The 508722-nt window shown below is 39.8% G+C and overlaps 2 protein-coding genes, 1 long non-coding RNA gene and 1 pseudogene across 3 annotated transcripts; 2 read left to right on the top strand and 2 right to left on the bottom strand.

The window, feature by feature from the left end:
* The first annotated feature begins 15712 nt into the window (after window positions 1-15712).
* On the top strand, window positions 15713-17408 carry LOC134227188 (beta-1,3-glucan-binding protein-like; annotated as a pseudogene).
* Window positions 17409-22282: 4874 nt separating this feature from the next.
* On the bottom strand, window positions 22283-32911 carry LOC134222157 (uncharacterized). Its single transcript, XM_062701301.1, is given in 5 exon segments — window positions 22283-22632; window positions 22635-22945; window positions 23009-23068; window positions 26858-26930; window positions 32839-32911. Coding segments are annotated over 5 exon segments (840 nt in total). The 3' UTR covers window positions 22283-22309.
* Window positions 30939-382133, bottom strand: LOC134220330 (protein slit). The gene is given in 20 exon segments (XM_062699349.1): window positions 30939-34996; window positions 35061-35206; window positions 37760-37931; window positions 37993-39511; window positions 39571-39786; window positions 39849-40217; window positions 40284-40355; window positions 54712-54930; window positions 55003-55156; window positions 55254-55411; window positions 55862-56077; window positions 56162-56305; window positions 56422-56563; window positions 58101-58336; window positions 58447-58590; window positions 68835-68906; window positions 69410-69481; window positions 71208-71279; window positions 373025-373576; window positions 381571-382133. Coding segments are annotated over 19 exon segments (6456 nt in total). The 5' UTR covers window positions 373297-373576; window positions 381571-382133; the 3' UTR covers window positions 30939-32935.
* Window positions 382134-420908: 38775 nt separating this feature from the next.
* Window positions 420909-422305, top strand: LOC134225252 (uncharacterized). The gene is made up of 3 exons (XR_009983207.1): window positions 420909-421563; window positions 421655-422017; window positions 422201-422305. It is a non-coding gene; the product is annotated as an uncharacterized LOC134225252 (long non-coding RNA).
* Window positions 422306-508722: the final 86417 nt, after the last annotated feature.

Here is a 508722-nt window from a genome sequence, read left to right as displayed (position 1 = left end):
CTATTGAAAATGGGTCAGACTGAAGTCCATGCGCTTCAAAGCGGTATGGTCAAAATACCATTTATTGGTAATGCAACTTCGACTTGTATTTATAAATTCATTTGAGCTCATTTAATTAATCTCTTTCAAAGGAGTAAATGAATAAAACCCCCAATGCAATGCATACTTTAACTTGTGGTAACTTGGAAGGCTGATTTAACAGTTCGCTCCTTATATTTCCTGTCAATATTTTACTGTTTGCGTCGCCATTCCGCTTCAGAAATGCGTTTGGGGCTTGAGTGGTTTGAGTCATTCTCTAAACCTAATTTTCTGAGCCTTGTTAGCAATATTACTGATGGAGAAATCCAAATATGAGATTTCATAATATGTAAATATTTATAAATCTCCTGGAATCAATAAAATTCCCCGACATGTTTATTGCAAAAGTAAAGACGAACAATATCTTAGTTAGAACGGAGCGTATGAAATTCCTGCTAGTGTTCATGAACAATGTCATGGCTAATGGTAGGGAAATATTTATTCACCTCCATCTACACTTTGAGGGTCATCACTGGCTGAACAACCAGCGGAAAGTCAATATAAATGAAGTTGGAGAAATTTAGAACTCATAATGCAAGAAAATGATCAAGGGAGGCAAAATGTTGACATTTTCCTTCGTGCCTTACATGAATCCAGAATCTCATTTTAAGCTCGATTTGGATAACGAGGAGACGTTGGAAAAATTTTTCACTTAAGTTATTCTTATGCCATGCGTAATTTTGTAATATTTGAAGATTTTTCCAAAAGTTCTCTTTATCTTCTAATACTTTAGATGAATTTATCTCATCTTCCATCGTTGATGGAATTGAAGAAAATATCATTGAAGACTTAAACACCTTGACACAGAAAAAGAATGATGCTGTATATAACTTGTAGAAATCATGAAAACAAATCAAAAGTAATTCAAATAGTATTGTTAGTTTAAATTAAAAGAATTTTTTGCTTTTCGGAAGAATGGAGACATTCTTACATTCCACAATGAATGTCCACATTTTTGAGAATATATTAATCTCATTTTTTTGAAATAACTTGTACACGTAAAAATGTCATGCGTATCAGTTGCGATTTCTAATTTGCTATAATAATTCTTTTCAAAGTTATTTTCAATTCTGATTATTTGATTAACATTTAATGCTTTATGATCCTTCAGATCCTAGTACTTTGTCAAACAAATTGTTCTAAATACAAATTGTGGAGGCAGGAGAGTAAAGAACAAAAAAAATATCACGTGAATGTCATGAAATTAATGTCATTTAACATGATCGCCGCCATAATGTCCATAAATTGCTGAAATCCTTTAGTTTCCTGTACAGCCCCTTCCTTCTCCTTAAGAAAACGCACTTTGAAATTTCCAACTTCCCCAAAATAGGTTTGCTTTGTCACGTTAATCGAACCTATGAAAAAAATAATTACGTAATTCATAGACCCGATCCCCAAAGGGGGGTTGGAAATTGTATATTCATGCTATTTCGACCATACCCAGCTAAAACTAAGTGGAAAAATCACTTTAAAAGTCCAATTTATTTTTGACTGCTCATTGTATGCTGGGGGATCCCCATAGTGAGTAGCATGTCGGCCGATTCAAAGTCATCGTGCTGCTAAACAACTTCATCAAGGCGAATTTACTTAAAGTTAGAATGCCCCTGTAGTCTACCGTGGATATTCTGGACTGCAAGGAATTGCATTCAGCAGCTATGAGTAGATGGTAAGAAAAATTATATTCGAAGTCAGGTTCGCTACATGGTAACGAATTTTGCCGGTTCGATACTCCCAAATATGTAGATATCAGAAAAATATGTTTGTTTCCGGTGCGTCTTTTTGTACCCAGAGTTTTCAATTGTACCAACTGCAAAACAGTTGGGGCACACCGCCGAGTTTTGCGACAACAAAGCAATTGTGCCAGGCAAATGTTTTGAAAAGCATAGGAGAGTCCTGCCAAGCAACAAACAGTTACAAAGTGCGCTTATTGTGGCATGGACCCTCCCCATGGTTTGCAAGAATGAAGAATGCTCGGTGTACAAAAAGCGCACCCAAAAAGTTAAGCGCTCGTTAGTACAGCGCTCTAAGCAGTCGTAATACTGCAGAAATGGTAAGCCGCAAGAACACATCCGCAACTGCCAACGCAACGGCTGCTATTTCAGCCGCCGTTCAAGTAAGTGATTTTTATGATGTCATTTCCACCAGACGAATCGGACTCTGACGTAGCCGATATGGATGATTCTGCGGAGGTAACACGTACCCGAAAAAGAGGAAGAAACTGTCTTCCCAGGATTGCGCCGTAAGAAAACAAAAATCATCCCCTAGAAGCTTTTCTCTAAATCTGATGGTAATGGGGATTATTTAAAATTCCGAAGCAACCTGTCTATACTGCTCCTTTGACCCATATTGCAGTAAGACATTCCCGCCATTGCCTAAAACTGATGTTACAAGGAAACATCAGTCAAGGAATATCTCTGAGCGGCTGCTACTCGCACTTCCAAGAAAAGAATCTCGTCCAAGCGAGGATTGATATTCTTTAAGGACCTTGTGGATCGTATTTTGAACTTATTCAATATTCCGAATTCATTGAGGCCAATCATTGACCTCTTTATTCCAACAGTTGAAAGTTATCTGAAGCAATTGATTGTTTCATGGCCCCTTTTTGCAGGACTTGTATCTTTCGATGGATAATACGGCCATACAAGATACAATCACTGTGCTGCAGTGGAACTGTCATAGTCTGAAACATAAATTGGACGTGTTTAAGTTTTTAATAAAGCTGATTGCGATATATTTGCACTCCGTGAAACATGGCTTTCTTCTGAAGATGAAATCAACTTTACGATTTTAACATTATTCGCCAAGATCAGAATAATCATTAGAGTAGAGTGGGGCAAAAGAGTACGCACTTAGTTTTCAATCGATCATGTGGCCCTTTATGAAGCAAGCTTCTGCATATCAAATCAGTGTCGATGATTCATATAGGGTTACTGCTACTAGACTTCATCTCATAGCTCCGATATTGGTCTCACGAAAAACAAAGCAATGAAAAGGTATTTGGTTTGTTTATTATTTTTCTGATTTTTTTCAGCAGTAAGCACGCATGTTAGCAAAAAGAAGCGACGAAATTGGTGCCGTATTTCTTTGTTTCGCGATGAGATGAATATATGTTCAGTGAGATGGAAAATGGAACAGTTCCCCTACTCTTCCTTTATGTTACCCAGTGGAAAAAATATTGAAATTATTGAGCTTCGTTTTAGTAGAACCCTTATTGCAAGACAGAGTGAATAACGTACTCTTACCCCACCGGTGGGGTAAAGTGCTTATCAGATTAAGATAGAGTACGCATTTATCCAATCATGTGCTTTAAGTATATATTAACACAAATAAGAATTAATAACATTTAATTGATTTTTAATGAGCATATATTAGGGAAAGTTACGTAACTCTTAAAGGGGGAGGGGGTCCTATGCACTTTCATTCGAAAAACAAAATATATACAAAAAACTACAGAGGTAAAAATATATATCAGGTTACGCGTGGCGTATACAAAGGCATCTTCCTTAAAGAAAGTCCACCAATCACGTAACGTAAAATTTCATCACCCCGCCCCCCTATCTTTCACTATTTGTATGAATCCTCTAAAAATTATAATGATCGTCATACATCTCGCAACCACTCCCAGCTAAACGTTGCGTAATTTATGGATATTTCTTTTGATTAAATGAAATTATCATTTAGATGAAAATGTGTTTTCGTACAATGTTTAGGTGTATAACAATAAGTCCCTAATACAACTTCATTATTTTGCTTCAATTGCTTTGTTCGCTAAGTCCTTTCTAACATCGAATTACTTCAACTTTTCCTAAAAACTTGTGATATTTTCGAATTCTGTCCCTTTTTCTTAGTTGTGGATCTTTACGCTTTGGAAGAAGTCTTATTTCGGCCGGAGATACGGGTTTGACATCATAACGAAGATTCATATGCGTACTCTTGCCCACCGGCTCCCGCGTACTTTTACCCCACAGTCCCAAAAATTATTCAAGTAATGGTTTTGACTTCTTGGAAAACCAACCGGATTGGTGTTCTGTACCATAAAGTACCCTATACAATAGGTTATCGAAATGGTATAATGTTCACCTGATTGAACGTATATATGGTAATGAAATACTAGTTGCGGAAATCCAATTATTTTTAGCAAACTGACCAAAAAGTTATCTAACTCCATATCTCCCTTGTTGTTTATTCAAATCGTTTACAATTACACATGATAATAGTTGGCCAGAATACCTGTCGAACTGATGCAGTGCTGCTAGTTTATCTTTTTTTACTACTTCAAAAAATCAAAAACGTACTCTTACCCCACGCGCACTCTTGCCCCACTCTACTCTATGGTGGCGTTCTTTTGGGAATCAAAAAATGTCACACTTTCTACAGAATTCCCATTCCGACTGTTAATGGTTTAGAAATCGTCGCTTGCCAAGTAAATGTAAAGAATAAAGACCTTTGCATAGCTTCAGTGTATATTCCCCCAAATGCCTCACTTAATCGTCGGCATCTTTGGAGCGCAGTCTCTCTTTTATCATCCCCAGTTTTAATACTGGGTGATATGAATGCACATGGTATTGCATGGGGCGAAACTAGAGACGATAACAGAGCGCCTATTTTCTATGATTTGTGCGACGATTTCAACTTGAATATTTTGAGCACAGGCGAAGTAACTCGAATAGGACCTCAAGGTCAGGGAAAGTCGAATAGATCTGTCTTTAAGCTCTAATTCACTATCATTAGATTGCACGTGGAAGGTAATCCAAGATCCCCATGGTAGTGACAACATGCCGATAGTCACCACAATCAAAAGCGGCTATCAACGATCAGTGCCAGTTAATGTTCACTTTCGACCTCACGAAAAACATTGACTGGCAAAAAAAATGTCATCGGCGGTAAAAATTGGTATTGAATCAACTGATATTCTTCCTCCACTGGATGAGTACTAGAGCGCACTAGAAGCTCAGAAACGACGCGTTCTAAGTACATCTGTCATAAGAAGACCAGCCACTCCTGGATGGGATGATGAATGTACTAAGTTGTATTCCGAGAAATCTGATGCCTTCAAGGCTTTCCGTAAACACGGAAGGTTCTGAGCTTTTCGAAGAGTATTTGAGGCTTGAAAGAAAGCTCAAAAATCTTCTCAAGGCTAAAAACGTAGCTACTGGCGACGTTTTGTTGAGGACTATCACGAGAAACCTCAATGACAACACTTTGGAAAACGGCCCGCAACATGCGGAACCGCATTTCCACCAATGAGAGTGAAGAATACTCCAATCGATGGATATTCAACTTCGCAAAAAAGGTCTGCCCAGATTCCGTACCAGCAGAACCGCTATTTCGAGAATCAGTCACTGATCCCGGTTCTTTGGGTGGACCATTCTGAATGCTGGAACTTTCTATGTCTCTTCTTTCATCAAACAATTCTTCTCCGGGATGCGATAATATCAAATTCAATCTTCTTAAAAACCTCCCTAAAAGACGATTACTTGACCTGTACAACTGTTTCATGGAGTACAACATTGTGCCCCCAGAATGGCGACAGGTCAAAGTAATAGCTATTCAAAAGCCTGGGAAACCAGCGTCTAATCACAATTCATACCGACCGATCGTCATGCTATCGTGCATGAGGAAATTATTGGAGAAAATGATCCTTTCAAGAATTGGACCATTGGGTCGAGCAAAATGCATTACTGTCAAATACTCAATTCGGTTTTCGAAAAGGTAAAGGAACAAAGGACTGGCTAGCGGTGCTCTCTTCAGATATACAGCTGGCCTACGCGCACAAGGAGCAACTGGCTTCAGTTTTCTTGGATATTAAGGGCGCTTTTGATTCTGTTTCCATAGAAGTACTGTCGGAAAATTTGCACAGTAGTGGATTACCCGTTATTTTGAATAATTTCTTGTACAATTTGTTGTCAGTAAAACATATGAACTTTACTCTCGGCACTCTGACAACTTCCAGAAATAGCTACATGGGCCTTCCTCAAGGTTCATGTTTAAGTCCCTTGCTTTACAATTTCTATGTTAAAGATATTGACAATTGTTTGGAAGGACAATGCATGCTTAGACAACATGCAGATGATGCCGTGATCTCCCTAAGAGGTTCATGTGCAAATGTCCTGCAAAGACCATTGCAAAATTCCCTAAATAAGCTGACTGTTTGGGCCAGACATTTAGGGATCGAGTTCTCTCCGCAAAAAACTCAATTGGTAGTGTTTACTAAGAAGCGGTACCCAGCTCAACTGAAACTAAAGCTGTTGAAAGATGACATAAACCAATCTTTATCTTCTAAATACCTTGGGGTCTGGTTTGATTCCAAGTGTACCTGGAAAACCCATATTGATTATTTGTTAGAGAAATGCCGAAAAAGGATCCATTTTCTCCGTTCTATCTCTGGAACTTGGTGGGGCGCTCACCCGGAAGACCTCATCAAACTATATAAAACGACTATTCTCTCTGTTTTAGAAGTAAGGCTCTTTCTGCTTCCTCTCAGCAGCTGATTGCCACCTGATCAAATTGGAACAATTCAATATCGATGTTTGCGTATTGCTCTTGGCTGTATGCATTCAACGCATAACATGAGCCTGGAGGTGCTTGCTGGAGTCACTCCTTTAAAGCACCGTTACTGAAACTCTCACTAAGAATACTGATCAAATGTGGAACAAGTAACACACTTGTATTAGAAAACTTCGATAATATGCTTGAACTGGCTCATCGTTCAAAGGTACCTGCGAGTCTATCTCAACTACAGATCGACAGATCTCTGTCTTCCATGTTATAATCCACCTCGAGTTCACTTCGTCAACGACAGTTCCTCAATTGAATACGATCTGTCCATGAAACACGCTATTCAAGGAATACCAGATCATCTTCGACAAATATCTATTCCCTCCATTTTTTCTGAAAAATATAAACATGTCAATTGCAATAACAGATATTTCACTGATGGCTCTCGCATTAACGGATCCACTGGCTTCGGTGTTTTCAACGTAAGTTCAACCACATTCCGAAAACCTCAGGAACCGAGTTCGGTTTATGTTGCTGAGCTGGCAGCAATTAACTTCGCTTTGGGGATAATTTCCAATCAGCCCGTAGACCATTATTTCATCTTCTCGGATAGTCTTAGTTCTATCGAGGCACTCCGGTCGATGAAACCTGTTAAGCACGCATCTTACTTTCTTACAACTATAAGAGAGCAGATGCGTGATTTGGTCGAAAGATCATTCAAGATTACCTTTGTATGGGTCCCATCCCATTGCCTAATCTATGGCAATGAGAAGGCGGACTCGCTAGCAAAGGTGGGCGCACAGGAAGGTGAAGTTTATGATAGACAAATCTCGAATAACGAGTTTTTCCCATTAGTCCGTCAGAGTACTCTTCAAAATTGGCAAATGATTTGGTCACACAATGAACTTGGACGGTGGCTATTTTCCATAGTTCCTAAAGTTTCTGCGCGAGCGTGGTTCAGAGGTGAGGACTTAAGTCGAGGCTTCATTCGCACGATGTCGAGGCTTATGTCCAATCACTATTCACTAAACACACATCTCTACAGAATAAACCTGGTCGATAGCAACCTATGTAGGTGCGGAGTAGGGCAGTTCAAATTTCAAAAATGTTCGAAAATTCCAACTCCCATATGTCTATCTGGGTGGTGCGGATAGAATCGATTTGGTTGTCAAACTGAAGCCAAAATTTTCTATTGTGCCGGAGCCAAACATTGAAGATTGTGGTTATGTTCGTTTCTGATCTAATATTGAGAAGTATTGTTATTATTTTGGGAAAAAATAAAAATAAACTTTGTTTGAGTTCTTTGTAACAAATATTCTCACATTATATTTCGAGTGGAAAATTAGTGGGAATGCAATTAAAAGGACTCGTTACGAAATTTCACGAGATTCAGCAGCTGATTGGAGCATCAATGTATGTAAACAATCGTAAGGTCATGTAGAGTCTAGCGCATTTGTGCGCCCTCGTGCAACGTGGAAAGAGAAATTCGAAGAGCAGGAAATGTTTGACAGCCAAGTAACTGCAAAATAATTTAGTTTATGGAAGTGATTTCAAAATATCCTCTGCTCGCTTGAGCGCAGAAAAGCGGCTCTATCCGCAGCACCCAGATGTCTATTAGCATCATTTTGATAACATAGGAGTTCTGGCAAAATTTCAGGCAATTCGGTGGCCATTTAGGGGGTGGCGCGAAGTCAATTTATGTTTATATGGAAATTTGTATGAGAAAACTAAAAAATATTCAAGTCTCCCTACATCTGTCAAATCGTGATGAATTCAAATAAACATCCCGAACCTCTCTTTTTGGAATCTATATAAATGAGACCTCCGGATAACACATTAGTTATGAGTGGATTGAGCGGTTCTATTGACAGCGTGAATATGAGATAAATGGCTAAAATGGTGTAATTAGCCTCAACGTAGCAGTGGAAACATAAATTAAAATTAATGAGTTACCCACTGGTTAAGCTCAAACAGACTCCAAAAATGGAGGTTGGGAATGTTTATTTGAATTCATGACGATTTAAGAGTTGTAGGAGGATTTGAATAAATTTTAAGTTTTTCCCATACAAATATCCATATAAACATAAATTGACCTCGCGCCACCCCTAAATGGCCACCGAATTGCCTGAAATTTTGCCAGGACTCCCATATTATCAAAATGATTCTTATAGACATATGGGAGTTGGAATTTTCGAACATTTTTGAAATGTGAACTACCCTAGTGCGGAGCCGGTTACGATGACATCGATCACGTAGTTTGGTATTGCTCGGAAAATGACGCCTCCAGAGAGCAACTATTGGACACCCTTGTGGCCCGAGGTAAACAATAACCCTTCCGGGATATAAGAGGCGTTTTGGGAGATCGCAATGTGATATATATGCAGGCCATCTATGCTTTCCTTTGCTTGGCTGACATCAAAGTTTAATGCCTATATTCTTCTCTTTCTCAGTTTTTTTTTCTTTTCCGATTCTGTTTCTCTGTACCATGTACCCCGAAGCTCTGGCCATCCGAAAGATGCTTCCTGACGAACCAAAATCGAGCACGACGCCACGCAAAATCGTTTTCAACGTTCAACGTCAAACGCCCGGATGAGCAGCTGAAATAACCTAAACCCAAATCCCTACCCCGCCCGTCCTGTATTAAGTTTTTTAACCTTGAGTCGCCACGAGTATTATGGTCTATGTCCCCTCCCAACTAACTGTTAAGATAAGATGATATACCATGTAAAAATATCATACTTGAGAATTGCGGCTCCGCAAAGTGTCACACACGACTGAGCCTACCAAATAAATGAACTGGTAAAAAAAAGGCGGATTTACTGAACACCGAATGCACATACTACCGAGCATACAATCCAACCCATCTGATTTCGATCACCGGAAAAATCACAGGAGATCCAGTACATCTCACGGAAGAAGAAATTGAAAACGACCTGGAACGCGAAGTCCCGGTACTGCAAATCCGCCGGTTACATCGATTCAGCAACGGAAACAAAATACCATTAAGTGCTGTCAGCAGTGACGGGAAATGTCATATCGATGTCATGGGACTAACTTGCTAATAACTTTTCTCACAAGTCATTTACAATTATGTTTTCCTTATAAACATGTAGCCCTTAAAGTACCCGAAAACTTTTTCTAACAGGTAATTTCTCTAAATATGATATTGGAGGCGTGAGAGCCGAACTAGTGTCAAATGACATTGATGTCATGACATTCCGTGACATCTTCTAATCTCGCTCTCATGGCTCTTACTTTGTGTTTAGAACAATGATCTGTTCGACAAATTTATAGGACCCTTTAAGTACTACATGTTAATCAAAAAGTCCGAACTGTAAATGACTTTTGAAAAAAGTTATTAAGAAATTAGTAATAGCAATGCCATGACATTTTTTGACATTTCCCATCACTGGCTGTCAGTGTGACATTCCGCACTAACAAGCTCCCTGAAAAGGCGAGACTGTTTTCCTGCATTGTTCGCGTGCTACCATTCATCAAGAAAGTTGATCTTTGTGAGAACTGTTTGAGGTACGACTACCGGACTATCAATTGCAATGGCTCACGCCGTTGTCGACAGTGTGGCAACCGCCACGAAGAGGAAATGGATTATGAACAATGCTAGCAACACATAAGATGTGCTAGTTGTAGAACAGAAGGGCACAGTTCCACCGACTCGAAATGTCCAGAAAGAAGACGCCAAATGAACATCAACAGTCCGCGCGAAAACGAATCTGACGTACACCGAGGCCCGAGACCAGTGCCCAGTCACCTGCTCTAACCGCTCTAACGCTAGAAACTTATGCATCAGACGTGAAATCCAACGAGACTTTCAAGCAACAATGGGAGAAAACAAACTTGCCACGAGAACGCATGCATCACTCCAGCGGTGAAGCTGTGGAAGCCAGGGGTCTGCGAAGCGGCCATGTTTTTGATGCCAGCATCAAAATCATCGATTCATTTAATACGAAGGCGTAATCATAGTCGTCAAAACCTGCCGTTGAAAATATGTTTTAAATGTCATGATATTTTGGGGCTTGGTGCCAATTGAAATATGACAATTTATTAAAGGCATCAATATTCTTGTTGAAATACACCTCGCATTCATATTTTCGCACAAATTATCGAAAAATGATGCAAAATAATTTCGTCTATTTAGAAAAAAATCAATTTGGAATAGTGGTTTGTTTACAAAATAGAATTGTCAGTGGGAAACCCAATTTCAACCGAACAATGGGAAACTCAAAGATGTTGGCTATTGTCAAACGTAGTGGGTAGGATTGGGGGTGCCAGATACCTGGTGGAAGCCGACTGAAAACGAGAAGGATAGGCGAAGAAAAGGGAAACGACAACGCGAAGCTGAAGCAGAGGGCAGCTCTGATAAGAAAACGCTTGACCAAAAGCAGAAGAAATCAGAATTAAACACCGGTGTGGGGCTGAATAACCCCCACCGGGTACGTGACACGGAGCGAACTATAGCTATAGCCTTTCCCGTCAAAAGCTGTATTTCTTTTTAATGTCTCAATCGATTTTTTGGCTTATTTAAGGTCAACTTTTCCAAAGAACCCAATTTTTTTGAAGCCTCAAACTATTTTTAAAAATGTAAACAAAAACCGAAAAAGTGCTGCACGTGTGAACGGGCCTGAAAAAATCACCCGATGTTCTTATAAAAACCAGCCCCCTGAAACGGCTGTCATCTGCATACAATATGATTGAAGCCGAAAACTTGGTGCTAAACTTGGTGCTAGCTGTCAAGTTTCGGCTTTAAGCACGGAACACAGTGACGCATGCGACAATATCGCTCGAGGATCGATTTAATTCGAATAAAAAATAAATAAACAGTATTTTAGGCTCGATTTTAGGCTGTTGTTGAAAGAAAAAGCGCACCGTCTAACATATGTTTCATAAATTTATTGCAATTATCTCTATAGCTGAATCGTTCATTTCAGATACACATGTTTCGCTATAGCGCAAAAATTATCAGCACTGCATTTGTTACAATAACAAATTACAATTTATTAATAATAACAAATTTGTCAAGTCTGCCTGATACCCATGTCGATATCTGAACAGTTGTGATAGAATTTGGATAATTATTTGTGAAGGAATTTACTTTTGATAGATTTACGTTTTAATGGTTTTGGGGGGTGTACCAGCCTTTTAAGACTGGGTATTTTTTTAATCTTCGAACTGGCACTTTCAAGTTTACGGTAAATGTTTTATTTTGAACCCCTAGAGGAAGTGCTACCCAATATCCGCTTATATCTTCAAATGAGAGCCAAAATCACATAATTTCATTTTTTCTCCTTTATTTAAGTGATTTTTTAATTTTAAAATTAAGGTCACATAATTTGATATATGAAAGTCTTATTTATGAAAAGGAATTTTGAAATGGGCATTGGATGTTTATAAATCGCTGAGATTTTCAACTATCTGAAATGAAAATATTCTTCGTTTTGGACAGTGCAACATCTTTTGGAACCCCAAATGTACACATTTTGGACACCCCTTTTGGTCTGTTCAAAAATGAATTTTCAATATGCACAGGTCATTTGAGCTAAAGTAAAGTCTTAAGCCCCAAACACAATACAACGGAACAGGGACGGAAACGGCAAATTTGACAGAAAATATATGGGCTAACTGTCAAATTTTCCGTTTCCATCGCCGTTCCGTTGTATTGCGTTTGGGGCTTTATCTTTCGATTGACATGCATCAATGAGAAGATTGCTGCGATTTAAATGTGCAATTCCAACATGTAATGATTGTGTTCGTTCTGAGATATTCAATGATGTATGCAATTTGAAGCGTAACGCATTGTAACGCTTGCCTTCTTGATTTCATTAACATTTCATTAATATTCCATCCAAATTTCAAAACACATTCGCAGCAATCTTATTTGCATATAGACCATGCAGGATTCAGCAGCGTCATGATTTTAGTTCAGATATCAAGAAAATGTCGACAGGAAGGTCCAAAATAAGTTGGTTACTCTAATTTTTCGGTAAATGAGATGGACTTTGATTTGGATTCTGATAAACTTATTTCTCGAAGGACTTTAGCTCTGTTAGTGGAATGTCTAGAAATAATTTGATTAAAAACTGAAAGCAGTACGCGGTTGGACTTTTTTCATACTGTGTATCAAGTGTGATATCACAAAATAAAACTTGAAATCTTTAAATTGCGTTTATTATGCAGTAGAAGGAAAGTCTAGCCCGTACTGCTAACCGTTTTTAATTAAATTGCTCCTAAAATGTTTGAGAAGAGTTTTAAAAAACTTCCCGTATGTTTCCCCGAGCAATTTTTTCAAATATTATCCTTCGAATCCTTCTTCTTCATGCAACCTTTATTCGCTAATAATGATGAATTCATGAGGATGATGATGATCGCTGCGATGACAAACGACACAAGACAAACGTCAAATAGATAGCACCTTACCAGAACATGTTAAATTGTGGCGGCTATCGAAATTATATTTTTTTCGGTGATAATTTCGGCTGATTTTGATGATAATTATATTGTGGCAGCTATTACCGCACGTAAAATGCTGGATAAATGACGAAAACAGAACAATACAACTTAAGTTATTGAAATTTAAAATTTTCAGGATCGAAAATCATTTTGCGATACATAATCAAATACCGCGCGAAATGTACGGGTACAATATGAACGGAGACTTTAAACTTCAAGAACAGCACTAGCGCTACACCAACAAACGGTGGCTTCAAGAACTAGTGCTTGTTTCACGGGGTTGATAAAAACAGCACTTTTCACTTTTGGTTTTAATTTTAAAAATACTTAGAGGCGTCAAAAATAAGGGTTCTTTGGGAAAATTTATAATAACCTTAAATAAGATAAAATTTGTGACAGGGAAAGGTCAATTGAGTTCGAATGTTGTGGAGTACAGTGTCTCAACATAAGAAGTGAATGTGGGTACTGTAAACCTTACTACAAACGGAATTAATTTGAAAATTCCAATTCAAGTTATTAGCCATTAGAAGTCTCAAGTTTAGAATCTTTTCCAACAACAGTAATATCGATTTTATCACCCTCCTAATGAATTTTGGGGTGATAAAATAGAAAATAGCATAGCATATGTGATTGTACAAATCGTGTGGCTATACAATGCTGAATTGAGCAATCTACTGTATTTTCATTTATTTAGTCAACATCTAAACAGATAACACTGAATCAACAATTTGACGCCACAATACACGGTTCGAGGCCGCTTCTATCCATCCTCGAATACGCCCCACGCTCGCCAAGTCGTTTTGCACCAGGTCTGCCCATCTCGCTCGCTGCGCTCCACGCCGTCTCGTACCTGCCGGATCGGAAGCAAACACCATCTTTGCAGGGTTGCTGTCCGGCATTCTTGCAAGCAATCTACTGTATATTGTCGCAAATTGGTACTTGGGATTGGTACGTTTTCCTATACAGTAGCAAATGTTTACCTGACTACGCCTTGCAATCACGGAAAGAAGGGAAGGAATGTTAGTTCAACATCTTGGGGCATTTTGGGGTGATATAGAAAATGTGACAAAATCAGATTTTTTTTTATATTCAATTTTTCAATTTGTATCACAAATTTGAATCAGCTATATATGCCTTGGAAAGACGAATGACGTAAACGGAACCCGTAATTTCTCATCGAAAAGGTTTACAAAATTCTTGACAGGTACTCAGAAATATTTCATAATAAACCACCGATGGCGACAGTTATTTAATAAAAATCATTGTTGTTTGCGATATTTTTACAAAAATAAAAATAACGACTAAAATTTTCAAAAATTTTCCGGGTAACAAAATCGGGACGTGATAAAGTCGGGTCGAAGACGTGATAAAATCGGTAGCAGACAAAATCGGGGAGTGACAAAATCGGGTCAATACTGTACTACTAATGGGGTTTCTGTTAGATTAGTACGTTTAGTGCGGAAAATAATAAATTGAGTTCTCTTCGCATTTAACACCAAACTGCTGCAGCAACATCACACAAGTATACTTTACGGATGTCAGTATTGTTCTGATATGCTAGTCCGTTTATACGTTCTAGGACTCCAGATATGCATACCTGACAATCATCAGCATACAAATGAAATGGGCAGAATGATATAGCTTAGATGAATGAAGTTGAATAAACTTCAAATCCAATTCATAGACATAACTTTTCAACGCTTTTTCTCGATACATTCTTAAGCGATTGAGAATGTAACCCGCAAGCGTCCTGCGAAACGCGGAACGCCTCTCTGGATTGCGTCACTGATTTAAAACTCTGCAAACATTAAAAGTACATTCCTCATATATTTTGGCCTAAAAATAAATATAAATATGTTTGTAAGGCTACATAAGTATTCAGTATAACTTTGAAAATGCAGTCTGGTCATATTCGCGATTGATGAAATTCGAAAAGATTCTCAATCAGGAAAAACTCTATCTCGCATCTCCAGATTTACAATCGCATAACTTTCTTCATATTGTCATCGAGTGTGATAATGTCCAAATAAGGATGATATGGACCAGTGTCTCATGGAATTAATGTATCTTCGTACTAGAAAACTGAAACATAATGATTTCGTTATCCGACCTATAGACTACCCCTAAGATGGCCTAATCGCACCTCAGGCCCATTGATCAGGCCCATTGATCAGCCCCGTTGACGGTAGCGCTAATTCGGACCCAATTTATTAAATCGGCGGATTGATTAGAATTTGTATCTGTCTGTCTGAATCCTATATATAGATTTATTTCATTATCAATTCCATTCGGTCAAGAACTCAATGCACAAGTGCGTTTTTGAACGCCGCATTCACGCAAGTACGATAGATATTCCCCTCATCATATAAGGCAATGAATACGCGCTCCCACTTATCTAAGCGGGGCGTTAAAAAATCGCAAGCGTGCATCGTAGCAAGGTGTTCTTGTATGAAAACAAAAATCATCATGTGGGGCTGTGTGGATTCTAACCCAATAGTGTCCAGTGTTCGGCGCCTAGCTCAGGAATCGTATCATTGAATGAACTACTGGATCTGAATGGGCAAACAGTCTACTGGGTTCCAAAATGATTTACAACAAAAGACGTACCGTAGATTGATCTGTTTGTTTGTAATTGATAAGATAATATTTCGATTATCGTATGGTATAAAAGCGAACTCTTCAGGTAATGTCTATTAGTGCTCTTGCTGCGCCAAATTTGTTCGGAATGAAGCTCGTTTTAATACTCGCGTGTCTTGTAGCAGTAGCACTTGCCGATGAAAGTGCCCCAAGGTGTGTGACCTCACAAACAACTGCTAGTGGAAGCCAAGCCCGTGCAGGCCCATACTGTTCTGGAGATCTTATCTTCGAAGATAACTTCGATTTTTTGGATTTTGAAAAGTGGGAACATGAAAATACCCTGGCTGGCGGTGGCGTAAGTTTTATTTTTAAATAACTAATCATTCCTTTGTTAATTCGAATATTGATTTTTAGAATTGGGAGTTCCAATGGTACACAAACAATCGAGCAAACTCCTACTGCGAAAATGGTATTTTCTATATCCGCCCAACTCTACTTGCTGACGATACCGGTGATGCATTCTTGACCAGCGGAACGTTAAACATTGACGGAGGACAGCCGGCGGATCTTTGTACTGGTCCGGTTTTCTGGGGTTGTGAACGCGCAGGTAATATCAACAATATTGTCAACCCGATCAAAAGCGCCCGGTACGATCTGTGGAAGCGTTCAACTTTAAGTATGGCCGTCTGGAAATTAGAGCAAAGGTTCCAACAGGGGACTGGCTATGGCCGGCTCTTTGGCTTTTGCCGAAACGACAGGCATATGGATCGTGGCCTGCTTCTGGTGAAATTGATTTGATGGAATCGCGTGGTAACATTGACTATCGTAATGGAGGTGTACACATCGGTGTTGAACAAGTTGGATCGACCTTGCATTTTGGCCCTAATCCCGATCAAAATGGGTGGGCAACAACAGTTGCTTATAAAAATTCCGCTGTCGGACAAGGTTTCAACAACGGTTTCCATTTGTACCAACTGGAATGGACTCCAGATCATATCACATTCAGTGTAGACAATCAAGTACTTCGAAGAAACGATGCCCCTACGGGTTGGTGGGCCAAGGGTGGTTTCGTTACTACATCTCCTGCTTCTGAAAATCCTTGGCAGCATTCATCCAACATGGCTCCATTCGACCAAGAGTTCTACATTATTATGAACTTAGCCGTCGGAGGAACCAATGGATTCTTCCCGGATGTTCCGCCAGCAACCAATGGTGCCCGAGGTAAACCTTGGGCAAACACTTCCCCAACTGCGGCTCGCGATTTCTGGAATGGTAGAGGAGTTTGGCAATCGACCTGGAACATGAACGTAAACAGAGGCAAGGACTCTTCTTTCCAGATAGATTACGTCAGAGTATGGGCTTTGTAGATTGACGAGATAAAGGTAATACACCCAGGTTTTTTTTTACACGGTTTGGTTTTGGTCGTTTAAGACCTTCAGCGTTAATAAAATAATGAGTTAACCCCACGAAAAAATTCACAAAAAATCAAAGAAAATTCAGGTGGTATTTAAAAAGCTGTGAAAGTTCGGGTTAAGCGGAAAATTAATAAATTCCAACCGTGTAAAAAAAAACCTGGGTGTACAGTGTGTATTTGGATCTGGTATCCTAGTTTGTATCCGATGCACTATTGGCCATGGAATAAATGTTGATTTCAATAAATAATCAAAACAGGCATTGACGAGAGCACAACCGCTAAGAATTCCTCGAAAAGGTTTAAAGGCCAGTTGAGCGTTATATCTATTATGCATTGGGAAGATGTCACCAGTCAAAAATATGTTGATTAGATCGGAACAAGATTTCAAGCCAGTCTCATTCAGTATGATAATAAGCTTTCACTTAAATACCTGAGAATAGAGGTGTGCATCAGTGACAACTGCTAACAACATGTTTGTATATTTAAGTTTGAAGATTGCGCCATTTGCGTTCAGCTCACTTTAACGAAATGAAATTTGAACATGTTCAATTTTTGGCAATTTAATTGATTTCAACTGAGTTTACTTACCCTTTTGGCAGGGTTGTAATTGTTTACATTATGCTAATTTTACACCGTTTGCCATAATTTGCGACAAATGCACAGATTGCATTAAGTAAACGGCAGGGCCTTGTATTAGGTCACGAGAAAATAAAAACTGATCATGTGTTTGTGTCTACTTTGAATCTAATTTTACATTTCCATTGAGGAGTGAAATGCTGTATACTTCGACAACCTCAGCAACCTTACAAAAAAATTGACCAAAGACGGGTATTGAACCTTAGCGCATCTTGACTGACGCGCTAACCATCTGGACTATAAACCAGATGAGGAAAGACGCGACCAAAGGCTATCATAATCCACGTTTCATGTATCGATTGAAACAAAATAAACCAACTTAATGCAATGAGCTTACATAACAAGTATGACATTCTGTGATCAGTTTGCACGCGAGATTTGATACAAAACGCTTAATACAAAGAAAGTCATACAGAATTGTTTTGGGTGCAGTTTCGATTAATGAGGGACAGAATGTTTACATCGATGAAATTTACTCCCAGTCGGCACCAGAAGTAAAAAGTGTAGAAAACAACCTTCCGTGCACCATGTTTTACGCTACTCGTCACTGAGTAGCGATACCGGCATTCTATATGTTTTGTTAAACCTGCTACTCCATGAGCTAATGGACGAATGGTAGTTGGAAATCGATAAAATGTATTGAAATCTGGAAGGATGCTGGAAGGAGTCTAAATGTTGCAGATCGTGGTGTCGTGAACTCGCAGCGTGGTCAGTCGGCTGTTTAGACTCTTCTCCGCGTGAGAAACATGGATGTACTTCTTCACCGTAACCGCCTTTTCTCGTGTGGTCCATATTTGCAAAAACGACAAAACTAGGCAAAGAAAGCTGTTCAATTGCCCTCAGGGGCCCTCCTTTCTTATACAGTCAAACCTCCATGAGTCGATATTGAAGGGACCATCGACTCATGGAAAAATCGAGATGTGGAGTAGCAAAACCTTGGAAAGCTCTTTGGAGGGACCATCACAGTAACCCAGAAAATATTTTTAGTATGGAATAATTTGCTTCCATGAGTCGATATCGAGTCATAGAACATCGACTCATGGAGGTTTGACTGTGTAGCATAGCGGTTGAAACGGTTCAGAATTTGGTCGGAATCGATTCTGTTTTTCCTTCAACTAACTCGACGACCAGATCGTCTGCATGTGAAGCAACAAGAATTGTTTGCACGGTGAGACTCAGGGCGAGTCCATCAAATACACGTGGAATGACGCAAATCAAACCCGTCCTTGTCCGACCACAAGATCGACCCAACGGCAAGCAAATTCTCAAAAATCCCCAATTATAATCCCCAAAATTAATCCAAACCCAATCCAATCCAAACTCTTTCTTCCTCTTGAGCGACTAGGCCAACGTTCAAATTTACAAGCTCATATTGTCGTTCAATTCCTAGCTTCCTAGATAGATTCCAATTGGAATTTTGCACGGCCGTGCTTTGCTTTGGTCCCTATACTCGCTGTTTACAATATGGAAATATCTGACCTGAATCTGCTCGCTTCGCTCGAGCTCATGCGTTGTCCAACGATGGATGCGACGATGGGGTGGCTGAGCAGTCTCTGCTGAGTACGCCGCCGGACCAACGAAATCGAAAGTGGTTGGCGGTGAGTTTGCCGCCGGAGCTACGATGACTGCAAAGGCCGCCGGGGCAACGAAGTGTCGGTATTGGCGATCGTGTCGGGCACGGCGACGATGAATTCGGTGGTAGTATGCTTACGCACAATCGGCTACCCGATGTCTGTCAGTCGTCTTGGTGCTGGTGCTGGTCTCCACCCGGCGGTGCGGGTAGCGTACGCTCGTAGTGTGTGCCGACACTATCTCGTGCAGATCGGTTAGCGTCGAACTGCCAGCTGTCTCGAGGCCAACGAGATGGAGAATCCTTCCGACAATTGGCGATCGGTTGGTAATTCTCGGGAGACGTGGATCTCTCCCTGGCCCGTAGGTGCGATGGTGTATCATTGGCCGGACGATGAGGATTAAAGCTTACAAACCGCCAAGCTTCTGGATCCACCTAGAGAACTCGGAACGTCCGAATCCCCCTACAACCTACTTCCGGGTCTAGAACGCGGCCGGAACACCTTCACGTGAAGGATTTAGGTTCCTTCACGGAGAAAAGAAAGAAGCGCACACGTGTAAATTAAACCACTGCATAACATTTGGACGACACAATCTTATTCCGGGGATATAACATACAAACGCATTTACCTGAGCCTCGAGTAGCAGATTCGTTAATTAGCTGATTATAGACGTCAGCTACTATCTTCAACAGAGCTACAAAACGTGATACAAAATCTACATTAATCTCCGAATATCATCATGGCGGTTCTACTTAGGTTTTAACTCACATAGGAAATCTTGATTTCCTCTCACTTGGGCCTTTGCAATCTCCACTAGTTAATTATTTTCCGAATACTAGAACAATTAAACAATGTATTACAACAATTTAAAAAAATATCTCTCACTCTATTTCTTCAACCAGCTAACCGTCACTTTACTACAAATTCCACTTTATTCTGGGACCACGTCCGCTCTAAATCACTGTTTGACTCGGAAAGACCCTTGATTAGATTTTTTCTTTATTTCTTTGTTGAGTTTTGAAGATAATAGAACAATTGCCGTTACAAGAAACGAACTATTCAGACAAACAAGCAAATTAAGTCAGTGAATGGTCATAAAATTGTCTCAGGATAAGGAAATAGAGTGGTTGAACTACTAACCACTAGGAGGCGCGACGTTTAATAAAAATTTCCAATTCTGGCTGCATTCTGAGGCTTTCGATTTAATCAATCTTTAAAGACGAAAAGATGGTTAATCGAATTAAAATCAGAATTTAATTGCAACCTTGTTCAATTTTGTAACAGCGTTACACGGTAAGATGCGCGGCTATAAAGCAAGACTTTACTAAGGGTGGGTGGGTTCGATTCCCGGTGCCGGTCTAGGCAATTTTCGGTTTGGAAATTGTCTCGACCTCCCTGTGCATAAAACTTTCATCGTGTTAGCCTCATGATATACGAATGCAAAAATGGTAACTTGGCTTAGAAACCTCGCGGTTGACAACTGTGGAAGTGCTGAATGCACACTAAGCAGCGAGGCGGAAATATCCCAGTGGAGGATGTAATGCCAATAAAAAGAAGAAGAAAAAAGCTGTTTGTTCTAGGTTTTCTGCAGATACACGATATCGAGTCTTTGGCTACGTTGAGTTTCGTGAGGTTGTGATCATTCCGATGTTAATGGATGCGTGGTTGTACAACGTCAGAGCCATTTATGCAAGAAAGTCCACATCCTGATCGTCGTCACATAGCTATTTCCCTTAGCGTTTGCAGAATATTGACCAAGACCACTTGTAGCACCTCTGCTGCTCCAACGGCTTTCTAATAAAACAGGAAGGAATTGAGATGAGCACGGATCGTCTATTCAAAATTGCACTGTTGCAAACGCTTGATCACTCCGTCTACTCACCTGAGCAGGAACATAACTTGGACTTGTTCCCCGTTCTTTATGATAAAGGTAACTGTTATCGAAGATAGACTTATAAAGAGTTCAGTGGAGAACCAACTTTCAGATGGACCACTAGGAATAAGGCTTGATTACCCTCTTTTGGATAAGGAAAACAAAATTGGTATCAAAATAGCTATCAAATCAGGGATATGCTTCCCAAATAAATAATCTATCTTATTACATGCTAGCTATTTTTTCGTTCATTTGAACCTTTCTTAGAAAGACGATACAACACATTGGGGGTCTAGTAATAGTACTCAAAAGCTTAAATTTCAATGATTTCATGGAATATCCTCCATCTATTCCTTCCATTAGCGTTACAAAACCATCATACGACTCTTCTAAACTCGCCAGTATGAAAGCGCGTTTCAACTCATCTGCCATGTCATATCCTTTTTCCGCCAGCTTGTCAAACATCGCGTGCATTGTGATTGAATGCTCTTCTACATTACCTTGCTCTTCCAGCTCTAACCGACTCATGCGTTTCAATAAACCTACTCTACCAGCCGATGTTTGCTTCACGAGATAGCCATGAAGGATGTCCCAAGATTCTCTGACAGACGAGGCGTTTTTGATAAGTTGCAATTGACTACTATTACCATGTAACCAATTGTGGCGGCTGCACGCTCGTCTTTGTCGATCCATGCTGCTGTACTTTCTGTTTTCGGGGGCAGATCATTGACAACCACATGCCGCAAACCTTCGCGAACCAGTAATTATTTGGCCCTTTCTTTCTACAGGTGGTAGTTACCAAAATTCAAACTAACTGCACCCGAACGCAGCTGCAGTTAGTACAATGTGGTACAAGCATATTTTTTTTACTGAAAAAAATTATAATGAGGGAAAAATAACAAACCAAATCCACTTCATGAGGATTTAGATGCGCGTGCGGCCGGTGTGCAGCGAGATTTGCGATAGGCGGCCCAAAAATGAGTGACCTGGAGTAAGGGATTACATCGATTTTGGTCCGGACAACACGGAGTGTAAGACCAGGTATATAGGAAGTATATAGGAAGGTAAGCTTTTTCGTAAAAAAAAGCCTATCAGTATGTAGAGAGAACGTTGTGCACGAGGTGCAAAATTTTTAGTACAATTTTTAGAAAAAAGGTACAGCTAACTTCCGTTTTGAATCTGTTTTATTGAATATAATTATTTATTCTTCCTATCTTTCTTTCTGTTAGGATTCCCTTGAATACGATTAACAGTCAAAGAAATATACGATGTTTTTTGTGTTGCAGCAGGTTTTGATTTCTTCTTATTTTCCGTATCATTTTTAGCTTCAGATCTTCTCCGCTTTAGAGCGATATACTCGCCCCAATCTTGTTTCGAGTTCGTGGTTTGTTCGTTAACAATCGCTGAAACCTCCGGAATGAATGCACGAACACCTTCACCAGGACGTGGCAAGTGTAAACGTGATAATGCCACTGGAGACGTGCTTCTTGTCTTGGGATCCTCATGTGACTTTTACTTGTGCCGCTGGTCAATTCACACTGCTCTTTGTCGTATCCTTTCGATTTGATAATATCAGTAATATAAGTCAATAGTTTGATTACTTTCGGTTCTCCATTCGATATGTTGCGGATGGCAACCAGCTTCGCCAACTGTCCACCATATTTGAGACATTCAGGTGCAATGATTTGTATATGCGGAGAGTGTCGTCGTGCCATTTGAATAATCTGCTTTCCAAGGATTTGCGGATGGAAATCGGAAGTAATGAACAATGCACATGCTTGACCTTGACTTAGTAAATGTGATACGGGATTAGTGCCAGCAACAATTTGGGAACTATACATAGAAATTGAGGAGCATAAAAATAAATACAAATAATCTTATTGTGTTCCTACATACCTGGAAAGATCGTTGAGCATTTCGATAACTTTTATTGCATCTTCGGAATCAACACAAGGCCTAGAAGCAAATTAGACATAATGTAAAATGGTATTTAATTTTAGTGGTCACATATTTGTAATATTTGTAGTTTTTGTCAAGTTAGGTAAGTTTGTCATACAATTTCCAGTTCTTTCATTCTACTCAGAAAATTAAAAAGTTTGTTCTATATGAAAAGCTTTATAATTTACCTATTCCATCAAAAGTCATATTTTGGTTGATAATCTCAGTCGATTCTTTGGCTTATTTATGGTCAAGCTTTCCAAAGAACCCATACTTTTGATGCCTCTAACCAAACCTCTAACTGTCTCAAATGCAAAAAAGTATTTTAGGTAGTGTAAACCGATTCAGAATTTACCTGATGTTGGCTCAAAACCTTGAATGACAGGCTAACATAGAATCACAGACAAACAGACATAACACTCGTAAAATTTCCATCGTTCACTGATTTACTGGTTAATTTAAAAAATCATTAGTTGGCCAATCGACCACTCGTAGCGCGCGCATCGGATTTGCTCGAGTTTGACGTTTGCTCACTACCGCCATCTGGTTCGTGATTTGCCCAACTAACTGAAATCAACAGATGTCGTTAGTGTTTGCACGACGATGATTTTGACGAGCAAGTGTTCAATGTGTTATGTCTGTTTGTCTGTGATAGAATTGCAGCACATTTTGAAGTTTTTTTTTTTTTTTTGTTAAAAAGCATTTTCATTAGGGCATATACTGCCGTCATACGCATATTTGTCCCATGTTTGCTTGGGATCTCCTATGTACATGGGACAGATATGCGTATAACGGCAATATACTTACTCATAACAGTCCCATTTCAATTTGCGTCACTTTTGAGTTAACCCAATGAATATGGTTCATTTCTAATGAACTTCCATAAATCATAATAAAAATTGTGATTTTGTATGCCCATGAGTGAAAAACAATACCAAGTCATGTGCGTCCCATATTGAAAGCACCCGCATAACAGTCCCACTAAGAATTTATATGACTCGATTGCACAAAACTAAACAATGTTTCGATCAAACTAAATCGCTTCACGGTAATCTATCGAATGATGAACAACTCAGCAAAATTTCAGCAAGATACGATGATGTTTCAATTTATTAGATTTTTTTAAAGTTTCATATGGAAGATGCGATTTGGAACTTCAATGGCTATTATCTCAGTTTGCGAAAAAACGGTATGGGACTGATATGCGAGTGGGGGCAGTATAGTTACATTTCATGGCATTCATTTGTTAACAGAATCTACCTCCATAAATACTCATCCTACTTGGTTGGCATTGTACAAAAATACATGAGAGAGTTAGTTCTGGATTGGATTGTATTGGAGTTCTCCTAAGCTGCGGAGGACGACGGAGGTCCTTCGTAGCTTAATTGCGAAAGCACCTGTCTAGCATGCTGGTTTCGTGGAATCAAACCCCATCGAAGGGAGGGGTTACCCTTCAATACCTCTTGCGAACTAAATATATCACATGTTGTGCATTGCATATGCATAAATCGAGTTTCAGACATAGTAAGAAGTAAACTGCTACCTTTTACTTAACTTGATTCGATTGTCTAGACTTGATAATTGTCTGCATTGTCAGTTACCAATAAAAGTAAGTGAACTTTAACTACTTGATTGGTTTGTAGGACAAAATTGGACAGAGAGGACAAAGGAGAAGGAAAATTTATTTTCCTTTTATGCGCCTGAACCTCACTTAATAAATGAAAGAACACCGCAGCGACTTCCATCGACCGCGCACTTTAAACCTGCCCTCAGGCTCAGGTGGAAGATTTTTCTCTGAATAAAAAAGGTTCTAGCCCCCAAGTGGTGAATTCCCACTGAGCTTAAGTGGGTTATACGAAACGCAACTTACGGTTGAAAGTTGCATTCCAAATATCTTAGCACAGTGCGAACATTGTGTCAATAGTATACCGGATTGACGTAAGACTGATTCGCAGGCTAGAGTTTAGAAGCGGTACTAAACGAGATTTTAAAATTGACATTGTTAAGTCAATAGCTTCGCAGTATTGATTGTAAATAGCCATAATTCGGTTGAGAGGCCCAAATTTGGCGTAATTCGTACGATACTGGTTGGTTAAAAATAATGTTCTATGTCGAAGTAGCCGAGAAGGTATGCAAAAATTTATTTTGGATAAAATTTCAGTTGAATCAACACGTTGAGAAACTATGTCGTCAACAAATGGAACAGTTGCAAATTCTCGACGCTTTTTCAATGTTTGTATACTTATAAGCATGCAACGTGCTGCATAAGATGCCAATTTACGAAGAGCGTATAATAGAAATAGTTTTTGTACTGATTCTATTCTTTCTTCATGTGTGCTATATATGAAATATGTAGTGTTTTGATTGTGTAGGGATCCTGAAAGTTGAAGCAAAAACGCTTGATACAGCCTACACGGATAAAAATAGAAAAGCTAATTAGCTTATTTTTTATTCATTTTTAAACATTTTTCAATTTTATTCTTCTATTAGATTAAAATGTAACTTTATCCGCTTTTATTTTAAGCGTTGCGATGTTTTTATGAAATTTATTCTTTGAAACGCTTAGCGACTTCCCACTTATGGGACTTCAATTATTTTATCAACTTTAGGACGGTAAGATGCAGCCATATTATCAAAATTTTATTTTGGTTTAATTTCAGTGGGTTCGAACGCTTCCGGAATATTGTCGGGTATACATGATGAAAAAGTGCTGTGACATTAAATCGAAACATCCTTAAATTTGATTTACAAAGCATTATGACGAAATAATCCCAACGTTTCGGCGAACCGGCATTATGCCATAAAAGCGATAACTGTTGGAACCATCGGTGCATATTTTTTTTCATAATATTGGAATGGAGGGCGGAAAAATCGGTCGCGTCACAATGCCGGATTGCCGAAACGGCAGAAACTTTCTGCTTAAACTACTAACAGATATTCCAAAACATCAATACCGAAGGGTGGGTTTTTCACGAATGCCTGACCGAAGGCAATAACTTGAAGAAATTTTAATTGATGCGATTTGTTCGCATATCACAATTGTTTTTCTATTTCGTTGAATATTTTTACTTAATTCATATTGTAAACAATAATAAGTATGCCGCCATTTAAAAATTGGGTGAAAGAAATCCTAGCAATGATTAAATTCATTTTATTCTTTGAAAGATTAAATGAAAAATAATCATTGCAATGAGTGGATGGACGGAATATGGTTTTAGATTAAAAATTAATCTATTTCGCTTATATTAATTTATCCGTGTACCATATTATTAGCTTTGTGAATGAACTAACTCTTGTTAATCACTATAACAAGATCAATAAGAGTTAGTTTCGAATCTAAAATCACTCCTAAATCCCTAATGCAGCGTACACACCAGTCAAGCAGTTTGACGAACATTGACTCCGCCCTCAAGAAAACGCTGTGGTTGCTGCTTTGTTTGAACGTGTGTGAAGTTGTTCGAACAACCATAATGGTGTATATTTCTTGGAAGAAATCTTAAAAGTTCTTTTTTTTTGTCTTTATTAAGAAGACTTTCAGCCCGAGGCTGGCTCATCTCCGGAGGACCAAAAGTTCATCTAAATACATGGATGACGAAAAATTGTCTAATTTTAATTTTGATTTAACGTAATTGAAGAAGTTCTTTGGGCATGACTTCATTTCTTTTCTGTTTTCGTGTTATGCTCTTCAAATGCCTCCTACTATTAGCTTGGGGTCCACTATTAATCAGTTTACCCTATGATCTTGTTTCAAATTAGACTGTGTCACACCGGGAGACAGTGCTAGAAACAGTCGGACACGAAACTTACCATTCAACTTTGAAGGGCTGAACAAGAACGTTGCGGATGGTTTTGAGGATTTTCCATTTTGAGCAGCTTTTCCCTTTCGATTTAGTGCCATTTTACGTTCCTTTATAGTGAATGACTTCTAAAAACACTAAATATTTTTACCACATTATTTGAACTTGAATGAGGTAAACAAATGTATACTACTTGAAAGGCAAAACTGTTATATTTAAGCAAGATATGAAGGTTCGTGCATATGCTATTACACGCATAATAAAAGTCAGGCAAATTAAAGTAAATCATGACTACGCGGTTAGAAAAAAAGTACCTAATATTAAGTTTAGTGTGGGAACCCAAAATTAGGCAATTTTTTCTGGAAGTTGAGTAAATTTTACTTAATGTTAAGTAAAATATACTAAATTTTGAATAGAAACAAACCAAAAGCTAGGCAAATTTTATTTATCTTTTGTAAACATGAGATTACTTAACATTATTGCCATTGGATAAATACATTTCATGATTTTACTATACATGAAAAACTGGAAAAAAACGATTTATGCATGTTTTGATGCAATTTTGGCTTGGTGGCTTTTAGTCTTTCTATTACTGTTATACATTGATAAATTGAAAATTAAGCCATTAGGGTCTCGCCAACATTTCTCACCAACACGAACGCACGGTTCGTGATTGCAAACAATCCCGTTTGATTTTGCCGTGACAGCTGCTAGTGGTTGCAAACAAACTGAGTAAAAGTGTGAGTGAAATGTGAGTGTGCGTACACGCTCGCAGAAAGCCTAATGAGCCATGCTGCTTACACGTATTCTTTATGTTCCTAACGAAATCATCGTCAAAATTGGTCTTGAAACGATTTTATGGGCCCTCAAACTTCTGAGGTCGCTGTGGGGCAGTATGCCCATGCTCATTTCTTATGAGCGAAACAGCTGAAACATTTGGTTTATTGCCTTAATGTAGGCAATTAAAATGAAAATCAGTATAATGAGCACATGCGCGTTTTAACCCATCCACTGGCGGATCTCACCCCGCATGATTTCAAAATCAATTTTTTGCGGGTGCTTTTTAAAAATCAAATTTCTGTACAATAAAATGTTAAATTAGATAACTGTCATCGGTAGTCAGTAGCAGATAAGCTGTTCTTCAGTTTGCGCTGGTGAAAACGGGCTGAATTGATGAAAAATTGCATTTTCCTTAAGTGGGCATCCTACCCCACGTTCCCCTATCAATCGACTCAGCTCGTCGAACTGAACAAATGTCTATCAGTCCGTGTGTATGCCACCTTTTAATAAATTTGTTAACTGATTTTTTCGCAACAAGTTGCATTCGACGGGGGACAAATTCTAGTTGATCACTATTCAATATAATGACGTTCGGTCATTGCGTTCAAGTTATGAAGAAAATGGTGTGTTACACCATATAAAGCTTGGTTGGTTGATTCGCTATACAGCGTTTGCAAGAGCCGTAATAGGCAATTATTTATGATATCAAGACAACATTTTCAAAACGACTTATCTGCTTTTGTAAACAAAGATTCAAACGACGATTTGACGAATCTGATAGCTCTTCCACGCAAACCAACACCATCAACAAGTAGCGGAAACCTTCACCTATCTATTGGTGGTGTTGGTTTGCGTGGGAGAGCTATCAGATTCGTCGAATCGTCGTTTGAATCTTTGTTTACAAAAGCAGATAAGTCGTTTTGAAAATTTTGTCTTGATATGTATCACACTAAGGAGCCGTACACTAATTACGTAAGCAATTTTCTGGGTTTTTCAACCTCCCTCCCCTGCATGATTTTTCCCAAACAAATCATTTTTTTATATGGAGCGTAAGAAAATGGCAGACCCTCCCTTCCCCTATAAGTGCTTACCTTACGTAATTAGTGTACGACCCCTAAGGCGAAACCAAACGATTGAATCGAGAAAGGCATCGTCACCGCTAGGTGGATTAATCTTAGTTTTTTTCAGAACCTTTTTATAAGCTAGATGTTAACTCATGAAACATAACGAACGCTAAAATGTGCCTAGAACTTTGTCTAACAATATATTGCTGTAGATGTGTAATCTGAGGAGTCAGAGGCAAAACGTCATTCAAATGACATTCTGTAGAGATTTCACTCTCTAGTCTAAAATGTTATATTTGGAGCAATGTACTTCAGGACAATATCATAGAACTCAAGCGTTATGATATTTAGCATTAGCATTAACATTAAGCAATTCGCACAAATTCGTAGGTGGTTCAAGCCAAGACTATTGTATGAGAGTAGCATCACTTTCATCCGTTACCACAGCTATTGATTTAAGACTAATCACTATCTCTTAGATGGAAGTAATGCATTCTTCAATACTCGGGTACTTATTCAAAAGGACGTATGTGATTTTGTAAACAAAGATTCAAACGTCGATTTGTCCAATCTGATAGCACTCCCACGCAAACCATCACCACAGACAGATAGGGGAAGCCTTCGGCTACCTGTTGGTGGTGTTGGTTTGCGTGGGAGTGCCATCAGATTGGACAAATCGACGTTTGAATCTTTGTTTACAAAATCACATACGTCCTTTTGAATAAGTACCCGAGAATAGTCGAGATTTGTCCTGGCCACGTCCTTGCGAATGCTGAGGAAGGGGAAGGATGGTTAGTTGGACTCCTATTTAAGAAATATGCAGAGAACTCTACGACCTCTCGTAGGTGCCACGGGAGGTTTTGGGATTGTGTGGGAGGTTAGGGTCTGTTCACAAATTACGTAACGCTTCTGGGGGGAGGGGGGAGGTCCAACTTGCGTTATACTTTGTTACATTAAAAGATGGGGGAGGGGGTGGGTATTACCAAATGTTACGCGTAACTCGAATAAAAATTAATTTTAAAGGGTTTTTAATCACTGATTGCACACTTAATTTTTTTCACCGAGATCTCAGCATTTTTTGTTCATTTTCCCGAGGTGGGCACCGCCGAGTTTCAGCAAACATAATTTTTGCCGAGATCTCAGTTAAAGTGACGTTTCAGTTGCTGAGATATGGTAAATATTTTGCCGAAAATCAGTAATAAACCAAATTTTATGCCGAAGTTCAGTTCTGAAATTTGCTGAACTACAGCGGTGCCCGATTTTGCCGAGCTCGAGAAAGAAAAAGTTAGTGTGTGAGGTAATTTTCTAATATATCTTGATCAAGACGATGAATATGTATCAACTTTTCCATACTACCCATAATTGTTCCAGGCTAGTATTTGTAGTTTTTTACTTTTCATCTCAGAGTTGAGTTTTGTTCGAAATTTGCTAAATTTTGAGGCATTTTTGTCTCACGATGAATATTCACGATTTCTTTATTATGTTATAGAACGACCTGGGGAATGACGCTTTTATTGGTATTGTATTTCATGATTAGATCTCCCAAACCAAGCCAAAGTTTTTAAAGGCAACCCAGAGAGTTTTCATTCTAAGCAGTTGCATTTTAGCTCAACCACTTCAAATAATTTGTCTTTCGTTATCGTTTTAGTCAATTTAAGCACATAGCGGGAGAGTTATGCGTAAAAACACCAAGCGAATATTGTATTTCTCGGCAGATCAGTCCCGCTAAACTAAAATGTGATTGGCCATGGTCGCAAATTCTATTTTCTGTTTACTAGCTGCATTCTGGATATCCTTGGTTTTAATCATGAGCCGTTCGTTATAACGGTGTTCAATAAATACCAAAACTCACATGCTTCACAGAAAGAAAAAAAAGGCATTAAAATTTTCTCAGTTACGCGTTATATGGGGGAGGGTGGGGGTTTCAAAAAAGTTACTTTTTGTTACGAGGGGGAGGGAGGGGGTCGAAAACTCGGATTTTTGCGTTACGTAATTTGTGAACAGACCCTTATAACATTAGGAATCGTTTTGGTAGAACGTGAAACACAGAAAGAACTAAGATAGAAATACAAAGTAGGAAAGGGACGAGACTGGAATTGAACCCACAACCTCCTGCTTATAAGGCAGAAGCGGTAGCCACTAGGCCACCGAGCTCGTCTTGAACTACTCAAGCGTTATGATATCATCGATGACATTCTACAACACTAAACAAGAGTCATGAGTTCGGACTATAAGAAAACATTCATGTTAAATAAAATTTCTGTATGAGACAGTATATTTTAGCTGCTATTCTTTATAATACATGGGGGTAAATAAAATAATATTCGATTTCGATAATTTAAAAAGAGCAAATTCAGTTATTTTATACGTTTTGTAACAAACAGGTTAACATAAAGCTCAATCTTGAAATTTTAAAGAAAATGCTTATCAATGGCAACATTCATACAATCGATTGCAGTCCAAAAATGAATGAAATCTCGCGTACTAAAAGGAAAAATATAAATATATTTAGCCGTTTATTAACATCCACATATGGTAAAGTAACTCCATTTTGGTAGACCATCAATACATCGTTCGATTGTTATTTCTTCTGCATTGTCTTATATCTCTGCTCTGGGCTGGTTTTGGTTTGATCTAGAGGGGGGAAATGATTATGACGATGATGGTTGTAAAGGATACAGAATTGAGAGGCTTTGAATAGTATGGTGGAAATACATCTGAGTACAGTCGATTAAAAGTTGCAGTGTTTAATGTAGTTCTCCGCCAGCAGCGCGCTCGGTGAGGCCATGCAAACCCCTTCTTAATTACTTAATTTGTTTACTATGGTTTTGTAACGATGTTACGTAGTCTACGGGATACATTGGGAGACACCTCTCTGTAGTAATTAGATGAGTATAAGATTTTTTTTCAGGTAATAACTAAAATCAGGATTATAATGATAATAAATACTCTCTGCCAAAACTAATCAACAGGATTTTTCATTAGCTACGATTTTGCACTGTTAATAAAATATACCTTCCAATTTATATGCCTGCGTGTTACTGATACTTCAGCATTTAAAAAATATTTGCTTGATAATATTTTACCTCCTTGATAAACCGTTCTGTTGGATAATCGTTCGTTTCTATCAAATTTTCTTCGTTTTGAAAAAGGCAAGATTTACATTTTTTTTTTTGTTTGTTCGTTCGTTCTTCGTCATGTTTCTTGAATGCAATGTGTTTCAGCATCTCGCATCGACATTCCTCCATTCTGCTATTCCAATTAAAAAACAGTTTACTATCCGTATCCTATCACTTAAATAAATGCTCGTTCAATTTCTATCTCTTGATTTCGATAAAAATAACGTTTTGCTTTTTTTCGCGCGACTACCCTTTTTGTGTTGTGTGTTCATTTTTTCCATTTTGTTTTCATCATGTTATGTTCAATTGAAACATGGCTATCGTTACAGATGATGCATCTTTTTGTTCTGATGAGTTTGTGATAATGTAACGTGAAATTGAATGGCAAGTGAGATGTACAAAAATATTTTACAATTATTGACATAGGAGACGTTTTGTTTTGTTCCAATAAATTAGTTTTAATACTAGCTATATAACAATTGTATTTTTTGATAAATCAACCATGTCGTTTTCCGATTTCAATAATGAAATAACAGAAGCAGGACTATCGACTGTCGTTGGTTGGATGAATCGGTTTGTTGTATGCCTTACAGACACTTCATATTCTATTATTTTACACATTCAGTTTGGGGTGATCCGTTCAACGCCAATAAGGTTCAGCTATTGTATCCAGTGTATCAATAACTAACTTGATGGAGATCATGTACAGTACGAAAAATTGATGTTATGACTTTTATTTATCTGAGACCAAAGCCGGAGTATTATGTATAGATCCTCTATATCGACTTGAAAAAGGCGCACTACGTTTTATGCAATCATGAAACATGCTTTGCTCTCGGAAAACTGAAAGTCTTACTCCCATTTTTTCGCGATTATTGGATCCCTCAAGTAAACTACGACATTCAACACGACAAAGTACCACCACACAGTCAAATCTTTGTATCTTACGGTTTAGGATTAAGCTCTCTAGTATTAGCTTGAGATGGTTGCTATTGTGGTATTCAATTGAGATACATTCTACTAGCTACCCATCAGTTGGTTGTGCAGCCGGTAGACATAGTTCTGATAATTCCGTTTAGTACCATTGCTTGGGGGGTTCATTCTCAACCGAATACCGTGCAAATTCTACCAATAGAGTACTCGAATTTGGTCGATGATCCTTGATCGAAAAAATGCCCCAGCTATGCCGAAGAACGTTCCTAATACAACACAGGCCACGATGACTTGCATGGCACAGTGCACGGTGGGATGACCCGGGGCCACGTTGTTGTAGTGGTGCTTATGTCGTCTGTGATAGTGGTCATCGCCATGTGGCCGCAGATACTTCTCCTCTATTTCATGCTCGAAAGCTGGAATTATGGCCAAATTTATCACCTCTGGGACCGAGTTGTCGTTGCTCCAGTCTTCCTCGCTTTCTTCTTTGATGATGCGAGGCGGTAACGGCGGCGTGGTTCGGCGATTGATAGAGAATCGAGACTGGCTGTATCCGTTGACACTGTAGCCCCTCCGATCTCCTGAGGACAATCTGTCCTCGTATTCGATGTTGGCATTGTTTCGGAAGTTTCTGTTGACATAGTTGCTAACAATCCTGTTGGAACTGGTGCCATTGTCGTTGCCATTGATGCTACTTAGTAATGACGATAGGAGGTTGTTACTGTTGGTAATTCTCATTTTATGGGTTGACGTTTCTATATTTGGTATTTTTACACTAGCGTCTAGGTACAAGTTTTTCTTAATTCCTAAAACCTCCGACAGAGGACGATTGATCTGAAGGGTGTTCTCTTGGCGTTCTTGCTGGTCAGTTTCATCTGGACTTGGGTTCAGCGTGTCATCCTCTAGACGAGAGAGTAACGCCGTCGTTGTAGTAGTATTGGTAGTAGTCATAGTGGCAGTAGTAGTAAAAGTACTTTGTTGATCCGTCACGTGTGACAAAATCGGTTCGTGAGACACGGGTTCCGGTTTGAGCCCGCTAGTTAGATGCCTATTGTTGACGGAGCTGTCGACCGAATCAGATTCGATCGTCGCCGGGTCTATGATCACATTGTTGCTGTTTCTATTAAAACTATCATAACTATCGTAATTACTATTATAAATACTATTTTTTGTGGTAATATTTTTAATACTGTTGTGAACATTACTGCTACTGCTACTAGTAGTACTCTTGTTATTATTGTCGATCAGTTGTGTCAGGATGTCCTTATCGGTAATGGGTTCATACTTGTTCCGGAACGATTCGCTGTTATCCGAGGCACCACGGTACAGAAGAGCCACTTTACCATCGGCCGTCATTACCGGCGTAATTTTTTGATGAACTTCAAACGCTCCTCCACTTTGGCTCTCGTTGGACTTCTTTGTCTTATCATCTTCAGCAGATTTTGGTTCTACTTTATATACAATTCCCACCTTTCCATTCGGCGTTGAGATTACCTTAATTGAGTCATTCTTCCGCAGCTTACGGCTACCAGACGATAACAACTCTTCGCCTTCGTCAGCAAAATCGTCGAAACGCGACTTGAAACGATGCGTCGCCGTCTTACCCTTTATGAAATCTTGCATCACATTTTTACTGTCCGATGACGAACTTACTGATGGTTTCTGCTCACTTTTCTTTCCATCGAACTCTTCATCGCTGTAGTCATCATAATAGTCATCGTCTTCATCGTCAAACACTTTCTTTTTGCTATCCTCGTCGTTTAGCTTTTGCTTTTGGATCAAAGAATGGATGTCTTCATAATTTTCCTCATCATCGAAAAGATCATCATCTTCTTTGACTTCTTCGTCTTCCTCTTGCGTAAATAACGGCTTCGTCTGCAACTGTTGCAGTTGCTTCATAATCTTCTGGAAGTCATCCATCGGTTCGCTGGTTTCGTCCAGCGTCGTTTCACCCACCACCCCCGCATCGTCATTCTGCATCATCTCGTCCTCATCAAAGTCGGTCTCGAAATTGACCCATTTCTCACTAGAACTAACGTTTCTGCTTACTCTATCGCCTAACCTAGTTGATTCTAATCCTACACTATCGAATGCTGCTACTTGCACTGCTGCTGGTATTGGTGTTGTTATTACTATTGATGTTGTTCGGGTAGTCGCGTCTTGCAGTCAGTAGCATTTCTTTGTACAATGGCATTTGCGCACGATGTCCAGGTGCTTAATGTATTTGGTATTGTTGCTGCACACCATGCGTACCTGAGAAATAGGAGAAAGGTTAGTGAGTTAACGAAACATTTGACGACAACTGACGGGGACTTACTTTTCTCCGTCGTACGACTTTGGCGGCGCAGCACTGATTTCCGCATCCGCCGATGCATTTTGCGTACTTGAGTGGTTGCCTGGAGCGGCAGTCGTTTTCGGTGTAGTACTCTCTGACTTGCTCCTTCCGACACGTGGACGATCCCGCTGTAGAGGTAGATATGGGAGGATACATGAGTTATCGAATACGAAGAATACAGAAAATAGTGGTCAAAATCTACCGGGAAAACTACTAAAAAAATACATGCACGAGTTCAACTCTTCCGTTTTAGCGGATTTTTGACGAGTTTTTGTGGTTTGTTGGAGCGAAATTCTAATCCAAGCATTCGGTAGAAGATTTCCATGTGCTGATAACTCAGATATAAAGTTTATGTTCAAAGCCTATATGTAACACACATCAGGCTTCATAAGTCGATCGGCAATATGTCGAAGAAACGATAATCGAATGAAAACAAAAACTACGCAATAGAGAGAACCATATAAGTGCTGTCCAATGAGCAGCTCGAAGTAGCTCGAAGTTCGTCCCATCCCTCTCATGCCCATTTTTTAACAAAAAAGAACAAGAAGGACAGGAACAACTTCGAGCTACTTCGAGCTGCTCATTGGACAGCATTATAGTTTTTTTGCGTTCCAATGCTCACGCTTCGACGGATCTGCCCATGACAATCGACCGCTAGTTAAGGGTACTAAGCTGGTAGTGTAGCCTGGACAATGTTGATCTTCAGACATGAGCTAGAGCGAAAAGTGCGTCCGGTGGCGCCTGTCTAGGAAATCACACAATAAACAAAAAACAAAAATAAAAATGGCCATCTGTTCAGCCAAATGACATTTTCGGCCAAATAGCCTTTCTGCCAAACAATCATTTCGTTTAAACGTCCTTTTCAGCCAAATAACCATTTCAGCAAATGGTATTTTCGGTCAAATGACGTATTTGACCAAACAACTTTTTCGACCAAATGACCAGCTCGGCTGAAAGACATTTTCAGCTGTATGTCCATTTCGACTAAATGCCCTTTTTTGCCAGATGGATTTAGGCCTAATGGTTTGTTTAGCCAAATGACACCTGTCGGCCTTGTGGCCTTCGGCTAAATGGCCCTTTCCGTCTTTTAGCCGAAAGTCATTCGGCGGAAGGTCATTTGTGCGTATGTCACTTGGCCAAATAGCACGTTAAGCCGAAGTCATCTAGCCGAATTCCATTCAGCGGAATTGAACGTTTGTCCAAAACTTTTATTACGTCGAAAATGGTTGGACCGAAAATGCAAATTTGGCCGGAAACGACATACAGCCAAAAGAGACATTCGGCCGAACTGGTAATTTGGTAAAAAAAATGTTTGCCCGCACAGGCCAAACGAAATAGCCGTTTGGCCGAAAATGTCGTTTGACCGAACAAATCATTGGACCGTACACTGCTAAAAAAGTTTACACACAAAAGACTTTGAAGTATGCTCTTTTGACTATAAAGTATTCAATTATGACTTCAAAGTACGCTCTTTCGTGGGAGAATGGGACTACACACAAAAAGGAATAAATATTATGCACAATTATGACTATCTTTTATTCACAAATGATTAACATTTATGCATAAAAACAGGAAAAGTGTGTAAAACTTATTCTTTTTATGCATCAAATTTTACTCCTTTTGTGGGTAGTCCCATTCTCCCGCAAAAGAGTGTATTTCTGCCCGAAAGAGCATACTTTCAGCTGTGTGTGTAAATGCCGTCTGAATGTTTGTTTGTCAGAAGGGACCATATGGCCCGAAAATGCTGTTACTGCAAAACAACCATTACCCCAAATGGCATTTTCGGCCACATGACCAATTGAGCTATCCATTTTTTTTGCCAAAAAAGTGACCAGTTCAGCTAAACGACACTTTCGGTCCAATGTCCGTTTCGACTAAATGGCCCCTTCTGCCAAACGATTATTTCGGCCGAACGGAATTTTTGGCCAATTGAGCTGTTCGGTCAACCATTGTTTTTCAGCCAGAAGAACTATTCGGCCCATTGTACCTTTTGACCAAATGACTCTTCGGTCAAATATCTTTTGGCTAGATGGAATTCGGCCAAACGGTTTGTTCGGTCAAATGCTTTAGACCTTGTAGCCTTTGGCCAACGAAGAGGTTTCGACTACAGTGAAACTTGTTCACCGGTCGCGAAACTAGACACCCTTCGCACCGTCTTGGCGGTGGCGAATCATGAAGGGATGTTCGTCCATCAAATGTACGTGAAGACCGCCTTCTTGAATGAAGGGCTTTCAGAAGAAATTTCCATGGTTCAGTCATAAGGAAGCTGGAAGAATCTTGTGTGCCGTCTGGAGAAATGCTTGTTTAAGTCGAAGCAGGTATCACGAGCTTGGAACTAGCGGTTTTATTTGCTGATTTAAGTTCAAGAGGAGAATGAATGATCAGTACCTAAGCATGTACATGCGGAGGACTAATAAATGAACAGTGATTATTGATGGATATTGGGTATTGATTTTCAAATTTATAGAACGAAGTTTGTTATTTGATCTTGATTTCTGAAACAGTATGCAGTTACAGCTTATTCCCAACCAAAAATCGACACGGGAATGTTATGTGAATCGGGGCAATAGGGTCAATTTATCAGCCACGGAAATATTCCATCAATAGCAACCAAAAAATTTAGACAACATAAAGATAATTAATAAAAATATTATAATCAGAATCATGATTTGTTTGTATACCGGAAGAGGGAGCTTTAAACGGGTCCTCGTCGACGACAACCGATACAGTGCCCTCACCTTGGTCGCAGAATTTGCCCTTGGCCCCGTTTTTACATTTGCACGAGTAGCCGCCTCGACCGTTCGGTATGCATTTGCCGCCTCTCTTACACTGGTGATTGTCGCATGGGTCCACCTAGTTCGATAAAAGTTCAAAATTAGCCACCGTTTCGCCAAAATCAATATCAAACACATACCTCCTTCAGAATCATCGGCGTCTCCTGCATGAAATCCTCCTCCATTTCACCGTCATTCTCAGCATCGAGCAAAGCGCAACCCGGTGTTACCTTTTGCTGGCGAGCGGCATTCAGGAAATCGACTTGCTTGTGGTTGATCCAAACCTCTTTCATGCATCCCTTGAAGCTGGTTAGGTTCCGGAGATGCCACAACTTGTAAGCTTGCTGGCCTGGTTCCGGCGATAGTCCTCCGAGGAACATGGGAGTCGTCAGCTTGAGATATTCCTTCGATCCCTCGTTGATAATCGATCGAGCTAAACCTCGATCCACACGAAGCGTAAAGTTCTTCTTGATAGCTAACAGCTCTACCATGTGATATTTCCCATCGGCTACCATCTCGAAGCTATACATCGTGGAAACGGGATAGTTTCCGACGTCGTAACTGACTCTTATTCTACCGTTGAACAACTCAACCGCCAAGTGGTCATTGTTACCGTCATACATCAACACTCCGTTCTGTTGCGTACTACTGAAGACGATAGTCACATTCGCCTCTGGTTTTGTGCGTAGCGGCTCCAATTCTACGAATGAATTGTTATGGAGGAATGTCAAACTGGTCAGATACTCGCACCGTTTTCCGGAATAGCCTGGGCTGCATTTGCAAACGTAGTCAGCACTTGACGGATTCGGTTGGAAACAAACACCAAATTTGCATTCGTGTTGTTGACAAGGTGACGTCTGAGGATAGAGCATGGCCACCATCGGAGTTCCTTCGCAGAACTTTCCAGTAAACTCAGAGGGGCATTTGCAAAAGTAGTCATTGATACCATCGACACAGGTGCCCCCATTCTGGCACATGTGATTGACGCAATCGTCAATATTTTCCGAACAATTAAGACCTCGATATCCCGGTACACATTCACAGCTGTAGTGAGTTGAATGGTCGACGCATTTGGCGCCATTCTGGCATGGGTTGAAATCCTTCCCGCAAAACTCAATCTTTGAGTCGCAGAACTGGCCAGTGTAACCCGGAACACAGGAACAACTGTATGAGTTAACACCGTCCACGCATGTGGCATTATTCTGGCATTTGTGGCCGGTGCAGTCATCGATGTTGATTTCACATCTGGCACCAGAAAAGCCAGATACGCACTGACAGCTGAACCGTCCCTCCTCTAGAACCGTGCACGTTCCATTATTTCTGCATGGATTGCCATAGCAGGCATCGATCATAAATTCGCAGTGCGCTCCGTGATAACCCGGGGGACACTGGCACTCGTATTGACGCTCGGGTAGCGGCTTGCAGACCGCGTTGTTCTTGCATGGGAATGTGTAGCAAGCGTCGCACTTTGATAGAATCTCGTTGCTAACCTTCCCTTTGCACACGAACTGACTCGCCGGTGTGGACAGGATGAGTTTGTCCTTCATCAGTTCCGGTTCAGCACAACGTGCGATTCCTGGTTCAACATAATCTCGTTTTACCCATTCCGATAGCCATTTCAGGGAACAGTCACAGTAGAGAGGATTGCTTCCGAGGGCGCTGTAATGATGGAAAATGTTAGTTTAGGACTCTACGGATATAACTTTCAGCAGACTTACATATGGGTGATCGATTGGAGATCCGCAAAGGTGCCATCAGGAATCATAGAGATGTGGTTTCCATGTAAAGAGAGTACCTTCAAGTGTTTCAGTCCTGCGAGAGCATATTGCTGAATGCATTGAAGGTTGTTATAACTGATGATGAGCGTCGAAAGTCGGCTCAGATTGGCAAATGTGTGGTTTGAGAGGATTCCTATCTTGTTGTTACTCAAGTCCCTGAAAAATCAATTTGAATTCTTATTAAGGTTCCACATTTGATACAAACTGTACGAACTTACAATCGCGTCAGTGACTTCAGATGACTGATTCGATTCGTATGCACCATTGAGATTTCGTTCGACTCCAAATACAGTTCGGTCGTTTCGGACGGAATAGATTTGGGGATTTCTTTCAGTTTGTTTCGCGAGCAGCGTACCACCGTTCCGGTACAGGTGCACGATGGTGGACAATAGCCTTCCCCGAGGCATCCCTGATCCGCTTCGGAGGTGCACTTGAACTCAAAGTGGGGCAAATCCTTAACGGGGACGTCGCGAACCTTGGCCGGCGAGGCACAACGTGCCGGAGGTCCACCAAGTTGCTTCTTGCGGAGCCAATCTGAGAACCAACCCAGATGGCAGTTACAACGGAACGGGTTCGAGGCGAGGTTCCTGGAAAGGAAAATAGTGCAATAAGTAGGTGAACATGGAACGTAAGGATCCTTTGCGAATACTAACAGTTGAGTTAACGAAGCAAGAAAATCGAAGGATCCGGGCATCACACAGCTTATGAGATTATCATAAAGCGATCTGTAAAAAAGATACCAAAAAGATTTAGGTCAGATTAATTGGAAAACGATTTATTGATGTGGTACAACAATAGTTCCCTGTCAAATAACTATCACTACGAAACCACCTTTACGTGATGTTGTTAGGTATATGATGAATACTGAAAATATTGGTAATACCTAATCCTAGTGGGATATCATGAGCACGAATGCTTTGTAGCAGAACATAAAACAGGAATCTTCAAACGGGTCCGATGTGACGTTATCTAGAGAAGTATCAGGGAAGCACTGAGAAGAGCACAATGAAATAATATAAGCACACATGTTCTACATAAATTGTTGAATGTTGGACAAGTCTAATGTTATGTGTACGATGTTTATAATCCCTTGCCAGCCCTGTGAATATGTTGTTGTCTATTGTATGTTGAATGAAAAGATATTTTAGTTACTAGATAAAGATTGTCGCTGTCGTCGCTGTCCGGAACATCTTTTGCTGGCGAGGATAGGGGAGCTAAATGTCAAAGAAGGAAAATCCATACGATTTGACAGGTATGTACCACACATGTTTCAGACAGCAGAACAAAGGGAATTGAAGCGACAATCTTTATCTAGTAACTAAAATATCTTTTGTTGAATGTAAATAGAAGTAAATAAACGACCACCGCGGAGAGCGAATCGCTTGGTTTACGTCCACTTTACGCGTCCGAAATATCCCGCCGGGAGTTGTGTCGGTTCCGTTGTGTACCGTGGGAAGCCTCAGTGATAACTTCCCACAGGTTATTGGCCCAGTGATAGTGGAGAAAACGGTAGATTTCGCTAAAAATAGTGTGAAAGTTTTCCCGCGGACGCTACCCTTTGTGCTTGTCGTTCGGCGGGAGCAAATTTGTTCCACTCGTTAGACTGTGCTACAGTGGGTGGTTAAAGCAGCTGAAAACGTTATACATGGTAAAAAGTGATTACCGGGAGGTGGTTTGTGTCCGGATTGCCAGCAGTGTTTCGTTCCATCGAAGCTGGATTCGGAAGCAATTAGTGAGAACCAGTGGTGCGAATTCTCAATCTCAGTGACTGAAATTTGTAGGATATTGATACCATTGTTTTTTCACACTCACTTCCTAGCAGTGAAAACTGAAAATTGATAGCAGCAACAATCAAAGATAAAGTAAACAAAAGACCTCTTTTCTCATTGCACACGCAGCCCGCAGTGACAGTCCATTCAGCTTACTCACTGCTGCGTGAATGTGATCGCCCTATACAAATGCATGGGTGAATACTATCACTTGAAGGACAAAGACAGGAAATTTGTGCCGAATGATCATCAGCTTCAGCCCGCTGTTGGCAAACCGAGTTGGCTCAGTTACTCCTGCTTTGTCTTTCTGACTGAAAGGCATTGTCATAGGCAAAGAGGAGCTGAGAAAAATACAAAACAAAAGAATCACACTCAGCAGGCATTGTTGATAAATTGCACCACTGGTGAGAACCATTTTGTGCAACGAGCTGTAACTGTAGCCGGTGGTGATCGAAGACATTGTTGTGTACCGACTTCGTGTGTGTACGGGATTACAGTGTGCGCCATCAAAAAACGAACGATTTCGAAATGGCTGAAAAAGTTTCGATCGCGCGTTTGGGTAATAAGAATTACCAAACGTGGAAAATAAAAATTGAAATGCTTCTGATCAGTGTCGACCTGTGGCATACGGTGAATGAGAAGAAACCGGAGCCAGAGACTGCGAGATGGTCGAAAGAAGATCAGAAGGCGAGGGCAATGATTATTCTTAACGTCGAAGATAATCAGTTGCCGTTAGTGAAAGACGCCAAATCGGCGGTCGATGTGTGGAAGAAATTGAAGAAGTACCACGAAAAGGCTACGGTTACGTCGCGAGTGTCGCTTCTGAAGAAGCTGTGTAGTTTTAACTACGAAGAAGGTGCGGATATGGAAGCGCACCTGTTCGCCATCGAAGAGCTGTTTGATAGGCTATCGTGTGCCGGTCAAAAGATCGAAAGTTCGCTGCAGGTCGCGATTATCTACCGGAGTTTGCCGGAGTCATACGACGGTCTGGAGACGGCGTTGGAGAGCCGGCCAGACGCGGACCAGACGATCGAGTTTGTGAAACAGCGGCTGATGGACGAGTACCACCGACGGATTGAGAAGCGTGCAGGAATGTCCCGTGAGTGTGAGGACCGGGCATTAAGTGTGCACAGAAGAAGAAGAAGCGAACGTGCGAGGAAACGAATTTGTTACCAATGCCGAAAACCGGGACACATCCGGATGAATTGCCCGATGCTGCGGGAGCCGGAAGCGAAAACGGCAGCGAAGAGGGACCCCCGAATTTGTTTCGGCGTGGGAGGCGATCGGCAGCATGGGAACTGGTACGTGGATAGTGGCTGTTCGAGCCACATGACCAGTGACCGGGCATTCTTCAGCAAAATCGATGTGAGTGTGAAGCGGGATGTGACGTTGGCGGATGGTTCTACCGTGAAATCTGCCGGAGTAGGCGAAGGCACGCTAAAGTGTATCGATGGCAGCGGCGAAGTGAACGAGGTAGTAATGAGAGAGGTGTTATACGTTCCGGGACTAAACAGTGGTTTGATTTCGGTCCGGAAGCTTGCCCAGAAAGGACTGAGTGTGAACTTTAACACAGCTAAGTGCGAGATAATTAGCCTCGGAAGAAGAGTGGAACCCGTTGCTGAACTTCGTAGAGGACTGTGTGCCTTGAGAGTTGCAGAAGAAAAGAAGCGGAATTGGCGTACGAGTGTGCAAAGCAAAGCTAGCAATGGGCGTTCGCTTGAGGAGGAGCGCCTGATAGAAGAAACCGATTTTTATGACTGTTTGGACGAATATTGAGGAGACACCCGATGCTGTGTGCCGGATGAGTCGTGAATAACGAAGACTAAGCGGTGAAGAAGACGAAGCAGGGGCTGACGACGCAGGGAGAGTACCGAAGACTGAGTGTCCAGCAATGTAGAACTTTTGTTTGACTTTGTGAGGTAATACTTTGTGGACTTTGTGATATCTGTTAGAGATGATAAACCTCGAGGAGGAGTGTTGAATGTTGGACAAGTCTAATGTTATGTGTACGATGTTTATAATCCCTTGCCAGCCCTGTGAATATGTTGTTGTCTATTGTATGTTGAATGTAAATAGAAGTAAATAAACGACCACCGCGGAGAGCGAATCGCTTGTGTTTACGTCCACTTTACGCGTCCGAAATACCCCGCCGGGAGTTGTGTCGGTTCCGCTGTGTACCGTGGGAAGCCTCCGTGATAACTTCCCACATAAATTACTGTGAATTATATCTGACCAGATTCAGTTGTAATCAAGTTATGTTACCATTTGTTCGAATTCTCACTCGGTGAACATAAAGATGTAAAAAATACCAGCGATCTTCATATACATGGAGATTAGTTGCATCCCGCCATGGAAAGTGTTGAAGTGCATCGATCTTTCGCAGTTCTGATTCAACATTGCACATTGACCCAGGTAGCAGACAAGGTGATAATAAGTTTTCCAATAAGAGGGTAACATGACAAAAAATAATGACGCAAATTAATATCCAAAATACCTTAGACATAACATGATCAGATATTTTAATACAAAACGAAAAATTATTTTGTTTTGCCATTGATATTGTTATAACAAAATATGTTATGCCTGCAATATTTTGCAATTAGTTTTTGATGTTATTTTTTGTTATACCAAGTCCATAATAGTATTAAAAATCAATAACAGAATTAGATATTATTGAGTTATTTTCTTCTGATCAGGATCCCAGCTACCTTCAGCATGGTCTTGCAACCAGTGCACAGTGGTGCATTTGGCGAAAATCGTGAACTTTTTTTTACCGCTTCAGGGTGTTATTTTTTGGCATCGGTATCTTCGGGAATAAATTTTACAAAAATATGGCGCAAAGTTGTAGTTCCAATTTTTCCAACAGGTGGCGCTGCAAAATGTAACTTCTTTAATAAACGATTTTTAAATATGGTGTCTTTGGCAAAGTTATAGTGTAATTTATTATGAATTTTATTGCTGAAGACACCGAGTGTCCATCTATCATCGATTTTGAAATACGGTCATTTTTTATGGACAGACCCTAAAAAAACAATATTTAAAGATATTTTCGAAACTAACAGTTTCAGGTCAATACAATGTTCTACAAAAATGTGTATATAATCAAAATAGACCACTTTTTGGAAGATACCAGGGATGTTTTTAGCGAACATGACTTGTTATTGGCGATTTAAGGTCGAAAATAGTGATATTTGAAGACTTCATATGGAAACAGAGGGGCAAATTGGAGCAAAGAAATCCCCACAGGATTTAAAATATCAGGCGTGTAGTTTCATATGCGTATAATTATGTCTGTCTCCGCGTGGATACAACAAGTATTTCTAATTTTAATAAATCGACATTTTCAACTGATATTTATATACTAATTGAGATTTCACCACACTGCATACAACGCTGTTAAATGTCAATGTCAAAAGAAGTTCTGCGTGAATCAATTTTTCTGTTCTATTCATCCAAGCATTTCACACAATGCAAATCTGACGTCATACCCTACTAGAGATGTAGTAAAATCCCGAATAATGGATTAACCCCTTGTAGAAAAGTTTTTTTTATCTGTCTTTGCTATTTTGTGGCTTGAAAAACTTATTACCACTTTGTCTGCTACCTGGACCAATGTGCATTGCACAGACGCTTAAAAGAGTTGAAATTTGGAGTAAGTAAAAGTATTACTTACTGTAAAATCTTATTTTGTTTAACTCCAGTTGCCGGTTGGCCTTCGGAATTAGATCGTTGCAATCAAGATTCACTGTGCACGAAAAATTTTAAGTTTTGCAACCATGATCTAAGCCAGCGGTTTTCAACCTGGGTTACATGTACATTAATGTGACCAGACAATAATTACAATTCATACAGCCTAACAAATATTTTTCCATTTTTTTGGGCCAAAATCTATGCGAAATGCACTTTTGGAGGATTCATTTTCAAGTAACGCAATACAGATAGACGTCCCGCGTTTCGCAGGATGCTTGCTGGTCACATTAATGTGCATGTATGGTTCGGAAGCCTCCGTTTAAGAGGCATTTAGGCTTTTTTCAGATAAGCTCGGTTGCTTCGTTGCAAGAGGATTAGAAGCATCCTTCTACGCTTCTTGGAAGTATTCTGGGGCTCGGCGAACTTTCAAGTGGCCAGCAAACCTCCTTTCAAAAGACTCGGAAACCTCTTTTCAAGACGCTCGGAAGCCTCCTTTCAAGAGGCTCGGAAGCCTCCTTTCAAGAGGCTCGGAAACTTTCTTTCAAGAGGCTCGGAAGCCTCCTTTCAAGACAAAATTTTCAAAACGACTTATCTGCTTTTGTAAACAAATATTCGAACGACGATTTGACGAATCTGATAGCTCTCCCACGCAAACCAACACCTTCAATGGGTAGGTGAAGGATTCCGCTACCTGTTGATGGTGTTGGTTTGCGTGGGAAAGCTATCAGAATCGTCAAATCGTCATTTGAATCTTTGTTTACAAAAGCAGAAGAGTCGTTTTGAAAATTTTCTCTTGCTTTCAAGAGGCTCGGCAGCCACCTTTCAAGATGCTTTGAAGCCTCCTTTCAAGAGGCTCGGAAGCCTCCTTTCAAGAGGCTCGGAAGCCTCCTTTCAAGAGGCTCGGAAGCGTCCTTTCAAGAGGCTCGGAAGCCTCCTTTCAAGAGGCTCGGAAGCCTCCTTTCAAGAGGCTCAGAAGCCTCCTTTCAAGAGGCTCGGAAGCCTCCTTTCAAGAGGCTCGGAAGCCTCCTTTCAAGAGGCCCAGAAGCCTCCTTTCAAGAGGCTCGGAAGCCTCCGTTCAAGAGGCTCAGCAGCCTCCTTTCAAGAGGCCTGGAAGCCTCCTTTCAAGAGGCTCGAAGCCTCCTTTCAAGAGGCTCAGGAAGCCTCCTTTCAAGAGGCCTGGAAGCCTCCTTTCAAGAGGGCCCGGAAGCCTCCTTCAAGAGGCCTCGGAAGCGTCCTTTCAAGAGGCTCAGAAGCCTCCTTCAAGAGGCTCGGAAGCCTCCTTTCAAGAGGCCTGGAAGCCTCCTTCAAGAGGCTCAGGCCTCCTTTCAAGAGGCTCAGAAGCCTCCTTTCAAGAGGCCTCAGCCTCCTTCAAGAGGCCTGGAAGCCTCCTTTCAAGAGGCTCAAGCCTCTTTCAAGAGGCTCGGAAGCCTCCTTTCAAGAGGCTCAGAAGCCTCCTTTCAAGAGGCTGGAAGCCACCTTTCAAGAGGCTCAGAAGCCTCCTTTCAAGAGGCCCGGAAGCCTCCTTTCAAGAGGCCTGGAAGCCTCCTTTCAAGAGGCTCCGGAAGCCTCCTTTCAAGAGGCTCAGCCTCCTTTCAAGAGGCCTGGAAGCCTCCTTTCAAGAGGCTCGAAGCCTCCTTCAAGAGGCCTGGAAGCCTCCTTCAAGAGGCTCGGAAGCCTCCTTCAAGAGGCTGGAGCCTCCTTTCAAGAGGCCCGGAAGCCACCTTTCAAGAGGCTCAGGAAGCCTCCTTTCAAGAGGCTCTGGAAGCTCCTTTCAAGAGGCCCGGAAGCCTCCTTCAAGAGGCTCAGAAGCCTCCTTCAAGAGGCTCAGAAGCCTCCTTTCAAGAGGCCTGGAAGCCTCCTTTCAAGAGGCCTCGAAGCCTCCTTCAAGAGGCTCAGAAGCCACCTTTCAAGAGGCCTGCAAGCCTCCTTTCACGAGGCTCGGAAGCCTCCTTTCAACAGGGTCAGAAGCCTCCTTTCAAGAGGCTCAGGAAGCCCTCCTTCAAGAGGCCTGGAAGCCTCCTTTCAAGAGGCTCGGAAGCCTCCTTTCAAGAGGCCTGGAAGCCTCCTTCAAGAGGCTCGGAAGCCTCCTTTCAAGAGGCTCAGAAGCCTCCTTTCAAGAGGCCTGAAAGCCTCCTCTCAAGAGGCCTGGAAGCCACCTTCAAGAGGCTCGTAAGCCTCCTTTCAATAGGCTCGGATGCCTCCTCTCAAGAGGCTCGAAGCCTCCTTTCAAGAGGCCTGGAAGCCTCCTTTCAAGAGGCCTGGAAGCCTCCTTTCAAGAGGCTCGGAAGCCTCCTTTCAAGAGGCCTGGAAGCCTCCTTTCAAGAGGCCTGGAAGCCTCCTTTCAAGAGGCTCGGAAGCCTCCTTTCATAAGGTCTGGAAGCCTCCTTTCAAGAGGCCCTGGAAGGCCCTTCCAAAGGCACGTGAGCCTCCTTTCAAGAGGCTCGAAGCCTCCCCTTTCAAGAGGCTCAGGAAGCCTCTTTCAAGAGGCTCGGAAGCCTCTTTTCAAGAGGCTCCAGGCCTCCTTTCAAGAGGCTCAGGAAGCCTCCTTTCAAGAGGCTCCAGCCTCGTTACAAGAGGCCTGGAAGCCCCCTTTCAAGAGGCCCGGAAGCCGCCTTTCAAGAGGCCCGGAAGCCTCCTTTCAAGAGGCCCGGAAGCCTCCTTTCAAGAGGCTCTGGAAGCCTCCTTTCAAGAGGCCTCAGGAAGCCTCCTTCAAGAGGCTGGAAGCCTCCTTTCAAGAGGCTCAAGCCTCCTTTCAAGAGCTCAGGCCTCCTTTCAAGAGGCTCAGGAAGCCTCCTTTCAAGAACTCAGGAAGCCTCCTTTCAAGAGGCTCAGAGCCTCCTTTCAAGAGGCTCAGGAAGCCTCCTTTCAAGAGGCTCAGAAGCCTCCTTTCAAGAGGCCTCAGCCTCCTTTCAAGAGGCCTGGAAGCCTCCTTTCAAGAGGCTCAGAGCCTCCTTCAAGAGGCCTGAAGCCTCCTTTCAAGAGGCTCGGAAGCCTCCTTTCAAGAGGCTCGGAAGCCTCCATTCAAGAGGCTCGGAAGCCTCCTTTCAAGAGGCTCGGAAGCCTCCTTTCAAGAGGCTTGGAAGCCTCCTTTAAAGAGGCTCGGAAGCCTCCTTTCAAGAGGTTCGGATGCCTCCTTTCAAGAGCCTCGGAAGCCTCCTTTCAAGAGGCTCGGAAGCCTCCTTTAATTAGGCTCGAAAGCCTCCTTTCAAGAGGCTTGGAAGCCTCCTTTCAAGAGGCTTGGAAGCCTCCTTTCAAGAGGCTTGGAAGCCTCCTTTCAAGAGGCTTGGAAGCCTCCTTTTAAGAGGCTCGGAAGGCTCCTTTCAAGGGGCTCGGAAGCCTCCTTTCATAAGGTTCGGAAGCCTCCTTTCAAGAGGCTCGGAAGGCTCCTTCCAAAAGGCACGTGAGCCTCCTTTCAAGAGGCTCGGAAGCCTCCTTTCAAGAGGCACGGAAGTCTCCTTTCAAAGGCTCAGGCCTCGTTTCAAGAGGCCTGGAAGCCTCCTTTCAAGAGGCCTGGAAGCCTCCTTTCAAGAGGCTCGGAAGCCTTTTTCAAGAGGCCTGGAAGCCTCCTTTCAAGAGGCTCGAAGCCTCCTTTCAAGAGGCCTGGAAGCCTCCTTTCAAGAGGCCTGGAAGCCTCCTTTCAAGAGGCTCGAAGCCTCCCTTTCAAGAGGCTCGGAAGCCTCCTTTCAAGAGGCTCAGGAAGCCTCCTTCAAGAGGCCCGGAAGCCTCCTTTCAAGAGGCCTGAAGCCTCCTTTCAAGAGGCTCAGAAGCCTCCTTTCAAGAGGCCTGGAAGCCTCCTTCAAGAGGCTCGGAAGCCTCCTTTCAAGAGGCCCGGAAGCCTCCTTTCAAGAGGCTCAGAAGCCTCCTTTCAAGAGGCTCTGGAAGCCTCCTTTCAAGAGGCTCAGAGCCTCCTTTCAAGAGGCCTCCAAGCCTCCATTCAAGAGGCTCGGAAGCCTCCTTTCAAGAGGCTCGGAAGCCTCCTTTCAAGAGGCTTGGAAGCCTCCTTTAAAGAGGCTCGGAAGCCTCCTTTCAAGAGGTTCGGAAGCCTCCTTTCAAGAGCTTAGGAAGCCTCCTTTCAAGAGGCTCGGAAGCCTCCTTTAATTAGGCTCGGAAGCCTCCTTTCAAGAGGCTTGGAAGCCTCCTTTCAAGAGGCTTGGAAGCCTCCTTTTAAGAGGCTCGGAAGGCTCCTTTCAAGGGGCTCGGAAGCCTCCTTTCATAAGGTTCGGAAGCCTCCTTTCAAGAGGCTCGGAAGGCTCCTTCCAAAAGGCACGTGAGCCTCCTTTCAAGAGGCTCGGAAGCCTCCTTTCAAGAGGCACGGAAGTCTCCTTTCAAAAGGCTCGGAAGCCTCGTTTCAAAAGGCTCGGAAGCCTCCTTTCAAGAGGCTCAGAAACTTCTATTCAAATGCTCAGAAGCCTGCTTTCAAGTGGCTCGGCAGCCTCCTTTCAAATGGCTGGGAAGCCTCCTTTCGAGAGGCTCGGGAGTCTCCTTTCGAGAGGCTCGGAAGCCTCCTTCCCAGAGGCTCGGAAGCCTCGTTTTAAGAGGCCCGGCAGCCTTTTCAAGAAAATCGGAAGCCTTCTTTTAAAAGGGTTGGAAGCTTTCTTTCAAAAAGCTCGGAAAGCTTTTTCAATAGGTTCGGAAGGTTCCTTTCATAAGGCTCGGAAGGCTCCTTTCAAGAGGCTCGGAAGGCTCCTTCCAAGAGGCTCGTGAGCCTCCTTTTAAGAGGCTATGAAGCCTACTTTCAAGAGGCTCGGAAACCTACTTTCAACTGGTTAGAAAGCATCGCTTCAAGAAGCTCGGAATTCTTCTTTCAAGATGCTTGGAAGTTTTTTTTTTCAAAAGTCTCAGAATCGTCCTTTCAAGATACAAAGCAAACCCTCTTTTGACGTAGGACTTACGTTTTTCTTTACTATACTGGGTGTCATTTAGATTTTTGGAAATCGAGAGCGTTACGCTGGAACGGAAGATTTTGAACTTTACTAGCGCCTTTATCTTTCGATGGATTTTTAAGATTTATATATCAATCGATTCGGATACTCTCCACCATTTTGCCTATTTCATTGAAACTTAAGATTATTAACGATAAGCTATTGAATATTTCAATTCTTGTCAAAGCCAGTAAAAATTTCATATGTAACCAATCCCGTGCATTCCTAACACGCACATCAGAATGCGGTATGTCACGGGCCTTCGGCTCTACCAGAAGATTTTCTTTGTGTATAAAAGAAGCAGTGCCTGCCGTGTGCGAGTCATTACAATTTGTGACATCAGCGCGTACTGACGTGCTTTTCGCTCGCGCATTTTTCGTTTCGTTCGTTTGCTGTGTTCACCTACACAGCGACAGCATGCAGTCACCAGCGGTAGAACTGCCAGTGGGTCTGCGAATATTGTACTTCCAGTTGAAAACCGAAGTGAGCTCTCGCGACAATCAAGTTTTCTCCTGTTTCCTTTTGTCGCAACTACGTCGCGACTAGTGCGCATCATGGCGCACGGCGGTGGCATAGATGCGCACTAGTCGCGATGCAGTTGCGACATCAGGAAACAAGGAAAAACTCAATCGTCGCGAGAGCTCACTTCGGTTTTCAACTGGAAGCACAATATGCATGAAAGAAGTGGGCGCATTTTTTGTCATTCTGTGCTTGATGATGGTCGGATGCAGTGGTGTCGGTTGCGATGGATGCAATCGCCCATCGCATCGCTCGGAGCTCACGGCTAGAGACCGACGATGGCTGATGCAGCGAGGGCAGCGGTGGTGGATGAAAAAGAATAAAACTAGAGAGATTTGGTCTGCTCATCCAGGTGATTGGTTTCATAATCCACATGATCCCGGGATGGGTACGAGTCATGTCATACGACTTGACGTAGACTCGGAGTTTGGAATCAAAACATTAAATAATTTTTCGTTGACGTATTCGCAATACCTCCTCTATTTTAGTAGGGTTGTTGCTCCTTGACTTGTTTCTTATTGTTGTGATTTTTTCAGCATAAGGCACGCATGTTAGCAAAAAGAAGCTACAAAATTGCTGCGGTATTTCTTTGTTTGGAAAACGGGACAGTTCTAAAATAGCACATTTTGCCCTAGTCTGAAAATGTTATAAACAGAATTTTTAAACTTCAAATACTATTATCAATAAGAATTCTTAAAATGCCCTATATTTGCTTGAGTAAATAAGGGCTTAATAGTAAAAAAAAAGCAATTCTAATTTAGTATTTAATTATTAGTTTTATTTCCAGAAGTTTTGAATAAACAAATTGCTAATAATTCTACATAGCATGGAAGTTGTCGTTTCAAATATCAATACCTATAATCAAACTCCATAGATTCAAAAGTTAAATGTAAATACGTTACGTTTATACAAGTCCTACGTTTTCTCGCGGTTATGTTGAAAACATTACCCATTCCTCGTTTTTATGTGGCTCCAAAGCAGCCATTCAGAAGGTTCAGAAGCCTTCCTACAAGAGGCTCAGAAGCCTCTTATCAAGAGACGCGAAAGCCTTTTTTTTTGTGAGGGGGTACCTCAATTAATGCAAAAATTCGAAGGGGTACCTCTCAAGAAAAAGGTTGAGATCCGCTGATCTAAGCAATCGAATTCTACTTTCAGGTTCCGGAAATGTTTTATTCATAGGTATTATATTTGAATCCTTATCTTTTTTTCTCTCATATACCTCAATTTTTCATATTTTTCTAAACATTTCGACAACTACTAACTGGACAACTACCGTCTGTTACCGACGGATAACATTTGTTTGTATATACATCTAAAGTGCGAATATTAGGGTTAATGGGGGTCTTCCTTGGGGCCGCCATCGCCAGATCAGATCACGACCGTTTATAAACACGGGCCTTAATTCGATCCCTCCATGTGTTCAATACTTTGGACTCCGAAAAACGCTCGAAAGAATAGAGTTCGCTGCCATTCCAAACTGACTATCTACAAAACGCTCATAAGATCGGTAGTCCTTTACGAACACGATACATGGACGATGGTAAACCAATGCACACTTAAAGTTTTCGAAAGGAAAGTTCTGCGTACCATCTATGTTGGGGTGCAGATGGAAATAAACCACGAGTTGCATCAGCTGTTGGGAGAACCATACATCGATTACATCGCGAATATCGGGCGCGGTGGGCCGAGCACGTAGCCAGAATGTCGGACAGTAATCCAGTGAAAATTGTCCTCGACAAAGATGCGACGGGCACAAGATCTGCGCAACGAGCTGATGGATCAATCAGGTGTAAGACGATTTGAGGATCCTTCATACATTGCATGATTGGGGCGACGTGCAGTTATGGAGCGAGCTAGAGTTTGAATCCAAAGAAAAAAATGAGAAAATCTCACTCTTGTCATGTCTGTATACACTCTCGATAGGTAGCAGACCGTGAAGGACGTTTTTCGGAAGCTGTTAACAAATATCCGTGCTGTTATGAAGGAGAAGATTTTGATGCTAGGGAAGTTATTGCCCATTTATCGGAGGATGAGTTCGGTGTCATTCCGGAGAGAGTCTCCACGAGAATGAAAGTGACGGAGTCAGGACCATCTCGTCTTCAAATTGCGTCGAGGCAGGTGTTTCCGAGAAACTAGCCAAAGTTTAACGGTGTCGCCGAAGAGTAGCCAATTTTCATCATCGCGTTCGAGCAGGCGAACAAGTCATGCGGCTTCACCAATGCCGAGAATTTAGTCCGACTGCAAGAGGCTTTGACGGGCAGAGCTTTGCAAAAGGTTCGAAATCGTCTTCTATTGCCAAAGAACGTCCCGCTGATAGTCGAGAAGCTACGCAAAAGATTCGGGAATCCAGAGATTCTATGAATAAAATTGGCTAACGGGTTCCAGGAATTGGAAGGACCTAAAGCTGAAAACCTAGAGTCGGTGATAGAGTTTGGGAGTGCCGTTGAAGAATTCACTCAGCATCTTAAATCTGCGGGATTGTCTGATCATCTTAAAAATCCTATTCTGATGCGAGCATGATCCAGAAGTTACCTTCGTACTACGCCATGGAGTGGGTGGAGTACAAGCGACGCGCGCAGTCGGTTGATTTGGAAACTTTCGGGGGCTTTATGGAAGGTCTTGTTGAGAAGGCGCTTGAAGTTACCTTTGAAAAGGCGGAGGTACAAGAAAAGGCCAAGAAAAACGATAAGCCGAAAGTAAAAGGATTCGTCCAAGCAACAGATGGAGGAAATATTTCGTTGAGCAGTCAGCCATGTCTGTTGGATGCGGTGAAGAAACCGCAATCGTTTCAATCACGTTATCGGGAGGTAGAATGCTCCGTGTGCCGAAAATCAGGACATTTCGGACGAAACTGTCCGGAGTTCGTGCAGCAAAGTGTCGATGAACGGTGGAAGACGGTTGAGCGGCTGGATGTACGATCACGGGGAGCGGCCATGTCGTATAAGGAAGCGCTGTACAGTGGAAGGTTGTCCAGAGTATCACAATCATTTTCTGCACAGTGAATATGGGTCAGATTGTAGAACGCTGGAGGTTCAATGCCACAGTCATCGTCAACTGAATCCAACAGTGTTCTTCCGAATGGCTCCAGTGACCCTGTACAACGGATGGAGAAATGTCGACATCCTAGCTTTGATCGACGAAGCATCAGCGGTAACTTTGGTGAGCAGGAATCTGGCGAAATTGTTACGAGCAGATGGACCGATACAACCACTGCAAATGTATTGCACGAACGGCATACAGCAGAAGGAAAAACAATCGAAGATTGTGAAGATCAAGATTTCTGCCAGAGATTCCTTGAAGCTGTTTGATCTAGTCGATGCTCGGACAGTCAGCTTTCCTCCCAGCAAGAAGATTTTCGAGTCAATCGCAAGGTATATCGCTAAACAGTTGATCAAATTCTTAAGAAACTTTTTGTTTCAGCTACTCAATATAATTCTACCACAGAAAGATATCCCTGTTTCCATCTAACAGTTAAATAACTTACATCTTAGCAGATATAAATAAAGCTGTTGAATGAGAAAAAACAAAAACAAAACATACCCTGTTTGAATTATTTCAAGTGAAATGGATTCAGCATCTTTTCGGAATCTCACTATGCATGATCATACCAATTTAAAATTGTGATCAGTACTTCGGATTCCTGGAACTCATGAGCCTTACATTTAATACTTTAATAATACTTTCTGGAGCTCTGAAAATTCTCAAAATTGTCAAACACCTTTTCAAAATCATTATTACAATGACAGGAAAATCTACAAAGCATTCGAATTTGGTGAAAGTATTAGGATAAATTCTCACTCACAACGGGGATTGCAATAAAGAAATATTTTTATAATCCTCACAAGGTCCTCACAAGTCTTGTTCAGACGAAAATAAGTTACCGTTCGACGCAACATCTTGTTCGAGGAACAGTTTTTCAGAAAGGATATTGAAAAGGCGTTCGGCAACATCTGGCATAGTGACCTAGTTTACAAATTTTCATTCAGTACAGATTCATTCAGCGACGCAATTTACGATCGCCAATGCATTGAACGCAAAAAAGGATTTTTCAAATTTTAATGAATTAAGGAATTAGGCAAAATGTGTAGGCTGGAAAACAGCAAACCTGCGTATGGCACACGGTATAGTTTTTTAGCTTTACTTTGGACACTTAACACCAGAGGGATATTGTTGGTACTTACAATGTCTTTAACTGATGCAGTCCTAGGAACATCTTGTTGTGCACTTCAACGATTTTATTTTCGCTCATGTACAACTCCTGAATTCTGGTCGCCCCTTCGAATGCGTTCGGTTCAATATTTGCAATCTGATTTCGTCGAAGATCCAGCTTAACTAAGTTCGGCAGCCGTCCAAATAGACCATCCGACCGAACGCCGGTCAATTCGTTGTCGTTCAGTATCCTATAGAAGATTTAGCGAAAAATGTGGGTTAACACTCTGAGCTCGTAAATTTGGGCTCATTATGTCGCTTACAGTTCCGTTGTATAAAGTGGGATATCCCGAGGTATTTCCTTCAGTCCACGAGCTGAGCAATCTACGGTGGTTCTGTCGCAGTGACAGTCAGCCGGACATTCCTGATCCATTCGGCACTCCCCTGCGTATTTAATTTTACTGTAGTCTTCCGTGCCTAATATCGTAAAACAGGAGGAAAGAAAAAGCATAACAGCACCATTAATTTATCAGTTGAACACCCACAGCGAAATACCATCAACAAGTCAACGTACATTTAAACTTTTCGTCCTTCAGCGCCTCGATCCGGCGACGCTGCATGCGCTTCGGCGAATCACAACGGGCTCCGCTGGTTTCGATTGGGTTTTGATGCAAATAGTCGCCAAGCCATCGCAGATTACAATCGCAAATGAAGGGATTACGTGCCAAGTGCCTGTCGAGGGGGGAATATGAGCAGCGTGGCAATAAATACAAAACAGACAAACGAAAAGTTATGGAAAATGGTTACACAGATGGCGCTGTCTTTAGTTGGTAACTTTTGGTAAAGCTATGGTCCTTATCACTAAATGCATATGAACAGTTTGCAAAGGGGTAGTTTCAAGTCATTGAGCCTACGAATAGAACATTATTTAATAATGTTGCATTGTAAAAGAATAATAAATAAAGTGATTTAACAACAACTGCCTTTTTTAAAGTATTTAGACCTGCATGGTAATAAGTTACAAATACATATATCCTACTGTCGGACGCACCATAAAAAAGCAACTCCCCTAAAAACAGCACCATTCTGAGAAAATCGGTGTAACATAAAATTCAAATTGAAACTGGATTCAACTTTTTAACATAAACCGATTAACTGATGTGCCGGCCGTCATTGACTTACAAAGTTTGGATGCTCTTCAGCGAGTCGAAGGTACCGTTGGCCATGCTCTGGATGTTGTTGTCATACAACGATAACAAGCTCAGATTCTGGAGGTCCTTGAAAGCATCCTTCCGTACGCACGTGATTTCGTTCGCGTTCAACAGTAGCAACTGCAGCGATGTTAATCCCTTGAAAACACTCGCCGGCAAATCTTTGATTTTATTACCATAAAGGACACTGCGGCAGGGGAAAAAGAAACGGCACGATAATAAAGTTATTTATTTATGGTAATTCTTGGTGCATGCAACGCGGAACACTTACAGCGATGTGAGCGATTTCAGGCCACTGAAGGCATCGTACGCAACCCGCGAAATGTTGTTGTTTGAAAGGTCTATCCGCTTGAGCCGGCGGTGGTTCGCGAACGCTTTCGGAGGGATTTCCGTGATGTAATTTTGCTCCAGCCGCCTGTAAAAATATTTTCATTAGGCTTTCCATTTACTGCGGGGCTGTGCTGTGACTAAAGGACGACAGCAGCAATTGTGGTCCTGGTTGGGCCCGATGAACAATATATAGTTACTCACAGTTCGGTTGTGTCTTCCGGCAGGGTGGCAGGGACGGTGGTCAAACTTTTTTCGCGACAATCAACAATGCCGTCGGCACAACGACACGGATGGGGGCAGAGACTCCTTCCGCCACATTCCATGGGAGCGTTCTCGGTGAGACCTACGGGAGGGACGCAAAGCGAGGAAATTATTTAACGCAGTCGTGGCGCGATCCAACGATGGAGTTGGTAACGATGATAGTGACAATGATTTGGATTAGTTTTTAATTGAGTTTTATAGTTTGAGTTCCTAAAAGTTTTAATTTTCATTGTTTCAGTCTTTTTGAAAAATCTTTTCACATTTGTTATTTCATTTCTTGATTTTGATTTGAATTTTTGAAAGTTTATGAGTTGGAGAGACGGAAGAGACTTGAATCTGCTTTTTTCATTTACAGTAGATCTCAATCAAAAACAAGTTTATTGTCCATACACTCTCATTTGGAGCCATTTAGTTATTTTAATCCTGGCATCCAGCAGCTGGTTGAATGGAATTGAACCAGCTTTTGGATGCCAGGATAAATTTATTTATCAAGAATATTATGAAAACATAACTTCATATGTCTACCATTAAGGCACGCATTCTGACAACACCATTGTATACAAGTGATTGTTATCTTTCTACTTCATGATCAACCCTAATTGAACCATTATCCTCATCACATAAAAAAGAAATTCCGATACCAGAACAATTTTCCCATCGTACAAACGACGCGTGATGTGGTGGAAGTAAATCATTTTGGGTGAAAATAATGAAAATCATTAACTCCACCGAGTGGCGGTGTTGTGTCATCATGCATGCTCTCTTGATACACCAATATCACGGCCGGTTCGCTGTCTGTCTACCCTCGCCTCGGTTAGTAGCGGCTGGAAAAGCCCATTGAGATGAGAATGTTTCGAACACAAACAGCGGCATTATTTTCCCAGTAATTTGATTTTATTGATCGAACAGGACGTGACGAGTGAAATGAGTGAAGCGCGCCGGCCGGGAAAAAAGTACTACACTCGAACGCCGGGACCACGAGTCCGATGGATGGATGGAGAACGCCAGCCAGCGAACAACGTGATATGGAAAATGCAGGCTCCCACCGAAACTGGGGTAGGTAACTAACTGGTTATGGGAGAAAAATAAATTAACATTTGCATATTCATGAGTGTCACGTACACATCCGGATGGAAAATTATTGCATGATCGAACTCTTTCGCCCTTCGCTGCTGCTGTGCTTTGGTGCGCGGTGTTCCGCTGTTGGAGGTCAAGCGAAGTATGGGAAAAAATCTTTTATCTAGGGGGAAAAGTACCTTCAAGTGAATGACCATAGGTGTTGAATGTTGCATGATGTGTAAGAACATAGGTGATGAAAAATCTTCCGCGAACACATTTTCTAACAGCCAGTGAGAAGTTATCAGTTTGAGGTTTGAATTCTGTTGCATATGTCGAGTGTTGTGTGACCGATAGCAAACGTTCGAAATCAAATGCATGTAAATGTCATCGCAATTTTGTATTTCATGCGATTATGCAGACAGTGTATGCAAAATTCCATTGCCAAGTTCTGTATTCATTTAGAAGCTCATCATTGTAATTCAAAGTTCAATTCAGTACACTTGTCCATGTCCCACAACTATTAATGAATGAAGACCAATAATAGCCAGCCAGACACTCACCTGAGCACTTGAACTCCTGTTCGTGCAGATCCGCCACGTTTTGGCCCTTGAGCTGGCTGGGCGAGTGGCATCGCGTGTACGGGGCCAGGCGCGGTGCGTTCTTCAGATATCGTGCCAACCAAGACAGATGACAATCGCACGCGAACGGATTCTCGGAAAGGCGCAACGCCCGCAGGCGGGGCATTCCGGAGAACATGTCGCGCGGGAGCGCCGTGACGTTGTTGTTATTGAGCGTCCTGATGTGTCCGGAGGAAATTGATTGAAAAAGAGGTTAACGGAATGGTTCTCCAGAAACTAATCCATTTTGTGTGGCCAGGTGTGGCGAGGTCGGTTCAAATGTACTTACAGTATCTCCAGCTCCGCCAGTCCTTTGATAGCGTGCTCGTCCAGACAAGTAATTTGATTATTGTCCAATTGGAGGCTCCGCAGTGAAGTGGCGCCTTTGAACGCTCGCTTCGGGATGGCGGCGAGGGCATTGTGCGATAGATCTCTGTAATGATTAGGTGAAGATGATTGTTCTAAATTGCATATAGCTTAGGCGAAATTGTGTTGATTATAATTGTGTTATCTTAACTCTACAGTAGTCGCATATGAAATACAAGATGGTTGTGACTATTTTAGCGATAGTAAATTTTCAATAACAAACATTGCGTGTGAAAAATATCGTGATTTAAAATCAACACAATTAATTAAGCCTAATATTATCTATTTCCTATGACTACTCCAAATGTGTAAAGATCGATATTATATTAGCGTTGTTTGAGAACCACACTATGTCTATACATTCAGCAATCCCATGCGAAACCGATATACAATCTCTCCGATTTTCGTAATATTTGGTAGGATCGTTTCTTTCCGAAAAAAATAAAACCTATAGTGTCTGGCAACATTGTGACGAAAAGAAAGATAGAAGTTGTATCTTTAATTTGGCGAAGAAGATGGTGAAAACAATTTTAGAACATAAAAACCCATCGTGAAATGCATTGAAAAAAATCACATAAGAAAGGTCAAAAAAGCACTTTAGGGGTCTAGATCTTATTTTTTCTATCATTTTGCATATTTTTGCATTGCCACCATCCTTGAATTTTTTTTTGATTTTGAATTTTTTCTCCAAGGGTTGAACCCTTGGGAAAAAAACAATGATTTTTCAAAATTTCCGAAATGCAATTTCGGGTCAATTTTTAATAGCAAACAATGGGACCGGGACAACGGGACTGCTCGAATGCAACTTATTGCGAGTAAATCGGATAATGCAATGAACCAAAAGTGTTTCTACAAAATTTGTTCACATACACACACACATACATACACACAAACAGACATCACCTTGGTTCATCGAGCTGAGTCGATCGGTATATAACACTATGGGTCTCTGGGCCTTCTATGAAAAGTTCATTTTTTTGAGTAGGGGAAACCGCCAAATGTTGAACGGCTAATTTTGTCGCCTATTGTTGAACTCCCATAAGAAATGCATGTGCGTTCAACATTAGGCGAAGAAATTAGCCGTTCAACATTTGGCGAATTACCCTAATCCTATAGCCTTTCGGTACAACTTTGTTGGACGAAAAAGGAAAAAGCCTTATACGAGTTCTCTGGCAAAAAAAACATCATTGAAGGATACATGAACTGTTTTATCGTGCAGCACGACTTCGCTTTTTCTTTGACAAAAAGGAATGGAATAGAAATTAATACTGAGAAGACTAAAAAAATAATTTCTATCGTGGATGTAGAAGAAAATTATTAAGCTCTCTTAGTGGAATGTATTCATCTGTCACGACAGACGAATGGAGAGTTTTGTCAAAAGGGTATTTACAGATAGAGGACACTATAGACCAATGCCGTAATTCAGTTGCAAAAGCATGGCAATGGAAAGGCTTCATCACGATTGGAAGGACTAGAAAAGTGGGTGGGAACGGTATTTTTATGCGAACGATATCACTGATCAATATAAAAAGCATGCAAAGTTGCTGCACTTGAGTGGACCCCAGCTGATGGGAATAATTTCCCCTTAATTGTTACCGAGAAAAGGTATTACGATGTAGATGTTGCAGCAACGATTATTTTCAACCCGTGAAGCAGGGCAGCTTGGAACGTCATCGAATGCGATAGATGAGGAATCTATCAGAGGAAAGTTTTTACATTTTCGCTTAGTAGTTTATATTAAAAAATACGAGTTTGTAAAATGCTGAGATATTGAATGCATATAAAACATATTATATATTACGTCAGTTCCAAAAACAAGTAGCCTTATTTAAATTTGACAAGTATTCCATATTAACAAGACAGGTTTTTACTGATATGATGATCACAGTTTTATTGTAGAAGGTTATTCATCGATCGAACTGATGTATGCTCTTTAAAGACTGGACTTTAGACGAAATCTCGTAGAGATTGCTTCGATTTTGAAAGGAGTCAAATTGCAAATTGAAGATCTTTCAAGAAAGTCGAATGAGACTTGCGTTACTGACAAGGTGTACAAAGTTATGACAAAACTTCCAGAAGAAGGGAATCAACTTAATTTGGAAAAGTGCCGTTGTATTGTCGTCGTTTTGACGAATTTGAGAGCACTCCCACGCAAACCAACACCATCAACACGTAGGCTTTCAGATTGAGTTTTTTGCTTGGTTTTTTGTTTAAAAAAGCAGATAGTCGTTTTGAAAATTTGGTATTGATTTGGTCACAAAGTGGACTTGTTCGTCACTTTTTTGGCGTTGACGTCACTTGCATATTTTGTGTTTATGAAAGTTGAAATAGCGCCGACAAGAGCATTAAATAATCGAATGTTTTTGATGAACCCCATAGGCCCATCTTTCTCACTTCGTAATATATTCATTAGAGTGGGGCGCAGTTGTATGGAAAAACGCAAACTTCGTCCGATCAAGTACGATCAAGGTTTTTCTGAATCGTTTAGGGACCCCAATCAACTGTGCAAAATATGGGCTCGATTGGTTGCGACCTCGCATGCCGCATCACATGGAGATTAGTATGGGAAAACGTACTTTTTTACATTTTTGCAATTAGCGGCTTCAATTTATCATCAATCACGTGACTAAATACGTTAGCTAAATATTCCTTCAATTTTTCTTTGTGAAATGATTCCGGATAGCTCTCATTAGCTCTAAAGCCCTATAAGATAAATTACTTTGGAATAACACTCAGTTAAATTATTGGTCTACGTAGTTCGGCAGTGCTGGCAGAATAAACGATTTTTTGCATATGGTTTGAACACTCAATCTTCGAAGCGTTATAACTTTTTTCGTGGACGTTCCAGCAACGTGCCTTCTTCAGTAAAGTTTTTCAGCATCCTTTGGGTTATACTTTAACGCAATGTGCCACTTGGTTTACGATGAACTGAAACCTCTAGTAGTATAAATGCAAAAATATACGTTCTCCCATACTAATTTCCATACAAACTTCAAATGCGATGCGGAAAGCGAGGAAGCAACCAATCGGTCCCAAATCCTGCACAGTTATTCAGGACCCAGAATGGCTTCGAAAAACCATTGATTTGAAAAAAATGACCATGACGCCCCACTCTAATATTCATATTCGGCTAAACATTGTCATTTTACTGTCGAATAGCAGTCAGTACTTATTTAGATTTCGTAAACTAACAAATTACTGTAAAACTGAACACTTCTATGATGATTTACACAATTACCCACATAGATCTGTCAGTCCCCTACGTTCAACTGAAGGCCACTTTTAGCGTCGAAAGTCAATGCAATATGATCAAGAAAACTGAGTAAATCATTCTATGTTTTGAATAGACATGTGACGTTTGCCGAAATTCGGGCCAAAGTTGCTTCGTAAAGGTGAATATTTTATGCTCTGATTTCGACATTTCGACTGTCTATGTTTATGTTCTCATGAGGGTTTTTCAGGCGGCAGAAAAACTGTATACACCCGATTATTTTTTTACATGGGGGATGCGTTCCGTGTAATAGTAGTTTGTGCAACTAGTTGCAAAAAGATGATTTTTTCAGCACGAGTTTTACGTTTATCCAACGAGGCTTGCCGAGTTGGATAAATACTACGAGTGCTGAAAAAAACGAGTTTTGCAACGAGTTGCACACGCAATTTTTTGCAATGACGAAAAATGGGCTTTAATATGATAAATCTATACCAAAATTGTATAATCGAATTCACTCCACATGATCATTCATGCCAATAAATTATGTTGCGTCAGAGAACAATAAGATTCCATCTTATCGTGCCAAATTGCATTGCTTGAAAAGCTATGAAGCGATGGATGCAATTGCCTTTGTAAAATTGTGATGTTATGTCCAACAAACCATTTCATTTATTACAAGATGCTTAGAGTACACTATTTAAACACTCACCCAAACTAATTCAGCTAAATGTAGTCATGTAACTACTGTCCCAATGTAGGTTTTTCATTATAGCACCCAAATGAGTGCTATAATGAATATTATGCAACCCATTTGAGTTGCATAATGGTCATTAAAGCACCCATTCTGTTTGTATGGAAAAGTAGGCCGTTTTATCACTCAAATGACAACTGTAAACCAGGTATTATGATCAGGAATTGCAAAAAAATAGTTTTCCGTTCAAAATTTGAAAATCCGTGTAAAAAAAGTTTTATGATTTCTCGACAAATCATGCCAAATAAAGCAACTTTTTGAAAAAAAATTCCATGGTATTTTTTTTACACGGCCGTGTAAAAAAAAAATCGTGTAAAAACAGAATCGAGTATAATCATATAATCATACGGGCATATGGAGACTAGACTGGCCCAGATTAGTATGGGGAGAAAAAAATGTTGTCGAATTCCACGGGGCACCCCCCAGGATTGTGTCTTTGGGTGAGAAAATCAATCTCTGAAAATTTCAGCTCAATCGCTTGTTGCATAAGCTGGCGCATTTGATTTGAAGTTTGTATGGGGATTTCAGCCAAAATGTATAGGAAAATACACCTCCGTCACTCATTCGATCTGGAAATTGATTCTGATTGCTCGATTGACCTCAGAATTGCAAAAACGGCAGTTGGTATGCTACAGAACAATTTCACAGAACATTTCATGATGATTAAATGAACTTTTATATAGTTTACGGCTGATTTATTAGGAGCTGATTTGCGTATTTTTGGATTTTTTGGTCGAATCGCATCAGCCGAAACCTATATAAAAGTTCATTTAATCATCATACAATGTTCTGTAAAATTGTTCTGTAGCATACCAACTGCCGTTTTTGCAATTCTGAGGTCAATCGAGCAATCAGAACCAATTTCCAGATCGAATGTGTGACGGAGGTGTATTTTCCTATACATTTTGGCTGAAATCCCCCATACAAACTTCAAATCAAATGCGCTAGCTTATGCAACAAGCGATTGAGCTGAAATTTTCAGAGATTGATTTTCTCACCCAAAGACACAATCCTGGGGGGTGCCCCGTGGAATTACACAACTTTTTGTTTCCTGGGCCAGTCTAATGGAGACGCATGATACATTTGTGGGCTTGAGCATCAACTTCTTGTAACTTCTTAATGAATCGCCTGCTTTGAGCGTGCTTACAGCGGCACACTAGGAGTTAACTTTCGGAAATCAGCTTATGGCGAAAGGCACCTAATGTTTAATACCTCGAAAATAATCACTTTAATCGAAAAAAAAAATGGTAGTCGTAGTAGCGGACACCTTCGCCTACCAGTTATACCAAATAGATTTTCGTGAAAAGTTCCTGCTGATGAGAAAACCTGCGTTAGATGTCTTTCGCCATACAAATTTCTGGCGGTTAACTCATGCTAGCTATTTGCGCATATACGATAGCGCCTGGATGCTGACAGCGGTGGGTTGAATACCAGCCACTGCCAATAATTCATTTACAATGTTCTGAAAACTCAGATGTGAGTATGTACATTATGTGGAAGAATTTGATTTGAAAAATGTATTGGAGGCAGAGCCGTAGCGTAGATTCCCGGCGCCCTTGGCGCAACCTTTTTTGGGCGTCCCTCTTTTACTAAGGAAAAAATGTGCAATATTTCACATTCAATCATTTTCAATCTCATCTAAAAGTAAGATTAAAAAGTTTAGTAGATTGAAGGAGCTTCAAACAGCAAGCACTATTCAGCGTCATCGAGCTTCAGCTTGAGCTTGATTGACTGCCCGTAGTTGCAACTCCATTATGACCAGATCAGCTGTTCTTGCACAGAGAGCCAACAGAGATGTTTGTTTCGGACTAGCACTCATCTTCAATGTACAAGTACTGCGGGTGATTTCATTTGTTAGGTCATTTCCAATCCGAAAATTACCTAGACCGGCACCGGGAATCGAACCCAGCCACCCTCAGCATGGTCTTGCTTTGTAGCCGCGCGTCTTACCACACGGCTAAGGAGGGCCCCAGACGCATGGTTACTCACCAAAAATGTTTTCCAGAACAACTTTTAATACGTTCTATAAATTAAAAATATGTTTCAATAAAAAATGAAACCCACTATTAACAATTAGGATAGTGGATTTCCTCGAAAGTAACACAATATGTATATTAAAAATCGGTTCAGAAGTTTGAAAGATTTAATGGTTTAAAAAAAAGTGAATTCTCGAAATCATCAATTTTGACGTAGAATACGTCCTGCGGGAGAACATAGGGGGGTCATTCTGCAGAATCAAATTTAAGACCGTCACGAAAAGTGGTCAGGAAGTATGGGCTAATAACTCAGCCATCTTCCAATCGATTTTGATGATTTTTGTATCAATAGATTGACAAACTCTTTAAGATTTTGTATAACTATTAAAAAAAACAATTGAATAAAGGCGCTTAACTATTGAAAAATTGGATTTCATTAGGTACTGTTGAAAACTTGTTATGCACAGGTAATTACCTACATTTCGGCTATTAGTCATCTGGCGCGTGAATTAATTGTTAAAAATCAAATTCGAAAAATGATTAAAGGCAAGAAACCTACCCAGTCAACATAAGATCGTGTATAATGCCGTATAAGATGCTAAAGTGGAGGCGATATAGGTACTTCCCTATACAGAATTACGTATATCGCCTCCACTTTAGCATCTTATGTTGCATCATATCCGATTTTGTGTTGACTGGGTATAATTACTGTTCTGAGTCGCTGCACTTTAATATCTAATTCTACGTTGATTTTGCGGTCGTGTACAACCATGATAAGTGATACGGTCGTCATACAACCATTTACTATTTTCTCACCACACAAATAGTGAAATTAATAAAAAAAATACGAGTGTGTATCCAGGGTTGTTAACGTTACTCAACGATTAACGCTGTTGACGTTGATTTTCACTTGGGCTATCGTCAACTCCGTTGCATTAAGTTGCTTGGATTGTAACATTGACGTTAACGGGATGCGTTGAATCAACTTCAACAGACATCGTTAATCCTCATCATCCTGACCAACACGTTTCCAAGCCACAATTTGGTTTCCATGGAACATGAAAAATTTTCATTATGAAATCTTAGTTCATTGCTTCAAAAATCATTGACAATTTTGCTTGCATTCAACTCAGTTCAAGTCGAAACAAAATTTAAAAAAATAATTCGCCACTTTTTCAAGCGGATAATCGAAGTCGCCATCTTTGGGATAACACTCAATATGTCTTAAACTGCAATTTTTCTTCTTTGTTAAAGATGCTTTCAGCCCTTGGCTGGTTCACCTCTGGATCTGCATTTATTTGATCCAGCATACGAGGGAAGCTCCGGTAACTCCTGTGCACACACTGCTTAAGTTCTAAACTTAAAGGGAAAAATTGTCTTCATGGTATGAGCATCTGATCTGATGAAATTTTGAATTTTATCGGCCCAAAGTATTTTGAAGGCCAAAAATATCCACTTGTGTTCAAGCAACAATCAACCGTTTTGTCGATTCCTAACCTTTCTATTTTTTGGTTCATGCTATTCTACAGGCTGTATGCTTGCATCATGCAACAAGTGTTAACCTGCATTTTTGCGACATCTACAACGTAATTTTGTAGAGGTGTTTCAAGAAACCATTTAAATTTTTTATCTTGGATTCAAACTGTAGATTATGGAACATGACTCACTCAATTAAAGTTTTGCAAAAAAAAAATCAGCTCTGTAATTCTTATCAGTTCTGTAAAAATTCCAAAACTTAGGTCGAAATTACCGGAACCTCCCGTAACTATATTTTTACGAAAAAGGTATGACCGGTAATTCCACCCATGGGAAACTCCACACGGGAAGTAAAAATGGTCTTTCACAGGACATATGGTCGAGGTTCAGCCAAACCGCACCAAGCGGCTTTTCGACTGACTTGTGATATTTTGTTCGTACAAGGACAACGGAAATAGTTTCATACCAATTTAAGCATACATTTGCAGTAGGATATCCTCAGTTATGGGGTTGAGGGATATTCGATGCGATTTGCGATCAATTAAATCTGCTAAACGAAAGTTTGAGCAGAAAAATCGGTAATTTTTCGATGGCGCTTGGTGTGATTTGGCTGAACCCCGACTATATAATTATGCCTTGAATATGATTTAACTGTAATATTTCCCATAAAATTTTATCTAATCAAGCTCTTATAAAATGCTTTGTCTGTTATGAGATGTTTTTGTAGCAAACATACTGATAAGTATTGTTGGCAGTATTTATTTTAAAATGAATTTGGTACAATCTCAAATGTACTCCGAATTCGGCCACTTTTTCAACAAAAAAATAATAGCAAAAAAACTGTTAAATCCTTTGTTCTATTTTGAAAATTTGGTAACAACAAGTAAAGCAAATCATTAGCTTTAAATAACGCATAGCCGTTAACGTTAATTTAACGGAAAACGTTAACGTTGACGTTGATAAACGTGTATTATAAGCATTAGGGGAAGGTGGGTAGACTTGATCACCCCCTGTTTTATCGAGAACTAAAGTAGTTTTGTTCTAGCGTATTTTTTAGTATAGATCCTCTAGGCAAATGACCTTTATGTGGTGAGTTATTTTTTGGATTGACAATCTTATTTATTATGCAGGGCGGTTTGTATGTTTTGACCTTCCTAAAGATTTTTTTATTGGCCACGCAAAATTTGAATAAATTTTTATAACAATGACCGAATGCTTTCGTTTTTTCACAGCACAAAGCCATAAATGTGCTTAATGATTTGTACTGATGAAAATGTCAACATTCCATCAAAGTTTTAGGATATTTGGATTTGAAGTTATTGCCTCAATATGGGGACATTTGATCCCCCATTAGTCACCCATACAAAAATTGGGAGAAAAAATTCAAAAAATGTAAATCTGTTCTCAGGCTTCTAATTTTTTGTAGATTTAACAGATTTGATGAAGGGTTGGCAGGAGAAATTATTTATTGCGTAGATATCATAGAAAGGGGATCAAGTCTCCCCAAATTTTAAAATTGCATGTGCTGTCGAATTCAATAACAAAAATCGTTCATGTATACGCACAGCAATTCGAAAATTCTGCGTATTTTGAAGGAAAAATATTTAAAAAAAAACTAAGGGCACCTTCTAATTTTACCATAGCAAGTTCTTGGAGAGGGATCAATTTCCCCCGAATATTTTAAAAGTAGATTTTTAACAGCACTCCAAAAAATCGATTGTGTATCAATAACAACAATAATTTGAAGACTGTCATACATCAGTAAAGTTAAATACTATATTTCTTAGAGAGTCTGTGTGAAAATCACGTATGTTTATTTATATTTGGCTGTGATACATCGGAAATCAGAAAAGGGGATCAAGTCTACCCAGTCTCCCTTACTGGAAAATCCGTTCGCTAAAATTAACGTCAACGAACTAACGAAAAGGCGTCAATCATTGATCAACGTTAACAACCCTGATCCAATGTAACCCCCATTATCTGGCAGTTAGACTCAACCCGGAAGTTACAATGCCTTAGCTTTATTTCAGATCCAGTGACCCATTTTAGACTGCCTGGCCCCGCCTTTATATTATTGATATAATTATAAAACATATTGAAATAATCTCCTAGAGATTCAATTACAGTTAGTTGAACTAAGGAAACGAACACCGCATAGTGTTCACGAAATAAATTGCTTCATTCTTTCAGTTCAATTCTAAGTAATTTGATAATAATTCATATTTTTCTGAAATTATCACAAAGCCGCACACATTTTCACCAAAATACATTCAAACTACTCAAGTTAAATTTCGACTTCAATTTTTTAACATAACAAAAACGAACAAAAACGTGACATGAAAATTTAAAAGTAACCATCTGCTTGCATGGTTTGCTGCGATTTCGTTTTCAGCGATAAAAAAACATGGGTCTAATTATTTTCAAAAAAAAAAAAATATATCGAATTTACCAACAACATGTGAAAATCGGATAGATCGTATATTAGTTTACTAAAGCATTGCTTTTTACAGCTTTATACAGCTGAAATTTTTATACGTAAATACTTATATTAAGGATTGTTTTTGAATACAATTGAATAAATATATTGACATATTCAGGGTTTTATAGCCTATTTTGTTTAATCATGATAACCATAACTTAGCGGAGATCTATAACTACATAATTAAACTGGAAAAAAATACGGACAAGCATAAGCAAACAGTGCAAATTAATTAAACTATAAAACCGATAAAATCGCCAAAGACCAAAGTCACGCATTCGGCAAACACCGACATCCACGCTGGCAGTGTGAAGTGCAATCGAATGGATGGCGGTTATCGACCAGTCTGGAGTAGCCACAGGGCGCGAAACAACGATATCAAAATCATAAATCATTCTTCCTACATCCTACTACTTACAATCGTAATAAATTAGCAGCGCTTGATAAAAAATTATCTGGTATTGATTTTAAGCGATTGCTATTAAGTCGTCTGTAAATAAAAGAAGAAAAAAGAAGAGAAAAAAGAGCATGTGTAGTGTGGTGAGGTAAAAAGGCTGGAAAAAGAGCAATTATAAAATAACACGTCGAAATAAAAGCAAACGATCGATTATGATTGGTGATTTTTGGGGGGAGGTATTCCCGACGGGGTGGGGATGGGTATTTGGTGGTATTGAAGAATAAATCGGAGCTTTACTGACTGAAACAAAGCGATGCAAACAACTTGGAAAATTGAAACGGTGGCAGCGAATATGGCGCGAAAAAGCGTTGTAGATTGATAAAAACCGATTTCGCAATAATGATAGTGTTGAGCAATTAAAAAGCTTGACGGCTTTCTGTTGTTGTTTTTGATGTTTCCGTCATGTGGAAGAAAGTGGTTAGCATGCTGAACAAGGAAGTGTAAAGTGCGGAAATGGTGGTGCTTGTAAAAATGTAAAATGAAGACAAATTTGGAAAATGTGGGTTTTTAAGGACAAACAGAACTGTAATACTTACAATCGTTCCAGCGAAATGAGATCAATCAACGCATCTTTTTCTATCGTATAAATCTGGTTGTCTGTTAGCTGCCTGCAATCGAAAAAGAACAAAACGATTAAGAAATGCTTTGAAATGCAATACAAATCTATGTATTGATGAAACGTTTAAAACCTTTCGAATAATGTTTCGGTGAGATAAAAAATAATAAGCAAATTATGTAGTTTGGCAGTGGATGCTTTTTAAACAAATGATGTCTAAATTTAATTCGACACTGATCCCTTGTGAATAATCTAAATTCTCTTCTTTGGAATGCAATGAGCATTAAAAGCTTTTTGTGCTTGTGTCCAAATATATTGTAAAATTATTAATTGTTGTTTTTGTCGCTTTAAGTGACAACATCGTAGTTTCATTGATAGATGACGGACCTTTATATGCAAAAGATAAGTGGGATGAAGAAATACGAGACACCCTTAAGTTGCCACATCATCTTCGAACGATGTCCAGTGAACTTTCCCAGGGAAAGTTTCCAGCTATTTATGACTGGTATCAGTGGCACCCCGCCAAGATCGGTATAGATCATCTCTGCGGCGCGGTGCACAGGAAATTATAATCGAAGAAACCTAAACGCCGGAGCGCTTTACTCATTAATAAACAGTGCCTCAATGGTCCAATTTATTATCACCCCAAAAGCGATCACTTCATCACCCTGGAATGTTTGATTTAGCGCTGGTAGCTTTCTTTAACGAGCTCATTATTCAAATAACATATGTAATATTAGAGTAGGTTTCTCACCGAAAAATTTAATGGGCGAGCGTTTTAGCTTTGAAAATATCAGTTATGGGTCGGTTTATTGATATTTGAAGAGGGCTCCAGCTTGCAGATTTACTGCCCACTTATAACTAAATTAAAACTTGATAGCCTTTCAATTTTTGCCTGAACTGATGTGATATGAATATTTTCCAAAACATTAGTGTTGCAGGAGCTTGGGAAAGTTGTCCAAGTCAGGGTAGTATTTGCGTCTAAAAAAATTCATTCGACCCTGTAGTAGGTAAAAAACCCAACTCGTAATGATATATGCATCTGCGTTGTAAATAGATGAAAAATAGTTATTGGAAATACCTAATTGTCCATAATTTGAAGTAGAGGAGGACCAATTTATTTATGCTTTCCAGCTTTTGTAACTAGTTGCATAAATAACTATGTCTGTATTGAAATATTTAGAACTTGATTTTTATTTACCTCTTTTATATGTAACTAAGACTACAAAACTGATTCTCAGAAATATCGGGAACAATTTATTAAAGTTTGATGATCAAAAACTTCTCCACCAAAGGAAACAATTCTACCGTGCTCTCTAATGAAACGGAAATTGACTGGATGTAATTAGCTCTTGTAGAACATTATTCTACACAGTCACCGAGCTATCAAGTCGCCGACTGCCAGACCATCGACAGAGCGCAGAGCAAGAGCAAAGAGCAAAAGTTTCGGTAATACTATTAAAAGTACTTGAATGGTGCTGATTCACATGAAATTTAATTATTCACCACTATAAAAGGAATCCCGCCGTAGTGGCGATGGCAGTAGTAGTAGTAGCAAAAGCAATCGCAGTAGAGCCTGTGCTTGCCGTTTGATGTTGACTGGTTGGAAGTTCAAACTAACATCATGAAGTTCGCATGCAAAAGGCAGCGCAATCAATGCACGCTAAGTGGACCGCGTATATAAGTGTGGGTGGGTCGGGTTAAATTACTTTCCAAAATTTAATGAGTTTGAAGCTACTTTTTTTAAAATGATTTTGGTACGTTTCCTTTCTACTTACAATATTCGAAGCTTTGACAGGCTCTGGAAATCCGATTCGTAGATGACGGTGATGTTGTTGCCCTGGAGGTCGCTGCAAGTGAAGAAGAGAAACATGAACGGAAATTAATTTATGTGTCGCTTTTAGGATGCGTTCTCGCTTGGAGTATATTTAGTTTTGTTGGAAGGAAACAAGACGTGTTTCCTTTGCTGGAATGGAAGTGTTGTGAAAATTTTACCTCTTTATAATAAATTGAGTTTGTTGCATATTGATTTTTTTTTCTTATAGTAGTACTGAATACTGTACCTTGCAATAAAATAACAACTTTTGTAATCATTTTTCAAAATGAAAAAAATATCTACGCTATACCAATAGCCCGCGTTTTCAACCTTTATTTTTGTTATGCGGTTTATTTTTATTATGCGACTATCTGGCGCTTATTTTTGGTTGTATGTAAAAGTAGACGAACGAGTAGGGCTTTTATGCGATATAATACATTTTTGCATGCTTGCTGTTTGGACGGCACAGAACGGGCACAGGCTGGAGTGCGCCAATAACCGAGGAAGAACCCTCATTAGTTCGTCGTACAAAATTATGTCCCATATTCTGTTCAACAGATTGAGGCTGCTGGAAGAGTCCTTCGTCGACGAATACCAGGCAGGTTTTGCTGAGGGCCGATCAACGACACATCATCTGGTTATTGATTTGAAAGCAGCGTATGATTCAGTGAAACGAAATGAATTATGGCGAATTATGCTAGAGCATGGATTTCCGGCGAAACTGATACGGCTGAGTCATATAACGTTGCACAGATTGAAATCAATTGTAAGGCTTGCGGATAAGATTTCGACATCATTCGTTAATTTACAATATAGCTATCGAAGGAGCGATTATGAGTGCTGGTACGTACAAAGCAACGCTACCATTATCACAAAATTTCATATTTTGACCATTTTCCACAACACCACATGTGTTCCAGACGTTGTGAATGCTTCGAAAAAAAAAATGTTAAAAGACATAAAACTTACAGCCATCAGATCACGATTTTTATTTTGAAAAGGGTGATGGTACACAGATAAAAATATGTTGTGAATTTAAATGTATTTTCATGCACATATTTAGAGCATGCAACTAAACGCAATATTCAATCGATTTTACTGTTCTGATAAATTGAAATAAACTTGTTAGTAATTTTTTTTTGGAAAAGATGTTTAATTTTGATACACATAGTTAAGTTTGCCATCTTAGGGTGTTTTTAAGAGATATTGCGAAAAAAGATTCGGCTGCCGGTGGGACTTGAACCCACACTATTCCATTTAGTACACGGACGTATTACCAATTATACAACAGCTGCCCTTGCGAGAAGTTGTTCCATAACCAGCTAATAACGATGGGATATCAGTCAATTCCCCGTATCTATCGAATCTGCTTTGGCAACATTTCACACCCTGTTCTCTCTACCCAACTATGTGTATCAGAATTGAACTACAGTCGGTTGCGTTTGAATCACAAACATGTGCTTCTATTTGTCGTATTGAGGCGGGTTTGCTTCTGCAACGACAATAGAGGCTCGCTTGCCACTTAACTATGTGTATCAAAATTAAACATCCTCTCAAAAAAAAAAAAAAAAAAGATAAAATCTGACTTCCCTCACAAGTCATCAATCAAAAAAAAAAAACTTGTTAGTAAAGTTCAGTCGAATTCAATTGAATATTGAATGTGTATTCGTTTGCAATTTTACACGTCGTTAAATATTCAAAATTATTTGCTGTGTAACGGAAGGGTTGAAGGAGGCTGATCAGAGAGCTTTCAGAGCATTCGAGCGTAAGGTGCTGCGGAGAATACTCGGCGGTAAACAGGAGGACGGCAGGAATTCATGCGGAATGATTTACACAAATTCATGCTGTCATCGCTTTAGGAATTTCCGTGGAAATTCCTCCGAGATATTCTTCATATTTTTTTTCGGAGCGAAACCCTGCAGAAATCTTTTCCGAGCTGTGGAAAGTTTATGTATCCCCATAGAATCCTTGCAGAAACTTCTTCGAACATTTTTAAATGCCTTCGAAGTTACGAAGTACGATATTCCCGCGGATTTTTTTTGGAAATACCGATGGAATTTAATTCTTTAATTTCTGAACATTTCCACTTGAATTCCTACAGAAAGTCTTATTAGCATGCTGCTGCAACTGCATCAAATCATGGATTTTTGTGTGTTTTTTTGTGGTTTTCATTAGTTGAATAAACCTTAGATTCAAGATGAATGCTATAAGAGCAATATAAAACCTTCAATATTATAATAGAAGAAACTAATTCCTAACCAGAAAACTTTCTGAAGATGATTATCATGCTTTCGAAAAATGATACATATTGCTGTGTAGTACGTCGTGAAAGGAGTTGATAATCTGACAAATATCTCGGAATTACGACAAAAGTGATGAGATAAAACATTCGTGTTGTTGTCCTTCAATAGCCATGTTTTGTTTGTGCGACTAAAAATTACAACAAGTGACGTTCCTCCTATTGTAACACTTGTTTAATGAATGCTGAAGAGTGAAATGTCCAGATAAATTTTGTGTGAGTGCTGGACAAAAAAGATCATATTTGATTATGTTTTAGAAATGCGCTTAAAGCAAATCTTTCATTTTTTCATAACTTATTTGTTACCAAGGTTTAGTTAGCTACCTGTTCGATAAACGGCAACTCATTTTAAAACTCAAAGCTTACTTTGAACGTAGAACGTGCAGAGCAATGTAATTATCATTGAGTTTCATATCATTTTGAAGCTTAGCGGTCTGATAAATGCAAAACTGTTGCAACTATCGAATTGCAGTTAAAAAGCATTGCACTTAAATGACTTTCAGCTATTGAACGTTTAGTGTATAGAATTTAGTTAGAATATTATTTTTAGTAACGATATGAGCAATGGTATCGAATCTAAAAAAATATTTTCTGAATAACCTAAATAACCTTTTTCCAAATTACCTAACAAAAGCATATACGGTGATTAAGAATTACATATTTTTCTAAAGTCTATGCTGGTTGAAGCTTCCGCCTTCAGGAATATGGTCAACGGTTTTTGTACCAATTTATTTCCAAATAGACCCTAGACCGGACCTAGAATCGAACTAGCCATCTACAGATTGGAAATCCTACGCCTTTGCTCGCAAGGCTAATTGGTGACCCCTCTTGTCGAAATCCAGTCAGTGTCAATCACGCAGCAGGAAACACATGGAAGCAAAATCTGCGGACAACGTTCTAATTTATGTATTCTATTCTTTTTTTTTATTCCTAGAAATAAGATAAATGCGTTTCGCAGGATGCTTTTCAGTGCGGGACAAATAGAAAAATGCGAGACTGTCCTACGAAACGCGGGACGGCTGGTCACATTACTCAAGAGTGTGATGCATGTCATTCAAAACTGTCTTGGAAATAATCTGTAACATTGTGTAACCATAGGCTTCAAACGTGAATTTTGTTTTAAACATTTGGTTATCGATAAAAAATCCCCATGTAGATAAATTTTGACCTTAAACTAAATTGAAAACATAGAGAAGTGAGGCAGCCTAGGGTTGCAAGCCTTCAATAAAAAAAAAATGAGAACATCATTCTTTCTAAAATAACGCTTTTTAAAAAACTACTTTTGATCGAAAGTGCCATTTCGTAGAAAATGATATTTCCTAAGAAAAAAAAAAACAATTGCCTGCAAATAACATTTCGCCAAAACGACATATGTCTTGTCTTGTCTTATTTTAGCACTTGCACATCTAGTATTGAAAGGCATCCTGGAAATGTCGGTTGTCGGTCACAAATGTAAAAGCGGACAGGACCACCAGGTAGGTTTGAAATTGGGAGATAATGCATAACTCACCGGCAATCAGATTAAATAATATGATGATAGTATGATCAACGAAGAGTTTTGAATTCACGAAAAGAAGAAATGGGGACAACCGTGCCGAAAACGATATTTGTCCGAAAACAATATTTGATCGAAAATACCATTTTCTCGGAAATAATATTCCTCGAAAAAGATATCTCCAAAAAATAGTATTTGTCCGAAAATAGCATTCTCCCCAAAATAACATTTGCTCGAAAATAACTTTTCCCCAAAAATAACGTTTCCCCAAAAACGATATTTCCCCGAAAACAACATTTGTTCAAAAATGATATTTCCCCGTAAATAGTAGTTACTCGAAATAAACATTCTCCTGAAATAACATTTTCCCCAAAATAGCATTTGTCCGAAATTGTCATCTTCCAGAAAATGTCATCTTCCAAAAATAACATTTTTCCGAAAACTGCATTTTCCCCGGAAATAACATTTGCTCGCAAATAACGCGAACCAGATGCCACAAAACCGGTGTCGGGTCTTTTGGCCGAATGACCTGGTCGAATAGTTGAAAAAATATTTAGTTTGCGAGTAGAGAAAAGCGATTAATGAGAAGTGAGTATGAAGTAAGAATTGCCAAATTTTAAGTGAGAGGTGAAGAATGAGAAATTTCTCACTTCTTATAAAAATAAGACGCGAGAAGTAAGAAGTAAATTGAAGACTGAGAAATAGAAAGTGAGATGTGAGAAGTGGGAAATATGTAGTGTAATGTGAGGACTGAGAAGTGAGAAATGACTATCAGTATACTATTTCTCGTTTGAATCAGTTCAGCGTAAATTCTTACGGTTCGCTTTACATCACCTCCCGTGGAGAAACCCTGACAATTTGCCTGGTTATGAGGACCGCTGTAGGTTATTTGAGTTAGATTTACTAAGCATCCGCCGTGATACTGCCCGTGCGTTATTTGTAGCAGACCTTTTGCTTCTGAACATGGACTCTTTTCCTCTTTTGTCCCATCTGAATTTCAACGTCAGCCAACAAAACCTTCGTTCTAGACAATTCGTTTTCCTCTGGGTGCCCGAACGAATTACGGGCACAACGAACCATTTTTGAGCATGTGCAGAATTTTCAATCACTTCTCAAATAAATTTGATTTTCACTTGAGTCGTAACACTCATCAGAAAAGGTTTTTCGTCGTCCTGACACACTTTTAGAAAGGTTTAGAAAGGTTAGTTTAAATTGTTGAAACTAGATCTAGACTAAGTTAATTATTTTAAATAGTTGCAAGTAATGATTGTATTGTGTATCATTTGAAGTGAAATTGTATTCTGTTGGTACGAAAAGACGAAAAGGTTTTGCGCCCATTTGAGAGAGAACAAAAAGAGTTCAATTCAAATGGACTTTTCCGTTTTGCTAAAAAAAAAATAAAAAAAAATAAACAAGTGGAAAGTGAACAGTGAGAGGCGAAAAGTGAAAAGTGATAAGTGAGAATTGAATATTGAGATATTTACTTTAATTCCTTCCTAACTCCTTCTTTTTTTTCTTGTCTCCCTACTTTCTTATTCCTTCTTTTTTCTTCCTTTTCCTTCTTTCTTCTTCTTCTCCTTTCCTTCTTTTTTCATCTTCCCTTTTTCTTTCTTCTTGCTCTACCTTCTTCCTTATTTTTCTTTGTTTTCGTTATTTTTTCCGTCTTCTTCGTACCTTCTTCCTTCTTCTTACTACCTTTATACTGTCCACCTTTCACTGTCCGGAGGCACATAGATTTTTTAAAGCCATTCGAGAAAGTTCTGCATGATTTTTTCCTTCAAAAAGCATCAAGCAAATCTATATCTCGAAATAGAATATGCAAATCAATTAGAGTAAATGTATATGAACGCAATACCTCTATGTAGAGAATGAAGATTCTAACGAAAAGCGTGAGATTCGGTATATCGAAAGAATCACAATTCATACTCTAAAAATATGCGCCCGTTCCCGCTCATTCAAAAGCGCGGCGCGTTGGTCGCAAAACTCACGATTATCACTCATTTTGATGCTAATGGTATCATTTATTATTGAAATTTATTGCCCCGAGAATTGCTGTTTAGAAGAATGAAAACCATTTTATACGAGTAAATTATGATTCGTAATAGCTTCGTGTTCATTTCATGTTTGGATGCATATCTTTAGCTTGTACACAGGTGCGGTTTGAAGTGAATCAATGAATTGATCAATCCTTTTAAGATTGATACATAAATTATCCAAAAAATCCTGCATTTGGCTATTTAAAATTCAGAGAATATGGAATTTGTGTGTCCGTAGAATGGGGGCCCTCCTTAGCCGTGCGGTAAGACGCGCGGCTACAAAGCAAGACCATGCTGAGGGTGGCTGGGTTCGATTCCCGGTGCCGGTCTAGGCAATTTTCGGATTGGAAATTGTCTCGACTTCCCTGGGCATAAAAGTATCATCGTGTTAGCCTCATGATATATGAATGCAAAAATGGTAACCTGGCTTAGAAACCTCGCAGTTAATAACTGTGGAAATGCTTAATGAACACTAAGCTGCGAGGCGGCTCTGTCCCAGTGTGGGGATGTAATGCCAATAAGAAGAAGAAGAAGAAGAAGAAGAAGAAGTGTCCGTAGAATGAAGCAGAGCAAATCGAATTCAAATTTGTCAAATATTCACTATGAAACAACTGCAGCTCGATAGAAGCATTGTCATAAAGAAACTCTATAAAAAGAATGTTTGCCACCATCGAAAATCGGACTGATGCAAATGTAATCCACCAGGAAGGACTCCTTGCAGTCCACCTGCCATCCAACCCGAACCAATTCCCATGAAATGTATGAAGCTGAATCAGCATTATTGTTATTATTACCATATTCGCCGTACCAAAGGAGACAGAAGCACACACTAGACACAATAGTCCCCATTGGCAACGTTATAGAAGTTGTTGACAACATCTGCTTCGGATCGAGAAAGAGTCTCATCGTTATCTATTTTTGACACTACTGCACCAAACACGGACTGCCAATTTCTCTGCATCGCATCGTGGCCAGCAGCAGCCAGCATTCTTCCGACATTCAGCACAGTGCGATGACATGTAGAAGCTAGAGTGGGACATATTCAAGACCAGCGCTTCAAGCGATGGAGATCCAAATTGCGATTTCAACCGATGTAAAAATCTTGAAAGAACATTTCGAGCAAAAACATTTAATAATAAAATCAAATTACGAATATGTTTCTGTGGAAATATTGAACAGAATTGTATTACTAAAGACATGGTATTGCGCAGAAAAAAGCGTTTGAAATTTAAAAAAGTAAATTGATGAAATGCATAAAAATTTCAAACAAGGCATGACATAAAATAAATCTCGTGTACTAACCTTAAGTTTTGTATCACTCTAATATCATTTCAAACGTTGTTGACTGGTTCGGGAGTATTTGCACATTTGCAACATTTCGGACGGAAATGCTTGGACCGGGAGATCGTGCAGATGCAGATACAATTCCTTTTCTCCTCCCTCCGGCCAGTGCAGTGTGGTGGATCATCCGTCTGTACTAGCACAGAACCAACAATGAGCAAAATATGGTTCGGAAACTTCTGCCCTCTCGGGGTTTGTTTTATTTTGGATCAAAAATTTAAAAACCCAACAATTGGCACCACAAGGAACAGCAGGACAACGTGTTTGGATAATTGCACTGGGGACGTCTCCGAGCGACCATTGTTAGTGTTCGTCGTCGGTCAGAGAGGTGAAATAATATGGTCGGAATAGAAAAGATAAACAACTTTATTTGTCATATGTCTCACTAATTGGAGTTTTGAAGAGTGGAGATCCGTATTTAAAGTGAGAACTCATAACTACAAAACTAGCTGGATATCTTGTTGATGTGGTATAAATAGATTTGTTGTTTGGTGAAGGTGCGGCATGTTCCGATGCAATCCTTGCATTAAAAAAAAATAACACGGGGATAGGCAAAAAGAAAAAAAATCCGTACAAATATTGCAGTATAAGTTTGGATATTTCAACTAAATAAACGGCCAACTCACATGATAAACTTGCCTTGTAACAAGATAAACAAGATTGTCCCAAATTTAATGGTCGTTTATCGTATCTCTGACAAGATCTCTCATTTATCAGTTAACATGATTTATACTCTGGTTTTGAAACATACAAACAGTCGCTTTTTAAGAAAAGCCCAAGCAAATTTCCCATTATTGGTTTTTGTTGTAGACAAAATAATAATGAATATGCAATAATAAACTGACGGAGGTGCTATTATTATTTGGTGACCTACAACACTCGTTTGACTTCTTGTGTATTTGCTGTGCTAATATGCACTCACAAAATACTGTACCATATCCACTACCCAGTACCGTCACCTGTCTTTCCAATGCAAATCACCGCACATAAAGTGACTTTATGTTCCCACCGTCTAACCTCACAATTGAGACATTTGAAAGCTATTAACACTTTCATCCCACATCAGCACATCCTCATCTATCAGCATGCAAATTGAGCTCGTAAAACATTTTATGAACCGGAGCTATCTGTGGCCAATTTAGTCATTTAGCTTTTATTGTTTTCACCACTTTACCATATTTATAAACTAGGAGCTCCGAATGATTTTGAAAATTCATTGCATAGCCAACAAAACATCAATCCGTCCTTCGGCGAACTGTCAATCAGCTGATTATCTATAATTGGATTTCGAAACTTCCATGTTAGGCCCACACGAAGAATTGAATTAGTAGTCATATAATCTTTCGCAACATTTTTATGGAAAGGAAACAAGAGCTAACTGAATTCCGTCAAGGCTAATCAGTGTGTTAAAAATAAAAAAATCAACCCTTTTTCTGAGAACCTGCTGAGTGATGACAGTAAATTTATGTCTCTCGATTAGGAAACTCATAGCAACGCCCCATTCTTGAAGGTGCTCATCGTTCGAATTTAATCCAATTCAAAACCTCCACACAATCAATAAACCGTGCGGCGAATGATCGATCGCCACCAATAGCCATTTGCGACTGGGCCATCGATGTTTGTTGATGTAACCATTTGTTGCTTGCTCCAGTCCAGCAGTCTGCCTTTTGATGCGGATCTGCCATCGACCCATTAAGGAAACAACGCCGATACTCAAACCCAAGGGGGACCACACATTGGGAATCGGTACGATTCCACTGCGATCATTCAATTTCCGAATCTGCACGCTTCGCAGCAGGAAGAAAAAACAAACAATCGGGGATTGACCGCAGCTGCACAGGTTTTCAGTTATGCCATCTGGACCCCGGATTGGTTAGTGATTGAGAATGTTCGAACATTCGGTAACGTTTTGACACAAAAAAGTTAAAGCATTTAAATCATCTTGTTGGATTTAATGATCATGGACATTGCGAATTGAACAAATTCGTTCAATTTAAAACTAGGTCAATCACCACTTCTTAGATAAAAGAAGGCTTGTATTAATGATTTTCTAAATTCATTTGGATTTTTTTTTCCATTTCATTCATTCTCATTTATTTAGTCTACATCTAAACAGACTGAATCAACAATTTGACGCCACAATACACGGTTCGAGGCCGCATATCTCCATCCTCGAATACGCCCCACGCTCGCCAAGTCGTTCTGCACCTGGTCTGCCCATCTCGCTCGCTGTGCTCCACGTCGTCTCGTCCCTGCGCTCCACGTCGTCTCGTCCCTGCCGGATCGGAAGCGAACACCATCTTTGCAAGGTTGCTGTCCGGCATTCTTGCAACATGTCCTGCCCATCGTACCCTTCCGGCTTTAGCTACCTTCTGGATACTGGGTTCGCCGTAGAGTTGGGCGAGCTCATGGTTCATTCTTCGCCGCCACACACCGTCTTCTTGCACACCGCCAAAGATGGTCCCAAGCACCCGTCTCTCGAATACTCCGAGTGCTTGCAAGTCCTCCTCGAGCATTGTCCATGTTTCATGTCCGTAGAGGACAACCGGTCTTATTAACGTCTTGTACATGACACATTTGGTGCGGTGGCGAATCTTTTTCGACCGCAGTTTCTTCTGGAGCCCATAGTAGGCCCGACTTCCACAGATGATGCGCCTTCGTATTTCACGACTAACGTTGTTGTCAGCCGTTAGCAAGGATCCGAGGTAGACGAATTCCTCGACCACCTCGAAGGTATCCCTGACTATCGTAACACTGCTTCCCAGGCGGGCCCTGTCGCGCTCGGTTCCGCCCACAAGCATGTACTTTGTCTTTGACGCATTCACCACCAGTCCAACTTTTGTTGCTTCACGTTTCAGGCGGGTGTACAGTTCTGCCACCTTTGCAAATGTTCGGCCGACAATGTCCATGTCATCCGTGAAGCAAATAAATTGACTGGATCTGTTGAAAATCGTACCCCGGCTGTTACACCCGGCTCTCCGCATGACACCTTCTAGCGCAATGTTGAACAACAGGCACGAAAGTCCATCACCTTGTCTTAGTCCCCGGCGCGATTCGAACGAACTGGAGTGTTCGCCCGAAATCTTCACACAGTTTTGCACACCATCCACCGTTGCTTTGATCAGTCTGGTAAGCTTCCCAGGGAAGCTGTTCTCGTCCATAATTTTCCATAGCTCTACGCGGTCTATACTGTCGTATGCCGCCTTGAAATCAACGAACAGATGGTGCGTTGGGACCTGGTATTCACGGCATTTTTGAAGGATTTGCCGTACAGTAAAGATCTGGTCCGTTGTCGAGCGGCCGTCAACGAAGCCGGCTTGATAACTTCCCACAAACTCGTTCACTAATGGTGACAGACGACGGAAGATGATCTGGGATATAAGGCTTCTATCTACATATCAACTCTCGGTATCCATTTTTCCATGTGAAACATTTCAATCCTATCATTTCCCTGAACTCGGGAAATTGTTAAATTCGGGTAAATGTTACACATATTATTCTGGGTAAATGTCATTTGAATAAACGTTATTCCGGGTCACTTGGATTTGGGTATTTGATATAAAATAATATACCAATAGGCCTTGCTCGAAGAATTGAGGTGATGTCTGTAAGTGTGTGTACAAAAAAAGTAAAACAACATGCTAAGGTAACTCCTGACAGAATCCAAGTTTCAAACTGCTCGCATTTTCGGGAGCACACCACTCGATACGGAAGCAACGCACAACTGTCATTTTTATTTTTTCACGCAGACGCAGCAAAGCTGAATCAACAAAAATGACAGTTGTCCGCCGCCTCCGTATCGAGTGGTGTGCCCCCGAAAACGCGAGCACTTTGAAACTTGGATTCTGTCAGGAGTGACCTTAAGTGTCATCATTCGATCGGCACATTACAAGTTACATTCGACACAGAATTCAGGTTAAAGTCAATCGGTCATTGCGTTACCGAGTTAGAGAGAAAACATAGGTGTTTCCAATCCATGAAAATCACGAATATTATGATTATAAACGCTATGTGCGAATCCATATGAAGGTTACCAGTGAAATTAAGGTTTTCTAAATTAATTTTTGCCACATACATGATTAAAAATATTTCATAATCTTTAGGGCTCTCCCATTTCAAAATGTGTGTAAAGTGATGAAAAACATGTAATATTCAAGTAAAACTAATTATTCTTGACTTAATTTCCGAAGTACCATTTTACCATCACATGAAAGTTATGCTGCACACATTATGTTACAAAAAGGTGGCTCAACACTTTTTTTTTATATGATCTTCCTAAAACTCGCATAGATTGCACAAAACTCCGATGCAATGCTGAAACGAGAATGAATTGAATGAATGAAATGAAATGAAACGAGAGAATTCGATTTCATCTGGCAAAGTATTAGCATTTTACTGAACTATTGTCTGAGAAAATTGCATGTCATTAATTTTAGATTGAAGCGAAATGTTTTCAAACAACTCCCTTGAAAATTGCTAATAACAGTAAAACCCTGTCAGACGAACTCAATCGTTACCATGCCTTCAGTATAAAATGGGGCGATAATTTTGTGGAAGGTGAGGGAATTTTATAGTCATTAATTGTAGGCAGCACCATCGACTATAAAAACACTGAATTACGATCGACGTCGAGTTTTCCCATACTTGAATCACTCCATTTTACACTGACGAACAAATCATGACAGTTTTAACCAGATCCGATAACAATGCATGAACGTTTCGTTAGGCCGTTACAAATCTATATACTAAAAATGAATTTCTGTCTGTCGGAACCTTATAGACTCGGAAACTATTGAACCGATCGCCGTGAAAACTTGTATGCAGATGTTTTTGGGGCCGGGGAAGGTTCTTAAGATGGTTCGAGACCCCTCCCCGCTTTGGAAAGGGGGGCTCCCATACAAATGAAACACGAATTTCTTCATAACTTAGGATCTAACCAGAGAATACAATAATTTTAGGCGAAACGAAGTTCGTCGGGTCTGCTAGTATTTAATAAAAATTATGTCGTACTGGTCTCCGAAAGGTCAAGAGGGATAATAAAAAAATAATATTGAAACGACAAAAAAAAAACCCAGATTAATCCACCTAGCGGTGATGACGCCTTTCTCGTGCGGTAAAAAAAATAGTATTTTGGGCATTACTTCTAAGCTCATCATCCGTTTGGGCCAATTTTCAATAGGAAATAATGAGACAAGATTCTGCGTCTAATGCAACCTGTTGCGAGGAAATCGGTTCAGGGTAAGTGCATTAAAAGTGAGCTAGATTTTTTACGCGCTTTTTTCTGAGAAAAAGTATTTTGGCCATAACTATCAAGCCCATTGTCGATCCGTCCAATTTTCAATAGGAAACAATGGGGCAGTATACTGCGTCGAATGCAGTCTGTTGTAAGGGAATCCGTTTAGGGTAAGTGCATTAAAAACGAGCTAGACTTTTTCACGCGCTTTTTTATGAGAAAAAGTATTTTGGCCATAACTACCAAGCCCATTGTCCGATCCGTGCAATTTTCAATAGGAAACAATGGAGCAAGATACTGCGTCGAACGCAGCCTGTTGTGAGGGAATCCGTTTAGGGTAAGTGCATTAAAAGTGAGCTAGACTTTTTTACGCGCTTTTTTATGAGGAAAAGTATTTTGGCCATAACTTCTAAGCCCATAGTCCGAATCGGCCAATTTTTAATAGAAAACAATGGGGCAGTATACTGCGTCGAATGCAACCTGTTGCGAGTAAATTGGTTGAGGGTAAGTGCAAAAAAAGTGAGCTAAACTTTTTGCTCTTTTGGTGCGCACATACACACACACATACACACACACACACACACACACGCACACACACACACAGACATCACCTCAATTCGTCGAGCTGAGTCGATTGGTATATAACACTATGGGTCTCCGAGCCTTCTATAAAAAGTTTGTTTTTGGAGTGAACATATAGCCTTTACGTATACTTAGTATACGAGAAAGGCAAAAAGTATTTTGTCCATAACTACCGATCCCATAGTTCGATCTGGCCAATTTTCAATGAGAAACAATGGGACATCATTCTGCGTCGAATACAGCGAGTAAATCGGTTGAGGATAAATGCCTGAAAAATGAGTGACATTTTTTAATCAATTTTTCTATAAAAGAGGGGTATTTTGGCCATAACTTCCGATCCCATAGTCCGATCTGACCAATTTTCAATAGGAAACAATGGTAGAGTATCCTGCGTCGAATGCAACTTGTTGCGAGTAAATCGGTTAAGGATAAGTACCTAAAAAATGAGTGACATTTTTTTTTGGGTTGATGCGCACAGACACACACACATACACACACACACGCACACACACACACACACACACACACACACACACACACACACACACACACACACACACACACACACACACACACACACACACACACACACACACACACACACAGACATCACCTCAATTCGTCGAGCTGAGTCGAGCTGAGTCGATCGGTATATAACACTATGGGTCACATGGTATAACACACAGACATCACCTCAATTCGTCGAGCTGAGTCGATCGGTATATAACACTATGGGTCTCCGGGCCTTCTATAAAAAGTTTGTTTTTGGTGCGATCATATAGCCTTTACGTATACTTAGTATACGAGAAAGGCAAAAAGTATTTTGGTCATAACTTCCGACCCCATAGTCCGATCTGACCAATTTTCAATAGGAAACAATGAGACACGATTCTGCGTCGAATGCAACTTGTTGCGAGTAAATCGGTTGAAGATAAGTGCCCGAAAAATGAGTGACACTTTTTTACGCGATTATTCCGTAAAAAAAGTATTTAGGCCATAACTTCCGATCCCATAGTCCGATCTAACCAATTTTCAATAGGAAACAATGGGAGATAATGGGACACGATTCTGCGTCGAAAGCAACTTGTTGCGAGCAAATCGGTTGAGGATAAGTGCCCGAAAAATAAGTGACACTTTTTTACGCGATTATTCCGTAAAAAAAGTATTTTGGCGATAACTTCCGATCCCATAGTCCGGTCTGGCCATTTTTCAATAGGAAACAATGAGACACTTTTCTGCGTCGAATGCAACTTGTTGCGAGTAAATCGGTTGAGGATAAGTGCCCAAAAAATGAGTGACACTTTTTCCGCGATTATTCCGTAAAAAAAGTATTTTGGCCATAACTTCCGATCCCATAGTCCGATCTAACCAATTTTCAATAGGAGATAATGGGACACGATTCTGCGTCGAATGCAACTTGTTGCGACCAACTTGAGAATAAGTGCCCGAAAAATGAGTGACACTTTTTTGCGCAATTATTCAGTAAAAAAAGTATTTTGGCCATAACTTCCGATCCCATAGTCCGATCTGACCAATTTTCAATAGGAAACAATGAGACACTTTTCTGCGTCGAATGCAACTTGTTGCGAGTAAATCTGTTAAGGATAAGTGCCCGAAAAATGAGTGACACTTTTTCACGCGATTATTCCGTAAAAAAAGTATTTTGGCCATAACTTTCGATCCCATAGTCCGGTCTGGCCAATTTTCAATAGGAAACAATGAGAAACTTTTCTGCGTCGAATGCAACTTGTTGCGAGTAAATCGGTTGAGGATAAGTGCCCGAAATATGAGTGACACTTTTTTACGCGATTATTCCGTAAAAAAGTATTTTGGCCATAACTTCCGATCCCATAGTCCGATCTGACCAATTTTCAATAGGAAACAATGGGACACGATTGATTCTGCGTCGAATGCCACTTGTTGCGAGCAAATCGGTTGAGGATAACTGCCCGAAAAATGAGAGACATTTTTAATCAATTTTTCGATAAAGAGGGTATTTTGGCCATAACTTCCGATCTCATAGTCCGATCTGACCAATTTTCAACAGGAAACAATGGTAGAGTATCCTGCGTCGAATGCAACTTGTTGCGAGTAAATCGGTTAAGGATAAGTACCTAAAAAATGAGTGACATTTTTTTTTGGGTTGGTGCGCACAGACACACACACACACACACACACACACACACACACACACACACACACACACACACACACACACACACACACACACACACACACACAGCAGGGCAGCAGGGACTTTGTCCAAGGGCTTGACGACCCCTCCCCATGGCCACTGCGAGTTAGACCGGGACCATCGTCCCTAACCCCTAATCCCAAGGCGTCAAGCGACCCGTGCCGAGGGGATGCATGGCCAGGGGGGTGAAATAATAAGCTAGGCCTTTAACGGAGCCTGTGGGGTACCTGGGCACCCCCCACAGTAATTGTCCCTTACCGCGTCATGCTGGGCTCTGGCGTGGTGGACCTCTTTTCCCGAGCAACTCGTGGGATCAAAATGGAAAACCAAGACAATTCTTCAACTAGTGGTAGTAGTGTAGGCGACAACCCCTTCGCAAGAGGTGGGTTGTTCAGGTCTCCGCCTAGGAGGCCAGAGGCAATAGTCGGCAGCTCAGTGCGCAGCGCCAGCGTGGGTCACTTAACCTTCCTCTCGGCTAAAAAACGCCGGTAGAGGTTATTGACGGCCCATGGCTTGTGGAGGCGATGAACCGCAAACGCGATGGGCTCTCGGCCTTCGAGGTGGCGACGGAACAGCTGGACGCCATCATCGACTTTGCGTCATCGAAGCATAATATCAGTAAGGACCTCAAGAAGAGCTTGCAGAAACTTCGAAAGTCGATGTTGGACGCCAAGCTGGAAACGGCGGTCGGGACGGCCAAGTTCGAACCCGTGAAATCCATGGAGTCGAGGTCTACCCAGACTGAGGCCCAAGAATTCGCGGATTTGGACAAGGTCGAATCGACCGAGGGCGTGCCAGCGAAGTCGGTGGTGCCAAAGTCTACCAAGACTGAGGCTCAAGTATTCGCAGGCACGTCGGGGGTGGCTGCTCCAAAGGAGCAGACACAAAAACGGGGGAGACAGTCTCCAGGGGATGAGCTCCCTGGGGGCCGCTCCAAAACGCGGAGGGTTACTACCCCGAACAAGGGTAGTGGGGCTGGGAAGCTGAACCCCGGCCAGGTACCTCCAAAACCTGGGGAGGAAGGACCTGGAAAGGTCCGTCCACCCAGGAAAGACGGTGGTAAGGGGTTACGGCAGGCTGAGAGCTCTCAGCCGCACCAGACCAGGTAAATAGAGGGGGATGACGCCTCCTGGACCTTGGTCAAGAACAAGAGGAAACCGAAGACGTCAAGGGCCGAAAAGAAGGCCCAGGCGAATGAGGGTAGCAAGAAGTCTAGGGTAGGCGCCAATCGCTCCAGGGGCGATGCCCTAGTCATCAAAACGGACGAGGCTAAGTACTCGGACGTCTTGAAGGCGATGAGGAGTGACGTCAAGCTCGGTGAACTCGGCGCCGACGTACGTCGAATAAGACGTACTCGGATGGGCGAGATGATCCTCGAGCTAAAGCGGGGCGTCTCGCAAAAGGGCGCCGCCTACAAGAAGTTGACGGAGGAAGTCCTAGGCGAGACGGTCAAGGTGAGGGCACTCACGACAGAGGTGAATCTAAGGGTTAAAGACCTGGACGAGATCACCGAAGTCGAAGAGCTCGTCACGGCACTGCGGCGACAGTGCGAAGTGGAGGCGTCCACCGCAGCCGTTCGGCTACGGAAAGGTCCGGCAGGGACACAGGTAGCATTGGTTCGGCTACCTGCAGCGGACGCCTCCAAGGTAGTCAAGTTAGGGAGCGTCAAGGTGGGGTGGTCGGTATGCCCTGTGGGCATATATGAGCAACCAGAAGTTTGCTTCAAGTGCCTGGAACCGGGGCACAAGCAATGGGACTGCAAAGGCCCTGACAGAAGCAAGCTCTGTCGACGCTGCGGATTGGAGGGACATAAGGCACAATGTTGCACGAACCCTCCCAACTGTTTGATCTGTTCCAGCAAAGCTGCGAACAGCAAGCACCCCATGGGGGGTTCGAAGTGCCCGGCGTTTAAGCGTGCTGCAAAATCACAGTGCAGGTAACGCAGCTAAACCTGAACCACTGTGATGCAGCCCAGCAACTGCTGTGTCAGACAGTTGCTGAATGGGGACGGATATCGCCATCATAGCAGATCCTTACCGGGTACCCGCCAGGAACGGTAATTGGGTCACCGATGGGTCTAAAATGGCGGCGATATGGACAACGGGGAAATACCCAGTCCAAGAGTTGGTGTCTTCGACACACGAGGGCTTCGTCATTGCCAAAATCAACGGGGTCTTCTTCTGCAGCTGCTATGCGCCTCCTCGATGGTCGATCGAGCAGTTCGGTCGAATGCTAGATTGTTTGACGGCTAACTTGATGGGGCGTAGGCCGGTGGTGATAGCGGGGGACTTCAACGCTTGGGCCGTGGAATGGGGAAGCCGATCCACGAATCAACGGGGGCAGATCCTGCTGGAATCACTGGCCATGTTGGATGTGGACTTGGCTAATGTCGGTACCAAAAATACCTACAGCTGGAACGGTGCCCAGTCAATTATCGACGTTACGTTCTGGAGCCCTGGCCAAACGAGTAGTTCGAACTGGAGGGTAGATGATGGCTACACTCACAGCGACCACCTGGCAGTTCGCTACAGTATCGACTATACGACCAGCATTCAGCGGACGGAAGAAGGGGCGAGGCCTAGTCCTCGTATGTGGAAGACATCATACTTCGACGACGAGGTGTTTAAGGAAGCGCTCCGCCGCGAGCACAATACTCTCGGTCTGAGTGGCGAGCAGCTGGAAACAGTACTCTCGCGTGCATGCGATGCCACCATGCCTAGGAAAGTCCACCCTAGGAATGGGAGGCCACCGGCTTACTGGTGGACTCAAGCAATTGCGAACCTGCGCCGCGCCTGCCTACGGGCAAGGAGGCGGATGCAGCGAGCACGCACAGAAGAGGAGCGTGTTGAACGACGGGTGGCGTTCGTGGCTGCTAGAGCCGCTCTGAAGACTGAGATTAGATCAAGAAAAAAGCCTGCTTCGAGGGCCTGTGTCAAAGTGCCAACGCGAATCCATGGGGTGACGCCTATAGGGTCGTAATGGCCAAGACACGTGGGGCGATGGCCCTACAGAGCGGTCTCCAGAGATGCTGGAGAGGATCATCGCGGGGCTCTTCCCACGTCACGACCCAAGTCCCTGGCCTCCCTTTGTGGAGCTGCCACGGGCCAGGGTGGCCGACGAGGGAAGAGTAACGGTGGCGGAACTTGCGGGGATTGCACAGTCCCTTAGTGTAGGTAAGGCGCCAGGACCGGATGGTATTCCGAACCTGGCCATTAAAGCGGCCATTGCCGAGGCTCCCGAGATGTTCAGATCTGTTATGCAGAGATGCCTGGACGAGGGAGTCTTCCCTGAAGCATGGAAAAGGCAGAGCTTGGTCCTATTGCCAAAAGCGGGAAAACCACCGGGGGATCCGTCGGCATATAGACCAATATGCCTGCTTGACACGGCGGGGAAGGTGCTCGAGAAGATCATCCTCAACAGGTTGTTGATACGCACGGAGGGTGCGGATGGTCTATCGAGTAACCAGTTTGGCTTCCGAAAGGGTAAGTCGACCGTAGACGCTATCTTGTCGGTTACCAAATCCGCGGAGATAGCTATCCAGCGTAAGAGGAGGGAGTTCGCTATTGTGCAGTAGTGACTCTCGACGTGAGGAATGCTTTCAATAGTGCCAGTTGGGCAGCTATTGCAGATGCGCTCCTGCGTCTTGGAATTCCCGAGTACCTGTACAAGATTCTCGGAAGCTACTTCCAGAATCGAGTACTGGTATACGACACGCAGGCGGGTCGGAAGTGCGTTGACATAACCTCAGGGGTTCCGCAAGGTTCCATACTGGGTCCGGTGTTATGGAACGTCATGTACGACGGTGTCTTGAGGTTGAAGTTCCCGGTGGGCGTGGCAATCGTCGGCTTTGCTGACGATATTACGCTGGAGGTCTACGGCGAATCGATCGAAGAGGTGGAATTGACTGCAGCCCACTCGATCGCAATTGTGGAGGAGTGGATGAGTTCCAGGAAGTTAGAACTGGCTCACCACAAGACTGAGGTGGTTGTTGTTAACAACCGAAAGTCGGAGCAACAAGCGGTGATAAGGGCAGGCAACTGCACGGTCACCTCTGAACGCTCCATCAAACTCTTGATCGACGATAAGCTCACCTTTGGTAGCCACGTCAATTACGCCTGCAAGCGTGCCTCCACAGCTATAGCGGCATTGTCCCGGATGATGTCCAATAGCTCTGCGGTTTATGCCAGCAAGCGCAAGCTTCTGGCTAGCGTTGCTCTGTCCATACTGAGGTATGGGGGCCAGCTTGGGGCACGGCCCTGCGTATTAACTGCTACAGAACGAAGTTAGAAAGTACGTATAGGCTCATGTGCCTAAGAGTTGCGAGCGCGTACCGTACCGTGTCGCACGATGCACTTTGCGTCATCACCGGTATGATGCCTATCGACATAGTTATCGGTGAAGACATAGAGTGCTTCGAAATGCGCGGCACGAGAGGCATCCGTAGGACTGTCAGGTTGGCCTCAATGGTCAAATGGCAGCGTGCGTGGGACACTTCCACTAAGGGTAGATGGACACATAGGTTGATACCGGAGATAGGTACGTGGGTCAAGAGGCGCCATGGGGAAATCACTTTCCACCTGACCCAGGTCCTTACAGGCCATGGTTGCTTCAGACAGTACCTACACCGGTTCGGACACTCGGCCTCGCCTGAGTGTCCGGTGTGCGTAGGTTTAGAGGAAACGGCGGAACACGTGTTGTTCGTGTGCCCGCGTTTTCGCACAATGCGTGACCACATGCTTGCCACATGTGGTCTGGACACTACCCCGGACAACCTAGTCCGGAGGATGTGTAAAGATGAAGTTGGCTGGAACGCCGTTTTATCGGCTATCGTCCAAATCGTCTCGGAGCTACACAGAAGGTGGCGCGTGGACTCGAGGAATGGCTAGTTCAGGCGCAAATAAGAGGTGGTCCAAGGGTTCGGAGTCGGCTTCATGGGTCATACCGGTGCCCTGTGGTCGAACTCGATCCTTTTATCGAACAAGTGGCCGCGTGAAGAACAACATGGTATCGTCGCTTTCGCGGCGTCGGTCAACCGGGCGGGTTCCGAGCCCGAGGACGGAAGGGGTCCTCGTCAAGGCTGGGGCAGGCGTAGGCACCGCGTCGGCAAGTCCCTCTGTGTGCTGGCGAATAGGCCCTATCGCAGAAAGGTCAATTTGGGGTGCACGCGGCATCATCATTCTTGATACCAGTCGTGCAGAGGGAAGCAGGCGCGAAGTCGACCCTGCCCACCTTCCGAGGACATAGGGCGTGGTAAGGCCACCTGGAAAGCCGGCAATGCGCTGGCACGATACCATGGTGTTCTTCTAAAAATGCTAGTCACGATGTTCGATGCTGCAAGGACACGCAGCTAACCTCGAGGTGCGTTATGCACTGGCCCCCCTTTGAAGCATTACTTTCTGGTTGTACCGAAGGGACGATGGGCTTGGCGACAATGGAAACGGTTTAGCTGGTCGGGGATGCAGTCCTGCCTCCCTCATTGGAGGTGGCCCCTAACCCAGCACTTCCTGGTCAACCCAGGATGTCTGTTGAGCAGATTCCCCCTCCATTGTTTAGGAAGAAAAAAAAAACACACACACACACACACACACACACACACACACACACACACATACACACAGACATCACCTCAATTCGTCGAGCTGAGTCGATCGGTATATAACACTATGGGTCTCCGGGCCTTCTATAAAAAGTTTGTTTTTGGAGCGATCATATAGCCTTTACGTATACTTTTTTTTTTTTTTCCTCGTTTGTCGGGTGAAGATCACTGCGTCCAGATTTTAGGACTATTGTGATATACCCTTTTACTGTGAAATACGCAAGTTATCTCAGTAACATGTTTGTCACTGAGATACCTTGGTATCGACTGAACTCAAGACCATCTATTATTGATGAATAGAGATCCTGAGTTACAGTATGTGACTCCCCCATTATGGCGAGACTAGCTTTATGAAGCCAACCACGTCCACGTCCTCGTATACTTAGTATACGAGAAAGGCAAAAAGATTAAAAAATCTAAGCAATCCGTGAAGGGATGGTTGTCAATTAGCACATAAACCGTAAATATTATTATTATTCGTTGGTTAAGATCACAGTATGAAATGCGAACTTTTTCGCATCTATTTTCTATGATTTATTCAACAAAAGTCGAATAAAGGTTTCCAAACATGACCTTCAATACAGAGACCCTCCATATTACCATTACCAGTTATCATCGAAACATATTCAGTAATATTGCAGCGATGCCAACTTTAATCTTCATATGATTGAGAAAACAAGTGGTTTTGATGACGAGATGATCATTTTTCAACTTGGCTCGATTCCAATGAAACTGAGGCTAAGATGTTTACCCAGAAACATTTCTCTGTCGTGCTCCATTCTGGGAGAGACGATGCATTACAACGAAAGCGTTCTTTTTTTCTCTTTTATCGCTGCTGCGCTGATTTACGACATGATGAAATTTATTACCCCAGGGCCAAATAAACGTTCATGTTTTTATTCTGATTCCAATAATACAAGCTCATTGTTAGCATCGCACTACCAGTAGAATTTGGCACTATGTGATTTCTTATTTTGTGTGACGAAAATGATTGACCATCCCCATGCAATCGAATGGTGTTGTGGCATGTAGTTCAATTTTCATGCAGACATATGCAATCAGTTGGCAATATGTCTGTCTGAATGTCTGAACAGATTGACACGTATCTTCTGATCAAAATTGTGAAAGTGATTGTTAAAAAACAACCAAATATTTCTATGCGCTCCTTTTCAAAATTGAGTTATAAAAATACAAGTCGTTATGTTAAAAAATCTGATACTGAATAAAGCAATATCTAGGTCTTGAAGCTCAAACATTGTCATTTAAATAAACAACGACTTTTACAAACATGGATCGAACCATATCTATAAACATCATAAATTTCCCAAGCCACTCTCCATAAATTACCATACGATGAGTTTGGCCTCCCCGATATACCACCACCGGAGCTCGAGCCCGCGAAGACAGACGTCATTTATCGTGTAGTACGGTCAGTGTCTCAGCAACTGGTCGTAAATTTCAAAATTAGACGAATGCACTGTTACGACGGGTGCTCCCCGTTTATGGTTCAATTTTTGGTAAAACTGCTTCTTTTGGTAATATTCCGACCCGACCCGACGACCCGTCCTGGGCGACCGACGGTGACCCATTTCGTTCATTTGAAGGAAGAGTGGTTCCAAACTGCCTCCAATCGTTAAAGTGAAAAGTGGAAAAACATAAAACATGACTAATGTTTGAAATGTTGATCACTTTCTTTGAGTGTGGCGTTGGCTCGTTGATGACTTTTATCATAAAATTAAATGGGCGTTTAGGAGCGGTAGCATGAATTATGAATATAAAGTAGGTTAAAAAAAATTGGGTGGGATATTTTCCATTTGTTTTATACCGGATTACCTTAGATTGAACTCCCAAAAAATAATGCACGATTCGACTCATGTATTTGAATTATTGCAGATTTTTTTTGTGTTCTCTATGGGTTAAACAGTAAATTGGCGTCCTTCACGTAGTACAATAAATATTCTTGCATATTTTATGTCTACTTTGTAATTTGGGCGTACAAATTTCGTAAACAAACATTATTTGATCTATTATGTAGAATGTACACGTTTTCTATTAAACAAATATCCCTATCTGATAAAGAAAGGCTCATTTTGTCGGAAACATACCATATCAGGAAGTGCTTGGTTTAGGAATTTGCAATTGTAAAAATTTGTTTTTGCTTAATTTTTGACGTCCTTTGCACCAGTCGTCGCACTAGTGGTCCCTATTTGGCCAGTCCCATAAGAAAACAATGGGATTTGCCAAATAAGGAACCAAAATTAAGAATAGTGCCATAACTGGTGCTCGCGTTCCTATTATGGATTAATTAATTTTGAGGATAATAACAAATTTTATTGTGGTTTTAACAGTTGCTCTAAGGAGCAGGAAGTAAAACCTTTCCCTTGATATATAATTTACTTATTTTTTTTAAAATAGTTGTTCTTATGTATGGCGACAATTGGTACACCCACCCTATGTGAATCATAAATAATAAAAATGACAGATGTGTGTGGCTTTCATGAGACTTGTCCTAAGATCATTTTTCGCTCGAATGTCCTCTACACTCTATTTTTTTCTAGCTTCCGCCACAAAACTCATTTGTGAACGCACTTAGTCAATTATATCTATTCCCATTTCTCACCTTTCGAACCCAATTTGTTTTGAAATTACCATTTTGGAGCGAATCCGTGCGTGCCGCTTTGGTGCTGACTATAATTAATTGTGTTTCAAAGTGATTAAAAGTAAACACCGAGCATCCGCACCAAGCTGCGTGAAAGTAAGCTGACCCCGCAAGCTGGTTGAAACAAAACAGAATCAAAACCGAGTGCCGAGAAGAACAAAACTTTCCAGCGTAATGATGATTAGTTTTAACGCTTTTCCACTCGAATTGGCTTTTTAAGCGCACCAGAAATTCGAAGCACCGCTGATGATGAGCTAAGGCCGCGATTCCGTTGTTTTTATTATTATTATTTAATTTACCGATTATCCTCGGTTATTCTTTGGTGGCGCGTGAGATTATTATTGGGGTAATAAAGCAGAGGTTAACGTCTTGGAAATTGTTCCACGTTTAAAGCCCGAAACAAGATTGATTGAGGATTTGCTCCAAACACTCTGTCCGCCACACAAATGAACCTAGATGAGCTACTCAGCAATGGATGTCGGGTCGGGACAGACAATGTCGACTTATCTGGAGGTGCTTGCAACCATCAACTGTATTTCTGTTGAACGCCATGTATCTTACCGAGGACGTACATATGCTAGGTAAAGTTAATGGCGGTACACAGAAAAATTGAGCCATACAACCTATAATAAGCAATGTCTATTCGCATCAGATGAATGGCACAGTCAATAATGACCCATTTTTATGGTGACCACCCCTCAAATCAACCGAGACAAATTTACGCTTTAGTGCCAGTTTTTATGTCTAATTCAATCATGGCCAGACTCCAACCGGGCGCTTTAAATGACCGTGGCTAATAAGGATTTAAGCTCTTCAATTAAACCCATTTCTCACGAACGCATTCCAAGCATGATCGAGTTGCCCGACTGGTGATTCGCCACTTCGTTTAATTGAATTGCACGCACTGTCCATCCACATTGGAGAATCAATCAAGCGTGCTGATTAATTTTCGCTAGTCATCTCCTTTTCAGCGGCCAAGTCTACTACCAGCGCTTCCAGCTGAGTGATTCCCAGATTAATTGCCGCGTCATACTGTTTCTGCTGATGCTCCTTCTGTTGCACACTTCCATGCGCGCAAATCCGCCGTGTTGAATTCTGATTGAACGAGTCCTACCTTCCTCTACGCTGCCTGCATCGACCAACCATTCAACCAACAATGACTGGGGGGTTCAACGCCCACCTTTGATTCGGTTCAACTGCATCCATCCCGTTCCAAGAAGAAGGGCGCACTCTTCGGGAAGTGAGATTAATTGGGCGCGATAAAATATTCATAAACGACATTCAAATTAACCTGTTGACTTGGAACCGCCTTTACCAATCTGGGAGCGCAACGCTTCTCGCGTGATTTGTTTCCCGGGAAGGGTCCGTGAAAGAAAGTGCGCTGTAATGTTTATGCAAGTAGGTACTAAAGCTGCTCGGGTCAGTTTTTGCATTTTTTGTTTTCAACGGCTGCTCGTGGTCTCTCGTGGCTAGTGAGAGGAACTGTCAACAACACAACATCATCCATTCCATTTTTTCTGTTCTTCTGATGGAAGTGTTTTTATAGAATACCTCTATGGTGAACTGTAATATCCTCCTGAATAATGGTAAGATGTTAAGAAACAAAAAAACATTATTTTTGTTTTTAAGAACAGTGTATGGAAGTTATATTTATGTATCATGCTTTATCGTTTTGGACCTCCAATTGGATAGACATTAATTTACAAATTGCAATCCATAACAGCGTGGATGATGAATCCGGTGCGGTATGATGAGTCCCAACCTGACTGGGTTTAGTGCGTGTATGGACATCATGAGAAGTAGATGTTTGAAGGCTACATTTTTCGTATGACACAATATGTGGAGAATTTGAACGCAACAGAGCATGCTACAGATTTCACACAAGCCGCGGACAGTATAGAGCATTGCCACCGCGTCGATGATTACCTTGACAGTTCCGGTACTAAGGACAGAATTCACTCTGGAAACGCACGCAGAACAGAGGATTCCTTCTACGTAACTGTAATTCGAATGCATCAACAATGAATAACTCGTAAAAATCATGCTATGATGCAAATCGCGATTCGAATCATGAGTGATTCTCTGGGCCATGATTCTGATGCGATTTGACTCATGCATATATTTAGTCCTTGTAGTCAGTTAGGAAGAGAGAAGGAATATTAGTAGGTGGTTCTAAGTGGCTATTCGAAGACCGTGTTTACCTCTGCGTCTCCACAGAAACCACAGGAAGGATTATCAGTCGGTAGACATCGTTGGTTCTGGATTCACTCTGATAAGCGATACAACCATGTCGTTCTTCATACACAATGACTCGGCCGCACAAAGCAGAAAAAACTAACTATCTGCACACCGAGCAGTCAGTTAATTTACTTCTCAACCACACAAAGTACAACGATACCAGATCGTTCGACGTGTCCATGCACCGAGCATGAACACTACTCACCATGCATACCCGGTGGCATATGCAAACTTTTGAGGATTGGGATTGAGTAGTCTTTACTTACTTCCTGATGGCTAGTGCGAGCTTTGGAATTTCGCTCTTGCCTCGACAGGGGCAAAGTGCAATACAAGCGCATGATCCACTGAAAATCAAACAGATATTTTTCTTCTGTTCGTGACGAATAACACACGCACTGTACTTATTTTCTCGATGGCTACTCTTTACATTCCAACTGGAACTAGGTCTGCTTTCTAACTTTGTATTCTATTGGTAGCATTTCTACAGCTATTGATAGCAAGCTTTTTTGTTTCCGCCAATTGCACGTATAAGTACAGTGGGTACACTATTTCAAGGAAGTCGAGAATGCTTCCCTCCAAAAAACATACAGGGCTGGAATGAGAATTGAACTCGCTATTTTCGGATTTGCTCGCATGGTCCAAAATGAATAAATATAGCCGTTTTTTGTACAGGCTGTAAGAAACATACATGTAATTTGATTTTTCCTTTGTGTGATAGTTTACCTATTATTGTTGTTATTAGCAAACAATTGATTTTTTGCAGTGCTGTAAAAAAAAACATAAAGAAAAAATGAGGGGGGGATTGCCCACTCCAAGAACTTCAGAGTGTCCAAAAAGGTAGCTATTTGCGGCTACTTGCTGCGCCGGAAAAATACCCTCCTTAAAGGCAAAATCCACGACAAATGAAATGGTACTATTTTCATTTCCCGGAAATCATGGAAACCGGTTGTTTTGCCCCAGTAACTCTTAAAAATCGTACATATTTTCTTTATGACAGCTACAATTAAAAATCGAGTTCTCGCATCACCAAACGCAAACATCGACGGAGAAAATGTACATCATTCCCTCCGTGGAATACAACGACCAATTCGAATGTACGCCCATGCAGCCACCCAACGAAAACATAAAAGCCTTCCGTGACAGTGACAGTTGACATCGGATCGGACAAACGTCAGGGCCACTTGCCAGGCGTTGCCGGTCCCGCCACTCGTTGAAGCTCTTTTCGTGAATCAGCTTGAGTCGCCGCCACGCGGAGTGCAATCAGTTTCCTCTAGGTGCATGTTTTTTTTTGTAAAAGTGGCCGGAAAAGATCATCCTCGGCCCATTCAGTGATTGCTAAGGAAGGCAAAAGCTCCAGCAAGGACAGCTAGAGCAAATTCGGGAACAATCATCGATTTTAACCAACAGGTGATCAGCCCTATGAACAGGTTAGATAACCTCTGAATTGAATGTTTAGCTGGTGACGACTGGCGTGGCCAAAATTTGCAAAAAGGAGCTCAGGCTGTGGGAGGAAGAAGGTTGGCGAACAGTGAGATCGGCACAAAACAAGCGACTAGAAACTTCGACGAGCTCTTCGCACGTAGACGGACAAGGGAAGGCAGAAACGCACCGCGTGGTAATCAAGGTAATTGGTCGTGATAATTAGCCAGCGACGAAGTTTCTTAACGCCAGTTCAATCCAGCAGTCGGTTCCTGAACCCCAGCTCGGCACAGCCGCACGAAGGTCAAACATCCAGCGAATTCGATCACAAATTAACATCCGGAGAAAGCAAGAACCTCACAGGGTATGCAACCAAATACTTAAAAGGATTGTTCTGTTTGTTTCATAGGGTTCTTTGTCCGGACTCGAGTTTTTCATCGGCCGATACGAGACGCACGTGGCCGCCAGATTCGCCGACGTTTGATTCCGGTCCGTCTGACTTTGGCGCCAGAGTGGATCGGATTGGATCTCAGTGGCAGAAAGAGGAACGGTGACGAAAGGTACCGTCGTGCGGGGCTTCTTTTGATTCCGGGGGCTACTTTAGATTTTTGATTTTTTGAAAAAAATAAAAAAAATTTTTGGAAAAAATACCAAATTTGAAACAGAAAGTTGCCATTGCCAGACACCCGATTGGTGATAATGACAATTTTATAGTTATTTTCGTTATAATTCTTGTTTTAAAATGTCCAAAGTAGCCCCTGATTTTTCAAAAGAAGCCCCGCACGACGGTACGCAGGAACATAGACAGGGAAAGATCCCGCGCCTCGGAGGGACCCATCCATTCTACTGGTCGTACTGGACGGCCAGAGGGGTCTCCAGCAGAGGAAGTTCGCGGGGTGCGCGTTGGAAGCGGCGAAGGAAAAAATCGCAGAGAAGCAGTACAGGGGGACGCCTCTTTAGAAGAGTGAAGATGAACAGTGAGTAGAGCGAGAATGTTAGAATTAAGTAGAGAAGAATAAGCGCTGGGTAGGTAGGAAGACAAACTAGGGCGAATGCCCAAAATATATGAATAAAATGTGCATTGATGGTGTTTTGATTGTTGGTGCTATAGCCCTCCAGTTTGTGTGACTTAGCATACTCCGGTGGTTCCTTGCAATCAGCCTAAGGAGAAGTAGGCAACAATGTTTTCAGATGCTAATTTAGTAGAAAATACGAATGGTATCTATCCCGGCCTTATATAATGACTGAAAGTGGCAATTTTGCCTCATTTTCCTTAAAAGAATCTATTTTTGTATGACAGACACGCTTCAAATTTGATTGCGACTAACATAGAAATACCTAACCACAATCGATTTTAAATCGTAGCTGGCATACTAAAATTGATTTTTTGGACAAAATGGAGCAAAATAGCCACTTTTAGTCACGATCCAAGGCTGGAATAGATACCAATCGAATTTGCATTAGCATCAGAAAGAAACATATAAATAATTAGTCGCAATCGGTTTTAAATTGTAGCTGTCATAAAACAAAATCGGAGATCAATGGGACGAAACGGCCACTTCCAGTCATGATATAAGGCCGAAATAGATATCATTCCTATTTTTTACTAAAGTAACATAAAAAACATAGAAATAGGTAGCCCCAACCGATCTTAAATCTCAGCGGTCTTCAAAAAATGTGCTTTTAGTACCTGTCATAGAAAAAAATACGATTTTCAGGGGTTGATGGGGCAAAACGGCCAGTTCCTATAATTTTCGGCGAAAGAAAATAGCACCATTCGATTTGTCATAGATTTTGCTTTTAGGGAGGGTATTTTTCCGGCCCTGCAAGTAGCTGCAATAAATAGGTACCCTTTGAATCGGGTTTTCCCCACTGTGACTTGGTGTGACAGAAGTAGAAAAGTGCTCTCTGAATTTTTGAATACAGAAAACGTGGATTTTTCGATTTGCTGTGCGTATGAATTAACGAGTTTTGTGATGGAATTCGACAGTGCATGTATTCTTACAATTTGGAGAGGCTTGATTCCCTTTTATAATATTTACGAAATATTTTTGTTTTGAGCCAACTCTTCATCACATTATTGTAAAATATATAAAACAATTAGGCACCTGAGAACGAATATATATTTTTTTAATTTGTTCGCCAAATTTTTGGATGGCTGACAAATTAGGGCTTATAATATTTATGGGCTAGTGCTGTGAAAAAACATAGCAGTTGATCAAAAGTAGGGTGTGAACCCTACATAATGATAATTTGAATATAAAAATACGGTAGATTTAAGGAAACACATTATTTTCAAGAATTCTTTTGATGTCTTTCTAATAGTTTTGGCATTTGCTATCACAGATTGAAAAAAATGTTAAACACATTTTAAGTCATCCAACTCGAGGCTGATCATTTATTTCAAAAAAATGACAAAATGATAAAATCTATAAGGAATGTTTATCAACTGAGCCAAAACAAAGAAATGTACTTGTTCATAGGTCTAAAGTAGTATATCTGCGTCATAAAACATTCAGGATTTGTTTACATCAAGCACAACTAAAACCAAAACCTTTCTGACGCCTTTCTGACTTCCCCGGAATTGTAATATCTTAAGGGATGCTAACTATGATTTCAACCAGAAAAAAATAGCCTGTATTTGTTCCGTGCACCTTTCTTCATATTTACTTCAATTCTTCAAATTCTGCTTGTTTCCTGAGCACATTGGTTCACATGTGGCACATTCTCAGCACGGACAGTTTGCTCTCGGCTTTGGGACAGAAGGTCAAAAGACAAAATGCCGAAGGACAAAAGGTCGACGGACAAAAAAGGTCGAAGAGACAAAAGGTCGAAGGGACAAAAAAATGGAATGGACAAAAGGTCGAATGCGAAAAAATGTTACTCTGAACACATGAATAAGACAGAATATACGACAACAAGTTCGGAAACATGCTTCCAAAGCAAAATGTCTAGTTTAAAAATCTAGTTTGTAACATTTCACAGGGATTTCGTCTTCTTTATTCCATGGGCAGTTCTTTTATTAACTTACGGTGGGCATGCAACAGTCACCGGGCGAGCATTGTATGATTTTTATCAGTTCTCGGTACGATGAAGCTGAATAATTAGTACTCGTTAGATCAGCACTTGTAACACGTGTCGCTTATGTCAAAAGAAGCGCGATCCTCCATAATGCGCAGAAACACGGCGAGCGTGGAGTGTGTGAGTGCACGTATGAGTGAAACACGGTGGTAATTTTGGTAATCTTTATATCGCTTTATATCGGTAATCTTTAAACGCGACTTCCTATACTCCCAACTAATCTAAATTTTCTTTTTGACCAAAACTAATTTCAACATTTGTTTTGCTAGATTTTCTTATCTGGACCCCATATAGTGGGAATAAAATGTTTTAAAGTAACATTCAGCCTATTTTAGGGGATATTGGGGATCTGCCCACCAAAAAATTAAATTCAAGGAAAGTTTTTTTGTTCACTTTTATTTTAGAATTTTTTTTGGACATTTGAAGAAAACGCTCTTGTGATATACAAAAAAAATATTTCGAATTTCGATTTTTTTAAATACAGCAGAATTGTTAGCTCAAGACACATTTCAAACCAAAATGGAGTATTTTGGAGAGACATCGAGGGGTTCACTCCAAAACTGAATTTTTGATAGAAGGCCTGGAAAGCCGACTGCTGAATATCAATCGGTAAATTGAGATAATGTATGTCTGTATGTATGTATGTATGTATGTATGTATGTATTAGGGTGGTTCAAAAAATCGATTTTGCTCCACAGTGCTTATCTGATTCTTTATCAGGTTCTGAGTGTCCCCTGAAAGGTTGAGCTCATTTGGATTTAAACTGATTTAGCACAATCCGTTTCAAGTTTGCATACAAATTAGTATGGGGAAATTTATTTTTTCATTGTACTGTTAATGACGCTTCCCCATTAGGCGCAGGTTAAAAGAAAACCTATATAGCTAAAAGGAATACTCAACAGCTTTCACCCAGTGAAAACCGCATCTTAATTAATCTTTCCAATAATTAGTAATCGAATTTAATCTATACCGTGGTTTTCTGGAGCTAATTGCATAACTCCTCAACAGGCAACATTGCTGCTCGTGGCGCGAAAGATAGCACACACAAATTCAGGCTACTATGTTGCGCTGCACATTTCAGTGATGCCTTCAAAGAAGTTTAACGATCATGACTAAAGATTCGCATCCTGTCTTAAAATCGATTACTAATTATTGGGGCAATTAATTAACATGCGGTTTCCGTTGGGTGAAAGCTGTTGAGTATTCCTTTTAGCTATGTAGGTTTTCTTTTAACCTGCGCTTAATGGGGAAGCGTCATTGACAGTATAATGAAAAAATAAATTTCCTCATACTAATTTGCATGCAAACTTGAAACGGCTTGTGCTAAATCAGTTTTAATCCAAATGAGCTCAAATTTTCAGAGGACACTCAGAACATGATAAAGAATCAGATAAGCACTGTGGAGCAAAATCGATTTTTTGAACCACACTAGTATGTATGTATACACTGTGTATTGATGCGTGTAGTTTTGTTCGCATGTGCCTGTTTGTATGTATAAATGAGCATAAAAATTGTCTCAATCGAATCGCTCGCAAATAAAAATTAATTCAGCGGAGGTTCTTGTTCCAGTGTTTCTCTTGAAAAAATGAGCCTTATAGGTCAACACGTTCAAAAATCATGTTCAAAATACTATAATTTCATAAAGTGTATAGGAAAAACACACTTTTGTCACTTATACTCATCCGATTTGCTCGGAATAGGTTTTATACGACGGGGATTTTAGCATTGAATGCAAATAAACGCGAATGGTGGGACATATCCACCTATCATCCACCTAACTTTTTCCACATTTTTTACTAGGGCCACTTTGATGCCTCTAACAACAATGAAAACCATTTTCAAATTAATTTTGAATCAGTGCGCATGAAAATATAGTTTATTAACTTTTTAATGGGATGAAAAAAGTATACAATCTGCGAAATCATGTTTTGGTAGTTTTGACCGTCCCTTTGTATAAAATCCGACCTTTGCGCAATGTCGAGCATACTCGAGATACAGAAGATTATAAGTCTCTTGTTGAAATGAGTGTCAATTTAATCCTGTGTTAGATCTGGATGACATTGATTTCAATTCAGCGTGACACTGTTATTGGTTTTAAATTTGTCCAAAGATCATCACCGCTTCTAATCATTTCATTTCATTTATTTAGTTAACATCTAAACAGATAACACTGAATCAACAATTTGACGCCACAATGCACGGTTCGAGGCCGCATCTCTCCATCCTCGGATACGCCTCACGCTCGCCAAGTCGTTCTGCACCTGGTCTGCCCATCTCGCTCGCTGCGCTCCACGCCGTCTCGTACCTGCCGGATCGGAAGCGAACACCATCTTTGCAGGGTTGCTGTCCGGCATTCTTGCAACATGTCCTGCCCATCGTACCCTTCCGGCTTTAGCTACCTTCCGGATACTGGGTTCGCCGTAGAGTTGGGCGAGCTCATGGTTCATTCTTCGCCGCCACACACCGTCTTCTTGCACACCGCCAAAGATGGTCCTAAGCACCCGTCTCTCGAATTCGGCTTCTAATCATGTGAGATTATTTTTTCGGTGAACATTAATCAAACTAAGCAATTACCGGACGTTTCGACCAACTAATGCGTTCGGTCATCATCAGCGGATCCTTAAATGTTTATTTTTTAGTTTTAGATACAATATTTTAATTAATGATGACTTACATGCTATAGAGAAAATCAACTCCTATCACATCTCTGCTTTTGTTTTGTTCATCATTCGTTTTTGTGTGGTATGTGTATCAAGCTATAGTTGTTTTGTTGTTATTAATTTTTCAATTAGACCGTTATACGCCGATCTGAATCTGATGCAATCTCTCTGTAAATTCACTGAATTCCCTTCTCCTCTAATATTAATATAAAAGGTTTCTGCTATGAGTCTTGTGTCTGTTCTAGGTATCTCGTCTAATATTTGAGTGTTTAGCTCAATATAACATAAAACTTGCATTTAAACCAATAGACAAAATTAAAGATAACGTATTTACAAAACTTAATTACAAATAAAATAATAAAAACTAAAAGTACGAATGTAGTTTATGAAATACCTTGTGCAGTGTGCGAGAATAATACATACTTAGGACAGACTAGTCAATTCTTAAGTAAAAGATTAGATCAACATAAAAACGACATTAGAACAAAAAAAAGTAGGTAACACTGGTTTAGTACAACATACCATCAACGAAGGACACTGCTTTAATTTTGAAAAAAACTCAAATACTAGGCGGGATACCTAGAACTGACAGTTACCATGGGCAGTAAAATCACAAGCGTGCGTCGGAGGAAGACGTTGCAACGCATGGGTGGCGTTGGCGTCAGTCGCATTTAGTGATTGGAAAGCCGCATTATTGAAAATAAATCGTTCTCTGTTGCTGTTGAGCGTCATCAAATTTTCTAGCAATATGCAGACCATAGGTAGCAGTCGGTAGCAGTCCCAGCAGCTTACCATTAGCGTCTGTATACATATTTCAAAATTGAATATTTTTAGCTTTACGTAATCTTGCGTCCAATTTGCGATCGTGTCTGGAATACAATTTACTGCTTTTTTAAGTTTCCGTGTATTATTTTTCTGAATCTGATCTCTATAAGATAAGAATGAACGTAAAACGGACATTCAGCTACGCAAAAGAAACTTGCAAGATCCTTCACATACATTTCTTTCACTGAGGATGAGATTAAAATGTAAAAAAATGCATTACTTACATTAAGGCACATTAATGATTCATTAGAAATCTATAATTCTTAAGTTCATAGAGAAAATCATTATTAACCTACATTTTAACTTACATGCCTCGTGTGATACATATTAAGTAACGCAGTTTGTCAACATTATTTTCTCATGAATTCATTTCCCCACACACTGTTTTCATTTCATTTGCGCACCCTCAAACGGGATTTTTTAGCCAGATTTTCATTGCCTGTAAAAGCATACCGGTTCAGGTCCTCTATATCACTTATCATATTACCGTAAGCACCCCGTATGAACTGTTTGGCCATCAGCTTTATTACTAAGCATCTCCCTAGTTTCATTTCAAATTCGATAAATGGCAATGCTTTTCTCCTGGTCCAATTATTAATGCTATGTTCTTCTACTTTCTGATATGAGTAAAAAAACAAATCTATACAACATTAAACAAATCTCACCATAGAATTTGATCCCCATTATCAGGAAACCATTTCAGGAATCTCACACGGATCAAAGTCTTCCCTTTCGTGTAGCCCACCTCATTCGTGTCTTCCGACGTGGGAGCCTAATCGCATAATATTATAAATATGTACCGGCTCATTCTTCCCCTTTCCTCGCCGCTTCAGGTGGCAATAAAGCTCGAGCATTAACTCTTGATGGCGCTTGGTATGTTATGGCAAACAAAAAAGGTGCAAAGAATAGCACCAGATTTCATCGCATTATTTCATCTCGTTTCTCTGATTCCTACGCAGTTCGCCAGAGCGGTCCCTTATGTTATAGTCTGGGGCAATTCAAAATCAATTGGTTTGGCATCGTGCTCTCTTCGAAACGACCAAACCACGGGGCCATCCAGAAACCACGTGGTCATATTTTTAAAGATTTTTAACCCCCCCTCCCCCCATGTGGCTTATCGTGGTCATTTGGCAGACCCCCCCTCCCCCCCCCCTTTGACCACGTGGTTTTTTTTAAGTAATTTAAAAAAAAAACGTATATAACTAAAACATATGGTTAATCCGATCAATTTTGAAGATGGACAATTTTAACTGATTCAAAATCAAACTAAACCCAGCATGGAAATTATAAATTTTCATGAATTCGAACATTTTGATTATGTTATCAAGTTGTAATGTGTATCAGGTATTAGTATATCTAGAACTCGCACACCTTCGATGCATCAGGAGGAAACAAAAAAATGTGGACTCGCGAATATGTTATAAAAATTTGTAATGGTTTAGAAATATTCCAAAATATCCCTATATATTTTTTTTATGTCTTTATTGGTGATTTTTTTAAAATAATTATGAAGTTCAACACTGAATATCCCTAAGGGCCAATTTCTTCACCTCCGCTTAGTGCTTAAACCAGGTTTAAACGTATGGGTAAGCATCGCTTAAGAGTTAAGCGGAGGTGAAGAAAACGGCCCTAAGAGTATTTAGGATATTCCGTAGCTCTGGAGGTACTGGAAATTCTTAAGATATATTAACCTCAGCGAAGCATCTGAACTGAACTGAAGGTTTTTCTAAGGGCATACAAGTTTTATTCAGAATATCAAAACTCTCTTCATTATGCCAAGATTCTATGATTCTAATCAGAACCGTAACACAGTGTCCTTAATATTCCTTTGCCTGAATTATACAGCTTTGGCTTAAAATGCAAGTTTTCATTTTAAATCTACAGTCTTTAAGATCTTTGGGTTCCTTTTGGTATTCTAGAATTTATTGTCATATTTTGGTATTTAACCCTCTCAGGACGATTTTTTAATTTTGGATTTAACGTACATATTTAGGGGTTTCCACTCGATCTTGCCAAAACTAGTATAGAAAGAACTAAAAAGTCGTACTTTTTTCGGGTGTCTGCTCTGAAGTACATATCCTCGAAAGTTTAAAAATCATGACAAGAAACAAAATGTCCTAAGACATGATATTATGGAGTTTTGAAACGACCGATCAACCAGGTTCTGAACGATGTATCCGTGCATCGCTAAGCATCCAAGCAGGTCCATTGAGCCAATGCGATTTCATTTATTACTTTCAAGACCTTCCATGAGTCGATGTTCTAAGATACGATATCGACTAAAATGAAAACTCAGCCTAAAAATTTTTAAAAAATTTCCATAACAATTAGGAAATTTCCAATAAAGAAATCATGGAATTAGCAATAAAAAAATATCAAATTTTCTACAAATAATGCAAAATTTCCATAAACAATTAAGAATTTTCCACAAAACAAAAATAAATTAACACTTTTAAAACCAAAAATTACAAACATAAAAAAAGAATTTTCCATAAAGAAATCAAAATGTTCCACGGAAAAAATACAAACATTCCATAAATAAATCAATATTAGAAAAAAAATATTACAAAATTTTCAACAAAATAGTAGTTTGTGCAACTAGTTGCAAAAAGATGATTTTTTCAGCACGAGTTGTACGTTTATCCAACGAGGCTTGCCGAGTTGGATAAATACTACGAGTGCTGAAAAAATCGAGTTTTGCAACGAGTTGCACACGCTATTTTTTGCAATGATGAAAAATGGGCTTTAATATGATAAATCTGTACCAAAATTGTATAGTTTAGTTTAATCCTCATGACCATTCTTATTAACAAATCATGTAGCTGCAGAGAGCAATCAGATTTCATGTTATCGTGCCACATTGCATAGTTCGACAAGCCAAGAAGCAAAGTTGAACTTGCTTTTGAAAAATTTTGATGTCATGTTCATCAAACTATTTAATTTATTACGAGGCACCGAAAATACACTATTTGAGCACTTACCCAAGCTAATTCAGCAAAATGTAGTCATGTAATTACTGTTCTGATGTTGGTTTCCCATTATAGCACCCAAATGAGTGCTATAATGAAGTTTATCACAACTCATTTGAGTTGCATAATGTTCGATAAAGCAACGATATCGTTGGTATGGAAAAGTAGGCCGTTTTATCACTCAAAGACGAACTGTAAACCAGGTATTATGATCAGGAATTGCAAAATAAATATTTTTTTAACCAAAAATTAAAACCTTTCCATGAAAAAATCAATAGTGAGCATTGAAAAAAAGGAAATTTTCTATCAAAGAATATAAAAAGCAATAACATTAAGCATTTTTCCATAGATTAACCCTTCTTTAAAAGCGGAAAATTTTATCAGTTTGGTTGCTTTTCTTTCTTATTTGCTTATTTTTTATTGCTCTTTATTAATGCGAAAGAAACCCAGCATTGCCCAGGTGTTGCAAATGTCACAATGAACTATTTGCAGCACCGCACTCTAGATCAATTTCCGTGCGTTTGTTTTCTTTTCCTCAACAGCTGACCAAAAATTGTATTTTAATGACTTTTCACATTTCCCCGTTAAATTCACTAACTTTTTGTATATACAAACATTGCGGATCCCAAAATGAATCAATTAGGGGAAAATCTTGCAAATCGGTTAACCGGTTCGCGAGTTAAATCGTCAAGAAGGAAATCTCAACTCATTTTTATTATATAGAGATTATGTGTAGATAAAATATTTATTTTGTGAAATTTTTTGTAATTGTTTATTGCTAATATTGATTTATTCATGAAAATTTTGTATTTTTTCGTGGAACATTTTGATTTCTTTATGGAAAATTCTTATTTTACAATTGCAGTTTTTGCTCTCAAAAGTGCTAATTTATTATAGTTGAATTTTTTTTCGGAATTTACGCTGGAGTTGTTTTGTTTTTTTTTCATTAACAATTTGTAGCAAAATTTCCAAGCAAAATTTTTCACAGAGAATTGTTCAAAAATCATTCGGAATTCTTTAACTTTATCAGGATTGTATGAAGTAAAGTCAAAGTTTTTACAGGCAATTTCTTTACTGGATTTTTCCTGAATATCCACAAGAAATTCTTTTGAAGTTTTTTTCTTGGATTATTGTAAAAACATGAATATTTTTCAAAATTGTAGCTGCAGTCCGCTAATGCAAAAGTGTCAGCGGCGTGATGCCAAAAACCATCTGCGGCGGTGGCGCGGCGGATTTTTTCTTTATATTTTCCCATTTTTTCTTTCCAATTTTTTAATCGCAACCTGTTTTTTCGTTTATTTTTTTTTATGGGAATGGGCTAAGGCTAAGATGGTCAAATAACGCAGATACGCATCGACGTTGCGACCGACGCTGCGTTACCGGTTATTTTCGATGCACACCTACGTCTTTTCAACGCTGAGTTGAAAAGACGCTACTTGGGCATCGGTTCTAAGATACGCTTTGCGTTAATGATTTGTATTTTTTACATCGCTATTGTTAATCACCAAAAACTTTTCGTATAAAAAAAGACCACGTGGTTCGAGAGCAACACCCCCCCTCCCCCCATGTGGCTTATCGTGGTCATTTTGCAAACCCCCCCCTCCCCCCATATATGACCACGTGGTTTCTGGACGGCCCCCACCCCGTAATTCTCGAATAGAGCTCAAAAATTTAAGTCCCATAAGATCCCATCATTCTTTCCGCCAGACTACAATAATATGACTACAATTCCCGCCAACTATCCAAGACATGGATGCGGTGCCGGAGACGATCCTTTCCATCAGTTGTTCTTAGCCCAGGTAATAATGTAGTCGTTAGGTTAATGGGAGCTTATTTCGAGTTTCGCACACTTATCTGCCATTGCCGCGGCTCAGCGACACCGACTACGACGACGACGACTGACTGACTGACTGAACGTCTCGTCGACACTTTTAAACGGGATTACGTGTTTAATTTGCCGTTGGGGCTTAACCAGCTCCGGGGCGCAAACCTGCTTGAGCTGGCTGGAAGCCTTCGCCGCTCGGTTGGCAGTTGGCATGCTAAACAAGATGTTGCTGACTCCTGCGCCGGGATGCTGCGACTGGCACTGGATGGATTGTAGGACGGAATGTTTTCGTGTACGCGTTGTATGTGACGGGGGACGGATAGATGAGAATAATGCACTTAACACTCACCTGAAACGAGAAAATAAAAAGAGCAACGTAAGTGATAAATGTCAGTTGGAGTTGGTGCAGAAGGTGAAATTTACGGTAAACAGACGCAGGACCGGGCTCCTCCGCGGGGATCGGTAACATAACTTATATCGACGAAGGCGAGCTTTTGTTGGATCGTGATCAATTTAGTTGATTAACATTGGTTGGCTGCATGAAAAAGCGACGTGGCAACTCAAGGACATAATTGATTGCGGCCTGTGGTGGTATATGGAGCCTTGAGACTTTGTTAACGCACTGCATGAAGCAAGATCGTGATGAAGGTGGATCAGAAAAATTGAACTGTAAAATTTGAGCGCATTAAAAGTTTTTTTAGGGTCACAGTTTTTTGTATTTATTCTTAATGTAATTTTATTTGAAATGTTATTATTGTTATCAATAGTGTAATTTTCAGTGATGTCCGGTGCACGAGAAAAATAAAAACAATAATAATTGCCATTTTTTTACATAAAATTTGCGAGCAAATCACCATGAGTTCGGTTTATGTCTCCATCTTAAGCAATTAATCTTTATGGTTTAATGATTAAATACAGCTAATGGCTGCTTATAACCAAAAAAATCAAACCGATAGTACTCAACTCATAACCGAAATCCAATTTTGTATGCCATATAAATCCAAGTGCCAATTGAGACTAATGAGCTCGAACCTCCCCATAAGTGGGTATATTTTTATTGGGAATATTTCGAAAACGACCGAGATATCAATTTGTATCTTTTTGATGTTATCGCTCAATCATTGCTGCAGTTTCCCATGGAATCAAACTCCTTTCCGCATTCGGCCAGAGAGAACAATCTTCCCTTTGCACAAAGAAGGAGAAAATGATTTTCCATTAAATTGATTATGATTGTTGAATGATTTCCATCCGCCCGCGGTGCAGGCAACATAAAACAAAATAGCCGACGTGACCAAGAGGCAAACCGGGCGGCGGCTTTCGGGCGCAGGCAATCAGATCAGACTTTCACACAATTCTAAATCGCCACCAGTGTAGCTCTGGATGGTTTGATTTGAGCAAAATATAGAGTTGTGAATGGGAAGAGGACATATCATACGAAAACATTAATGTTTCGTCTGTGTATCTGTGATTATGGTCTACATGGAGATGTGTATGCCTACGCAGATGTAGCTTTTTGCCCTTAAGATGATTTATAATACAGCAAATTAGATCCACAATCATGCCTTCAAGGAAAACAAAAACTGAATCGCTTGGCGGTATCGACGAATATCCAAAAGTTGCTTGCAAAACGATAAAATAAAGACAGACGTGGATGCTACTGATATTTTTTAGAAGTAAAAGGAGGATAGTTTTTGAGATTTTTATCAAGGATCGAATCATTTTATAACCTATTTGGTTTATATGATTACAAAATAAGATTCATGCTACCAAATCAAAATCTCTTCTGGACGTCAACTATTTTTAAAACACAGGATTCCGTTTTTACACGATTCTTTTTCGCTGGTGTTTTTGATAGTGTGACTTCAATTTGCCACCAAAATCCAATAAATTCGAAATAAATCAAAGTAAAATCACATGGTAATTAATATGCGTTAAATATTTAGGGTAGGTGCAAAATTTAAAAAGGGTTAATCGTGTAAAAACAGAATCCAGTGTACCTAAACCCACTTTGAAAATATTCTTTGCGTGTGCGTTTTATTGCATTTTATAATGCTCTATAATATTATTTTATGTACTTGCCTTTTGCATGTTCAAATGATTTTATTTGTCATGCTCCGAAAAACATGCTCCCTTGCCACCCAGTAGCAAGATACTCAATCACCGCACGTGTAAAATGCTCCAGTAGTGAACAGACTCCCCATCCTGGGTCCGCCAAGTGCGCATTATAATCACATCCGGCCGGGTGGAGCCTTAAATTATAAGTCCCCTAATTAATGATGACAGGTTGATTATGTACACGCCGACGCCCCGGCAGGAGAAGCCAGAAAGAAGGAAGAGTCGGAGTAGCGCTCATCCGCCGTCGTCGCTCAACTTCCAACATAACATCCTGAGCGTCGTAGACCCGCACCGGACCTTCTGGGCACTACTGGTGCAGTGTGGGGCGAAGCCATATCGAGAAGAAGCCTACGCGATGTTCAATTCTTAAAATCTGCGCCGTGTTGGAATTGTTACCGCCGGCCAAACTGGAACGTTTTACTCTTTAATGGGGACGAGCGCTGTGGCATCAATATCGGTGGGAAGAAGTCGTACAAAATGTTCGGAATTGATTACCATAAATTTGAAATAGCAGCGTGATTGGAAACATTGGAGTCTGCGGAATTGTTTTGTGTGTTAAGAATTTGGAGGTGAATGAATTAGTGAAAAAACAGTTTGTAGTCTAAACGTGAATGGTAGGTATGTAAAAAAAATTGAATTTGGATCAAAGGATAAATACCCTTCTTGAGCAGTATTGTAGTCTGCAGTTTTGTGCGAGCTAAGTGTTGTATACAATTAGCTTATACTGCAAAAACTTTTTTTAAATTGAATCAGAGCGTAAAAAGAGGGAGCGCTATTTGGAATTTGGAGCGTGAAAAAAGATTGCAATCTTTTAGGTAAGCAAAGTTTGATATTCAACTTAGTTTTAGTCTTAAGATGAGTATTTTACCAATTTCGGTATTATGGTCGTCCAAATTGTTCTCGTTATCATGACTGTCGAAATGTTTGAATACTGAGGCCTTAAGACGTTCTTGGTGCGCTACAAAGTCTCGAAATCGTATCAAAGGTCTAGAAACTAAACGTCAGCTATTTCAAGTTAATTAAGAACGGCGATGGGTTCATGTAGTTGTATACAACTACTTCTATAGATATATTACTACATAATAAGTAAATCTTCCCTGTTTTCAATCAGATCTACCAGCTCATCTGAAAGCATGCCCGGCGTATTCATAAGTGCTGCAGATCCATGATGACGAACAGTTTATCATCATTTTCAAGAATTAAAAGTTTATCGATCTGTGTTTTGGGACACATAGGATGCGTCCATGGATCATCCACGAAATCCCTGGAATAAAGCGTCTGACCTACACGCGTAACCAGAGACCTTATGGCTTGTTTCAAAAGTGGTACATGCCATTTGTGGTACATAAAATAGAATCCGTTTATTGAATATGTTCATGGCCATCAAAGAAAACCTAAAGGCCTAAAGATCTACACGCGTAATCAAAGTTCAATTGGCCTGTTTCAGAAGTTGTACATGCCCTTTGTGGTGCATAAAATAGAATGCGTTCAAGGCGCTTGTTCTCTCATATGGCTCTCTGCTAATCTTCAGTTTCTATTCATTTCACACTTGCCGCTCGCTTGCGGTGTCAATCGAATCTGTATCTTCATTACTTTCATCTACTCCCTTTCGCTTTGAGTAGTATGATTGTCATCGAAAAAAGCCAATAAATTAATTTCGATAGACCTTGACTCTATGGAGTTCGCAAACTACCTGGAACCCATAACAACAACAAGAACTACTATAAATACAAACATATATCAAGAAGGAGTCACACAACTTGCATTTTCTTTGATAGCCACCTCTATTACGGAGATTGACTCACAGACCTTGACTCTATGCAGTTGGTACCACTACTTGGAACTCATGACAAGAATAAGAACTACTTTGAATGCAAACATATACTGAGAAGGGGTTACATAACTTGTTTATTCCTCGATAACTGCCTGCATTGCTGAGGTGAATCCTCAGACCATGACTCTATGGAGTTCGTAGACTACCTGGAACCAATAATCTAGACCTAGACCTCGACTGTACGGAGTTCGTAGATTACATGATGAATGCCATGACAACAACAAGAACTACTTGGAATACAAACATATACCAAAAAGGGTTCACATAACTTGTTTATTCCTCAATAACTGCCTCCATTACGGAGGTTGATCCACAGACCTTGTCTTTATTGAATACGTAGACTACCTGGATTTCACGACAACAACAAGAATTATTTGAAGTACAAATATATACCAAGGAGGGGTCACACAATGTGTTCATTTTTTAATAACTGCTTCCATTACGGCGGTAGATCCGTAGATTTTGACTCTGTGGAGTTCGTAGACTACATGATTGCCACGACAATAACGAGAACTACTTGGAACTGCCTCCATTATAAAGGTTGATTCTATGGAGTTCCTAGACAACCTAGAACCAATAGCAACAACAAGAACTACTTGGAAAGCAAACATATGCCAAGAAGAGGTCACATAACTTGTTTATTTTTCGAAAACTGCCTGCATTACGGAGGTTGATCCGCAAACCTTGACTGTATGGAGTTCGTAGACTAACTGGAATCATGTCCCGTTACACGGTAGATCACTTTGACGTAGTGTGTTTCGGTGTAAGATCTACCAAACAGAGCTTACTAGCTTAATCCATTTTTCTAGCTAGGGCAATAAGTTGTAGTAATTAAGGATTCATCGTATTTAGTCCCCGCTACCAACAGCAGTCTCAGAAATAAAACATAATTAATGATATCTGTAATGTTAACTGTATGCAGCGGAAACAACTTTTCAAGCAATTAGTTAAAAAACCTCGGTACCCGGTCCAAGGCTGAACTGACTGCTGGAAAAATCGAGTTAGGGGTTTGAATACGTACTAACTCTTCTTGAACTGGCGAACAATGGTAGAGATGGAACATACGGAAGTTTTTATTACTGAACAAATTCTCTTGCTTGACATGGACAGAGCTAAATCCCGGGTTTTAAGAGTTTTACTGGTGATATTCTAGAAGCAAGACAAGGATGCGGCTAGGGCTCCGATGCATGGCCAAAAACAGTATTACTGTTCTGTTTTCTCAAGAAAGGATTGATTTCGTATTGATAAGGGGCGTGCCTTCAATGGGATTCCTCTCTATGAAGCGTCTAAATAGCGGGACCTTGTCATGGTGGTCTTGAGAAAATAAAACAACAGCTGTATCGAAACCGATACTGCATTGATTACCAATAGCACTGGAGTAATTCGACATGCACTTAAACACAAAGGATACGGGTAACACTACAATAGATCTAATAATTGGTCGCAGTGGCACACCCGAGCATAAAAAAAAACTGGAATCAATAACAACAACAAGAACCTTTTAGAATGCAAACATGTACCAAGAAGAGGTCGCACAACTTGTTTATTCTTCGATAAGTGCCTCCTTTACGGAGGTTGTTCTACAGACCTTAACTTTATGGAGTTCCTAGATTAGCTGAAAGCCACAACAACAAGAACTTCTTGGAATACAAACATATACCAACAATAGGTCACATAACTTGTTTATTCTTCAATGAGTGCATCTATTACGGAGATTGATCCACAGACCTTGAATCTATGAAGTTCCAAGAGTACTTGGAACCAATGGCATCAACAAGAACTACTTGGAATGCAAACCACTTCGCAATGAAGCATGAATTTCGCGGTCCTTAGCCTCTTACCCAGCAACTCCTATCCCTACCTCCTCGTGGCGCTGGCCGGGATACGAGCAACCTTAGGGAAGATCGGGTAACCAACCCCGGTGGGAACTATAGTCGTATGCTGACAGGGAATGGGGGATTTGCTCCTCTCCGGAGGTGCAAATCGGATCGAGCGTCTGTTCTCCATGTTATAGGAGCGGCTAATCATCGTCCAAGTGCCAGCGAGGGACTCTAAACTAAATTGTGCACATCATGCTATATCGTGTCAGCATCGAGAAGGCAGTCCCTTCAACGCGATGTAGGTAGCGCAACCCTGGTAAGATAGCCTACCGAAGATTCTACAGTTACCAAGAAAGGCAAAAGTAGAGCAAACGGATTGATTCAACGGCAACAGACCCGGCAACGAATAAAGAACAACGATTGGAAAGTCGGATCTGGCTCGTGAGATGCAGAAGGTCGGCGTGAGTGAGGCAGCAATTTAGGAAATACGGTGGCCCAGAACTGGAGAACGTGAGTTTCGGGCGGTGAATCCCATCGCGAACATTTCATTCAAGTACCACATCTATTATAGCGGCGGTGACAGAGCAAAATGAGGAGTTGGCTTCATGGTGATCGGGAAGCAGATGAAGCGTGTTATCCGGTGGAAGCCGGTAAGCGATCGCATTTGCTTGTTGAGAATGAAGGGCAAATTCTTCAACTATAGCCTGATCAGCATCTATGACCCAACGAACGATAAGCATGATGACGTGAAGGATGAGTTCTATGAGAGCCTTGATAAGGCCTACGGAGAGTGCCCAACACACGATGTAAAGATTGTCATCGGGGATGCAAATGCGCAGATCGGAAGAGAATGTTTCTTTCTCCCCGTCATTGGTACGGAAAGCCTTCATTCCGCCATACCAAAGATAATGGTCTGGGACGACGTAACCTTTGCTGCTGCTAGGAGGATGGCAATCAACGTCCGAACATTGACTCGGATCACTACCTTGTAGTTGCAAAAATTCGGGCGCGACTTTACAGCGTCACGAAACAACAGAACGATGCGTTTCAATATCCAACGCTTGTCAGTTGAAGCAGTTGCTGAACAGTACCACCAGAAGCTAGACGAGCTGGGAAATGGGAAAATATCCACGAAGCTGTGACTACAAAAGCGCAGGAAGGGTTAGGCACTGCACAGCGACGCCAACGAAATGGTTGGTTTGATGAGGAGTGCCAGCGAGTGACGGACGAGAAAAATGTTTTGCTAGGAGTCGAATGCTAGTGGCTCGTACCCGTTCCAACAGAGAGCGATACAGTGTACCAAGGGCAGAAGAGAAACGAATCCACCGCAGAAGCAAAACGAAGAGAGTGCGATAAAACTGCGCCAGTGCCCGCCATGTGCAATGACCGAGAGGGGAATTTGCTGACAGACAACACTATGGTGGCAGCCAGCTGGAAGGAGCACTTCGAAGATTTGTTGAAATGTGAAAATGAAGATGTATTAAGGAGCAGGATGGACATAGTCGGCGACGGTCAAGCTGTGGAACCACCAACGCTGAACGAGGTTAAGAAGGCTCTAAACGAGCTGAAAAACAGTAAATCTGCTGGGAAGGATGAGATCCCAGTCGAGCTTCTCAAACACGAAAGTGATCAGCTGCATCAATCAATCCACCACATTATCCAGAAAATATGGAAGGATGAAGAATTGTCTGCCGGCTGGTTGGATGGCCTCATATGCCCGATCTATAAGAAAGGGCACATACTAGGGTGTGCCAATTACAGAGGGATCACCCTTATGATCTCGGCGTACAAAATCCTGTCGCGTATCCTGTTCAACAGACTGAGAACGCTTGAGGAGTCCTTCGTCGGTGAATACCGGGCAGGTTTTCGTGAGGGCCGATCAACGACGGATCAGATGTTTAGCCTGCGGATTATCCTTGGTAAATTCCGGGAGTACAACTTGCAGACTCACCATCTGTTCATTGATTTCAAAGCAGCGTACGATTCAGTGAAGAGAAATGAGCTGTGGCAGATAATGTCCAATCATGGTTTTCCGGCTAACTGATTAGACTGATACGTGCAACGCTGGATGGCTCGAAAATCAGTATTCGGATTGCAGACGAAGTGTCAACCTCGTTTGTGACGTTAGACGGGTTGAAGCAGGGTGATGGACTTTCGAATTTTTTATTCAACGTTGCACTTGAAGGCGCTATTAGGAGATCTGGCATGCAGAGAAACGGCACTATCATTACAGGGTCGCATATGCTCCTGGGTTTTGCGGACGACATCGACCTTATTGGAATCGATGGCAGGGCAGTTGTGGGGGCTTTTGTTCCACTGAAGAGGGAGACGGCGAGGATAAGCTTAACCATTAACTCTACCAAGACAATGGGCATGGTGGCATGCAAAGATAGAGAAAGACCGACCTAGTGGTGTTGGTGCTGAGATAGTGCTTGATGGAGATGTGTTTGAAGTTGTTGAAGAATTTGTTTACCATGGAACGCTTGTGACATGTGACAATAACGTTTCCCGTGAAGTGAAAAGACGTATTGCTATTGCGAACAGGGCCTTTTACGGATTACGTTACCAGCTTAGGTTCCGCAACATGCAGACGGAAACGAAATTTGCTCTATACAAAACTCTGTTTCTGTCTTTTATGGACATGAAGCATGGACGGTCAAAGAGGCGGACCGGAGAGCTTTGAAGGGTTTCGAGCGAAAAGTGCTACTTACAACACTTGGAGGGAAACCAGAAAGTGGTGTGAGGCGCAGATGCATGAATCAAAAAAAAAATAAGAATAATAAAAAAAATAAAATATTATGAATCGTATAAAATTCTTCGTAATTGGTGACTGTAATGCCAAACACCGTTCATGGAATAATGCTCAAAGCAATTCCAACGGCAACATTTTATTTGAAGATTGTTCTGCGGGATATTATACTATTCAATATCCGACTGGCCCAACTTGTTTTTCATCCACTCGAAATCGAAATCGAAAATTCGACAATTGATTTGGTTTTAACGGATTCAAGTCAGCTGTGTGGCCAATTGGTTACTCATGCTGACTTTGACTCTGATCACCTTCCTGTGACATTTGAAATCTCACAAGAAGCCATTTATAATCCAATCAGCACTACTTTCAATTATCCTTGGGGTGATTGGGATTTATATAAAACGTATATCGATAGGAATTTTGATGTTGATATTCCTCTCGATACCAAAAGTGATATTGATAATGCTCTCGTATCTTTGACAAATTTAATTGTCGAAGCCAGAGGCATTGCAATTCCTAAATGTGAAATTAAATTCAACTCCATTATTATTGGCGACGATCTTCAGCTACTGATCCGTCTTAAAAATGTGAGGCGAAGGCAATACCAAAGAACTCGCGATCCCGCGTTGAAACTTTTTTGGCGAGATTTGCAAAATGAAATTAAAAAACGTTTCGCTATTCTGAGAAATACCAACTTTGAGAATAATGTCTCGAAGTTGGATCCCAGTTCGAAACCCTTTTGGAAATTAACGAAAATTCTTAAAAAAACCTCAAAAGCCAATTCCAGCGCTTAAAGAGGGAAATAAAATTTTATTAACAAATGGCGAAAAGGCTCAAAAACTTGCTCAGCAGTTCGAGAGTGCCCATAATTTTAGTCTAGGTCTCACTAGTTCAATTGAGGATCAGGTTACACGAAGTTTCGAAGACATTCTCAACCAATATAATGTTTTTGACCCTTCGTTGGGAACTAATTTGGATGAAGTGAGATCTATTACTAGAAAATTTAAAAATATGAAAGCCCCGGGTGATGATGGTATTTTCTACATACTTATCAAAAAACTTCCTGAGAGCTCTTTATCCTTTTTGGTTAATTTATTTAACAAATGTTTTCAATTGGCATACTTCCCAGATAAATGGAAAAACGCCAAAGTTGTTCCAATTTTGAAGCCGGACAAAAATCCAGCTGAGGCTTCTAGTTATCGCCCAATCAGATTATTTTAAATAGAATGATGGTTCATATTAATGACAATTCTATTTTTGCTGATGAGCAATTTGGTTTTCGCCATGGGCATTCAACCACTCATCAGTTATCAGGTATCTGGCAACCCCAATCCTACCCACTACGTTTGACAATAGCCAACATCTTTGAGTTTCCCATTGTTCTATTGAAATTGGGTTTCCCACTAACAATTCTATTTTGTAAACAAACCACTATTCCGAAGTGATTTTTTCCAAATAGACGTAATTATTTTTCATCATTTTTCAAGAACTTGTGCCAAAGTATGAATGCGAGGTGCTATTTAAACAAGAATATTGATGCCTTTAATAAATTTTCATATTTCAATCGGCACCAAGCGCTCTACTTCGCCAAAATATCACGATATTCAAAATACATTTTCAATGGCAGGTTTGAGCGATTATGATTACGCCTTCGTATTAAATTAATCGATGATTTTGATGCTGGCATCAGAAACATGGCCGCTTCGCTGACCCCTGTCAGTTATTAAGAGTTACGAACTTAATTCGGCTCAACAAATCTGAAGGATATTCGACGGGAGTTGCTCTTCTTGATATAGAGAAAGCGTTTGACAGTGTTTGGCATAAAGGTTTGATTGTAAAATTGACGAATTTTAATTTTCCTCTGTACATCATTAAACTGATCCAAAATTATTTATCAGATCGCTCACTGCAGGTAAACTATCAGAATTCTCAATCTGATAGATTACCTGTAAGGGCTGGTGTCCCCCAAGGCAGCATACTGGGGCCCATATTGTATAACATTTTTACTTCTGACTTACCTGATTTACCAACAGGGTGTCAAAAATCTTTGTTTGCAGATGACACAGGTCTCTCAGCCAAAGAGCGTAGCCTTCGTGTCATTTGTAGTAGATTGCAAAAAAGTTTGGATATTTTCTCCACTTACTTGCAAAAATGGAAAATTTTCCCGAATACTTCCAAAACTCAGCTTATAATTTCCCCATATAAGCTGAGAGCTTCTTATTTGAAACCTTCTAGCAGACATATTGTCACTATGAATGGGGTTCCAATTAATTGGTCTAGCGAAGCTAAATAATTAGGACTTCTGCTAGATCAAAAATTAACTTTTAAAAATCACATTGAAGGCCTTCAAGCCAAATGTAACAAATATATTAAATGTCTATATCCACTTATAAACAGAAAATCAAAACTTTGTCTTAAGAACAAACTTTTGATTTACAAACAAATTTTTAGACCTGCCATGTTGTATGCTGTGCCAATATGGACTAGTTGCTGCAATACCAGAAAGAAGGCACTTCAGAGGATTCAAAATAAAATTCTGAAAATGATTCTGAAGTTGCCTCCGTGGTATAGTACCAATGAACTTCATAGAATTTCTAATATTGAGACATTGCAACAAATGTCCAACAAAATAATTTCCAATTTTAGACAAAAATCATTGCAATTTTCTATTGCAACGATTAACTCCTTGTACCTTTAGTATAAAATAGGTTAAGATTAGTTTAAGTTGAAAACATTGTAATTCCTACATGGTTCAATTCAACCAGAGGAAAAATTCTAACTGCCAGAGGCAATTGAAATGTATTAATAATAACTAAACATATGACATAGCAAATAAGGATGATAGTGTTAAGAAAACAAGGAACACCTAGTCTAAGAGATGAATGCATGTATTAGATAATTAGCAAATAAAATTAGTTAAAAAAAAGAATGGGTGGTATCCAAAGATACAGTAACACAAAAAGATAACGAAAAAAAAAATTATGGAACAATATTGGTTTGATCTCACCAAATTCCGTATAACTTCCGATGAAAACCCGTTCACTGTGAATACAATAGCCGCTCCTTATATGCTCCTCCACCTAGAGTTCCTTCATGAACTTTTTTCCTTTTCCTCGAGGATACCGGATATCGATGGCTGCCACCCAGAAAATCGGACGGCGCTAAAATGTGTCATTTCGCTTCTGATCCGTTATTCTTTAGCTCGATTTTAGGGATTTTCGTTTTGGTAACGGTCACCAATGCTTCCTATTCGTCTTCCAGTGCATTGTAGAATTTTTCAATTTCACTTTTCATAAACGAGATACTTGCAAACACCAATAACGGTAAATATATTTCTTAAATATGTTCTTCTTGTATAAGTCAAGGTCATTATCAGCCGAATTAAACAAAAACCGCTGGTATGGGAAGACAAAAAAAAAATCGCGCTGGCGAAAAAAATTGACGTCTACCTTCGCGCACGGTTACTACGGTCCCTCCTTTAAGTAGCACGTCTCCTACGTTGTCAGCAAAGCATCAAAAGTTTTAGGTTTCATTTTCAGGATAGCCAAAGAATTCACGGACATCTACTGTCTGAATCTGAACGAGGGCATTACTGATAGCAGATCTATGATTATAAGGACGACTTGATTGCCTTTCTCTCCTGGAACAAATCAACCACCACGTGCAACTCCGATCCCTTACGAATAATTCGATATTTGGGATTCCTATGCACAGAACGAACTAGTGCGGTGCTATCGGCGGTCTTCAAAGACTATTTAACAGAGTTGTATTTTTTCATTTTTACTTATCCCGTCAAATCCTTCGCCAAAGATTTAGTCTTTCCATTTTGGAAATAGATGATAATGATACTTGACAATGTAATGTACTTTTGCATTTAGTAACTAATTATAAGTAAGCATCATTGGGGCCCACACAGCCTGTTGATGTATCATACAACAAATAAACAATAAGTTAACATATGGAGGCCATAGGCGCATTTTCTCTAGTGTATGCAATGAGACTGCGTTGTTGTAACAATCTGAAAAGTGTAATCAATGTAAGGGGGCTTGGTTTATTTCCATAAATTTATTCCATCTAATTAAGAAAAACCGTGGGTTCAATCGAACACCTTTGTTCGTCCTCAGACGGCTCATGATGCAAAAGGTTAGGCGTCTGCTCTGAAATCAAATAAATGTTATCCCTAGGAAAATGACGATTCCAAAAGCACGAAGCACTTAAGAATGGAAAAAAAGAATAACGAGCGAGAAATTACGCTAATTGCAGCTGACAATTTGTTGAAATTTTACGGTACTGAGACAGGATGGGAGAAAGCAAAGCTCATTAGAGATAAGAATGGTGCTTCTCGCCGCGCGCTGAGGATGTCAATGCTGCCTTCTGGTTTGGTGGAGGGCCTTTAATTCCATTAATTATTGGTTAATTTCATTTTGATAACGTTTTAGAAAATTAAACCAAGAAACTGTTGCGCGAAAAGTTTTTTTCTGTCCTTCAGTGAGAACCAAAAAGTTGCGCCGGATGGAACACTTTCGAAACAGTTGGCATCCGAACGAAATATCCCGGGCGCTAAATCAATAAATTTTCATTAACGGAACGGTTATCAACGGCGGATGGAGTCTACCCGCAATGATTGAGATTTACTGCAGCAGCTTTTGGGTGATCGAGCAATTTAATGAACAAATTCTTCCATCGGCAAGAATATTTTAGCAGCCACGCCACAGCTCTAGAAGTCAGACGATCAGCTCGTTCCGGTCGACAACATATCTAAATTCTGTTTTGGTAACAGTGACCAACGCCTGGTGGGACCCGATGTGTTCTCAGAAAGCACAGTGGAAAAGTCAAATAAAATTAATGCTCCTGTCTTATCTGAAATCGATCGGTTGTACGTATTTGTATCGGTTGGTCGGTAAACATATTGAGGTTTGAGGCCAACCGACACGAGCAGCCGAAGGTTCTGCCCTCCTGCGGAGGCAAGTCCCTGCTAAACATGCGGCATCCCATCAAGAAGACCTGCAGCAGTCTGCAGCCGAGATAAAACAAGCACAAAACAGTAATTAAATTTGTTAATGAGGCGTGATGATGTCGATTCGGGTTTCTCTTTGTTTGGCCGAGCGACGTTGTTCAACCAGTGGAACCTATTGTTTTCATCAGTTGTGTCAATCGGGTTTCTTGATTATGTTCTGGGTGCATGTTGGCCTTCGTAGTCGCTCCCCACCTACGGCCACGGGTTTTAATCGAGCATTTAATTGCTTCTTGAGAGGTGCAAATAGTGGGCGAATGTTGGGAGGAGACTTTTCTTGTCGGAGCTGTTCACAACGGTAATGAATCTGTACAAGGGCATAAATGAGTACGACTTTTCAATTTCTTTATGGAAGAATTAATTTTTAATTACGAAATGGATTGAAAATTGTGAAATTTAAATTTTAACGATATTAAACTTCTGCTAAAGAACTTTGGAGCTTAAAAGGCCATATTGGATTAAAAATTTATTTGTTTTACAAAACATTATTTTTTTTGATTCGCATGATAAATATGAGCTCTTTACTGAGTGTTGAAATCCAACTAGAACCTTGACCTTCAAAATAATCGACATATTTCTGTGAACATAATTTTCTCTCCAGGCAAACCAGTAATGAGTGAATTTTCAAATATTTAACCAATCATGTTCAACAAGTTCGAAAGAAAAGAAACCAACGGCCGCACTTAGAATCGTTTCATACCGGGCCGATCGACAGAGCTGGGCCACTGGCAAAGGGTCAGTGCATTCAGTCACGATTTTTCAGCGCGACGTGGCCCAACAATCTGCGGAGAGCGTGGAAAATAAATATTCATCGATGTTTTATAACTCCCAGGTTGGCCGACTGTGGCCATTCTCTGTTTGCAACAAGAGCGCAGTGAAGATCGCGCAGTGATGGTGCATCAACGACCGGGGCCGTCACCATCACCCGTCCGTCGATTGACCGGTTTTTCTGGTTGAAACAATTCGAAGCACGAAAGTTCAAAACATTGCGGACCCGGTTCCGAAGACCTCTCCTTGACCGCAGTCAATTTTTCATCCGTAATGGGCCGTGTGGCATATTGTTGCTCTTCGTCGCCCTGCATGCTGGTGGCATAGTGCTGCAGTCCACAGTCCACACAACGCAAAGCAAACATTGTTCTGTCGGCGAGGCACACAAATTATTCCAACTTTACGAGCCCCAAATTGACCACGGTACAAGATGATTGACAAAGATACGGCGTCGCATTTTTCGAGAAATTTGATATCATCATCTCCCGGAGAATAGCTACATAGACCACGTTTGTCTGTCCCGTCCGATCGGAATAGCATTGTCACTTGACACCATGTGGGAGGTCCTCACTGCGCGCGATGGGCACTCGGGGCTCACTGGATTGACATCTTAACGGGTAACAGATCGGTCGGAGGTGCATATAAAAGCCATAATGATGAAAAAGATCTAACCAAGAAGATGGAAGATACTGCGTTATTTTTTTCCCATGATTGGTTTAATTTACATAAACAACGGCAGCGTTGACAAGTAAACTTGATTTCATGTTCATGTTGCACTAACAATTGTGTTTCGTGAGAATGAAGAATAACTATTTTCAAATATAAATTGCCATGGGGAAAGACGAATCGTTAATGTTTTTGAGAGTCATTTCAAACTATTTTACTCATTGGACACTAAATTGACATAAGTTAATGTTTCAAATAAAATTTGTTTTGCTATCGATATATCCTTTCTTTTGCTTCTCTGAAGAAATCCTTTGAATTTGTTTAAAAAATCCTATGAATTTCCTGGAAAACTTTAGTTTATTTTTCAGAACATTGAAATCCTTCATCCTTCAATCCTTCGAATTTCCACGGAAACTCCTTCGAATTTCCACGGGAAATTCCTTCGAATTTCCACGGCAAATTCCTTCGAATTTCCACGGGAAATTCCTTCGAATTTCCACGGGAAATTCCTTCGACTCTCCGATCTTCCACGGGAAATTCCTTCGAATTTCCACGGGAAAATCCTTTATCCTTCAATCCTTCGAATTTCCACGGAAACTCCTTTGAATTTCCACGGGAAACTCACGAAAAATTGCTTCGAATTTCCACGGGAAATTGCTTCGAATTTCCACGGGAAATTGCTTCGAATTTCCACGGGAAATTGCTTCGAATTTCCACGGGAAATTGCTTCGAATTTACACGGGAAATTGCTTCGAATTTCCACGGGAAATTCCTTCGAATTTCCACGGGAAATTCCTTCGAATTTCCACGGGAAATTCCTTCGAATTTCCACGGAAGATTCCTTCGAATTTCCACTCGAAATTGAATTTCTACGGAAAATTTCTCCGAATTTCCACGGGAAATTCCTTCAAATTTCCACGGAAAATTGCTTCGATTTTCCACGAAAAATTCTTACAACTTTCTACGGGAAATTCCTTCGAATTTCCAAGGAAAATTCCCTCGAATTTCCACGGGAAATTCTCTCAACTTTTCACGGAAAATTCTCTCGAATTTCCACGGGCAAAATTCCAATCCCAAACTTCTCTTATGACAAGTAAAGACATTATACTAAAAGCTCAAAATACTTTCCTAATCAAAATTTTCATTCTTTTAAGTTTCCTCTGAGATTTCTCTTGAAATTCCTTCAAATTTCCATTAAAAATTTCTTCGAGTATAAATATTCTATGTTTTGATGCTCTTTTTTTAATTTTGGAAAAAAAAATCAGAAGATTGCTTTTGCCAAAATGGAATTATCTTTTGAACACTGATTGCCGAGGACTTGTTCCAAAAACTCAAAATAGAAATAGAAACCATAATTGCTTTTAAATGCTACGTAAATTTGTAACAAATTAGCTTCCTTTAATATTGTACGGAGTAGCAGCAAATGCACGATATCAAGATCAAACATATCTGTACAGCCTCAGGTCACAGCTCAGATATCTACGTGAACATTAACAATCACACTGGCTGGATATCACTCGGATAAATTCACTTCCCTACCACCAGCGCATAACTTCGAACTCTATTGGCCTGGAAGGCACTCAACCCATCGCACGCGAACTCAACGTGGCGAACAAAGTAACATTGTAATAACAATTACCAGAGAACTTGTGTACCTATATAAAAACCAAACAATTCACTTCCGTGATAATCGCACCGTAATGGGAAACCGATAATCAGTACAATATATATGTGCAGAGTATTTCGAATTGAAGCTCAAAGGTGGCTTTCTGTTTTCACGTACTTCTGCGACTGGTCGCAAGCAGCCAAAGCAATTGAATTTTCTCTCCCTGTTTCGATCCCCGTTGGTATTATTGCAGTGGAAAGCAAAAGGTTCGTGCTAGGATGGATGGGGTGGAACGACTACCCAAGTGTGAGAAAGCCTGATCAATGAGAAATTGTTATTTTACCACCAGTGCATAATCGGCTGACCCAACACCCTACTCTGCCTAGGCCTACACTGGGGTTGCTGCCTGCCGGGGTGGTACACTCCAATTGGTTTTTATTTTCCTTTGGAATGGAGAAGGAACCATTCTTGATGGCTAAAATTGAACCTTTTTTTTATAATTCAGTTTTCAATAATCGATCTCAATAATTTTGCTAGACGACATTTTATATTGATTATCAGATTTTAATTGTCACATTTTTACTATCTGTTGATCGCTAACAACTAGGGCCGATGCCCACGTAGCGTTTTTTCAACGCTGCGTGCACGTGGCGTTGAAAAAACGCAGGTGTGCATCGGTGCGGCGACGCTGCGTTACCGCTTTTTCCCGATGCACACATGCGTCCTTTTAACGCCGTGTGCACGCAGCGTTGAAAATACGCTACGTGGGCATCGGGCCCTAGAAAGAGCAAATGTTCCAATCTACAATAATTATGACCATTTTTTCCCAAGTAAAAGTCATAGTGCATAAAGCTCTATGGTACGGCACTGACTGGTCGCTGGTCACGATTCGGCGAGATGTGGAGTCCAACTCCTCCATACAACCGAGCATCGTCCAAGTTTAGACTAATCTTTGCATTAGGTATAAGTACGCGCCTTTCCTAATAGTGGCGGCGGCAGCATGCAGCGCAATGACCACATTCAACTGAGAGGTTCGCCGCCGGAGATGTTATCACATTTCGTGTACTCGGTTGCACTGTGTGAGTTGTCGTGGGGCAGAAGGGCGAAGAAATGGGAAAAGTTGTAATCAATAGTTTTGTTATTTAGGATTGGACGCAAATTCAGCGGTGGCCTCGTTAGAGATGCAGTAGAGGGAAGCGAAGTTCAGCAAAATATGATCATGTTTGCATTTTCTCCAAAATGAATCGAAAAATGGTGAAAGCATGCTAACTTCCATTGCGGGTTTACAAGTTGGCTGCAGTCGTGATGCATTGTCCGGCACGATCACCCCCGTTGCAGGTCATGACGAATAGGGTCAAGATGCATCAAAATGCAATTGCAATGGACAGCTAGTTGTGAGTCATGAGCTTCCCTTCCAAGTTGAACAAACTAAGAGGTTCAAGTATAATTATTATTTCGAATATTTTATTACATATTAATGGATCTATAAAGCTTATCGAAAGGAACTATAAAATTAATTCGTTATTCAAGTTTTATCTGCCATCCGCCTCTCACACGGATTCCCTTCGATTTCATCAAGTCGCCAGTTCCATTTTTTGCACTCATACGCTATCTGTAAAAATATCATTCCTCCTTTCAAATTGACGCAAAACAACTATATTATCGTGCAAGCGTTCTGTACGATCATCATATACTGTGCAGGCTTTACTGAAAAAAAAATATTCCAAAAAGTCTTGTAGGCGGACCAAGTTGATTCGCTTCTCGGTACCAGTCAGTGAAAGGAACCTTCCCAAAACAAAACCAAAAATGCAGTCGCAATCCAATTTCGGCCTGCGCCATAAATTATGAACGGCTTTCGAAACAAATCTCGCCCGGACAGGGAGGGATTTATCTCGAAGATCTGCGAAAAAGATTTATCGCCGATCGCTCCGAGGAGCCACACTAAATTAATGTCAAACGGTTAAACATCGGTCGTTACAAATTTGAATAATCGAGGTGCATCGTAGCGTCGCGTCGTGCGTCGGCAAGATGCACCGTCTGCGAATGATCCGTACTCGCCGCCCACGCCGTGTTCAAATGCTGGATGCTGAAGATGATTCGAAACGACGCCATTTTCGGTGGGAGTGAATTATTTCTCGAATGGACGCAGTTCTGATTTTTTTTTCATGTACTCTGGATATAATTACGATAATAAACCAGAAGTATGATGAATTCTTAAATAAACAGAATAAATCATGCAGGGGGAATGTTCTCAGAGAAGGATTATCGATGTCAAAAAAGTGGACCAAGAATGCGGTTGGACGATATCGATCACGAGAAGCAATCAAAGAATAAAATGGTTGGTGCATTTTTTGTGGTTTTGTCTTATAAATTGATTTTCAGAAGAAAAAAAGCGGAATTTGCCGTTTTGCCGTTTTTGGGCTTTTGAGTTTTTGACTTTCTCGAACAGCGAGTGTCTATAGAATATCAATGGAAAAAATGGTTATAAATTTTTGTTCTTGTTGTTGTTTGCAAATCGGTTGTATCCGGTTACGGAATTTTGACCCAAATTTTGATGTGTTTTACAGAACAGTAAAGAGTTAGGAGTTGGTTTTCAACTAATTTTTCAATAAATGCAATGCGTTTTTTTAAATCATCACAGCTGGCTCTTGAATGTCCTGGGAGGGGTGTTGAGGATCATCCTCAGGAATTTGTTTTGGACCCGTTGAAGTTTGAGGTGGTGGGTTTTAGCGCAGCTCTCCCAGACCGGCATGCCATATTCGATCACAGGGAGGATGATTTGCTTGTAGACAGCAAGCTTATTTTTCAGGGACAATGACGACCGGCGGTTGATCAAAGGGTACAGTAGTTTCAACAAGACGTTACACTTTGTCACCTGTTGCCTGAAAATAAGCTTGCTGTCGAGGGTCAAGCCAAGGTAGTCGGCCTCATTGGTCCATTCCACAGTCGTGCCATTGAGGATGATTTAGTCCCCAGGCGGAACAAGTTTAGGGGATTTGGAGTGGGGGAAAATGATGACCTGGGTCTTCGCCGCGTTGATACAGATCTTCCAGCTGGTGAGGTACTCTGTCAGGGCATCCAGGCCTCGTTGGAGTTTTGCCACTAGCGCTCTGATCACTCTACCGTTGTAGACGATGGAGGTGTCATCTGCGAACAGAGACAGAATGCCGCCTTCTGGAGGTTCTGGCATGTCGGAGGTGAACAGATTGAAAAACAGGGGCCCGAGGATACTACCCTGGGGGACGCCTGCGACGATGTTGTGCGCATTGGAACTCGCTCCGCTGATTGAGACCCGGAATGTCCTTGCCGACAGGTAATTGTTGATGATTTTCACCAGGTAGCTGGGAAGATTGTAGCGTTGTAGTTTGTACACCAGGCCATCATGCCATACGTTGTCAAATGCCTTCTCGACATCGAGTAAGGCCATGGCGGATGTTCAACAAACTTGTTCCGTCTGACGACGTTGGTAACTCGAGTCAGTTGGTGTACAGTTGACCGACCGCGTCGGAAACCAAACTGTTCCTCGAGTAAGATGTTGAGATTTTCGGCAGACTCAAGTAACCGATGGTGAATAGCTTTTTCGAATAGCTTGGATAACCCTGAGAGAAGGCTGATGGGTCGATAACTTTTGGGGGAGGAAGGATCCTTCCCAGGCTTCCGGATGGGGATGACTTTCGCTGACTTCCAGGACGATGGGAAGTAGCTAAGCCGGAGACACTGATTAAAGATCAGCGAGAGGTGCTCAAAGAACGGAGCACTCATGTGTTTGAGCTCGAGATTCAGGATGCTGTCGAAGCCTGGGGCCTTCATGTTCTTCGACGATTTGATATAGGCCGTCAATTCGTCAGCTGAGATCTGAGATCAATACCAACAGCCTGTTCGCTCTTATAGTCTTTTGCTGTAAAAAAGCCAGCTAGGACTTCATTTTCAGTAAACCTTGAGCTTGATTGACTGCCCGTAGTTGCTACTCCATTATGACCAGATCAGCTGTTCTTGCACAGAGAATAACAAATGTTTTGATTGGGACTAGCACTCATCTTTAATGTAGAAGTACTGGTGATCTCATTTGTTAGTTCATACTGGCGCCTGCCACGTCAGAATGTAAGTCAATGTAGGGAAGGGGAGGAATTAATGATGCATTCACTCGCCCACTGCAAGCCGAATATACCTCTGCACTTACCACTAGTTCCTGCGGAATTTTATTGAATCTTTTGGGTGAGGTTGACGGGCAGAGGTTCGTCTTGGTTCACGAGTTGCCAGTGTGGTAGGAGAAAGCAATTGATGGAGTTCAAGTTGGATATAGGAAACTAGCTTTCCGTTCATTTTCAATTCTAGCAGTTACTGCTACAATAGTCATTGCAATAGTCATCAGCTGCAGAAATAAAAACTGAGTGTGTAGATTACAGGAAGCTCCCAGGAATTTCTAAAAAATCGCAAGACTCCACAACTACAAAATTTTCTGAAATTATAAAAGAAGCTTGCACACGCTTTTCGGCAATCCGCACAGCCGTTTGCCAGTAAAATAAATAACTTATATTCCGGCAAAAATGGCGTTTGTTCGCTGATTTTCGGCCAATTATTTGCTGACTTTCAGCAATCTTGACAGAAATCTTGACAAAGAACATGTTTGCTGTGGCACGGTTTTGTGAATCTCGGTAAAAGTTTAACATTTTGCTGAGATCTCGGTAAAAAAAGTGTGAAGGAATTTTAGAAATTATGTAAGAATATTATAATAGCAGTAAAGTTTGCTGATAAAATTTAAGAAAAAAATTATTCAAAGTCCTACGACTTTCCAAAATCCAGCCTCAAATTCAAGTGTTTTAACGTTATTAGCTAATTTGCTATTTTTACATAAATAATTAAATAACATATACATAACATATACTTTTGGAATATTAATTTAATGTAAATCTGAAAGAATATAAATTTGGAGATAATCCCGGTAACTTGATCAAATTCCCGTGTTTTTCCCGGTTTTCCCGGATTCCCGGGTGAGTGGCCACCCTGTTTGTTGCAAGAGGGTTGGAAGACTTCTTTTAAGAGACTTGGAAGCCTTTTTAAGAGGCTTGGGAGATTCCTTTCAGGAGACTTGGAAGCCTCCTTTCACGAGGCTTAGGAGCCTCTTCAAGTAACCATTTCATCATATTTTACGACAAACCGCCATATAGGGCCACTATATGGCTATTTAAGAAATTAAAAACCTTAAGGCGATTATACAAACAAGCCATGTGGTGAATTTTAAATTCACCACACGGTTTTCTACTCCTATTACCAAAAGTTCAAATCTACCGTAATAATTTCCGTACAATGCTGAAATTAAAGTCGATTGTTCAGCATAAGTAAGCAAACGATCTATGGATGTTTCATCTCCATGGGCGTTGTGGTTCTCTCAATTCGTGCTCATGAAAAATCACTAGAGAAAGCACGTGGTTTCCAAGATGGCCGTTTTGTGGCTTTGTTGTATAACCACCTTAAAGTACCACTATATGGCCGATATGGCGAAATATAGTGGTTATTGGTTACTTGGGACCTTTCACAAGGCTTGGCATCCTTCTTTCAAGTGGCTCGGAAGCCTCTATTCAAAAGGCTCGGAACCTTTTTTCAAGAGGCTCGGAAGTCTCCTTGCAAGAGACTCGGAAGTCTCTTTTCAAAAGGCTCGGAAGCTTCCTTGCAAGAGGCTCGGAAGCCTCATTTCAAGACGTTCAAAAGCCTCCTTTCAAGAAGCTTTGAAGTCTCATTTCAAGAGGCTCGCAAGCCGCCTTTCAGAGACTCAGAATTCTTCTTTCAAGAGGCTTGGAGGTCTCCTTTCAAGCGGCTTGGAAGCCCCCTTTTAAGAGGCTCGTAAACCTGGGATGCCTGAAAAAGAGGCTTGAAAACTTACTTTCAAGAGGCTTGAGAGCCGCTCTTCAATGGACTTGAGTGCCTCATTTAAAAATGCTCAGAAGCCTTCTTTTAAGAGACTTAGAATTCTTCTTTCAAGGGGCTTGGGAGCTTCCTTTCAATAGGCTCGTAAACCTACTTTCAAAAGGCTCGCAAGCCTACTTTCAATAGGCTCAGAAGCCTACTTTAAAGAAGCCCGGAAGCCTCCTCTCAACAGGCTCTTTTCATGAGGCTTGGGAGTATCCCCTCAAGAGACTTTGGAGCCTCTTTTTGAAGATGCACAGAAGCCTCCTTTTAAGAGGCTCGGAAGCGATCTTTTAAGAGGCTAGGAAATCAGCTTTCAAGGCTCGTAGAGCTTCTCTCAAGAGGCTCAAGAACCTTCTTCGACGAGGTTCAGAAGCCTTGTTTCAAGAACCACGGAAGCCTCATTTTACGATGTTTGGAAGTCTTCTTTCAAAAGGCTCGGAAGTCAGCTTTCAAGGCTCGAATAGCTCCTTTCAAGAGGCTTGGAAACCTTCTTTCAAGTGGCTCGGAAGCCTCAATTCAAGATGCTTCATAATTTATCTTCAAGAAGCTCGGAAGCCTACATTCAAGAGGCTTGGGAGTCTCTTTACAAGAGACTTGGAAGCCTCCTTTAAAGATACTTAGACGCCACCCTTTAAGAGGCCCGAAAGTCTTCTTTCAAGAGGCTCGGAGAGTTCTTTTTTAAAGGCTCGAAAACCTTCTTTCAAGAGGCTTAGAAGCCTTGTTCCAAGAAGCTCGGAAACCTCTTTTCAGGAGGCTCGAAAGCCTACTTTCTAAAGGTTCGGAAGCCTTCTTTCAAGAGTTTCGGAATAATTCTTTCGAGTGGCTTGAAAACCTCCTTTCAAGGGGCTGAGAAGCGTCCTTTCAACATGCTCAGAAGCCTCTTTTAAGAGGCTCGAAAAGCTCCAAAAGTCCTCAAAGTATTGTAGGAAGCTTAATGTATAAACGTAATTTGAATTGAAAAGTTTAACGGAATAACGAACATTTCAAACAACTTTTAGAAGAAACATATATCCCGTTAGTTTTCAGGTCCGTTTCGCATATATCTTGGGAATTACGCTTGTTTTTGTTTACGAAAAAATATAGGGGGAACTTCAATAAATGAAAAAAGTTCGAAGGGGTACTACTAAAGAAAAAGGTTGAGAAACGCTGTCGTATAAGAATGATTCCGCACGACCCTGGTAAGAAATGCGGGTTTAGTGTCATTTGATCGAATAGTGGGAAGTAAGAAGTGGGAAGTGAGTGGGAAGAAGTGAGATGTGATACGTGAGAAGCGAGAGGTGAAAAGTTAGAAGTGAGAAATATGAAGCGAAAGGTGAGAGGTGATAATTGGGAAGTGATAGACAAGCCAGAAGCTAGAAAGAAAAATGACAAAAACAAGGAAAAATCAGACAAAACAAATGAAAACTGAAGTATAAGTGAGGCAAATTAAGTTAGAAGGAAGAAAAAAGGAAAAAGAAAAACGAAAAAAAAAGACGGAAGAAGGAAAAGGAAAAGGGAGAAGGAAAACGGATGAAGGATGAATTAAAAAGGAAGAAGTCAGAAGAATGAAGGAAGAAGGAAGAAGAAAGAAAGAAGAAGGAAGAAGGAAGAAAGAATAAAGAAGAAGGAAGTAGGAAGAAGGAAGATGAAACGTGAAGGAAGAAAAACAAGGAAGTAATATGGAGGAAGAAGAAAAAAGGGAGCGGGAAGAAGAAAGATGAGAAAAAGAAAAACAAAGGAGGAAAAATAACTTCTCCTACATTACTTCTCACTTCCTACTTCTCCCTTTTTACTTTTCAATTCTCACATCTCACTTTTTACTTCTTATTCCTCAATTGCCACTTCCGATATCTGACCAAGCTTCTGACTTCGTTTTTCTTATGAGAAGTGAGAAGTGAGACCCAAAACATAAGACCACAATTCGCACGAGAGCGAACGAGGCACGATATAAACAGGTGCGGAACAGACAAAACTCGATTTTCCGGAGGAAAAAGCGTCAGCAGGAAGATCGAGACCGTGAAGAGACGGAGCAACTGTACCGCGCTAATAACACACGAAAGTTCTATGAGAAGTTGAACCGTTCACGTAAGGGCCACGTGCCACAGCCCGATATGTGTAAGGAGATAAACGGAAACCTTCTTACGAACGAGCGTGAGGTGATCCAAAGGTGGCGGCAGCACTACGAAGAGCACCTGAATGGCGATGTAGCAGACGAAGATGGCGGTTTGGTGATGGACCTGGGGGAACGCGCAGGATATAATTCTACCGGCTCCGAAACTTCAGGAAATCCAGGAGGAGATTGGCCGGCTGAAGAACAACAAAGCCCCTGGAGTTGACCAACTACCAGGAGAGCTATTTAAACACGGTGGTGAGGCACTGGCTAGAGCGCTGCACTGGGTCATTACCAAGATTTGGGAGGAGGAAGTTTTGCCGCAAGAGTGGATGGAAGGTGTCGTGTGTCCCATCTACAAAAAGGGCGATAAGCTGGATTGTAGCAACTACCGCGCAATCACATTGCTGAACGCCGCCTACAAGGTACTCTCCCAAATTTTATGCCGTCGACTAGCACCAATTGCAAGAGAGTTCGTGGGGCAGTATCAGGCGGGTTTTATGGGCGAACGCTCCACCACGGACCAGGTGTTCGCCATTCGCCAAGTACTGCAGAAATGCCGCGAATACAACGTGCCCACACATCATCTATTCATCGACTTCAAAGCCGCATATGATACAATCGATCGGGACCAGCTATGGCAGCTAATGCACGAACACGGATTTCCGGATGAACTGACACGGTTGATCAAAGCGACGATGGATCGGGTGATGTGCGTAGTTCGAGTTTCAGGGGCATTCTCGAGTCCCTTCGAAACCCGCAGAGGGTTACGGCAAGGTGATGGTCTTTCGTGTCTGCAATTCAACATCGCTTTGGAAGGGGTAATGCGAATAGCAGGGATTAACACGAGTGGTACAATTTTCAATAAGTCCGTCCAGCTATTCGGCTTTGCCGACGACATAGATGTTTTGGCACGTAACTTTGAGAAGATGGAGGAAGCCTACATCCGAATGAAGAGGGAAGCCAAGCGGATCGGACTAGTCATCAACACGTCGAAGACGAAGTACATGATAGGAAGAGGTTAAAGAGAAGACAATGAGAGCCACCCACCGCGAGTTTGCATCGGTGGTGACGAAATCGAGGTGGTAGAAGAATTTGTGTACTTGGGCTCACTGGTGACTGCCGAAAACGATACCAGCAGAGAAATTCGGAGACGCATAGTGGTTGGAAATCGTACTTACTTTGGACTCCGCAAGACGCTCCGATCAAATATAGTTCGCCGCCGTACCAAACTGACAATCTACAAAACGCTCATTAGACCGGTAGTCCTCTACGGACACGAGACCTGGACGATGCTCGTGGAGGACCAACGCGCACTTGGAGTTTTCGAAAGGAAAGTGCTGCGTACCATCTATGGTGGGGTGCAGATGGCGGACGGTACGTGGAGGAGGCGAATGAACTACGAGTTGCATCAGCTGTTGGGAGAACCATCCATCGTTCACATCGCGAAAATCGGACGACTGCGGTGGGCCGGGCACGTAGCCAGAATGTCGGACAGTAACCCGGTAAAAATGGTTCTCGACAGCGATCCGACGGGCACAAGAAGGCGAGGTGCGCAGCGGGCAAGGTGGATAGATCAGGTGGAAGATGACTTGCGGACCCTCCGTAGACTGCGTGGTTGGCGACGTGTAGCCATGGACCGAGCCGAATGGAGAAGACTCTTATGTACCGCACAGGCCACTTCGGCCTTAGTCTGAATAAATAATAATAATAAAATAATAATACAATTCGCAATTCTCCTTTCTTGCAATCATTCGCATTCGCCAAATGACCCGTTCGGCCAAATGGCGTTCGGCGAAACGGCATTCAGTCAAATGGCCAGACATCTAAGGGTGAAGCAAGAAATTAAATATCATAATTAAGAAGTGAAGAGTGAGAATCCAACAAACTATTTAAGCAGAATAAGCTAGTTTTCTAGCTGAAGAAACCAATTTTTAGCGAAATAATCCCTTTATCAGCTTCCAGTGTTTATTGGAAAGCTAGACGCGATTATTTTGAAATGATACTTGAAAAGTGAGGTGCAAGAAGTGAAATGTAAGAACTGAGAAGCGAGACGTTCGCAGTCCTGAAAGTCCATACTCCAGAAAAGACCAGGAATATATGCTCGGGGTTCAGCCAAACCGCACCAAGCGGCTTTTCGACTGACTAGTGATATTTTGTTCGTACAAGGACAACGGAAATAGTTTCATATCAATTTAAGCATACATTTGCAGTAGGATATCCTCAGTTATGGGGTTGAGGGATATTCGATGCGTTTTGCGATCAATTAAATCTGCTAAACGAAAGTTTGAGCAGAAAAATCGATAATTTTTCGTTGGCGCTTGGTGTGATTTGGCTGAACCCCGACCATATGATGATGACACATTCAAAAATGAATTGCTTAAATATGTACAACATTCAAAATTGTCAAAAGTATTTGTTCTTTGATTCAGCAAAAACAAGTTATAATTAGGAAAGCTTTGATCACCGCGTGACTTTATCGAAATTAATTTATTGGCTTTTTTTCGGTGATAATTATACTACTCAAAGCGAAAGGGAGTAGATGAAAGTAATGAAGATACAGATTCGATTGACACCGCAAGCGAGCGGCAAGTGTGAAATGAATAGAAACTGAAGATTAGCAGAGGGCCATATGAGAGAACAAACATTGTTGAAATCGCTGTTATTCTGCCTAACGTCCACCCAGGAACGGCTTGGATAGTGACGTGGTGATCACTGTACCAAGACAGGCTACTCCATACCTCCATACATTAGGCTACTCCATACCTGTCTTGGTACAGTGATCAGTGTTGTAAAATGTCATTTGCATTCGTTTGTATAATTTTCCCAGAACTTTTTTCAGAAGGTAGTTATCAATTCATGTTGTATGACGAACTTATAGCGGTTAAATGGGCCTACAACTTTGTCTAACGAGACTTTGCTGTAAATATGTAATCTGGGGCGTGGGAGGCAAAATGTCATTCAAATGACATTATGTCAAATAACACGTGACATTTTGGAGAGTTTTCACTCTCCAGCCTTTGATGTTATACTTAGAGCAATGTACCCTTGGACATAAATATAACCCTACTCAAACGTTATGAGTACATTCAAAATTATGGAAGAAATTTTGCTTCTAAAGAAAGTTATGAACAAATTAGTCAAATGACATGCAGATGACATTTTACAAGCCTGACAGTGATCACCACGTCACTATCCAAGCCGTTCCTGGGTGGACGTTAGGCAGAATAACAGCGATTTCAACAATGTTTGTTCTCTCATATGGCCCTCTGCTAATCTTCAGTTTCTATTCATTTCACACTTGCCGCTCGCTTGCGGTGTCAATCGAATCTGTATCTTCATTACTTTCATCTACTCCCTTTCGCTTTGAGTAGTATAATTATCACCGAAAAAAAGCCAATAAATTAATTTCGATAAAAAAAAACAAGTTATTTAAGCAAAACATCGTCATATACTTTTTACGTCCTCCTCATAAGCGACATAGAAGAGGATTGAGTGTACATCCACACATTATTCAAAACAACTATTAGATTGATTTCTTGAGGAAGTTCTTAAAAAATTCCTGAAGGAAGTCGAATTGGAAAATGAAATTCCAAAATAATTTCTGGAGAAGTTTCTCGAGGAATTCCCAGAAAAAAATCTAAGTGAATTCCTGGAGGAATTTTCGAAGAAAAAAATTGAATGAACTTTCGAAGGATTTTCTGAAGGAATTTTAGGAGCATAACTTGGAAGAGTTTTCAAAACAATTGGGTGGATCGCGAAACAGTTGGGAATCGGCAATTCGACCATGTCCCGAGTGGTAAAATCTTTCAAGGAGACTCAGTAGACTCAGTAGAAATAATTGACTGCGGGAATGTAAGGAAGGTGAGAAACTCAATCCGAACCATTCGATTCGGGACGTGGCGAAGAAGGTCAAATTTCCGTCTAGTTCGTCCAGTAAACAATGAAGCAGGCCAGACTTCATGTCTTCAAGGTAAGGCAGGTTTCTAACCAAACCGATACACAAAATACGGTGGCCAAATCCCCCGTCAGCAAGCTTTATCGCAAGTGGCTGGTGCAGCCGAAGTGCATCGTCATGGACGACGTTATTAAAGCGGATGCCAACTTTGCAAAAAACATAGCTAACAGGTGTATTTTTGTTGTTCTTTGATAATTTGAAAAATATCAGACTTGAACTGAATTTTTGATGATCATTTTTGCTAGTCTTCTACAGTCTTTAGATACATTGTTCTTTCATGTTCCAAGAGTCCACAGTTGTTGCTTCGATTTAAATCTATTTTGACTATCATTTTTCGTTTTACTTGTATAAAAAATAATATATAAATTAGTGCATTCGTAGATATAATTTTTAGTAAAGTTTAGTTTGCTTATACAGCTTTGGTATTCACTGTGAAATAAAACAACAATAAAATGCAACAAATTGCTGGAAATCATAGCAATTATAGACCTGAGCAATGCAAAATATTTTGAACGTATTTTGTGACACTTACCGTAAAAGAAATAACTTTCAAAACGTTATAAATGAAGGTGGGAGAGTAATAACATTATCTTTAAAAATCATCATCAAGCTTTCGAAGGAAAACATCACCACGACAAAACATTGCAAACAGCTTCACCTCAAATTTCCCTGATTTTCCTACTCAACCTTACTTAAAAGTAAAGCAAACAACCAACTCGAGCGAATCCTGGACTAATGCACTCTACAGTCGAGGCAAATTTAATTAAGCAATATTTCCTGCCGCTTCCATTACGACAAGTCGACGCGCGATGGATGGATGGCTGAATGGATGGACGGTTGGATGCACGAGGGTTACCAATGCTGCCGCTGCGGACGCCGGGGCTGACGTTCGGGAAATTTAATAAAAACTGATTTTATGAGTCCTCAAGGCTCGCCACTGCTGCTGTGCGTCGGAGTTGGTGTTCTGCGTGTGGTTGAACGACATAACGCAACAACATTCGGAGAATAGGAGGCTCAGTAGCGATGAACGGGGCGGCGGAAAATGCTTTTAGTTTTGCGGTGGACACCCAGTCGGTGAGCTGGGCGTACAGAAAATAATAAAAAAAGCGTATGAAAATAATGAGGGTTTCCGTATCCTTTTAGCACGCGCCATCCTCAATTGACTCGGCTAGTTTCGACTCCATTCGGCGGACGGAGGGGAACGGCAAACGTCAGGAAAAATAACGTGAAAAATGCGGTCTGCATCGTAGATGGAGACGAAATAGGAAAAAGAGGCGATTCTTCCTTTTATGGTGGAAAATGTAACGTGAAAAGTGTTAGGGGCGAACTGCAAGCAAGCGATAGGAAGGGAAGGAATAACGACTTCCTCAGCAACGAATCTTGCCAAAGACTATTTGGAACAACATGAACGAACCCCAAGGAAGCTGTAGCGCTGACCGGACGGAGTATTTTGACTTTGGCTCGAATAATATTTATCAAAATGTACACAGAGGGAGGACATAATGGGCGCCTAGGGGAGGCAAAACTTTTAATAAGGGGTGAGCCTGAGAGATGAATTCCGCATTTCGAGCGAATTATTTCACATCTTGTACGAATGGCAGTCTGTCAGGTCGTGGGTTCATCCTAGGTGTCAGATAAACTGGTGAGCTCACCTTGCATGATGCGAGATAACCAACTAGGGGAGGAATCGTAAGGAAAATAATGGGGCGCCTAAAATAAGTTGCCGTTCCGATAGATGGAAAATCAGTAGCGCAATCAGGTTTTTAATTGAATAAAGTGGGGGAAATGATTGATTACTTAAAACTTTCAACAATTTTCAGTATTCTCAGAACTTAATTTTCATAGTTAACCAAACTTACAAATGCAAGAGGCCAAAACACACAAATGAGGGGTATTTTTTTCTAGTAACGACTTTGTTCCGCATAATTTATTCAGCAAATACATACAAGAGGGTACATTTCCGCTCACTGCTTCTAATACAGATTCATGCTCCATTCAGGTATAATAAAATTTGTACAATTATTTACATTTCCACAAGTAATCATAGCTTGGGCCACGTACATCCCTTCGTAAATGTTGACAAAACATTTTGCCTAATTTAAAATTCATTCAAAGCGACAACTGTTCCCGGTGCGTACCAAGGGGCATTCTGTCCCATTTTATGAATAAAATTGCTCCAGAGAAGTTTCGAGGAATGTCATAAATAAATGGAATAAATAATTAGTCTTCAGAGCACGATAACGAATCCAGATTTGGCCCACCGTCCAGCAGCATCACGGCTCAGTAATGGTTCGCTCGCTCGGTCAGTCGGTAATTGGATGTTTCAACAAAACGTTTCTAATTTTCTCACAGCTTGAATTCCAAACAGTAGCTGCTGCAGACATTCTGTGCGACGACCGCTGCCGCCAGTTGGAAAACCCATCACCTGTCCAGTCGATACAACCATCTTAGATTAGGTAATGGCTTCCTGTCTGTGTGTGGCGAAAAAGTGGCTATCTCAAATTGACCGCGAGCTCTTTCTTCCATACCACGTAGATATCTGGAATCAAATTAGCGTAGATATCAGTCCACTCATCAAGGCAGTAGACCACCAGTCTGGATCAACACCAGCAGCCATCGGCGGCCGAGATGGTGAGAGACCAGAATTCGTAAAATTTCGGTAGGTTCCCGTTACTAATTAGCATGTACAGCAGATTTATGCTCATTTGATTATGCTCTGCTGGAGAGCTGCTTCGATATCGTAGTTCCGTAGACGATATGGGTCAATGGCTTAGGCACGATAGGCAAAGCACAGTTGGTGAATCCATTAGCACACCACGGGGGAAGAATGTTCGGTGCTTTAGTGGGTTTTTAATCTGGGAAAATATGAAATGCTCAGAATATTGCTTTCGTAAACAGTCCTATTCTTATCTTTATGTTTTATCATGCTACTGTTAAAACATTAATGCATCCTTATAATGGTATGACGATAAAGCCTCCATTAGGAAGTTTGTGTTAAAATGGTTTTGCCTTCAATCGCAGCACTAACTGGAAGAAGATGAACGGGAAGTGATTTAAGATAAGGTGCTGTTAATTGCGGCTATCACGTAGATAACATTACGAGACGCTGTATCTACTTTCATATTTTTTATTCATTTTTTTTTCTAAGTTAAGACATGGTTTCATTGGCCCCGAACGAGTTGAGATTGCAATCATCCGGTCAGTAATAGTGGGTCACTTTCTTTATGACGCACATAAATCGAGCTGGTATTTAGCGCCAGTATGTGAACCTCATCTACCATCTTTCATGCTTGTCCACACACAGCACCGGGTGAATAAGATGAATGTTCGGATAGGATACTCTAAGGCTAAAATTAAATTGCCTTGTGTTGGGTACTTAACCAATAAAGTCAGAATGAATCTATTTGAAGAACTGCTCGTTCAGTTTTTACACCACTCAACTGAACTCGATAAATTAAGGTGTTCTCTATGTATGTGTGTTTAGATACATTCGATAATCATTTTTTTGCCTTTCTCGTAAACTAAAGTTATTCCGAAAGACAGATTGATAGTTATTCGGAACAAAATGGATCTAGCGCCAATTTTCTCGCGAACAAAGTTTTACTATCGAACTGTCAAATCTAACCATGCTCCTGAGCAGGGTTATTTTAACCACGGAGAAATAACCATCGAACTGCCAGATTTTAACTAAAAGTTAAATGGTTCACAGCCTAAATGTAATTACTGATTCTTGTCGTTAAAATATTCTGAATTCCTCTCAAATAAACAGTTGTTAGTTTTGCTAAAAATATTATAAAATTACATTCAATCAGGCAGTCCTATAAGTCCTTGGATCTTTCATGTGAAATATTTCAAAAAATTTCTCATGCATCTTTGTGTGCATCCAGAATTTGAATTTGCATAAGCCTAACATAAACAAAATAAAAATTAATCTCCTTTAATGAAATGTCTTCACCGACCAAAAGACGAGTTCAGTACCATTTTATTTAATTCCGCCAGATTATAATCGTCACAGATACGTATTTCGACTCAACTTTAAGGCCGGTGTCTCGTAGTCGAATCAATTAAGGTCGAAATACGTATCTGTAAAGATTACAAAGTGGTAAAATTGAATAAAATAGAACTAAACTTGTCTTATGACAGGCATGAGCATGAGCAGAGCAGGATAACCGTACAATTCGTAGTTGCTACTCCGTGATTGACTAGAACTCGCGAAATTGCACAGGGAACCAATTGAATGGAGCTTGGGTTCAGCTATCATTCTCAATGTGCAAATTTCGGAGGTTCAATGCATTTTACTAAGTCAATTACGGCGCCGGCGACGTCCTTACGGTCATCAAGGAAAGTAAGGATTATGAGTTCAACTCTCTTTGTTACTAGAGACCGAGTATACCTCTGCATCTCCACGATCGTCTCAGGATAGGAGATTGTATTAGTATGAAGGGATATATTATCTGGATTCACTTTGGTAATTGATGCGATCTATGGAATGGGAATATATGAATGATAATTAGAAGTACTTGAGTAATGAGAAAGTATTGAAGTAAATTCTAATGGGATTACTTTTTTTACAATAAGAATTTGAATGCTATTGGATTATAATATCACGCACACGTCTACCACACCATCGCTACCCGCACATCAACCTCACACATTCTTACTTGTATGAGGCCAGCACGAGAATAGCGGCCGTATATAGCATCCGTATACAAGTACAAATGAATACCAATATATTTTTTACCTTTTATTTACTGCTACTAAGTAACAAGCAGCTTGTTATGGCAATTCTATATTTAGAATCATGCTTGCTAGTAATGAGAATTTGATTTGCAAAGAGATTTAGTTAAATGATTAACGAAATTATCTTATAGGAAATTGGAAAGGGCCAGGGATCGAACCCTTAATCTCCTGCTTATGAGGCAGAATCAGAGACACAAGGCCACCAATCACCCCCTAGAACTAAACTTGTCTTATGACAGGCGAACATAAACTGGTTTTTACTGAGAAATCGTTCAGAAAATTTGGGAATTGTTCTACAGGAAATTAAGGAATTGCTCCTAGATCGCCCTCTCAAAATTCCTACTAGAATTTCTTTGGTGTTTCAATGTGAAATTATTTCAGAATTTTAATTTAGATTTGTTTGGAAATTCAAAAGTATTTTCTTCTACAAATTTCTTATAAACTTCTTTTGAAAATACTCTTTATTTAAGAATTTCTCTTAGTTATTTTTCAGACACTCTTCAAGGAATCCCTTTGATAATTTCTAGCAAAACCCCACATTCCATTGGTAATATTTTCCAGAATTTGTCCAAAAAACCCTCCAGAGATTCAAGCTAAAAATACCTTCGCGAATTTTTCATGGAATTACTTCAGCCTTGGGAACTCCTTCAGATACTTCCACGTTATTTTTATCGGGATTTCTTTCGGAAAAAAGAATTTCTCGGAACAGTTCCTGATGGATCTTTCTGCAGAATATCTTGAAGAAAATCCTTAAGGGTTTTTGGATCAATTTCTGGAGAAATTTCATCGGGACATTCGGCAGAACCGTCGGAGGATTTTTTCAAATAATCTCCAGAGGAATATCGGAGGGGGTTCTTGATGGAGTTTCCCAAAAAAAAAAATCATGGACATATTTTTGGGGGAATAGCCAGATGATTTTTTCTAGGAATTTCTGGAAGAATTCCAAAAGGAAAAAATAATCCCAAACGATTTTCCGAAAGAGATCTGAAAGGAATGTTCGGAAGAATTCCAGGGGCGTAGTTTTAGAGGAATTCCACATGAGTTTTGGAACGAACTCACATAAAATTTCTGATTAGTTCTCAAGGTAGTTTATGCAAAATTTTCGAAGTTTCAAGAGTTCATGGGGAAATTTCTAGAGTAATTCTAGTGGAATTTATGAATACAATATTTCCGAATAAATGCCTGGAAGAACATTCGGTGGAATTGCTGGAGGACTTCCTGAAGAAATTATTAAAAGAACTTCCGGATGAATTCCTGGAGGAATTTCTGGAGGAACTTCCTGGAGGATCTTCCGAAGTAATTCCTAGAGGAACTTGATGGAATTGTTGAAGAAACTTCCGGAGGAATTTCTGGCGAAACTTCCGGAGGAATTCCTGGAAATACTTTTGGAGGAATCCCTGGAAAAACTTTCGGTGGAATTAATGGAAGAACTTCCGAAGAAATTCCTGAACAGGAACTAGAATCCCTAGACGAACTTCCGGAGGAATTCCTGGATGAACTTCCGGAGGACTTCCTGCAGGAACTATTACTGGAATTACTGCAACAACTTACGGCGGAATTATTGGAGGAACTTCAGGAAGAATTCTTTCTGATTTTTCTGATTCAATAAATTGGTTCACGCCGACCCAAGCCACTGCACCGCCGATCATCAACGGCGTGACGCCGCAACGCCGCCGCCGCTGGCTGAGAACGATCTATGACACCGCCGTCGATATAATTTCAATCGGCGCACAAGTCTAATTGACGTGATTCATTATCATAATTTCTGTCTCAGCTATCGATTCTGAAAGTTGCCACAATATGACATGTAGATGGCACTATTTTAGAGTGTGCACAAAAATCAGATGTGTTATTTACAAGACACGACCGACCGACGGAAACTACGTAAAACAGTTTGGTGCATGGAGGAATGTAGAGCATGAATATTAGACCTCTTCATGTTTTCAAAAAGTATCAAAAATTCAACCCGTCAGCCAAGAATCATTTCTTTCGGAAAAAGAATTTCTCGGACCAGTTCCTGATAGATCTTTCTGCAGAATATCTTGAAGAAAATCCTTAAGGGTTTTTGGATCAATTTCTGGAGAAATTTCATCGGGACATTCGGCAGAATCGTCGAAGGCATTTTTTAAATAATCTCCAGAGGAATATCGGAGGGGGTTCTTGATGGAGTTTCCCAAAAAAAAAATCATGGACATATTTTTGATGGAATAGCCAGATGACTTTTTCTAGGAATTTCTGGAAGAATTCCAAAAGGAAAAAAATCCCAAACGATTTTCCGAAAGAGATCTGAAAGGAATGTTCGGAAGAATTCCAGGGGCGTAGTTTTAGAGGAATTCCACATGAGTTTTGGAACGAACTCACATAAAATTTCTGATTACTTCTCAAGGTAGTTTATGCAAAATTTTCAAAGTTTCAAGAGTTCATGAGGAAATTTTTAGAGTAATTCGAGTGGAATTTATGAATACAATATTTCCGAAAAAATGGAATGTGGAATTGCTGGAACACTTCCTGAAGAAATTATTAAAAGAACTTCCGGATGAATTCCTGAAGGAACTCCAGGAGGAATTTCTGGAGGAACTTCCGAGGGAGTTCCTGGAGCAACCTCCGGAGGAATTTCTGGATAAACTTCCGGCGGAATTCGTGGAAGAACTTCCGAAGAAATTCATGGAGGAACTTCCGGAGGAATTGCTAGAGGAACTCCCGGAGCAATTTCTAGAGGAGCTTCCGGAAGAATTTCTGGAGGAGCTTCCGGAGGAATTCCTGGAGGAACTTTCGGAGGAATCCTTGGAGGTACTTTTGGATGAATTCGTGGACGAACTTCTGAAGGAATTCCTGAAGGAAATTCTGTAAAAAATCCTGGATGAACTGTTGGAGGAACTCCTGGAAGAACTTTTGGCGGAATTACAAGAAGAACTTGGTGTATTTATTAGAGGATTTTTCGGAGGAATTCCTGGAGGTTCTTTCGGAGAAATTCCTGGAGGAACTTTTGGAGGAATTGCTGAGGAACTTCAGGAGGAATTGCTATAGGAACTTCCGGAGGAATTCCTGGAGGAACTTTTGGAGGAATTCCTGGAAGAACTTTCGACAGAATTCCTGGACGAACTTCCGGAGGAAATCCTGGAGGAACTTCCGGAGGAATTCCTGGAAATACTTTTGGAGAAATCCCTGGAAAAACTTTCGAAGGAATTAATGGAAGAACGTCCGAAGGAATACCTGAACCGAAACTAGAATTCCTAGACGAACTTCAGAAGGAATTCCTGGATGAACTTCCGGAGGACTTCCTGTAGGAACTTTTGGCGGAATTACTACAAGACCTTTCGGTGGAATTATTGGGGGAACTTCAGGAAGAATTCCTTAAGAAATATTTGGAAAAAAATCTGAAGAATTTCTGATTCAATAAATTGGTTCACGCCGACCCAAGCCACTGCACCACCGATCATCAACGGCGTCACGCCAACATGCCGCCGCCGCTGGCTGAGGAAGATCTATCACACCGCCGTTGATATAATTTCAATCGGCGCACAAGTCTAATTCTTCTTCTTATTGGCATTACATCCCCACACTGGGACAGAGCCGCCTCGCAGCTTAGTGTTCATTGAGCACTTCCACAGTTATTAACTGCGAGGTTTCTAAGCCGGTTTACCATTTTTGCATTCGTATATCATGAGGCTAGCACGATGATACTTTTATGTCCAGGGAAGTCGAGATAATTTCCAATCCGAAAATTGCCTAGACCGGCACCGGGAATCGAACCCAGCCACCCTCAGCATGGTATTGCTTTGTAGCCGCGCGTCTTACCGCATGGCTGAGGAGGGCCCCACAAGTCTAATTGACATGATTCATTAACATAATTGCTGTCTCAGCTATCGATTCTGAAAGTTGCCACAATATGACATGTAGATGGCACTATTTTAGAGTGTGCACAAAAATCAGATGTGTTATTTACAAGACACGACCGACCGACGGAAACTACGTAAAACAGTTTGGTGCATGGAGGAATGTAGTGCATGAATATTAGACCTCTTCATGTTTTCAAAAAGTATCAAAAATTCAACCCGTCAGCCAAGAATCACAATTATTATGCTAAAATAAGCCTCCTGTCAAATTTTCAGCTAATTCGAATAAAATTTCGAAGTGGTTCAAGGCGATTTAGCGTTTTTGGGCTATTTTCAGTTTTGAAAAAAATCCAACAAGATATATAAACGCCAAAAACTAGCGCAACAACCTCGTATATCATTGCCAGCGACTTGAATGCCAAACATCAAGCCTGGGGCAACAGTCGCGGCAATCGAAACGGCACCATCTGGAGCAACGACATGGAGGCCACTACACGATCCTGAGCCCGGATTCCCCCACTCGGCTGAGTCGGTCCGGTGCCCACGCAACGCTCGACCTCTACATAACAAACCTGAGTGACCACGTCTCGCAACCGGTTGTATACCAGGAGCTCAGTTCGGATCACTATCCGGTGGTGGCGGAACTGGGCTCCTCGGTCAATCGGCACCAGCAGTTACGGCGGAACTACCACCGAGTGAACTGGCAGCGGTTCCAGCAGTGCGTCGATAACACCGTCGACTACGAGGTGCGTCCGGAGACGCCGGAAAGTATCGACCGCCAGCTGTGCGCTATCGAGGAGGCGATCACGGCGGCCCGAGATCAACACGTACCACCGGCTCGGCAGGTAAGCAACTCCTTAAACATCGATACACTCACCAAAGATTTGATTCGATTGCGGAATGTCACTCGCAGGCAGTTTCAGCGTACTGGACTGCCTGAGCTTAAGGCACGCTGCAATCGAATCACAAAAATTATCAAGGCCAGAATGGTGGACCTCAAAAATAACGACTTCTCGAATAAGATCCGCACTCTCCCAGATTATGCTAAGCCGTTCTGGAAAATGACCAAAATTCTAAAATCCAAGCCTCGGCCCATTCCACCTTTGATCCCACTAGGCAATAATGGCTCTAAGGATCGCTTGATAACTCCTGCAGAGAAGGTCGCTGAAATAGGTCGTCACTTCGTCAGCTCACACAATCTTGGGCAGAACATCGTCAGTCCACACGAAGCAGCCGTCAACGAGCATGCTAACAACATCCATTTGATTCCCAACGACATCTCGGAGGAGTTGGAGATCTCAGCTGGCGAATTGACGGCCTATATCAAATCGTCGAAGAACATGAAGGCCCCAGGCTTCGACAGCATCCTGAATCTCGAGCTCAAACACATGAGTGCTCCGTTCTTTGAGCACCTCTCGCTGATCTTTAATCAGTGTCTCCGGCTCAGCTACTTCCCATCGTCCTGGAAGTCAGCGAAAGTCATCCCCATCCGGAAGCCTGGGAAGGATCCTTCCTCCCCCAAAAGTTATCGACCCATCAGCCTTCTCTCAGGGTTATCCAAGCTATTCGAAAAAGCTATTCATCATCGGTTACTTGAGTCTGCCGAATATCTCAACATCTTGCTCGAGGAACAGTTTGGTTTCCGACGCGGTCGGTCAACTGTACACCAACTGACCCGAGTTACCAACGTCCTCAGACGGAACAAGTTTGTCTCAAAAACATCCGCCATGGCCTTACTCGATGTCGAGAAGGCATTTGACAATGTATGGCATGATGGCCTGGTGTACAAACTACAACGCTACAATCTTCCCAGCTACCTGGTGAAAATCATCAACAATTACCTGTCGGAAAGGACATTCCGGGTCTCAATCAGCGGAGCGAGTTCCAATGCGCACAACATTGTTGCAGGCGTCCCCCAGGGCAGTATCCTCGGGCCCCTGCTTTTCAATCTGTTCACCTCCGACATACCAGAACCTCCAGAAGGCGGCATTCTGTCTCTGTTCGCAGATGACACATCCATCGTCTACAACGGTAGAGTGATCAGAGCGCTAGTGGCAAAACTCCAACGAGGCCTGGATGCCCTGACAGAGTACCTCACCAGCTGGAAGATCTGTATCAACGCGGCGAAGACCCAGGTCATCATTTTCCCCCACTCCAAATCCCCTAAACTTATTCCGCCTGGGGACTGTAAAATCATCCTCAATGGCACGACTGTGGAATGGGCCAATGAGGCCGACTACCTTGGCTTGACCCTCGACAGCAAGCTTATTTTCAGGCAACAGGTGACAAAGTGTAACGTCTTGTTGAAACTACTGTACCCTTTGATCAACCGCCGGTCGTCATTGTCCTTGAAAAATAAGCTTGCTGTCTACAAGCAAATCATCCTCCCTGTGATCGAATATGGCATGCCGGTCTGGGAGAGCTGCGCTAAAACCCACCACCTCAAACTTCAACGGGTCCAAAACAAATTCCTGAGGATGATCCTCAACACCCCTCCCAGGACAAAAACATCCGAGGTCCACCGTCTGGCCGGAATAAAAACCTTACATGAACGCTTTGGTGAGTGTAAAGAAAAGTTTAGGGTCCGTTGCTTGCACTCGGACCAACAAGCGCTTTGAGCGCTAGTTCCAATCTAGGTTATCAAATTCTTATTGTAAATATTAGTGTACATAGTAGTTAGGTTATCAAATTTTAAAAAACACTAGCGCCTCCTGAAGGCCGTCATGATACATTATATTTTAAAAATTAAGTAATAGCATAATAATAATAATAATAACAATAATTGAAATTGAAGTTGGAGGGCCAAGCCGGCCGATCACTGTACATGTATAAAATGATTGTAGAACAAAAAATGTTTTAAATAAAGAAGAATTTTACTACTACTACTCGCAACAACCTCTATACGGTAGCTTTTGGTGTGCTCTACAAGTCTTGTAAGCAATGCGATTCGTTCCTGTCATGTTTTGACCATGTTAAAGTGATTTTTGGGCTTTTAAGTGCATAAAAACATTGTTTCCCCTAAAAGTCGTTGTTCTACAAAACTCTTGATTTTATGACAATTTATGACAAATGTTCAGCTTCTGATTTTTAAGAATTTAACGGTAATTCGTACATTGGAAATTATATTACTCAAATGTCCAGGGAAAAAATAGAAATATTATTATTATAAATTAGCAACGGTTTGTTATAAAATCAAGAGTTTCGTAGAACAACGACTTTTAGGGGAAACAGTGTTTTTATGCACTTATGCACAATCACTTTAACATGGTCAAAACGTGAACGGAACGAATCGCAATGTTCACAAGACTTGTAGAGCACACCAAAAGCTACCGTATAAAGGTTGTTGCGATAGTTTTCGGCTCTTGTATCACTTGTTAGATTTTTTTCAAAATTGAAAATAACCCAAAAACACTAAATCGACTTGAGCCACCTTGAAAATTTGACAGGAGGCTTATTTTAGCATAAGAATTGCGATTCTTGGCTGACCAGTTGAATTTTTGATACTTTTTGAAAACATGAAGAGGTCTAATGAATATTATAAGATAATTCATTAGGTTACTTATGTCACTGGATTTTCTGACTATTGGATTCGACTTAGAGTGGTTTATGCATCTCAAAGATAATTGCCTACATTTTGGCGATTAAATGCTTTGAAGTGTTTTGTGTTTCAAGCAAATTAAAGGGGCCCTGCCCAAACGGTCAGATACCCTTGTTTACTGTTGATAATTAAAATCCAATTTGCAAATTGGATGGGAAAATCTCATCATCAAAAACGATAGCGATTAGCCTTGTCAGTTCAAGTAACTAACAATGAAATGGTACTGAAATCAAGTATTCTCTATTCGATCGGCTTTGAACCTAGACGTAAAAATTTGTGAAACGTGAAATCTTGATAACGAAGAGAGAGTGATTGCTAGGCGATCGACTATCAATTGTAAGCATTATTTGCCATATTAAGGAATCTCAGCTAAAATAGTTATATTTACAGTTTAGAGAAAGTGTAGTGGATGAAAGCTATTTTATTGGCCCTGTGCGACAAGTTTTTACAAGAAAAATGTGAGACAGTATAAATAAGTAGAAATATTGTAGAACCTTATCATTCTTAATATCTATATTGTAGCGAACCAGTGTATGGTTGTTGTAAAAATTGAAACTGTGTGCTGTACCGGAGTATACTGCCGTGAATCGCATATCTGTCCCATCTTTGCTGGGTTTCCTATTCATATGGGACAAATATGCGATTCACGGCAGTATAGCACGTGAAAAAATCCCTCGAGGCTCAGGTAATAAACTATAACCTAATTTTGACCATATACATGTGAAAACCGTTGAACGATTGTAAAAATAGTGAATATTAATGCGAACGTTTGTTGTATTTTCTGTTATCATGAAGGACACTAACCTTCAAGAGAAGGTGCTAGTGTAGGGTGTAGGAAATAGCGACTAGCCACGCTGTTTCTTGGGACCGGTCAGAAGCCCGGCAACTTGTAGGACCGCCTCGTCGTCGAGCCCGCATCGGACCCTCGCGGGCCCTGGGCCATAGGTAATCCACGCCTGCAGGGAAATTTGACCGTATTTTATCGAATCGCCCGGACATTGGCCTCGAAGGGAACACGGAGATTCCCTTATCTGACAGAGGAAAGCCTATTCAGTCGGATACATACCGTAATTTTCTCAGAAAATGCTTTTTAGCAGGAATTTGCCTTCCAATGTTTGTTTACAAAATAAATTAGGCCCAAATCCCAAATCAGTCCCGACATATTTTTGCGATGTTATGAGCGCAGGCAACACTTTTCCAGGACATAAAACGAATCACTACTTTTTAAACGGTTTTCAGTCTCAATTATCATTAAACAACAACATAACTTTTTCAGTGGGTCAAATTGACTCGAGTTTGAGATTTATTCAGCGTTTCAATTTCGTTTCGTCAAAAGATAAACTACCATTGTTTTGTTTATTATAATGTCTCAATAAAATAGTTGAAAGCTTCATATTACGACACACACTGAAATATTTACAACACAAGATGAGAATTTCAAAATATTTCACCATGCGAAACCTTTTGAAACGTAAGTACCTCAGCTTAGCTTGGACCACTCAGAGCAGGACCTCTGTCAATCGTCCACTCCATAGCTCATCCGTGCTGACAACACACAAGCTGTTGATCGGTGAGCAGCCGCAGCAGCAGCCAGCCAAAGCCAGAAGTCAAACCGCACGCCATCAAGTGTCCATTAAAGCGCATTATCTTTCCCTAAACATCTTGTACCAACCCGCTATTCCACTTGTGGTTTCGAGTTGCCTGGTTATTAGAAGCCGGCAGAGCGGCGTTGACGAATTTACGAACGGCAGGTTGTTGTGGAGCAGCGACGCGCGCGCTGCACGCGGTTTAGGACATTAGGCATCAGGTCCGCGCGGTTAATTCCTGTGCGTACGAGCGTGTGTACAACACACACGGATGACGACGCTGGATGGATGGAAAGTGCCTTTCAGTTAATTATCGAGAAAATATATTCCATTCATAAAATTTAATTAGCACCATAAATTAGGGAACGATGCGGCATCGAAACCACATGGCACAAGTCAGTGTCTATTGGCCACGCAGCTAAGAATCTAACCGAGATGATGCAGCGGTGCAGTGTTTCGTTTGGATTGGAGCAGTTGCAGCTTCCGAAAAGGGGGGAGATGTACTAGGAATGCATATGCGGTTCTTCCGCAGAGAACGGGGGGGTGGCGAGAAGACTAGCAATGAAAACAAAATTATGTTTACGCTGAAGCGAAGGAGTGTAATCCTCGTAACATCGACCGCGGCAGCAACGGTGGGTAGACACATCATCATTCCTGCTCAGTTCCCATGTCTCACGTTTCATTTCACTCGTCTTATTGTGGCTATAAATACACGACAGGCGTTCGTTCCGTTGGACATGAATGGGGTGGTTCTTCGTTTTTTTATTGGCTGGAGAAAGATGAGACAATCTTGGTGGCATCTAATTGTGGAAGTAATTCGATACAGAAAATCATTACGAAGTGATAGCTGTCATTGTTGTTGGTATATCACGTCTGGGAGAAAACCAGATACACGGTGATCAATCAATCTGATTGTTATACAAATTTGGATTATTCATAGGCATCATAACCTAGCGTTTGTTGGTCTAGCGGTTCAGTTGACCCTAGGTCTGGTTTTAGTTTTCATTGCATGCAATCTTGATGCAATCTTCACAAACATATTTTGAAAAATAAAGGATCTAGAAAAGAGCTACTTGAAATATGTTATGCAACACAAATACCAATTCTGTGATAGATGTTCTGCGAAACGGTTTTTATTAACCGCCTGTCGGACACGGCTTTACTTGATTTTTATTCAGATAAGGCTGATTTGCAGTTAACGCTAGTTAGTATACCTTTCTATTCCTCATATGTGAAAAGAAAATTTGTTTTGCATTTTTTTATATAGTTGTACGAATAATCAACGTTGGTTCCCCATTATCAGCATTTGCTCTCCTCAACCTGTAGAAAACGAACCGCTTTACCATATTAATTGAGGGAACACAAGTATTATATTGTGTATAATATCCTTTCAAAACAAAGTTTACTCGAAAAGACATATTTGAATGTAAGATCGAATGATTATTACAAATCTTGTTATGAAAATAATTGATTAGACCAATAATCAAAATGATGAAATCAGTTTATAATGAATTATAATGATAATGAATGAATTCGGCATCATCGGTAAATTTGCAAAAACGGTCTTCGAAGGATTGCATTACCGACCTAACGCATTGGGGAATACAGCGGAAAATAAACGATCTTAGCGGAAAAACGAAGTCCACCCACGTCCACCTCGATCAACAAAATCGGACCATATCCGATCCCCCGATGGTCGGCGATGCCAGCGAGTACTTCGCATCTTTAGTCTCGGTAAGTTGGTACACCAACGACTTCCCGTGGTTCATTACGACCGGGAGCATAACCCTGGAGCACTTCCAAATTCCTCTGGACCTACACTTTCCCCTGTTGCATCAGTCCTTCTCACCAGCGGAGCAGTCCTACGTCTTATCCCCGAGCAGCGGAAGGCATCCGGTCCAGATGACCGACTACTCCGTGTTGTAAAAGCTTCCATTGCCAGTAGAAACCCTGTTCTTGGAATTTGTTAACCAACTTTTTGAGTGATATTATCTTCGTGGGCAAGATGTGGGAGGGCCTACCCGAGCAAAGCTTGAGAGCAAATCGATAACTAACTTGGTTGTTCTGAAATCGCCTAATTTTGAGTCGTTTTAACGGTTAAAATAACAAAATCTACAGCAGAAAAATCTTACTGTGACATCAAATTGAAAACTATTTCTGCAGCCGATGAGAGCAAATTGAAAACTTATTTTAAAGTAGGTTTTTGATAACGAAATAAGTAATCAGTTTAGTATCAGTACATAAAATTTAAAGGTTGATGCCTCTGATATATCCTTGATCATTGTCTATTGAGAATTTCCTCTTGGATCGCTCATTTTTGAGTTCTTTGGTTAAACGGCATTTTTGACCAAATGACTTATTCGGTCAAACGACATTTTCAGTGGGGCAAATATCTAACTTTTTGAAGTGTAAAGTGATAAGTAAGAAGCGAAAAGTGAGAAACGAGATGTTCGAAGTAAGATATGAGAAGTAAGAAGTGTGTAGTGGGAAGTAAGAAATGAGAAGCAGCAAGTGAGAAATTAGTAGTGTGAAGTTATCAGTGAGTTCTGAAAAATGAGATGTGATAGAGGTGACTCGTGCCGAGGGGATAAATGGCCTTGGGTGTGAAACAATTAGCCAGGCAGTTAATGAAGCCTGTAATGCTGGGTAGACACCTTTTCGTGGTGCATTATGGATGAAGATCTAGCACACTGTGCTCTACTTCTTACTATTCTTGTTAATACTTATGAGTGATGGTCAGAAGAGTATGGAACGACTATCATTTGCTTTTAGATGACCCATCTTCTGCTCCTTTTGGATGGAGTCAATGGAGTAAATTATAAAACGTAACTCAATCTTAGCCTTAGGTTCCGAAGCTGACGACATGAATCTTCAAGCTCAAGAGCGCTGATTAATTAGGAAAGAAGCGGATACGAATTTGGTGGATCTGCTGAACCCTCTAACTAGTTAGAGCTCTGTGTAATGGTGAGATTAAGAAATGCCAAACGCATTGAAATCAGATCTCTGTACAAAAACGAATCCGAAACTCATAAGAAGAAGCAAAAATATGTTTGAACTTCAGTACCGATGTATGGTCAGAATCAGTATTATCCCACTTATTGTTAAGCCGAAACGTTCTTCAACTATAGCATCATCAACGTGCAATGCCCACACGAAGGGAGACGCGACGACGAGAAAGAAGCGTTCTACGCACAGCTGGAGCAGACATACGATGGATGGCCTCTGCGGGTCGTCAAAATCGTCATCGGTAACATAAACGCACAGGTAGGAAGGGAGGAAATGTATAGACCGGTCATCGGACCGGATAGTCTGCACACTGTATCGAATGATAACGGCCAACGATGCATAAACTTCGCAGCCTACCGCGGAATGGTAGTCTGAAGCATCTTCTTTCCCCGCAAAAATACCCACAAGGCCACATGGAGATCACCTTACCAAGAAACGGAAAACCAAATCGACGGTAAATTCTTCTCCGACATCACGAACGATCGTGCGAATATTATGCAGTATGTCTGCGCTCAAAACTCTCGACGGTATACAACACGCGTCGTAGTTGGCTTAACATTGGGCGGATACAAGACGGTAGACTAGCCCAAGTCTACGCGCAGCAGCTGGAAGTGGCACTCCCATCGGAAGAGCAGCGTCTCTTGAAGATGGCTGGAGAGATATTCGATCCACCATTGGTAGCACCGCAACCGCTGCACTTGGCAAGGTGCCGCCGGATCAGAGAAACGACTGGTATGACGGCGAATGTGAGCAGTTAGTGGAATGCTGCATGGGCGAGGTTGCTGCAACACCGCACGATGGCGAACGAGGCACGATATAAACGGGCGCGGAACAGACAAAAAGCAGAGAAGGAAAGGAAAAAGCGCCAGCAGGAAGATCGAGACCGTGAAGAGACGGAGCAACTGTACCGCGCTAATAACACACGAAAGTTCTATGGGAAGTTGAACCGTTCACGTAAGGGCCACGTGCCACATCCTGATATGTGTAAGGACATAAACGGGAACCTTCTTACGAACGAGCGTGATGTGATCCAAAGGTGGCGGCAGCACTACGAAGAACGCCTGAATGGCGATGTGGCAGACGAAGATGGCGGTATGGTGATGAACCTGGGAGAACGTGCGCAGGACATAATTTTACCGGCTCCGGATCTCCAGGAAATCTAGGAGGAGATTGACCGGCTGAAGAACAACAAATCCCCTGGGGTTGCCCAACTACCAGGAGAGCTATTTAAACACGGTGGTGGAGCACTGGCTAGAGCGCTGCACTGGGTTATTATCAAGATTTCGGAATAGGAAGTTTTGCCGCAGGAGTGGATGGAAGGTGTCGTGCGTCGTGTGTGTGAAGTTTGCATCGGTGGTGACGAAATCGAGGTGGTAGAAGAATTTGTGTACTTGGGCTCACTGGTGACTGCCGAAAATGATATCAGCAGAGAAATTCGGAGACGCACAGTGGCTGGAAATCGTACGTATATTAGACTCCGCAAGACGCTCCGATCGATTAGAAATTGCCAATCTACAAAACGCTTATTAGACCGGTAGTCCTCTACGGACACGAGACCTGGACGATGCTCGTGGTGGACCAACGCGCACTTTTTCGAACGCCAACGACCAACGCACGCGAGTTTTCGAAAGGAAAGTGTTGCGTACCATCTATGGTGGGGTGCAGATGGCGAACGGTACGTGGAGGAGGCGAATGCACCACGAGTTGCACGAGTTGCTGGGAGAATCATCCATCGTTCACACCGCGAAAATCGGACAACTGCGGTGGGCCGATCACGTAGCCAGAATGTCGGACAGTAACCCGGTGAAAATGGTTCTCGACAACGGTCCGACGGGCACAAGAAGACGAGGTGCACAGCGGGCAAGGTGGATCGATCAGGTGGAAGATGACTCCGTAGACTGCGTGGTTGGCGAGGTGTAGCCATGGACCAAGCCGAATGGAGAAGACTCGCACAGACTACTTCGTCCTTAGTCTGAATAAATAATAAATAAATAAATTGAGCCGAAACTGATTGAGGGGCGCGCCTTTAAGAGTTGGTATAATCCATTTCTCGAAGGGTATAAATAGCGGTATTTTAATCTAAAGAGGCCTTACATTAAGTTTGAGAAATATGAGCTTAAGCTTGAGCTTGATTGACTGCTCGTAGTTACTACTCCATTATGACCAGATCAACTGTTCTTGCATAGGAAACCAACAGATGTTTGCTTGGGACAAGCACACATCTTCAATGTACAAGTACTGGTGATCTCATTTGTAAGGTCATACTGGCGCCTGCCACGTCAGAATGCAAGTCAATGTAGGGAAGGGGGAGGAAATGTTGATGCAATCACTCGCCCACTGCAAGCCGAATATACCTCTGCACTTGCCACGAGTTCATGCGGAATTTGTTGGATTTTTTGGGTTAGGTTCGAGAGGCAGAGGTCCGTCTTGGTTAACGAGCTGCCAATGTGATAGATAGGATGGATTTTCTAATTGGATGTAGGAAACGAGCTGTTTTTTTATAGTTCATTTCCAATTCTAGCAGATTACTGCTAGAATACTCAAGTTGAAGGTATAGGAATAGTAATGGAAACGGTATGGAAGTCCATTTCCAGTTCTAGCGATTGCTAGAACCTAGGATAGGATGTGACAAGTAGTCAGTAAAAATCGTACCGATTTGCTGTCACAATCGTACCGGTTGCTGATTGGTTGAATATGACAATCGATTGCTTCGATTGGTAGTGGCGCGTTTTCCGTAGGGCAGCATGTTGTTAGTTTGGCCGAAAATGTTTGAGTTCCAGTTTTTTGGTAAGAAATAAATTTATATTGAACTGCAAACGCCATATAAATTATTCTCAAGGGTTGTACAGGTTTAAAACTGTTGATTTTAAGCACTATCATTCACCTTTCCGTCATTATCGATCTAAAAATCATTTTTTCAGTAGCGAAAACTTCTCTGTTAGTCTTTCACTTCTCTTACATAAATAGTGGATGAAACGGGAAGAAAAACATCAAATTTTGATACATGATATTTGAAAGATTTTGTAACAAATTATTTTGGCTACACTGGCGACCACCTCGTCCGAGCAACCGACTAGAAAACAACAAGGCAGTCTCAATTGAGTTGTCACATCCTATCCTAGGCTAGAACATGAGAAATATAGAGATAGATACAAAGTAGGAGAATGGAACGGACCTGGGATTGAACCCACGAGTATTGGAATCAGACATGGGGATCCTAGATGTTCGAGGAAACTGGAGGAACGTCGCCCAAGACCGGACATCATGGAGCTCTACAATACGGCAGACAGAGGTGTATCGATGCTAACGCCGATTAGCTATCCAGGTAGGTAAATATTTTAGGGAAGCCCAAAATTAAGAAACTGTAAATCGTGTATCAACAGAATTATGTGTACTTATAATAATCGACAGATAATCCATATATTATTACAGACCTTCGGTTGAGGCAGTGCTACAACTTCAGAAAAAGTCTGATAATGTGCTCTATGGCTGCATGGAACTTACCTGAAAATAAAAAGAAAAGGTAACGAATGTTATTAATTGACACGTACAAACATATTAGGATAGTAAGCTGAACAAAACTATAATTATGTAAATACTATTGAATACGCATATTAGGAATCTTCTCGAACCATATATTTATGTACATTTGAGAACTACCCAAGCTCCTATAACAGTTCATATTACGAAGTACTTTCCACAAGCCAAAAGATTGGCCCTGTAGGAGCAATGTTGCTTTCCCAGGTTAAACCACATCATGACATGCGATCAAGTGCTTCATCAAAACACTCTGAATATCTACTAACGAAGCGACACGGTAGACCCATATCGTTCGGAAGCCCCTCCTTGCTGCAAACAGCTTTGAGAAAAAAAAATCCGATGAAAAGTTAGCGACGAAACGGAAACAGCTGAAAGACAAAATAACAACCATCGACCGAGAGTAAGCCTGTAACTGTCGCATGCGCTAAACATTTCGTGAATGTTGAATTATGTGACAGCCAACCAGCCAGTAGCAGCGCCATTCATCAGCAAAAAAAAAGAGCAACGCAAGTTTTTTTTTCCACCAACTTCCAGCATGAGACGAAAGTCATACGGCTCCGTCACGACAACCATCTGAAACATTCCCGATGAGCACGCTGTGGTGGCTGGAAAAGCGTGAATTTTAGCGCCACATGGAATTTACTTTTTAGTTATGTTGTTAACTGAGGGAAGCCCCAATGTAGGTTATAAGCATAGTGACAGTTCAAACAGTGGGACTGAGTAAGAGCAGGAAGAGCTTATACTTCGGTCATAGGAGATTAATTGTGAGGGCACGATTTGCCGGCGAATGTTTTGTTTATGAATATCATGAATATGAAAACAGTGATGTGAAATGAAAGGTGACAGATTTTGTTGAGTCGTAGTTTTCCTACATAATTGGATAAAGTGATCAAAATCACTGACTGATGAAACAATTTATGCACAATTTGCAGCAAACCTATTCAGATGAATCATGCAATATTGCCCAAGTACGCACTCATCAAAGCACGGGAAACAGAAACCACATCAATTAGATTTCATCACGAATTTCCCAAGCAGTTCCCCAACAGTAGAAATAATACATCACCCATCCATTGAAGATCGCCCAAGAAGCTACCCGACACCCGGATGGAAGAAGGATGCTAATTGAACGTTGAAAGAATCGAATGCCAGAAGCACCCACTCTTTGCATAAACAATTTATCGCTTCACCGCGATACTGCGCTTTGAAGCAACTCAATTAAGCGTTTTTGGTGGGCATCGCCATCATCATCATCATCAACACCCGCCAGAGCGCTACTGCAAAATATTCCGTCAGCCTGCGGCAGATTCCGCTACGATGATGATGGCCGTGTAGTCCCTTCTGCTGACCGCTGCGCTATCCCGCATAGATCAAGGTGAAAACTCAAAACACCGTAATCGCGCGGCGGTGTCCCACACTTTCCGCGTGGTCTTCTACTCGTGGCCCGCTCCCATCCTCCCTGTTGACCGGTGTCAGACCGTACACAGCCTCTGGCTTCTCGCTTTGATTTTTTTTTTTTGTTGTTGTTCCATAGATTACCGGCTACCGGAATTGCTGGTTTTTCATCCTGTCGGCGGACCATGCCATGGTTGCCAAGAAAATTATTACTCAAATCTGTTGACTAGATATGATATTTTTTGCTTCGATTTTTTTGTTCTCCAACTTTTAAAAAACGCAAATTAATCCACCTAGCGGTTATTATGCCTTTCTCGTTCAGTATAGTATTTACTGAAAAAATCGCATGAGAAAAGACGAAACAGTACTTTGACTTTCTAAATGTTTCATTTTTTCCATCCATTCACATTAATTTGCATTCATTTGTGTAGCCACATATAGTTGATCGTTAGTTTGTTGGTCGAGTTGAGTCGTTTCTTCAACGAACATAAATTCATAATCTGTTGGCATCACTGGCGCTCGTTTTGCATGCACGAAGAATCCAAATGCAGCATGCAAAGTCCATTAAAGTCGCGTTTTAGAACTGCAGAAGCAGTAGTGGCAGGGGATCCGATTTCTGGGAAGGAGGAGGCAGGTCATGGCAAGAAGACACTCTGTATACACAAACGAGAATCGCATTATCTCAATCAATCATTGCCGCACGGTCATCCCGCTGAAATGGCATTAACTGAGAACTGCGAGCCAAGCTGTCGGTCGTTTACCGTGGATGTAGGGGGTTGGTCGTTGGGATATAAACCGTAACCGCATAAACACGAGGATGGCTCACTCGTTGCTCGTGCAGTCTTGCACCCTTTCCCATAGTCACTGCTGCCGACGATGCCGGCGACAACGGATAGCGATGAACGAGCGGTATGGGTTCCATTGAGATCGATCGATTGAGAGTAAGTCAATAAAACACACACAGCTTCTGCCAGCGCAGCAGTTAGTGTTGTTGCAACTTGTGTTGCCGACTTGGTTGAATGCGTTTAAAGTTTAACAGATCCAGTACGAGACGAGGGATGATCCAGTATCAAACTGTATGAACTTTTCAATCGGGTTTGACATTTCGCTTATTGGCATGCCGCTTATTTTATCTAAATAACGAATAACCCACAATCACTGAATGGGAAATTGATCATTTCGTTTAATAAACTGTAAGCTTATCATTGTTCAAACCCCTTAAAAATGGCAACAAACGCATTCATACACATGTGGCTGGTCAACTAAAGAGCACCAAAAGGTTCCAATGATTCGCCATGCAACGATGAGAACGAAGTCTCGAAGCTATAGCGAATGGCGGTGCTCCTACGTTCAATGAATGAATCCTCCCACCATTCCATATCGGTAGGTGGAAGGTAGACACTAGACAATCAAGTTTCACGTTGTTGGCAGTTTCCCAATCGTTAACGTTAAGGAGTATAGAGGAAGATGGAACTCGATCGCCGTCAAAAGGGTCGAAATTGGTACAGACTAAATGATTGTAGTGATAAGAAAAGAGTCCAAACAGTGATTTTAAAGTTTGTTCAACAAGCTCAACTTATACGACATGTTTCAAAAGAATACACTCCACAAGTCCGGATGCCATTACTCTGAAAGATCCTTATATAGAAGCACGCGTTTGCGCGGAGTAAGTAGACATGCGTTTCCCTGGAATACGGCAAAGCAGATGACTCCTCATTTCGAAACATCCCTTCGCTGCAATCGGTAGAGAAGATCACTCTTTTTTTATTTCATAGAATGTTTCAAGCATATCTTTGTTTTAAATTTGTCTGCGATAAGGCTTTTACTTTTAATTCATCCTAAAACAGAGAAAAAAGCATTAATTTAATCAGTTATTTTTGCATACATGCGTGTTGGAAAAATGACAAAAATAAAAAACATTTCATTTAACTTTTATTTTATTTTCCATTTTTATTTAAAAAAATTAGAAAAATTTGCCAAAGCAACTCCGAAGAATTTCCCATAAAAATGAATTTCTGTCTGTCTGAACCGGGGCCAGGGAAGGTTCTTAAGATGGTTCGAGATCCCTCTCCCCCCTTTGTAAAGCGGGGCTCCCATACAAATGAAACACCAATTTCTTCATAAGTCGAGAATTCGTCGGGTCTTCTAGTACTAAGCAAAGTAAGCAAAGCAACATCCACTTGCTAGAACTTCACTATAGAGGCATTCCACGGGGGCATGTCAGTCGATCCTGAGCGACCATTTCGAAAATATTTGAAACTCTGCACAGTTTTTCAATTTCATCTAAATCGTCATTTTTCGATATGAAATCTTCATATTGAGTCACGACTAACTTTTCAAAAGGGTGTATGTGAAAATGGTTCAAAAATATTTAAAAAGCTGCACAGCAAAAACGGAATGTTCGATTGTTATGATTTTTTCAGCAAAGTTAGACAACTAAATGGTGATTCTTAAGAAAATGTGCACAGTAAAAAAAAATTGTTTTGCCTTTAAAAATATAATTTTGTCACAAAAACTCAAATATCTCAAAACCCTATCTTTTTTCGAACGTAATTTTCGAACGGTCCATTATATTAGCTATCTACCATAAAAATTTGGTGATGGTAAACTAATAAACAAAAAAGTTATGACATTTCAAACATTTCACAATTTTCACATTTAGTAAAAAATTTTTCTGTGTAAGTTATTTCGAGAATTGCAGTTTGATGCAGATTTTATTGTTAAGGGACGTGATTTAAACAAGTTGTTTTCATGATATTTTGATTTAATTATTCATAGCATCTATAAGAAACTTAGACACGATCCAGTGTTGTGATCAAAAGTATTGATAGTGTCATAATTTTCATTGCACGTGACTGGCGAAAATTCTTTTAATAGTGTTGAAACCTGTTGATAATAACGTTGATAGAAACATATCAGAAATGTTATTTTTAAGACAAAAGCTGCAAAATCAAAGATTTATATACACGTGTACGTCTATAGTTTACCTGCAAAAATATACCTCTTAGAGAATAGACTTTATGATCGGGAGGAAACGGGTATCTTCAACAACAACAAATGCATGATAGGTACATACCATGACAATGCTAACGAAAAAGCAAAAAAAAATTACTACTACTAAGGTTGTTAGTGATCTTATAGTATTTTTTTTCTTCAGTCAAGCAAATGACACCAAACTAGTCAGTAAAAACTTAAAAGTGATTTTGTTTATTGAAATATTACGAACAACATGAGTAGCCGCTTTCTCAACTGTTGTAGGCCGTTTGATGGAAAAAAGTGTTCAAAAGAGTTACGAAATCTCACCGAAAGCACCATAGATAAACTGAAAGCGACTGGTTATGTTCCAATGTCCACATTGAATACAAATTTACGCATTTGCACGTCCTGCCGTCTAAACGTTGACAAAAGAGCAATCTGTATATCATCGGTTGAGCAGAGCGCAGGAAGTTCGAAAACGACAGCAACTGAGGAATTGCCAGATGTATCGACAACAACTGAGGAATTACCAGAAGTATTAAGTGCTGAGAGCCTTGCCACCGTACCATCAGCGAAATCTGTTTCAACAAATCAATCGGAAGATGAGTGTATCCAAAAGGTCAACATCGAACGCTTTAACGAGGGCATAGCTGGGATAAAAGTGACTCCGATTAAATGGAGTAAGATGGACTACGTTTATTACCCGGAGAAAAAATACCGTGAAATAAACGAAGCTGTACGAAGAAACCTCTTCAAATTAGGACCTGATGATGTGGAAAATACAGACTACGATGAGGTAATTATAAATATGAAGGAAAGGTTCTCGAATGCAGCCACGACAAGGAAAGAAAAATTATTGATTTTGTCGATGCTGCCAAGTTCGTGGTCTATTCAGGATGCCATTGATGAGTTCAAAACCAATAGAAATACAGTAAAAGAGGCAAAACAATTGAAGAATAACTGTCTTTCAACCAAAAATACTAGGTCTAGTACTGCATTAACAGATGAGACAAAAGAAATAGTAGTTCAATATTTTGAAGATGATGAAGTAAGTCGAGCTATGCCTGGTCAAAACGATTATGTATCAGTAAAAAAAGATGGAAAGCGTCAAGCAATCCAAAAACGATTAATGATGACGACTTTGAAAGAAGCGTACACACGCTTCAAGGAAATTCACGATAATATTAAAATAGGTTTTTCCTCATTTGCAAGCCTTCGGCCAAGGCAATGTAAGCTTCTTTCCAATTCAGGAACACATAATGTGTGTGTGCACAACCCATGAGAATATTAATCTTATTTTACATAGTTTGAAAAGAATCAATTTAACAAAGGATATTAAAATGTTTACTGGTAGTCTTTTGTGTGAAAATACAACATCAAATTGCTATCTACGATCTTGTTCGGATTGTCCAGATTCTTCATCATTGGAAAATACTTTATTCGCTGAGTTTGAAGAAAAATATATTGATCAGTTATCATTTGAGCAATGGGTGACCACGGATAGGTGTGACATAGAAACTATTGTAAAACCTGTAGATGAGTTTGTGTCATATTTTTGCTTGAAATTAGAAAGTTTAATCCCTCACGATTTCATTGAAACAGAACAATCCAGCTTTTTAAAAATACGAAAAATACATTACAAAATGGTGAATTTTTAGTCATTTGTGATTTTTCTGAAAATTACAGCTTTGTATTGCAAGATGAAGTGCAGTCCCATCACTGGAACGTACAACAAGCTACAATTCATCCATTCGTTATTTATTTTAATGGAAGTACGCAAATTGAGCACTTAAGTTTTATTATAATTTCCGAAGATTTAAGACACGATTCAGTATCCGTAAACTTGTTCATTGAAAAATGATTAACTTTTACGCGTTGATAAGCATAAAGAAGTCAAAAAGATATATTTCATGTCTGATGGAGCAGCGTCGCAGTACAAAAATCGTAAGAATTTTTCGAGCCTATGTCAATTTAAATCAATGTACGGAATTGATGCAGAATGGCATTTTTGCTACATCACATGGCAAAGGTCCTTGTGATGCTATTGGAGGAACAATAAAGCGCATGGCCACAAGAGCAAGTTTAGCCAAAGAACGTGAGCATCCAATTAAAACTGCGAAAGAACTTTTGATTGGGCAAATCGTAGAAAAGAAAAGATTTAACCAAATTATCATTTTGTTTTACTACTACTGAAGAGTACGAAATAAGGCTTCAGAGCTCAGCGAGCAATTTAATAACGCGAAAACGATCCAAGGAACCCAAAAATTTCACTGTTTCATTCCATTGTCGGAAAATAAAATTAAAGCAAAACTATACTCAAACTGTGCTGATAATAATTCAAAAGTATTCGATATTTTAAAAAATTTGAATAGAAATAAATAAAAAATAAGTATTAATAAACTGTTTTCATGATATCATAACCCATACCAAAATTCAAACCCAAAACTCTTAGAGTTTCTATAACAACATTGTGTAACTGCCACATTTAATTTAATACTTAGGATAATATTAATTCATTTTTATTTATTTATACATATAATATTTATACATACAGTAATATCCCGATTTTGTCACCCCCCTGGTGAATTTTGGAGTGATAAAACAGGGTATGTGACAAAATTGGAAAAAAATATTTTCATTTTTTTTAATTCATTCCACAAATATGAATCATTTTATGCCTTGGAAAGGCCAAATGCGTGAACGGTACCCGTTATTTCTTGTCGAAATTGCTTACAGAATATTTCCCAGGTACTCAGAAGTCGTTCGTAATAAACTACAGGCGGTGAAAGTTATTTCATGAAAATCAATGTTGTTTTTGGTATTATTTACAAAAATAAAAAGAATGACAAATTTTTTTGGGGTGACAAAATCGGGTCGAAAACGTGACAAAATCGGGACGTGATAAAATCGGGTCGAAAACGTGATAAAATCGGGGAGTAGACAAAATCGGGGGTAGACAAAATCGGGGAGTGACAAAATCGGGTCAGTACTGTATAATATACATAATATCGATGAATACATAAATATGGAATATCATACAAACAACTTGTTTAACTCACGCAAGGCCCTTAACAATAAAATCAGCATCAAACTGCGATTCTTGAAAAAAAAAATACACGGAAATTTTTTTTGTTTACTATATGTGAAAATTGTGAAATGTTTGAAATGTCATAACTTTTTGTTTATTAGTTTACCATCACCAAATTTTTATGGTAGATAGCTAATATAATGGACCGTTTTCCTAAAAAATTACGTTCGAAAAAAGATAGGGTTTTGAGATATTTGAGTTTGTGACAAAATGATATTTTAAAGGCAAAAATTTTTTTACTGTGCACATTTTCTTAAGAATCACCATTTAGTTGTCTAACTTTGCTGAAAAAATCATAACAATCGAACATTCCGTTTTTGCTGTGCAGCTTTTAAATATTTTGAACCATTTTCACATACACCCTTTTGAAAAGTTGGTCGTGACTCAATATGAAGATTTGATATCGAAAATGACGATTTAGATGAAATTGAAAAACTGTGCAAAGTTTCAACTCAATAGAAAATCATGAATTAAAAATTTTCTTAAATTTTGATGCTGTTGCTTGGAATCGCTCAGCTCGCCCTACGACCAACTGCTCGAAGTTAACCACGCATCTTGGAGTACCGACTGTCCCATTTTCGCCAAGCGCCTTAAGTCGGCCCGACAACGAGTAGATTTTTCTACCTAGCAATTAGGAGAATATGCTGACAGTGGGAAACTCCCTTACTCCGACCATCTAGCAGCAGCGCATAACTCAGCTGAAAACCCTCTTCATCGGACCCCGGGACGCACACTTGCCTCCAGCCTTGTGGAAGGTCCCTATCCGCTCATCACAGTCGAGCCAATCCAGCCTGCGTTCATCAGCCGTCCCGGCCCTGTGTTTGAGGCAGGTGAAGGGACCTTCCAACAGCCAGTCTCAGGCAAGTATCCTCTCAATATGCTCAGATCATCCACCGAAAAGCCTCATGCTTCCAGCCAATGTGCAGCGATGTCTCACCTACCTGGAAATCCTCTTCATCGGACCCCGGGACGCACACTTGCCTCCAGCCTTGTGGAAGGTCCCTATCCGCTCATCACAGTCGAGCCAATCCAGCCTGCGTTCATCAGCCGTCCCGGTCCTGTGTTTGAGGCAGGTGAAGGGACCTTCCAACAGCCATGCTTAGGCAAGTACGATCTCAATGCGAACAGGTCACTTCCTGATAAGTTACCTGTTTTCAGTTGTCCAGCTGCTTCTCAACCAAGTAGCATGGCCTTTTTGGCACCTGCGGTGACCTCAGGTTCAACTCGAGATGGTGCTGTTATGCGTTCAAGCAGTTCCCAACAACCTATTCGCAGCATTATGTCCACTATCCCGCTATCCGAGTTGCGCGTTTATTATCAAAATGTGAGGGGTCTTCGTACTAAGATCGATTCTTTTTGGCAGCTTCAGATTCGAAATATGATGTCATCGTATTAACCGAGACTTGGCTCGATGATTGCATTCTATCTACACAACTTTTCGGCGACTCTTTCACGGTGTATAGAATTGATCGGAATGCGCTTAACAGCAGGAAAACTAGAGGAGGAGGTGTACTAATTGCTGTTTCGTCTGCTCTGCGTTCCTGTGTGGATCCGAATTCAGTTAGCGGATGCCTGGAACAACTGTGGGTGAAAATAAAGCTGACAGACTGTTCCGTTAGTGTTGGAATTCTCTATCTACCACCTGACCGGAGAGATGACCTCAATATGATCAAAGAGCATGTTGACTCCGTCGAATCCATTCTATCTGGACTAAACCAAAACGATTTTGCTCTTCTTCTGGGCGACTACAACCACTCTGAAATGCATTGGACACGTTCTGAGAATGGTGGATTTAAGATTGATGTTAGTAAATCAAGGATGACACGATCTGGGAACGCACTTTACGATGGATTTTGTTTCAATGGTTTGACACAAGTGAACCCCATACAGAACACTAACAATAGGACTCTCGATTTGGCCCTGGTGAATGACAGGACGTTACCAGTCTGCTGCGTTTCTGAAGCAGTGGAACTTCTGGTTGTTGCCGATATCGCTCATCCACCAATTGAGGTCGGTATAGTAATGGATTTATCGCTGCAATTTGAACAATCTCTTGATAATGTTCAGTTTGATTTTCTACGTGCCGATTATGATCTTCTAGCATCCGTCCTATTATCAATTGATTGGCGCTTCCTAGATTCGGGATCTGGATGATATTATCGGCATATTCAACCGCGAAATTCAGCGTGTGATTGAGCTCCATGTACCACTCAAGCGACCGCCGCTGAAACCTCCATGGACAAATAGATATCTTCGTAAGCTGAAAAGATGTAAGCAGTCTGCCCTTCGGAAGTACAGACATAATCGTACTCCGCACTCCAAGCGTTGTTTCGTGTTGGTTAGCAACAAATATACTAGCTTTAACCGTTTATCATATGCACGGTATATTGATCGTACGCAGAGGAGTCTGCGATTACATCCTAAAAAGTTTTGGTCCTTTGTCCAAACGAAACGCAAAGAAAAGGGGCTACCTACAAGCATGCATTATGGTGACTTATCTGCAGACACGACATCTGAAAAGTGCACACTATTTGCCCAGCATTTCAAGAAGGCTTTTACGAATGCAGTACTCGGCCCATCTCAAGTAGACGAAGCCCTCAGAGATACTCCGTTGGATTGTTTCGATTTTGGAATTTTTGAAATTTCCGAAGAACAAGTACTACAGGCACTCCGAAAGCTCAAATACTCCACAACACCCGGACCGGATGGCATTCCATCGTCTCTGCTTAAAAAGTGCTCTGCTGCTTTACTGGCACCATTGGCGAAGTTATTCAACCGTTCCATTCAGAGGGCGACCTTTCCCATCGCGTGGAAAACGTCATTCCTATCTCCAATCTACAAGAAGGGAAACAGATGTGACATTGCGAATTATAGGGGCATAACATCGTTAAGCGCCTGCTCGAAAGTTTTCGAAATAATCATGAACAAAGCTCTCTTCGGTACCTGCAAGGCTTACATCTCTACTGCTAAACATGGATTCTTTCCAAAACGGTCAGTGACTACTAACCTTGTCGAGTTCTCGTCTTTGTGCATCCGCTCAATGGATGCAGGTAAACAAGTTGACGTGGTATATACAGACTTTAAGTCAGCGTTTGATCGCGTGAATCACTGCATTCTCCTTCACAAACTTGGAAAACTCGGAATGTCGCCTGGACTTGTGAGCTGGTTCAAATCTTACCTATCAGACCGGTGTATGAAAGTGCGAATTGGTTCGGAGTATTCAGATTCCTTCCATATCGCGTCAGGAGTGCCACAGGGGAGTAATTTAGGACCATTGCTTGGACTGCTCAACGATGCAGCGTTTGTATTGCCTTGTTTTTTATGCGGATGATGTAAAAATGTACATGGTCGTTACGAGCAGAGATGATTGTCTGGAATTACAGGCTACCTTGGATTCTTTTGAGAGCTGGAGCAAACGGAATGGTTTGGAACTCTGCGTGGGAAAGTGCAACACCATTACTTTCTGTAGATTGCGGCGCCCGATTATATTCGACTACTCTCTGTCTGGCGAAGTACTTCAGCGTAAAACTGAAGTTAAAGATCTCGGTGTAATAATGGATAAGGAGCTGACATTTCGGTCTCACTATGAAGATGTGATTTCAAGGGCGCACAAGCAGCTTGGTTTTATCTTCAAGATATCCAATGATTTTCGTGATCCTCTCTGCCTCAAATCACTCTACTGTGCTTTAGTTCGTGCCATTTTGGAATCTGCCGTACTGGTGTGGTGTCCATACAACAAGAATTGGATTGACCGTATTGAGGCTGTTCAGAGAAAATTTGTTCGACTGGCACTCCGGAACCTTCCCTGGCGTCTTCCTCCATATGAACATCGATGCAACTTAATTGGCCTGGCATCGCTGGAAAGCAGGAGATCTGTAATGCAAGCTGCTTTTATTGGTAAAGTGATGAGAAGTGAGCTCGATGCTCCAGCTATTCTCTCTGAGATGAATATTTATGTCCCGGAGAGATCCTTGAGACGGCGAAACTTCCTGCTGACGGACGCTCGCAACACCCGATATGGACAACATGACCCCATTAGGTTTATGGTATCCAGGTTCAACGAAAGGTTCCAGCAATTCGACTTTGTTACCTAGGCTAGGTTACCGTATACTGATCATGAATGTTTTGTGTTATTTGTATAATGATCCTTCTGACAACTTTATTGGCTTAACTGTTTGTTTGTTTTTAATGACGATGTATTTTGACTGATTCCATGATTTATGTTTGTACCGAATATTTTTGTAATTTAATTTGGTTTAGTTTTTACTTCATTAAGACATAGGTCAGATGAAGGTGATCAAGCAAATAAATAAATAAAAATAAATAAATAAATAAATTTCCTGCAGCAAAATGAGTAGAATTTCCCAGAGCAAATTGTAAAGAATGGACTTAGGAGACTTCGAAGCATTAGCTGGGAAAAATTGCAATAAAGTTTCCGGAGGAAAATTCCAAAAAATGTCCCGGGAAAATTCCCAGAGTTTCCACGAGAGAATTCAGATGAATTTTTCGGACAAAATTGTGAAGAATTTCCCGGATTTTTTTAAAGAATTTCTTGCAGGCCGTTTTGAAGAAATTTCCGGAGAAAATTTCAAAGAAATTCCAAAAGTTTGAAGGATTTCTCGTCAGAGATGAGCCAGCCTAGGGCTGAAAATCTCTTTGATAACGACAAAAAAAATCCCGTGGGATAATCCAAGGAGTTTTCCGGTAGAAATTCCAAAGAATTCGCAATGAAATTTGGGGAAATATTTTGGAATTTCCCCCGAGAAACGCTTCGGAATTTCCTCCAGAAAATTATTTGGAATTTTTTCAGGAAATTTTTTAAATTTTTTTCATGTAATTATTTGCAATTTTCTCGATAAACTTTCCGTTTATCTTTTTTTCTGGGAAAATTTATCGTAATTTCCTCGGGAAGCTCCTCGGCATTACTTCGGGGATTAGTTTCTTCCGAGAAACGCTTCAAAATTTCCTCCGAAGTTATTTGGATTTTTTTTTATATATCTTTATTAACGAGATTTTCAGCCCAAGGCTGGCTCGTCTTGTTGGGAAAAATATTTGGAACTTCATTGGCATTTACTTAGGAATTTCTTCAAAATTTCTCTGGAAAACTCTTGGAAATTTCCTTGAGAAATTGTTCGGAATTTCCCTGAGCAGTTCTTCATAATTTTCTAAAGATTTTCGAAATTTCATTGAGATTTTTTACGAAGTTCCTCGTGCAATTCTTTTTTCGAAAACCTTTCTGATTTTCTTTTAGAAATTCTTTGGAATTTCCTTGGAAAATTCTTGGGAATTTCCTTGAAAATGCTTCCGAATTTCCTTGCGATTTTTTTTAAATTTTCTAGAGAAATTCTTTGGAATTTTCTGAGGGAAATTCTACGATTTTTTCTGGAAGGATTCTTCAGGATTTTTTCCGGAAATTCCTTGGAAATTTTTTCGGTAGTTTCTCTTTCTTCGAATTAACTCGGGAAATATCAAGATTTTTTTTTAGGAAAATTCTTTGGAGTTTCCAGGGATTTTTTTTTAATTTTGTAGGTTAATTCTTAGAGAAAATTTCGGAAAATATCCAGCAGCAAAATCCGATGAACTTCCCGGAGGAAATTGTGAAAAATGTCCCTGAGGAGATTCCGAAGAATTTGCTGGGAAAAAAATTCAAAGAACTCTTGATTAGAATGCGCGACTAAATATCGAAGAATTTACCAAGACATTTATCAAAAATCTTGAAGGTACCTACTCCAAAGCATTTTCCGAGAAGATTTATTAGTATTTCTCTAGAAAATTCTTTAAAAAATCCTAAGAAAACTTCGAAAAGTTTCACCAGAAAATTCCAATGAATTTTTTGGACAAAATTGTAAAGAATTTCCCGGATTTTTTTTTAGGAATTTCTCGCAGGCAGTTTTGAAGAAATTTCCGGAGAAAATTTCAAAAAATTTCCAGGAGGAAGTTTTGAAGGATTTCTCTTCAGAGATGAGCCAGCCTAGGGCTGAAAATCTCTTTAATAAAGACAAAGAAAAAAATCTCGTCGGATCTTCCAAAGAATTTTCCGGAAGAAATTCCGAAGAATTCGTAATGAAATTACGGGAAATATTTTGGAAGTTCCTCCGAGAAATGCTTCGGAATTTCTTCCAGAAAATTATTTTGATATTTTAGGGAAATTCTTTAATTTTTTTTCGGGTTATTTAAAAATTCCTCGAGAAACTCTTCGCTTGTCTTTTTTTCTGGGAAAATTTATCGAAATTTCCTCGGGAAACTCATCTGCATTTCTTCGGGGATTATTTTGAAACTTCTTCCGAGAAACGCTTCGAAAATTATGTGGAATTTCATAGGCATTTGCTTGGGAATTTCTTCAAAATTTGCCTTGAAAACTCGTAGGGATTTCCTTGAGTAATTGTTTGGAATTTCCCTGAGCAGTTCTTCGTAATTTTCTAAAGATTTTTTCCGAAATTTCCTGGAGATTTTTTTAGGAAGTTTTTCATAAAATTCTTTTTTCTAATTTTTTTCTGAATTTCTTTTGAAAATTCTTGGGAATTTTCTTGAAAAATGCTTCGGAATTTCCTTGGGGATTTTTTTTTTTTTGAAGTTCATTGGGAAATTTCTCGGTAATTTCTCTTTCTTCGTAGGGTAAGGGAGGTATTTTGGACCGCTTTAGGAGATGGCCGAACAATTTTTTGAATAAAAGTTAAATTTTGTAACAATGCTTGATCAATTCCCTATGTAACTACAAAGTGGTGAATGCTAGGTAGGATTTGTAGGTAAAAATGTTGTAAATCCCACCGAAATAACCAAACTATCATGAATTCGGAAGATATGTAAGATTTAATTTTGGACCGCCTGTTTTTATTTTGGACCACCTATTGAACATATTTTGGACCACTCGAATAATTTTGTATTGCTTGCAAAGTTATGTTACTATTAGATTTAATTAGTGATCTCGAGCATTTTCGGCGTTTTCATCCAAGTCCTTGTTAAGTAATACATTTTTATAAAGCACTCAAAAGCTTAGAACAATATCTACCAGCTAAGGATATTGAAACTAATATCAATTTCAGTACCACTTGGTACAGCATCATGAACGCAAAACAAACGTGCGGCCCATGGCCGTGATGTATGCACCTGGTCACTCCTACACTGCCACATTTTTATGTAGGTAGTTTGTCAGATCTGTTCCATTTGCGACATTGATAGTAGTGGGTTGCCTGGTTCTTTCTTGCTCCTTGCACATTCTTTTTCAAAACGAAACATAATCGTAGAACGCGGAACTCTGTTGCATTGGCAAGCAACACGGAAGGAGAGCTGAAGTAAAGATTGATTCTTGTCATGGAGCTTTCTTAACTATTCTGCCCACAATAGCATATTTGTCCCATATGGATAGGAATTCCAGCAAAGATGGGACTGATATGCAATCATAGGCAGTATTTTCGTATGTAAATAATAAAAACAGTGACATGTTGGGTTAATAGACATTTTTTAATGTCTTTCTTTTTTCTACATCAATGAACGGTAATTTATAAATGCGGTATGAACAGTAATGAATGGTTCGATACTAGAGAAACATATGGTTAGTAATAACAAAAGTTTAAGAGATCTAGAATATAAAAAGAAGATATGTCGAAAATATGTTCGGCTTAATGAAAAATGAACCTATTTTGGCCATGCCTCAGAATACTGTTTTTAAACTTACAATGTTTTGCTCTAGATAGGAAACTGCTGCTATTAGGTTGTAATAAGTCAACAACATCATTCACATGTTTTAAATCTATGTACAAATAAACTTACAGCTTTTGAAAGTTGACTTCAATTTTACAATGTCCTCTTAGTTTTGGTCTAATCCAGCCAGAATAAGTAAATGCGTACAAATATTCTTATTAATTGCAATATTTTTCAAGAAACAAATGTAGAAAATACCTTATGGATAGTTTCTTTTTGCAATAAAATTTAAATGTTGCATGTTTTATTTAGTTTTGTGTGATATAAATACAAAATTCAGCTGGGTGGTCCAAAATATGAGCCCGGTCCAAAATACAGCCGTTACCCTATTATCAGGAAAATTCTTTGGAGTTTCCAAGGTTTTTTTTTATTTTCTTGGATAATTCTTAGAGAAAATTTCGGAAAATATCCTGCAGCAAAATCTGAAGAGTTTCCCGGAGGAAATTATGAAAAATGACCCTGAGGAGATTCCGGAAAATTTGCTTGAAAAAAATTGCAAAAAAAATCCTGGAGGAAATTTCAAAGAACTCCTGATAAGAATGCGAGACGAAATATCGAAGAATTTACCAAGAAATTTCTCAAAAATCCTGAGGGTACTCCAAAGAATTTACCGAGATTTTTTTTATTATTTCCCAAGAAAATTCAAAAAACTTCCTAAGAAAAAAATTTCACGAGAAAATTCCGACGAATTTTTTGGACAAAGTTGTGAAGAATTTCCCGGAAATTTTCTAGGAGTTTCTCGCAGACAGTTTCGAAGAGATTTCCTAAGGGAATTTCAAAGAATTTTCAGCAGGAAGTTTTGAAGAATTTCTCGTTGAGAGATGAGCCAGCCTAGGGCTAAAAATCTCTTTAATAAAGACAAAAAAAAATATCTCGTCGGAAATTCCAAAGAATATTCCGGAAGAAATTCCGAAGAATTTTCCAAGAAATATACGAAAAAATTTCCGAGGAACCTCTAAAGAATCCTCAGGAAATTCTGAAAACAAATTTCCTAAAACTTCCGAAGAATTGCCCTCGCAAATTACAAAAAAACTGACCAAGAAAATTCCGAATAATTTTCCGAAGAAATTCCGAAAATTTTCTCAAGTAAATTCAGAAGAACTTCCCAACGAAATTCCGATGAATTTTTCAAAAAAAATCCAAAGAGTTTCCCGAGGAAATTCCAAAGGATTACCCGAAGAAATGCCGAAAAATTTCCCGAATGAAACTCCACATAATATTCAGGAGGAAATTCCTAAGCGTTTCTCGGGGGGGAATTCCAAAATATTTCCCGAAAAGATGCCAAGGAATTTTCCGAAAAAAAATTCCAGTAAAAAAAGAGAAGTGAGGTCGAAATTTTCAAATGACATCTCAAAGAGTTTCCTAAGAATGCTTTGGATGAAATTCTAAATATTTTTTTCTGAGAAAATTCTCAAGCGTTTATCGGAGGAAATTCCAAAAAAATGCCGAAGAGAGGAAATACCGAAGAATTTTTCAAAGAAAATGTGAATGTTTTGTTCTCCCGTTTTAAACTACTAAGAGACTGAGTGAAATTGTATTGCCGTCTCTTTTTGCCTTGTACCGAAAGGCTATCATTTCACTCCGAAAATGAACTTTTTATAGAAGCCTCTGAGACCCATAGTGTTATATACCAATCGACTCAGCTCGACAAACTGAGCACATGTCTGTCTGTCCGTGTGTATGTATGTGTGTATGTGTGTGTGTATGTGTGTGCACAAAAGCTATAAAAAAACATTAGACAACTTTTCGTATAGTAATCCTAAACCGATTTTCTCGCAACAAGTTTTATTCAGCAGGGGACAAACCCTTGTTGATCACTATTGAATTTGATAACGATCGGTCATTGCGTTTAAAAGTTATGAAGAAAATGGTACATATGACCATATAAACCCCATATAAGGTTGGTGTCTTCACTAAATGCGAGAAAGGCACCACCAACGCTAGGTGGATTAATCTGGGTTTTTTCTTACGGAAATCGAACTAATTTTTCGTAAAAAGTGGAACCACTAAATAAAAAAAGAGATGTGAGACGTCTTTTTATTTCTTGCTGCGAGCAAATAGAAATGAGAAGTGAGAATGAGGAAGTGTGAAATTTCTAATTCATATTCTTCTTCTCACTGTGAAAAGCGAGAGGTGAGAAATAATAAGTGAGTAATTAGAAGAGAAAAGTTTTCTTTCCTGTTTGGATGTGCCACTGCGACCAGTTATTAGATCTATTGTGGCATTACCCGTATTCTTAGTATATAAGTGCATGTCAAATTACTGCAGTGCTATTGAGAAGCAATGGTTTCGATACAGATTTTGTTTTCTTTTTCCCATAAGCTTCAGAGGGTATAAAGTATTGTGACAAGTTTACGCTATTTAGACCCTCCGCTGAGAGTTATCTCATAAAAGGCGTGCCCCTTATCAATTAATACTCATTCCCGGTGTGAGAAAACCAAAACAGTAATACTGTTATTTGGCCATGCATCGGAGCCCTAGTCATATCCGTGTCTTGCTTCTAGAATATCATCAGTCCCCTTTATTTTCCGAAGGTATCCGGATCTGCCGTGATGTTTCCAGGCACTCTGCAAAGCCCCGGAATCCAAGCGAAGGTAGTGTTTGGTAGCATGTTCGCTAAGATGTTTTGGATCCAGGGGTGTTTAGGCTCGTCACTCTGGAGCGCGGAAATGACGCTGGCATAGTCAGACAGGACGAGGATGGGTTTCCTGGACGGGTAGATGAATGCCGCGGCTGCTTCAGCCGAGAAGAGGCTGCACATATCCAGGAGGCTGTCAGAGATAGTAAAACCGGCCCCGGTGACCCCATTTCCGACTCCACGGCCCGAAAACGACCCATTCGTAAATCCTTTTCAGTCAATACTTGCTCCTGTTATGAGAAAACCAAAACAGTCATACTGTTATTTGGCCATGCATCGGAGCCCTAGCCATATTTGTGTCTTGCTTTTAGAATATCACCAGTAAGGGGCCTTACACAAATTACGTAACGCTGAAGGGGGAAGAAGGGGGTCAAGTCGAGCGTTAAGAACCATACCAAAAATTAAACCCTCCATACAAAAAGTGTTACGAGGAGCAAAGTGGGGGTCCAAAATCACCTTAACGATACGTAATTTTAGAAAGAACCCTTAAACACCAAACCTGGGATTTAGATTTAGCTCTACAAAACTATTTCAATCTAGAGAATTTGCTGAATAACAAGGATTACCGTGTACCGTGTGTATTACCTCGAACTACCAATGCTTACCAGTTCATGTAAAGTTAGTACGCATTTAAACCCCTAACTACATTTTTTCCGGCAGTTCATTAAGAAGATCGAAGTAAGACTCTTAAATCTTACTTCTTGCTTCCCATTTCTCACATCTTAGTTCTTATTTTTCACTCGATCACGATCATTTCGACCTAGTGTGTTTTCCGGCCCTGTGGCATTCGGCCAAACGACTTTCGGCCAAACGATCCTTCCCCTTAAGAATTTATAATTCGTATAAGATTCAAGTAGAATTATCTGTAAATGATTGTACAACAATCCGTGGAACGTGGAAGAAAAAACACATAAGGACCATTGTTATATCTATGAGGTTTATTCACATCGCAAACAAAGAATAATCTTCGTTTTAAGCAAATATAAACACCACCGTGCCCCATATTCTCTTACACATCGAGCATGACAGCCAAAGAGCTTGCTTCCTTTGACAAACTCTTTACCGCGAGGGCCTCCCGTTTCGTGCAGAACGGTGGCACTAAACGTTGTTTATATTTAGTTCTTCTGGTTCGATCAGCTGGCATGGCATCGACACACTGTGGAACACCAGTCCTTGTCTGCGTCGGCTCACGGGCCACGGCCCGCCATACGGGTAGCCAGACTGTTGGACTATAAAGGCGCACATGTACCGAAACACCAGAAGCCGGAGAACCATCCCACCAGCTACTGCCACCGAGACAGGAACAATGTTTGCCAGCTAAGCGGGACGGAAATTCCTCCGCAAAAGAGGCGTGCATTTTCTCGCTTAGCACACGCTTCCGCCTGCCTCTCCACCCTCCACCCCACATTTGACGGGGCAAATGATTAAGAAACATGGAAACTGTCGGGAAAAAGTGGCAGGAAGGCTCAATATAATTTCACACCACTTTGGTCGTAATTCGATGCTTAAATCGATTTATGTTTAACGAGCTGCTCGTTTTGCGCTCCGCACTCGCTAAGCACTACAACTCAGCAGACGACGACTTGTTCGGTTCGATTCGGTTTCGCCGGCTGATGATGCCTCTACACACACGGGTCGGTCGATCAGGGTCTTTGTCTACTATCGAGGTGGCATCCTCAGCAGCATGGAATGTATGTAAGATATGCTGCTGTTGCTGTTCGGTGTGCCTCTGCCTCAGTCGCAGTGCCCCATAATCTACTTTCTTATCTATATCGTCTCTATTGTAAGTGGTTTCACATTTGATGCCTGACAGCGGATAGCGTCATCGTCGTCTACGTGTGCTTTGCGAGTGGTGCTTGGAATGAATATTGGCCTCCGCTGCTGCTGCTACTGGTTTCGTTGGCGAAGAAAACGAGCAGAATACCCATAACAGCTAACCGTAGTATGACTTTATTGGAAATTTAGCTGATACCGCAGTTGCGCTGGTTATCCGAAGCTTTGGACGCTTCAACGCGTTTAATGGCTTTTAGAGCGGTAAGTAAATGTATCAATGGTAAAAATATTTCAGGTTTTTTCGAAACTGAGTTACTTCCAGCAACAAACTGACGTTAACTTAAACACGAGAACAACTAAAATTAATATTATTGAAATTCCTTTTTGCTGTAACACTATCAGAAATTCCGAATGTTTTGATGATAATCATTATCTGCATTTAAAAAAATCTGTCAAAATGTTTGTAAATTTTTCCACAAAGTTTCATCCGAATGTTCTTCTCACAAGCGAGTGGGCGAAATGTAAAGATTTGCACCGGAAACTGCAAACCGCGGTCAAAAATGTCGACATGTAAGCGATGATGCGTTGAGTTCCCAAATTCAGAGTCAAATAGCAAGCTGCCAGAAAGCACAGTCGATTATTCATTTTGTCGTACTGCCCGCTTCGTTACACTTTCGACAGATCTTAAATAAAGGATTTATTTTTGCTAAACTATGGATCCCACTATCTGTGGTTTGCAATGCGAGCCGAGTGTAGCTGAGTTGTTTGTTATGTTCTTGTTTTAAATGTTATGCCAGCTGCGGTGCGGTTTACATATAATTCCACTACCGTCACTTATTGTTGGTGGAATTTTCTACCCTTAGTCTATAGATAACAATGCAATGAATCAATTTTGGAAGATATTTTTCAATCAGCTTGATAATTGAGTGGTTTCATAAATTATTGCACAATATGGACAGCATCCTTCGTCAACCACTTAATCCAATTTCCCAATTAACCAAAGCGGATAAGCCATCGATGTTTCAACCAGCTTTCAGTATATGATGAATTATGCAAGCCGATCAAATTTATGCAGTCAAAATTTGATTATATATACCGCAGTGATAATTTCTCGTTTCCTATCTGGCTCTCCAATACACTGCGGTGACACTTGCTCACAAAGAGGCACTTTTAACACGTTACATCTCATAAATTTGCCCTGAATGTCAATCAAATGAGTCGAAATCGAATTAATTAACCAACGCCGAATGGAGTGCACTGGACGCATGTCGAACGACAGATTCCACTTTTCAACTCCAGAGCAGGGCGGAACCGGTTCCGGTGTGGTCGGAGGCGATAAATGTGGTTCCAATCCAATCATTCACATCACACATCACCGTTGTTGCTGCTGACTGTAAATCGCCTATCGACGTTGATGATGATGAAGATCAGTGCCGGCGTAATATAATGCCTTCATATAGTGTCACAATTGATGATGACAGGCACCGGAATAAAGTGTGTTCGCCGGCCTGATGCGCTTTCACGGTGGCATTCCCACCCTCAGTTCACTGTTCCTTCGCAATGTTGCACAACAACGGGAAAGGTGCAACGTGGAGCTGGAGGTGATTCTCTCAATAAATGCAATAAATGTCCTGAAGACCGGAGTGAGTTTGGTGGCCTGACGGGTGGAGCTTTCAAGGGATGTCTCCGCTGGGATGAGTTTCGTCCGGTGAGGTGAATCAGAGGCGTGAGGTATGGTAATTCAATAAAAGTCGAAACCGCTTCTAGCAAGGGAACAATTGCTTCGGATCGATTGGCGCTATTGTATTGCTTGCAATAAAAGTTTATTCTGCAGCTGATGGGACGGAGATTGATGATATTTGTCTGGCCACAGCAGTAAAAGTGATGTACTGCTGGTTCGCTTTGTGAATTAAAACGCTGAGATTATTGTATGCAAAGGTTGTTTATTTTTTATTGGTTATTGCATTGCGAATAATGGAAATGTGTCGTATTTATGCGTCGTTGCAAAGTTTCATTCTGATTGATTATTTTTATCATGTTTGACAAACGAATTTGCAATAAATGATCGTAAAAATCTATAAATGAATATTGATTACAATAATCAAAGTAAATCTCTATTCAACGCTTTCGGCAATCAAGTGATATCTGTGTGATATCACATACCAATATACAGGGGATGGACAAAATAATTAGGATAGGCAAATTTTAGGTAAAATTAGATGTGTTGTAACTATCTTAGTTATCATCCTATTTTGACAATTCAGGCATGCCCGAACTAGAAAATTAATGCAGTTTGACGGTACGTCCATGGAACCGACTATGGCCACCGGATTCCGTAGATATTCCGGGTTTTTCGGAGGTAGGTTCAAAACCGTAAATTTGAGGTGGATATTAGGAGAAGTTGTGGTTAAAAATTGAATAATATTAGTAACCACAAAGGAAGTAGGGCTCTTGCTGATTGGAACCATATATTGAGATTTGGAATCGGACCAGAATCAAGTGAGATATGGCCATTTCTTTAAAATCTGTTCCGATCAATGCTTATCAAAGGGGTCAGGCCACAACTTCATTTGAATCTCGCTTTTTGATAGATCGTCCACTATGATTTCATTCTAGAAGGCCTCTAATGTGTCCAGAATGAAAAAACCAATTGAATAAACGGATCCGGGAGTCGCTGGGATGTCCCCGGGAACCTGTGAATGTGGACATTTAAGTTTTAGCACCAAAATCAGTCATTCGACGGCTCTTTTTTCATGGTTTTCGATCAGGAAGCGAAGTATGAATATAAAATGATCCATTGATGGCTCTGACCGCTTCCAGGATCTACGGATTGGCCCCGGGGAACCTGTTGAAGGGTACATTTTAGTTTTACCACCAAAACCAGTCGTTCGACGGCTCTTTTTTCATGGTTTTCGATCAGGAAGCGAAGTATGAATATAAAATGGTCAATTTACGGTTCTGACCGCTTCCAGGACCTACAGATTGGCCCCGGGGAACCTGTGGAAGGGGACATTTTAGTTTTACCACCAAAACCAGTCGTTCGTCGGCTCTTTTTTCATGGTTTTCGATCAGGAAGCGAAGTATGAATATAAAATGGTCAATTTACGGTTCTGACCGCTTCCAGGACCTACGGATTGGCCCCGGGGAACCTGTGAATGGGGACATTTAAGTTTTAGCACCAAAATCAGTCATTCGACGGCTCTTTTTTCATGGTTTTCGATCAGGAAGCGAAGTATGAATATAAAATAGTCCATTGACGGCTCTGACCGCTTCCAGGATCTACGGATTGGCCCCAGGGAACCTGTGAATGGGGACATTTAAGTTTTAGCACCAAAACCAGTCGTTCGACGGCTCTTTTTTCATGGTTTTCGATCAGGAAGCGAAGTATGAATATAAAATGGTCAATTTACGGCTCTGACCGCTTCCAGGATCTACGGATTGACTCCGAGGAACCTGTGGAAGGGGAAATTTAAGTTTTACCACCAAAACCAGTCGTTCGACGGCTCCTTTTTTCATGGTTTTCGATCAGGAAGCGAAGTATGAATATAAAATGGTCGATTGACGGCTCTGACTGCTTCCAGGACCTACGGATTGGCCCCGGGGAACCTGTGAAAGGGGACATTTCAGTTTTAGCACCAAAATCAGTCATTCGACGGCTCTTTTGACATGGTTTTCGATCAGGAAGCGAAGTATGAATATAAAATAGTCCATTGACGGCTCTGACCGCTTCCAGGATCTACGGATTGGCCCCAGGGAACCTGTGAATGGGGACATTTAAGTTTTAGCACCAAAACCAGTCGTTCGACGGCTCTTTTTTTCATGGTTTTCGATCAGAAAGCGAAGTATGAATATAAAATGGTCCATTGTCGGCTCTGACCGCTTTCAGGATCTACGGGCTGGCCCCGGGGAACCTGTTGAAGGGGACATTTTAGTTTTACCACCAAAACCAGTCGTTTGACGGCTCTTTTTTCATGGTTTTCAATCAGGAAGCGAAGTATGAATATAAAATGGTCCATTGACGGCTCTGACCGCTCCCAGGACCTACGGATTGGCCCCGGGGAACCTATGGAAGGGGACATTTCAGTTTTACCACCAAAACCAGTCGTTCGTCGGCTCTTTTTTCATGGTTTTCTATCAGGAAACGAAGTATGAATATAAAATAGTCCATTGGTTTTGGTGCTAAAACTAAAATGTCCCCTTCCACAGGTTCCTCGGGGCCAATCCGTAGATCCTGGAATCGCTTCCTGATCGAAAACCATGAAAAAGAGCCTTCGAATGACTGGTTTTGGTGCTAAAACTAAAATGTTCCCTTCCACAGGTTCCCCGGGGCCAATCCCTAGGTCTTGAAAGCGGTCAGGACCGTCAATGGATTATTTTATATTCATGCTTCGCTTCCTGATCGAAAACCATGAAAAAGGAGCCTTCGAATGATTGGTTTTGGTGCTAAAACTAAAATGTCCCCTTCCACAGGTTCCCCGGGGCCAATCCGTAGGTCCTGGGAGCGGTCAGAGCCGTCAATGGACCATTTTATATTCATACTTCGCTTCCTGATTGAAAACCATGAAAAAAGAGCCGTCAAACGACTGGTTTTGGTGGTAAAACTAAAATGTCCCCTTCAACAGGTTCCCCGGGGCCAGCCCGTAGATCCTGAAAGCGGTCAGAGCCGACAATGGACCATTTTATATTCATACTTCGCTTTCTGATCGAAAACCATGAAAAAAGAGCCGTCGAACGACTGGTTTTGGTGGTAAAACTTAAATGTCCCCATTCACAGGTTCCCTGGGGACATCCCAGCGACTCCATTATTCGTTTATTCAATTGGTTTTTCATTCTGGACACATTAGAGGCCATCTAGAATAAAATCATAGTGGACGATCTATCAAAAAGCGAGATTCAAATGAAGTTGTGGCCTGACCCTTTGATAAGTATCGATCGGAACCGATTTTAAAGAAATGGCCATATCTCACTTGATTCTGGTCCGATTCCAAATCTCAATATATGGTTCCAATCAGCAAGAGCCCTACTTCCTTTGTGGTTACTAATATTATTCAATTTTTAACTACAACTTCTCCTAATATCCACCTCAAATTTACGATTTTGAACCTACCTCCGGAAAACCCGGAATATCTCCGGAATACGGTGGCAATAGTCGGTTCCATGGACGTACCGTCAAACTGCATTAATTTTCTAGTTCGGGCATGCCTGAATTGTCAAAATCGGATGATAACTAAGGTAGTTACAACACATCTAATTTTACCTAAAATTTGCCTATCCTAATTATTTTGTCCATCCCCTGTAGCACGAGCCGTAACAGGTCTAAATGTAAAATTTTATAAATGTGGGAATGAAAATAAGAACATGTTGAAAAAATCAGTTTTAGATTAAAAAACGTCAATAAATTATTTATGATTTTTAAATTCCGTTGCTTTCGTCCTTCAAAAATCACAAAACGAAGCAAAAAATTCGCAAGTCAGTTTGCTTTTATTTCTATCTATTTCAATGAATTGGCTGTTCTCACTTCTTAAGAATTAAATGAATATTTAGGAAATTAGTATGTAGTGGGTTGCTTTCAAAATAAAAACTGTTAAGAATTACGAACTCTAAACGAATGCACAATTAAAATAATTAATATGAAAACTATCATTCCGAGAAGTTTTTTTCTCATGCGCTTCGCTGTATTTTGCGATTTTTCCTAAATAATGTGGCCTGTTAAAATTCTCATTGTCCTTCCTGATAATGTTAAAAAAATGCTTACAATGATGCATTCAACTACGTAGTACCAGATAATGGCATTGGTCTATACCTCATGTCATAATTTTTGACGCTATCTTGCTCTCATTTAATGTTATTTCCGTTTTACGATGGATTGCAGTCGTTTAACAAAAAGCAACAGAAAGCAAACTGCTTTGGCTCTCACATTTAAATTGGATTTCCCATAAACCGCCATCTATGCCACCGCGCCGGTCAATCTTAAATGGAATTAATGTTCACCGTTTGATAATTTATCGCCGAATAGCGCATCTTGCTCCATTGTGTGTTTTATCTCCACTCGAGCCGTTTAGTGAACAATGCGATAGCGGGCGCGCGCGCGCGTGGAAAACATTTGTAAACCGATACACCTAATCGCGCTGCCCGTTCCCAGTCCCATCGTCAGATGGACGGATGCTTTAGAGACGTTCGACGAACAAGTTGGCCTATCAGTCGCGGTGTTGTTGCAGCACTATTGCTACATTCCGCGCCGCTTGACAAACCCACGTCCCAAGTCCTATTATGGGAAGAAAAAGTGAGAGGAAACGCAACAAGTCAAAAATCTAAACATGACGCACAGCGGGACTCGGACCTGACGGAACGTATTTGTCGTGTTCGGATGGGAAATGTGCGCTGCGGAGGGAAAATCGATCCACCTAGTGAGGATGGTAATGCTGCTTTTCCGTATATTGGTTGCGATGAGACGTTCATATGAAACATTGAATGGTTTGTTGGATAGAAGCGGCTTCCTGTATGAAACGTTCTGTTGGATGGCTATCAAATTGGCGCAAAAAAATGTTCAAAATAAAGATGACATCTGTCGATGAATTTCGTAAGTTGTAACTTTCTGTAAATAAAAAAATATGTACAACTGTTTTATTTTAAAAAAAACAGTAATATTATGATAAATTGGCTCAATAATTTATCAATTTCCATAACATAGACAATTCCTAAAAAAAACTCAAAGGTGCAGCCCAATCGGGTTGTACGCAAAGGTGACGTAGGACTACGTAGCTATTGATGGTATTTGCCATAATAATTTGTGTCGTTTTATTAACATTGAGCAAACTGCTCGGAGGCCAACTGAATCAAGAAGTCGAATAGTTGTTCCCAGTTGGATGGACTTTGAGTCTCTAATCGTAGAATTTACATGACTCATTGGCCGCCGAAGCCACTCGACTGGCTTTCAGTCGGGGACATCACAATCCTTACTTTGCCACGAACGCTTACATCGCGGGTTGCATATAAATTGCATACGTTGCATATAAATATATTTGTGTTTGGTTTCACGCCACTTCTGATTCTGCTTATTTCTCCTTTATTTCGGCCATTTTTGAGGATGGTGTCCTCCAAAAAGGTCTTTATGCATACAAAAGAAGGTTGATCCGACAATCCGATATGAACTTTCTTTAAAGTGCAAAACTCAATCATAACTAGCAAATTTGATAGCGCGGCGGAGGGAGATGATGCAATTAATTTGAACGGGTGGAATCACTAACAGCAACCAACAAGGATGTTATCGATCATTTAGTAATCTACGTTCGATCATTTAGTAGTTTGTCATAAACTCATTCCAGAGGCTAAATTTCAAAATGTGTTGTATGGTGAACTTTTAGTGCGGGGCTGAAAGTCTCCTTAATAAAGATACAAAAAAAAAGAACTTTTAGTGCGTTATTGACAAACTACTAAATGATCGAACGCAGATTACTAAATTATCGATAACATCCTTGGCAACCAAGCTACCACGCAAAACCCGATGCCGCCGAAACAATCCATTTTCGCCATTAACTCTTTCTTTCCATAAAATACTGGTCCTGAGAAGAACCAATTTTCTTTTCCCAATGCGTCTTTCCAATAACTAACTGCATCCAAACGCTTGACAGTACCTTGCGTTGAAATTGTCCGACCGCCTTCGTGCTGCTGTGTCCGCTCCGCTGCATCGAATGTCGAACCGAATTCCGATCAAAACGGCTCGCGCGCGCCGAATAGCAGCTTTCTTGTATTTAATAAATTAAGCCCGTTAGCCCCGCCCCTTTGTGATCTAATATGGGTGTAAATAAAATGTGCACTCATAACGATTAATGAAGGGGCGGGGCTAATGGAATTACTTCATTAGATATAAGAAAGCTGCTTTTTGACGCGCGCGAGCCATTTTGATCGGGATTCCGCAGCAGACAACGGACATTTCGGAGAATGACAAATTCTAAGAATCTTAAGAAATTTTCTCGCAAGATTCTGAATTTGGTTATGAGCTGTTGGTTATCCAAGATGCGTATTGTTGTGAAGAGTAACAACATAAATTTGACTCAAGACGAATTTTCTTCATATTACCAAACATTATCGCTTGGCATCTGTCTGTCCGAGCGACGTTCACCGATGGGTGGTTGCTGTAGATAGTTTCCACAGAGGCGGCGTCTTCATTGATTTTATACAAAAGAAGGTATCCTATCCGAAACTATCCGAAATAAACTTTCTTTCAAGTACAAAACTCAATCGTAAATAGCGAATTTGATAGCGCGTCGGAGAAATATGATGCAGTAAATTCGAATGGATGGAATCACTAACAGCAACCAAGGTACCACGCCAAACCTAATGCCACCGAAACAGTCCATTTTCGCAATTAACTCTTTCTATCCATAAAATTTTGGTCCTGAGAAGAACCAATTTTCTTTTCCCAATGCGCGTTCTGTCCAATAACGATCGATCCAATCGCTTGTCGACACCTTGCGTTGCAACTGTCCGACCGCCACTCGATGATGTTTCGCTAAGCCTCCAAAAGTTGAAATATTTTTTCAGCATTGCCACCCACTCAGTGCTGCTGTGTCCGCTCCGCTGCATTGAATGTCGAACCGCTCTCTGTGGAATCCCGATCAAAATGGCTCGCGCGCGCCGGAAAGCAGCTTTTTTGTATTTAAGAAATTAAGCTTGTTAGCCCCGCCCCTTTGTGATCTGATATGGGTGTAAATATAATGTGCCCTCAACGAATAATGAAGGGGCGGGGCTAATGGAATTACTTCATTGGATATAAGAAAGCTGCTTTTCGGCGCGCGCGAGCCATTTCGATCGAGATTCCGCAGACAACGGACCGTTCGAAGAATGACAAATTCTAAGAATCCTAAGAAATATTCTCGATTCTGAATTTGGTTATGAGATGTAGTTTATCTTAGATGCGTATTGTTGCGAGGAACGACAACAGTTTCTTCAGAGTTTCTTCATATTGCAAAACATTAGCTTTCGGCATATGGCTGTCCGAGCGACGTTCACCGATGGGTGGTTGCTGTGTAAAGTTTCCACTGAGGTGGCGTCTTCATTGATTTTATACAAAAGCCACCATTTTCTACAAAAGAAGGCTGATCCGACTATCCGAAATAAACTTTCTTCAAAATGCAAAACTCAATCGTAAATAGCGATAGCGCGTTGGAGGGAGATGATACAGTAAATTTGAATGGATGGGATTTTTAACAGCAACCAAGCTACCACGCCAAACCCGATGCTACCGAAACAGTCCATTTTCGCAATTAACTCTTTCTTTTCATAAAATGTTGATCCTGAGAAGAACCAATTTTCTTTTCCCAATGCGCCTTCTGTCCAATAACTAACTGCATTCAATCACTTGCCGACACCTTGCGTTGCAACTGTCTGACCGCCACTTGATGATTTTTCGCTAAGCCTCGAAAAGTTGAAATAAATTTTCAGCCTTGCCACCCACTCAGTGCTGCTGTGTCCGCTCTGCTGCTTCAAATGTCGAACCGCTCTTTGACGAATCCAGATAAAAATGGCTCGTGCGCACCGGACAGTAGCTTGTATTCAATAAATTAAGCCCGTTAGCCCCGCCTCTTTGTGATCTGATATGGGTGTAAATATAATGTGCACTCATAACGATTAATGAAGGGGCGGGGCTAATGGAATTTCTTCATTAGATATAAGAAAGCTGCTTTTTGGCGCACGCGAGCCATTTTGATCGGGATTTCGCAGACAACCATTCAAAGAATGACAAATTCTAAGAATCATATGAAACTTTCTCGATTCTGAATTTGGTTATGAGATGTAGTTTATCTTAGATGTGTATTGTTACGAAGAATAACAGCAGAAATTTCACTCAAGACGAAGTTTCTCCATATTACCAATTATTATCTCTTGCCATCTGTCTGTCCGAGCGACGTTCACCGATGTGTGGTTGCTGTAGAAAGTTTCCACTGAGGTGGCGTCTTCATTGATTTTATACAAAAGAAGGTTGATCCGACTATCCGAAATAAACTTTCTTCAAAGTGCAAAACTCAATCGTAAATAGCGAATTTGATAGCGCGTCGGAGGGAGATGATGTACTGAATTTTAATGGATGGAATCACTAACAGCAACCAAGCTAACACGCCAAACGCCGTGCCACCGAAACAGTCCATCTTCGCAATTAACTCTTTCTTTTCGTAAAATGTTAGTCCTGAGAAGAACCAATTTTCTTTTCCCAATGTTCCTTTCCAACTATCTGACACCACAATTTGTAATAAATTTTCGGCACTGGCGGTGCGGGATCGCCAGTGCTATTTTTATGGTCAACCTTTTCTTCATATGAAATTCTGGTTCGTTGAGGTTGAATGATCTGCAGCAACACATCGAGCACCACCACCAATGCGATGGATTTCCTTTGAAAATGTTATTAGCGCCTCCGTGATGCTGTGTCTGCTCCGCTGCGATCGCTTTGATGCGTCTGCTCTGCGTGAAATCTTGTTCAAACTGAGGATCAGATCTAAACCCACGCAAGTTGCTTGATTTTGATGTCTGTGCTAGTGATGCATGTACGTGATTGGTTGGTTTATCAATTATCGATAATAAATAGTTAAAAATCAGTATTTTCATATAAATACAAAGAAACGTTGACTCATCCTTGATCGAATGGTCCAAAAAAATGAAAATCCATCGAGAAACGGCTTAGATATTAAAGTTTAAAGTCTATCATATTTTCGTGACGGTCCCCGATTTTCGCAATCGTAAAGTGTACCCCAATATAGAAAACACAGACGTAGTCCTACGTCAAAAGGACGCACAAGAGTTTGATGTGTACCATTCGGCACGTAATGGTTTCGTACTACGTCTCGATGAAGGCCGGCGATTTTCTCAGGGACTATTTCGCGCCTACATATTCTCACCACTGAAACGATCGAAAGCTTTTTCGTAGTCAATGAAATGAAATGGTACGCAGAGAGGCAATATCATCTTCTCTATTTGGGTTAGAATCACTTCGTATAAAACTTTAGGAACGGTATACAGCAACGTAATTCCTCGTCAGCTATTGGACATAGTCACGATTACTAAGCAAATCTCTAGTGTTTTATACGAACACTTTTTTAAATACATTCCCAAAAGTTTTATTGAATTTTTCCGAATAAAAATCTTCTCAATTTCACCAGAATACTATAGTATACGGAGCTATACCACCGGAAAAAGCCTTTTGATCGAAGGCCATTCGGTCGAAAGTCATTTGACCGAAGGCCACTAAGCTAAAAGTTGTTTGGCCGAACATGTCAATTGGTCGAACTTGGTGTTTTGGTAGAAAATGTCATTTGACCGAAATGGACACTCGGTTATTTGGCTTGAAATGTCGTTTGATCGAAATAGTTATTTGACCATGGGCATTATGACGGTACAATTCGTAGTTGCTACTCCGTGATTGACTAGAACTTGCGAAATTGTACAGGGCTTGGGGTCACCAATCCATTCTTAATGTACACGTTTCAGAAGCTCATATATTTTCAGTCAATAATGGCGTCGGCCACGTATTTACGGTACAGAAAGGGAAAGATTGATGGTTTGACTACTAGAGAACGAGTATACCTCTTTATCTCCACGATTGTCTTAGGATAGAATATTGTGTTATTCAAGGGATATTTGATCTGGATTCACTTCGGTGAGCGATGTAATCTGTGGGACGGGATATATTAACGCACATTTCGGGACCGCTTTGCGATTTGGGCGTAACTTATTTTGTAAACAAACATTGGAAGGCGAATTCCTGCTAAAACAAGCATTTCATGAGGAAACCACGGTATGGATCTGACAGATTAAGCTTTCCTCTACCGGATAAGGGAATTAGTTTAGGATGAAAACGCTTGCATTCTCCGGAATCCATGAAGCAATGTTTGTTTACAAAATAAGTTACGCCCAAATCGCAAATCAGTCCCGATTTAAAATGGTCTACAGTGAACTCTTTATTACTCGATATTGAAGTGAGTATCGAGATGGAGACCACATATATATTTTTTTCTCCAAAATATCAAAAACTTTGCATAACATGTTTAGGATCATTTGGAGAATCCTTCTTCTTCTTCTTCTTCTTCTTATTGGCATTACATCCCCACACTGGGGCAGAGCCGCCTCGCAGCTTAGTGTTCATTAAGCACTTCCACAGTTATTAACTGCGAGGTTTCTAAGCCAAGTTACCATTTTTGCATTCATATATCATGCGGCTATATATCACGATGATACTTTTATGCCCAGGGAAGTCGAGACAATTTCCAATCCGAAAATTGCCTAGACCGGCACCGGGAATCGAACCCAGCCACCCTCAGCATGGTCTTGCTTTGTAGCCGCGCGTCTTTCCGCACGGCTAAGGAGGGCCCCAATGGAGAATCCTATTTGAGCGAAATGATCATTTGGTCGAACGCCATTTGGCCAAACAGTTAAAATTGGTTTCCTTATCAAGTGAAGTGAGAAGTGAAATGTTCGAAGTGAATAGTGAAAAATTAGAATTAAGAAATGAGATGTTTGAAGAGAGTACAGAGTAGTGAGAAATGAGATGTTTGATTTTGTTTTACTGAGTAGTGAGATATGGGCAGTCACAAGTGAGAAGTGAGTAGTTGGAGAAAGAAATGAGAAGTGACAAGTTAATGATGAGAAGTAAGATGTGTTAGTTGTGAAGTGAGAAGTTGGAAGTGAGTAGTGAGGAAAGCAGAAGCAAGGCATGAGAAATCAGCGATGATAATTTGGATGTACAAAACTAAATGTTCAGAAGTGAGAAGTGAATAGTGAGATATAAGACAGAAGAAAAAAGACAGAATAAGAAAATTGATAAAAAAAAGAAAAAAATGAAAGAGAAAGAAAAAGAAAAATAATAAGGAAAAAGAAAAAATGAAGAAGAAAAGTCGAAGAATGAAGTGAGAAGAAGGAAGAGAAGAACATCTCTCTCCTCACTTTTCTCTTCTCATTCCTTGGTCCTCACTTCTTAGTTCTCATTTCTCACTTCAATCTTCTCACTGTTTACTTCTCGCTTCTCACTCCTCACTTCACCCTTCTCACTTCCCACATTTCACTTCTCGCTTCTAACTTCTTACTTCTCACTTTTTTCCTTTCACAATTCACTTTTCACTTCTCACTTATTACTTCTCAAATTTTTCACTTTAACTTCTCATCTCTCACTTTTCACTTCTCACCTCTCACTTTTCACTTCTCACTTCACGCTTTTCATAACTTACTTTTTACTTATAACTTTTCACTTCCAACTTCTCACTTCACACTATTCACTTCGAATTTCTCACTTCTTACTTCGTACTTCTCATTTCTTACTTTTCACTTTTCACTTCTCCCTTCTCACTAAACAGTTTTCATTTCTCAAATTTCTCTCTTCTCACTTTTTACTTCTCAATTCTCACTTCTCACTTCTTACTTCTCACTTTTCATTACTCACTTTTCACTACTCAATGTAAGTTTTTTTTTACTTTTCGGCCAAACGACATTCGACGGAATTCGGCCAAATGGCCCAACATCGTATATTTTGTGCATGTGAACTGACTCTGACAACATCGAGTAAGCGAGGTGAAAATGAATGCTGTCCTTCGACTTAGAGAATATCGAGTAAGGGAGGTATAGATTTACGGAGGTAACGCAGTATGCTAAATTCAAGGGACTTTGAATTTCATCGAGTAAGGGAAAATATCGAGTTACAAAACATAGAGTTAGGGAGAGTTCACTGGACATCTAGCCAAAAATTTAATTTAAGGTACCCCGGGGCAAGTGAAAATACGGGGTAAGAGGGTACTATGGCTGCCGATGAATCGATGATCGTTTTTAATAGTAACAATGTTTTAGAAAGATGATGTAGAACTATCAACGAATTTACCCGACACAAAAATATGTGCAATCAAAACCATTTGAGGCACGATACTAATGCTATTTCTTGATCATGACTTTAAATTACCGGGAAAAGCTATTACTTTCATTTTAATTCAATGGATTTCCAACAAAATAGTCGTTTGTATATGCTCCTGGGATTTGCGGACGATATCGATATTATCGGAATTGATCGCCGTGCCGTGGAAGAGGCTTTTGCGCCTTTTAAGAGGGAGACAACGAGGATTGGACTCACGATCAATACCAGCAAAACGAAGTACATGGTCGCTGACAATCAACGTGGGTTCATTAGTGGTGGTGGTAGCGAAATAGTGCTGGATGGGGAAAAATTTGAAGTGGTAGAAGAATTTGTGTATCTTGGTACATTAGTGACGTGCGATAATGATGTTACCCGCGAGGTGAAAAGGCGTATTGCAGCTGCAAATAGGGCTTATTACGGACTTCGTAACCAGCTTAAGTCCCGTAGTCTGCAAACGAAAACAAAACTCTTTGATTAGGGATAATATCTTTACCCAAGCAAAGACGATATCCTGTGCTCAGATGATATTGCAATGCCTGGTTTAAACATACATGGGGCAAGTGGGGCATATTTGAACAACACTTTCGATAGAGCCATTTTAAATGTTTTAAGATTGTTGTGTAGTGAGAAATAACTTCGACAATTATATATCATATGGAACTGAAATACATAGAACTGAAATTCTGCAAATTATCTCCCGCGTGAAAAAGAGCAATAGTTATAACTATGCGATATTTTTCCGTTTCCAGTGCAATTAATCCATTTATTCTACAATAGGTCAACAGGTTTAGTCTTGTGTATTGTTATTTTCAAACTACGCGTCAGATTTTCCGATAAATAAAGTGCTTAACACATAAATTGACAATTTCGTTCTGTTACAAATTTACAACACAGTGCATCCTGAAAAACACCCTGATTAAGCACCCTAGCAGTAATGGTGCCTTTCTTGTACATTATAAAAAAATAATATTTTGGCTATAAATTTTGATAGCATAGTCCGATTTGACCAATATTCAACAAAAAACAATAGATTCCCCGTCGAAGCCAACTTGCTGCAAACAAATCGGTCGACGTTTAGTTCCAAAAAGAACGTGTACAATAACTAGACATGCCCTATAACTAAAAATACTAATTTAACTCATTATTTCTACCAATTATGTCTAAATAATTATAAAAAACGCTTAGAAGCGCCATTAAAAATAACTTAGGCGACAACTACAGCGCCATTGATTGAGTTGTCATTAAAATAAGGGTGCCCACAACCGAACCAATAAGGGTGCCCACAACCAAATTTCGCAGCCTTTTTGGAATGTGAAGAAAAAAGATTTCGCTTTCAAGTTTTGATGGCAATCGTTATTGATCCTCAAAATAGATTAAATTTACTGTATAAATACGCATTGGAACTTATTTTGTTAATTGAATTACTTTAATTTATGACACGTTGAAAAAGGTAAAACAGACTTTCGTATTGTTTTTCTTGTAAAAAAAATTGTTCGTAGTTCAAAGTAGAGATGTCTATTTGGTTTGATATTGAGCACAAAACATCTTGTTGCTATAGCAAACAAATGACGGTTGTCAGAATGACAGCATCTGTTATCTGTCAAAAGATACGTACAGGTGCACATATCCGAACGGTGCCCACAACCGAACCTCCTCCCCTACTTTACCAATCAACTCTGATAAGAAAATTATTTTGAGCTTTTTAGTGGAATGTCTTCACTTGTCATAAGACGAGTTTATACAATCCCATTTTTTTGTCTTTATTATCGAGACTTTCAGCCCGAGGCTGGCTCGTTTCGAGTAAACTTGACTCGGCTTACTTGACTCGTACTTGAAGTCGAGTCAAGTACGAGACACTGAAGACGGCCTTACTGTTGAGGTCGAAATACGTATCTGTCAAGATACAATTAAGTGGTGGAATTCAATGGGGTTGTATAAACTCGTCTTATGACAAGCAATCAACTCTGTTTCAAGAAAACATTCTGCGCTTGTAAAAAACAAATCGATGATTGTATCGTGAGTACCGAGTTTACAGTTTCAGTTTTTGGTTTCAAATCAAGAGTTCTGGAGTTCTGGAGATTTGCATCAACTGTCTAAGACGAGCTTAGTACTTTCCATTTGATTCCACTACGTTTTGTTATCTTTATAGATACGTATTTCGTCTTAGACAGTAGAAGACATTCCACTAAAAGAGCTTAAATAATTTTCCCCAAATTTGCATGTTTTGTTTTATATAAATTTATATTTATGAACTTTCAGCAAAATTGCTAAAAATCATACAATAAACCTTTTCCGTCACTACTCTGATCGATGCTTTACCTCGTTGGTTTGGGCATGGCATTTCGACTATGTGATCGTATTCTCATGTGAAGAGCGAAGTGAGAAATGAGAAGTGAGAGGTAAGAAGTGAGACGTCCCACTAGTGACGTTCGGCATTTCGGTCATTTGACCTGATCGGCCGTAGAACAGATTCGCCAAAATGGCCCTTTCTGCCAAACGAACATTTTGGCCAAACGAGCATTTTCGACCAAATAACCTGTTCGACCATAAGACTTTTTCAGCCAAATGTCCTGTTGGGCCAAATGGCGCTTTCTGCCAAACAATCATTCCATTCTTAACGGCTTTTTCGGCCAAATGTCCTGTTCGGTCAAACGACTTTTGCGCCCACATGCCATTGCGAAGCAGACGTGAAGAAGACAGAAAAATACATCTGTCTTAAGAGTTTCAAACAACTCATTGGAAATGTTGGGAGGAAGTGCTGAACAATCCCTGCTGCTTAATCCAAACAGTCGAGAGCATCAAGTAAGCTGACAACTACCTGCGAAGTGGACCCCTGACGTCGAGCTACCAAACAGCTCCTATATTTAATACTCCTGTGATGGATCTTTTGTAACCAATGCATCGAAACGGAACTCGAGCCTTCTCCTTTCTTGCTCATTAGTCGTGTCGGCCCTATGTGTGATTTTTGGACGATGTCTTCCGATCCCTAGAATATGACTAGGGATCCGTTTCAACACGCTCACCTAATGACTAATTTCTCGGTTTCAGTACTGCTATGATCAATCGTTTTATGACAACCATCATTCGGACAACAGGACGCAACAGGACGAGATATTCTTGCCAATGAGTAACAGTCGTCCTTGTTCTGTGTGTGGGTGCAGTTTCCTGCTCCTAATAAAGAAATAAAGTCCCACAGTTGAATCGCGAAACAGCTAGGAATCGAACAGATCGACAGTGTCCCGCGTAGTAAAATCGTTCAAGGATATCCAGACGACCCAGCGGCGAGTTGGCAGCGGAAGAAAAGCGAAGACGACTGATTTCGTGAACGCAAGGGTGGTGAGGAATTACTTCAAAAATTCGGTTCGGGATAATAGAGAAAAACAAACATAATACGGTGGCCAAGTTCTGCGCAAGGAAGGTGAACCGCGAGTGGGTAGTGTAGCCTAAATGCACCGTACTGAATGAGGTTACGTACATTAAGCAGATACCCGGCCGGGAGTTTTCCGTCGACAAGTCCTGCCTGGTTGTTGCGGTGAAGTTCTGGAAGAAGAAGGTCGACAAATTTTTCAAGAAGTACTCGGTGTGGCTGGAGATCTGTGGATGCGACAAATTCAGCGAGTCGTATACAACAATCGGCACTATCAATGGCCAGATTTTAAAAGAAGAAAGCTTCCAGAAGCCCTTCCTCCAGTTCCACGAAGGTGACACTCTGTTTTGACCGGATCTGCTATTACGCGAAACCGGTGATGGAGTGGTACGAAGCCCACGATGCTGTTTTTGAGTCGAAGGAGGCAAATCCACTAAACTCGCCGGAGCTTCGTCCGATAGAAACATTATGGCCGATTATGAAAAGCAAGGCCCTTTTTTTCTAAACTTTATTATCGTGTTTTTTTATTCTGGATTTGACACCTAGCAAACTGCGGAAAACAGGGAAGATTTTAAAAAACAACAAAAATTTGAAGAAAGAGTAGCTGAAAATATGCAAGAAAGGTGGTGGAAGTATTGCACAAGATTTGACGGGCAGCGTTAAGTCCAAGGTACAGTTATTCAGACTAGAAGAGGAGATTGAATAAACGAACTTTGCAAAATATTTGTTTATTTATTCTCTGCGAGTTTCATAAATAGCCGAATAAAAAAACATTTGGATGATCATTTCGTCTGCATCCCGACCTATCAGTATCTCTACACTACACGGATGTATAGGGTTTCTTCTTTTCCGTTACTACAAAATGTGTGTCTTTTTAATATTATTATCGACCGGTGTTATATTCACCATTCTGTTTTTTTTCAGCACCATCAAGACAAGCAACTAACTCAGAGAACACAAATGAAATTATGCCAAATGATGCAAATAAACAAAAACAATTATCCCAAATGTCCGATATCCCAAATGACCATTATGTCAAATGGATTTTATGCCAAATGACGTTTTCCGAAAATACATTTAAAAAAATCTTCGGAATTTTCTAAAGAAGGTTAGGTTTTGTAGGTTAGAAAAATATCAGGAAGAAGGTGAATATTAGATGTCCTGACTTGGTTCTTCACAAAACCTGCAACTACTGGTTCTATGAAAGTAGGAGGAATATTTTTTTCTCGATATTTCGACCATTCCGAGCATTCAAGTGTGCAAAGAATGTCACAAAAAATGCCTAACTTCCACTGTCGTCGTCGTAGAGAATCGTCGAAGCGTTGCGGTTGAAAAAACAACCCAAAAACACACACGCAACACACCAGTTCGATGCATGCGGAGGTGGATCCAACACCGGCTCTTGTGCATACGTTCCGTGATCGTGGTGGCTATCTTTCGGTCGAAAGTGTCCATCATATGCCGTGCGGACGATGTGTTTTTTTTCCTGATCTGCCTGTCTGTTCGCCGGAAGATGTTAATTAGTTACACTAGGAAAATATATCAACTGCTGCTGCGTGGATCACGTGTTCGTGTGGGGGACCTCCTAATTTGCTGATTCGTTTGTTCTAACGAATTTGGCTGCACCTTTCCCCATGATGATGGACGGACGGGAATGAACGAGGCAAGACGATGACGACGACGACTGAACTCCCCAATTTGTTGTGGCAAACGCGAAGGAAAATGCCTCCCACTGTCATTCAGGGCAAATGAGCGTGACGGAAACGAGGCAGATTAAATGCTTCTCCACAAGTTTAGGGCTGTTAACGGAGGCACAACTGCGGACAGGCCATTCTGGATTCTTAGCGACACATCTTTCTTACTTTATGGCTACAGGCTTTAATTCGAAAAACCTATAAAAGTTGATTAATTAGCGGCTGTTGAGATTGATTCCAGTGTTTATTGTTTTCTGTAATGCCTTCATTGGAATTTCAACCATTTGTCATTTAGAACTTCGCCTTTCTCAGAGTTCTTACATGGAGTCAATGTTTCCGAATTACGAAGCATTTGCACATTTGTTTTTGGTTGTTTTTATTTCCAATACATTTGATTTCAAACGTGCTTTTTTCTAATTTTTATTGTAGAGCTTAGCAATTTAAAACATTGTATTAGAATATTCCGGCGAAAGAAAAAAGATAGTGAAACTCCGTTGTAGCTAGAGACCGAGAACATTTTCACGGCATTCATGGGAAAAAGTTTTCATTAGTGGTAAATCCGATTGTCTTAAAATGTTGATAGTAGAAAGTAAAAATAATCCCATCGGATGGACGATAATTGAACACATTATACCTTACTGGACGAGAAAAAATCGCCAATTTTAAGTATAATATAGTATTGAAATGTATCTGCCACAGCAACATCCAACAACAAATGTTGGATGTATCCAGGAAAGAAAAATCACCCAAAATTATTTGACAACCGAACCGCTTTTATTGTAAGTGCCAAGGAAAACAATCACGCGAGCCGTCAAGCACAAAAAAGCATAATTACTGAATAAATCCCAATAAACAAAGCCCTCAGAACACCATCTATGCACGCCGTACCGACCATTACAGTCGATTCGCATCGACGTGTGTGCACCGAGGCATGCTGATATTTATTTTTCATCAGTTTTACAGTCGAATGCATCCATCCCCATTGTTCAGCTAGAGTGCGTGAGGAGGATAAAAATCTTGTTCCGTTCGAACGATGGCAGTCGAATTGAGATTTCCCAGAAATTCATTCCTGTGATGGGTGGGAGGGCGCATTCAAATTGCACTTGCTCGCGAAACGACAAAAATAAATGGAACATCCGTTGCACATACTCGTTCCCGAATAGGCGCCTCCGGAGTGTGACGCCGCTGACAGACAGGAATTCCAAGCTGGTAATTTTATTTATTTTCTTTTCAGAATACACCAGGCCGGGTGGGGAAGATTGATAGACTCCCGTTCGCTGGTAGGTGTCAGTTTTCGGAAGCTGAGTGTATTTATCGTGCCCGTACTCGTCTAGTCGCTATGTTTAGTGCGACGAGATAGTTTGTCGAAAGTGTGTACCGTTTATAAAAAGTAGGTCATAACAAACAGATATTCCAGTCCCGCCGGCTGCTGGCGGAACCCGGGCCAGTGGATTAGGATGATGTTGGAACGAGCTTTGTATGGAAATGATTGATGATCGGCGAGAGAGCCCCCGTGGGGATGAACCCTTAACGGGTGCCGGTTGAATATCAAACACTTGTCACATCACTATACGCATTGTTATGCGGACTGTGTGTATATGCTCTGGAAATTGATTTCCGAATGATATGCTTTGAAAAGGAATGTTGTTTAAATTTAAATTCAATGCGTTCTCGGGATAGATCCAACATAGAAAACCGTCAGGTAGAAATGCTTATTGGTTCTTAAATATTCTAGGAACATAATTAAGCATAAGTCATATAAATGCATAACTCACGTAAAATTCCTTCGAATTTCTAAGAAAAGTTTATCCAAATTTCCAAGGATAATTCTTTCCAAGTTAATTTTTGAATTTTCTTGGGAATGCCTTCCGATTTCCTAGAAAAATGCATTCGCCGCGGGATTTTTTTTGGAATTTATACGAGATATTTTTTCCAGGGAATAATTTTTAAATTTTCAAGGCAATTATTTTGAGTTTCCTCGAAAAATTTCTCACGAATTTCTTCGGGAAAATCATGCGAAATTGTTTTGAATTTCCACGGGAAAGTCTTTCGAATATCCACGGGAAATTGTTTTTTTTTCGATCATCGAAATTCTTCCAATTTTTCAAGGGAATTTTTTGAATTTTTACGAGGAAGTCTTTCAAATTACCACGTGATTTTTTTTTACGAATGTCTACAGGAAATTCCATTTAATTTTCACGGGAAATTCGTTTGAATCTTCATGGGAAATCTTTTTGAATTTATTTTTTTATGTTCACGGGAATTTCTATCGATTTTCCAAGGGAAATTCTTTCGAATTTCCACGACAAGTTCTTTCAATTTTTTTCGAATTTGAGGCGGGTTATTTATAGATTGCCATACTTGCAGTGTGTTTCTGCAGTTTCTCAAACAAATAATTTATTTTTTCGTTAACTGAGCATTTTTTCGTTGCTTACAACACTATAATATAAATCAGCTTTTTAAAAAGCGTAGAACGGCATCTTCAATCTTCGATATATCTCAGGTGTTTTTAGTTCAATTGTCATGATTCTTTCAAGTAAAAATCTGTGGGATATCATGATTAACGATTAATTCCGCTGAGTCGGAATATTCCGTTCCACATTTTCTGCAACATTTACTAGTCGCAGTTTGTTGCTTGCAAGTCGTACCGCACTGCTTGTATGAAAGCCGTTGGAATTGAAACCATCCGAGATAATGTTAATCATTATGAGTTTCTAAGAACTCTGTTTCTAAAAATTAGCAAGAAAAAAAAATATTTTCATATACCAAGAAAGCGGAATTGAAAATTAGATCATTTATGTAGTTGATAAGTACTTGTCATAGGACAAGTTCATACAATTCCATCTAATTGCACCACTTGATTGTATCTTAGACAGATACGTATTTCAACCTCAACAGTAAGGCCGTTTTCAGTGTCCCGCACTTGACTCAAATCGTCTTATGACAAGTAAGGACATTCCACTAAAAGCTCAAAATAATGTTTTTATAGTTGATAAGATTGGGGTCACTACAGGAAAAGAAGTTGAATCGGGGCGCAAACGCGCTGGCAAGGATGCAAACCGAAAACTGAACTGATTTAGATTCGAGTAATGATGATAACTATATCAAATTTGAGAATAAGGGATTTAGGAATTTAAGAATTAAGGACTTTGGAATTTTGGGAACTTAGGAATTTTGGAATTTGGGAATTTAGGAACTTAAAAATTTTTGAATTCCAGAAATCAGGAATTAAGGAATTTAGGAGTTTAGAAATTGTTAAATTTCTTCTTCAATACTGTAATTTCTTCTAGTAACTCCTCGCGTTCCTTTGGAAAAATTTCCTGGAGTTCCTACAAGAATATCTCCTAAAGTTCCTCCAGATTCGCCTATAGTTCTTTTAATAATTGCTCCTGGAGTTCCTTGTTGCTCCAGCAGTTCCTCTTGGAGTTCCTCTAGAAAGTCCGCTTGAAGTTCCTTCTAGAATTTCTCCTAGAGTTCCTCCAATAGTTTCTCCTGGAGTTTTCCAAATAATTCCTTCTGGAAATACTTCAGGAATTCCTCCTGAAGTTCATCCAAAAATATCTTCTTAAATTCCTCCAATCCTATGGGATTTTTTTCAGGAATCAATTCTAGAGTTTTTCTAGAAATTCCTCCAGGAATTTCTCCGTACGTTAATCACAGAATTCTACTGAGGATCCCACAGCAATTCCACCTGAGTTTCCTCCTAAAGTCCCTACACAATCCCATCTTGAAGTTCTTCCAGGAATGTCATATAAAATTCCTACAAGAATTTCTCATTCCACTAGAAATTCCTCCTGAAGTCAGTCCAAGAACTCTACCTAGAGATTTTTGAGAGTTCCTTCGGGAATTTTTCGTTTAGTGATTCCTTCTTGGGTTCCTCCAGGAGAGTCTTTAAGAATGTCTCCTGAAATTCTTCTAGGAGGCTATCCTGACAACAACACAATTTTTGGAATACCTCCTGGAGATGCCCCAGGAATTCTTCCTAAAGATGCTAAAGAATTCCTTTTTTTGTTGCTTCAGGAATTCCTTTGGAGTTTCTCCAGAAATTCCTCATTGAAATCCCTCCAGTAATTCAACCTGAAATTCTTCCCGAAATTCATCCAAGAGGTCATTCAGGAATTCATCTATTTTCTTGGAGCTCCTCAAAGAAAGATAGTCCAGGAATTCGACCTGGAATTTCTGCAGAAATTTTTCCCTGAGTTCCTCTTGGTGTTCCTGCAGGAATGTCTCCTAAAGTTAGTCCAGGTGTTTCTCCAGCAATTTATCTGTATTGCCTCCAGGAATTTCTCCCGGAGTTCCTCCAAAAAATACTTCTGGAGATACTCTTCTCCCAGTTTCTCCAAAAAATTATCATGGGGTTTCTCGAGGAATTCATCCTGAAATTATTCCACAAATTCCTCTTAGAGTTGCTCCAGGAGGAATTCCAGGAGCAACTCCAGGAGGAGTTCTTGGAGCAACTTCAGGAGGAATTCCTGGAGGATCCCCAGAAGGAATTTTGAATGATCTCCAGTAGGAGTTTCTGGAAGATCTCCAGTAGGAATACCTGGAGGATCTACAGGAGGAATTCTTGGAGGGGTACAGGAGGAATTCCTAGACGAGCTCCAGGAGGAATTCCTGGAGGAATTCCTGAAAAATCTACAGGAGGTATTCCTGAAGGAACTCCAGGAAAAATTGCTGGAAGATGTCCAGGAAAAATTCCTGGAGGAACTCTACGAGGAATTCCTGGAGAAACTTCAGGAGGAATTCCTGGAGCAACTCAGGAGGATTTCTTGGAGCAACTACAGGAAGAATTCCTGGAGCAACTCCAGAAGGAATTCCTGGAGCAACTCCAGAAGGAATTCCTGGAGCAACTCCAAGAGGAATTCCTGGAGCAACTCCAGGAGGAGTTCCTGGAGCAACTGCAGACAGAATTCCTGAAGCAACTCCAGGAGGAGTTCCTGGAGCAACTGCAGGAGGATTTCTTGGAGCATCTTCAGGAGGAATTCCTGGAGGATCCCCAGAAGGAATTCTTGGATGATCTCCAGCAGGAGTTCCTGGAGGATCTCCAGGAGGAATTCCTGGAGGATCTACAGGAGGAATTTCTGGAGGGGGTCTAGGAGGAATTCCTAGAAGAGCTCCAGGAGGAATTCGTGGAGGAACTCCATGAGGAATACCTGACGAATCTACAGGAGGTATTCCTGAAGGAACTCCAGGAAAAATTGCTGTAAGAAGTCCAGAAAAAATTCCTGGAGGATTTCTACGAGGAATTCCAGGAGAAATTTCAGGAGGAATTCCTGGAGCAACTCGGGAGGATTTCCTGGAGTAACTCCAGGAGGAATTCCTGGAGGAACTTCAGGAGGAATTCCTGGAGAAACTCCAGGAGGAATTCCTGGAGCAACTCCAGGAGGAATTCCTGGAGCAATTCCAGGAAGACCTGGAGGAATTCCTGAACCAGGAGAAATTTTCGGAACTACTCCAGGAGGAATTCCTGGAGAAACTCCAGGAGAAAGTTTTAGAGCAACTCTAGGAGGAGTTCCTGGAGCAGCTCTAGGAGGAATTCCTGGATGCACTGCAGTAGGAATGCTTGAAGGAACTCCAGGAGAATATCTTAAAGGAACGCCTGGAGGAACTTCATGGGGAATTCCTGGAAAAGGTCCAGGATGAATTGCAACTCCAAGATGAATTTCCGGTTGACTTATGGAAGGAGAAATATTTAGACGATCTCCAGGAGGAATTCCTTGAGGAACTCTAGTAGGAATTCCTTAATCTTCTGTCTGTGCTCCAAACAAATGTACTATGTCTGTACTCTGGGGTCATATTGATGATGATGATGATGATGATACTACCATCTATTGTAGCAAGGCACCTGCCGATAGCACTGGCCATATCTGACAAACGATTTGATCATGATTATACTATTGTTTGTATTTCATCTAACTCCTGTATGAAGGGCCAAAAATGGGTGGGGTGGTTCCATAAGCAGAAACACTTATGCGAATCCACGGGTTGAATAGAGAATCTCCTTCCAGAAGAAAGTTCGTACATACAATAATATAATCTAGCCCTCGTTTCCCAGATTGACCCAATAGATGGGGAGAAGAGCCCGCCCTTTATCCACGAGATGTTAACAACAGGAAGTTGGCGATTCCACTCTTCCTGTCCAAATCGCTTCAATCGGGTGCCCTGATGGTTTATTTTTTAAATATAATTATATAGTTTCATATAGTTTCAATGTAAATTAATAATATATAGAATGGAATTCTCTCACCAAATTTCATTTCGAAAGTCCAGGACGGGCAAGATCCTTTCCACGCCGGTATGATTAGAAATGAATTGCTGCCTTCAGAGATGAAAACATTTGTCGTCCGTCGAGGGATGTTTCGATTGAAAATTGAAAGACAGAGTTCTTGAATCCTAAAAGATAAGATAAGTAGATGCGAAGCAGTAGCACACATAATAACATGAGTCTTTTCGTTTAAAATACCTATGTTTTCTAATTCTTCTCATCACCACTTGAAAAAATATTGTAGATTGGCGAACATTAGAAGATGTGAAAACATGGTAAAAACAAATCAACTATATTTAGCACTGTCATGTACCAGTTATATAACCAGAAATCGACAATAACTATGTTGAAATTCATCTCGGTGGTGATCCGACAGTTGCATGAAGGCGTAATGGATAGATCAATGATGTTGGATACCAGTTCAACAATTTTTAGTTTTTGTCAACAATTTGCTTTATGATATCTGTACTCCCTGCATAATCTTTTTGGAAAGATGCAGTTCTAAAAGTGTTTGATTTTCAGATATAAGTAAAACAAACATGAAAAATCACTGTTTTTGTATTCTTATTTACAAAAATCCCTCCCCGCAAGATACCCACCCATCTATGATCAATCTTAGCTAACATCCTTAAAGATGATTAAATTATCTTTCGAAACTGCCCAAAAAATCCAAAATTGGCCAAACAATAAAAAAGTTATAACAATTTAAGCTTGGGGTCAATATGACCCCAGAGCACAGACAACATAAGTTTTTTGATGGTAGCCCACTGTAGCGCTTATTAAAAAAAAATCGAATTTGTACCTAGGAGACAGATCTCGGCGCGTTTCACCAAACTACCAAAAAAATACAGCTTTTTTAAGTGGCCTGGGGTCACATTGACCCTAGAGCACAGACAAAGGGTTAGAGATCCCTGGAATATTTCAAAAAGGAGCACCATAAGAAATTCCTTGAGGAACTTCGGGATGAATTCCTGGGTAAACTACACAAGAAATACCTGGAGGACTCCAGAAGCAACTCTTGCTAGAGCTTCTCTTTAAATTTTTCTATTAAAATTACTCCAGGAGTTCTTTTTGTATTTTTTTCAGTACTTTCTCGAAGAGTTCCTCCATGATTTTCTCTTGGAGTTCTTCCCAAAAGTCCTCTTGGAATTTCTTCAGATGTTTTTTTCGAATTTATCTCAGAAGCCCTTTCGGAATACCTCTGGTTGTTTCTCCGAGTATTCCTCCAGAAGTTCGTTCTGGATTTTCTCTAGTAGTTCCTTCTAGAATTCCTTCAAGAGTTCCTCCACAAACTAACACAAAGGTTCTTTCTGGAATTCTGCGCTGGTATCGACCAATTAAAAAATATTAGAACCCTTGATCTGTGTGCATTGAGGTTGGATTCCATTGAAGGCCCATTGGTTCCCTGTGCAATTGCGATTGTTCTGATCATTCACAGAGTAGAAACTACGAAATGCACGGTTATAATGCTCGATTTCCCCAAATTCTACGATGTTTTTCAAAATTCCATAAGGAAATCCCAAAAGCTCATGTAGCAAATCCTCGAATCTCGAAGTTCGAGTTACTTGTGCATGTTGAGTGGGACGGAACCATCCGAGTCTCAGTGGCTATTACATGAAAATGCAATCTGCCTTCAGTAGCCAATTTTTGATATCCCGCAGATTCTTCTGTGATAAAATCAGTAGATTTGATTGAAAAACGGCTGAGATCTGGAAGCTCAAAGTTACCGTTCCATGTTTTTTGGAGACCTTGGTACTTTCCGTTACAAATCATGCATCGGTATTTACAATGTTTATGTTAATGTTTGAATTACTGCTGATTTTATGAAAGTTCTTTCTTTATCATGACTTTCGAATTTAAATAAAATCTCATACTCGATATCGTCAAATATTGATAAATGAATAAATTGTAATGCATAAGGGACTACCCAAATGAAATCCGATCGTTGTGCTTTGTAATTCGGTTTAAGTTCGAATATACCTTGTTGCGTTTCAACATTGGTGATGACCATTTGAGATTTAACACTTACCTGAAAAAATAAGAAATAAAAAAACATTAGTTATGATATGAGTGTGATGATAAAGACAAGTGTTATTAATATATTGCGTTTTAGCCTATCGGATCTCCTTTACCGCTAGATACAGTTTCCATGTTTTTCTTCTTTAATGAAGTTTTAGCCATGGGCTGCTTTACTTCAGAAGTAGTTAATAGTAATTAATATCATTACATATTGACCTATTTCATAATTTATTCTTAATTGCAGTATAAAATTCATTTTTATTACTATACTAAATCATAGAGATACAAAAATATCGGTACTCCGCGGCTTTGTAAAATTTGATAAACACAGAACCAATAATGGTTAAAGCGCTCGGATCGCTTCAGTCACGTATCAATTTCAATTTCCATCAATCCTAAGATAAAAAGGACCCCAAGAGCCACCTGATAAACTCGCCGTAAGTCTCTGCAACTACTACCCTACGTCTGAGTAATTGTAAGAGGGAATTATGAGATTAGCCACTGGCGTACGAATGGCCACTTTGCTGCTTTCCCACCTACAACGGAACGCAACGGAAGCCGTTTCACCTCCCAAGCTTTATTTCATTTTCTGTGCGCTGTTATCTCCACTTTTCGCGAGGCACGTTCGGACTAATTGCCAAACAGCCAGCCAACCAACGAAGGGGGCCCTCGATTTCTTCCTTCTTTATTGTCCCCGCTCCAGCAGTGCCACCGAGTCAAGGCGGGGTAAGTGCCAACTGCCAACGGCCAGCCAACAACGTTCTTATGCTATCATTCTTTTCTGTCCACTGTTTAGGCTACAGCAGCAGCACCAGCTTCCGAACCTTTGTTTGTTTACGGCCGATTCTGCAATGAGTTTCCAACAATTTTGGTTGGTTTTTGCAAAGCTTGGGCAAGCTTTAATCTTAAATTCATTCTGCTGGTACCAACTAGCACCGTACTTTAGCATCTTTTTTAATAGTGCAGTCCCCACCGGCAGACGTGGATCTGGTCGTGTTTTTATTTGCACAGAAGGTTAACTACCGACCTAGATCTAACCCTGGCTTGGCTCAGGAGGACACTCGTACCGAAACAGTAGCTTCTTTACCTACTTCGTTGCGATGGTGGCGTCGTCGATGGTGGCTTGTTAAGATAATAAAAATTTAAATTTAATGAGTTGTATCCAGTTACATCGTTGTCGTGGTCGTCGTCGTCTTGGCTGCGACTGCTACTCTCCGGTCGTTGTCGTCCACGGGGGACAACCAGCAACCGATAAGATAGCTAGCGGATTAAGCTGGACTTAGTCTGGAAATGTGTAGCAACCAACAACCGGAGAAGAAGTGCAAGCAGTAATAAATTGTTTTAGGTTGGCTTATTACCGCGGTGGGGCAGGAGCAGTCCCGAGTTTGCCGCGATCAGGATAAGAACGCTTTTTTCTGTTCTCTGTTATGGTGGCAATCAGAATTCTAGATAATGGTTCCTTCGTCTGCTATCTTTGATGGAGACCACCGAAGGAGAAGTTGCGAAGTTAAAATCGAACTTGAATATTTGAACAGATATTAGTACAACTCATCGAACTGAGTCATTTGGAATAATCTAGAAAAATAAAAACGTGACGGACAATATAAGCTGATCATTGAAGCAGTGCACAAGTTAAGAAAATTATTTTGAGCTTTGAGTCGAGTCAACTACGAGACACTTAAGATGGCCTTACTGTTGAGGTCGAAATACGTATCTGTCAAAGGTACAATCAAGTGGTGGAATTAAATGGAATTGTACGAGCTCGTCTTATGACAAGTAATGTTTTAATGTTATTCATGCAATATATCCTGCACTGCCGTTTATGAAAAAATGATGTATGCGCCAAATTACAACATACTAGTTTACCATTTTTCTGTTAAAGAGCACGATGAGTACAACTCGATAACACCATTTTCGGAAAACGTCACTTTTTCAGATTACGGCAGTGCATCATCCGTTTGATTTTCGAATCTATGACAAATGGTTTAAAGGACTAAAGGTCAAATGACAAATGGTCGAAAAGACAAAAAGGATGCTTATGAAATCAAGAAAATTTAAGTAAACTGGCCACTTTTGTTGATGAATGAGTGCCCAAAATTCAGTTTCTTTCTTGAAACTTTCATGCAAGACATCTTTTCTTAATTCAAATTTTTTTATGCTGGGGGAGAAAAGCGTCCCTAACATTTTGCTCTAAAAATATTCAAAAATTGACCACTAGAAACGATGTAAGAAAACAAACTATGCGTCCAGATATAAAATAGCTCGAGCTTTATTCCAGCGGACTTGCCTGCAGAAGCTTTCACGGCATCCGAAGTATTCTGAGATCCACACATACGGTTGCAACGAATTTTAAGCTTAAGTTTGCCTAATCAAGAGTGCCAGAGCCACTTATCGATGAAATGCAGCTGTTGATCGATATCATCGGTTACCGCAGACTAAAATCTAAATAAACACCCCCTTAATAAATAAAAATGTTCCATAAAAATACAAAATTGCCAATAAAGAAATCAGGGTATTGTCGTGACTCAGCATTTCGCTGCCTTGGTCCGACATCGGAAGGTTCGTAGCCGGAACCGACTGAGTGAACTGAGTGGTACTGTTATTCAACGAAAGAATATGACGCGCTTCTGCGGTTTCTAGGCTCCTATGGCACGGCAACTAGGTTTTAGGTACACCCGTCGAGACCAATCGCTCGGTTCGATGATTGTCCGAGGCTTATCACTCGGTGCGCTGATCGTCGGTCCGCGGCCTATCGCTCAGCTCTTAGCATTCAAGCTGCTGCCGAACTCGCTACCACTTCTGCTGAACTGCTTCTAGTGGGTGGTGTTTGCTGGGCTGGCTGATGACTGCTGAGCTGGCTGCTGGGCTGGCTGGTTACTGCTGGGCTGGCTGATGACTGCTGGGCTGCTGGTCTGCTCGCTCCGAAAATCGTCAATGGAATGACACGGTCTTCGATGTTGCATCCTTTTATAACCGCGAGAAATGTTGCAACATGTATAGGTGTTGCATCAATAAACGAATTGATGTCGCAGCGAATTCGTATGCAACGACGCTCTTGTAGCATACAGAAGAAGGGAAACGTACGCCTAACGGTAAATGATGAGGGAGAAAGTTTGCGCCTAAACAAGATCAAGAGTGGAACGTACGAGGTGTAGAAAAGTAGACTAACAATCGAAAAGGTCCGATTTCCCAATAATAAAAGTCTATAGGAGATAGATATATTTTTCTTTAATTTATTTATTAGTTTTTTGTTATTTGTAAAATCCACTACAGGTATGAGCAATAAAAAACTATAAAATTTCCACAAATAAAGCAAAATTTCCATAAACAATCAAGAATTTTCCCCAAAACAAAAATAAATTAGCACTTTTAAAAGCAAAACTTGCAATTATAAAAGAAGAATTTTCCATAAAGAAATCAAAATATTCCACCGAAAAAATACAAAATTACCAAAAATAAATCAATATTAGCATTAAACAATTACAAAATTTTCCACAAAAAATTAGAAACTTTCCACGAAAAAATGAAAATTTCCATGAAGAAATATAAAAAGCAATAAGACTGAACATTTTTCCGTAGATGACCCCGTAATCCTCACTCATTCTCAGGAGCACAGGATGCTGATGTTCCTCACTATTAAACAATGAAAATAGATTCTCCCTGGGTCCGAAAAACGCTTGCTTTGGTCTCATCGATACGAAAAGTCGGAACCCTGTTTAAAAGCGTTTAAAGTTCATGGAAAATTTTATCAATTTAATAGCTTTTTTGTATTTCTTATGAAAATTTTCTTATTTTTTTGCTCTTTATTAATTTTTTCGTGGAAAGTTTTCAATTTTTTGTGGAAAGAAATACCCATTTATGTATTTATTTTGTGGATTATTTCGTTTCGGGGTCCCTACACGAAAATAGGCGAATACCATCATGCGACATATCAAACTTCATTATTTTAAAAGTTATGATATTGTATGGTAGTTTTGTACTTCCTGAACCTAATCAAACAATTTTTTTTATAAAATATTTCAATTTTGAGCAGTTTTTTAAGATCATATCTTTAAATAGGCTAAATTTCAAATTTTAAAACTTAATTTTTTTTTAATTTGTGGATTCTTTAATTTTTGGACTTTTAAATTTGAAATTTTTTAATACCTATGTATAAAAAGATAGATCAGCTCGTTGAGAAAGTTGAAAAAATGTATAATTACTACGTGTTAATGAGTTCTCAAGAAATCTCTCTAACTGAAATCGATCTAGAGTGCGACGCTGCAATCAACTAAACGACCCGAGCAATATCGGGCAGGTTCGTGTAGTTATAAATAAATAAATTGTAAATAAATAAGTTTTCAAGGTTTTAAAAATTCAGATTAAAAAAAAGCCAGATCAATCCACCTAGCGTTAATGGTGCTTTTCTCGCGCATTAAAAAAATAAGAAAAACACATAAGAGAGGTCGAAATAGCACTTTAAAGGGATAAATTTTACTTTTTCCATTATTTCATATGCATTTGCGGTCATTAGAATGCATAGCTGCAATCTTCAAACAAAAATTTTTTTTTTCGTTGTTGAATTTTTTTTTCCAAGTAGCCTTGGCAGAAAAACAATGTTTTTTCTATGACTTTGGAACGCAATGGCCGATCAGGCCAATTTTCAATAGGAAACAAATAGACCGTAATTCGCGTCGACTGCAACTTGTTGCGAGCAAATCGAATAATGCTAAGTACCAAAAAGTGTGTCTCACATTTTTGTACACACACACACACACACACACACACACACACACACACACATACAGACATCACCTCAATTTGTCGAGCTGAGTCGATTGGTATATAACACTATGGATCTCCGAGCCTTCTTTCTAAAGTTCGGTTTTGGAGTGATCCTATAGCCTTTACGTATACTTTGTATACGAGAAAGGCAAAAAAATTATAGAAATAAAAAATAAAAAAATTAAAGGAAAAAAAAAATAAAAATTTTAATATTAAAAAAAACAGAATTTTAAAATTTGGAATAAAAAAAAGGAAATCTAAATATTTATTAAACCAAAATTTTTAAAAATAAAAGAAAATAAAGTTTTAAATTGTAGATTTAAAATCTTTAAATTTTCAATTTTTTAAATTTTTCTTATTTTTGAATTTTCATATAATAGAAAAAAAAAAATTATAAGTTCAAGATAGTGTAGCGTGTGTGTCCACCTGTAGAGTCTTTTTGTTATTGTGTTACTTATTTGTTTGAATGGCGTACTGTATGACATGTTTACCCTATCCTGTCAATGATGCTGTTATCGTGCAATAAGCTATTTGGTCTCTACTGTTGAACAATTGAAAAATCTTGTTCGGAGAGCGGCAGGGATGCCACTCCACATTTTTCGTTTTGAGCTCCGATTACTACGAACTTATCCAATCATATTGATCCATGTTCAGTCGACTCAGTATATTTAGTTAGGTCCGGTATTTTCGGATTTTGTCGCCCAGACCAAGTTTGAAAATATTCGCGAGCTTCAATCCACAACCATCGGAACCCGCACTTTTAGGTCGTCGAGGCCGTTGAAAACTAATGATGATGAGTTTATGCAAATGTAGGCCTGTATACGACATTTCTCCGGAATTCTTCGAGTTTTTTTTATTTGCAGCGCATTGTTGTCCTTCAACACTGTATAGATGTTATAGAGCAGAGATTTAATATCGTCGGAAATTTTATGAAATCAATATAAATAATTTTGTGATGCTTATCATAAAATACAAAGTAGTCAAACTGTCGATGGATTTTTTAACTAAAAATTCGATGCACTATGCTATTATGAACTATTTTGTTTCCATTTGAATAAGTTCAATTTGCATATACCAATGCATGGAACGCATTTTTTTTAAATTCATTTCAACAGTTTGAGCCATCCATTGTGCACTTGAATTATAGATCGCTTTCCAGCATGTACTCAACTTGGAAAACCATATATTTACGGGGAACCTTTAATTTGGAGCAGCGCGCCGAGAACAATAAAGTATTCCCGTCGCACCACAATTTCACAGAATGTGCGACAACTATGTATATCAGTCTACTTTCGTCTGCAGTCCTGTAAGTTAATAAACAATGGTATTAATTATTGAAATCAGGCAATCTACCGTCCTCACCGATCGGGTGGATTGAATTAAATATGAACCTGGAAGGCAAAGCACGTGAAATGTATTCCTGACACGCTCACGTACGTGCAGCACTATGCCACCACCGTCGTAGTAAGACATCGCCGTTCCTTCTGTGTAAAGTGTTATTTCCTCAAGCAGGAGTCCCTGCTGGCTCGACCTGTCCGATGGACCTGTTGTCTCGGGAGGAAAGGTATGTACTGCTGCAGCACTTCTTCTGCAATGGCCCTTTCGATTACGGAAGAGCACCCAAAGAAAACTTCCCGGTAGCCTTTCGTCGGGCGAGGAGCAGTAATAAATTGCAACATCTTCCTTCTTTGCGAGTGGCCCTCGAAGGGTCGACCCAAGACTGCGGAAAGAAACCATTCACCTGCTCTAATTTAATTAAATCCTGATATCTGATAGCATCACCACCCGGGAACAAACTTTTCCGAGCCGGTCCAAAGGTGCAGCGCCATCCAATGGGAATGCTATTTTCTACTAATTATTCTTCCATTTTCATTCCCATGACAAATCGTTTCTCCTTCCGAACCACGTGCCATTTGCCGGGACGAATTCTTGGCGTGTCTGCGCTGCTTGGTTTCTGCTCAAATCTGAAGAGTCGATAAGCTTCGAACTGGAATGATTCGGTCCGTCGGGTATGAAGCAAGCAGACAGCAGTACGATATTGAACGATTGAAATTGCTTGTCTTGCATAAATCATCTCTCATGAATGTCAATAAAGCGGAAAAGTATTAAATCAGATAAGGAGCATCTGTCTCACATCGAATAGCAAAACGATGGATAGGTTTGCTCATCACGGATCCTAGGCGCTCGGAGCCTCCTCCATCATGACGATCTTGCACCGAGGTGGAGTTACATTATTAGATTTCATTCGGAATTCAGTACTTTGCAAACACTTGCATGCATGTCGAAAACTAATTCATTCCGCCATGTACAAGCCGCAGTAACAACCGACCGACACGCAAAACGATAAGTGAAAACGTCTACACAACGTAAAATTTACGACCAATACATCACCCTTACTTTAGGCGTACACAAGCATGTAAGGAAGGGGTTCCTCCGTGCTTCGACCGGCACAACGTTCCTTGTTCGCAATTTCGGGATAGCCGCGTTGCCACCCAGGGCGATTTGACCCGACAAAACAAATAATTGCCTGACAAAACATCAACCGTGCCAGTCATAACAAAAATTATTAACTTTTATTTCATTGCCCAAGAGTACAGTGCCGCCGCGTCGCCACCGTACCGATCAACTTACGGCTGAAGGAGAACGAACTCATGCATACGATATTGGCGGCATCCACCGTTATTGGTGGCAACAAATTTTGGCAAACTTCTTGAGGAGTTTTTCCTTTTCTTTCGCGAGTCCACTGGGACCCTGGGGACCCCAGCTAGTCATAAATATGGAGTTAATTATCGGTCTTTCAGCACGGAACGTGTGTCGCTTGAAGCGGTCATTTTTCAGAGTGATTACATTTATGGTTTAAGAGTAGTAATTGGGATGAATCGTTCGATGGTAATGTTTAAATTAAGTCCGAAAGAAGCGTAGTTCGGAGGCAAATTGATCAGTGGGGTACAATTAAATGAGTGCTTTGCTCATCCACTTAGAAAAATAACTATTAAAGGGTCGAAGCCAGAATTTGGTTGTATGTATTTACTTCGGGTGACATATCCAATATGTAATATGAATCGGAGTGAATTGTGTATCTGCTGTGAACAACAACAACGCAATAATACTTGCGATGTCATCAAACAAAAACTTCAGGGGACATTCGGATACGTTCGTAACAGCGACTCTGCCACCGATGCTACAATCCAGTCCAGCAATTCGACATGGGACAACGGTAACATCTTCAATACTGGGGATGGGCAAACACCTATCTAAACCATATATGAGCCCAATTGTCACTTCGTCGCTGGAATAAACCCATTCGCATTTAGTACATTGCAGCCTCCATCCGACTTTGCTCCAACACAGACTGAGATAACATCGCAACCAGAATCGAGTTCAGCATACAGGTATCAGAAATCAGCGTCAGCAGCAGACAGTTGGGGAACAGCCTGCAGCGACGGCAGAACATGGATCCTCAAGTGGTCAACGATAATGGTATATAAAACAGAATCCAGTATCGCGTCAGCCTTGTGCATCTATAAACCAATCGATGCATTTTCTTTGAGCTGAACTGGTAACATGTCCAGATAGGAAAGTAAATTTGAACGCGTCAGTGTAGTAGTAGCAGAAGAGGGCAAGAAGTTTATACTTCACAATGTGCGAAAAGTCCAAGAGCTCCGCTTGTCGGTACAAATGATGCTTTAGATTTGCAGCGCTTTTATTAGTACCTGAAAGGGTCTTCCCCTTATCCCATCATTGGAATAGAGTATATCAGACTCCTGACTTCATACGCGCGTAAGACGGTAAAGACAAAGAAACAGATGTTGCTATTAGTAGTGAATCTTCATAAGACTGTCATACTGTATTGGAACAGCTTAATCTACATCTAGATGGTGATCATTCTGGAAATCGGTAACTGCATCAGTAGATGAAACAATTCTTCATATTAGAGAAGTCCAGCATTACTGTTAAACCGAACCCTGGAGAAGATACGCAAGCTCGAAGTATTATGCTAGAAACTACTGAAAGAGTCAACGTCCCGAATATTACCATTACAATTCAAACGAACTCCACGAAATTTTTATTTTGGTTACGATCTGACAGTCAACGATATCACGTGGTGAATGTTGATTCGAGTAGGATCCTTACTACAGCTAGCACTATGTTTCGTCTAGGCTGAACTTTGCAGATGCATCCACGAAAAGCCAGACTGGACCAAGTTTCGACCCCAAAAATTATATGGTATAGTGAATCAGAATTTCTGTATAAGTCAGTGGAGTTGATGCCGACAGAACCTTTGCAGAACCGACAGGAGACCGACAGTATTTCTGTTCCACGGAACATATACATCAATCATTGATAGACGTATTAGGATTTTCCAGTGGGAGTCAACTACTTAGAGGAGTAAAAGTGTCCAAGCTGGATCACTCGAAGCGAAAAGAGCTGAGTGATGCAAACTTTTTTAATGTGGCGCCAAGTTAAAGCCGAAAGTTGTTCCAATGAGTATCCAATTCTGAACGAAACCACACGAATCGGGACAATCAACGGTCCCAATGTCGAAGTCTAGTTCATTGTACCGGCTGTCACCGTTTCTAGACGGAAAAGATATCATCCGAAGGAACAGTCGTATCATATCAGCACCAGGTTTCTCTAATGGCAAGAAGTTATCGATTCTGGCAGTATAAAGTCTTGTTCCTCCTTGTCGAAGATTATCAACGTCGTTTCATGCACGGCAGCGGAAAGACAGCCAACGATTCTGTACTCCTCGACTAAGAACCATCATTCGTCAGCAGTGCGTAACTTGCCGCGCTAAAGAAATCAGTTCCGCACCCATCAATCAATGGTGAGAGTTACTGGATTTGTGCGTACGGTGACCCACACAGAAATGGATTATTTTGTACCGATGCAGGTCGAACAAGGACGCAATTTGGTGAAACGATGGTTGGCGCTCTTCAAATGTCAAACAGTGCGCGCTGTAAAGTTGGTAAATGCACAGACTGTCGTCTCAGTTCTGCATCATATCATGGTTATAAAGTATTTGGTCCCCCGTTGAGGGTCTACAGCGATAGCGGGACGAATTCCGTAGGAATCCATGAAGACAGCAGCGCGGTAACGTTCACTAACACTGCGACCAATTGGGACTTTAATCCATCTTCGGGCCCCACATGGGCGGATAGAGGGAGCGCATGCTGCAATCTGTAAATGCAGCTATGGCTACAATTGCATATAATCCTCATCACCCGATTGACAAAGTTCCAAAGAGAGTGATAACTGAAGCGAGAGCAATCGTCAACTCCAGACCAATAACTTATATCCCGTTGAATTCTGCAGAGCAAGAAGTCTTAACATCAAACCATTTTCTATTGTTCGGAAAAAAGGGTGCTGAATTATGCAGAGGAGGCGTTGGTTTCGCAAGGGTTTGCCGACTATAACAAGACGCAGTAACTGGTTGGAGCCGGTCAAGCCGTTAGAACCTGGAGACCTTCTGTTGGTCATCGAGGACGGCAAGCGCAACAGCTTGCTGATAGATCTGGTTATGGACGTGACTAAGGTAGCAGATGGACAAGTTCAGCGTCCCACGGACTGGTGAACAGCTGCGGCGAAGTTGGCACCCCGAAAATAATCCGGATATTTATCGAGGAATTAATCCAGATATTCCTTCAGGAATTCCTTCGAATATTCCACTAGGAATTCTTCCGGATATTCCTCCAATTAGATAATTCTTGAGAAGTCCACTCACACTTAAAATTCGAAATTTTACGATTGTCGAGAATCCAACAGCCGGGATCTGGGCAATAATTTCGACGAATCTCGATTAAACTTTTACCGAGATCTCGGTAAAAAGTCAACTTTGTCGAATTTCGGTAAAATGACGAGAATTCAATAAAAGAATCGCCAAATTTCGTTCAAAAAAATTTCCAACATCTCGGCTGTTGGAATCTCGGCGAAAATTTTGCTAAGATCAGCAAACTAATTTAAGTGTGCTGGATATTCCTCAAGAATTTCGGTCGGATATTCCTCCAGATATTCCTTCGGATATGCCGCCAGGAATTATCCCGGATTTTCCTCTAGGAATTCCACTGGATATTTCTCCAGAAGTTCTTCCGGTTATTTCTCCAAGAAATAATCCGGATGTTCATCCAAGAATTCTTCCAGATAATCGTCCGAATATTTCTTCAGATATTCCTCTAGGAACTCCTCCGGATATTCCACCAAGAATATCTACAAAAAGTCCACTGGATATTCCTCAAGGAATTCGTCCGGATATTCCCCCAGGAGTGCCTTCGAAAATTCTTGCAGATATTCATTCCTTCAGGTATGCCTCCAGGAGTTCTCCCGGATGTTCCTTCAGGAATTCCACTGGATATTCCTCCAAGAATTCATGTAAATATTCCTCCAGGAATTCCTCCGAATATTCCTCCACATATTCCTTCGGATATTCCTCGTCCGGATGTTCGTCCAAGTGCTCCTTTGGATATTTCTCCAGAAGTTCCTCCGGACATTCTCCTTCCAATATTCCTACAAAATATTCCTTCGGATATTTCTCCAAATATTCCTTCGGATACTCCTCCAGGAATTCGTCCGAATATTCGTCCAAGATGTCTTTTGGATATTCCTCTTGGAATTCCTCCGCAGATTCCTTCAGGAATTCTTTCAGATATTCCTGCAAGAATTCCTTCGAATATTCCTCCGAGAATACTTTTGGATATTTCACCAGGAATTCCTTCAAATGTTCCTTCCTGAATTCTTCTTGATACTGCTCCATGAATTTTCCCCAAATACTTCTCTAGATATTGCTCCGGATATTCCTCCAAGAATTCGTCCAGATTTTCCATCAGGAATTCTTCTGGATATTCCTTCGGGTATTCCTCCAGGAATTCTTCTTGATATTTCTCCAGGAATTCCTCCAAATACTCCAGATATTCCTCCTGATATTCTTCCAGGATACGTCCGAGTTTTCCACCAGGAATTCTTCCGACAATTTCACCAGGAGTTCCTTTGGATATTTCTCCAGGAATTCCTTCGGATATTCTTCCAGATATTCCTTCGGATATTCCTCCACGAATTCCTCCTGGTGTATCTCCAGGAATTCTTCCGAATACTACTCCAGATATTTCTTCGGTTATTCCTCAATAAAATCATCTGGAGATTCCTTCAGGATTTTGTCTTATTGGTATTCCTTTCTTCTTATACATCCAGAAATTCTTCCGGATATTCAGGAATTCCTTCAGGAATTCATCATGATATTCGTCTAAAAATTGTTTCGGATATTCCTCCAGAAGTTGCTCCGAATATTCCTCCAAGAACACCTTTGGATATTTATCCAGGAATTCCTCAGGAGATTCGTTCTTGAATTCCTCTTGATATTTTTCCAGGAATTTCTGCAAAAAATCCTCCAGATATTGTTCCAGATATTCCTCCGAGAATTCGTCCGGATTTTCCACCAGAAATTCTTCTGGATATTCCTCCAGGAATTCTTCCTGATATTTCTCCAGGAATTCCTCCAAATACTCCTTCAGGTATTCCTCCTGATATTCTTCCAGGATACGTTCGAATATTCCACCAGGAATACTTCCGGATATTTCTCCAGAAATTCCTTTGGATATTTCTCTAGGAATTCCTTCGGATATTCCTCCAGATATTCCTCCACGAATTCTTTCTGATATATCTCCAGGAATTCTTCCGAATGCTACTCTAGATTTTCCTTCGGTTATTCCTCCAGGAATTCGCCTTGTTTGCCTTGTTTGTCTTATTTCTCGTATTTGTCTTGTTTGTCTAATTTGTCTTATTTTTTAGGTATTTCACATCCTTATTTGTAACCTTCGTACAATAAATCTTTTATGATGTTCTCCAATGTAGTTCCAGAAATGTTCCAGAAATGCAATTGTGAACTGTGAAGATTTATCTTTTTGCCTTTCTCGTATACTAATTATTCGTGAAGGCTATAGGACCACTTCGAAACCAAGCTTTTGATAGATGTCTCGGAGACCCTTAATGTTATAAAAACAGGCTTGGTAATCATATAGCTACCGCTTGCAATGGCGGGCATAGAAAAGCTTTTCAATTAATAACTGAGGAAATACTAATAGAATACTAAGTTGAAAAGCAGGCCAAGTTCCAGATGGAATGTGGAGCCATTGAAGAAGAAGAAGAAGAATAATAATATACCAAAAAGGTTCCATCACCGGGCTAGGTGGATTATTGTGGGCTTTTTTTGTTAGAAAATCTAAAAAATGTAAAGAGGTAAGTCAATTTAATTGAGTTTACTGTATTTCATCTTCTTTAATTTATCATCTTCGCTTCACATGCAACAAATGCCCCCCATCTCGTCATCGCAACAACAGCAGCAGCACAACTCTGACAAAGTTAGTCTCGGCAGCAACTTTAATTAGAATGGATTGCTTTTTATCCCGGTATGAAGTGCAAAGAGCCTTTCTCATTTAACGCTTCCATGGTATAATGAACACACTCTCAAACCTTTGCGAGCGGATTAGTGCCAAAGCGCCAAGGTGTGGAAAAGGAACCGAGCTAAGGAAGTACGCCGTGGTGGCACGATTGCTTGATAAAACTTTCAAACATTCCTCCACCCCTGTGCAAAAACGTTCATTATTTGTAACTGTCACATCCCATTTTGCCGCAACATTGCGAACCTGCAAATGGATGGACAATTTTCCAGCAGCACACCACCATCAAACGTATTCGTCGTGGTTGCACCTTGGGTCGTTCATTTTTGCGCACCCACCAGCAAGACTTTCCGCCCTGTTTCGTCTGCTGCCATTGGCAAACATCCGGCGGAACCAAACGGAGCTCCGCCGAAACGTGCGATAAATAATTAATCAACTTCACGGCAAAACTGTTTTACGATTATAGGCATTTTCGGTTGAAGCCAAGCGTGCCCAAATAAAAATTGGAGGAAGCAATTTATCTTTGCTCTCCGGAGAGGAGTAACGAGCAGCAGCTTGCCCGTTTCGTCGAACAGGTTCGCCACGTCTCTGTGTCGTACTTCTTCCCTTGCGATCCGGCGACGAACCGAGGTTCCGCCCGTAGTCCGTCGAGACAGAATCGAATTGCGAAAATATACATTCACATGTATACAAATTTGAATTCGGATCCCTTGACTTACCATTCATGCGTAACACGAACAGGCCTCTCTGAGACCGTAGTGAACAACTTTCAATTTTTGGGATTCGTTTGACATGTTGAATATGTAGAAGTTGTTTAGCCATAATCGTCTCACAGTACCCATAAAATATTTTATTTTATAGAAAATGAAAATTTGTTAAATTAAGCATATTGCGTCGCATTTTTTAAATTGTCAAAGTTTCCGAACGTTCAGTCGTAATGCTTATTAGATTCCAATACTATTCTGAAAGCAGTAGAAAATGTGTAAACAACTTCCATTCCCACTAAGCTTGTACCTACCAGTAGAAATCTTTGTCGTGTACTCGTCGCTCGTTCACCAAATAGTGGAATGGTTTCTCTTCTTTAGCAAATGGAGCCAGGGAGCACAACATTTTACATCTCTCTTATCCTTGTGAGCTTTGAAAGGTCCTTGGGTGCCAAGAGGGGGGAAAATGATCCAACTTTGCATGCCGGTCACGTAACGCACTTTTTAAAACGAATTTTGTACATTTGGTAAGCAACTGAATGGTGTAGATTGGGGGCGAAATATTCACGTTTATGGCTCGGAGCGTGTGTGAAATGTAATTGCACTCGAGGCCAAATATCTCAGCTTGCTAGCTGGCTGCGGTGGAATCTCATAACGCGGATATCTAATGGAAATGATAACTTTATCTTTTACTTACAGCGTATAGCCATAATATCTATTATGATCTTTCCTTCTTAGTTGATTAGCTTTCTTTGTCAGTGATGTATCAAACTTGATATATTGATAATAAAGCTAGTCAAAATACCAAAACTAACCATTTCAAAAATTAGAAGTGTAAATAAGTTTTAATAGCAAATACGATTCGAACAATCCATCCTGCCCATTGTTGATCTCGTCTTTTTATATTTCCTGTATCAATTCCGAGAGTTTTATTTTCAAAGGATTGTTGTCCGACATTCTGGATGTATGTCTGACCCATTATAGTCGTCCAATTTTCGAAATATGATCCATGGGAGGATTTGCTTAATAGTTGACTAAAAAGTGATGCAATTTATACTTTATTCATCGTCTATCATCTTCAAATGCATCATAATTTGTATGCAACTCTATTCTCTCTTTGACTCGAATGCATGTTGGTTCTAAACGAGCATAATCAACATTACTTTCGTAAAATCTTAATTTTACTTTTTCAAACTCTGCGAATAATTCTGATTCACCTCTAGAACGCTTTCAAGAAACAAAGAATGATGTAGCCAATTGAAACAAACTTTCAAAACTCACGGGAACAATGTGACATGGTTGAACAATTTGAAAATCCTAACACAACCATCACGTTTCGATTCAAAACAAGAATTTGACCCCTGTTTGGCGAGTAACGCGTTCTTCCGAACCGCATATATGTGGAAGCCCATCATCGTTTCCCTCAAGGAATCGGGAAAATAATACCAGCAATCAAAATCTTCATTGTGCTGTACGGTCGGTAGGTACGTTGAATCAGGATCAGAATAAGGTTGCTTGCTTTGCTTTGGTAGTAGGACCGACCGGTCATAAACGACCAGCTACAGCAGTAGCTGCCGGAAAATATTGATCCGTGCATATACCCAGTGATTGTTTGCTGAAACCTTTGAGAATTAGAGTGCGACCCTGCAGGGGCAGAGGTACGGGCGCTCAGGGTACGAACAATGAAATTTGATTGCTCCATTTGTCCGGGTTTTCCTTCACTTCCGGAGGGATTGTGTACCGTAAATGGGAAAGGAAGTTATGAAAGGATTGAGCCTAGTTTTTTCTTACTCCTGCCATTTTTGTCGCTATTGCTAACTGGTGCAAAATGGACTTGGTACATCATCCAACCCGATACGATGGATGGGTCTGGGCTCAGTGAGGATATGACGGAAGACTAGTCCGAAGAAAAACTTTTCATCTTGAACTTTTCTTTGACCCACATGTTTAGCAGAGGAAAAGCCGCCAACAAACATGGGAAAGAGATTGTCGCCTGCGGGTACCATGGGTAAGAGCGCACGAACAAGAAATCTGTGTTAGCATAGACATGACAAATTCATGAACGGAATAATCGGTCCGAGCAAATGTTGATGCAAGGGACCGGGAACAAATTTGAGAGTTTAAGAAGCGGGCGATGACAGAGTTAAACAATATATTGTTTTAAACAGAAAAGTGTTACAGCATCCTTAATTTTGTAGTATGTTGGCAAGTGAAATCATTGTGAAGGGTGAACGAATTTTTAAAAGGTTCAAACATTAGGCACTCAGCACCAGCACTACTGCGACGCGACAGTGAAATTTGACAGTTTATTGATAATAATTGTTATTCTTTTACATGAGTCGCGTCCCGACCAGTAGATGGTAACAGATTTAAGTTTAAACTTGTTATTCTGTTTGAGCATTTTTTCATTACAGAGGTTGTTATCAAACATGTATTATTAGTAGTTAAAATAACAGAAATTGTAACAACATTTCTTCTAGTTTTAACAAAAACGTTACAGTTTCAAATTGAACAGATATTTAATTTGATGTTAGTGATAACTGATTGTGTTACAAGTAGGGTTTGCAGAAATCGCTCTCAATAGATAACGAACAACGATGAAAGGAAGGCAAAAACTGTTCCGAATCATAACAAGCCATGATAACAAATTTATCAAACTTGTATATTGTACCGCTCATAATTAAATCTACTCCTCCGCTCATTTTTAGTCACAACGAAAAATAAGCGCCAGATAGTCGCCCAAGAAAAACATATCTCCATTAAAAAATCCACTTTGATATTTTTTAAAATTTGGTTGGCACGTGGTGGATTCTGACGGCGAATGCTTTGATAGCACGTGTTATTTGTACTGCGGATAAATTTTACACATCCACAAGAGCCTTGAAAAATGATCACGAAAGTTGTCATTTTGTTGCAAGGCACAATACAAGTGCGAAAAAAACAAAATCGGATTAACAGCCCTCACATAGAAGTGATGATTTTCCATTTGTTTTTGTTCATTTTGTGTTGAAAACAGCACAGCTGTGTAGAACAAGTTGGAATGCATCATCAGAACCAGTGCTCCTCGCGTTTGGGGATTTTTAAAATAAATTTATCATGAGGTACAGCCTCCAGAATCAGTTCTGGATCATGACAGCTTGCGAAATAAGTCTCTCGCTTGTACTTTTAGAAAAGGCCCATCACCATTACCTTAATCAGAGTAAGCACCTACTTTTAATGAAGGTACCACATCCTTCATTGCCTGATTCCGGGCATACGATCACCTTCAAAGAAGGTATCAAGTTCACCATGGCTTTATTCTGGACAAAGGCCTACTTTTAAAGAAGGGATCACATCCATCATTGCCTTAACCCGGGCAAGCGCCTACTTTTAAAAAAGGGGTCACAACCGCTGTTGCCTAAATCCAGGCAAAGGCCTACTTTTAAAGTAGGAATTACATACACCATTGCCTTAATTCAAGCAAACGCCTACTTTTTAAGAAGGGATCACATCCGTCATTGCTTAAATCTGGGCATAGGCCTACTTTTCAAGATGGGCTCACATAAAGCATTGCCTTATTCCGACCAAACGCCTACTTTTAAAGCAGGAATCAGATCCACCGTTACCTTAATCCGGGCAAGCGCCTACTTTAAAAGAAGGGATCACAATTGCCATCGCCTTAAGCGTCTCCTTTTCGAGGAGGGATTACACCCACCATTGCCTTAATCCGGGGAAGCACCTACTTTTCTTTTTTTTTCTTTATTAATGTGCTTTTTTAATTCTAGGATTGAGTTCAACACAGATTTAAAAAAAAGGATCACATCCACCATTGCCAGGTTCCGAGCAAACGCCTACCTTTAAAGAAGATTCACATCCACCATTGCATTGATTAAAACCCTGATTAATCCACCTAGTGATGTTGGTGCCTTTCTCGTGCAAAATAATATCAAAAAATATGACTAGGCGTTTTAAAAGTGGATCACGCCGGAAACTAACTCTGTTTTTTACTGATTGAAGAAGAACTCCTCATCTTCTAACTCACACACCAATTCAATACCAAATTTTCAAGACGACTGTTGACGTAAACTGCTGTTGTAAACAATGATTCAAACGTCGATTTATCAAATCTGACAGCATTCCCACGCAAACCAAAATCGTCAACACATAGGTGAAGACATCGGCTACCTGTTGATGGCATTGACTAAGTGTCTAACTAAGACTAAGTGTCCTAAAAATTAGTGAATTTTTAAAATACATTTTACGAATGAAAAATGAGTCTCCGAGCCTCCTATAAAATGTTTGCTGTTTTGTAAAAAAAAGTATATAGTCCAAAATCAACCGGATTTCCAATGGGAAACAATGGGACATATGAAGGCTATATACTTAGTATACGAGAAAGGCAAAAATAATATTTTGGCTATAACTTCTAAGCCCATAATGTGATCCGGCCAATTTTCAATCGATCTCAGTCCCATTTGCATCCCAGTCGAATACATCTTATTGTGAGGAAATCAGTTAAGGATAAGTGCGAGAAAAGTGAGCTAAACTTTTTTGCGCGTTTTTGGTTTAAAAAAAATGTATTTTGGTCATAACGTCCTAGCCCATAGGGCAATCTGGCCAAGAAGAATGCAACAGGATGCCCAGACAAATGCAACTTGTTGTGAGCAAATCAGTTTAGGATAATTCCCAAAAAACTGAGTTAAACTTTTATACGCGTTTCTAGTTTAAACAAATTGTATTTTGGTCGTAACTTCCAACCCCATAGCCCGATCCGGCTAATTTTCAATAGGAAACAATGGGACAGGATTGCAACTTACTGTAAGCCAGGCATTGCATTTAATCCCATCATTCGATCTTCTGAGCAAAGATACTGATGATATCCAGGGATATCGATCTTAGTTATCTATCTGCTCAGTAAACAAAGTGCAATGTTCGCCATGGAGAAACGCCCTCGCAACGTGAACAAACGCCTAAACACGCTGGCTATCTGGATCATCATTGAATGCTCAAATGATAATATCTTTTCAGAGTGCTCTTAGATTAGGGATAATATCTTTTCATAAGCAAAGATAATATCCTGTGCTCAGATGATATTGTAATGCCTGCTGTAAGCAAATCAGTCAAGGGTAAGTGCCCAAAAAGTAAACACACAGACATCACATCAATTCATCAAACTGAGTCGATTGGTATATAACACTATGGGTCTCAGGGCCATCTATAAAATGTTTGGGTTTGGAGCGAATATATAGCCTTTACTCGTGAGTCGTACTTAGTACGAGAAAGGCAAAATCATTGCTTTTCACTGGGTGAACAATGAATCCAATGGAGAGATAACAATTATCATTGTTTCAAACTCGGTTAATGCAAGCTTTCTACGAAATGATCGAGTCTTTCTAATATTATTATCGAAAGGTGTTATGTTCACCATTCCGATTTTCTTCAGCACCACTTGGTCAAGCAACTAAATTAGCGAACACAAAAAAAATGCCAAATGTCCGTTATGCCAAATGATCCTCACTTTTAACGCTGTTCACAATTATGCCAAATGTCCGTTATACCAAATAACCATTATGCCAAATGGCCTTTATGCCAAATAACCTTATGCTAAATGATTTTATGCCAAATGACTCGCTCTCCAGTCTACGGAGGTTCCGTAAACCATCCGTCCTAAATAAAGTAATTTCTAACCTTGAGTCACCACGAGTATTATGATCTATGTGCTTTTTGTACTAACTGTTAATAATAAGATGAAATACATTGCAAAAATACCATACTTAAAAATTGCGTGTCACACACCACTGAGCCTGCTAAACAAATCAATTGGTTAAAAAATGCTAAGTTTTATAGCTTGTTTTGTATTCATATTTTATATGGACATTTTCCATTAAAAAAATGTTAATATTTTTGAGCTAACTTTTAATGTTTTCTATGAGAATTGGTAGATTTCTATTCAAAATTATTAGTTTTTAGTTTTTACTTTTTTTTTATTTTACGATTTTATTTTTACATTTCACAGTTTTTGAATAATTGAATCATTTGTTTGAGAAACTGCATAAGTCCATTTTACACTATTTCGAGAAAACAACAAAAAACTGTTTTTGAACAAACTTACACCGAATCTTTCGATTTCTTCGATACAGATCAATAGTTTTTGGCAAAACTCATCACCCTGGGGCACTTTCAGTGCAAAAAATGTAAGCAGTACTCCACAATTGCTCTTCAAAGTACGTGGACATATATAGTTTCTCAAACAAACGAAAAAAAATTCATACATTCCTGAACAAAACAATTTTTTTCGTGTTTTTTGCCAGAATACGTATTTTTGGACGAGGATTCAGAATATATAAAAATCTCATTTTGGCCAAAAATGTTACATATGCAGTTTCTCAAACAAACGGTTCAATTCTTATTTAAATTTCCTTATAGAAATTTCCACCATTTATGGAAATATCGTATTTGGTAATTCTGAGAAATTCCCAAAAGTTTAAAGACTATGTCCGAGAAAATTAGACCACAAATCTGGATTGCTTTGAGAATAGGTCGTATGTGCAAAAAAGAGGCTCTCTTTGTTCACACTATCTTTCGCTACTATATAGGCTAGTTATGAACTTGTTGCTACTTTTTCATTTCAGCACGCTAGTCAAAGCTATTGTCTTTGAATATCTACCAAAAAATCCGAAGTAAACTTTAGTATAGTGTTGTAATAATCGAAAGAGAGAGGAAGCAAAGAGAGACTCTCTTTTGCACATACGACCTATTCTCAAAGCACTTTAGAAATATTATTTAACGGCGTCGGTGATTGAGCGGTAAGCGCGCCTGCCTCTCACTCCAATGGGCCTTGGTTCAAACTCAGTCGGCGCCGTTGACGTTTTCTAAGACGAAAAATGTCTAGGGGAAGAGGCCCCAAAACGACCCTGACCCTTTTTGGCCAAAATTATGAATTCTGCAATAAATTGTGGTATTCATCATAATATCACCACTTTTTTTAAATGTAAATATTATCAATATGATTGAGATTTTTGGCAATTTTTGAATGGCATCAACTAGTTATCTTGTTTAACTGATGCATAATGTTAAATATCTTGGCTGTGCATACGCACAGCATATGTTTCGAAATGGACAAATTGATATGAAATTTGCGAAAAAGAATCCACGTGTCTTGGAGGGACTCGAACCCTCAACCTCCTACTCTCTAGATAGGCGTGATAACCCCTACACAACAAGACCACTTAAAGGTCACGTTTGCGGAAAAGCCATCAGAATCCGAGTACCAACCTCCACCGCGGTTAGCTCTCTTTTTGGCAAATTGAATATCTTTCGGATGCTTGAGTCTTTGGCACAGCAGAGTGCGATTGAATTCGCATTCTATACCGTCCCGCCCAGACAGTTACTGGGGGGCATGGAGTGCGATCCTCTCGTTTAATAAACAATGTGCACTCGCTTGGCTGTGGATATACAATAGTAAAGCACATGTGGAGATTGGACAAATCAAGCATGCGTAAGATATTCAATTTGCAAAAAAGAGAGCTAACCGCGGTGGAGGTTGGTACTCGGATTCTGATGGCTTTTCCGCAAACGTGACCTTTAAGTGGTCTTGTTGTGTAGGGTTATCACGCCTATCTAGAGAGTAGGAGGTTGAGGGTCTGACTCTCCAAGACACGTGGATTCTTTTTCGCAAATTTCATATCAATGTGTCCATTTCGAAACATATGCTGTGCATATGCACAGCCAAGATATTTAACAAAAAAATGGTTTTCGTTCGGTCGAGTTGCCGAATAATATGCAATTAATTGATGCATAATGTAAAAATAACCATGAATAGCGTTACAAATAAGACAATAAAGCAGTGTTTCCTTAGCTAGGGCATTAGAACTTAGAACTACTTGCTCGTGATACCTAAGAGAGGTCGTAGGGTAATCTCTATCTTACTGCAAGGAAACATATTTTTAAAAACTATTTGTAATGCCCTAGGTTAAAAACAAAATCAAATGCATTTATTTCTGTAGAATGGTTCTGAATGTTCATTTGTTACACATGAAGGCTGAATAATGCATGTTTATGTAAAAAACAAATCGAATAAATAGAGTCCCGATGCAAGTTCTGCAAACAAACAATTTCAAGCTGCATTCGAGAAACTTCACCCACCCGGGATGAAGTTCGAAGCGGAAAGCATCAGCATCCTTCATAAAAACGTAACATAAAAGCGCATACCTACATTCATACTGCGATATAATTTCCAGTCTAGTGATTCTTTCCGAGTCGTCTCCTCGCATAGAATCCGCCCATTTTGTTCCGTCCGAGAGCCGGCTTCAAGAACGGAATCATTCCAAGAGTTCACATACCAAACAGTAGGTACTCCGCCATACCGAATCCGTTTGAGCCACCACTCGATGACTTGTGTTGGGAACTTAACGACTTTTGGCACCCATATATTGAAAAATTGATAGCATCCCCGTGAAGCGAAGAGGATGGAAACAACAGAAAAAATGTCGGAAAACACGGCGGATGAGACAGCAGTGAACCGTGAAAATGTGACCATAAATCGGATGCGGCAAGAAAATCGCCCGGAAAGGTTGTAGTGTGACTGTTGAATGGCCAAAAGATTGCGGTTTATACACATGCCATCGCGATATATCATTCCGTGGAAGTTACATTTGATTCAATGAACGGGAAAGCAAACACGGTTTCAGCTTTTTTCCTGTCATATTTTTCATAATTTTACTTTACTTTTTTCAACTTCACTATTTTTCTGCTACACAATTTCTACTGCTAGAATGACCACAGGAAATATAAAAAATAAATAAAAGAAGCTAAGCTGCACAGAATTACCGACACTTAACGGATATAAAAAATGAAGGTGCATTTTTCACAGAAGGATTCTATACGGTCTCTGTAGGAGTCAAACTCTTACACCACGAAAAAATCCCAAACGATACCAAGCGTACATCAATTTATAATATTGAGTGTTACATTTTTGATTCAATATTAACACTCGTTCGTGCCGCAAACCATATGGAATCTGTTTATAATTCGCCTAATAATGGGATAAAATCTGTTGTATGGCGGTAGGCTCCCTCACTCAACCACGTGACTGACAACGGTCGTCAGAGCAAATCATACAGCCTGTACCAACGCAGGCCATAACTAATTCAATCAAATCAGTCAGACCGCAATAATTTTAATTTGAAATAAACTTCAGTCTCTTCCGATGATGCGATGTTGCTTCGTACCAATCCAAACTAACTCATCGTCGTTGAGCAGCGGTATGCCACCCGGCCGGGTACGCTGCGTTTACTTCTAAAATTTAATTTCAATCAAAACCACGAGAGGGTGGCAGCAGATCAACCTTATCGCACAGTGCGTGGTGGCTCGTAGTTGTCTTGTCAAAACGATAAAACGGCTGAAAAATTGATAAACGCAGCCAACATGCTGCCAATGCAACAACGATCGACCCCCGTGTTTCAATATCGGACTGCCGGACACATTTTTGACAGGCGCGCCTCCATAGAAGCAGACAGAATAGACAACCGGGCAAACGAACGAACGTGCGCGCTGCTCATCAATTGATCTGTCCTCTGAGCACCATCGGTGAAAGTTTCGGCCGTGCACTTCTGGTAGCGGTAATTGAATTGGTTAGTGTTTAATTTGTTTCGAATATGTTCCACACAATGAACTGTGACCGGGACGGGTGGGTTTTTGCGAGGTGGAAATTGTCAGCAGATTGACAGTGGTTCTACGCGGCACGGGAGCAACTAGGCTAATGGGGAAAAGGGCTGGAAGATAAAATTCCGTTCCTGTTCAGCAGCTGACATATTGAATCGCAATCTACTAATGAGAAGGTTCACTTTCATTTGAAAAAGTTCCTAAAGCTACTGTTGAGCAAGTTCCATTAAGTCTAGAAACCACAAATTTTAACCTTGTAAATCCAATTAATCAACCCTATATTGGTCAACACTTACTCGTGTATGTCAGGATCAGGTATTGATATCATTGCAGCAGTGTGTTAAGTGCTAAGATATGCGATGCTGTGGTCCAGTTTTAATTATTTTGGTAATATTATGGATGATGGTCTAAAAAGTATCAGACGACTATTATCAATCAATTCATTTTATTAAATTTTATGTTTTGGACGGTAATTAAGTAATTATTAAAGCGCATCCTGTAACCTCTTACTTCGGTTACATTTGCATTTGTAAATATTTTGTACAGTAGTTTTGGTATTCCCTGTGTTTTATTTGTTATTATTGCTATTACTATTCACAAATTATTATTACTATTGCTTTTGCTATTGACATTATTATATAATCACAAAAAAAACAATGAATTCGATGTGCTAGAAATAAGAACGAACTGAAAATCCAACGAATATGAACCAAAAGTTATACCGAGAATAAATTATTCCCAATGCCTTTGAACACCTCTCCTTCGCCTATCCCATAACGTTACACATAACCGCCACAGTTGACTACGACTGTCGGGAATACATTCTATACCAGGAAGGAGGAACCCCTTAAAAGGGACTGTCAGCGACAGAATTGCTCTCTATTAGGTGAACGCCTTGAACCTAAGAAGTGGTGTTTTTTTAATCTGTCGATTCCTTTTTTTCTTTAAAAAGTAGTGAACGCCCGTGAACGCGTGTTTCAATTTGCCCGGTAGTGTCACGAAGAGTGTCCTGGAGGATTTCGTTCATCCTGTGCTTCCTGCGTCGGATTTGTCCGGTAGAAGAAGAACGGTAGAAGAAGAAGTGCAACGAACCGGCGGATCTCGGAAAGTGAGTAAAGTAGAAAGAAAGTAATCTCGGAAGACGTAAAGCCCCGGTGTGCCATCCATCCGCAAGAGGCACGATTACCACCATCCCGTTCGAATTCAGAGGAGCCGTTTTCGCCACTCCACTGGCGGAGCAAAGAAGGATCCACCGTGATCGCCCACGCCGGTCCAGGTTTGAAGAGGATCGAGATGATGCGTCGAAGGTTATGCCACGGGACCCGCCCGCTTCGCGACACGATGCCACCCGGTGCAATCCAGCACGGACAACAATGAAGCCATTATTCTTCAGAGGTGTGTAAACGATTGTATCCTTATCATTTCCCCGTAAATCCTTTTTCATTAAAATGAATAATTGAACTGAACATACTGCTCACGTTTTTATTAATTTACGAGCTCAGCTTAGTGTTCCGTCTTTTTTTGGTTAATTCACCTTGGTTTTTAGTTTGAGGGAAGTCCTTCCGCATAACATCAAGGGAACCCAATTCTTTTTGGAGCTTTAGATAACTATTGGCCCTGAGTCCCAGGACAAAGCCCTGGAGGAGGACAATAAGGTGTCCGATCTAAAAGATAGTCTTACAATCCAAATTATTCTTAGGATGGTTTCTCATCCGACGACATGAGCAAATTTAACTATAATCTAATTTTTTCTTCGAATTACTTAAGAGATTCATGACGTCTAAAACTATTCCTCTAAGACCCAATATTTTGTTTGTTTGCACGTTTTGGGCGATCAAAACATTTATTCGCGATTTTATCAATTTCAAAACATGAATTTTCATAATTTTCTTTTAGGTTTTGATTCATTGAAGCAAGTTGTAAAATCAATTAATCATTGCCGATTTTCACCTTAACAAATTTCCATTAAACTAAAAAAACAATTTGAGGGGGGATGAGATTTGGCCATCGCTCTTATGAATAGTTTGTAGGTCGGATGAAAGTCGTTTAAATTTACTTATTATTTCAATTTTCAATTTACTTATTCTTAGATTTATCAATTCCATTATACAAATATTCTAAGTTGTCGAAACAGTGGCCCATTTGGCCCAAACAAAGACAATGCGGAAATCGATTTTAAAAATAGAGTTCAAATACACTGACATAGAAGTGAATCACGATAAGTCTAAAACAACTCCAGAAACCATAAAAGTTCCAATTTATGAACTTCTAAAAATCCCATAGGGTTGGTGTACCAATCGTCGCCATAGTTAAGAACAACTCAGTAAAATATATTAAGCTCGTTTAGTGGAATTCGTCTTAGACGGTTTAAGAACAATTTCAAATATAAATAAAAGGCATGTGGGTGGTGTTGATATGTCATGCGGAAGGTTTCCCTTCTTGCTTCTTAGAACAAATGTGAAAACTGCATTAAAATTCGTGATAGTGACCCAAAATTTCTTAATCCATAATAGGAACGCATGTACCACTTGTGACACTATTTTTAATTTTGGTTCCTATTTTGGCAAATCGCATTGTTTTCTTATGGAGTTTGCCAAATTGGGACCACAACTGGTGCAAAGAACGACAAAAATTAAGCAAAATCATTTTTTACAATTATGGTTTGTTTGATTTGGAGGAGATTAAAGGTGTTATCGTGTCATATGAATATGGTTCACTGATCAGAAAACGTTTTGTGGTGATGTGATGTGCCACTTGGTGTATAATGCACTAGTGCGACAACTGGTGCTATAGCCACGACTGGTACATCTACCCTACACTTTAATAGATATCATTATAACTGAAAGAAAAAAACAGCAAAAAAAATAATGACTCACATTATTACCAGACATATAATTTTCTAATGACAATTACTCAAGACATAAGTTTGATCATAATTTTGGTGATGTTTTGATGTTTGTGACCTGATGAATAATTTCCCGGTTGGATGGATGATTTCCTGCATTATTCCCGGTTTCTCCCACTTTTCCAGCTTTTCTGACTGGATGGATTCCCTGAATCTTAACAGATTTTAACACACTTTTTGAAATATCAAAATCAAACAAGTGGTACACATTATTAAAACGTTGACAACTAGTCGCAAGGGGATTCAGTTCGACAAGAAAAAGTTTTTGTTAGAAAAACTTTTTTTCCTTCAAAGTGCCCAGCTTGCGATGTATGGACGGTTGGTAGGGAACATAATCACCTATCTTGAGACACAATTTCATACTAATAAAAAAGCGTTTTTTCGCAAATCGAGTTTTAATTTTTGAAACTGTTGAAAATGATTTTTTTTCAGTGTAGGGCTCAATTTGAATTGTTTCCGATATCTTTATTAGAAACTTTGACTGATTTTGCGATAGTCACCCATATAACATTTTTTTGTAGGATGCGTCGTTTTTTGATTGTATCCATTTGAAAAAATCAATAAAAAAAATTTGGCCTTTTTCAAAAGATAGTCAGCCCCCAGGTCCATTTTAGCGTTATGTAATTTGTGAATGAACCCTTAATTTAACTATTGATTTATCCAATTTATCAATTAAAAACGACGTCAGTCCAATCAAACGACAACAAAATCAATCAATAACGGTGCTCACCTGCACTTTTGACAGCTGACCGACCTGATGCTCTTTATGGCTCTCAGCTTGTGGTTGGACACCCAGATTGGACACCCAGATTGATCACGCTTACCGAAGGTACTCACGTGTCAGCTTCTACATGTCACGATGCGCTTGCAGTGATTGTCAGTAAAGAACATCGTTTAAAAGCGTGGTGGTTTTTGTTTTCATATCTGATCATCTGGTGATGGTCACGACATTTTGCAAGACTGACTGGAACACAGCCGATTATCGCAGCAGAGGCAGACTTAAAGGCTCATGGCGGCGTAGCCTCCATAAAAAAATGAAAGAAATCAACCGAAGTCTAACTTGGCAACAGGTTAAGGCGATAGCTGAAGATCGCCAAGGATGGAGGTCTTTCAAGTCGGCCCTTTGTACCACCCGTGCTGTACATGACCCAAAAAAGTATTTGGATTCCGAAGCGCTGCACGACGAAAAAAATAAAATCTCCTGGTTATCCTTTCTGTAGCGTTGATTCGAAGTTTTCCCAAAAGCAGGTCAATAATTAGGAAATGTTGTAGAAGTACACATCGCTGCTGGTAGGTGGATCTAGGCACATCGTTGTTGGTAGGGTGGAAGAATCTCACGTGTGCACCACGAAGGGAAACGAAGTGCACATCGTACAAAAGCATTCTGGACTGGTTCTAGGCAGGCGATTTTCACGGCATGATACGGGTCCCAGATAGTAACACCATATGCAACCGAGTAGCACAACTCACACTGATTTGGTTGCAGCAGTCTTAATGTGACCAAATTTGGAGGCATATGCGTTACTGAAACTTCTTTGCAACATATGTGCTGCTTTGGAAAATGCTACGAACAAGCGAAACGTGTAACGATTTGAGACAATAAACGACAGTAAAGATCCCTGTGTTACGCATCATCATTCCCAACGTTCCAAAAGCTTTGGCGGTAACAATTGCGATGGAATTGATGTGCGAACATCGACTCGGATCACTATCTTGTAGTTGCAAAAAATCGGGCGCGACTTTCCAGCGACACGAATTTACGAAACAACAGAACGGTGCGTTTCAATATCCTACGCTTGTCAGTTAGAGAAGTTGCTGAACAGTACAGCCAGAAGCTGGACGAGCGGATAGGAGATGCCATCGGATCTGGCGACGTCAACAGATTGTGGGAAAATACCCACGAAGCTGTGACTACAACAGCGCAGGAAGTGTTAGACACTGCACAGCGACACTGCACAGAGAAACGAATCCACAGCAGGAAAAATAAAAGATTTGTTGAACGGTGAAAATGAAGGTGTATTAAGGAACAGGATGGACATAGTCGGCGACGGTGTAGCTGTGGAATCACTAACGCTGGACGAGGTTAAGAAGGCTCTGAACGAGCTGAAAAACTGTAAAGCTGCTGGGAAGGACGAGGTCCTGGTCGAGCTTCTCAAACACGGAAGTGAGCAGCTGCATCAATCAATCCACCACATTATCCAGAAAATATGAGAGGATGAAGAACTGCCTGCCGGCTGGTTGGATGGCCTCATATGCCCAATCTATAAGCAAGGGCCCAGACTAGAGTGTGCCAATTACAGAGGGATCACCCTCCTGAACTCGGCGTACAAAATCCTGTCGCGTATCCTGTTTAACAGACTGAGACCGCTTGAGGAGTTCTTCGTCGGCGAATACCAGGCAGGTTGAAGGCCGATCAACGACGGTCAGATGTTTGAATGATGAATTCCTGAAAGAACTTCCAAAGGAATTTCTGCGGTAACTTCCGGACTAATTCCTTGAGGAACTTCCGAAGGAATTCCTGGAAGAATATTCCGAAGCAATTCCTGGTGGAACTTCCTTAGGAATTCCTGGAAGAGCTTCCGAAGGAATTTCTGGAGGAACTTCCGGAAGAATTTCTGGATAAACTTTTTATAAATTTCTGGAGGAACTACCGAAGGAATTTCTGGATAAACTTCCGGAGAAATTCCTGGAGGAACTTCCTTAGGAATTCCTGGATGAACTTCCATAGGAATTCCAGGAGAAACTTTCGAAGAAATTTCTGGAGGAACTTCCGAAAGAATTCCTGGAGGAACTTCCGAAGGAATTCCTGGAGGAACTTCCGAAGGAATTCTTGGAGGAACTTCCGAAGGAATTCCTGGAGGAATTTCCGAAGGAATTCCTGGAGGAACTTTCGAAGGAATTCCTGGAGGAACTTCCGAAGGAATTCCTGGAGGAACTTCCGAAGGAATTCCTGGAGGAACTTCCGAAGGAATTCCTGGAGGAACTTCCGAAGGAATTCCTGAAGGAACTTCCGAAGGTATTCCTGTAGGAACTTCCGAAGGAATTCTTGGAGGAACTTCCGAAGGGATTCCTGGAGGAACTTCCGAAGGAATTCCTGGAGGAACTTCCGAAGGAATTCCTGGAGGAACTTCCGAAGGAATTCCTGGAGGAACTTCCGAAGGAATTCCTGGAGGAACTGCCGAAAGAATTCCTGGAGGAACTTTCGAAGGAATTCAACTTCCGGAAGAATTTCTGGATAAACTTCAGAAGAAATTTCTGGAGGACTTCCGAAGGAATTTCTGGATAAACTTCCGGAGAAATTCCTGGAGGAACTTCCGAAGGAATTTGTCTTATTTGTCTTATTTGTACTATTTGTTTTATTTGTCTTATTTGTGAAATCCTTCGGAAGTTCCTCCAGGAACTTTCTTCGGAATTTCTGGAGGAACTTCCGAAAGAATTCCTGGAGGAACTTCCAAAGGAATTCCTGGAAGAACTTCCGTAGGACTTCCTGGAGGAACTTCCGAAGGAATTCTTGGAGGAACTTCCGAAGGAATTCCTGGAGGAACTTCCGAAGGAATTCCTGGAGGAATTTCCGAAGGAATTCCTGGAGGAACTTTCGAAGGAATTCCTGGAGGAACTTCCGAAGGAATTCCTGGAGGAACTTCCGAAGGAATTCCTGGAGAAACTTCCGAAGGAATTCCTGGAGGAACTTCCGAAGGAATTCCTGGAGGAACTTCCGAAGGAATTCCTGGAGGAACTTCCGAAGGAATTCCTGGAGGAACTTTCGAAGGAATTCCTGGAGGAACTTCCGAAGGAATTCCTGGAAAAACTTCCGAAGGAATTCCTGGAGGAACCTCCGAAGGAATTCCTGGAGGAACTTCCGAAGGAATTCCTGGAGAACTTGTCATTTGGGGAAAACCACCCACCAGCATGAGACAAAATCATGAATTACAGTTAATCAAACATGCATGAGAAAATATTGGCCTGCAGCAGAACAGCCTGTACAGATTCGTGGCTCAGCATCAAAATTCTTTCTACGACTCTACTCCACGACATCACCAGTTGTAAAAAAGAAATGTTGTAATTTTACATGCAATTCCCATTTTTATTTTCCCCCCAATAGATTTAAAACTATGTTGTACTTATCTCTAGTGTTGTAAATATGTAAAAGTGTAAAAGTGTGTCCCTTCGGCGAGGTCCTCGACCATCCAGATGCAATCTCCAGCTCCCACCGTCTTGTCCACAAAGTTCGTCGCACTATAGTGCTGGGCGACTACACGGGGCACTAATTGTTGTTGGCCACCGCTCTCCCGCGTCGACACATTCGGTAGCATGCACAAATAGGCCTAGGAGTATCGAAGGAGAATTTAGGCCATATCCTAATCACCAGTATTTACTCTGCTCACCGATCTCAAAAGCACTTCCTACTCACTCCATCCGTATACAATGTTCCTTTAAGTATTTTTGACGACACTCGAAGTTACACAATGCCAACACGCACTCGAGTTTTAACTTTGTCGCGCTCTACTAGGTGTTGTACGTAGAGATAGTTATTTGGAACTGACCACTGGATTGATGGTATTTGGAGACATCGTCTAGTAGTTTGCAAGTAAAGTGAAATTCACCACTTGACGATCGGTAGTATGATCGCGATATGAGTGGTATCAATTGGTCGTTTTGTGCCGCGTGCTCATCGGTGCAGGTGAGTTCTTTATGTCTCGACTCTTCGGTTAGTCGACAGCAGGTCACTGGCTTTCGGCTGTTCTGTTGAGATCGCACGGTATGCTTTAGTGGTGCAGGCAGGGTATTGCTTCTTGGACATTGCATGGCATACGATCCAATATCGTTTAGCGACAATCTATTTTCGACGATGGGTTCTGTGGTTCTGTTGATGTAGTATTATGCATACATAGAGAAGTGAACCCCAACACTACTTTAATATTCTGGTGGAATAGCAACCATTCCAAGGCATTCGAACAAAACTCTGTCGCATGCCATCCTTGTGCAGGTGACAAACTTCCGAAGGAATTCCTGGAGGAACTTCCGAAGGAATTCCTGGAGGAACTTCCGAAGGAATTCCTTGAGGAACTTCCGAAGGAATTCCTGGAGGAACTTTCGAAGGAATTCATGGAGGAACTTCCGAAGGAATTCCTGGAGGAACTTCCGAAGGAATTCCTGGAGGAACTTCAGGAGGAATTCCTGGAGGAACTTCCGGAGGAATTCCTGGAAGAACTTCCAAAGGAATTCCTGGAAGAACTTCCTAAGGAATTCCTGGAGGAACTTTCGAAGAAATCCCTGGAGGAACTTCCGAAGGAATTCCTGGAGGAACTTCCGAAGAAATTCCTGGAGGAACTTCCGAAGGAATTTCTGGAGGAACTTCCGAAGGAATTTCTGGAGGAACTTCCGAAGACAATTCCTGGAGGAACTTCCAAAGGAATTGCTGGAGGAACTTTCGAACGAATTCCTGGAGGAACTTCCGAAGAAATTCCTTTAGGAGCTTACTTTATTTTTCTACTCAGTCTTATCTATCTTATTTGTATTATTGTCTTATTTGTCTTACTTACACCAGCACCACTGTTATCACCCAAATACTTTTCAAAGCTTGTGTGGAAAACTTGTACAGAAATCCTCTCACGATATTTTCTAATGTTGTTCTAGAAACGGCTCATGTTTTCATTTTCCAAAACCAGTGGGGCCCTCCTTAGCCGTGCGGTAAGACGCGCGGCTACAAAGCAAGACCATGCTGAGGGTGGCTGGGTTCGATTCCCGGTGCCGGTCTAGGCAATTTTCGGATTGGAAATTGTCTCGACTTCCCTGGGCATAAAAGTATCATCGTGCTAGCCTCATGATATACGGATGCATCAATGGTAACTTGGCTTAGACCCCTCGCAGTTAATAACTGTGGAAGTGCTTAATGAACACTAAGCTGCGAGGCGGCTCTGTCCCAGTGTGGGGATGTTATGCCAATAAGAAGAAGAAAACCAGCTGGAGTTTGTTTATTTTGATTTCCTCATTGCGTGATTGGTCGGCGCTGTTGCTGTTCTCTAGTCGAACCACTGCATAAGCGATAAATTTCTTCCCCATTGTTGTCAATTCCTTTAGTTCTCCGTTTGCGACAAATTTTCAAGCAATTTTAAACTGCATAATGATGAAATAATTCTGGCGACAGTGACAGCGTTATTCTGGCGGGCTGAATTGGGCAATTTTCTCTCTCAGAGAGTGCTACCACGTGCTTTTTTAACGGAAAACCCTTCCCTCAGACCTTAACTCCATGAAAAAGGCCAAGACCACAGGCCGAAACGTTTGAAATAAAAAAACGTAACGCCTCAATTCCTTCGCCAGACTGAGTAGACAAAATTGATGTTTAGGTTATGATCTGGAGTAACCTCATAAGGAAATTTTAAAGAATTCCTGACAGGAATTGTAAAAAATTCCCGTGAAAATTCCGAAAAGTTTCTCGTGGAATTTCAGAGGAATTTACCTTAAAATTATTTTACTAGGCGGTTTTCTCACCGACTTGGCGTATATCACTGAATTGGCATGTTGCAGATCGCACGAAATTGGATAAAATACTTGCTTTTTAACAATAAAATCATTCCGTATTAAATCCATTTTTTATCGTTTTCCTCTGTAATTTAAAAGTTGATGTTGTAACATACTTACACATATTTTGTTTTGTTTATTCCAAGAAATGTGCAATAACTTACCTGAAAAGAAAAGAAAAAGATAAAAGTGTTACAAATGTTACTGCACTATTTTAGAAAACTTCAATTTTAAATTCAATACAATCTGCTACTACCATGCTATAGGCTGAAGCGAGGAATGTGTAGAGGTCTTAAAACGATCGGAAGGCGACCTCCGACCCGCTTAAGAAACGACACCCAGACCTTTCGCCATTTCCTTTCTGATCGCGTTACCCTATGTCATCAAAAAGCTGCCAGCAAGATAGATGTCTATCAAAAGTTGAACTTTTCAAATAATTAGTATTGGATATTTTTTACTGTTGCCGGTAGAAACCGATACATGCTTTCACGAGCAGAAGTACATTCTGATTGAGGTATTGGAATCGAACTCGGATATTCAAATAATTGTTTGCATGGATTTGAAGATATCTGCCGATGGATTGAATAACTTTTTCATAAATCCAAAGCCCCCCAACATTGAGAAATTGTCTGCCCAACCATTGGACCATCTATGTGAGGCCATTCAAACAAGTCACATCTCGAAGGTGGATAATATCAATTGCAGCACTTTTTGCCAGCCAATTAAACTCCTCGAGTAGAGCTCGCTTTTTATGGCCATCAAAGGAATTCAGTTGGCACAACATCATTTTCGTGCATATTCTCGAGCCACGCAGACCAAGTCGAATCTTTCCGAAGCTAGAAGAAGCCTTGGAACGACACAAGTCCTCCTGTTGTCAAAAAGGCGTGAAACATGAAGATAACTTCTCTGCATATCGTTCTCGTCGACTGTATGCCACTGACTGTAGTCATGCACCGGTAGTCAAAAACCTTCTCTAATCCCACTGGGGTACTTGTTTCACTTGCGTGTCGGCATGAAGCAACTGCTCGGCAGAACTTATTCCGAAGCTGCAGCAGCGCAATTGAAGTGCAGTTCTTCTTTCTGCATCAAGTTCCATGTTCAAACAAGAACTCAACACATTTTCAGTAGAAATTGAAAATGTACTTGTCCTCGCTCAAATATGGCTCGCCAGTCTGTGCTACCTTTTTAATGTCATTTATGTAATTGAATGTACGTGACCTATCGCTTTGAGCTTCCTGAAAAGGAGCTCTTCATGCGCCCGGGCTACATTATTAATACGCTTGATCCATAACGCGTGACACTTGTCGGGTAGCCGATATCCAATTTCGCTGATGTGTGGAAAGATATTCCGCCCTCCCGCACCGTAATCCATCGCTCGATGCTTGTCGATGCTTTCTGGGAGGAGGGGGATATGGAAAAATAGATTGAACATAGGTAGCGCCACAGTCACTAGATGAGCTGTCATATGGAAATTGTTAAATTTCCGCTGATGCGTGCTTGTGATGGCTGTATGCCTTGTCGTCGTTCGGCTAAGAGCAGCGTGAAAAAAAAGATTCACCAAACCGTATGATGAGGGTATTCATCGTATCTGATTCAGAACCAAACCAGATTGATACTGTGTAGTGTATGATGATACACATCCGCACAAGCACGAGACCCAAACAGGTTGATGATGCTTTCATAAATATTTATGATAAATGAAAAGTGGCAATATGGTACGGCCCATCAACATGAAGCGAAGATGGGATCGGAAGGGATCAGGGACTTCATCAGCGATGTCCTATCCCATCGGATTCCACTGTGCAGCCAGTCGGTGTGTTCGTTCATTCGTTCGTTCATATCTGTCTACTCGATGACTCAGTTTGTGTGCAAATGACAAGGATACGCAGCAAGCCTGACGGAGAGGATGATGGTCTGTCGCCCGCACGTGTCTGTGCAGTCTGATTGGGTTCACCTTTCTGGATCCGAATGGCATCGATTGCGCTGCTACACGATGTTGTTTGCCTTTCGACAAGTGAACTGATCTTTACACTCGAACTGACGACCGACGGCATGGCAGCAAACATTGTTATAGTAGGAAACTAGCTACCGCGAGATTGACGCAAAATGAAGAACCAATTTCTCTGGTATAATATTTGCTTTCTCGTGATGGATTTCGAATGGAATTACTTCTCAACAATGTACTCTTAAACATTATTGATTACCTACTAGTTGAACCGATATAAGTAACTTCCCTGATATAAAATGTTTAACATCCTCCTGCCGCCAATGACTAATATCTCCCATTAAAGACATCGCACCTCAATGCTTATTGTAAGCACTTCTACTCTATGATGTCCATAACCAATTATTAAAAATGTTGTGGTAGGGTTACTTTTTTTTCGATATTTGATCATGCTGGTAAAACAAATTGAATAAATTTGTACATCTTTTTTTTAAGATAAGCTGAACTTGTCACCGTGCAATGAAAAATAGAACATTCATTTGTAATTCATGAACCCGGATTAACATGAGGGTGGCTAAAGCCTCTTAAAACTGAGGAGGAGAAGAAGAAGGATTACCATGACTTGGTGTTGTTTTCTTATCGTTGATTGGGTCAATTTTTAGGTATGCATGCGCTTACCTATCCATGAACAATACGCAAACGGCACACCACTTCACAAGGGAGAAGAAATGGAAAGCAATGAAAGAACTTTTCGTCATCCCTGGCCACTTAAACGGCTGGCAACCGTACAAAAAGGCGTATCCGGGGGCAAAACTTTCCCCAGCTTGCTTCGTCCGACTTCAACAAATGATAAGAACAACAGCAGCCACCAGGAGGTAACTTTTTTACATTCCGTTTTCCAGTTCCTCTCAGAAGCGCCGATTATGCAAAAATTGGTTAATCCTAGTGCAAAACTTATTTCTTCTTGTTTTCCCGGTTGAATTTTCGAACTCATTTCGTGGGTGGCTCAGAGTCACAGTGAGTGAGTTATTTCAGCAACGACTGGCAGCGAAACCGGAGGGGGTCCGACGGAAACGGATATTAATTTCTCCTTTCGCGCGCACAATCTTTATGCAGATTCGAAATTGAAATTTTAATTATTTTCTCATTAATAAACATCTAATTACTTTTCGTGGGTCGTTGATGGGACCGCGAGCTGTGAAAAGTGGAAGACCATGTCGGCGCAGAACTGACACCCGCCCTGAGGGGCTCTCTGTTGTGGTTTCTTTGTAAGTTTGCGCACAGAAATCGGTTCTGGGCCGGTTGTATGTCCCGAAGGGAACACACGCCGCTTTTAATTGCATTGTGATGGACATTTAAATTCAATCTCAATTGTCATGACTGGGCGGCGAGGCGGGGCAGTTAAAATCATCACTGCTTCTTCGCCTGGTGGACGACCGACGGCGTCGGTCGTGGCTGCCTCCTGCTTAATGAGGTTGTTTCGTACGCAGAGCTGTTATTATTTTATGCGCGAAAATAAGATAAAGTCGGCATTCGGGGCCCCAGCCACATGTGTGCAGCAAGAACTCGGTCGTACATTTTGATGACACTCTTTTTATGGATGATCGCGTGCGACATGCAATTCACTCATTTTCTTGGTCGCGAATGTCGTTACTGTTGATGACGAGTGTATAAAATGAACGTTCTTATTAGGCCATTTAAAATGGTTAGCATGGGAACATCGGAACGGTCGGTGGATGTCACAATGAATAAGAGGTTTCTTTTGCAAAAGGAAAAGACGTAATTTATTGACTTAAAAGTTAAAGAAAACGTTGTACACAACTACATCAATGTAAATAAGGAATTATTGCAGAGGTTGGGAGTAAATCGGTTAAGGATGAGAGCCTAAAGAGTAAGTGAGCGTTTACAGAAGAATTTTCCGTAAAAAATAAGGAAATTTTTTAGTACTAGAAAACAAGAACTTCCCGTGAAAATTTGGGAGATTATTTATGGATCTCGACAAGAAAATCTTTTGAAAATCCATTAGGCAATGCCTACGCAATGCGGTCGGGTCTGAGCTTGACGACCGACTGGCAAATAGCTCACACAACCTCACTTGATCAGTACAGTTGCTGATGAAGAATGTGTGTAGTCGCCAGACATTCTAAATACTCACGCTCCTCTAATGTAAACGTGTACTATACACATGTGGAAGTGCTGGCTTGACAAATGGATTGCGAGTGATTTGACTATGTGTCCAATTTGGGAATCTCGAGCTCATTCAGTAGCCGCTAGGTTGCGAAGGCCGACGAAGGTCCTTCGTAGCTTAGTTGGTTAAAGCACCAGTCTAGCGTACTGAGGGTCGTGGGGTCAAGTAAAATCGAAGGGAAGTGGTTACCTCCAATCCATTTTTCAAATCAATATCTTCCACATAATGTATATATTCACATATGAGTTTTCAGAATATGGTAAATTAAAATAGTCTGAGCATCCGAAGGAGCGCAAATTGTATCGCACTTACCAAAGAAGGCTTCTATAATGAAAGATCAGTTGAACATCACGAACCAAGTCCAGTTCATCACGAAAAACGTATCCAAGTAAGGTTCCATGGAGATGGAGTGTAGCAGCATTATTGCTGTTGAGAGTCAGCATCAGCATCCGATGTCGGCACATGATGACAACCGCGACGGCTCCTCGTATTGCTTGAATCAGGATGGGTGATAATCAAAGAAATTGGCAAAGCCACGAAGGATTGCCAGATTTTATACCAACACCATATAGTAGTAACACCTATCCAGCATTCGTCATTTGATGACAAATCGATGCATATATTCGTAGAGCAATAGTCTTTGAGAAGTAATCAGTCAGTTGGCTTGGCATAACACAGTGAATTAGTTGAAAGACCTCGTGAAGACTTTCGTCTTTCTAGATAATAGTTGGCCATAACAGTTCTAAGATAATAATCAGTAAAAAGAGTCAAAAATGGATAGGCAGTAAAATTAGTCAAATGTGAATAGTCAGAATAGTTAGTCCGTAGTTCAAGAAATTGTTCAAGTGACAAATTAAGTTACTGTGTTTAGTCAGAATTAGCTGACCCACCGATGACGTTTTTCGGTCTGGCCAATTTGTGCGAGTCAGTTTGAGGGTTATCAGGCCATTGGACTGAACGGTCAGTACCGAATGAAAAGTGAGAAGTCAGTTCTTTTTATTTCCTCTTTCTTACTTCTTTCATCTTCCTGTTTTTCCCTTTCTTCTTCCTCTTTTCTTCTCTTATTTTATTTCTTAGTTTTTCTTTATCATCATCATCTGCTTTTTCTATAGTTATACATTCCAACTAAAACTTAGCCTGCTTTCAACAGGGAGCCGAGAATGCTTCCCACCCGAAAATATCATGGACTGGAACGAGAATCGAATTTGCCATCTCCGGATTGGCAGTCCTACGCCTTTGGTCGCAAGGCTAGCTGGAGACCCAACCTGCTCCCTTCCTCCCGTTTCTTCTGACTTATTCCTTCCTCTTGCGTCCGTTTACAATCTGCTCCTTCCTTCTTCTTTCTTTTTTATTACTTTTTCCTTCTCACTTTCCCTTTTCTCACTTCCGACGTCTCACTTCTTACTACTCTCTTTCGTACTTCTCACTTCTAACATTTCACTTATCACTACTTTTCACTTTTAACTTCTTACTTCTTATTTCTCACTAATGACTTCTCAATATCCACTACTCACTTCTCACATCTAACTTCTCACTACTCGCTTCTTACTACTCATTTCTCACTTTTCATTCGACCATTCCGCCTAATGTCCATTCGGCTTAATGACCCAGCACCGCTTTGATGAGATCATTTGCAGCGCTAATGCCACCAGGTTCACGTTTCCCTAATAAACAACAACAAGAATGTTAAACCGTCACGATTGTTCGTTTGTTCCTGACAGTAAATGGCCACATTGCACTATGATGATCCACGATACGGATTCACCCGGAAATAAGCATTTTACACCAAAACTATATTTTTTTGAAAACAAAATGTTATTCTACCAAACTGTTCGGAATAGTAAGGCCATCATTGGTGCTATTGAAAAATAGGGTTGCCCATTATATTTTTTTTCATTTCATGGAATACTAACATGGAACATTCTACAAAGTTGTAGCGCAGTTTCTTCCAATAAATTTGGCAAAACATTTTTTTCTGTAGCTCTGAGAAAGGTTGATTTAGAGCAATTTTACCCTGAGTAGCACACTTGTCACACATCAATCACTGCGACTCATATGCGACCAAATCCAGTCATATTGGAGTTGCTGCCACCAAATCGATCTGATCTGTGCTACTTGGAACCTACATGGATTAGGGTGTCCTCAAAAAACAAAATTTTTGCTCTACTTTTTTTCTTTCCGATTTTTCGGAAAAGTCATCTTCGGGTGACTTTTAGAGCCTAAAGAAAAGTAACTTTTGATTGAGTGAAAATGCTCAATATCTTTTTACGATCAAAAGTTATAATCGTTTTTATGTAAAATTTAGTTTTTTTTTTCGAAGAAACTTGTATCGATTAGGGCAGACCAAAAATATACTTACACGGCATTTGAAAGAGCAACTCATGTTTTTTATTACATAAAAAAACCTCTTAAGTTTTATCAATTAATTAAATTGATATAACTCGACACTGAGAAAAGATACAGACGATATTCTTACAGCAAAACATGCGCCTTGAAAAGCCACAAAAGTCTTCTTCTGCCATTCGTGAAAAATGAAAAATAAAAAATATACAGTATCTGACTTCAAAAGTGTTAATCTGGAATCTTGGCAGCAGCTGATATTGCGACGTAGAGTATTAAAGTTTGAGTTTTTGGCTAGGAAGCTGTCCGAAATCCATTTTGACGTAGGTTCCATCGTCGATGACAGGATTATCAACGTGGATGTGCAGACTTTTTTCTCTCCTTTCGGCTTCCATCTGGAATAATTTTTGACACACTGCAGGAAACTTCGTGAAATTTATACCACAGCAAGTGGGCGCCTAGGTAGACAAACCGCTGTGAAAGAATTCTTGCAGCGGTCACTTTCCGTGCCGCTACAATACAATAAATGATTCCGGATTCTAAATGGACATAGCTTTAATCGAAGATAAGGGTAAAGACGTAAGCTTTCGATTTCAGGTGCATATCTGTGATGATGGAGCAAATGTGTAAAGTACATTGTTGGTAGAATCATGCTCAAATCTCACTCACCGAAGCCTCATGCACGAGCAGACTCGCTTACGATTCTGCATGGAGAGCATCGCGCATGAGTTTTTCACGCAGAATCGCATCGTTTCGCTCATTCGCCGAAAAAAGATTTCGCTCTAAAAAGCGTCAATACCCAATCGAAGTGTATTTTATGTTTACGTATGAATTTGTTATCCATTGTTTTAAGCAAAGAAAGTTATTCTGATGAATTTAGCGAAGAAGAACCCGCAAAAATCACGCAATGATGCAAATCGCGAGTCGAATCATGGACGATTCTCTGGGCCATGAGTCGGGTGAGGTTTGCCTCGCGCTTGATTTGGATCGTGGACAAAATTTGAGAATTTGAGTTTTTACCAACACTGAGAGTACGAGATTATTGGCCATGAGTTAAAAACTGGCTGCCCATGGTTAGTCAACGTGGAGCAAATATGATGAGGGCGAATTTGTTCCTCTTCAAGGCTATTACGGAGGACAGCAACTTCCTTGTAGGAGATTTCACTTCTGTCAGTACCTGCAGAACCAGCAGAAGGACAAGCTTATTGTTTGCCAGTAGCGCTGTGTTTGCATAATTCGGCATCGTGGATGTCGTCGTCGTCGTTTCACCGCTGCTTACTGCACAAACGATTGACAGCGACAGCAGGGTTCGTACTTTTCATTTCGGTGAGACGTAAACAAGCGATTTTCGGACCAATCCTTTTCTAAATCTGTGGCGAGAAACATCTTTCACTCGCTTCTTTTTTCTCTGAAAGATAAACGAGAATCGTGCCTACTTGATGAATTTCTTATTTCGTTTCATCATTTTTACGCCTCACTAATTTTTCGCGAAAATTTTCAGTATGCATTTATAAAAATGTTATGACCGCAACGGGATTCGAACCAACAAAAATGGGACTGGGTTGCGCTCACTCTAGCCACACCACCACATCGACTGCTTATCGGGGATAGGTTAGCTACTCTTGTTTTTAAGGGCACAAAAAGGAGGATAAAAGAAGTGAGAAAACACGCAAATCAATTTTTCGCGCCACTGACAGTGAGGAAAAGGCCTGATGAGAGCATCAGGCCTTTTTCTTTCACGCAAAATGATTTCTCCTTCTCGACAAAAATCTGCGTGAGTGAGCATCTCCTGCACGTGAGAATGAGGGAATATTACAATCCCTGCTTGCCAGCTTAATTTTCATTCTCGATCACATGCAATGAATTTTCAGCAGGCTTTGATCACCCTGGGCTTTGTGCAATTTGTAAATTGAGAAATTTTTGTTTGCTACCACTTAACAGCTGGCAATAGTGGCGTGATATGGTAAAATGTCATTTTGATAATTTCCCAAACTTTTCTAAGAAGCCTTATTCATTTTTTGAATTTTTGACAGGTTGAATCGTCCTTAATTTTCGTTTATTTCGTTGAACACAGAATTTGAGGCAAGAGAAGGAAATCTCTCTAAATGCCGGCTATTCGACACGGAGTAGACCATGACTCTATCTTTTCATCGCAAATTCCGATATTTCAAACACTATTACCACGAATGGTACATCACCCCAAAAGCCGTTACTCCAGAATGGTCGATGTTTAATCATTAAAATATTCGAATAAAAAACTTTAGAGGGAAATTCCGCAGTGCCATCTGGTTTAATCAACGGAACACCATAAACGCAAAACTTACTAGTTTATGATTCTTTCGAAACATATTTTAGCATTTGATCCTGATTTTCCCACGATGCATCTTGATTATGAATTTTGATGCAAAATTGTAAGGTTCGTTAGAGTGTACCGGACACTTTTCCTGTATGTTCAAATATGACCAAATCCCTATTACTTTAGTGATGAAACCATTCAGAGAAATAAAATGTTCAACATGCAATTAGTTGTAGCCAGGGTTTAGACTTTTGATTTCGATGAAAACAAAGCAAGCGTTTTACGGGTCCAGGGAGAATATATTTTCGTTGTTTATAGCGAGGAACGTCATTTACCTACCAATCTTTTTTCTGCAGCTAGCCTTGGAAGATAAACGAAAATTGTGCCTATTAGATGAAAATCACGTTTACCTCTCGCTCAGTTTTCGCGAAAAATATCGCAGAACAATTATAAAAACTGTATGGCTACGACGGGACTCGAACCTAGAATATCAAACGCTCACCCTAGCCACACCACCACGTTATCTGCATGTTTTTTTTTTCTTTTTACCACGCCCTATGTCCTCGGAAGGTGGGAAGGGTCGACTTCGCGCCTGCTTCCCTCTGCACGACTGGTATCAAGAATGATGATGCCGCGTGCACCCCAAATTGACCTTTCTGCGATATGGCCTATTCGCCAGCACACAGAGGGACTTGCCGACGCGGTGCCTACGCCTGCCCCAGCCTTGACGAGGACCCCTTTCCGTCCTCGGGCTCGGAACCCGCCCGGTTGACCGACGCCGCGAAAGCGACGATACCATGTTGTTCTTCACGCGGCCACTTGTTCGATAAAAGGATCGAGTTCGACCACAGGGCACCGGTATGACCCATGAAGCCGACTCCGAATCCTTGGACCATCTCTTATCTGCATGTTGGTACCAGGTTATATGTACCACAGAGTCTACTACCGTTTGCATTGCTGATGGCACCGAAAAAGCTCGGATATGAAAGAAAACAAGCAAACCAACTTCCCGCGGCAATCGAAGTGAGCGAAAAATGGTTATCACTCTCCAGACTGTTTTTCTATCTCGAATAGCGATTTCTCCCCGAAAATTTTCGTGAGGGTGCATCCTGTGCTCCTGAGATTTAGTGAGCATTACGAATCGTTGTACTATTTTTCTGTGGCTTTTTGATACATCAGATGAAGAAAGTTGAATAGAGACAACTTTACGATGCAGCTGTGAAAAAAGATTGTTTGCTCGCATTAAAAATGTTAATGTCCGGATCTGTGGGCCAGCGGCTTTGATGCAAAAAAATGGTTAAAGATTTCTTACAAGTCAAGATCGTTGTCAAAAATTTGACTAAAATTGATCATCTCTACATAATCAGAAATGATCTAATCGATTTCAGTATTGCTGACTCCAACCATATAATACCATATAACCATGTAATTATCTTTTGAACGCAATGACCGATCGTTATCATATTCAATAGCGACTTTAACAAGACTTTAACACCTTTCGAATGCAATTTGTTGCGAGAAAATCGGTTAAGGATTACTATATGAAATATTTTGTGCACACACATACACACATACGCACACGCACGGACGGACAGACATTTGCTCAGTTCGTCGAACTGAGTCGATAGATTCATAGCACTATCGGTCTACGAGCCTTCTATAAAAAGTTCGCTTTCGGAATGAACTGATAGCCTTTCGGTACAACTTTGTTGTACAAGAAAGGCAAAGTTTGAAACATGGGGATCTGATCTTTCATACAAGTAAAGGGATTTTAAATAGCTTCCTTTTGTGCTATATAAGGCAGCATTCACAAATTACGTAACGCTCAGAGAGGGAGGAGTGACCGAAGTGTGACAATCCATACACAAAATTTCAATGATTTATACAAACAGTGTGAAATAGAAGGGAGAGGCGGGGAGGTGTGAAAATGGAAAATTTTTGCATAACGTAATCAATGGACCATTCCTAAGAAGTGTCCGTTATTGGGAGGTGTGGGACACTGAGGGATTTCCCCGTACTCAAAGGATTCCACGTAATGATACGTGTTTAAGATTTAGGAACATTTAGCAGAATGCCGTTAGCTTGAATGTCATCTAGTCAAACGGATTCTTCTTCTTCTTATTGGCATTACATCCCCACACTGGGACAGAGCCGCCTCGCAGCTTAGTGTTCATTAAGCACTTCCACAATTATTAACTGCGAGGTTTCTAAGCCAAGTTACCATTTTTGCATTCGTATATCATGAGGCTAACACGATGATAGTTTTATGCCCAGGGAAGTCGAGACAATTTCCAATCCGAAAATTGCCTAGACCGGCACAAGGAAAACAAACCCATCCACCCTCAGCATGGTCTTGCTTTATAGCCGCGCGTCTTACCGCACGGCTAAGAAGGGCCCCCATAGTGAAACGGATCTTTTGACCGAATAGTTGAAAAATTCCTCTCAAATTCCCCTAAAAATGCCCACTTCTTCCTTCTCGCACTGATAAGTGAGGCGTAAGGCGTGAGATATGTGAAATGAGAAGAGAAAAGTAAGAAGTGAAAAGTTATTAATGAGAAGTGAGAAGAAATAAGTGTGATGTGAGAAGTAAATAAGTAAGAGACAAGAAAGGGAAAGTCAAACGTGGAAATTAGGAAGATGAAGGAAGAAAGAAAAAAGGTAATGAAAGTAATGAAAAATTAGGAATCAGAAAAAAAAGATGTCAGAAAGAAGAAGGAAAAAAGGAGAAAGAATGTAGAAGGAATGAGGAAAAAGTAGGAAGGGAGAAGCAAGAAGGAAAAATGATTTGTAACAGGTAATAGTTAAGAAAAAGACCAACAACTACCGAAATACAGCAAATTAAACTTTTTACTGCGATCTCGGTAAAGATTACCGTTGACTCGGTGAAGTTTACCGAAATGTCGGGAAAATATTTCCCGGTTATTGGATTCTCGGCAATTGTGAAATTTTGAATTTTAAGTTTTTAATTTCAATTTAAAAAAATTGAATTTAACGAAACGACCCGTTCGCCCAAACGGCATACTACCAAATGAAATTCAGCCTGAGTGATCAAACATCGTTTATTAAAATGACGATTATTCAGGATAGGGGAGGTGCGGGTAAAATGGACAGGGTGGGTAAAACGGACAGGGATCCCGTTTGAGCTAAATCGTTACAAATTTGGCACTCAATCAAATGGATCTTATTGCTTGTTTCAAATTATGAGTGTAACATGTTTTACTACTATTCACTATTCAAGATTTACTATTCATACTATACTATTCAAGATTTAATGTAAACTATGACTGAATTGCTATAGTGATGTAATTTTTGATGTGCAGTATTTAAACTTTTAAAACAGAAATCGGCAAAACTAATCCGCATGATCCCCGAGGATCTCAAACTTAGTCTATCCAAAGATTGTGTACGGATTGAACTGATGATTTATTTGAAAATTCGATTTTTTGAGCTTTTTTTAAAGAAATTGGATCATGGTGGGATAAAACGGACACGTTCTGGTGTGGGTAATGTGGACCATAAGAAGTACATACATTTTTTTCAACGAAATTTTATTTTGTAAAGTTTGTATTGTTTACTTCCGAAAACACCAAGCATTCATTAGAAAATTAGAATTTCCGAGTTTTGTTCAGACAAATGGCATTTTAAAGTGATTTGTATATATTGATTTTAGTAAGTTACCAATATATTAATTATAATCCAACATTTTTATTTCCAGATGCTCATTTTAAAGATGCTTAGCCTATGCATTAAATTGATAAACTAAATTCACTGTTTCAAGCTTAATTTTTTACATGTCCGTTTACCCACACACTACGTCCGTTTAACCCGCATACTTTTAAATTGATTTTTTTTTCATACTGATTTTTATTGTCAAAAAAATTACAAAATCCGATTGTTTTTCACTAAATTGACTTCAAGCCATCGTAGTGCTTCTATTTAAGATTCACGTAAGTGGTTTATGTCCAAAATATTACGACGTTTTCCTTGTGAAAAGGACGCGATACCTTAGCGTGTCCATATTACCCCCAGCCCCCCTATATATATTTTTTAAAGCACGTATCCCCAGCTACATTATGCTGTGGCTAGTGCCCATTCGTCATGGCAAAAGAGTAGATGATTCTTTTTGAACCACGCGTTTGCCCAGAATAACGTATAAGACTACTCCTTTCATAGCACGATTTTTCAGAATTAGGTGAAAGAGTAGATTACTCCTCGTTCTTCGTGATCAAATTCAACTTACTTCTTCTTTAGAAGCACACACTGGATCTACACCTTTATTAGGATAATAAATTTTAAAATAGGTAAAAGTGTAGCTGACCCTTTCTTTCAACGTGCACATTTTCCAAGATGAAAGCATAGTATGATTGTAACGGTTTGACTGGCTTTCAATGTCTTTTTTGCTGCTAGAATTCCAGGAACCTTTTCAGAAATTTTGAAAATGTTCGCTTCAACTTCAAGTAAAATTCCACTTCAGATAGAAATTAAAATTTTCATAATTACTCCCACATGGACCCATTTCCAAGAATCGATAAGCATGTGGCTCCGTGGCGCCTCTTTTTATTCAACACAAAATCTACGCCACCCCTGAGCAAACGACATTATGATCCCGACCGAAAGCTCAGCCGAGTGTATTTTCCACGTTCAATTATTCCGGAACATAGTCGAATGTCAATTTGCCACCTTCGAAGCAGTTCCCTGCCGTCATATCATCGCGAAGAGTGTACCTACGTATAGACGACGACGACGACGACAACATCACGGTGACGCCAAACAAGTCGCCATAGGTTCGCCGCTAAACGAGACAACTGTTGAGTCGAAGCTCATTTATTATGTATGCAAATAACCTTTCGTGCCATCGAGAGAAGAAAACCGAGCTTCCATGTGCCCCCGCGCTGCAGCGATCCGTCCTCCGGTCTTCTATAACTCCGCTCGAATGAGCGATTGCAGTCGGTGTCGGTGTCAGGACGGAGAGACGACGAGGTACCTGACTGCCTATGACGAATCGATATCCTATAAAAGTGATTGCTCATTTACTAATTAGGAGAGGGTCCTTGGGACTTATTTGACTGTCCATTTGTTGATCTTTCGAGTTTCGGACAGCACCAGCGACACGACGATTCGGTCGGCCCCAAGATTATAAATGAATGAGAGACGAAGGCAACAACAAAGACCGGAGACCGGTGGGGGCAGATCGTGGATTGCATACGGTCACGAATAACTCACGTACCTACCTTCGACCAGGCGCAATTCACAAAAGCCCACAGCAATTAACCAAGCCGGCCGCTCCGCTCTCTGGAGTGGAACAGCCCGTACTCGAATCGTACTGGAGCCGAAGAACGGGGAAGTATACAAAATGAAGCATATCAAGCTACCAGCAGCTCAGCTTCAGACCTCAGACGTGCTTCTCCGGCGGATTGGATGTAATTAATAGCTTCCCTCCTCAGGGGGTTATGTAAAGTTCGAATGCCCAATCCAGCGCCGAATGTTGTAACATTTGTTTGCACTTCTTTCTAAGCATTACTAAACACAGAGTGGAGGTTGCCTCTACTGGGCGGTGTTAAATCGTACGTGTTTAATTGGAAAAAACGAACTCTGATCAACACACTTCCACTTATCATGTACTCAATTACGTTCTTGTTTGATCGTTTGTTAGCACACATTTAAGATGTTGCCGTGTTATTTTATTGGGCTTCCGCGCATATGAGATGCTTTGAGAGGTCGACGCCGAAATGAGTGGAGCAAAAACGGCCTTGTCATTTTTGGGGCGGCGATTCTCGTTTGATTAACAATTGCGGTGTGGTTAAGTTGTAAAATGGGGTATGCGGTTTGCGTTAACGGATGTAAGAGAACCGATTAGGGAAGGCCCTACTTGAATTGGTTTCACATTAATGGCTATGTTTTGAACATTTTTTAACGAGATTATTTTTGCCTTTCTCGTATTTTTATTAGGTTTGGATTTCTACTTTACTACTAACATCTAAGTATAAACCATGATTTTGTCAAATATGCTTGAGTACTTTTTTGTCGAATTACATTTGGTCAAAGAACCTTTGATGGAAACAACATTAAAATTGCATCAGACCGAATTCGGCCTCAATTGTTTTCGATTTTCTTGCATATACAGTAAACTGATACATGAACTGAAGCCCAAGTACAGTAACTCAATGAAAAATCGAAGTTTCATTCGATTATAAACCAAAGCAACATGCTTCCTACTAATCTGACGTAATCCCGGTCTACAGAATTCTCTTCCATCAATGTCAACTATTTTCTCACGCTCTCAGCCAATAGTGTAAATCGATGATCATAAACCATAAGCTCATCATCCGCGTCCGCACTGAAATGGCCTGTTGAACAGATTGTCTAAAAAACAATCAGCTCACCATACAGATAATAAACCTCCCAACCATCCTGCCCACCGAGCTCAAACGCCGAACTTCCTAATCTTTTGCGATGCTGTGCCGCGTTCTCGAATCGGCGCAGAGCTCCCCGTTGACTGACTACAGTACCGAGAGATGATCAACGTTCGACCAGAGAAGACAATTCCTACTGGATGGCGCGGCAGCACACAGTGAGGACAGATGCAATAAAAATGATTTACATCCCAGTTCGGATAGGTTCTTTCATCTCGACTTAACATTTCTGATTTATGCGTTAAGCCATCATTCATTTCGCTCGCTTACTGGTTCGCGGTTTTTCGCTCAACCATATCGGCAGTACCTACTTAGTACGTACACAGAGCGGCTGGTCGTCTCATGCGATGATGGTTTACGATGGGATAGAAGAGGATTGGTTTGGTTATCTCATCGCGCTCAGCAGGGTTGATTTCGATCATCATCGTTTATCGTAGCGGTGCGGGAACAAAGCACTTACATGCATCGTTTGCATATTCCACATAGAGGAGGAGTATGGGACTTGTTCCAACGAGTGCGAAATTGTAAAGCGTACGTTACGTAACGGACGAGAGCTCACTAGGAATGAAGTGACTTTTGTTTTGCTCTGCTATACAATATCATTTTCATTGAAAATTAATATTGTAATAGAAATCTTTTCTAATTTTGCTAAAGTTTTTGCTTTTTGATCCTATGCCGTTCAATTCGTAGAATATTGAAAATTATTTGATTACATAAGAACCACGTAGAATTGTTAAGATTTTATGATAAATTTGTATAAAAATCTGACGTTTTCAAATATTAAATATTAAATATTTACAAAGGCTTTGTAAGGTTCTTATACAGAATTGTAGGAAATCTGGCAGCTGCTGGTTGGATGTTGTTAAGTACCTTCAACTAATTTTAAGCTCTAAACTTCATTCGATTTGCTTTTCGCTATCTTTCTACATTTCCTTATTGTTCACCTATCGTCCAACATTTATTTCTCAGTTTTCTACACATGGTTTCCAAAAAATCTATATCCCATTTCTACTATTCTCATTACAATCAGCCAATTCGAATGGCGCGTGCACGAACCTATGCCACCATTTGTGGCAATCCGAAGCCACCGAATAATCCCCTCGTACACATGCCGATTCCATAAGGAATTGTCGCGTTACTTCATCATACAATTGCTTCAGCGGTACATCAAGACAAGAAGACACTTGAGAGTAAGTGCAGGAGTTGAACCCCTCGCTCACCACCAGTTGCAACAAAACGAATGCTAAATGACTCACTAAGGAGTTTCGACACAATATGCATCATCACCGGCGGGGTCATATGTTACACAAATGGACACACACACAGTCGGGAGCAAATGAGGGCACGTTCCAATATTTATGTCGTTTAGTACCAAAACGCATCCGAACAGCTTTGGAATAGCCTTTTGAGAGCTTCACGCGAGACGATCGCTACAAGTGGCCCTTTTTTGAAGCAAACACGAATGGTTCTTTCTGGTCTAAATCGTTTGCATTCCACTTGACACACCACGCAGCAATAGAAGAGAGCGTAGCAAATCGAGTCCTTGTCAATGCTGCACTGAGCTGAATATTGAGCGGTGGTGGCTGCTCGGCTCCTATTGTTTTAAACAACGTGACTGAATGGGTCTTTTATGGGTGCTGAAGATTCGCAGCTTCTTCAGGAGGACACTTTAGTTTGCATATTCCGCGGGCATCAACTGCGAGGGGTGGAAAGCACCATTGCGTTTTGCACGCTTTTTGAAGAATCGTGCCAATCTGGATGAGAGGGTGGGACATTTATTTACATGCTTGACACGTGCCAACCTAAATTCAGTTCACGGCGTGAAATGAACATCAACTAATTCTCATTGGGTATTCATACAAAAAAACGGTGCTCATTTTTAATTGAGCCATATTCCCGAGTGGAGCGAGTGGTAATTTACCAAAATTAGAAGTGGAGATTGAAATTTGAATTTTGATCCTAAGAAAGAGAAACTTATCCGAACAGGTTTCATGGTAGAAATTGATTTCTTACCACCACACACAGCCTTCATTCAAAGGTAGGGTCAGTTCGGAGCAGCTACCGTCTGTGGCCTTCGCCACTACCAGATGACTTGCAAATGGCCATTAAAGAGATGAGATAGATGAGTGTGCAAGAAAACGATCATTAATCATTGGGGAGATTTTCATCAGCATAAAACGATCTGTTTGGTGTCACATTCTTCCCTCTATTCACGTTAATAAGTGAATCGTATGCTGGCTGGTTCGTTTGACATTAGGTTAAGTGAGACACGATATGGGACGGACGTTTCGATGCTGCGATTTTGTTCCATTCTGGCAAATTGTCATCTCATGCCGTTTATTTTGGAAGTATTGGTAGAGAAATCTTCACTTGTCATAAGACGAGTTTATACAATCCCATTGAATTCCACCACTTAATTGTATCTTGACATATACGTATTTCGACCTCAAAGGTAAGGCCGTCTTCAGTGTCTCGTACTTGAGAGAAATCTTGACGAATATGAGAGTAAACTTTTTCGTTCCAAAACTTTTGCGAGCTTAATTGTTCAGTCAGATAGTCAAAATGGTTTTGAGTCAAACTATAACTACACCATAATTATAAATGACTAAAATAAAAACTCCTCCAAAAAATAAGAAATTTTCCATGAAAAAATTGGAAATTGCTAATAGAGAAATCCTGGTATAAGCAATGAAACAAATTAAAGTTTTCATAAATAATGCAAAATTTTTATAAATAATTTAAGATTTTTCCACAAAACCAAAATGAATTAGCAAAAATTGCAATTATAAAAGAAGAATTTTACATAAAAAAAATAATGATAAAAAGAAACTGATCAAATTTTTTATGAACACTAAACGCTTTTAAAGAATGGGCAATTACGGAAACAATGCTCAGTTTTATTGCTTTGTTTTGTGGAAATCTTCTTATTTTTTAATAACTCTTTATTGATTATTCATTTTGTGAATTTTTGACAATTATTTATTGGTAATAGATTTATTAATGGAAATTTTGTGAAAAATTATTTAAGTTCCTTTAGTGTCCTTCAACTGTTAAAGACAAGTTTAGTACTTTTCATTTAATTCCACCACGTTTTGTTATCATTCCAGATACGTATTTCGACCTTAACTGTGAGACCGTCTTCAGTGTCTCGTACCAAGTCGAGTCAAGTACGAAACACTGAAGACGGCCTCACAGTTGAGGTCGAAATACGTATCGGGAAAGATAACAAAACGTGGTGGAATTAAATGAAAAGTACTAAACTCGTCTTAGATAGTTGGGAATTTTGTGGTTTTTTATGGAACATTTAGGTTTAGACAGGTTACTTTTTCAGAACATTGATTTTCCTGTCCTCATTTCACTCACTTCTTTTCATCATCCTTCTTCCCTCTTCTTCATTCTCTCTCCATTCTTCTCATCTTTTTCTTCTTCCTTTCATCTTTCCTTTCCTTTCTCCTTCTTCTTCCTTTCCTCTTCCTTTTCTTCCTCCTTCATTTCCTTCTCTTCTTCCATCTTCCTTCCATCTTCCTCCTTCCTGCTTCCTTCCATCTTCTTCCTTCTTTTTCCACTTCTTCTCCATCTCCTTTCCTTTTTTCATCCTTCCTTTTTCCACAGGCACTAACCATCACTCTTTTCTCCTCCTTCCTCCTCCAGTTCTTTTCTCCTGAATTCTGAACTCCAAAATCTGAATTTGTCTCCCATGTCGTATCTTTCCTTCCTTTCACCTTCCCCATTCCAGATGGAGCTCACCTCAGGCTTTAATCCCTGTCCTTTTCTTGACTCCGAGTTCGAGATTCCTTCGACTGTTTCTCGAAATCCTGAAATTTCGAACTTCACCACTCCTGAATCCTCCTGAACTCTCAAATCCTGAGTGAATAAATTTCATTTTTCATTTCAGTATTCCACCACGTTTGTTATCTTTACAGATACGTATTTCGACGTCAACTGTAAGGCCGTCTTCAGTGTCTCGTTTTTGACTCGACTTGTAGACGGCCTCACAGTTGACGTCGAAATACGTATCGGGAAAGATAACAAAACGTGGTGGAATTAAATGAAAAGTACTAAACTCGTTTTAGATAGTTGGGAATTTTGTGGTTTTTTATAGAACATTTAGGTTTCTTTATAAAAAAATCTTCTTTTATAATTGCAATTTTTGCTTTCAAAAGTGTTTATGTAATTTTGTTTGGTGGTAAGTTCTTAATTGTTTATGGGAATTTTGCATTATTTAGGGAACGTCGTAAGTTGGACAAATAAGATGATGGTTGGCATTGTATAAAAATAAAAAAATATGTTCGCGTTCGGTTTGACAGTTTTCGCACATGCATATTTGCTATTTTATTTAGTTGTTTTGAATATTTTATAATAAACTAATAAACCAGGGGCCCTCCTTAGCCGTGCGGTAAGACGTGCGGCTACAAAGCAAGACCATGCTGAGGGTGACTGGGTTCGATTCCCGGTGCCGGTCTAGGCAATTTTCGGATTGGAAATTGTCTCGACTTCCCTGGGCATAAAAGTATCATCGTGCTAGCCTCATGATATACGAATGCAAAAATGGTAACCTGGCTTAGAAACCTCGCAATTAATAACTGTGGAAGTGCTTAATGAACACTAAGCTGCGAGGCGGCTCTGTCCCAGTGTGGGGATGTAATGCCAATAAGAAGAAGAAGAATAATAATAAACTAGACGAACGTGCCCGATCTTGCTCGAGTTGTTTTGTTTTTGATCTAACTGTCAATCGTTTGGTTGAACACAGCGTCGCTTTTTATATCCATTTCAGTTCGATCTTGATGGTATTCTTCAAAACTCATTTCCTAGCAAAATGTTTAATCTTTTCATATATATGAACACAGTTTATCCTGAGACAAAACGATTAGTGAGGAAATCTTGAAAATCGACCCATCCGTTCGTGAGTTATATTGCCTCAAATGAAATGTAAATTCATTTTTATATATAGGAGTAATATCTCAGAACTTTTAAAACTTAATTTGTATTAGGATTTTGCTTATATTAGCTACTTAACATAGTATTTAAAAAATCATGTTCATACTTCTAAAAATATATTATATTTTACTCTTTTGTTTGTTTAGTTGCGACCAGTTACGACCAAAATATTGCATTCTACTTGTTGTATATAATTCCTTAGGGAATACCTTCGAAAACATCTCCGGGAATTCCTTCGAGAATACCTCCGGGAATTTCTTCGAGAATTCCTTCAGGAATTTCTCCGGGAAGACTTTATCCGAAATATCATTCGAAAATTTCTTAGGTAATTAGTGTAGAAATTCTTTGCGAATTTTTCTGGGAGATCCGTCGAGAATTCTTTCGAAAATTTCATTGGAATTCCTCTTGGAGTTCCTTAAGGATTTTTTTAAAAACTCCTTAGGGAATACTTCCGGGATTTCTCGGAGGAATTCTCAAAGAAGTTCTTGGATGAATTTCCGAAGGAATTCCCGAAGAAATTCCAGGAGCGATTCCCGAAGAAATTTCAAGAGCAATTCCCGAGGAATTCAAGAGAAATTTCCGGAGGAATTGCTCCGGTAATTTCTACGGGAAACCGTTCGGAAATTTCTACGGGAACTCCTTCGGAAATTTCATAGGAAGTTCCTTCAGGATTTCCTTCGAAAATTCCTCCGGGATTTCTTTCGGGATTCATTCCGGTAACTCCTTCGGGAATTCCTTTGGCAATATTCCTCCGACAATTTTTTCGGGAATTCCTCCGGCTATTTCTTCTGGAATTCCTCCGAGATTTTCTTCGGGATTTAGCATAGCATAGCATAGCATAGCATATGTGATTGTACAAATCGTGGGTGGCTATACAATGCTCAATTCAAGCTCCATCTGGAATAAGGGCGAATGTCGCAAGAGAAGACTCTCCTGTCGACCCCCTCCTTAAACAAAAGTGACAAGCAGCAGATCTCTGTGGTTTATGACTTCAGAACGAAAGAAAACAATGCGAACTTGCATTCTGAGGTGATAAACTGCAAAGAAACTCCCTGCCTGTCACTTTCATTCAAATGAGGGGAAGTCGACGAAGAGAACCCTCTCCCGCGACACCCGCCCCCCCCACCAGACAGAGCTTGAATTGAGCAATCTACTGTATATTGTCGCAAATTGGTACTTGGGATTAGTACCTTTTCCTATACAGTAGCAGTTGTATACCTGGCCACGTCCTTACAATCACGGAAGGAAGGGAAGGAATGTTAGTTCAACATCTACTAGTGAAGATGCAGGGAACCCATACTACCTTCATAGATGTCTCGGGAAGGAAAATTTGTGTTAGTGGGAAAGGTAAATAATAGGGAGCTCTATTCGACAATATAGAGCGTTTGTCAATAACAGTATATGCTGTAAAAGTAATAAAATATATTCATCAATTTACTTACGAACCGTCCTAAGGGAAAACACAACAAAACACAAAATTTCGGCAAATCGCGCGATCGTTCTGCCGTCCGAACAAGAGCCAACACGCACTGAACTGATTAACTTTATTACCGGCCGCGCAATGCAAACACAAAATTTCGACAAATCGCGCGACCCTTCTACCGTCCGGAAACAAGAGCCAACACGCACTGAACTAATTAACTTTATTACCGGCCGCGCAATGCAAAACACAAAATTTCGTCAAATCGCGCGGGCGTTCGGCCGTCCGAAAAAAGAGCCAACACGCACTGAACTAATTAACTTTATTACCGGCCGCGCAATGCAAAACACAAAATTTCGGCAAATCGCGCGGTCGTTCTGCCGTCCGAAACATGAGCCAACACGCACTGAACTAATTAACTTTATTACCGGCCACGCAATGCAAAACATAAAATTTCGGCAAATCGCGCGGTCGATCTGCCGTCCGAAACAAGAGCCAATACGCACTGAACTTCCTCCGATATTTTCTTCGGGATTTCCGAAGAAATTCCCGGACGAATCCCAGAAGGAATTCCCGGACAAATTCCCAGAAGGAATTCCCGAAGGATTTTTTGGAGGAGTTCCCGAAATAATTCCCGGCGGAATTTCCGAACGAATTCACGGAGAAATTTCCAAAAGCACTCCCTGAGTAATTTCCGGAGGACTTGCCGAAGGAAATCCCAGAGGAATTCCCGAAGGAAATCCCGTAGGAAAACCCGGAGGAATTTTCGAAGAAATACCCGGAGGACTTCCCGAAGGAAATCCCTGAAGAATTCCCAAAGGAAATCTTCGAAGGAAATCCCGGAGGAATTCGCAAAGGAAAAGGAATTTTTAGAGGAATTAAACAAACAACAATTTGGAATTTTTCCAATATTTCCATTTAAAACTTGATTGATTTTGCGACAGTCACCCATACAACACTTTTTTGTAGGATGCGTCGTTTTACGATTATATTCATTTAAAAAAAAACTTTGGCCCTTTTTAGAAGATAGTCTAGGTCAATTTTAAAAAAAAAGTATGCAAAGAGGCTTTTTGTAACAAAGATTACATGTCCAGAAAGTTTCATTCAAATCTGAGAGGGTGCTGCCAGCCCCATATACGAGTCGGCACGAAATTCCTCATAGAAAAAGAAGATGTTGAAAATAACGGTTTAGAAGCATTTGGCCGAATGCCGTTTGGTCGAATGCTATTTGGCCGAATGATTGAGATTTGTTTTCTTCCTAATTGTGTGGTATTAGAAATGACAAGTGAGTGGTGAGTAGTGAACAGTGAGATGTAATAGGTGATATGTAAGAAGTGTGTGATACTGAAACTGACTGTCATTGTAGATCATAACGACTTGAGTGTTGGACTGTGAATTAATTTATTGGTAAGCAAAAAAATCTATTTAACCTTCGTATACGCGATGTTACATATTTGGTTTCACTTCTAAGAAGTGAGAGAATACCAAGAGAATGAAAGAAAGAAATAAGTGGAGGTGTCTGGCAACATTTACACTAAGCATTTGTTGCAGTTGATAACCCGTCGAGAGAGGAGAGAAGCAAGAAAGAAGGAATAAAAAAAGGAGATGGAGGAAATAAAGAGGAAGAAGAAAGATGGAAGAAGGAGCAAGAAGGAAAGAATAAAGCTGAAAATAATAAGAGGGAGTAAGCAGGAAGAAAGAAAAAGGAAGAGAGAAGAAAGAATCTAAAGAAGGAAAAGGGACGAAAGAAAAAGGAAAAAAAGAAGGAATTAGGAAGCAGAAAAAGGAAGAAGATAAAGGAAGGAAAAAGAAAGCACGAATGGAAGAATGAGAAGGAAGAAAAAAAGTATAAAGAAAGAAGGAATAAGGAAGAGGGAAGAAGAATGATGGAAAAAGAATTGAATAGGAATACAGAAGCAGGGAATTAAAGGAGAAGAATGAAAAAAAGTAGTTGTAAGACAAAGAATAGGAATACGAAACTTTTGACAATTCACACCTCACTCCAAACTCCTCACTTCTCACTTAATATTTTTACTTATAAATTCTCACTTCTCATTGTTTATCTCATTTCTTACATCTCATTATTTACAACTCACTTCTCACTAATTTCTAATTTTATATTTCTCACTTCTCACTTTCCATATCTCGTTTTCTACTTCTCACTCCTTAATTTCCACTATTTATTACTGACTTCGCATTTCCTATGTGAAGACGATATGCATAATATACTTTATGTATACCAGACGTTAGGCGTTGTATAAATTACCTATACTTCACAATTACACATTGCACTCCACAATTTGCACAAATTCCAGAGAGGAATATTTCCTTGAAAATGATATTTGCCCAAAAATTTCATTTGCCTGAATATACAATTTCTCAGAAAATGACATTCCAAAAATATGAATTAACCTGAAAATGTAATTTTTCAAAAAAAATCTTTCTGAAGCGCAGCAATTTGCGGAGTCAGTCAAGCCTAGGATTGGGTTGCGGAGAGTGTAGGGCAGCGACTTTGACCGAAAGCGATGTTCATAGTTCCTGTATCCCATATTCAGGAACTCGGCCTTTAGTTTCTCGCGTAGGAGACGGTTAACTAGCCTCTCGACAACTTTGGAGACGCAGGAGGTTAACGAGATAGGGTGCTTCAGAGACCAGACAGGGCTACTCCCCGAGCACGTTGGCAACTTCCGGCGGGTTGGATATGGTGCGGCCTTCAACGTCAAGGTGAATGGGGAAAGAACTACGCTTGCCACTGAGAGCGTTGACTTTCTCTCATAGCTCGCGCCGCGTTGGGTCGAATTGACGGAGTCGAGAAAGTCCTATCATTGCCTTCCTGAATTACGGCACGGCACTCATAATATAACGGCGTGGCAGGGGAGGCAAGACGTAGACAGTGACCTATATAAAATTTTCGTTCAAAAAACCGTCCCGTCAATCATTTCAAGTAATCGGCTTTTTTTGAGTCCTACTTACTCCTTTTAAGTACCTTTCAAACTTGTAATGATTTCTTTTGTTCACTTACACGCATTATTTTTATTATTTTTTTGTCGATGGTTTTCACGGTCCCTTCAATCCACATACATTTTCGCTTTCTACATATAAATAGCCTACATATCTCGATATCTCTTTTACTCGATGTGTTCTGCTCTGTTCATATTTTGTTCAGGGTTCTCTCTTCCTAGGTCGATATATTAAAATTTCTAGGCTACTAGACCATCTTTGGGCTTTGGGTTGTCGTTTTTCATAGCAACGAACATTTTTCGATCTAGTAGCCATTTCAATGCTTGTCCCATTTTCGATCTCTCCCTATCGCGATGGTCCCTTCGATATCGCGATGTAGAGAGTCGACTGTATGTATATAAACATGCAGAATTCCAGATACGTAGACATAAGCGATTTATCATTATCATCTATTTTTAACCAAAATAGATTATGACACCATTTACAAAATTTCAAACAAATTAAGAACAAATACAAAACGTTAATATTATCTAGGAATATAAACCAAATCAGATTCATCCTTTGTCTATCGATGTCTTTACTGACTCTTCAATTTCAGTTCAAAGAAAAAACGCAAATTCATAAACTTTTCTCACTCCGTCCTTCCAACCAACGAGAACACAGTTTGAACTGATCAATTTGTCGAACCCATCACCAGCACCCGCAACTGATTCAAATTTTCACAAATTGAAGCCTCTCTCAAGTCGTACACCCCTTCCCCGCATTCGAGATCGTGTAGCCTCCCAAGCAAGCCTCAGGAATCTGCATCGCTCAGTTTCCCCTTTTTTCTGCATCCTTTATCCCACGTTTCTTTCCAGTTGGACCTTAAAATGCAGAAGCTGCCTCTCAAGAGGCTTCCGCCCGCCGTCGTCGTCGCCAAGGCTTTCCTACCGCATGCCAGCTCCGGTCTGTGTCACACCATCCACTGGCACCGCAAGTTCAACTTTCTGCCACCCAAGAGATAGTTTATATGTAAATGTTTTGATTTGAGGTTTTCCTTCTCCGGTTTCTCTGGTGACTATAAGGCCCCGACGACAAATACTCCGCCGGGCCTCGTGTTTGCACACCCCCATCATCCTGTAACTATCAACCAACCAAGGCGATGACGATGATCCGAACGTCAGTAGCGCGCAGTTTGCCGTGCGGTGTTGTACGAGGATAGTAGCCCGGCACTAGTGGCAGTAACCACGAGAAGTGCGGTTATGACGCTGTTCAAGTCAGACATTCCAAGATCCGAACCAGGGACGAACCAATAAGTCCGGACGGGAGACACACCAATTGCATTATGTCTGCTGTCAACTGGCTGTTTGTATGCGCAAAGCGGGAGATAAACTTAGTCCTTGATTGGTTGCGGTTTTTTTTTTTGCTTTCTTGCTGCATCAACATTTCATTTGAATTTCTACGTTTTTATTCCGCTGTGGAGCCCGGATAGCATCCATCGTTCCGCTATCCATCCATGGGCACGGCACTCGATATCGACAATTGAGGGTGTGTGTTATTTATGTAGAGCAATTTTTCATACATCCATTTTCATTAAGTCAGCTCTCCAAGCAGAAGAATGCATAACAAAAAAGCCCAATCATGTCAAATCGTGATTTGATAGAAAAATGAGATATGGACTCAATCATGTTTAAAAGAGATAAAAGATCAGACGACAATATCAATATTTTGCACTAAAATTTGTTCGTACCTAATAAGTGATCAATATCTCGTACTATTAGTTTGTTTTTATCTAAATCACATATTGATATTTAAATTATATTTCGGTGCATCTCGTTCTTTCATCTCTTATGTCAATCAAGTCCATATCATGTTTTGTTATTCAGTTTATGGCTTCTGTCCGGGTTCGCAGTATAGGTATGTAGGGATAACTTGTAGCCTATTGCAACCGAATAAATATTGGGAATTTTTATTCAAATCAAGATTGAATGGAATTGGAGTTGGGATTAATCATCTGTTCTCGAGGTACACAGAATATCTCTGCATCTCCACAATCACCAACTTTTATTACATTTTGCCTCAAATTCAATATTTTTATTATTTTTCAATAAATTGATTTTTAGATAATAGGTTTTTTCTTAACAATTAATTGCATATTATTCGGCAACTCGGCCGTACGAAAACCATTTTTTTGTTAAATATCTTGGCTGTGCATATGCACAGCATATGTTTCGAAATGGACAAATTGATATGAAATTTGCGAAAAAGAATCCACGTGTCTTGGAGGGACTCGAACCCTCAACCTCCTACTCTCTAGATAGGCGTGATAACCCCTACACAACAAGACCACTTAAAGGTCACGTTTGCGGAAAAGCCATCAGAATCCGAGTACCAACCTCCACCGCGGTTAGTTCTCTTTTTTGCAAATTGAATATCTTTCGGATGCTTGATTTGTCCAATCTCCACATGTGCTTTACTATTGTATACCCACAGCCAAGCGAGTGCACATTGTTTATTAAACGTGAGGATCGCACTCCATGCCCCCCAGTAACTGTCTGGGCGGGACGGTATAGAATGCGAATTCAATCGCACTCTGCTGTGCCAAAGGCTTGCTTGGCTAAAGCATTTGATGAGTTTGATTGCCTTAACGTAAGCGGTCGCGTGTACTCAGACGACTAATGACGGTGAAAGACCGACACTTGATTACAATTAATTGCATATTATTCGGCAACTCGGCCGTACGAAAACCATTTTTTTGTTAAATATCTTGGCTGTGCATATGCACAGCATATGTTTCGAAATGGACAAATTGATATGAAATTTGCGAAAAAGAATCCACGTGTCTTGGAGGGACTCGAACCCTCAACCTCCTACTCTCTAGATAGGCGTGATAACCCCTACACAACAAGACCACTTAAAGGTCACGTTTGCGGAAAAGCCATCAGAATCCGAGTACCAACCTCCACCGCGGTTAGCTCTCTTTTTTTGCAAATTGAATATCTTTCGGATGCTTGATTTGTCCAATCTCCACATGTGCTTTACTATTGTATAGAGTAGAGTGGGGCAAGAGTACGCACTTAGTTTTCAATCGATCATGTGGCCCTTATGAAGCAAGCTTCTGTATATCAAATCAGTGTCGATGATTCATATACTCTTCATTTATGTTACCCAGTGGAAAAAATATTGAAATTATTGAGATTCGTTATAGTAGAACCCTTATTGCAAGACAAGTGAAAAACGCACTCTTACCCCACCGGTGGGGTAAAAGTGCGCATCGGGTGGGGTAAGAGTACGCATTTATCCAACCATGTGCTTTAAGTAAATATTAACACAAATAAGAGTTAATAACATTTAATTGATGTTTAATGAGCATATATTAGGGAATGTTTAAAGATTACGTAACTCTTAAAGGGGGAGGGAGTCCTAAAAATGTGCACTTTCATACGAAAAACCATTTGCTCTTTATAAATACAAAAAACTACAAAGGTAAAAATATATATCAGGTTTCGCGTGGCGTATACAAAAGCATTTTCCTTAAAGAAAGTCCACCAGTCACGTGACGTAAAATTTGGCTATTTCATCACCCTTCCCCCCTATCTTACACAATTTGTATAAATCCTCTAAAAATTATATGGATCGTCACACATCTTGCAACCCCTCCCAGCTAAACGTTGCGTAATTTATTAATGTTTCTTTTGATTAAATGAAATTATCATTTAGATGAAATTGTGTTTTCGTATTATGTTTAGGTGTACAACAAGTCCTAATACAATTTCATTATTTTGCTTCAGTGCTTTGTTCGCTAAGTCCTTTCTAACACCGAATTACTTCAACTTATCCTAAAAACTTGTGATAGTTTCAAATTATATCCCTTTTTTCTTAGTTGTGGATCTTTACGCTTTGGAAGAAGTCTAATATCGGCCGGAGATACGGGTTTGACATCATAACTTGAAGATTCATATGCGTACTCTTGCCCCACCGGTTACTGCGTACTTTTACCCCACAATCCCAAAAATCATTCAAGTAATGGTTTTGACTTCTTGGAAAACCAACCAGATTGGTGTTTTGTATCATAAAGTACTCTATACAATAGGTTATCGAAATGGTATAATGTTCACCTGATTGAACGTATATATGGTAATGAAATACTAGTTGCGGAAATCCAATTATTTTTAGCAAAATGACCAGAAAGTTATCTAACTCCATATCTCCCTTGTTGTTTATTCAAATCGTTTACAATTACACATGATAATAGTTGGCCCGAATACCTGTCAAACTGATGCAGTGCTGCTAGTTTATCTTTTTTATTACTTCAAAAAATCGAAAACGTACTCTTACCCCACGCGCACTCTTGCCCCACTCTACTCTACCCACAGCCAAGCGAGTGCACATTGTTTATTAAACGTGAGGATCGCACTCCATGCCCCCCAGTAACTGTCTGGGCGGGACGGTATAGAATGCGAATTCAATCGCACTCTGCTGTGCCAAAGGCTTGCTTGGCTAAAGCATTTGATGAGTTTGATTGCCTTAACGTAAGCGGTCGCGTGTACTCAGACGACTAATGACGGTGAAAGACCGACACTTGATTACAATTAATTGCATATTATTCGGCAACTCGGCCGTACGAAAACCATTTTTTTGTTAAATATCTTGGCTGTGCATATGCACAGCATATGTTTCGAAAGATATTCAATTTGCAAAAAAGAGAGCTAACCGCGGTGGAGGTTGGTACTCGGATTCTGATGGCTTTTCCGCAAACGTGACCTTTAAGTGGTCTTGTTGTGTAGGGGTTATCACGCCTATCTAGAGAGTAGGAGGTTGAGGGTTCGAGTCCCTCCAAGACACGTGGATTCTTTTTCGCAAATTTCATATCAATTTGTCCATTTCGAAACATATGCTGTGCATATGCACAGCCAAGATATTTAACAAAAAAAGGTTTTTTCTTGTTTATTGCTATATCGGGAACCGTTCCCACCGTTTTACATTTTATTTACATTTGTTTTCGGTGAGGGTCAGACCAAGCATTATAGTTCATACGAGAAATCAATCTTCCATACAAAAAGTGTTACGAGGGGCAGAAAGGGAGTCCATAACTGCTCAAAATTGCGTTACGTAATTTGTGAAGAACACTTAAGACAAGAATTAACAAATTGTAACCAGACAATTGCAACCTTATAAACCCTTAGTTTGATTTTGGCCGAGCTTTTGACACAACATCGTCTAAGAATTTTTAATCGGCAGCCCCATCTGAAAGTACATCCATAAAACAGTTCGGGAGTATCCATAAAGAAAAATTTTATGATCCATCCAAGCTAAAATTTAGCAATTAATAGGAAATATGTTCCTTTAAACATGGTCAAGAAAAACAATAAAATTCTTACTATTTTCCCATGAACGTATGACAAATGCTCCATAAATCCTCCATGGAAAATGATCCATGAAAAACTATATTCTGATCCATAAAACTTCAAACTTTTTATTTTTCAATTTTTATCATAATTATGATCCATAATTTTGGTCATATGATCCATAATTTTGTTTATATGATCCATAATTTTGATAATGTGATCCTTAAGAACCTTCCCCGGCCCCAAAAACCTCTGTGTACAAATTTTCACGCTGATCGGTTCAGTAGTTTTGGAGTCTATAAGGTTCAGACAGACAGAAATTCATTTTTATGTACATATATAGAAGAAGAAGAAGAAGATTTTGTTACTTTTTGTCACTATTTTGTTCAAGATTTCCACAGTTAATCTAACCTTAGCATTTAACGAATTAATGCTTGACGACTGTGGGTATGTAACGGAACGAGTAGTTTTCCGGCTGTAGCAGTCTTGTAACGCAGCAAAAACAAGTTTACTTCTGCATCCGACGGTTTCGGTAATTTAAAAGGTAAAGGTAAAATAAATTACCGAAACCGTCGGATGCAGAAGTAAACTTGTTTTTGCTGCGTTACAAGACTGCTACAGCCGGAAAACTACTCGTTCCCTTAGCATTTAATGTAAAATGTTTATGTGTTTATTTTCAATAAACTAAACTATGAGACTTAAACTTTCACATCAATCATCAAATATTTCGTGTCGCATACCTTTAACGGCAAGTGCCAGTGACAGGCCAAGAGACGATTTGGAATGGAGCTGGGAGTCTGCTTCCAAAGTGGCACTATGTGTATCCTGGCAGCATCATCGGGGCATAAGATGACAGAAAGTGTGGTTTTTATTTGACTTGGAAGTACGACGAGTTGGACAAGGTGAAGAGGAAACACGAGAGAAAGAAGTAGAAAAAAACTGCGAACTGTAATTTAATATGAATTTGTCAATGTCGGTGCAGATTTGTCTGAGTTTTTTTTTTGTTTGCTCTGTTTGTCCTCCTGTACGGTTGATCCACGGAGGACGGTAGCAAGCAATGCTCAGCTTAATGAATTCTGGGGTACTGATGAAGCGCCTCTTTCAGCGAATTTAAAAATCATGATTGCAGCAGCATTCACCTTTTTATGTGTATCAATTAACATTAATTAGTTTGTTTTACATACTGAAATGGCAGTGCTGGTGCTTGTTGTCAGTTCATATCAGCTGAAAAATGTATCCAACATTGCTGCTAATCGGTATCACAATACTACTTGTGGAAATTAATTGGTCGTTGAATCAGATGCCTGAAACTTGATTAAGGTGCTTTTGTGAGCTTGCAATCAGCAGTCAATTTATCTCTATACTGAATCTCCTTGAGCGATACGACAGAACAGGATCGCACCAGTTGATTGGAAAAATGTGACGCATTTGCAGGATTGAATGCATTTCAGGCACGTAATTAATCCCAAAGTAGATAAACAGACCATTTTAGTTCGATTTGTGAAAATTACGCATTTGGCACATTTCTCAGGGCAATCATAAATGGCTCAGTCTCATCATTACCCCATCAGTTGCTTTTTAAACTCAGATTGGAAATATTTTGATAACTCAAATTTTCGTCTACTATTAAATTGAGTATGTCTTACTATTTCGTAATGCTCTTAACAGGCAAATTCCATGGGTGTATCAAACAAGCTCTTCTTTTGAATGGATCGATTGTTTGGATGAGCTCGATCAATTACGATATTCTGTTGATTTGAGTTTTAAAATTAGAATGAGAGCTCGTTTTGATTATTTCCAATTCAATGTGACACCACATGACAATGTTGCGTAGGAATTCATCCTTCCGGCTGGTTTTTATAATAGATGTTAGTACCGCAGCCTTATCTACAGCCTATACCGTGCGACATATCTCTGCCGTAATAAAATAGAAAACTCTGCATAAAAATCCCATCGCGCACAAAGTCGGAAACGCCGGACGGCGGCATTATTGTAGGACAAAAGCACTCCAGCGGAAGTAGAGAGGCAACCCACCAAAATAGACAAATACGAAAGCCCCGAGGGGCAATACTTTGGCACGTTCCTGCCGAAATTGTTCGAATCCTCGGGAGGGGATGCGATAGCACCGGAGCGATATGGATCTGGAACAATGTAATAGTAGTCGTCGCCGACGAGGACGGTGTCACTGGGCTTCATGTCATAACAGAGCAGCGGCAGCCATAGAATGAAACTGGGTCACAATGGAAACTTAGTCGGCAAAACGGAATACATGATGACATTTCCTTGTCAACCGGCGAAAATGGGACAGGACCGTGTTGTTGTAGTGGATATCGTTGCCAAATTCAGAGGGAAAATCGTGAATAAAGAATTGCGATTGATCCGTTGTGTCAGTAGAACCTGACGCAGAGCGAAAATTGAGCCCTTTAATCCAATGTCTGCATTATCGTTCAGTGACAGGGGCAAGACAATTCTGCAGGAACGGTGTGGCATTATTTATCCGCGAAAACCGCATCAGACCATTTATCACTCACACTTCAAGCGCTCCACAAATTTACATTTCTCGCATTATTAATTTCCCTCACCGAAGAAGTGCCCTCTGGCGGAGCAATAATGGCGAACAAAAAGTTGTTAGAATCTCCTCTTATTCCTCTCGTTGTGCTTCTTCCTGGGACAGGCAGGTCATTCAGCGGGGTGTCTGTTTGCCCACGCTCTTCTGACGGTAAATTATGATTCACTTTAAATGGGTCCTGATGGGATCTCGGGAAGATTAATTTGAATTCAGTGGCTACCGTGTCCTTTAACTGTTCTTTGGAATTACTTACTGCAGGTGACTCTTTAGTCTTTATCCTTATGTCCGACAAGTTTAACGTTGATGGTGAACAATTTATTTTCGTGTTGAAGAATGTTGTTTGGTTGGGGTAATTAGCAAAACTTCCAACGCGATCTCTAAAAGGTATGTGAAAATTGCTATGACGTGCTATGATTTTTGGCACACACTTGGGTTTGTTTCCTGGATTCGGTAAATGAAATCACCGAAAACTTACTGTAAATTCGATTTTTACAGATTTTTTTTGTAATGTAATGAATAAACATTTTACCGAAGTTCAGTAGAATTCTACCGAATTCTCGGTTCCGTTTAGGCATTGACAAGAGAGGTGTCGAAAATTCCCTGGAAAATCTATACTAGCTTATAGATAGTTTATAGGATATTACTGAACGTTCAGTAACACATAACCTCAGATACCGAAGAGTCGTTAGCCAACAAGAAATGTCTCGCGAGTTAAAAAGGCTCTGATCAAGAATGCAGAAGTGTTTTCGGCGTAGGATTACGTCCTTCGGGAAGATATGGTGGTCATTCTGCAGATTCAAAGTGGCCAGGAAGTATGGACGTCTTCCAACTGATTTTGAAGATTTTGGTGTCAATCGGTAGATGAACTCTTTAAGACTTTACCCAATTTTAAACAATGGATTAAAATCGCTCATCTATAACGAACTTAGTGGTCATATGACTACCACTTCTGCTTCATACGCAGGACGTCGTAGGTTTAATTCCAGGCCCGTTCCAACGCTCCTACTTTGTATTTTTAAATATATTTGTCATGTGCTAGCAATCACATGGTTTTCATACTGTTTTAATCTTCTATCATATAACAGAGGAAAGTGTTAGAAACCTAAAGAGCAAAAAGTTCGCGTCGGCATTCAATAAAAAAAGCTTATCTTCTGAAAAAAAAATTCGCCGGGCACTGTTAAAAATCGGTAAACCAACCAATCCCGTATGTGCATCGCAAGCACAGACATCAAAATCGTGTAACTTTCGGGCCAGGCTCTAATCCTCAATTTATTCAAGATTTCACGGATAGCGGACACGAGGGCCGCACAGTAATGTCACAACGACGACGCCGGTAACAAATCGGATCATCGAGTGCCCGTCGCCAGATGCAGCAATACACAGGAGGAATGTTTCCGCAATGTTTGGGCTATCGTTTTCCAACTACCAATTTAAACTGAACAAGCTAGTTTTTTAGCTGAAGGAGATGATTTTTGGCTACATAAGCTCTTTACCAGTCTCCAATGGTTGACGGGTTGGTTGCTGTTAGTAAAAAAATTCAGTTTTTTTCAGGATCAACATTTTATAATTATAAAGGGTTGATTGCAAACTGGCGTCGGTTGCGGTCCTAAGACTTAAGCGGCGGTACTGAAAATGTATTCCTATTAAAGGCACCCCATTCAAACAGCGGCCAACGCACAACTGTCATTTTTATTATTTTACGCATGCTGTGATGCAGCAAAACTGGAATAATAAAAAAATACAGTTGTGCGTGGATTCCGTTTTGAATGGGGTGCATTATTATCTGTGTCGAAAGGTCGAAGGACAAAAGGTCGAAAGGACAGAAGGTCGAAAAGACAAAAGGTCGTAAGGACAGAAGGTCGAATGTCAAACTGTTGAAGGTCAAAAGGTCGAAAGGACAAAAGGTCGAAGGAAAAGAAGGTAGAAAAAATGACAGAAGGTTGAAGGAAAAGAAGGTTGGAAAAAATAACTGGGTCAAAAGGTCGAAAGGACGAAAGATCAAAATACTAAAGGTCGACAGAAGAAAGAGTCAAATAGATTGGAGGTTTCATTATATTAATCCATTATCTGTTCTTATGAGTTATAGTTTAAACAGACGCTGTTATTTAGTGTTTACTTAACCCTCTAACCCATAAATTATTTTGCTTTCCAAAACCGATCTGAACACATTCCAGCCAAACAAAATTATAATCGCGATTTGATCAGTTTCAACTTTTAAGAATTTTGTTTCCTAGTTTAGATTTAATTTTTGATCAGATTTGAACAAGTATTGAACTTCATATTATTGGTTCACATCAACAATTTTTTTGAAATATGAACAATTAAAAATTACAAAAAAATCAAAATACCCCGTCTAAAAGCAGTATTGGGCGTTAGAGGGTTACTCGTTGACTTGAAACAATAAACAAAACAATAATAAGGGTCCGTTCACAAATTACTTAACGCAAATTTGGGCAATTCCATACCCCTCCCTACTTCACAGCGTAACGTAGGGGTTTGTAATAATAAAAATAATATTTGTTTATATTTACAATGTCGGACAAAACTATAAGACCAGAGGCCGTTTTTTATACAAAGTAACCAACTCTGGAGCGCTGTATCTCGGCTTGTAGTTGGCCAATCGAGCTGAAATTTTGGCTGCCCTTGAGAATTTACCTGAATTTGCCTCGGCCGAAGATTTTTTCGGGCCACGAACTTCGAACTTACAGACTTCTGAAAGGACAAAAAATAGGACCACCTCCAGGATCTCTGAAACTAAGAAACAAGACGATAAACTTATTCGATTGGCCAACTACAAGCCAAGATACAGCCCTCCAAAGTTGGTCATTTTGTATAAAAAACGGCCTCTGGTCTTATACAGCCAAACTTCCATGAGTCGATATTAAGGACCATCGACTCATGAAAATATCGAGATGTGGAAGATAAAATCCTTGGAAAGCTGTTTGAAGGGACCATCATAGTAACCAAGAAGATAGTTTTTAATCTCTATATAATAATAATAAAAATGAGTTGAGATTTCCTTCCTGACGACATAATTCGCGAACGGGTTGATCGATTTGCAAGTTTTTTTCTCTAATCGATTCGTTTTGGGATCCGCAAGGTTTGTATATACCAAAAAGTTGGTGACATTAACGGGAAAATGTAAAAATATATTGGAATACAATTTTGGATAAGCTGTTGAGAAAGCAAAACAAACGCACGGAAGTTGATCTAGAGTACGGTGCTGCAAATAGGTCATTGTGACATTTGCAACACCCGGGCGAAGCTGGGTTTCTTTCGCTAGTATGAAACAATTTGCCTCCATGAGTCGATATCGAGCCATAGAACATCGACTCATGGAGGTTTGACTGTAGTTTTGTCCGATACTGTACTTCAAAACAAATTTTACTCCCATTCAAATGTATGGTCTTCTAAGCAGATACAAACAAAATTATTATCATTACAAGATGGTATGTTAAGCTAAAAATGGTATGTTAATCTAAAAATTGTAGAACAAAGTGAGAATTCTAAAATGAAATATTATTAGGGGAAACACAAATAAATATAAATATGAGAAAATTAAAAAGAAAACCACATGATTAAAATAAGGAAAAATGCAACAATAAAATATATTCAGGCGAAAAACAAATAAATATAAATATGCGAAACACGAGAGAAAAGTCAATGAAATTTAGAAATTTGTTCTTTCAACCTTCTATCCTTCAACCTTCGACTTTTTGACACAGATTCATTTAATTATGTACGCCGAAGTTGTTATAATAGAAAAGTTTTCCGCCTATATTTTTAAATTGATTTCTAAAGAATTATATAAAAAATCCACTAAAAAATTTCCAACGGTATTACCAAATACCAATTGGGATTTTCATATAAATTTATAGATTTCTACAGGAATTCCTTCTGACATTCTTCAAAAAATCTTTCAGGAACATCTAAAGGAATGCTTTCAAAAACAGTAGCGAACAGTAGTAAAACAAATCCCTGTTCTGAATGTGGAATTTAGACTTCATGCCTTGCTTAATGTCAAAAAAAAACTTTTTTCTATCGATAGACTATGACGGTCTATGAATTGAAGAAGGAAAAATTCAACAATGATAAACAACAAACTCGAATTGAATTCTATGATTAAAAGAAGGAAAAATTCTTATTTTGTCGCTCGATTTTTCTTTTCGACCTTTTGTTACTTCAACCTTTTGTTTTTTTCGATCTTTTGTCCTTTCGACCGTTTGACCTTCAACCTTTTGACCCTTCCACCTTTTGTCATTCTACTTTTTGTCCTTCAACCTTTTGACTCAGATTTTTTGTTTCGACCTTTTGTCCTTCGACCTTTTGTCCTACAACCGTTAGTTCTTCTTTTGTTGACATTCGACCTTTTGCCTTTTAGATCTTTTGACTCATTTTTTTTATTTCTACCTTTTGTCTCTTCGACCTTTTGTCCTTTCTGCCTTTTGACTCAAATTCTTCGGTGCGACCTTTTGTCTCTTAGTTATATCTTTTGTTCTTTCGAAGTTTCGTCCTTTCAATTTTTTGTCTTTCGACCTTTTGACTCAGATTTTTTGTTTCGACCTTTTGTCCTTTCGACCTTTTGATCTTCGACCTTTTGACTCAGATTTCTCGTTTCGACCTTTTGTCCCTTCGACTTTTTGACCTATCGACCCTTTGTCCTTTCGAGCGTTTGACCTTCGACTTTTTGTCCTTCATCGTTTTGACTCAGATTTTTCGTTTCGATCTTCTGTCTTTTCGACCTTTTGATTCAATTTTTTTGTTTCAACCTTCTGTCCCTTCGACCTTAGACCTCCAGTCCTTCGACCTTTTGACACAGATTTTTCGTTTAGACTTTTTGTCTCTTCGACCTCTTGACCTTCGACCTTTTGTCCTACAACCAATTTAAAGCATGGTATGGAGTGCAAAATAGTTTAAATTTGAGCTCGTTTTTTGCATGATTGTATCAAAAGTCATTATTGAGCAGTATGATCGTTTTGCATCATATTCTCCTGTAAAATCGTTAACATTCCAAATATGCGCAAAATAAATCAGTATTGGAGTAATTTAAAATATATAGGAGATAAAATCTATGCTGAAAAAAATTGGGTGTGGGTGCCGTAGTAGCAGCGGAAGCCCTCGTCGAAGGGAGACGCAGCATAAAATCATTCACATGGATGAAGAATAAAATTACCGAGTGTCTGACGTTGGCGTCAAGTAAACATTTCTTTAGACTCTGATTTCGGTTTTATTGCTGTTTATGATCGGAATTGCGCATTATTGAGAACAAATTGATTTTCTTTTCGAAATCATCATTTTACACAATGAAAGGTTGAGCCGAGATAAATATTTTAGCAAATCATAATCGCTTGGCATCGACAGAAATGCTCCGTCGGTAGCAGCGCAAGCGTTCGTCGGAGAAAGACGCTGCAAATACTCATTTGCATGGATGGTGTCCCTTGCGTTGAATTTCAGCGGCAAATCATCGAGTGGCTGACGTTGGCGTCAGTAGCAGTGAAGTGCAAGTTTTCACAAGATTCTGACCTTGGTTTTGCTGCTTTTAGTTATAGAAAATGCGCTTTATTAGAAATAAATTGATCCTTGTTTGGACCGCCATTATATAAAAAAGAAAGTTAAGACTAAAATAAAAACTCCCCCTAAAAAATATAAATTTTCCATAACAAAATTTCCAAAAATAAATCAATTTTAGCAGTAACAAATACAAAATTTTCCACAAAATAATTTCTTTTTTTACAAAAAATTAAAAACTTTCCATAAAAAATCAATAAAGAGCATGACAAAGTTTGAAAATTGCCTTGAATAAATATAAATCAACAATAAAACTGAACATTTTTTCCATAGATTACCCCCTTTTAGAAGCGTTTATCGTTCATGGAATATTTGACCAATTTTGTTATTATTATTATTATTTGATATTTTATTTATTAATGTATGAATGGGGGATGTAAAACCAAGAGGTGTAGTCAGTCAAAGCAAAGCTAAGCCAAGCTAAAGCTAAGCTAAGCTATCTGTGGGGGATGTAAAACCAATAAGAAGAAGAAAAAAAGATGACCACTGTACGGAAAGCGGCGGCTTACTTCACTAGCATTACTCGGCATAACATGCATAGATCTGCTTCAATTAATTAATATTTTTTACAGGAAGCAATTTTACTTGAAAGTTTAGGTCGTGTAATATTCCAGTGGGGCTAAAGAATAGTAATCCTTGCCCACAAATAAATATGCTTTATAATGATTAAAAGGGGACGAAAGGCTTTTTTTCGAAAGCCATTTGGCCGAGTGCCACTAGGCCGAAACCCATCTGGCCAAATGGGTCATTTGGCAGAATAGGATATTTGGCCGAATAGGTAATTTGGAATGCGAGAAAAGAGGTGTGAAAAGGGAGTAGTGCGAAGTGAGAAGTGAGACCTCTCACTTCTTACTTCTCATTTCTCATCTCTCACAGTGAGAAGTGAGAAATGAGGTGAGGAGTGAGACGTCTTAAATCTCATTCCTCATCTCTCACTTATCATTGTAAAAAGTGAGAAGGGAGAAGTGAGTAGTGAGATGTCTATCTTCTCACCTCTCATTTCTCACTTTCCACTGTGAAAAGTGAGAAGTGCGAAGTGAGAAGTAAGACACAAATCCAACAAAAAATCAATTTAAAACGGAATCAAAAAGATTCGTTTATGTCTATTGAATTCGATTCCTCCTAGAGGTGTGCGCCACCGTCGCCGACACTTTTGCATCGGCGCGCCACTGCTTAACATCTGTCACGCATCGGACCTATAAGTCTCAGAATTTTCAGGATTTCGAAAAAAAATCTAGTTGAAATTCCGAGAATGTCATTTTTACATTCCAATAAGTTTTTGATAGGAATTTCGTAGAACCAAAGAACTCTCCGTGAAATTTCCGATGTTTTTCTTGAATATCTCATGCAATATCCCGTTGAATAATCATCCGGTGAAATCCCAAGAATTTCCATCTAAATTCCGAAAGTTTTTCCGTTAAAATTCCGAGCAATTTTCCGTGGAAATTTAGATTTATTTCCCGAGGTAATTTTAAGATTAAACAAACATTCCGAACAATTTAAAGCGATTTCCTGAGGAAAAGCTTTTTTACAGAAATTGCATAAAAAATGTGCTCTCAAAGAATTTTTGGTGGGAAATTCAAATAATTTCTTTCTAGAAATTCCTAACATTTTCCATAGATAGTTCTAAAGAATTTGCAATAGTACCCCCGAAGAAATTGCCATGAAATTTACGAAGAGTTTCTCATGGGAATTTCGAAGAATTTTGCTTATATGTCCAAAGAATTTCCAAAATTAGGAAAAAAAATCCGATAACTTCCCAGAAAATCTCCAGTAGAAATTCTGAAGGGGTTTCTCTCCCCTTAAAAGTTCCAAAGAATGTCTTTTGGAAATTCCAAAGACTTTTGTTTAATATGCTTTATTTGGAAGTTTCCAAAGAAGTTAATGCTGAAAATCAAAGGATATTCTAGTAAAATCTGCAATAAAATCCATTTGGAAATTTTGAAAAACTTTCGAATGTTTTTTATAGAATACTTTAAAGAAATTTTCTGCTCAACACAGAAGATTTTTATGGTGAAATCCATGAAAGTTTTAAGCCGTAGTTCATACTTTTACTTCTGTGATATTCAATAGATTTTTCTGGAGAAATTCAAGAGATTATTTCGGTAAAGTCTTGCAAAAAAAACAAGAAAAAACCTAAAAGCTGCTGTATAAATTGTTTCCAAAAATATAAAATAAAAAAAAAACTTTTTCGAAACCCTTCCCCCCTCCTCAAGAATCTACGTGGTTTATGGACAGCCCCTTAACAACTCTTCCAGAAATTCCTGTAGATCTTCGAAAAATCCTTTAAAAATTTCTCCAAATTAAAATTTGTTCCGGAATTATTCCTTCAGGAATTATGTGTGGTTTACTGAAGGAATTTCCTAAGGACTCTCTGGAGGAAAAGAATTTCTGATAAAATTAAAAGGCCTTTCCAAAGGGTTGCCTGAAGGAATCCCTGGATGTATGTCCAAATTAATTCCTGGTGGCTTTTCTAAAGAGATTTTCGAAGAAATTCCTAGAGGAATTTCCGGCTTAATTCTTGAAAGAATAACCAATAGTTAACCTGAAAATATTTTCGAATAGAATTTTTAAATGATTTTTTGAAAGAATATCCGAAGGAATTCTGAAAGGAATTTACGAAGGAATTTTTATTGGATTTTCCAAACAAATTGCTATTGGAATTTAAATAGAAATTCCTATATTTCTCCAAGAATTTCTCCGGACAGTGGTAAAACAAACTCAGTTTTGACTCTAGAATCAAGACTACATGCCAAGAAGTCTAAAAATATCTATATTGCGGATATTCTCAATAATTCCTTGGGAATTTACTGCAGGAGTTCCTTCGAAAATTTCTACAGATATTTTTTGGTTAATACTTTAAATAATTCCCTAGAAAATATATTCAGGAATTAATTCGGTAAGTCAACAAAGAAACTCATTTTAGTATCACTTCAAAAATTTCGGGAACTTCTCCACGAATTCCTTCAAAAAACCTCCACAAATGAAACCAAGATTTTTTAAAATTTCCCTCAGGAATTGCTTAGGACCTTAGGAAATTTCTTAAGCAATCCTTTAGGAAATTCCTTCGAAAATTTATCTAATAGTAATTCTGATATTCCAGCAATAATTCCTTCAGAAATTCTTGTTGAAATACTTTAAAAAAATGTCTACCCATGTAGATGGGTACACTTCCCTACAGTTGTAATGGATTTAACGCGCCCTTCCTCAAAGAAGCCATCCCTCGGAAAGCTCAAAAAGGATTGCGAATATAATTATCAGTCTGTTGGATTATACTGTTGTAAGGAGATTCTCACTATCCCGCGGGCTTTGCGTAAGTGTCGCTGCTTACGCGCCAGTCACCTTCGTTTTTTGCCCTTCATACAGCAGTGCATTGAAAGCAGAATGGTAATTAAATTCGACTGTACTATTGAGTGGAGCCATATGTAGAGCAACACTCATGCCAAGATGGTGGATAGTTACGTACAAACATACTTTTAAAAATTTCTACAAAATTCCTTCGAAAATTATTTTAACAATTCCACTGGAAGTTTCCCAGGTATTCCATTCCCTCGGAAATTAATTTGGTAATTCTTTCGGAATTTCCTCCGCCATTTTCTTCCACCATTCTAGGACGAATTTTCAGATATCAGATATAATTTCCGAAGGAACTCCTAAAGGAATTACCGACATTCTTAAATTTCTTAAAGAAATTATTTAGACATTCCTCCAGGACCTTCGGAATTTTCTCCAGGGATTCCTTCAGAAAATCCTCCAGAAATTACTACGAAAATTGATCCAGAAATTCCTCAAGACTCTAAGAATTTTATTCAGGACTCCAGGACTTCCTTCGAAATTTATTTCACAAAGACCAAGAAATTTATTTGGGAATTGTTTATCAAAATAAAGTATGTATTGCGAATCTATTTATTAGTCTGTTGGGTTACACTGTTGAAAGGAGATTCTCTCTATCCCGCGGGCTTTGCGTAAGTTTCTCTGCTCTGCCTAGGAAAATCATCTAGTAATTCCTTCGTAATTTTCTCCGCCATTTCCTTCCGAAATTCTAAGACGAATTTTCGGAAATCTCCGTACGAAAATTATTTCAGGAAATCCAAGAAATTTCTTTGGGAATTGTTTATCAAAATAAATTGAAAAGTTTTTTTTTGTTAACCATTCTGGCAATTTAAGTACAAGGAGAAGCGAAGGAAACGTTTAATTTGGAGGGTCACATGTTGGATTGTCATCTTGCTCCAGCTCCAGAAGCCAAGTTACCATTTTTGCAAAAGGGGGGGGGGGGTTGTTCCAAATCCAACAGCTATTTTATTAATACCTGATAGGTTGCTTTGGTTCGGCAGATGCAAACGCACTGCATGTGCATCCTTTGATTTTTGTGTTGACCAATCATCGGCGTGAAATACGAAATTCGGCGGCGTGGAGCCAACCGGCGTATGGCGCGCCGCCGATACCTTGACCGGCGTCGGCGTACGTCAAAAAGTATCGGCGGCGGCGGCGTGGCGCGGCGGCGCACAGGTCTACCCCTGACTAAAAAACACAAACTTTTTTTTTCCCAAAATAGAAAGTTTGGTTGAAAAAAATCAATGGAATTATGAACTAATTTAGGGGGATATAGGGAAACTGTTCCGTTTTCCATCAAAAATTATTTTTGATATTTTTTTTCTTTTTTTTTTTTATTTACGTGATTTTTTATTTAACAAAAGTTCATCACGGTTATTTTTGATATGTTTACAACATTTCTTCCAATAATACTCCTGGCTAGCACAGTGTTTTAACGCAGTGACACATTTTTGTCACAGAAATCAAAAGGAAAGATTTTATCGTAAATGATGGACAATAATTATGATAGAATAAATTGCAGATATGGATATGAATAATGATACACGTCAATCTCGTATTGCAAATCAAAAGCTCATGTTCCAGTTGGATAAAGTCCTATCTTGAGGCAGCCCGTGCATGTCACAAATCGAATTTGAAACATACACATTAGCATAAAAAGTTGCACCCCACAAACCAAACTCTCGTTATAGTTCAACAAACTCATCCCGAAAGAAAAACACAACTGTTTGACACACAACCCCGATCACGAAATCCGGACATGAATACTGCCATTCCTACAAATTAGCAGACACACGATGCCGGAAAAGTGCACCAGTAAGAAGGAGAAAAAAATAGTGATACAAACTAGCCCAAACAAAGTGGCAAAAATAAACTTTTGCCAAAGCCTAATCAAATTGTCTCCCCTGGGAGCTCAGCGGAAGAAGAGGCGCAATCTGATTGCTGCAACTTGGAGCTCGGGTTTTTTTCTTCTCTCGGACGAACGTATAGACCTTCCGAGCAAACCACCCAGAGTCAACGAAAAACTTCACATTGCAGCATTTTTCGGACGTGCCTTGGCGTAAAAAAGTACCAACCTACTCTCCCCGGGATGATCCCAGCCAGCAATGTGCTGCAGCGACACAACCAGCAAGATGGAGTAGAGCAGAAAAAGTCCAGATTCTTTTCTGCTGCAATTTTCTTTTTGTTCCACACGAGCTCCGTCGGCATGCGGTGGGTTCCCCACAGGGTGGACGTTCCCAAGTTTTCCTATTAAAAGTATGGTTTATAGTTACGAACATTAGAAATACTTTTAAAGTAATGGTCGAGAACAAACATGTTTTATTCGACACTGTCATTGGCACATTAATTTAGCATCAAACATGAGCGAAGCATCTCTGTGTCTGTCACCAATGTTTGGGAATCACTGCTTTGGCCTGAGCAATAGTTTGTGCCGGGTGCAGAGTTGTGTGGCTACTGGAGGGTTGTCACTCCGGAGGCATCCGATCCACAGCAGCTCAATTGTTTCCACAATAGTGGGGTTACCGAGTACTAACGGACATGTAGGCGCATTCTCGGAGCTATCTTCCGCAAGTGGTGCCGAAATTGGAAATCGTGGTTGAACATAAATTTTCGATTAGACACACACTCTCAGCCTGTTTTCCGGTTATCTGGTAGTTGACACTTTTTTTTCTTCTTTTGAATCCATTCAAGCGCAATGTAGTGTGGAGTATCCGTCCCAGTCCACGGAGAGTACAACGTTCCACCGAGTGTGGGAGTACAACCACATGCTGTCAACGAAAGACGACTTTTGGTTTTCATAATCTTTTTGTCTACACGAAATCCGGCGAAGGAATTTGGAAACCATGTCGGATCGGATGGCTCTTTTTCCCATCCACTGATTGCTTCCGATTCCGATGTGCCTTTTAGATTGAAAAATCATTCCTCGGCTTTGTCCACCACCGCACCGAGGCTATCTTTAAAGCCAATTACGGAACGGTCCTCCTCCTCACCGATCAATCAATCCGCCACGAAAACATGTTGTAAAACAAGATTTTCATCCCACCAATAAATCTCGACACATGGGATTCAATCAATCTTGTCACAGCTCATTTACGACGATTTATACGCAACGGTAGTCGGAGGCCGAAGCTTGAAGTCTGACGGAGCTTACTTGAAAATCTTACCTTCAGCTCTCAGAAGAAACACCTCACAATACATGGTTCACTTGCGCAATTTGTTTAATTCTACGGCGACTAACTTTACCTCAAGCGGCCCACCACTCGGCGGGGCAAGAGTTGTTTCATTGAGTCGGAACAACAGCAGCAAGCACCGCAGCCGAATTCAATCGAGGGAAGATGCTGCTGCTGTTTGGATGCTGCCGGCTTGCTTGGTGCATGACGACGAGGGAGCAGGGATGATTGATTGAGCACCTGTGCGTACACCACCTTAACTTACTGCAGAGAAGTGGGTTGATCATGGAAGTTGCTAACTTTTACCTAACTGCTTGCAATAGTCTGCGGCGACGAAGACGGTTTGTTTTGGGAGAATCGTGATGCAGATAAACGCCGTCGAATGGAATTATGTACAACAAATTGTACGGTCGGTCGGTGGTGCTGTATGGGGTTTCACAAAATTCAAATCGTTACCTTCGTCTCCGTGTACGGATTTGGAATACCTAGCAGCAGTTTATCTTCATAACAGCTTAGTGGGTTACGCAACAAATGACACTTGTGATAAATGGTACTTTGAAAGTCAATTAGGTAGTTGTTTCTTGGGCGAAATGCTGCTATGGATTCAAATGTGATACATTCGTTGAAGATTGCACGAAATCAAAATATTTCAATGTCATAATTATAACGCTTATTGGGAATATTTTGAATCCAACAGTTAATCAAAACATTGGTTTCTTTAAGATCATTTTATTGTTATCGATGATAAAAAGTAAGAGTCGCGTAAATGATAAAACTAGACGCTTGCTAATATTTGAAAGTATGCCATTTTTTCCTATCTCGTACGTAAAGTGTACGTAAAGGCTATATGATAGGAGGTTTCCATACCCCTTTTATCCAGTGTGTGAATCAATGATAATAAAATTCAAATCCATTGGGAACCATGAAGATACAAACATTTCAAAATAATTTCAGACGCATAAAATAACGCCTTTTTCATGAATAAAAAATTAAATTGAGTTCAACCTAACACAGTGCCGATCCAACTTCCAATACACGTCCAACAATCCAGAGTGTGTGATTGATGAGCATTTTGTTCTACAAGTTCTCTCCCTATCTTTCCCGTCCCACACTGCCTCCATCTCCAATCCCTGTCTGGATAACCGATTAAGGATATTGCTGTTGATTACGGCAGCATAGTATAGTTCCCTGGGGAGCGTGCACCGGATGAATGCGTTCGATGTCCACACCGCATCGCTCGGCTGTCCGTCCGTGCTGAACTGCTGATGGACCTAGCGAAGTGATATTTAGATACGAACGTCCCCTGCGCTGGGCAATAATAGGACCCCATACATAAATGCATGCACTGTCCGATACGTGCGTAGGCAGTTGTCCATTCGAATGTTTGTTTTAATGAATGCCTAATGCACATTAGAATTGCCTCATCGAGTCCGGTCAATGAGGTTTCGAATTGTTGTTGCGAAGGTAGCTTCGGTTTCCAGTCAGTTATCGATAGCAATCGAGGAAAGCAGGATGCGGTCCTGGCCCCGTCGTCGGGCGGTCGTCCCAGCAGTGATGTAGGAATGAGCAAATTGATTCCCCTGAGCGCACGATACGAGTAATTACTAGAGTTGTTATGAATATTGTGCAGGTTATTGATTGGAAACGCAAATTGTTCGAGGGGGTGCTTTATGAGCATCGATAAGTTGATAATGTAGGAACAGAAAAAGATACATGATTTAGTACTAGTAGATTATTTTTGGATAAAACATGATAGGACGTGATGCACTTCTAGTTTTATTTAGCTGGATATCAGCCAGTATTTAACTATTTTGACTGTTGATTTTGGTTTACATTGGTCGTTAATGACATTGTGCATAAAACACAATTTAATCAAACATGTTCCAAATAATGCAGTTTTTTAATTAATAGCCTTCGGCCATACAATCTATTTAGCCTCCAAGTTTCCACCACAAAGATGTTTTTGTCCAAGCAATTACCAGTAGACATCTTTATGTTGTGTGTTACCATTTTCACAAGCCATTTTGCAAGCTAATTCCTTACTTGATACTTGATGGGCTACAACTCTTCGATGAACCTACGTCGAATGGAGTATTCTTCTCCACTGGACTCAATCCTGGGCCAATCGCTTACAGTTGCCCTGAACATTGAGATCCCTCAGGTCCTTTTCAACTGCAAAAAGCCATCGTGTATGCGGCCTTCCACGAAGTCTGCAAGCTAATTACGGTGAAGATAAGCGTGACCAGAAGTAGAAATCATCACCATGGTTAAAGCACCAGTCTACAGCGTACTGAGGGTCGTGGATTCAAGTCCCATCGACGGGAAAGTGGTTACCTCTAATACCCGGAAATAGGCAATTAACTTTGATTGAAATGTTTCTCAAGTTTCTCTCGGAAGACAATCTGGACAAGGTCTCCAAAACAAATGAAAATCGCTAGAGTCAAAACAACGAAGTAAAGTCAACCCTTCATGAATCGATATTCATCGAATCATGTGAATATAAAACCCTTGAGAATTTTTGAAATTACCAATTTTTCAATTTAAGTTCTAATTTGTCAATAAAAATTAAAATTCTGAATTTTTGTGTTTTCTTATTTTTTGGATTTGAAAATATTAACAATTTACAATTTTGGAATTCTGAGACTTTGAAATCTTGCAAACTTTGATTTCTAAATTCTTAATTTTATAAAATCCCTCAAAATTTTAAAAATTGTTTGCTTTTGAGACGTTTAATTAATTAAATTTTCAACTTTAATAATTATCAAACAAGACATTTTTTAAATTTTTTTTGAAGTTTTTTAAATTTCAACATATCAAAATTTCAAGATTTAAAAATTCCAAAATTTTAAAACTTTTAAATTTAAAAATTTCTAAATTTTAATATTTCAAAATATTAAAATACCAAATTTTGAAATTGCAAAATTAATTCTCAAATTTTAAAATTTTTAAAATTTTTAATTTTCAATTTTTTAAAATTTTCAAATTTTTAAATCTTAAAAATTTCAAATCTTAAAATTTTTATGTCTAAATTTTTCAAATTTAGTTACCTTAGTACATTTATGTTCTATTTTTTCAAATTTGGAAACTTGGAGATTTTAAAATTTCAAAATTTAAAGATTTAAAAATTTAAAAATTTAAAAATTTAAAAATTTAAAAATTTCAAAATTTTAAAATTTAAATATTTTAAAACTTTAAAATTTTAAAATTTAAAAATTTAAAAATTTCAAAAATTTCAAAAATTTTAAAGTTTCAAAATTTCAAAATTTCAAAATTTCAAAATTTAAAGATTTCAAAATTTTAAAATTTCAAAATTTCAAAATTTCAAAATTTCAAAATTTCAAAATTTCAAAATTTCAAAATTTCAAAATTTCAAAATTTCAAAATTTTAAAATTTTAAAATTTTAAAATTTTAAAATTTTAAAATTTCAAAATTTCAAAATTTCAAAATTTCAAAATTTTAAAATTTCAAAATTTCAAAATTTCAAAATTTCAAAATTTCAAAATTTCAAAATTTCAAAATTTCAAAATTTCAAAATTTCAAAATTTCAAAATTTCAAAATTTCAAAATTTCAAAATTTCAAAATTTCAAAATTTCAAAATTACAAAATTACAAAATTTCAAAACTTCAAAATTTCAAAATTTCAAAATTCAAAAATTTAAAAATTTCAAAATTTCAGAGCTTTAAAATTTCAAAATTTCAAAATTTCAAAATTTTAAAATATCAAATTTCAATATTTCAAAAATTTTAAAATTTTGGACCAATAAAATTTAAAAATTCAAAAATTTTAAAATAGCGAAGAACTTGAAATTTAGAAATTCACATAAATAAGGGAAACATTTTTTTTTCAAAATTTCAAAAGTCAAAATTTCAATTAAAGTTATAATTTTTAATTAGCAATTCATATTAAAATTCTGAAAGTTTTAAGTAGACTTGTGCGCCGCCGTGTGAAAATTGATTCCGATGCAGAACATTTTTTACTACGCCGATGGCATTTCCAGCTCGTGAGGAAATACATATTTTCGTATGCTCGGTCAAACAAAACAATATTTTTTCAAACAAAAGACACCTGACATTTAATTATTCACAAAAACTTCTTCGGCAGTACGTACTAGAATATCTCGTCCTAAAAATATTTCAGAATTTCAGTTCAAAACAATTTTGAAAACTCGGCAATCTTGTTTTTAAATGCTTTATGAACTAATACGTGTCAATATATCAGAATTTCAAAATATTAGTATTTCGCCTTCAGAGGAATTCCCAGAGGAAATTCCAGAGAAACTTCGGAGGAACTTTCGGAGGGATTTCCGGAGGCATTCCTGGAGGAACTTCCGGAGGAATTCCTGGAGGAATTCCGGAGAAATTTCAGGAGGAATACCTGAAGGAAGTTCCGGAGAAATTTCAGGAGGAATTTGCAGAGAAATTTCCAGAGAAACTTCCAGAGGAATTTCCAGAGGAACTTCCGCAGGAATTCCCAGAGGAACTTCCGCAAGAATTCCCAAAGGAACTTCAGCAGAAATTCCCAGAGGAACTTTTGCAGGAATTCCTAGAGGAACTTCTGCAAGAATTCCCAGAGGAACTTCCGAAGGAATTCTCAGAGGAAGTTCCGCAGGAATTCCCAGAGGAACTTCCGCAGAAATTCCCTGAGGAACTTCCGCAGGAATTCCCAGAGAAACTTCCGGAGGAATTTCTGGAGGAACTTCTGCAAGAATTCCCAGAGGGACTTTCACAGGAATTCCCAGCGGAACTTCCGGATCAACTTCCGGAGGAATTTCTGGAGGAACTTCCGGAGCAGTTCCTGGAGGAATTTCTGGAGGAACTTTTGGAGGGATTCCTGGAGGAACTTCCGGAGGAATTCCCAGAGGAACTTCCGGAGGGATTCTCAGAGGAACTTCCGGAGGAATTACCAGAGGAACTTCCGGAAGAGCTTTTGGAGAAGTTTCCGGAGGAACTTTCGGAGTAGTTTCCGGAGGAATTCTCACAGGAATTTCTGGAGGAGCTCTCGGAGCAATTCCTGGAGGAGCTTTCGGAGCGATTCCTGGAGCAGCTTTTAGAGCATTTCCTGGTGGATTTTACAGAAGAATTTGTCGAAGAATTTCGGAAAATTTCTATTGCTTGAAATAAGCTCACGCCGATCCACGCCGCCACTCCACCACCGCCAAATTGATCTATCACGCCGCCGCCGATAAATTTTCAGTCAAGTTTAAAGTTTTCTCATTTTATGAATTTGAAAATATCAAAAGTCAACAATTTGGTAATTCTGAGATTTTAAAATTTTGAGAACTTTAGTTTAAAAATTCTTAAAAAGTCAAAATTTTAGAATTTCAAAAAAATCTTTTTTTTTAATTCCAAAATTTTGAAATTTTAAAATTTCAAAGTTTTAAAGTTTTAAAATTACAGTTATAATGACATTGAACTGTAGTTTGATTGGGAAAATCTGTTTGCCTCTATGACAGCGGTTCTCAACCTGGGGTACATGTACCCCTGGGGGTACCTTCGCTGACCCCAGGGGGTACCTCGGATAAGAATGCATAATAGCGGATGTGTACAGTTCCAAAACAATCATTGATACAGTTTTGATTGTTGCATTTTTTATTCTAAAACTTTGTATTGTACATAATATGCATGGTGATCGGTAAATCAAAGTCGTTTGAATTCTGCCCATCCCAACCACCACAGTGTATAATGGGCTGTTGGACAAAGTATGGAATGGACATTAGAGTGGGGCGTCATGGTTATTTGTTCAAATCAATGGTTTTTCGAAGCCACTCTGGGCCCTGAACAACTGTGCAGAATTTGGGACCGAATGGTTGCTTCCTCGCCTTCCGCATCGCGTTTGAAGTTTGTATGGAAATTAGTATGGGAGAAAGTATATTTTTGCATTTCTACTACTAAAGGTTTCAGTTCATCGTAAACCAAGTGGCATATTGCGTTAAAGTATAACCCAAAGGTTGCCGAAAAACTTTGCTGAAGAAGGCACGTTGCTGGAACGTCCACGAAAAAAGTTATAACGCTTCGAAGATTGAGTGTTCAAACCATATGCAAAAATAGTTTATTCTGCCAGCACTGCCGAACTGCGTAGACCAATAATTTAGCTGAGTGTTATTTCAAAATAATTGATCTTATAGGGCTTTAGAGCTAATGGGAGCTATCCGGAATTATTTTACAAAGAAAAAAATCCGACAAGAAAGAAGATGGGGTTTGCCCTTCGATAACCATAGGTCGTCCGGTAGTGCTGGCAGAAACATTGATTTCTTGCGTATGGTTTGAACAATCAATTTTCGAAACGTAATAACATTTTTTGTAGACCTTCCAGCTATGAACTTTCTTCGGCAAAGTCTTTCGGCATCTTCCAGATTATATGCTAACGTTTTGAGTCACGTGATTGATGATAAATTGAAGCTGCTAATAGCAAAAACGTAAAAAAGTACGTTTTTCCATACTAATCTCCATGTAACGCGATGCGGCATGCGAGATTGCAACCAATCGAGCCCATATTTTGCACAGTTGATTGGGGTCCCAAAACGTTTCAGAAAAGCCTTGATCTCACTTGATCGGACGTAGTTTGCGTTTTTCCATACAACTGCGCCCCACTCTAATGGACATCGAATAGACAAATTTTGAAAATCTTATTGTAATCTTTCAGATCGAAACAAAATGATGAATAACATGTTTTAAATATGCTTCTGAACAAAAATCTAGAACCTAACATTTTGAAAGCCTCAAATTGAGGGACGTGAAACCCCTTTTTTGACTTCATTGTAAGAGGCTTGGAAGCCTCCTTCTAAGAGTCTCGAAAGCCTACTTCCATGCTGTTCAAAAGTTCCAAGAGGCTCCGAAATCGCCTTTCAAAAGGCTCTGAAGCTTTCTTTCAAGAGCCTCCAAAGCCGCTGTGCAAGATGCTCCAAATTTGTCTTCCAACAGGATCGGAAACCTTCTTTCAAGAAGCTCGGAAGCTTCCTCTCAAGAGGCTCGGAAACCTCCATCTAAGTGTTTCGAAAGCCTAGTTCCATGCAGCTCGAAAGTCCCAAGAGGCTCCGAAGTCACCTTTCAAAAGACTTCGAAGCCTTATTTCAAGAGCCTCGGAAAACTTCTTTCATAAATATCCGAAGCCTCCTTTCCAGAGGCTCAGAAGCCTTCTTTCAAGAGGCTCGGAAGCCTTCTTTTGAGAGACTCGGCAGCCTCCTTTCAAGAGGCTCGGAAGCCTCCTTTCAAGAGATTTTGGAATTTAACGAAATCAAAAAAACTGATTTCATCACTTCATCATGAGATGGAAAAACAAACAGGTTAAAGTGGGTACAATAAAGAGTGACAACCCGGATAGAATTGGAACATGATTCGTCAGTCATTCTGATTTTCTTTTTCGGAGTTCATTGGAAATCCACGAGGAATTCCTTTCATATTTACACCAACGATGATAACATTCGTAGAAGCATCCACTGATATATGTAGTCAGTCTGAGCCTAAGTTTTTTGACTTTTTTCTATAGTTTCTATTTTTTTATATGTGGAAAATCGACATTATTTTTTAAACATTTTATATAGTCGGTTCACCAATCGTTACAGACGTAGAATCAACATTTATTAAATATACGTAGCGTGTTACAGTTATCAAAACGGCAAAAAAAATCTTGTTGAAAACATGCTCTAAAATTCACATTACTATGCCGTATCTATGAGTTATACAGAAACACTCCAATTATAGGAACTAAAACAACAAGAAACACCAATTATTGCACTATTATTGCCTATAGTCATTTCCCATTTTGGAAAATTCAGTTCTTCTGAAAACTATCGAAATTCAAGTAACTTCGGATAAAAGCCGACTTAGGTTACTGCTATGAGCCAATCAGCTATTATTCCATATGTTGTTCAACACAGCAACAAATGGAATGAAGAAATGATGGAGATGGTAAACAAAATTAATTTCAATATCGAACAAAAAGTAGACGTACATTCCTCGAATTCCACAGGATACCGAAAAACAAGCAAAAGACTGCCTCTGCTCATAGCGCAAACTTACCCGAGAACTTTCCGGGAAGTAAACTTTCCACAAGTTCCGCATTCCGCGTTCCATTCGCATCAATCGCTCTAACAAGCTTAGCAACAAAACTCCGACGAAAGCAGCTTGTCTCGATTTGGGCAAACTTTGCCCTTTGTCGTCTGTTTAATTTGCTATCTTTTATTCAACAGTTAATTATCACTTTGTCATCGTGTTCTTATCGTCGCGACCTGGTTCCTTCTGTGTAATTCATTAAATATTGAGTTCGTCAGCTGTTGGTATTTTTGCTACGACCCGTCGTTTGCTTCAAGCTGTCATAGGAATAGTATTTTAGGAAGACTGCCAAACAGAAGAGTAGGATCAATTTGAGCCTCACGGCCAAACCCCGTCGAAATGGTTTTCATCCTTCCAAAGCGCCATAGCAGCAGCGTGACGGCTATAATAGCGTTCCATCTAGCGTAGCTGTGCAGCTCCTTCCAAGCCCCAACAACGTTTCCATTACAAGTCAACCGCGAAGAGTTGATGGAAACTTGGTGTGCCATCAAGAATGGAAAAGCAAGGCATCCGATCCCAGGAATACTCATCGTGATGCCTGTGCGGCAAGTGGTGCCTCTATTCGACGAACGGCAACGACGACGATTGTGTGCTGTTTGTCGATCGTGATGTTTTGTTAATTCCATCGTCTTACATGCCGAATCATTATAAAGTTGATAAAATATGTATTGAATTGTCGAAGGCGGTGCTCTCAAATCCAACCCCCGGTTGACGGTGAACCTTCCGAGTTTGATGGCGGAGAGTTGTTTGCTATCTTGTCAGAGTTGCTGTCGTTTGGATGAGGGTGGAATTCCGCGACTTGACTCAATTGTCGTTGAGATGCTACCGCCTATGGGGGCTTAGCGGTTTAGGTTTACCCATCAAGCCGCCACCGCCGTCGCCGTGTAGCGAGACAGTTCCGACGGGCGTGGGTGTCGGAGGACTTGTTTGCATCCATGTTGGGGCATGTCTTTCCCGTAGCGTAGAGTGGATCGGTTCTTATCTCTCGATGTCAATTATTCCGAGATTAATTAGCTCTTCAGGGATGCGAAAATTTATGATTGCCATTCAGAACGGGACGCTGAGTGCGTGTTTGTGTGCAGTGGCAAAGCCATCCAGAAAGCGGCGAAATATTGTGCTGCCATAGAGAAGCATGATTTATCTAACGTGCAACCCGTTCGGTTGCTGTGGGAATTCAACCTGAAGGCATGGATGTGAAGCCGCATAGCTAGACCGTGTTGCGCTGAACAGCAGTGAAGTGCTCTCAGGGAACGATAGTTTTTAACAAGATTGCGGCAAGAGATTTGGCGAATTTAAAAATGGTTTGAATTGCAGCCTTTGTTAAAATTGCTACTATTCATTAGCTCAAGGTTAGCTCTCAATGGAACTGTAGTTTGACCACTGGCTATGATACTTGACAATGTTCTGCATTAATCTTTTATCGTTGGAAGCTAGATTTCCTTCAGTTATAATTTTCGTTTATGTAGTGGGATATTAAACACAATTGAGACACTGCCGTCCTACAGCTTTAGTTCATAAAGCGCCACCAAAATGATTATTTATGAAGTTCCCAAACTGCGTAAATCTCAAAAGGCGTAGTACACTGATTACGCATGGGGAAAAAGAAGTTTTTCATTTTCTTATGATTTTCAAAAATAAAAATCACATGATATCAAAAAAATCAATAAAATTCATATCGATTTCATTTCAATAAAAATAAAAATAAATCATAAAAATTCAGAATATTAAAATTTAAAAATTTAAAAATAAAAAGAAAACAAGATTTAGAGATTTAAAAGTTTATAAATTGAATATTTTAACATTTAGAAAATAATAAACATAAAATGTCGGTAAATATATTATTTACGTTTTGTAGTTAGATGTTTAAAAGGTGAAATAATAAATAATAAATTTCAATTTTAAAATGAAAAATTTAATAAATTTGGAAAATTTAAAATTTAAAGATTTTGAAATTTCAAAATCGCAAAATTTGAATATTAAAAAATTCAACATTACAAATTCTCTAAACTTCGAAACGTTCAAAAATTTTAAAGGCCAAAATAAAAAAAATTAAATTTAAAATAAATTAAGATAAATTAAAATAAATTTTATAAATTTTTATATTTATATTATTTTATAGAAAGTATTATAAATTAAAATAAATTTTATTCAATTAGAATTTCAAAGAAAAATTTCAGAAATTTGAAATACAGGCCTAATTTAATTTTGGCAACTGGAAAAACTGGAACGTTTATGTTGCCAAAATCGAATGATTTTAGTTTTCTAATGATACAATGCGTTCTTTTTGGAAGAAAATTAATGTTTCCAAAACCAAATGGGTCTGCATTAAAATTTATAAATTAAAAAATTTAAAAATTTAAAAACGTTTTTTTTTAATTTAAAAATCAAAAAATTAAAAAAATTAAAAATTAAAAAATAAAAAAAAATAAAAATTTAAAAATTGAAAAATTGAAGAATTGAAAAAAATAAAAACTGGAAAATTGGAAAAAATAAAGATTCAAAAATTAAAAAAGATTTAAAATTTAAAAACTTAAAAATTTAAAAATTTAAAAATTTAAAAATTTAAAAATTTAAAAATTTAAAAATTTAAAAATTTAAAAATTTAAAAAAATTTCAAAAATAAAAAAATAGAAGAAATAAAAATTGAAAAAAATTAAAAATAAAGATTTAAGAATTGAAAAGTTAAAGAATTAAAAAAATTAAAAACTGGAAAATTAAAAAAAATAAAGATTCAAAAATTTAAAAAGATTTAAAACTTAAAAATTTAAAAATTTAAGAATTTGAAAATTTAAAGATTTGAAAACTTAAAAATTTGTAAATTTAAAAACCTAAAAATTTTAAAATTTAAAAATTCAAAAATTAAAAAATTTAAAAATTTAGAGATCATAAAAATTTTGAACATCAAAATTTAAAAACTTAACAAACTTAAAAAAATAAAATCTCTTAAGTTTGAAAATTGAATATTTTAAAATTTGGAAAATTATGAATATAAGATTTCAGTGAGTATATTATTAACCCTCTAGTGGCCAAGACCGCCTTTAGACGTGTTTTTTTATTTTTTTGTAGTTTTTAATTGATCAGATTTTGAAAAGTTTTTGATTTTAAATAATAATATTAACTTCAATGCATCTTCAAATGTGGTTTAAAGAAAATTTTCAAGGTTCTACACATATATGAAAAATATTGAAAATTGAGTAATATTTTGATCTTCCGTGTTTTCGCTCGTATACGTTTGAAGAGTGGAATAATGGTAGTTTAGTATTTTTCTACAACTAACCTCATTCAATAGAAGGTTATAATGGTGAATGTTACACTCTAAAATATTTATCCAACTCGTTACACGGAAAATAAAAAATAAAAATGTACTGTAAATTTAAAAAATCAATAAGTCAGCATTGGATAGGAATTTGTTTGAAAATCAAAAGTTCAATTGATTCAAGAAACTATTTTTAATGCTCAAATCGTGTTTAGATCGATTTTAGAAAGCAAAATAATAATTTTGAGCGAAAACAAAAATTTGGGTTGTAGAGGGTTAACATTTTGTAGTTAGATTTTTAAAAGGTGAAATAATAAATAATAAATTTTATTTTATTATTATTTTTTTAAATAAATTTTCGGGACCCTCCTTAGCCGTGCGGTAAGATGCGCGGCTACAAAGCAAGACCATGCTGAGGGTGGCTGGGTTCGATTCCCGGTGCCGGCCTAGACAATTTTCGGATTGGAAATTGTCTCGACTTCCCTGGGCATAAAAGTATCATCGTGTTAGCCTCATGATATGCAAATGCAGAAATGGTAACTTGGCTTAGAAACCTCGCAGTTAATATCTGTGGAAGTGCTTAGTGAACTGCTGCGAGGCGGCAATGTCCCAGTGGGGGATGTAAGGCCAATAAAGAAGAAGAAGAAATTTTATTTTTGAAATGAAAAATTTAATTTTTGAAGATTAAGAAGATTTGAAGAAATGCTTAAAAATTTTAAAGTTCTAAACTTGAAAAAACAATTGAAAATTAAAAAATTAAAAAAATTAAAGATATCGGGATTTTAAAATTAAAAAATTGAAATATTGAGAAATTGAAAGATTGACAAAATTCTAAACTTTAAAGATTTAAAAATTTAAAAACTTGAAAATTTAAAAATTTCAAAAATTTAAAATTTAAAAATTTAAAAATTTTGAAATTTAAAAATTTTAAGATTTAAAAATTTAAAAATTTAAAAATTTAAAAATTTCTAGATTTAGAAATTAAAATATTTAATTGAATTTTTAAATTTTTAAATTTTAAAATTTTAAAATTTTCAAATTTTTAAATTTTTAAATTTTTAAATTTTTAAATTTTTAAATTTTTAAGTTTTTGAATTTTTAAATTTTTAAATTTCTGAATTTATAAGTTTTTAGATCTTTAAATTTTTAAATTTTTAAATTTTGAATTTTTAAATATTAAATTTTCAAATTTTTAAATTTTTAATTTTTAAATTTTTAAATTTTTAAATTCATAAAAAATTAGAAATTTGAAAATTCAAAGATTTAAAAATTAAAAAATTAAAATTTAAAAATTTTAAAAATTCAAAATTTAAAATTTAAAATTTAAAAATTTAAAGATCTAAAACTTATAAATTCAGAAATTTAAAATTTAAAAATTCAAAACCTAAAAATTTAAAAATTTGAAGATTTAAAAATTTATTAATTTAAAAATTTAAAAATTTAAAGATTTAAAGATTTAAAATTTAAAAATTCAATTAAATATTTTAATTTCTAAATCTAGAAATTATTAAATTTTTAGATTTTAAAATTTTTAAATTTTTAAATTTATAAATTTTTAAACCTTAAAATTTTTAAATTTTAAGGTTTTAAAATTTATAAATTTAAAAATTTAAAAATTTTAAAATCTAAAAATTTAAAAATTTCTAGATGTAGAAATTAAAATATTTAATTGAATTTTAAATTTTAAATCTTTAAATTTTTAAATTTTTAAATTTTTAAATTTCAAATTTTAAAATTTTTTAAGGTTTTTAAATTTTTAAATTTTTAAATTTTTAAATTTCTGAGTTTATAAGTTTTTAGATCTTTAAATTTTTAAATTTTTAAATTTTGAATTTTTAAATATTAAATTTTCAAATTTTTAAATTTTTAATTTTTAAATTTTTAAATTTTTAAATTCATAAAAAATTAGAAATTTGAAAATTTAAAAATTTAAAAATTAAAAAATTAAAAATTTAAAAATTTAAAAATTCAAAATTTAAAAATTTAAAAATTTAAAAATTTAAAGATCTAAAAACTTATAAATTCAGAAATTTAAAAATTTAAAAATTCAAAAACTTAAAAATTTAAAAATTTGAAAATTTAAAAATTTAAAAATTTAAAAATTTAAAAATTTAAAGATTTAAAGATTTAAAAATTTAAAAATTCAATTAAATATTTTAATTTCTACATCTAGAAATTTTTAAATTTTTAGATTTTAAAATTTTTAAATTTTTAAATTTATAAATTTTTAAACCTTAAAATTTTTAAATTTTAAATTTTTGAAATTTTTTAATTTTCAAGTTTTTAAATTTTTAAATCTTTAAAGTTTAGAATTTTGTCAATCTTTCAATTTCTCAATATTTCAATTTTTAAATTTTAAAATCCCAATATCCTTAATTTTTTAATTTTTTAATTTTCATTTGGTTTTTCAAGTTTAGAACTTTAAAATTTTTAAGCATTTCTTCAAATCTTCTTAATCTTCAAAAATTAAATTTTTCATTTCAAAAATAAAATTTCTTCTTCTTCTTTATTGGCCTTACATCCCCCACTGGGACATTGCCGCCTCGCAGCAGTTCACTAAGCACTTCCACAGATATTAACTGCGAGGTTTCTAAGCCAAGTTACCATTTCTGCATTTGCATATTATGAGGCTAACACGATGATACTTTTATGCCCAGGAAAGTCGAGACAATTTCCAATCCGAAAATTGTCTAGGCCGGCACCCGGAATCGAACCCAGCCACCCTCAGCATGGTCTTGCTTTGTAGCCGCGCATCTTACCGCACGGCTAAGGAGGGTCCCGAAAATTTATTAAAAAAAATAATAATAAAATAAAATTTATTATTTATTATTTCACCTTTTAAAAATCTAACTACAAAATGTTAACCCTCTACAACCCAAATTTTTGTTTTCGCTCAAAATTATTATTTTGCTTTCTAAAATCGATCTAAACACGATTTGAGCATTAAAAATAGTTTCTTGAATCAATTGAACTTTTTTGATTTTCAAACATAGGTATTTAGAGTTTGAAAATTCCTATCCAATGCTGACTTATTGATTTTTTTTAATTTACAGTACATTTTTATTTTTTTATTTTCCGTGTAACGAGTTGGATAAATTGTTTAGAGTGTAACATTCACCATTATAACCTTCTATTGAATGAGCTTAGTTGTAGAAAAATACTAAACTACCATTATTCCACTCTTCAAACGTATACGAGCGAAAACACGGAAGATCAAAATATTACTCTATTTTCAATATTTTTCATATATGTGTAGAACCTTGAAAATTTTCTTTAAACCACATTTGAAGATGCATTGAAGTGATTATTATTATTTAAAATCAAAAACTTTTCGAAATCTGATCAATTAAAAACTACAAAAAAAATAAAAAAACACGTCTAAAGGCGGTCTTGGCCACTAGAGGGTTAATAATATACTCACTGAAATCTTATATTCATAATTTTCCAAATTTTAAAATATTCAATTTTCAAACTTAAAAGATTTTATTTTTTTTAAGTTTGTTAAGTTTTTAAATTTTGATGTTCAAAATTTTTATGATCTCTAAATTTTTAAATTTTTTAATTTTTGAATCTTTAAATTTTAAAATTTTTAGGTTTTTGAATTTACAAATTTTTAAGTTTTCAAATCTATAAATTTTCAAATTCTTGAATTTTTAAATTTTTAAATTTTAAATCTTAAAATTTTTGAATCTTTATTTTTTTTAATTTTCCAGTTTTTAATTTTTTTAATTCTTCAACTTTTCAATTCTTAAATCTTTATTTTTAATTTATTTCAATTTTTATTTTTTTCTATTTTTTTATTTTTGAAATTTTAAATTTTTAAATTTTTAAATTTACAAATTTTTAAGTTTTCAAATCTTTAAATTTTCAAATTTTTAAATTTTTAAGTTTTTAAATTTTAAATCTTTTTTAATTTTTGAATCTTTATTTTTTTCAATTTCCCAGTTTTTATTTTTTTCAATTCTTCAATTTTTAAGTTTTTAAATTTTTTAATTTTCAGTTTCTATTTTTTTTTAATTTTTACAATTTTTTAATTTTTTTTTAATTTTTTAATTTTTAAATTAGAAAAATATAAGTTTTTAAATATTTAAATTTTTTAATTTATGAATTTTAATGCAGACCCATTTGGTTTTGGAAACATTAATTTTCTTCCAAAAAGAACGCATTGTATCATTAGAAAACTAAAATCGTTCGATTTTGGCAACATAAACGTTCCAGTTTTTCCAGTTGCCAAAATTAAATTAGGCCTGTATTTTAAAGTTCTGAAATTTTTCTTTGAAATTCTAATTGAATAAAATTTATTTTAATTTATAATACTTTCTATAAAATAATATAAATATAAAAATTTATAAAATTTATTTTAATTTATCTTAATTTATTTTAAATTTAATTTTTTTTTATTTTGGCCTTTAAAATTTTTGAACGTTTCAAAGTTTAGAGAATTTGTAATGTTAAATTTTTTTGAATTTTTTAATATTCAAATTTTGCGATTTTGAAATTTCAAAATCTTTAAATTTTAAATTTTCCAAATTTATTAAATTTTTCATTTTAAAATTGAAATTTATTATTTATTATTTCACCTTTTAAACATCTAACTACAAAACGTAAATATTTTACCGACTTTTTATGTTTATTATTTTCTAAATGTTAAAATATTCAATTTATAAACTTTTAAATCTCTAAATCTTGTTTTCTTTTTATTTTTAAATTTTTAAATTTTAATATTCTGAATTTGTACGATTTTTTTTTATTTTTATTGAAATGAAATGATATGAATTTTATTGATTTTTTTGATATTATGTGATTTTTATGTTTGAAAATCATAAGAAAATGAAAAACTTTTTTTTCTCCATGCGTAATTAGTGTACTACCCCTTTTGAGATTTACGCGGTTTAGAAACTTCATAAATAATCATTTTGACGGCGTTTTATGAACTAAAGCTGTAGGACGGCAGTGTCACAACTGTGTTTAATATCCCACTACATTAGCGAAAATTATGACTGAAGGAAATCTAGCTTCCAACGATAAAAGATTAATGCAGAACATTGTCAAGTATCATAGCCAGTGGTCAAACTACAGTTCCATTGAGAGCTAACCTTGAGCTAATGAATAGTAGCAATTTTAACAAAGGCTGCAATTCAAACCGTTTTTAAATTCGCCAAATCTCTTGCCGCAATCTTGTTAAAAACTATTTTTAAATTTTTAAATTTTTAAATTTTTAAATTTTCAAATTTTTAAATTTTTAAGTTTTTGAATTTTTAAATTTTTAAATTTCTGAATTTATAAGTTTTTAGATCTTTAAATTTTTAAATTTTTAAATTTTGAATTTTTAAATATTAAATTTTCAAATTTTTAAATTTTTAAATTTTTAAATTCATAAAAAATTAGAAATTTGAAAATTTAAAAATTTAAAAATTTAAAAATTTTAGAAATTTAAAAATTAAAAATTTAAAAATTTAAAAATTCAAAATTTAAAAATTTAAAAATTTAAAAGGTTTAAAACGTTAAAAATTTTAAAACTTCAAAATTTGAAAATTTCAAAATTTAGGAATTTAAAAATCTAAAAATTTAAAAATTTAAAAATTTGAAAATTGAAAAACTTAAAAATTCAAAAATTTAAAAATTTAAGGGTTTAAAAATTTTAAAATTTAAAAATTTAAAAATTTAAAAATTCAAAAATTTAAAAATTCAAAAATTCAAAAATTTAAAAATTTAAAAATTAAATAAAAATAAAAATTTAAAAATTTGAAAATTTAAAAACCTTAAATTTAAAAAAAACTAAACATTTAAAAATTAAAAAAATTTAAAAAATTAATAAGTTAAAATTTGAAAATTTGAATATTTTAAAATTTAAAAACTTATAAATTTAAAAATTTAAAAATTTAAGAGTTTAAAAATTTAAGAATTTAAAAATTTAAAAATCTAAAAATTTAAAAATTTTAAATTTAAAGATTCAAAAATTTGAAAATTGAAAAATTGAAAAATTTGAAAATTCAAAAATAAAAAACACAAAAAAAAATAAAATTTTAAGACTCACAAAATTAAAAATTTTAAAGTTTAAAAATTCAATAGTTTAGAAAATTAAAATATTATAATTTCTTGGTTTTAAAACTTTAAAATTTTAAAAATTCAAAAATTTAAAAATTTGAATATTTAAAAATTAAAAAATTAAAAAATTAAAAAATTTAAAAATTTAAAAATTTTAAGATTTATGGACTTATAGATTTAAAAATTTAAAAATTTAAAAATTTAAAAATTTAAAAATTCAAAAAAAAAATTATTTCAATATTTTCAATATTTAAAAATTTTAAAATTTGAAATTTGAAAATTTGAAATTTAGAAATTTAAAAATCTAAAAATTTAAAAATTTGAAAATTGAAAAACTTAAAAATTCAAAAATTTAAAAATTTAAGGGTTTAATTTTTTTTTAATTTAAAAATTTAAAAATTTAAAAATTCAAAAATTTAAAAATTCAAAAATTTAAAAATTTAAAAATTAAAAAAAAATAAAAATTTAAAAATTTTAAATTTTTAATATTTAAAAATTTGAAAATTTGAAAACTTTAAATTTAAAAAAAACTAAACATTTAAAAATTCAAAAATTTTAAAAAATTAATAAGTTAAAATTTGAAAATTTGAATATTTAAAAATTTAAAAACTTATAAATTTAAAAATTTAAAAATTTAAGAATTTAAAAATTTAAGAATTTAAAAATTTAAAAATCTAAAAATTTAAAAATTTAAAATTTAAAGATTCAAAAATTTAAAAATTGAAAAATTGAAAAATTTGAAAATTCAAAAATAAAAAACACAAAAAAAATTAAAAATTTTAAAGTTTAAAAATTCAATAGTGTAAAAAATTAAAATTTTATAATTTCTTGGTTTTAAAATCTAAAAATTTTAAAAATTCAAAAATTTAAAAATTTAAAAATTTGAAAATTAAAAAATTTAAAACTTTAAAAGTTTAAAGATTTATAGATTTATAGATTTAAAAATTTAAAAATTTAAAAATTCAAATTTTTAAATTTAAAAATTTTAATGTTTAAAAAGTTAAAAATTTTAAAATTTCAAAATTTAGAAATTTAAAAATTTAAAAATTTGAAAATTGAAAAAAATTAAAATTCAAAAATTTAAAAATTTAAAGGTTTAAAAATTTAAAAATTTAAAAATTTAAAAATTTAAAAATTTAAAAATTTAAATTTTTAAATTTAAAAATTTTAATGTTTAAAAAGTTAAAAACAAGGTTAAAAATTTTAAAATTTGAAAATTTTAAAATTTAGAAATTTAAAAATTAAAAAATTTAAAAATTTGAAAATTGAAAAAAATTGAAAATTTAAAAATTTAAAAGTTTAAAGATTTATAGATTTATAGATTTAAAAATTTAAAAATTTAAAAATTTAAATTTTTAAATTAAAAAATTTTAATGCTTAAAAAGTTAAAAATTTTAAAATTTGAAAATTTCAAAATTTAGAAATTTAAAAATTTAAAAATTTAAAAATTGAAAAAAATTAAAATTCAAAAATTTAAAAATTTAAAGGTTTAAAAATTTAAAAATTTAAAAATTTTAAAATTAAAAAACTCAAAAATTAAAAAATTTAAAAATTTAAAAATAAAAATTTATTTCAATATTTTCAATATTTAAAAATTTTAAAATTTGAAAATTTTAAATTTTAAAGAAATTGAACATTTAAAAATTCAAAAATGTTAAAAAATAATAAGTTAAAATTTAAAAATTTAAGAATTTAAAAATTTAAGAATTTAAAAATTTAAGAATTTAAAAATTTAAAAATCTAAAAATTTAAAAATTTAAAAAATTCAAAAATAGAAAACACAAAGACTTCAAAAATTAAAAATTTTTAAGTTTAAAAATTCAATAGTGTAAAAAATTAAAATTTTATAATTTCTTGGTTTTAAAATTTGAAAGTTTTAAAATTTCTAAGTTTATAAAATTTCAAAATTTTGCCAAAACTTTTCCGTATTTGTGTTTTGTTGCTTAAGAATCTAATGTGCAACTACCTAGTTGAAATAATACTTACAAATGCAATTACGTCTTTATAGAGGTGTGCAGAAATTTGATTCTTTTTGTCGCTTCTGCACATTTTTCTAAAGGCGCAACTTTATCTGTAAGTTTAATTTCAACTAGCTGCATCGAGCGAGCACACATTAATCCGGAGGAGTTTTGGAAAACTAATGTTTCTATCTTTGGTTTGTGATCTTGTGCCGAGAATGGGACCCTGACAGAAATACCATCCGTAGACCTATTTCGAATCAAATCAGACTTTAGTTTTGTATCGTTTCGTAGTTTCGGAAGTACATCTATATTTCTTTTCCATCAATATGAGAATTTCAAATTTAGAAGCTTTGGGGAATTTTTTTTTGTATTTTAATAATGTTTGCAAACATCAACTAACTATGACAAAAAGCTGAGATTTCGGGATTTTTTTCAAAGAATCTCAGTAAAGTAAAGTAGATTTTGAAAAATTTTACCTAGTTATCGGTGTCGAATTAATTCCGAGTTGTGGTATTTTTTCTACTGGATTGATGAATTCCAGACGCAATTTTGCTGAGATCGAAGGCTTCCATGTCGTAATCGACATGAGCTGCCACCATAACAGCACCGCTGGGAACTTGTGTGTCTTCCTACTTTGAGCAGTAGGAGCATGCTTCTACAGATGCTCTTCGTATTTGACCCAATGCAGAACAACATCGACTGCCCTGATCACCGTACATTATATGGGCAAAACAATCCGTTTGTCGTTTGCTGTAAATGTTTTAAAGTCACCAGTTATTTGTATGTCACCAGTATGAATTTAAGTCTAGTAATCGGATGTTCAAGTGGCGTATTAGTTTTTGAACACTTTAATCTGTACGACATGTAACATATTCGAAGACTGTAAAATATACAAATAATTTAAATGTGATGACGGGGACGCAGATGTACAAGAAATGCAACTATAATTGCTACCATTTTAAAACTATGCTAACCCAAAAACCAATTAATTGTTGATGCTGCGTCTATAGGCATAGTCACAAAGTCTGTAAAGTTTTCACCGAAAGAATAACTGCTTGATGTTAGAAAGCCACAACAAGTTACCATGGTCAATCTGAGCAGGCAGAAAAAGTTTGATCAGAGGTGAGGTTGGTTATAATAAACAGAATGGAGTATTTCTTCGTGTTCATATACTCATGATACTGTTCACATTGTGCTGCCACCCCCACATGCAGAAACTTTTTTACCCTGTAGGACGAGAAAGTCGAACCGCCGAAAATTCGGGCATCCGAAAACTTCTTTGACTGGAAAACGTATACACACATACTAGAAGAATTTGATAATGTCAGTTTATGTGTTCTTCCCGGCAAACAATCCTGCAAATGGAATGCAGGTCAAAACATGTTTACCGAAAAAAATAGACCCATCCAGATCTACCGATACCGCTAGGCGGTGGAAAAAGGTCTATTCCCAGTTGTACCCATAACATAATTAGCATAACCAACTTTTCCCATTAACCGCCGACGTCGTCGTCATCGTGTATGTTCGACTGCTTGAGAGCCTTATTCGGTGAGAGTTTGATGGCTTTTCAGCGACCGTTGATTTCTGGAAGACTAACCCTCGAGGAAGCATTCCGTTCGAGTAAACTTTTATTCGATCCTGGTCCCAGGAAAGGGTATCCTAATTGCGTTAAATTTTATGATAAAAAGCTAGAAGCCCCCTGAGGGTTCCGAATTTATAACGCTTTTTACCTTGTTCAGTTTGCGGAAATTTTCCTGAAAATTCCGTTGTGCTGCAATGGGGAAAAATCATCGAAACTTACCTGAAAAAAAGAGAAAAATATAGCAATTACTCATAGGAACGTTAATGGGAGGCATTTTTTTTGTATAACTACATGGTTGAACATTTTCGTTTCCATCCGCCATTTTCCCCATGTAACGACAATAACTTGTCATAAATCCGCGAAAACATTTGAAACATCTGTGCGGCAACGCTGATGGTGAATATAAAAGCAATTCAAAAAAAGACCCAGCCGATAAACGGAGCCAGAGAATAGAGAAAAAAAGCGTAACTCGCCCAAAATCTGGCGACAACTCTGCCGAACAATGTCAAAATGAACGGGCTGAAAAAGACGACACATAATAACAGAAGCATGTAATTTGTAAATGGTTTTGTCACTGAGACAATGCGATGCGGTTTAATTGTTATTGCCGGCCAGGACACAAAAGGACCTGAAAAGCGAATGGATGAGCTTTTTGTGTTCATTGTCTGGCTGCTCGACCGTACGTTGTTGGTTTTAGGTGTGTGCCTTTCGCTGGACCTCGGTTTTGGTGGGTGCTGTGTAGTTTCGGTAAATATACATATTTACAGTGTTCTGTTTAAAGCTTAAGCTGATGATCGGACTCGGGTTGAATGAGATTCAATGTTTTATGGGTTGCACAAAGACTGGAGCCAAAACAATCAACGGAGTAGGAGAGGCTGCATAACTCCCTATAACAAATCCCGCTCACCACTCCTTCAGAGGAAAACACTTTTTTGGTATTCCGTCATACTTACCATTGTTGAAAGATACGTTAATATGCCTAAGACTTAGAGGTTTGGTGAAAAAAGTATAAAAATAATAAATAAAAACTTGCGAAAAACTGAAGCGCTATTGAAACTGAAGCGGCGCTATTGACGATTAACCACGAACGGTTCGTTAAAAAAGCGGACGCGTGGTGCATTGTTCCATAGCATTTTTTTTATTGATTTTGCGCCAACAAAATCTCACCCAAGAGCTCATCACGAAATGCGTATGTAAATAATATCCTAGCTAGATTGTTTATTTACCATCGCATGAGGTAAAAATATTCATGAAAATCACACTTCAAATAATTCGATTGAACAAAAATAATGAAAACACAATGAAGTTCTTGATGAAGTTCATTTTCAAGAATTTAGACCCCTAGTTCCGATATTCCCTTTTTTACCTATTCCTATTCCTACTTCTACTTTGATTGGCTTTCAAAAATATACGAAAACATAGCAAATCGTATTTTTTTTCAGTGTGGAAATCTGTGGCTTGTTCAAAAGTTCAAAACATATCAATTTTCCATTGCATAACAAACACGCTTCTCGCCAATTCCATAGATGAAACCTCAGAGGCCACAGGCATGCCTAACAGGTTGCCGCATACCACCGTTACCAGCTAGTTGTTGTTGCTGTCGCCAATCCTCTTCAATGCTAAACGCGAAGTATTCTCCATCCATTGGAACTGATCAGCCAACAACAACGGCCCAACACCTCGCAAGCACATTGCGGATATTAAGGCACACACATCAACGGTTCAGGATTTACGCTTGGATCGCAATAAAAGCCACCCTGCCGAGCCAGTGTATAGGAACGCGCGCCGAACGTAGCCTCACTCTCGCCGGGCGAGATAGATTGTAAATCTTGCTGATTTATCTAGGCCACCATCACACACCACCGTACGTACGATCAGCGGCTCAAATAGCTGACTGCGTGGGGCGAACCATCAAATGAGGGAACGTTATGAGCTCAGCAGCAATCAAACCACCTTCGCCATGGGAATGGAATTTGATGATGCAAAATCCAGAGCACCTGCAATGTAAATTTCGCCACACTTTGTATGCTTGAGCGGGCGTTTCGCATCAACTAGGAGCAAAAGAAGTCAACTCCAATATGCAAACATCCATTAATTTTTTTCGTGGTCGGGGTACTTCATTTGGACCCTGCGGGGATGGGAGAAGCGTTGGAAAATATACACACATTTTTCCATGATTGTTTAGGAAACGATTTTCATGTAACGAAAAACCACAGGAGAGCAAGAGAACCGTTTTTCGTTTGGCGAAAGTCCCGGTTAGCTTCCGCTACATGTGTTTCAATTTCCTTTCCTTTTCAATTTTCCATGTTTATGTTCCTCGGTGGAGCGTTGCTTCTGGCTCCACCAAAGAAGGGCAGCGATTTCTGCTACAACTTACACGACTACGAGCGCGCCCCTTCAGAGTCAGAGAAGGAAAAAATAAGGAAAATTCACGATTTGCTGCATGTAGCTCTCCGGAAAACATCCCTGTTTTATCTCTGGTGCCGCCGCCATCCGAGAAGATACTGCGGGTGAATATATGCTCAAGATAGAGCGAAGATAATATTCAAATAAAGTTATTATTTATTCCGCTTCTGTACGTATCTCAGCTGAATCTTTCATGACAGCCACCAGAGAAAGAGACGGGGACCACGAACGGCTAGAGCACAGGGCACACCGAGTGCGACTTTTCCGAGGGGCCATAGTTGGAGGTGCCATGCAACGGTAGTATGCCAGGGATCCATCCAGCTGGGAAGCCGAGGCGCCCCACGGACGAAATTTAGCGAACCCAGGGGGGATGACTTCTAGCGTGGTAGATGATGCTGTGTTTTTTTCTTCTGCTCCGAAAACTGCTGATTCATGGATGAGTAAGTGCTTTTAAATGTGTGCATAATTTTTGTGTTTTCGTGTTGTTCCGAATATGTAAAGCAATACAAATTGTTAGCATTGTAGCTTTCACTTAGTATTGTCAACAACTTTAGATCTGTCTATTGAGGTGGAACATGTTCTTCATGCGCCTTGATCAAACGATTTCATGTTCGCTACTGTACTAATAACTAAGTTGCAGTATTGCGAATATAAGTGAGCGTGATTAATCAAAACATGTTAAGAAGCGCACAGAAACCACCAGCACGATCGGACACATAAATAGGAGATTCTGATATTTGGCTATGCTCTTACCTTCTATAATAATAGGAATGTATTGACAGTGCAACACATGTTGCAACAAGAAACAGAAGAATCCAATTGCATATCTTCTGATTAGTTCTGATTTTTCCGCACGAAAAAACACGGCCTGTACTACGCAGGTAGAATAAAGCTTAGTGTCGGAAATCAGAAAAAAAAAATTATAGATTATTTAGTTGATCCCGAACTACCAGAAAAAAGTAAGCGAATGTAGCGTGTTCAAGAATTACAAATTAAAGAACCACAAGAAGCGTGCAAAAACTTTCGCACCCAGCCATTTCAAAGCCTGCAGCGACAATTGATTCTTCGAAATTGAGCAAACAATCATACTAAAGTAGCAAATTTATTTCGCTACGAATAAGCGACGCCAAGAGGGAACAATAGAATTATTCGCATCTTTGCATTTTTCAACAAAGTTTCATCTACTTTACCCAGGACTCACTCGAGAGTTAGACGCTTTGATGCAGGGAACCAATGGTTATTGGTACTGATCGGTTCTCAAGCACCGAGTATCACACGCGAAGATGAAAAACATGTTGTGAAATTGTAAGACTGAGTAGCCGTTCTTTAAATGTTCTTTAGATGGAGAATAAGGAAGGGGTAAACCCGGCCCCTTAAGCATTTGCTTCATGCAAACAAAGTTTGATAATTTACCATACAGATGTAGAAGTAAGTTAATATCAACACATTTTTCACTAGTTCCAGATATGACCGGAACTGTATGTCCAGCTCTTAGAAGATTCTATTACGGTCACAGCAGGAACAGTTGACAAAGGGAGTTCTCTACTCACCCGCCCGTCCTTTAGTGTCTTTCGGCAATTCCGTCTCCAGAACCTTCCCAGAGGGGAATGGGGTCCAGCAGGGGTCTGTTTTGACAGTAACTCTGTTTCTGGTTGCCATCAAGGGGGTCTTCCGTGGCCTCCCCAAGAACATCTACGTCTTTGTCTACGCGGACGACATCCTGCTTGTGATAGTCGGAGACACTCCGGCGCGAACGCGTATCCAAACCCATGCAGCGGTTAATGCATCTCATTGGTGGGCCTCTTCGGTTGGCTTCACCATGTCGGCCGGAAAAAGCGTCCGCGGGCATGTGTGCAATGAACGGCATCGTCTCTCCGGCTCTAGTATCAAGATTAATGGGCAGCCGATCCCAAACCGGAAACTCGTCAAGGTCCTCAGAGTCTCCATCGACCGAGGACTAACCTTCGCCCCTCATTTCCAAGTGGTCAAAGTCGGCTGCAAATCAAGGATCAACCTTGTCCGCATAAGACAAACAACAGGGCCACTCGGTATCGTATCGGCCAAGTGCTGATTGACAGCAGACTGCTATACGGACTGGAACAGACTTGTGCAGCACGTTGTGAGCTTGTCAACATACTCTCCCCAATCTTCAAGCAATACCTTCGCATGGTTTCCCGTCTTCTTCCTTCCACACCCGCTGAAGCTGCCTGCGCCGAAGCAGGTGTCCTCCCATTTAGCCATTGTATGCAAGCGGCTTTTTGCCTAAAAGCCGCCACATACGCTCCACCACATCCGGAAACCATAGCACCTTTTTCTTGTTCAAGGGGATCGGATCATGCACACGATGGCCGGCGTTAGCCTCCCCCCGGTGGCTAGGGTCCACTATCATGGAGCGAGGAGCCGGGACTCCTCTACAGCCAACATGAACAACTCCATTGCATTGTGAGGCGCTTTAAAAGAGGGGACAACACGGAAGCTCTTAGAAGAACGGTCGTCGAGTTGCTAAACACCGAATTTAAGGACCATAAGCATCGATACACTGACGGTGCCCTTTTGAGAGAAGGGGTAGGCTTAGGCGTTGCTGGGAACAACCTAACAGTCTCAGACAGCCTCCCTGCACAATGCAGCGTTTTCTCGGCGGAAACCGCAGCTCTGTTGATTGTCGCTACTACCCCCTCCTACAAATCGCTGCGATACAAAATGACCATCCGAAACACCCATGGATCCATGCCATCCAGTCGACAACCTCGCATGGATTCCCGGGCACTGTGGAGGGCCAGGCAACGTCACTACGGACATTCTGGCTGGAGTCGGTCACCAAGGCCGGCATTTCACAACATCGGTTCCCTCGACTGACGGTAAAGCCTGGATCAAAAAGATCGTCAGCTAGGATTGGGAAAACCAAAGAACTGCTTCCAGAACCACGCTATTGCGGAAGGTCAAGGGATGTACGGCACCCTGGAACATCATCTCCTGCCTCCGCACCGGTCACTCCCGATTCTCACATAATTTGTCGTCCCGTTTGTGACATCTGCGAATTACAAAACTCAGTGAAACATTTGATCTGCCGATGTCCAAAGTTTGACATTCCTCGCTCCGACAAACGTACGAGATGCCTTAGCTGACGATACCGCTAGCCTATCTGTCCTCATCTGCTTCCTCAAAGATGGAGTACTGTACCACCAGATCTAGATCCAGCTTGGACTTTTCGGGCACCCCAATTCGGGTATAAGTCCCACCCACGAAGGTGTGCGGGCCTCTCTAGCCCCCCTCCAACTTCGCTAACATTGTCTCTCAATCTTGATACAAACTGACCAAGGCCTGTTTAGCAGGAAAACGGAAGCTGTTGCTCTCGGAGTGAGCCACGCTTTCTGCGTTTTTTTCTATTTTGTTTTTGAATGCGACTGACGCTCTGATCAGTTTGTTGCGCAAATACTCCACTCCGAATAGTTTTTTGCGGAAGTCCTTCGCTCTGAAAAGCTTCCCCTTTTCGGTCGCTTTTATGGATCGATGTTATGCGCCAAGGTTGGGTTTCCTATCTGGCTGCAGCGATTGAACTCCGAAGAACAACGCGACTCGACAATTGGATTCTTGGACACAGCCACAGTTGACCACCCGGCCAAAGTTTATCGATGGAGACTGCCACCGTGGAAGACCGTGGATGATGTCCTGTTTTGTCGACTAGCTTATTTTACAAACCAGCCAATTTTGTTTACGTTTTTAAATTGTGGAGTTAAAATTTTCTTTGTCAATATAATGTATTGTACTCTCTGCTTGCGTTAGGTTCGCGTATGATCTGGCGGCACTCATTCCGAGCAACATAGTATGCGAAAAGTAGATTCGACAGATCGGGGCTTTCAGGTCTCGGAGCACTTTGCACCTGCTAGTGGTTGCCTTTCATTCAGCGGTTCTCAACCTTTTTCTCAAGAAGTACCCCTACAAACTTTTGCATTAATTGAGATACCCCCTCTTGAAAGTAGGCTTCCAAATCTGTTGCAAGAATAATTTCGAGCCCTTTGAGGCTTCTTAGCTTCTCTCTTGATAAGAGGCTTTCGAGCATTTCGAATGGTGGCTTTTGAGATACTTAAAAGGAAGCCTTTAAAGGGTGCTTCTGAACCTCTTGAAAGTATGCTTTCAACCCTCTTGGAAGAAGCCGAGCTTCTTGAAGGGAGGCATCCGAGGCTCTTGAAAGGAAGCTTTCGATTCACTTGAAAGTAGGCTTTCGAGCCTCTCAAAAGGAGCCTTCCTAGCTTTTTCAAAAAAGACTTTCTACTCCTTGAAAGTAGGCTTCCGAGCCTCTTGAAAGCAGACGTCCTATTGAAAAGGGCCTTTTGAAAAGAAGCTTTTGAGCCTCTTGAGAGGAGGTTTCCGGGCCTTTTAAAGGAGGCTTCTGAGTATCTTGAAAGGATGCTTCCGAGCCTCTTGATAGGAGGCTTCCGAGCCTCTTGAAAGGAGGCTTCCGAGCCTCTTGAAAGGAGACTTCCAAGCCTCACGAAAGGAGGCTTTCGAGGAGGCGTCCGAGCCTCTTGAAAGAAGGCGTCCGAGCCTCTTGAAAGAAGGCGTCCGAGCCTCTTGAAAGAAGGCGTCCGAGCCTCTTGAAAGAAGGCGTCCGAGCCTCTTGAAAGAAGGCGTCCGAGCCTCTTGAAAGAAGGCGTCCGAGGCTCTTGAAAGGAGGCGTCCGAGCCTCTTGAAAGGAGGCATCCGAGCCTCTTGAAAGGAGGCATCCGAGCCTCTTGAAAGGAGGCATCCGAGCCTCTTGAAAGGAGGCATCCGAGCCTCTTGAAAGGAGGCTCCCGAGCCTATGGAAAGGAGGCTCCTGAGCCTATGGAAAGGAGGCTCCTGAGCCTATGGAAAGGAGGCTTCCGAGCTTATGGAAAGGAGGCTTACGAGCCTTTTGAAAGGAGGCTTCCGAGCGTCTTGATAGGAGGCTTCCGAGCCTCTTGAAAGAAGGCTTCCGAACCTCTTGAAAGGAGGCTTTTGAGCCTCTTGGAAGGAGCCTTTTGAAAAGAATCTTCTAACACTCTTGAGTTTCCGAGCTTTTTGAAAGAAGGCTTACGTCTCTCTTAAAACGACATACTTGTCAACATCCCTAGTAGCACAGTTCACATCGATTTGGTTGCAGGAACTCCAATGTGACTAGATTTGGTCGCATATGAGTCACAGTGACTGATATGCAATAAGTGTGCTACTCGGGATACTCTCCCCAATCTTCAACCAACACCTCCGCATGGTTTCCCGTCTTCTTCCTTCCACACCCGCTGAGGCTGCCTGCGCCGAAGCAGGTGTCCTCCCATTTCGCCATTGTGTGCAAGCGACTTTTTGCCTAAAAGCCGCCACATACGCTTCCCTAGCAGCACATTCCAGTCCGATTTTGTTGCAGCAACTCAAATGTGACTAAATTCGGTTGCATATGGGTCACAGACACTTTTGTGCAACGTGTGTGCTGCTTGGGTTCCACCACATCCGGAAACCATAGCACCCTCTTCTTGTTCAAGGGGATCGGATCATGCACACGATGGCCGGCGTTAGCCTCCCCCCGGTGGCTAGGGTCCACTGGCATGGAGCGAGGAGCTAGGACTCCTCTTCAGCGTTAGCGTTAGCGTTGTTACGGTATACTTCGTAGATTGGACACTAGTGATACTCATGTTTCTTATGGAATCCTTATCCAGATTGCTATCGGAAATCAAGGTGGGGAGTTACCCTTGATTCCAATCTAAGATAACAATGGCATAAGCATGAGGATTACTACTCCCGGCCACGCCCATCTTTACCGTAACTAGGGATAGGAAAGGAAATGTTGATGTAGAACTTACTTAACGAGAGGCCCCAGACTTGGCGACGCCCTCATAAGTTCTACGGAGTTGGTGGTTTGGTAGGGTAAGGTAGGTCATGGAGGTTTGCCTCAAGCTGGCAATTCGACCCACAGACTATGTTGTTTACCTGTTTTTATTTAAACTCTTGCCAGCCGGCTGTCGAAAGAGTATGCTAATATCAATTTTATTTACAGTTTATTCTTTAAATAATTTACAGACGATTTCTTAACCTCAATCTATCAACAAATATCCGTTGAACAAATCTAAATTTACCAAATTTGTACTTTCTGCTCAGTGAGCAAAACGATTCTTCTAGGTTCATCGAATACAAAAATCAAACCATGCCTTTTAAAGATAATTATACTAAACTTTTTACAAAGTTTTATTTCAAGTATTTTCGCGATTTCTGATATAAAATTCAATAGCAAACAATCAAACAAAATTAAAATATTCTAGCTAAATTTTACTATTTTGGTCGAGCATGGGTCAGCCGCCTGACACCCGCGTTGAAAAATATGTTCCATGCTTGCCCCCACCATAAAATAATAACGTGTGCTAATCACTAATGATACTAAAAGATTTAAATGAAATTAGGCATTGTTCCCGCTTATCATTTTAGCACCGCCAGGGGGAACTTGGCCAGTACCCACTGCACTTTTCTTTCCCTTTCCACAAACAATTACCATCATTTGTGATATTTCAACGGAATTTTATTGGGAATTCTGAAAAGGCAGACAATCAATGCAGTTAGATTGCCAGGTAATACGTGCACATCGTAGCACTGGTGATGCATCACAATCGTATATATACAGGAGTATATGCACTATATGATGACATTGACCGGAAGATTAGATAAGCATTTCCCCCCGAGCTGGGACTCCTCTTCAGCCAACATAAACAGCTCCATTGTGAGGCGCTTTAAAAGAGGGGACAAAACGGAAGCTCTTCGAAGATTGTTTGCTAAACACCGAGTTTAGGGACAATGAGCATCGATACACTGATGGTTCCCTTTCGAGAGAAGGAGTCGGCTTAGACGTTATTGGGAGCAATCTAACGGTCTCAGACAGCCTCCCTGCACAATGCAGCGTCTTCTCGGCGGAAACCGCAGCTCTGTTGATTGTCGCTACTACCCCCTCCTACAAATCGCTGCGATACAAAATGACCATCCGAAACACCCATGGATCCAGGCCATCCTCGCTAGTGAACAACAGTCGACAACCTCGCATGGATTCCCGGGCACTGTGGAGGGCCAGGCAACGTCACTACGGACATTCTGGCTGGAGTCGGTCACCAAGGCCGGTTTTATGACATCGGTTCCCCCGGATGACGTTAAAGCCTGGATCTAAAAGATCGTCAGCTAGGATTGGGAAAACCAAAGAACTGCTTCCAGAACCACGCTATTGCGGATGGTCAAGGGATGCACACCACCCTGGAACATCATCTCCTGCCTCCTGTCTCTTGAAAGGTGGCTTCCGAGCCTCTTGAAAGGAGACTTCCGAGCCTCACGAAAGGAGGCTTTCGAGGAGGCGTCCGAGCCTCTTGAAAGAAGGCGTCCGAGCCTCTTGAAAGAAGGCGTCCGAGCCTCTTGAAAGAAGGCGTCCGAGCCTCTTGAAAGAAGGCGTCCGAGCCTCTTGAAAGAAGGCGTCCGAGCCTCTTGAAAGAAGGCGTCCGAGCCTCTTGAAAGGAGGCATCCGAGCCTCTTGAAAGGAGGCATCCGAGCCTCTTGAAAGGAGGCATCCGAGCCTCTTGAAAGGAGGCATCCGAGCCTCTTGAAAGGAGGCTCCCGAGCCTATGGAAAGGAGGCTCCTGAGCCTATGGAAAGGAGGCTCCTGAGCCTATGGAAAGGAGGCTTCCGAGCTTATGGAAAGGAGGCTTCCGAGCGTCTTGATAGGAGGCTTCCGAGCCTCTTGAAAGAAGGCTTTCGAACCTCTTGAAAGGAGGCTTCCGAGGCTCTTGGAAGGAGCCTTTTGAAAAGAATCTTCTAAGACTCTTGAAAGGAGGTTTCCGAGCATTTTGAAAGAAGGCTTCCGTCTCTCTTAAAACGAGGCATCCGGTCCTCTTGCAAGGTGACACAGGCCTTTTGAAAGAATGCTTTCAAACCATTCGAAAGAAGGCTTCTGAGCATCTTGAAAGGAAGTATTCGTGCTGCTCTGAAGACGGCTATGGAGAAGCGTCATTCCGTGTCGAGCTACCGTGCGAGACAGTCGTGGTCTTGTACCTCCGGGTCCGTGTTCGGATTTTTTTCTCGTGCTGAGTTTTTTTTACCGTGTGAAAGTGTCGTTGAAGGATCCTTAGCTTATAGACTAGGAAGCGGAGCTCATTTGCGACGCAATTGAGTATCCGTGGAAAAAGTTTTCACGTGTTTTCTTTTCAAAAAATCACGCTTGCGCAGAGTCAGTCTTGCGCATCCATCGAGCTGAACATCATCGGTGCCCCCCGCACCGCCTGTCTCCGTGGTGCGCTTGGGTTATCCAGAGCCAGCAGCAGTCGATCATCTCCACCAACGCAGCCCAAGCCATCTGTTCGCTGTGTGCGGGTAGAGAGAAGACCAACACATACGCCAGGTTGGTCTCGTTCGTGCCACGTGCTATCGTCCGGTGCGTACCACAGCAACCGTTGGCAGCTCTCGACGCAGCAAAAAGTTAAGTAGTTGTAATTTCCCCTCTTTATTCCCCTTTTCACCACCTTTAGTTGATAAGATACTCTAATTTGTCTCTAGTAAGTTTTAATTTCTCTCATTTCCCCTAACTGTTCGTTTTTTTTTTTCGTTCGTTTTTTCTCCCTGTGTTAATTAAATAATTGTGTTTGTGGCTCGCTGCAGCGGGACGTTTGGTCTCCGCAATGCACGAAGGCGAAGGCGGCGGGGGTTCATTGTATCCCTTGTCCCATAATCTTTTGTTGCATTCTGGTGATCCATCCCAGAGTAAAATGGAAACCAGCAACACCGTCTCCACCTCCCCCGTGAATAATGATACCTCTCCCCTTACGAGCCCCCGCCACAAGGCCTACCCACCCGACTCTAGTGGGCCATACGTTGTTTTTTTCCGACCCAAAGGCAAACGATTAAATATCAGTCAGATCAGCAAAGATCTGGAAAAGCGATTTTCGTCTGTCACGACCATTGACATGGTTGGGACCAGTAAGCTCCGTGTCACGGTCAGTGATCGCAAACAGGCCAACGAGATTGCCACCTGTGAGCTTTTCACTCTCGAATATAAGGTGTATTTACCGTCAGCAGTGTGTGAGATCGCGGGGGTGGTGACGGAGGGAAGTATGACATGCGACGATTTGAAACAAGGTTTCGGTCGTTTCAAGAACGTTTCTTTGCCTCCTGTTGCGATACTGGATTGCAAACAAATGTATTCGGTGTCGCAGGAGGGAGAGAAGCGGATTTATTCCCCGTCTGATTCTTTCTGCGTCACCTTCTCCGGGTCCGCGCTGCCTGACTACGTAGTGATTGGTAAACTTCGGCTACCTGTTCGGCTGTATGTACCGAAGGTGATGAATTGTGTTAATTGCAAGCAGCTGGGCCACACCGCTCAGTACTGCTGCAATAAACCTCGCTGTGCATCATGCGGAGAGAAGCATGTGGATGGCGCGTGCAAGACGGCACCGAAATGTGTCTATTGTAATGAAAGCCCTCCCCATGCTCTTGAAGCTTGTCCAACGTACATACAGCAGCGAATTCACCAGAAACGGTCTCTTCAGCAGCGTTCTCGGCGAAGCTACGCCGAAATGTTGAGGAAGGCCGCTTCTCCAGTTGTTTCTGACACCATCTACTCGTCTCTTCCTTTGGACGATCAAGGTAGTTCTGACTCCGAAGCTGGGAATGGGGCTCCCTTTGTTTTCAATGGCTCAACGAGGAAAAGAGTAAAACAGAGCCAGCGACCCCCGAAAAAGCCAAGAAAACAGCCGCAAAGTGAGCCCCAACCCAACATGGACAAATTCAAAGCGGGTGGAAGTACTCAAAAACGTTCTACTTTTGTGATTTCACATCAGGATGATCGAGAGTTTCCACCGCTTCCGGGAACATCTAAAATCCCAGATGCCCCAATTTTTGCGATTTCTCAGCCAGAAAGAGAACATAGAGAGCGAGCAGAAAAACCTCCGAGCGCTCCAATGTTTACACTTTCTGGCATCGTGGAGCTCATCCTCAACTTCTTTGATGCTTCCGACCCGGTGAAGAACATGGTCAAGACTGTTCTTCCTATTCTGACTCCTCTCCTGAAGCAGCTGGCTTCGAAAATGCCCCTCCTCGAGTCATTTGTATCCTTCGATGGCTAACTTAGTCAATAAGGGTAACATGATTTCGATTCTACAGTGGAACTGTCGAAGTATTCTTCCGAAATTAGATATTTTCAAATTTTTAGTTAACAAATTACAATGCGATGCTTTTGCTTTATGTGAAACTTGGCTAACACCAGATGTAAACCTTCATTTTCCTGATTTCAACATAATCCGCCGCGATCGGGCAAATCGATATGGAGGGGTGCTTTTAGGGATCAATAAACAGCACTAATTCTATAGAGTCGATCTTGCCCCGATGTCTGGCACCGAAGCTGTCGCATGTCAGGTGACTATTCGTGGAAAGACCTCAGTATTGCCTCGATATATCTTCCTCCGAACACCGCGATATCTCGAAGAGATCTCTCGCACATCTACTCGGTTATGCCTGAGCCACGGTGGCTCCTGGGAGATTTTAACTCCCACGGAACAGGCTGGGGGGAACTGTACGACGACAACCGTTCAACAATGATATACGACCTCTGCGACGACTTCAATATGTCAATTTTGAATACAGGAGAAGTTACACGAGTGGCTCCTCCAGCAAGAGATAGCCGTCTAGATCTTTCCATTTGTTCGAGCTCATTATCGTTAGACTGTACTTGGAAGGTGGTCCAAGATCCCCATGGTAGTGATCATTTGCCGATCGAAGTCTCGATTTCCAATGGACATAATCAACATGTTTCTATCGACCTCTCATATGACCTCACGAAGCACATTGATTGGGAAAAATATGCAGAGGCCATCATTGATGGCGTACAGTCGATAGAAGCACTTCCTCCGCGAGAAGAATACGAATTCGTATCCCAGTTGATCCTTGACAGCGCTCTTCAGGCACAACGCCGGCCAGTGCCAGGAGCTTCGGTTCGTAGGAAACCACACAGTCCGTGGTGGGATGTCGAGTGTACACAACTTTATCGCAAGAAATCCGCCGCGTTCAAAGAATTTCGGAAACACGGTTCGATCGTTCTTCACAAACGGTACATCGCGCTCGAGATCCAGTTCAAGAAACTGGTCAAAGTGAAGAAACGTGGATATTGGCGCACTTTTGTTGAAGGTTTATCGCGCGAGACCTCAATGAGAACTCTGTGGACCGTCGGGAGAAGAATGCGCAACGCGTCGTCCGTAAACGAAGATCGTGAAAGTTCGTCGCGGTGGATACTCGACTTCGCAAAGAAAGTTTGTCCGGATTCGGTACCGGTGAAGCAAGAGTTACGTGATGCTTTTGCTGACAGGGATGATATGGATCGTCCCTTTTCAATGATTGAATTCTCACTTGCTCTCCTTTCATGTAATAATTCCGCTCCAGGGATGGATAGAATCAGGTTCAATTTGCTTAAAAACCTCCCAGACGTCGCGAAGAGGCGCTTATTGAGCCTGTTCAACCAGTTACTGGAGTGCAACATTGTTCCGGATGATTGGAGGCATGTGAGGGTGATAGCCATCCAGAAGCCCGGAAAACCCGCTTCGGATTATAATTCGTATCGCCCCATCGCGATGCTGTCCTGTCTTCGGAAGTTGTTGGAGAAGATGATTCTTTTCCGGCTAGACAAATGGGTTGAATCGAATAGTTTTTTGTCAGTTACACAGTTTGGTTTCCGCAGGGGCAAGGGAACGAACGACTGTCTTGCGTTGCTTTCTTCAGAAATTCAGCTTACTTTCGCTAAAAAAGAGCAAATGGGCTCAGTGTTTTTGGACAATAAGGGAGTTTTTCATTCAGTTTGCGTCGATGTCTTATCCGACAAGCTCCACGCGTGTGGACTTTCTCCAATTTTAAGCAATTATTTGTACAATTTGTTGTCAGAGAAGCGTATGAGTTTTTCTCATGGTGACTCGGCAACTTCCCGAATTAGCTACATGGGTCTCCCCCAGGGCTCATGTTTGAGCCCCCTTCTTTACAATTTTTACGTCAGAGACATTGATGAATGTCTTATGCCAAATTGCTCGTTAAAACAGCTTGCAGATGACTGCGTTGTATCCGTTTCGGGGCCAAGTGCAGTTGATCTGCAAGAACCATTGCAAGATACTCTGGACAATTTGTCCACTTGGGCTACGAAGCTGGGTATCGAATTCTCTCCGGAGAAAACTGAGATGGTTGTCTTTTCAAAAAAACATAAGCCGGCAAAGTTCCCGCTCCAACTGATGGGTAAAACAATCACTCATAGCGTGTCTTCTAAATATCTCGGGGTCTGGTTCGACTCGAAATGCCACAGCAAAAAAATTTGACTTTTACTGCTAATGTAATCAATAAAACTAATGTAAATGCAGATCATGTAATCGTTTTCTCAATGTAATTACGCGTTGAAAATCATGCACATAAACAGAGCATTAATTAAACCGTATAAATACATCACCTTACAATTATTACTACACTTTATTGAAAACAATACTTTATTCACCCTGAAAATTCATTTATAAACAATTAAGTTTACATGATATTATGTGAACCGAAACTATAGATGGCCACGCTTGCAACGACATCGGTAGAATGTAAACAAAACAAACAATTCCATCAAGGCAGCTGCAAATGCAGCGGGAAACCTTCGATTCCGACCACCGTCATACTAAAGTGAAGATTTTTCATTACGACTAAAAAACAGCATCCATGATGCTGCATTTCATCGGTGTACTTCATCAGGCGTTTACTTAAATCGATGGAAAAACTTCAAATTCTTGCACTTCATCCAGTCAGATATTCCCCCTTGACGGTGCGCATGCGCCTACTCAGAGCATGTAAATTTACATTACCTAGCCAGAATCCGATCACGACGGGTTCGATACTGTATGTTTGAATCGCCATAACTCAGAACCTGTTACTCTTTAGACAACATCAATTTCAAGAAGTGAAGACGGTAGAGTGGTATCAGAACGGGCTATCACTCTGCGGACCTGAGTTCGATTCTCATGTTAACCGATTTTTTCTATTTATATGGCATAAAATAGAACATGTAAATTTTAAACAACAGATGATAAGTGATGTAAAGATAAAATCAAATGTAAATTTCTATCGTTTATCATGCTCCAATTATGTGCATGATATTTGATGTAAATGTACATGATTCGTTCGAACAGTGCACCTTCGGGAAGCACATTGTGTATCTGACACAAAAATGCCATAAACGTATCAACTTCATGCAAACAGTAACCGGAACATGGTGATGAGCGCACCCCGAAGATCTCATCACGTTATATCGAACAACCATTTTGTCGGTCCTCGAATACGGCAGTTTTTGCTTCCAGTCCGCGGCTAAAACACACATGCTGAAGCTTCAACGGATTCAGTACCGCTGTCTCCGCATCGCGTTAGGTTGTATGAATTCGACTCATACGATGAGCCTGGAAGTACTTGCGGGAGTACTGCCTCTGACAGATCGTTTCGCGGAATTATCGCTCCGGTTCCTCATCCGCTGTGAGGTTCTCAATCCATTGGTCATTGACAACTTCGAGAAGCTGCTCGAACAAAACCCCCAATCTCGATTCATGAGTATTTACCACTGGTACATAACGCTGGAGGTAAGCCCTTCTTCGGTAGATACCAATCGTGCTAACTTCTTAGACTCTTACAGTTCCTCTCTATCATTTGATCTGTCCATGAAGCAGGAGGTTCATGGAATACCAGACTTTCTTCGTGCGGAGGTCATACCTCCATTATTTGCAAGCAAATACGGGCACGCCAGCGAGGAGAGAAGCTTTTTCACAGACGGGTCAAAAATGGATGACTCCACTGGTTTCGGTGTTTTTAACGTTTTTCATAGCGCCTACTTTAAGCTTAAAGAGCCTTGTTCCGTGTATACTGCTGAGCTAGCAGCTATACACTATTCTCTCGAGCAAATCGCATCCCTACCTCCTGACCACTTTTTCATCTTCACCGACAGTCTAAGTTCCTTGGAGGCTGTTCGGTCAATGAAACCGGTTAAGCACTCAGCGTATCTTCTGAATGGGATACGGAAAGCTTTGAGTGCCTTATCAAAACGGTCTTACACAATCACCATGGCTTGGGTCCCTTCTCATTGCTCGATCCCGGGAAATGAGAAAGCGGACTCTTTGGCTAAGGTGGGCGCTATGGAAGGTGATATTTACGATCGGAAAATCACCTTCGATGAATTTTTCACATTAGTTCGTCAGGAAACATTGAACAGCTGGCAACATAAATGGACAAATGGGGAGCTGGGTAGATGGTTGTATTCAATTCACCCGCAGGTGTCGAAGCGTCCATGGTTAAAAAAATTGAATATGGGACGAGACTTCATTCGAACCATGTGTCGTCTAATGTCCAATCATTACACTTTAAATGCACATCTTTTCAGAGTGGGGCTCTCGGAAGGAAATCTCTGTGTTTGCGGCGAGGATTATCAGGACATCGATCATGTCGTGTGGGCGTGCGAGGAGCATCGTGGCCCCAGATCTGCGCTAACTGAACATCTCCGGGTCCGAGGAAAACAACCAAAGCCTATTAGGGAAGTGTTGTCGGGCCTTGATTTCGAGTACATGTCCCTGGTCCACCAATTTTTGAAAGTTGCTGATGTAAGACTGTAACCTTAGTCTGCCCTCCCTCTTGTCTGTTGTTCCCCATTACGAATGTCTTCCTCCTGTTGCCCATTTCAATGCTTGTCGTTAATCCCTTCCGTAAGTCATCCTCTCGTTGTTGTCTCCCAAAAAAAAGTTTTTTTATCCCGTTACAGATGCGAAACATCGCGAAGAATGTCAACTTTGTGAGCATCAGCATCGTAATTACTTAAGTACCCTAAAATCCTTTCCTTTCCTAATGTATTATTGTATTCCCTAACCTCGACCAAACCGCGAGTCTTTCGGTTCCCCAAAACTAACGCTATGTATAAAAATCAAGAAAAGTATTGTAAAACTTGATTTCGGCTCCGTAACGCTTCACGGCAAATGAGCCTTTCAAATAAACGAAAGATTAAAAAAAAAAATGGAGAAGCGTAGAAAGATGCTTATAACCTCTTGCAACGAAGCAATCGAACTTTTTTCTGAAAAAAAAGAGCCGAGGTACCCCCTAGGGCCAGCTAAGGTATCCCCAGGGGTACATGTACCCCAGGTGGAGAACCACTGCATTAGTTGTTCGTGGTTGCTGTCAAGCGCCAAGAAAACTAGTGCGTGGTCGCTGCCTCTAGGGTCATCGTCCGTTCCAGGCCAGCGAGACATCGAAGTCTGACTCTACTAGTCCTTTATGGATTGTGGATGAGCCGTCGTTTAACACCAAGAGGTTAGATTCTACGGCTGCACTGAAGGAGATGTTTCCATCTACATTATTTGGATGACTACCTTAAGCACGGTGATAGCCATTCAAATCGCCGAGGACGATTACCGGTGGCGACAGCTCCTTGAAGTTCTTGCAGAGTGTTTTTTTATAGGTGCGGCAGTCTGCTGTTTGGGAGGTAGAGAGATTCCACTGTGACCGCAAGTCGACGTCTACCGCGATTCGATCGATTGGAATTTCATCCAGCATTCATTTGAGCCGATGGTTGGTCCGAGGGACGAATTATGGATGTTGATGTTCCCCTCTAGAGGGCTAAAGTGGTGTTCCGGTGGCTAGATCGGAGGAGTTGTGAGGAGACGCTTAAGAATGTTGAGAGTTTGTTTGGAGTGGAGGATCTAGAATCCACAACTAAATGAAACAGAGGAGGCAACGGGGAAAAAGGGGTCCTGGGCAGAAACCACGTTGGAATCGGGAGGTGTGCTCCCCCAGAGCTCCACCAGAGGCAGGTCCTAGATCACCGTGGGAGGATATTACGGTCTTCGGGTAGGTATGTATGATATCCGGAAACATCTTGGTATGTCCGCTGTTCCTAGATTTATGTAAGTTATTGTAGAGTATAGAAAAGGTTGACGCGGGTCCTAGTGGGGAAAAATTGTCGGGCCCGAAATGTGATATTGTATTGTGACACTGACAGAGTTGTCCGCCCGCTTCGGTTGCGGTTTAACCTCCGCATTGACGGGGCCCGGCTACCCGGGATTATTTGTGGTAATTAAGGTTATTTGTTCTGGTGGGTAAATGTATGGGAAGATCAGCTTTCCAAATTTATTACCGTAGATTTTATTTCTTTTCAGTTCATTATGGCGGGGATAAGTTTGTAAAATATTCAAAATTATTTCTTGGTTATGGAAGGCATTGGTAATAAATCAATTGTAAGCAATTGAACCTCTCTCCTGCTTCCTGATATGCATTTTACCTTTTTCTTCTTTTAACATGAGTAGAAAATCTTTATTTTTTTATTTTTCTACGAATCGTGCTTAGTTTCGGATATTGACTTTGATGAGACACTCCCATTTTCTAAACGGGGTAGCGTTTGCTTAATATAGTTCCATTTCTCAAAAGCATTCCTTTTCAGGCAAGCTAGGCAAAGGCACTAGACATTTTCCTGGATTGATCATAAGTGTAGGTTATTTTTCAGTGCCCGATAAGATTATGACCAATATTCATCAATCATGATTTTTCGATTCATCCCTGTCTATGCGATTCCGCCGGACAGCTTCCATGGGAAGATTCACAAAAGAACGAACCTCCAGTAGTAAGGTAAGAAAGACACAATCACACAAACAGATCCGAGCACACATTCGCCTCCTCAGTTGGTTAGTAGGTATGTATAAGAGGTTATTCTTCGTTTTTTCATTGACAATTCATCCCCAACTAGGACAATTTATTTTGGCAGCTGAGTGTTTATGAAGCATTTACACAGTTATCAACTGCAAGTTATCATGTATGCATTAATTTCGGGGGTAGCACGACGCACTTTTTCGGAAAATTTTAGTCAAATGGACTTGAATTCGAACCCGGACACATTCAATGCGGGCTACTTTGAAACCACGTAACTGACCGCTGAGCTGGGAAAGACCCCCTAAGAGATTCTGCAGGACGACAAATGCCACCGTTTCGTTGTGTCGCGCCTGCATGGAGTCTACTACACGGGTGGCCTGCTGCTAGCATAGCAGGAAACCATTTCCAACGACCGAAGGCGACGACGCCTGCCGGGGCGACAAACGGTGAAATAATAAAGCAAGATAGTGTAACAACAACAACAACGTTCGCTAAATGAAAAGCTCAACTCATCGTTCGTTGGCATGCTATCATCGGATATGTGCTATGCAGGTGAAGCTAAGGAATGAGTTTAGCTTAAACAAAAACGTTTCGAATGGAAGAAACAACAACAAGAACAGCATGTCGAGGAGACAAGTCACAAGGCAAATTGTTCTAACCTTTTGCATACAGAAAATAGTTGAAAACGTCACTTGTGCATACATTAGTTTAATGCAAAATTAGTTAAGTTGGCAACCATATAGACATACTATCAATAAAAAACATATTCGCTAGTGCCAATAAAAAAGTTATAATCTACAGAGATACCACTGTGCGAAAGATCGCACCCCTCTAAAGGTGAACAGATCCACAACTTTGTATTTGCGAACCTGGCGACACAAGCTGGCATAACCAGTTGGTCCGTCCGTAGGTTGAGCAGACTCAGGTGGAAGGAAACGACAAGGAGCACCAAGCTTTCGGCCATCAGGAAATAGATGAGAAGAACGTTGTACAGCGTTCCCACTGACAACGAAACCTAACTGACTGAATGAATGAATGAGTGCACATAAAACCTCCCAGTCAGTAGCTGATGGTACTGCTGCTTCTGTGTCACCGTGCTGGGTTCGAGGGGCACGACACTGACTGCTGGCAATGTGAGGTAATGGGCGCAAAAGACGGTGTGTGTACATTTGACTGATAAAAGAAAAGCTCTAAATGTAAGGTACGCTGAGTGCAGCATAAAGGTGTTGTTGAACTGACGGCGACGGACGGCTGTGTGTTCCTTTTTTGCCTCGATCCCTCTGCCCTACAATGGCACTTTTCTGCTCATCCAGTCAGAAGGAGATGGCAAATGGCAAAACGACGAGATGATATAGATGGTGCGAGATATACCTACTGTTTGAATGGCAATATTAAATAGCAGGTGTGTGCGGAGGCGAGGCGAAAGAATGAAACCATTCATTCTAATGATGCAAATGAGAGGTGAAATTATCCGCTGTTTGTTCAAACATTTATCTGCTTATTCATTTGCGGTTGATGAATGATTGGAGCACGTTTTGAATGGGAATTGTGGGACGAACATACGGTGCCAATGGGTGGGAGTTTTATTGATTATGGAAAAAAATGTATGCAAATCGTTTAAGATAATTAAATGAAAAAATAATTTCCAATTGAGGTTATAAACAGACAATGTGCTGAAAACTGCTGCAAAATAATAAATAACACTTTTAACTTTCCCTCTACGCGTATGAATTACTTTTCTTATTGAATCTATTTTTCTACTGCAAAAGCCTATAGGCTATATAACATCAAATTGTTTTCATTATCTAAAGACTTTTTGACGTCTAGAAAAAAAGGTCTATAAATTAACAAACATTTATATGCGAAAGTTAAGATGGGTTATTGTAAAAAGATCTCAAAACAAACAGTTCCGAAAACGCGAAAGTCCTTCAATCATGAAGGATTTTGCAATAAAGGTCTTTCAACCTTAATATTATTTTCATGTGCCCAACATGTTTGGGAATGAGAACAAGGGGAACCACAGCGACTTTGAGAGCTTGTTTTAATCCATTGAATATTAAATATTATTTTTGCTTTCAAGGCGCTTTTTGTTCTTTTATGATTCCTAGGAAAAATAAGCAACAGGGATAAAACAAAATGTTTAACTAAACAGCTTTATTTTGGAAAAAGTTGTGCCAGGTGTCAGAGGCGAGCCAGCCAAGGGCTGCAAGCCTCTCTAATAAAGACCAAAAAAGTGTTTAGGGAAACGAAGCCTTATAAGCTTTTCATCTGCAGGCTTTTTCGTCATACAGCCTTTTTATTCCAACTTTTTTTGAACCATTAGGAACTTACTATTTTTTATTTGTTATTTATTTATCGTACGTAAGCCTGTCAGTTTTTTCCTTACATCGGGTTATTACTATTATTATTATTACTTATCATTCTTATGATAACTACATTTGAATATTTATCTTTATTTCATTTTTAACATTCATCTTGTTCAACCTTTCAGCCTTCTGACTCGTTGTTTCGAAGGCAGTTGGCTTTCAATATAAAAAAATAACCATAAAGGTTCCACGTAAATACACGATCGCTAAGGAGAAACTGTTGACAAGCTGGCAGTTGCAGAATTCGCTCTCACTTGATGACGATAGACGACAAAGAGAGGACAAAAAGATATTGTAGGATAATCGTTGTCCAGGAAAATTCTCCATCTTTCAGGTTCAATTCAACCAGTCTATTCTGTTATTGATCGGGATTTGGTGCATTTCTTTCGTGAAATGAAAAATAGTGTTGCACAAGGCGGTGTCTCAACCCTACAATGATCAGCATCCTACCCACTTTCTTCTGGTCAATGAAAATATTCAGAACAGTAGATTTTTCCAGAAGTAGGTATTATTCAGTACGCCGTTATAGCACGACAATAATTATTATAATTATAACGAATTTTTTTTTTTACTAATTTTATTTGCTAATTATCTAATACATGCATTCATCTCTTAGACTAGGTGTTCCGTGTTTTCTTAACACTATCATCCTTATTTGCTATGTTATATTTTTAGTTATTATTAATACATTTCAATTGCCTCTGGCAGTTAGAATTTTTCCTCTGGTTGAATTGAACCATGTAGGAATTACAATGTTTTCTACTTAAACTAATCTTAACCTATTTTATACTAAGGGTACAAGGAGTTAATCGTTGCAATAGAAGATTGAAACGATTTTTGTCTAAAATTGGAAATTATTTTGTTGGACATTTGTTGCAATGTCTCAATATTAGAAATTCTATGAAGTTCATTGGTACTATACCACGGAGGCAACTTCAGAATCATTTTCAGAATTTTATTTTTAATCCTCTGAAGTGCCTTCTTTCTGGTATTGCAGCAACTAGTCCATATTGGCACAGCATACAACATGGCAGGTCTAAAAATTTGTTTGTAAATCAAAAGTTTGTTCTTAAGACAAAGTTTTGATTTTCTGTTTATAAGTGGATAAAGACAATTAATTTATTTGTTACATTTGGCTTGAAGGCCTTCAATGTGATTTTTAAAAGTTAATTTTTGATCTAGCAGAAGTCCTAAATATTTAGCTTCGCTAGACCAATTAATTGGAACCCCATTCATAGTGACAATATGTCTGCTAGAAGGTTCCAAATAAGAAGCTCTCGGCTTATGTGGGAAAATTATAAGCTGAGTTTTGGAAGCATTCGGGGAAATTTTCCATTTTTGCAAGTAAGTGGAGAAAATATCCAAACTTTTTTGCAATCTACTACAAATGACACGAAGGCTACATCCTTTGGCTGAGAGACCTGTGTCATCTGCAAACAAAGATTTTTGACACCCTGGTGGTAAATCAGGTAAGTCCGAAGTAAAAATGTTATACAAAATGGGCCCCAGTATGCTGCCTTGGGGGACACCAGCCCTTACAGGTAATCTATCAGATTTAGAATTCTGATAGTTTACCTGCAGTGAACGATCTGATAAATAATTTTGGATCAGTTTAATAATGTATAGAGGAAAATTAAAATTCATCAATTTTACAATCAAACCTTCATGCCAAACACTGTCAAATGCTTTCTCTATATCAAGAAGAGCAACTCCAGTCGAATATCCTTCAGATTTGTTGAGCCGAATTAAGTTCGTAATTCTTAATAACTGATGAGTGGTTGAATGCCCATGGCGAAAACCAAATTGCTCATCAGCAAAAATAGAATTGTCATTAATATGAACCATCATTCCATTTAAAATAATCTTTTCAAACAGTTTGCTTATTGAAGAAAGCAAACTGATTGTACGATAACTAGAAGCCTCAGCTGGATATTTGTCCGGCTTCAAAATTGGAACAACTTTGGCGTTTTTCCATTTATCTGGGAAGTATGCCAATTGAAAACATTTGTTAAATAAATTAACCAAAAAGGATAAAGAGCTCTCAGGAAGTTTTTTGATAAGTATGTAGAAAATACCATCATCACCCGGGGCTTTCATATTTTTAAATTTTCTAGCAATAGATCTCACTTCATCCAAATTAGTTCCCAACGAAGGGTAAAAAACATTATCTTGGTTGAGAATGTCTTCGAAGCTTCGTGTAACCTGATCCTCAATTGGACTAGTGAGACCTAGACTAAAATTATGGGCACTCTCGAACTGCTGAGCAAGTTTTTGAGCCTTTTCGCCATTTGTTAATAAAATTTTATTTCCCTTTTTAAGCGCTGGAATTGGCTTTTAAGGTTTTTGAAGAATTTTCGTTAATTTCCAAAAGGGTTTTGAACTGGGATCCAACTTTGAGACATTATTCTCAAAGTTGGTATTTCTCAGAATAGCGAAACGTTTTTTAATTTTATTTTGCAAATCTCGCCAAATAACTTTCAACGCGGGATCGCGAGTTCTTTGGTATTGCCTTCGCCTCACATTTTTAAAACGGATCAGTAGCTGAAGATCGTCGTCAATAATAATGGAGTTGAATTTAATTTCACATTTAGGAATTGCAATGCCTCTGGCTTCGACAATTAAATTTGTCAAAGATACGAGAGCATTATCAATATCACTTTTGGTCAAGGATGTTATCGATCATTTAGTAATCTGCCTTCGATCAGTTAGTAGTTTGTCAATAACTCATTTCAGAGGCTAAATTTAAAAATGTGTTGTATGGTGGACTTCTAGTGCAAAGGTTTATCTACAACTCTACCTAACAGTTCGTTGTTTGAATTTCACTAATAACGGAGCTATAGCGCTAGTAGCAGTAACTTAGACTAAATGATTGCATATTTTGTTATCATTTAGTATAAGTATAACAACTAGCACCGTAACTCCTTTAATAGTGGAATTCGAACATCGACCTGTTAAGGAGAGTCATAGAAAAACCTTCGCACTAAAAGTCCACCATACAACACATTTTGAAATTAGGCCTCTGGAATGAGTTATTGACAAACTACTAAATGATCGAAGGCAGATTACTAAATGATCGATAACATCCTTGCTTTTGGTATCGAGAGGAATATCAACATCAAAATTCCTATCGATATACGTTTTATATAAATCCCAATCAGCCCTATGATAATTAAAAGTAGAGCTGATTGGATTATAAATGGCTTCTTGTGAGATTTCAAATGTCACAGGAAGGTGATCAGAGTCAAAGTCAGCATGAGTTACCAATTGGCCACACAGCTGACTTGAATCCGTTAAAACTAAATCAATTGTAGAAGGATTTCGACTGGATGAAAAACAAGTTGGTCCATTGGGATATTGAATAGTATAATATCCCGCAGAACAATCTTCAAATAAAATTTTGCCGTTGGAATTGCTTTGAGCATTATTCCATGAACGGTGTTTGGCATTGAAGTCACCAATTACGAAGAATTTTGATTTGTTGCGAGTCAGAATTTGAAGATCAGCTTTCAACAAATTCTTTTGCTGTCCATTGCATTGAAAAGGCAAATAGGCTGCAATGAAGGAAAATTGACCAAAATTTGTTTCAACAGAAACTCCCAAGGTTTCAAAAACTTTGGTTTCAAACGAAGAAAATAATTTATGTTTGATACGTCTATTAATGACAATGGCGACCCCACCACAGGCGCTGTCAAGGCGATCATTTCTGTAGATAAAATAGTTTGGATCTCTTTTAATGGAGAGTCCTGGTTTTAAATACGTTTCAGTTATAATGGCAATATGCACATTATGAACTGAAAGGAAGTTGAATAATTCATCTTCCTTACCCTTTAGAGAGCGGGCATTCCAATTTAGAACTTTCACACAATTATTTGGATCCATTGAAACGGAGTCCGATAACAATTTTTTGTGTGTACTTTATACCAACCTGAACAGCTTCTGGTATGGTATTTGCTTTGAACATTGCATCAATCAAGTGATGCAATTGTTCAGTTAAACAATCAAAATCGGAAGCAGTCATGCTACCTGAATCGGCAACATGACCATTATTTTCCGTTGGGACATGGGTATAAACCTCATTTTGAGAAGAGAAATTTTGTCTACCAGCAGCGATGTTTGCATACGTAGGTACATTCGAAAAATTGGAATTTACTGAAGTGCTTGCTACCCGTTGACGAGCGGCAAAATTTGTTAAGGAATTGTGGTGGGTATGAATTGCTCGACCGGTAACCGGTTTCGAAATTTGAGCGTTTGAAAAATTTCTACCCGTAGAATCTGGGATCCGATTGGAATTTCCCGTCATCAATTTTGCACGGGAATTCAAAACTTTTTTGCGTGAAGGGCATTCCCAGAAATTGGATTTATGATTGCCCCCACAATTTGCACATTTAAATTTATTGGAATCTTCTCTCATAGGACATGCGTCCTTGGCGTGAGAGGTTCCACCACAAATCATGCATTTAGCATCCATGTGACAATGTTTGGTTCCATGTCCCCACTTTTGGCACTTACGGCACTGGGTGGGGTTTTGGAAATTTCCAGGCCTGCGGAAATGTTCCCATGGGACATAATACAGGCCTTTTCCAAACTTTTCATATTATTTAGTTCACTTTTGTTAAAATGAACTAAATAAAATTCTTGAGAAATGCCCCTCTGGGAAGTACCAGAGTGGAATTTCTTTTTCATTTTAATTACTTGGACTGGTGAAAATCCAAGTAATTGAGAAATTTCAATTTTAATCTCATCCAGTGATTTATCATAACTGGGGAGACCTTTCAAGACGACTTTGAACAATCGCTCAGTTTTGTCGTCGTATGTGAAGAATTTATGGCGCTTCTCAGTTAAATACTGAAGAAGACGTTTGCGATCGTCAAAGGATCCCGGCAAAACGCGGCAGTCACCCTTCCTAGCAATCTGAAATGAAACCTTGATCCCCTGAAGGTTACTCAAATTCTCATTCCGGAAGCCAGAAAACTCGGCAACAGATACCACAATTGGCGGAATCCTTTGCTTTTTCGCATGAATCGAATCTCCTGGGCTAGAGGTACATTCGATTTGCTCAATTTCATCATTAATTAAATCGAACTGATTGCTCAGTTCGATAGGAGAAGAATTATTTATTTATTAGAGTTAGAAGGAATATCTGAATTCTCCAGCTTCCTTCTATTTTTTCCGCGCTTTGGCAGGACGGTCTTGAAACCTTGTTTCTTTGAAGGAAGTGGAGAATTCAGAGACTCCCCCTTCCTCTTGTTTTTATTAATGCTCATGGCTGAGCGTGGAGACGTGACCTTCTAAGAGGTTTTTTTTCCAGAACGGTGTCCCTGCAGGATTACCACCGCTTGTCGGAATTTTACTTCCGCAAACGGGTCCAACGTAAAACGAAGGCACGGGTCCTTGCAAAGATCGTAACGGGATCAGTGGGTACAAATAGCGCTAAGAAGCACCGTTGAAATTAAAATAGCTTCGGGTAGTATTAAAAACTTCCTTCCGCAAAGAGAGAAAGAACCGCACAGCACGAAAGCACGATGCGGTCTGATAATTATAACGAATAAACTAGTCTGAACGCTGCGAACCAGCAACAAAACATTAAAGTAATTTTGATAACAGCTTTTGCAAAATACTGATCTGTAGGAACATGGTCGATGAAAACTGAGGAATAGTGAGGACGATAGCCCTTTAAGGGGAAGGAGGTGGTGGTTTGGACTTACAACCTTGGATAAAATCAAGGAAGGTGCATGCGCCTCGGAATGTGGGTCTTATACCCGTAGTTTAACTCGAAAGGTCCAAGAAGCAATTGTCTTTAAATGCAATGATACAGAGCCCCATCCTTGAGGCGGCAGATGATGACGGCCATAATATTGTCTGGTATGGTTTGCGAGAGTATATCTGATGTTGGCGGGGATTCCGAAGGTTTATCCGAGAGTCTGGGTTTAAGGACATCGGTCCTTAGTTGGTTGGTTGGTTGAACACTATCAACCAATAGATTTTGCAGGGCGTTCGAAAATAGTTGTGTGAGAGCCTTGTATGTCCGGTTCGAAGCCGGAAGATAGCCTACTGGTGTCTCAAGTTAGGCAAGTCTGTACAGTCGGATGTGGTGCCCTTAATTTTGCGGAGTTTTGATTTTTCCGTTTTAGTATCTGCCAAAGTGACGGAAGTTGCAAAACGACGCCAGCATGGAGACCCGGTATTCCGCAGTGCCCTTGGATCCAGGCAAACGTCGTGTTCATGCGCTTGTGGGAGACAATGCTCTGGATCCAGAGGTGCTTAGGCTACACGCTCAGAAGTCCGAATTCTACCCTGGCAGAATCGGCCAGAATTAAAACAGCTTTAGCAGAGAACATGTAGTAGATGTCATGCAGACTGTCGGAAATCGACAGATTTGACCTTCTAAGTGCCGCTGCTGGCAGGCTCGGCTAGTGTGGATGGCAAGAACCCATATGCGGCTCTGATGTACTGGTTGAAGTTCGGCAACAGCGTATCGATGAGGCTATGGTGGGATATGCAGATGCGCTCCAGGACGTAGAGCAGGCGACTAACGATGATAGCCTGATCAATCCGTAGCCGGAGCGCCCGGTTGATGGCCCTGTGTGGTTTAAGCAGGGTTCGTACAATACGAAACAGTGTTGTAGGAGTCTAATCTTTCATCAGATTCATCAAGTCTTTCTTGTAGTTGGCAATTGACCAGCCTTTCGACGACTTCGCCGTTATTCGACGAAATTGGCCGTTATTAGGAGGGACCCCGGGAGGGAACTTTTTTTAGATTGGGATGCCGAGACTAAGCCACCACTCGTCTGGAAAGGTTGGTTCAGCTCAGGCTTGGCTTATCAGCTCGAGGAACAAGATTTTGGTAGAGAAGGATCCCATCAGGGCCAGACGATTTTCCTTTAATCTAGTAGAGGACGAATGACAGTTTGGCGGTAGTGAAGGACTGGTTGATCAAGAAGTCAAGCAAGTTTGGTGGGATTCGAAAGTGTTCGTGGGTTGACGATCAGGCTAAGCTGGACCTCTGGAACTCGGCTGGATAGTCGCTTAATGGCAATAAGGATGAAACATATTCTCCAAGCGCGTACGAAAATTCCGGAATATCGTATATGGTACGACCTCTAACATCATACGGTGGTTGATTGCGACGGATTTTTAGAGCCGAGGATGTCTTTCTATTTTTTTGAGCAGCATTCATAGTGTTTTCTTTGTGAAGTTGCAACGCACTTACCTTTCTTGCCGAAAGCCAGTATGCCAATATGGCCAAAAATGTCGCCTGACCTAATAAATAATTTGACTAGAATTCCCGTTTGGCAGAAAGACACCATTTGGCAGAAAATTATACTTGGTCTTACGGTTGAAAATGTTGTTTGGCTGAAGAAGTCATATGGCCGAAAATGTTGTTTTTGTCACATTTGGCCGAATAGGTCATTTGGCCAAAAATGCCGTTTGACCGAAATGGTCTTTTGACAAAAGGAGTAAAGTACTTAAAAATCACTCAAATAAAAAAAAAAAAAAAAAAGACAAAAGGGGCACTCAATGGAAAATTATGTTTGGTCGGCCATACGGCCGAAAATTCAGCTTCGGACTTCGCGGCCGTTACGGATAGCGACGTAAATTATGTCGATGCATGTGATATGGAGTGTGAGTTCAATTCCTACCCCGGTAAGTAGAAAATTATCCGTGATCGCAAAATTCTCCACTGAACCACTGGGTGTTATGTTTCCTGTCCGTAGTCTCTCAGTAGTCGTAGTCGAAGGCGGTGTTCCTGTCCTGTCTTTGGTTTGGTCGAACGGATCAGACTACCGTAAAATATCGTTTGGCCGAACAAATTTGTGTCTGTCAAACGACCCATTCCACCGAATGGCCTTTTTTTCAAACGACATTTGCGGCCAAATGACCTATTCGGCCAAACCACTTTTTCGGCCAAATGACCTGTTCGGCCAAACGACATTTTCGACCGTATGTCCCGTTTGGGCAAATTACCCTTCCTGTCGAGCGATTATTTCATCCAAACGGCATTTTTTGGCGAATTATCTATTCAGAACAACGACATAAACCTGTCCTTTTCGGCCAACGTCCAATTCAGCCAAATGGAATTCAGTTAGTGCCTTTCCTACTAATGTGTTATTCGACTAAGTGGCTTCGGGTGCGAAGCTGGCAGGCTTCTTGGCTCTGACTGAACTTATTGAAGGTAGGGACGAAGGGAGTGATGCAACGTTGAAGTTATGATCGCTTGATGGGGAGAAACAGCTTTGAGGATCAGAAATGTTGTTCCCGGTAGTATACAGAAGGGCGCGGCTTTTAGCGACCTAAGTGGTTATTATTATTATTTATTCAAACTAAGGCCGAAGTGGCCTGTGCGGTATATTCGGCTCGGTCCATGGTTACACGTCGCCAACCACGCAGTCTAGGGATGGTCCGCAAGTCATCTTCCACCCGATCGAATCACCTTGCCCGCTGCGCACCTCGCCTTCTAGTGCCCATCGGATCGTTGTCGAAAACCATTTTCACCGGGTTACTGTCCGACATTCGGGTTACGTGCCCGGCCCACCGCAGTCGTCCGATTTTCGCGATGTGAACGATGGATGGTTCTCCCAGCAGCTCATGCAGCCCGTGGTTCATTCGCCTCCTCCACGTACCGTTCGCCATCGGCAAATAGATGGTACGCAGCACTTTATTTTAGAAAACTCCCAGTGCGCGTTGGTCCTCCAGGTCTCGTGTCCGTAGAGGACGCGCGTTTTGTAGATTGTCAGTTTGGTACGGCGGTGAACTCTATTCGATCGGAGCGCCTTGCGGAGTCCTAAGTACGTAAGATTTCCAACTACTATGCGTCTCCGAATTTCTCTCGCCCATGCTGGATTCTTCTCTTCCACTAACTGCTCACATTCGCCGTCATACCAGTCGTTTCTCTGATACGGGGGTATCGTGCCTAGTGCAGCGGTTGCGGTGCTACCAATGGCGAATCGAATATCTCTTCAGCCATCTTCAAGAGACGCTGCCCCTAGCTGCTCTTCTGTTGGGAGTGCCACTTCCAGCTGCTGCGCGTAGTCTTGGGCTTGTGGATATTTTTGCGGGGAAAGAAGGTGCTTCGGACTACCATTCCACGGGAGGCTGCGAAGTTTACGCCCTAGCAGCACACATGTTCCACGTAGGTTACTGCAACTCATGTGTGACCAGATTTGGTCACAATTAAGTTGCTGCAACCATTTTGACTGACTTGTGCTGCTCGGGCGCATTGTTGGCCGTAATCATTCGATACGGTGTGCAGACTATCCGGACCGGTCTATACATTAACTCTCTTCCTACCTGTGCGTTCATGTCGCCGATGACGATTTTGACGTCCCGCAATGGGCATCCATCGTATGCCTGCTACAGCTGTGCATAGAACTTGGGCTTGTGCGCTTTGTCCAGCATACGGTCGCTTTGGAGGAGCCTACTTGCGGATACATGCAGCTTTTTATAGGAGTTTAACAGGGCCCACTGTCAAACCCCACCACATCCTAGGCAAGCCCCAAAACTCGCAGATGGCCTGGGGAGGAATCGTCAAGCCCTTGGACATAGACCTAAGTGGTTAGGACCAGGGAATCAATATTTTCATGGATGCGCATGCGAAACAACCAAAACAAAAGATAACCAACGACAAAGCTTGTCAACAACAAAATAGATGAAATTTTTTTTACAAATTTTTCATTCCGTTATTTTGTATTGTCTCTACAACAAATTTCGGTTTTATGTTATCGTAGTTTCTACTTTATTGGAAATATTCGAGAATCTAACTCTGATTACATAAATAGCACCGTATTCTCGGAAATATCAGACCATGCATGGTAAATGATTCTTGTCATATTGTGTTCGGGTTGACAAAGGCTTGTTGCCAGATGCGTTTGTCAGTAACAAACTCTGTTGATGACCTTGGTTAGGACCCAACCAAAGGGTCGACGAAAGGCGCAGGATTGAAGAGTGAACTTGTAGGATTCATCCCCGAGTTGGGGTGCCCGGGATGCCTGCGACGCTGGATCTTATAATTCGGGTTGTTGACCCGGGGTGTCCGAAAAGCGGCCTGAAGGGATGAAACTTTACTCCAGGAGATTATGGTCAATTCTCCAACAGTTGTTGGAAAATGATGGATCTGTATGGTAGGTACGTTGTTGCTTAAAAGCTGGTTTTACTCGTCGTCCGTCGGGGAAGAACAAAACGTCACGATAACGTCAGACTGGACAAGCTCGAGTCCTACAATCCCACGGGGTCCTCCGGAGAGACAGCAACTTCATACCTTGGGCTTGCTAAAAAGATTGCAGGAGGATGATGCGCTCAACTTCTGTCACCAAGGGAGAGCCCCCAGTTCCTGTGTGGGAAAGACATCCGCACTGAGGGTGGCCCGACTACTGTGGAATTTAACCAGGAGTCGGCCTTTAAAGCTTTCAAAAAAAAATTTTTTTTGGTGAAATCATACTCTTTTCGTTAGACCGTGGGGTACAAGAAAGGTAAACACGACGTCGCCCAAAATCGTTCCTAAGAAATGAGAAAAAATCACAAAAAAATTTAAACTGTGCATCCTAATTTGATATGCATCAAATGGAGAAACTCATTTTAACCAATAATCAAAATGAACGAACATGGAAATCGCTAAGTAAGTACAAGCTCCTTATTAAACTATTGAAATAATTAGATTAACTTTAATTCGCGAATATACGAATTTATGGTTAAACTGGTTGCAAATAAAAGGATCTCGGTGGTTGATTCCAAACGCCATTTACTTTTCCTCTTTAAATCCACAGAAGCTCCTTTTAGCTAACAAGTTGCTGCCTTAAACGCAAACGGCACGTAATCAAACATAACTCCGAACACTATCTAAAGACAATCCAGCTCGAGAATAAAGCTCCTTATTTATGATAAGTGAAACTGAACGCAACGCATTCCAGAACGAGGCGGCAAGACAGGCACGCACGCGATATCACGTTCGCAATTTGAGGACGGACGGTTTAGGTTCTCAATGGCGGCCAGCAAGGGCCATAATGGGGTCACCATGGTTCGTTCGGTTTGAGGAAATGCGACTTGATTGCTAGTTCCTTTAAGCTGGCTGGGCTTTAATCTGAACCGCCCAGCTTGGCGGGTTTTGTATGCGACACGAACCCGACAACATGATTTCACGCTTCAGCACCTCTACTGCCCAGTACTGTAAATGCATTCACGATGTCGTACCTTCGTGCATACTCTGTGCAATCGAATGCACAATTCTGCAACGCAGAAATGTGGCATAAATTAACTTGGTCGAGCGTTTTTACAAGTGACCAATTAAGGACAAACGCATCGCATGACAAAAATTCAATTTTTTGTGCTTTTTTGTTGAGAGGTAAATTTGAAAATGACGTGTTCTACACAGTTAAAAATTCTGAAAATTACACCCTATGGAAATATTTGAACCCATAATTTTTTGTTCAATAGCCCCTAATTTTACATCCAACTTTTCCTTGTACGCAATATTAAAAACAAGCTCCATAGTAACGACGACCTCTAATTTTAAAAAGTGATGGAAAATTGAGTTGAATAGAACGGAGCCTTTTTGTTACATCACATATGCTGTTACATTTTTATACTGTGTACGTGTGAAATTGTGTGGATATCAGTGTGAACCTGTGCAACCTTCGCTCGCGGCCAAACAATGATTCGGTCCAACCATAGTACCACGATAATCCCAGCTGAACAAACGGGAAGTTTGAGTCATGAATCACGAAACCACGCAGATGAACCACCACGAATCGATCCGATTCCTTCCCCCCGCAAGCAATGCAGAAAACTGGGTTGTCTGAATTCAGAACGGCGCGGCAGTGGTGCATGGCAGGAGGTGACAAGTGACAAATCGTGGCGCCTATTGGAACAATTTTAATGAGTAATCAGATAACTCGGTGCATTAGCGCGGCAAAAGCTTAAGGTTCTTATCGCCACGAATTAATCGCCACCAGCAAATGCCAACGCTCAACTTATGTTTGTGTCGGAATTCGCAAGTTAATCACCCAATGCCGGTGTGTGTTAAGTTTGCTTCAGTTTCGGAATGGACAGCACAATGACGTATTAATCACACAGCCACGCAAATCATGTCCTATTGTGAATGTTGAACATAACAACAGACCTCGTGGGGATTTCTGCCAGGTTCTCTAATAACTAACCGTTCATTTGATAGTTGATTATGCAGCGGGTTATGTGTGCGCGGTTTATGGTGCAGAAAACGGAGCGAAGAGTGCATTTGTCACTCCTCTGGATGGTGCAATTTTCACGCTCTCGGTCCAGTCAACAACAACGGGTCTATCGGACTATTTGCTTCACTGGCTCTGTTGGTGCATTCGGCGGTGAATGCGTATTCCCTGTGTTGATGACCGCTTTTCCAGCAGAGCCCCAAACAAGTCGCAGGGATGTTGGACGGCTTAGCCGAGGGTAGGAGAGGATGAGGGCGTGATTTGCATGCGGCATGATCGTCCGTCCGTCCATCCACGGCTGCTCGGTGCCGGTTATTCCTCCCTGGCTGGGAATAAACCCGGCCGAAGTGATGATGGAAAGTGCATCGAAACGGATCACGAGCGAACGAGCATGGAAGTGAATTTCGGTGGCCTAGATATATGTTTTTTTGCTTCCTCAGTTGTTTGCAAGTGCTTTCGCGTGCAAAGGATTGAAAATCACACCGGAATACGATTGGGCCGTTTTGCGATTCAATTAGTGTTGTGTGTGACATGAAAGATCCGAATGCAAATTGCATGAAGAGAATGATTTCACCATTTTTTCCCACTCTCGGTTGGTATTTTTTACGACTCAATGATTTAGCACTTTAGAAAATGCATGAGCATAGCTTGAAGCATGCGGAAGTTGCAGCATTCATGACCACGCATATTTTGACCATGTTTCATTGGTATCATTTGGCTAATTAAAGTCAACGAATTGATTAGTTTAATGAAAATGCAATTTTCAGTTTTACCGAATCAAATTAACGCAAAATCTCTGCGACCAGATTGACCCCAACCAGATGTAGAACGCACTCGCTTATTCATCACGTTCGTTCATATCCATGTCCCGCGTGCACTCCGCTCCAAATTGCTCGTTAATTATACAAAACTTTAGCCTAATTAAATAGAAGCGCTCACATTCAATTATCACCATTTGACCGAACACCATAATCCTAATCTTTAATTACTATGCGCTTGCGGCAGCGCTCACTTCACAGATGCAAATAAAGTAATTAAGCAATTCTCATCTGCCTGATGTTCAGCACTCGCACTGTTTGTATGTTCCAGCCTTCTGCTGCCGACCAACCGCATCCGTCCAGCGCCTTCAGCAGTGAGTACACATCGTGGGGCCACCGACACCGAGTGGCAGATGATGTGAGTGCATGAGTAGAGAGTAGTGCTCACTTCTCGAGCGCACTTCATAAAAGTGATTTCAATTATATGCCTTCTGCGCGCTTCCCTGCAGCGAACTCTACCCCGCCCCGCTCACGAAAGGGCTGCAGGGCTGAAGAAAAAACTTAAAACTCATTAATGCGCAGACATGATATCCAGCGGCCCAAGCGATGATGTCCGCCCGCCCGCAAGAACTGCAGCTGATGAGGCGTGCAAGGCCCTGCCTAACGAACAATGGCGTACTTTGAATTTTGAAGGTTTTGTTTACTTGGGGTAGCGTACTAGTTGTCTTTACATTAATTTCGAACTAGGATTTGCTGCCTGAATGAACGTCATCCCTTCCGGACTTCAACTATTCTTCCTCTCTAACCATTGTCGAAATTGTGAAAGGCTAAAAAGTAAATCATTCTGACTATAGTCCAGCAATTACCCTCAACCAGCGTTTGGCAGATGGTTTCACAATTCTGTATAAAAACCTGCCAAACTCTGTATACAATTTTTTAATTCGTGATTTCATCAATTTTATATTTCGATTTTATAGAATTTTATTCTTCGAGTTTGTCATCCATTAAAATAAATTCTTGAATCTATGAATATTCAACTTGTTTGAGTTTGAGGCCATACACTAATTACGTAAGCATTTGACCTGGGTTTTTCAACTCCCCCTCCCCCATGTAACATTTTTCCCATACAAATCATTTTTTATTTATATGGAACAAAAGAAAATGGCTGACCCCCCTCCCCCCATAAGTGCATACGGAATTAGTGTATGACCCCTTTGGAAATTCTCAATCAATGCTGATTTATTGCAATTTTTTAATCCTTAAGTTCTTAGGGAAGCGTTTTCCGTAGACGTGTTAGCTCTCCTTGAAAGAGAAAATCGCACGATGTAGCCCACCAGAATGAAGCTGCCAGTGTCGCCAAAATTATTTCATCATTGTTCAGTTTGCAATTGTTTGAGAATTTGCAGTAAACGGACTGGTAACAATATGGAAGAAATTTATTTATCACTCGTGCAATGGATCGGCGAGAAAAAAACCACAGTGTCCATCAATCACGGATTGAAGAGATCAAAATAAACAAATAAATTCCAGCTGATTTAGGAATATGGAAACATGTGCGTTTTCTGGAGCAATATTGGAAAATATCATGAAAGATTTATTGTACGAAAGGTAGCATAGCATAGCTTAAGTAATTGTACAAATCATGGGTGGCTATACAATGATCATTTGAACAACCTTCTGCATATTGTCGCAAATTGGTACTTGGGATTAATACATTTTCCTATACAGAAGCAGTTCTTGGACGAATATTTGGATGAGTTCTTGGATGAATATCTGAAGGATATGGTTTCGCAGTGATGGGCAAGTAGATGAAGCGAGTGATGCGTTGGAAACCCATTAGCGAACGAATCTGTGTGTTGTGGAGAGGGGGCAAATTCTTCAATTATAGCCTAATAAAGGTTTACGCATCGACAAAATATGGAGCCTATGGAGCCTATGGAGGGTGCCCAAAGCATGACGTGAAAATTGTTATCGGAAACGCTAACGCTCAGGCCGGTAGAGAGGACTTTTTCAGTCCCATAATTGGTAGGGAGAGCCTTCACTCCGCTACCAATGACAGTGGCCTAAGGCTAGTAAATTTCGCTGCTTCCAGAGGGATGGCCACTCCCCATTACGTTGGGATATTTTTTTTTTTTTTTTTTTTTTTTTTTTCCTTGAGCAAGGGTAAACGGAAATCTGCAACCAGACACCTGAGGAGGTACTCAGGTAGTGTGGGGATGGGTATGTCATGTAACTCTTACCCGACCCACTAAAACCAAAACCCTTTCGCCAGTCCGTACCCCCGGCCCGCAATTAAGCAATACATCAATACTATTGAGAACGCTCACGCCTATGCTAACGCACTTGACGTCAATACACACAACATCGACTTCAAGGGTGGCTACCTCACCACCCGTCGATCGCAAGCTATGATAGTAACCTAACGGTCCGTATCATAATCTCACGTTGGAGACGAGCACCCCGACAACAACCACCGCGCGTGAACCGCAATGACCTCTATATCTACATACTGAGGTCCCGCAGCCCACCCGCGACATGTTGGTTGTCGGGGTGAGCAAGGTGTTCACTGCATCACAGGTGCCCTTACTGCACTCGTTGGTTTTGTTCAAGACGCCACCACCGCTGCAGTTTCGACATGATCTGTTGAGATGCTGTGTTCACCGCATTCCATATAGCTTCTTCCCGGCACATCCTCTCGACGAGGTTGTCCGGGGTTGTATCCATACCACTAATAAGCAGCATGGTATTGCGTTCGACCTCGAATCGCGGGCATGCGAACATCACATGCTCTGCCGATTCTACCTCACCTACACATTCAGGACACTCCGCAGAATCTGCGAAGCCAAACCTGTGTAGGAATTTCTTAAAGCATCCATGTTCAGACAACACCTGTGTTAGGTGGAAGTTGACTTGACCATGCTTCCTATCAACCCAGTTGGACACATCTGGAATCAGTCTGTGGGTCCAACGACCTTTGACTGCGGTGTCCCATGCTCTTTGCCATTTGAGCAACGAAGCTGCTCTCTTGACACGTCGCACTTGCACCGAGTCCCTTTCGTTGTAGCACTCCACATCCTCCTCTAGGAGTGTGTCTATCGGCATCATTCCAGCTAGAACGCACACCGCCTCATATGATATGGTGCGATATGCGCTCGCGACACGTAAGCACATCAGCCGGTGTACTCTGATCAATTTCTTTACATTGTACTCGGCTTTTAGTGCTACGGCCCATGCCGGCACGCCATAACGGATGATAGACAATGCTACGCCAGCTATCAGCCTACGCACTTGACTATGCACTGCCGATCTGTTGGACATCATTCGTGATAAAGATTTTATCGCCAATGAAGCCCGCTGACATGCATAATCGACGTGGCTCGTAAAATTGAGCTTATCATCGATCATCACGCCCAGATGCTTGAGAGACCTCACGGAGTTAACTGTGCAGGTCCCTACTCTTATCCTCGCCTGTTGCAGCCCATGACGGTTATGCACTACCACGACTTCTGTCTTGTGATGTGCAAGGGACAACCGCCTCGAGTTGAGCCATTCCTCCACTCTGCCAATCGCGTATGAAGTTTCAGTTCGACTTCGTCGAGAGTGTCACCTGCTACTTCTAGCATTACGTCATCCGCGAAGCCTTCTATCTTCACTCCTGCCGGAAGACTTAGGCGTAATACTCCATCGTACATAATATTCCACAGAACCGGTCCAAGGATCGATCCCTGTGGAACACCCGCGGACACTACGATCGACTTTTGACCGACATCAGTGTCGTATAACAGCACCCTATTCTGAAAATAGCTTTTCAGTATCCTGCACAGGTAATCCGGAACTCTCAATCGGTGCAGGGAGTCAGCAATTGCTGCCCAGCTAGCATTGTTGAACGCGTTTTTTACATCGAGTGTAATCAACGCGCAGTACCTAATACCTCTTCTGTTTAGACCTCTCGCTATTTTGGCCGTATCCGTTACCGCTCGAATTGCTTCGATGGTAGAACGGCCCTTACGGAAGCCATACTGGTTGCTAGATAAGCCACCAGCACACTCTGTATAGGCCGACAATCTATTCAGAATGACCCTCTCTAGCAGCTTTCCAGCTGTGTCGAGTAGGCAAATTGGTCTGTATGCCGAAGGATCCCCCGGCTGTTTGCCAGGCTTCGGTAATAGCACCAATTTCTGCCGTTTCCATCGATCTGGGAAGTTTCCTTCGTCCATGCATCTCTGGAGGCAGCTCCTGAACATATCTGGATTGGCAAGAATGGCGTGTTTAAGGGCCAGGTTTGGAATACCATCCGGGCCTGGCGCCTTATTGAGCTTAAGTTTTCTTGCTGCTACGATAAGCTCTTCGTTAGTCACTAACGGTACCACGTCAGCTGACTCGTATGGAGTAGCGGGCCAGTTCGATGATTCATGCCTCGGAAACAACAAGTCTACTATTTTGGCCAACATCCCCGGAGATTTCTCAGGTGGCGTGCTATTAGTCCTAGCCATCACCATCCTGTATGCATCTCCCCATGGATTATCGTTTGCCATCCTGCACAGCCGCTCGAAGCAGGCTCTCTTACTACATTTAATCTCGTAGTTCAGAGCTCTGCTCGCTGTCTGGAACACCCTGCGTCTCTCGACCTTTTCAGCGTCTGTTCTGGCACGTCGCAGCCTTCTCTTTGCTCTAAGGCAGGTTCTACGAAGGTCCGCAATTGTGTCAGTCCACCAGTACGCAGGTTGCCGATTTCCGGGGGGTTTGGTCCTCCTAGGCATCGTCACATCGCATGCACGGGTTAGTACATCGATTAACTCGTCGCCACTTAATCCCGTTGTTCGCGTCTCCCATAGTAGTGATTCTTCCATGAGTTCTGGGTTGAACTGCGAGGTGCGCCATCCTAGATCGGCTTTGCCGATCCGCCTTGTGGTTGCTACGGGGGTATACCGGATCATAAAACGGATTTCCTGATGATCGCTGGAGGTATGCCCCTCATGAACCTCCCATTCTGGCTCCACCGTCCATCCTGCGCTGCAGAAGGTCACATCGATGCATGAATCACCGCTGGTCCCCTGAACGTTGGCACTTGGCCTTCGTTCAGCAGGACTACGTTTAGTACCGCTAGCGACTCTAGCAGGGTATGACCTCTAGCGTTTGTGAACCGGGATCCCCAGTCCACTGCCCACGCATTGAAGTCGCCTGCTACAACTAACGGTTTTAAGCCAGTTAGTCTTGCTGCAAGAATATCTACTACCCTAGTAAACTGCACTATACTCCACCTGGGAGGACAGTAGCAGCTACAAAAGTAAACACCGTTTACCTTTGCTATAACGAAACCCTCATCGTCAGGTGATGATATTATCTCCTGGATGGGATATCGCCCGCAAGTCCAGATGGCCACCATCTGGGACTTATCCGCAATCCAACTACCGTTACCGGCAGGGATGCGGTAAGGATCGGACAGCAAGGCTACATCAGCTTTACACTCAGTAACCGACTGTTGTAGCAGCAATTGGGCCGCCTCGCAGTGGTTCAGGTTAAGCTGTGTTACCTGCGTGTCTGGATCCTTCTAGAGGCCGGACAGGCCTGGACACCGGTAAGATGTTTGTTGTCTGTACCCGTGAGATAGATCAGACACCTTGGTGCAGCCTGACAGGTGCGAGCTTGGTGACCTTCAGCTCCACACCTACGGCATAGCGATCTGCGATCAGGTCGTTTATAGTCATATGACTTAAGACCGTTGCCAAGACACCTGAAGAAGGTCTAAAGCGGTTGGCTGATACTTAGCGGACATACCGACCAACCCACTTTCAGTTTAGCCTTATCCATTACCTTTTTGGCCTCAGCCTGAGGTACTTGGAATGAGGCAACCTGCATTCCGCGAAGCTTTGCGTAACCGAACCGTAGATTCCTGGATCTCGACATTGCACTGATCTCTCAGTGCGTCGACCAGGTCTCGAGCCTCGGTTACTTCATCCAGGCCCTTGCACTGGATGTTCGAAACTGGACATAGGGCTCTTACTTGAACCCCATCGCCCAGGACTTCCTCTGTCAACTTTTTGTACTCAGAACTCTTCTGAGCAGCATCCCGCTTCAAGACGAGAATCATCTCGCCTCTCCGCGTCCTTCGGATGCAGTTGACATCCTCTCCTAGGCCAGTGAGTTTGTCATTAACTCTCATGGCCTTCAAGACTTCGGCGTAGCTCTTGTCGTCAGTACTGACGATAATCGCCTCACCTCTATCTTTACGCCTACCACCGACATTGGAAGGTTCACCCGTCGTCTTCTGGGCTCTACCCTTCTTAACGGTGGCGCGTATCGCTCCGCCTGCCGCTTTCTCTGCGGTCTGCTGTCGTTGTCGTCTCGCCTTCTTGGGGTTCACGACTTCCCTCCAGGGTAAGTCTTCCTCCCGGCGAGCTTCAGTGGTCCTCACTGGTGGAGGCACTGGGTTCAACGGCTTGAGATGGCCATCCTTTCGCTCGACCTTCTTCCTTCTCGCTGACTTCGGGGCTGCGGAATTCTCGACAGCTGTTTTCAGGTTCGCCTCCTGCGTAACCTTACTCAGCTTCGGGGTCGCTCCTGTTACAGCCATCCTCTTGCGGAGTTCCTCGACCTGGCTCTCCGCCAGTCGTTTACCCTCGGACAAGAGACGAATTTTCAATTCCGCCTCCTCTTTATCCTTATCCGCCTGCTTCCGCTCCTTGACGAGTTTGCGGAGCTCTTTCTCTGCACTCTTACTGGCCTCTAGTAGGGACCTCCACTCCGTTTTGGCCTCAACTACTAGGGCACAGAGTGCCTGTACAGCAAGTTTCAAGTCCTTGCTGTAGTTAACCCGGTTGTCTAGGAAGGACATAATCACGTCGGATACTTCCGTGACTACTTCCATCGTGTGACCACCGCGTTCTTCGTGGTTCGCCATCACAGATTTGATGACGCGGGTCAGGGTAGGGCCGTCCATCTTTACTTCAACCGGCACCTCCTCAGACCCTCCACGGGCTTCACCGTCGCCTTCCCCGGCGATCTTTGGGGCGACCTTTCCAGGCCGCTGCGTCTGGTGAAAGGGTTCTCCTTACCACCATTCGCTTCACCTCCTTCCTTCGTCATTTTTATTTTATGGGATTACTCATGTCTGATGGGTCCCCTTGCGGCTGCTGTCGAATCCTGCTGGTGTAGTCGCCTTCACGATCCCATGGTTATCTATGCATACCTTGCGGCATGCAGGGAGGCCATGCGAGGGTTGACACTTTCGTGTTCAGAGCCAGATCAGCGCTAGTCAGGGAAAAGCATCTGAGCCTACTCCCACTCAGCTGCCAGCTGAGCGACAGGATTGTACCGCGTGCTACAAGGCCCGCCACGGTTTTAGGGGACGGAAGACAGCCTGGCCATTAGCCCATTCGCCGTTTCAGGTCGGTGTCACCCGGCCTTACTAAGAGAATAGAATAACCAGACTACCAGCCCTCGCGTTCACAATATCTCAATATCCAAAAACAAGACCAATAACATGCAACCAGTATACCATAATCAGGATCTTACTGGGATCAATCCTGATGTGCCAATGGCACTCCCTGGGCTTGTGCTTTTGAAGCGGCACACAGTCGCTTTGATAGAGTCTGCTTACGGGCACTTGTGGTTTTTTGGGAGGGATTTTAGCAGAGCCCACTGCTAAATCCCACCACGCCCTAGGCAGTTCTCCCTGACTCACAGACAGCTGGGGAGGGGTCGTCAAGCCCTTGGACATGGTCCATGCTGTCCCTTCTGTCCCTGCTGCCCCCATTACGTTGGGATATGGATACTTGGAAGTAGTGTGTAACGGTGTAAATCCGGCCATATCGTCAGGCTCAGTACAACACTGAAGCTGACAATATGGCGTCCCTAACCCCGAATCCCAAGGTGTCAGGCGACCCGTGCCGAAGGGATGAATAACCTGGGGGTGAAACAATTAGCCAGGTCGTTAACGGAGCCTTTGGAGGTTCCACAGAGTGAGGACTGCTTCGGCGGCAAGCTGGTGGCAGTGGGTGGTACCCACACACCCCTAAGTGGTGCACATGTGGTGCAAGCGGATGGGAGTTGGGGGTATTACTCGTAATACCCCCACAGAATGAGGGACCGAGTGTATGGGTGAGCACACAAGTAAGACTCGCATGGTACGCATGGTCGGTAGTGTTAGAATGACTGAAGTCTAGTGAGGCCTGGCAGGAGTGTCAGGGACAGACACCTCTGCGGCGCCTCCGAAGTGGGGGACACGAAAGTCTCGCTACGACTAGCAGGAGTGTCGGGGGGTTGATGATTCTGCGGCACCTCAGAAATTGGAGACTTGTAAGGTAAGTGGTGCCACCCCGTTGCAGGATGGGGAGACCACCACACTGACTGAGGACTATCTGGGCTTCGAAATATCAATAGGTGGGTGCTACCTGCAAAGTACCTAACGAGGACCTATTGGCAGTATCGAAGCCCGGGTAGGTGAGTGTTAGGCACGCGTGACGTGCCGGGTGTTTCACGCCCAAACGATGCACAGGAGGTGCACAGAGTGGATAAAAATGGGAGATGGGGGTATTACAACCCCCACTGAGTGAGTGAGTGAATTTCAGGAGAGTGGTGCACAAGTGGTGCAAGCGATTGGGACTGAATGTATGAGCGAGCACACAAGTCAGACTCGCATGGTACGTATGGTCTGAGTGGCTGCTTAGGCAATAGTGTGATCCGGCTGCCAGGGACGGATTGAGTGAAGTCTCGCTAGGCCTGGCAGGAGTGTCGGGGGGTAGATACCTCTGCGTCACCTCAGAAGTAGGGGACACGAAAGTCTCGCTATGACTGACACGAGTGTCGGGGTGTTGATGCTTCTGCGGTACCTCAGAAATAGGAGACATGAAAGGGTCTGCCTAGTAACTGAGGTAGGAGCGGCATAGGAGCCACCAACCTAGGGTCGCCTCCGGCTTGGTAGACAAGTGGTGCCACTTGTCGGGAGTGGTGATCCCATCCCCACACTACCTGGGTTCGCCTCCCCAGGTGTCTGGTTGCAGATTTCCATTACCTTCGTTAAAAAAAAGAAGAGGGATGGCCATCAGTAGCACCTACTTTGCACGAAAGAATATTCGAAAGCACACCTAGAGACACCCGAATGGTGAAACTTGCAACCAAATAGACCATGTTCTGGTGGATGGGCGCCATTTCTCGGATGTTATCGATGTGCGGACATTCAGAGGTCTGAACATTGACTCTGATTACTAGCGAAAACATCAACGATCTATGGGAGTCGATCCAGCACAAGTCGGAGTCGGGAGTCGGATGAGCACAACAGTAAGAGAAGTGGTAGGCACTGCACAGAGGCGACCCAGGACAGGTTGGTTCGATGTGGAATGTCAGAGAGTGACAGACGAGAAGAACGTTGCCAGAAACCGGATGTTGGTGTCGGGTACCCGATCGAATAGAGATCAGTACAAGGAAGCAAGAGCAGCCGAAAAACGAACCCACCGCAGGAAGAAAAAAGAGTATCAAGTGATTAGCGAGGCACAGGAAAAAATGGAGCAGAATGAATGCGGAGCTTTATGAGCTGACAGCTGTTAATGGCGTGCGGAGAAAGACAGTGTTATCTGCCAGGTAGCTGTGGCTGCCAGGTGGAAGCAATACTTCGAGACTTTGTTGAATAGTGGAAGTGACGGTGCATCGGTGAACAGAGTAAATATTAGCGACGAAGGACAAGCTGTGGAGTCGCCTACACTGGATGAGGTTAGATAAGCTATAAAAGAGCTGAAAAACAATAAGGCTGCGGGGAAGGACCAGCTCCCGGATGAACTTCTCAAACATGGCAGTGAGCAGCTTTATGAAGTTCTGCACCATATTATGTCGAAAATATGAGCAGACGAGGAATTGCCTGCTAGCTGGTTGGACGATCTCATTTGCCCTCTCTTTACGAAAGGGCACAGACTGGAGTGCGCCAATTACCGAGGAATGACTCTCCTTAATTCGGCGAACAAAATTGTGTCCCGTATTTTGTTCAACAGATTGAGACCGCTTGAAGAGTCCTTCGTCGGCGAATACCAAGCAGGTTTTCGTGAGGGCCGATCAACGACGGATCAAATGTTTACCCTGAGACAAATCCTTGATAAATCCCGGAAGTACAACTTGCAGACACATCATCTGTTTATTGATTTCAAGGCGGCGTACGATTCAGTGAAACGGAATAAATTATGGCAAATTATGCTTGAACATGGGTTTCCGGCGAAACTGATACGGCTGATTCGTATAACGTTGGATGGATAGAATTATAAATAAAAGTGCGCTCTACCGTGAGAGAGCTAGGATCTCTATTGGATGGTTAGTTGTGTCGAAATACTTAACTACAAATATTTCACTCTTCACGAGCGAAAACACGGAGGAACAAAAATTACTCAATTTTCTATTTTTTTTATAAATGTGTAAAATTTTGATAATTTACTTTTAACCACATTTAAACATGCATTGAAGTTTATATTATTATTCAACATCAAAAACTTTTCAAAATCGGATCAATTGAAAATTACAAAAAATAATCAAAGTACCGTTTTGACTCAAATCCCGACCAGACTTCCGAATTCTCGATACATAGAGATTTCTTTGAAATATTTCGTTATTATTGCATAAATAAACGAAATTTTTTGGCAGGCGTACAGATCAAGAACATGAGAATTGTCCTACAACGAGATAACGATGACATTTTAGTATTATTAAGTTGGTGTTCGGAATTTGAATCAAAGTGATCGGAATTTGCGACAATTTTCACTATGCCTGCTTGTCATTTGAGATAAAGTTTGACAGAATAAAACCATTTTGTATTGATGGTTACTATCAATAAAATATGAATATCAAGCGCTTATATGAAAGTGTTATTCTAGCGAAACAATTGATATTTTAAAATATGTTTATTCGTGTGCCATAAAGACCTCCAAAGTGAAAAATGTGCTTAACTGTCTGAATATGAATAAAATCGGTACCCCGTTTAAATGAACCCGCACGCCACTGTAGTGTGTTAAAAGCTGCTGATGAACAGTGGCTATGCTTCCGGTTCCCCACGAAACTTTGGAAGATGCTGCGACACCGCTTTCTGAGCGGCTAGTTGCTCTCTCGTAATACGACCAACGGCTCTCCCCAATTTGTCGCCAACGTCGCTGCCGCTTGAGCTTCGACCGACGCGACGTGGTATCTGCCATTGAACGTTGTAGAGGATCCGCGGAAACTGGGTAAGGTACGCCTAGTCTGGGACGCCACACCGGCAGTAAATGGGATATCCCTTAAATTGGAGCTACTCAAGGGTCCGGATAGGTCGAGTAATCTGCCATTTCAGAAATTCGCATCAGACTGGAGGACAAACAGGCTCAGCGGTTTATCTTCACGGCCAATTATGCTGAAGCTATGCAGGTGTACGTTATGGACGTGGCAATTTTCGAGTCAACGTGCTCGCCCAGTTCAGCGCAATTCGCGAAAAACCTGAACGACGACCAGTATGCAGATTAGTACCCGGAGGCAGCAGTAGGGATCGCCAAGCGGCACTACGTCGACAACTACTTCGATAGCGTGAACACAATAGAGGAAGCAATTCAGCGAGCCAACGAGGTAAAGTACATCTAGGCAGTGAATACGAGCGCGTGCTAGGTATCGTGTGGGATACGGTCGAGGACCTATTCTGCTTTGCCACTGCGTAGAAGTAGGAGTATACGAAAGTCCTTCAAAGAGAAGTGCGTCCGCCGAAACGGATCGTGCGCAGCATCGTGATGGCTTAATTTTATCCGGTCGGATTGACTCGCGCTGTGCATTTGGAAATGGCGGACGGGCTGACGACTCAATCCTTAAGCAAATTATTTTGAGCTTTTTAGTGAAATGTCTTAACTTGTCATAAGACGAGTTTGTACAATTCCATTTAATTGGAATTAAATGGGATTGTACAAACTCGTCTTCTGACAAGTGGAATTCAATCCTGTTTAATGGCAACACACCGGCCGCCGGGGTTGGCCGATTGAGTTCTTCTCGGATAACGGGACGAATCTTCGAGGAGCCAACAAGAAAGTAGTGGAGGCTGCGCAGGATATCAGAGATGTCTGCGCAGACCAACTGACAAACACGAGGGAAAAGTGGACGTTCAACCCTCCGGCTGCACCACACATAGGAGGCAACTGAGCGTGGTTGGTCCGATCAGTGAAGGAGTTACTAACGGCGTTCGATTATGGAGGGTGGCTGGCTGACGAGATACTGCAAACGGTCCTCGTCGTAGATATTCTGGACAATCAACTAGACGGCAAACGAGACGAGACAGACAACATACAGACTATTTGGCTGACAGGAAACGGACAGACCGGAAAATAGACAGTGGGAAGCAGATAACGAGCTTGGAAAAGAAGGAAAGAAGTGAAGAAAACAAACTAACATTTTTGATCTGCCGAAAATAAAATGGCTCATTTACAAAAATAGTTTGAGCTGACTTAATCCGAACAGCGGTCTTGGGCGTTAGAGTGTTGAGAATCTAAAAACATTCGAATATAATTAGGCATAGGTCCTAAAAAAATGTTAGTAAATCTTCCATCCGTTGCGTCGGTTGGCCCTGGCTTATAGGTACCAAATAAGGAGAACCAACACAGGTATTATCTTCTGAATGATTCCTCTAAGCGGTAATGACGGCTTTAGGCTTACTCTAGGATAGGATGTGCCAATTAGTCATTAAAAATCGTACCGATTTTCTGTCAAAATCGTACCGGTTGCTGATTGGGTGAAAATGACAATGGATTACTTCGATCGGCGGTATAACATTTTCAAAAGGGCAGCTTGTTGTTACCTTGGCCGTGTTGCTGGGTAATTAAATTGAAATTACCGATAAAATTCAAAAGTTTGTTTTTGATTTTTTTTGGGTAAATTGAAGTTATGCTAGACTGCAAATGATGTATGCATGATTCTCAAATGTTATGCTAATTTAAAGCACGTTTTGAAGCATCATTGACCACATTTTAACCATTTTACTGTGAAACGCATCTAATTCCACGTAAAAACTTGTTTCTGTTAGTTTGTACCATCTTTTACGATGAATGATGAAAGAAATTAACGAGAAAGCATCAAATTTAATAACAAATTATTCGGAGGATTTTGCATAAAAATGATTTGGAAGCACTGGCCACCACCTCGTTGAAGCAACCGCCTGAGGAAACAACAAGGCAGTCTAAATTGAGTTGTCACATCCTATCCTAGGGCTTACTGGATTAAATCTTGACCAAGAAACTGCACCCGAATCAGGGAGATCGAAGTAAGCTTTGCGCGCGGACGGAAGTGTGTTTCATCATGACAGTTTTTTTTCTATCCGTTTCGGCTGAAAACTTCGTGAATTTGGCTGGTGCTAAGCCACTATTTAATGATGTGAAATGAAGTGATGTGATTCTGGTCATATTGATGACGCAGAGCAGGTCATGTTCGAAATAATGGCTATTTCTTGATTATTTGAAAACATAGTGCTGTTTGCTGTGTACCTCTAAAATTTTTGTACGGTCGGTAAGGTTTATGACACTCTGGAATCGGAATCGTTTTCTGGTGAAAGAAACGACGCTAGTATCGAACAATCATCCCGCCGAGAGTGAAATGAAATCCTTTTTTGTGTGCCATAATGTTTCCATAGAAACCTGTTTCAAATCAGGTGGCTTCTTTGAATGCGCCAAGGAGTAACATCGATTCTACGGTTCTAATTTGGTGAGATCTATCTGGTTCATATTCTGCCGTTCTACGCATAATTGTCCCATGTTACCTTTGATGAAAAAATCCAAACTCGAGTCAATTTGTCCCACCAATTTATAAAATCGATTCGATCTTAAAATTTAACAAATATTTTTGGGATGTTATGAGCGTAGGCAACACTATTCCGGGTCATAAAACGAATCCCTACTTATTTAAACGGTTTTCAGCCTCTATTATTATCAGACAACAACTTTATTTTTTCAGTGGGACAAATTGACTCGAGTTTGAGATTTTTCATCAAGGGTAACATGGGACAATCATGCGTAGAAGGGCAGTATTGTTCTTACACTACGCCTTTATCAACGTTCTGAGGGAAAGGTCCATGCCAATTTTGGCTTAGTTCTTGTCAGCGATTAAACAAATCAATTCTATAGTCTTTAAGGTGCAAGAAATTTTTAACGAAGGAAAGAGCTTTCCGATTGATCGTTTGTCGTATGTTTTTTTTTTCTTTTATCCTCTGCAAAAGTATTAGTGCAACTCTCAGCGATAGCCCTAATACTCTCAGTGGCTATTTGCAAATTTTCTTTCCTCTTTAAACGTACGATCCGAAAGAATGAGATACTTTTCCATAGCAATCAATTTGTTACTAAAATTAGGGTTTTTATAGCAGCTACAAGTTACATATAAGACAATTTCTACATTATTTTGGCAATTTTGTTTATGGGAAGCATGTGTTTGTCCATCTCGTAGAGTACTCATGCATATTCATTAGGAAAAGATCATCGCTACCGCCTATTGGTGGTACAGCTAAAAAATCATGTTAAAATTCGTATCTGTATTTTTTGTTGACAAAAATTATGATTTTTATCTTTGTCGAAATTTCTTCTGTAACCAATAAAGGAAGTGACTATTGACATGCACGCTTAAAGTCAAGTACACATCGCATGAATAGCTTTCACACATCCCGGCGACGCCTTGGCCAACTCTCACTATGAGTGAAAATTTTGTGTGAAACATAAGCAGTCGCTGAGTACTGTCTCACATGTGCATGATATGTGTAAGTGAGTTTGCCTCGAACTGTCAAAGTCCCTTCGGGCCGCTATGATGGCGAACGTGTGCAGAATGTGCTGCAAGAAATCCTACTTTTTCGGAGGTTTTTCCTTTTGTTTTAATGGCGAAACAAAAAAAAAGTGCGAATACAATCATCGCACTTTGTTTTGTTGATCAAAACGATTGGAGAAGCCTCCGAATAAGTATGGAAAAGTTGGCTTACTTAAACATTAATTTGAAAACATACAATTGAGGTTAGGTTCGATTTCCGACTGCTCTCTCGCTGTGTAAAATGAACTCACCGAAAATCATCGGCCATCGGTTACACAAAAATGAGTAACATCGTAGTTACTCATAATATGAGTTGTTCCAGGAGAGGCCCGTTTTGTGTGAACGGAACACAAAAATATGTAAGTCATTTTAAGCGTGTGTATTGGAAGGTGGGTGGGGCAATTATTTTTTTCTCGTTTCAGAGAGCGAGTATTGGCGCTTAAACCTAGGCTAATTAGCCAGGGCAAGTCTAATACCTTGTCCCACTCAAAGAAGAAGCAACACCATGGAGAACGGAGTGACGTAAATTTCTTATCATTGTCACTCCCAACGTCTGTACAAACTTATATCATTTGCTTATGATGATATTCCTAAACTATATTCCCTACCAACCATCCAACTCCTTGACATCTATGAGGGCGTCGGTGAGTCGCTGGCCTCTCGTTAAGTAGATGTCATATTATCATTTCCTTCCTTTCCCTAGTAACGGAGAAGATGGGCGTGGCCGGCAATGGTAGCTTTCATGCTTTATCATTTTGGACCTTCAATTTGGTTGCTATTATATCCCAAATAGTAATCCATAAGCAATTGGGGTAAGAAAGTTAAAGAATATACATGACAGCTATCAGTATGCAATCTACGAAATACTCCGTTACCACGCAACGCAACGCAACCAAGAAACTGCACCCGAATCAAAATTGGCTCGACGGAAACAATTACGAAAACTGGTGGACTTTAGATCGGTTTCAAGAAATCCTGAACCTGAATCCCCTGCCTGGAAGGCACTTGATGATGGTGAAAGCAGAACTGATCGATGACTGTCAGAAACGGCTGAGCCGGGACAAGATTGACGACGAATCGGAGAATCGAATTTGGTTGCAAAACGTTGGGTTGACATCTAAAAAGGAGCAGCTCTGGTCTCCACACGTTCTTATCTAACGCTAACTAACTCACACCGAAATCCATTTAAGCCGGCCGGCGGCGGCCTGGCAATATTTTCTTTACATTCTTTTTTTTTTCTGCATGTATTGGGATAAAACATTAACGGGAAAATCTTTGGAATTTAACCGGAAAAGTCTTTTTTTTTACCAATTCGTTTATTTGTTTGGCTCAATTGTTTTCTTAAAAAACTCTACGGAGCCGAAAGCATTAGAAAATTTTACAATAAATTATTCTGAAGAAGTATCAGAAGCATTTCTGCGCGATGTCTTCTTAGGTGGAGATCGGTCTAATGATCCTGCCGAATCAGAATGATCCCGGCGCTGACTCGTCGACTGCGCTTGACGTTTTTTCTCCTCTTCCTCTCTCAGTTTTCTTAGATTGTCCGTGTAGCCCATTATTCCCTTCTTAACAAACCAAACACGATCCGTACTATTTTTGAAGCTCATTTTTTCCGCTAGCTTCTCACGTTCTACCATAGAATTGGGTATTTCAAATTCTGTTTCTGCTTGTCCTGTTGGCTCGGAGTCGAGCTCAACAATTTCCTCCTCTGGCACTTCAATTACGTTTATCTCCTTTGCTTTCGCCGATGTTTCCCCGCTTACTGCTGCTTCGAATCCGATGACGACACCGGAGTATGATTGTCGATGACCATTTTGCTTGTTCGTCTCTCCCTTTCGTACAGTTTCTTCTTTTTGCTGGGTAACTTTTTTCCGTTGCGGACACGAATCTTTCCGGTGACCTTCCGCGCGACAAATAAAACATTTGTTTCGCAAGTCCTGATAAAACACCATTCCTTTCCAGTTTGAAACCTCCAGCGAAGGTGGGATTTCCTTTTTCACGTCAATATATACACCTCTCACACCGGTGTACATATGGTCCAATCCTAAATTTGGTGGGAATTTTTCCCGGACCACGCGATCCACTTCCCCGTACTCCATGAGACGCTGCTTCAGATCTGAGTCCGGCAATTCGGGTGGCAAGTCGAATATTCGGATGTATCGAACATTGCTACCAGCAATCGTCATGTTCACTTCCACTGTAATCCCGCTGGTGTAATGGAATTTACGCGGTTCCGTGTTGTTCATCAGCGCATCCTTCATTGCATCTATCGATACAAACTTTACAAACAGTGAACGATCCATCGCTGTTTTATAAACCGTTTCCATTAGGGATACATCAGTATCCAACTGTCGCACAAATCCGGCAATTTCAACCCATGTTGGTCGGGGAGCGGTAGGCGGGAAACGAAATTGCACTGTATTGACGATCATTTCGCACATAATAATCGCCCGCAGTAGAGGGAAACGTACGTACGCAAACAAAAAAAACCAAAGCAAGAAACAAAGCTGCCGGGTACGTACTAGGTACCTACTATGCCAGTTAGACGTCCACGCGTGACGAGAGCAAAACAACAACTGAACCGGAAAAGTCTGAGGAACACAAGTTTTTTTTAAAATACTCATTTGAATATTACTATTTTCGAGTTTTTCACGGGAGCTACTTTGATGTTTCGAGAATTCTTCAGAATTTCTACGAAAAATTGATCCAAATTTCTACAGGAAAACGTTTAGAAAATACTGCGGAATATGCGCGGGAGACTTTAAAGAGTTTTCACGTGAAGAATTTTCACGGATTTTTTTAGAGTTTCCGCGGAAAACTGTTCGGAAGTTCCCTAGGAAATTTAATGGCATTTACATGTTTTTTAAATTTCTACACGGAAAAAAAATGTTCTAGAATCAACCTGATTCTGCATCAAATCAACAATATTTTTTTCAATGATTTATGAGTAACAATATTTATTGTTGATACAGCCGAAAATAGGGTTGAATCAACCTTTCTATGAGGAATTTCCTGAAATTTCAACTAAACGTTTTCAGAACTTATTTTTTTTACGAAAATTGGTTTGGTTTTCCAGAATTTTTAACGGATTTGTTAGGATTTCTACGGGTAATTCTTTTGCCTACAGGAAATTCTTAGAAAATTCTACGGAAAATTACTAAAAAAGGGGAAAGGGTCGTTTGGCCGAAAATTATTCGACGAAAAGACATTTCGGGCGAAATGGTCATTAAACGAAAAAAAAAGTCCGTTTGGCCGAATGAGTCATCAGGCCGAAATCGTCGTTTGGTCGTAATGGTCATTTGACAGAAGGGCCATTTGGCTGAATGACTTTTTCGGTCAAAAGACCATTTCGTTAAATGGTATTTTGTGTCAAACGACCTATTTGGCCTAACGACATTTTCGGCCGTTTGTCTATTTCAGCTAAATGACATTTTCGGCCAGATGGGTTATGTTCTAATTGTGTTTTCGGCCAAATAGGCCTTCCTGTCGTTTGATCGAAAGTCGTTCAGCGAAATGTCATTTGTTTAAATGCCGCTTGACCGAATAACACGGTAAGCCGAATTCCATTTAGTGAAATTGAACGTTTGTCCAAAATAGTTGTAGGTTCGAAAATGGTTTGACCAAAATGTAATTTTTCCAAAAGCAACATACAGCAGAAAGGGACATTCGGGCGAGCTCGTAATTTGGCTAACGAAGTTGTTTACCGTAGCAGATCTCAGGCTGAAACTACCATTTGACCAAAAATGTCGTTTCGACGAAACGTTTCGTTTAGCCGAAAATGCCGTTTGGCAGAAAGAGCCATTTGGCCCAAAAATAACCTTTCTGCAAAACACTCCGACACTTTCAGCCGGATGTCCATTTCGAGCAAATGGGCCTTTCTGTCAGACGATTATATGCATCGATTTGTTAACACCAAACATGTTTCCCAAATCAGCATTTTCCATATTTGCCCTACACACCATTTGGAACGTGGATGCGTCTCTGATTACAGCAGCGGTGAAGCAGCAGAGCTTGGAGTTGATTTCCTACTGATGTGTAAGCAGATAAAGCGAGTTATGAGGTAGAAACCCATTAGTAAACGGATCTGTGTGCTGATGATGCGGGACAAATCCTTCAATTACAGTCTAATCAACATCTATCGAATTCTGACAAAACAGAACTTATTAATTTGTCCCTATCCATCTTCCAGCTATGTACGTCAATGGGCAAACGTATGTATGTCAAGCAAAAGACCAGAAATTAGAAACACCATAAAAGGTGTTCATACTCGTACTTTAACGCGAAAAATTACAAAATGTGATGAGGTCCGAGAGCGACAACTCAAAAACTAACCAATCAACCAACACCATTTAGCAACATTTGGACCCATCATTTGGATGGAAACATTACCTACATTGGGAAAAATTACTGTTTAATAAATTAAAGTGAAATGCGCACTTCAAGACAGTCGGTCTGCGAGTGCGACTTGGATGGTACAAAAACGACGACAGCCAGCCGAGATAATCGCCCGTTGATGGCGGCTGCGATGCTGATGGTGATGCCAAAGCCGACACTACTGGCTGAATTACCAGTAAATGATCCCTTGAATTGCGGCAAAGCTTTTTCTTCGCTACTCACGGGATTTGATGGGCAGAATATCTTTCTTTCCGCAGTTTTTTTTTGTGTCGCTCAGTGAAGTTGATTCCGAGAGTGCACAGAGAAATTATGAGCCTCGTAAAATGGTTATTTTATGGTCAATTAAATTTTTGATCATTTTCATCACCCATCGTTGGGGTCGAAAATTATGTGAGAAAGTAATTGGATTAAAAACATTTGCATCGACGGACGGAGAAATTGACAACAAGAGCGCGGTTGATCTCGGGCCGGCGGCATCCCACTATTGCAAAATCCGGTAATCCAAGTTTTTCTTGTGGGTTTGAGATGGGGCGGGCGTGGCAAAAAAGAGCCACTCGGGTGCCAGTGAGGATAAATTGTCCTTCATAATTGACCGACTCGTGCGATTTGACAGCATAGTGGCCGGATGGTGATGACGGTGGACGAAAATTGAGTGCAAATTTATTACATCGGGATGGGGTGAATTTCGCTTGCAACTCGAAATTTATGAAGGTCAATTTGTTGTGCATACTGAATGTCAATTAGTAGGGAATTGTATAATGCAATTAGTGCTGAAAGGTGTGCCAACTGTAATCAATTGTACAAAAAAAAAACAATTAAGTCACTTAGTAGTAATATTATCTTTCTCAATATTATGCAAGAAAACAATCCTTAGGGTTTTTTCAGCATATATTTTGAAAGCAATGATCGATCGTAATTAAATTTGGCAATTTTGTTTGAACCTTTCAGAAAAAGATATTGAAGTAATTCGCGCTTTCAAGTTTATTTTTACATATATTGTTTTTCGCTAGTTCTCAAGCTTTTCACAAGTTTTCTAATTAGCGCGATTACACGTTCCATCCAGAATGCATTTGATCAATTTATGTACACTTTCATTTCCTCGTAGTAAACCAACTCATTTGCTTCCATAAAACCAGTCGTGTTCGCTCCCGCTGAAAGAGCAAATCGATTCCGTTGATTAGAGTCGTGATTCCACCGTTAAACAAGTCCATTTTAGGTGCACTCTATGATTAAAACGAAGGAAAAATCCAGGTCCATAAAAAATCTCACAAGAGACTAGTTAGAAGTGAGAAATTGCAAAAAGATATCATCAAACAAATTACCATCAATTAAGATTATTGAAACGCACCAAAGCATATAGCTCATGGCTATCTCCTTCCACACTCATATATCGATGGGCTAGGAGAAACCTCAGTCAAGTACAACACGTTCGTAATATCGAATTGAACCACGACGACGACCAACCGTTACCGACGTCGATCGAGTTCGGCCAACTATGAACCGCGTGGTAATTGGCTTCGAAATGGCCTTTCTGTTCAATGCAGCACGCCACAGGGCACACAGACGGGTCCATATCTGCAAGCGATGCGGACTTGGTTCTTGTATTTTTTTCTCACCCCAACTGCACTCTCACTTACTTGGTAAAATAAATTAGATATTAAATCATCTCGATAATCTCCATTAAACGGAAACGATGCCGGTTTTCCATCGCTCACTCACTCACTTGCACTTACAGATTTTCTTTGGACAACGCTCTGTGCATTAGTTAACGAAGGAGTGCAAACGAACTTTTTTTTTTCTATCTTCCACCCCACTCCGGCAGTAATCATCGGTGGGATTCTTTTCTGTTTTTTTTTTCGCTGCATCATCGATTGAAAAGCGATTTAATTAAAATCAGTTCGAGCCCATAAATATCCTGCACTTGGGATGATGGAGTGTGCATTGCGGCTCTATGCCTACAATCAGCCACAGCGGAGCAAATGGAAGCAAATCAAACGAGTTCCCCAAGCCCGGACGAGTTGGTATCGTTGACTACGATCAACCAATCTGTCCGCTTGAATCTGCTGAATGGGTTGCCAACGATCCCTCGTGCACTCGTTGCACTAACGATGCACTTACCATTCATTGAGTTCGCGAACGCGTTAATCAAGATTTCCAAAGTCACGTTTCCGAGGTGGAATGCACAGTAGAAAATTTTAAATTCGTAAAATAATAAAAACAGGCGGTTGATAAGTTTATCTGCAGTGATGAAGTTTTTTTTTTCGATGATATGACGATTTTCAATGATTGAATTGTGTTATAATCGAATTATTATGATTTTCAATGATTAAATTGTGGCAGAACTTTTTTCTGTATTGAGTTTATTTTATGAGAAGATGTCGAAGTATATTTTGACGTTCGATCAATTGTTTTGCTTTCAAACTGAATAATGTAACCCCTGTTCAGTGTTGTAAAATGTCATTTGCATTCGTTTGTATAATTTTCCCAGAACTTTTTTCAGTAGTTAGCTATCAACTATCAAGTATGACGAACTTATAGAGCTTAAATGTGGCTACAACTTTGTCTAACAAGACATTGCTGTAAATATGTAATCTGGGGCGTGGGAGGCAAAATGTCATTCAAATGACATTATGTCAAATGACACGTGACATTTTGGAGAGATTTCACTCTCTAGCCTCATATGTTATATTTAGAGCAATGTACCCTTGGACAAAAATATAGCACTACTCAAGCGTTATGCGTACATCTAAAATTATGCAGTAAATTTTGCTTCTGAAGAAAGTTATGAACAAATTAGTCAAATGACATGCAGATGACATTTTACAAGACTGCCCCTGTTACAAAAATGTTTGGTTCAATCACTATAACTTTATTAAAAATATTGGCATCAAAAATATTGACACAGAAAAGTAGAAAAACAACAATTTTAGGTTAGCCAGGAGGTGAAATAAACCTCCTGAAACACAATCTCATCATGCGGTTAATTCGACACTACGTTCATTCTCAGTCCCGCATTTGAAGAGCACACTGATCCAAATGAAACCCAACCAGGCAGTAGTAGTGGTTTGAATGTTTCGAGTCGGCTTTCCTCAGTTGCATTCGAGTCCGGGACTAATGTCCGGATGCGGTGTTTTGAGGATTGTCGAAAATTCGCTCCACCACCAGCTTACCAAACAGTACGATAGGAATAGTGGTGCTGGCCAAGTGGTGGGCAGAAGTGGGCTTCACAAATAAGCCAGGACTGGAAGCGATATAAAAGCACTGTGCAAACAGTAGATGTCCAGACTGCGGACTATGTTTAACCTTTATTTCTCATGCATCCGAGCGACAGAGATGCCTAGGTGGAAGATTTGATCCAGAAACATGCGTCACAAAATACGGTGTAGGAGAATCAGAGTATATCTCAAATTAGACTTTTTTTTTAATTTGTTCTAAAAGCCAAAATTACAGAATACAAAAACAAATAATAAAATTTGATTAATTTAATAAAATTTGGAAATTCGAATACAAAATCTTTTGGAAATTTTTTTCTTGTAAAAAATTCTGAAGAAAAAATTTCCCTTCGAAAACTTGGTAAAATTCCTCTTCAAAAATTAAGAAATTCCGAAGATATTTCTTTCAAAAATTCCGAAGAATTTGTTCTCGAAAAATCCGAAGAATTTTCTTTCGGAAAATCCAAAGAAGTTTCTCTCGGAAAATCCGAACAATTTCCTTTCGAAAAAAAACAAGAAATTTCGATTCAAAAATTTCTTCTTTCTGAAATTCCAAAGAATTTCCCTTCAGCAATTCCGAAGAATTTCCCTTCAGCAATTCCGAAGAATTTCCCTTCGGAAATTTCGAAGAATATCCTTTCGAATTTCGAAGAATTCCACTTCGTCAATTCCGAAGAAATTTCCTTCGTAACTTCCGAAGAATTTCCCTTAGGAAATTCCGAACAATTTCCTTTCGTAAATTCCGAAGAATTTCTCTTCGTAAATTTCGTAGAATTTCCCTTCGGAAGTTCCGAAGAATTTCCCTTCGGAAATTCCGAATAATTTCCCTTCGAAAATTCCGAAGAATTTCCCTTCGGAAGTTCCAAAGAATTTCCCTTCGGAAATTCCGAAGAATTTTCCTTCGGAAATTCCGAAGAATTTCCCTTCCTAAATTCCGAACAATTTCTCTTCGTAAATTTCGTAGAATTTCCCTTCGGAAGTTCCAAAGAATTTCCCTTCGGAAATTCCGAAGAATTTCCTCTCGGAAATTCCGAAGAATTTCCTCTCGGAAATTCCGAAGAATTTCCTCTCGGAAATTCCGAAGAATTTCCCTTCCGAAATTCCGAAGAATTTCCCTTCGGAAATTCCGGAGAATTTCCCTTCAGCAATTCCGAAGAATTTCCCATCGGAAATTTTGAAGAATATCCCTCCGAATTTCGAAGAAATTTTCTTCGTAACTTCCGAAGAATTTCCCTTCGGAAATTTCGAAGAATTTCCCTTCGGAAATTCCGAAGAATTTCCCTTCGGAAATTCCGAAGAATTTCCCTTCGGAAATTCCGAAGAATTTCCCTTCGGAAATTCCGAAGAATTTCCCTTCGGAAATTCCGAAGAATTTCCCTTCGGAAATTCCGAAGAATTTCCCTTCGGAAATTCCGAAGAATTTCCCTTCGGAAATTCCGAAGAATTTCCCTTCGGAAATTCCGAAGAATTTCCCTTTGGAAATTCCGAAGAATTTCCCTTCGGAAATTCCGAAGAATTTCCCTTCGGAAATTCCGAAGAATTTCCCTTCGGAAATTCCGAAGAATTTCCGAAGAATTTTCCATCGGAAATTCCGAAGAATTTCCATTCGGAATTTCCGAAGAATTTCCTTCGAAATTCGAAGAATTTCCTTCGAAATTCCGAAGAATTTCCTTCGAAATTCCGAAGAATTTCCTTCGGAAATTCCGAAGAATTTCCTTCGAAATTCGAAGAATTTCCTTCGAAATTCCGAAGAATTTCCTTCGGAAATTCGAAGAATTTCCTTCGAAATTCGAAGAATTTCCTTCGAAATTCGAAGAATTTCCTTCGGAAATTCGAAGAATTTCCTTCGGAAATTCCGAAGAATTTCCTTCGAAATTCCGAAGAATTTCCTTCGGAAATTCGAAGAATTTCCCTTCGAAAATTCCGAAGAATTTCCCTTCGGAAATTCCGAAGAATTTCCCTTCGGAAATTCCGAAGAATTTCCCTTTGGAAATTCCGAAGAATTTCCTTTTGGAAATTCCGAAGAATTTCCCTTCGGAATTCAAAAAAAAATCACAGCGGAAACTCGAAAAAAATCCCGGCGGAAATTCAAAAGAATTTCCAAACGAAAATTTGGAAATCAAAAAAATTTCACAGCGAAAACCCGAAAAAAAAACCCTGCGGAAATTCAAAAGAATTTGCTAACGAAAATTTGGAAAAAAAAATTTCAAAGAATTTCGAGAAATTCGAGAGAAATTCCCAACTGGAATTCGAAATTATCCGAAAGAATTTTGGAAGAATTTTTCTGTGGAAATTCGGAAGAATTTCCCAGCGGAAATTCGTAAAAATTTCTCAGCGGAAAATTTGAATAATTTTCTAGTGGAAATTCGAAAGAATTGCCTTATCGGAATTCCCGAAGAATTCTACTTTGAGGTTTCGAAAGAATTTCTTAATAATTTAGGATAATTCGATTCTCTTGTTATATTTACCCGAGCAGGAGAAATTGGCTAAATAATACTTAATTCCGTTATTGATACCATACTTTGTTATGAACTAGCCCTGGATAAGAGGTAAAATACCACAAAAAAAAACCAAAAACTAATATGTACAATACTTAAGCCATAACAAACTCAGTTATTAAATTGAATTTCAATACCAAATGCATAACCAATTATTATTCGTTTGGTATTGAAATACCTAAGCATGGTATGCCTCACGTATTCTGCATTTAAATTTTTGGTATTATTTTTTGGTATTTTACCTCTTATGCAAGGCTAAATCATACCAATTTCTGTTATCGAGGTCGTCGCTCCTGCTCGGGTATGTTTAAAAAATTTCGTCCATTGAAAAAATAGTGAGGGCAAACAATTTGTAAAACGTAATATTTTGTTTTAAATGATATTTTTCACGAGTTTTTTTTTAAATATAATTCTGTAAATATTTATTAGCTACTATTTGTCATAACTTCTTATCTCATTTCGCCGGCATCAGTGCATGCTCCATCATGGCACACGAAACGAGGAAACCACACATGGCCCACTGGTAATAATAGTAATGCTCGCATGACGATAACACAGAATTATGGTTTTTGACAGCATTTTCTGGACTACCGAGGAGCCGTTGCTGCTGCCGGCCGGGTCGGAGTTTGTGTCCAAGTGTGCAAACAGGAAGAGGAAAAGGTAAACTAGAACTAGTGATATTAGAAAGGTATTTTGCAACGGCAGCAATGGCAGTCTGGACCACTCTTCTGCTCCAGTGGCTGCAGCCCTCGACGCTGGGAATGTCATGTTTGCTTACCGCGTCTGTGTGCATGGAAGTATGTGTGACCGTATATGTGCTTATTATGCCGGCCTGCCCCACCAGGAAAAACACAGCGGAAGGGGGTTGACAGGATGCCCATCGTTGCGAACATAGGAGATTCCTAAACTATGCGGTTCACGGAAATGGATAAGAACTTGGCTCAAGAATTCAAAGGATGAACAAAGATTGAATTCCTGGAATGTTTGGACGGGGGCATGCACATATAAAGGTGTACAAAAGGAGCTATGGAGACAAAGGAGAACATTCTTGCCTTGGTCTTTGATGCGAGAATTTGCCTTCATTAGCGAAAGAAGCAATAATCTCCGCAATTGTCATGCCAGGTGTTTGTGCCTTTGAAGATGGTAGTTATCTAAATTGTGTGCAGATTTGTGGAGCTAACAGAATTGCTCAAAAATATACAATATGAATCTGTTTTGTATCCCTACAAGAAGACAAGAAGACAAGAATACAATTTAATTCATCATCGCAAATGATTCATTCTCAAAATGCAACAAATTCCACACGAAAGAGCTCGCCATCCATCAATCGCCAGTCAATCACAGAAGAAGTTCTTTTTATCGTTTTGACTCACAACATCAGCGTATCGTATCGGTCGCTTCGGAACAGGGAAGTATTCAACCACAAATTGCGGTGCTTCCCAGCCCGAGCATAACTTTTTAATTCTTTCCGATACATTTCATTGTCTGCACCTCGTTGTGCCCAATCAAACTGATCACCAGACATTTATATCGTGAGAAACAATGCATAATCGGTCGAGGGGGTTCCCCTTCGGTATTCGTATCCTCGCTTAGGCATGAGTTAAGGGTTCTTCAGTCAGCGCCCGAACCGCAACCACCCCGGCTGAAGCAACGTCATGCCGCCGCCATAACCAGCAAGGGCAAAATTTACACGCAACCTATTTGAGACCATAAATTGTTTTCTTCCCGTTTTATGGTTCTTTATTTATTATCGTTATTAAGTTATCGATTTGCATACCTGTCTCGAGCGATGGGTGTTGGTTGGTTGTAGTTGATGCTCAATGGTTAGGTGGGTCGAATGGCTCATTCAGTTTTGGAAACAAACATCAATTGGTTTGAAATACGGCTTGGGTGGTCCCCGTGCCGAAACCGTTAAAGAGCCTCTCATGACCCTTCCGAAAATGAAGCCAACAGGACTAACAACATTTACCTGTTAGGCAATTAAAGCTTTCTTCAAACACCAGTTGGCATAGACAGGGCGACCCCAAATTAACTCACAACACATCGACGGTGGCGCGTCAGCATTGATTTGTTCGCAATAAAATGTTAAATCGTGCGCCATCGTGATTTGGCACATCTTCGTCTGGAAAGACTTCATCAGAAATACTATCGTAAGCGTAGTTAGAGAGATTACTGCAGGAGTTGCTACTTGATGCTTTGTAATTTAGAAATTTACTAGACCTAAATCGCGATTGTGATTGAACCAATGATCTTCTCAATTTCTGTACTAATTTTGATTGTCTATAACTGGATGAAGCAATATTTCTGGTTAAAGAGCGAAGCGGTTCTACTGAACTCTATGTGAGAACTTTTCCCCTTGCCACTCTCTGGTCACGTCAATGTGTTTTCCAATTTCGAGCTTCAGCCATAAAAAACCGCTGACAAGAACTCATGGGAAAAGCCCCACACGAAGTAGTCGACGCTATAATAATACGTTAATAACATAATTTTGCTCGTAGATCGTTTATGCAAAGTGTTTGTTTGTCTTGTAATTATGTCTTTCGATGTGTGCAATTTCGAGTGAAACGGGTTTCGAAGTTGGCCTGGCGGCAGTATAATTGGCACCAATAACCAACAACAACGGCCACAGCAGCAACAATATGAACCGATCGATGAATGTGATCGTGATATCCAGTCAGAAGGATGGGTGATCATGACCGAGTGCCGCCATCCATCCATAGGCGAAAAGCCCTTGAGCGTTCGTGGTGCTTATGCTGACTGGCGCTGGGACATATTTTTTGTCAGCTCTCGGTTCGCGGATGGTGGATAGATGAATGGGTTTGCTATCTGGCCGCAGGCAAAGAGTCAATTTAATCGAACAATGATCGCGGTAAATTATAGAGCCATAAGCTTGGCTTAATCACTTTCGACGCGATGGCATAAATCACTGCGCGGTTGATTGGATTTTGTTGGAACTGTGGCACCAAGCGATCAGATGGATCTTTAGTTTTTTTTTATTATTGCGATGCACGAGTATGATACCACGACGCTGTGTGGCAGCCTGTCCGCCTTGATTTATGATGATTAATGGAATCACTGATAAACGGTCATGACAAACGGAAATGGATCGTTTGTCTTAAACATTATTAGAGTGTGAAAGAAAATGGCGTTCGTGAAATGGTTTCCCCTTACAATCGACAGCCATGAGACATCAGTCGATCATGGATTGTTTCTCAGCTTAGGATTTTCATTCTTCTCAGATAAACCTCCTCTGCACTCAACCTGAAAGCTTAGCTCTATTTGAATTGTGACACACAATGCCACATCAGGGATGCAGAATTTTTGGAGTCTACTGTGTATGATGATGATCTTTTCATTAATATTAAAACTGGTGATCTGTCAACTACTGTCGGAAACATTACATTTGCTTTAAAATAGCAGAACTTCTGCAAAACTGACGCGAATAAGATGCCTTTGGCTTTTCATATCACACACGCCCGAATGACAATCGCCAGGGATATATGACAAAAGATCGAAAGACAAAATGTCAAAAGGACAAAAGATCGGGGCATACACAACCACGTCCAAAATTCTAAAATCCTAAAATTATTAAATCCCAAAAACTGAAAATTCAAGAATCCTGAATTCCAAATCTATAAATGCAAAAATCATAAAATCTCAATAACTGAATTACAAAAATCTAATTTAATAATTCATTGAAATCAAACATTCTAAACTTCTTCAAGTACTTATAATCTGAAATATCATACCTCAAACCTAAGTCTCTTAATTAAAATCAGAAAATACAAATCATAAAATCCTAAATACCAATTAAAAAATAACAAAATTCTATTGAAGTAAAAAATTTAAATGTTAAAAAAATCCAAACATTTGAAAATTCTAAAAATTCTAAATGCTATGATTCTAAAATTTTGAAATTCTAAAATTTTGAAATTCTAAAACTCTAAAATTCTAATATTCTGAAATTCCTAAATTCTAAAACTCTTAAATTCTAAAACTCTAAAATTCTAAAATTCTAAAATTCTAAAATTCTAAAATTCTGAAATTCTAAAATTCTAAAATTCTAAAATTCTAAAATTCTAAATTCTAAAATTCTAAAATTCTAAAATTCTAAAATTCTAAAATTCTAAAATTCTAAAATTCTAAAATTCTAAAATTCTAAAATTCTAAAATTCTAAAATTCTAAAATTCTAAAATTCTAAAATTCTAAAATTCTAAAATTCTAAAATTCTAAAATTCTAAAATTCTAAAATTCTGAAATTCTAAAATATTAAAATTCTAAAATTCTAAAATTCTAAAATTCTAAAATTCTAATATATTGAAATTCTAAAATTCTAAAATTCTAAAATTATAAAATTCTAAAATTTTGAAATTCTAAAATTCTAAAATTCTAAAATTCTAAAATTCTAAAATTCTAAAATTCTAAAATCCTGAGTTCTAAAATTCTAAAATTCTAAAATTCTAAAATTCTAAAATTCTAAAATTCTAAATTCTAAAAATTCTAATTCTAAATTCTAAAATTCTAAAATTCTAAAATTCTAAAATTTAAAATTCTAAAATTCTAATTCTAAAATTCTAATTCTAAAATTCTAAAATTCTAAAATTCTAAAATTCTAAAATTCAAAATTCTAAAATTCTAAAATTCTAAAATTCTAAAATTCTAAAATTCTAAAATTCTAAAATTCTAAAATTCTAAAATTCTAAAATTCTAAAATTCTAAAATTCTAAAATTCTAAAATTCTAATATTCTAAAATTCTAAAATTCTAAAATTCTAAAATTCTAAAATTCTAAAATTCTAAAATTCTAAAATTCTGAAATTCTTAAATTCTAAAATTCTGAAATTCTAAAATTCTAAAATTCTGAAATTCTAAAATATTAAAATTCTAAAATATTAAAATTCTAAAATTCTAAAATTCTAAAATTCTAAAATTCTAAAGTTCTAAAATTCTAAAGTTCTAAAATTCTAAAATTCTAAAATTCTAAAATTCTAAAATTCTAAAGTTCTAAAATTCTAAAGTTCTAAAATTCTAGATTCTAAGGTTCTAAGATTCTGAGTTCTAAGGTTCTAAGATTCTAAAATTCTAAAATTCTAAGGTTCTAGAGTTCTAAAATTCTAAAATTCTAAGATTCTAGTTCTAAGGTTCTAAGGTTCTGATTCTAAAATTCTAAAGATTCTAAAATTCTAAGATTCTAAAATTCTAAGGTTCTAAAGATTCTAAAATTCTAAGGTTCTAAAATTCTAAAGATTCTAAGAGTTCTAAAATTCTGAGTTCTAAAATTCTAAGATTCTAAAATTCTGAGTTCTAAGATTCTAAGGTTCTAAAAGTTCTAAAGTTCTAAAGGTTCTAAGATTCTAAAATTCTAAAATTCTAGTTCTAAGGTTCTAAAATTCTAAGGTTCTAAGGTTCTAAAATTCTAAAATTCTAAAATTCTAAAAGGTTCTAAAATTCTAAAATTCTAAGGTTCTAAAATTCTGAGTTCTAAAATTCTAAAAGTTCTAAAATTCTAAGGTTCTAAAATTCTAAAATTCTAAAATTCTAAAATTCTAAAATTCTAGATTCTAAGGTTCTAAAATTCTAAAATTCTAAAAGTTCTAAAATTCTAAAATTCTAAAATTCTAAGGTTCTAAAATTCTAAAATTCTAAGTTCTAAGATTCTAAGATTCTAAGGTTCTAAGGTTCTAAAATTCTAAGGTTCTAAGATTCTAAAATTCTGAGTTCTAAGGTTCTGGGTTCTAAAATTCTAAAAGGTTCTAAGATTCTAAAGATTCTAAAATTCTAAAATTCTAAGGTTCTAAAATTCTGAGTTCTAAAATTCTAAATTTCTAAAATTCTAAGATTCTAAAATTCTGAGTTCTAAGGTTCTAAATTCTAAAATTCTAAGGTTCTAAAAGTTCTAAGGTTCTAAATTCTAAAATTCTAAGATTCTAAGGTTCTGAGTTCTAGGTTCTAAAATTCTAAAATTTTGAGTTCTAAAATTCTAATGTTCTTTCTAAAATTCTAAGGTTCTAAGATTCTAAAATTCTAAAATTCTAAAATTCTAAGGTTCTAAAAATTCTAAAATTCTAAAATTCTAAGATTCTAAAATTCTAAGGTTCTAAGATTCTAAGGTTCTAAAATTCTAAGGTTCTAAAATTCTAAAATTCTAAAATTCTAAAATTCTAAAATTCTAAAATTCTAGAATTCTAAAATTCTAAAATTCTAAAATTCTAAAATTCTAAAATTCTTAAATTCTTTAATTCTAAAATATTAAAATTCTAAAATTCTAAAATTCCTAAATTCTTTAATTCTAAAATTCTAAAATTCTAAAATATTAAAATTCTAAAATTCTAAAATTCTAAAATTCTAAAATTCTAAAATTCTAAAATTCTAAAATTCTAAAATTCTAAAATATTGAAATTCTAAAATATTGAAATTCTAAAATTTTAAAATTCTAAAATTTTAAAATTCTAAAATTCTAAAATTCTAAAGTTTTAAAACTCTAAAATCCTAAAATTTTAAAATTCTAAAATTCTAAAATTCTAAAATTCTAAAATTCTAAAATTCTAAAATTCTAAAATTCTAAAATTCTAAAATTCTAAAATTCTAAAATTCTAAAATTCTAAAATTCTAAAATTCTAAAATTCTAAAATTCTAAAATTCTAAAATTCTAAAATTCTAAAACTCTAAAATTCTAAATTTAAAAATTCTAAAATTCTAAAATTCAAAAAATTAAAAATTCAAAAACTAATTCTAAAATTCTAAAATTCTAAAATTCTAAAATTCTAAAATTCTAAAATTTTAAAATTTTAAAGTTCTAAAATTCTAAAATTCTAAAATTCTGAAATTCTGAAATTCTAAATTTCTAAATTTCTAAATTCTAAAATTCTAAATCTAAAAATTCAAAAAATTAAAGATTCAAAAACTTTAAATCCCAAAATAATAAAATTATAAATTTCTAAAATTCCGAAATTCTAATTTTTTTAATTTCCAAACTTCAAAATTTTAAAATTTTAAAATTCAAAAATTCAATTTTTAAATTCAGGTTTTATTATTCAAAAAAATTCAAAATTTGAAGAGATTGAAAATTTAGAAATGTAAAAAACAAACAATTTAAAAAATTCAAAAAAAATAAAATTTCCAATACTCAAATTAAAAAATTTAAAGACTCAGAAATTTAAAAAAAAATATAAATTTAAAAATTTAAAATTTTTAAAAGTTTAAAAATATAATAATTTAAAAATTCTTAATTTTGGAAATTCAACAATTCAAAAATTTTAAAGTGCGGAAATTTTTAAACTAAAAAAAAATCTCAAATATAAAAATTCTTGAATGCTAAAATTCTAAACTTTTGAAATTCTAAAATTTTAAAATTCTGGTTTTTTTTAAATTCTTAAATGTTAAAATTATAAAATTCCAAAAATTTCAAGATATTCAAATCTTAATGTACTAAGAGTTAAAAATCCAAAAATTATTAAATCCCATATAGTAAGGAAAAGTGATCGGTTGCAGGGCGCTGGTCGGGTGTCGGCACCCCAGCGAAACTTTTGACGGAAAACAGATATGGACATTTTGACATATGTCATGCATGCGCTATATGAGCATGTTCTTTTTCTGCTGACTAGCGATGAAATATTAAATGCTACCGTAGCCTTTTAGATTATTCTTTCATCACTTTTGAAAACAATTGCTTATTTTGTATGTCGACACGCACCATTTTTCAAGTTAGATATAAAAAAAATGCTTTTTTTTTAAGTTGTTAGCCAAGTTGTGAGCAAACAAAAACAACAAATAAGGCATCAATTATTAAAATATGTATACAGTCAAACCTCCATGAGTCGATATTGAAGGGACCATCGACTCATGGAAATATCGAGATATGGAATTTAAAGTCCTTGTGAAGCTGTTTGAAGGGACCATCACAGTAACCCAGAAAATATTTTTTAATATGTAATTATTTGCTTCCATGAGTCGATATCGAGTCATAGAACATCGACTCATGGAGGTTTGACTGTAATTCATTTAAATGTAAACAGTTTCTTTGCCATTTGCATAATAAAACTTGATATTTTCAACCATAACGCCCTCAGTTCATATTTTTACGTTTTTCATGGTTTTTATGGGGTGCTGACAACCGATCACCTTTTTATGATTTTTTTTTTCAATTATTAAATTAAAATTATGATTTATGATTTTATAATTTTGTGATTTCATGATTTTTTGATTTAATGATTTTATGATTTTATGATTTTATGATTTTATGATTTCATGATTTCATGATTTCATGATTTCATGATTTTATGATTTTATGATTTTATGATTTTATGATTTTATGATTTTATGATTTTATGATTTTATGATTTTATGATTTTATGATTTTATGATTTTATGATTTTATGATTTTATGATTTTATGATTTTAAGATTTTATGATTTTATGATTTTATGATTTTATGATTTTATGATTTTATGATTTTATGATTTTATGATTTTATGATTTTATGATTTTATGATTTTATGATTTTATGATTTTATGATTTTATGATTTTATGATTTTATGATTTTATGATTTTATGATTTTATGATTTTATGATTTTATGATTTTATGTTTTATGATTTTATGATTTTATGATTTTATGATTTTATGATTTTATGATTTTATGATTTTATGATTTTATGATTTTATGATTTTATGATTTTATGATTTTATGATTTTATGATTTTATGATTTTATGATTTTATGATTTTATGATTTCATGATTTCATGATTTCATGATTTCATGATTTCATGATTTCATGATTTCATGATTTCATGATTTCATGATTTCATGATTTCATGATTTCATGATTTCATGATTTCATGATTTCATGATTTCATGATTTCATGATTTCATGATTTAATGATTTAATGATTTAATGATTTAATGATTTAATGATTTAATGATTTAATGATTTAATGATTTCATGATTTCATGATTTCATGATTTCATGATTTCATGATTTCATGATTTCATGATTTCATGATTTCATGATTTCATGATTTCATGATTTCATGATTTCATGATTTCATGATTTCATGATTTCATGATTTCATGATTTCATGATTTCATGATTTCATGATTTCATGATTTCATGATTTCATGATTTCATGATTTCATGATTTCATGATTTCATGAATTTATGATTTTATGATTTTATGATTTTACGATTTTATGATTTTATGATTTTATAATTTTATAATTTTATGATTTTATGATTTTATGATTTTATGATTTTATGATTTTATGATTTTATGATTTTATGATTTTATGATTTTATGATTTTATGATTTTATGATTTTATGATTTTATGATTTTATGATTTTATGATTTTATGATTTTACGATCTTATGATTTTATGATTTTATGACTTTACGATCTTATGATTTTATGATTCTACGATTTTATGATTTTATAATTTTATGATTTAATGATTTTATGATTTTGGTAAATTACGATTTTAGGATTTTATATTCTTGAATTTTAGGATTTCAGGAGTTGGATTTAGGGATTTAAAGATTTGAAATATTTAAATTTCAGAATTCCATGAAATGCGGCTTTTAGATTCTTCGGGTTTGACAAATTTTCATTGATTAATCCACGTCGTAGACGCTTGTACCCATGTGTACCTTATGGATATCAGTATTGCAATTCAAGAGCTGATTTTTTTTCTTTTTTATCTCATATGACAAATCCACTCTATAATTAATGTGGACTAAAAATCCTATCAAAGCATCCAGCTTCCTAAAACACACGATTTCATTAGTCCAAGCGTCAGTCAACTATTATTTTACGAAATGCAATTATCGTTTATCTGATCAAAGCCCCGTTTGTAAATTTAATGCCAATCAAAATAATTCATTATGCCACCACTACTACTACTATCTCAGAATAACTGCCAACATGGGCACTGGTATCGCACTTCAATCTTCGGAGTACAAATCCCCACATTATCGGTTGTTGTTTGCTCAGGTTATCCAACTATTAAACCCCTCCCGCGCAGCATGTTTGCCACTGCCATACGTCTCTGTATATGCAAATCACCTCACGCACTACAACCCCCTGAAATACATCCCCTCCCCCCATCATCCCCCTATTTAGTGCATCGGCACGGAACACAATCAGAATAATTACAAATACTTACAGTCTATCGGTATCCAGGGGGATCTTCCTCGGCACCTGCGTCAGCCCTCGGTGCGAGCAGTCGACCGTCTGTCCGGTGCAGGAGCAAAGCCGGGGGCAGCGTGTTTCTCCGTTGAGTCCATAGTGTCCACCGCCGCCACCGTACGGTTCACATAGCGACTGGCCGGCCAGATCCAGCAAGAGCAGCACCGTCGTCGCCACCGCCGCCAGAGTCAACATTCTCCGTGCTGGGGGCGAACCGAGGGACCGAAACCTGGCACTGGCACTGGCCATTTTAGCACTCGGCACATTAAAATCTACACTTTGGTTGTTGTTATGATTTTGTTTCGGTAATTGAATATTTTCGATAATTTCATTCACTGATTATGACCGTCGGGGCGGGTGCGAAAGAATTACGAGCTGTAATAACACAATTCCGCCGGTAGGAGCGAAATTTTCACACTTTTGCCTGATTAGCAATTATTTGTTTGGAATTTCCACTCGCGGACAGCATCCTGCTGCGCTGACTCGTTATGATCACAACAGAAGTGCTTGCTTTGGGCCGAAATTATTACTGAAAAGAAAAAAATGGGAATATGTGGATTAGATATATGATTTATTAAATGAGCATTTGTAAAATTTGTTAAATATCATATCAATGCACAATTCCAAAGCCTTACGCGACAAATGCATTCTCTGGCAATGCAAACACCAAATTCGCAACGATTCCCTGTGGTCCAAATAGCCTCAACTATTTCATAATAAAGAGGATCCAGAGCTCAGCATCATTTTCAATACCAACATATGATTCACTAACCAAATCAATTATGACCATTCAAATAAAAATCCTTGACCAGTGAGTTTTACGGCTGTATGACTACTGCCAATATGGCAAACCATCGTATGCCCAATAAGGTTCCAGCACTCGGCGAATAAACTTCAAAAACAGCTTCTGCAGCTACCGCCACTGTTGCTCTCCGGCCAGAAAACTATTATCCACTAATTTAATTATAAATTTTAGCACTCTCACCGCTTGCCTTCGTGCGCGGGTTCGGAATATTCTGTATTCAATTAATTTTCATAACGCTGCGATGCACTTTTCGTCGCCGCTCAGCACGTGTTTCACATTTCGATGAGATCCGAACATGCGAACTTTTACACCGCTGTTGCTGCTTTCGGGAAGTGGTGCTGGAAGCTGCACTTGCGTTGCTGCTGCTGCTGCCAGTGACCAGGTTGTTGAGAGATGGCGTGTTCATCTGCTAATACTGTTACTTCCACGTTTCCTTCTCAGCGGAGGCGGCTAGTTCTGGCGGTGTGGTGCGACGATGATGGTATCTATTTGGAGTGGCCTCCGGAACGAGCGCCAGCACCAGAAACCAGACGGAGGTTAACTTTTAGTAATAATTAAAATTTCACTTCTGTGCCGCACTGAACCGCTTCGAATGAGTTTCTGTTTTCCCCTAAAATTAAATTCAATCGTCTGGTCCATGGTGGCGGTGTTGTGAAGCATTCGAAAATAAGCGACCATGAGTCTTGAGCCGGGAGAAGAAATACGAAACATATTTAATCACGTGTTGGAAATTATGCTAACAGACTTTCAGAGGCTCTCAAATGATTATTATTGGTGGTTTACCATTTTCAATCAGGTTCAAACTAATTTCAAAATACAAATAAGCGGGCTCAAAAAGTCAATTTCGTAACAATTTTCGATTTCCATCTGATCCGTAATCTGGTAAAACCTGAGAACCCCTCCTGCTGCAACACTCCATCTGTTCGACATTAAAAAAGTCAACATTCCTGACAAATGGGATTAATCCTCTTAAATTTATTTAGCTTCTGATTCTGCCCCGACTACGTTGATCCTGGCCTGCTTTGTGTTTCGACTCTTCCCCATAAATCGTTCAATTATTAATTGGTGCGAACAGTCAGTGGCGGCCAATGTGGAAGCCTTCGGTGCAGCAGCAGAAGCAATAACATCAACAGCGTCCGGACTCCGCCGGAATCATACCATCCGTGACGATGCTTATGCTGGTGGAATCACGAAAAAGGCCAGGCCGGATTTATGATCCAGATGTTCCGAAGTTTCGAAGCGCATCATACGCGTCGATAACGATGCCACCGCTGCGCTGTTGTGCGAAATGCGAATAATTAATTCGTTTTGCGTGAGGTTCCCCGGCCAGTCGAGTTCGGTTTTCCACGTGGCTGCCACTGGTGAGATGGGAGTGGATTTACGAGAGAATCAAATTTCAACAGTGGGGGTGACTGTAGCGGCCAAACGCGTTATATTCTTTAAATGGTCAAACTCTTGCTGTGGCATCTTAAAACGATTGAATGGTTCACCTTCTCGGAGAAATTTTATTAGTTTTTCCCAAATATTAAATATTTTTCACCAAAAAAGATTCTACATGCTTACCTAAATAAATTCTTAGATTTCTGTGAGTTTGAGCGCAGCAAAACTGATCAGCAATGTACATTTTATGAGTTCCAGAGTCAAAACCGGGATTTATTACTGACCAGAAATCTTCGGATAATCTCAAGAATTCCTTAGAAATTAACCTCTAACATTTTTTTTAGTAAATACCTTGGACAATTCTCTAGGGCTTCTCAATCTGGGGTACATGTACCCCTGGGGGTACCTTCGCTGTACTCAGGGGGTACCTCGGACAAAAATACGTAATGGCGGATGTAGCCTCGGAGGCCTCCTTTCGAAGGGCTCGGAAGCCTCCTTGCAAAGGGCCCGGAAGCCTCCTTTCAAAGGGCTCGGAAGCCTCTTTCAAGATTCTTGGGAGCCTCCTTTCAAGAGGCTTGGAAGCCTTCTTTCAAGAGGCTCAAAAGCCTCCTTTCAAGAGGCTCGGAAGCTTCCTTTCAAGAGGCTCGGAAGCCTCCTTTCAAGAGGCTCGGATTCCTTTTTTTAAGAGGCTCGGAAGCTTCCTTTCAAGAGGATCAAAAGCCTTGTTTCAAGAAGCTTGAAAGTCTTATTTTAAGAGGCTTGGAAGCCTCCTTTCCAGAGGCTCAGAGCCTCCTTTCCAGAGGCTCAGAAGCCTCCTTTCAAGAGGCTCAGAAGCCTCCTTTCAAGAGGCTCAGAAGCCTCCTTACAAGAGCTCAGAAGCCTCCTTTCAAGAGGCTCAAGCCTCCTTTCCAGAGGCTCAGAGCCTCCTTTCAAGAGGCTCAAGCCTCCTTTCAAGAGGCTCAGAAGCCTCCTTTCAAGAGGCTCATAAGCCTCCTTTCAAGAGGCTCAGAAGCCTCCTTTCAAGAGGCTCAGAAGCCTCCTTTCAAGAGACTCAGAAGCCTCCTTTCAACAGGCTCAGAAGCCTCCTTTCAAGACTCAAGCCTCCTTTCAAGAGGCTCAGAAGCCTCCTTTCAAGAGGCTCAGGAGCCTCCTTTCAAGAGACTCAGAAGCCTCCTTTCAAGAGGCTCAGAAGCCTCCTTTCAAGAGGCTCAGAAGCCTCCTTTCAAGAGGCTCAGAAGCCTCCTTTCAAGAGGCTCAGAAGCCTCCTTTCAAGAGGCTCAGAAGCCTCCTTTCAAGAGGCTCGGAAGCTTCCTTTCAAGAGGCTCGGAAGCTTCCTTTCAAGAGGCTCAGAAGCCTCCTTTCAAGAGGCTCGGAAGCCTCCTTTCAAGAGGCTCGGAAGCCTCCTTTCAAGAGGCTCGGAAGCCTCCTTTCAAGAGGCTCGGAAGCCTCCTTTCAAGAGGCTCGGAAGCCTCCTTTCAAGAGGCTCGGAAGCCTCCCAAATAGCAACTGCAACGTCTTCCAGCAAAAAAGAGGGTACCTCGATTAATGCGAAAGTTCGAAGGGATACCTCTCAATTTTCGGCGGAATTGCGGAGGCCGAAAGAATGGAACATCTGGAAGAATTCCTGAATTTCAAAAATTTTGCTAAAGGAATTCCGGAAGAGTTAGTTATGTATTACTTAAAGAATTTACCGTGAAATTTCTGGAGGGTCTTTTGAAGGATTTTCCGAATGAACTTTTGGATGAATTAATGAAATATTAATACCTGGAAGAATACTGGAGAAATTTGCGAAGCAACTCTTAAAGCAAACTCCTAAAGAATTCTTGAGAATATCCGAAGAACTATGATAATGGATCTACTGCAATCCCGATATTTATGGATTGCTCTTTTCGTTATGAAGTCAAAACTGTGTTTCATCTTACTACTGTCCGGATTTTCAAAGGAATTCAGGAATAAATTCCTAGAAGAATTCCCGAAGGGATACAATCAGATATTCCTGAAGAAATTCTTGCAGGAGTTTTTGAAGTAATTTCCGATTGAATTTCTGTAGAAATCTAACAACTTATATGAAAATTCCAATAGGTATTTGCTTGAAAATTCCATTAGATTTTTTTTTCGTGGATTTCTATAATTATTATTAAGGAAATTTATTCAACAATTCCTTCAGAAGATCGTTAAGAAATTCTTTTCGAGAACCTATTCGGGTTGTTCTTTGGAAATTCCTTCGAGAATTTATTCGGAAATACATTCGAAATTCCACCTAAAATTTCTTCTAAAATTTCTTCGAGAACTCCTCCAGTAATAACTTATAAAATTTCCTCGCTCCAGGGATGCTTTCGTTAAACCTCCCAAAAGGCCTTTGTAAAATTCTTCTGAAATTCGTTTAATAAAACAATGTAATATTTCTTTCAAAATTCCTGAAGGAATTATTCCGGAAATTTTGTTGATAGAATTCCTACGAAAAAATAATTGAAGAATGAAATGAGAAATCCTAAAAGAACTTTTAAGGAAAATTTAAAAAGATTTCCTGAAGGAATTTCGTAGGAAATTTCTAAAGATTTTTCGAAGGAGTTCTCAAAAAGATTTCTAAAAGAAATTTCCGAAGGATTCCTGGTAGAGTTTTTGAAGGATTTTCTGAAGAAAGAATTCTCAAAGGGAATTTTAAAGAAATTTCAAAAGGAATCTCCGAAGGTCTAAAGTTATTCCTAGAAGAGTAGCTTAAAAAATCCGGATGAATGAGCGAAGTAATTCGTATAAGATTTTTCGAAAGAATTCCTGGAAATCTGAAGAAATAATTTCTGAGGGAAATTTCAAAGCAACTCCAAGAAATTCTTCCTAGAGTTTTCGAAGAGCTTTCTTAAGAAAGTACTGACAGGATTCTTAAAACATATTCCGAAAAGAATTCGTGAAGGGTTTTCGGAATTACTTTCTAAATTTTCTTGTAATTCCAATCTTTGAGTTTTCGAAGGAATATTTCCTGAATTCCAATTTTTTTTCAATTCATCGTCGGAAGTACCTTTCGAAATCCTCCAAAATTCTTCGGAAATTGCTTCGATTTTTTTTTCTAGAGATTCCTTCGAGAATTCATTAAAAAATTCTTTTAGAAATTTCTTCGGCAATTCTTTCCAACGGAAAACTTTTGAGGAATCAGAAAATTAATAATTGGTGGAATTAAATGGAGAGTACTTAATTCGTCTTAGACGACTTTCAGGAATATTTGTTTTATAAATTTCTTTGAATGCCTGATGAAAATGAATTAAAACCCTTGTGAATTTTTTCAAGGAATTGCATCAGCAAATATTTTAGGTTTTCGTCAAACAAATTCTTCTTCCTCGAAAAATTCCTTCCAAAACTCTAGGAAAAATTCCTTTTAAATTTCACTCAGGAATCTATTCAGAACTTCATCCAGGAATTATTTCGAAACTTCATCTGGGAATACCTTAGGACCTTCCTCCGAAAATTTAATTAGAAACTTATAAACACCTTCGGATATTTATTTAAAAATTCTCGAAAAGAAATTAATAATAAAATCGTTTACGAAGCATTTAGAAATTACTTCAAGAGTTCTTCGAAAAATTCATCTGGAAATACCTTTAATATTTCCATTAAAAATCCTTCCAAAAATTCTGTGCCAGGAAAAAATCTACCAACAAAATTTCCGGAATAATCCCTGCATGAAATATGTTATTATTATGTTATTTACTGAAAAAAGGAAGTTCCTAAAGAATTTATGGATGAATTAACGAAGGCCTTTCTATAGGATTTTCCGAAGAAGTCCCTGGAGGAAATTCAAAAGGAATCAATGGAGACATCTTCCAAATTATTCCTGGAGTGGGAAACAATTCTGTAGGATATTTAGAATAAATTTTTGAAAATAATTTGATTTGTGCTTCTTCTTTAACGCATCGATGGTCGTTAGGTTTTTGACATCGGCTGGTAATTGGTTCCAGAAGGGGACTCCATGGACCAGAACACTTCGCCTCGTACTCGTCGTATTTTGGGGGTATCAATATCTGAAGAACATATCGTTCTTGACCTCATCTGATTGCGCTGTAGTTGCTCAAGGATGTTCTCTGTATTGTGAAATATATTTGTAATTCTCGAATATCCCAATATCTAGAAGTTCTCCGTACATACTTGTTTTTTTTTTTCAGGTATACGTCTCGTAGTAAAGAGATTATCCACAAATTTGTTCCTGTATCCTATCTCATGCTGTGAAGCAATTCACCCAAATGGTTTGTTTTTCTTTTTGCACTCCAATTACATCGATTCAACCAGCAATCAGGTATCAGGTATCAGAACGTCGGCTCAAGAGGCACGTTCCCCTCAATTTGGAAGATTTGTGCCATCGCCTTCACTGGCCTTTCTCATCATTTACCTGACGGAAAAGGAAGAAAAAAGGGGAAAGGAAGAGGAAGTGAAGTTGGAAAAGAGAATGGAACCATTTATAAGAAAGCCAATCACACGCATTCAGCTAGGGACTAAAGAGAGGTGTCACAACAGAGGACGTAACAATGGACGAACGTCAAAGACGAAACACAGAGTGCACTGTGAAAAACGCATAATGCGAATCCATATAGGTGACAATCACAAAGTACATTGTAAAAATCGCATAATGCGAATCCATATAGGTGGCAATTTGTTGAAAACTAAGTAAAACACATATTCATAACCCCATTCTTATTGAACCTCACGTTGAGATTGAACAAGAGTAGCCGAACCCGAACGTCAAGAACCAAACACAGAGTACACTGTGAAAAACGAATAATGCGAATCCATATAGGTAACATACACAAAGTACATTGTAAAAAACGCATAATGCGAATCCATATAGGTAACATACACAAAGCACATTGTGAAAAACGCATAATGCGAATCCATATAGGTGAAAATTTGTTGAAAAACTAAGTAAAAAACATATTCATAATCCCACCCTCATTCAACCTCAAGTTGAGATTAAACAAGAGTAGCTGAAGCCGAACGTCAAAGACAAAACACAGAGTACACTGTGAAAAGCGCATAATGCGAATCCATATAGGTGACAAACACAAAGTACATTGTAAAAATACGAGAAAGGCAAAAATGCAAAATGCGAATCTATATAGGTGATAGTTTGTTGGAAAACTAAGTAAAACACATATTCATAAGCCCACACTCACGTTGATATTGAACAAGAGTAGCCAAAGCCGTACGTCAAAGACGAGACACAGAGTACACTGTGAAAAACGCATAATGCGAATCCATATAGGTGACAATTTGTTGAAAACTAAGTAAAACACATATTCATAACCCCACTCTTATTAATCTTACGTTGAGATTGAACAAGAGTAGCCGAAGCCAAACGTCAAGGACGAGACACAGAGTACACTGTGAAAAAACGCATAATGGGAATCCATATAGGTAACATACACAAAGCACATTGTAAAAAACGCATAATGCGAATCCATATAGGTGACAATTTGTTGAAAACTAATTAAAACACATATTCATAACCCTACTCTTATTTAACCTCACGATGAGGTTGAATAAGAGTAGCCGACTATCTCGGAGAAGTAAAAAGTCAACTACGCCATAGCTCCGGTTAGCGCAGCGAGGGCTAAAATACTGTGAAGGGGGCCCTGGTGCTTCACAGGCTCCGTTTGCGGTTAGGTTCTTATTAGACCCCCCTAACCATTCATTCGTAGGCACGGTAAGCATAAAGCCGCATCACACCGAAAATTAGGGGTCACCTGTATGGTGGACTTTTACCACTGGAACAGGCAATCCGTAATGCTATTCTTAGCCAGATAACCAGCTGCCGACACCACACGGCTATCTAGGCTGTTCGTGGAGAGAAGTTGACATTGACTTTCCGTCAACTCTCAATGTGGCCGAACAGCCTTGCTCAAGGATGTTCTCTGTATTGTGAAATATATTTGTAATTCTCGAATATCCCAATACCTAGAAGTTCTCCGTACATACTTGTTTTTTTTTCAGGTATACGTCTCGGAGTAAAAGATTATACACAAATTTGTTCCTGCATCCTATCTCATACTGTGAAGCAATTCACCCAAATGGTTTGTATTTCTTTTTGTACTCCAGTTACATCATTACTCCAGGAGCTATTTCAGACAATCTTGTGGAGGCATACTGGTTCCATTAAATGAAATATTTCATTTACTATGCCGCTTGAATTTAAGACCTCCTACACTTTTTCGGAATGTACGAGTCTTAACTCCATCCATGTCGTATAACCGTACAACAGTAGTAATGAAGTAATCCAATTTCAGCATTCGTAACTATTGGCCATATTGTATGTATGCCATACAACACCAACGAAAAAACAGGTCCATATTTACCTTTCCCTTTCCAGATTCATACGGTGCCGCGTCAATAAATGAAAATCAGAATCTCCAATAGCGGCTAATGAAACCTCATTCAGCATAATCAGATAACGAAGCCAATCATCCGACACCAACAACGGCAGCATCAGCAATGTGTACCAACTTCAGTGGCTTCCTAAAGCACAGCACAAGAGGAAGTCATGCCTTCCCACTATCTCCAACGGAAGATCAAACACTGCCACTTACAAAGCAATTTATTTGGCTTAATGACTCGAACAGCACTTCTGCGCCAAACAAACAGCCTACACACACCGAGGGCCCGTGCATAGTAGAGCACTCGGGACTGAATGAACGGACGAACAGATCCCCACCAAACAGCACATACTCATTAACTCTACACGCCGGAGTCCGGAATTGCTGGGCTTCGAATATTGACTGATAACACAACCACGCGGAGTCGCACGCCGAAATTCAGACACGCCAATCGATACACGACGATGATGGCAGCAACCGCACGACGAACAACCGAACTTCTTTTGGCTCTGATATCTCACGCACCGCAACCACACCGGTTCCGATCGCCGTCCGACACCAAACCTCCGTACGCAACATCAAATCTGATACTAATTTTTGCTTCCATTCGCAGCCAACGCTCGACGGCAGTGATAATTTACTTCTCTTTTCGGGGTGGGTTATTTTTCCTTTCTTGGAATCACGTACGAATCCGGGGGACGGACCACCAGCAACCACCAGCAGAGCCGAAGAACGTTTGCAGCGCACGGACGATGCTGTGTGTTTATTGGACTGTAAGTACCAATCGGCAACAGTCAGGCGAGGAGGAATCGGATGCGATAGAAATGAAAGCCCAAGGAAATGCGACCAAACATCGTTCGCCGGGCGTTCTCTCTATCGGAAGGTAAACAGCGCAAACCGTCACTGATTCTGGGTGATAGGTAAGGGAGGGTGTAGCTAAATGCAGCACAGAATATTGATTGGCTTTAAAAATTATAATTCATAAATTTAGTTTACAGACAGAACTATTTTATTTTGCTCACCAATTTTTTATTTTCATAAAAAAATATAAAAACATATAAAAAACATATTTTTGCCGAAAATATTTTTATTTTTCGATTTAGAAATTTGACGAAATTTGAATTATTTTTAGTTATTTATTTATTTATTTTCTTTCATTTCCTGAGAAAACTTCCGGAGGTAGTCCCGAAGAAACTTCCTGAGGCATTCAATTTAAAACTTCCGAATGAATTCCTGAAGAAATTTCTGGAGGAACTTCCAGAGGTATTCGTGGAAAAATTTCCGAAGGAATTCCAGAAGGAACTTTCGTACGAATTCCTGGAGAGACTTCCAGAGAAATTCGTGGAGAGACATCCGGAGATATTCCCGGAGAAACTTCCGGAACAATTTCTGGAGGAACTTCCAGAGGATTTCTTGGAGAAATTTCCGGACGAATTCCTGGAGGAACTTCAAGAGGAATTTCTGGAAGATTTTTCAGAGAAAGACTTGAAGAAACTTCCGGAGAAACATCCGGAGGCATTCCTGGGGAAACTTTCGAAGAGCTCCCGAAGGAATTCCTAGAGGATTTTCCAAAGGCATTCTTGGAAGATCTTCCCGAGGATTTCCTAAACGCATTTTTGAAAGAATTCCTGTAGGAACTTTCCAACGAATTCCTGGAGAAACTTACGAAAAAAATCCTGGAGGAACTTCTAGAGGAATTCTTGAAGGAATTGAGAGGAATTCCTAGAGGAACATTCGAGAAATTCCTAGAGGAACTTTCGGAGAAATTCCTAGAGGAACTTTCGGAGGCATTCGTGCAAGAGCTTCCAGAGAACTTTCTGGAGGAACTTCCGGAGAAATTCCTGGAGGAACTTCTAGAGTAATTCCTAGAGAAACTTCCAGAGCAATTCCTGGAGGAATTTCCAAAGGAACATCTTGAGGAACTTCCGGAGAAATTCCTGGAGAAATTTCCGGAGGAATTCTTGGAGGAACTATCGGAGGAATTCTTAGAGGAACTTCTAGAGGAATTCCTGGAGTAACTTCCGGAGTAATTCTTGGAGGAACTTCCGGAAGAATTCCTGGAGGAACTTCCGGGGGAATTCCTGGAGGAACTTCCGGGGGAAATCCTGGAGGAACTTCCGGGGGAATTCCTGTAGGAACTTCCGGGGGAATTCCTGGAGGAACTTCCGGGGGAATTCCTGGAGGAACTTCCGGGGGAATTCCTGGAGGAACTTCCGGGGGAATTCCTGGAGGAACTTCCGGGGGAATTCCTGGAGGAACTTCCGGGGGAATTCCTGGAGGAAATTCCGGAGAAATTCCTGGAGGAAATTCCGGAGGAATTCCTGGAGGAACTTTCGGAGGAATTCCTAGAGGAGCTTCCGGAGGAATTTCTGGAGGAACTTCCGGAGGAATTCCTGGAGGAACTTTTGGAGGAATTCCTGGAGGAACTTCCGGAGGAATTCCTGGAGGAACTTCCGGAGGAATTCCTGGAGGAACTTCCGGAGGAATTCCTGTAGGAACTTCCGGAGGAATTCCTGTAGGAACTTCCGGAGGAATTCCTGTAGGAACTTCCGGAGGAATTCCTGTAGGAACTTCCGGAGGAATTCCTGTAGGAACTTCCGGAGAAATTCCTGGAGGAACTTCCAGAGTAATTCCTAGAGAAACTTCCAGAGCAATTCCTGGAGGAATTTCCAAAGGAATTTCATGAGGAACTTCCGGAGAAATTCCTGGAGAAACTTCCGGAGGAATTCTTGGAGAAACTTTCGGAGGAATTCCTGGAGGAACTTCTAGAGGAATTCCTGGAGGAGCTTCCGGAGGAATTCTTGGAAGAACTTCCGGAAGAATTCCTGGAGGAACTTCCGGAGGAATTCCTGGAGGGACTTCCGGAGGAATTCCTGGAGGGACTTCCGGAGGAATTCCTGGAGGGACTTCCGGAGGAATTCCTGGAGGGACTTCCGGAGTAATTCCTGGAGGGACTTCCGGAGAAATTCGTGGAGGGACTTCCGGAGGAATTCCTGGAGGGACTTCCGGAGGAATTCCTGGAGGGACTTCCGGAGGAATTCCTGGAGGGACTTCCGGAGTAATTCCTGGAGGGACTTCCGGAGAAATTCTTGGAGGGCTTCCAGAGGAATTCCTGGAGGGACTTCCGGAGGAATTCCTGGAGGGACTTCCGGAGGAATTCCTGGAGGAACTTCCAGAGTAATTCCTAGAGAAACTTCCAGAGCAATTCCAGGAGGAATTTCCAAAGGAATTTCATGAGGAACTTCCGGAGAAATTCCTGGAGAAGCTTCCGGAGGAATTCTTGGAGAAACTTTCGGAGGAATTCCTGGAGGAACTTCTAGAGGAATTCCTGGAGGAACTTCTAGAGGAATTCCTGGAGGAACTTCTAGAGGAATTCCTGGAGGAACTTCCGGAGGAATTCTTGAAAGAACTTCCGGAAAAATTCCTGGAGGAACTTCCGGAGGAATTCCTGGAGGGGCTTCCGGAGGAATTCCTGGAGGGACTTCCGGAGGAATTCCTGGAGGGACTTCCGGAGGAGTTCCTGGAGGGACTGCCGGAGGAATTCCTGGAGGTACTTCCGGAAAAATTCCTGAAGGAACTTCCGGAAAAAATCCTGGAGTAACTTCTAGAGGAAATCCTGGAGGAACTTCCGGAGGAAATCCTGGAGGAACTTCCGGAGGAAATCCTGGAGGAACTTCCGGAGGAAATCCTGGAGGAACTTCCGGAGGAAATCCTGGAGGAACTTCCGGAGGAATTCCTGGAGGAACTTCCGGAGGAATTCCTGGAGGAACTTCCGGAGGAATTCCTGGAGGAACTTCATGGAGGAACTTCCGGAGGAATTCTTGGAGGAACTTCCGGAGGAATTCATGGAGGAACTTCCGGAGGAATTCCTGGAGGGACTTCCGGAGGAATTCCTGGAGGAACTTCCCGAGGAATTCCTGGAGGAACTTCCGGAGGAATTCCTGGAGGAACTTCCGGAGGAATTCCTGGAGGAACTTCCGGAGGAATTCCTGGAGGAACTTCCGGAAGAATTCCTGGAGGAACTTCTGGAAGAAATAAATATTAAAATGAAAAAAAATTAAAAAACTCCTCGCATTTGTTAAAGAATGTTTTGAAAATCCTCAAAATTATCTGATTTTTTTTTGCCATCTCAGAATATTATTTTTGGCAAAAAAATCCGAGGTGGGGAACATTAATTAATATTTGTATCGGTTTGTGGCCACGTGCCACAGCCTGATATGTGTAAGGACATAAACGGGAACCTTCTTACGAACGAGCGTGAGGTGATCCAAAGGTGGCGGCAGCACTACGAAGAACACCTGAATGGCGATGTGGCAGACGAAGATGGCGGTATTGTGATGAACCTGGGAGAACGAGCGCAGGACATAATTTTACCGGATCTCCAGGAAATCCAGGAGGAGATTGGCCGGCTGAAGAACAACAAGCTTTTTAAACACGGTAGTGAGGCACTGGCTAGAGCGCTGCACTGGGTCATTACCAAGATTTGGGAGGAGGAAATTTTGCCGCAGGAGTGGATGGAAGGTGTCGTGTGTCCCACCTACAAAAAGGGCGATAAGCTGGATTGTAGCAACTACCGCGCAATCAAATTGCTAAACGCCGCCTACAAGGTACTTCCCCAAATTTTATGTCGTCGACTAGCACCAATTGCAAGGGAGTTCGTGGGGCAGTACCAGGCGGCTTTTATGGGCGAACGCTCCACCACGGACCAGGTTTTCGCCATTCGCCAAGAAGTACTACAGAAATGTCACGAATACAACGTACCCGTCCACACATCATCTATTCATCGAGTTCAAAGCCGCATATGATACAATCGATCGGGACCAGCTATGGCAGCTAATGCACGAACACGGATTTTCGGATAAACTGATACGGTTGATCAAAGCGACGATGGATCGGTTCCCGAGCAGCACAAGTCAGACAAAAATGGTTGCAGCAACTTGATTGTGACTAAATCTGGTCACATATGAGTTGCAGCAACCTATGTGAAGCATGTGTGCTGCTAGGGTTGATGTGCGTAGTTCGAGATTCGGGGGCATTCTCGAGTCCCTTCGAAGCGCGCAGAGGGTTACGGCAAGGTGATGGTCTTTCGTGTCTGCTATTCAACATCGCTTTGGAAGGGGTAATACGAAGAACAGGGATTAACACGAGTGGTACAATTTTCAATAAGTCCGTCCAGCTATTTGGCTTCGCCGATGACATAGATATTATGGCATGTAACTTTGAGAAGATGGAGGAAGCCTACATCAGACTGAAGAGGGAAGCTAAGCGGATCGGACACGTCATCAATACGTCGAAGACGAAGTACATGATAGGAAGAGGTTCAAGAGAACACAATGTGAGCCACCTACCGCGAGTTTGCATCGGTGGTGACGAAATCGAGGTGGTAGAAGAATATGTGTACTTGGGCTCACTGGAGATACCAGCAGAAAAATTCGGAGACGCATAGTGGCTGGAAATCGTACGTACTTTGAACTCCGCAAGACGCTCCGATCGAAGAGAGTTCCGCCGCCGTACCAAACTGACAATCTACAAAACGCTCAATAGACAGGCAGTCCTCTACGGACACGAGACCTGGACGATGTTCGTGGAGGAGTTTGGAGTTTTCGAAAGGAAAGTGCTGCGTGCCATCTATGGTGGGGTGCAGATGGTGGACGGTACGTGGAGGAGGCGAATGATCCACGAGTTGCATGAGCTGTTGGGAGAACCATCCATCGTTCACACCGCGAAAATCGGTCGACTGCGGTGGGCCGGGCACGTAGTCAGAATGTCGGACAGTAACCCGGTTCAAATGGTTCTCGACAACGATCCGACGGGCACAAGAAGGCGAGATCAATCAGGTGGACGACGATTTGCGGACCCTGCGTAGACTGCGTGGTTGGCGACATGTAGCCATGGACTGAGCCGAATGGAGAAGACTCTTATATACCGCACAAGCCACTTCGGCCTTAGTCTGAATAAATAATAATCGGTTTGTTTGAAAAACACGGCATCAGACTATTTGTTTGAATTCTCCTAAGTCATTGTTTTGTTACATCATACTTTCTTGAAAAAAAAAACGATTCGAAACGATATGCGCATAAAATTTCTCATACGAATTGAAGCGTCCAAAGTTTGAGTTTGTTCGAAATTTTATTATCCACGGTACTCAAACTACGCTTCAATTCGCATGGAAAATTTTATGAAATATTTCGTCAAAATGTTTCATCAAGCTGAATCGAAAGAATTCATGGTTCTGGCTTATTGTTTTTGATTTGATACGTTTTAAAAAAACAAATCGTAACGATATGCGCATTTCACAAGTTGCCAACGGATTCCCCTATGCGATATTAGTGTAGCATTCCACTTTTCTGTGCTATATGAAAGCGTTCCGCACGGGAAGGAAGTGGGAAAGTAATCACGAAGAGTCGCCAAAGAACACGTTCAGGACTATGCTGCCTAAGTAGCACAAAGAATCATGATTTCATCAGGCAAGCGTTTGTTTGTTGTCTGCTCCTGCTTTCATTTCGGTCCATTAGGCAAGCTGGAAGCAATGTTCTCGGGGTCGGGTGGTGGTAGAACGCTTTCGGTTGTGATGATGTTGGCGGGGTGCGGTCGGTGGTCGGGTTATTGGCGGTACGGTCTTACATCTCGTTGCTCTCACTCGTGCTCGTCCCACATACTTTTATCACTCATCATCATCGTCGTTTTATTGTCTTGTTTCTTCTTTTATTGCTCTGTATGATGGGAGTGACACGATTAAGGGATCCGATTGAGATAAGGATGAATGGCTCTATATCGGAATGTTTATCGAGGTTAATATCTTACTCAGGGGGAATGTTTTGTTCCGCAGTGGTAATGTGAGAAATACACATTTCACTATTTAAACGCCTTGGCACGTTGGTCTTTATAGAAATAATAAAACAAATCAATGGAAAACAATTTAATTTGTTTCTTATTTTATAGACTTTTTCAGCAGTGATTTTGCGAAATAGTTATTGAAAGTTTGATCAATCGAAGGAGATGGATTTATATTCCATATGTCACCGTTGAAATAAGAGCATTGTAATCCCTGATGATACAGATATGGAACTGAAGTATGAACTATGATCCAGCAGTCTTTGACGAACAGATTATCTATAAATTTGTTTAGGGCTGGATGGATGCATACAATAGACGGGGCAGTATATGCAAAAGTATACCAAGATATACTAGGATTGCTTTTTACGCTGATGGATTTCGACATTGTTTTCGTCTACCTTAATTTTCACAACTTTTTTAATATCATCTGATTTTTCTTCGTTTTTTGTGTGTATCTTTCGTGGGATGTATGTTTCATTAAACCAGAAACAAGCAAAAATAAACCGTGTAGAAAGCGACCCAGTTTAGGTGGATCGCCCGGGAGAATCGAGAAGTGCGCGAAAACCTGAAGATAAACAATTCCGTACAGAGTTTTCCTGCGCCAGCAGTTTCACAATGAAACATCTTGACTCGATAAAAGTGAATGTTCATAAACATGTGAGTTATCTGAGTATTTTTTAACAAAGAAAAATCTAATGAAATTCACATTTCAGCTGTTATTCTCTGTTATTTTCATTGATACAGCACTACGAAGCATGTCCCAATGGCCACAGTGTTTCAAATTTGCGGCGATACAGCATTTCATCTGAGGAACAAACTACGAAACCACAACCGGCATTCATTGCTTTGAATCTTCGAAGATCGTCTTGCACTGAAACAGAGTAAAACTCCTTAACGAGGAAGAGGCGTCTACGAACATGGGAAGGCGGCATTGTACAATATCATCAACGTCGTCGCAATCAACATCATAGCATCAGTTTGCCAATGTTTCCTAATTAAGTTTCTTGGCCTGGCACACAGTCAGTGGCATAACCGAGCCACATTATTGTCGGAAGTAGAAACGTGCTACATTTAACATCGTGCGCTGCGCTAGAATAGAAAGTAGCTGCCTGGTGCCGGAACCACTGCTGCGGTTATGCACGGTGCTAAAGATGGAAGTATATTGCCAAAGATTGCGTTGTGATTTGGTGGTGTGGCAATTGGAACCCAAAACTAGTGAGATCGAATATAAAGATCCAACATAATTATTATGAGCAATCAAAGATGGCATACAAATTGATAATTCCGGGGAAAAAAGGGGAAATCTTCGGAATGCGGGACATTTTGCCTAGTTGAAACGTTTATCAAGACACCCGACGGAACAAGCTTTGACACATTTGCCTAATTAATTACGTTGATTAATTTTCCCAATTAACGAAATCTATTTCGATCACAGCGCGTTAATCAACGACCAGAAGCTTACCTCATCGTCGTGACGTAGTTCAATATTCCGGGAACCAGACCACGCGGACGGTTGGCAGTGAATTAAAGCCAACGGTCGTAAAACTTTCCGAAATACCGTTAGAGAACAAATCAGAAGCCGAAGCAATCAATCCCGGGGCCATCGTGAGCTCATCAAAAAGTTCTTCACCGCCGCGCCGCGCAAGCGATTGCTGAGCACAAAGCTGTCGGAAGAAGTGGGTTATGTTGGACTTTTCAGCACATCGCCAAGCAACGCGGTCCCCAACTGAACCAAAGACGATGATGATGGGGCTGGCGACGAAGACGACAACAACGAAGGTGTACAATTTCATCGCGCCAAGTTTTGATCGAAAAATCCCTTCTGGTAATTGAATATGGCGGGAAACGTGATCGGGACTGGATTTAGTGTGCTTAAACAGTAATTTTCTTCTCTGTTTATTAAGGCATTTACGATGATAAACATTGAGCACAGAGTACGACGACGACGAAGAGGACGCACACATCTCCGGTTGGTTGGAAGTTTGGAGTGGCTATCGGACGATAGTGCGTGAAACGAGAGACGATGATGCTACCAGCAACAACAGCGAGACGCATCAATGGAAGGAATTATGTTTCTAACGCTGGCTGGTTTTTAGTGCTGCTACTGGTTATGCGGAACCGTTCAATGGTGGGAATTGGGGCACATGCTGTATAAACGCAGTTTAGCTAATTATCAATAATGTTATATTTGCGTAGTGTCCGAAGATTCCGTTATTCGAAAGAGTTACTTATTAAAGTCTTCAGGTAAATCAAGAACTGGAAGTTGGGGCAAGTGTTAAATAATCAAAGTGTGTATATGAAAACCCGTAACCCGTAAATAATTGAAAAAGAAAAAAAAAGAGTGAAGTAGTTTAAATCATTGGAAAACAAAGTAGAAAATTGCAAAGAACGGAACCATCATCAAGTCTTACATGCTCCTTGATTTTGCGGATGACGTCGCCATTATTGGTGTAAATCGCAGAGCAGTCGGAGAGGCTTGATATTGAAAGAATATGTAGGGCAGATAATAGACCCTGTCAAAACTAAGTACCTTGTGGCTGGCAGAGAACAGGCAGTCCAAACGATATTGGTCCCGAGGTGGAACTGGACGAAATGCGATTTCAGGTTGACGACGAATTGTAAATACGTGTTGCGGCAGAAAGTAGGACGTTCTACGGTTTGCGTAGCCAGCTAAAGCATAACAGCTAATACAGACATGGATAAAACTAGCTCTGTACACATTGTTGATTCGCCCTTTAGGGCCATGACATGGACATGCAGACTATCGAATTCTCAAAGTGTTGGAGCTCATAATACTGCGTTTAATACTTGGCGAAAACGCAGCCGCATGAATCACGAGTTGTATCAAGTGTACAAAAATACAGACATGGATCCTTCCTTGTCTAATTAAGAAAAGCTTTCCGTGGAGTATCCAATAAATTTTAAGCTGGAAATATCGTGAAGTTTTCCAGAAGAATAACACTTTTATGGAAAAATTCAACATATTTTTTCAGTAGAACTCATTAGATTCTGGAGAAATTTAAAGGATGCTCCAATTTAGGTCATGAAAAAAATCCGGAAAAATCCTAAAAAATATCAAAGAAATTAACGTAATAAAAAATAGCGACGTCAATTCACGCCACTGTTGCTGGCTTCAATGCACTATGGTCCAGGATACAGTTTTGCGCGGAAAGATGCATTTGACGCCAAAACTATATTTTTTAGAAAAAAATGTTGTTCTACAAAATTGTTAGAAATAGTAAGGCCATCATTATGGTGCTATCAAAAAATAGGGTGGCCCACCATATGATAAAAAAAAGAAAATATTTTTTTTATTTCTCGGAATTCTAACATGATATGTTTTACAAAGTTGTAGCGCAGCTTATTCCAATAAATTTTGCTAAAAAAGTTTTTTCTGTAGCTCTTAAGTTGGCTGATTAAGAGCAATTTTACCTAATTGGATTAGGATGTACCTCAAAAAACAGTATTTTTGATCTACTTTTTTTGTTTTAGATTTCTCGAAAAAGTCGACTTCGGGTGACTTTCAAAGTTAAAAAAATGCAATTTTTGATGGGTAAATATGCTTAATATCTTTTTCCGATCAAAAGTTATAATCGTTTTTCTGTCAAAATTACATTTTTTTTATAAGTTGATATCTCCGGTTAGGGCAGACCAAACAAATATATTTTTTATTATGTCAAAAAATGGGATAGGGACACGCCAGGTATTTTCGTCTGTTCGTCATAGTCTCGTAAACCAATAAAACAGACGCTTTTTTGTAAAACTCATCCGTACCAAATCGTAAGCTCATGAGAAACGTTCTGCTATAGTGGAGTTCTAGCAAATGTACGTTGCTTTCGTTGGGTTGAGCCCCTATGACGATGGACGGAAATACCTGCCGTATCCCTATATGTTATTTTGTTTTATCTCAAGCCTTACCAATTTTAAATTTTAAGTCATGTTTTTTCAAGTAAATTGATATAACTCGACAGCGGAAGAAGATAAAGGCAATGCTATTATAGCAAAACAAGCCCCAAAATCCCCAAAAGTCTTCAGAAGGTGACATTCATAAAAATAAAAAAAATAAATGAGCAGATCATAAATATTGTTTTTTGAAGGACACCCTAATACTGGTAAGTAAAATTGCTCTAAACGAGTGAACTTAAGAGCTACATAAAATATGTATATAGCAAAGTTGATTGGAAAAAGCTGCGCTACAAGTTTGTAGCCCATTTTATGTCACTATTCCGCAAAATATAGAAAAAAGAAAATTTGGCATTTTTATAAAATGGTCCACCCTATTTTTCGATAACTCTATAATAAGGGCCCAAGTATCCAGAATAACTTTGTAGAACAATTTTTTTTGCTTAAAAGTATACTTAAAAGTAGAGCTGTAGATTTTTATTTTTCATTTTTCACGAATGTCACCTTCTGAAGACTTTTGGGGCAACGCGTGTTTTGCTATAAGAATATCGTCTGTATCTTCTTCCATTGTCGAGTTATATCAATTTACTTGAAAAAACATGATTTTAGTAAAATTGGTGAAACTTGAGAAAAAATAGATAACATATCTTAAATTTTTTGACATAATAAAGTATATGAAGTGCTCTTGAAAATGCCGTGTGAACATATTTTTTGGTCTGCCGTAGATAACAACTTTTGCAAAATTTGAATTTTGACTGAAAAACGGTTATAACTCTTGATCGGAAAAAGATATTGAGCATATTTACCCATCAAAAGTTGCATTTTTTTGAGCTTTAGAAGTCACCCGAAGACGACTTTTCAGGAAATCTAAAACAAAAAAAGTAGATAAAAAATACTGTTTTTTTAGGAACACCCTAATCCACTTAGGTTAAATTGCTCTAAATCAGCTATTTAAGAGCTACCAGTGAGCGACACCAACGCCGTCAATTTTCGGACCGGTTCACATTCTTGATTCCTTCTGTTCTCTTGTTTCCACCTGTTTAATAGGTCATGGGCCAACGTGTTCGTGGAGACTCGAAGTTAGATTTAACATTTTCAAGGGCGAGCAGGGTTGTTATATATGTTTGAGGTATCTGTTGAACTGTTTTTGAAATTCTGTCGGTAATTCGATAAGCCTCTTTAAACAATTTAAAAAAAATTACCGCTAATACAGGGCTTGGACAAAAAGGTTGAGATAGGCAAAACGTTGTCCAAATTCAAATCAGTGATAAAACCAGGACCATCGGACGCAGAAACTCTTCATCATCTAGTTTCTGGGGCAAGCATAAAATATGATGGAAGTAAACATCACATAAAACTACAAGCAGAGGTTTTAGATGGAGACAGAACACTGCTTCCGATGGTCCCGGTTCAATCAAAATCAGATTATTCTACTTAAAGCTATGCTGATTTGAACTCCGACAATATTTTGCCTACATCAACCATTTTGTCTAACCCCTGTATTTACACACACAATTTATATTAAAAATAAATAAAAAAACAATAATAACATGACAAATAATATTTAAAAAAAGAAGCCAAACTTTCAAAATTTTGAGATTTTGTCTAAAATCCTCGATAATTTTGAAATATTTCGTAACGAGTTTGATCGGAAAATTAAAAAAAAAATGAATATTATAAAAGAATCAGAAGATTGGAAACACTTAAATAATAGAAAATTTAAGAAATGTCGAAGAGAAATTTCAAAAAAGTCATAAACATTTTCTTTCACAAAGTTCGACCTATAATCAAAACAAAATTTAAAAATCAATCAAAAATTTAAATGAAGAAATCTCAACTGTTCTACTTTTTTCTTTAAATTTAGTCTAAACCCGAAAGGCTTGCTTGCGAGCAATTGAATAATTTCATAGCAAGTGAAATAAACTAATTCAAGAAAATTAACAAAATCCCAGTCAATAATTATAAAAATAAGAGTGGAGCCGGCCTCGGGCTGAACGCGGAGGTGTGCTCTGGTCCGGAAATTGTCGGCGGCGGCGCTTCCGTTTTTTTTAATTTGATAAATTAAAAAAATACCCCTTTTTTAATATTAAATATATTTTTCAGAGGATTCTTCGGAACTTCCTCGAGAAATTCAGCATTTTTTTGGAATTCAGGCTCTTCGTAAAAATCGAAACTCCCATTGCAAATTCTTCCTCAGAAAATACTTTAGAATTTCCGTGAAGAAGTTGCCGGAATCTCCATGAAAAATTCACTAAAATCATTTTTTTTATTTTCCAAGGATATTCTTTGGAATTTCCTTGAGATATTTTTTATGGAATTTCCTCAGAAAACTCTTCTATCTAGGGAAATTCTTTGGAATTTCCTCGGCATATTCTTGGAATTTTTTGGATTTTTTTTTTAAATTTATCGTAAAGTCCTCTGTACATTGTTTTGTTATTCACTCAGGTAACTTCTCAGAGCTTACAACGCAAATTCTTCGGAAATCCCATGATAAAATTCTAAGGAATTTCTTCATTAAATTCGTTGGAATTTCGGCAGCTAACTATTCCGAATTTCCAAGACAAATTTCCTGGAACTCAGCGGCGTGACGAATTGAAAAAAACGCGCACCGATGCAGCGGCGGCTTAACTCCAAAAACTATCGGCGGTGGTGCAAACAAATAACTGAAAGTCTCTCTAATAAAAATATACGAAAAAAATTGTTTTTTTTTCAAATAGATAAGGTAAATATAAACACTTCTAAGAGCCATTTGTAAGACAATTATTTCAAATGTTCGAAAAAACTTTTTAAAAAATTGGCTGAAATCGAAAATAAAAAATATTGCAAAACAAAAAAAAACAAAGAAAATAAAAAAGGATTTTGTTGCCAGAAAATGAATGTAAAATACTTTGTCAAATTTACGAAAAAAATCGTCGACTGTTTTAAAAATTTCATCGAAATGAAAAAGAATTTTGAAAAAGAAAATCATTTTCGCATTTTCAAAAACGCTAAAAATAAAAATTTTAAAATTTCATGACAAAAATTGCGGACTTTAAAAAAAAAGTTTTGTTAAGTTTAATAAATTATATCGAATCTTTCAGGAAAATAATAAAAAAAATTGTCTACATAATTCGTCGGAATTTAGGATTTCCCTAAATTCAGATCAGAATAAATCTTTTTTCTCAGAAATTTTGCAAATTACATAAATATTGATTTGTTTATCGGCTTTATTGAACGGCTTTCAATTTGTTGATTTTCAATTCTCTTTCAATTATCTACTCCCTCATACTTTGAGTAGAACTGACCGATAAAGCCGATAAACCAATCATTCATCGCAATCACGGTCGTAAAATCTGTTTCAGTTACATAATTATATTTAAAGACATTTAACAAATTTCATGAAATCTTGAAAGAAGTCGTAAATCATTTTGTTTAATATTTCTTTTTGTATTCTGTCGTGAATACGAAAAGGTTTCGAAAGAAATCAAAAAATAGATCAAAAATGATAAGAACAAGCAAATATAAAAAGAACAAAATCCTCGTGAATAATGCCGATACAAATTCTACTCGCCTCGGATTTTTTTTCTCAAAAAAAACTTTAAAAAACTCATCGAAAATTTTGAAAACTTGTCATAGTAAAAAAAATCATCAGAAGTATCACTGAAAAACTTGAAAAAGTTGCCAGAAAAAACTCAAATTTTGCAGTGTCGCCCTTTTGAAATGTTGGTGCGGATTTGACAATTGTTTCTTAATATGGAAAGCAGTATAAATTGATCAACATGGATCATTTTGTTTACATGTACGGCTCTTTGCTCCGTAAGGTGGATAACTCTCAATCCTCATATAACTAGTTCGATTCTGTATCTGTTATTTTTTTACTCTTTTGCTAGAAACGTCCTTCTGTCGATAGCGCAATTTCGCAGGCAGCATATTTTCGTTTTGTTGTGTATTATTAAGCAGTGACCGCTGGAACGCATGGATGGAACTAATATGTGCTTGAGTAGAATCACCTATCGGATATGATTGATTCAAGTCTATTTCAGGTTGAACTAATAATAAATATTGTTATTTATAAATAATTGCAAAAATATCGTTGATTTGAATCAGAATTCGATTATCTGGCTATAATTGTTCCTCATTTGTTGGATGGCATCCTTAACTTCTCTCAAGGCGGGGGCTTGTTGGTTTCCATCATCCGCCGAACTGCTGGAGTCGTCTCATTACTCATTACTAGAGGCCTTTATTACTTGTAATCTAAGCACTCAGCGTCTGCTATCTCCGTCTCGGTCTATAGCGTTCTACGTTCTGGCGGGTCCTTTGACATAGCGCAATCGTTCGCGCTGCGTCCTTCTCCTACAAAATCTGTCAGCACTCTTCAGAATCTGTCCGAGTTCAAACCAATCGATGCACGACACGTTACTCTTCGCTACGTCAACAATGGCCGCTCTAACTGTACTCTAGCAGGTCCGAAAAAGGGCCCCATTGAGCTTACCATCTTTCGAAAACACTGGAAGAACACGGAGGGTGGCCAATTCGATAAAAAATCGCTGAAATGTACTCTAGCGTATTTGTTTTGCAAAATCATGATGTTGGACATGTCGCAAGATGGGTCCCACGATTGAACGAAAAGTGGCCACTGCCCCAAGGAAATCAGATCCTGACAGTACCCGGAGGGTGGCCAATTCGATCGAAAGTCACCGAAATGTACTCCAGTGTACTTGTTTTGTAAAATCATAAAGTTTGACGTGTCGCAAGGTGGATTTCGAAGCTGATCTGCAATTTCTTTCGGGAGGGAGGTAACCTCAATACTCCCCGGAATATATCCGAAACCATGTCCATTCCACAAAAATTGGCCTCGGTTCCTAAAACTAAAGGAATTTTGTGATCGATTCCAAAAGATTGCTTAAAAATCCGTTAGAAACCGGCTCAGCTGCATGGTTTTGAATTTTGAGTTTTGCCGTAAAATGGGGGTAGGAGACGTACGTGTTAAGGAATTATTCGAGATTTTAGTGAATTTGTATTCAAAAGTTTAAGTCACATCAAACATTGTGCTGTTGATTTTTTTTCAAAACTTTAAAACATGGATGAAACATAAAAAAAGATTCGTCCACCTTTTTTTCCAAGTCTTTCTTGTTTTCTAATACACAAACCTTTGTGAATGAAATCATGAATGAAATGAATAAAATTTTGGCTTATAAAATTCGGAAAATTTTAATACAACCCTTGTATTGAATCTCACTGCTTTAAAACTAAAAGAAAATATCAAAAATTTGACAAACATAGTCAGATTTTATTTAGACCGTCGGAAATTTGGAACATGTGGAAATTTTTGATAGTTAAAAAAAGTTTTTTTTTTTAGTTTACATCGAAGACTGTAAAAGAAACAAGTTTGAATAATATTATCTGAGATTTAGAGAAATTATCATAGAGTTTTTTATGTTTCCATCAAGAAATGAATGAAATTTACATACATTTGGGAACATAAATCCACCCCATTGCACGGTATGTTACAATAAGCTGTTTGCCGTAGGACAACAGAAGGGCTACTCTGTAACAACAACGCCATCAGCATCAGCATCACCATCATAAGTAGCATAATAACTACTGTGTTCACTCGGTCGGTCGGTAGCAGTAGCATATTGCGCTTGGAGCAATGTTCGGAACGCACGGGACGCTCGCCGTGCCAACTCCGTTTGGGAAGGGCTAAATGCGATCCCTTTTGCTTACTCTTCAAGTGGCGGTAAGCGGTCGTAAATTAATAAGAGAATAGATTTGATATTCCCGTGAAATCGAAGAAGTAGAGCTCCCATCAAGTAAAGTGCGTAAAATCTCCGTAAAACCGAAGGTGAGGTGAGGCATGGTTTCTTGCAAGGGTTTCGCTTAAAAATAGACGAGTTTGAAACACAGCAGCAACGGCAGCAGCACTTACATAAATAAAGAACCACTTAGGTGCCACGTGCCTCTGCAGTGCAGGTCCCCAAACATCCAGCCGCCCCCTGAGCTCCGATCGTTCATCGGTGTTCCGGAAGGGAAACACGCAATTTATGGAAAAAAAAGGGTGCACAATGATGAAATTTAATTAAATTAACGAATTGAAACAGTGAATCGTTAATTCGACGCGTTTTTTCCTGGTGGTTTATTCTTTTATGCGCATTTACTTCGGATGGATTGCTCTTTTGTTACCACATCAAAAAGCATTAGTTGCTAACGACCATGAGAATTTTTATTCTTAAAAGAATGGTAGTTTTGATATGTCAGAAATCTTTCTGAAGCGTGAACGAGAAGCTTTATTTCTATTATTTATCATTCATATTTTCAACTCGAATAAGTTAGACAGACAATTGAGATATTGTGGAATTTCGACAAATGAGTTTGAATTAATGATCTAAAACATTTAAACTTTGTTAAAAAAAATGATCAAATTGTTTGCACAGTTGAGGGTAAGAAAAATCATGAGAATGCACACGTTTAGCCAGAAATGGAACAATACTAAAAACAGAAAGCAGCATGTTCCTGTGGGCGGATGTAAAATCAGTGAACAGAATAATTAAATTGCGAAATTTGTATTGTGCACTCTAACACACTAAACCAATGATATTAAAGTGAAAGTTGACAACGCCGTTGAAGGTTTTTACGCAATCTCGTTTACTTACGACTGCAACTCCAAGCCTTTTTTGTACCATCAAAATACGTCAAAAGCTCCTGACGGCGGGGCGAGTGATTCGTGCATTAATCCTCCGAACCGGTTGTTTGTTATTATTTCCATATAAACTCGCTCTCTGGGTTCTGGAGAGGCACCTCGGCTTGCGATATAACGATGGGATGGGTTCGGTGATTTTATGCATTTTTTTCGGTTTGATGATGATGTGCTTTACCATCGGAAGCGCGGTAGCATACTCAAATCATGTGGCCCGGCTTCACGTGTCGGACGGATGTCGCTCCTCTACTGTTTGTCAAAACAGATTGATTGAGATGTCACGGGATTTATAGTGGTTTTACGGTAACATAATAATTGAGAATTTCCAGCGGGATTGGATGCTTGTTGCGCGATTTCGGGGACGAGCGGATTGGTGTGATCGTTGGGTGAAATTGGTCGGGGCTGCTGGTTGAGCTGAAGTGATGGACTCCGGTAGATCGGATTACTCTCATTTGAATGAGAGCCGATTTCGATGCGTGAGCTGATGGTGCGTATCGGGTTGAATTGTCAAGCGTGGATTGGGAAAGGGATTTGGAATCAGTTTTTGTCACCGTCCATGATTAAGTGGATATTATAAACCGTTAAGAGTAATCATTGGTTCGTTCTAGAGTATCTATAGTGCATTGTGCACTTTTATATGTTTTTTGAGATTATTATAGGATCTGTTGTATTTATGGTTAATGGATAGAAACACCGGAGAAGGTAGGAGAATGGGAAACTTCTCACAAAAGCTAGCATTAACATCTTTAAATTCGATTTTTTGTTTAAATGTTTCGAAATAATGAATATTTTACAAACTTCTTACTACTTAGTTGCACCGAATGTCTACACTTTTCAATATAATCAATTATACCATGTACTAGAAAGAAAGACTAGACAGAAATGTTGTTACCAATGAAATTTGGAAGAATTTCCATTCAAAGTCTGATTTTAGGTGCTAGTCACACTTATAAACATAAGTTTATAATTTGTCTCCAATCTAGGGATTATGTCGTATGATAATGTAAAAAGATTGGTTTCAGCTGTATTTCTCTTCATGGAGTCACTGAATTACTTATTTAAAAACTTATTACTTCTTTCTCGGAATAACCAGTACCATCAGTCACCACAATTTTCGATTCCATTTCACAGCTGCTAACGGAAGTTTTCACAACTCATTATGACTAAACTCCCAACCGTCAGGTTCGTTCCTATTCCGAATGCAAAACCAATATCAAAGTATAATTAGTTAAAAGTCTCCCCGCAAATAGCGCCGACTGACTGCCAACAATCTCTCGGCGAACCAGAAAAGTTGAGAGCACTCATAGCCGGTTGACAGAAATTAAAATTCTCCCAATGAAATCCTCCCCCCTGTAGCTGCAGCAGTCATCGTGATCTCGGCACAACCAACCCCTTCGAAGGAACTTTTTTTTCCACTACGCTTTTTAAACGGAACTGAGCACCGTTGACAGACAGAGGGATGTATGACAAGCGTGTCTAATTCAAGTTTAATTTTATTTCCCACAACCATTGATCCGAGGGAAATTAAAATTCCTGTCACCTTCACAATATTTACCGTCCTGTCGAAATGGTGCAATTTACTGACTGACTGGGCGAACGGAACGAAGTACATGGCGTGCAAGGACGACCAACGCGCGCCGTCAAACCGGGAAGGAAACAATGGATACCAAATGACCCCTTTTTTGCGTCGCCGCATCACCGTTTGAAAGTTTGTCCTTGCAGTTTGTGACAAGGACCGGCCATCGACGACGGACGTTGCGGGATGCAACCAGAAAAAAAAAACGCAGCGGAAAAGCATATGAATGCAATGCAACGATGATGATGGTCGCTTGTTGGTAGTGGGTTTTTATTTCTGTACTCCATGTTTTGTTTGGAGAATTCTGAAATTCTGATTATTCATCAACGTTAATGACGTGATCATCAGAGGGGAGGAACGAAAAAGTTGAACAGAACACGAAAATTCCATTTCATGGTTCACATTCTATCGGATTACTGTTCCCGATTATATTTGTAGTGGTTGCCCAGGCTTACGGTTCACTAGTTCTTGGAGAACATTTGTTTCGGGTTACCCATCATAATCTTTTTTTCGGAAAACTTTTTTTTATTGATCTTCAAGTTTGTACTATATGGATGAGCTCTTTATAAAAAACCTTTTTTTCTATTTTGTTTTCTGACCTGCACAATAATTCCATATGAGTACGAATTATTTCCCTTCTCCTTTATAACACTAACTGGAACGTTTAACATTAAAAAAAAATTGAGAACGCCTAAGCCTAACGAGCACCACGCATCAAAAACTCGCCAGGATTAGGGAGGTTCCCCCTCTTGAGAGGGAGAACCGTTTTCCAGCAATTATACGGTACGGAATTGCGGAGTCACCCTTTCGGCTATTTACTTCTGCCTGAGCTCATAACTCACGGTCATGCAGTCAGTCAGTGGATGCGGAAGCTCGCCCCGGAGGTGAATCCTCGAATATCCGTCTCAAATAACGGAGAGCATGAACCATATTTCCACAAGTCATTATTCACGTAAACACGACGATGGATGGCGGACTGCGTGCGAACCGAGTTCCGAAGCCGCACTACCACTCGGAATTGAAAGAGCCACAAGGCTTTGGCATGAATGGAATTATTTACATATGAATGACCTCCCCGCATGCGAGTGTGTATCGTTCTTCAGCATTTCCTCGTCTAAACCGCTCCGCTTTATCCCGGGCGTTGTCTATCTGTGTTTTCGGGATGTTTATTCACTTCCTTTCCTTCCACGTTTCTCATCTACTTTGCATCGCTATCTTTGTTTCGTCCCATATCTCACTCGTCAAATTAATAAATGATTCAGCACCCAAGCATAAATAACATTTAATCTCACAAATTAATTCACAACAAATTCGTTTACATTTGTACTTTTTTGTTATTGCTACCGAAATAAAGAAAAGCGTTGAAATTGAGAACGGTGCCGTTGTGAATGCGACTCTCGGAACAGAAAGGCTTTCCACTTCCCGTCCCTAAGCAAACAATTTTTTGGATTCATTCGTGGAGTATGTGACTCATTGAAAAGAACGTCAGCCTTACCGTCCGTGAGTGAATAGCTTTTTCTCTTCGAGAAAAAAAAAGTGCAAATAGAGTAGAAACACACCCCGGTACAGCCTTCAAGAGCCGTATCTTTTCTACTTTAAGTTGCCTTGTGTTTTTTTTATCTTTTCTGCAGTCAGATTATTGCTACTCAAAGAAGTGCTTAAAATTTTTGAAACGAAGAAGCTCATCATTCACGGAAGAGCTGCTTGGCTTGGAATTGTATCTACCGCCACCACCCATTGTGAAACGTGTTTATTTTGTGCTCGAAATGAAATACACGAATTGTGGTGGTTGTCTTGCCTGTTCTCCGGTTGGCAATGGAACTTTCTTTCGAAAAGAGGAAATAGGATTGAAATAAAGTAATTGTACAAATTTGACGGTCAAAGCTGCTCCTTTGTGGGGTTCTTTTCTTTTTGCAACATATATTTGGGCGGAGAATCGGAATACCCGACAGTGACAGTGTATGAAACTAAATTTTACGACATGTTTAAAAAAAGAATGCTGATGGGCCATTGCCATGTTTCGTTGCATTATTTAGGGGGAAACGGTTTGAAGTCGAGCAAAACGGGCCACTGCTTTTGATATTCATGGAGTCTCTGTGTGGAAATGTTATTTAAAATAATCAGTATCTCTGTATCAGTATCTTGTCATGGGTAAACTGAAATGTTCTATCAGGAAATCCAGGAAAAAAATATATTTGTCGGTATTTTTAGTACAAAATCAATACAAACATGATAGCCGATTTGGCCCCTCAAGAAGCCATGGAAAAATGACCCCAGTGGATCTTCTTCTTATTGGCATTACATCCCCACACTGGGACAGAGCCGCCAGCTTAGTGTTCATTAAGTACTTCCACAGTTATTAACAGCGAGGTTTCAGGTCGTAATTTTCCTCAAACCGAGCAAATGCCTGAATGCGATGATTCATTTATAGTCTTTTGCTTTCTTCTGGAAAATGCATTCTTTGAAATAAGGGATCGTATCTCCCCTTGTCTTAAATCGAGAAAATGCCTGAATGGAAAGAATGAGTCATACCTTCTCGTGTATTCTTTCAGGCAAATGCATCCTCCAAAGAAGAGATCACATCTCCTCTTGTAAAAAACCGAGTAAATGCCCGAATCGAAAGAGGTAGTCTTATCCTCTCTTGCCTTCTGCCGGGCAAATGCATTCTTTGAAAGAAGGTATCATATCTAGCCTTGCCTTAAACCGTGCAAATGCCTGAATTGAAAAGTGGAATCATATACCCTATTGCCTTCTGCCGGGAAATGCTCCCCTCAAAGAATGGATCATATTAAGGCTTCCGGAAAACAGCAAATAAAATACTAATATCGTGAAATATTACTTCAAAAATAGTTTGGGATGAACATTTACACACGACAATGTTTTCAAATTATCAAAGAGTTGCCGCAAAGTCTGAGAAAACATTCTTTTCAGTTGGAAAAGCGTTCGACAACACCTTCTGCGAAACGTTCGCCAGTACCGACGATGATGCTGATATGCTTTGCCTAAAGAATGAGTAATTAATTGCATTTTATTCGGCAACTCGGCCGTACGAAAACCCTTTTTTTGTTAAATAACTTGACTGTACATATGCACAGCACATGTTTCGAAATGGACAAATTTATATGAAATTTGCGAAAAAGAATCCACGTGTCTTGGAGGGACTCGAACCCTCAACCTCCTACTCTCTAGATACTGTGGATATACAACAGTAAAGCACATGTGAGATTGGACAAATCAAGCATCCGAAAGATATTCAATTTTCAAAAAAAAAAGAGCTAACCGCGGTGGAGGTTGGTACTCGGATTCTGATAGCTTTTCCGCAAACGTGACTTTTAAGTGGTCTTGTTATGTAGGGGTTATCACGCCTATCAATTTGTCTATTCGAAACATGTGCTGTGCATATGTACAGTTAAGATATTTAAGAAAAAAAAAGAAAAGAATGGGATTTGTATTGTCCTGATCAGGGAATCAATATTCAAGGAACGCCTAACAATATACCCTTTTGTCATCACCAGAGTTTGTTACTGACAAACGCACCTCGCAACAAGCCTTTACAAGAACCCGAACACAATGTGACAAGAATCATTTGCCTTGCAATGCCAAATATTTCGGAGAATACGATGCTATTTTTGTAATTTGTAATTTTTGTAAAATTGATTTCCTGGTCCTGATGAGCTCCACTATGTGCTACTTTTAGAGCTGTGCGCCGCCGCGCCAGCGATTTTTATGCGCCGCCGCCGCCACCATTTTTGACCGGCGCGCCGCTGCAATTTTTTGACCACCGGTGAGTTTTGGGTGCGCCGTTGAAATAATTCAAGTGCCGTAGCCTGGGGGTAGTTTTAGGAGTTAATCCTCCTCTCCCAAGAAAAACTATATACACTAATTATATACACTTATACATTTGAAAATTTTGGCTGCGCCGCTGAAAAGATCATATACAGTCAAACCATTTTTGTCATGTCATGTCATGTCAATTTGTTGTTAGGATGCAAAAAGAATTTCTGTTATGATTTCTTGTTTTTCATTTAATAGATCTTCAAATTCTTTCCAATATTAGACTTTTATACCTCCATTATTTGCAAGCAAATACGGGCACGCCAGTGAGGAGAAAAGCTTTTTTACAGACGGGTCAAAAATGGATGACTCCACTGGTATCGGTGTTTTCAACGTTTTTCATAGCGCCTATTTTAAGCTCAAAGAGCCTTGTTCCGTGTATACTGCTGAGCTAGCAGCTATACACTATTCACTCGAGCAAATCGCACCGACTTCACCGACAGTCTAAGTTCCTTGGAGGCTGTTCGGTCAATGAAATCGGTTAAGCACTCAGCGTATCTTCTGAATGGGATACGGAAAGCTTTGAGTGCCTTATCACAACGGTCTTACACAATCACCATGGCTTGGGTCCCTTCTCATTGCTCGATCCCGGGAAATGAGAAAGCGGACTCTTTGGCTAAGGTGGGCGCTATGGAAGGTGATATTTAGGATCGGAAAATCACGTTCGATGAATTTTTTACATTAGTTCGCCAGGAAACCTTGAACAGCTGGCAACAGAAATGGACAAATGGGGAGTTGGGTAGATGGCTGTATTCAATTCACCCGCAGGTGTTGAAGCGTCCATGGTTCAAAAAATTGAATATGGGACGAGACTTCATTCGAACCATGTGTCGTCTAATGTCCAATCACTACACTCTAAATGCACATCTTTTCAGAGTGGGGCTCTCTGAAGGAAATCTCTGTGTTTGCGGTGAGGATTATCAGGACATCGATCATGTCGTGTGGGCGTGCGAGGAGCATCGTGGCCCCAGATCTGCGCTAACTGAACATCTCCGGGTCCGAGGAAAACAACCAAAGCCTATTAGGGAAGTGTTGTCGGGCCTTGATCTAGAGTACATGTCCTTGGTCCACCAATTTTTTCAAGTTGCTGATGTAAAACTGTAATCATTGTCTGCCCATTCCCTTGTCTGTCGTACCCCATATCGAATGTCTTCCTCTTGTTGTACATTTCCATGTCTGTTGTTAATCCCTTCCGTATGTCTTCCTCTCGTCGTTGTCTCCCAAAAAAGTTTGTTTGTCCCGTTACAGATGTAAAAATGCGAGGAATGTCAACTTTGTGAACATCAGCATCGTAATTACTTAAGCACCCTAAAATCCTTTTCTTTCCTCCTAGTATTATTGTATTCCCTAACCTCGACTAAACCGCGAGTCTTTCGGTTCCCCAAAAATAACACTATGTATAAGAATCAAGAAATGTATTGTTAAACTTGATTTCGGCTCCGTAACGCTTCACGGAAAATGAGCCTTCCAAATAAACGAAAGATCAAAAAAAATTAGACTTTTATGTACAGCACAGGCCACTCCGGCCTTAGTCTGGTAATAAATAAATAAAAAATTCTTTTGAATATGATACATAGCAATCCAAAGACCCAAATGAAATTAATTAATTAAATATGTTATTGCCAGGTTCATTTCAGGTCTTCCAATAATTTCTTGGAGTTAAGGCTTTCAGATCTCCACGAGTAAACTAATATTTTACGGTCTATACAGAGCCGTAGCGTGGACTCTCAGCGCCCTTGGCGAAACCGTTATTGGGTGCCCTTTACTTTCATGCATGTTCGAATCAAATAGCAGGATATGAGCTGGGATATTGTTAAAATAAACCATTTTTTGCGTGGTAGATTTAATTAATTAAGCCTCCATATCCTGCATATGTTCCAATAGGTGCAAGGTTTAAAAAAAATGTTCAGAATTTCTAAAAACCTCTTTTCTAAAAATGTCAACGAATTGCTTAAAGAGCTTGAGCTTGATTGACTGTCCGTAGTTGCTACTTCATTATGACCAGATCAGCTGTTCTTGCACAGAGAACCAACAAATGTTTGCTTGGGACTAGCATCCCATTTGTTAGGTCATACTGGCACCTGCCACGTCAGAATGCAAGTCAATGTAGGGAAAGGGGAGGAAATGATGATATAATCACTCGCCCACTGCAAGCCGAATATACCTCTGCACTTGCCACGAGTTTATACGGAATTTATTGGAATTTTTGGGTTAGGTTCGAGAGGCAGAGGTTCGTCTTGATTAACGAGCTACCAATGTTATAGATAGAAGAAAGCAACTGATGGAATTCCTAATTGTATGTAGGGTATGAGCTTTTAAGTTCATTTCCAATTCTAGCAGCTACTGCTAGAATAGTCAAGTTGAAAGTATAGGATAGTAAAAGTAAGTAAGAAAGTATGGAAACGGTATGGAGGAAGTTCATTCCCAGTTCTAGCGATTGCAAAGTAGGAGAATGGAACGGACCTGGGATTGAAGCTGATTGAAGGGATTGAAGGATGTCAACGAATTTCTTAAAGAGTATATTAACGTACCAAAATAAAAAATAGATCCGGTAGAGAGTGTGTTACCGACAAAAAAAAACCAGAATTTCTTGTTGTGAATTCACACACTAGTGTATATCTTCTTCTTCTTCTTATTGGCATTACATCCCCACACTGGGACAGAGCCGCCTCGCAGCTTAGTGTTCATTAAGCACTTCCACAGTTATTAACTGCGAGGTTTCTAAGCCAAGCTACCATTTTTGCATTCGTATATCATGAGGCTAACACAATGATACTTTTATGCCCAGGGAAGTCGAGATAATTTCCAATCCGAAAATTGTCTAGACCGGCACCGGGAATCGAACCCAGCCACCCTCAGCATGGTCTTGCTTTGTAGCCGCGCGTCTTACCGCACGGCTAAGGAGTGTATATAGCTAGGCCAACAAAATCCATCTCTCAGGTGTTCCGGTCAGTGGTTGGGTCACTATCGGACGTAGCCGCATCAAGAAGATTCCTGCTTTGGAGTGGATCGAATGACCTTCGGAATCGCAGGTCGGTGGTTTGAAAGAACTATTGGACTTGGTAGGGTGCTTTCGACTGGATAATATGTAATCGGAAGTTGTTAAAATTTATTGGCCTAACCAAGTCAACCAATGCCACCAAACTACCGATAAACCCACTCTAGGAATTGATATATTTTGATCAGAATAGGTTCGGAATTAGTTTTTGGTTGGTTCTTGATACGACTTGGTCCAATCGCTATTCCTACATTCTATCAATTCTCTCCAAAGTTGAATTTCATTTAAAGTCAAGTAGATTTACTCGGAAGTTGACTTTCAATGTCTGAAGAATGAAGACGTTGTTTTTTTTTACTTGCCCGACGTTTCGGCCGATGGGCTGTGGCTTTTTCCAAGGTTCGTATAGTCTATTGTCTATCGTAAATAATTGTATATAAAAATCTTTGTTTGCCAAAAAAATCGTTTTGGTATTACCGCAATATTAGTTTACTCTAAGAATCATTATGGTCGAAACTAAGGTATGGTAAAATTCAAGTTCAAGACAGCAGCCAATCAATCACGAACGCGAAGCTTGTCGGAGTCCTGGTCGGAGTCAGTGGATAGTACTACCGAACTGTCAAAAAAGTTCATTCGACAAGTACTGAATTCATTCGTATGACGTATAATGCTGCAGAATCTCAGTCCTCATCTAGGGCTTCTTCTCCCAGAAACTTGTTCCATTCTTCTTTTCATTTGTATTTCATGTTCCTTTATATTTTCACTTTCTTTTTCATCAGTTAAATGATAAAAAAAAAGTCAATGAAGATGCTCTCTGAGTCGATTTTCTGACACCTATATCAGTTATTGATGAAAAGATCCTTTCGGAAATAAGTCAAACGATTGATTACGGATGTAGTCCTCGATGGAATCGTCTGTTAAAAGGTGGAATCTTAAACACTTTGAACCGGTAAATTTGAGAATATACCAAGGTTTTTTACACGGTTTGATTTTAGCCTAATGAGACCCTCAGCATCAATAAAATAATGAGTTAACCTCACCAAAAAATTTACCAAAAATCCAAGAAAATTTAAGTGGTATCCAACCGCGTAAAAAAAACCTTGATGAGATTTATTATCATATCCCATAGAGCAATTCTGGATTTTGGCGCCCCCTAAGATTAAAATCAAGGACCACACCCACCTTGATTTCTGATAGCATAGGGGTTTCAAAAGAAAAACATGAGTATCACTAGTGTCCAATCTACGATGTACACCGTAACTATGCCATGCTATGTTTATGAAATTCCCCGAACTCTGCCATCAGCGATCCTTTTCCAGATGCTCTGGGGATTCAAGACTCCTCCAAGAATTCGGGAGCTCCGTTAAGAATTTTGGACTCTTTAATTCTGAGAAAATTTCTTTTGCAATTCGGGAAAATTCTTATTTCAAGAATACAGTGTTATACTTTCTATAGAAGCTCTTGAGAAATCTCAACCCACGAGTTCTGAGCATTTACAGCTTCAGAAATTATGGGAAATTTTTCCCAAGGATTTCAGGACTTTGTCCCCCTGCAGACTGTATTTTTTCTTTAATTTTAAACAATTTCTCTAGGACACTAGGAAATTCCTGCTCCATGGACTCTAGGAAACTGATTTTCCATTCATTCTTGGTTCTTCCATCTCGAGGAATTCTGAGGATTTCCTTCCTCAGGAGGTCTGAGAACTTGCCCATTCAGGAATTATGGGGAATAACTCCACCAAAAGTCTAAATAACTGCAGCACCACCCTCCCCCCTCTTACTGCAACACAGGTATTTCTTTTTCAAAAACTCACTGCAAATCTTCCCCAGATATTTTGGAGAAATTCTTCTTTCTGGAATTGTAGGAACATGTTATGCAAGAATTGTGGAATACTCGCCAGCTACTCTACAATTACTTTTAGCAGCGTACTTTCGAGGCACAAATTAACAGAAAAACTGAAGATTGATATGTCCTGTTTCTGATTGTTTCTGATTGCTGTATTATGAGCACATTTTTTCCATATTTGTAGATATAATAATTAGATTTAGGATACATTTTTATTGAGAAATGAAAAAGAAGAAATATAAATAAATAAATATTTCTCCTACAAGAATTCCTTTTTCAGAAATTCTCCTAAATACTCATTTAGGAATTTTGCCCCTCCAAAGGTCAGGGCAATTCCTCTCGCACGAATTTTGTGGAATCCCTCTTCCAGAAATTAAGATGAATTCCTCCTTAAGGAATTTGGAGGAATTTATCCTCCGAGGATCCAGGTGAATTATTCACCTCATCCCAAAAATTCTAGATTATTCTCTCTCTCTAATAACTATGGGGAATTGCTCCCTCACGAATTATGAGGAAGTCTTCTCCTATGAATTATAGGAAATTTCTTCTCCTTGTATTTGAGAAATTCCTTCGATAGGACTTCTAAAAAGTTCCTTCTACTAGAATTCCAGTGAATATGTGGGGGAAGGGTGGTTTATACTCCCAGTTTTTTAATTCACTCCAAGAATTCGGGACTAATTTGCGATTTGGGCGTAACTTATTTTATAAACAAACATTGGAAGGCAAGTTCCTGCTAAAGCAAGCATTCCCTGGGAAACCCTCCGTCAGGTGAATGAATAAGTTTTGGAGAAAAACGCTTGAATTCTACGGAATCCGTAAAACAAAGTTTGTTTACAAAATAAGTTACGCCCAAATCGCAAATCGGTCCCGAATTCCTTATCTATTCGGGGTTTTGAACAAATTTCATTTCGTTTTTTCAAAACAAATCTTGGATGCATTTTCACATTGTATTTCTGAAGGATTATTTAATGGCGTACAATATAAATTATGCTTATTGCCATTAATGCAAAAAAGTATTGCTCGTCACCACCGTAGAAATGATAACAACTGCGGCGTGACGCCGGTTAAGCCGCCGCCGCCGTTTGAAAATCGCGTTCACGCCGCCGCCGGTTCAAAGTGGATCGGCGCACAGGTCTAGCTACTTTCCCGCACAGTCCGTATTCTTCCTTGATAGATAGGGTTAAGGCAGGTATTTTCGTCTTTTCGTCATAGTCTCGAAAACCAATAAAGGAGACACTTTTTTGACAAACTCATTCGTATAAAGTCTTAAGCTCAGGAGATACGTTCTGCTATAGTGGAGCTCTAGCGAATGGATGTTGCTTTCGATGGTTTTAGCCCCTATGACGATGGACGGAAATACCTGCCGTGTCCCTAGATAGAAATCTCAGAAATTCGTTTGCATTTGCAAGGTGAAATTTGTTCGAACGTCCTGGAGGAAATACGTTCGAATGTCAAAGAAAAAATTCGTTCGAAGTTATAGAGGAAAATTCGTTCGATTTTCCAAGATAAATTTGTTTGAATTTCCAAAGGAAAATATGGTTGAATTTTCAAACAGATATTGAATTTTCAAAAGGAGTTTTGTTCGAATTTTCAAACGAAAATTCGTTCGAATTTTCAAACGAAAATTCGTTCGACTTCCCAAAAAAAAATATGATTGAATCTACAAACAGATATTCGTTTGAATTTTCAAAAGGAGTTTTGTTCGAATTTTCAAACGGAAATTCGTTCGAATTTTCAAACCAAATTCGTTCGACTTCCCAAAAGAAAATATGACCGAATTTCCAAACAGAATTTCGTTCGAATTTACAAAAAAAAAATTGATCAGATTATAAAAGAGAAACTCGTTTGAATTTCCAAAGGGAAATTCGTTCAAATTGCTAGTACGGCACCATTCGAAATATTGTACTGCGAATGGATGAAGACGAACGAAATACATAATGCCGCCGTTTTCTCGAATCGAAAGCAAAAACGTACGAATCGAGAGATTCGATTCGAGATGCGCAATGCCACCAATGGTATACTGCTACTATCGATAGCTTCTATCGAGAAGCTGTGTTTTGGTGATCCCATCAATTGCGACTGTTCAAGGGCTGTGTTTTGGTTATCCCATTGATTGCCAGAAAAAAACCAACGTGCGCCTAGTTGCGACATGGCGGCCCCAAAGTACTACTCGTAGCAGGCACGTGGCGATCGCTGATCTGGGTGAGAATCAGCCGGCGACGGAAACGTTGATAGGATCTGAGAGCACAAACAAAAAACCTTCACCTGAAGGTTTTTCAGGTGACAACTTTAGATGGATCTGTTCATTATTCAATTGTATTGAATTTATCTTTTTCTATCTCTGGGATTTTTCAGTCTTTCGGGGCACTGCTAATGTGTAACACTAGTGGCAAGATTCTAAAACTATGTCAAACGTTAATTTTGGAATCTTTTAGAATAGGTATTAGGTTTCTTTTGCTAGCTGGACTCACTTTTACGATATAAAGTGCGTATTCATGCGGTACTTTGTGTCTCGAATTCGTCGTATTTCGCTTTAAACTGTTATAGGGAATTCACATAGTTATCTTCATGATGAAAATTTTGCTAAAGTAATACGACTCACACTTCTAATTAATTTCGAAAATTTTCTTCGAAAGCTCAAACGAATTTGTTGTAAATTTGAAGATGTTTTTAGGAAAAGGGACGAATTTCCTTTTGGTAATTCGAACGAGTTTCTTCGTGGAAATTCATTGGGAAAGTTGACTTAAAATCTTGGATCTTAGAGTACTACTGGATGAAAAACTCAATTTTGCTCAGCACATTGCAGTAACGACTGCAAAAGCATACGCAGTGCTTGGTTTCATAAAGCGCAATACGCAGCAGTTCACCCACGTTTATAGTTTGAAGTCACTCTACTGTGCACTTGTACGGAGTTTCGCTCTTCTCCTTCTGCCATGGAATGATCCCGTTCGTTTGCCTTGGTACATCTGCCAACTTTGGCTAGCAGGAGGATTCTCTTGCAGCGCTTATTCGTGTTTGACATATTAAGCAGCATCTTCGACTGCTCGGAACTGTTGATCAACATCGATCTCAACGTTACGGCTAGAAATACTCGACGTGCAGAATTCCTTCGTCTTCCTGTTCATCGTACTGTTTTCGGGCAAAACAACCCTTTCAATGTTTGTTGTCGTCGTTTTAACGAAGTGTCTGCGAAATTTGATTTTAATTTCTAATTTTCGAAAGGAAATTCGTTTGAGTTTCATGAAGGAAACTCGTTCGATTTTCTAAAGGATAGAATGTAAGAGTTCCAAGAGAAAAATCGATCTAATTTTTCGCGGGAGGTTCATTGAAATTTTCAAATGGAAATTCGTTCGAGATTCCAAAGGAAACTTGTTTCCATTTCCAAAGAGAAACTCTCTCTAATTCCGGAAAGAAAGTTCGTTTGAAATTACTCCAAATTTCGGAATAAGAATTTTTCCAAATTTTCGAATGTGAACTTTGCCGAATTTACAAAAGGGAATTCGTTCGAATTGTCAAAGGGATTGCTTTTTCGAATAAACAAAGACATTCCTAGGACTTTCCAAGGGAAATCCTATTTTCGTATAATATACAAAAAATTTCAAACTTTCACGGGCATTTTTTACAATTTTTTTATTGACTTTACACAGGAAGCTTCATTCAATTTCTGCGAAAATCGCTTGAATTTCCATTTTTTTAAAGTCCAACTAATGATGGAAAAAGATGGGATTCTATTAATTAAATTTGGGTTGCTAATTTCATGAAATAATTCTTTTGCTGCTTAGAAAGGTGCCATCAATACGATATACGATACGATTATCAGAAAATAAAAATGAAACATTGCACCAAAACAGTTTTAAATCTTTTGAACCACCCGAAATTACATCAAAAGCATGTTTAAAATATAAAGCCAAAACATTTGTTTAATTATTTAATTTTTATGGAAGACAGTGTTGTCCTACACTCAAGGCAAAAAAAATCTGCTCTTTGATTTTACTCCATCTAAACGATTTTATAGTCTCAACTAAGTAAGTTCAACTAATAAAAGGATATTTGAATTTTCTAAATGTCATGGCAAACTGTCAAAAAAATGCACTCCAGAGCAGCAGGAGCGCGCGCGCTGAAAATACACTCCAGTGAAAACACTCCAGTGTATTTTCAGTGCGCGCGCTCCTGTGGCTCTGGAGTGCATTTTTTTGACAGTTTGCCATGACATTTAGAAAATTCAAATATCCTTCTATCAGTTGAACTTACTTAGTTGAGACTATAAAATCGTTTAGATGGAGTAAAATCAAAGAGCAGAATTTTTTGCCTTGAGTGTAGGACAACACTGATGGAAGATCTTTATTTTAAATCGATTACCTTCGATTTTGTCCAGGACGGCACATCTTGAATGGCGGATGACGCATATAAATTCGAAACTCCGTTTTAACGGTTTTTGTACTTTTAAGTTTAACTTGTTACAAAAGCTTGTCATAAATGTAAACAATGCACTGCTTTATTTATCAATTGTCCGATTATCTATTTGATGGTATTTGTCAATCAAACCCTCTTCAGAAATAAATTTTCAATGCAACAACGGTAATGGTGATGCAATTGTACAATCAGAAACCGAACCAATTTTCTTTTGTAATACACACCTCCCACTTGAGATTTATCGAGCATAATGGAGCATCACACTTCTCCATCTTTTGTGCCATAAAACACAAAGTGGTACTTATTATGCATGAATATGGATCCCCACAGACTTGAACAACCCTCTCCGTATAATCCAGCTTAACCGAAAGTTCCACATAATCTTTTCTTAGTGCCAAGGTGCTGCTGTTGCTGTTGCTACTGCTGCCGTGCTGCCACAGAAAGACAAAGCCAGTATCTATGTGTCTATAAAAAGTCACATTTTATTTGAAATATTATGGAGTGCACTTTGACGCGTTTCTTGGAGTGAGAACTATCGCGCTTGAAACTGCATGCGGTGCTCGCTGACTTTTATGAACGTACATAGTGGCAGTGAAATTAATATGCGCACTGGAAATCGTTTGTGCAAGAGCTCCCGCGAAACTCGACCCAACTTCAATAGTTGGTGATTGCTGGCCGGGGCAAATGATCCCTTGTTCTGCTCTCGCTTGTTCCAACTGATCAACTCACGGAAGGCAGAACCAGCTCGAGGAGGTGTCAGGCGCGCACTGTAAAATAATGTGATTGAGTAAAGGAAACTTTTTCCAATACTACGGAAGCACGACCCCATGGTGCGATAGAGTTACAGTCCTTGTTCAAAGTGATCCGGCGTCATCAATTTAAATAAACTTTGAAGTATCTCCTTGCACTCGTTTGAATCGTTTTCTGCTGATAGTGGCGTGGCACAAAATTTCAATCGGATTCGATTGATGGGTTTCGACAAATAGCATTAATAAGAAAACACAAATCCATTCAGATAACACCGACTAATGGGCTTGAGCCCCGAAGGATCCGCAATTAGAGGATAAATTTTTCGCGCTTACGAGGATTCGTCTCCATGCTCCCCCATGGGTAGAATCGTGGCCATATCATTCACGCTGGCTCTAGTGCCTCCTTCGAAGAGCTTAATTTGAAAAGGTGCAGAAATATATACACTTTCTGCGACTGTCAGAGAAGAATGCGAATATCCATCGTACGCTCGGGAAGAAAAGAAGCAACGCATTTCTTGCGTTGCGATGAATAGAGGAAGGCTCATCGTCTTTATGGAAACATTCTGGCCCGAAGGTATTTTAATTTCCTCCTTGGAATCCCCCATCCCACGTTTACCCCATTTCCATTCAAAAGTTCTGTTGATTCTGAGCGGTGATCGTGATGACGGTAGAAAGTTTCCTTTTCTTCATTTGCGCTCTACGGAGTACGGCACCGAGTGGAGCTGGCATGGGAAGAGGAAATTTGTCTGCGCCAGCCAGCGCACCATAAGAACTCCGCTAGGGGCGTCAGCAAGTTCTCTCCAGCAAGTGCCAGGTCGAGTTATGTTTCAACAGTTCGTCGCCACCATTATTCTTCCTTGTGTTTTGCCCGCTAGCCAGTTGTTAAAATGTTCACCGTAAGGAAGCCTTTGTGTAGTGCCAAATTGAATAACATTTCGCTCGCTCGCCGCCTTCTCACTAGCAGATTGATTGTACCAAGAAGTTTTGCGCGCCCATTATCTGGAGGAAATCTTTTCATTTCCCACTACAATGCTGCCAAAGAATGGATGGAAAGTGGTCCTAGACATTGTTCTGCGGAGGGAAATGCCACGCAACGTTTCATCAGAGGCAATATCTTGATAAATTTGCTACTCACCCGGCACCAGAGAGGGCAAACAAACCACAGGAAAAAAAAAAATGTAGGTAGGTACCTGAAATGGAAAAATAATTATAGAATTAGTTAAAAAATGAAAGATAAATAAAAGCAGAAGGCTTAAATTTTTTTAAATGGAACATTTCCTCAAAACATTTTTAAAAATGACTAAGTTTGATATTTTAAAACTGTGGATTGTTGACTTTGCATCAACTCGATTGTTCGGCAGTGAAATAGAAATTAAACAGATCTATTGCTTTGCGGATCCGAATAATCGAAAGGAATGCCATTTTTAATATTGTATAAAGAAGGGTATGAAACTAGCTGCAATATCGGCAACATAGAGATAAAACGTAATGTTTGAAATAGGCAAAATTATGCCAACTTTTAAATCAACATCACTTTACAAAAAAAATTTTTTTTTTTTGATAATGCAATAACCTTTTGACCAGAAATACTTAAAGATCATCGGAAATTTATGACAGATTTACTATTTGCATTCAGTATTGTTCTGAAAATAGATTTTGGAGAAATCCTAAAAGTTGAACGTGTATCCTACGAATACTGAAAAAAGAGCTTTGCAATTAATTTGCAATGCCGTTCTTACCAGAAAACCATATTAGCGCAGAGATTAATTTGATTGTGAACAGTTACCAAGATGTCTAGTAGAGTGATTCAAATTTTGACTTTTTCACTCCCCTGTGCTTAAACGATTGTTTTTGCTATTTTAATAGTCCTCCCAAATTTTTAGCTGATTTAGATGTAATTTGATTGTGCACGTGCCATTTGAAGGTTATATAAAAATTACTATGAGAATTGCCACTTATGTAAAGGATCGTTTCGTGAAGCAGGCCGGAATCTATTTGAATATATTTAACGCATCGCTATCATAGAATAGATCCTAAGCTGAAAGTCAGTTGTTGTTGCGAAGCAATCTGACTTTTGTGAGCAAAATTATAAAGAAAGCAAAAATGTTCATTATTGATATTGATGTTATTCTTACGTGTTAAATTGAATTTCCCACAATTCAGTATTTCCCTAATAACTTTTGTTGCCAGTATGAAATCGTTTAGCAACAACGACGGTATTTTCCCTTAATAAATTTCCTATATTGCTCATGTATTCATACATTTTTAGAGCTTAATGGGCAATGATGGGGAACGGTTTTTCACAAAAGTTGCTGTTTTCTTAGTAATTTTCATACATGCTTCAAATTGCTTGTGCTCAGTCAAATTACATCCAAATTAGGTAAAAATTTAGGACGATTATTAAAATAGCAAATGTCATCGTTTAAGCATAGGGGAGCAAAAAAGTCAAAATTTGAATCACTCTGTCTAGCCACAATGCACATCTTAACGAAAAGGGGGCGATAGAAGATCCTACTTCTGAAAAATCTTAACGTGAAATATTTCATGCATCTACACTGTAGTCAATTTTAAAGCGGAGGATACATATCGCGTGAAAAAACGCCTCAAAAACCGCATTAATCCCGAAATCCGCGTAAAAAGCGATCCGCTTAAGAAAAAACGTGATAAATCCACTTAGAGGTGTTGGTATTTACACTACAATTTGATATTCTAATTTGCTATAAGCGCCCTAATGGCAGCCTGGTCCGAAGATAAGCAACGGGCTCTGAACAGATCATTACACACACCAAAGCGCTCGTTAAGTGTTTTGATACCGGCCAGACGATGGACCTCAGAAGTTCGTGTCCTGGGAGGAGTGTTGAGAATCATCATCAGGAACTTGTTTTGCACTCGTTGGAGTTTCAGATAAGGCTTTTTAGCGCAGCTATCCCAGACCGGCATGTCATATTCGATCACGTGGAGAATGATTTGCTTGTAGACAGCAAGCTTATCTCTTATAGACAATGACGACCGGCGGTTGATCAAAGGGTATAGTAGTTCCAACAAAACGTTACACTTTGTCACCGTCTTGTCAACCTGTTGTCGAAAAATAAGCTTGCTGTCGAGGGTCAAGCCAAGGTAGTCGGCCTCTTCAGCCCATTCCACAGTCGTGCCATTGAGGATGATCTTACAGTCCCAGGCGGAACATGTTTAGGGGATTTAGAGTGGGAAAAAATGATGACCTGGGTCTTCGCCGCGTTGATACAGATCTTCCAGCTGGTGAGGTATTCTGTCAGTGCATCCAGGCCTCGTTGAAGTTTTACCACTAGCGCTCTGATCACCCTACCTTGGTAGATGATGGAGGTGCCATCTGCGAACAGAGACAGAATGCCGCCTTCTGGAGGTTCTGAGCCCATAGTCCGATCCGGCAAATTTTCAATACAAAACAATGGAACACGATTCTGCGTCGAATGCAAATTGTTGCGAGCAAATCGGCTGAGGGTAAGTGCCTAAAAATGAGTAAGAATTTTTCTTGTGGAAAAATGTGTTTTGGCCATAACTCTGAATCCCATAGTCTGATTCGGCCCATTTTCAATACATGCATGCAGCTTGTTGCGAGCAAATCGGTTAAGGACAAGTGCCTAAAAAATGAGTGAGATTAGTTTGCGCACACACATACACACACACAGACATCACCTCAATTCGTCGAGCTGAGTCGATCGGTATATAATACTATGGGTTTACGGGCCTCCTATAAAAGTTCGCGAACATATAGCCTTTACGTATACTTTGTGGACGAGAAAGGCAAAAATGATTTGTATGGGAAAAATCTTACATGAGGGGAGGGGGGTTAAAAAACCCCGAAAAAAAGCTTACTTAATTAGTGTACGGCCCCCGAGCAACAAACAGGTTCGTATGCGCTGCTGTCACGAACTGGAATGCGTGTGTGCGATTTTCCAGAAGTGGTAAGATGCCTACCCCAGAGCAGGTAGACTCGGCAGGTGTAGAGGATAGGAAACCGGATCCGATCCGAACACAAGGCTTGCTGACGTTTAATCATATTTCTCCTATACCCGCACAAAGAAGATAGGATTTGTTTTCATCGGGAAACGCTTCGGAAACGTTTCCCGTTTAAAACAAATCCTATTCTCTCTGTGCGCTTGCAAGAGAAAGATGATTAACATCAGCCAGCAGCCCTTATAGCTCTTAAAGGTCGGGGATAGGACGTTGAGGAGGTTACGATTTGCAATACAGGTACAGGCTATAATGGCCTCCCCAATGCGGAGACGAATACCCCTGTTGCTGGTACTATGAGGCTTTGAACGGGTTTAAATGTTGAAAGGTTGAAAGGTGATCGCAAGGACCGACCCCTGGGTACGCCAGTGTCCTCCTGATAGGTTCCGGGAGACTGATTTCCAATGACAGCTTGAAATGATCGCCATTCCAGAAAATTCCGAGCAAATGCCAGTATGTTGCCCAAGAATCCTCTTTCGCTGAGTTGCTGCAAAACTAGTGGTGTCCAGGTTAGATTCAGCGTGTTTACCCTCCTCCAAGGCATTCTGAAGGAAATCCTAGAATATATATCCCCTAGAAGTTTCACCGAATGTCCCTTTGGAAATTTAGACGCATTTTCCGTAGCAATTCAAAAGAGTAGCCTGCGGAAAAACAAGTTGAAAATAAAAACGTAAAAAGAATGCTTGCTGTACACAGAACTGGTGAGAATTCGCGTGTGATTCTTGGCTAAACGAGCCCCGAGTCAGAGTGCGTCGTGTTTATTAGAATCATGATTGACATCATAACTTGTACCCATCACGGTTTTATGCGTTTTCTCTGCCATTCATTTCACTTCAAAACCGCTTTATTGTCAACAAACGCCCATATAAAATCCTGTCATGCCACTTACAGTCCTTCCGCACCGCACTCAGCGCGGCAGTACTGTTTGATGCGGAATATAAAGCCAATTTATCAATACACTCTTTTCCGATAAATTTGTCGTTCATCACATTTTATGATGAGTAAGTAGCCCACCTTAGGTTTGATGGCGTAGAAATAGACGAGGTATGACTCGATCGGCGGCGGTTGTCTGCAATGTTTTATTTTCCTCGTTGGTGCTCGCGATGATGCGCTCTCGGTACTGCCGGTCATGATGATGCGATGTCACTATCAATGTAATGCGGTTGGTTATTTTCCACACTTTACTGCCATTACCGCCAACATTTATAATAGGGGTTGTCAATAAATTACGCAAGGCCAAATTGGCGATTCCCTTCGTCCCTTTTAAAAAAAATTATTTATGGAAGATGAACATTATTTGTATAAATTAATGGTCTGGCAAACACTCCCTCTCCCTAACGGCATTATGTAACTTGTGAATGGACACATACTTAGGAAGCGTCCACAAATTACGTAACGCTTAGAGGGGGGAGGGGGGGTTGAGCGAAGTGTGACGATCCATACAAAATTTTCAGATGTTTCATACAAAAAGTGTGACAAAGGGGGGAGGGGGGGTTGAAAATGACCAATTTTTGCGTTACGTAATTAATGGATCTTCCCTTATGGTGATGGTGCGCTAGCTGTCGGTGATGGTCCTGTCATTATCATTGATAGCCGGTAAGTTGAAATGATGACGTTTGATTGAGTGAATTGGATGGAAGACCACCGGAGATGGCTGTGACGCTTGTCGGTCATCAACAATGTCGTGCAATGCTTTGGACAATTTTGCAGTAATGCGCGGCTGACAGAAAATCTGTGTTCAGATAGGGTAATCGTACCGATTCTCTGTCTCACTGTTCTCATTTTAAGCGTAATCAAAAACCGAGGCATGAAAAGCTAAAAAAATTGATTCTAACTTCTAACTATTATTAAAAGTTTGCTAATTCATTTGCACAAAAACAGTGGTTTTGAGTCAGCAGTTTTTCTACTTATTTAAGCAGAAAGGTCACATTATACAATCACATCACTGCTCTTCATTGTAGAATTTGGCCTTTCCGCTGTAATTTGTAAAAAAACTGACTGAATTTCACTAACTTTTGTGCAAATGAGTTAGCAAACCGTGATTGAAATTAAATGAACAAGAAAATCATGTAAACTGTAGCACGGAAATGCGCAATGAGGCACCTGATCTCCTTCTATTCCTAATGCTCACATTATCCGACAATGTACAAATAATCAATCTTATGTATCCATGTGGTTATCAAACTTTTTGTTGTCAATTCTAATCGTATTCGATCTTCAAACATCACATTTTTCAATATGAAAGTTCATCGGAAAATGCCTTCGGGGCTCCGTTCGCAGCGTGTGCGTGTGCATGCGATGTTTACTTTTGCTTTCCCGAACTGGTGGTAACCGCCATCCAATTCGCGGTTCTGGCGGGAACCAAACAAATACCAACGACCCAGCCCTGCACAAGAGGATATTGAGTGGAGTATAATTTATTGCCGCCATCGTCCGATTTTGATGACGAGCGCCGCGCCGTGCTGCAGAGTCAGTCAGTAGTGAAGTGTGATGCAGTATAGTGCGGTGGTCGGTAGCAGGATGATGGTTCCTGATAACGAGCGCGGCCCGGTGGGTCGGTACCGCTCGATATTGGATTCGTGCTCGGCCTGGCGGCGAGGCCACCATCAGCAGCGAGGGCTGCGATTTTATTGAGTGGTTCGATATAATCTGCTGCATGATCGAGGGCTGCTTTATTGACTCTATCGCCTCCAGATGTGAACCGAACATGTTCCCGGCGTCATCCAATTCCATGATGTTGGTTGAAGTCGAGTATATGACGATGGCGGTGTATGGAAGGGGGACATCCATTATAACCGACAGTATATTTATTTTCGATTGCACTTGACGTTACTGAAGCACTTCCACTGTCACGCCATCGTCGTCGGTCGTCGACGGTGGTAGTTTGATAGACGAACGAGGTAACAGCTGTTTGAAATTTTGTCGTCAATCGTCTCGCTCGTTATACATACAGATCTATTCATCATGGCGAGTGCAGAGATGATCTGTTTCTGAATGCCACCATGAAAATCATCATCTTTGCTCTGACAGGAGGTCCTGCGGAATGACGCGAAAACTGAAGATGAATGGGATCGAAAACATATTTATAAGTGGCAATAAATCTCTCAGAGTACATTCATTGTTGTGGCGTTCTTCGAAAATCTGATATTTTGAGGTTAAGATACTGTGACGAAAATAAGCATTCGTTTTTAATTATCGCGATTCATTAACCGCAAACGTACGACTCAATGCAATTCTATTTTCAGTGTTCTGAATATAAAATGAATTTAAAATCGATTGTTTCTGCCACATGAAGCAAATGGCTTATCAGTCGTTTCCAATACTCATCACGGGCTTCATACCTAATCGGACATTCCACTACGATTCACAAATATGGACAGCTTAGCACTATTTCCGCTTGCTATTTCAGCAAACCGGTTGCGGTTTCTCACCTACCGTAAACCACATATCCTTATCCAGGAAGGTATCCGCCGCACGACAGCATCAGACGACATAGCCGTCGTCGGTCAGCGAGAAAGCATAACAAGCATCCCCGTGCGAGCAAACCAGATTTATAACCGCACGCACACTGGGCGGTGGATCGGAATACGATTCCGATTTGTTCCTAGGTATGTTCGGGCTCATCCGGCCCGCAAATAGCCCGCGGGAGGCGGAATGCGCCCGTGAATGGAAACGAAAATATTTGCCCGGATATTGTAATGTAATTTGCGAATTTATGGCATTCGAACCACTTCGCGAAGCTCACCGTTAAATCAGACATAATAAACTCAGTGGTATTTTGTTGATTTCAGCGACGACACAATGGATTTGCGGCTTATGGCGGGTGGCTGACCGCACATTTTTGTTTCAATCAGCGCAACGTGACTTGTGATCCGAAGACCGAAGCGAGGCAGCGCTCTGGATGCTGCCGTTAAATTTGAACAAGTTGTAAATATCAGAGAAGAACCTTTTCTTTTGTATTGTCTTCAATATTAGTTTTATTCAATATTACCATTTGGCTATGGAGTGCAATTTACGTACATCAGCAACATGAAAGAATGTTCCTTTGAAAACTATTTGGTTTTAAACTTACCCGCAGGCTAATCATCTAATTTTCCATAGATCGGTCTTAACAAAACCAGCCATTTTGTTCACCAAGCTAAGAAGGGAAATTCGTCTCTAATCGGCATACACAGTCTGTGCTTTTTCCTATAGAAGAATTCTGGGACGATTTCGAGGAATTTCGTGTTATTGTATGATTCCGGGAGAATTCTTGGACGACACTGAGAAGGATCGTTGGGTGAGGATCCTGGAAAATTCTGGTAAAATGTATGAAGGATTTGCAGAGGATTCCGAAAGGATTTCAGGAGGATTTAGGGAAGATTACTTGAGGATTCCTGGAGGATTCTTGGAGTATTCCTGGAAGTTTCCTGGAAGATTTCTAGGGGGTTCCCAAAGGAGTTTTTTTTTAGAGATTTTCAAGAGGATTCCTGGCGATGTCCAGGACGATTCCATGAAGCCACCGCTCTGGTGAGTTTTTGTGAGTTTACAACAGAATTCTTGGCGTTTCCAAGAGAATTCCTGGAGAATGCCCAGCAGATTCTTGGAGGTTTCCAGCAGGATTCCTACAGGTTCCCAGGCGAGAATTCCTAGAGGTTTTAAATATGATTCCTGTGGCCTCGCTGCGCTAACCGGAGCTATGGCGTAGTTGACTTTTTGCTTCTCCGAGATAATTCAGATTATTCAATCTCAACTTGAGGTTAAATAAAAGTGGGGTTATAAATATGTGTTTTACTTAGTTTCTCAACAAAATTGTCACCTAAATGGATTCGCATTACGCGTTTTTTTACTGTGTACTCTGTGTTTGTCACCTATAAGGATTCGCATTATGCGTTTTTCACAGTGTACTCTGTGTCTCGTCTTTGACGTTCGTCTTCGGCTACTCTTGTTCAATCTCAACGTGAGGTTAAATAAGAGCGGGGTAATGAATATGTTTTTACTTAGTTTTTCAACAAGTTGTAACCTATAAGAATTCGCATTATGCATTTTTCACAGTGTACTCTGTGTCTCGTCTTTGACGTTCGGCTTCGGCTACTCTTGTTCAATCTCAACTTGAGGTTAAATAAAAGTGAGTTTATGAATATGTGTTTTACTTAGTACTCTGTGTTTGTCACCTATATGAATTCGCATTATGCGTTTTTCACAGTGTACTTTGTGTTTAGCCTTTGACGTTCGGCTTAGGCTCCTCTTGTTCAATATCAACGTGAGGTTAAATAAGAGTGGGGTTATGAATATGTTTTTACTTAGTTTTATAACAAGTTGCCACCTATATGGATTCGCATAATGCGTTTTTCACAGTGTACTCTGTGTCTCGTCTTTGACGTTCAGCTTCAGCTACTCTTGCTCAATTTCAACACGAGGTTAAATAAAAGTGAGGTTATGAATATGTGTTTTATTTAGTTATTCAACAGATTGTCACCTATATGGATTCGCTTATACCACAATGTAGTCTGCGTTTGCACCTATATGGATTCGCATTATGCGTTTTTACAGTGTTCTCTGTGTTTCGTCTTTGACGTTCGGTTTCGGCTACTTTTATTCAATCTTAACTTGAGGTTAAATAATAGTGGGGCTATGAACATGTTTTTGTCTTACCTAGTTTTTCAACAAATTGTCACCTATATGGATTTGCATTCTGCGTTCTTCACAGTGTACTCTGTGTTTCGCCTTTGGCGTTCGTCCATTGTTACGTCATTCCCTCTCTTGAGTCCCTAGTTTAATGCGTTTGAGCCTATATAAATGGTATATCATATGCATTCGCATTGTGTGACTAATCCAGTATATTTTATGCTTCGCGTTTTATGCGTTTCGCGGACAATACAACGAAGTTTCCAGGACGGATGTTACCCCGAGGATTCCTGTAGGCTAACAGCAGGAGGTTTAAGAAGATTCCTGGAGGTTTCCACGAGAATTCATGAAAGTTTTCAAAGAGTGTCCTAGAGGTTTCCAGGAGTCTTCGTAAATATCAAGGTTTCTTGGAGGACTCGTGGAGGTTTTCAGATGACTCCTGTGGGCTAATAGCGGAATTCGCGGAGATTTTAAGAAGATTCCTGGATATTTACAGGAGGATTCCTGGATGTTTCATGAGGATTCTTGTAGGTTTCCATGAGAATTCCAAGAAGGTTTCTTAATGGTTCCAGGAGCATTCCTAGATTCTGATTCCTTGCGGTTTTCAGCAGGATTACTGGCGGTTTTTATGATTCCTGGAGGTTTCCAGGACGGTTCCTGGAAGTTTCCAGGAGGATTTCTGGAGGATTCCTGAAATGTTCGTGGAACTATAAAAAATAATTCCTTAATGTTTCTAGGGGGATATGTGGAGGATATCCAAAATAATTCCTGTGGAGCGCTTATAGCAGGACTCTCGGAGATTTCAGGAATATTGTTGGAGGTTTTAATGAAGATTCCTGATGGTTTCCAAGAGGATTCTTGAAGGCTTTCAGCAAGGCTGGAGGCTGTATCAAGTAAGATTTCTGGATGATACCAAGAGGATTCCTGTATGCTAACAGCAGGAGGTTTAAGAAGATTCCTGGAGATTTCCAGGAGGATTCATGAAAGTTTTCGAAAGCAGTCTTAGAGGTTTTCAGGAATCTTCGTGGAGGTTTCTCATATGACTTCTGTGGACTAGCAGCGAGATTCCCGGGGATTTTAAGAAGATTTCTGGATATTTCCGGGGGATTCCGGGAGGTTTTCATGAGGATTCCTGGAAGTTTCCAGGAGAATTCCTAGAAAATTTCTTAATGGTTCCAGGAGCATTCCTGGCGGTTTCTATGATTCTTGTTTAGGATGATTTCAGAAAGTTTTCAGGACGATTTCTGGAGGTTTTCGACGATTTCTGTTACTTAACAGTAGAATTCTTGGACATTTTCAACAAGATTCTTAAGATTTTGTTCGGAAAATCCCCCAGAATTCCGTCCGAAGAATCCTCCAGAATTCCACCCGGAGAATTATGGAGGAGTCAGTCCTGTGACTCCTGGAGGATTTCGTCCAGAAAATCCTGTAGTATTCCGTCCAGAGAATCCTTGTTTTTTTCCGTACGATGAATCCTGAATGATACTGTCCGGAGAATCCTGGAAGATCATCGAATGCCATTTGGCCAAAGGCCACTAGGCCGAAAGTTGTTTGGCCGAATATAACATTCGGCCGAACAGACCATTAGGCTGAATAGGACATTTGGCCGAATAGGATATTTGGCCGAATAGGATATTTGGCCGAATAGGACATTTGTCCGAATAGGACATTTGGCCGAAAAGGACATTTGGCCGAACAGGACATTTGACCGGATAGGACATTTGGCCGAATAGGACATTTGGGCCAATAGGTCATTTGGCCGAATAATTATGTGAAAACTGTGAAAAGTGAATAGTGCGTTGTGAGAAGTGAGTCGTCTCTCTACCCACTTTCACCCATGTGAAAAATGAGTAGTGCGAAGTGAGAAGTGAGTGGTGAGACGCCTCACTTGTAACTTCCTATTTCTCACTTCTCACTTTTTACAGTGAGAAATGAGAAATGAGATGTGAGAATTGAGAATTGAGATGTCTCACTTCTCACTCTTGATTTTCCACTTCTCACTGTGTCCTTCATTGTGACTTTCGACCAGATGGGTTTCGGCCTAATGATTCGTTCGGCCTAGTGGCATTCAGTCTTTGGAAGATTACATCCGGAGAACTTTGGAGGATTCCACCCAGGGAATTCTAAAAAAGCCCTTTCGGCAAATCTTGGAGAATCTTTCGGTGAATCGTGGCTGATACGGTCCGGAAAATCCTAGATGATACTGTCTAGAGAATCCTCCCGAGCAGCACGTGCAACATCTTTCAAATAGCTGTTTGTACCTAATAAATTGCATTGAAGACACTGGCAATACATCGAGTCACATTAAAGCCACTTTTTAGTTTCAGAAACACACAATGTTTCATTCCCATTTAAGTGGCGTCACCATATGCTACGCATCTGACTACTTAGGAGATATGAAATACAATATGTTTTATATCAGAAACAAAACTGATACGTTGCCGAATTAATAAAACTTTGATTCATTACTGTGACGACAATGTTTCTGATATGTTGCAAAACGCTTTGAGCTCAGCTGAGCAGTATTTCATCTCGCACTTGTAGTGCACTTGTAGCAGAATCTCCAAATAGTATCGACCTTTCCCGTCGAACATTGTATCTCGTTTTATTGTCTCAGTCGGTTCTTTGGCTTATTTAAGGTCTCTCCTGACGGAATCCAATCTTCAAAGTACTCGCGTTTTCAAGGGCACACCATTCGATACGGAAGCAACGCACAAGTGTCATTTTTATTTTTCACGCGTGCTGCGACGCAGCAAAGCTGAAAAATAAAAATGACAGTTGTGCGTTGCTTCCGTATCGAATGGTGTGCCCTTGAAAACGCGAGTATGTACTTTGAAAATTGGATTCCGTCAGAAGTGACCTTAAGGTCAACTTTCCCAAAGAACCCATATTTTTTCACGCCACTAAGTATTTTTAAAATTTAAAACAAAACCGAGAAAGTGCTGCACGTGTAAACCGGTCTAAGAAATTCATCCGATGTTCGATCAAAATCGGACCAATCTAAAAAAACACCACTTTTTCGAGTTTTGTTTTAAATTTTAAAAATACTTAGAGGCGTCAAAAAATATGGGTTCTTTGGGAAAGTTGACCTTGAATAAGCCAAAGAATCGATTAAGCGAATAAAAAATTTTGGCGGAAAAGGTCAATTGATGGTTTGATTCCCATGGTCCCTGTTTCGGCTCCCGGTTGGTTCTTAATTTCATTATAGCTGTAAGATGTTGGAAATAGGCTCCACCTTTCGCGCTTTTTGTGTCACAAAGGAGTTCCAAAAACAACTCGTTGTGCATAACTCAGACCTTTAGTAAGTCATTCCATAGTTGTTGTTACTCACTGAGAAACTTGGGGTGTTGCTTGGACTGGATGATTCCGTCTGGAGAGCCCTGGAGCATTCCGTCCGGAGAATTCCTTCCGGAGAATCCTGAAGGATTCCGTATAAAGTATCCTGGATGATACCGTCCGGAGAATTCTGGAGGATTCCGTCTGAAAATTCTTCATGATTCCTTCCAAGAATTTTGGATGAATCCGTCCGGAGAATCCGGGAGAATTTCGTCCGAAAAATTCTGGAGGATTCCGTCCATAGGAGGTATCTTCCGGAGAATCTTGGATGATACTATCCGGAGAATCATGCAGCATTCCTTCCAAAGAATCATGGAGAATTGCGGAGAACCCTGGAGGATTTCATACGGAGAATTCTGGAATGTTCAGTCCGAAGAAACCTGAAGGATTCCGTCTAGAGAATCCTGGATGTTACCGTTCAGAGAATGTGTCATGAGAATCCTAGAGAAATCCGTCCGGATAATCCGGGAGGATTCCTTCCGGAGAACCCTGGTTGATTCCGTCCATAGAATCCCTGAGTATGCCGTCCGGAAAATTTTGTAGGATTCCGTCCGGGTAATCATGAAGGATTCTGTCCGAAGGATCCTGGATGATTCCTTCCAGTGAATCTTGGATGGTTCAGTTCGTAAATCCTGATGAATTTCGTTCGAAGAATCCTGGAGAGTTCGGTGCAAAAAATCTGGAATAACTCCAAAGCTTCTAAGAGTGTTTTCGTCCTCAGATTTTTTAAGGTTTCCGAAGAATTTTGGTGAATCCCATCCAGAAAGTCCAGGATTTCGGGAGATCTTAGAGGACCCTGGAATCCAATACTTGTCAGAATTTTTGAGAAATTAACGACCATATAAAAAGGAGAGAGCTTTCTAGAATTTAGAAAAGAACTCAATCGTTGAGGTCAGTAATCTGTTATAGAGCGTCTTCGTACATTACAAACAATCGTAGCATAATCCGAAAGTTGTAAGTACGCGTTTTGTCTCTGCCCGGTCGTAGTGGAAGGGTACACAAAGCCGGGAATTGGAAAAATTGGAATGTCGACCTGAAAGAACGTTTGTTTGGAACCAATCTCGTTCTCGAAATCGAAAGGTATCCACCAAGCCGCCACCGTAATTCTAGTTTCAGGCATATAGACTTCTATTATCGCACGCCAAACTGTAGCGTTTCTAACTGCGTCAATCAGCTGCGGGAGCGTCCTTTTCTTTGAAACCTGCACAGGTATGTGTGTTTTAATTTTTCGTGACTATGGTTTAGCTTATTTTCATTTGATACTACGAATATAGATCAGGAGATTGTACTGAATTGCACTTTGTTACGTTGGAATCAAATTGTATAAATCGAAACTATCGAGATCTGATAAAACAAGCATTTATTATTTACTGAATTCTGTGGAGTTTTAGCGTGCGCAATTGTGGGCTCCAATTGCCGTCATGCTCGTTATGTGCACAATAAACTATGTTTAACAGTATTGTTCAATAACAGCACACGTATCCGAGTGTTAATGTCTCCCAGCGGATAAAGATCGTAAAGATACAACATGGGCCAAATCAATTAACAACGAAAATTGACCTTAAAATAAGCTGGGATTTTTGCTAAAATTCATAACCTAAAATATTGAATCAAGCTTGGATATAGAACTTTTCGCATACCAGCATCAATGTGAAGTTTCATCCGTTTCGAAATCGTGATCCTGAGATTTTTTTTTTGTATTGCTTTTATTAGTAAGGACATTCGATTCTGAGAAATGTCACACTTCAAGACGACCAATAAAGTCAAACTGAAGATGTAGTCGAATCGTTTACTGATACTTTACAATCTTATTTTTGTTTCATGAATTCCACAGTTTGAAAAGCAGACGCATTAAAATTTTCTGGTATGTTTCGGCAGGGAAACACGTTTGTGTGTAGCTTGGTAAAATGGTTTCGATAGAACTGGCATTCTTTCGCTTCTGGCTTTAAATGCTAAATAAAATTCAGCAAAGTTTCTCGTACAGGAATCCATGAGGCGCTTCGCCCATTCGTTCTCTTGGAGCATACTCTGTAACTGCTTAACTTGTCATCCGTCCATCCGTCGTCGTCGTTCATTCATCCAAACTAGTAGCAGCCTAGTTTGGTTCCCAGCTGGACTGTCTCCGATGTTGGCCCAAGTGGAGACACTCCATTAATTCCATTAAGGTTGATAACGATGCGAACCTTCACTCGGCTGGCCATCAGCATCGCAGTGCCGCAGCAAATCTTCGGGAGGCAGTGGACACATCCTTGATTAAGTTGATTATGTCGTGCATGGAGAAAACTTCATTCTAATGTGATAAGCAAGATTACGCAGGGAACGGTTTTACGGCCATGCCGAGGGGCCTGAAACTTTCACTCAACTAAGATTAGAATCGAATTAAAGTTAACCTAATATATTCCAGGCAAGTTAGCAATATGTGTTGAGCTTCCACAGGGCGAAATTGAAATCAATTAGTGTGTGGTTGTATACAGAAATCTTCGCTCCAATAATAGTAAGTCCCTAAAAACTTACTCCCCGCATCAGAACCAACCATGCAGAAAGTATAATGAATAATAAATTTTTATGGGCTGTCGCATCCTCACGTCTTGAAGGGACAAACCAATCTCATCGGTTGCCCCGCCGCAGACGAACAAACTGGCTTAAATTGGATTTGATGTGGATCCGTTCAAGTTTATAAATTACCGTTCGGAGCTGCAACAATCAAACCCGTCAACTTACCAGCAGGGCCAGGCAGTCCCACATTGTCAATTACGCTTGATGTGATTTCACTCTTCGGCTACTGTACTTCTGTTCTGGGGTGCACTTCATCCGTCCGTCCGCCGCTGTTCCCCCATTGGACCAAGTCAGCCCTGGCCACCACTAAGCTCCTTTAAATTTACTTTCATTTCAGTGGATACGACAAAGTTTTTCTTCGAAAGGTGCCAAGGAACTACACTCGAAATGAGGTCAATGATTGCTGGCAATTACTTTCGAAACACTTCCCCGACGACCGACGGACGGAGCCTGATACCACCTAATCGGGCAGGGATTTTGAAGGCAAGAGTACCGTGCCGATGGTGATTTGGGATTTTGTTTCAATACGGGGTTTATTTTGTAATGGGTTTTGTAATTGGGAGTTTGGCACTATTCAACTTTTTTTTGTATTTCCGACTTTTAGCGGTGGTTATTGGATTAAATTTGGTTTGAAAAAGAAAATCCGTGATTCCTTTTTGTAATCTTTAAAATATGAGGGTTAGTCTTGTGAAGAAGAAAATAGTCTAGCGCGAAAGAAATGTGAGATATCGTAATATGTTTAACGTTGTTCATTAAAAGTTTGAGAAATAAAAAAAAATGGAAAGCATAATACATTATTCAATAAATGATTTTAGTCTTCAGAGTAATTTCGTGAAACGGTTTTTTGAAGATGGATTGTGTTTGGTTTATTACGCAATGTCTGATATCAATAACGAAAAAATAAATTCCCCTTCGGATGCAACTTGTTACATTGTCTTAGTCTAATTAGTTTTCTTTTTCTTCCTAATCTTTTTAGTCTTCTGGGTCTTTTTGGTCTTCTGAGTCTTCTTAATCTTCTAATCCCGGAAAGTGGCATCACATGCTTAATATATTCACGTCTTACCATAAATGCAGCTCAATTTCTATTCAACTACATGCTCTAAAGGTCACATTCGTGGCCCATCATAAGTACTCTCCCTCATTGATGCCTCAGATCTCTAACTAACCTCCAAGGCGACGCGTCGGCAATCCTCGTTCCACAAAGAACATGTGTACTCTGCAGCACCCTTTCATTCAGCGACGACCGAGCCCCGTCTGCCGGGCGGAACGAAAGTTAAATTGAAACCCACTTTGAGAAGCTTCTGCAAAGTTGTGGACGGCTGATTAAATCGCTCGTGTAAACCGCAGAGCCGTACGAACTGAGAGGACAAACTGAGATTGTTTCAACTTCGTGGCGGCTAAACGTTGTTATGCTGCAGGGGGCGGTTTACGACTCTCTAATCGAAATCTGGCTTTCAACCAAATCGTTTCGATTACGACGACTGAAGAATGCACAACTGGCCGGCGGAATGACAACAGAAATCCTACCTTTTGTCGCTGACCTAAAATCGGCTTAAATTTCTCCATTCTGCGCCTGTCTACATCCTTTCTAATGGGTTTCTCTCGCTAGCAGCCGTACTTGTGCCCTTTATTCATAACAAATTATACCATTAGGTTCAATATTTCAATAGAACAAAACAATCTTTTTTCTTTCACACAGAAACACACATACGGACGGTGGCGGCAATATCCAAATTGATATTTGATTTTAATCTCGTTATGTATGACTTAGCTGTCGCTTGTACGGCTTTTCTCCGAGACACAATGCGCAGGAAAATATTGCATCCCGGTCATTGCCGTCGCAGGCGAAGCTCGGCAGTGCAAGGGCCACAGCGAAAGACGTAGCAATGGTCACGGATCAAAAATAAATCTCCTTTTCAATTCCCTCCACATTCGACGCTGGATGCGGTCGTCTGGGGTGTCGTTGTTCTTTTTTTTATTCAGTTTCGTCAAACGATTGAAGTCCTCCCACGCCATTCGTGCCCATAAGCCGGAAAGTTCTAATTTTCCGGAAAGAAGAAGCAAATTAGTCAACGGCGGCGATCACGACCGCTAGCCGATGAGGACATCTGGCACCTCTCTTCTCTTTATCATCCGATTCAAACCTCCAAGGCCGGATGTCACCGGAAGCCATTAGCTAAATTGTTTCTGTTCGTGCCTTGGGCACATACGTGGCACAGAAAAATACATCTCAATTGCCCGGTCGGTTGGTGCGCTATTATTGAAAGAACGATTCCGATTCCTCGATGACGCTATATTTGAACTGGCTCCCATGGCGCATAGCATCGTCGAATAGCCGGCTGGGTTGTAATTAATTGACGGTGTTTATGTTTGCCCTTTCCAACGGATCTGACGGACGTGTTTCACATTAGGGGACTTCGGTTCTTACCTAGCGGGCCATTATTTGAATTGTGGCACTATGCATTGTTGTAGGTGTTTAACGTTTGTGTTGCGATAACGGATGGAGAGTGATGTAGAACCGTTTCATTTGAAATTGATTCGAATGGATGATTCTCTGATCGAATTTAATGTTGAACATACGTGCGGTGCAGTGTGTTCAACATTTCAGGAGGAGGAGAAATGTTAGATTTGAGCAACGACATATGTCGCTATTTAAACAAATAACAATATCACTGTTAGACAGAATGGTAATATGATGGATTTTGCAAAAGAATTCCTCAAAAAAGACGGAGGAACTTCCCGAGGAAATATGGATGAATATCCGGGGAAAATTAGGAAAAATTTGACCAAGACAATTCGGCGGAATATCCTGGGAAAATTCCAACGATCTATCCGAGGAAGGAAGTTCTAAAGGATTTCCCGAGTAAATCGGATGAACATCCCGAGGAACATCAGGTAAATTTTCCGAGAATTTATAATATACCGAGGAAATTTGAGTGGATTCTCCTGGAAATTTGAATGACTGTCACGCAGAAAATCTGATGAATTTGTCCTGGAAATTCGAATAAATCTCTTGAAAAAAATCGGATGAATTTCACGAGAAAATTAAAATGAACTTCCCGAAGGAATTCAGATAAATTTCCAGAGAAAATTCAGATATTTTTTCAAAAGAAATTTGTGAAAAATTTTAGAAGAAATATGAAAGAATTTCCTGAGGAAAATAGAAAGAATTTCCCAAAGAAAATTAGTTCGCAAGGATTTCCCGAGTAAACTCGGATGCACATCATGAGGAAATTTGGATGAATTTTCTGAGGATTTTCGGATGAATATCCCGAGGAAATCCGCATGAAGTTTCCGGAAAATTGGAATGAACAACACGAAGTAAATCTGATGAATTTTTCGGAACATTCGGATGAACAAATCGAGGACTTTCTGAGTAAATTCGGATAGACTTCGTGATGGATATCCCGAAAAAAACTAGAATGAATTTTTCAAGAAATTAGAATGAATATTTCGAAGGATTCCGGCTGAATTTGCCAGGAAAAGTCGGATGAATTTAACGAGAAAATTCGTACGAACTTCCGAAGGAAATTCGGACGAATATTCCGAAGAAATTCGGGTGACCATGCCGAGGAAATTCGGATCACTTTTTCAAGGAAACTCGTATGAATTTTCAGACGATGTTCGGAAGAATATCCCCAAGAAAATCGAATAAATTTTCCGAGGAAATTCTAATATACTTTCCTAGGAAAATTGGATGAATATCCCGTGGAAATTCTGAAGAATTTCTATAGGAAATTCTCGAGGAAAATCGGATAAACTTGCCAAGGAAATTTTGATGAACTTTCCGAGAAAATCCGGATAAACTTGCCAAACAAATGCAGATGAATTTCTCGAGTAAATTCAATGACACTCTCGAAGATATTTTAATGAATACTTGATGGGCTAGAGCTCTTCGATGAACCTACGCCGAATGGAGTATCCTTCTCCACTGGACTCGATCCTGGGCCAATCGCTTCCAGTCACCCTGAATATTGAGTGCCCGCAGGTCCTCTTCAACTGCAAAAAGCCATCGTGTACGCGGCCTTTGGCTGAATTTGCTGAGGAAATGTGGATGAATTTATCGAGGAAATACAGATGAATCATTAGAAGGAATTGGGCCGCATTTCTCGAGTAAGTTATGATAAGTTTTCCAAAGAAATTCGGATGCATTTCCCCGAGTAGGGGAGTTATGTATAGAACACAGCGGTTGGGTAAAATGCGCCACCACCTTTTCTTGGTTTATAACCCAAATTTTGTCTCAAAATCGTAAGCAGTTGAAGCCAGAAAACATTTGTATGCCGTCAAACAAAAAAAATCAGTCAAAAACTCTGAATTAAATATTTGAAAAAATAAAATATTATTTTGACTCATTCCAACCTCCCGAGCAGCACAAGGCAGACGGAAATGGTTGCAACAACTTGATTGTGACTAAATCTGGTCACATATATGTTGCAGTAATCTAAGTGGAACATGTGTGCTACTAGGGCTTATTTCGGCGTTTACGCCCTCAATGCTTTTTCTTTAGACGCAACAAATATTTTCCCCTTATTACCATCAGTTTGAGACATTAACTAACTTAAAGGTTAGAGTTGACACAATTCTTGTGCAAAAGAGTGTGTAAATTTTGGTGAAAAAGAGATTGGAATATATTGATAATCATTTTTGGGTGGCGCATATTGCCCAGCTTCATTCATTTTGGATTGAAATTCTCAATTTGTTAATAAAACAGTTTTTTAGCAATATTACCGGCTTTAGATGGAAATTTTCGGACCATATAATGACTGATATGTTGGATTATTGATAAACACTTCGAAGATACATGTTTTCGGTGGAAATCACCATTAAATTAAGTGATTAGCTTAGGGGGCACACATTGACCGCGACTCCCCTAAAGAAATTCTGGTGAGATTCACATTCAGATGAATCCCTTTAGGAAAATCGTTTGAATTTCTTTATCAAATTCGCATGAATATCTCAAGTAAATTCAGATGTGTGTTTCCCGCAAGAGTTCGGATTAATATTCCGAGGAAAAATCGGATAAATATCTCAATGATATCCGGATGAGCTTTCCAAAGAAAATCGGATGGAATTACCAAGGAATTTCGGGTAAATTTCTCGAAGAAATTCAAAAGAGTTTCCCGAAATAGTTTGAATGATTTTGACGAGGAAATTCGGATGAGTTTTCCGAGGAGAATCAAATAAATTTTGGAAATTGGATAGAACAACGAGCAGTTGGGTTATCTGAGTTACCACGAGATTTCGAAGGTGGCCACTTTCTTTTTCAGGAGCTCTTGACTATCATTCCACTCTATGACAATAAGGTCAATTTTCACCCGTGACTTACTTGCGAATACTTTATTCCAACTTCTAGTAATTCTAAACTTCTGATACAACATTGAATTCACTCGATACTTCGACTATTTTATTCGTTAACGTTGTTGGCGGTGTAGTCCTTCGCAGCAGAATCGACCCGTACCTTTCACGACGTTCTTTTATAACCAATGCTAACGGAAGAAGGCGTGACGCCATACTACTGCTCAATTTGTCTCGTGTAACATGGCTTCAAAATCGAAGAACGAGGGTTATTTGACCGAATAGAACATTTGGCCGAAAAGGTCATTTGACCGATTACGACATTTGGTCGAATAGAAAATTTGGCCGAATAGTTTATTTGGCCGAATAGGACATTCGGCCGAATGAACATTTGGCCGAACAGATCATTTGACCGATCATGTCATTTGGAGGAATAGGTCATTTGAAAAGTGAGAAATGAGTTGTAAAAAGTGATACGTCTCACTTCTTTCTACTTCTGACGTCTCACTACTCACTTCGTACTTTTTACAGTGAAAAATGAGGAGTGAGAAGTGAAGGAAATTTGGAAGAACTTCTTACTACTTACTTTTTACAGTAAACAGTGAGAAACGAGAAGTGAGTAGTGAGACGTCTAAACGTCTAGACGTCTAAAATTAAGATTTGTATGGGCTTTTTTCTAGACGTCTAAAATTAAGATTGTTATGGGCTTTCTTTTTGTATGTAGCTCAGAACGCGCATTTTCGCCTACTATGCAAGACAACGTCTGCCGGGTGGCTTGTGAATAAATAAATAATTAAATACCTAAATATGTTTTTTTATTTTTACTTGGAAACTAATATTACGCAAGACTATGAGTGTATGAAAAAAGATCGGAGTAAGCGGCGCGTGGTTGACGTGTTTTTTCGGTGCTGAAAAAATTGTTAAGCTTCTCCCTTTATAAATTCGGATGATATTCCGATGATCCAGTATTTTTCGGAAGTCTTGGAATCTGGCTTGGAGAGGATGGAAATGAATTGTATATTATGATCATTTCCACCTGGTGCTGAAAATCATAAGCTGGACAGATCAATATCCAGAACGAAGAAAGAAGAATATATCTTTGGTGAACGAAGAAAACTTACGGTGCCTAATTCATCCAGATTGAGTCTGGTCTGGAATCATTAAGTATAATTTAAATTTGATTTAGTTAATTTTCTACTATTCTATTCTATTCTAGTATTATTTTGTAGAATTTTGACTTATCCTAATTTATGGTAGTTCTCAATTTTGTAAACCTATAGTCTTCGAAACCCTATAAAAACAAATTCCAAAAATCATTTTGGAACATTTAAATTCAAAACATATCCCTCTGTAAACTAACGGATCTAATCAATAGCTTGTTTTAGACTGCTCCTGAAATGCTCAGAATTGTATTACGTGTAGGAAAACAAGACAGTCTCTCCGGGAATCTGACTTACAAACCTATGATTTAATTTTAGGGAGCGCTTGATTATTTTGTATGCAGATTTTTATCTTAACAACCCCTTCCCCATTTCCACAATGCGGCTCTGCCAGGATCTAAAGAAGGATGGATCCCTGTGGATTATGGTGTTGTGAATGGATTTTGGACCATTCAGAGACGGGAAACGACTATTTTATGGATGAAGGCATGTTAAGCTGGTGTTTTAGTCTACATCTCCGTCGAATTAAGTCAGCTATCATCCATGGATTTTAGAGGTCGAATCCGCAGAGTAGCGATCAACTCATTCCCTATGATTATCCACTTGTATCGATGCATTGACGAGCGTACTCTGGATGTGTCGGTGAATTGTAGGAGTTTCTACTTCTAAGGCTTGAAATATTGTTTCACAAGGTAGGTGGTTTCATCTTCCAATTATATTTATTATTATTGATGTTGTCATTGGTTCGATACCAACATGTTGCTAGGGTATAGCATAATGTGAAAATTAACTCGGGCTGCGGGACTGCCACAGTAAACACGCATCATGCAAGGAGACACGAAAGTGCAACGCAAAGGTATTGATGGCATATATTATTGCTACACTACCGCATTATTGCAAGTTATTGCATGCGGTTTGTGTAGAAGCGAGATGCATGTGATAGTAGGTTTGTTCATTCCTCATGACTGTATGACGAATATAAAGTTCGACACGGTTGTTTCATAAGGGCCAGTGTCGCAAACGTTGACAATGCCTATTCCTGCAAATTTCTCGACAACTAGGAACGCTTCCAGCTAACAACCACTTAGAACTGGTGGCGCTCCGCGCCTTCTATCGAACGGAAGTGGAAAATACCACCAGAAGTCTCTAATCTCCCTGAAATCAGCAGAAGAAGTCAATGTTTACGTTTGCGACTTTCGCCCTTTCGCCCTTTTGAAACAACAATGTCAATGACAACAACATTTCTTTTCATTGCTTTGTCTTTATGGAATGATTATTGGAGCTATGAGATAAGGGCCAAGAGCAGTAAACGTATTCGTTCTCAGAGCGTTTTTGTTTTTAATAAATTTATAGCTACGTTTTACTATTTCGCAGAAATTTCTTTCTCCTACTAGACCATTTTGAATAAGAGAATTTCCTAAAACTTCTTTGCTCAATTTTCGCATATTTTCGATAAATAGCTAGTATGGAGTGATAGGGTCTGGGATCATAGTAGACTATAGCTCTCAAAAACAATATATAGTTCAGATAACTAAGTCATTAAAAAAGATCTTTAGTTTTCTTGTTATACTATATATAATAGCCCTGTTTGTCTGTCCGGTGACTAGCCAACCAGACGCACCTCGCGGGGAAATTCTCACAAAAAAATAAAATATTTGACACTTTAATTCTTTTTTACTATCAGATGCAGAAAACAAAACCAGTGATAACCTTAGACAACCAGACACAGCATTTGATGAAAAAAATCACAGACAACAGACGTTGAAAATTTTGATTTTTTTAATGCATGAATTAGAGACCCGTTATATTGAAAAAAAAAAACACTTACCACGGGCGCTAATGCGTCCACAAATAAACTAGTAATATATATTATTCCTGCTCTACAGACACTTTATGTTATTGAAACAGTGGCGCATTCTCACCCATATTTACACAATTCCCACTATTGCCACAAACGGTACTTCTTAAATTTAAAGAATGTATAATTCAAAATAATTTCACATGAAAAAATTGTAAATCTCAGAGAAGACACCAATTAGCTATCAATATCTTCTATCTCGAATGCTTAACGAATTCTCTTTCAGTAATTGTATGGCCTAAATTGGATTATATTTGATTCAATTGTTCGATTCAAAATGAGAATAATCGTTCAATTGGCAGGCTCACATAAGGGAAATATTCTTTTATACTTTTGCTGTTTTCTTTGTTTAATAATCATAAAAAAATCGGACCTTCCAGGTGAGCAAATGGAGGAGGAGGCAATCATTGATTCAAACTTCAGGTTAAATTCGATTTATTTCCCATGAGGCCAACTGGTCAGTCGTTATGATATAGACCACTGTACGGATATGGAATGTATAACAAAAATTCTAACTCATTCTGAGTGGTAAAGCGTATATCATTCTTAATGATATACATAACGATAGTTCTTAAAAATGTGATAGTTCCAATTATAATTTTTTGGAATATTTACTGTAAAATTTAATTGAAAAATGTCTATTTTTTTGGCTACTATTCTATGAAAAATTGAAGGATTTGAACCATCATTAGTTTTCTATTTACTTTATAGAGACTTCAATAAGGATAATTTAAATATTCTACCATTATTTCAATTTGCATTGCATCTTTCCAAAAATGGTTAGATTTCAAGTTTAGATGAAATAAACGATAAATTAGTTCAACTTAATCATAATCACCCGGCGATAATTAAGAAAACCATAGAGCATATTGATTTTCAAACAAAAGCACTCATATTTTAATGTTTGATACTGCCGTCTTCTTTTCGTTTAATCTTTTCAGGATTCAAGAATTCTAATTTTCAATATTTGAACGCTCCTATTTTCAAATGTTCGAAGATATTGACTCAATCGTGAAAACGACTAGAACCAATATCAATGCAGCAACAGCCATGACAGTAACAGCAACCGGAACTTCCACGAGTACTAACTTTCACAACCGCCAAATCAGCCACAGTTGGAACAAAGACTAACTGTTGGGCTTTGCGACCACGTTTTTAATGAATGCAAAGGAGGATCATGAATGCAAAACTCTGGACGAACTAAATTGGTGAGCACGTTCCAGTTCTATACTTTTCCTTCTCTAACTGCTTCACCAATATATAAATTTATAAAACTGAACACTAAATACGTACAGGGCATCGTTTGCTGCTATTGCCGCGGATACTGTGGGAGTCCCAGGTATCCGGTTCACGCTTTAGTTAGCAACGGTGGCTCTTCTCGACCTTCTATTCCCTGAGTAGTTAGTGCGAATAAGGGCGTCCTTGTGAAGTTTTGCTGTACCTGTTATGAATAACTAGTACATCCCATTCCCTACACTTTCTGAAGAAATCTCTCTTGCTTCAGAAGTGAATCCTTTTTGCAGTACTAGTCTTCGTAACAAAAAGGGCACCATTACGGAGCATGAGATCTGATCAAATTATTCGTAGTACTACTTGTTCAACATCCCCAGCTGGGTGAGGGATAGAGGATGAAGCACACACACACATGAAACTAATATTACGCAAGACTGTTGTTTTCGGAACAAAATATTTAGAGTCATGCAATGTGGTTAAGGTAAATAGATTCTCGCAAATAACAAAGGTAGAGCGTTCTGAAAACTCAAATGTTAATTATGAAATGTGACATGTGAAAATTATGATTTGAAAAATGTATTGGAGGTAACTACTTTTCCTTCGATGGGACTAGGCACTGAGGGTTCGAGTCCAATCGAAGGAAAGTAGTTACCTCCAATGCATTTTTCAAATCATAATCTTCCACATAATGTACATATTCACATCTGAGTTTTCAAAACATTGTAAATTAATATCCAAGTCGGGTAGTCAAATACCCAGAAAATAGGCTTTGATTTAACTAAGGTAGAGTGTCTGAGTTCAGCAATCTAAATGAAGAATATGAAGAGAGCAGGACTTGAAATGTGATGATCTGACATTGTGATGAGTGATTTGCCAATCGGATTAAGAAATCACCACCAAACAAAAGTTTGAAATCAGTCGAATGTTCTAATATTGCATCATATGAATGTACAAAGATCTAAACAACTGAACTAAAACTATATGAATGTGCAGTCTTTTATGATTATTCCACAAAGAGCAACATTTTTTTCTCACCCTTGTTTGCAAAGAAAAAAATATCATGCTTCATGCCAAATCAATGCAAATCCATCTCAGCATTTTTTCTCCGCTTAAATTCCCATCTCGGCCACAATACCATTAAATCCCATTGAACGGATTGGCAAAAATAAATTCATTGCATGGGCTACATTCATTCAAGCGAGAGCAGATTGTATCTTTTTACAGCTTAATTTATGCAACATCATATCACATGTACAACCCGAAGCATGCCACCACAACAAGCCCGTCGTCCTTCGCCACTTCCCCCGGGTCGATTGCTGAAAGACGTGACATGTGAATAATCCAACTCGAGGGAAAAAAATAAGAACGGCCAAAGAAAAGAACGCTGAATGCAGAGTGCCAGCCCGCTACTAGATATAATATGTAAAGTACACGAAACTAATGCAAAGTAAACATGTAAATCAATCACGGCGTGGCGCGGTGGAATGCATGCAGGTTGCGCTCTCGAATTGGGTTCTACGGTTCCTTCGGAAGGTAGAACTTTGACGGTTTGACGACTTGTGGACAGGCGAGGCCACTGCTCCGCACTACACCGGGCGGCGTGTGTGTGAAAATGGAGCACTTCTTCGGTATCGAACGCGACTTGTTTGTATACGAGCACTCAGCAGCAGCGTAAATGTTTCCCGTGGATGATGATGATGGGGTCGCCCAACGAGCTGTGTCAGAGTGTCAGCGCCCAGGTAGCGGAAAGAACAGCTCCGCGCAGTACCTACTCAGTTTGCATGCAACTTGACGAACGAAGCGGACGGACAAGCACGGGAAGGAAATCTTTTTGAACTGTCAATTATTCTCTGCGCCACACTTTGGCCGAACTATTGCACAGCGCAGTGAAGAATCTTCGAACAAACTTTGGAAGAACATTAACATAAAATTAGTGATTTTGTAGTTTTATTCGCGAGTCGCATTTCTAATATAATTATGCAACTACACTGCCATAAGCCAGGTTTGTGTTTTCGCCTTCAATCTAACACTTGTTTGCAAATTTCGTTTGTGTTCCTACGTATGATGTGTCTGACATAGCTTCCGGGTTCTGATGACACTGATAATGGGGTTCAGTGGGGTGGGGATCCAATAGTTAGGGTAACGATGCTTGAATGTTATACCTGTTTTCGGATTAGGATTACTTTTTCCATAATTATGAAAATAGTACACAGCAACAAAATTCCTCACCAGTAATAGCACATGGACGGGTTTACACCAGAAAGTCACTGTCATCCGGCCACTGCCCCTCTCGGTGAAATGATGCATCCCGGTGTTGTTACGCTGAATCCACTTTATAGGACGAGAAGGGCCCATCAATGAAGAGGATCACATTAATTCACAGAGCGGGCTGGAGGAGATTGAGACCGTTTACTCACTTGTCCCGATCACTGTCGAGGGATGTCGGTTTGGCTGTCCAGGAACGCTGTCTTGACAAGCCCGCAAACAGGCAGACAGCTCGAACGGTGAGCTTCACCGTTTGATTGCATGAGGTCTCACATATCGTAGTACAAACACGAGTGGTAAACAGCAGATGAGATTGGAGGAATTCGTTCCGGACTGACTGATATGGTACTGCTGCTGGCCAAGTGTGAAAAACATACTCAATTCGGAAAGCGACTGCTGCTGCTGCTTGCTTCTGTCTTGCTGATGACGACTCTGCATACGCATCGCATCATCCGAAACAGCAGACAAACACAATGTCTCACTGATTGACAGCCATATTCTTCAAAGTTGAAGTGATTAATCATATATTCAATTACTCTGACAAGTGATTGCTTGCCGCCCGCGTCCAGTGCGTCAGTCAGTGGGAGGCTGGAACAACGGAGAACCAATATCAAGACGGGGGCGTTCATGCATAACCTCTCGGCTCAATGGAATCACCCCTGCGTTATGAAAACTTGTTGCTTCAGAAGACTACGAGTTGAACGGAGATAGAATTTCGTGGGAATTAATAACATTTGATTAGATGAAATTTCTTGCTAACGTTGGCTATGTTGATGAATATGAGTTTGGATAGACACTAATGGGCATTTTTTGACAAATCCAATGAGTTTATGATTGTTGATGACTATGATGGATGTTTGACTTGAAATCGTTTGTAGAACGGTTCTCATATTTGGCGAAATTAAATTGGTACTAATGAAATGAAACTTCTTGGTTTAGCAGTCGAACAAGTGCTTTTGTATTAGTTTGGAACACTGCAAAATTTAGTCCAAACTCATGGAAATAAATTCTATTCACAGACAACAATCCTGAAAGCTCCCTAACACAACGCAACTCTCATGCCGTAGAAAGGAGATAATCAAAAGTGGTGCCACCGTCATCGAAGCTGCCAGATGTAGCATATTAATGGATGTTGTTTATCACAAAATTCATCACTCTATCAAGTCTGCCTCACAAAAGAACATTGACCGCAAAGCGCGCACGGGCGCATAAACTACACACGCACATACCCCCTATACGTGCATATCATAATCATTTTCATTCCATCTGAACTGCCACCGACCATCTCACTCTGAATCAGAGGTAAGGAACGGTGAAGGAGAGTATAATTAGACGAGTCGACCCACAGGATAGATCAGATATCACCAGAAGTTTGACTCCAAGCGGGAAACCACGCAATATGGGCCTTTCCTTGGATTCCGTGGAGAAGCACCAAGAAAGGTGGTAGCTCCACTTGTGAGGTTCTACGTCTGATAAAAGCGAGATTGCTGGGGCTAATGATTGCCAGCGACTGGTTTGTTATAGAAGCCAAAGCGTCTAGCATAAAACTGTAGTGGCAACGAGGAACATTTTGGGTTTCAATTAAACAATCTCCGATTTTCAAGCTCATTTTGGTTGCGATGCGCAAATAAATTTGGGAACATTTCAATGACCCTCATCAGGGATACTTTAGTGGAACACTACCGACTTTTTGTTGAATTTTTCCTGCCAGCTTAAGCTGGAAATGCAAGGACAATTGGAATACATTGACGTAGCCAGGCAGACTGGATTGAGAAGAGATTAAGTAATATGATACTTATCTTTAAGAAAATTAATCATAGCAAACTAAACTCTCAATTGAAAAAAAAACTTATACTAAAAAGATTTAGGGCAAAGGCAAAGTTTGTGTCGATTCATTTTTTACAAAAAATGAGTAAAATTTTTGTGAGAAATAAAGAGTCGGTAATACAATTTTACTCAGTCAATATGTAAAATAAAACAAGCGTGTTTTGCTTTGTACACTGTGGTTACTTTTAAGGCAGGTCGTTTTTAGGCCGCTATTTTTATGCGGAATTTGGGATATGTGCGGGTTTCTAAGCATTTTATTTTTGAGTTTTCTATTTATTTTATTCAGCAGACTAAGGCCGGAGTGGGCTGTGCAATACATAAAAGTCTTCTCCATTCAGCTCGGTCTATGGCTGCACGTCGCCAACCACGCAGTCTGCGGAGGGTCCGCAAATCGTCATCCACCTGGTCGATCCACTTTGCCCGCTGTACACCTCGCCTTCTTGTTCCGGTCGGATCGTTGTCAAGAACCATTTTCACCGGATTACTGTCCGACATTCTGGATACGTGCCCGGCCCACCGCAGTGTTCCGATTTTCGAGGTGTGAACGATGGATGGTTCTCCCAACAGCTGATGAAACTCGTGGTTGATTCGCCTCCTCCACGTACCGTCCGCCATCTGCACCCCACCATAGATGGTACGCAGTACTTTCCCTTCCAAAACTCCCAGTGCGCATTGCCCTCCACGAGCATCGTCCAGGTCTCGTGTCCATAGAGGACTACCGGTCTAATAATAATTGAGTTTTCTATTGCGGTTTTAAAAATGGTCGGAGAAACGTAAGGCCACGAAATATTTTCGTTGTTTTTTAAGGGGGTTTTGAAATTTACGCGGTACGTATCCCTTGCAAAATCCTAATGTTTGTAGAAAATTTATTATTTAATTTGTTAAAAATTTAAGTCAATCTGTAGTGTTCACGCACAAAGCGGAAGCTATTCATTATTTGTGCATCCAAAACTAGCAATCCTGATTATCCAAATCCCTTACCTACTAACTACAAGTCGACCTGGGTTACATTTTCAAAATCAACGTACTGTGTATCAACAGTACTAACAATCGACGAACGTATACCAAACGTGAACCTACCTACCTTGTGGGCAACAGGGACTATGTCCAATGGCTTGACGATCCCTCCCCAGGCCATCTGCGAGTTGTGGGGCTTGCCTAGGATGTGGTGGGGTTTGACAGTGGGCCCTGTTAAACCCCTATAAAAAGCTGCATGTATCCGCAAGTAGGCCCCACCAAAGCGACCGTGTGCTGCTCAAAGCGCACAAGCCCAAGTCCTGGTGACAGGTGGGATACAAAACAGCCCTGACACAACGGCCCTCCGACGGGTAAGATGCGCCAACGCGTGATTGGGTGGCAGCCAATCAACGCAAGGATGTGCAAGCTGAGGATTAAAAACCGTTTCTTCAACTATAGCATCATCAACGTGCACTGCCCACACGAAGGGAGACCCGACGACGAGAAAGAAGCGTTCTATGCACAGCTGGAGCAGACATACGATGAATGCCCACTGCGGGACGTCAAAATCGTCATCGGTGACATGAACGCACAGGTAAGAAGGGAGGAAATGTATTCACCGGTCATCGGACCGGATAGTCTGCACACCGTATCGAGTGACAACGGCCAACTATGCATAAACTTCGCAGCCTCCCGCGAAATGGTAGTCCGAAGCACCTTCTTCCCCCGCAAAAATATCCACAAGGCCACATGGAGATCACCTAACCAAGAAACGGAAAACCAAATCGACCACGTTCTAATCGACGGTAAATTCTTTTCCGACATCACGAACGTCCGCACTTACCGCAGTGTGAATATTGAATCCGACCACTACCTCGTTGCAGTATGCCTGCGCTCAAATCTCTCGACGGTGTACAACACGCGTCGAAGTCGGACGCCGCGGCTTAACATTGGGCGGCTACAAGACGGTAGACTAGCCCAAGAATACGCGCAGCAGCTGGAAGTGGCACTCCCAACGGAAGAGCAGCTAGGCGCAGCGTCTCTTGAAGATGGCTGGAGAGATATTCGATCCGCAATTGGAAGCACCGCAACCGCTGCACTTGGCACGGTGCCCCCGGATCAGAGAAACGACTAGTATGACGGCGAATGTGAGCAGTTAGTGGAAGAGAAGAATGCAGCATGGGCGAGATTGCTGCAACACCGCACGAGGGCGAACGAGGCACGGTATAAACAGGCGCGGAACAGACAAAACTCGATTTTCCGGAGGAAAAAGCCCCAGTAGGAAGATCGAGACCGTGAAGAGACGGAGCAACTGTACCGCGCTAATAACACACGAAAGTTCTATGAGAAGTTAAACCGTTCACGTAAGGGACACGTGCCACAGCCTGATATGTGCAAGGACATAAACGGGAACCTTCTTACGAACGAGCGTGAGGTGATTCAAAGGTGGCGGCAGCACTACAAAGAACACCTGAATGGCGATGTGGCAGACGAAGATGGCGGTATGGTAATGGACCTGGGAGAACGCGCGCAGGACATAATTTTACCGGCTCCGGATCTCCAGGAAATCCAGGAGGAGATTGGCCGGCTGAAAACAACAAAGCCCCTGGGGTTGACCAACTACCAGGAGAGCTATTTAAACACGGTGGTGAGGCACTGGCTAGAGCGCTGCACTGGGTCATTACCAAGATTTGGGAGGAGGAAGTTTTGCCGCAGGAGTGGATGGAAGGTGTCGTGTGTCCCATCTACAAAAAGGGCGATAAGCTAGATTGTAGCAACTACCGCGCAATCACATTGCTGAACAAGGTACAAGAGTACTACAAGGTACTCTCCCAAATTTTATGCCGTCGACTAGCACCAACTGCAAGGGAGTTCGTGGGGCAGTACCAGGAGGGTTTTATGGGCGAACGCTCCGCCACGGACCAGGTGTTCGCCATTCGACAAGTACTGCAGAAATGCCGCGAATACAACGTGCCCACACATCATTTATTCATCGACTTCAAAGCCGCATATGATACAATCGATCGGGACCAGCTATGGCAGCTAATGCACGAACACGGATTTCCGGATAAACTGACACAGTTGATCAAGGCGACGATGGATCGGGTAATGTGCGTAGTTCGAGTTTCAGGGGCATTCTCGAGTCCCTTCGAAGCCCGCAGAGGGTTACGGCAAGGTGATGGTCTTTCGTGTCTGCTATTCAACATCGCTTTGGAAGGGGTAATACGAAGAGCAGGGATTAACACGAGTGGTATAATTTTCAATTAGTCCGTCCAGCTATTTGGCTTCGCCGACGACATAGATATTATGGCACGTAACTTTGAGAAGATGGAGGAAGCCTACATCAGACTGAAGAGGGAAGCTAAGCGGATCGGATTAGTCATCAACACGTCGAAGACAAAGTACATGATAGGAAGAGGTTCAAGAGACGACAATGTGAGCCACCCACCGCGAGTTTGCATCGGTGGTGACGAAATCGAGGTGGTAGAAGAATTTGTGTACTTGGGCTCACTGGTGACTGCCGAAAATGACACCAGCAGAGAAATTCGGAGACGCATAGTGGCTGGAAATCGTACGTACTTTGGACTCCGCAAGACGCTCCGATCGAATAGAGTTCGCCGCCGTACCAAACTGACAATCTACAAAACGCTCATTAGACCGGTAGTCCTCTACAGACACGAGACCTGGACGATGCTCGTGGAGGACCAACGCGCACTTGGAGTTTTCGAAAGGAAAGTGCTGCGTACCATCTATGGTGGGGTGCAGATGGCGGACGGTACGTGGAGGAGGCGAATGAACCACGAGTTGCATCAGCTGTTGGGAGAACCATCCATCGTTCACACCGCGAAAATCGGACGACTGCGGTGGGCAGGGCACGTAGCCAGAATGTCGGACAGTAACCCGGTGAAAATGGTTCTCGACAACGATCCGACGGGCACAAGAAGGCGAGGTGCGCAGCGGGCAAGGTGGATCGATCAGGTGGAAGATGAATTGCGGACCCTCCGTAGACTGCGTGGTTGGCGACGTGTAGCCATGGACCGAGCCGAATGGAGAAGACTCTTATATACCGCACAGGCCACTTTGGCCTTAGTCTGAATAAATAAATAAAAAATAAATAATAATACCAAACGTGAAATAAAACGACAGAAAAGCATACGCTGCTGCTCTGTCTTATGCTCATTGTTCAGAAAAGCTTGACTTCCATTAGTAGGTTCGCTAGTGTTCTAAAATCGAAGATGAACCACATTCCATAGCATTGATGCATATATGTTGTGTTGGCTCGCCAGCCCGACCGAGCGGAAGGGAATGGACCCCAACGAGGTCAATCACGAATGTATCGATGATGATAACGCTTTGGTTGCTAAAAAAACGGATACAAGACGCGCGCTGATTGGCTGACCAATCGGGGTGCAGATATGACACAAAAATAAGTCCAAAGGAACGTTCAGTGTGTTATAAAACATCGTTGTGAAATACATCGAATTCGAATTGTAACCCACTGTTTCCTCTTAGACAAGGTTTTGGAAGTTAAGGATAATAATAATAATTTTTAAGGTTAAGGATAGTAATTTTCTGCTTCTTGGATTCTATCGAACGGACTCGGAGGCCCTTCCTTCATCCAAAGGGAACAGATACAATCCACATCCCTACCGAGCCAACTGGTAGTTCATTCCAGATATCCTTCAGAGGGAAGGTGCCGCTGTTGAGGTTTAGATTCCGACAGTTTCCCTGCTGACCGTCCGTGACTGGACATTTGGTCCTTCGAACCGGATCCACGAGCGTTTCGCTCGCAAAAGTCTGAGTGCTGGAAATCTGACGATTGCGGTCAGCCCACACCACCGAGCCTTTTCGCCAATCTTATAATTGCGACATTGCTCCTGCACGGAGGCAAAGTTTAGTTTGCTGCTGACGATCACCCGATCTTTGTTCCTGTTCATGTTCCAATACTGATATAACGGCGACAACTTTTGGCATGAAATAAAGGACACGAATTGGATCATGGAATGTTTTAACGTTAGCTCAGCATAGTAAGCTGGCACAACGCGCCAGTGACGCACGGCGCATAAAGCTCGGAATCCTGGGACTGAGTGAAGTCCGTTGGCCAAACTTTGGAGAACACAAACGACCATTGGGACAGGTATTGTTATATTCTGTTTTTCGAGGGAACATGCCCCAACGAACGATAAGCTTGATGACGTGGAAGATGAGTTCTATGACAGCCTTGATAAGGCCTACGGAGAGTGCCCAACACACGCTGTAAAGATTGTCATCGGGGATGCAAAAGCACTGATCGGAAGAGAAAGTTTCTTTCGCCCTGTCATTGGTACGGAAAGCTCTGCGACTTGTAACCTTTGCTGCTGCTAGAGAGATGGCAATAAGCAGTACCTACTTCGCACGTAAGAATATCTGCAAACAAACCTGGCAACACCGCAGGAAAACAAAAGGCAACACGAAGAGAGTGTGATAGCTGAAACGTAAGAGAACATGGATAGAAACGATATGCGGAGGTTTTACGCAATTGTCAATGGCGCGCGGCATAAGACTGCGTCAGTGCCCGCCATGTGCAATGACCGAGGGGGGAATTTGCTAACAGACAAGACTATGATGGCAGCCAGGTGGAAGGAGCACTTCCAAGATTTGATGAAAGTGAAGGTGTATTAAGGAGCAGGATGGACATAGTCGGCGACGGTCAAGCTGTGGATTCACCAACGCTGGACGAGGTTAAGAAGACTCTAAACGAGCTAAAAAACAGTAAAGCTGCTGGGAAGAACGAGATCCCGTCCGAGCTTCTCAAACACGGAAGTGAGCAGGTGTATCAATCAATCCACCACATTATCCAGAAAATATGGGAGGATGAAGAACTGCCTACCGGCTGGTTGGATGACCTCATTTGCCCAATCTATGAGAAAGGGCACAGACTAGAGTGTGCCAATTACAGAGGGATCACCCTTCAGAACTCGGCGCACAAAATCCAGTCGCGTATCCTGTTTAACAAACTGAGACCGCTGGAGGAGTCCTTCGTCGGCGAATACCGATCAACGACGGATCAGATGTTTAGCCTGCGGATGATCCTTGATAAATTCCGGGAGTACAACTTGCAGACTCACCATCTGTTCATTGATTTCAAAGCAGCGTACGATTCAATGAAAAGAAATGAGATGTGGCAGATAATCTCCGAACATGGTTTTCTGGCGAAATTGATAAGACTGATACGTGCAACGCTGAATGGCTCGAAATCAAGTATTCGGATTGCAGACGAAGTGTCAACCTCGTTTGAGACCTTAGACGGATTGAAGCAGGATGATGCACTTTCGAATTTATTCAACATTGCACTCGAAGGCGCTATTAGGAGATCTGGCGTGCAGAGGAACGGCACTATCGTCACATGGTCGCATATGCTCCTGGGCTTTGCGGACAGCATCGGCCTTATTGAAATCGACCGCAGAGCAGTAGCGGAGGCTTTTGTCCCACTGAAGAGGGATACGGCGAGGATAGGCTTAACCATTAACTCTACCAAGACAAAGTACATGGTGGCAGGTAGAGATAGAGGAAGACCTAGTGGTGTTGGTGCTGAGGTAGTGCTTAATGGGAATGTGTTTGAAGTTGTTGAAGAATTTGTTTACCTTGGAACGCTTGTGACATGTGACAATGACGTTTCCCGTGAAGTGAAAAGATGTATTGCTGCTGCGAATAGGACGTTTTTCGGATTACGTAACCAGCTTAGGTCCCGCAACATATAGACGGAAACGAAATTTGCTCTATACAAAACTCTGATTATACCAGTGGCTCTTTATGGACATGAAGCATGGACGTTAAAAGAAGGCGACCGGAGAGCTTTCGGGGGTTTCGAGCGAAAAGTGCTGCGTACAATACTCGGAGGGAAACTAGAAAATGGTGTGTGGCGCAGACGCATGAATCATGAGCTGTATCAAGTATACAAAGAAGAAAAAATGTGAATCGTATAAAATACGGCAGACTTCAGCCCACTGGTCACTTAGTGCAAATATCGGACGAAAGAATAGCGAAAACAAAATTCAACAGAGAACCAGACAGGGGCCGGCGACTTCGTGGAAGGCCACGAACACGCTGGCTGCACGCGGTGGAATCGGACCTGGGGACCCTGAACGTTCGGGAAAACTGGAGGAACATCGCCCAAGACCGACGATTATGGAGCTCTACAATACGCCAGGCATAGGTGTATCGACGCTGTAGCCAGCCAGGTATCCAGGTAGGTAATTACAAATATTCAAATGTTTTCCATAGATCGTTGTTATTAAAGTCAAACATTCCAGAAATATCACAGAAATTATTGTCTATATGGTAGCAAATTTAAATAGAGTTGCCTTTAATGATAAACTGATTGTCCTTTATCATTTATTTCAACAGATTATCATGAATTACTGTCGATGTCGTCAAAATTATAAGCTTTCGAAATTGCCGAAAATTTGACTTAGAAACATCATTTGTCGTTTCTTTCACCGCCAGTGTGTCAAATCCAATGCGTGGGATCATCGTTAGCTAAGCCTAATATAATTTCGTTGATGCTACTGGAAGCAACCCCCGAAGCTGGATCATCATCATAAAGACATCTTCCAACCACATTATCTCCTTAAGCTCCCAGTCAGACTTTATTTCGAGCGAGCCCTGACCGACTACACCCAGTCGATCGGGCAACCAATGAGCCACCGCCAACTAACCAACAACGACTGGGCGGCACCATCCATGAAAATGGTTGACGGTTGCGTTGTTGGATTCCTCCGAACGATGGATCCGTACAATCCTGTATCTTTAGCTTCCAGCCGTTTTCCACCAGACTCTGTTATCAAACCAAACACCAGCTAGTGAAGATTATAAATAAGGATGCTTCCATTTGGCTGCTGTCGGCGCTGGCTGCATTCAGGCAAACGATGGAAGGAACGAGTGCTGATTTGAATATCTTAATAAAGTTAGAAAGAAGGAACATCTCTTGCCATGGTAGCAGCGTTGGATGTTGCTATTTTTCGCAACCCCGAGCATATAATTTAGAAGAGGTCCTCTCTCGCTCGCCCAGGACAAGTGACTTCTGTTCACCGTGTAGGAGAGAAGGAAAGGAATTTTCCACACAATTTGAATAAATTTGTATTAGAGGAGATTTCCCGCTGTTTACTAACCTCTCGGTCGAATCGTATCCATCCAGACTTGGTGTGCCGAGCGCTTTTTTCCACACCACTGGCTGCACAGAAGTCATTCGTTTGCTCAGTCACTAGGCAGCGCTGCCACCACCGCCACCACCATCACCACCAGGGAGCTTTATTGAGATATTTATCTTTGTTACCTTTGTTCACATAAATAGTGGCAAATTCTTGGAGTTGGTGTTGCCGGTCTGCTAGTACGAACGGATCATGGACTGGTACGAAAAACACGAAATACGAATGTCATTGGAGGAACATTTGGACGGTGCTCTTACCTGCGGATTAGAACAGAGAAGTGGAAGGGGAGTTACATGATTTGCATGAAAAATGTTACCGTGCTGAACAAATTATGACTGGTAGACAGGTACATGTACGTGATATGATCTTCGTCTGTATAATGTTAGTGGTGTCGAATTGGAGCTTCAAACATGTCATAATTTACACCTTGATGGCTCTAACGAACTGGCTGTGGGTAATTGAAGAAAAAATAGTACCATATGCCAAGAGATTACAATTTATTTGAAAACAGTAATAGAGGAAAAATAGAATAGATCTCAACTGATAAATAAATAAAAATTCTAGTTCGCTGAAGTCCAGTCAGATATAACAATCAGGACTTAGAAGAGTTCCAGTTTTGCAAAACGTATAATGTAGCATTCCTATTCAGATATTTGCATGTGTTTATGCTTCTCGTTTCAAGTGAGCTATACAATAAATAGGTTTCAAACTTCAATTTCGATTGCATATCTATCCATCCGAAGGCGTAGGTGGAAGGTCCCTATCAATTCCCACTCGTAATCCCAAACTCACAATTTTCAACCAATATGTATGCTTATGAGTCCCGTACCTGTCGTAGATTGATTTTTCTGCTTCAAAAGAATTCAATTCGTTACAAATTGTTTACCAGGGCCACGTTTGCAGACAAAACTGAATGGAATCCACATCGAGATCCATAAAGGAAGTAAAATATGACGCTACCCAGTGCACAGAGGCGTACGAATCATCTCCGGTAGGTAAGCCGATCCAGCCAAATGTCTCCCCAGAGGGGGCCGCCGCTCTGATGGAGTGGCGATGAAGGAGGCGGCGGAAGTTCTCTGAATCGACTTCTTTCAGTACCCCTTGGTCGGTATGGATTCGAAGAAGACGCGCCTGGCTGCGATCAAATAGCCGAATCGTTCGTTGTTTATTTCTTTATACACTTGAGATGTTTTACATTCTTTCAATTTTTTTTATACTAGACGCATTTCCAGCAAAGCCCCTTCGATGGGTTGAGAAAGAAACCGGCCCGTCCGGAAGTCTGGAAGGAGTTACAAATCGCCTGGAGTGCCTTTGAAGAGCCTTTTTGTATGAGTTTCCCATTTTCTTTACGGCGTTTTTTTTTTGCGATCTATCGATACATGTCTACGGAAGCGGTACGATGCTTGATTGGTTTGGTCTGCAGAGAGCAGAGGAAATCAATTGAAAGCGCCAGACCATATTGTCGGAGGGAGAGGATGAATAAATAGAAAAATCGACACTTTTTGTGAATTGAGCCGAGTCGGTGGGGAAGTGCGAGTGATGGTGTATAGAAACAAAGGACCGAACGGAAAAAAAAGTGTTCGTTCACCATATCGCTCTGAAATTCAGGAATTTAAACGTGCACACGAATTGAGCCGTGTAAATAAATGATAAAGTGTGAAACACCACATTTCCATCGGTTCGGAGTCACGGGACCGGTGGAGCATGGAAGTACTTCAATCGTTTTACGACTGACAGGCTGTGCCAACGGCTTCGGGGGGTCGATGGAAAACCTTTTGTCACTTGAGATCATGAACACGGAAATTGCATTCGCAGCCGTCGGAAACTACTGTAAGCAGTGTTGATAGCCCGACAGGACATGGAGGAAAGCATTTAGCGTCAGGTTCGGAAAATCTCACGCTTACATGTGCGAATCGGAAAATAACCAGCTGCATTGCACAGTGGGAAAAAAGGGACCCGAAATGGCACCTATTTAAAGGCCGCTACAGTAGAGCCCTGCAATATACCTTATCAAATGTGAAAAAATGCGTAGAATCGCGTAGGGGGATTTTGGTTTTGCTCAGACATCAGGAAGTGCCCGTTTTGCCCGATTTTCCCCATTTTTTCGATAAAAAAATCAAATAATCAACTAGTTATCTCACTATATGTCTCAGAAATGAACAAAATTGCACAAGGATGCTGTGAAGATGCATGGGAAGTCAAACAGATGTGGTTTAAATTTCGATTGTTGTCCATTTTGCCCGATTTGCCCTATGTTAATGCAGAAACTAAATATTTTCAGCATTTTTATATCAATGTGAATTAAAATAAATATAACTTAAACATAAACATTACCATACTGTTGAAATATTAGTAAATTGGATAAAAAGCCTCTAAATAAATAACAGTGGACCATTTTGCCCCGATTACCCCATGTGTTGGAGGAAAAAACTCTATGTGAAATAGATATTCGATCTCTCCTCTTTTCTCCCTGAAGTAGTTACACTCGCATTTTTTTAGTATTTTGATTAGGGTGACTAAATTAAAAAAATAGGGTGGTCCACAAAATCGACGATTTTTAAAAATCCCCCTCTTTAAAAAATTTACAACTTTTGTACTACTTAACCAATTAATTATGAAGTGAAAGCTGAAGAATGGTACTTTCTATGAACTACGGAACCCCAAATTGAATTATCGGGATTTTTTCCTATTTTGGTTTGAATTGGTTTTTATATAACACTCCTAATGTAAAATCCCTATTAAAGTAAAATCCCTCTTTTCCATCATTCAAATGGTGTAGACAATTAAATACATAAAGAATGTAAAAGCATAAAAATCAATATGTAAGCATTTTGGAATTCGTGTTCATTTAAAGATCCCATTTTATGGTTTTATCCGACATAATGTGTATGATAAAATATACAAATTTATAAATATGGTGCTCTCAAAGCACATAGCGAAAAAAAAATTAGTGCGATTTTTTTTAAACGCTTTTAGAATTATGTGAAATACGAAGGTGGATTCCAATTATTCACCATTTTACCATAGAACCCCTTTATGAGAAACTTAATTAATAGAGAGATATCAACAAAAAGCCAAAATATCTAATAAAGATATATCGACAAAAAATGTTTAATAATCGAAATACCTATTTCAGTCGAATATGATGTTATACAGTAACTAAAAGAAATCTTTAAATCTCAGAATGAGTTAACACAATTGATTTAACTGCTAAATACCGCCAAAGAGAAACAATAAATAATCGAATAAAAAAAAATTAAAATAAATAATTACAGTAATACAAAAATAAACGTAAACATAATACTCAGCAATTAATCAATGACATTTTCCAGGGCCATACACTCTCGCTTGATAATGTTTTTTTTTATTAAATAACACAAGTTGATTTTTTACGCTGTGGTTCTGAGTTTTTCTCAAATTACTTTCTTATGCAAAGCGAAACCCAAGTAAATCAAAATTCAATAATTAGGTTGGTTGGTGCAACTTTTATCTGATTTATTTTTCATAAGTTGGGGATACTTCCAAAAAAATTGTTTATCGTATTTTTTTAAATTTGTAAGTTTGTAGTGAAATACATTAAGAAAAATTTATAAATATAATTTATAGATAAATAAAGCATTTTAAAACTAATGAATGTCAAGGCGATACTAGTTTTTAAAAGGATAACAAATTAAGCAAATAATATTGAATGTTTAAATGGCGAAATTTCATGTTGTTTTGTATAATTTAGTATCAGAAATTGATCAAAACATTTCTGATTTTGCACGAGAAAATGACTTGCAAATTACTCATTTTGTCGATATAATAACAAAATAGAATCTCACCAACTGAATTTCTAGAAATGTGAAATACATATCAATCAATAATAAAACGTTTGACGTTTTGTTTGCATTTTATTTTATAAGACAATTGTGATCAAAATGTACTGAAACCAATAAACCATCTTCTTCTTCTTCGTTAGCATTACATCCCCCACTGGGACATTGCCGCCTAGCAGCTTAGTGTTCATAAGGCACTTCCACAGTTATTAACTGCGAGGTTTCTGAACCAAGTTACCATTTTTGCATTCGTATATCATGAGGCTAACACGATGATACTTTTATGCCCAGGGACAAGACAGACAATTTCCAATCCGAAAATTGTCTAGACCGGCACCGGAAATCGAACCCAGCCACCCTCAGCATGGTCTTGCATTGTAGCAGCGCGTCTTACCGCACGGCTAAGGAGGCCCCCCCATAAATTTGTTTGAACAATAATGCAACAAAATGGGAATGAAGGATGAAAAAACTAAATGTGCAAGAGCTCGTCCTTCCATGTACGAGCATCGTTTTTATTTTTATGATTTATGAAGATTTAGGAAGAATTTGAAAAACAAACATTCAAATAATTATGTTATTCAGACCAATCAACCATTGATTTGAATTGGATTTGGGTGAGATTGGGACTGGATTTGAATTGGATTCGGATTGGATTTGGATAGAATGTGAATTGAAATGGATTGGATTTCAGTTTTGATCAAATCTGGATTGGATTTGGGTGGGATTTGGAATGCATTTGGATTTGGATTGAATTTGGATTGGATTAGGATTGGATTTGGATTGGATGGATTTGTATTGGATTTTGATTAAATTTGGATGGGATTTGGATTGGAATTGGATAGGGTTTGAATTGGGTTTGGATTTGTTTTGGATTAGGATTGGTTTTGGATTGGATCTGGATTCGATTTGGATTGGATTTGGATTGCATTTGGATTGAATTTGATTTTGATTGAACTTGGATTGGATTTTAATAGGATTTGAATTTGATTTGGATTGGATTTGAATTAAATTTTGATTGGATATGGATTGGTTTTGGATTGGAATTGGATTGGATTCGGATTGGATTGGATTTGGATTGATTTTGGATTTGATTTGGATTGGATTTGGTTTTGATTAGATTTGGATTGTATTTGGATTAGATGAGGATTGAATTTGGATTGGGTGAATTGGATAGAATTTGGATCGGATTTGGATTGGACTTGGCTTGGGTTTGGATTTGGATTGGATTTGTATTGGTTAAGGATTTGGATTGGATTGAATTTGGATTGAATTTTTGCTGAATTTGGATTAGATTTGGATTGGATTTAGATTGGATTTGCATTAGATTTGGATTGGATTGGATTTGGATTGGATTTGGATTGGATTTGGATCGGATTTGGATTGGGCTTGGCTTGGGTTTGGATTGGATTTGGATTGGATTGGATTTGGATTACATCTTGAATAAGATTCGGATTTGGATTGGATTTGGATTGGTTTTTTGCTGTATTTGGATTCGATTTGGATTGGATTTGGATTTGGATTGGATTTGGATTGCATTTGGATTGGATTTAGATTGGATTTGAATTAGATTTAGATTTGAATTAGATTTGGATTGGGTTTGGATTGGATTTGGATTCGATTTGGATTGGATTTGGATTTGGATTGGATTTGGATTGGATTTGGATTGGATTTGTATTGGATTTGGATTGGATTTGGATTGGATTTGGATTGGATTTGGATTGGATTTGGATTGGATTTGGATTGGATTGGTTTGAATTTGGATTGGATTGGATTGGTTTGGATTGGTTGGATTGGTTTGGATTGGTTTGGATTGGTTTGGATTGGTTTGGTTTGGATTGGTTTGGATTGGTTTGGATTGGTTTGGATTGGTTTGGATTGGTTTGGATTGGTTTGGATTGGTTTGGATTGGTTTGGATTGATTTTGGATTGGTTTGGATTGGGTTATATTGGTTTGGATTGGTTTGGATTTGATTTGAATTGGATTTGGATTGGATTGTATTTGGATTGGATTTGGATTGGATTGGATTTGGATTGGATTGTATTTGGATTGGATTTGGATTTGATTTGGATTGGATTGTATTTGGACTGGATTGGATTTGGATTGGATTTGGATTTGGATTGGATTGGATTTAGGTTGCAATTGGATTGGATTTGTATTGGATTTGGATTGGTTTTGGATTGAATTTAGATTGGATTTGTATTTGACTTGGATTTGACTTGGATTGGATTGTATTTGGATTGGATTAGATTTTGATTGGATTTTGATTGAATTTGTTTTGATAAGATTTGGATTGGATTTGGATTAGATGAAGATTGAATTTGGATTGGGTTTGAATAGGATTGGATTCTGGTTAGACTTGAATTGGTTTGAGATTCGAATTGGATTGGATTTGGATTCGATTTGTTTTGGATTTCGATTGGATTTGTTTTGGATTTGGATTGGATTTGGATTGGATTTGGATTGGATTTGGATTGGATTTGGATTGGATTTGGATTGGATTTGGATTGGATTTGGATTGGATTTGGAATGGATTTGGATTGGATTTGGATTGGATTGGAGCTGTATTTGATTTGGATTAGATTTGGATTGGATTCGGATTGGGTTTGGGTTGGATTCGGATTGGGTTTGGATTTGAATTGGATTTGGATTGGATTTGGATTGGATTTGAATTGGATTTGGATTGGATGTGGATTGGATTTGGATTGGATTTGGATTGGATTTGGATTGGATTTGGATGGATTTGGATTGGATTTGGATTGGATTTGGATTGGATTTGGATTGGATTTGGATTGGATTTGGATTGGATTTGGATTGGATTGGATTGGTTTGGATTGGTTTGGATTGGTTTGGATTGGTTTGGTTGGTTTGGATTGGTTTGGATTAGATTTGAATTGGTTTGGATTGGTTTGGATTGGTTTGGCTTGGTTTGGCTTGGTTTGGATTGGTTTGGTTTGGGTTGGTTTGGATTGGATTTGGATTGGTTTGGTTGGTTTGGATTGGTTTGGATTGGTTTGGATTGGTTTGGATTGGTTTGGATTGGTTTGGATTGGTTTGGATTGGTTTGGTTGGTTTGGATTGGTTTGGATTGGTTTGGATTGGTTTGGATTGGTTTGGATTGGTTTGGATTGGTTTGGTTGGTTTGGATTGGTTTGGATTGGTTTGGATTGGTTTGGATTGGTTTGGTTGGTTTGGATTGGTTTGGATTGGTTTGGATTGGTTTGGATTGGTTTGGTTGGTTTGGATTGGTTTGGATTGGTTTGGATTGGTTTGGATTGGTTTGGATTGGTTTGGATTGGTTTGGATTGGTTTGGATTGGTTTGGATTGGTTTGGATTGGTTTGGTTGGTTGGTTGGATTTGGATTGGATTTGGATTGGATTTGGATTGGATTTGGATTGGATTTGGATTGGATTTGGATTGGATTTGGATTGGATTTGGATTTTATTTGGATTGGGTTTGGAATGGATTTGGAATGGATTTGGATTTGGATTGGATTTGGATTAGGTTTGAATTAGATTTAGATTGGGTTTGGATTGGGTTTGAATTGGTTTTGGATTGGATTTGGATTGGAGTTTTATTGGATTTGGATTGGATTTGGATTGGATTGGAGTTGTATTGGATTTGGATTGGATTTGGATTGAATTTGGATTGAATTTGGATTGGATTTGGATTGGATTTGGTTTGGATTTGGATTGGATTTGGATTGAATTTGGATTGGATTTGGATTGGATTTGGATTGAATTTGGATTGGATTGGATTTGTTTTGGGTTTGGATTGGATTTGGATTAGATTTGGATTGGATTTGGATTGGATTTGGATTGGATTTGGATTGGATTTGGATTGGATTTGGATTGGATTTGGATTGGAGTTGTATTGGATTTGGATTGAATTTGTATTGGATTGGGATTGGATTTGTGTTGAATTTGTTTTGGATTTGATTTGGATTTGATTTGAATTTGATTTGGATTGGATCTGGATTGGATGTTGATTGTATATGGATTGCTTTTGGATTTGATTTGGATTGGATTTGGTTTTGATTAGATTTGGATTGGATTTAGATGGGATTTGGATTGGATTTGGATTAGATGAGGATAGAATTTGGATTGGATTTTGATTGGATTTGGATTGGTTTAGGATTGGATTTGGATTCGATGAGGATTGAATTTGGATAGCAATTGGATTTTGATTGGGTTCGGGTTTGGATTGGATTTTTGTTGGATTTGGATTGGATTTAAATTGGATTGAATTTGGATTGGATTTGGATTAAATTGAATTTTAATTGGATTTGGATTTTTAATTGAAATGGATTTTGCATTGGATTTGTATTGGATTTGGATGGGATTTGGATTGGATTTGAATTGCATTTGGATTCGATTTGGATTGGATTTGGATTGGATGGGATTTGGATTGGATTAGATGAGGATAGAATTTGGATTGGATTTTGATTGGATTTGGATTGGTTTAGGATTGGATTTGGATTCGATGAGGATTGAATTTGGATTTGAATTGGATTTGAATTTGGATAGCAATTAGATTTTGATTGGGTTCGGATTTGGATTGAATTTGGATTGGATTTTTGTTGGATTTGGATTGGATTTGGATTGAATTTGGATTGGATTTGGATTAAATTGGATTTGAATTGGATTTGGATTTTTAATTGAAATGGATTTTGCATTGGATTTGTATTGGATTTGGATGGGATTTGGATTGGATTTGAATTGGATTTGGATTCGATTTGGATTGGATTTGGATTGGATTTAGATGGGATTTGGATTGGATTTGAATTAGATGAGGATAGAATTTGGATTGGATTTTGATTGGATTTGGATTGGTTTAGGATTGGATTTGGATTCGATGAGGATTGAATTTGGATTTGAATTTGGATGGCAATTAGATTTCGATTGGGTTCGGATTTGGATTGGATTGAATTTGGATTGGATTTTTGTTGGATTTGGATTGGATTTGGATTGAATTTGGATTGGATTTGGATTAAATTGGATTTGAATTGGATTTGGATTTTTAAATGAAGTGGATTTTGCATTGGATTTGTATTGGATTTGGATGGGATTTGGATTGGATTTGAATTGGATTTGGATTCGATTTGGATATGATCTGAATTGGATTTGTATTGGATTGGGAATGACTTCATGTGAATTGTATTTGTAATAGATTTGGATTGGATTTTGAATAGATGTGGATCGGATTTGGGATAGATTCCGAATAGATTTGGATTGGATTTGGGGTGGACATGGATTGGATTTGGATTTGATTTGGATTAAATTTGGATTGTATTTGGATTGGATTTGGTTTGAATTTGTATTGCATTAGGATTGAATTTGGATATGATTTGGATTAGACTTGAATTGGATTCGGATTTAATTTGAATTTGATTTGGAATGGATTTTAATTGGATTTGAATTATATTTGGATTTGGATTGGATTTGAATTAAATTTGGATTTGGATTGCATTTGAATTAAATTTGGCCTAGATTTGGATTGGATTTGGATTGAAATTGGATTGGATTTGGGTTGGATGTGGATTGGATTTGGGTTAGGTGTGGATTGCATTTAGATTAGATATGTAGTGTATTTGGATGATTTTGATTAAATACTATTGATTTGATTTGGTTTTGAGTTGATTTTATTTGTTTAAAATATTATAAATAAAAGCTGCTCTAAAATCAAAGTTGATATGTAAATCGATCTCTAGATTTTTCCTATTGGATCAAATTCTAAAGAATGGAAGTGGAATCTATCATGTATGTGCTACAAGTAGTTCAAACAAATTAGGATCAATTCAAGCTCAATTTCTCATTGTAGATCGATTTATCGGAGAGAAAACACAGCAACGTGGGTTGATTTGATTGAATTGATTTAAAATATTAATCAGCAGAAACGTATAAAAACCACGCATTGGCCTCCTTACTTAATAGGGCCAAAGATAATTACATCTTCGACTAGTTTATTAAAATTCCAAAGCTGCTTACCTGCCGGGCTTCAGTTGAAAATTGTGAATATGGGAGAATGAATAATGTCAATAAGCTGTTCAGCATTGCTATACTTTCGAAAGGCTGCATAGCTATATCAGCGCAACATAATCGGCTAAAATCAGTTTCAAAGTGTTGAAACCTAATTTTATTAGAACTCAAAGCTGAATTGCCTTACCGTATTACACCTTAAAAGGAATCGTCTAGCGACGACGCCGCACGCAACACATTCTTCCCAATAAATATAATTAATCCGATTAACCGGAAACCGTTAAATCGTTCCTCGCGCCAAACTCCAACCGTCATGAGCCAGCCACCGAGAGCCAGTCACTCAGTCAGTAGTCAAATAAAAGGGCAGACATATTATCAAATATAACATAATTTATGAGACAATGAAGCGGCAGAGTGTGGCTTCCATGTGTGCTCGGCTCCGGCCCGCCCGGGCTACGACACCCCGAGAGTGAGACTAATTCGTATCGTGCTGTGTGTCTTCCATTGAGTGAATTCCGTGCCAATAATAGCGCCTCCGAACGGAAAACTTTTTCCTTCTGTTCGCTCTCCCCCACTGCACTGCACTACTGACTAGGTTCGTCTGGCTGACTGGCGAGCTGACTGTGGTCCTGGGACCCTCCTCGCTGCTTCCTACTCGCGGGGAAAACGGAACTTTTGTTCGAGCGAAAATAGCTGTACAAAAAATGATCCCATGCGGTGTCAATTTATTGCCATATACCATTATTATATTCTCTAGAACCGCAGAAACCTACGAGGATTTAGTTCGTATGGCCACAAATTCCATTCCGCACGCGAGGCTTTCTCCGTTGCACTTCGCCGTTCTTGAGAATTGGTTGTGGCACTGCCCGAGTAGGGGGGAATAACTTTTACTGGAAACAAAATTTGTCGTAAGGCCAAGAATGTAACGTATTGTTCGACAGGTGCTTCAAGTCCTTGTGGTAAATGACTAAAGCTATCTTTCTGACTATCTTTCTCTCAAAAACTGTTAAACTTTTTCGCAAAGATTCACTCTATTGGAATGATTTCGGAACTTTATATTTGCCTATATCTTTATTTCTCTCTACTCGGGTATCTCGTGATACGGTATGAGAATATGACTTAGTAGCCACAATGAGGGAGACTACGAGAAAAAAGCAGCAACGTAATAAAATTAACCTCAACACGTAAATGTGATTCTAATGGGTGACATTTTTCTCGCCACCGCCACCATGGGGATGCCATGCGGCTGACACTTCGCCGTTCGTTCTCGTACAACGCCGATAAACTTGGCCCGAGTCGGCTGGCTCCTTTGCGCAGTCTGATGTGTGTTTTATTATTTGTGTCCCCACCGCAGTAAAACAATGGAGTATATGATGGAAGCGGGACCCGTCGTACGGAGGAGCAAACTGGATTTCTCCAGGGAGTATTTCTTTCAATTTCCAAGCCCAAGACGGAACCATTCGAGACGCCACAGGATATGAGCATCCTTGCGGTTGACGACACGGCGCTTCGAGGAGATAAAAGATTTTACAACGAGACCGAAATTACTTCCGAGAAGCAGCCGGAGCAACAACCAACTGTATGAGCTGTTTGTGTTTGTGTGTGGATGGAAAATAGATGGATGAAATAAGGCTTAGCTTACGGAACTCGTAAAAACACGACGGCGGCGACGACGACAACTATGAGTGAATAGGGATAGTAAACATTTTTTTTTCTTCCACTTGGCTGGAGGAAGTCGTTCTTTTATGCATAAGCAAAACGGAAAGCTCCCAGGGGACTTAACTGCGACTAGAGATGGCCGGGATTAAGCAAATTTTCAAGAATTAGAGTTTTATGTTTCTTAGAAACGGCTTATGAGGCACACATTTTCCGATTCCCTTATACTTAAAGTTAGGCTTGCTCTGTTTCTTATTCATTTTGCCAATCGACAAACGATTTGTTGCAGTCATCGATTATCGCAAAAAAAATCATGGAAAAATTGATCTGAAACTCGAATTTCCACGAATTTTCTCGAAAAAACTATTATTAGGATCTCTGCCGGAAATTAATTCTTAATTCCATTAGAAATGTATTTGATTTTCCATCGAAAGAACATTTAATTATCCTTTGGAAATCCATTCAATTTTCTATCGAAAATTCATTCGAACTTCTAATAATATATTCGTGTTCCGTCAGAAATTCAATATATTTCCCATCAAAAATTGTTTCGATTCTCTATCGAAAATTCATCCGGTTTTCCATCGGAAACTCATTAGTTCTATCAAAAATTCATTCGATTCCCCATCAGAAACTCGTTCTAATTTTCATCTTCGATTTTTTACGAAAAATCATTCCAATTATAACGAAAATTTATTCGATTTTCTATCCCACATTCATTTGATTTTATCATCCAAATTTATTCGATTTTCCATCGCAAATTCATTCGAATTTTTTAACAGAAATTCATTAGATTTTCCACCGAATAATGATTCGAATTTACATAGAAAGTTCATTTAAATTGCAATAAAAAATCACTCAAATTCATTCAAATTTTCATCGGAATTTCATTCAAAATTTAATCGGAAATTTATTCAAAATTAAATCGGAAAGAAATTGGAATTTCCAGCTGACATTAGTATGAATTTTCATCGGAAATTCATTGGAATTGCCATCGGAAAACCATTCGAATTCATGCAAATTTCCATCGAAATTCATTCGAGATACCACCTAAAATTCAATCTAATTTCTATCGAAAATTCTTTCGAACATTCATTTGAAATTAATTGCAAACGCAATCGAATTTCCATTGAAAATTCATTCAAACTTTCAATGGAAATTCTTGAATGAATATTCATCGTTAATTCATTCGTACTTCCATCTAATTTCAATCAGGAATTCATTCGAATTGTCGAATTTCATTCGATTTTAAATCGGAAATACATTCTAATGTTCATCAGATATTCATTCGAATTCACATTCGTGATTCTTTCAAACTTTCTTCGGAAATTCATTCGAACTTCAATTGGAAAGTCATTCGAATATACATCGTCTCCAATTAGCATTGCGAGCAAAGGCGGAGGATGTGGGATTGCCAATTCGAAGGTAGCGAGTTCGATGGGTGGAAAACATTTTTGACTCCCTGGGTATTGTGTATCCATTGAAGTTCCCACACAAGATACTCATGCAATGGCTGGGATAAGAAAGCTTAACTGAGGGAATTCTAATAGAATACTAGGTCGAAAAGCAGGCAAAGTTCCAGTTGGAATGTAGAGCCATAGAAGAAAAAGAGATCCATCGTTAATTCATTCGAATTCTCATAGGATTTCCAATTATGCCAATTTCCATCGGAATTTGCATTGGAAAATATATGGCAAAAAACCGTTTGGCATAAAGGTCGTTTGGTATAACGGTTTTTTGGCATGATGGTCGTTTGGCATAATGGTCATTTGGCATAATAATAGTGGAATCATCAATTTTGGAGCTAATGTAGAATATGTTCAATTCTCAATTCTTCTAACAATTATGCCAAAAAATCATTATGACAAACGGCTGTTATGCCAAATGATATTATCCCAAACGACTTTATGCCAATCGGAGTACAATAGCTTATATGGAACAAATAACCTAATACCCATGTGAATATAGCGTGGTGGTGCGGCTAGAGTGAGCACATTCCTACTGTTATTATTGTTAATATTCTGGGTTCGAATCCCGCAGTGGCCACACAATTTTTATAATTGCTCTACGATAAGGGTGGAAGTGATGAAACGAAAACGGAATTTAATCCAATAGGCACGATATTCGTTTATTTTAGGCTAGCTCTAGAGAAAAGATTAATGGGCGCCTGATGCTCATCAACAGAAACAACGAAACCTGTTTCTCTCTTGGCTCTACACACGCTTGCTTGGTCTCATTGAAACGAACGGAAGAAACCCTGATTCTTATTTTCTCATACGTTATGAAAAGTGTTTTTAAAACGGAGTTATATTGTTACGCTCTTCTGAACCGTTCGAACATACAGACATAACTTATATTTGTCGAGCTCTATTGGTGTCTAACAATATGAAACGCTGGGCTTTCTTTCGGTCCATATGTTTTCTTCTAGGACTAATACATTCATTAACATGAAGAATTAAAGAGAGCGATCTTATCTTCTGTTGCAAAATGTCTGAATTGAAAGAATGAATCATATCCTGTTTTGCCTTCGGCCAGGAAAAAGCATTCTTTGAAAGAATTAAATCGTGCAAATGCCCGAGTTTAAAGAAGGAGCCGTGTCTTCCCTTACCTTGAATCGAGCAAACGTCTGACTAGGAAAAAGGGATCATATCTGCCCATTCCTTAAACCGAGAAAATGTCAGAATTGAAAGAAGGAGTCATATCCTCTCTTGTCTTCTGCCGGGCAAATGCATCCTTTGAAAGAAATAATCATATCTTCCCTTGCATTAAACCGAGCAAATGCCTGAAATGAATGAAAGAATCATATCGTATTTTGCCTTCTATAGGGCACTCAGAGCACTCCGACACCCGACATCGCTTACAGCGGTTTGAGCGTGAGCAAAAAATGAGTGCCCACCCTACTTTTCTCACCTGCCAGCAGATGGTGCCTGGAAGGGTTGCCAGATGGATAAGCCTGTCAATGTTCGGCAGTATTAGGTGCTTTGTCGTAAATTGACCCGTAATAGCTCGGCTTTGAGTCAGAGGGATTTTTTCAGTTCCAAGTTGTGACCACGAACAGAGTGCAGTGCGCGTCGAAATTAATTTAATCATTTTTGTTTTGCCAAAGTGGTGTAACTGACTTAAGCTAATTTCTAGTCCGAATGCAATACGGACGGAGCAAATTGTAAAGAGTACGTGAAAAAGAAAAGTGCACGGAAAAATGTGTGGTGTGTTACCATGTGCCGCCATTGTTAAAATAATTATTCTGTTTTGTAATAGGCCTATAATTACCCAGCCTTGTTATAAGCGTAAGAAACGTACTTGCAAATATCAATCTAAGAGGAAAAGGTAATTGTTGGAAAAAATGGTAGTAGTGTAACGTCACTAATAACGCGGGCAGGTCCTAGGCGGCCTTTTTCTCGTTTCCCCATCCCTTGGTGGAACAAGTGGTGGGCTGTATTTCCCAGGATCAAACCCCGGACGACAAGGACAGGGCTGGTTCAGACACGTGCCACAACGGTTGCTTGGAAAAGGATTCCGCCATCTTGGGCATTGTTCCCGGTGTCGCCGTGTGCGCGGCCATTTCGTCGATCGGTGTGTAATCTCATCCCCAGTGCGGGCCCCATAGCAGCCCAATAGCCGAGGCCGTGCATCACCAGTGTGTGCAGCTGTATTGCCGACAAAGCCAAGCCTCCGACCGGTGCGTCGCCAAGCCAAGCCTCCGACCGGTGCGTCGCCATTCCAAGCCTCCGACCGGCGCGTCACCAAGCCAAGCCTTCGACCGGTGCGTCGACATTGTCAAGCCTTCATCCGGTGTCAACCGGTGTGCGGTGTCCAACCAGTGCGTCGCCATTCCAAGCCCGTCCAGTGTATCGCCTTCGTCTCTGACAATCCCCCGTCCTCCTCCGAGAATGGACCAAAGTCAAGGTCGGAACCCGTACAATCCCGGTGGGAGTGGACCGTATAATCCCGCGAACCCGTTGAAATCCGTGCCAACCACAGCCACGCTACCTGCCTCCCGCTACCGAAATGCATCCGGATTTTACCAATCACCGCAAGTATCACCCTAAATTTTTGTGACGTCACTAAGAAAATACCCAGAGTAGAGGGGAACAAATAAGCATGTGAAAAATAAAGTTGGTAGCGCTTTTCTTTGGCTAGCAATTCCCTAAGGTTTTTCTACCATTTTTTCCTCTTTGGAACGTTTTCTCGGACTCGAATCAAGCCTCGCTTTTCGGGATCGAGTATTGAATAATTCCCTCGGGCAGCCTTTGAGCCCCTTTTGATACGATACAACACTGTTTGCCGGCTCTTCCACTTTGCAGCATCGGCTGGCACGTGTCGCGCAACACATGGGAGTGTGTATGCTCCTGTTGAATGTGAGTTTTCAGGGAGTGGTAGGTACGATGGTTATCAACCCTACAATTGTCTCCTCTCCTAGCTGCTGTGTAGTTAGCGGGTAACACGACCATTATGCGAAACGGTCGTTATGCCAAAATGACCTATATGCCAAACGACATTATGCCAAATGAGTTTAGGCCAAATTACTTAATCACCAATGCACTATGATCACGGATACATTTTATTGCGGAAAGACGCATTATACGCCAAAACTAAATTTTTTAGGAAAAAAAAGTTGTTCTACAAACTTGTTCGGAATGGTGAAGCCACCAGCATGATGCTATCTAAGAATAGTGTGGCCCATCATATAAAAAAATAAAAAATTGTTTCTGTATTCTACGGAATAATGACATTTAATGTTCTACATAGCTATAGCGCAGCTTATTCATATAAATTTTGCTAAAAAAAACTTTTTCTATAGCTCTTAAGTTGGCTGATTTAAAGAAATTTTATCTACTTGGATTAGGGCGTCCCTAAGAAAAACAGCATTTTTGATCTACTTTTTATGTTTTCGATTTTTATGGAAAAGTTGTCTTCGGGTGACTTTTGAAGCTAAACAAAATGCAACTCTTCATGTATATGTAATATCATCAATATCTTTTGCCGATCAAAAGTTAAAATCGTTTTTCTGTCAAAATAACGTTTTTTTAAGTTGAAATCAAGACAAAACTTTCAAAACGAATTATTTGCTTTTGTAAACAAAGATTTAAACGACGAGAGTTCAGTGCGAATTGGCTCTTGTTTCGGACGGCAGAATGATCCCGCGATTTGCCGAAATTTTGTGTTTTGCATTGCGCGTCCGTCAGTGCCTGTTTTGTCATGTTTCTGCTCAGTAAGCAGATAGTTCGCGCGGCCGAGTGAGTAAACAATTGGTACCTGATCGGACGTGTTTCAGGTAGGATTTAGAATATTCGTAAAATCCGAGTTTTTGGTTCTGATTTTAATGTTCGGTGAATAAGTGTGCGGTTGAACGTGTTTTGTATATAATGCGAAACATTTGTAAAATCCATGTTACTTTGTCCTCCTTTGGACGGTTCGTAAGTGAATTGATTAATATAATATTTTAATACTTTTTCAGCATATACTGTTATTGACAAACGCTCTATATTGTCGAATAGAGCTCCCTATTATTCACCTTACCCACTAACACAAATTTTCCTTCCCGAGTCATCTATGAAGGTAGTATGGGTTCCCTGCATCTTCGCTAGTAGATGTTGAACTAACATTCCTTCCCTTCCTTCCGTGATTGTAAGGACGTGGCCAGGTATACAAGGAAAAGATACTAATCACAAGTACCAATTTGCGACAATATACAGTAGATTGCTCAATTGAGTATTGTATAGCCACCCACGATTTGTACAATCACATATGCTATGCTATGCTATACTATGCTTGTAAACAAAGATTCAAACGACGATTTGACGAATCTGATAGTTCTCCCACGCAAACCAACACCATCAACAGGTAGCGAAAACCTTCACCTACCTATTGGTGGTGTTGGTTTGCGTGGGAAAGCTATCAGATTTGTCAAATCGTCGTTTGAATCTTTGTTTACAAAAGCAGATAAGTCGTTTTGAAAATTTTGTCTTGAAATTTCCGATTGGGTTAAACAAAAAAAATATGTTTACACAGCAGTTTTACCATTTGACTAATGTCATATTTTTTTCAAATAAATTTATATAACTTGACATCGGAAAAAGATACAGACGATGTTTTTTATGCCAAACACGCGGCTTGAAAAGCACCAAAAGTCTTCAGAATTTACACTCGGGAAAAATAAAACATTAAATAGGCAGATTAAAAATATATACATATCCTAGTAATCGAAATTGCTCTACATCAGTGAGCTTAAGAGCTAAAAAAAAGTTCATAAAGCAAAGTTGTTTGGAATAAGCTGCGCTACAATTTTGTAGAATATTTTATGTCAATATTCTGCGAAAAAAATACATTTATATAAAATAGGCCACTCTAATTTTCGATAAGTCTATAACAAGGGCCAGTATCCAAAACAACTTTTTGTAATTTTTTTTTTCTTAAAAATATAGTTTTGGCCGAGAATGCATCTTCTTAATCTTGCAATAGGGTGATAATGATAAGACGAATGAAAAGTGTTAAAGCAGTAGATCTTTGATTTTTTTATGTTCATAAGAGCATCGTCTGTCTCTTTTTCCGTTGTCGAGTTATATCAATTTATTTTAACATGCTATTAGTGAAATTGATACAACTTGAGATAAAAAAAAAAACATGTCTCCATTTCTTTTATATCATAAATAATATGAGTTGCTCTTTTAAATGCCGTGTAAACATATTTTCTTGGTTTGCCCAAATCGGAGATATCAACTCTTGAAGAAAAAAAACGTAATTTTGACAGAGAAACGATTATAACTTTTGATCGGCAAAATATATTGACTTATTTTTTTTAAATCTTCATTTAAGTGTTTTTTTCTTTTAGAGACAGAGTTCATAACTGCATATTGAGCATATTTCTACATAAAAAGTTGAATTTTTTGAGCTCTAAGTCACCCGAAGACGAGTTTTTCGAAAAATCTAAAAAAGTAGATAAAAATACCGTTAATCCAAGTAGGAATCAACCAACTTAAGACCTTGAGCTTGAGCTTGAGCTTGATTGACTGCTCGTAGTTGCTACTCCATTATGACCAGATCAGCTGTTCTTGCACAGGGAACCAACAGATGTTTGCTTGGGACTAGCACACATCTTCAATGTACAAGTACTGGTGATCTCATTTGTTAGGTCATACTGGCGCCTGCCACGTCAGAATGCAAGTCAATGTAGGGAAGGGGAGGAAATGATGATGCAATCACTCGCCCACTGCAAGCCGAATATACCTCTGCACTTGCCACGAGTTCATGCGGAATTTGTTGGAATTTCTGGGTTAGGTTGGAGAGGCAGAGGTCCGTCTTGGTTAACGAGCTGCCAATGTGATAGATAGGAGAAGGTAACTGATGGAATTTCTAATTGGATGTAGGAAACGAGCTCTATAGTTCATTTCCAATTCTAGCAGATTACTGTTAGAATACTCAAGTTGAAGGTATAGGAATAGTAATGAAAACGGTATGGAAGACCATTTCCAGTTCTAGCGATTGCTAGAACATGAGAAATAAAGAGAAAGATACAAAGTAGGAGAATGGAACGGACCTGGGATTGAATTCACGACCTCCTGCGTATGAGGCAGAAGCAGTAGTCATATGACTACCAAGACCGCTTCGAAACAAGAGAGACCACGCACTGAATTGATTATTTTTATTACCGGCCGCGCAATGCAGAACACAATATTTCGTCCGACCACGCGATCGTTCTGCTGTCCGAAACATGAGAGATCACGCACTGAACTGATTATTTTTATTACCGGCCGCGCAATGCAGAACACAATATTTCGTCCGACCACGCGATCGTTCTGCTGTCCGAAACATGAGAGATCACGCACTGAACTGATTATTTTTATTACCGGCCGCGCAATGCAGAACACAATAATTCGGCCGACCGCGCGATCGTTCTGCTGTCCGAAACATGAGAGATCACGCACTGAACTGATTATTTTTATTACCGGCCGCGCAATGCAGAACACAATATTTCGTCCGACCACGCGATCGTTCTGCTGTCCGAAACATGAGAGATCACGCACTGAACTCGGAATCAACCAACTTAAGAGCTATAGAAAAAGTTTGTTAGCAAAATATATTGGAATAAGCTGCGCTACATGTCAGTATTCCGTAGAAAAAAAATTTTTTTGGGAAATTTATTTTAAGCTTTTTAGTGGAATGTCTTCACTTGTCATAAGACGAATTCGTACTATCCCATTTAATTCCACCACTTGATTGTATCTTGACAGATACGTATTTCGACCACAACAGTAAGGCCGTCTTCAGTGTCTCGTACTTGACTCGACTTCATTTATCTCTTATTTTTTTATATAATGGGCTTCCCTATTTTTATGATTGCACCATAATGATGGCCTTACTATTCCGAAATCCGAATAACTTTGTAGAACAACGTTTTTATTTCTAAAAATTATAGTGTTGCCGTAAATTGTATCTTTCCACGTAAATCTGTACCCTCGACTATAGTGCAATGGTACCCTTATGATATGATTGGTAGGGTAACCGCAGCCTTAGTTGAGTGGGTGTGGGTGCATCAATTGTGCAAGTAGTGGGGTTTCAATGAAATTTTTCATAATTATACACTTTACGATGGTTTTAGTTGATGCGACGTGCTTTACATATCCTATTAAATGTAACTTTCACTTGGAAAACTACCCAAATCAATATTTTTTCTTCATAAAATTGAAACCCTGGTACCTATAGTAGAGTATTGTTTTGTTTTACTGTATTGTTTTAAATTACAATTAAGGAAAAGTGTACCCATTAGTGGTGCAAGCAATATATGGTAGTTTGTTGCTTAACATCAAATATTTGCTTTTTGCGATTAACTAACATGCTTCATTGTGACAAGCACTTTGTGGTGACTCATACTTTTTCTTATTTAGAAGCAAATATCTATTAATCGAAAAACAGTTTCCGTCATAATTATCGAAATCAGAAATCGATCGTTATAATAAACATAGTGTTGAACTACGTAAGATTAGTCACTGAATGAAAGTTGTTCCATTAGAATTTGTAAGGTCTAGTTACTTGAAATTTTTTTGAGTTTTACAGCCGTGTTTAATACACACATACACACAGTCAGATAGAGTCGAGCTAGTTGATTGGTAGTTACAATCATTTTTACTTTCCAAGTCTTTTCCAAATAATTGTTTATAGAGTGAACCTTTGCCCTTTTAGTAAAACTTTGTTGTAAAATATAAACGCAAAGAGGAGGAAGCAAATTCCAATGAACTTTCATCTTCTTAAAAAAAGTTTATAGTTCTTCCAAAACTTTCCTCTCTGCGCACCCCTAATGCCGTTCCGAGTCATCCCAATTACCCTCCCCTCGTCTTGTTATGGCGAATTTCGTCTTCTTTTCTTCTTCTCTCGCACTATATCCGAATCAACGGAGCAGCAGCACCTCGAAAACAGTGCACAAATGCCTACACCGACAACCCATGCCTCAAGTGTGGAGGAAAAATGCTTTCCTTTTTTTTCAGCGCCCAGCAAGGAAGCAAAAGGCAAAGTTAAAACGTGTGAAAATTGTTTGATCTACGGCGCAAAGACACACCGCATGAGCGAGTCGCGTAGAGTAGCGTTAGTTGCTTGCACACGGCAGTCCTTGTTGGAACGAGCCAAATGAAGATGCACACACAATGGGTCTTCTGCCACCATCCCGGCAGTGTGCACTATGGGATTCCGGGGTGGCCGAATAATTCGAGTTTTCGACTGTTTATGGGTCTGTATGGGTCTGCAGTTAGCTTTTCCGGCAAAGGCATTTCGAATTGCTACTCCGAAAAATTAGATTCTCGATCTGGCCTGGAATCAGTGCTTCTGTTTGAATCAAGGAAAAAAGTGGCTAATGACTTTTCCAGATAAGATTGATGTAAGTTCCAAAAATGCCTATAATAACATCGAGACCATCAAGTTCGACATTAATTGAACATTTGAAATCCTAAATAAATACTTGGCTTTGAACCTTAGTAGAATAAAACTAAAAAAATAGATATCCCATAGTGCCGCACATCGTTTCAGCCTAACTGCACTCGATGACGGCTTGTTCCCAAATGCGCCACCATTCGTACAGCAAACGAGGAGCGAGATGCTACGAAGAACGCGTAGGGAAGAACCGTTTCGCGACCTTTCCAGTGTCAAGTTACTTCCTGTGATTTGTGAATAGAAGAAGTTCTTCGTTTCGTTTCTTGTGCGCTTCGCGCTCTGGAAGCGTGAAACCGGGAAATAAGAAGAATCCTGCAGGAGACAAAAAAGATAACACTCCGAATGGAAGGGGAGTTTCTTATTTACGCTAATGAGATAACTTGGATGTTTCGAATTACTGCGCTCGTTATGGCAAATGAACGAAGGAATATACACACCACCAGCCTTGACATACATATTTATAGGAACGGAGAACCAGAAGTTACGATGACAGGTGACAGGCGAGGGCTTGCAGGCTTAGCGATTTATGAATGATTGGCGCTCGTTTTTCACATGGAAGTGTCGGAATACTACACTTGGTTCTCTTGTTTATCGAGGTTTTAACAGCTGAACTGTTTATTATGCCTCATTAATTATTATTAACTTTCAAGAAAATAAGAGAAAACACATGATTGAACCAATTAGTAATTTAACAGATAAAAAATACATAATATTAAATATATTATAAGCTCAGTTGATGTCATATTTTAAAACTCAATACTCCTGTTTTAGGAATTTTATTTGTTACCCATTCAGTCGTTTTTTCATTGGAACAGAGTCACTTCAGCCAAACTAATTTGATGTCGACATGTTTTATTTCACTCACGAATAGGCTGGCTCAAAACTTATTCCGAAGCATACGATTGCTCATTGATTATTACAATTACCTTCAAATCCATAGTTTTCGAGCCTTTGGTAATTTACCTGAAATGAGAGAGAAAGGATTTTTTTTAAATTACTTCGGTTGTATTTTCAAGTTTAATTATTCAGTAAAATACACCCATCCGGGACGTCTGTTAGATTTTCTTACAATCATGTATATAAGAACCTTCCAAAATCGATACAAGAACTGGGCATATGCAAAATTGCTAGATTTCAAATTGATTTAACCATTCATTTCGACAGTTAGCTGCCTTCAATTGGGACGCTCTTCAAATATGAAGTATCCCAGCTAGATAAGAAAACCAATTAGAGAACGTCTACGGCAAAAGATTTCAGCATTCAAACCACCACGAACAACGCCTCAGATAAGCTTAAAACACGTGTTCACCGCAAACGACCTTTCCTTCTGCAAATCTAAAGATAATTTATCTAATGTAGACCACAGTACGTTCCTTCAGACAGCGCACAATCCAGATTGATTGTACAGAAGTGAAAAAAAACTGGAAATTCTAGCTTTCGCAAAAGCGTGCTTCATTATCGAAATCAGCAACTATTTATTCCCTTCGCATTTGCATCACAACCAGCAGCATGGGGAATTTTCTTTTCGTGCCCTGGCCGCTGAGAATAAGAATGCACATCGGGCCACCATCGGCACTGGCTTGCATGACACATGTGGACACATATTAGCATGCTTCACGCGACTTGGGCTATAAATTTGTTCGGCAATCCAAAGCTGAGCACAAAAATAAAGTATTTATTGATCGTCCTAGTGATGTTCTGTGCCTTTCTTAACCATAGCACGGAACTTGATAAAGTTTGTATTTTGGGAGCAATACTCTGCCGTAATATTGAAATTGATAGAAAAAAACACTGAATGTGAGCATAGGGTCTTCTCGTCTTAATTTTATTTTAAACTAGCAAACCCGACGAACTTCGTTTCGCCTAAAATTGGTTTACACCCGGTTCTTTTTTTACACGGGTGGGTTTTAGTTGATTACGACCTCTAGCGTTGATAAAACTATGATTTACCCCATGAACAAAATCACAAAAAATCAAAGAAAATTCAGGTGGTATTTGAAAACCTGGTTAACTGGAAAATTGAAGAATACCAACCGTGTAAAAAAAATATTGGGTGTATTCTCTAATTAGATCTCGAGTTATGAAGAAATTGTTTTTTCATTTGCATGGGAGCCCCCCTTACCAAAGTAAGTAAGGAGGGGTCTCGAACCATCTTAAGAACCTGTCCCGATCCCAAAAACCTCTGCATACAAATTTTCACGCCGATCGGTTTAGTAGTTTCCGAGTCTATAAGGTTCAGACAGACTGAAATTCATTTTTATGTATATAGATTTTTAATTAAAAAATAAAAAGCTGGGTGAACTGATTTTGTATTGTATGCTTTTGTATGCTATGTATGTATGTTTTGTATGCTGTATGCGAAACCATTATTACCAAAATTAATTTATTCAAAACAAAACTGCACTGCCTATCCAAAAATTCTTTCCTATTTTGCTGCTTTGATGATTTTTAATTTACCACCAATCTGTTTTGTAGTAATGAATGATTTGGCAATTCGTTCGATTAATTTTTAGGGTTAGCGAAAGATGTTTCTTACAATACTTTGTGGGAAATTAAAAATGAAGTGTGGGACAGACACATGAATCTCCCCGATCAGGAATACATAACAAAATTATAACTCAATTTCATCAATTTAAAACAACGTGTGTTATAATTAGATAATTCGATAAAAATGTGTCTTCGGCCAGTTTTATTTCATATCAAAATTATAACAACATTAGTTATGAATATTTTCACAATGCCTACATTTTTTGTAGACATTGGAAACAAAAATCGGAGGTAATCACCTTCAGTATAACTTGAACCCGCTCAATATTAATCCATAGCTGGAACAAAGTTAGTTGCCTACATTATGGATGGAAATTCGGCGTGGTAGCGTGCCAGATTTCTATCCGTAATGTAGGCAATTACCTTGAAAGTAGATTTTTGTACAGAAAAATCATATCAACGTTTGTTATAATGTTGATATGAATGTATCAATCTCTGTTTTAATTATGTTACGGCTAGAGGTATTTTTGATATAATTTTTGTTATTTTTCCAACTAACCAGCAATATTTATAACACATTGTGTTACATTATTTTTCTGAAATAAATAACCCCCCTTGATATAATTTTGTTATGCATTCTTGATCGGGTCAAGAGCTGTAAAGTGTGCAAAGAAAAATATGTCGTAAAAATTGAGCAGACCGTAACAGACTGGTTAATTTATGCGCATGCCGGAGGGAAAAAAATGATAACAATTTACAAGCTCCGGATAGAGCCCGTTTGAGGCCGGTGATTTCGTGTAAGGTTATTAACACACTAATGTATATGCGGATCTTCTCAAAACAGAAGAGCATATAGCTCAACAGTTCGTCCGGTTGTCAACTCTGGAGGAATAGGTAATCATGTAAGTACTTGATTAACTAACCGCTTGACTCAGTAACCTAAGATGAAAGGGGTAAGTGACTTCAAGTTTCAGATTGTAAAAAGGCTGCCATCGTCGGTTAGATTCAGCCGAAGAGCTGCTGGAGTGTAATTCAGCATGAGCATGATTGACCGCCCACGGACGGTTGCTACTCCGTTATTGCCAGGTCAGTTGTAATTACACAAAGAACCAACAGATTATCTTTCGGACTAAAAGCATCATCAGTGTGTAAGAACTGGTGAACCAAAATTACCAAAATTACGGCAATACCAGCGCCGGCCGTATCCGAATGCAGGTTAGTTAATCTACACGTATATTAATTGTTCAACCAACTACACAAAGCAACTAATTTGCCTCGCGACTTGAACACTTCCTTTGTGAATGGCTACCATCTCAAAACGCAAAAAAAATCCTTGGAACGAGAAAGAGAATCTTCTCGGAACTCCAATAATTCGCATCTCGGAACTTGGACAATTCGGAGGACTCTTAATCAGAACAAAGAAAATTGAATCTCGAAACACGGAAACATTCTTCTTGGAACTCACAAAATGTGTACCTCGCAACTCGGGAAATTTACTGTTCAGAGTTCATTTTCATTTTGTTCATTTGCATTTCCGAATTCGAATAATTTTCTTTTCAAAATGCAGAGAATTTTCATCGGTCACGTAAATAATATTTCACAAATATCGGATAATTTATATCGCGGAACACGGGCAATCTACTTGAAACCCGGACAATTGGCTTACATTGTAAAGGATAATTTTTATTTCACCAGGTTTCTTTAACTCATTGTACAGGGGTATTTTGTTGCAACCGCATAGGCGTAACTAGAGTCCCGGTCTAGGCGAGGGGCGGCATTGCTCCAGCTGGTGAAGGATAATTTTCTAAGTCGATATAGAGCCCTGCAGGCATGTGATTTTTTATGCCTTTGCTGCTGATTTTTGTTGTTGTCTATATTACTTAATATGTGAAAAATTAAACTGATTTCCAGTAATGGAGTGATTTAACCAATACTTGTCTATTTTTCATAATTATTGTACTGATTCCAATGCAGTTTTTAACAATTCATACAATCCACTGAGTCGATCCATTTACTTCACAACTAAATCACTTCACTTTATGTGTTGCTTCCAGCATGTTTTATCTTTCGTCCAAATTGATGAAATTGCGACAAATAAATTGAACATTATCTAAGTGTCTGAGATTTGACGTGGACAGACTTTATAAATAAAAGCGTGGTAGAGACTGAGAATTCCTAATCGTGATTAGAGGCCTGGATAGGAGAAATGAGGATACGAATGTGCCGCCAATCGAACTGTCAAAAAACAGCCGCCAATCGAGCAATAGACCTGTCAAGCAGCCAATTTGTTGACCCTACATCTGAAAACGGCTAAATTAGATATACTGAAATGTGGGGCTTCTTTTGACTTCGTTGCGTTGCGTTGCGTTGTAACGGAGTATTTCGTAGATTGCATACTGATAGCTGTCATGTATATTCTTTAACTTTCTTACCCCAACTGTTTATGGATTACTATTTGGGAATTAATAGCAACCCAATTGGAGGTCCAAAATGATAAAGCATGAAAACTACCATTGCCGGCCACGCCCATCTTCTCCGTTACTAGGGAAAAGAAGGAAATGATGATATGACATCTACTTAGTGAGAGGCCAGCGACTCACCGACGCCCTCATAGATGTCAAGGAGTTGGATGGTTGGTAAGGAATTTAGTTTTGGAATATCATCATAAGCAAATGATATGATAAGTTTATTCAAACGTTGGGAGTGACCATGCTAAGAAATTTATGTCACTCCGTTTTCCTAGATGTTTAACTTCCTGGGATGGGACAAGGTATTAGACTTGCCCTGGCTAATAAGCCTAGGTTTAAGCGCCATTGCTCGCTCTCTGAAACGAGAAGAGAAGAATCATATATGGAAAACCCCTCCCCGCATGTGCTAATGTCAAATTCAGTTTTTTAGTATTTATGTCAAGGAAATCTAAAATCGATGAAAACTTTCAAACCAAATTCAATTACGATCTAATCCAAATCCATTCACACATCCTTTTCAACACAACTCACAAATCTAAAAAATATCGAATCCAAACTGTTTTCATTATTGGTAAATTAAAGTAATAGTATCAAACTAGGATTTTTTTCTTCCTTGTCATAAAATTCCAACAACCAGGACATCTTCAGTGTCTCGTACTAGACAGTGACTGAATCGAGTCAAGTACAATACAATCGAGTACAATCAAGTGGTGAAACTAAAGGGCACAGAGTTAACTCGTCTTATGACAAGTGAAAACATTCCACTAAAAAACTCGTAATAATATTTTCTAATATTTCCCTCATCGAAAGTAGCACATCATACATACACAAAGACAGATATTTGTTCAGCTTTCGAGCTGTGTCCATTTGAATATGAATCATGTTTCTACGACTATTCTATTGATAAATATATGTGGGAGTGCATTTACAACTTTCAGGTACGCAAATATTATATCGGAAAAACCTCACCAAATCTCCATTCCGTTTCGTCATTTTATCGACGTCCCTCTGGATGAGCACGATATTTCGATCTCTTGACTTCTTCTATTTCTTCTTAGCAGTCACCGCTACTATAGCTTCACCCACGTCATTGAACTGCTCGCTGGCTGTTCTCGAGCTTGTACCTATACATTTTCCTCACAAAATGCAGTGTCCTCGTCTTTGTTCCGACGATTACCTGATTACCTAATTTGAAGCAAGGTATCCGACGAGCAGGAGGCGCTGCTGCTTTCATGCTTCCGTTATTCCTTCTTCATCGCTCCATCACACTAGTATTAGATCTCATTGCACAAACCAGAATACACTTTGCTCACAGAAAGAAAACACTTTCACTTCCGGTGTCGCTTAATTGTAAGTTGCTTAAAATTCAGTTTCAGTAGGTAAATTTTTCAAAGAAAAAAAATGACGGGAGCAAAAATTCAAATAATCGAAAAAATACCAAATTTAGAACAGAAAGTTAGCATCCAACTAACAACAAGATACCCGAATGGTAATAATGGCGATTTGATAGTAATGTACGTTACAATTCTTGTTTCAAAATGTTCAAAGTAGCCCCCGATTTGTCAAAAGAAGCCCCGCACGACAGTAACGCCATATGCGAAAAAAACTTTTTGAATGCATTTTACATGTGTTTGTAATAAATCAATGATAGATTATAAAATGAAATTGCTTTGTTCATAGGATTTTATTGTTATGCGATGTGATCACATAAAATATCGGTATGAAAATGTTTACGCAGATTACCCCTTTCTATTTTATTATGCCTTACGTGTTGTTCTATAGTGAAGAAGATTGACTGCCGTGTTGAAAGAGTTACATTTTCTATCCGAGTTTCTCGTATTCAGGCTCTAATCGTGATGTCTATTGATCGTATCTGGCATGATTTTATTTCATTGTATTTTAATGATTTATGCCCAAGGTTTTCTAAAGCTTTTTAATCTCTTTATTTATGTTTGTATGATATGCGGAAAGTTTTGAAATTGTATGGGCTTGGTAGTCATATGGCTACTGCTTCTGCCGCATACGCAGGAGGTCGTGGGTACAATCCCAGGTACGTTCCAGTCTTCTACTTTGTATCTTACTCTATATTTCTCATGTTCTAGCAATCGCTAGAGCTGGAAATGGACTTCCATACCGTTTCCATTTCTATACCTTCAACTTGACTATTTTAGTAGAAACTGCTAGAATTGGAAATGAACGGAAAAAACTCGTTCCTTCCTACATCGAATAAGAAATTCTATCAGTTGGTTTCTCCTATCTGTCACATTACCCGAGCAAAAATTAATAACTAATTGATAACAAATTCTGTTATCCGGTTATCGGACATATTGATAACTGAACTTGTTATCATTTTGGCTGAATTAACAGCCAACATAACAAAAATGATACCAGAATTTTGTTCCTGAAATAACTACATGAAAACAAATAAAGTTATCACTGATACCAAATTGATAACACGTTTTGTTATACATGTTATTTACTCAAATAACTAATTTAGTTAATATTTAGCTATCAGCCATCACTGTTTTATCGACCAAAATAGTTGAATCTTCTTTGCCGACTTCGTTACGCATTGAAAAAAATGTTGCCATTCACTGGGATTCGAACTCGAATCGAGTGATTGCACGGCGTTGTCTCTAGGCTCTCACCCAGTTACGCTTTCTTGAGGAGCAGAAGAGAAGAGCAATACGCTTTCTACAATCTTGAATTTACTGAAAACTATTTATAAAGAAAACATGATGCCATGACCATTTTATGTGAATAACAGTCGGCTATACAGAGTGGAGAGCAGAATAACTTATTAATAACAAACTTTATTATCCAGTTATATTGATAACTAGAATTGTTATCATTTTGTTTGAATTACCAGTCAACATAACAAAAATGATAACCGAATTTAATTCAAAATAGCGAACCAGCAATCAATCAGAATAAATACGGTTTATCGTACTTTTATTGATTTTATTGATTTTTGTCCAGTAGTGATCATTCAAATAATAGGCTTAGGTTAGTTTTCCTTTCTAATTGTCAATCATTAGGTTGCTAGCAGCGCCATGCTTTAGATCGATTTCGGTTCTAGGTTTTATTCTAACTAAACCACAACCTTGTATTTCGCAGTGAAACGTTTCATGTTTTCATAAGCATATATAAACATTAACACTACTGATCCCAGGAAGAATTAATCCGTGAAAAAATTTGCCATTTGGCGAATCCAGGGCCGGGGTCGACAGTTTTCGGAAGCCCCTAAATGTACGAAAAATGTTGATTTTGTTACATACGGTTATGTGAGGGCCCGGGGCCATGACTCAAAGGACCCCCCCTTCCTCAATCCGGCCATAAGTGAATCCTCTCGCTATTCAAATCAACCTCAACTAGTTTTTATTTATATAAAGTCAAACTTATCAGTTCAGTCGATGTTCTATTACTTAATTCCTTCTGCAGATATATTTTATCGTTTCCGGCGAATTAATATGATATTTGCTCATGCGAAAATCACGAGTAAGGTTGAGTAAATTGTGGAAAACTAAAATTAGGATTCGTATGAAGTAATACCTAGTCCACAATGCGCATTTTAACCTACAATGTCTGCCAGGTTTGCTGGGTCGACTAGTTGAAACATATTTTTTGGGTTACTGTGACAAAACACCTTCCAAAGGATTTTCTATTTCACATCTCGATATTCCCATGAGTCGACCGTCCTTTCAACATCGACTATTGGAGGTTTGGCTGCAGATGATCTTGCTCTGGTTTGTCTTTTGCGTCAAAACTAGGTTTAAACTGTCAATAGTTGAGCCCATGGCTAGATCGACTAAAGTGCGAGCATGATTGTTTTCTCCACAACACACCAGATCGTTGCAATTTCTTGATTATCCGACATTTCCAGTTAAATTTTCAGCTTCTCCATATATATAAGCACTGTGGATCCCAAGACGAATTATGTTGCGGTTAGCTTGGTGGTTAGTCAAGACTATTCATCGTTCCTGAATGAGCACATGCCCTTGGATCATATCTTCCGGGAGCTGCAAGGCCATTTTAAGTACTTAATAAACTACAACGCTTAATTGGTTCTCAGATATATATTTCATTATTCAACGACACCTGAAATGAAAGTAACGTTAATAAGCATAGTATAAAACAAATAAGAAAATTTCAACTCTTGTGTAAATTCCTTTGTTGACAGAGAAATAAACAAATCAATAGATATCGAGGGTAACGGGGAAAATCACTGTCTGCTTAGACGAGAAATTTCAGTTCAGTGTTTGGAAACAGTTCTTGTCGCAATATTCATAACATTGGCCGGGTACATTTAACAGAAGTTAGTATGTTGGCAAGGGTAGAATGCTTAGCCCGATTTTTGAACGACGCGATATTTAGAAGAAAATTTATATTGATAATAAAATTTGTTATTATTCAGTTATCAGTTAATCACATGATTGATAACTAAATATCAAAATGATAATAAAGATAACTAATCGTGTTATCAGTTTGATATCATTTCAGTTATCTGCCTTTGCTCGGGTAGCCGCTCGTTAACCAAGACGAACCTCTGCCCCTCGAACCTAACCCAAATAATTCCAACAAATTCCGCATGAACTCGTGGCAAGTGCAGAGGTATATTCGGCTTGCAGTGGGCGAGTGATTGCATCATCATTTCCTTCCCCTTCCCTACATTGACTTGAATTCTGACAACAAATGAGATCACCAGTACATGTACATTGAAGATGAGTGCTAGTCCCAAGCAAACATCTGTTGGTTCTCTGTGCCAGAACAGCTGATCTGGTCATAATGGAGTAGCAAGTACGGACAGTCAATCAAGCTCAAGCTATGCGGAAAGTTTTGAAATTGTTTAAATAAATTGGCAGTACTTTCTTTTCAATTATATGAAATATTCAGATTTTGAACCGCGCTACCGTGCACTACTTACGTAAGGACTAATGGTCTGTTACTTTCTCATGCTGCATAAAAATTTAAAAAAAATGGATGGAAAAAATCTTACATTGTGAGACGCGGAATTAAAAATCTTAGAAAAATCCTTTTCCTAATAAACGTACGATACCAGAAGATTATTTGTTGATATTGTGGGTCCACGAAAAAATCTTAAATATAATCTCTATGATTGTAAGAGTTTAATGGATTTTATAATCCTTATATTTGCATTATCAGTTTTTTTTTAAAGAATATTGAGACTTGACACCAAAAAATTGTGAATATTACAGATGACGTATTTGAATAAAAAGACACAAAACCATATGACATAAACTGAATCGTATATTCTTCAATGAAAGATGATTTAAAATTACATGTCACGGGACCTAAACACTCGACGCACCTAACGCACAAGCAGTTGATAACATGATGCAGTGAAATACTTGTTCAGTGCAAATCGTGGAACCTGTTTTACTTCGATAACCCCTTTTTCAAGAAAGGAAGATAGCTGAGTGGTAACGTGTTGGGCTCTCACTCAGCGGGCTTATGTTAAATGCTCGCTATAATCCTTCATTTTTTTTTTCAAAAAACTTGTGATGTAAAATTAAAGTACATGTTTATTAAGTTTCTAATCTCGTGTGATAAACCATTTTCATAAACCATTCAAAAAAATCAGCTCGTATTTAAATTAAATTGTTTTGAATACCATCGGCTATACCTTGCCGTGGTAAATTTTTACTATTCTACTTTTTCTCTGATGACTGCATTCATCCGGTTCTCGTAGCCCATTTAGCATTTAACCCCACACAAGTCGCTCTGACAGGCTGCTCAATTCGTGCGTTTCCGCATAAATGTGAGTTACCCATTTCAACGCGTGATGATTGCCCTCATTTGCTGTGGTAAATTCCATATTCGTGGCGCTGTGAGTGATGTGAGTCCTGTTGTTTACTTCTCTGCCACTCCGGGAATGTGAAGTGAAGCAGAAAGAAAATAATAAAACGAAACAAAAAATATCACCTTCATCCAGTGCTGCCGAACATTTACAATCCTGGTTGCGATATCTGGAGACAGGGGAAATACGACTGCCCCCCAGAGCTCACTTCGGTTTTCAACTGAAACTACAATATTCTGTGCAAAATTCTTGCAAGTTTTCATTAGTTTTAAATTGTTGTAATTACGTTTAGATGTAGAAATTTGATAGGACCTTAAATTGAACAAATCGGCACCAACATTTCAAAAGGGCGAAACTGCTTTTGTAAGCAAAACCTTCTCCCGTCGCTGGTTGGCTAATTTGAGCCCACTCATGCAACCCAACCCCACCGATGGAAGCAGCGAATTCTCTTCTTTCATTAAATGGCGCTGGATTGCGTTGGTGGACACAAATTAGCCCACCAGCGACAGGAGAAGTTTTTGTTTACAGAAGTAGTTTCATCCTTTTGAAATGTTGGTGCCGAAATCTTGAAATCTAGGAACTTTTTCAAATAGGCGTAACTGTGTTTGACCTTGAAATTTGAAATGGCTAATACTCTCTCAATTCAGCATATTTCGTTCAGCTAACGGTACTACCAGATAGATCGGAATCTATTCTTCCTGTTAGGCACATAAGTTCACAAAAACAGATTAATTAATGAGCACAGTTGCCGTTCCAAAAATCAAGCTCAGAATCATGTACGCCCATTTGAAAAAAGTTCCTAGAAATCATTTAAATATCATCGTTGGAATATAGAAGAACTATTCTTCCTTATTCCACAACTTTATGTCTGTTCAGATCTACGTTCTCCGATCTCAACAGTACGACTAGAAAAGGGATATCTGTTAAGTAATAAGAGTTATTTGTATTGCTGAGCATGAGCATGAGCATGATGACCATGCATTTCGTAGTTGCTACTCCGTGATCGACCAGAAAAATCGCAATTGCACAGGGAACCAATGGATGGAAGTCCGAGAGCTCTAGTATTTTGGAAGGTCGATAACGGCGCTGGGATCGGGGATGGGAAGGAATTGATGATGCAGTCACTCGCCCATTGCAGGCCGAGAACACCTCTGCACTCGCCACGAGTTCCTGCGGAATTTTATTGGAATCTGGGGGTTACCCCAGATTCAAATCATCAAATGCTTTAGCCAAGCAAGCCTTTGGCACAGCAGAGTGCGATTGAATTCGCATTCTATACCGTCCCGCCCAGTCCGTTACTGGAGGGCATGGAGTGTGATCCTCTCGTTTAATAAACAATGTGCACTCGCTTGGCTGTGGATATACAACAGTAAAGCACATGTAGAGATTGGGCAAATCAAGCATCCGAAAGATATTCAATTTGCAAAAAAGAGAGCTAACCGCGGTGGAGGTTGGTACTCGGATTCTGATGGCTTTTCCGCAAACGTGACCTTTAAGTGGTCTTGTTGTGTAGGGGTTATCACGCCTATCTAGAGAGTAGGAGGCTGAGGGTTCGAGTCCCTCCAAGACACGTGGATTCTTTTTCGCAAATTTCATATCAATTTGTCCATTTCGAAACATATGCTGTGCATACGCACAGCCAAGATATTTAACAAAAAAAATGGTTTTCGTACGGCCGAGTTGCCGAATAATATGCAATTAATAGATCTGGGGGTTAGGTTTTATTGCAGAGGTTCGTCTTGGTTAACGGGCTGTCAATGTGATAGTAATGAAGAGGTGGTGTAGTATTCTAATTGGATGCCGCAACGAACTTTTTCGCTCATTTCGAACTCTAACAGTTACCTGCTAGAACTAATCAAGTTGTAGTTATAGGGGATAGAAGATAGAAACGGTATGAAAGCCCATTTCCAGCTCTAGCCATTGCTAGAACACGAGAAATTATATGACAAGATACAAAGTAGGAGAATGAAACGGGCAGGAAGGATTGAAGGATTGAACCCACGACCTCCTGCGTATGAGGTTATATTGATCAGTAAAAACTAATCAATTGAAAATTCCACTAAAAAAAAATATTTGATCTACTGTGTTGCGACATACTTAAAACCTTATATCCGATTAACTCTAATCTAATTTGGAATGTATTGGAATTGGATGCAATGAGGAATGAGGAAATATGTTTGTGATACAAGAAAAATGACTATGTTGGAATTCGCTTTTCAAGTTGTCTGAAGGAGGCTGGAGGCCACAACTGGTTTTAGAGAGGGCCAGGAAGAAAAGAAAAGAAAAATCACATGGTAATTAATATGCGTTAGACATTTAGGATGAGTGCAAGATTGAGAAAATTTACTTTAATATAAATTGGGTGAATTTGGCAAATTTAATAAAATAAGCAAAGCTCAATTTAGATTAATTTGGATAACTGTATAAAAAAAGGAAGGGTCGTTTGGCCGAATGTCAAACGGTCGATAGAAATTATGGCTTTCAGGACCATTATAAAACTAAAAATGTTACTTGGGATTCGACCGAACTGGTCGTTTGGTTGAAAAGTTGTTTGACCGAAAAAGCCGTTTGACCGAAATATTAATTTGGCAGAGACGCCCATTTGGCCAAACAGGTTATTTTGCAGGAAGAACATTTTTTTTCGAACGGGTCATATGGTCTAAATTACGTTTGCCTGAATAGATCATATGGCCGAACAGGTCATTTGGCCGACCAATAATAAAAGTTAAAAGTGTCAAGTGACCGATTATAATTGAGAAGAGAGAAGAGAAAGTGAAAAAAGATAAATGAGTAGTGAACAATAAAAAGTGAGCAGTGAGACTTGCCTTTTCTAATTTCTCACTCTTCATTTTTCACTTTTTACTTCGTATATTTTTCACTTTTCGCAGTGAGAGTGAGAAGTGAGAAGTTTTACTCTTTACTTCCCACTCCTAGTTTCTCACTTCTCTCTGCAAAAAGTGAGAAGTACGGGCTGAGAGGTGAGAAGTGAGAATTGAAAAGTGAAAAAAAAAGAAATGAGACGTGTCACTTCTCACTTTTCTTTTCTTACTTCGCATTTCTGATTTCCCTCTTTGTATTTGATTTATGTGACTGTACCGCTCCTTCATTTCATAGTTCCGATGAGATGAATCATCAAAAACGAGAAATCTATTAATAACTGCTTCAATTTTGCCAGATTCCGATGCCTTTCAGATCATCCTAAGATTAGAGAAAGTCAAACTAAGAATCAGTATAAAGATACCAGAAACTAGTTATCCCTCCGACGTGCGCCAGACACGTCGGTCGGTCGGTCGTCGTACAATCAGCAAAGCGATAGAAGGTGGCCGCTTCTATACTTTGCGATAGACTCGCCTTACGTACTTTGATTGCGTTCGCATTGCGAGCTAAATATTTGTCTCCTGGTCGAGATTGGATACAACAAGTTCGAAATGGAGCGCCGGCTGGTGTCATGTCCCGGCAACCGAAGACGACGACGACGACGACGTTAGCAAGACGGCAATGCGATGGTGTATTTTTCCTAGTGCGCACGGGATAATAAACGAGATCGTGTCGTTGGAATTCTAATTTTTCGCTCATAAACCCAATCAAGCGAGAGGGCGCTGCTGTTTTGATATTTATGGGACTATTGTTGCTCGACGGCGGCGTTCCGTTCGGTTTGAGTTTAGGTGGAAACTTGGTTGCTGATGCCAAACGGAGAAGTACAAGGAGGTCAAATAAAATACTAATTTTCGTGCCTGTTATGGAAGCTATTTGTTTGACAATTCCACGCCCGTGCGGATTTACGGCTACAAATTTGTATAAGCGTGGCAAACGTTATGAAATTGTTGCAAAAACAATTTATGAAGATTTTCCAAATAGGGTAGATGATGAATAGCTGTTTGCCATAAATTCAAATTCATAATTTTATTGGAAAATTTCGTAAATGGTTATTTGGTATATCGAAATTTCGGTACAAGGCCTTGTTCGGATTCACGTCTAAATTTTGTGACTCATTGTTTGATTGTGTTTTCACCTTCACCAATATTTGTTGCTCCTGCATTTTATTTTTTCATTTTAAACTATTCTATTGAAAATAAACAAACACAGATTTCATCAAAATTTAGTATTTTACTTTGATAAGGACGCAATTGTGCCCAGCTGCATTTTTACAGTTTCTCTTGGGCGTCTTACTGCAAACTCGAAATACCTTCTGAAATTATGTTTAGATTGTTATTGATATTTCCAAATTGATACAATTTAAAGTTGAGTTCGCAATATACTCGAATGTATCACGAATAGTTGTGCTGCAAAAAACCCTCCTTCTTCGAAAAGTGCTCAGTGTCGGATTTTGTTCCCTCCCAGTCTCGTTTGGTCAGATGTTCAATTGTCACATAGTCACAATGCTTGGACAGACGCTACAATGGCACACACGCGAGGAGCGTGGGGACAATGCGGGCGCGAACGACGAGAAATAATCGAAAAATATATTTGATGACCAGCCATTTTTATGATGTCAACGATACCGAAGAAGACGTTTATTTCGTCGTGCTGAACAAATTTCCTCCCGTCTGCTCCAGTGCCGGTGGAGCCCTCCCCTCCCTGTGTGTGTGTGGCTCCTAATCTCGTCTTACGTATGGACGGTTGGCTTTGTATGGAGTAAGGTTTTTCTTTCTATGGTTCTCGGTTCTAACAAATGGTGTCATCGTGGCATATCTGTCTATTTTTCTTCTTTTTATGGCCCTGATTTGATGTGTGCCCTAATGGCGACCAGAGCTGTGATTTATATTGCTATTAGTTGTATTTCACTCCGGCGAGGGCACATGTCACTGGGTGATGATAGGATCTGGTTTTCATGAGAGTCATTCCTGTCAGAGACGATGCGATGGACATTATGAAGAATATATTTTGTTTCTTCACAGGTGCTTTATCATCTATTTAATCAGTGGAAGGAAATACCGCTACATTCAATGCTCAAAGGATTCATGAAATTGAATCGCCCTTGCAATGCTCCTGCTCTTTACACGATTCACAAATCACGTTCCAATAAAGATTTAAAGTTATGGCCATAATCATTATCTTCATTCGCCCATTTATTTCAAACGCACATAATGCACTTTTCTTGGGTTTTCCACCCTCCTTCGGAGACAACTATGAAAGAGGAACAAAAAGGGCCGTCTTTCTCTTCAAATGTTTGAATAAATATGTCTCCGAGAGTCTTTTGAATGCACTGCTGGCTGGCTTACAGGCTGCCTAAAGCTACGCCCTTCTGGCCATTGTTCCGCAAGCTGGAGGCGCACTCGCCTTTTGTCAAAGAGGGTGTACTTCGCTTTCCGCCGGCGATATCCACCGGCTGGCTGTTTCCCACACACACCTACCTCGTTATGGCTTCAATTTTTCTCGGAGTTTTCGGCTGCACAAAAACTCCATTCATAAAACGGTGCTTTAACAAGACACCCCCTTCTACTCCGGACCGGACAGAGACGGTTGTCTTTGCTGCTGCTTCTGACTGCCAATTGTCGTGATCGAAATGCAAAGCAGTCAGGGGCGGTTGAAGTCGGTTGTAAGTAAATTATCTTTGGAAGTAGCCGGGAACTTCAATAAAAAGAGATATGAAACGGTCGTTTCGAAGAAGCTAATGGGTTGTAATTGAAGAAATTTGTTTTAAATGTGAATCGATTCGTTGTTTGAGGTCTTACCAAAGTTGGAGCAGAACGAAATGTGGAAACAACACAAACAATAAAGGTAATCCAATTTAAGGTGGCATAATGTAAAGGAGACTTGTGATTAGGGTTACTCGCTGATTGTAATTCGTCTCCTCAGTGTTACCGATTCAGCTAATCCAATTTCATCCAATCATAAGCCAATTTAACTTGAGTGCAAGACTATAAAGACCTAAGCTATATATTATCAAGGGAAATAGTAACACTTCTAGAACCTAAAGGTTGTGGCCAGATGTAAAAATGAATTAGTGATTTATGCAGCGAGCTACGAAAAGGTATTTGTTTCTCAGCACGAGTTGTGCTTTTATTGAACGAGGTTGCACGACAGACTAAGAAGCGATTGTGGAATCTGCACAGCCCTGAAAATATTTTGTGAGGCTAATGGAACAAAATCTTATCAGGCAAGTAAAGTTCCACTACCAGATTTATCTTATAGTACTTAATTCCGTAATATAATAATCATTGTGCAAAGCATTGGAGGACGTGTCAAAACTCAAATCTCTTCTCTTCTCTTCTCTATATACATAAAAATGAATTTCTGTCTGTCTGAACCTTATAGACTCCGAAACTACTGAACCGATCGGCGTGAAAATTTATACGCAGAGGTTTTTGGGGTCGGGGCAGGTTCTTAAGATGGTTTGAGACCCCTCCCTCCTTTGAAAAGGAGGGCTCCCATACAAATGAAACCGAAATTTCTGCATAACTCGAGAACTAATCAATTTTAGGCGAAACGAAGTTTGTCGGGTCTGCTAGTACGAAATAAAAAAGTATTGGGTCTCTTACTCTAAAATAAAAAGCTTTTCAGAATATATTTTACAAAAGAGGATTATTTATGCCTTAGGAAATCGCCAATTTCAAGATAGTAGGAGTAATAGCACCTGCGGTGGATACGAAATCAGTCATTTCGGTCATTTCCACTTACGACACAATAATTGTGTTTAATAACTGCTGGGTCATTCCATGTGAAGTGACCGAGAAAAAAAGCAAACTTGTACTCGACTTTCTTAGTATGTAATGAAATTTTGACCAGTTGTTCAGAATTTCGTGGTGAATAATTGTACCACCCCACGATTAATACGACCATCCTCCTTTTCGGACAAACGTGTGGAACTCGTCATATTGTTTTGCTAACATCAAAAAGATTTTTCAAGGAATTCAGAAAAAATAGTTTTTTGAGGTGCAGTGTTGCCAAATAAATAATTTTCATTTTTTTTTAGGGAGAGGTGCATTTTTCGCCCGATGATTATATTTTTATTTTAAAAATAACATCAACATCCTGTTTGTTAGCCATTTTTACTTTGGCAACGCTTATAATTCCGAGGTACTCTGTTCCGGTTTTGAGATACAGAGTTTTAAAAATGAAAAGCACCTTTTTCACTATGAACATATAAAGGTTGTGGCGTCAAATTGTTGATTCAGTGTTATCTTTTTAGATGTAGACTAAATAAATGAAATGAAATATAAAGGTTTTTACTATTTTTTTACATATACATATATACGCATTGACACATACACAAGCATATATACTGCTATGCGCCTCCTCGATGGTCGATCGAGTATTTCGGTCGTATGCTGGATTGTTTGACGGCTAACTTGATGGGGGAGCAGATCCTGCTGGAATCACTGGCCATGTTGGATGTGGACTTGGCCAATGTCGGTACCAAAAGTACCTACAGCTGGAACGGGGCCGAGTCGATTATCGACGTTACGTTCTGGAGCCCTGGCCAAACGAGTAGTTCGAACTGGAGGGTAGATGATGGCTACACTCACAGCGACCACCTGGCGGTACGCTACAGTATCGACTATACGACCACCATTCAGCGGACGGAAGAAGGAGCGAGGCCTAGCCCTCGTATGTGGAAGACATCGTACTTTTACGACGAAGTGTTTAAGGAAGCGCCCAACCGCGAGCACAATACTCTCGGTCTGAGCGGCGAGCAGCTGGTAACAGTACTCTCGCGTACATCGCGATGCCACCATGCCTAGGAAAGTCCACCCTAGGAATGGAAGGCCACCGGCTTACTGGAGGACTCAAGCAATTGCGAACCTGCGCCGCGCCTGCCTACGGGCACGAGGCGGATGCAGCGAGCACGTACAGAAGAGGAGCGTGTTGAACGACGGGTGGCGTTCGTGGCTGCTAGAACCGCTCTGAAGACTAAGATTAGATCAAGCAAAAAAGCCTGCTTCGAGGGCCTGTGTCAAAGTGCCAACGCGAATCCATGGGGTGACGCCTATAGGGTAGTAATGGTCAAGACACGTGGGGCGATGGCCCCTACAGAACGGTATCCAGAGATGCTGGAGAGGATGATCGCGGGGCTTTTCCCACGTCATGACCCAAGTCCCTGGCCTCACTTTGTGGAACTGCCAGGGGCCAAGGTGGCCGACGAGGAAGAGTAACTGTGGCGGAAATTGCGGGGATTGCACAGTCCCTTAGTGTTAGTAAGGCGCCCGGACCGGATGGTATTCCGAACCTGGCCATCAAAGTGGCCATTGCTGAGGCTCCCGAGATGTTCAGATCTGTCATGCAGAGATGCCTGGACAAGGGAGTCTTCCCTGAAGCATGGAAAAGGCAGAGCTTGGTTCTATTGCCAAAGGCGCGAAAACCACCGGGGGATCCGTCGGCATATAGACCAGTATGTCTGTTTGATATGGTGAGGAAGGTGCTCGAGAAGATCATCCTTAACAGGTTGTTGATACGCATGGAGGGTGCGGATGGTCTATCGAGTAACCAGTTTGGCTTCCGAAAGGGTAAGCCGACCATGGACGCTATCTTGTCGGTTACCAAATCCGCGGAGATAGCTATCCAGCGTAAGAGTAGGAGAGTTCGCTATTGTGCGGTAATGACTTTTGACGTGAGGAATGCATTCAATAGTGCCAATTGGGCAGCTATTGCAGATGCGCTCCTGCGTCTTGGAATTCCCGAGTACCTGTACAAGATTCTCGGAAGCTACTTCCAGAATCGAGTACTGGTATACGACACGGAGACGGGGCGAAAATTCGTTGACATAACCTCAGGGGTTCCGCAAGGTTCCATACTGGGTCCAGTATTATGGGACGTCATGTACGACGGTGTCTTGAGGTTGAAGTTCCCGGTGGGCGTGGTAATCGTCGGCATCGCTGACGATATTACGCTGGAGGTTTACGGCGAATCGATCGAAGAGGTGGAGTTGACTGCAGCCCACTCGATCGCAATTGTGGAGAAGTGGATGAGTTCCAGGAAGTTAGAACTGGCTCACCACAAGACTGAGGTGGTTGTTGTTAACCACCGAAAGTCGAAGCAACAAGCGATGATAACCATCAACCAATAACTCCATCAAACTCTTGGGGGTAATGATCGACGATAAGCTCACCTTTGGTAGCCACGTCAATTACGCCTGCAAGCGTGCCTCCACAGCTATAGTGGCATTGTCCCGGATGATATCCAATAGCTCTGCGGTTTATGCCAGCAAGCGCAAGCTTCTGGCTAGTGTCGCTCTATCCATACTGAGGTATGGGGGGCCAGCTTGGGGCACGGCCCTGCGTATTAACTGCTACAGAACGAAGTTAGAAAGTACGTATAGGCTCATGTGCCTAAGAGTTGCGAGCGCGTAATGTACCGTGTCGCACGATGCACTTTGCGTCATCACCAGTATGATGCCTATTGACATCGTTATCGGTGAAGACATAGAGTGCTTCGAAATGCGCGGCACGAGAGGCATCCGTAGGACTGTCAGGTTGGCCTCAATGGTCAAATGGCAGCGTGCGTGGGACAGTTCCACTAAGGGTACATTGACACATAGGTTGATACCGGAGATAGGTACGTGGGTCAAGAGGCGCCATGGGGGAATCACTTTCCACCTGACCCAGGTCCTTACAGGCCATGGTTGCTTCAGACAGTTTCTACACCAGACAGTTTTTTCTCGGCCTCGCCCGAGTGTCCGGTGTGCGCAGATTTTGGGGAAACGGCGGAACACGTGTTGTTCGCGTGCCCACGTTTTCGCACAATGCGTGACCACATGCTTGTCACATGTGGTCTGGACACTACCCCGGACAACCTAGTCCGGAGGATGTGTAAAGATGAAGTTGGCTGGAACGCCGTTTTATCGGCTATCGTCCAAATCGTCTCGGAGCTACACAGAAGGTGGCGCGTGGACTCAAGGAATGGCTAGTTCAGGCGCAAATAAGAGGTGGTCCAAGGGATCGGAGTCGGCTTCATGGGTCATACCGGGTCTGTTGAGCAGATTCCCCCTCCATTGCTTAGGAAGAAAAAGCTCGTCGAGCTGAGTCGATTGGTATATAATACTATGGGTCTTCGTTTTCGGAGTGAAATGATAGCCTTTCGGAACAACTTTGTTGTACGAGAAAGGCAAAAATCGAACAGGATAATGAAGAATGCTGCTAACTAATAAGCAATAAACCCTACTGTGAGGATAAATGATATGAATTATTTCGAGAAAATCATTTTTAGAAATCATCTCCAACTCTTTACGACAAATAAAAAAAGTCTGCATTTAGAAAAAATAGCTAACAGGATCTATACTGCCGTCATACGCATATTTGTCCCTTGTTTGCTGGGATTTCCTATGTACATGGGACAATTATACGTAGAACGGCAGTATATTCGTCAAAAGCAGACAACAATCATAATGTTCAAACATGTGGAGCACCAACCAATCCAAAAAAAGCTAGATAATATCTTTTTCAGTCGTAAAACATTCCACATCAAATCGTGATTGAACTAGTTTTGTATCATAAATGATAATCAGGGCTGTAAAACGTCAATGGCAATATCCAAACGGAATCCATTTCAACACCCTGTGATTTCATCGTGATGGCTTCTTTCTATCATCGAACTGTAGCAAAAACACCATTCAACCATATCGTACGCGCATTTTCATCTTTTGGGACAGATGTAGCCTATCTTGTACGGTTCCATTCGGCGAGCAGTCGTATCACATCCCATCGTAGTTGTTGTCCTCCAACGCGTATGAATGCATCGGGATAATAAAACACAACGCTCATAAATCGTGAAGTGATGCGCTGCACATATGTGTGCATTAACAGACTGGTTCATGATTAAAAAATTCGTTTATTATTATCACGAAAAAAAATCATGAGGCTGCTATCAATCTCCCCAAATAGAATAGTTGTATTACCCCTTTGGTCCTTTAATAAATGAAGCGAAAAATAGTTTTATTTTTGATCGATCAGATAGTAACTGTAGTTTACTTGTCATAAGACGAGTTCATCATAATGACATCATAATGACAAGTAAAGACATTTTAGCATTAGCATTAGCATTAGCATAGCATTAGCATTGCTACGGTGTAATTCGTAGATTGGACACTAGTGATACTTATGTTTTACTTTTGAAATCCTTATCTAGAATGCTATCAGAAATCAAGAAGGGTAGTGGTCCTTGATTCCAGTCTTAAACAAAAAAAACGAAAGCATGAGGATTACTACTCCTGGTCACGCCCATCTTCACCGCAACTAGGGAAAGAAAGGAAGTGTTGATGGTACTTAATGGGAGGTCACCGACTTAGCGACACCCTCATGAATACCACGTAGTTGGATAATGAGGAAGGTATTTATGGGCCCTCCTTAGCCGTGCGGTAAGACGCGCGGCTACAAAGCAAGACCATGCTGAGGGTGGATGGGTTCGATTCCCGGTGCCGGTCTAGGCAATTTTCGGATTGGAAATTGTCTCGATTTCCTTGGGCATAAAAGTATCATCGTGCTAGCCTCATGATATACGAATGCAAAAATGGTAACCTGGCTTAGAAACCTCGCAGTTAATAACTGTGGAAGTGCTTAATGAACACTAAGCTGCGAGGCGGCTCTGTCCCAGTGTGGGGATGTAATGCCAATAAGAAGAAGAAGATTTGTTGGGTCAGGATTTGCCTGTAGCTGGCAATGTAACCGTGGTAGATCTTACCTCGTAACACACCACGTAAAGGTGTCTACCCAGCATTACGGGTAGCATAATGACAAGTAAAGACATTCCACTAAAAGTTTAAAATAATGTTCTTATCAAACTGTTGTTTCTTCAATGATATTAAAATGAAATCGTAATTGATAACATAAATGCTTGATAACTTTATAAAAATGAAAGATAACTGCAGCAGTTGATACATAGTTGTTTCGTTATACCACTTGTCTTCGATTGTTAGAGGCGAATTTGAGATCAGTCTAACATATGTTGGCCCATCAAACAGATACGCAAGCGGATTGGAAAGGAACCGCCGCGCCGCGCACAGTCTTCCGCCGAGTAAACAGAGCACGCCAAGACTTTTAGAGGGTTTGCCCTTTCGCAATGAAATGGGTACACATGACGATGATGATTGTATGATTGTCACCAATTTATGTCAATCATAATCAAGAGCGCCTTTCCCGTCTTCGTCTTGGCGGACCTCATCATGTCAGTTCCTATTGTTGTCACCGTGGTAGTACTCGCTGCAGTCGTCCAACTATCAATTCGGCTGGTAAAAAGATAAAGGGCATTCACGTTTCCGCACGTCTTTCTTTTATCATCTCCGTGACAGCGAGTGTCGAAATGCCCTCCTTTGTGCATTCCCCATTTGCATAACACACTTTTCCTAATGAACGTCCCTCTCCGCTCGCAGCTGGACGAGCATTTATTTTTACGCATGGACGAACAAAACAACATAGGTTTGCTTGCTGCTGTCGAAACGACAACTCAACGCGCCCACTGTCAATCCCCATTATCAATCTGGCTTTCATTTAATTAATAGATCCAGTTCGAGTCAATCAACCTTTTCGAAGGCCAACAAATCTGCCGCGAACGGTGACGATGATCGGGCTCGCACATGTGCAGGCATCTGATCAGCAGCGGGTAATCAATTTATGTTCAGTTCAGTTATGTTATTTGTGATGTTATTAAATTGATGTTATTTGTGATGTTCTGCTTGTTGGGGGGATGTTGCGAATATATGACATTGATAGTTTTACCTTTAAAGCAAAGTTTGTCATGCTTCTGTTCATTATCCAGTTTTATGAATACCAGTCAAACAGTAGTCTAAACACACTAATAGGTTCTTGTCCAAACATACTAATAAGTTCTTCCCTAATCTTCAATGAAATAAAGACCAATTCAGTGTGAGCTTGTAATTCGTAAACAACATGTTTCAGAGCCGTTAAATAACCTAATCGGTAGAGGCACAGCATGACCAAGTCTTAGGTAGCCGATTTGATACTCGGTCTGATCGAGGGGATCTTTAGCGTTGAAATTTTTCTCGATTTCTTCTGGCATAAATTAACATCGTTACTTATCATAACAAAAATGCAAATTCGTGAATTTGGTTTGGTTAGAAAGATTTTATTCAATAACTGTGGATGTGCATCTAACACCCCATGTTGAGAATAAAAGGGTGTTCAATGTCGATTTTCTGATTCCCGGAAGAATTTCAGTATTGGCTGGATTTCAACATTTTATTTTAAATGTTGTCGGCGATTTTTATAGAACCGACAAGGCATTTAGTCTATGATTTCTCCAGAACGCGTAGTTTTTCCGAAGCCTTCACGAATTTGTTACTGACCTGATTTTTTTCAAATTCTACATAGAATAATTATTGAGATTAATTATGCATTCATCCACTTCTACGTCATAATTAAATCTCTCAACACGTTATTTTTATGTCATTTTAACCCTAATTTAAAACGATCTTTGGTTAAACTATTTCTTCTCTTAACGACCCATTAAACCCAGTCGTGTCATGCATCACAAAAGGCTATAATAGCGTGTATACCTGAAGCCGCACGTCGCAAATTCTGCGCACTTGATTACTCATAGCGGCCGCCAGCCTACGACTCCTATAAATTGGTCCCCCTATGCTGCCGTTAATGAAATAAGTCATAACAGAGCGGCATGCAACTTGCTCAAGGGACGATCCATGAATTCCGTCACGTGAAAACAGGCGGATGTTTTATATTTGAATAGACCGTCATATTTTACTACAGAAGAAGAACTTCCTATCAAAATGTTTCACATTCCATGGACACTTCCCTAGAAGCTCTGTGTAGGAACGCGGCCCAACCTGCGTTCCGGACACGACGGCGATGCCATTTTCGAATCTCGTAAACCATCCACTTTATTATATTATGCGTCAATGGAGCTTTTGCGACTATCACCCTCCCGGCCTTCTCGACACACATACACTTCCTCCCTCTGACACAATCCGGAGGCGGCACCTGGCCAGCCTGATGTCCTCTGTGCGGGTCAGCGGCCGGCGGTGGCTGCGACGACTTCAGCAGAGTCAACCTGTCTCCTGGGGCAGTTTCTGTTTTGCAATTCTTTTCGTTTTTATTTTTTGTTTTCATTAATCGAGCGCTGTTCGACCTCCTGTGATCACCACAGCACGCAGAGTTCGAATCGAGTTAGCCGCGTTGTTGGCGGCTAATGTGGATATGGACCAGGGCGTGGAATGCATGCTGATTTTTTGAGTAGGTACGATTGAACGGCTAAAGCGACTTGTGGTGTTTTGAACACCTGATCAGATTGGGAATGGATTGCTTGCTGAGTTCTTCTTTGCAGGAAAAAAGGAGTTCTTGTCCACGATAGCGAACATAGTTTGTAAGTCAGAACTGTAGCTCAAATATGTGTGGTTTTTATAAAAAAAAATATGATATTCTTATATCTTAGACTCATCCAAGGATTGCACAATGGGGAAAAAATAATCCATAACGCAAATAAATTCAATATCTCGGATAAATTCACTGCACGAAGCTACAAGACCTCGTTTTACTCCAAATGCACCATATTTGTTATGCAATTCGTCAAGTTCGGAGTAACAAATAATCGACAAAACATAACATATTTGACCTCAAATTCTGTCAAAAATCGTGTTATGTGAGTTCTGTCTGCATGATGTTGGGAATTGAGATCTAGCTGATTTTCTCATAATCCTCAAATTGTTTACCAATAAACTCAGCTGCGAGTGACAATAGATTAATCATTACTAGACTGGCCTAGAATTTTTAGAAAATAGAGTGGAGTTACTTTTGTCCACCACAGAAACTAAAATAGGGTAGAGAACCATTTGGGCAGCACCCCTATTCCCGTCAGCAACGTTAATAACTCGTGCTCCATACGTGATTTGAACTGCACATATGTATCCTTTTTCTAAACAGAAAATTGTGAGCACTAAACACAGTATGTCAGCACCGACAGCAGCCCGCGAAGTGAAGCAGCACAAATTGCCGAGAGATCTGACATCCCATCGAACGCACAATATTTATTGACAAGCCATAATTGCTAAACAAAACTGAACACTTAAACCATTTATTTGTATTGAAACTAAACTGAAATTCATTAAAAAATAGCAAAATATTTGACGTAACGAAACACAAACACGTTCGCTCGTCACCGCGGCACTCTTCGATCCTTCAGATAATCAAAAGTCTAATCTTGTAGTTCAAATCATTTTCAAATAAGTAAAACTTTGGAATTTTAAAAAATATTTGAAAAGTTGCATCCCATATCATGCTGTGGACATTTTTCCATGATTCTACTTTTTCTTTTTATGACAGCGTTCATTCTTCTCCTAGCGAATAGGAAACTGTTCCATTTTACGTATCACTGAAAATATATTCATCTCATCGCAAAACAGAGAAATACAGCACCATTCTTGACGCTTTTTTTGATAACATGGGTGCTCACTGCTGAAAAAGATCACAAAAATTGCCAATTCCTTTTCATTGCTTTGTTTTTGATGGGATGGAAATGGGAGCTATGAGATGAAGTGCCGAACCGTTCCCCTATATATTTTCAGTACAGTTCATACTACATTTATCTACATCAAAGTATGCAAAAATTATTGAATGGCGACCTACCCCCAACGGTAACTATAGCATTGGGTTAATTTTGCTATATTTTTTCTAAGGCTGCACCTCATTTCCCGAATTAACCTAAAATTAAACCGTCTAAGACGAATTAAGTACTGTCCATTTAATTCCACCAGTTAATTTTCGTTATCTTTGCAGATACGTATTTCGACCACAACTGTGTGGTCGTCTTCAGTGTCTTGTACTTGACTCGACTTGACTCGACTCGACTAGTCGAGTCAAGTACAAGACACTGAAGACGACCACACAGTTGTGGTCGAAATACGTATCTGCAAAGATAACGAAAATTAACTGGTGGAATTAAATGGACAGTACTTAATTCGTCTTAAACGGTTTAATACATTCCACTAAACGAGCTTAATATATTTTTCTAAAATTAAACTCAAAACTGATGGTTGAATAATTTCCGAACAACGCTGCTAGATTATTTTTGGTAGACATTGAATTGTTTTTGACAATTGTTTTGGAGTCTTTGGTGTTTTGGTTTGAAATTATTTCAGCATTTCATTAAAAAATTTAATTCCTTCGCGAATTTCTTCAGGAACTTCTTTAAGAAAACCTTCAGAACTTGTTTCATGGTAGTCTCTTCATTCGAAGGAGTGAATGTTCCCACAAAAATTCCGTCTGGAGGAATATACCGAAGCAGTTTTTTTGTGGTATACCTTAAGGAATTCCTGGGGTGATTTCAAAATAAATTTCCGACGCAATTTCCCGAGAAATTTCTAGGGGAATGTATTGAGAGATTTAACGAGGGATTTTTGAAGTGATTGCCACGGAAGCTTCTGAAGGTACTCTAACAAGATGAGGCAGGAGAATTAGTGGAAGAGTTGCTAAAACTTTCAGAAGGAATTTCTGTAAAAGTTTCTGTAGGAATTGGCGGGAGAAGATCAAATAAATATAATTTCCGAGGAGTTTTCGTATGCATTCCATTTCTAGAGAAATTTGTTCAGAATTGATCAGAAGAATTTCTGAAGAATTCCAAAACGATTTCATAGGGGGTCTCTGGGACAAATGTTTTGAGGAATACCTTGAGGGATTTCTGGATTATTTCTGGAAGAATTGATGGATTATAAGAATTTTCTGGAAAAAAATTGCAATTAAATTTCAAATTTCGGAGTTGGGTTAGAAATTCTATGTGAGATTCGAAAGGAGTTTTTGAACAATTGCCGAAGTAATTGATGAAGAGTTCTTGGAGAAATTTTATGGATGAAGTCCAGGGAGAATTACAGGATAAAATCCTAGAGGAAAAACTGGCGGACGGGTAGGTATGAAATGACACTCCTAAGGTATCGATATTTTTACTTTAAAGTAGTATCGAATAATATTGAATTCAAATTATTTTGTGACTCACAAGTAGTTATCCATACACGCAAAAAATGTTGCAGTCGAAACTACCATTCCGAGAACTATATTTAGAATATCGACAATTTTCAGCAGCCGTTTGATCTCACCATACACGTAGAAAAAATCAATTGTGGCTCTTGCGGAATGTTGTTTCATGAGTTTCAAGTTCTGTGAAACCATGATTAATTTTACTAAAATTTTATAGTAGTTTTAAAAACAAGGTGTAGCCTACTAAATAGTAGTTTTCACCATGATTTTTTTTCTGTGGACTAAATGTTGGATTGAACACTAAATATAGGGCACTGCAGGGACTGTTTTGTCTCTTTCTTGCTGCAAAGAATTTAGAAAACAACAAGGCCACTAAGTGTAAACATTTATTAAGAACGACATTTCAGTTAAATTAACCAGCGTTTCAGAGAAATTCACCACTGATTCAGTTCAGGTAACAATAATCCGCTAGGACCACAGTTGATTTTTAACTGCGCTAATGGTAAATTCAAACGGGCTTGTAATCTGCTGAAAATCGTCGGTGCATATTCTTTAAATAACCCTTGGAATGGTAGTTTCCACAGCAACATTTTTTCCGTATACACATATAGTAGAATGCTTGAGGACAAAACACCCGGAATCCAATTATAAATCTACTCGCGTTTTCGAGGGCACACTACTCAATACGGAAGCAACACACAACTGCCATTAGTTGATTCATAAGTAAAAAATTGCTAATTTCGCTACTGGTTGCGTGATCAACATCTAGTTTGCATCGGTCTAGTAGTCAAAGTACCGGTACAATAAATGCCAAATCAATGTTTTTGATGGAATGATATATTTACTGCAAGATAGTGCATAAGAAATTACCAAGTTGAGCTTCTTCTTCTTCTTATTGGCATTACATCCCCGCACTGGGACAGAGCTGTCTCGCAGCTTAGTGTTCATTAAGCACTTCCACAGTTTATAACTGCGAGGTGTCTAAGCCAAGTTACCATTTTTGCATTCGTATATCATGAGGCTAACACGATGATACTTTTGTGCCCAGGGAAGTCGAGGCAATTTCCAATCCGAAAATTGCCTAGACCGGCACCAGGAATCGAACCCAGCCACCCTCAGCATGGTCTTGCTTTGTATCCGCGCGTCTTACCGCACGGCTACGGAGGGCCCACAGTTGAGCTTATTAATGGATAATTCGGAAAAATACTTTTTACTGACTACAGCGCCACTAGCGTTCTAGTTATTATGCTCCTACTTTGTCTTTTTTATTAATCCACTCATGCTGCGACGCAGCAAAGCTGATAAAATAAAAATGGCAATTGTGCGTTGCTTCCGTATTGAGTAGTGTGCCCTTGAATACGTAAGTAGATTTCGGATTTGTCCATCCATTTTATAATTAACTAACCTCGAGATGGACACCCCAGTAGACACAATGGTCCGTATTTGGGTCAAAGCGTCAATTTCATACTCAGGGTTCTGCTGAAAATGGTTCTAAAATAATCCCGTCGCTTTACGAAGGAATAATCAAATTGGCCAATTTTGCGGATGTTCCGGATCTTCCAGGGGACCACCCAGTTAGAGGTGTGCGCCGGTCCGATATTCGTCGGCGGCGGCGTTTGTCAGAATTTTGGTCGGCGGCGGCGTGAATCGGCGTGGCGATTTTTTTTATTACGTTTCTTAATTTTTTTTTGCATTTTTTTGAGATATTTTCAAGACATTAAAGGAAGAATCTTTTGAACTTTGCATGAAAAATCTAATGAACTTCTATAAGTTTCTAATTCTATAAGTTTTCCAAAATTTGGGAATTATTTTCGGATTTTCCATGGAAACTTTTTTTTAGGTTTGAGAAATATTTGGAATTTCTGGATAAAATTGTTTGAAATTTCTCCAGAAAATGGGAAATTTCAGAATTTTCACGAAAAATTGTGCTTCTACAGGAAAATCTTCGGAAATTCACGGAAAGTTTCTATTGAGTATTCTTCGAAATTTGCACAAAAATCTTCATAATTGCAGGAGAGTGTGGCTGGTCGAATGGTTGTTTTCAGGTTGACTTTCTTAGTCTAGAATAATTAGGACGGCTAGTTTGGCATGGCCAACGATAAAACAGTAAATTCTTAAGAATTTTCGCGAGAGGCTCTAAGGAGTTTTCAAGGAAAATTTTCTGGAATTTTCACGAGAAATTCTCCATAAGTAAACTTCTTAAGAATTTCCACGGAGGATTGTTCAAAATGTAGATTTCAATAAAAAAAATCTTTGGATTTCAACGGAAAATTGTTCGAAATGATTGGATTTCTACTGAAAATTATTTGTACAGTAGACGTTCGATAACCAAAAGTCATTTAACTGCAATTCAATAGTTACATCAGTTTGCAGTTTTCGGACAGCTGAACTTCAAAACGATGTCAAAGTCTATGATCTGCATTGCGCTGCACAATCAGGTGCACTTCTATTGCGTCGGACGTCGCCTGACAATTGTTTGACGACAAGAATGCGTCGCGGTTATCGAACGGCATTCGCTAACTGAAACGAAAACATGTTGCAGTTTTTCAACGACTAGTGTATTGTCCAAAAGAAATTCTTGGGAAATTCCATTGGCCGAAAGCGACTGGTAAATTGGCCGAAAAAGTTGTTTGCCCTAACACGTCGTTTGGCCGAATTGGTCGTTTGATGGAATGGGTCATTTGGCCAAAAATATGGTTTGGGCCTACAGGTTATATGGCCAAATGTCAATAAGGGTCTGTTCAAATATAACGTAACGCAATAGGGGGTAAGGGGTTGTTTATTTTTTGTTACAATTTATCATGCAAAATATGGGGGGGTGGGTGTTTTTCGGAATATTGTTACGCGTAACAAATTAATTGCATAGAGAAAAAAATTTTAAATGTTGAAAAATGTTTTTTTTTCTTGAAAATAGCATCAAATATACTAATGCATAATAATTTATTGTAACGTGTTTTAAATCCTACCAAAAATCTTTTTGCCTTTCTCGTACAACTAAGTTGTACAGAAAGGCTATCATTTCACTCCGAAAACGAACTTTTTATAGAAGCCTCTGAGACCCATAGTATTATATACCAATCGACTCAGCTCGACGAGCTGAGCACATGTCTGTCTGTCCGTGTGTATGTTTTTTTTTTCTTCCTAAACAATGGAGGGGGAATCTGCTCAACAGACATCCTGGGTTGACCAGGAAGTGCTGGGTTAGGGGCCACCTCCAATGAGGGAGGCAGGACTGCATCCCTGACCAGCTAAACCGTTTCCATTGCCGCCAAGCCCATCGTCCCTTCGGTACAACCAGAAAGTAATGCTTCAAAGGGGGGCCAGTGCATAACGCACCCTCGAGGTTAGCTGCGTGTCCTTGCAGCATCGAACATCGTGACTCGCTTTTTTAGAAGAACACCATGGTATCGTGCCAGCGCATTGCCGGCTTTCCAGGTGGCCTTACCACGCCCTATGTCCTCGGAAGGTGGGCAGGGTCGACTTCGCGCCTGCTTCCCTCTGCACGACTGGTATCAAGAATGATGATGCCGCGTGCACCCCAAATTGACCTTTCTGCGATAGGGCCTATTCGCCAGCACACAGAGGGACTTGCCGACGCGTGTGTATGTATGTGTGTATGTGTGTGTGTATGTGTGTGCACAAAAGTTATAAAAAACATTAGACAACTTTTCGTATAGTAATCCTTAACCGATTTTCTCGCAACAAGTTTCATTCGACAGGGGACAAAGCCTCGTTGAACTATTGAATTTTATAACGATCGGTCATTGCGTTTAAAAGTTATGAAGCAAATGGTACATCGAACTATAGAAGCGCCATATAAGGTTGATGTCTTAACTAAATGAGAGAAAGGCACCACCAACGCTAGGTGGATTAATCTGGGTTTTTTTTTCTCAATAAACTGTTTGTTACGCGTTACGCATAGGGGTGGGGGTAGTTCTGGAAATTGTTACAAATTGTTACGAGCGGGAGGGGGGGTGGTATGTGTTCTCAAAACAACGTTTTTCGCGTTACGTAATATTTGAACAGACCCACTGACCGGGTAATTTGCAGTTGTTGAACACCTATCATACTTAACAAAGAGCAACGAAACGTTGGACAAAATTTAAAAATTAATTTAGTAATTTAGTCAAAAATATCTATCGGTTTGGCCTAATGACATTTACGTTGAAAAGGCCTTTTTATCAAACGACCTTTGAACGAAATTTCGTAACCTCTACTTTTCAAGTCGATACTGGCCTTTAAGCCAAAAATCATCTACCCAAATCCCATTAAGCCGAATTCAACGTTTATCCAAAACTGTTATCAGGTCGAAAATGGTTTGCCCAAAAATGTAGTATGACCGAAAGCGACATACAGCCAAAATGGACATTCAGCCGAAATGTTAATTTGACCGAAAAAATCGTTTAATCGAATGGATCATTCAACCGAAAATGCTGTTTGGTAGGAATGGTCATTTGGACCGAAAATGTCCTTTCTGCAAAACAACCCTTCCGGTCAAATGAAATTTTCTGTCAAATGACCTATTCGGCTGATCGTCTTTTTGGGAAAATGATCAATTGAGCCATGCGTCACTTTTCAAAGAAGTAAATAAGTTAGTAAGTAAGATTACAGAAAGGGCATTCTTGGGCCAAACGGCATTTTCTGCCAAATGACAATTCTGGCACTTTTGGTCAAATGATCCATATTCGGTCGAACGACTTTTTCAGTCGAACTTCATTTTCAGCTAAATGACCTGTTAAGGCAAATAACTTTTTACAAGTCTGGCCAAATTTTCTTTTTGCTTTCAGCCAAACTACATTTGCGGTCAAACCTTGGTACTTGCCTAGATGTTTTTTGGCCTAAGGGCCAGTATCGACCCAAAAATAGGGAGGCTACGGAATTTTGTTAAATGGTCAATTGACAAAAAAGTCTATTTAACCAAACGAGTGACCATTTTTTATCATATTACCCGTTCAGTCCGAGGTTCAGTGTCATTGATATTTGGCCGTATGACCCGTTGGACCGAATTACATTTTCAGCCAAATGGACCATTCTGTCAAAAAACCATTTCAGCTAAACTGCATTTTTGGCCAACGATCGTTTCGGCCAGATGACCTACTAGCAACCGGCTTTTCCGGCCAAGTTACCAGTTCGGCCGTCTGTCGCTTTCGGTCAATGGAATTTTCCTAGAATTTCTTATCTAAAATAGAAAGAATTTTCTGAAGAAATAAAAAAATCCTCAAAAATTCCGAGCATTTTTCTGTTGTTTTAAAGTTGGCTATGCCAAACTAGTGATGAACTTCTCCCTGTGAAAAAATAACTCTTATTAAGGATTACAAAAAGCTAGCTGTCTTAAGTAATCTAGATTGACAAAGTCTACGTTAAAGCGTCCCTTTCACAAGTCACAATTTTCTGTGTAAATTTCAAAGAATACTCAACAGAAACTCAATAAGAACTTTCCGTGGATATTCCGAACATTTAGAAATTTGGAACAACCTCCTGTGAAAACTCTGAAGCGATTTTCATGTAAATTCCAAACAGTTTTTCTTGGTAAATCCAATAAGGGCTCCTTTTGGTAATTCTAAAGAGTTCTGGAAACTTGATAGTAGTTCTTGTGGAAAATCTGAAAAAAAATCCAAATGAATATTCTGGAAAAGCTGAAAAAAATTCTAAGAAAGTTCATTAATTTTTTTAGGCGAAGCACAAAAGATTCTCCCGTTAATGTTTTAAAAATATCTAAAATGACCAATTCAGCCGAACGACACTTTCCACCGAATGTCCATTTCGACCAAAGAGCATATTCGGCTAATACGCTATTCGGCCAACCGATTTTTCAGCCAAAGGAACTATTCGACGAAATGACATTCTTACATTGATTTTGACATCAAATTGATTCAAGATTTGTTTACAAATATTGCTGAAGATTACTAAATTGAATGATATGACATCAAACTGTGTACTTATTTTGATATCGGAACCCAATATCAAAAATAGTTTTCTATTTGCTCTCATCGACAGCAGGAATAGTTTTTTACTTGATTCACAGTAAGATTTTTCTGCTATACGTTTGTTATTTTAACCGTTCAAACGACCAAAAAGATATCAAATTAAGTAAACATAATCGATGATTTCACAACATTAAAACAAGTTATTGATTTGCTCTCAAGCTTTGCTCGGGTAAACTTCTACCAAATAGTATTTTCGTTTGAACAACATATTCGGCCAAACAACTTTCAGCCTTGTGGCCTTCAGCCAAATGGATTTCTGCCGAACGACTTTTTGCCATTCAAAAATTTAATTTCAATGAGATTTTTGTAAATTTCAACGGGACGGAAATCCGAAGTTTTGTTTAGTTTTTACGGAGAGCTTTTCGAAATTTGAACAAGAAATTGTATGGAATTGTCATGGAAATCATTGGTATCTTCACGAAACATTCTCAGTTTCAACGTGATGTTGTAAAGATCTATCAGGAAATTATACGGAAGTTCCACTGAATTTTCGGAATTTCCACTAAAAATTTTGTGGACTTCTTCAAATTTGAATCGGCGTGAAAATTATAGATCAGCGGCGTGACAAATTTTAAACGGCGGCGCGCCGATGCAAAAATGTCGTCGGCGGCGGCGTGCCAAAAACTGTCGGCGGCGTGGCGCGGCGTGGTGCGGCGGTGCACACCTCTACACCCAGTGGACACAATGGTCCGTATGTGGGTCAAAGCATCAATTCCATACTCAGGGTTCGGCAGAAATGGTTCTAAAAAAATCCCGACGCTTTACGATGGAATATTCGAATTGACCATTTTTACGGATATTCCGGATCTTCCAGGGGACCACCCAGTGGACACAATGGTTCGTATTTTGGTCAAAGCATCGATTCCATGCTCAGGGTTCGGCAAAAAATGGTTCTAAAAAATCCCGTCGCTTTACGATGGAATTTACGAATTGACCATTTTAACGGATGTTTCGGATCTTCCAAGGGACCAACCAGTGGACATAATGGTCTGTATGTGTGTCAAAACATTAATTTCATACTCAGGGTTCCGCAGAAAATGGTTCTAAAAAAATCCCGACGCTTTACGATGGAATATTCGAATTGACCATTTTTACGGACGTTCCGGATCTTCCAGGGGACCACCCAGTGGACACAATGGTTCGTATTTGGATCAAAGCATCGATTCCATGCTCAGGGCTCAGCAGAAAATGGTTCTAAAAAACATTCCGTCGATTTACGATGGAAAATTCGAATTGGAAATTTTTACGGATGTTCCTGATTTTCCAGGGAACCATCCAGTGTGCATAATGGTCCGTATGTGGGTCAATGCATTGATACCATGCTCAGGGTTCAGCAGAAAATGGTTCTAAAAAATCCCGTCGTTTTATGATGGAATTTACAAATTGACCATTTCTACGGATGTTCCGGATCTTCCAGGGGACCACCCAGTGGTCTCTGAATACACACTTCTCACCACACTCACACACATGCGCATACATATACACCCACAAACACATAAATGCCCATTGTAAGTCGGTTGGGTACCCGGCTACCCCGTCACCCATCTACGGTGGGAAAAATCGTCACTAACATATGGGTTAAGTTATTTTTTTATAATCTTTATTAACGTGATTTTTTCATGAAAAAAAAGTTCATCACTTACAATATGGGTTTAGTAAGTTATTATCAAGTTTGAGAAAATACTAATTGGATTGGATTGAAGATCGGGCACATTTATGATCCTCAATTTCAAGTTGATCATACGAAATCATTGAAATAAAATTTAGTTGGCTTTTTAACTTTCACTAATAGTTTACCGCAGTTAGCACAAAGTAGTGTTGAGCGGCAAAAAAAAAACTTAAAAGTATTTATTCGATTTAAATACTGTTAAATTTTAACATCAGATTATTACGAATATTTTTATTTAACTTTATTTGATTTAATAAACTTTTAATAAAGTACTCAATTGATTCAATTACTTCATTGCGATACTTACTTAGTATCGAATATCAAAGTATCGATTCCAATAGTATCGAGTATTAA

Source organism: Armigeres subalbatus, chromosome 3, assembly GCF_024139115.2.
Source record: "Armigeres subalbatus isolate Guangzhou_Male chromosome 3, GZ_Asu_2, whole genome shotgun sequence".
NCBI lineage: Eukaryota > Metazoa > Arthropoda > Insecta > Diptera > Culicidae > Armigeres > Armigeres subalbatus.
Note: the sequence above shows the minus strand (reverse complement) of the source record. Positions and strands in the feature narration are given on the sequence as shown.